The sequence below is a fragment of the Lytechinus variegatus genome, chromosome 2 (genome assembly GCF_018143015.1).
Source record: "Lytechinus variegatus isolate NC3 chromosome 2, Lvar_3.0, whole genome shotgun sequence".
Taxonomy (NCBI): domain Eukaryota; kingdom Metazoa; phylum Echinodermata; class Echinoidea; order Temnopleuroida; family Toxopneustidae; genus Lytechinus; species Lytechinus variegatus.
The window spans coordinates 27,227,641-27,765,543 of NC_054741.1; the positions used below are offsets into that span (position 1 = coordinate 27,227,641).

A 537,903-nucleotide genomic window follows, 5' to 3' on the forward strand; every position below is an offset into this window, starting at 1 on the left:
AAATAATTCCAGAATGTTCATAGAAAAACCAATCAGAATATTATATAGTAGGACCGTATTTAGCTTTCTGGTTCAGTTTTTAGTTTTTTTAGCCTTCATTATTAACGGACATACCTATAATTTTCTAAATAGAATGTAAACATGTTATTCAACACAAAATTGTTTAACTTTATTTTTTTATTTTCCTGCGTTATATACTGACAAATTTGAATTTGTGGGGCTTTCATTCTCTCTGGAATTTTATGACATTTTAATGAATATTTATGAATATAATTCACCTAATATTTTCCTTAAAAATAGTCTAATTTTCAAAAGTTAAAAGTTAATCGAATTCTTCTATTAAAGGATGTAATGATTTGATTCTGAATCATAAACTCGTTATGTCATGTTTTTTAATTATTGATTGTTAGTTATTTTTATTTCGAGTACATATTCAAAACAGTAGCTCTCTGGTCAAAACAGCATGATTCTGATTCCCATGTTCAATGACTAAACTCAGATTTAACTGTATTATTGTCATCATGGTCATGTTATAAAATACATGCCAAACTCACTCCTGGCAAAATGACAAATATTGGTCTATCAAACATTCTAAACTTATTGGTACCGCGGCCGATGGGCATGCATGTGTATAACCGAGGAACTTCGAACACATTAGAAAATACATTTACTTGTGATTTTTCGAACAGAATGGCTGTTTATTCATAAACATAGGGATTACCACAATGCATATCATGAAAAGATGTAAAGTCATAGTAAATTTCAAGTCCAAATGTCATAGTTAGTAAGCTCTGAAATAATCATAAGTATTTTGTTTGAGTATAAACGTAATAGGCCTACTTATACTTGTAATCAGGATTTTACATGATTTAGAAACTAGGATATATTTGACTGCAAATATAAACATGTTGATTTTTTTGTATCCATGGCCCAATTTGTCTTTTTAAAAGTCCACATTTGAATGGGAGCTTTTAAAAAAAATGAAAACATGACTCAGCAGCCACCCCACCACTTGAATTTTAAGTTTTAAGTTCAATTTTGCTCATATAAGATACGTTTTTTTTTAAATCTGAATTTAATAGGGATGGTACCGATTCGTGTTTTTGTAAAGCAATGCACTTGTCATTAACGTATAGACACCCCCCCCCAAAAAAAAAAAACAATGAATGAATGATCTACGGCCTAGGAAGAAAAAAGGCAGAAGGAGAGAAAGAACTAAATGAAAGAAAAAATAATGAGATATGATATTATTTTATGAATGTTATGTCAAAATATATCACAAAATTAGATTTTTAGTGCGAAAAGGTCACTTTTTTCTCCCTCGCGACCTTTTTAAATAGCAATTTTGCGCCTTAGGCCTTATACCATGTTCAATCTCCTAACAATTTTATTCGCTCTTTACGTTACTGGTTGTGGTCGATGGTAATTCAGTACTTGCCATTTCCCTTTATAGCTCAGAATTTATTAGAGTTATTTTTCTTACTGAATAGGGTCATATGGAGTACATTTGTAAATTTTTGTAATACATCACCAGACTCACTCAAACAGCCGAAAATCATTTATCCCTTCATAAAAAGGTATTTAAAAAAATACTACTTAATAAATACTCACTGCGTTAAATTCAAATATTTTCTATGTCTTTGTCAACTGTAACAATTGTAAGCACCAAGTGCTCACCCCCCCTCCATTCTGCACCTGCACGCTTACATTAAGATACTATTACTAAATATAATTTGTGATTGTTCTTCCGGGTTGCCACATAGTCGAGCTCATCAGCTCATTATGGCATCTCTGCAACCTTCTTAAATCGTTATAAAATACAACTTTGTTTATATCTTTATTTTAAATATTCTGCCATGTATTGTGTATTTTTGTATTTGAAAAGATGCAGAAACAACAAATTAAATCATTTTTGTATAATGAAAATGTTGTTGACCTATAGACCTATTATATTTCGACTATGAATATTCGAAACTTCTACGTTGTTACTTACGGATGAAAAGTTGAGTATTTCAGAATTTTACTTTTGCTCAATACAACTGACGATACATTTTTGTTCAATCGCAGTAAGGCTAGAATATTAAAGCATAAAAATCAGCACAGTGATACACTATCTCTGGAAATTGGAATGGCGATGAAATTTTATCAAGTTCATTATCAAATTATGACCGAGACTCACTCAATTACATGTTTAATAAAAACCTGATATTTGATCGGCGAAACTATGCACTTAAGCTATACTTCTCCAATGATATTAACAAATTATGGATGAAATTAAAGAGGGGAAAAATAATAAAGGAATGTTGTATGTAGGTGAGGGACATGGATCACATTGTGATAAACACTGGATGAATGCACCGCAACCTAGCCAGCCAATCAGCCGCTGCTAGCTGCATAACAAATCAAACGTCAGGTTTAACCTAAACACAGTAAATCCTGAAAATAAATAGTGTTAAATTTTCAATAAACTTAAGATCGAAAATGGCACGACTAAAGTTAAACAGTTTACAATAGGAGAAACCTGAAGTTTACATAAACTGTTAGTGTTATATCCATGCTGGTATACAATCAGCTTCCACTATCTCTTCGTTTCTATGCCAGCCTCTGGAGAGGGAAGGTGGGACCGAGGGGACAATCGCAAAAGTATATATTTATAAACGGAACGCTTGTGTTTAAAATTTTGAGAGAGGGTTTTTTGAAGAAGGGAGGGAGTTGGGAGCTTTATTTACGCAAAGATCGGCCAGTGAGATCTTAAAATGAATATAGTCATAACAAACAATTGATAAAAAGGCGAGAGAAGTAGACTTGAGAATTTATTCGCAGCACAGATTATCAGCAGAGTAGGACTAGAAGCTTCGTCAGGGTGCACATCCATCTTTTCGATCTCAAAATTTCGCCGAATATTGTTCAAAGATCCTACTACTCATCGTCCTGCTACTCTGGACTGTGATTCCGACAAAATAAGGACACTTTTCTCTGACATTGTGGAATTTAAAATATTGGAATATATAAACTCTGTCTTGTGTGATGGGGATCCGTAGAACGTCTCGGTATATAGGAACAGACAACCTGGTAAGAAAATATAATCTTCCCCTACTCTTAATTTGTGGAATAGAATAGACAATTCCGATATGAACTTTTCATCGTAGGGGGGGGGGTTATCTTGGGGGATATTTTTCTCGCTCGCTTTACCATACCGTGCTGTTACTGATGACATTGTATTTGCAATGATAATGATGTTAAGAATGATTGTTCTGCGAGTAAGGTCTTCAGAATTAGTCTCACGGTAGGCTGTAATAAACATATCATGTAAAAAAAGTGAAAAATAAAAAAAAATCCGCAGAGACAAATTGATAATTGATTGAAGGACACCGCAATCATATCGTCCATTCTCGAATTAGTTTGGATCGTATGTACTTCTAACAGTCAATACGACAGTCGAGATAGTTTTTACACGTATATGGCCCAGTCGCGGGTAAGGACTTGCATCTTGGTCACACCAGATAACCAAGAGCATACAATAAAAGTAATCATTTGAAATAATATTCATTAAACCCTTAAAACCGATTTCATCTAGCTACGTATTTACGTAACTGCTTGAATTATTGATTTAACGGGAATTTTTGTTCTTTTTTGATATTCCTCCACCTTCCTGCTTGACTCTTAACCCGCGTTGAACTTGAGGAAAGGATCAACAACATAACGATTATGCAAGTGCCAAAGAGCCAGGTCGGATTTCTTGTTTATGCGAACTCAGAGTCGACAATGTCCATTCGTCCGTTTTAGAAATTCCTTTGAAAAATATTTTCACAATATTTTCATGCTTTTGAAAATCGTCGTCGTTGTTGCTATCAAGGTCATGAGCCAAGGTTTTATTGGGTTGAACTCCAGCAAAGACTTTGGTCATAAACAATGCTAACCGGTCCCAGGTCGGCTCTTTTTGGCATGGGAACGCAGTACATGCATTATTGGGCGTGTGCCACTTCAAGCCGGTCGTGTTTTCAAAGTATTATAGTGTGAATTCGAATATTAACTCTCAGATTAATGCAATAGAGCAATGAAGCTCACTCTCGTCATCGCTCTTTGGTCGCTAGTCGCATCGGTCCTTTGAACATACTTTAGAGAACGATTATACCAATGACGTTCTCATCATCACAATTTTGGTCGTTCTGTAGTTGGTCGCGTTGTTTTAAATGCAAAAGGAGTATGGTGCTCTTATCATCGCTCTGCGGTCGTTGTAGGATCGACTGCAGGAAGATCAGTTAGACTTTTGTGACCACTCTATGGTTGTTCCGCGGTACACCTGTTAAAGAAAATGCACAAGAAGTGAAGCTGTCATCACCCTTGATCGTTCTTGGTTTGGTCCCATTCAATACGGTTCGAAGTGAGGCTCTTGTCGTCGCTGTTTGGTCGCTCTGTGATTGCTGCCTGTATTATGTATTCATACGACAAATCTTCTCACATGCAAAGGACTTTTATGCGAGTGTGGATGTGTCTAGACAGGACATTTTACTGACTAAGAATGTGGATAGAGCATAAAGCCTCCCATCATTGCTATTTGATTTCTCTCATCGCTGGTCGGGTTTTGGTGTCTTGTCATCGATGTATGGTCGTTGTGGGATCGGTCTCGTGGAGGTAATAAATGCAGTATGATTCGACCAGCGAGGCTCTCTTCGCTATAGGGTCGGCCTTGTCGTTACGATTTGAATGCACATAGCTCTGGCCTTTCTGTTGAACGTAGTGAGCAATGAGTCAATTTGGTCGCTCTGAGATCGGTGTCTTCTATGCAGTATGATTTGACCATCGAGGGTCGCTGATCCAAACACAGTCTGATCTCTTTATAAGATTGGTATAGGGTGGTACCCGATCGTTATGTTGTGGACGAATTCCATTGCTTTGATAATTCTGTTGGGTGTGGCACGAGTAGCGAGACCATTTTTGTAGCTCTTGGATCGGTCTCGTCACTCTCGTGGAGATTAATAAATGTACTATGCGTCGGCCAGTGAGGGACTGGTCGCTCTTTGGTCGCTACAGGGTCGGCCTTGATCGTTATGACATGAATACATTGGTCATGTTGAATATTGTCCGCACAGGGACAACCTGGGATGTTTAAGAGAGATGGTGATACCATCGACCTACTACTGTAGTACTAGTAGGTCCATAGTGATACCCTGGTGATGCATTCTCGCCATCAGTCGCGTGATTTGTGATGGCATCTCTTGATAACATTCCAGTGAACTGAATACTGGTTCTGTTTCAATGTCTTCATGCTGATAACATGTAGGTCCATGGTGATAATGATGGTAATGGGTAACAGTATACTACCGTTAAAGGGAAGGTTTGTTAACTGTTAAAGGGGGTACTTTTAACATTTATGTGTTGGTTACCAATACCTCTCGATAAAAAATTAACAAATTTTAACTTTTCAGGCATGTGGACAAATTAAAACCATTGCAAATAATTGTAGTAGACTTTAAAATCGATCTATATAGTCCGTGCATTAAAGGGGCCATCGCCCCGACAAAAAGTCTATTGTATAAATAGCAGAAAAAGTAATTATGATATTATTGGCGAAAGTTTGAGGAAAATCGATGAAAGAATAACAAAGTTATTAAAATTGTTTCTACGTCATATTTGAGCGGCTTCCCGATATCGTATGGTAAAAAAATGAAATGAAATGAAATGTCGTTTTCTCAGAAAACTCCAAATGGTTTTTATTGATCTTTCAGAACACCAATAGACAAATCATTTCACACCCTCTCCTGAAACAAAAAAATGAGTCATCACGAGCCATTAAAATTTTTGAAATTTATGCATTTAATATTACATAACATAAGGGGCACCTGCTCGTATGACGTCACAAACAAAAAAAAACTGTAAATTCTAATAACTCTATATGGGCGATGAAGACCTGGAAGGGACAGTATAATGTCTGCTCGGTTATAACTATGGTTTACTTTCCTTTGCATGTAACCTGTAAAGTCTCCCCCTGTTTACCATGATGTAATGGCTAAAGATGCTCCTGCAGAACGCTTCAATTTAGCCCGAAATCCTTTAAAAGTGAGATTCCAATCTCGTTGTTTTTGTTGAAATTTGATTTTTTTTTATTTGATTTTATTCGCCGTTGACATTTTTAATTGAATTGAATCTATAAGAGGCCTATACTGTATACCCTTTCATAATGATGTAGCTTTACCATAACAACAAGATACACTACAATTTAATCGTTCCCTTCATGAGTTGACTACCAATCAACCGTGATAATTATGTGTGACGTCATCGGCTCCCTGATTTGCATACATGCCAAGATGGGCATTTTCGTAATTTGGGATATTTTGCATAATTTCAGGGTGGACCTTGCCTTTAAGTTCATTTTTTTCTTCAAATGTTTGGATGTTTTATTGAACAAATCAAGGTAGTCATATTCATGATATTTACACAACTGTAGAAAAAACAAACAAGGAAAAAAGTAAGAGCAGAGCATTAAAATATGCATAATGTAAAGAAAGTATACTTTCTTTACATTGTATACAATACAAACGTGAAAATATTCTTAACTTATGGATGAGGTAATGGTATATCCACAACCAGAATTGATTTTCCTCTTCATAATGAGATTTATTGCAGAGTCGAAAGTGAAATAACCTTCAGCATCATCCTGATCATGATTATGAATTAAGTATATAAGCATGAAAAGCTAGTCCGGCAATACAACTTTTCATATTTCTGTTTTCATGCACGCAATCTTAGTAACTTCAATCCATTCATCATTGTTCCAGTTAAGTTTTTATTGGCTATCGAATATGATAGCGAAGGGAGTTGTTACTTCATGTTTCTGTGTGGTATTGTATTTTTACGCTTCAATCTGTTTGATTGTAATATAACAATGGCAGGAATCAAAGAAAAGTGTTCGTAAAATAAACTTGCTACTTAGACGATTTAAAAACTAAGAGACCCATTAGCTTCTGGTAATAATTAATTGCTCTATTAGGTCCATGAAAAACATAGGTGCCCGTTTGCCATTTTACTATGAAGAGAGCGTGGATACGCATGGGGGGGCAGGGGAATAGGATTCCCCAATTGCCCTTTACCTAAACGTGTGCATCATTGTTTTTTTTACTTTTTTCAGACCCCCCCCCCCCTCTTACTTTTGAAGTGGAAATCCTTATATGTATTTATATTGCATCTTAATCTACTGGAAGTTGTGATATGTCTTAATTAATTGAGAGACCATCTTTTTTGTCACGAAATTAATTTAAATTCACCCACTTCCCGTGTTTCACCCGCCCCCCTTCATGAAATCCTGGACCTGACCCCCTCCGGCAGATAAACGAAATATATTTTGTCAGACAGCCTATTTCCAGAAAATAAATGTTTGGGCGAAGAATTTGGTTCATGTGTTACCATTTTATACAGTGTCATCATGTCTGTTCAGTTAAAGGAGAATGAAACCATTGGAACAAGATAGCTTGTGTGAAAACAGAAAAATCAAAGAAACAGATCACCAAATTTTTGAGAAAAATCGGACAAATAATGAGAAAGTTATGAGCATTTGAATATTGCGATCACTAATGCTATGGAGATAGCAAATTGGCAATGCGGCAAAGATGTGTGATGTCACTTATGAACAACTCTCCCCATTACTTTAGTATATATTTCACTTGAATTGCCTCTTTTATCACACCTATCCATAGATCATGTGTTCTTTCTACATGAGGGCATGCAATACATATTTTTGAGAATACATCTTGGATAAAGAGTTTGTATCATCATAAGAAAAAGTAAAAAGAGACATTTTGAGGGTATTTTATAGTCCACCAAAGGGAAAGTTGTTCATCAGTGACATCACACATCCTTGTTGCATTGCCAATGGGAGGATCTCCATAGCATTAGTGATTGCAATATTCAAATGCTCATAACTTTCTCATTATTTGTCCGATTTTTCTCAAACTTTCAATCACAACTATGGAAAGACATGCAGCAGTGTCAAAATCTAAAATGTACGTTTGTTCAAATTATCTTCTACTTATGACGTAAATTATTCATACATGCACCGTTTTCTTGGAAAATCCAGTGTGCTTACAAAAGACATTGTGCTAATTCCCTGTAGAAAAAAATATGACGTTGATGGATTTCCATGTTTGAGGTCGATCGAATCAATTGTAACTAATTGTCGGTTATAATTGCAGTCGGTTTCGTTGGTTTGACCAGAGTCTACTCCAAACTCCCCCATTTGACTGTACAAGCCAAGCTGATATAGAGAACGACGTCTAAAACTCCTTTCGCAAAGGTTATCGATGAATAACTGTCAAATGTAATTATGGATGAAATTTGACATTTTTTTTCTCGCAACGTTCAATATCAAACCTCCGGTATTTGTGACCAAACACCCACATTATTGGTGAAAATTGTTTCCTTTGTATATACACTGGATGAAAACTTTGTAGTTGGTGCAAGATGAAGAGCTGCGTGGGCTTGAAACAATGAACTCATTTTATTTTCTTTTAAAATAAAATGAGAAAAATGTCGATGGAACTTATTGTTGACAAATTAGGGAAGCAGTAAAGATGTTGCAAACCTTTTTTTTGTTAAAGAAATTAAGAGAAAATATTTTCTCCTTTTATTTGCCATATTTGCAGTTGATACGAGTTACTATTGAAAGTTTTTGCTGCTCGTGCACTGTAAAAAATACTTGGTGCGTATTTGTTTATTTTCAAAAGACGACACAAGATTATGCTGCTGCCTGCTTTTGTTTGGGTTACTTTGCCGAAATGATGGTCAATGTCGTCCGAAGTCAAAGTAAGGGGGCGCTTTCCGAAAAATTAAATTGTTCCATAAAAAAATTCAAATTTACTTTGTGATAAGGGATGACTTACCGCCGGTACCCGATATTCGGATTTGTAGAAAGACTACACACTCATTATTTTTCTTTGTAAAGATTGAAGAAGAAAATAAAAGGCATTCAAAAGTTTTCGGGTTTTTTTTCGGATGTTGTCTTTCAGGGCAGTCGAGAATTTGGCAGTCGTGACCCCTAATCATTTTATTCAAAGTCATTTTCATCTTTCAAAGGACACCTCCCAGCCATTGGAAGTGTTTGATATCTGATTCCGTTTCCTTCATTGGCCCGGGCTCTCATCCGGAGCTTCTCGAAGAAGGAAGATGACTTCATACCCTTTGGAATATTTCTGGCTTCAGGAACACCAGGAAGAGCTGTTGCGGATGCATGCTTACAGATCCCAATTTGAGTCGTAGGTTAACCCCATGAACCTCCTTTGTAATTTTTTAACACTCGAGCAAAAGAAAAAAAATTCTTTACTATATTCCTCTTTAGGAAGTGTAACCTCGATCAGCCATGCAGGTGATGCCAATGTTAGTTGTGTTTTACCTGTCTTTCCACCAGTGTTGAATCGGAGGGCTGCGTTCATGCAATAATCCCTTTTCAATAATCTAATAAACGCAATGCTACGGATTTAAAAATGTCTTTAAAGGGTTGGCCCAGGCTGAAAGTATTTATAGCTTAATAAATAGAGTAGAATTCACTAAGCAAAATGCTGAAAATTTCATCAAAATCGGACGACAAATAGCAAAGTTATTGAATTGTAAAGTTTAGTAATATTTTGTAAAAACAGTCGTCATGAATATTCATTAGGTAGGCTGATCATGCTGAATGCTGATGATGTCACGTCTCCACTTGTTCTTTTGTATTTTATTATATGAAATTAGGATTATCCAAATTTTTTTCCTCCAAGAACTAGAAAAATTGGATTGACAACTGATTTATTGCATTGGATATTTATTGCTGCAACTTATTTCATTATATGGGAGACATTTTATTCACACAAGTATGAAATAATGAAAAAAATATGATTTTATGTAATAACATAAGAAAACGGAAAGTGGAGATGTGACATCATCAGCTCGCCTAATGAATATTCATGACGACTGTTTTCACAAAATATTGCTAAACTTTAAACTTCAATAACTTTATTATTTGTTATCCGATTTTGATGAAATTTTCAGCGTTTTGCTCAGTGAATTCTGCTCTGTGTATTAAGCTATAAGTATTTTCAGCCTGGACCACCCCTTTAAGTTCCTTTCAAGAATCGCCAATATTTGTGTATGCTTGGACTTGATTTAGTGCTTTAGTGTCGCCTTATTGAATTAATGAAAGTACCCTAATTTTTTAATCATTGCTTTAAACATTTTACTTTTATAGTTTAAAAAGTCACGCTGAAACCTGTTAAACACGAATAGTACATATTTACTGGTTTCCACATACATAGGGTTACAACAGTCAAAACGCCGGGATATGTTTGATTTTAAGGCAGTGGTCCAGTGTGTTCTGATTTTTCTCTGTCTGTTTCTTCCTAATCCCTTGTCTCATTTTTATTTTATTATTATTTCTTGTGCTTCTTTGCAGTGGCGTATCATGGGTCATGGCATGAGGGGGGCATAATTAACAATTACGAGTCACCACTAAACAGTGCGCAAAAGGCGGTCAATGTCCATGCTAAAAAAGAGAAATTTTAAGGACTGTTGGTAGAATTTCATAAAAAGTATATGCATCTTATTTATCCAATAACGCCAGCGCGAAGCGCGAGCGGAAAATGTTTTGATATTCAGACCTGAAAACGGGACATTGTAAGCAAATTTTTGTAATCATGCTATGTACTTATCTCACTAAAAAAAGCAATGCGAGAACCAAGAGCTAGCTGAAATTTTGGTATATATTGGCCTACAAAAAAGGCACTTTAAGGACTGTTTTTAGCAATTTATGAAGATCACGTTATCTTATTATAGTCAACTAATGCGAGCGCGAAGTGCGTGCCGGTTTTTTTTAGGATCAGGCCTAAACACAGAAAATTTTAAACCGCGAGCCGAAATATTTTCACATCCTGCAGGCCGGCAAAAACGGGACATTTTCAGTAATTTTTTTTTGCAGGAATTCATGAAGAGCATACGTATTTCACTAATCAAATAATGCGAGCGCAAAGCTGAATTTTTCATATTCAGATCAGAAAAATTTACATTTTAAGGACTGTTTTATAAAGGAAGTCATTTCACCAATCCACTAATGCGAACGCAAAACGCGCACTGAACGTGTTTTTATATAGACATTCAGACTTTGAAAAGTAGCTATATCACTTAATAATCATGAAAAAGATGCGCCTGTCACTAGATAAAATAATAAATGCTCGAAGCGCGAGGAATAATAGTTGGTGTATACTGACTTGAAAACGCGTAGTGCAATTTAATCCTCTTGAACGGGATTATGCATATATCCCATTAAACGGTCAATCTGCGCTCCGGTATATGATGAACACATGAGCCCCATGCAAATTTTGTTTCATAAAATTATCTTTTTTTTCTAATAATCCCTATTTTCTTTTCCTACCATGTCTCCCTTTCTTTCTCCCTCTTTTTCTTCTTTTTTCTCCTTGTTTTTTGTTGTTTTTTGCGATCCGATTCCCCTTCCTCCCACCGTAGTGACGCCTGTGCTTCTTTGTTTTTATTCCTCTTAATTCTTAATCGCTGTAATTCCCCTTGCTAACAATCCTGCGCGCTGAGGATGTTGTTCTCAAGAAACAGGAAAAGAATTATCGCGAATTTTTGATACGTCAAGGAAGAACATTAGTTACTACCTCACTCGGGGCATCCAACATTGTGACTTCTATCTTCTAATATATATATATATATATATATATATATATATATTTCACTTTTGTCTGGCATTTTCATACCTGTGTTGGATTTTTTTTTTTTTTTCTTTCCTCGTAGTCTGTTCATCCGCTTGGTGTATTATCGGCAGAGAAAATGAGTTGAACCTTTGTAAAGGTTATCAGGTAATGCGTGATGCGCACCGGTATGAGTTACTGTCTTTGTCCAAAGAAATTCGACTGTTCGCCCTGGGAGAACTCGATAAAGATAGGGAAAGGGGACATGGAAATGACTTGCGGTTTCCTCACGTCGTATCAAATGTTGTTCATGTTGTTCATGTTGTTCATCTTGACTGTCTGTCTGTTTCAAGATTTGAGGATAGTAAATGCACATCGGACATTTGCGATTAGCAATCACTTCTAAATTCATGGTAGAAATAGCTCTTATGGTTCAATAGTAGGTCATGTTCTATGTTTCATTTGTTATGCCTCCTCCCCTATTTCCAAGAAAAACTAATAATGAAACTAATAACCGGAATGGTAATAATTAATGGGCTTTGCATAAGACGTTTATTTCATTTATGTTCTTAGAACATGTTGAAATTTAACTTTGACAGGCATACATTGTTTATTAAACTCTTTGTTAAGTTTCGGTAGACCTATAAAGAGTGTGATTGTTTGAAGATGCATTCTCCCCAAAATATGGATAGTTATAAAATAAACCTGTTTAAGTATGCATTTTGCGGTTATGCATGAAAATTAATTGGTCAGAATTCCGACCAAATCAAAATAATTGAGTGTTTTCTTCCTGAAACCACGTTTCAAGCATATGGGCTGAAAATTCCATGGTATAATCTTTCTATGGATAGGTTTCTAATACCATGCTGTCACAATTTCTTTTTTATAAGTGTTAAAAAGTAATACCAATTTTAAAAAGAAAACTAAAGCAGTGAGAAGGGCGTCAGATATTGTAAAAGGTAAAACTTCCATTTTCACACAGAATCAACGGATGAAAGAAAAATAATAAAATGTTGGTAAACTTTAAATATAAAGTAGGTGACAGTAGGGGCTGTGCAAAAGGTGACGTCATATGTTTTGCTTTGCCTTTTTTAAACAAAAATTAAGTTTAATAACGTGCTTGATTAACGCGTTTTACCCACCTCTCGTTTAGATACTAATCCTTTTCCCCCTCTTTCTTTCTTTCTTTCTTTCTCTCTTTCTTAACCCTTTTGTCTATTTTTATTCGTTTTGTTTTTTATCGAAACATCACAGGGGCCTCTCGCCCCCAGATGACACTCCAGTTACATTCACACAACTGAAACTTTACCTAAGCTTTAAACAGGCAAGTGCATGACTTGTAAAAGAATGAGGACTTCGCTTCAAAGTCATGGGTTATTAGATTGAAAGGACACTGCGACCTACATAAGATTAATAAACTTTAATTTTTTTCCAATCTATTGACTATACCTCGAGTTATCATATTTTCCTTCTTGCTTTCGCTTCGCGAACGTGCGTGCTATTTTCAAAGTTTGCTCTTATCAAAGTTAACGTAACAGATATTGTTTCGTGATGTAATTAGCAATATCCGATAGTTTCGATGATTAAAGTACACCCATTCATACTTCCATCAATATTCCTATGATTTTTTGTTGTACTTCGAAAGGATTTTGTGTCCATATCCCTTTCCGATACGAAGGAAGATTGATCACGTGATGATTTTATCACTTGTTCTCTCACTTTTACAATATAGACCAAGACAGGTTGTTTTTCCAACATTACATTTCCGCATTGCAATCATTGTCTCTATTCGCAAAGCATGATGGGACTATTTTCATTTTATCAGTTTATTCTTTTCCTTTTTACGCTTTTATCATACCATGCAATATGCCAAAAAAACGAGAGTGAAAGTATAGACGATTATGAAAAGTAATTGATATAGTGTATATTGAAGATGGTGCTATTTAGGATGGCAGCAATTTCAGAACAAACATAGGTCTGCTATATACACAAAATCGAATTTTACAAATATGTTAAAAAAGCAAATTGGCTCAATTGGACCAGATTTTCAAATAGAACTTGGTGCCTAATAATTATTGTTGATAATTTGTGATATAGTTATATTTGCACGAATATCGAGATATAAGACATGATCATCGGTTGGAATTATGTTTCATAAAACCACATTTCTAACCCAGTGAATCAAAAATGATAAATTAATATTATAGTTATGTGTAAAATATTGTATTGAGGAAATCAATTTAGTTGAAGAGCGATTGAGAACGATATATCTTGGGGCCAGGTATCCATGTTGGAACCTCATTCACGTAGCCCGTTTTTACCAACGCCATCGCCCTTTTATGCTTGAGGGTATTGAAATAACACGAGTCAATTTGTTAATAAAGAAAAAATGCAATATTATAATTGAGTGCTAAGTAAACGTTGCTTTCGTGACATTTGAATGTCTTGCTGCGAAAGACGGAGATCGCCTGGAGTCCTGTTAGAAAAACATCTCAGCTGTACTTGGCTCTCATCGTGACACTCCAATAATACTATCTTACAGAAGGAATGAAGAAAAAAAGGGAAAGCTTCTTGTAAAAGACAGTTATCAACGCACATTGTACGTGCCTTTTTCTCGTCTTTTTTGTTATCAGCGGTAGACTTCTGGCGTTGCGTACCCAGAGTTTCGGGGGCAAGACGGGTTCGAGCTCTAGATGAGCCTGCCCCGCGGCTGTCCAAATTATTTTCTTTCTAAAGCCTCGACTACCGGGTCGTAAGCTGCTGCTTTTTCTTCTCGATGTGGGCCTTGTTTTCGGAGATTTAGATGTTGGAGAGTGGACAAATCTGATCTGCGAGAAAGAGATGTAGATTTTATCGTCAAGTTCGACTTCAACTTCATTAGTGCAATTCAAGATGGCTATCGCGACCTGCCTTGATATGATTTAGCAGGATGCCAATGCACTTATCTTCCTGTACAGGAAGGGTATTTGCGATTTACAAAAACCTATTCAGCTATGGATAATAGCGATCTATAATAAATCAAAATATCTACCATTATTGCGTTTTCTCGTGGTTTTATGATTATTGTATGACGTGAATAGTTTTGCCCTGGGAACGATTTTTTTAGAGGGGGTGCAGGTTTTGAAAAAAAAATTACAAGGAAAGAAAAAAACAAGAAAGTTTTTCACCATAAGATTATTTGATTTGGTTAGATTTATACTTTCTAGCATCCAGGGGGGGGGGGGGCTGCCTGACTATGGTGTGTAACTTACGCGGTTCCCCCAGACAAATTCCATACCCCTCTTCCCAGGCCCCCAATGTCTGCCAAGCAATGCGTGAAATTGCGATCGAGCGAACGAAACAACCAAGCTATTTGGCGGTGCTTTAAAACACCCTAAAGGATGATAGGGGAATTTTTAGTGCCAAAATCCGACAAAATAGGTTCGAAGGCTTGACAATGTGAGTACTTTGATAATAGAAGTTCCACCACCCCTCGCTGCATGTACAGCCATGCATAAATTGTGTATGAAAAAAAATTTGATTCAGATGAATAATGAAAAATAATAAAAATGTTGATTTGAATCAATAGAGAAAAATCAGACAAGCACAATGCTGAAAATTTCATCAAAATCGGATGTAAAATAAGAAAGTTATGACATTTCAAAGTTTCGTTTATTTTTAACAAAATAGTTATATGAACGAGCCAGTTACATCCAAATGAGAGAGTCGATGATATCACTCACTCACTATTTCTTTTGCTTTTTATTGTTTGAATTATACAATGTTTCAATTTTTTACGAATTTGATGATTAGGACCTCCTTGCCTGAAGCACTAAATGTTAAAATAATGGAATTCCGCGTGTTCAGGGAGAAATGAAACTTCATTTCACATGACAATGACGAGAAAATAAAAATATTTCATATAATAAAATACAAAAGAAATAGTGAGTGAGTGATGTCATCAATTCCCTCTTTTGCATACCGACCGAGATGTGCATATAACTGTTTTGTGAAATGAAGCGAAACTTTAAATTGTCATAACTGCCTTATTTTACATCCGATATTGATGAAATTTTCAGTCTTATGCCTGTTGATTTTTTTCTCTTTTTATTTAAATCAAGTTTTTGTTGGGGTGGACTTGTCCTTTAAGAATAGGACCATCTTTCATGGCTTGTGAAACTTAGTACGAAAATCAGAACAAAGAAAAAAAAACTCTCAGGCGGTATGTTGACTGGTGATATCATGTTTATTGATATAAATTATTATGATTGTTAATTTCTATGGATGATATTCATTTGTGCTTTCGATGGTTTAAGGGAAAATTAAAGTCACTCCCTTTTTTTTCGTTGGAGACGCAGCAGTAGAGAGCTCGCAAATGACAATGTTATGATGATGGAGCTAAAAGTCGAAAGCACAATACTGTTGAGGTCAAGATCACCACGTTATCCCTACTATGTCTCCCCCGGGGGATGGGAGGGCGAACACGATAGATGCCCTTGAACTCACAGAGGTGAGCAAATGTGCCTCCTAAATTCCACACGTGTTCGTGCGTATTTTGTTTTTGCAGTTCTTTGAAATAAGTAGAAAGGAAAGAAATTTCACCTACATCACTATTTGACATAGAACCTCGTTCTAGTTCTTTTTTTTTTAATACCAGCTTTATCCATGAATTATCAGATTTTTGTATTTGATGATGAAAATAATTAATTTTGGGTAAGAAAGATCCCGAAGGCTAGTATTTTAATATCTAATTTCAAATTCAAATACATTTATTTCCAATAACGTTCCACGTCTAAAAGATGCGATGAATTTGGTGTCAAATAATTCTGAATATTAAAAAGCAATGTTAAACTTTCACACAATAAAGTAATTGAAGAAAATGTGAAATCGATAATAATTTTTTTTAAAACAATTTCACACCTAGTTACCAATAATGCATATAGCATTTCCATTTTATTTGAAAGCAGGATAAAAGAGCATTGTAGATTAAGTGCCTTGCTCACGGGCATAGGTGCTGCAGCCGGGGATCGAACCCCGGACTCTTTCATGTAAAGCCAGGCGCCTTAGACCACTCGGCCACGGCACCTCCACAAATAATAGAATTGTGTATCGATGATGAAAATTATTTTTTGGTAAGAAACATCGTGAAGGCTTGTATTTTTAATATCTAATGTCAAATTCAAATACATGCACATTGATTTCTAATAACGCTCCACGTCTAACAGATGCGATGCCTTTGGAGTCAAATAATTTCTGAATATTAAAAAAAAAATGGTAGACTTTACACAATAAAGTTATTGAATACAATGTGAAATTGATTTTAGATAATCGAATTCAGATTTATTGAGACTTTGAATAAGATAGGTATAGAATTATTAATGTAAATTTAATGATAATTTCTCTTCATTATCTAGATATAGTAAAAACAAAAAATAGAATGACATTCGAAGGTCATTAATTGCAATCATGAAATACCCCCCCCAAAAAAAAAAAAAAATATATATATATATATATGTACATATATACTTTTACTGGAATCATAAAGGCTGATAAGGCTTTGTAGTCCTCCATTCAGTATACCCCGCCTTTACATGAAATAGTGTCATTCGTTGATTTTTATTGAATAAGTAAGTGGTGGGTCTTGTAGGATATGTTTCACTGTCAGCAACAAATTCATACTTGTGATTGCAGGCTTTTGCAGTAGGCCTATTCATGAAAATGCATCTCACTCCGTTTCGTTTGCAAAAAAAAAGATGACAATGACAGCGTTCAGTCAACCCAGTCCTGACTTTCATTTCATTAGTCTTTTGGTGGTAAAGAATTTATCTCCAATTACTGAAGATCTTAATCCTTACTTTTGAGAGTATCTCTTGGGGGAATGATCAAACCTTGAGATACCTTGGTAGACAGTGGTAGAATCCAGACTAGTCCGTCAGACCCCTTAGACTTGTCGCCTCCGGCTCCCTGGCTTCTCGAGATATTACCAAGAAAAGAGGTGTGACGTTCTTCACGAACATTTGACAAACTTCATCATTTGACATTCGGGGGATTTTTTTTTCTTTTATCGGAGAAATTTTATTATGAGAAATTTTATTATTGGGGGAATTAAATTTTTTTGGGGGGGAATCATGATTTTAATCGATAATGACAATAATAAGTGATTGAATGTTGGGGGCTTCTTTCATTATTTTGATTGTTTCCTGGTGAATTGAAAGCATTGTTTTTCCGTTGTTCCATGCATGCATGCAGGGTCTTCTGGGTGAACAGTTCATTAGAGGTGAAACGGCTGCCCTTGGTAAATAAGAAAAATAATTGTTATTGTGTGTGTGTTGAGTGTTTTTTTTTCAGACGTGTATCAAACAGATATGACTGTTTACGTGTGGAACAGAACTAAAAGACGTGACTAGGGCTCGAACATCTGCATCAGTGTCGACTTCCCACATAGCTTGGATTACAGGCGCACGCCAAAACGCCGGGTTTTTTTTTTATTATAGGACTAGTAGATTGCTAATACCATTTTCTTTTCCTTGTGTTTCATATTGTTCTGAATACCGAAGAGGATTTTTTTTCTGCATTGAAGCACCTTACAGATTGGAGGTCATCCTTTTATGATATGAAATCATATGATTATCTTGTGCAAAATTAGGACCAAGAATGAGATTTTTCTAGTCATGTACCCCACAAGTGTTACCAGTGGTGTAATGAGCCCACAAAAATTAGGGTCACAACATGGCGTTTGTGACAAAATTTTCTTTAAGTCCCCCTCGAGCGAAGCAAACGAGCAAAAATTGACCTTTTCAAAGTGTTGTGATAGACCTTTACCTAACATTCAGAAAATAATAATTCCCTGTTCTTTTCTCCTTTTTTTTCTTTGTCGTGAAACTTTCTCTTTTTTTTTTGGGGGGGGGGCATTGCCCCAAGCCCCCTATCTTTAGGCTAGTGAGTTTTATCATAATAGCTTCACAAGGCTAGACCGACGTTGCATTCATCTTCACGAGTACTTGTCCGTTTTTACATCATTATCTTGGGTGGCAGCACGTCTTAGGAGTGGTAGGCTGTTTTCAGCATAGGGAGTAGAAAATGGACAGTTGCTTCGCTCGTCTCGATCACTGTGTAATATTTAACAGTTTAATAAAGATTTGTATGGAAGATTTGTCATCCTTTATTAGGGGTAATCCCACTCTTGTCCACCCTCTACCCACACTCTAAATTCCAAGATTTAAAATAAATCCAAATCGGCTGTGGATAGTGAACAGCCGAATGTTGGATTAACTTTCAAATCTCAAAAGATTTCAATTCAAATCTTTTAGATTTAAATTTAAATCTACAAGGTTTAAAACTAAATCTAATATTCGACTGGTCACTCTATCCACAGCCGATCTGGATTTATTTTAAATCCTTGGAATTTAGGGTGCACACAGTTGTCTTGAAATAACTGTTTTTAGCATAATGACTTGTCCGAGAATGCCGATTATTCAGAGACTCGAAATTATATTTTTCCTGTGATGTAGGTTTCATTTCGTTTCATTCATTTCCACTTTCGACACAAAATACATATAATTACCAAACTATCATGAATAATAGCGCTATTAAACAAAATATACAAAACTTTCATGTCCAAATCAATCAATTTATTTCCAAAGTAATTTCATGAATACAAGTTGAAAATGGATGGGAATACTGTAAACAGGACATTATTTCGTCTATTGAGCAACACTTGCTCGGCCTGACGGTAAAAAAACACAAGAAGTGTCATTATTCATAATGCCTGTTCCTTCAGACTCCTGATAACTCACACTATTATAGGCCTGTATATTTTTCTATGATGTATTCCCATTGTCCCTGTATAAACGAAACATCCAATGGTAGCATAGACTGAAACATGGGACACAACCCCCGTGCCTTCCATTGGGCTACGCCACTGTCCAGAACAACACATCATATCACACTTGCTAGTCCGAGGCCCTCGAGTCCGATTGATATTATTATTACTAATCAGAAATATCAACTCCTCAGACGGACACAGTCTCGAATCCAGACCTTCTCTTTATTTAAATGTCTTATCTATCCAGCCAATAACAGATCGACTGTAAGTTCGGCATTGTTCTTTTTTTTTTCTTTAAATTTTTTTTTAATTCGATATCTAATTAGTTTCACACTTTGAATTTAGCCGTTTGTCTGTTATATCAACATTCTAAAATTTTGAATGTATTTTCTGATTATAAATCTGTATCTCCTTTTTGTAAAAGAATTTTGAAGTTTTGAATATCAGTACCGCGGGTGGATTATTGTTTTATTCGTCGTGAATTATTATTTATTAAGCCTTTCATGATTACAATGATTTATCAAACATTAATTTTTGTATCAATTACGATGATCGAGCACGATTTCATAATTATTTTGCATTGAGTAATATTATCTAGTGATACACTTCAAAATAGGTTTGTATTGTTATCATTTTGAAAATTTTACAGTGACAGAATGATAAGAACATGTTTGGAATTTTTTATAACTCATTTTTAGTGAATTTTCAGTACAGGTGTATACAATTCCTTGAGAACACGTAATCATGGACTCACGGGACTCACATGAATAAAATGGTTATAAGTTGTATTATTTCAATATTCTTACTTAATTTTAACTAACAAACAATTAAAAAAGAATGAAGAGGTGTCCCATTTCTCAACATTATTACCGTGATACGGAGATTTTTCTAAGAAATCTAAAACGGTTAAATTCAGGCTAAAGCCAGCGATGAACAAAAATGGGATGACGCTGATGATCCTTGAATAGGCAACGCCAACAGACAACCGTTATCCCATGTAAAATAAATAATCTGACTTGATGAGCCCGAAGAATCATCTCTCAATCGATTTTTCTTGTCTCCATGCATCCATTCCAAAGAATGGACCTTGTAGCATCAATGAGGTACCAATTTTTTTTATACAATAAATTCATATCTCATACAGTTATACAAATTATACATCAAACTTCAAAGATACTTGAAATTAATACTGATGCGTTTTACCAATTCCAAAATGAAAAATTAACAAGATGTATTAAAACAAGAGAGAGAAAAAAAATAGTTAGAATTCGTTTGATTTAACTTTTTGTTCATGGTTGGCCATAATTTATAATTGCGATTAATTGTACATTTCCTGTACCCATATTTTGATTTAGCTTATGGATAAAATACATTCGTTGTTCCTTTCTTTTGGGCACAAGGCCTAATGATAAGATTCGTGTTAATATTGTGTGAATGATCTTTTTGGTGTAATTTTTAAATAGTGCCATTTTAAATCAATCTTGGGTGAATTGGACTTGCTCATCGTGGCAACAGAAAAGATGAAGCAATCATGCATTTTTTCCTGCTTAAATAAAAAGATACTCTATTATTAAGTAGGCATAATTATATCTAATGATTTAAAACAAAACACAAATTGAATGGTATGTATCATGAAATGGAAAGTATTATCAATGTAGCTCTCCGATATTTCAGATTTTATATTTATTTTTATCATGGTTTAAGATATCTAATAAAATACATGGATATTGACATTTTGACGAAACTCTCTTCTCCATCAAATTAGAATGAACTCTTTCTGTAAAATAAGAAAAGAAAGCATGATTTATCATGGACACCATTACGATATGATACGCTTTCCTATAATGCCTAATAAAGAACTGAACAGTGACATAGTCTTCAAGGGGATTTACACAATCAATAGCTAGTACAGTGTATCTCATAGGTAGTGATTTTTTTTCTTGCCATCAAGAACTTAAGATGTTCATTTGGAAGACAGAGCAGCTGACTTATATCGAGGAAATTGAATCCGAGATGGGATAATTCATTTCAGTTCAGACCAGCTACTTGGGTGATATCATCTTCCGTTTCCGAAACCACTCTATCATAGGAGAACATCAAGACAGAGAGATGTATGGCCTATTATGAGACCCCCTCAGAATATTACTTCAAATCCCTAACGAAAACGCGCCAAACCCGAGCACCAAATCCACGAACAAACGCACATTAGGGTTGTATTCCACTCAGGGAATAAAAGATGAAATGGGAAGATGGATATAGGATGCATTCTCTGGACGGTACAAGGTGTCGCCATTGCATGTAAAGTGCACCCGCTAATTCCTGACAACAATGTAATTTAGGCGCGAAATCCGTCGTCACTTTCCATCGTCTGCCGGGATGCGATTTGGAGCGCGGAGCGCGCCCCCGTGATCTAGATAGCTGTCGAGCCGGAGCAACACGCAAATGGCGTGTTTTTGTTTGCTGAGATGAAAGGGGAAAAGGAAAAGGTTAGGATGCGATGCACGACAAAAGATGAATCAATAAACTGCTTTGTTAACTCCTGATGAAATCATGAAACTGTACTTGTTAACATTATGTATCCAAGAAGAACAAAGGTCGTGTTGACTGCATATTGCGTAGAATCATATTGTAATATTTTATGATGGAAACTCTTGAGTGTAAATGTTTTTTTATACTTTATATTTATGATTTTTATTAGTTTTACAATCACAAACATAATCACAATATTTAGGTATAATTAATGGGAAATACTGAGTTTAAATGTAGTCAGTGAAATTATGCCATTATTCTCCTTAAAATGTTTCAATCATAGCCTTCTTTTGAAATGTCTTAAAAAGGTTATATAAATAATTTGAGTTAACCGTATTTTAACGTGATTTTTTTTCATTTCAATTGACGTCAGGGAAAAGAAGAGGAAGGGTGTGCCATCATAAGTGAAACGAGCTACAGTTATCTTTAGAAATGTTAAGAACCAAAACTATATGTGGTAATGATCATGCATGTTTGTAGATTGGCCAATGAGGGCTGAATAGTATAGCATAAAGAAAATTATTTCGTAGTCTATCTTAGATGTTTTGCCGGAACTCATGATAACAAACATCGAAGAGTTATTTTGTCATTTCTCCACGATATACATGTATAACAAGCATCCATATTATAGATTATGGTAACTTAATGAAGTTACTTTATTTTACACTCGGGGTTGCATTTCTTGAAATAGTATGAACATTTCAGATAGGAGGTACAACCATTTTAATTTGGGGGGTAGGATATTTTCAGTGGTTTTTTTTAAATACTATTTTACATTTTATAAGGACATTGCATTATTCATAATCGCCCCACCTTCTTCACTCTCTCTCCCTCTGTCTGTCTCTCCTTCTCCCTTTATGTCTCTCTTTCTTTATCTCTCTCTTGCCTTCCTCTCTTCCTTTCATCTCTTTCTCTCCCTGATTCGATTCGATGACGAAAGTTCTTTAATTTCGGAAAAACAAAACCCGCCGTGGTGATGAAATCAACCTCAATCGCCCTGCACGAACAGGTGGAATTATAGCCGAGCCGTGTTATTCGGGGGCTCGAAATAATTGTGGCACGCATGGTCGGATGGGCGAAAAGGTCACCTTACATGATCTGATGAGGAAATTCCAGTGGGGGGGGGGAGGCACACATTACTGGTGAAAGGGGATCCATTGCACAGGTCAGCAATTAGCCAAGTCAAGTAACGCGATTGATAGCGGTGGGAAGGTAAAAATGGAGCTATATATGGCACGCCATTGTTTTCTCAAAACCACTGATTGGAACTTGGAAGAAAAGAAGAGAGAAAACGAGAAAAGGGGGTTCCATTGAGATGGTTCAAATTTAAAGCCACTCTCTTGAAATTGAAATTTCGAAATGGGAAAAGTGAAGAAATGAAGAGCAACACGCTACCAAAGAAGTGTATGTCATAATTGACACTGTCACATTTTACTATTACTATCCAAGAAAGCGACATGCGATATCGTTATTAGCCATATAGACCTATAATTGCGAAGTTTGATATTTAAAACAAGCGAGCACGCATTCCACCCCCCCCCCAAAAAAAAAATCCATTTAACACATAACCCATCCCTCCTAAGTTTCTAGGTCCATGGTCTCGGCCTACAGTCAGCGAAGCTATATTTTATAAAAGAAGAAAAATGTTCTTGAAAGAGCTAATTTTGTTGAAATGGGCTAGGGGTTGAAATTACCATGGACCTGGTAGGTCCATGAAATTACAGAGTGGTTTAGGCTCACGGCGTTGTCAACGAAGGACCACCAAGAACTAAGGTCATTTCTTACAGGGCATGTTACATAACACCTTTCGAGTAGTTGACCAACACTCTGCTGGTTCATATTACTTGCCCAGGGTATGCAGGGGCCTCCAGTGGACTCTTGTTATGCCTGAAAACATTCCTAGGTCACAACCTGAATGTAGCGGACATTCCCTGATTCATCAAACCCGACATGTGTATGGTGTCCGCGAATGGTCGGATGATAATCAGCACTTATCTGTAACGCGATACCGGGGCGTGAGGGGCACCATTCCAGTTGAGAAAACATATTAGATCTAGCATATGTACGTAGGCTAGCTAACAATGTGCCTGTTATAAGCGATTATCGTGATCCTTGTTTCTACCCACCCCACCCCCCCGCCCCCTCCTCACCCATCATTTATTATGCTCAATTATTATACTTTTATTTTTCAAACTCTTGGCCTTCTTTTTTTTGTATGACAGGCCCAGAGAATCGATCAAACTTTAGTTTATTAAGGAGATATAGATAATTCGATGCAAAATGAACTCACCATTTTGGTTTTCAATGTTTTATGTCTATATTTATTTGAAGTTGTGTTCAATGTGTTATTTATGTGTCACTGCACAGTTAGCTGTGGCGGACTTTTTTTCTAAAGGTTCAACGGTCGAAATAATATTGCAAGACAATAACAAAATTACAGTTCACTATTTCAAGTTTCAAAAAGAAATCCAGGGCAAAACTCTTAACAATATAAAAAGAAAGGCTGCGATGACTTCATTCTAAGGAAATCACCGAAAACCTCGAAATGATATTTTTGACGGAAGGCGTAAAACTCACAAACGATATCCAGAATAGCTTCCTCTATCCGGAGATCCGATTCCATGCAGTCTGGACTTTCCTCCCAATCTTTAAGAGAAAATATGGATCAGTCTTCATATCGTATTTTTGTCAGATTTAACAAATGATTATTGTGGAAATAGACTCTGAAGTATAAACGCAATGTCCTACAAAATGCTATTCATATTAAGTTGATTCTGTTCTTAGAGGAGGGGAAGGGGGGTGTTGTACCGTGGTGGTTTCACTCAACAATAAGCCAACATCCAGATTCACATCAACATTAATTCTTTGGGCAGTTTCTCACTTTCTCTCAACTTTTTTTTCTCTCTAAAGTGTCAGTGTCTTGATGACCAAGTATTGTCGTACACATACAGGAAGGGGATAGACCTACTGAGAGTGTTCAAAAATTCATTACAAGTGAGAGAGCGAAGCGATTGATTTGATTTTGAAGACCTGCTACATATTTTCGCGAGACCCCCTGCGTTCAGCAAAGGGACACCCTCTCCCATTCGTCCATAATGACCGTTGAAAACATATGCCTACTTATTACTTCTACTCGCTGTTAAAGGTAAAAGAAAGTAGTTGTCGCAAACAATAATTATTTCATGAGAAAATCTGTAAAATCAAGGTTAATAGCCACCATATTATCAGAGATATATATATCTGGTACATTGAAGAAAGAATTATCTTTGTGAAATCATAAAGTCTTTAGCTGCAATCCGATAATTCTGATGATCACTAACACAGAAAAGTATATGTGGGAAAGTGTATTAAAATTGCTTTGAAAAAATACCCGACATTTAATTATTTTCATTATTTTAGTTGGCTCATTTCTCAGCAATTACACTCTTTTTCCGGGTCCATTTGGCACATATTTTCTATTTAGGCCTATACATACAAATACATGGGTGGTCATTTAATTGGATTCTGTTCTAACTAATTTTGAGATCGCTATCCCATAACTGACATTTATCTTTAGACAACCAAAAACAATATTTTACCTTTAAAGACGGAGCCAGGTATGTGTGCTATTTGAACATCAGTAATTGTGCAGTATAATGAGCTATCGGAGAAGTGATTACATAGGCCATAATGATTATGGATCATGTAGTTATTATTGATATGCCTTGTAATTTACGTTCATCTGTATAGGCTCTGTATGTATGATCAAGGAGAAGCTCCTTGGTATGATATGCATGGCCATAATGTATTTGAGTCATCTTTACCAGAATTTTAAGTAGGTCAACGTGATATTATTTTATGATCATCATCTCTTCGCCCACTCGTAATTGGTACGATGGACCTACAGAAGAATAGAGCCATGCTGTTATAATCCAGATACTTGTTTTATATACTACAGATGAGTTGGGCTAGATTCGGTTACAAAATCAAACATCAGTTTAGTCGATAGCAACTTTATCTGAGTGGACAAGCTCTGTTGTCTTAACTTCACAAAATCTCCATTCCTCTTTCTTCAAACTGTTTTTTTTTCCGAATATTATCCTCCACGTGTAAAACCACAGACACAGTCTTATCTCTGTGTTTTCACCCTCTGACCTGAAGTGAGGTCACAGAGCCCCAGACAAATCAAAATCTAATTTTACCCTCACCTAATTCGACCTAATTGCCGTGTTTATAAATTAGAGGTAAATTGTTTATTGCTTGTAGTTTCGCTATCCCAATCCTCTTGTACGCGCGGCACGCGACCGGCTCTTGGCTCACTACGGTACATGTAGTTTGGGTGTTATGTAACACAGCTATCAACCGAATGTCCATCAACTCACACAAGAATATAGAATTTGTAGATTTTTTTCATGTTTACGTGGCGTTGGTCTTTCCAAAAGTGCTTCTGTTTCACAATTCAGAAGTTCATTGAATGGAAAGTAGCATACTTTTAGGCAAACATGTTCCATTGTGAGCTGGAATTCTTCTTTTAATCATTGCATCAACAAGAAGGACCCTGTATCATCCTTATATCTCTGGTAAAAAGTGCATTCTTTGTTATTATTTTTTATGCTGATTATGTATACCATCTCTTTATCTTTCTATGGGAAGATGGCGATTACATTTTTAAAGCAGACAAAACTGTTGAGGGTCAAACCAATAATTTGTTATAATATACAAACATGCCCCGTTCCTAAACCTTTCGACCAAAACGTCATTTTGGGGGGGCTCGGTTACTTTGCTCGCTCGGTGATGAAGGACTATTGAAATTGTGCGTCATTCTAACAGTTAGATTATTTTTCAAAATGTTATTTTATATCCAATTTCATATTTGATTATTACAGGTGCCACTGTATTAGCCATACATTAGTTACTATCCTCAGAATTCTCCTTGGATTTAATCTTACACCCTATCCACATCCTTCTTTCCCCTCATTATCACTGCCCTCAACATACCCCTATTCATTATATTTGTGAGCCTCCTTTATAAGAAATAACCGTTCGAAATATTTTTTTTTTGCTCGTCAGTAAATTTGGCATAAATTGTCTTCCTTATTGAAATGCTAACCGTTTTATCTTTTTTTCTCTTCATTTACTTTTTGTCCTCTGAAGTCCGTTTCGAATTCGCCCCCCCCCCCCCTTGAGAGTGGGATTCATTTTATTTACATTGTCACTGTATACAGAAAGTCCAAATGGGCCCTACATCATAAGTAGTTGTTTAAAAAATTAAACAAAAGTTGTCAAAGTGACGGGCTTACAAAACGTGCTTTAAATTTTAAACAGCGTTTTTAGAGTACGTTCGCTGTTGACAAATTCATGTTTTTAAGATTTTTTTTACTTATACACCCTCCCCCACCCCAGAATCCCTCCCATTTTTCATTGGCATAGTTTCCCTTCAGACCGTCCTATTATCTCCCATCTTTCATTTTTATTTCTCCGTGGGATGTGATACAGATGCCGACCACACACACGGTCAATGGGCCACAAACTCCGGGCCGTGCCTCGCTCATAAATGATGACAGTATCGCATCCAAAACTAACGTATGATTCCCACAAGGTCGAAGAAAGTTTGTGTGACTGTAAAAAAAATGTGATGAGAAAAACAAAATGTTTTTCACAGTTTTACAAAAAAATAAGGATGTTTTTGCATCATCTGGTTCACACGACGTTGAAGGAAGATTATGTGATTGTAAAGAACAAGTGTGAAAAAAAACCAACGAAATTTTTTTTTTTATAATGTAAAGAAACAAACAAAATTTTTGTGAACATTTTTCATGTGACGATAAAATGAAAAAAAAGGAAAAAAATAAATAAAAGTAAACTATGTTGGGTCTGTCTAAATCATCCCTTAATATGTTGCCGATTTAACCATTGCCGTTAGACGTCTACAGATTATAGTCGCTTTAAACCAAATATTTACCTCTTGTCTAGATTTTACCGTTAGATCTGCGTCAGTTATTATGACAATGTTCGAATTCAATGGAACATCTTAATTAGCAAATAAATCATTCATGGTAATGACAAAGTTTTGACTTTAGAAACTATTTATAATTTTCATTCAGTCTTATTTTTGTGTAGATCCCAAATACTAAATGCAACTCTTGCACTATTCCGTAAGTCCATTGGATGGGCCTATATGGCATCAACTTGTAGTTGCACCCTCTTTATTCAAAACGATTTTAAGCTGACAATTAGGTCTACATACATCAACACAATCCTATTCAATACATAACAAAGCGAGCGAGCAAATTAATAAAGGAATACATACTATTTAAATTGATAATTGATTTTGGTATTGAATCTTCAAGTGTTGAACAGTTATAGAGAATTCGATTATTATTTTTTTTTTTCGGTATTTGACACCAAAATACAACTTTTGTGAAAAATTCGAAGGGCCTTTCTCTTTGTCGAATTTAAATGATGAGTTCGACGGTATACTGTGCATACTATTAGTCCAACATTAATCGTGTTAAATGCGAAAAGTTAGGGGTAAAGTCTGTTTGGATGAAATGAAAAATATGGTTGCAGCGACCACAGGTCATCGTTTTTGCGTGATAAGAATGTGTTTTGGTCCCATTTTGTGGACTTGACACAGATGCCGTTTGATTGAGATGAAAACAGAGAGGCAATGATTTATAGCTTTGATGGGTGCAGTTTTCATTCGAAAGTCAATCTTCCCTTGCCCTGTGTGTTCTCTCCTGTCATTATTTAATACCCCCCCCCTATATCTCCCTTGCCCCTCCCTCGATCTTTCTCTCTCTCTCTGTTGTTTGAGGTATCCCTCTCCCGTTTTCATCTCTAGTCATGCTAGCCATGCATTATCTATTCCAGACTCACCACTCTAGCCCCGGATCCAAGATTGAAGAGGGGGGGGTGGGGAGGGGGGTCAAAATGGGTCCACTTCATCAAAATCCTCGGACAACCAAAAAAGACGACAGGGGCCCAACGAGTAACACACTTTTTCATTGTCTAGTTTCTAAATTTTCTTGAAATTACTCTGTGGGTACTCCGCCTCCCCCTGCACCGTGCATCGTTCACTGCCATCAAATATATAGGCCCTACATTAATTTTGTACTTTCATCATCGGTTCATGTATATCTATCAAAATTTCAGAATGCTATCTTTAACTTTCTCCCAGTCATTGATGCAAAAACATTGTAAAAATTATTAGAGATGTAAAAGAAACATGGGCAATACCATAAAATATATACGTCCGACCCCTAATATGTGGGACCTTCATGAAATTTTCTGTCTCTGATTTCTGGTTCGTATGACAGACTGTAATGCACTCAATTATCACGACTTGGTCATTTTATGAAGTTGAGTACACTCATAAAATGTTGGGCAACCTACTGCCCACACAACAATTGGTTTAAAAAATTAGTAAAGTTTTCACCCAAAGCACACATTATTGGTTTATAACTACCCAGAATTGGATAAAGGTTTAACCAATTGTTGTATGGACAGTATGTTGCCCAATATGTTTAAATAAAAGTGTAATAATTGAGAAAATTGGGGGTCGGATATACAAAGAGGTTGATTCTTTTATGGAATTGCCCTGAATTATTTTGACAAAATAAAACTCTTCGGACGCCCCCAAGCTCTTAATTGAGAAAAAAGGGTTTTGACTCAATGAGGAAAATAGTCAGAATGCGGAAAAGATCGAGCACAATATTTGTTTGATACAACTTATAAGTTAATAAAGAATATGAATTTCAGAACTGAATGATATTAATTTAAATGTTGAATAAGATAGGCCAAATATTTAACCATTGGTAAATATGAATAAAACATACTGCCCTACCCCGCCCCCCTCCAAAATAAGAAATATATATATATATATGTATATATATAATGAGCATTGCATGTCATCGTTATATCCAATATCATTAGTTGAACACATTCATACACAGGAAAGCCATTTGTATAAATAAGATTTTTTTTCGAATCCACATGATCAAGACGTACAATATTATTGTATTGTAACTTTCAAGATTATAGATTTATTGAATTTCCTTGATTATCTTACCTATCATATTTTGTTACATGATTTCAGATCCAGTAAAGAAGATTAGTCCTACATGTCTTTCTTGTCAAATCTAGCTGATTTTTTTTTGGGGGGGTTGCTAAAAAAAATACGATATAGAGTCATCATGTTGAATCGTTGTAATCGATGTAAATAAATCTGCATACCTTTCATTATCTCAGTAAACAAACAAAACTTTGCGCTTTTATGCCACACTGGGTGCATCCTTCTCGTCACTGGGCACCTTTGAGACAAAAAATGTGCACAATTAATTAATTGATCATGATACTGCAGAGTGCTGGAATGTTGCAAATTAATTTGAGTCCTTTCTTGTGTTTTCTAGAACTATTCTTATGAAGAATATCATCATTACCATTGATTTTTGCCCGTTTAAAATTGAACATCGAGAAAGCATATTTGCGCGCCGAAAGTCGGGACTAGAATATGTCTGGGGCTGGATTTGTATTACCCTAATACATGACGGCCTCTAATTATATTCCATTATCATAATCGTTCCTTCTTACATGTCTATGATATAGATTACTATCGGAGAAACTTGCGGATATCGAATCATAAGCAAAATTAGATTTCAGTGTGTGTATTTGAGTTTTGTCAGACGTGTATCAATCAGGTATGATTATTTACGTCTGGGACCGACCTTTAACGTCACCATCCGAAAGACGTGATCAGGGCTCGAACCTCGAACATCTGCACCAATTTGTAACTTCCCCACAGCTTGGATTACAGGCGCACGCCACAACGCCCAGTGTATAGATAGTCAAAATAATAATCTAATAGAAATATAATAGTACGATGGTGAAACGGGAAAATGCATGTGGCAGAGTTGGCTTCTATTCCTGTTTTTATCTCTGTCGTTGAAGAGGATGATGACGATGATGATGATAATGGTAAAGGTGATGATGATGATAATGATGATGACAATGACGACGATGATGATGATGATGATGATAATCATGATGATGATGATGATGAAGATGATGATAATCATGATGATGATGATGATGATGATGAAGATGACGATGATGATGATGGTGATGATGATGATGATGATGATGACAGTGACGACGATGATGACGATGATGATGATGATGATGAGAATGACGATGATAATGATGATGACGATGATGAGGAGGAGGATAATGATGAGGATGCTGATTATCGTGATAATGCTTTGCAGTGGTATTGGTGATAATCATAAAGGAGATATCAAAATTTGTTTTCATTCACATTCTTATTGTTTTTTGTATAAAGTTAGCCTATTGCTGTATTTATTATCCAACGATCTTTTCAAATTTGAACAGATGCATTTGCAGAATTGCTCTTCTGATTTTGAAAGAAAATGGGTCTTATTCGAAAAAAAAATATTACGCCTATATCTTATCACTTTCCAATAGAATGAATATAAGTTTTCATCTATTATATCGTTTTGAGTATATTATAATTTCAGAGTCATTTCAGTTATATATTTCTTATTTTTTTTAGTCATTCCCTCTCTTTGAAATATTGTTTTATATGTTGTTAAAGAAATAGGCTAAATGTGAATTTCCTCCCATAACCATTTCTCCCTTCAAATTGTATTCTCTTGTGAGAACCAGTGTAGTGACCTATTTTGGTTCATAGGCGTAGACATATGCCTCCATTATAGGCGTTTTTGAAAGCATTTTTTTTTACTGAAAAGGATAAAGCAGAACCGAAAGAAAAAAGAAGTTTGCCAAAATGACGGAATCTCTTATTAGCTTATTTAGGATGGTAGAAGTGAAAAAAAAGAATCTCAACAAGAAAGAGAAATAAAGAAAATAATTAGATAAAGGTGAAAGTATAAGAAATATGAATTGCATCATATATTTTTTTCACTCCCAACGCAACCATTTACTTGAAAGTGCTAAAGAAATCATTAGCGCAAGCTAGGGAATCTCATTCTTTTGTATAAAAACAAAGAGTTCACTCTTGATCACAAGCGAATACAGGTTTTATTATTGTGTGAATGTTATAATAAAACAATCTTAAGCAGGACTGCTCCCATATTTATTATTCCAACTCACTTTTGTGTATTTTTGCTTCTCTCCGTTTGTGTATATACAGCATCCCTACAGGGTATGAGAGGAGTGGTGCACGGGGAGATGGGGGACAGCCCGCCGGCAGGTATGGCTTGTTCAGCAGTGGCAGACCGTAAGAACTTCATGCTTTCACAGCAGCAAACACACCAGCAATCGCACGCCATACACCAAGCCTCCTACTAATTTCATACGTGGAAAATGACAGGCGATCATACCGGCCAAGGCGCCAGCCGTTCGCTCGCTGAAAACAGGGGATTTACCGAGAGCGTGCTGGCCAAGATTGCCTGAGCTCCTCCGTTAGGGCAAGTTGGGACTGTCGCTCAAACTCGCAGTTGTTTTTCTTTCCTATTTTTCTTGTTTAAATTTCAAGATATGAGGATGAAGAAATGCCGGACATGTAAAATGGAGTACTGAATATTTAGGCCTATTGTAGACCTTTGCAAACCAGTATCATGGACTGAAATGTTAGATTTCTCCTTCATTAGGCGAATGACCTTGCAAAAGTAAGTACTAACTGACGGAAAGTTTGATATATGATTTTTGGGGGTACTATAAACGTTATCAGTGGTAGAGGGTCCGACTGATGAACGGGATGTCAAGGGTTCAATCCTCGGCTGACATGGCTGAGTCATACCAAAAACTTTATTTAAAAAAATGGAACCTACGGCCTCCTGTTGCCTGACGTTCTGCATTTAGACTGTAAGTAATTATAAAGGAAAATATTTTGTTATTATATCCAAGGTCCATACCATACTGGTATAGAGCAATAACTAAAGCGGCTATGCTATATAGGTAAATTACACACCATGGACCTATCCAGCCCCTTCATACAATTTTGAAAGAAGAGCTACCTCGAATACCCTTTCGATTAATATTTATATTTTACAGTTGAAGTAATATATTTCAAATATTATAATTTGGTAGTGCTATGGTCAAGAAAATATTCGTTTTTCATTCACTCTTTGTCAATAGTCTTAATAGTTCATGCCTATTTTCTAGTCATGCCACTGTTCTAGGCAAACTGTAACACGCGTGATCTGCAGTCCTGCTCTCCAATGAGTGCAGAATGTTAACAAAAATACTCGAAAAATTCCCTTTATTTTCCTTGAAAAATAGTTAAGGGGTGAAAACGAATCTGAAGATTTTATGAGATAGTGATGATACATTGTTTTTCAATTGATATTTTTACTGTAATATCGGTTTGAGTGACCGCTGTAATCGCATAATACTCTTCTATAAAACCAAAGCAGCGATGGCTGTCAGTGAATACTCTAATACTCCGTTTAGATCTGTCTCATATTTGAGTACTTTTTTCCTCTGCAGGTGATGATGAAATGGTGAGATTTTATTCTTTCACCGTATGTGACGGCTGTAATATAATGATTGATGTTTTGTGATACGAAGAAAAATTATTATATCATGGTGCAAAAGACATAGAAATGTATTTAAACTTCTTTAAATTGTACATATTTCTTGACTTCTATCTGTACATTGAAGTGTTTTGTGTTTCCTATGTTTGTGAGTTTGGGTTGAAGCTTTAACGGCGTTCGATTTTGATTTAAGAAGTGATGATGAATATAATTTCTATATCATTCCTTTCAGTTGCTGTAAACTAACAATTATGTTTACGATCAATGTTCTTTTTTGTGTTTATTTATTTTGATGTAATATATACCAAAGTTCAGATCATACTTAAAGTGTACTGTTATTATCCACGGGATTCTTCAAGGACTTAAAATCTGTTTCAGAATCACGTCTGTAGTCTTAAAATGTGTATATGTTTAAAATAAGTTCGCTTGACTAAATTTAAACAAAATAACGATTTTGTCCCGATAATGTGTGTTTACAACGAAGGTAGAGAAAGGAAAACAAAATATTATTTCATTCATCAAAGAAAGACATGAAGAATCTTGAACGATTTGAACTCTGATTATTTTGTATGCAGTATACATGGACTTCAACATTTTTTTTCTTTCTTTCAGTACTTCATAGGATTGCTGTACTTTGTCAGAACTGCAGACGTTATTGCAATAAAGCCACCTTGAAATAATTCACTTATTTTAAATAAAGTACACAAAGTTTCACTGATTTTCCACAGAGTGAATGGTGATTAATAATTAATACATTAATGGTTTAAACATCTGCTTGAAATAGAAAATAAACAACGTGTTGCCAGAATTTGAGACTAGAATTAAAAAAAAAATAGTAATAAAAATAGATTGATAATTATGTCAATCTATTTTATATCAATAGTAGTTTTGTCATTTGTTGCCGTCATGAGAATTCCAGGATGACAACTTAAATCATAACAAAATAATAAGTGATGTTTGATGAACTCTGAAAACAAAAGTTTACCATTTTATGGAGTCGAGGTTCAGTTTATTTTCTGGGTTGATTAACTTGATTTTAAGGTATATCGTGTGAATTTTAGGCCTGCAACTATATACACGTGAAACAATATGGAGTCATAGTGTAATATGAATATTACACAAAATTAATGAGTTATTCCATCATGATTCAAGTGTAATTCATGCACAAGCGGACCCCCCCCCCCCCGCTCCTTTCTTTGTTGTCTGATCTTGCGGCCACAGGATTGTGATAAGTAAATATTATTATCTTTATCCATACAAATTCAGAGAATTCGATTTGTAACAAACATCAAAAAGGCTATAATCGTTTTTACTGGCATCATAAAAATTGCAAATGATAAAGCCTCTGTTGTTTATCCTAGAATCCCATTCTAACATATTTTTTTGTGATAATGATTGCTCTTTTGAATACTGGAGAAAATGTACGAATCAGTAAAATATGTTCGGTTGTTTTGAATAAAGAAAATCTTATCTATTTCAAAACGTTAATTACTGTGTATTGTAGTATGTTCCTTTTTAATATTTGTTGTTGATTTTTTTTATATGCGTGAGTAATTACTGTGTATTGTAGTATGTTCCTTTTTAATATTTGTTGTTGATTTTTTTGATATGCGTGAGTAATTACTGTGTATTGTAGTATGTTCCTTTTTAATATTTGTTGTTGATTTTTTTTATATGCGTGAGTTTGTATTCATTTGGAATGCTAATTGTGGTGATTTATCATATTCGCATGCAACCTTTACTCAGTCTACGCTTTCTGGAACGTTGAAAATCTATTGCCAAAAGCCCTTCATGACAAACAAGCTTTTGTCGAAAATCGGTGAATTCCGTGTCGTCCTGGAATCTGGACAAACGATATATTTGCTAGTTTTTGTCAGCTCCGAATCTGAAGATGATCTGCTGTCCTGGTTCATCAATTTTTTACAAAGACCTCTACGTTGTTAATTGTGATTTGACGAGCATTTTCAATAGGTTTACTATTGTGTTGTAGCATCCGTCCCCGTTTTTCAAATGCGAAAACTCGCTTTTATCAAGACAGGGACTGGTTCAATATTTCAAACACCCAAAATGGGAAAGAAAGTGGGTAGATTCGGTCAGAAAAAAGGTGATCACATTGAAGAATAGAATACAGTATTTAAAAAAATGAAGGGCAGCAGGCACAATGCCATTTGGGGGCAAAAGGGTACATGTCCAGTATACACCCCCTCCTTTTGTTAGGCCATTTCAGTATAAGGATATTGGGTGATTTCAAGTTCGGTGTTGACCTTTTGGTGTTGGTGTTAGGTCAATTTTTTACACGATTATAACACCAAACATAAAATGAAGCTAGTCCCGAAAAGTCACTCACTAGTTGTTGAGATGTTAATAATATGATCTGGATCAGCTTTACAAACTCTAAGTTTTGGAGCAAGGGGAAGCAATCAAAATATCAACATCAAGGCCAACACCGGACTTGCAATCACCCATTGTTGTTGAACTTTTGATCGATTGAGTGATCGCATACATGCTAATAACAAAATTAGTGGAGGTGCCGTGGCCGTGTGGTCTAAGGCGCCTGGCTATACATGGAAAGTCCGGAGTTCGATCCCCGGCCGCGGCACCTATGCCCGTGAGCAGGGCATTTAATCTGCAATGCTCTTTTTATCCTGCTTTCAAATAAAAGGAAATGCAATATGCTTTATTGGTATAGGTGTGCACTTGTTTAAAAAAAATAAAAAAAATATTGTAAAATAAATCTGCCTAGTAAGTATATAGCTCACCTGCAATTAAGAATATCATCAAACAAGATATTTACCCAGCAGTAATTGAAGATTTCACGTGTGTTCCGCATCGTGATAGAATGATATAGACTGACTAACATAGGAGCTGGCCAGAATGGACATAATAAAAATGGTAAGGAAATCTGTGAGAGTTAGAGAAAGAGTGGATGAAAAATGAAGCGAATGGAGGCGATTCTTGTGTAGGAGGGTCTTGATTGAAGGAGAAAAAGTAGAAGAAGAAGATGAAGGAGAAGAAGAAGATGATGAAGAAGGAGAAGGAGACTAAGAAGAAGCGAAAGATCGGGGCATACAAAGTCATGTATGGTAAGGGATGTATTTGTATGAAAATGAAATAATTGTAACGCATGTTTTTATACAACAGTACAAGGGGAGATAACATCACGGCTATCATACACAAACACTCTAAAAATTACATTGAAATTAGTCCATTTTGGGCCTCACTCCGTTCTGGGTAAAAAGAAAATGTGACCAAAACTGGATTTAAATTAATCCGGGTCATTTTTTTTCCAGGCATACCAGGAGTGGTGTGCAGCCAATCTGATTCATTGTCGGGTCAATCTGATCCGGGATTTAAAATGTGCAGATTATAGACACTTATTCTTATGAATTCTTGATGAAGAAAATAGCGTAGTGATGAATGGTCGGTTACGACTGAGATTACAACATTTGTGTGTGATATCAACGTAAGGTACGATTTGTGTGCTTGTTTCATGACTTGGTGAGAGATATTTCATTTTATGCGATATTGTAATATTAAAAAAAAAAAAACACTTGCAGGACGGAACGCCTTATCAGCAAACTAATGTTTTTCGTAAAAGGTCTGTCACTACTAAAAATTTAACGACAATGCTCGTTGGGATACTCGTCTAAAGATAAAAGTAATGAATGAAGAGAACTAAAATACCAATATACCTTAATCTTTGAAAATATGATGAAGGCTACACAGAAAATACAGGTAATATCTTTTTTCTTCTTCAATGGATGCACCATTGTGTGGTTTGCCCGTGCATGCGTACCTAATCACCATTCTAATAATGATATTGCTCTTGTATCAGGAAGAGAGAAATCCTCTTGTCATTTGACAAGAAAATCTCTCATCATAACGGAAAAGTAAATCATAAAAATTGCTCCCCAGCGTTGACTCGGTGATGATAAGCGCTGCAACCCCCTAGGCCTCTCGCGCATGCGCACACTGAAGCAGGAAGAGTTGCCGGTTGTCAGGCTGGCGCCAGATGAGTGGACTATGGGACGCCAAAGACTCTAGAGTCTAAGGAACAAAGAATACTAATCGGTTAAGGAAGAGATAAAACCATTATCTTAACCAACTTTCTAAGGTTAAAACAAGCCCCAATTCAAGTACTTGATATGTATTTGCAAGCTACTCTGACCCTTGCTATCACTAAAATTATCAGACTTCATTTTGCTGGACGTAAGCCGATTATCAGGCCAAGCGACGCACAATCATGTACATGATGTAGATAATGGATAATGGATCTGGTACGGAGAAAGTGACTTATTCAAAATAAAATTCAAGCTCGTATTTATCTATTTCCAACAGAAAAATATTGCAAGTCATTAAATTGAAGGTAATTAAAACATTCGGTTGCACTTTTTTAAAATATAATTATAACCGAGAACGTGTACAAACAAAGATTGCTATTTTTATGCTTCATAAACAAATGATGATACACATTGTAAAGAGAAATACTGTATGCTATTATCGGGATTCACCCAAAAGAATAAAGCCAAAAAAAAAATCTGCTCCCTAAAAAAATATGACTAAAAAGCTGTTGATTGGCTAGACGAAGATCTAGAATACGAAGAACAAAACCCAGCAAGGCCGAAACAAAAAATAACACGTGAAAGATGAGATCTGAATATTGGTAGATGTTGGAATCAAAATATCACAAGAAATACAGCAAAGAATTGCAATATGCAGGGCTATTTCTTTTTTATGGGGAGAGTCATTAATTTGTGATGAAAATTCCTGGAAAATATTCTTCGTTATAATTTTGTATAGCATTTTGATTTATTACAATTGATGAATTTATGATACTGTATAAGAGAGATGTATAATTGTATATTATATCGAAATCGATACAAAGAAAAAAATGTGTTCTTCAGTATTCAGGTTATTTTATCAAAGATTTCATATTATGATAGTCGCGAGTGAGTTATAGATGATAAATATCTTTAGAATAAATGTCTAATTTGCAATGATTTGGGGCAAGAATCCAAACTGAATATTCAGGCAAATGTTTTGACCATTGTGCCTTTCATTGATTTTTCTTCTTCATTTTTGCTTCGGGGGAGGGGGTGCCCCTATCTGTATCCCAGTGCCATGAAATATATCTGAGAACATTGAACTTGCGAACATTCAACTGGAAATGTCATTGCCATTATGATAGACAAATTGTTCCTAATTTTCAGTTAATATTTAAATAGTAAGAAAGATATTCCATTTGTACATAAGTCACGTTTTATTGAACAAGATTTCCCCATTATTATGTTATATTGTGATATTTTCAGAAAATCATTTGATGGCAAGATGATTTTTAAGACATGATATTTAGCGGTGTCTTTAATGCGGATGATTTTTAATGGTACTTTGTTTATGGGTTAATTTGAAGTCAACATTGATGAGGGTTATAATTATGAAAACAGTGAGACAACATTGAAGGGCTTTCATATTATTTGCTTCATTTTTTGTTAAATATTTGTACATCGTGTCTGCGGGCGCTCCTCCCGCTCCCTCTTAAAATTATACAATTGTCTCGTAAAACAATGTATTAGCATACGTATCATTGCAATATACATATACAAGCAGATGGCAAATGAGGGGTTCGATGATGCACAATTACCACTCTAATTTGTTTTTTAATTTTATAATTCATAAAAATTGTGGATTTGAGAAGAAAAAAACACGATCAAGAGGAATAAAAACATGCTTTACATTATGATTATGAAGAAAATATTCAATCTAATAACTGAATAAAATACAAAAAGCTATTAAGTGTGTCACGTCTTAGTTTCCTTCAGATTGTTTCTTTCCCATTTAACTTGGATTAAACGGGCACACGCGCAAGTACCCAGGGGGTGCCGCCCCTGCCGTAGACTCTATTTAATTCAATAAGGATATTCCGGCAATACATTATACTGAAAGCCGAGATAACGATATTCAAATTATTGTTTTCCCCTTATATCGCAAAACATGCGCCCTTCATCTTTTCATGTACACGAAGTATAATTATACATATTCTTGCTTGCATCATTGTTCAGACATGCTATTTTAGAATCATTTCTCCGAATCGAAAAATATTAGTTTTGAATAAACAAGATAGTAATCTTGCTAGATGAAAATGAGGAAACAATAATTTCTTCATCCGGTAGCCAGGTAGACTTTGTTAAGATGAAATTCGACCATATTTACACCTTTCTTTTCTTTTCTTCTCAAACAAATCTGTTTCGCTTGTTTTTGTACGTACGTGTAATTGATTTAGATGCATATTCCAAATCAATATGACTTGTGTACGTGCAGGAAATGTTTCACTTTGGAACGATAGAGTATGGAAGATTGTTTTCCGGCCGCGTCAAAACAAATTACCGTTGTTGACAAGTGACACGTATACCTCGAAGTGGTGTATACATTATAATGGTAAAATTCATGTTGCATAATTTATTATGATTATAAAATAGAAAAAAATAACGATCAAAAACACGAAAGAAAAGTAACCATCTGCTTTTATCAAATCATCCACTCCAGTTTGTTGTGCCTGTTATCTATATAGAAATCTCTAACTAAATTTCCTTTTTTTAAGATTGCATAGGATACATCTCTTTTTGGTCAAATCTGGTCAAGCGATTGGGCAAAACGTGCATATGAAATTATGTTGTTTTTTGTGGGTTTTTTGGTTGATTTTCTGAATTGTTCAAGTATTTCTGGTACTTCGATCAAGTGGGCAAATCATGGCCTACATTATAATGGATTTTATAAGAAAGCAGCAATATGGGCCTTCTTCTTTTTCTGTCTTCCCGTTCTTCTTTCTTTTTTTTCGTTTTCTTCTTCTTATATTTGTTCTTGTTCTTCTTGTTCTCTTTCTTCTTTCTTCTTCTACTTGTTCTTCTTCTTGTTCTTCTTCTCCTCCTCCTCCTTATCCTTCTTCTTCTTCCCCATCTCGTCCTCATTTTCCTTCTTCTTTTTCTCATTTATTCCTTCTTCTTCTACCTCTTCTTCTTCTTCTTACCCTCTATATTTTCATATTCTTCTTCTTGTTATTATTATTCCTCCTGTTCTTCCTCTTCTTTTCATCCTCAACACCCTCCTTCTACTCCTCAACCTCCCTCTTTGTCTGATCCTTCTCCTTTATAATTCTTAAAGTTATTTAGGACGACTGAGATTGCTCTGGTCAATTTCTTACTAGTATGTAAATGTATTTTTATCTTTTTGTCTTCCATCGTGTCATTAAAATCTCCCCAATAGAGCGTTTACCATATATATTTTTAATCTAATGAAACTTAATAAAGTAATTAATTAATGTTGATTCAGCATATCATACATGACATATGCAGAAGGTTAATGAACGGATGAAGATTAAAGGAAACCCGTTTTCCGATTTTAATTTAATTAAGTCTTTTATCCATTTCAAACATGGTTGTTGGTTGGTTGGTTACAACACTCATCTCGTTTACTTACACAGATTTTAAAACATATTTTGCAAAAAAAAAGTGAACACCAAGAAAAATAAACGGTTTTAACTCTGTATGAAGCGACAGCACCCTTCAATCCGGTCATACGTTATAGAATTAACAAAAATGTATTCTTGAAAGATTAATTCAAGGTATGACCTGCCCCAGACAACCCCGTGACCTTGAACTGATGCTTGTGCATTCTGTGTCTAAACTGTGACATACAACATCCAAGACATCTTAAGGGGACCACACGTAGAGGTTGAGAATTTTATCCTGCTAACGACAAGATAACAGCGATATGAAATCTGTGATGCCTAGCTCAATAACCGAATTAAAGGGTATCTTGGTTTTGTAAATTGTCTTCATTTCCATATGGGCTATGCACACCTTAAAAACATATGGAATAGATGAGGATTATTTGACGATGAAAAAATAATAAATTCGTATGTATTTAACTTTTTAGCATACATTCTTGAAATAGTTACTGTCCACACAACTATTGGTTAAAATCTGTCCAAATTGGGTAATAAAAACTAACAATCGGGTAATAAATTTGCTCAATTGGAAAATAATTGTCCAGAATATATATATGTTTTACCAACATACATTACCCAACACAGTGGACAGTATGTTGCCCAACATAAAGTGTGTAACCCGCCCCCTGTTTTTTGCGCTTATTTCCAAATTGAAAAAAACGACCGACCTGTCATTATTTGTTATTCAAACAGCCTTCAGTGAGAAAAAAAAATATTATCGAGAATCAATGATATTGTCCAAAATGATAGATTTTGACAAAGAATCGATGTGTTTATACAGTGTTATAAGACAACAATTTTAATAATTTATAGATGAGAACTATATCCACGATAATTCACATCAGTGGACCTTTAACATAATTATCTTTGACGGGTTTTTAAAGGGAATGATGCTTTAATAGCTGCATTAAGTTTCGGTAAATCTAAAAATTGTTCATGTTCAAATTCTAAATTTATTATCAGTTTAAATTTTCTTCTTTTTTGTATAGATGTCATTTCACATGACATTGGAAAATTATGCAACCACCCAGCTGATATTGATATTTTCAGCGGGTAGTCATTTAAAAAAATGACTACCAATAAAAACTTTTCATGACTTTCGTCATCATCATCATCATCATCACCACCATCATCGTCACCATCATCATCATCACCATCTTCACCATTATTATCATCATCACCATCACCATCATCATCATCACCATCATCATCATATCATCATCACCATCATCATTATCACCATCTTCACCATTATCATCATCATCACCATCATCATCATCATCATCATCATAATCAGTATCACCACCGCCACCACTATCATCTTTATCACTATCACCATGAACAACCATTATAGCGTTATTTTAGAAAAGCTTAAACTTACGAGCTGATATCGACTAAATATTGTTTCAGGACTGCACTGAAACAGGTAGCCGTTTTCTCTTATTGTTTCATATTAGGTTTCATGTTATTTTACTTTTTCGGGCGGGGGGGGGGTGGGATCGACCCACCACCACCCTCCCATAATTCTCATCATCGGTATAACATATTTAGTACATTTTCCGCTCTCTATTCAATCCATATCCGTCTCCAGTTTTCCATCCATCTCAATCTGTCCATCTCTGCATCCCTTTCTCTCGATCCATTCCTCCAATCGTCGTAAGTCAAATCCAAAATGGACCAGATGACAGATTGCTAGTCCGCCCCAACTAATTATTTGACTTTAAGTCCAGCCTCGTCGGATTCAGGCTTATAACGCAAGTGAGAAGGGACGGAGGCTCAGACCTCGGATCCGAACAGACGACCGTGACGGGGGTTTCACCCATCCATCAGGGGCGCTTGTCGAGGATTTGGCCCGATGCGAGTGGCGCGAACAGAAATGTGTCGCCGCGAATTCAGTCTGAAAAAGACATGTAAAGGCATATTCGTGAAGATGAAGATATAGGAATATTTCTTTTGAGATTTGAAGTATATTAAAATAGTACGTGACGCAAAGGGTGGTGCTACAGTGGCCAGGGGCCGCGCATGAATTTTCATGTAGTGAAAAAAAGCAAAGGAAAAAGAGGATGAGGAAAAAAAAAAGGAGAAAGGGAGAAAAAAGGATCACTTAGTGTCGTTCTAAAAAAAAAAAAAACACGTTATTACTCAATATACGAATAAATACGTCTCCTGTATAAAGGTTGTCTTGCTTCCCCCACACCCAAATATAAAAATACACTGGCGCAGCCCCTGGGAAGAAGATTCTTAAAATATTGAACCTAACAGATGCGAAAATATATTTTTCAAGAGATATCAGAGATTTCATACTCAAAAATTTATGGGCAAGAAACAAATTGTCAGGCAAAAATTTGTTTCACTCCAACTAAAAAATTAATTTCCATCTTGATTTCTGAGAGGGAAGATACAAGGAGTGCTACTGCATGTCAAAGGGTATATATCGTGTGAAACTCTGTGCCATGAAGGTAAGTGCCCCTGAGCTCCACCCCCCCCCAACCAACCACCACCCATGGTAGGTGTAATTTATGAGCAAGGGTGATAATGGATTCAGATTAAGATTGACGTTTGTCAAATAACAAAAAAGAAAGAAAGGAACCAAGATATACATGAACGTATGACGACTGAGGGGGGGGTAGGTCTATGCTGAAGCCAAAACGAATTTTCAGAAGCATTTTCATTCTGATCAAAATTATGTATTGAATTACATAAATCATGTAATGAAAAAAATGCATCATGTTCATGGTGATCTTTGTCAATGTGTTTCTTTTGAACAAAATAATCCTTGATATGTAACATGTTCCGTTTGTGTATTCATCAGACTTGGAAAAAATAATATGTTCGCTTCATAAATCATCAAATGTTATCAACATCTTCTACTTGGAAATGGAAGTGAGTGTTCAAGACAAACGTGTCTTTTTTTCACTTCCTTCCACGGTTCTGTTACCATGGTTACAAAACCATGTTATCTGTGATACAGGCCTACTTCGAACATAATCTGAGAATAAATTTGGTTATTCAATACAATTCAAGTTTCTTCGGTGATGTTCTTATTAGAGGGGGGGGGGGGGGGTCGGTGTGGGAACAATATTTTCCTTCTTTGGAACAAACAATTCCAAACTATCAATACCTTTGAATTAATTACTGTAGATTTGTCTTATTCCTAGTGCGGTCCTGTATCGCATAATCTGTTTCCTTTCTTTCTTTCTTTTTTGCCTTTATCTCTTTTAATTTATAAATTTTCATTTAGTTTCCTTTTATTTTACGATGTATTTTTTCAGTGATTTATTAACATATAAGAAAAAAGATGAAAATGTGTTTTGTGTATTCTTTTGAAGGTTCAAGGATCATTTTTTTTAAGTGCACGTTATAAAGAGCAACTTCAGAGTGACTTAATAGCAGATGAAAATCGTCGTTTGATAAATATAATGGGTTATAGTTTCATATTCTCTCTGTGTGAAAACATTGAATTAATACTGTGGTTGGGTGAACACTTTTTATAAGTACTGTTGGCCTTTATGCTTAATTGTGCCTTTCTTCTCGTTTCTTTTTCTTTTAAATTGCTTACAGTTACACTCTTGGTATTTTTTAAACTCGGACCATGGGAACCAACATATAAACCTGAATTTAAAGAGTCATATTTGCTTAAAATACAATTGAATTTAAGTCAAGAGTTAGTTGTGTTAAGAATCATTTGTTCAAAAATTAAATCCCATTGTTTTTATAGAAGGTCAAGTTTTAACATTTGAAAATTTTCCATTTTTTTGTGTCGATTCTTTGTATTTGTAATTATGCATGAATTTCCTTTTGCTTGCCATCGTATCCTTCGTACTACCTGCAGTTATCATGGTAATAGTTAGATTAGATACTTTAGAGGGATAAACATACATTGTAAAAGCAACTAGCATAATCCGAGATTGTTCTTGAGGAATATCATCACAATTAACGTTTGACAGCAGTGAAATAAAACCCATTGAATCCCATTCATTTTAACGCTATACTGTTTGTCCTTGCATTCGAATTATGGTATATGATTTGTACGAGAGTAACGAGGATAATTACTACTTTCATTTAATTAGTTCAAAAAAATTGGCCCGCCCGAAAGGTGGAATCGAACCACTCTGCCGCTAGACAGCTACAGGTTTGAAGCCTGCACACCACACCAGTGAAGCTCATCCGGGCGCCGAGCGAGCATAACTACGGTACTTATAACGTGCCCGTGCGGTGCGCTCAAGCGTACGGACTGTTTTTTGTGAGCGACAATCAATACTGTGTTTATGCATATAGTTAGTGGCATGCATCAGAGCGAGTTATGTCAATAAAGACATACACAGTTTAATAGTAAAAAGGGGCGTATCATATAGGGCGTAAATCTATTGAGGTTGCAGATTAATTTTCAATACATGTATATAGGCCTTCTACTTTGATATTGTTTAAGTTTTCTGTTACACATAAATTTATTTACTTTTCTTACATGGTAGCTTAAATTCAGTTGATATCTATGTAAAGAAGTCGTTTACTTGAATATACTTGAGTATGAATCTTGATCGTTTTTTTTGTTTTTATTAAATCATTATCTGTTATATACTTACTTTGCTGTTTTATTTTTTTGTTAAACCAGCACATAACCGTGACAAATGTCATATACAACAATTCCTTCCAGACTCTCAAAATTCAATAAATTGACCTACAATTTCTGTCTCTAATTTGATAAATGGCTAATTCCTGATTTGACCCAATCTGCATTTTTTGTCTTAATCTGATAACCTTGTTTTTTTTTGTTTCTCTATTCATATTACGATGAAGGTTAATTTATATAGAAGTATTGTAATTACATGTTTGACTTTATTGCTATTTTGTGTTATTCCATGTAGACACCAGCCAATGTGGAGAACCTCTCAACAGAATTGTCAATTCTTTTTCCCCAGGCATTGGCTGGCGCTCAATTTTACATTTCTTTTGTAATGTATCTATTGCTGTCATGTTTTCTTGCCTGGAAATGAAATAGATAAATAAAATAAATTACAAGAATTCGAATCTCAAATTATACACAAGAATTACAAAGATAAATAATAATAATCATTATTAGTGATATTAATAAATATTTAGAATAAACTAGAAAGGAAAGGAATTTCAATTTCGACCATAAACACGTAAATTTCCTAGCGAAATAGATACCCTTTTTTCATTATTTTAGTGTTTTCGACACCCTTATTACGTTATGTACGTAACGTGCCCTATCTTGAAAAAGACATCCTTTTTACGTGTGTTTTGGTCGCGCATGGTATCCACTCGTCAATGTAAGTGCCCCCCCCCGGGGGGTGGGGGGGGGGGTTCATCACACTGAATAAATAAAAATGCCCCAAAAGAAATGCCCAATGTTGGTTGGACAAATAATTACCCTCACCGAGCATATTTACCCAATATTTTTTAGAGTGTATTCTATTCTAATATTTTTTTTCATAAAATTTCAGAGTGTTACTCCTTTTTGAACGATTGTTTTATTTTATTTTTTTATTTCATTTTTACAAATCCGTAATTAACATGAAACTCAGTGTAAAAAGTATTTCGATAGATATGAAGAAAGGTGAGACAGTTATGCTGGAAGAAGAGAAGGGGGTCGCTTGGTATATCTACCAGACGACCCGTTGGCTCGACCTTCACCCATAATTCCTTTGTTATCATACACATATCGGGCCTCCGGGTAGCATTATTATCATTAATATTATGATTGGCTTGCGTGTTCTGACGTAGAGGCCAGCACTCTTAAAGGGGGGCGAAAGAAGAGCGATCAAAATATAGTTCAAACAAAATGTTTAGGCTGAGGGCATCGTTGAACGTGCAACATATGCAATGAAATTGTAACTATCTAGAACATTTTTTTTTATTTTCTGATTTAATTATGCTGTTGTAATATTTATGTTTAAAACGAAAAGATATCACTAATTGTGTATATTAGGTTTAGGTTTTTGTAATGACTCAAGCTTCAAGTTTATTGCAAGACCTTCGCGCGTTCTATTGACGAGAGAACATGTAATATTTTCTTTTATGTAATATAATGTATGACGCATGTGATTGTGAATGATGTGAACACGCATGAAACATAAATGAATAAATAAATGAATAAATGAATAAAAAAATAAAAAATAAATATTTAAAATAAATAAATAAATAAATAATAAAGGTAAGTATGAAATAAGAAATGAATACAATTAACAAACGAAAATGACTTGAGTCTTTTTCCTTGAATTCCGCTATAGTTTTGATCGAAGTCTGCAAAAAAAAATCATGTATGGAAAATTTAATGTCATCAAAATACGTTACGCCTTAAATACGAGATGACATTATTTCTGACTTGTGTTCTTGTTGTTGTACCCGGTGGACCACTGACATTTGTCAATCTATATCCTTCTTTTTCAAATTTAAAATTTAAATGAATATGAAATTGGCACCCCTCCTAATATGAGCATGGCATGAGTTTTTTTTTACGAAGAGGTCTACATTTTTAGAAGTATATAACCGATTAAAAGTGATTTGGGTAAAGCTGAGCAGCAAATAAAATTTTATATTTATACCTGTAGGCCTATACAACAAAATAAGTTTAATAAATATGTACAAAATACAGGAGGGGACCAAAAAAATGTTCAACTATTCTGACGTCAAAATTGTGACTCAAATTAGACTCCCCCTTCAACAAATAGACACACAAAATGTAGTTAAAATAAGACACAAATAAATAGTGAATAAAATAAACTATATTAAGACAATAACTATTATTCTTCTTACAACTTGATTTGTGAAAAATATTGGATAAGTAGAATATGAAATGATTATCAAAGTAATGGTAGCCTTAAAAATAGTTGCTTTGGAAAAATAAAAACAGCATATAAATAACAGAAATAATGAGCATTTTAGTGACTTGAGTGTTTTTCTTTTCCATCATAAAAATAATTTCACAGAAAAAACACTATACGTATTTGTATGGGATGAGATTATAGAGCACCTACTTCGAAACTATATCAGTCGTTAAGAACCCTTAAATTACAAGATATTAATAAACTTGCCTCTTTAATGCAGCGGTATCTTACTGGAACCCTTTCTCCTCAATTAATGAATATGTTTTCCTTCAATTGTAATATACATAATGATTATACAAGGTCTTCACGAAAACTTCACAGATGGAATTACAAGAATGACTTATCAAAATTTTAATTGCGTCACACATGGTCCCACAATATGGAATAATCTGAATCTTGACCAATTTAATATTACCTTTCATAATATTTTTAAAAAGCGATATAAAAATAAACTGATCCAAAGTTACTAACATCCTCATCGTACTATAAATTTCCGTTAGTTTTGCTTTATGTCTTGTTGTTGATGTTTTTTATGTTTCTGTTTTTTTTGTTGTTCTTTTGCTACTTGCCGCATCCATATATTACAATTATTTTAAGAATTTATTTATTTTGGGTGTGTACGTTTTAACAAGCCTTTTCCTGGCTTTTTTAGTACACTACTGTTTCCCATTCATTTATCATTCGTCCTGTTTAACATTGTTTCAATGATTTGGCAATAATACTTTAATTATCACTTTCATCTGTATTTATTTAAGCTTCAATGATATGTTTTAACTTTTTATTGGTTCTTTGTTTGTACATGATCATAATATATATCAACTTGTATTTCTAATGGATTGGAAATACATGCTGAATTGAGTTGAATTGAATCATTGCTCCTATATGAATGTTTAGAGATACATGTATGGCTCCATGTCATTTTCTCCGGCGACAATTGCTCCGATGGAAAATCTGCGCGTTAAGCCAAACATAAAACCGAACCTCCAAGACGAAATAAACTCTATTCCTTATCTTTACCTTATTTTAAAACAAAAGCTCTATTACAATCCTAACTCTAAGGCCCGTGTACTGATAGCAGGTTTGACTTAAACTCAGGTCTAAAGTTGTGGTTTAAGTATGGATAGCCAAATGTTACATAAATCACTAACAGCAGAGATATCATACTTCAGCTCATTTTGCTCTCAAATCACTCATAATAAATAGATGATTGTCTTCACTTTCGCTGAATCAGGAAAGAGCACATGCAGTAAACATGAGAAACATACAAATTGATATTTTTTAAAATACTTTTGGCTTCCCACACTTAAACCACAACTTTAAACCTGAGTTTAAGTTAAACCCTGCTATCAGAATACAGGCCTAACACTGTATACTCTCAGGGAACAGTGCAAAATGTCGCAGGAGCATTGTCGTGTCACCATCCATTATACAGGGACCTTTCCGTACATCTTCATTTTACCCTATAAATTAAACCTGAAAGTTACGTTCTTCTTATCACTCTTTCCATATGTAGCCAAGATAATGCAGAGGACAATAAAGGTGGACACTGGATGATGGGTGGTTGCTATGGAAACGACAGAGCAATAAAGCTTGAAGTCCATAACTTTCTCCATAATTTCGTTTTTCAAAGGGGTGAGGTGCAGCGGAGAATCCATCAAAACATTTTACAACAAACTTTTACGATCACAACGTTGGTCGAGATTTACGCGGGCTGCCAGCCTCTTTTCTTGTCGTACGTGTCAGTCAGTTGGAGCCGGGTCTTTTTTTTTTTTAATAATAGACTTGAATTTATATCTGAGGTTTTCATTATGATAAACTCCAGATATTTTCCTACGAGCCCGTCAACATATAATGCCAGCACATCTTGGAGAGCAGAATCCCCATTCTTTAATTATAAGAGGTTATTTATGACATTGTTTTGGTTTGATGAGTATTATCAATAAACAATGGCGGTATGGTTCTGAAGAATAAAAACTCAATTTTCATGGTATCTTTGGTGAAGGATATATATACCTCAAGAATCAACCAGGTGGCATTCGATTAGGTTCATTATCCCCGTGTTTTCTTTATTATCCTCGAAATTTAGTACCCCCTTCCATTATTTTAGTGTCTTATTTAGTAGCATGATTTGATTACCTTTTTTTATGGAAGAGTAACAAAGTTGAATACAAAATGGTAATACTATACGTTAACCATCGAAATTGGATTCTGAACTTAGAATCATGCTGAAATTACTTTGCTGCTTTTACCGGATAAATTTACAATTATTATTTTTTTACCTTGCTTTGGTAACTTTGTTATTGACTGTTCTCTATCTTTTGTTATAATCATAATTCTATATACTTTCAGACTGAATTGTATCCAATTCTTAATTCACTTATGGAAAAATGGGCAATATTCTATCAACCTTAAGCCCAAGTCCACCCCCCCCCAAAAAAAAAAGAGCTGGATTGAATAAATAGAAAAAACCTATAGCATAACGCTGGATAATTTCAATAAAGTTTATTCATTTATTTATTTATTCATGTTTTATTTAACAAAAAATCGATAAAAACAACAGTGGAGGGTAGTCCGATTCAGTTAAAAACTGTTTTACAACGGAGCCCTCCACGAATAAAAGAAACATAAACATGATAAGAAAAGAAGAACACATACATAGTAAATAAATAAATAAATAAATAACAGAAAATGAGTATAATGAAATAGTTAACATAACACAAATCGCAATCAAAATAAAAGTTTGAAAACATAGACAAAAACAAAAATATATAGAGAGAAAAAAAATCATAATTAGGTGTGGCTGAACGTGGTATATCCAAGTTTGATGTAAGTAAACATTAAAAAAGCATGAAATAAAAAAAAAGTCAGGAGCTATGGTCATGATGGTGTAGGCCAATCATGTGAATTATACTCAAATATCATCTAATATACAAATCTTACAAGGTGAATGGCCACTGTTTTTTTTTCAAACGTCAATTCTTTATAGGCCTATTTCTAGATATCGAGTCCCTCTTTCGGTGATGTTTCTATATCTTTCTTCAAAAGGGCAGTTTGGGCACTTATAATCTTACAAATTTAGTGTTTGAATATCACACAGCTATAGGTCAAAAGAAGAAAAAATGGATTGGGCCACCTGATCAAAATAGATTGACAAGCAAAATCGAGAAAGTTGTCCTACAGCTGTTTTATGGCATATTCGTGATCATATACACAGTAAAAACACTGTTTAAAATTTTGCACAATGCTTTTTACTATATGATAAAAATAAAATAATGATATTATAGGATTTGTATATATAGCGCACGTATCCACCTTTTAGGTACTCAAGGCGCTCCTATTACCCCGCTAAGCTGGTGCGCCCAGCTTTTTGAGGAATTACTTCCGGCCGGTACCCACTTACCTCACCTGGGTCGAGTGCAGCACAGTGTGGATAAATTTCTTGCTAAAGAAAAACACGCCATGGCTATAAGATTCGAACCCACGACCCTCTGTTTGAAAGGCGAGAGTCAGAACCACTAGACCACGACGCGCCCTTATAGTAGTTTAAACAACCATACTTAATTCATTGAAAATTAAATATCAAATATCAAACTTTGCATTGTAAGATTTTAAACACTTTGGCCGTATTCTGAAGTCAGGTTTATCTTAGACCACGGTCTAACTCCGTGCTAAATTTATGGGGAGCCAGCAGTTCAAAAATTATCTTTATATTGTTAAATTTCGTATGTTTACTATTTTGTTTCCTTTGGCTTTCGTAATGAAGAAAAATGCTTCAGTTATCATTCCAAGCAATTATGAACAAATTGGGTGTCACTATCACTTAATGAATTGAATTTGTCCTGTTATATTTGTGCCCCGATTGGCTCTCCATCGTAGTTAAACCACAACTTTAAACCAGGGTTTGATTTAAACTACAGTTCAGAATACGGGCCTATATCTAAACCATTTAAGCAACGACTGTAATTTTCATTCAGTAAACAGCATTGTATAAAAACAAATAGCACTTTTACTGTGTAGGACACGCACTTTGGGGATATCCAAATAGATTTTAGCCTGATAATCACATCCTAGTCAGTATGCAGCGAGGGGGGGGGGGCGAAGACGTCACACACTCATTGATTAATTTATATTTGATAATGAAATATTCTATTCTATCCCCCCTATATTGTAATATGAGACAAGGTTTGATAATTATTAATACCTCCCTAAACACATGCATGGGATTTTGTATTTACCATTGTAACAGAATCCTGATTCACGAGCTTCCTCATTGCCAAATATGTAAAGTATATGACACAATTACCCCTCTCATTTGCATAATATTTTGTTGTTGTTTTGTTTGTAATAATATATGATGAAAACTTTGCAAATGTCATAACTTTCTTATTTCATATCCCAAATTCCAGAGTTATGATTAGTTGATTTTTTTCCCCATTTATTCAATCATCCGTCTTTTTGGGGGAAGGGGGTGGACTTGACCTTATATAGGCCCTATCATTTGACAAAGGTTTTTTTTTTCTTTTTTGTCGGTCATCTCCAATTTTACCGTACATACAATTTTTGAAGGGGATTCACATTTTGTCACTCATTAATATTATCCTCATATCCCCTAGCATACCTATGCATCAAATGCATTTGAATAGGGTCTAGTTTATTGTGGTTAGCCGAAAATTTTTAATGTCGAAACGGATATTGGAAGACTGAAAAAAGAAAGAAATATCCATTAAGAAGATAATGATAATGGGGGTAATTTGAAGTGACAATTGACATGCATTCGATGCCCGTGTTACAGAATCCAGTGCGGTTGCAGAGCGTGGAGCGGCCGAGACTCCCGGGGGCTTGCCAACCGAGTCGAAGGGGCGTGAATTACGGGCTCAAATCGCGGATTTGGTAGTCCACGGAGCATCATAAATCTTGCCGATAATTGTTCCTCCTCGCTCGTTTGACTCAATTTTCATCGAGGGCTGTAGTTTTCCATTTTATTTCGCGAGCGATATCGCACGACCGCGACGCATTTCTCACGTTTTCATGAAAAAATATCGACGAGAACATTGCAAGAGGCGGATGGACATTGGTATAAAAGAACTAACTACAGGGCCCATTCAGTCTTCCTCATCCATTTTTTCACTCTTCTTCTTATGTTCTGCTTCTCCATCTCCTTCCGCTCCAACCCCCCCCCCCCATTCCTCTATATCACATCTTCCCCCTTTCAAAGTCTGCGGAACCGCGAGGCGGGGGCTTAATCATAATTAAGCCCCCCCCCCGTATACGTCTCCCACTTTTTCAGTACTTTATATGGTGCAAATTTGTACCGTCAAGGTTTTTTTGCCTCTTCAAGGGTGCATGCAGTTAGCTATATTTTGCACCATTCCGGAATGTAGATTTGTGCATAAAAAGGTGCATAATTGCACCTCTCAAGGTGCATGGTGCAAACTTAATTTCCAAGTGCAAACAGGAACTATGCACTTGTTCACTGAGGGTGCAAGATTGAACCCATGATGTGCTACCAAGGTAGCATCTAGGTGCACTCAAACTTGAACTTTATTATTCGTGTTGGTCAATCAAGTTAACGTTCAGGGCCGGGTTTGGAAGGGGGTCAACCAGAGGATATCTTAAAAGATATAAAGATGTGGTATTCTTTCATAAGTGTAATACGAAGCACAATGTTCGTGATGTTGTGTCAATTTCATGAAAAATTAAACGCAGAGTGCATGGTCAGTCAATGTGTACCACTTTGTGGCCACTTTCTGGGCTAATAAGGATTAAAGGCAAACGAGGCTCTTCACATGGCGGCATGTTTTACATCAATTTAGCCCTGATCATTCCTCTCGTCTTGAAGAGAGATGAAGCGTTGAAGAAACATCTCATGGGAGAGTCTTAACAACCCGCTCTAATGAAATCTCAATGCATCTCATTTCCACCTTTATCGGGAACATGTTGCTCATTTCCGAATAAGGTGGGTTTTAAATTCGCGATTTTGATACCGTCTTAACGCACCATTAGTCCCCCATAAGAGACCATTAACGGAGGTTTATCACCATTAAGTTTCCCCTTTTTAGTCTTTTTTTGTGAAATTGCTCTTTAATATCTCATCCCATCTTTCTGATATGATACATGTATCGTTACATCATGTCATGTCAAAGTAAGAAAGGAATATATAGAGAGCCCCAACACAAAATGAACTAAATTAGTGTACAAGTTCTGATATTTGGGGACATTTTGTGTGAAGTCAGGTGATTAAATATTACATACAATAAAGTTTGTTTCTCCGGGCTTGCCCGACATTGCAGTATTGCTGTCTTCATTCAACACTCAGCATGAAGGAGTTTATTTTGTTGCCGGGGTTCACTAACTTTCTAGCACCACTGCATGTATATAAGACACAATCTTAAAATTATATCATTATATTCTGTTTTAATTTATTGATTTTGATTTAAAAAAACGCGGCATAAATACTAAATACAACATAATACATAGTTCAGGATTTGTCAAAAAAAGACCTTTATAATATCGATCAATGTTTTCATATAATATCATACATTATCAAGACTTGAATCACTTGCCAATATGATGGGTATACTGGCGAATAGGGGGCAATCGTCTATCGTAACATTAATTTCCTATCCCTCGTCCCTCACTAAAATTGCATTATGTTCATCTCCCTTGTCATATAAAAGTCTCTAAAATGAGAACGAATTAATAAAATTTATGGAGAGAGAACTTGCGAATTTTAGTTTTTATTAGGGTGTAACAGGGGGAAAAGGAAATAAGAAAAATCAACTCACACTTAGCGATCCGGTGCGACGCGATTTATCAAGAAATAGTATTTTGCATTAAATATGCAAGTTCCAAGAAATAAAATTATTCTATTTAAAGTTTTGCATATATAGGAAAACTACAATCAGGGGGCACTTCTTCAGAATGTCCCGTTTTCAGGTTGGAATATATTATTTGATTGATGAGATATGTATCCTATTCATGAGTCACTAAATTCTGTCCTCAACAGGTTACTTTTCTGGTCAGTATATGTAAAAATATTTAATGTCTTATTACATGAAATGTCCAAGGTATAAGCTCGCGTTTCGCGCTTGCAACATCTCGCAAGGATGCCCTTTTAACATTATCAGCGCTATAAATAGGCCAAAAGCGAGATTTACAGATTTGATTTTTTTTCAAAACACTCGCTCGCTTCGCTCGCTCGCGGATGAGCCTTATTACATATCTTTTCCAATCAGAAATCACTTCAAAATGACTTGCTCGACTAATCACTAAAAAACACACATATACTTCACGCAGATGATAATTTCATGGTGAAATAATCCGATTGCACTAAAATGCACATTTTGACATATAAGTGCCCTTTTGGGGTTCCCCCAAACGAAATACGTTCCGCCGCCCCTGAATGGAAAATATTGAAAAGTCTGACAAGAGGAGAAAAATATGCTCCTCAAAATGAGGTGCCTTTACCAACTCCCTCCCCTTGGATCCACGGATTATCTTTGGGTATGTGGGTATACTGACAGCAGGAGATGATGCATTCGGGTAAATAAAGAGAATCAGTCGCTAAATTAAATTATAAGATTAAGAAAACAAGTTCGAAAATTTAAGGATTTCTGCTTCTGAGAAAATTATCAAGCATACCTACATAAAATCGATTGTCATTTCGGGTTTATATTATTGTCCCAATATCGTGCTCACACCCTCACCCGGCCTCCCCCTGTCCAAGCAATAATTATCAATATTCCTCTCATTATTCCCGCTCATTCTCTCGATAATTTTTCCGTAAATTATTTTCTCTTTCCAGCTTCTCCCAAAGTCAAGTCCAGTTTACCTTGACACTAAACGTTGGTTCTGGAAGCGCGCGTGATCATTAAAGTGGCCCGGTTTGAGTTTCGTCGACGACAATGAAGGCGATCGCTGACGTTGAAACTTGAGCAACTGCCAAGTCGTAAACACGTTCGAATCATGCAACCCGATGGCTCGAGTTTCTTTTGCTAATAAAACTGATGAGGACACAAAATGTTCCCCGGGTCTACGATCGAATCGGGATATAGGGTGTTTCAAAAAGTATAACTTTGTTACGTGTGACCATTAGGGTCACGCAATTTGAATTTCCAATAGAAAATGGGAAATTATAGTTTTAAATAACTACAATACGTGGAAAAATTATCATAATTTTTTTTTCAAGTTTTTAATGTTTTTTAATACCTCTTTGAATTTTTAATGTGAAGGCTTTAATAACGACCGTTGATCAAAGCAAACATTAATTAATTTCGAAAGTTTTTATTATCTGCAGTGATCGAGAATTTTATTAGCACCCTATATTCAAATCTTGTCTTAATTTCGCATCAAGAATGCCATTATGTCATTGAGTTTACTGGTGGGTGTTTCATAAAGCTGTTCGTAAGTTAAGAGCGACTTTAAGAACGACCGGTGATCCTTTCTTTCTGTAAATATACACCATTGGCGATGGTTTAGCACGTAAGAAAGGTTCACCAGTCGTTCTTAAAGTCGCTCTTAAATTACGAACAGCTTTATGAAACACCCACCAGAACATTAATTTTAACCCCGTCACATTATTTGTTAATATATTATATTTTAAAAAAAAATAATTTTTTCATTGTTTTGAATGTTTACTTTCAGGTCAATTTTCAATTTGTCAATAGGCCTGAAGTGAGAGGTCTGTGTAAATTTGTGTCAATTTAGAATGAATGAAACAATCTTTCATAGTAGGAAGTCGTAACGATTTCATTAAGTGAATAGGGAGAATGCAATATAGAAATTGAATACATTTTTTTCTATCCACCTTGTAAGTTCTCTAGCATGAGATGATGTTTCTGACGATGACTGTGAATAGGACAGGCAAGACAAGAAGCAGGGGCGCTCGTATGGCACGGCAGAATGAAACTCTTTTTCGAACAAACAAACAGTCGTTCGCTAGCAATAAGCCGCCATGAAAAACCTTCATCCCGAACAAATAAACACCAAGAGGTCGGTCCCCCATCTTCCTCGTCGTTTTTCTTTATTTTATTTCTTCATTTCGAGTTGATAGAGATGTTGGATGGGTGCTTTCTCTCTATCTACCTCCTCTTTACCCGCCAGCTGGAAGACAGAGAGGAGGGATGCGCAGTGCGAAGCATCCACCGTCAATAGTCTCTATCGTAAACTCTATTCAGCACAGTTTGTAACTTTCCCCAAAATATTTTTCAATCGACTCACACACTTCAATTCCATATCAACTGCTTTCCTTTCTCTATAGCAACCGCAGGGTAAACTTCACCCCACTTCTTCAATCGCTAGCCATAAATGCAAGAGATCGGCCTCGTGGGTTCATTGAAGAACTTGGTTTGATGATCATTGGAAGGAAGTGTCTGATTGCCAAGACTATAGATGAAGACGGCGATGATGCTGACGGCGATGGAGCGAGTGATGATGAGAAAGGGAAGACGCCAAGAAATGATGAGGATTGACGAGCGAGTTGAGGAGAGCGAGCTGTGTCTTGGAGGAGGTCGACCATTAGACGAGTGAGATGGAGTAGTCGTCATTCAAGGATTGCAGAAAATCTGATTTTTGACGTGTCTTGAATCTTCTCGAAGATCCTATCAATGACATTATTATATTCAATTCAATTCTTTTATTTCATTCCCATTCAAAACATAATACAAAGTAACATAAAGCAATACAAATCAAGTACAATTTTATCGAAGGGCATTCTTACTTCGTAAAACAGAAAAAAAACAGTATAATATAGAGCATAAATGGAAATGAGTCTTGGGAGAAAGAATCTTCTATCGTACTCTCAATCTCTAGGAAAATAAAACAAGAATGATCTATCAAATATATCGAAAAAGAAAATTTGAAGGGGGGATTCACACTTTCTTTTAAGAGACCGTAAAAAATCGTTATTCGATTACTAAAAGAGTGACCTTAGCGTCACTCCGAATAGAGTGAAAAGAGTTAGAACCCATTAGATTATTCACTTCATTGAGGGAGAAAGGATTATGTAAGGGGTTACCTGTACTGGAAACTCTTTGATATGTATATTAATGTATACAGGCAAGACAAATAGGCCTAGATGATTATTATAGGCCTAATTTTTATTGAAGATTTGAAAACGTATGCTCTAAAATACTGTGGCATCTACCTAAATGAAAATACTAGGCCTATACACTTGCGTATATACTGATGGGAAGGAGGTTTGGGGCCATGCACCACCAAAGTTTTCACGACTATGGGGTAAAAAGAAGAAAAAGAAGGAAAAGGAAGGGAAATTGGTGAAATATGAAACTTTGTCCTAATCTAACACAAAATTAGATTTTTGTACATTTTTGCCGGCATGTTTCGCTCGCTCGTAACATCCCTCATTTTTTTTTTGCTCATTAGGTCACTGAAGCGTATATCCCACGTATTTATATCTATTTTTTCAAATATCAATTTTAGATTGCCAATTTACTTAGTCACCCGTAATTTCAGAAACAGGGAGAATATAATGATATAATAACAAACAAATGACGTCGGCCTATATCGACGAGGGTTTTGAAAACGTGCGTGCTACCTCTTACATTCTGCCCTCATAAGCGGATTTATTTCGTGTTTCGATGGGGTGGCGAGCTTTTCTAAAACGTTCCAAGTATTTTTTCTTCCTTTTTGCAACTGCTTTCTTTCATCTGCAAAATGAAAATCCAAGAGATTTTCTTGCGGGTTCAAAACATGGCAGCCCACACAACAAGACAGTGTGTCTGCATTGTTTCACGGACATGCCCAATATATCACACCACTAATGCCCTTTGGTGCTGCGTTAAAAAAGGAGAAGATTTCACTTATGAATGGCAGAAGAGAAAATTAATGGCCCTATAATGTTTAGGTTGATGACTACAAACATTACCGAATAAGCATGATAGGCAAAAGGATACCTTTTATGTCATACAACCGCTGAAGACAATTAAGAGAAACGTATTGTTGGTGCATTACATTTGATACACATAAAGTATTAAAAATCAGGGAGTTTGGAATATAGCTCCCTGGGAAAATCGCTGTTTAAAAGTTTATACAAACTGTTTACTAAATGAACCTTACAGTAGTTGTTTAACAACCATGCTGTATAAAAAAAAATTAAAAAGCGTTTATATTGTGTAACAAAAAATATATGGGGCGGCGCTACTTGGGGTGGGGTTATCTTTTAAGTAGTGAGAATAAAAGAAAAATAGGATAAATGGGGAAAATATGGATTAATCCATCAATATCATTAATTTTATCAAATTAAGATAAGAAGAAGAAGAAGAAGAAGAGAGAAGAAATAAACTTGCATAAATAGATGCTGGATATGTGAGTAAAAGATAAGGGATGGTTTTTGTCAATGAAAAATCTAAATAGGCGATCGTGCTGGATGAGGTATTAGAGATGGGAGAAAAAGGAATGTGAAAATATGTTCAAAACGGTTTCTTTCCGTGATACAGTTGACTGCTAGAACACGAAGTCCCTTTGATAGTTCGGCGACCATAATAAGTTCGACAGGGGTCTGAAATGTTGGCATAAAATGTCGTTTTAATGTCAACTTTTTTCAAAACAGATACGTCATTCTGCCGGCTTTGATTGAGCCTGGCATCGTGTTTAGAAAATAAAATGGTATGTAATGTCTCAGAGATTTTCTCATATAGACGTCTTGATTAAATGCATGCTCAGTTCCCCCCCCCCCCATTTTTTTTCGGCATCGCCAATTTCTATTCTTCCCGGTTGCCTCACCCCTTCCTTTGCCCCCCTCGCCCAGTTCTCTCCCTTCACTTTCTTTTCATATCTCGTCGTCACCTCGTTTTCAATAGGCCTAACAGATGTTAAATGAGAAGACCAAAGAATTTATTTGAAGTTAAGTGAATTCATCGTTATATTATTTTGAACAAAATAATAATTTGATAAAATCTACGTAATCGTTTTTTTTTATTGATCTAATAGTATTTAATTATTGTTTCCTTTCTATGTCACTCCTCCGCCTCTCCCCCCCCCCCCCCCCCCCCTCTCTCTCTCTCAACCAACAAAACAACAATTTTAACGACTCTGTCGGCATTCACTCATTAAAAAAAAATCCAAATCTAAATTCATGCTTATCCGATCACCACGATTATAAACTTCCTCATGAATAAAGTTTGCTCCCATTAAAAGAAAAAGTTGTACCAAATATTGGGTAAAAAAGTTAGCATGCATGTTGGTTGGATAAAACAGATATTTTGTAAATTTTACGCAATGTTGCGTGGAAATAGCCCAATATGGGGTTAAAAAAACCCAGGAAACATGCATGTTCCCGTTTTACCCATGATTGGGTTATTGGGCAAAATATTATTCAGTGTTTTTAGCGTGAAGCCTTTAACTACTCTCGCTTTCACTTGGACACAACACCGTAAAAGCTTCCATGTTCTAAAGGTTTTTGCTGAAAATGTTCAAAATGAGAGATTTATGAGACTCTGGCGGTCACGGGTAATTAGAACGAACCACCGCAGTACGGAAAAACACCGCCCACTTTCCATTGTGACGTTTAATTGAGTGTCGATGGAAGCCAACAAGGTGGAATCTAACTATGAAGCAAGCATCAATAATAAAACCACACAGATTTGTGACACTTGTTTAGAGATATATAGCTCACTCGAAAATTAAAACTTAGCCCCCAAAATGGATAGAAAACAAAACACAACACATGAGATAATGCCTATAAAAATATAATTTCAGACGGTCCTATACTCACTTAAAAAACACTTATTTTTATATTCCCGTTGTAAAGAACCAAAAGGAAAGTATTAACAATATCAAATCGGCCCAGAGTGGCGGTACATGCATGGGACAGGGCGACTGTCCCTATTAATTTTCAAGTAGTGAAATAAAAAAAAAAGGAGAAAAAAAAGAAGAAAGAAAAGGGCAGAGAGATGGAAGTAAGAACACCCCCCCCCCCTCCCCTATGAAATACCACGGCCATGTCCATGAACAGGTCGAGAGACTGGACTACTTCGCTGGCATCATGTGGAAATAAATGTCTTCACCTTGGCACATTTTCGTTGCGGCCTCGAACCCAAAGTGGTATAGCGCCATCTAGTGACCAGGCCTGGTCATTGTTATAATTATCTGCTATGATCATAGAGATGTCTCTATGGCTATGATCACTTATGTTGTAATTTATAATTTAAAAGCATACGCACATTGCCTCAACCAAGGTAAGTCCTTGCCTCAAGCCCCCAACCTATCACAAGAGCAAGGAATAAAACGATACGTAAACAAATCAGCACATATAGGCTTGATACCTTTTTACACGTCTTCCTGTTTGTTTTGGTCAAATTGACAAAGTAATGTTCTGACCGTTCATGTTCCAGTCAGCCCAGTAGTCAGGACACTCAATCGATTCGATTAAAAGGAAAAATTAACAAGCAGGTGCCGTGGCCGAGTGGTCTAAGGCGCCTGGCTATACATGGAAAGTCCGGGTTCGATCCTCGGCCGCTGCACCATGCCCGTGAGCAAGGCATTTAATCTACAATGCTCTTTTATCCTGCTTTCAAATAAATGGAAATGCTATATGCATTACTGGTAACTAGGTGTGGACTTGTTTAAAAAAAAAAAAAAAAAAAAAAAAAACAAGAAATTAATAAGATTTTATTCTTCTTTTATCCATTAGTAGGCCCTACAAATACATTTTGTGCAGATAAATCCGTATAGTATCTTATAAACTTTTGTTGAGAAAATAAAATGAAAACAGTAAGGGTATATTATTCCATTCGTGAAATTCGTAATAAAAAAAATTATGAATAAAGAATATTGATTGCCCCGAAAAAATTGTTTGTTTTTCCTTTTTGAACTTGAAAAAAAAATAGTTTCTGACAATTGTTTGTCGCTTTCGGGTCAATGGAACTAGAAGGAAGAAATAAAAATCTGAAAAAAAGATGTGTGACTGAATTTACAATACCTAAAGTTCACCCTGTCTATCTCTGACCATGCTAATCATGGTGCAACAGTTTACACGCATGTCACCAATTGATTGGTGACATAACGTCTTCTCCTAACCTGTTTTGTTTTCTATTTGTATTTTTTTTTATCATGAATCATTCATTTTTTTGTTCCATGAAAAATGATTGGCCTCTGATCCAAAGTGTGGGATTATAATTGCTACAACTTGTTTGTTACGAATAAAATTTCGTACAACAGAGTAGAAACAGAAAAAAAAGGCAATGAAGACAAAGTATGCGCAATTTCGTATTTTTTCATCCGATTTTGATAAAACATTGTTGTGTTGCTTTTCATATTTATTAAGTTTATCAAAATCATATCCACCCTTTTATAACCCTCAATATGATAACAAATTCGTGATATTGAAACTTAAAAACATTTTTTTTTTCACTACTTCCAGACCCTATACCTGCCTCCCATATCCAACGATGTTCTATGCCCATGTCCTGCTCAACTTTCTGCTTTAGCGCCATCTGTGTTCAAATTTAGCAACAACTTTTATTGTCGATTCATTTCAACTCACTTGTCAGACCCACACGTGCAAAAATTAGTGTGTGAGAAATTGACGATTCAAACGTTCACTAAAATTGTAGTAAATGATGTCTGCACCGACAAACGAAATAAAGAAAGTGGTTGTCCATCCACTAGTGCTTCTCAGTGTTGTTGATCACTTCAACAGGATACGAAATCAAAGGAGAGTCGTCGGCGTTTTGCTGGGATCGTGGAGACAGGGAGTGCTTGACATTGCAAATTGTTTCGCAGGTAAAAAATGAATCACATTGATTGAAACACAAGATCTCAAGGGCCTAGCTTGTTCTAGGAGAACTAACATTAGACCTTTATAATAGTGTAATGTAAAATTATTTTAGGAAATTACAAAGAATATGTGGAGTGGGTTGATGATGATGGGGTGTCCAAGGCCAAACAAACTACGTGGACCTTTAGTTTTGAAAATGTTTTTTCAGGCTTAAATTTTTTTCAAAATTTATTCAAATTTTATCCAAAACCAATTTAAAAAAACGACCAAATTGAAGGCAAGATCCTAAACTATAAAATCATTGATGATATTGTAAAGTAGGTGAAGGGGTTAAGCCGGTATCGTGATCTAAAAATTTTATTCCGATTGACGATCTGCGCGCTGTGCTGGAAATCCGTTCTGAAAAAGTGTGATCTAACTTCGCGGACCAAAGTTTTTGTGGAGATAAAAGCAAAAGGTGAAATATTTATATCAGATTGATGGCAAAATGGTATAGAATGGGTCAGTACCAAACTGAAGATATAGTGATCGTGATGATGCTTGCTGAGAAATTCAGATTTCTTCGGAATGGGCGCTAGTGGTGTGGTGACAAATTTGCCAATTTTTTTGTATTTTCATAATTACTGAACTCTTTCTAAAGAAACTTACACTAGTTGTAGAGGGTAATTTTAGGTCACTTTTTACGTTGATGATGTCAGATTTTAAAGATATTGAATATTTTTTTTAGATAATGACCGTCCGCAAAGTATGGACACGTTCGAAGATTGGACTCACTGCCATACACCATACATGCAGACCCTATTGCATATCACAAAAGCAAGTTAAAATTTCATGTTTGGTTCAATTGAATTTCACTTTAAGCAGATTCAATTCAATATAGACTGGAAGGTCCCCCAAGTCTGTGCAGTAGCCATTGTCTGCAGCGCATATTTGTATCTGTGCAATTCGAATAAGAAGACACAATGACCACAAATTTCACACCTGCAATGCATAGGTAGATAATCATTAAAATATCTGATTTGAATTTTCAGGCATTTCATGTGAGTGATGCTGTGACAGTCTCAAAATGCAGCCTTTATCCCTCAAAACTCTGAATCATGTGTAAAAAGAATGGGTGCGCAGAGAGACATGGAGCACCACTTCTTTGTTCAATCTAAAAATGAGATTTTGAGCACACTTGTAAGAATATAAGAACTTTATCAACTGATTTTTTGTCTCACCTGCATAGCAGAGTGAGACTATAGGCGCCGCTTTTCCGACGGCGGCGGCGGCGGCGTCAACATCAAATCTTAACCTGAGGTTAAGTTTTTGAAATGACATCATAACTTAGAAAGTATATGGACCTAGTTCATAAAACTTGGCCATAAGGTTAATCAAGTATTACTGAACATCCTTTTAGAGTTTCATGTCACATGACCAAGGTCAAAGGTCATTTAGGGTCAATGAACTTAGACCATGTTGGGGGAATCAACATCAAAATCTTAACCTGAGGTTAAGTTTTTGAAATGTCATCATAACTTAGAAAATATATGGACCTAGTTCATTAAACTTGGACATAAGGTCAATCATGTATCACCAAACATCCTGCGTGAGTTTCATGTCACATGACCAAGGTCAAAGGTCATTTAGGGTCAATGAACTTTGGCCGATTTGGGGGTATCTGTTGAATTACAATCAAAACTTTAAAAGTTTTTGGATCTGATTCATGAAACTTGGACATAATAGTAATCAAGTATCACTGAACATCCTGTGCAAGTTTCAGGTCACATGATCAAGGTCAAAGGCCATGTAGGGTCAATGAACTTAGGCCGAATTGGGGGTATTTGTTGAATTACCATCATAACTTTGAAAGTATGTTGGTCTAGTTCATAAATCTTGGACCTAAGAGTAATCAAGTACATGTATCACTGAACATCCTGTGCGCATTTTAGGTCACATGACCAAGGTCAAAGGTCAATGAACTTTGGCCATAATGGGGGTATCTGTTGAATTACCATCATAACTTTGCAAGTTTATTGATTTGACTTTTGAAACTTGGACATAAGAGTAATCAAGTATCATTGAATATCCTGTGCAAGTTTCAGGTCACATGATCAAGGTCAAAGGTCATGTGAGGTCAATGAATTTTGGCCACATTGGGGGTATTTGTTGAATTACCATCCTATCTCTGTAAGTGTATTGGTCTAGTTCATAAAATGTGTAAATAAGAGTAACCAAGTGTCACTGAACATCTTGTGTGAGTTATAGTAGTTTTCAAAGTCAGCAATGCTGCTATGTTGAATCGCGTGATGCAGGTGAGACGGCCAGAGGCATTCCACTTTTTTTTTAATGAAAATAAATTCATGTTTAATCGTAAGGTGAATTTTTAGGTGCGCAGACATGGGGCCCCTCTTCATACTCTGCTCATCACCTGTAACATACATGATGTACACAAGAATCATGACTGATATCAGATATTGAGGGGTGTGAATGTCATTGGCATTATAAGCAAGGACGTATTGACTAGCCGACACCTTGACATGGACTTGTCTTCCCAGTTATGCCCACAATCATTGAAGTTTAACTTTGTGGTTCAGGACGTGAAAATATTAGATATTTAGAGCGTAATCAAGGAATTTTACAGTAATAAACCATGATATTGAAGTAATGGTCTTGACTTATTCAAAGGGAAACTGTTCAAATTTATTTGAGATATATTCAAGTCATGAAAATAGAAGAGAAATAAAATGTTGGATTGCTAAATGAGGGGTAATTGCAAACCGGATGCATAGTTTATTTTGTGATGATTTACATGCCAATATGTTTTTTCTTTTCTTTTTAGTCTATAGGCTAGCCAACATTGTGCCGATTGAGACATGTACAGGAAACTAAAGAGAATAGATATATGATTTGAAACATCAAGAATAGTCTCTACCCCAACAATCACTATTGATAACAAGTTCTATCACCTTTCTATCTCTCTCTCTCCTCAGTTCCATTTGATGAAGATGACAAAGATGCTTCTGTTTGGTTCTTGGATCACGATTATCTTGAGAACATGTACACAATGTTCAAGAAAGTCAATGGTAAGCTGGTCATTTTATTTCAAGACGAGTCATATAGCAATCTGAATTGAATAAGCCTTTTCATTTCAGTAGGCAGGAATAATATATTTTCAAGTTGAATTGCATCATTTCGATGCGGACTGGCATTTATGTTTATTATATGTAAACACTGATATAATGAAGTATGGAGAGCAGACTATATGCTGATTATTATCATTGGTAATGAAAATACATGTTCCACAGAGCAGCAGTGGAGCCAACAATCATGAAAGAAAAATACCTGTTCTGGTAACTATTTTCAAAATGAGTTTAACTGACAGAATCCAATCAAATGACCACCCTAGTGTCTGTCTGCATAAATAAAAAAATAAAAAATATGCCAAAAGATTCTGGAAGAGATTGTGTAAGAAAACAACAAGCATGAAATCGCCAGGCTTGTTTTCCAAGGAACAACTATACACTGTAAGTGATCTTCATTGTGATCGGTTTCCAGCTAAGATTTCATGATTTCACAAAATTCAGTTCAACTAAAAGATCTAGATCTACAATGATGAACGGTAGTGACATTTAATCTTGGTTTTCATATGAAATCAGTGTTTACTTCATCTACTTTCATTTATTTTTATACATAACATGGCCCCGTTTCACAGAGACTTGTTATAATAACAAATGCATAATTTTTATAACAAATTTATCACCAGCCAATCAGAATGAAGGATTTCAGTAGCTTTTAACTGTTATTGCAAATTTGTTATTGTAACAAGATTTATTAAACGGGGCCCAGATCTACTGTACATCGTTGTTGCTTCATTCAAATCCACTCCTTAAAAAGATAAGTAATTATTATGACAGGATTAAAGGATAAAACCTACTGCATCTCAATAATTCCCAATGATTTCTCATCACACGTAGTTGTATTGATTCACATTACCTGTATGTGTATTTCTAGGTTTGTTTCCTGCTTTCATTTATTACTTTCTATGTTTTCATGTTGTCCAATCTAGCAAGGGAAAAGATAGTGGGATGGTACCATACAGGACCAAAACTTCATCAGAATGACATTGCAATCAATGAACTCATCAGGAAATACTGCCCAAATTCTGTAAGTATCTCTTTATTCTGTAAAATTGGTATGGTTGCATGGTATTGCAAATTGATTATCACCAGTTGTAATGTTAAAAGCTATGATGTATCGGACTCCATGAATAATTCTGGTTCAAACTTACAAAATTTTACATATCTTTCTTCAGCTATAACTAATAGTAAAGCAGGTTCAATCAGAGGGTAAAGTTGGTTAGGGTGGACATTTTTATGACCATTTTGATCCATGTATGTTGGATTAGGGTAGTAGGGATATTATCTTGATTGGTCATTTCTCAAATGATGTACCTCTTTTTGTTAATGCTTTGCAGATCACTATTCATCAACATAGTTTTAAAAAAATTCTCTGGATTAATAACTCTATATAACCAACTGAACTATTGTTCTACTTTATAAATCTGATATCAATTACTGTATTGTGAATTTCAAGTGTTAGGCAATTGTGTGTTCATAAATTTTACTCCCCCGCCCTCGCCTCCTTGTAATTAATTTCATTCCTCTTAAAATCATTGGCCAGTGTAACTTCTGTGAGTTAACTGAACATGTTATTTTGAACTCTTAATATATCTACAGAGTGTGATTATAATTCTTATGTTGATCATTGTTTTCTTCCTCTTCTGATAGGTATTATGTATCATTGATGCAAAACCCAAAGAACTGGGATTGCCAACAGAAGCGTACTATGCAGTAGAAGAAGTACATGATGTAAGTATAAAAAAAGAAAAATAATATGCATTGGTACTTTCTTCCCCTTCCCAAAGAATATGCCCTAAATATCACACCATTTTTTATTGCATCTACCTGAAATTAATGTTCTTTATTAAAATGAACTTGATGGGTTAGGGTTATTCACTGTGACATACAATGTGAAATCTATGCATTTACACTAGAACATGATTTTCCAAATTGCCTCATTGTTCCATGTATACTTCAAGCTTTAAAGTTGGCAGTGGCTCAAACTTAAACATCCTTTTGTGGAAATGATAATTTATGAATTAAAACTGAGTTAAGACACATCCAAATACCACCCCCCCCCCCCCCCGAAAGAAGAAAAAAAAAACAAGATGAAACACCCAATTGGACGGTGAATTGAAATGACAGACAAAAGAAGAAAAAAAAAATCATTTTTATTATTGTGCATCGGTAGAACTAGTGAGCATGCAGTAACCATGGAAACTAGTCTAAACCCAGTTCGTATGCTCACAAAACCTACAAATGCAATTACGTTATTTTGGATCCTCATCCTTTTCTCCCTGAAAAAAATCAAAAATTTATACAAAAATATAAATGAAATTGAATATGTTGTTCAATAGAATTACACAAATTAGATTTTCCGAAGTACATTAGAGTAGATAAACCGACATAAATAGACTTATACTCCTTAAACCTAATTTTCTCCTGATGATTTAGGATGGGACACCAACGAGTAAAACGTTTGAACACATCCCAAGTGAGATGGGTGCGGAGGAAGCAGAAGAAGTAGGAGTAGAACATCTACTTAGGTAAGATTACAGCATTGAACAATTACATATAGCAGTCATTCACTTTTTTTCAATTCATTCCTTTCACTCGATAAAAATAATGTATAAAAGTGAGAACTTACATAATGGCAAGAAAGAACAACAATACAAGGTACAAGTGTAGAGAAAATGGTCATACAGTAAAATAATGTACAAAACAATCTTTGAGTGCAGACTGGCATTAAAGATAAATTCCAGTATTGGTAACGATCTCAAAATGACTTTTTACAGAATCTAATATAATGACCACCCAAGAGTCTGTTTGTATGAATAAAAAATATGTGCCAAAGGATTCTGGAAGAAATTGTGTAATTGCTGAGAAATAAGCAAAATAAGCGCGAATTCGGTCACTTCCGTCGGGTCTTTATTCCAGCAATAATAATACACTGTCCCACATGTGCCTATCTATGTTGGTGATCTTCAGTGTGAACATTTTTCAGCATAGATTTCAAGATTTCACAAAGTTCAGTTAATGTAACTTTATCAGATCTAGATCCTCGATGATATACTGACAATTAAGCCTGGTTTTACAGACTTTCTCATGAAATCAGTGTTTACTGCAAACTACTGGAATTTCTCTTTAAAGATCAGATGGATTTTAGTAGTTCCAGCCCAGTAAAGAACGAACAAGGACGGAATGAAAAATAAAACATACAATGATACAGACATGCTAGGGGGGGAAACAATCATTGATAAAGTGTTAATGAAGTGTTTGCCTTTCTGGAAGAATGATAGAAAACAAGAAAAGGACTACAGAAAATTCAACAGGTGAAGTTAGTGAAGAATTTCTGTAATCATTTTCTTATAAAATATGTCTTCAAAAGTTTTTTCTTAAAATTTTAAGAAATTAGATTTACTCCTATGTTTGTATTTATTTGTTTATACTGTAGTGATATAATTTGAGGTTGTACTCCTGGGTTCCGTTACACAAAGGTTAGCGGTTGATCGTACACTTGATTTTCACAATTAATTGTACATTGTAGTCTATGTAATCAATCTTAGAAGAGAATTTTACGATCAGTCTAAGCATTTTGTTATTGGCTCCTGATAGTTTTGAAGAAAGTGAATCAACAGGGTGATATCTTGTTGAATGATAGATATCATGCCATGTCTATGTAAACTGAATGATTGAGGTCGCTTCCAAACAACGAGTTTACCTAAGAATGACATTCATAATGGCATTTAAAGTCAAAACATGTAAATTGCAGATTTTCAATTATACCTAAGTTATGCTAAATTATAAAAAGAATTATGCTTGAGTAATCAAGCATAGTTCTTGTGGTTGATTGTAAACCAAGCATAATTTTACGTTGTATTTTAGGTTACGCAGTATTACCCACATAAATTAAGAGTTGATATGTGTTCAATTGCAACTCAATTTTCTTACAATGTCACACACTGATAAGAAATCAGATTATTATTGTATGATGTCTTTACATCCGTGACCATACTCTTAATCATTATTGTTCTTTGTTTCGCTGTAGGGATATCAAAGACACAAGCGTAGGAACATTATCTCAGAGGATTACAGCTCAGCTGTTAGGTTTGAAAGGTTTACAATCACAGATTCAACACATCAGTGGTTATTTACAGAAGGTTGCAGCAGGAGAATTACCCATCAACCATACCATCATTTATCAATTACAGGTCAGTGGTGCTTGAGGGATATCAAGAAAATATTGAATAAATGTAGTATTAGCTTGCAAACGTGTTAATCTGAAATGCATGAAGCATGTAGACATTGTATTAAAACAAGTTAGGTTAATCTGGGTATTGCAAGTTTGGTGCCAAAGATACGTGAGACTCACAAAATCACAAAAATCCCCCCCCCCAAAAAAAAAAAGAACTACGGGGCAGAATACCACCCCCCCCCCCATTTTTTTAGGGTTGATATGAAAGCTTCCAAATGATATAAGCCATTTAAGTGAATTTACTGTGCTGGCATGGCTGGCTTCACTCTTCCCATCTCAAGGCGTCCCCTCTTCTGTAAACGCTCATGTATTTGTCATGTCTTGATAAGTCTAAGAACGGTTAATACTAGTGTGTGGTAACTTGTCTCTGTTGGTAAATTAAACTCTGTTCCTCGATGCAAATCAGTTCAGTGATGGCATTCTGTGCTGTTATCACAAACAGCGCAAGTGTTTCCAGCATCCTAGTAATGGTAATAAAGCATATGATTACCTATGATGCGATGCTATAACAGCATAGTGCCATCAACTTCTTTGTGTAGAGTTCTAATTATTTACACCACATTTATGATGTTGGATGTCACCGAGACCAGAATTTTAAATTTACAATTCTCTCTCTATCCACCTCCCTGTTACCCCAAGGATGTATTCAACCTACTACCCGATGTGAACCTGAGCGACTTTGTCAAATCCCTGACCACCAAGACCAACGACCAGATGCTCGTGGTCTACCTCGCCTCCCTCATCCGCTCCATCCTCGCCCTTCACAACCTCATCAACAACAAGATTCAAAACAGAGACCTTGAGAAGCAAGAAGGCAAGAAGAAGGAAGAGAAGAAGGATGAAAAGAAGGATGACAAAGAGAAAAAGGATGATAAGGAGAAGAAGGATGATAAGGACGACAAGAGCAAAGATAAGAAGGATTCCAAGTCGAAGGATAAAAAGTAGACTTTGAGGTGATGGATATCACATGGACTTGAATAGCAGGCTCTTTGATGGAGCATCAGCAAGAAATGTTCAGATGAAGATTTTCTTATCATGGACAGCTTGGATATGTGATCAAGATTTGATGGATGCCTGGAAACATGATACGATTAGAATTTATTTAATTTCCCTTGTAAAGCCAAACTTATTTCATTGAATTTAAAACAAAATTGTAAAATCAAATAATGCTCCTGCATGGAAGATGGAACGCTAGTTTTAATTTTGTTTTTATCAAGGAATATCCCCCTTATCAGTTAGTAAATTTAATGAGTATACAATATAATGGGGGGGGGGGTGTCGAACAAAAAATTAATCTAATTTTTGTATTGTCCAAGTCAAAGATATTTATATGTGCTTATGCATGTTGTTGGATTGAAGCTTGAATTTATACTCAAATAACTAGAAAAAATTACTATTTATTTTCAATTTGTAGGTTGTTGATTTCTACATTCCATTGCATCAAAATAGAAAACATAAACTTACAGGCCCGAATTCACAAAGGTGGTTTTGAAAACCCATGGTTGAATCCATGGTTCATGCAGATTTCCTGTATAAATTACGCTTAATTTAGCGTGTATAAAAAATTCCAATGCTGACGCGCTTTTGTTACAGTGCGCCAAATTGATGCCTGTTACCATGGTTAGATACACTATTTTATTCATGAGTCCAATGTTTTAAGAGTGGACTCATTAATTCAAAACAGTGGACTCGTGAATAAAATAGGATAACCATGGCAACAGACGGCAATTTGGCGCACTGTGACAAAAGCGCGCATCAACTTTGGGCATTTTTTAATGTACGCGCTAAATTAAGCGTAATTTATACAGGAAATCTGCATAAACCATGGACTCAACCGTGGGTTTTCAAAACCACCTTCGTGGATTCGGGCCACAGAATTTATACAGTGAAAGATAGTTGATACCTGTTGATGCAGGTGATTACAAATCTATAGGAATCAACTTGCATTGGCAGTGCATCGGCTCTGTAAGACTACTGACTCTTTGGTAATAATTATGACATTAAAGATAGGATCAGGTATGGTGCTCATATTTTGACAAATTCATGATTAATACTGATAACACATTATTGATTAGGCAGATCTATGTACATCGGCAACAGAATCAGAATACCTTGATGTACTTGTGCATTGTCTCTTCAAAAATACCCTCCAAATGGCAGTTTCAGATATGTTCAGGATTGCATCTCCCCAATTTATGTTTGGAAGATTATTTTATCTTTCTTCTTTCTTTTTTATTTTGTTTGTTTATTTCAAATCGATTTTGTTTTTCTTCAATCATTGTTAAGACGGTCACTTCAAAATTGATATGCATAAATATATGATCACCTCGGGTATGAAAGGGCAGACAGTTAGTATTTGTCTTTTATTTTTATTTTGTTTCCTTTAAGGAAAAGAAATAAGCCACATTGATAAAACTATCAATATACTCTCTTCGATATATCATAGTGCAAAGGAAGGGAAGGGATGTCCGTGTATCTGAATGTCTTGGTCATTCGTTTAGATTAAGTATGAAGAAAGTAAGGGTTGGCGTTATAAGCCTGACCAAGACATGTATTTATAGTACCGTTTGCTATTGTTCAATTTTTATGTCTTATGTCATTTATGTTTATGTTTTGTTACAAAACAATAAAATTTCTCAAATGTATGTGTCCATTCTGGTGTCAAAGTATTGTGTATTGTTTGATATATAGAGGGTGACACGACATTTGCTCTGGAGACAATTGCTCTGGGTTTTATTTTGTCTAAGATACAGAGTTAAGCTGGCAATAGGGTTTTATTTTAGGTTTAGGTTAAGAATAGGGCATAGTGTTAAATCCAGTGTTGAAGTTTGTGATTCCATTAGTGTGTGGAATTCACAGCAGAGCAATTGTCGCCGGAGCAAATGTCATGGAACCAAATAGAATTCTGAATGCAGCGAATCGATGTTTAATGTTGCCTAATGCAGGTGAATTTGCACAAGTCAGATCTCTTGGGATTTTGTTTGACTTCAGGACAATAATCAAAGGTAAAGGCATGCTCGATATTGCCCTTCCTGTAGCCCAAATTCGGATTTAAGGGCAATTTGCCATTTTTTATAAATCAAAGTACTACAAAAACACCAGTGAATTTAGTTAATGTTAAAAAAAGCCTGAAAAACAATATTTTTCAATAATATTGGCTATGTTGCCTTTTACCTGCCAAACAATATTTTAATCAACAAATTTTTCAATTTTTCTGAACATTAAGCTTAGGAAAGAAAAAAAGGGAGATTTGGGTATGGCAATTATATCTAATACAATGAAATTGCATTGAATTACTAAGGTGAGGTACATTGAGTAGAGAAATGAAGGAATAATTTAACAAATAATTTGCTATCAGTGTTGTAGTCAAGGCTCAAACCTCCAAGGCTAAGGCCAAGGCCAAGGCTTTAATACCCAAGGCCAAGGCTTCAATAACCAAGGCTGAGGCCAAGGCATGGAAACCCAAGGCCAAGGCCAAGGCCTGAAAACCTCAAGGCCAAGGCCAAGGCCAAGGCATTTCAATTGTACAATATATGGAAAAAAAAGACAACAATGCTTAGGCGGCATACATGACACACAGGACCAAAAGTATAAAAGGTGTGAGCGAGCAAAAATTTTTACCCTTGTACATTTAAAACGAATATAATTTTATGATAGATCATGTAGATTTAGACATCAAATTAAAATAAACATATCAGCATATAGTTACATTTGTACAATTCATTATTGTTCTAGGCGATTCACATTGCAATAATTATTATTACCAAGGTGATCTGATCATGGCATGCCCATTCTCAACATGTCTTTCTCCTCTACCTGGGACAGGGGAGGCAGAATGTATTTTTTTTTTGGGGGGAGGTCAAAGCCAAAAATGCACTTACAGTATAAGTCAAAATGAGAATTTTGGTGCAGTTCAGCAAAGCTTTTTTAAGTGATTTCTAATTGATAAGACAGATATTTTGATTTAGGCTTTAATTTCCCGCTATAGAAAGCATAGCGAGCAAGTGGTTTTGAAAAAAAAATCAATTTTGAAGTTGTAAAACTCGATTTTGGGTCAATTTAATGGTGCCAATCACTGTTAAAAGGGCATCCTTGCGAGATGTTGTAATAAGAAATGAAATTTAAATATTTTGAGCTGTTTTTGTAATCATGAAAAAGGTGTGCATCTTACTAAACAAATTAACGCGAGCACAAAACACAAGCAGAAATTTTTAGTGACCAGAAAAGGAAGCTGTTCTGGACTGCATTTAGTGACTCATACATGTAAATAGGATACATAACTCACCAATCAAAAAAATGCGAGCGCAAAGCGCGAGCTCAAAAATTTGTAATATTCCGATCTAAAAACTAGACATTCTAAGCATTTTTTTGTGTAAATTGAATGCGAACCTTACTTAACAATAATTTATGCAAGCACAATCCAAATTTTGTTGATTTTGAAACCTAAAATTTTGCTCTGTATGCCATGCTTGGCCCCTCAAAATTTTTGGCTCATCATGCCATTGATGCCATAGCCCATTTGGAAATGACGAAATTGAAGTTTGTGTTCAAGTTTACCGAATCTTTTCAGAATATCATTAAGACTTAAAACATTCTTATTGGTCAAAGAAAATAATAGAAGGAAAACCTAATGGAATAGAAATCAACCTTGTTATCATTCTTTAGAGTAAGCTATTTTTAGAGTATGAAAATTGTTGTCAAAATTGTAGTCAGATCTGTCAGAATTATTCCTGTCATAAAATCACTATAATCAGTGGCGTACCGTGGGTCACGGCATTGGGGGGCACCAGCAAAAGCTTGGAATTGCCTAGTGAGCGCGCAAAGCGCTCCCAGTTGCCAGGTATTCTGAACTAATATAGATATTTTTATAAGGACAGTGCCAATAAACGGACATGTATCTCACTAGTCAAATAATGCGAGCGCGAAGCGCGAGCTTAAAATTTTTGATATTCAAACCTAAAAAGGGACATTACAATCAATCTTTTGTAATCATGATACGTACCTGTCTTGTTAAATAATGCGAGCGCGAAGCGCGAACTGAAATTTTTGTAGATATTGACCCCAAACAGGAAGATTTTAAGGACTATATTTTAGGAATCTTTTATCTATTAAGATTATACACATCTCACCATAGTCATCTAATGGGAGTGCCAATAAGCGCTTGCTGATTTTGTTAGAATTACATCTAAACATGCACATAAAGCACTTGTAATCATGATTAACAATTAACATACCCATCTCACTAATCAAATCTTGCGAGCGTGAAGCGCGAGCTGAAAATTTAGGAAATTCAGACCTGAAGAGGGGCATTTTAAGGCTTGTTTGTAGGAATTCAAGAAGGACTTACATAGTTCACTAACCAAATGATGCGAGTGCGAAGCGCGAGCTGAAAATTTTTGATATTCAGATCAGAAAACAGAAAAAGGAAGATTTTAAGGACTCATTCTAGGAATTGATGGAGAGCAGACATCTTTCACCAATCCACTACTGCGAACGTAAGCACGGACAGGAAATGTTTTATATTAAGACCTTAAAATGGGACAATCACTTACAGTATTCATGAAAAAGAAGCATACTTTCGTACATGTAAAAGAATAACTCGAAGTGCGAGGAAATATATTTGGTAGTTTGGTGTATATTGACTTGAAAACGGGAGGTTTTAGTATAACAGGATTATATATCTCGGTAAACAGACAATGGGAGCACCAGGAACAATGAAGACATATGCCCTGAGCAAATTATGTTTCATTTATATGAAAAAAATGTTTCTTATGTAATGTAACATAACATAATTATAACATTATAATGAACATTGTCTTCTTTCCCACTACGTTTCTCTTCCTTTCTCCCTCTTTTCCTCCTATTTTTAGTCAGCCGATGGGGGGGGGGGGGCACGTGCCCCATGCCCCCCTGTAGTTACGCCATTGACTATAATCCTAATCGTAATTATTATCATTATTATTGATATTGTCATTATCCTTATTAGTCATGATTACGTCATATTACCAATAAAGAATATTAATTTTCATCACTTCTCTTTGTTACATAATTATGTGATGATAATTGCAATTGATGGCACTGCTAGGTACATATACTGCTTCTGCTGCAGCTGACTGGTAGTATTTAGTGTCATTAGATGTACAGAACAATTGAAACATTTATAATTACTTGTATAAAACAAATGAAAAGTACAAAATACAAAATGCCTTGAAAAAGCCTTGAAAATGCCTTGAAATTTCAAGGCTCAAAATCCTCAAGGCCAAGGCCAAGGCCCTCTCAAGGCCAAGGCCTGAATGTTCAAGGCCAAGGCTTTGAAAAAATAGGCCTTAAGGCGCCTTAAGGCCAAGGCCGAGCATCAAGGCACTACAACACTGTTTGCTATGGTTCTTTTTTTTATTTTGTTATCTACTGTCTGTAGCATCTTATTCATATCCCCTCTCTTCAGTTCGAATCTTCGTACCAATCCCTTCCAAATCCCTCTTTTTATCTCTCCCTCTTTCATGCCTCAACAAACTTCTCTTTTTACTCCTCTCTTCTTCTCTACCCCTCTCTTATCTCATTGTCTTATGTATTTTCATCATTCAATTCATCTTTCTTCCTTTCCAATTCCCAAATTTTTCTCTACTTTCAAATTTTCTTCCCACCCCTCTCCCTTGCTCTCTCTCTCTTTGTTGTTCTCCTTCCTTTTCTCCTTTGTTTTTGGTATGACTTTCCTCTGAGTCCACACACATGGTAAAATTATTTTTCAAGCAAATGCCTAACAATATTTTGGCCTTTTCAGGACCAACATATGACCACAAAAGAAGCACATAGTGTACTATCATGAAACAACTACACTCTTCTTCGCTATGGAAACCTTCAAAACTTACATATTTTCCTTACAAATTCTGATAAGAAATAGTTTGGTCACATGGCTCTTGAAAATAATGCATAGTGATTCATGTTTTAACACATCTCCTCTGACCATTAGTAATTGCTCATCTTAAACCATATATCATGCAACTCTTCCTATATTCACTGTTTCCTGCACACTCCAACATGGAAAATAGCAGACTCAATTTTATTAGGCTATTTTATTTTTTTCATATATTTTCTACATAATGCATTACTTACCAAATTAATCTATAATTCAAGCTTTTACTTGTACGTACATTTGTACTGAATTTCAAGATTTAAAATCTGTACATCTGTTTAAAAATATTGCAAATGCATTCAATACATGTACATGAAATCAATTTAAAAGGCAGGTGTATCATAATGATGAAAGGAGAAGAAAAGTATTGATTTACTTATATTTCATAAAATATAGCTCAATATATACAAGTAGTCATTCACAGCTAATAACACAACTGTGCAGTTAGTTTGATGTCAATATATTGCAATATCTAAATCTACATGTATATTCAAATTAAATTCTGAATAAACACTATCACACACCGTAGTCCATACAAGAGACTCGGCCGCTTGGTAAACTTGGTTGCCTAACACGGGCGGAAATCCCACGGGGGATCCCTACCCAAAATGGTAGGGGGACACAATATCAAATGTCCCCCTACTACTTTTGGTCTTTTATGATGGAAAGATATACATTATTCAAAATCGAAATAAAACATGTATTTTGGACGATATGACCTTGCTTTTGGGGTGATGGGTGATAACCTTCTTTTCTTTTTTTTTTGCTTGTCAAGTTTTCCAGCCCCCCATACCTTTGGGGAGAGATTTCCACCTATGTTGCTTACACAGTCTAGTTCAGTGACTGCTAAGACTGTATTATTTCAGTGTTCAGTGTTGGAAGTACAGTCGGATTACCTTCCATAGCAAAGAAATAATCTGAGCTAACCAAAATGATCCAAACCACATCATTGATAGCAAAACATTAAGTGAGACTTGTCCCCAAGACCAGTCTTATCATAATTTTGGTGCCGTGCTGATGTAAACATCCACCCAACATGAACAACAAAGGTCAACATCAACTAGAAATCATCCAATGGATGCTCGATAGTGTCACATGGCAGAATTTACCAAGGAGACCTAGTTAACTTAATAAAGTACTTCATCTCATGTTTCCGTCTTTTTTAACAGATCATCAAATTGATTAAAAAAAAAAAACATTGGCATTGTTTAGAAGTAGCTATATATGGACATAATTCTAGAAATATCTCTACCAAAGTGCAAAATAATTCTTAAATGCCACAGCTGGAAAGTTAATGAATCAATCAAAAAATGCACATAGAATTGTATACCATTCTGGAGAGTCAACATTTCCATTTTCCTCAAGGTGAAGTTGTCATTTGCATTTGCTTTCAAAATCCTTTCAATATTCAAGTCAAGATAAGTCAATGGTGACTTTCCCTCTCAATTGCATGATGAATAATATGATGTCATTCTGAATTAGGTATAAAGCTAAGCTCCAACACAAATGTGTATGTTGTGTATGAATCTACCAGTAACTTAATATCAATGATTTATGACTCAAACATACAGAGTCATTCAATCTTCAAATGACAAGAATATTTAGTGTAAAGGCAAAAGCGGCTGATTCATAAAAGAGCAGGTTCTAATTTTTCTAACTGACAAAATGACAAAATTTAAGTATTTCAATCAGCATTCTGCCAAAGCTGCAAAGCAAAATACTTATCCATCTTTGCTATCAAATTGCCATTTTTGGCTAAAAGTATTTTGCTTACATCTCTGTCAACCACATTACGGGCTTTTGTGCAATTTTAGTGTACATCAGATGATGTACATATGCGCAGTCACACATGCTGCGCACAGATGGATTAATTTTGCATTATTTGTTGTAGACATTGTTATGTCACAAAGGTTTTAAAAAGTATTTTGCTTCCATCTAGCTTGATAAATACAATAATTAGAAGTGATCTGCTAAGTAATGCAAAAAAGAAAATGTAAAGTAAAATAAAAATGCATTAATTGAATACCAGCCCTGTTTCTAAAGCACTCTATATAAACTATGGAATATACAAGTCTAGACTCTAACCCTGTAATAACTTTTGATGAGGCATTAAATGCATCATATGCACTATTTACAGCAAAAAGAATTGTCACGAAAACATCGTTTGTCAATCTATGGTAAAAACCAGTGCAGTGTGAAATGTTGTCTTTCAAAAATTTTAACTATATGCTTAGAAGTACTTAATAAAAGGTTATAATTGCACTGGCGCAAGGCTTGAATTCATTCTAGAAATATGATATCATTTAACCAACTGGCTGCATTTGGTTACATCACATTACATGTATTACTTACTGAATAAAAAAACTTTACTTTTATATAATTGTAAATAATGTTCATTTCATCAATTCACTGGCCGTATGCCACCTCTATATCAATAATGAGGTACATGTACACATGCACATATACACACAGAATTATTCAAAATTTCAGTCATTTCTATTGACTTAAAAAAACAACAAGAATATCAACGGACATAATACATTGCTGAATCGTGATTGTTATCTGGGTATTTGAAAGTAAATGTCATATGCATTGTGTTTCACCTGAATGATTCATTACTATCAAAATACTTAAAAATACCCCCAAAACAAACAGTGGGTAGTGGGAACTTTGAAGTGCATAATCACCATCAAATTGAGGGCTACTGAACAAATATCAAGGCATAAACATATTGTATTAAAAAAAATCATTTCAAAAACCAACATCAGTGTTTTTTTCTTACTTGAAATCCAGTTATCTCTTGGATTTAATTAAAAGCTATGCAAAAGTTCTACAAATACATTTCTTATGCATCTGTGACCTATTTCAGTTCAATGCTCTAAATCTACTTCAACTTATTTTAATCCAATAAAATAACTCTAATGAAAAATAAAGTCAAAATTTCCTTTCATTTTAAATGAATGAGTTAATCTAAATGAATGACAATAGATTTCCACAATGGGGAAGAAATTTGGTCATGGTCATCGGGGGGGGGGGGGGGGGGAGGGGGGTGTTTCACAAAGATTTAAGTATGATTTAGAGTCAATCGCACGTAAATGTCGAGTTGCTTGTGGAATAAAAGGCATGACCGCACTGGTCAGATTATGCAAAGAAGACCCCACTACTGCGTATTGATTAATGAGATTGCACGTTACATATCATGAATGTGTCGGCATTTAAGTGCAGCTCTTATGTCATACTTGTATCTTTGTGAAACCCCCACCCCCCTAGGTGTTTACAATATATGCAAAATTCCATCAGTCACATAGCGTGAGAGGGTTTTGGCAACAAGACTACATAACCTTGAAACTGGCGCAAATATTCATGCCTGAATGATACTTGTCATATAAGCCACAACAACAAAATGTACATGTATACTGATCTTTAAATTCACCACATACTCTCTGCTTATGACAATCAAGACACTGACAAGTTCAGCTGCACATTAAAGCTCCTTAAATTTATCTTCAATATTGACCAGAGGCCCAAAATCACCAAAAATCAGATATTTTGTACATACGAGGGTGGAATTACCTGAAAATACACTAATGACTCCGAATAGGCTTAAAGGGAGTAAATTACATGTACATGTACCTTAAATTATAGGAGACTGTGGGGTCTGAACTCAGATGACAGCCTTAAATTGATGTCTCTGGTTTATTAACAGTCTACCGACTGGGTGAGTTGCTTAAAGATTGGTCAGATATGATAAAGCAGACCCATGGTTTCTCACGATGAATCCTTGCACAACGAGTTGATCAATTCATTGAGCTGGCCACTTTTATCGGCATAAACATGGTGATCTGCTCCTTTAATTATCTGCAAGAAAATCGATAAATAATAATAATATGTCCATTTATATAGCGCAGTTACTATGTGCATATACTCAACTGCGCTTTGATACTTGGTATCATATTATTACCCCGGCTGTAGCTGAGCCGCCATATTAATAGGCGCTAAAGCGTTCAAGGAAAAATCCTACCGGGTTTATATAATAAACCCGGTTTATAAATATCAATTATATCAGGTTTGTAAAATTATAGATAAGGGAATTTCTTGTAGGTATGCCATGGTCAGATTTTTCAAAGCTGCCTCATTCTTTTCATATCAAATAAGAAAATGTTGTGATCAATAGAAATATCCTGATAAGGCCCTTACGTTTATTTGTTCAATTATACCCTAAATGTACGGAAGGGGGGGGGGGTCTCTCATAGTTCAACAATTTCGGTAAATGATAATGGACCACTATACCAATATGTGTTTAGGATAATATTTTACTTTCGAATTCTTCTTACTTTGTTTATTCTTACGTACACTTCATGTTTTTTACCTCTTTCATAATGTTTTTACCTTCTTTTCTTCTGACTTTCTGCTCCACTCCTTTCCTTCACTCTCCCTGTCTCTCTCTCTCTCTATCCCTATCCACCACCTCTCTCTATCTGCCTCTCCTCCTTCCCACCTATCTCTCTTACCTTTCCAAAATTCCACAACAATACCATGCTTTATCCGTATTATTTTTTTGTTATTATCTGTGTTATTGTTAGAATATTTTTTGTGTCTTTATTACCTTGTGAATACATCGCAATTCGGCCTTAGCCACGATGATGTCTTGATTTTTATTAATAAACCATTTATCTATCTATCAATACAAGTCTAGCATTTATGAAACCAAATTTATGACACTTGTGCGGCCAGTCTTTAAAACTCATGCAACATTTTGTACTCACCTGTCCCACCATTAAAATCAATTTTGAGAAGCTCTCCCTTTGGGTCCTGCCTCTGTCACTTCCCTTAAGCCAGTATTGGCGGGATACCTATGCTGTATACAAGGAACTACCGTTACTCCACACTTACCCTGACATCTACCCTGGAGTTAGGTCTTAACTGCTTCACCAGGCTCCCTCCAGTGAAGTCCATCCAGCTCCTTGAACCGTAGATCATACTGATGGGGATGTGGGCTGGCAATTCTCCTATCCTGTCTTCTAAGGGGTTCCTGGCCCAACCAACCTGCATGCTGATATCCTTGAAAGCTTGTTCGCCACTGCAGTTTGAGCAGAGAGAAATTGAAACAAGTTGAAATAGGGAAGGTAACGTAACAATGCCTGGTGAGGCTTTTAGAAGATTCCTTTTCTGTGTATTTTTCTCAATCATAAAGACTAGAGGGGCAGAGAAAATAAAACCATGCCCCTCCACCACCACCCACCGCCCCCCCCCCCCATCAAGAATCAAATAATGATAAATGTTTAAACTCAAAATATCTATGAAGGTGATTAATATCCGTCCTTTATGAGCACTGGAAAAAAACTGGGGAAGTAGTTTGGTCCGCAACAAGTTTTCCTGGGTTTTGGGCCATGTGTGGTACCATGGCAACATGATTTTGAACACACACACAAAATATGACTTGCAAATCTTTACCCCATGACAAATGTTTGTTCCAAATTTTATGAGAATCGGTTTAAAAAAGATTTCCAACGGACCAACTGACTGACCACCCTACCGACAGTAAACTGATTCGTATATACACCTTCAAACTTCGTTTGGCAGGGGGTATAATAAGAAAGATCAGAAAGATGAATACTTATGTAGTGATAGACATAAAATGGGATTAAAAAATAGTAATTTTTATCTAATGGCAGGTGAAATAAGAGGCTGTTCTCATTATGCTTTCAAGAACTAGTTTACTGGAAACCGATTCAGGAAACCAGTTTGGAAAATCGCTTTGCTAGTGTTCCCACTTGATCACAAGAAAGTGGTTTTCAAATCACTTCACGGAAAGTGATCTTGTTGCTATGGAAACACTCTCAGTAGGGTGACACTTTTCGCTCAATATTCAAAACTGCAGTGTGGGCATTCTACACCTGGAGTAGCGTGCTCAAAATGTGCGAAGATCGCTTCCCGAGGAACGGTTGTGTCCTCACTTACGCTAAAACCAGTTTAACGAGGCAAAGCGATCTTGAAAACTGCATCGTGAGGTGGTTTTCTGAACCGATTTGGAAGATCGCTTCCAAGACCACTTCAACCTTTCTCACTACACGTTAAACTAGTTTCCACTAAACTAGTTTTAGGAAGGTAGTGAGAATGGTGTCTAAGCAATTTTTTCAGAGACTTACGCTGGATACTGTGCATTGCAGTGGTAGATGTACTGTGAGATGCGATCATCACTGAAGAGCGATGAAAATTTCCTTCCAACAGTTTCTCCTCTTGCTTTTCTAATCAAATAAGGTCCTGAGAAATCATGAAAAGAAAAAAATATCTCATTTTAATCTCACTTGTGAGGACATAAGCTGGATAATGGAGTTTGAAACACTACTACATGTTTGTGTCCATACCTTAATTCAAAAGGTCTTTTGAACACTTTATCTAAAACTTACTTCTGTAAGATCCAACATATAGACATTAGATACATTATAGGTGACTGGTAAACTACCCTTCCTAAAAGAGGCAAGACAACTTCTTTCATAAAAACTAGTACTGGAGAATGAAATTCAGAAATTGGTACCAGTACAATAATACATGTAGGTTAGAAGGGTTTTTTTTTTTTACATAATGAAGGACAAAGCTATCAATATTTTGTACCCAGCAGTAGCAGATCAACGGGGCTGCCAAGTAAAACTAATAATGACCTAAATTTTGGAGATAAACCCTCTTTTGTGCTTTTCAAATTTCTCGGGATCAAAAATGCCTTCATTTTTCTCTAAAAACCTTTTTTTTGCTTGTCAAATTTCTTCAGATCATAATGACCTTCATTGGTAGTGAAACCTTTTTTTCTTTTTTTGCTTGCCAAATTTACACCAGCACCCCCTGTAAAGGAAATTGTTCCCAGGGCCATGGGAAAATGCTAGATCCGCCCCTGCCAAGGGTTGACTCAAAGCAAAGCAAGAGGTATACCTAGTGGCCCTGCAGCCCTTATCGTTGACAATGGATTGAAGGAAAGTGCAATGGTTCCTACGATGCGAGCCCAGTAAGGCAGCTCCAACTTCTCCTCCTCGTCTCTCTTGACCACACCCCAAGGATCTAGGAGAACTAGGTGCTTCACCCTCTCAGGGTGGGCCAGGCTGTATGCCGATGATAGGAAACCACCCAAGCTATGACCAATCTGGAAACATCAAGATAAAGAATACAATGTTACAGGGCATGGTTTACATCCACATGCTTTATCTAGCTTACTCTTGATTTTACCCTTTCAATACATATCCAAAAAGACCAAATGAACAAGATATATGTGCATGGATAGAAAGGCACCAAACAGGCATTCAGAATACATTGTGCTGTACAGCATGTCTATAACTTTTGAACAACTGAGGCAATATCTTCAAGATAAGCAGCAGAGCCCTTTGAAAACTATAGCACCAGATGAAGAAAGGATTACATTAGATGCTCTTCTAGATCTAAATTTTCAAATTTTTTTGTTCTCTACGTATTTAGGAAGCATTATTTGGTATCCATGTTGCAGAACTTAACATATTTTTTAATGTCGTAGTTGCTCATTTCAAAGACCTTAATCATCATTAAAGGACATCCTTGATATTTCTTGATATTTCAATCTGGGTTCCTCTTTCCATGTTCTTTTTTCTTTTATCTATTTATTTTATATTAAAAATTATTCTGATAATCTAGTTAGAAGGCACAATCTATACTACTACACTGACAACTTTGATTAAAAATAAATCCTCCAAAACAGTGTTGTTGTTGAACTAGTCTACAAGATTATTTGTTGACCATATCACCACCGCAGGAGCAGTCCACATTTCCCTGTCAGATATTTTGAAAGATAAATCTTACCAGGATCATTTTCTCTAAGCCCACAGATTTCCTCCATTCCTCGATGGATCGGACAAACTCTGCTTCAGCAGCCTCTGCTCCGAATGGAAACTTGGGGCGTGAGCTGCGTCCGAACCCCATGACGTCTATGGCATAGACAGGTCTGTTGACTGCCAGCCCTTCCAAGTTCATTACCCAGAGTGCAACGCCACTAGCGAAACCGTGGATGAGGACATAAGGTGTCTTGGTTGAATTGGAAGGGTTCATCTCCAGCGTTCTGATTTGGTTCGCTCCATCGTCGATATCCGCAAAGAAAGATTTGTATGGCACAGTTAGACCTAGGGCAGAAGGGTATTCAGGTAGTTAAAAATGAAAAAGTAGTAGGCACAACAAGTTTAATACTTTTCATTTTACAGGACCATAAATTCAAACAGGGATCTTGGGCCCTTGAGAAATGACTCTTCTAGAAAATTACATCAGCTTATTATTAATATCATGATAGACTTGTGATAATAATAAGACTCTTAGACCTGACGAAATAAAATGTTTTTAAATACAGGAATATGAGTAGATACATGTACATCCTCAGATGAAAGTACATTGGTCTGATGGAGTGGGCTCTATCGTTTCTCTGACATTTAGATCACGATTCATGACCTGCATAAGTCTACTTGTCATTCGTTAATGACTTTGTGATTTAGGATAAAATAATCATAAATCATTCATGCAATCTATATCATCTTTATTTTGTATAGATTGCACAAACTACAATGACCTGAATTTACAAGATGATTGCTTTGAACTTTAAACTACACTTGGGACCTGCTTCTGAGCCCCCAACCCTATATAATTTTTTTCTTTTATCTATTTCTTTTATTTATTTATCTATTTATTTATTTACTTATTCATTTATTTATTTATTTCATGTATTTATTAATTTATTCATTTGTTTGTTTGTTTTAATTTTTTTTTGAGGGGAAAGGATCTGTGTGTACCTAAGCACATATTCCACTGAGACTGAGAATGACAGAATGGACGAAAGCAATTATGATTAAGTCTTCTTTAAAACTTCCAGTTAGTCATGAGATTGAATTTTGGAAGAAAAATAAAGCAACTGAAAATTCAGGAATCAAGAGACTGATAAGATTGTAAATTACCCAAAGTCTAAAGTGAGTTACATGCACTGATACATATATGCAGGGATACAGTTGAATGATCCACTGGAACAATTTTTGATCATAGCTTGAATAATATAATTACATCGCATAAAAAAACCTTAAATATTCATGGTTCTTGCTTTCATTTTTTTAACCAACAGGATTTTAAATGTTCAACTTACAGCCAAGAATTTTCTCCTCTGCTTTTTCTAGAAGCTTCGCTGATGTAGGACTCCACCTCGGCATCCATCGATATAAAAATCCTTCACTGGAAACATTAAAGATATGAAAAATAAAAGCCAAAGTAGAGGTCACTACGGAACTTTATTGGGTATGATTTCTACGGAAGTTAGGGAGTTTAAATTCAATTTTAGATATATAGTTCAGAAAAAATTATTTGATTGGCCCTCTCTGAATGTAATCATGATATGATGGGAGAAAAAATAAACTCTAGATGAGAACCAAGGTGGCTGTCCAAATATTACAATTGCAGTGCATGGTTCAGTGTCTCTCCTCAACATTGCAGTGCAGTGTCACTCCTCAAAAGGAGTTGTCATGCTATTTCATTCTAACTTTATCAAAATTAGAGTAAGATAATCCATTCAAATATTGAATTTCCATAGTTTTTATAGTATGCAAGGGGGAGGGGGCCACTCTGCCCCCCCCCCCCCCCCGACATGCAAAGGACGTATTCCTGCTCCCCCTGACGAGCATGAAACACTTTTTCTGCCCCCCTGACTAGCTTGAAGACCTTCTTTTTTTTTTTTTTGCTTGTCAGTCGCATCATTGCTTGAATATTCGCTATTTGTGTTGAACAATGCCTCGGAAATTAGCAAAAATATGAATAATCTATTAAAAGAAAGAAAATTTTGGCATTTAATATGGTGATATTGGGAACTACCGTTCACTTCATACCACAGCGCTTTATTCAGTCACACGCACAGTTCCCTATTTCCACCTCCATTCACTTTGTACACAATAACACAAGTGCGCATATACAAATCGACGAGTGGTTCCCGAAACCATGATTTTGCCAAAATTTTGAAAGCTTAAGGAAAATCCTTCAATAACACGCATCATAGTAACGACACCTTTTCCTGACCCATGTCACGCCTAACTAACGGTACATTTATGGATGGTACATTTTGGATGGTACGTATATATCGGTATATGTGCATTGCCATTGGTACAAATATACCCACTTGTTGTGTGTGTGGTCAATCGATTTTTTAACATCCATTTGGATTTGGAAAAAGTAAAAAGCTCGCCTCAAGCATGAAGAAAAGTTATTTAAGGCCAAATTCTATTTCTAGATACATTTTTTTTAGTTTTAGACGAAGATTTGACAATAATAATGGAGAAGAAAATTAATGCCAATTACAGTAGATTGCAACTACTGAATTTTTATTTTTTGTGTATATCCAAAGACAAAAAAAACAGGCTTTAAAAATGCCAAAAGGTGTCCGACCCCCCCCCCTCTTAATTACAACACGAACTCGAACTTGCTTCTAACTACTATACAGCGGCGCAGAGCTACCCCGCGACACAGACAGGCCCAGCGCCCGTAACTTACCCGTCATCATTCCGCCTCAAACTGCATGATCTTCGGCAAATCCGCCTTTCGTTTCCGTTTTCTATCGTCATTTCTCTCTTCTTGTCACTGCTTGTGCTCAAGTCTGGTTCTTGTACTGATTCTGTAGTTGTCATCTTTACGAAAAATAGTCTGAATCCACCAAATTTAGTAATTTCAGGATCGATTGCATAAGCAGCCAAAACTGCAAGTCATTCTAAAAAATTACCGGTGTCTATACTGCGGCCATGAATGTAAACAATATATGACGTCATAATGTATTTTTAGCAGTTTGTAATTCCGCAGCGAATGTTTGGAATTGTTCATTAAAGAATACGAAACATAAAGAAGTTAGGAAGGATCCCGAATGCTTGAATAACGTTTTCATTTTCCCAATTGAACATGGGAAAATTTTATGCCTCGACTTATCTGATATTTTTTTCAGATTCAGCAAGAAAACCACATCATTGCGAACAATGGCCCCATATCTTGAAAAATTAGCACATTGAGATCGCTGCCAAATTTTCAGCTTCTAGACCTACTTTGTGTCTATTGAAAGAGGAAACTTAAAGATAAAACATTGTCCACTCCTACAAAAAAGATTCAGTGTCAACAAGAAAAATTAAATTAGCATAATAATGAAAATTCGATCCACATGCATTGTTACACATCATTTATTATCAGGAGAAAATGCAACAAGTTATTTTTTTTCTTTTGAAAAAAATATCAAAAAGTATAGTGGATGACGTCAAAGGTAATTCCCTCATTATTTTGCACCATGACCAGTATGTGCATATAAATGTTTTGTGAAATTATGCAAAAATGTTTATATCATAACTTTCTTATTTTGCATCCGTAAAACTGTCAGCATTAAGCTGCCGGATTTGATTTTTTAATCAAAATTATTCGAATTGACCTTTTGGGTGCAATTCGATTTAGAAAATATTATAAAAGGGGGCCTGTATGCTTTGCTTTTTAAAATCTCTTTCCTCTTAGATTTTATATAGTTATTGCATTGTACAAATCGATGTAAATGGTTATGTTGCATTAAATAAATTGGATTACCCTTGTAAATATGCAAAGATTGACAGAGGAAACGAATTAGATTGAATTGAATTGAATTGAAAAAAAAATCACGGTTTCAGTTTCTTAATGAAAGGGGCATGTGAAAATATATAAAGCTCGACCAGCAAGCGAAGCGAGTAAGTAATATAACCTTCAATTAACTGAAAATATAGTGTTATGAAATATTTTGATATAATATCCAGAAAATTATTTCATTACAGTTTTTTCAATCATTTCCTTATATAATTTTTCGGTCGTGGAACTTTTTTTTTTTTTGGGGGGGGGGTACGCCATGCAGTGATTGGTTTATCATGATACAGCAGTTTTGTAGCTTATCGCGACTTTACAAAACCAAAACTTTTTTTTAATCCATAACTAAACTGCATCAACATGTTTTGTTTTTGTGTTTTTATCAACCTACTTTGGTATAGGCATGCCCTTTCTAAGAATTCGATTAAAAAAAAAAGAATTGACCAAAATCATGATCCTGTCCTATTCAAAAGGACGGTCGTGTGGTCCAGTGGTTAGAGCATTGACTCATAATCGCAAGGTTGTGAGTTCGAATCCCAACTCTTCCATTGTCTCCACTTTGATAAAAAGGCCCAAGAGTGATATCTGTCGTCTATTACGTCAGCCACTATGACTGATTAACCTAGACGTAAAATGTTTCCAAGGTAATTGGTTATATACCAGCTTGGCGTTTACCAGCAAAAAATGCTGTCCTGCCGAGTTCCTACGGGAGTTACCACAAACAGAAATACAAACAGAAAAGAAAGTCTATGCACGCACCATTCAATAAATGAATGGATAAATAAATGAAATATCAAACAGATAAAATGATGTTTATATTCAAATAATTATTAGCTTATCTATACCGGTTGATTTTATGCAAATTTTATTTTCCCAGAGTAGAATGGCATTCATAATCATCAATGTTTGCCTATTATAATCCAATAAACATCAGAGGTGGATCCAGGGGGTGTGAAGACCCCCCCCCCTCCATTCGACGGCGCCAGAACAAAAGGAGGGGAGAAGAAAAAAGAACATGAAAGAAAAAAGGGAACAATAACAGAAAAAATGAAGAAGATAATAGGAGGAACGAAATTTCATATTTCAAGACAAGGGAAAAAATTGGAAAAAAGAGACAATATTTTCGGCCACTTAAAGAAAAATTTCACTCGCGCTTCGCGCTCCCATTCCGTGTAATAAGATACACATCCTGCTCAGGCCCTATCCAGGATTTTCTATAAGGGGGTTCCGAATGATAAAGAGTAAACCTTTGTATAGGCTGCATCAGTTCCGTCCCCCGGGACATGTATTCAGACCTGAAAAATGAACACTCAGAACAATTTGTGTAATGGTGATCAGCTGCGTATCTAGGCCCTATAGTAAACAATATACGAGCGCGAAGCGACAGATGAATACTGACCTGAAAAGAAGAAAAGGGTCCTGTTCAGGATGGTTTGCAGTGACTCGTGAGAAGGAAACATGTCTCGCCTACCAACATGGGCGGAAAGCCCATGGGGACGCGCCCCCCCCCCGACTGTAAATAGTAAGGGGACACAATATCAAATGTTCCCCCTACTATTTCCGTCTGTTATGATGGAAAGAAATACATCATTCAAAATCGGAATAAAACATGTATTTTGGCCGAAATGACCTTACATTTTGGGTGATTACCGTTTTTTTTTTTTTTTTTTTTGCTTGTCAAATTTTCCAGCCTCTGGTCCCCCTACCTTTGGGGAACATTTATTGTGTTTATTAAGTTCCGCATTCCGTCCCTTGAAAAAAAATTTGTCTATAGACCACTGTGGTGATGAACCACACATTTTTCCCCCTACATGGAGTCTGTCACTCAACATTTTGCATGGGAATATTTTTATGCTCAGTGATAACTCAACGAATACTATCACTAACACACACTCATTATGGTCATGGAACCTATCAGGTCCTAATCTTTAAAAAGGGGAAATTTGAATAAACATTTCAAATTTGGGCAGGGCCGAGGTCCTTAGAGGGAAGGCGGGGGCGTATTGGGGGCAACGGGGACACGATAGGGATATACGGCGTTACGTTGACAAAATTTCGCGTATTCATTTATTGTTACGTCATTAAATCTCACGCACCTAGTTGCTGGGCTACTATTAACTGGCAATCAAAATATTGGGATTTGATCACATTATCATTGACTATATAGAATATCACTTGCGTGAGATTTCTCTGTCGATTATTTTGGCTAATTTGTTGACGATTTCGTTTACAATATGGGTTGTCTACAAGTTAAACCTTGTAAAAATACCCGGGAGAGTAGCAATACACCTCCAAGAGGATTTGGTGTTAGGAAGAAGGGCGGCAAGGGACAATACCGTAAAAAGGTATATATTAAAAATCATAATCAATGTGATTGATGCATGTCAAAAACTTTCGTAAAGGCCGAACAAAATAATGAAGCCCCACCCCCCATTAGCTTTCATGAACAATAATCTACATCTAAATGGAATTATTTATTCTGAAAGAAATATTAATAGAGATGTGGAATGTCCCTAAAATACTGAAAATTTATTAAGGCCATGCTTCTTTAGTAAGGTTTTATCAGGTTCATGATGAAAATGGTGCTAATTGAAACGAAAAGTAGACTAAAAGCAAAAAATTGGAAATGGATTTTCCCTCCCTCCTTCTATCCCCACCCCCCCCCCCCCCTCTCTCTCTCTCTCTTTATCTCCTCTTCACTATCTTATTCTTACTTATAATAGGCCAACATCTTTACCATGTCTACTTTTTTTCTCCTACTTTTGTCTATGTTTATTTTCGATGACACAGTGGCACAGTTTTCTGCCTTTCTTTCAGTCATTGCCCCCTCCCTCATTCATTTGACTTTCTTTATCTTTATTTACCACCTTCATCCTTCTAACTCATGATAACTATATTTCCGTTGCACCCAGCTGACTATTTTAATCGTCAATTTAACTAGTTTGTTTGAGAGCGTATAGATCAACCATTAAAAATTGGCTCATTACATCAATGTTGATTGAAGAGGATGTATTTTTGTTTACCAAGATTCCTCCATAAGCAATTTGACATACCAAATGTATTTTTATTTTTTCTATATATACCAGTGGACGGGGGTAGCAGGGCCACACCCTCCCCGTTATGATCATTGTCCAGGGAAAACAAACGATTCGTATTATATGAGGAAGGTAAATATTTTGTGTCTATTTCTATCCATCCCATGCAAATTAAAATGCACTTTCTTCTTGTCTTGTTTTTGTTAATTTGATTATAATATTTTATTTTCTTAATTTAACATCGTTTTCATTCCTAAGTATGAGGGCTATGATTGAATTATTATTGTAAAATGCTAAAAGAGAAAGGAAAACACAGAAATCTATGCAAATAAGTTTGAAAGGATAGTTGTTTGATTTCAATTTAAACGATAACCGTACTGTATACAAAATGATGATTTGGAAGGATAGGTGTATGGCTTAGCTGATGGAAACTGTAAATGTAAAAAAAAAACAGCAACAACATGGTGTATTAGGTCTATAATGTCTTCAGAAGAATGTACATTAAGGCAATTCAATTTTTCATGATTTTTACGTTTTCAATGATATTTCAAATGTTTTGATCCTCTTGAGACTTTTCACCAATACTTTGATGAAATCTGTTCCAATATGCATAGTGGGCCAAAGCAGACGGCACCAGGTTGACCCGACCACGACCACCTGGAGCACCGATGACTTGGGGTATGGATAGAACGCCACTGCAGACACCTACCAGCACCCCTGAAGGATCAAGCACCTCGGAGAAAGCACCCATTGGTCCGGGACGGTCACCGACGCCTTTGAGTGTTTGCACCAGTATTACCAGTGAAGAGGGAGACACTGCTAAGGGTTTCGATGGAGGAGGGAAGGGGGTCTGCTGCCCAGATACGTCTTTGACGACAAGTGCACAGAGGGTAAATGTCAATGAACATAAATTAAGATCTTATCGTCATGGAATTTAGAGAAACAGGAGAAAAAATTCTAACTTAAGTTTCTGATTCGGCTGATATAATTTGTTGTTTCCTTCTGGTATATCCTGCTGGAGTAAACACTGTGTGATCACATAGTGGACTATGTGAAAATATTATTCACACTGTTGAAATGCTCAGATTCAAAAGTGTGAAGATACTTTAAAACTGTGGACATCTCGATAGTGTGACTTTTCATAGCGTGTTCACGTGGTTGACTGTTAACAGTGTGAAAGTGATTTCACATTGTGTTCCACACTATGTCCTTTCCAGTTAGAATATTTTAGTTATTTCATATTATCGACAAAAACAGAAATTCAAAAGAAATACAGAAATACATAGAGTTTGTTTCGGAATAATATATTTGGAGTAAATTCTCTGGGGTGGTGTGCCAATGCTGTTGATTATTTTATGTCAACTTGATTAGCTTCTGATATTTTTTTCCCTTCATATTGCTCAGTAAGGTTAAAATTACTCAGGAATTTGATTTCTTTCCTTTTGTTTTATTATTTCCCTCAGCTATTAATCCACTATGAGGACATCATTCCCTTCTAAAAAAATCCCAATGTTTACAACTTTTCAATTATATATATGTGTGTTTGCAATCTGGCTTCTCCTGTGAATAGAATGCTGCACGAGTAGTTTTGCGACGTCTTTACGATTTGAACACGGCTTTCATCATGGCGATCGATCAACACCTGATGAATCAACAGCAACCAGGAGAGAACGATGAGTTGGAGAATGATGAGGAGAAGGAGGAAGACGTGGATGTCTCGCAAAAGGTATGAGAAAATTTTCTTTCTAATATCATCATTGACTGATTATCGACAATTTGTTTTTTGTGTTTTTTGTTTTTTTTTAGCCCTCCAAGGCTTTTTATTGAAGTAAAAATAATCACAATCAATAAATAAACTCAACAACAACGATGCTTCACAATATCCCTCAAAGATAAAGAATGAAGACTAGTGACCTTGTTAAACAAACCCGAAATAGAAGAAAATGTTTAATTTTTATCAAAAAAAACCTAAGCTTGTAAATGTTCTTTTTGCCTTAGACATAGTATTACTACCAGAAACGTCAAGATGTTATCTCGACTTCGGGAGAGCGATTCATCTCTCATTTTGTCTCATAATTTGCCAAATTTTATAACTTTCCTTATAATCTTGGATAAAACATATTTTGCCCGATAAAACATCCGACAACTCCTGCTATGAACATGATGAAACGCTCACTTAATTACACATATTCATCCGAAGATGAATATTTTATTTTGTTCTCTTTTTATGAGTTTTGGAGGGGGCCTGAGGGCGATTATGATTGAGTTCACGTTACACAAATTCTGACGATTTCAGTGGCGGATCCAGAGGGGGGCGCCCCGGGCGCGCGCCCCCCCTATTTTCGCCGGATTTTTTTTTTTTTTGATGGTTATATTTACTGGATTGGTACAATGTAGTCAATTTCAAGGGCTAGATCTAGTCAAAGCTAAATTTTAACTTACACTCATGGCCATTGTGTTCGCACAAATGCACCTCTGTCATACTGTATTGCAATATGTAAATTCCGGAATTCCAGGGCGCGCAAGTCGATTGGTTGGAAAGTTGCACCACTTGTAATCGGGAGTTGCAGTGCAGTGAGTCACTGACCAGTGTGAAGATGTTGGATTGGATATCATTTTTTCCCGAAATTTTGTGTTTTTTGTAACATGCGTTTGTCCGTCTTTATGGCAAATACATGTAAATTGTAAGTACAGATCGCGAGAGAAAGTGTCAACGATGCGAATGATAATGTCTATCCCGAGATTATTCTTCACTCAAAGATGAAGCCCTATATCGGGCGCCACGTGCGCAGCATTATCATTCTGCCTTGGTCATGTACGTTTTCACTGAAATGTATAGGTCAGACATATTTGTATTTAATGTAAACTAACTTTTACACTTTCTGGTAGATTCAGAGGCATATTATCCAGGGCGCCCCAACTAAGTTTCGCCGAAGCAATCATTCCAACGAAATATCAAGGAGCAAAATTGTATATTCTCAATCACCAGTCGACCCCACTCCGCGTTTGCTGTGTATAGGCAGCTATATGTCAGCGTAAGGAGCGAAGATTTTATGTGACGGGGGGGGGGGGGGGTTGGGGGGGAGAATAAAAATACTTTCGTGCTGGGGAAAAACGTCCCGAGGACACATTGTGTATTGTTAAAAAGTAGAAATTGTGACATTAACCCCCCCCCCTTACCCCATTTTTAATGTTTGATAATCTATAGGTTTGCTGATTACAATATATCTTTAAAAAAAATTGCCAGGAAAATCAAAAAAAAGTTTTAAAAATCTAGGGGGGACGACCTCCCCGAAATATTTGAGGGAGAACACGTCCCCCGTCCCCCCCCCCCCCGATCGCATTTCCCCCTCCCGGCCTGATGTGTTCCTCCGCGCACACAATGTAAATACACAAATGACAATAAACAGAATGGATTATTCGGAAATTATCGATTACAAGTCTCAGTTTCTTATCATTTAAATTTGACGTTTCAATCACACGATGCAAGCAAGTGAAGAGCCTTTGCCAAATGTATGTTTTGAATGACCGCTTATACGGTGTGTGACTTTTTTTTTTTTTTTTGCTTGTCAATTTATTTTCCTACCTCCCCCCTAAAATTTTTGGGTTGAGAACCTTTTTTTTTTTTTGGCTTGTCAAAATTTTTTGGGTTGTCCCCTCCTAAAATTTTTTGCTTCCGCCGCTAATGGTCAGTATGTGTCTTTTATTCATGAAGTTACAGTGATTTAAGTGTGCATTTTTCTTCTAAAGGTGCTCTCAAAATACGACTTTTGGACATGATTTTTTGAAAAAGTCCTTGCCGTGGGAGGGGGGTATCCCCCCTCCCACAACCCTCCCCCCGCTCGGTCGCTTCGCTCCCTCGCCGCTGGCGCCCCCCCCTATTTCAAAATCCTGGATCCGCCCCTGGATTTTATGGTAAATAAAACCCGCAATTCTGAGGAAATCTAACTCTGAATGATTGCATTAATAGTCGAATGGAAGGAGGATGCGAGGAAGGAGGAATAGAAAGAGAAGGGGAAAGAAGGGATTCCGACAACCGAATGGATCTTCTTTCATCACGATGACGTACGATGACCAGATCGAATCCTGGCTCAACGACATCATGACGGAGGTCGTCGAGGAAATCGAAGCCGATCTCTTGGTCGCCTACATGCTGGCTGATCTCGATGCCTGTCGAAAATGCGCAGATGAAAGAGGTTAGTTGAAGGTGAAACCTCGTTCACTAGAGGGCTTTGCTACTGGAAATGATTATATAATTATTTAAAGTATAATACCTCGAATTCTCTTGTACACTAAGAAGCCTGCAGTTTAATTGTAGCTCTACCATTTCCCTTGTTTCTACCGGGGTATAATGCGTATTTTTGGTGAGAACTTGGGTTAGAATAAAATTTCAGTCTGGTAATTTTCTTTGATGCTATCTTGAATATTTTCTTTTTTCTACTACTAGTATTCAGTTTTAGATACCTGTGGACCTCACCGAGTTATTCAAATATGATTTGAAGGGTGTACAAACATTCATATTTAAAACCACAATTGATATTACATCAACAAAATTATGCAGATGAAGGTGTGCAATAAAACATTCCTGTACAATAAAAGTCATTTCCGTCAAAAATATAGTTGAATGGTACTTCATTTGCAATCTGTCATGTCGTTGTCAGAAGCCGGGATGCCGCCAACCCAAAGCCTCCAAGAATGAGGGTATGGAGGAAGGGAATCTGCATCTTGGCCGGAATTGTACATCTATTGGCAAGAATGGCTGTCCACTATCATCACCTGGTCATGGAGCCTTCGTTCGATTCAAGCTATCAAACCGATCAAGCAAGAAATGATTGGATAGACATAGTGACTCCTACCAGGTCATTTAGGACGAAGAGAACATAATAAAGGTGAATAAGGCCTAACATAATCACACAATTGGTATTACGCGAGGGTTATACTTAAAAAATACGACACATAATAATATAATGCATGGTGCTGAATATGACGACGATGAAATTAATGATAATGATGATAAGGAAAGAATAACAAATATGAAAATAATAATGATAGTAATAATAACAGCAACAAAAGTGGCGTATAGATCGGGGGCGGGGCTTAAGTCACTGCCCCTGAAATTTCCACGATCATGGAAAGATGAAGGAAAAATAAGTATAGGTAATGATAGAAAGGGGAAAGGAAAAGTAATAATATTGCGTATTTATTTTCAATAATATGTAAAAGTTTATTAAAAAAATTGACTTTTATCATGAGAAAGCTAAAATTTTAATTAGCTTGCACGCATTACTGGTTCGAATTTTCATCATTTCATTTGAAAGAAAGTTTGCCCCCATACAACATGTTTTGCCCACTTAAAATGTTTGGCGCATTGCGCCAATAACAACAACAACTAATAGAAATAATATATTTTCTTCCCAACAGAAGATGACTAAAACGGACACAAAGATCAGAGAGCTTGTCCTACTAAAGATGACAGTCCAACAAAGGTGTACCCTATGTTCTAAATGAAGAAACACCAGACAAACTGTCTACTGAAGATGACAATCCAAATAGAGGTGTACCCTGACTGGTGTTCTGAATGAATAAACACCAGACATCAACATCAGACATTCTGTCTACTGAAGATGACAGTCCACACAGAGGTGTACAATGATTTGTTCTGAATGAATATACACCAGACCTCAACACCAGGCATGCTGTCTACTGAAGGTGACAGCCCAAACAAAGGTGTTCCATGACTGATGTTCTTAATGAATCAACACCAGACACACTGTCTATATAAGTTGACAGCTCAAACATAGGTGTACCATGGTTGCTGTTCTGAACAAATAAACACCAACACCAGACAAGCTGTCTACTAAATATGACAGCAAATAGTGGTAGGCTACACTATGACTGATGTTCTGAATGAATAAACACCAGACAAGCTGTCTAATGAAGATGACAGTCCATACAGAGGTGTACCCTGACTGATGTTCTGAATGAATAAACACCAGACAAGCTGTCTACTGAAGATGACAGTCCATACAGAGGTGTACACTGACTGATGTTCTGAATGAATAAACACCAGACCTCAACACCAGACAAGCTGTCTACTGAAGATGACAGTCCAAACAGAGGTGTACCCTGACTGATGTTCTGAATGAATAAACACCAGACATCAACACCAGACAAGCTGTCTACTGAAGATGACAGTCCAAACAGAGGTGTACCCTGACTGATGTTCTGAATGAATAAACACCAGACATCAACACCAGACAAGCTGTCTACTGAAGATGACAGTCCAAACAGAGGTGTACCCTGACTGATGTTCTGAATGAATAAACACCAGACAAGCTGTCTAATGAAGATGACAGTCCAAACAGAGGTGTACCCTGACTGATGTTCTGAATTAATAAACACCAGACAAGCTGTCTACTGAAGATGACAGTCCAAACAGAGGTGTACCCTGACTGATGTTCTGAATGAATAAACACCAGACAAGCTGTCTACTGAAGATGACAGTCCAAACAGAGGTGTACCCTGACTGATGTTCTGAATGAATAAACACCAGACCTCAACACCAGACAAGCTGTCTACTGAAGATGACAATCCAAAGAGAGGTGTATCATGACTGATGTTCTGAATAAATAACCACCAGACACCAACACCAACCTACAGGTGTACCATGACTGATGTTCTGAATGAGTAAACACCAGACATCAACACCAGACAAGCTGCCTACTGAAGATGACAGTCCAAACAGAGGTGTACCATAACCATTATAAAAAATTAAGTACTTTAAATTGCTAAAAGAAAATGAGTTTTGATCGAGAATGGGAAGGAAGCTAAATATAGAAAATGTATGCAAATAATTATTTCAACAGAATTAAAGATTGTCTTTTTCTATTCTTAATTATTATTTGGATGTCTCTTACCTTTATTAGTATTCTAATTGTTCGTTCAAAACAGTATCATAATTACCCCTGCCCTGCACTATCTACGCTTACCATTTAAGCTAATTTCAAATGCAGTGGCGTATCTATCAAAAACGGCAATCCGGGGCAAGTGGTAAAATCGCACCCCCTTATAATATAGTAAGTACACTAAACACACTACCAGTAATTTTCATCCATTATTAAGCAAAGAAGGTCGGGGAACCGAATATTTTATTACTTCGGTATTTATGTATATATTTTTTTCAGTGTAAAAATGCATACTTATCTATTTCATACCAAATACACATATATCAGTCACCTGACTTAATATGAGCACGCTTTATATGTCATCATTATTTATGATAATAAATTATGAAAAGGCCCTAAATCATGTGATCATTTTTTATCAATCATAAATATAATAGTTATCTAACTAAACAATAATATTGACATGATTGATGCAAGCGCGAGCTGAAATAAAAAATCGGCAAACTTTGGATCCGCCCCTGCATGTGCATTGAAATGATGATGATGATGATGCATGATGATAACAACAACAATAATAATGATAATAATGATGAGGATGATAATGATAAAATAATAATAATAAAAATAATGATAATAGTATATAGTAGTAAATAATAATAATAAAATAATGGTGATGATTGTGATGGTGATGATGATGATGATAAATAATGATAATAAATATAATACTACTAATAACATTATAACATAATAAATGAAATAATCATCGCCATTATTATCACTAATAATTATGAAGATATAAATGATAACAACAATAAACATAATTGAAATTGAAAAGTAATAACAACAACCATGATAAAGAATCGAACTTCAAATTTGCTAAATGAAAAAAAAAGGGAAGCTGGAATTCACTTTCATAAACCAGGGATGTGTTAGAAAGGATAGAATGAACCAGCCTGCTTTAAACCCATTTAACGAGCCGACAACAAGATAATGTATTTAAAACAGATGTTTCAACATGTTCAACAACAACATTCAGATGTGCAATAATATAGGAACATTTTTTTTTCAGGCGACAGTTTCTCGGAGCAACAAGATAAAATCGGAATCCAATTGGCTTGTCCAGTAAATGATAATGCATGTAGTACATTTTGTGGGCATTATGGGTATCAGAGAACAAAAAGAGCCATAATTCGACTAATATTAAAAGTTAGTTACCTCAGATTCACGCAAGAACACGCATAAAAAAAATACTGTACAAATTATGTTCATCATTATACATCTTTCATAATGAGTAAGCACTAAAATGGCGCAAATTGTCAGAAGATGATGAAATTAGTCAGTTTTAGTCAGTTTTAAAAATTTTATATGTCTTTTTTTCACGAATCTTTTGTATTACTTTGGCATAAAATATCACAAGGACTTTTATTTTTGTTGTCCAAAACTTATTTAAATTTGCTAAAGAAATTGATTCAAACCAATGCTTCTAGAGACAAAAGTATACTTATATTTTGCTTCTGCACAAACCCACATGGAGTGCTTTGCCAGTGATTGGAATGCCTTTGTATTCCGATATATTTTCAAATGCATTGTCTCTGAATTTCCTATCCTTTAAAACACGCCCCTGCATAAACTCAGAAACCAAAATACAAGGAGATAATTGATCTAATCAGAATGCAATGAGAGGAGCAATATGATACTCGTTTCATCAAAATCGGTTTATAGAATAAGGAAGTTATGCAAGTTTTAAAAGTCTCGTTGTGCTTTCTACATGGGTACCCTCGAATTGGTAAACATGCTTTAAAATGGGTTGATTTTGTGGACAACTCTCAATTTTTGTTTTGTGCACAAATATTCAGATTGTCCCCTTTATTTCACATAATCCAAATTATTTCCTCCTGGCCTTTACATTATGTGTAAATATATATTCCCATGACCATGACATACTCAGAAGGAGGCATGATGCAATTTGAAAGATGATGGGCAAAATCTGAAAATTTGTGTACAAAACAAATGGAAAGTTGTCCACAAAATATATATGCCATTCTGAAGCATGTTGGCTAATTTGAGCAAAGAGTTATTACCTGTGATATCTCCTTGATTTGAGGATCCCCATAGATAGTACAACAAGACTTTTTAAACGTCAATAACTTGCTTATTCATCGATTTTGATGAAACTTGTTTCTAATTGTTCCTCTCATTTTACTCTTTCAAACGGGATTTCCTCTATTCTTAAGTTGTAGTTTCCTTTAACACCTAACCACATTTTATAGACCCATATTTTCGAGGAAGGAAAAATACATCAAGACAACCCGGATCCTTTCACACCGGGGGAGCTTTTCATGGGGTGTCTGGTCTGTGGTGCTCAATTACGAATTTACTCCCAGCCAATCAGAAGCGAGCATTCTAGTAACTTGTGAAAGTTGTCGATTAACAGGCACTGACAAGGAATGCTCCTTGTCCTTCTACACGCAGGATGTATTTTACAGACGTGGGAATTTTATACCATTGAGCATACACTTTGTATGGATGGTGCATGTGTGCATGAACGAGTGTAAAGTTACTTTTTATAATCATTGGATCAGGAAAATAAATATGGTCAAGGGTGAATATATCAATAAGGTAAGACTGCTTATCTTGTAATTATCCATTTGTTGTTTGGTATATCATTTTAGCTTAAACTGATAACAGTCATGAATCTTGCCATGTGAAAATAACATCACGCGGCATCAACGCGGCCGAGGCTCTACGGTATTGTTTTGAACTGTATAATAATAATTTTAGATAAATACGTATTCCTTTTCATTATCTGGTCGCATAGGTATCTTAAAATCCTCTGCTAATCTAACGACTGCATAATGGTGCATGTATATTATATTCCTTCGTAGTTAATTGTATAGGGCCAAGCATCGACATCCTTAACCTCAGAGTTTTTATCAATATTACCACATGGATTGATCTGGAATCTAATTTACTTTTAGGCCTATACAATCTATACATAGGCTTAATATCATGTATATGATTAAGTATAATATTCACTGTATATTTCCCGCTTCAGAAAACAACATGCTTCCAATATTACAGTAAACATGATTATCCATTTCCCAAATCCATGGTAATTATTTCCCTCGTCATTTTTTTTGGAACTCGTGGACCCCCCCCCCCCCCAACACACACACACACACGAAAGAAAAAAAGAAATTATAATGAAAAAGTAATGAACATTATCGCATTAATATACAAATGCGATTTTTTATAAATAGGAAAGGATGGAAGTGCAAACCATGGAGAACAAAATAAGATTGACCGTTCTCCATTTTGCTGGTATTGTGTATTCGAGAAATAAAACTATGACGTTGTTGTTGAGCTTGACCCCTGACCCGCACACGGTCTACAGAAATCAGCCATTTATTGTTAATCGGAACTTCATTCTTATTTTGACCACACATGCACTCTCACTAATTCGACTCGATTCTCATTTTGTTTTTCCTTCTGTAATACATTTCCATTTACTTATTGATATTGTTTGCTCTGTATACTGTTGACAGGAGTGTAATTTGCTGCCTATTTGCACTGTTTTTCGTGAGGTTTTTTTTTAAATCATATTGAGGTTTGAACGCGTAAGCCTAAACTTGGCTTTGCGCCAGTTCATTCAGCGATCGCACAAATGTCATCCAATCAGGTGAGAGTATTTCATACACACCCCCAGGCGAGCCCACATACAACACACACATTCCGGGAGTGCAGTGGTTTTAAAGGACATTTTCACGTTATAATAATACGCAATATAATAAACGTAATGATAATAACTTAGCTTCAGTGCACTTTGATAGAATGGAACCTTTGATACTCATTATCCCATAAATGCAGTTGATGGCATAAATTCATTTTGATTAAAGATATACTTTGGAGTGTTTGTGACAGCGCTTACAATGAACTTTGAATAGTAATTGTCATAATGATATAAAAATAATCATTTTATTAATGATTGATTTCACCAGTTAACTGCAAGGCAGACTGTATACCTTGTAGAGTGAATTTACCACTTGACTGATAATGGGGTAGCCGGGGTTTAACTTAGGGAAGTTGCCCCCTGAAACCCTTTAAAATAATTTCTTCATTAAAAGTGATCAATACGCCTATAACAAATTGGAAATAAGCCATCTCGGCTTTCATGGGCAATCCTGTCAAGGTATACACTTCTGTTCATACTTTCTTGTACTTGTTCATAGTTACCAGACAAATAAAATCAATCAATCAATCCATCAATACTCCCAAGTCAAAAGGGGTAGAAGGAAGTTAAAACGTTCTCAACCAACTACTTTTAAACATTATCGTCAATATCCGCATTCCATTCTTTTAAAACAAATTTATTGTCAATTGTTTGTCAAGTATTATACTCAAATACTAATATACCAAATATATCACCCCCCCCCCCCCTTTCAATAGTTTTGCTCATACCACAAGGATTTTTCAAGAGCGTTTGGTTAGCGTCGCTCTCACTGCACAGAGTCCATAAAAATTTTGTTTCGGTGAGCCAAATAATGCGGCGCCCTTTTTCTTTTCGATCAATAAAATACTAATTGTTCCTCGCATCGCAAGGATGAATGCATTGAACAAACTCGCGACATCGGTCTTCTATTGTTAAAACCCTCTCCCGGTTTTTTCATAAACCCTATGCTGTATATATTGCACCGGGCCACCGAGATATGTGCGAGTTGGAATAATGTTTTCAGCATCAACTTCTGAATTTTTAAACAGTCTGACAGGATTTTATAGTTTACTTGTGTGACAGCGGACCCGACAATAAGTGGTATTATTAGGAAGATTTTTAAGCATGGTCGATCTGTTCATGCAGTAGGAACATGAGCTGACGAATTGAGAACCTAAATTTGTGTGTTTTAGATAAGCGAAAGTTTTGTGCAATGGCAACTGCAGAAACGAGTTCCTTTACAGCGGTAAGATACGCCTGACTGCAAAAGCAAGATTATTTTTTAAAAGGCCCTTGTATGAGCTATATACACTTTTATATGCTTATTTATGTTTGTTATGTTTGCAGGTATATTCAATGTTTTCTGTAATTATGAAGTATATATGTTTTCTTAATATTAAATAGTGTATGTATCTCGATCTGTTCATCCCAATTGTTGTTTTTTCATACCGATAATTATCCTATTACTGTGACCTGCGGATCGAAGCCTTTTCCGATTTCATTTTTAACTGTGATTCTATTCCATGCCATAAACTCATATGAACCTCGTATCCTCTCTACCCCGCCCCCTGAGCCTCGCACCTTATGATCTTGTGATTATGCCTACTACAATTAAGAACCATGAATCTACAAAGGCCTCACCCCCACACAAAATAGATCTATACAAAATACAATAAGTATGCTTCGGTGCCCTAAACCCCTATAAAAAATTCGTATTGGTACTACAATATAACGAATATAAAATATATCTGAGAAATGTCCAGGCGTATCAAAAATCGAATTATCGGTGAACAATTCTACCGCCCTTTCACACGGTAAATAAAATAGTAATTTGAATGATGATTCCAGTGAAAAATAAGGCTAATTACGAATATTTAGCATGTGTCAAACCAAACTCGAACATGATTGGAATCACGAACGCTAATCACAGTCACGATTACAATCGCAGTCATTATTACGATGATTCAAGATTCACGTGTGAATAGGCCCTTAGACATAATTGGATCCCTTTTGCCACCGTCTATAGGAATCGTTAATTAATGAAATTATATAAATATTTGTCATTTTATTCTGACCCCTTACAGTCTGGTCCAAACAACAATAACGTTGATGATATCACTCAGTTTTCAATGAAGGAGGTGGCTCTTCATTCAGATCGTGGTTCGTGTTGGCTTGTCATTAAAGATTTTGTCTATGATGTGACGTCATTTATTTCAGAGGTGGGTTTCACATTACAATAGCCCATTTAACACTTGTGATATAAGTTCACTGCCTTTCAATTTTTTTTAATAACTGTTTTTTTCAGGCAATATTCCCCCGCACCTTTGTATGCAAAACTTAAGAATTCATTAACTTTGTCATTTGTTATCAGATTCTGATGAAATTTTCAGCATTTCGCGTGGTAATTGTATCTATTTAACGATAGATATAACTATTTTCAGCCCGGAGTACCCCTCATGTTAAAAATTAATATTTTGTACAGCAGATTAATTTCATTGCAATTTACAAACGTAGCTGATCTTTCTTGTCTATTTTGTTTTATTTTTTCAGCATCCTGGCGGATGGGAAATTATCATGGAAAGGGCAGGTAGGCTATATACTTTTTATTTTTTATATCACCCACCCCCCTCTGTTAGGTTTCGTGGGTGTCTCTGCCCCCCCCCCACCCTCACTCCCTCCATCTTACTCTCCCCACTTCACTTTCCATCAATATTGGTAAAATTCCCTTTTCTACAAAGAATTCTTCCATTGCTACCTATTATCGTATTTACCATAAATTTTGATGCAAATGTTATATCAGTCACGACTATAATATGGTTTATAAAATAGTTTGTCCATGGGATCAAAATGCCCATAAATCTATTACCTGCAAGTTTGTTATGAAGTTATTCGGCTATATCAAGAATCGATCTGATTATCATAGATGTGAATGCAACTCTCTTTATCAAAAGGTACTGACGCAACTTATGCCTTCGAGGGGAAGGGTCATTCAGATGACGCAAAGAAGCTGCTAGCTGGCTTTATGATCGGTCAATTGAATACGGTAAGATTTTTTTGTTTACCTATTGATTCACAGAAATTATTTTGAAGAGAGAGGCAAACAAAACGGTCCGCATCCAAAGACACGTTGATTCACTACAAGGTACAGTACACCTTCCCTGTGTAACAAAAAAAAGAGAAACTAATTTGAAAGGACAAAAAATCATTGTGAAATATCGGTGGTGGATCCAGGGGGGGGGGCATGAAAATGGAAAAAAGACCTTTGGAAAATTGTTTACAAGAATAAATGTCCCAACCCCCACACCTCCTCTGCTGGCGTCATGGGACGTGAGTGGTTGAAATTAATGATGACTTTATTTAAATTATATAATTTTTGCTTGTCCCTTGTAAAAATAAATAACGGGGAAGATGCAAATATCTTTGAGCTCTATCCTCTCTCCTTTGCTTTTCAGAAAATGTTTGAAGAAAATGTGACCCTTTTGGGGGACACATCCATGATATTTTATTCGTCCACTTCGTTCGCTTGTAATAATAGTTTCTGCCTCTTCCCCTTAAAATGGTAGGCTCATTACTCCAGGCTGAACATGGAAAAATCAATTTAAATATGAAATACCATTGTAGGTCAAGCATGAACAACTCCATAATGTTAAAAAACAAATGTGACAAGATTATATCGAGGTGATTTATGCGTCTCCATCTCGGTGTTGGTGCGCCCCCCCCCCCCTTACAATCATTTCAATTGATTCAAACAATATGGTTAAGAGGCTGTAAATATACGCATGGTTTTGGTAATATTTTTATTTTTAGTAGACTTTTTAATGTTTACCTATTTTCTGCACCCCCTCTTTTCTCCTGCTCTTCCTCCTTCTTCTTTTCTTCTTCTTCTCATTCCTCCTCTTCTTCCTCTTTTCTTCTTTTTCATCTTCCTCTTCTTCTTCTCCCCCTCCTTCTTCATCTCCTCCTCCTCCTTCTTCTCCTCCTTCTTTTTCTTCTTCACCTCCTCCTCCTCCTTTTTGCTTCTTCCTCTTCTTCTTCTCCTCCGCCTCCTCCTCCTTCTTTTTTCTTTTTCTCCTCCTTCTTCTCCTTCCACATCCCTCCCTCCTCTCATTGCCTACCGTTTCTCTGTATATTCCTTCCAATTGTTTTATCTGTATACAGAACGAGCGTCTGGAGAAAGGTTGACGACTTCTATATAGTCCTTGCTTTTATTATAAGTTAAATGGTAAATCTAACATAAATATGCAATATCACGATGTCTTCTTGTCTTATGAGAAATATGGAGTCTATTTTTTAAATAAAGTGTATAGTATATACATGTATGTGTAATTCGTGCTTTTGGAGGCAGCTTTGCTATTATATGAGTCACTTTTATTCAATTAAAATTTGTAGCAGTTGAATTTTAATCGCAATGTTTTTTTTTTCTGATATATATTCTAATGTGCAGATATGAATCAAGAATATGAATCCTTGATTTTATTTTGCACCTGGCTATGTGTGGTTTCGATTGCTTATAGAAGAATTAAGAAGGTATTTATTATAGCTTTTGTGAATAATACTGGTATATTCTTCTATACTGTCTTTCACTTTTATATATCTTGCGATGAAAATGCTGCAACAAGTAAATATGCACCATATGGAAAAATTATATCCATTTCAGATTTTAATGAATTGTTTATTGTAGCCTGCGCCAGCTGTATGCAAACTACAAGATAGTCCTAGGGGCTTCCTGGGCCTTTATGAGAATACTAGGAAACTGGTACATAATGAAAACATATGATTTATGTTATCAGGCATAGATCATAAGTATTATAGTGATAACAACATATCACAAGGGTAATTCTTGATTGATTTTTATCATATTTATTACATAAACTTAGTATGTATTCATTTGCTTGTATACTATGTATTTTTTTACCTTTATATGATAGATTATGCTAAAGTACTGGAGTGGATCATAGATTTCATTAAAGTGGGGACATGTTATGGCACATTTAGGTAAATTGTACATTTTGGTAAATTACCAAACGGCACATTTAGGTACATTGCACATTTTGGTAAATTACCAAACGGCACATATTGGTAAATTTGCACACTTGGGTAATTTACCCAAAACGTGCAATTTACCAAAATGTGCCGTAACAGGGTGCACTATTCTTTATAAAAAAATGTTCTGAGATTCAAATATTACTATGAATCCTCCAACAAGCAAACATCACCCCCCCAAAAAAAAGAAATGTGTATTTTAGCAGTATTTTCTATAAATTAATACGAGCGTTATCACTTTAGATAAGTCCCCCACCCCCCCCCAAAAAAAATCGATAGCGCTGCAGCCAGTTAGCTCCTACCGATCCTAGAGGTCACTCTCTACATCTTCTGCTGCTAAGCACAGGCGTCCAGAAAAGAAAAGAAACAAACATTAAACAGGGTCTCATGGCGGTATGGTTGCCTTTCCAGCACCATTCGTAGGTACATGCATCTAATTACGGATTTCCATAACTTTTCACTTGTTCTGCCATTTAGGGCTGCAAATTTACTATTGCGCCAGTTAGGATGCACTTTTGAGGTTTGTTGGACATGGGTGGCGATAGCAGGCCATAAGGAGAGTGACCCATGGGTTACAGATTTATTATATACCTCTTTATATACCTCAGTACTTCTGAATGGGCCCCGTCTAACAAAGAGTTACGATTGATCCGATCAATCACAGCTATGGACAGCCAGCAACGTCAACATCTATTATGCATGTTTGTTCAAAATATCTTCTAGCTGTGATGTATATTCATGCATCCATTGTTTTCTTGAAAATTCACTGCGCTTCTCTTTGCATACCAAGGACACTGCAAATTTTTCGTAGAAAAAAAATATGACACTGATGGATTTCCATAGAGTTACAATTGATCGGATCAATCATAACTCTTTGTTAGACGGGGCCCTGTACTTTGATAATGCTGAAATTAATTAAAACTATGGTGATATGAGAGCAAAGTCTGTCTCCCTGTTGTGTTTTTCTTGGCCGTTCAAGTTGAGGAAGACAGAGTCGATGCCTTGGTATATTCTGATACATCTTTAGGCCCTGGTCTCCATTTATCTTATTTTCTATAAATGTCCAGGGTCCCGTGACACAAAGGTTAGCAATTAACTGTACACTAAATTTTCACGATTGATTGCACATTGTAGTCGATGGAATCAGTCGTAGACAAATGTTCTACAATCATTGCTAAGCTTTGTGTTACAGGCTTCAGGTACTACATCAGAGATTGCAAAAAAAATGTTCTATGATGAATAATAAGGGGTGGATCTGGAGACTTAAAAATAAAGAATATAAAGGCAACTTTGTGAGGATTGTTAATCACTATTTGAGATAAATCACTAGTGTTAAAAAATCAATCAACTGAAAAATAAATACATAAACACATCCTCTATATGCAAATCATATATATATATATTTGTTTGAAAGACATTCAAGAAATTACCTTAGAAAATTACTAAAGCAATGCAAATTAATATTCCAGGCCTGCATATTCACATAGTATACATTCATAGAAGTAAAATAAAACTAAAATACCCTTCTCTTATTTCCAGACATTCTTAGCAGGGTACACGGAAATTCACAGTATACAACCAAATTTCAGTAAAGAGACCCATGTTAAACCGGTGTGTTGGCTCAGTCCATCTCACAACCGAGAGGTCAGGATGAGTTCAAAGCCCCGGCCACGTGTGACCAAAAGATATTAAAGATGGTAACTCCTGCTACCCTGTTTGGTGTTCAACAGTTAAAGGGGAAGTTCACCCTGACAAAAAGTTTATTGTAAAAATAGCAGAAAAAATAATAAAAAATATTGCCGAAGGTTTGAGAAAAATTCATCAAATAATTAAAAAGTTATTAGAATTTCAATTATTTGATTTGTGACGTCATATGCGAGCAGCATTCCTACAGAGCGAATGGTAAAAAATCAATGAAATGTCATTTTCTCAGAAAATTGAAAATGGTTTTCACTGTAACTTTTGTATATCAATAGACAAATCATTTCACACCCGATCATGAAAAGAAAAAATTAAGTCATCAGGAACCATACAAAATTTGAAATTCATACATTTTATATTATATAACACATGGGGCAGCTGCTCGTTTATGACGTCACAAATCCAAAATTTTGAACTCTAATAACTTTCTTACTCTTTAACGGATTTTCCTCAAACCTTCACCAATATTTTTCACTATTTTTTCTGCTATTTTTACAACAAAATTTTCTTCAGGGTGAACTTCCCCTTTAAAGGGATGGAGCTATGTCGATCTGGCACTGCGCGGTGGCTGCCAGGCCCAAGATCAATTGGGCAAACAAAAATTGAGTATTTCTATTTTCATATTGCATTTCAAACAAAAATGAATAAAATATTAATTTTCATTTTCATTTTTTTTTCATGTTGACATACAATGGAATTACAATATCATTATATTGTATACATTATGAAAAGAATTGAGGTAGCTAGAGGCTGTCAAATGTGAACAAGAAATAAAACTTGACTAGGAACAAATAATCTTTCAATGAAATGATTAAGAAAGCTCCTTAACATATAAGCTTATGCAAATATAATGAAGTTAGAAAAAAAAGGAATGTACTATGTTATCAAGAATGTAACAAATCCTCTTTTCCTGTATATTTTTCTTCAAATTCATTATTTTTAGACTCAAATAATCATGATTAACTTCACACCAATAAAAGCAATCTTGTGAAATTGACAAACTATATTCAAATTTCTTATATTTTCACTATCATTTAGGCAAACACAACATTTCATCAAGTGGGTTCAATATGGACTGTACAACACACACCCAAAATAATGCCTTGAAGTATTGAAAAAGGCTTAGCCAGTGTGCCAAGCATTGTATTTCTATTGTGATGTGACTAAAATCTTTTCACATGTGATAATATAAAATAGCTCACTTATATAAAACCAAATAAAAATAATCAGTTATTTATCATTACTACCTACTGAAATGGACTTTTACGAGGAAGTCTGGCTATATCTGATATGACCCCTTTCACATCCATCTCAACATTTTGGCTGGCTAAAAGATCATAATTAGCCACTCCAAATCTACTCGACACAAGCCGTTCACACTACTGATGAGTTTAGAGTACAGGTACTAACATGACAAGTCCCACCTGTGATATAGTACACAAATAATGAATGTTTCTGAGTGCAATGGACATAATACTTCATGAGTTGAAAGATGAAATGATCCATTCAATGAGGCGTAGCCGAGTTAAATGGATCATTCATTTTATCTTTCACAGAATTAAGCATTCTGTCCACTGCACGAATGATAACATTCCTTATTTGGTTTATATGAGTATGACACCGACGAATAGATTCTTTTTCAATATGAAATTTATGAATTTTGATGCAGAATATGCTCGGTCTGTAATTGTTGCGTACCTACAACATGCGCGCATGCAAAAATTACACGGTTGATGACGTCATTGTAAAATGGGCTGAATGATCAATATCAAACAACCAATCAAATGACAAGGATCTATCAAGGTGTCATATAACAGTAAATGTTTGCACAGTGCATAATGAACATAAGATGGGGATTTAGAGGACAGGGGGAGCAATGGTGAGAGTGATGTGAAGTTGATGGATAGGAAGAAGGCTTAGGAGTGGATGCAGATGTTGGGTTTGGAAGAAGAAGCAGTGGACCAATTGATGAAGGCAAATGGGGTAATAGGCTTCATTGGGTGGGTCGAGCAGGAGAGGACAGTCAAAGAAGACATGGAAGAGGGAGGAGGAGGGTAGGAGGGTTGGGTAGAGGATGGAGGATGCACTGAATTGGGCAAAGTGGAGAGAGCAGGTAAGGGGGTGATACTGCAAGTGTGAGGTCAATCTGGCCAGTCACCCCCGTTCATGGGGACAAACTGGATTTAAAACTTTGGATTGATGATAACGACAATAAGCCAATAGGATTGAAGCCCATCGCAGATAGAGTTGCAATCGAATAGAATTTGATTAGCGACTACCGGTAATGGAATGCCCATGTTAGGGATCTGCACTCCATTTGTTCTGCAATGGGCCTTGATCAGATATTTAAAATCCTCTTGGTACAGATTAATGACTAACTGTTATGGAGATAGCATCAATAAAGGTCTGCAGGTTTCACAGTCCACAACTAACACTGAATCTTAATTCTCCTATTCATAATGACCTCTACTGTATATGTGTTTGGCAAGGCCCGGGTTTGTAAAGTAAACTAGGCTTTAGGCACAAAGCAATGATGATTGATAAAATTCCAAATATACATGTGCTGCATATGAAATAAATTCACAAAATAAATAAATTCAATTTGTTTTTAATGAATGGCTTTCTGTCAAATGATATTGTATTTATGACCACAATATTTAAAAATCAACTCTTCCATTGAATGTCCTTTTATATTCTCTTCTCTCTATATTCTAGTCAATCAATAATTCTTGAAATCAAAATTGTTTTACAATCCCAGAAGATAAGACTTGCAAAAAGTTGAATTTATTTTCAGTGACAGGATAGTGTCCTTGTAAAAACCATGTCAATTATCAACTCAACAAATTCTACAATTTCAACAAAGTTATATGATGGTGGGCCCCAAGTCTGCGCACCTAACGATTTGAGTTAAGATTTAAAGTGAATTTCTTTTTATTTCACAAAATCTTTCAGTTGATAATGTTCCTTACATCATAATGAGTTAGTGTGCCAAATATCTCATAAAAATTTGAAAGAAATATATGATTTTCCTGGAAAAAACCTCGGGCTGTCATTTTCAGATTGAAAAAAAAATGGTACCCCATGTCTGCGCACTCATTCACTTTGCACACGTTTCGGGGATTTTGATGACAAAGGCTACATTTTGAGGCTTTCGCATGAAATGCCCTGAATTCATTATTTTTCCACCATTTTGAGTCGGATTTTTTTATGAATACCTGTCTATGTATTGCATGTGTAAAGTTTGTGCTCATTGCGTATCTTTTTTTACTAGAATCGCGCAGATACGCGGGTGCGCAGACTTGGGAGACCGCGCAGACATGGGGGAACTGACCATAACAGTAAAACTGAAATATATTCATATTGCACCATCAAATTTAAGACATTTTTATGGACGTGGCATGGATTAATAATTGTGACATAGCATCACAGTACTTTAACATGTCTCCTCCATCGATGCTTGACTAGGTTACAGACCAAAAAGTAAAGAAAGTATGTTACCATGACAACACCAGATACAGCGTAAAGGGTGATGATGAGAGATTCTTCTGGGAGGAAGCACTTGTTGATTGCGATGGAAGTAGGAGATATTGAAGCCTGGTAAATAAAAAGATGGAGGATGTAAGAAATACAATGGTATTCTATTCCCATAAAATGTGTTGGAATGTATTCATCCTGGTGCAATTTTGCTCTGAGTCTTTATACAAAAACATAGTCCATGCGCTGGACTGAGAATTCTTTGCACGACCCACTGGGGTGGGGAAGGGGGGATAGCATACTGACAGCAGTAACCTGGGAGTGTTTCACAAAGATTTAAGTATGACTTAGAGTCACACTTACATGCCTTGTTGCATGCAATATAAAAGGCATGATCAGCATTGGTCAGATCATGCCAAGTGGACGCGCCCTACTGCGTATTGATCAATAAGATTGCACGTAGCATATCTTGTACACGTCGGTATTTAAGTGCAACCTAAGTCATACTTAAATCTTTGTGAAACACCCCCTGGATAGGGTTGTGATGTCACCTCCAAAAGGCAATATGGAGGGCACACAGACAATAACAGAAAATGTGTTTTTTTTAACAATGAAACTCAGAATTAGTTTTACCTTTAGAAATACAATGGGAAGTTGCTGCACATTTGGGTGTGATGGAGCGTACACACTTGTGGACCTGTCACCTCTATATACGTGAATTAACATGAGCTGAGAATGGACCTGCTCTGATGTACTGGACAATTAACAGAGTATTTGTGAAGCTAGCAACCAAGGGGAGCTCACAGAACAAAAGAAGCCCTGCCCCAGCCACCCCCCCCCCCAAAAAAAAAGGCGAATCAGAATAGAAGACTTGAAAATACCCTAGGGGAGCATTTCAAAAAAGTCCCATTTTATCTGACAGTTACCGTAGTTACAGTGCTTCGCTGCCAATCAGAATCAAGGAAAGATGTTAGATCTAACAACTTGTCGGACAAATATGTTGATGAAGCATCCCCTATTCTTACAAAGACATCTGACACCTTTCTTTGAAGATCCCACCCAGTTTATACAATTCCTTTCACATGGGTAAGACATCATACCAAGTGACAGACCACCACCCCCTCCCCTCCCCATCTCTAATTCAATGACCCCTCCCTTGTCTCTGAATCAACACTCCTATTAATCTCCCATTGTGTGGGTGCCCAATGGTCTAGTGGTTCTGACTCTCGCCTTTGAAACAGAGGGTCGCAGGTTCGTATCTTGGCCACGGCATGTTTACCTTCAGCAAGAAATTCATACACACTGTGCTGCACTTGACCCAGGTGAGGCTTATGGGTACCCGGCAGGGGTAATTCCTTGCAGTGAGTGCTGGTGATGGTAGCTCGAGCTAAAGCCGGGGTAATAATAGCAGCGCTTTGTATCCTCTGGCAAAAAGCACTTCATAAATAAATCCAGCTATTATTATTATCATTATTAATCTCATACTCACGAGAGTAAGGCTTGGGTTCTTTCTGTTTCTCCAGCTGAAAGAAGGCACTGAGATTTCTGGAGTAATATTCTGATGAACGATGTAGCAGCCATGATGGGTGTGAGCACTAAGCACAAGACGAGGACGGATCCATGATAATAACTGGTTTAAAAAAAGAAAATTGACAGATTACTTGAAGTTTGGGCTTATGCACCCAAAAGAGCGTTTTTATAGAAATGTAGAATTCAAAAATAATTGAAACTAAAATCAGCAAACAGAGGAATCACAGGGATGATCCGGGCTGAAAGTATTTATATCTTAATAATAAAGTAGAATTCACTGAGCAAAATGCCGAAAAATCTCATCAAAATTGGATAACAAATAACGAAGTTATTGAATTTTAAAGTTTAGCAATATTTTGTGAAAACAGTCGTCATGAATATTCATTAGGTGGGCTGATGATGTCACACCTCCACTTTCCGTTTTCTTATGTTATTACATTAAATCAGAATTTTTTCATTATTTCATACTACTTGTATGAATAATATGTCTCCATTATAATGACATAAGTTGCAGCAATATATATCTGATGCACTAAATCAGTTGTCAATCCAATTTTTCTATTTCTTGAAGGAAAAGAATTGAATAAACATAGTTTCATATAATAAGAAACAAAAGAACAAGTGGGGATGTGACATTATCAGCCCACCTAATGAATATTCATGACGACTGTTTTCACAAAATATCGCTAAACTTCAACAACTTTATTATTTGGTATCCGATTTTGATGATATTTTCGGCATTTTGCTCAGTGAATTCTACTCTATGTATTAAGATAAAAATATTTTCAGTCTGGACCATCACTTTAAGATGACATTCCTTGATCCAAGTTCATCTCCTGCTTTTGTTCTCCATATTTGCAGATAGGAAAGATGATTATCTAAACCAATAATTCAGACACCCTTATTCTTCGTTTTATTTTTTCATTTGAAACTTGTTCCAAAAGTCAAATTCAGATTAATAAAGGTAAAATTACACAAGAGTTATTGAAGAATGTTTTTTAATAGATTTTTACAAAAGCTATTTATACAAAGGCTATGTATTCAATTTTACGAATACTGGATTATGGAACAGGTTTAGTTACCTTATAAGAAGCTTCCTGAGAGAGAACTTCTCTTCTCTGTCCATGAGGAATATATTTCTCATCGAGCGGTGTTCCGTCGACACCAGAACACATCTCGTCATTTGGACGGTACAAGGGAAAATGCTGGGAAGAAACAAAAAAGGGGTTCCGTTGGTATGATCCGGATGCATACTTGTCAGTTAATGATACACTAAGGGGTGTTGCAAGAAAATATGTGCAATCAATCGCAAATATTCTGCTGCAATTTTACAATTAATAGATCAATTTTAGCTGTAGCAAGTCATATTGTAGTCCTTGTTTCAAGGAGCAGATTAGCAATCAATCACAAATTTACTATCAATTACAAGAGATATGATTGATTCAGGCACCAAAAATAGACTTGCAATTGATCGCAAGTTTCTTGCAATTCCCCAATAGACTTTATCTAACTCGACCTTCCCCCAAGTAAAAAAAAATTCAAACCAGAATATGCAAAACACATATTATTTACATGTTCTAATGTCAAACGGATTCATGCAGTCCCAAGAGTTTTAACTTTGGCAGATTAACCTGTAATGAACTGCATCAAAAGCCTTTTTTGGAAAACCCAATGCAAACACCTCCAGAACTGTTTTTCCTTTTACAGTTTAGACTCCATGGAAACTTGCACCTGTGATAATTACTAGTAGTATGAATAGCCTGTATATCATGTTAACATAACATAGACCCCAACCTTAAACCTAATCTTAATTCAAACCTTAATTACAGTAGTATCTGTGATAAATCCCAAAACTAAGAAACCCTAATCCAGAGATATTAAAACAGGATGGTATTTTGGGTCACCAAGTTGAAATATTACATATATGGCCAAAGTTATCGATGAGAATGTGCCTTGAAGACATTCCCTTAATCATAATTACCTGTAGGAGAATGGGAGGTGTTGTAGGTAACGGTCTGTAATGACTGCACCTTGACTTGACCTTCCCTCGCTGCTTGACTCCACCCTGGTGTCCAAACCTGGAGCAGTTAAGCCTCTCAGAAACACCTCGAAGCTTCGTCTGAGCGGGCAAACAGAGGTTACAACCATCGCCATGGAAGGCCATACTGTTCACCAACACAAAACTAGGGGTTAAAGAAGAAGAAAAAAGAACAAGAATTTTCCAACAGTTTGAGGTCACTATATAGAAGAGTGAAGTTATAATGTTCACACATCATATGTTCTTGCAACATTTGCTCCTGTCTTTGCTACCTTGCCTTTTATGTGTGCCTCACAAGCCTTTCATTATTTTTAGAATACATCCTTTTATTTCTCCTTTTCAGTGTAATGATTAGTTAACATACAGTGTATTTTACCTCAATGCATTATGGAATATCTAAATATTCTGTGATGAGCTGCTATACATTGTTATCTTTGAACCCTTCATACTGTATTTATGTTCCTTTTAAAAGAGCCTTTTTAATTTGCTTGTGAAATAAAGATGAATTGATTATTTAAGAGGGCAATATAGAATTGGGTTCCAAATAATGTAAAGATTAGGAATAAGGGTTCATTTATTTTGGAGGTTAGGTTTTATGTTTGGCTTAACATACAGATTTTCTACATGAGCAATGATCAACAGAGCAAATGTCATGGAACCGTTATAGACGAAAGAGGTCTGTTCAATGCATGCTAATTCTTTGATCATCTTATTATATCTTATAACAAATTGGGCCCATCAAAAACTTGCAAATGTAAAGCATTATAGTTTTTTCATAGATTGTATGATCCATGGTTTGACCAGATTCAATAATTGTGTGCCATAGACTATAAACTGAATAACTACGATCCATAATAAGCCAATCACCGTTCAAAATGATCAGTAATCAAAATGGATTGAAGCTAAATGGACATACTTTATGTTGTCTTAGTTTTGTCTGAGGTTTTCACAAAAAGTTTAATACCTATCCATATCCTGGAAAATTATGAAACCTATCAATTCCACATGAAGTGGAAAAATACATCAAGTGCAGATATCATCAGTAGCCAATTATCTCACAACACAAAGTCTATGAACCAAAAAAAAAAAAAAAAAACAGGGTAAAAATCAGGTTGAAACTTGAATACCTATTATTTTTTAGAGTGATCACTTCAACACCAGACGAGTTGAAGGCATCAGAAAATCTCTCCAACTTGCTCTTACTCATGCTGTGGATAAAAATAAGTGAAATAAATGGTCCTTTTAATCATGAAAAAAATGAAATAAACTCAAGTAAAGTTTTGTGGCCTCTCCATAGCTTGAGTCACAATTATTTGAATTCATTATTTAAAAAACTTATGTATTTCTTTCATTTCATTTTATTCATTTGCTTTTCAAAGCATTACTAAATAATATTTTTTTCATTTATTCATTCATTATTTTATTATTGCAGTTGCTTGTATTTATCATAATTTTCTTCTATTCTTATGTGGGGGGAAGTCATATCATTATTATGCACGGATAGGTGCTGCTACCTTGCCTAAAGCTATGGCTAAAAAAAAATCCTTTCAATAGCAAATCGACAAGTTATAATGTGAAATGGCGCCAAGGAGAAAGCACAACATTCTGATAATATACATATCATAAATTTGATACTCATAATGAGATTTTCAAATTGAACATCATGCCTTTTCTTTCCTATACATCATAAATTCCATGAGAAGAATACTAACGAGCCATGAAATCCGACATCATGATTTCCAACTACAACCTTGAAATAAACGTCTCGTGAATGGTGAAACATCTTCCTGAAACGTTTGACCGTAGCTTCAAACTCCTGATAAAATAATAGGAAAAATGGGAATTTAGTTTTGAGATGGTTTAAAAAAAGGACATACATCGCTCCATAGCCATTTGAGATTTTGTTACAAAAATAATCAGTATGACTGACAAACTCTTAAATCATTTTTTTTTTACAATTCGTAAATCTCTACGGAGCACACTTTTTACTTGCTCTAAGACTTAGTAAAGAATAGACACTAGAAAATGATTAAACACACTTTTGTTTGTGAACCATAAACATGCATGTTTAATAATAATCTCCTGAAACATAGCTACACTGAAATTGCCATATTCTAAAATTGAATTTTGTACATCTAATGATTTTACATTAAATTTATGCTCATGGAGGAAAATTCCTACCCATAACATACTTACCTTTGATTTTTATATTTGCAAATTTTGTCTAATGAGAATATCTCTCATGATAATGTCCTCACCTTATTGTCAGCCCATTTTCCCTCATCAGTCAGATCACCAAGAACAAAAACTGCTTCAGGAGCAAACAAACTCAGTGCTGTCTGAAAAGCTCTCTCCATTTGCCATTCCCTTGTTTAAAAACAAAAGTGAAAATAAAATATTAGGGAGGAGAAATTAAGGTCAAAGTATAAAAACTTTGCAAAATTCTTCTGAAAGAAAAATTTCAAATCAGATTTATGAAACAGAATCATGAACAATATTTGGACACATGGCAAGGAATTGATTTGTTTTTCATTAGTTTTCACATCAGTATTAAAAGGAATTTGACATTGGTAGAAAGGTCATGTTTAACACCACCAGGAAGCATGAAAGGAAACTATTTGCTTAAGAATTTCTCCAGAAAGTATTACTTGTTCTTCTCACTAAACTTCTGATACAAACACATTCCTCCAGAATCCTCTTTCTCACTAAAAGGTCCACTCGGACTGCCCCAATGCAGAGTAAAAGTATGATGTACAGTTGTACACTTGTTATGGTCAAAATACCCAAGGCTAAACCACAGCTGTTTGGCTGTAGAAAGTCTTGACCAGAACATTATAAAGGGGATTCATTTCTGATCTTCAGTCAGTTTTGGAATACAGAGAGATAAGAGATCATCAGTTTAAGAGCTACAGAAGATTTACATTTTATAGTACATAAGTATGCAGTGTTTAAGTACAGTCACCATCAGACTTACTCATATTCCTGTATTATTTATCAATCATCAACTTATTTATGATCATCTTCAATAAATGTATGAACTGTACATCCTGCATTGGTTGAAAATAAAAGTGCAATAGATCCAACAGCTACATAACAATGGGAATCCGACAAATACGTGTAATACTGAACAGTGATGACTATTAAGTATTATCAATTCAATCCATAAAGTAGATCTATATGATAGTCAGATTTGTAAGTTTTGTACTATTTAGAGAACAGACAAAATAACTAGGCCTAGACTTGAACTTTAGGCCTACCCTAGAGCTATATTGCACAAAAGAGTCTTTGCAAGGAAAATGTGTCACCGAAATATGATGATGCGCCATATGAAACGCCTTTTTAAGGTACCTGCAAAAGTATTTTATTCATCCATTAATAAACGAACGAATGTCATTGCTTAAAAATGTAATATTTTAAGTATTTGTTTATGTAAAAATCAATTTTAAAGTGGGGTAAATATTTGTAGAATAGTTTATAATCAATTTGTAAAGGGAGCTGCAAACAACGCATCAAAACAAATGGGCGACACAAAGACCCTTCCGTGCAATTGCCAATGTCCTGTGATCCAGGCTTCACCTATTTTTAATTTTACTGAAATTGTCAGTTACTTGAACTTGAGCATCCTCAGATCCTGACAATAGCGTCATTGAATCATTTCCAATATGACATTTACCTTCTTAACTTGTCAAACCAATGACCGAGTCGACTTCCTAACAAATGGGTATCTGCTATGAAAATAACCCGCAAAGTCAAATCTTCATCATTTCGCCTCTGCTCAGCTAACGACGATCGAGTCTCAATGTTTATCAACCCCGGAGCTCTGGCATGGGAACCGAGTGGCTTCCCGTTGAAAACCCATGCAGAGTCGGCGATTTGACCATTATGATTATGGACGTTCTCAAAGCTTGTAGAAGGCCATGAACATTGGAACATAACAATGTAGTAAACCAGGTATTCACAAATAAATATGATCACGCCACTGTAAATGAAAAACCGCAGAATAGGCTTGAAGAATGTCAGGATTCTTGCCATTGCATTGCAGCTACGTAGCTGTAGCATTCAAAACGTCTGCTATCTGACTGCGCGAACTCTGAACAAGAGAGGTCGGGATCTGGATCTTGGTCCCAAAGACAGATACCGGGGAGGGACGGATGCAGCTCACTTGCTTCACAATTTTTTTTTGTCTGCGATTTTTTTTAAATCTTATTTATTTCATTTCGTTGCAAATATTACTAATTTATCCCTTGAAATACATTTGCTATAAGCAGGTTTTTTAGAGCGAATGTATTTGGTTTCCCTGAGATAAGGTAAAAAGTAGCCTATGGGCTATTATCAAGCCTCCGCCTACAATAAGCTGAGGTAAAGTAAAATGCCAATGTTTCGGAAAAGTTAAAGGTCAAGTCCACCCCAGAAAAATGTTGATATAGAAAAATCAAACTATCATAACGCTGAAAATTTCATCAAAATCGGATGTAAAATAAGAAAGTTGTGACACTTTTAGGTTTCGCTTATTTTTTACAAAACAGTCATAATATTATGCTCAACCCAGTATTATGCAAATGAAAGAGTTGATGTCCATCACTCATTATTTCTTTTGTTTTTCATTATTTTGAATTGTTATTCATTTTTTAGATATTTGACAATACGGACCAACATATTAACAGGAAAGTATTAAAGTGATTGGTTAACTTTAAAAAATCTGAGCTAGAAGGTCTCACTTGTCACCTGTGTCTGTGATATGGATATGTTACAAAAATGAAGCCCAGAAAAAATTGCGTTCGAAAATAATTATTTAGTGCTTCAAAAATTGAAATATAATTTCATACCATACACTTATGTGTACAATTTAGGCGTCTATAAGACACCTATTTACAAAATCGGGGTTTGCCTTGTAGTTTTAGCTTTTCATTAGTCAATAATGGTTGTTTTCAGGGTTTATTAGTTCTAATACATGCACTTGTACACATGTTTCATCTTGGTTTGATATCGGCTGCTCACAAAGTTATTAAGCTATCGCCCAGTAGGGGGTACAGGCCGCTATCTACGGTGAGCCACCGACAGTCACGTTAAATTGACAACACGTACAGGGAGGTATTAATCATTAATTGTTCACTTGACAATGGGGAGAAAATTTGAATATTTCATAATAGAATACAAAAGAAATAGTGACTTGATGACGTCATCAGTCTCCTCATTTGCATACCGACCAAGATGTGCATAAAAACTGTTATATGAAATTAAGCAAAACTTTAAAATTTACATCCAATTTTGCATGAAATGGAGTCAGTGTTATGCTTGTTGGATGTTTCTCTTTTTATTCAAATCAGTTTTTTGTTGGGATGGACTTGTCCTTTAGAATGTACAATCAAGTTATTTTTATTTTCCTGCCACTATGCTCCATTATAAATCATTTATTATGCCGGTCTAATGTGTTTATCATAAATTTAGAACTAAATATAAGGGCGAGTTCAGTCCGCCCTAAAACAAAACTTTGAATTAAAAGAGAGCAAGCATTGAAATTTCATCAAAAATCAAAACCTAATGATTTTGAAGTTTCACTCATTGATTTTAAAAAATTCCTGGTCATGAACCAATGACGTCTCCAAATTACTATTTACAAAATATATTGTTTTTTCCTCAAGAGCATATGACTAAAACAAGGTCTCAGGTCTCCTCAGTTGCATTGTCATAGCTTTATGACCCCCGTCTTATTTGCATTTGCATGTAATCTTTTCAGTGTAATAATTGTTGTGTGAAAATAATCGAAATTTTGATTTTTCTCTTTTCGCAGTGTTTAGGCCTATGTCAGGGTGTTTAAATGATGCTAAAGAAAAAAAATAGATAGATGAGATTCATGTGGAGAGCTAAATTATTATTGCAGATCACGCAAGAGTTTGATATGCTCACTTCTATATCCTTCATAATTATATAGTGCTTTGATATTGGAAATTAATGTTAACCATGCAGCCGTTGTATTTATAGGCCTACAGTTACTGAAAACATGACGTACACTTAAGCCATCCCTCTGATTTCCCGGCAGATTTTGCTTTAAAAAAACGCGCAAAAACCCGTTGGTTTCGCATTTCAAAACGTTGTCGTTTTTTAATATTGGGTCAGTATCAAAAAGTGAAGCAGATCTAGAAAATTTAGATTTTCAGCCATATCAAATATTATGTAAAATTTAAAATACCGTCATTTTAGACTTTGGCATTTTTCAAGTTTTGATAAAGAGATGGGCAAGAACACCTAAAGTTATTTTCTACTATTGAGCTCTGACCATTCACTTCTATACTCATCCTTCTTTAAATTCCTCCATTATTTTCTTTTCCCCCTCTTTTCCGGTCTTTCCTCTTTGTAAAATCAAAGGGCCCTGCCCTGATGAAATACGTGCCCCTCTGTAAAGGCCACCGCACACCCCATCCGACCCGACTAGCTCACGACTGAAAAGTACAGGTAAACTGCAAATTGAAGCAGAGTGGCGTTATGAGCCCAAGATATTGAGGGGTCAGATATGGCGTATCGGACAAAATCAATAGAAATTTGCGAGTGAACGAAGCGAACAGGCAATAACTTTTTACAAAAATCTAATTTTGTGACAAGATTTTGACATAACATTTAGAAAATATTATCATAAACAAACTTTCTTTCCAAAACGTTTTCTTTTCTCTTTTGTGTTCTTGGTCGTGATTTTTTTATTCATTTACTTTTTTTTTGGGGGGGCAAGCGCCCCAACCCCCCCCCCACCTCCCATCTGTACGCCAAGCCGACGCTAAGGATGCCACTGAACAGAACTGACAAACCGATATTCCATTTCATCGATTTTGATGTATATATAGGCCTAGATGAAATCAATTTCTGCATGTACGTTATACGTAGACCTGCGGTAGCGGTAAGTTTAGAGTGTGGTTTAGCGCCATCTCTTGTTTAAAACATTATAATCACAACCAAAATGATACTAGTACTAGCAGCTCGTAAAGATTTTTAGTCTGGGACTCGACTGGGAGCTGGACGACGTCGCAGAAAACACTTGTTTGACGATAACAAAGTTGAGATAGCAAGCATGGACGAAACTTCAAGAGGGTCTGAAGGCACATTTTTGTATTATGGATATGGCAGTAATCTACTGAAAGAGAGAATTCACTTGAAAAATCCGTCTGCTGTTTTTGTTGACGTCGCAGAATTAAAGGTAAAACAATTTGATTTCGTCGGAACTCAACAGACAGTCCTCCCCGAGCGTTGGGCGTCAATTTAACGTGACTGTCGGTGGCTCACCGTAGATAGCGGCCTGTACCGGGCGATAGCCTAATTACCTGTTAATATAAATAAAGCATTTTACTGATGAGAATTAATTTCCAATCTTGTCTTGGACTTGATTTCATTGTTTTGATTCATCATGCCAAAGACAAGAAAGACTCATCTTACATTGATAATAAGGAACGTTAAAAGTGCTTCATAGCTGTTATTAGTGCATTTCTGTTCAAATGGTGTGATCTTTCTTGTGGCTTGTCTTATTTTTTTACTTTTATTTCAGGATCACAAGCTATGTTTTGGAGGACAAAGCAAATGGATGAGTAATAGATGGCATGGTGGTGTCGCTACTGTTGAAGAAAGGAATGGGAGCTCTGTGTGGGGCATAGTGTGGAGATTGGAGGAAAGGGATCTCGCAAGTCTGGATTTGTAAGTTGATTCTATTGTTGTTGTGTAGGTCTGGTTCCTCAAATTTATTTGTAGAAGTTAGGTAATATTCCGAAAACCTAATAGAGATTTTGTAATTGACAATCCTGCAACTTAATAATAGAGATGTAGCAATGTACAATGATTTATTATACATAAAGTAATGTGGTATATAATTGTTTTTTTAACCTAAGAGTAGTTTATCCAGTTCATAAAATAAATATTACTTGTTGCTATGTGTGGCAAGCTGTTAGGTTGTCATCAACCTTTTTTTAAAGTATGGATAAACTGCAAGATGTCATTTAACTGACCTTATTTGAGACCTGAATTTAACATGCATAAAAAAGCTTAGAAAACCCAAGATTTCTAACAACTTGGATGATATTTCAACTCAAATTTAATTTCTTGGGAAAATAAGAGTAGGCGGTTGTTTTCAAGATTTCAAAATTTCTGTTGGCTTTCTTTAAATTCTGTGTTTGTGTAGTTTGTGACTGTACAGTATGTGTCATTCATTTGTGTAATATTTATACTTTTGCAAATATTTGAATGAATAATAAAACTCAATCAGAATATCAATGTGTGTCATTTCTTAAAAATGCTACATAGCTCCCTCTTACCTCTCCATTGTATTCTGTCTAACTCACTACAGACAAGAGGGTGAAGGCATTGTTTACAGACGAAAGGAAGTCATTGTGACATCACAAGATGGTACCCGTCATACATGTTGGACATATAGCATGATAGACTTTCAGGAGGGCACCCCGTCACCTCAGTACATGGATGTGATCAGGAAAGGGGCCGATCAAAACTCTCTCCCTCAGCATTACCTGGAATGGCTGAGATCGATTGAGGATAACGGTTACAGCGGACAGGTGGAAATCATGAATTTAATCGATTCCGAGTAAGAAATATACAGATTAATTTACATTTAAATTACACTGATATAGATATTTATTACACATACTAGTAAATTGCATTCATAATTGATATTTAATTTTAAAGGGATGGTCCGGGCTGAAAGTATTTATAGCTATATAAATAGAGTAGAATTCACTGAGCAAAATGTCGAAAAAATTTCATCAAAATCGGATAACAAATATCAGAATTATTGAATTTTAAAGTTTAGTAATATTTGTGAAAACAGTCGTCATGAATATTCATGAGTTGGGCTGATGATGTCACATCTCCACTTGTTCTTTTGTTATTTATTATAAGAAATCAGGTTTATTCAAATTTTTCCTCCAAGAACTAGAAAAATTGGATTGACAACTGATTTAGTTCATTAGATATTTTTCACTGCAACTTATTTCATTATAAGGGAGACATATTATTCACACAAGTATGAAATAATGAAAAAAAAAAGATTTTATGTAATAACATAAGAAAACGGAGAATGAGGGTGTGACATCATCAGCCCCCCTAATGAATATTCATGATGACTGTTTTCACAAGATATTGCTAAACTTTAAACTTCAACAACTTTCTTATTTGTTATCCAATTTTGATGAAATTTTTGCTCAGTGAATTCTACTCTATCTATTAAGATGTAAATATTTTAAGCCCGGACCATCCCTTAAATCACCAATAGATTAAAACTTAGATTCTTAAATGGTGATTAATTCACTCTGAACAATTTATTGGCTCTTGAATTTGTACCTTAATCTGTTCCTTTGTGATCCTTTGTCACATGCGTATTAAAAGTACAAAATGGTTCTTCTTGTAAACTTAGGTCATGAAACACAATTTTGATTGTTAGTTTATCCATTTATTGTTTGGCACGATACCATGGGTGTCCTGTATGATGCCGTAGCCCATTGCGACAGTCAGCCTGTATTGGATGAGTAATTACCGGTATTCTGGGCTGAGTTTGAACACAAAATTGAGTTCCATGGTATCCCAGGGACCTGTGCAGAGGATTAGTTGTTTGTAATACTGGACTGGGGATGCTGAGCATTGTCACAGCGCCCCTCGTAACAATTGATAATCCTCCGTGGCCAGGTCCATATGGTATCCCAGATACATTTGGTACATAATATTAGTCTGAAATGCATATATCCCCATTACTACAGATTCTCTAATTTTGTGATACCGTACCTAGCCCCACTCATGATTCGTACCAAGATTGAAACCATGGTCTAAATCGTGGAATAATTGTAGTGATTATATCAGATCTTAAGGTCAGTCGTGGCAATCATTTTGATTGTAGACAAAATTTGGATGGCTCAAAAACATTTGCGATCAGCTACAAAAGGCCGATCGTAACGGATTACACGACAGTGGGAACGAAGTATGATTCCTATCAGCGTCTTGAGAACTCTGTGCAGAGTAGATGAGATGCATTATTATTTCTATTATTTTTTTTTTTCATTTATTATCAGGAGCAGTGATGATACCTTCCTCTACTTTGGGTATGGTAGCAACATGTTGAAAGCCAGGATTCATGTACACAATCCAACCGCACAGCTAGTTGGTCCAGCTAAACTTGAGGTACATTCTCACATTCATTTTTGAGCCTGTAATTCCAGGGGACTTTCATAAAAGTGGACAATTTCAGTGAAATCATTGATTTTGATTTGCAGTACTGGGGCCCGTCGCAGAAAGAGTTGCGATCAAAAGCAACTCAAAAAATCTTGCGCAACTTGATTTTCGGGACTTGCGCTTAATATTTTGGCTTGAGTTTTAATGCGACTCTTTCTGCAACAGGCCCCTGGTCTATGATGAACTATGGTAACTGAGAATGATAATCTGTGACCAGCCACCCCAAAACCAAAAAGGAAGTCACTTAAAGTGAATTTTTAGATTTTTATTGTTTGAAAAAGCATATCCTGAGCTTTAACATGATATATCACTTGATTCAGCATAACCCACAAAAGTACTTATTTGAATGCAGAAAGTATTAAGTCAGAGCTTCAATAATACATGGAGAAATAATGTTTGAAGTTCAGGTTCACTCAAGTATGAGTTGTGCATACTGTGCACTCTCAGTAAAACTTCCAAGCAGTCTGCAAACAGTTGTGTCAAAGAAACTGCTTGTGTCTTTTTTTTTTGTAATTCAACTTTACAACTTCAAATATTTGACAGTATAAAGAAGAATTTCTGTAGTACGGAAGATGTTGATCATCGTGGTAGTATGGAATCGGTAAAGGAAATAATCTGTCTCATGATGCATCACCGTTAGACAACAGATTATTTCCTTTACCGAAGAATTTCTCTTTCAGATGAGTATTTTTGGGGTAGAATTTTTGCCTGTTTAGTATTATTTTGGCTGTTTTCAGGAAACCTTCCCTCGCGACTTATTGTTTGTTTTGGCTGGTCACCTTTGTCATTGCTGACAGGGGTTTATGAAATGATGCCCTAGGGGACTGTTTCATGATCTAAAGTGGTTTTCACTGACTATGTTCTGCCTATTTTAGTCAAATCTCTTGGGACCATAGGAAACAGTTATGAATTGTAGAACAAGAGTTAAATAATCTTTCATAATCTAGTGTGAAATATAGTATTGACTGAGGTGGTTATTAAACATTCATTTTGGGCTTAGGAACTTTTTTGTAATATCATTAGAAATTGAATTTTCCCAAGTGAATATTAATAATAAGAACAATGATATAGATGCAGGTATTTATATTAAACACATCCACCTTTTTAAGTGCTCAAGGCGCTCCTGTATTTCCAGGGCTGAGCTAGGCTACCAATTTTAGCTTTTTGAGAATTTCCTGTTTGCCTCACCTCATCTCGGTCGAGTGCAGCACAGTGCGGATGAATTTCTTGCTGAAAGAAAAATATCGTACCTGGGATTCAAACCCACGACCACCTGATTGAAAGTCAAGAGCAAGAACCACTAGATCACCATGCTCACACGTATGGAGATGTATTTAATTCCCCACCCCCATCTCATTGCCCCACTAATTGTCTTTTATGTAGGGTTATAAGCTGTGTTTTCATGCCTATCCTGATTGGATAAGTTACTGGAAAGGTGCACCTGCTACTATCAAGAAAGCTCCCGGTGATCATCTATGGGGTGTAGTATGGAGACTACATATATCAGACCGAGATCACCTAGATAGGTGGGTTATCTATCTATTAAGCATTTTGGCCCATATTCTGAAGTCGGGTTTAACTTAAACTCAGGTTTAAAGTTGTGGTTTAAGTATGGACAGCCAATTGTTACATTAATCACTAACAGTAGAGATATCATAATTCAGCTGAATTGGCTCCCAAATCATTCATAATTGTCTAGGAAGTATAAATAGAGTGATCGTCTTCACCATCGATGAATCAGGAAAGAGCACAGTAAACATAAGAAACATACAACTTAATAAAAATTTTGAGACTTTTGGCTTCCCATAATTTTAGCACAGAGTTAGACCATGGTCTAAGTTAAACCTGACTTCAGAATACGGGCCTTTGTGTTTACTTTTATTATTTCATAGAGCTCTCTATTTAAATATAAAAAAATAATCCATAGTCGAGAGTCTGTGAGTGGCTCTGCTTGCCTGTATTTTCACCAGCATGACCATCATTCACAACACCATCATTAGACCTGTACATTATTTGTTTTATCAAACTAGACAATTTGTTAAAACACCTGAAAAATTCCACAGATAATGCAAATAGGCCCTATTCTGTTTTCTAATTTGACATCAAAAGTTAAGTCACAATGATACATGCCTGAGTTAGGGCATCATCAAAGGCCAAAATCCTAGCCATGGCTTTCTTCTTTAAAGGACAAGTCCACCACAGAAAAAAAGTTGAATTGAATAAAAAGAGAAAAATTCAACAAGCATAACACTGAAAATTTCATCAAAATCGGATGTAAAATAAGAAAGTTATGACATTTTAAAGTTTCGCTTATTTTTAACAAAACAGTTATATGAACGAGCCAGTTACATCCAAATGAGAGAGTTGATGATGTCACTCACTCACTATTTCTTTTGTTTTTTATTGTTTGAATATGAAATATTTTGATTTTCTCGTCATTGTCATGTGAAATGAAGTTTCATTCCTCCCTGAACACATGGAATTTCATTATTTTAACATTTTGTGCGTCAGGCAAGGAGGTCCTAATCATCAAATTCGTAAAAATTGAAATATTGTATAATTCAAACAATAAAAAACAAAAGAAATAGTGAGTGAGTGACATCATCGACTCTCTCATTTGGATGTAACTGGCTTGTTCATATAACTATTTTGTTAAAAATAAGCAAAACTTTGAAATGTCATAACTTTCTTATATTACATCCGATTTTGATGAAATCTTCAGCATTGTACTTGTCTGATTTTTCTCTGTTGATTCAAATCAACATTTTTCTGAGGTGGACTTGACCTTTAATGAATTTGTGTGTCACGTAGTTTTACTAATTGGGAGGTTTACCAATTCATCCAAATGCAGTGCTGTACAAAAAAATGCACAGCTGGAGAGTTGTGTAGATATGACACAGGAACTCATTACTTGCATTACTTGGCTACATCCTATAACCCGGTTTTATAAAAATTAATATATAGTTTTGATAAAAATTTGAATAGTACAATTTTACTTCCAAATCATTTTAATTGCACTAGCTTAAATTGAAATACAAAGACTTTTATTGACATTTTTAGCGTCATCTGCTTTATCCTTTTTCCTTGAGTATATTTTATTATCAGGGGCTTCACTAATAGAAAAAAAATTGTCTTTGTTGAAGACCATTCTTCTTGTCACCCTTGAGTTTCAGTATTATGTTATTTTATCTAAATTTGACAGTTGAAGCAATGATGTCTGAATTATTGCATTTTGATTAAGCCATTATCAGATCACTTCATAAAGACATATTATTAGGTGAAGGATAAGTTAACTGGTCATTTCTTTTACCTTGATTTTAACTTGATAATATCAATATCTTTGATTATTCACTCATAATTTCAGTCAAGAAAGTGGATACAGCGTCCTGGATGTCACCGTCACAACACCAGAGGGCGGCAGTCATGTCTGTCGCACTTATCAACTTGATAACGACGTAGAGGAGATGGCTCCCTCACCGCATTACATGAAAGTTTTGATTGAGGGCGCCAAACAATCGCGAGTTCCTTCCTCTTATATTCAACGTCTTGAAGCGATACCTCACAACGGAGATAAGGATCCCCCTCCTATTATGGCCACTCTCTTCAAATCTACCACATCTCAGTCGTGACCTGGGCCAGAATAATGATATTACATAACTTTTTCTTTTATGATGCCTTACATTTCCATCTGCCCTATCAGTGTCCTTCAAAACATTGTAAGCAATTTCACCAATTTTAACCTGTTTATACACGATACACCATAGACCTACAATAGATATCAATATAAATTATAGGAATTATTTATTTAATTTCTAGGAAATTGGATTCTATTATAGAGAGTACTTTTCAAGAATGTAGCAGAATTTCATGGGTAAATCATATATGGTACTTTTTTATTTGTATTGTGAACTAATCAGTGATGTTATTTTTTGTTTGCTTAATATTTGAGTTAAAGAAAATGTACTTAGATGCCTTAGATGGACATTAGGGAATCTAGGTTAGTCTTTGCTATTCTTGTTTTCAATTTTTATTGGCATTCATGCCATATTTTTTAGAAGCATTCCAGTATTATGTAGGTACGGTTAGTCAATTTCATTTGCTGGTACATGAAGAAACAAAAACGTTTTGTAAAGATATGAACGAATTAGTTTTTAATGATCTATCATAATAAGCAATGCAGGTATCTGGCAGAGATATACTAGCATTCAGTAGTGATGTTCAGTTCATTGTAATAATTGATATGTTCCCACTCGCACAAAGATAAGCTTCTCCAAAATCCTTGCTGGATGGGAGTGTGCAGATTAAAATAAATTAAAAATGGAAGTAGGACTTAGTTAATTGGCAATCCATTCTTTTTATGAAATCATTGCCTGAAAGAAAAATGAAATACCTGAAAAAAGGGATGATTAAAGTACAAAATTATGGACAAGTTACATGAAAATTGAGGACTTCTGAAAAATAAGCTCACTAAATCTGCAATTCTATACTTGGCTGTTGGGTAGGTCAACAAATGATAGGTGGATGTCTTCCATTTGTCATGTTTATTCATTGTACTTACATATAAGGATGACCTACAGATCTTACATATGGCTTATTCTGGGGCCCGTCTTACAAAGAGTTGCGATTGATCTGATCAATCACAACTATGGACGGCCAGCAATGTCAACATCTAAAATGCATGAATGTTCAAAATGTTTTTTTAGATATGACGTAAATTGCATTAATTCATTGTTTTCTTGACAATTTGGTGTGTTCCCCTTTGTTTAAAAAGGACATTTTGAAAATTGTTTGTAAAAAAAATTATGACACTGATAAATTTCAACAGAGTTACGATTGATTGGATCAATCGTAACTCTCTGAATGAATATTGTTTTTCTGTCACTTTTGACACTGAACTTACAAGTTTTAAAAACTTATTTATACATTGATCATTTTACAATCATGTCTCATTCTCTATTTGATACTTTAAATTGAGATATGCAACTATAATACAATTTCTTTACATGTGTGTGAGCTTATCTTCATTTGGCTTAAGGGCTATTGAACTCTATGAAGGATTCCCACTCACTACTGAATCACCAAATACAAACTTTTGTATTTTGAATTTTGTACCCCCAAATAGATTAAATCGTATTAATTAGAGTTCCCCGTGAAAACCTTCAGGTTTTGAAATAGGAGTAGGCTAATAAAAGTGATTTGGCAGCCAGTCACTGAGAAAAGCAAGCTCAAAAAGACACATTAATACAAACACAAGAACATTAGCCAAATCATGAGGATTGTTACTCTTGTTCTTGGATGCCAGCTTGATGCACAAGATACACTCTTTGTCCACTCCCTGAGGAGCAAAGCGCACAAATTTGATTTGATGAAACCATCAGAATTAATTGTAAATCTTGTTTTTGAAAGATATTGATTGTATGATATTATATGTACAGTATACAAATGAAATTATATTGTATATAATGCATATATACTGTATGTGTATAATTTGTAATGATTTTGAATTAATTCTGCAACTAATACTGCATGGAATAATTGATATGATAAAGTGGATAAACATGTGATGTTTGGTTTATGTAATGTGATAATGAATGATTTATTAAAATTCATGTACTCTGTGTGACAAATGTTTAGCAAACATCCGTCCACAGCAGATGTTGATCATATGATTAATGTGTGGTGGTAAATTTACCGTATTATTCTGTGTGTTTTATCCAATTATATATACTATTTTTATATGTATTTGATGTTGATGGGTATTGCGGTATCTTTTTTTAATGAGCAGATTGATAAGCAGATGGTAAAAGGCAATTATTATTCAAGTTATAGTAATGAAAATAATGAATATTAATTGTACATTTATATTGCGCAATTTCTGTGCATTACAATAATACTACTATTATTACCCCATTAATAGTCATGCTGCCTACAGGCACTCTGGAATTTGAGAAATTTCTTCCTACTGGGTACCCATTCACCTCACCTGGGTTGAGTGCAGCACATTGAGCACAATGTGGGTAAATATCTTGCTGAAGGAAAACACGCCATGGCTGGGAATCGAACCCACGTTGCTCGGATTGAATGACAAGAGTCGTAACCACTAGACCACGATCCCCCCCCCCCCCACAAAGTTCCATATTTAACTATAGGATTTCCTGCACTCTTGATGGGTGAAAATGAGAATGCTTTTGCATAATTTACTCCTGAAAAGTCTCGTTTAAAATAAAAAAAATTTATTCATTTCCTGACTGAATGATATACAAGTATGACAAGTGAATCCAAAGAGTTTAAGTTCAATGAAAGGAAAGGATTATATGAAGGGACTATTTATTTATCAATGATGATATCTGATTCAATACTAATAACGTTATTAATTCATCATATTGATTGAATACATTTTTTGTAGAAATTATAGTAATAACTCTCCGTTGTTTTGGGGGTCCTTTTTTAAACATAGTTTTTAGAATGAATATCAAACAAGAAGTTCTGAAATTAAATAAATGATGCCCTTCATTCATTTTATTTGTAGTTTCTGTATTACTCTGCTTGGAGAGAAGTATTTTTGTAATACATATAGATGGGGACACCGGCACATAGGTTCTGTTTATTACATCAGTTTGGATGTGTTAAATACTTGGAACAATTAACTAATTATGTTTTGTATTCTGTAAACCTAGAAATGTTGCTCTCATTGAGTGTCAAATCATCCTCAATATATCATTATAATTGCATATTTTGTAATGTATGAATATCATGACAAAGAAGGCTTGTTACCTTGCCCTATATTAGGAAGTTCTTATCTGCATTTCTCCTAATTGTGTAGGAAATGCATGTTGAAATTGAATAATTTTAACGATGGATATTATATATTCAGGAAATTTACTGTTTTATGACTTTGCAATAATAAGAAAATGCATGTGTAATATTTTCAAGGATGTACTTATTGAGATGTCTCCTTGCTGTGAAAATTACCGTCTGGGACGTAGATTGTGATTTCACTGAAATACTTTAAAAAGAAATTCCTGTTGCCATACACATGTTGAAAAGTGGTTGTGATTGTATATTACTAGTAATTTCTACACGTGCTGTGCATATATAGCTCAAATACCATTATTTATTTTGTGGTGTCAAGGTTATAATGAAATACAGTATGAGTTGAGCTTACTGAATATGGACATTGAAACATGGCCTAGCTTACATGTTAGTGTTGAAAGTTGAAACTGTAAAAATATTGATTTGGTTTCATGTCAAACGTGTGTGTACCTCTCTGTAACTTTGGATACTGGGAAATATAAATTTATATTACTGCATTGGTCAAACATGATTGTGTTGTCATTATCATTGATGATCGTTATCTCTCGTTTCAATGGGAGCTGAACGTGTGTCGGATGGTGGCAAAATGATGAGAGAGGGGGAGATAAAGGGAGAGAGGAAAGAGTGAGTGAATAAGTGAGTGAGTAGATGAGTGAGTGAGTGGGTGGGTGGGTGAGTGAGGGAGTGGGTGGGTGGGTGAGTGAGGGAGAGAGTAAGTGAGTGAGTGAGGGAGGGAGGGAGGGAGGTATGTGTGTCAGAGAGAGGGGGTGGGTACATGATGAGAGAGGCCTAATGTAGAGATGGAGAAATAAAGAAAAAGGCAGCCAGGGATTGAATTAACAAAATACTATCAAGAAACTCAGATATTGATCTTTGAATTTGGCAATAAGAAATCCCAATTTCGGTCATATTATGATAGAGGTTGAATAGATTAAATAAAATGACAGATTTACATATTCATTTTGATAAATCCACAGAGGAGGCACGGGGACCCTCAGATCGAAGAGGGAGAGTGGTAGGGGGTGGAAGTATTCAATATTGGAGAAAGTATTTATAGTAGACCGGCCAAACGTCAGAAAGGGCTCTAGAAAAGGATTCGACGGCAAAATTTGTTAATGCTTGGCATCCCAGCTAAAAGTCTTGCTAAAGTACCCGGGAATTACGGGAAATGGTGTACGGCCGGATGCCAAGCGCGCTTTTGCGTGAAAGTGTCATTTTAGCGTGAAATGTGAAAGGATATAAAAAATCACGCATTTTTATATTTTGACGGAATAGGTTAAAATTTTTGCTTATCTTTGATATGCGATCCTTTTTATTTGAATTTTCAAATTATAAGTCCGATAAATATACATTTCAAATTTGAAAATTACACACACATAGGCCCTACATGGCGCAGTGAAACATAAAATCGCGATTTCCTCAAAATAAAGTTTGTGAAAACTATTGAAGTTTGTTTACACAACTTAAATTCTTCGAGTTAAATGCGTTTACTCATTGAATGTTTAGTAAATGTCCTGTTACAAATATTACAAGAATTTTCAATTAAGATGGAAGATATCTCATTTTTTATTATCCGAAAGGGGTTGATGTATATTTTACCAGGTGTGCATCTTGATTTAAAAATTGAACATACCGTACATTATGTACATAATTACATGTATAAAGGACATACTAAGGTTTTTTTTTTATGTTTTGGAAGTTTGGATAGCAAAATTTGTCATTTCTTGCCATATCCTAGCTTAAAGTCTTACGGAAATACTGAGGAATAACGTACGGGCGGATGCTAAGTGCACTTTTGTGTGAAAGTATCATTTTTCAATTTTTCTTTTAAATTTAAGTTTCGGCCCGTAGGTTGTGGGCCGAAAGAAAATCTGAAAAAAAGGAAATAGACAATTAGAGATTGAAGACGTACTTTATTAAACGCAGTAACGAACTTGGATTGAGAGGTTTTCTCATGAAATCTGAAAGAAGGCTCATCTCTCTTTGTTTAATGAATGATATCGCATGAAATTCAAGCCAGTTGTATGAAAAATGCTAATCTATGATTACATAAATGATATACAATAGGATTTAGTAATTTTACATTATACTCAGTTAAGGTGCCATTAACATGATTAACATGTTTGTGGGACCATGGGACACGCTGTACAATGCTTGGTATGATCATGGAGCTACTCCATGTTATGATAATCCACTTTAAAAACCGGTGGTGTAGTTTTAACATTAATGTTTTCGAAAACAGCACGCAAACAAATAATTCTTGTTGTTGCCGAATGCTCATATGATTGACAACACTCAAAATCTGAAGAACAGAAAGTGGTTGTAAACAAAGTCCTAGATAATTGTGAAAACCAATTCAATTAAATCCACGTTTTATAAATATCAACAGTACAATGCACCCAAAATTCAAAAGTTCATAGCGAAACATTATATCATCATTGGTGTCTGAGCTTACAATCAGAGCAAAGAGTGTTCAGTTTTCCCTAGATTGAGAATTGCAATTAAGTAATTGCAGTATACACGGTAGAGCAAGCAGGCGCGCCGGAACACTTTCAGTTTTGGGGGGCAAAATCCCGAAGGGGGCACAATATTTTTGACAGTGTGAGATACCGAAGCGATCGAGTGGGAGAGGCTGTGGGACTCCCCCCCCCCCCATGGTAAGGTCTTTGTGTAAAAATGGAGTATAAAAGTTGCGTTTCTAATAGCATTCAAAAATAAATTTCTTGAGAATTAAACAGTCTTGGAGTTCTTTTTGCTCCTTCTGTTTCCTCCCTTCTGACCCAGACTGGTGTTTCTTCATGATCAGGGTCGCAGTTCCAGCAAATTACGAGCCTTATTGCAAACGAAATTGTTTAAAACCAATGTAATATATGGCCTTTTAAAGACTTTAAGATGGCAAACATGACCGTACGCAGCCGGGGCCGCCGATCGAGAGGGCAAAATTCACCAAAAGTGTGCACGAAATCCTTCAATTTTATTCTAGAAAATTTTTAAGCTCCCCCATCACAAACCCCCTCGCTCTTAAGTTTCTTCGAAAATTTAGGTCTTGCAGCCCCACCCACTCCCGGATTATTTTTAGATTTTTGCAAACGTCCATGAATAACAAAAGCTGGGATGAACCAGAGAACATAGCTGCCATCTCGATCTGATTAGTAACAGGTAATGGGAAGAAGTTTTGGAATCTAAAATACATAAGTGCTATATCATATGAGCTGAAATAGTATCAGACAAAACGCCTTCCAGTCATGCCAATGAAAAGGAATAGAGGAAAATACGGGGCTGTGAAAATATCTTAAGATTTTTTTTTATAGTAGAGCAGTACTGTAACGCTTATTTTTTTCTTTTATATTCTTTATTTACATTTTTATTCATATCTCGGATAATATGAGTCCGATCAAGAAGACACTTTCACAGATTTGATTTTTTTCATGTCTAAACATTATCTCAAGTTGCTTTCGAGTGGGAAGTGATATCGGGTCCGGTCTGAGCGTTTCTGGCCGACCGCGCGTTTGTTAGACGACACAGCCAGCATCAAGGAGTTATAAACCTAATAATTGGTGGACCACTATCAATTTGCCATTCGCTATTAGTCTGAACTGTATTCATTAAAAGGTTAAACGTTGTCACACTGTAATAAGATGGAAAAGGGGCTTATCAAAGGTATGTTTCACAGAGGAACTGTTCGTCGAAAGACGCGAGGCTTACTATGATAATGTATTTGCCCCGTCAGGGGCAAAATTTTTTCATTTTTGACAATGGAAATGACAATTTTCAGGCAGAAAAGTGCCTTCGTTTGCTTTTGTCCTTAAATAATTTATCCTTTTTTTACTTTCAGGGGGGCACATTGGGGGGCAAAATCTCGTTTTGCCCCCCCCAAATTTTATTTGGGGGGGCAAGTGCCCCCCTGCCCCCTCCGCTTCCGGCGCCCTTGAGAGCAAGGCTTTTTTCAGTTCAGCCCGGCGTATGATCGGTGTCAAGTGTTTACAGCATTTGTAATAGTTAAACAGCATTTTAAAAGATATATATATATATATATATATACTGTAACATCTGCTTGTCATATTTACATCAGCACCCCCAGTCAAGAAATCGATCCCAGGGCCCGGGGAGGGGCGGGGGCAGGGGCAGTTGCGGCCAGAAATTTTGTTACTCGTTTTAAATATGTACTTATACATGTAATTGTGTTTATAATGTACGGTATATTCAATTTTACCTTCAAATGCCCACCCAATAAATTATGCATGTCCCCTTCCGGATAACATACCATGATATATCTTCCATCTTACTTGAAAATTCTTCAAGATTTGTGACATTAGGACGATTGACATATATTCGATAGATAAACGCATTTAAATCGAAGAACTTAAGTTGTAAAATAAATTCGAATTATTGATAGTTTTCACAAGCTTTTATTTTGAGTATCAAAATGACGATTTTATCTTTCATGGTGCCATTTTGAGTGTGTAATATTCCAATTTCAAATGTATATTTATTAGTCTTATAATTTGAAACTCCAAATAAGAATGATCGCATATCAAAGGGTAGTCAAACTTTAACATATTCCGTCAAAATATCCAAATGCATGATTTACGACATTCTTTCAGATTTTACGCTAAAAAAATACATTTTCACGCAAAAGTGCGTTTGGCATCCGACCGTACGCTACTTTTTGGGTAATTTTGCAAGACTTTTAAAGTTTTAGCTGGGATGCCAAGCATTGGCAAGCATTAACAATTTTTTTCCGTCAAAAGTAAAAAAGAAATCGTTTGGCCGGTCTACTATTACTCCCAAGGTTCAATGAATATCAACTTTGGACCTTCATCCTGTCAATGAGGTAATACAGAGCAGTTATTGGGAGTGGTTGACGTAAGACCTAGAAACATCATTGTCTAAATAAATAATTCTAATATAAGGTTTAAATCTATTTCAATAATATTAATGCAAAATGCAGCTAACATCCAACGAACAAAGGCGGATCTTGTAGTTCTACGACCCAGTCTTCTCTTTCAAATGCTCATATTCTTCTCTTTCTTTGATTTCACCTGTACCCCATCTATTTTATTTTCATTTTATTATTTTTTATCACACCAAAAAATCAAATGGGACGGTCGCCCCCTGCCCCATCCCTATATACCCGTCAGTGACGCCGCATTGTAAAAAGACCGAAAAAACATTGTGGGGGAAAATAAAAATATTGATAACTGAAACTGTTTTGAGACCGTATAGATCCTCGGTGTGTGGCACGCTGGTGTAATGACCCAAACAGTCTGAGGGGGCTCAAAACGTCGCATTGAGACAAGATTAAAGTCGCGAGAAAGCAAGGGAAAAAATAAGACCTTTTTAGAAGAAAATCTATCTTGTGATAGATTTTAACATTTATTCAAACAATAATGACATATTTCCTCTCCTTATCCGTTTATCTTCATTTATTGTTTGTTTATTTGGTCATGGAACTTTTTAGGAGGCATGTGCCCCAAGTCTGCCTATATGTAATATATCAAAGGGGGTTGATAATGCCTAAAACTGTCCAAATTCGACTAGCGATCGGCTCTTGAATAAATTAAAGTTAGGATTGGGGTAAATGACACTGACCAAAAATCAAACAAAGTTGACGGATAAGACGCCCAAAACACCCATGATCATGCCCCCACGATCCTCGAGTGTGATCTGAAATAATAACAGTCACCCCCTTTTTTGGCAGTACTAAATTCACTTATCTTTATTTTTCATCAGCTCAACATGGGCGGAAATTTCATCAAAATCGAATAACAAATAACAAAGTTATTGAATTTTAAAGCTTATATATTTTGTGAAAACGGTCGTCATGAATATTCGTTAGGTGGGCTGATGATGTCACATCTCCACTTGTTCTTTTGTATTTTTTTATAAGAAATTAGGTTTATTCCAATTTTTTCTTCCAAGAACTAGAAAAATTGGATTGACAACTGATTTAGTGCATTAGATACTTATTGCTGCAACTTATTTAATTATAAGGGAGACATATTCACACAAGTATGAAATAATGAAAAAATTATGATTTTTATGTAATAACACAAGAAAACGGAACGTGGAGATGTGACATCATCAGCCCACCTAATGAATATTCATGACACCTGTTTTTAAAAAATATTGCTGAATTTAAACTTCAATAACTTTGTTATTTGTTATCCGATTTTGATGAAGTTGTCGGCATTTTGCTCAGTGAATTCTATTCTATGTATTAAGATATAAATATTTTCAGTCCGGATCATCCCTTTAATGTAGATGGATCCCCTTATTACTCATCATTTTCATGATTTACAAAACATGAATGTCTAAATCTGGAATTTTTTGCTCGCACTTTGCGCTCGCATCAATTGTTTAGTTGTCACGATTACAAACATTGATTGAAATTTTCCATTTTTTATGTACTAGAAATGTCAAAAATTTTCAGCTCGCGCTTTTCGCTCGCATTATTTGATTGTTGAAATATTTAACGTCTAAGTCTAATGGCTAAGTGCAAGAATAATCCTTAATAGGTGGGGCCTACCTTTTCAATAAGTTCAAAACGCATGTAAAAATTTTCTGCTCACGCTTTGCGCTCGCATTATTAATTTAAGGAAGATCCCCATACTCATCCTTTTCATTATTTACAAAACATGAATAGAGTGTCTCTTTTTTAGGTCTAAATCTTGAAATTTTCGGCACGCGCTTCGCGCTCGCATCAATTGTTAAGTTATATACCTATTATGTTTAAGTCACAAAAAGTGCATAGAATTTCCAATCTTAATAGGTAAAAGTGTAAAAATGTTCAGCTCGCGCATGACGCTCGCATTATTTGATTGTTGAAATATGTAACGTCTTCATGGCTAACTGCAAGCAGTAGGTAGGCCTACCTTTTCGATCAGATCAAAACGTGTATCAAATATTTCCGCTCGCGCTTCGCGTTCATAGTAAAGTTGCATAGACATCTTTTTCAGGATAACATCTATCTTTTTCAGGACAGAATGTCTCAATTTTAGGGAAACTGTACATAACATTTCCAAAAAAAGTTTGATCGCGATTCGCGCTCGCAATATATAAATTATGATATTATATGTTTATGTTGATTTATAAGAGTAAAGCTAAGAAATAATTTAAGAACTACCACTTCAAAGAAACAAAACAAAAATCATGTTCGAGCAGCCGATCGGGGAAAATATGGCTGAAAAAATTCCACCCCCTCCCCCCATTGGCGAAGGCTGGATCCATTCCTGTATAAAACATGTATTTTAGAACGAGATGGCTTTACTTTTGGGATGATAACCCTTTTTTTTGCTTGTCAAATTCATTTTCGTCGAAATGACCTTAAATTTGGGATGATAACATTGTACAACTCAAATTTTCCAGCCCCATGTCCCCCTACCTTTTGGGAGAGATTTCCGCCCCTGCAGCTCAAGACCAAAGGTTGGTTCCGTCATGCTACCACTCGCAATATATTAAGACGTTTGTTATTTATCCAAGAAATTGATTTCCCTTTCTGATGATATACTTTAGAGGAGCATATTGTTTAGAATAACATGGACAGTGGTGCACTGAGGTAAGTTTAAATTTAACTGATTCCTTGGTGATTATAAGTTTGATTACAAATAACATGTAGAATCATGTAACATCGCCAGTATACACCTTTCATTTCTGTCATTTTGGCCTGACCATTGATATTAATGTTTATGCTCATTATAATACCTCGGATTAAATACACAAAATAATGTGTCTTTCAATCCTTTTGATTGTGTTCTTTTTCTATTTTTATCTGATTAGTAATGATGGGGATTCATTTCTGTATTTTGGGTTTGCCAGCAACCTGCTGAGAGCCCGTATACACATTGGTACCCCAACCGCGAAGCTTGTTGGGCCAGCTAAACTGGAGGTAATAACATTATACATAATACCATTCATAAGTTTACAAAAGGGTTGTTATTTACTAGGACCGCTATTCATTTTTTTTTAAACAAGTGCACACCTAGTTACCAATAATGCATATAGCATTTGCATTCATTTGAAAGCAATATAAAAGACAATTGTAGATTAAATGCTTTGCTCACGGGCATAGGTGCCGCAGCCGGGGATCGAACCCCGGACTTTCCATGTATAGCCAGGCGCCTTAGACCACTCGGCCACGGCACCTCACCTATATATTCATGATTATAAAACTGTCACAATAATTTGCTATCGATTGTGCTATCGACTTGATACACTAATGCCAGTCTGGTTTGGATCGACGCCGTTTTACAGGGTGTAACAAGGATTATGTTTGAATAACAATTTGAATTTTAGCTGCTTGTCAAACATAATTACCTGATTTTGGCATTACCTTAAAGAATATTTTTTATCAATATGTATATTTTCAACGATATTTTAGGGTTACAGACTTTGTTTTCAAGTGTACCCCGGATGGAGTGTAGAAGAAAGTCTATGGAACGGAGCCCCTGCCTCTATTATGGAGAGTCCTCAAGGTCACGTCTGGGGAGCAGTATGGCGTCTCCAAAAATCAGATCTGGCTAATCTAGATCCGTAAGCATACTTCAATTTGGCTTATGTCAGGACACGGAAAAAATACACAGGAAACGGGCCATGCTATACTGATGTGATAATTCTTTATGTTACAAGACATTTTCAGTTCCCGACTTACTGTGATATAATGGATTTGAAAATAGTGGAGAGAAAGATTAGAGAAAGAACAATTTTCACAACTATTCAGCAACGTTCGGGAGACGTCTATGGTTCATCGGGAATTGCATTACCAAATATTAATAGGCCCTAAAGATAATAATAGTGTAAACTTGCAGAGCATATACACTGTCCATGGAGTCTCCTGGCGCCAACACTGCAACAGATCTCTAATTTATACAATAATTGAAGAAAATAAGTATTTGATTTACATTGCTTTGTGTGATTATTTTCAAAGGCCAGAATCTAGTTACAAGGCATTTGACGTCACGGTGACGTCACCAGATGGTATGGAATACGTTTGTCGCACCTACCAGATGATGAATGGCCAAGAGGAAGAACTTCCATCGCCATACTACATGAAGGTCATCACAGAGGGCGCCGTAGAGTCTGGCCTTCCAGAAACCTATGTCGAGCTCTTAAGGTCAATCAAGCACAATGGACAGACTAACCCACCAGATATCATGAATAAAATATTCAAATGATCGATTTCCTTGATTTTATCTATTCTCGAGCATAGTGAACATGGTGAACTCAAAGTCCCGAATTTGCGACCTGGCCCGCGTTGCAGAAAGAGTTGCAATCAATCGCAACTCCAAAAATCATGCGCAACTTGATTTTCAACCAATTAACAGCGCGCATGTTTGACTTGCGATTGATTTTTTGACTTGCGTTTAAACGCAACTCTTTCTGCAACGGGCCCCCGGGTCTGCAACATCAGTTTCTCCATATTGTATATACTGTAAAACTATATGTACTTCAGAAAACAATGTTTGATGCATGAAGGTCATCTGTATCAACGAATGCAAAAACTTAGTTCTGAAATTTTACTCCGATCCATTTGACCAGTTGTTTCAGATCAAGTTGAAAGTACACTATATAGAAATGACAAAAAAATCCACATACAAAAATGTGTGCTTCGAAAAAGCTATAGATTTATGTATATTCATGCCGGTCCATTAATCCATTTCAATATCTTCTAATCAGTACAGATATTATCAAGCAGATTATAACAATAAATTTGGCCATCTGGATCCATATGATTCTCAAGCAAGACATAAAGTGTTTACCCTCCAATGATCTTGGATGCTTCTTCAAAGTGTCCTCTATAATGTTCTTGGAGGAACAAATATAAATCGTACGTGAAAAGTTCCTTTGTGTGTTTCAAAATCGTCCAGATGACCAGACATAATTTCAGAGTATAATTAAGTATTTTCGTGGATGAATTATAATGTATAATATTTCACAGAAAACTAGATGATCATGTTGAATCCATTCAAATTGTGTCCTTTTCAAACAAGAAGTAAAATAAATATGTGATAAAGGCTATCATGTAATACTCATTCTGACTAATTGAGATAAACAATATATCACTAACTATATTCTTTATAGGTATGCAATACGGATTAAATCTATTTTGCGAAAGGTTATTTTATGTAAGCCGATTTTTATAAAAGAAATTTAGTAGTGGCTTCATTGCTTTTCTTTATCACATTTCCCAATAAATTCTCTGTATATGAATTAAATATTTTATTTGAGACATAAAAAACATTTTTCTATTTTGGTATTACTGTGTTTTCTGTAGTTGATACTAGACTGACCTTAACAACATTGTCGCTTCTATTACATGAAACGATTTTTCTTGAACAGATGAGATATAGCAAGGGAGTATAGGCAGGGGTCATAGAGGTACGTATTTAACTCTATGGCTGGGGGTGCACTGGGTGCACGTGCACCCTCCCGCTGAGGTAGAGGAGTTCCGACACATGGCAAGCAAAACGAAATTCATGTACCCCTTCTTCTGCTTTCAATAGCTGATTTTCCCAAATTTAGTTCCATCTCCCCCAAGATGTGCACCTCCATACCACTTTAGTTCCACCTCCCCAGATTTGCACCTCACCATAATGCCCAAGCCAGCCTCCCCAGCCTACACCCTTGTATATGGGTACTATCTGACATATTTGTTTAATAGTCCTATCACGGATACGAAGGATAGGTTGATATATCGTACTTTGAACTTGGATGTGTCCCGCAAAGAAGAGGTACCTGTTCACGCCGACCTATAGCTTGATATCCGCATTTCAACTGCAGACAGCTAGCTGTGTCTGTCTCGGGTAGGAACAGGGTGGCTGATGGGGAGGTTGAAGCTAAAGGGGCATTGTCTAGCGCCTCATACTGTTGAAATAACACAATGATAATATCAGAATAACTTCCATTTTGTACTTGATGACCTGATAAATTATAACCACACAGCACTAATGATAATACTGCAGGTTAATGTACTGACCACGAACCACGCCCACTTGTGCCACGCCCCCTTTGTATTGTCTTCGCGGGGTTTCGTCCTGGGAGTTTTCCCTTGGTGACAATATTTTTTTTTGGTATTATCCGTGATTATGTAAACTGGTTATAACATAAATTTCGATGAGACTTGATTCGCCATAATGTTTGTGCTTATATACACCCCACCCGTTATAGTCACGGGATATACGACAAACTTGGGAAATATAGACGTTGTTGGTTCCAACTTAAGTCAAGGCTATAAGTACTGCCCTCCAATAAATCCCTTTTACATCCACGGGACAAACCAGCCTTTCAAATGTATACAAACATAGGCCGGTCTAGCAATCATAAAGTAATATTGGAGACTCATGTGTTTAGCTACAAAGATATGGTTGAGTCAACAACTTGAACAGAACTCGCAAGCAAAGTGGGCACCACAGGAGTGCAGGTGAGTACATGTGGATAGCCTTTATCAGTCGGTGTGCTAATAGAAGTTGAAGCAATGTAAGTATCATAATCATAATAGCCTGTCTGGTAGCTCCATGATAATAGTCTATGAATAGTATGGTATTAGATACGCATATATCCCATTACTTCGCTAATTGTCATAAAGCCGCGGCCACATCGAAATTCAATTTGAATATAAAGTCATAGCAATAGCCCCCGCAATAGCTCTTCTTCACTGCGTGAGGACCTTGTAATATGATTCAGGTCAATCACGGATATATCCATGACTCAAGTTGAAACAAAAAGAATGTATTGGAGTCGGGAAAGAAAACCGGTAGAGGGGATTTAAAGGGAGAGAAAATCGACAAGGGAAAACGGAGGAATGATAGAATTGACAAGGGGGTGGTGAAAAGGAGACTCCTATTTGACTGTTTTGAGGTGGAAGTATGGCGGGAGGATGAGTGAGTGGGGGGGGGGATAGCGAAGATTTAAAAAAAAGGGAGGGGGCTGAGCCCCGAGTTGGAATAAGTTTGGAAATATGCTTTTACCTTTCAGCTTTTACAGTTTTTAGCAAAATAAAAATCACGATTTCAGCAACTATAGGCCTATTTGTAATTTTGTGATTTCTATCTACCACAGATCTCAAACATTGATGTTAATCAAACAGAAGTTTCTGAGTACAGGAAGTGGGTCACCAACACGGGCAACCAACACCAGACGAGTGAAAATAGTTTCAACCATGAGTGTGCAAAAGTAAGCTCTAATGATGTACTAGCGTTTTACCTAACATTAACTCGTAAGAATGGCGAAGACAGGTTTTCAGAGATATATTTTCAAAATCAAATTCAATTCCAATTTAACCCCCTTCCCAGTATGATATATCATAATCAACAAGATTGTGTGTATGACGGGATAGCACTGAAGAAATTAGTAGGTTAAACGCATTGAGGATTCCTCAAAAACAAAAAAAACGCTTATTGGTTTTCCTGTTTTCTTTTTTTTTTTTTGGTGTGGGTGTGGGGAGGGGGGTGATATGTGTATGAGACTGTTCTGACTGTACAACCTGTTATTATTGATCAAACAATATACTATATGCTACTTCGAAATTATCTCATAAACACTTTGTTTCTTTAATTCAATGACTTTCTTCAATTACAGGGCTCCAAATGATAAATTCTTCTACTTCTGCTACGCTAGCAATCTATTGAAGTCGAGGTTTCATCTTTATGTGCCATCAGCCGAGTTTGTAAGCCCAGCCAAACTTGAGGTATGGCTGTTATATTTTGTCTGACTTTGGTTCAAGGGTTTTTCTTTCTTTCTTTCTTTCATTTTAGCGATGACCAAACTTAGTAGTATAACATTTTGCCGTTATTTTATTCCATTGTATTTTCTCATATTATTAAACAAAGAGAAAGTTTTCAACCAATCACAAACAATATACCCTGAACACCAATATGCCTAATGGGAAAGAGAAAGATAAAAGGATTAAAAAGAGAGAGGGGATAGTTGTAAGAGAGACAGGGGAAGAAACAGACAGAAAGTGAGACGGAGGGGGGGGGGGTATAGAAACGCCAACAGAATTCAATATGTGCGAAAATAGATCCCCGTTGCACACAAATATCATGTGGTTTTTTTTTCTCCAACCCAACACCCTTCGCTTGATAGGGTTATAGATTGAATTTCCGCAGCTACCCTGGATGGACCCTCGAAACAAGTCAATGGAGAGGGTCATTATGTTCCATTGAAGAGGATCAACAGGCTCATGTATGGGGAGCAATATGGAGTCTGGATAAATCAGATGTCCAAGGACTGTATCCGTAAGGATAAAGATATATACTGGGATGCTACCCTATCTCTCACTTTCATAACCACCCCCACCTTCTACTTCTCTCGATCTGTTCTTTGCCTTTCTATTTATCTTTCTTTACATGCATGATCTTCTTCTGTTCTCCTTTACACTTCTCCACCAGACTGCACTTTCTTTCTACAACTCTGGGAACCAGATTTCTTTCTTTCTCTCTCTCTCTTTCAAAAAATCTATTATCTCTATTTTTCTCTTATTTTACTCCCTTTCTTTTATTTCACATGTTACTTGCAAACAGTTTATTATCCAGTGGTGCTCCAAGTAATGTGCATACTTTGATGAAATCATTGTGTAAAATCAAAGAAAAAGTTTTGATGGAAATTGGAGAAAGATATGGGGTACAACTACCAACATTCTTTAATTTCAGACTCACTAAATTCCCCTTTTCATCCTAGGACCCTCTACCGATACTCTTCACCGGAAATCACAGTAACAACCCCAGAGGGCCACGCCTACTTATGCCACACCTACCACATGGCACCGGACTTGGAGCAGGCCAATGAGGAGCCCCCGTCACCCCACTACATGAAGGTCATGATTGAGGGCGCTATAGAATCAAACCTGCCTTCATCTTACGTTGACTACCTAAAAACGATAAAGGACAATGGGGATACCAATCCTCCACCTGTCATGGCACAAATATATAATAAATAGGGTGTGGTCATGAAAGTTACGTGAGACTTGCATAAACATAGAGCTATTATGGCCTAAATACTGAAATTAAGATTATCAAGAACACTCCAAAATATTAAAATCAAATTTTTCATTTGTATGGCATCTTCTTTGAAGGGGCGGTAAAAAAGAAGTTGACTTCTATTTCAGATTCTTTTCTTTAAATCAAATGCTATACTGTAAGAATGCACATGGAAAGAAAACATTCAAATTCATACATTAAAACAATTTTATTAAATAGAATGTGAAATATATTTGTACATTATATACATAAAATAACAATATACTGGATAATACATGCTGAATTACAAACATTAGGACGGTTTCATATACAGATACAGGTTTTTCAGGAAAGCCCAGAGGTCTTTTTGGACGGAATTCTGGAATAGTTTGTTACAATAAAAGTAGAGTAAAGGGGAAACTCCTTAGGTTGTAGCGTGACAATTCTTGGTACTTATTGACCTACAATAACTTTGTTTTTAATCTCTAAATTGTAAACCATAGGCATTTCAATCTTTGCTCTTAAAACAATTCCCTCAACACGAAACATCAGCATTAAAGACAGAATTTGATCTGATTTGTTTGAAATTTATCTTTCATTCTTCCATAGTTATTTGTTATTTCGCTGCTTGCACCTAATGACATGTTTTTGTTTGATCTGTTAAGGAATGCAAATTTCTATTGAAATATGATTTATCCACATGTAAAATCATTCAACTTTTCACTATCTGTAAGACTACTCAAGATGTATACAGTATACGAGATAGTGATTTATATTCAGAACCTGAAAAATATAAGTGTCAAAATGAATATTTGGCATGTGACCCTGGTCAGTAAAATATGGTTAAAGGTTAAAAATACACCTCAATTTAGCTACTGGGCAATTCAATAAAATCATCAACCTTTTTGTACATATGGCCCCCATTTTCTCCCATTCTTTCTCTATTTCATGAAAGGCTGAAGCCTGCATGTGAGAGTAGTACAAAGTTTTCATACGAACTAGAAAATAGAGAAAAATGAATTTAAAATAAAGCACCAGATATAGGGGTCAGGCATACATATGTTATTGAATTGCCCGTCAATGATTATAAAGAGCTTACAATGCTAAAAGAGTTCCATTTGGGGGATATTAAAGTAAGGACGAATTCGTTAAAGGGCCTAAAAACAAACATTTATCAATTTCTTCCCATCTATAGAATGAAACTGCACATACACAGTATATATGATACATATTCTATTGGTATATTCTTTAAGTATTGATTATGAACATTTACAAGAAAATGATGATCAAAAGTCCTATCGAAACTTGTTGGCAATGTCCAATAAAACACTTCAAGAAATGACTCAATTAACAGTGCTCATACTTAACTTTTCCTTCCTTTGTTACTACATCTCTTTATGTATCAATTCAGGAATAAAATCATATTTTAAAGCCAAGATATGTTACATGTTGCCTCTGTAGCCTTTGTTTGATTGGTGGATATCATTCATGTGCCATGTGAATACCATCCTGTATAGTTGAAGTCAAGGTAATTGATATGTACTTTAAACATCACTCAATGAATCCCCTTTGATGATTGAGAATTCTATGTAAGCTCAGAACTGTTCAGTTTCCCGATTCTCCTGGCCGTACTCTTCTGCAGTCTCCTCACGATGACGTCAAGCGTCGTCGGTTGCGCCGTGGTGATCTGATCCTGGGGGACGTCAAACGCACGGCATACGTACTGCACCATGTGAGGGCGGTCTATCTCTGCATCTACCACGTTGATGGCCATTTGAAGTTCTCTCCATGGAATCTCCCTGGTGAATCAAGCAAAATAAAATCCAGTTTGTCAAAAATAGTTCATGTTATCAATATTTTGTTTTGCCCAGTATGCTTGCTTTTTAGTCAAATATCATGCTGAGACAGTGCTCTATCAACCTGTGGTTTGCAGCCCATCAAAAAAATGATAAAATAAAAAAAAATGTACAGTATGTAAATATGTTATGTGTCACATCTTGACTTAAGCTTGACTTATAAATCATTTTTCATCAAATTGGCATAAATTCCTTTTTTAGATTATTACCACTGTAATGTTATAATGAGAAATAATATATTTGTTAGAAAATGGGAAGCTCCACAGTATTCTATTTTCTTAGTTCAAATAACACAATATAATTGATTCTATTTCATTTTTTTTACATTTTGATATGACTGTCTTGTTTCTTGTTAATGTTGTGTGAAAGTGGCACCCCCACCCCCATTAATCATTTACTTTTGAAAGATTGATATTGGCCAAAGTAGGCCAACAAGGTAAAAACAAAGTTAAGAAACACTGTGCTAAGAGACAAGTATGGCAAGACATCACAGTATTATGTTGATGGTAGTTTAATAAATTTATTTCAGTGACAGATGAAAGGGATATTTTGATCTCTCACAGGAAACATCATTTCCGTCAGTTGTTTCCTATTAGGAAATAAAGGGCATTGCTAACCATTGTACTGGATTTGTAATAAAAATTCTGGTGATAGTATGAAGTGCTTGATCTATTCTTTCACATGTGCTATCAATGCTTAACATTTCAGAATAGTAATAACGTGTGAGCTTAGTCACATGTCTTGCAATTGAAACAAAGTCACATTTGTTCACTTTTTGTAGAGCAAGTCCTGGATGAAATTAAATTTACATCAGTTTGTAAACAGGAGGTACTAATAGGTATTCAATGCACTGTGCACAGCAATAACTTTGCAAACATGCTCTATAGCCATAACTTGTTATCCAAAAAGTGAAACATGGCTAACAATGTGCATGAGCAATAATTCTGCAGAGTTTTATTCAATAGTGAATCAACAAAATATATTTGAAAAATGAAAATAAATTATAAGCAGACTGTAACAAATGGTAAATCTGATGTGCAAATGTGTCATCCAATTCCATAAGATAGAGTTCCACATGAAATGACTCCTCCAAAAATTCATCGGAATTTCCCTCAATATAGAATTGAATGAAGGTGATATACAACGATTGCAGCCCAAATCAAAAGCAAATGCAAGTTTTGCCATAAAGCCAAAATCAAACACCCCCAAAAAAGAGAGGGCAAAGCTCTCATCTCATCCACAAATCATTGCACTTCCGTAAATGTCATTTAAATGACAATAGAAAGAAAGAAAGAATGCAAGAAGAATATCACATAGAAAGCCAATGTACAGTACCAGAGAAGCTAACAAGGTGGCCATGGCTAAATCACATCAGTGCCCAAGACCGATGAAAGCTAGCAAGTAATTTTTAATGACATTTGGAGTTGGTCAGTGCGACTACCACATAACACTGTAAAATGCATCTTGTGCTTATAAAGCAATACTTTTACACAGAAAGCCTACCGGGCCAATAATACACACCAACATCAAGATATTCTTACCTCAAATTACATATATCATAGATGGACTTAGCTGTTAGGTATTAATTACAGATAATTGATGATAAATGATAGAAAGATTGGGGAACAAATTATGGTTAGATCGTGAAATAAATTGCAGAGTGTGCTGGAAATATATTTGAACACAGAATAGTTAGTTACTTGTGTTAATAAGTAGAGTAGTTGTTCAAGACCGATCTAATGTCGGTAGTTCAAATCATAAAAACATGTTGGCAGATCTTATGAAACCGAACAATAATGTTTTATACTTGATATGAACTGAGAAGTGATAGTTACTCAATGTTAATCAGTGGTGTAGTTGTTCAATACTGATCTAATGTCAGTAGTTCATATCATAAAATCATGTTGGCAGATCTGATGAATCAGAACATATACGTTTTTATATTCGATATGAATTCAGAAAAGTTAGTTACCAAATGTCAATTAGTCCAGTAGTTGTTCAATGTTAATCTATTGTCAGTAAAAAAAACATGCTTACAGATCTTATGAAATGGAGCATCAAATATTTCATACTCGATATGAATTCAGCAGTTATATTAAAACTTACTCTTTCCCTTCCAATTCTTTCCTGATGTCATCCACATACAGTAGCTTTTCTTCTCGTTCTTGAGATCTGAGAAGAGAGATAAATGGCCCAACAGTACCGTCCTCCTCCTGAAAAAAGAGATAAAAACAAGACAGTTTGAGCATTTTGGCATGCACCCGTAATCCACCTGTAAAAGGAAATCATGGATTTGGAGATCTGTGGTTCAAGCCCCGGGTAATGTTTTTTGGATGGTGACATCAGAGATAAGTCCCCAATGTTTAAAAAATCTAATCACACACATACCCACACAAAATACATAACAATTACATCTGTTGCTGGAAGTAATCTTTTTACAGGAGGAATTCAAGATGGAGGATTCTAGGTCCAAAAGGTACAAAGATTTTAATTGAAAGAACTTTTCTGATTGGTTGATAACAGGAATGTTGAATGATTGTGATTAGTTATTGCCGCATTGCAAGTGATGGCAAATCTTTATATTAAGGGCCCTTAACAATGTTATTACATTGAATATGTAAATATTGAATTCAAGTTTTTATACAGTGACCTTCAATGAAGCATGAATATATTGACAAACACACAATGACCGATTTAACATGGAAGATTTTTGCTACAAAATAAAAGTAAAAAGTTTCTTGGAGGCAAGTGTTCTGATATGACAGTAAAAATGAATATTAACACACCTCTGTGAAGAGATCTTCATAGAGAAGTTTAGTCTCATCTTCAGGCTGAAGTTCTTGAACAGCAGCATCGACCAGGGCTTGAATGCTATCATCATCTTTGATGGTGAAGAACTCTCGCAAGGCTAGCTCTAGGATATCCTTGTTGAAACTCCCCTAAAAATAGATGAAAGATTTTCCATATACATGAAAAGCAATTTCGAACAGAGAAATTTAATCATCCACCTCCACTATAACATCATCACCACAACCACTCCTACCACCATCACCATCATCACTATCATCATCATCACCACAATAATCATTGTCATCATCATCATCATCCTCAACATCATCATCACCATCCCCACAACCACCACCAACATACCACCACCATCATCAACATCATCATAATCATTATCATCATCATCATCATCTTCATCATCTTGTTCATGGTTACTTACATGTCCCCCTTCCTCTTCATCAGCCTTCTTGAATGCAGCCATGAGCTCTGATAAGACCTCTAACTGATTATGATAAACATCTTCATCCATCTGAAAGAAATAAAAAATCAAAATCAATCATTAATATTTGGTAGGAGTACTAAATAATATAATAGAAAAAAATACATACCAAAACATAAAAAAGATAAGCCACAAAATGACAGTATTGCACTACCAAATTACAAAATAGTAGACTTGAATAAAATAAGTTGTCAAATGGCTGTTTCCAACTGTTTGTTGACTACTAATTATGAAGTTTATTACCCCCCCCCTCAAAAGTGAGTGTAATGAATGATCAATACTACATACAGAACAGATTTTAGAATTTCTAATCCTAACATCTTATCAATCTTAAAGGACAAGTCCACCCCAACAAAAACTTGATTTGAATAAAAAGAGAAAAATTGAACAAGCATAACACTGAAAATTTCATCAAAATCGGATGTAAAATAAGAAAGTTATGACATTTCAAAATTTCGCTTCATTTCACAAAAACAGTTATATGAACGAGCCAGCAACATCCAAATGAGAGAGTCGATGATGTCATTCACTCACTATTTCTTTTGTTTTTTATTGTTTGAAATATGAAATATTTTGATTTTCTCGTCATTGTCATGTGAAATGAAGTTTCATTCCTCCCTGAACACGTGGAATTCCATTATTTTAACATTTTGTGCTTCAGGCAAGGAGGTCCTAATCGTAAAATTCGTAAAACTTGAAATATTGTATAATTCAAACAATAAAAAACAAAAGAAATAGTGAGTGAGTGACATCATCAACTCTCTCATTTGGATGTAACTGGCTCGTTCATATAACTATTTTGTTAAAAATAAGCAAAACTTTGAAATGTCGTAACTTTCTTATTTTACATCCGATTTTGATGAAATCTTCAGCATTGTGCTTATCTGATTTTTCTCTATTGATTCAAATCAACATTTTTCTGGGGTGGACTTGACCTTTAACAGTATTTCAAACTGCCTAAAGACCAATACATCTATTTAACCCATCACCACACCAAGATGCATGAGTAAAACAAAATGAAGCGTCATATCAACTCTCACCTCTCCGATGAGTGTCTTGTAAAAGAGCATAAGATGGTTCTCCTTCTCATTCTCTTCTAGTATACTAAGCAGCATGTACGTCCACTCAAAGGCAAGTTTCTCCTCCGGATACTTCTGTCTCATGAACGAGGCAAGGAAGATATCCATAGGCTCTGGACCTGCTTCTCCTCTCTAGAAGATATAAAAGAATATTTTATATCAATTTTGATTCAATCAAACATAACACAATAAAAATATACCATAACATGATATAATACCTCAGTCACTTTTGCTTTACGGCGGCCGTACAGCAAGTCATAAACATCAGTTTTTAATATTTTTGTAATATCTACATATAGGTGGTTTGAATAAAACTGCTATTTTTGACTCACAATATGGCTGCTGTAGGGGAAATGTAACTGCAGCATTAGGAACCACTACAGTGTGGAAGCCTTGCAACTTTTAAGATTAAACCAGGACAAACGATTTGAATTAAGCATTGTATTTTAAAGCTAAAATGAGATTTATGAGTTACAAAATACTAGGATATATAATTGATTTGTGGTTTGTTATAAGCAAGCATCCTACTGATGAAAATTATACTTCTTTTTCAATCTACCCCCCCCCCCCCTTTTCCATTTTTGTTTTTGATGTTGAGGTCACAATTCGATCCAAAAACTCTGGTCCATATTGACAACTCTTTGAGAGCCAAGTGTGACATATCTCTATAGAGTTATCTTCTTCAAGTTTTACTGACATCCTTGTCTCATTCTCAGTTTTCACACAAAAAATGACTGTTCTTACCATTCCCAGACAATTTGAAAAGGTTCAAGGACAAAACTGCTGACAAAATAAACATAAAAAAACATCTCTGTAAAATTTGGCTATCCTAGAAACTTCTGAATACTATTTGGGATTGAAGGATACAGATGACTGGCTGACGAAGGCAAATCGATAAATTGGTATGGGAACATCAGGAGGAGGGATGATATTGATTGCCAGTTTCTTGCAAAGCTTCCTCAGACTTCTGTTAATGTGAGTTGACATAACTTACCTCTTGATTTTGTTTTGTTTTCTCCCTCCATATTTCTTTGATGAGGACACCAGCATCATTTTCATCCATCTTTCTCTTCCTCAGCTTGCCTTCATATCGCATGTACACAGGTACATCATCACCAAGACCCTGCGTGGTGGGTTAGAAAGAATTGGAAATGAGTAAACACCTTAGATATCTTGGCAGTAATTTGATTCAAGAAAAATTTATTAAATTTTATCTCTTGTATCCTATGTCATAGTGATTTCTTCCTGCAAGGGGGGGGGTGTTTCACAAACATTTAACTGTGAAGTAAAATCATGCTTAGTGCTGACGCTTACATGAAACTCACATCAGAACAATTACAACTTGACACGTACATCTCTTTTCACAAAACATGGGCCCCTGTCCTCAAAAGAACTGCAAATGATAAAATCGATCTCAACCCTTAAAATCAATCTCAAAGTTACAGTCAAGTTACGCCACTTGTAATTCTTTATATGAGTCACAGGTATTGTTTGCATATACTATCACCATAACAATACCAAGTATAACCTCAATAGTTGTTCATCTAAAACCAAGGTTCATGGCTAACTAATGGTCAAAAACAAAAACTATTTACTCCACCATTACATAAATATAGCTTATAACCATGGCATCCCAAAATTTTCACTGTGACCACTGCACTGTTGACTTCCATTGCCATGGCAACCACATCACTCACCTTTGGTTCAAAGTACTCGTAGCCTTCCCCGTCTCCCATGATCTCTTTAAGGAGTAATGTGACAAGTTGATCACTCTTCTTGCCTTGTGAGATTTGAACCCATCTCTCTTCACCTCCTTCCAGCACCTCAGCGCAGCGGTCCCAGTCAGGTCTGTGAAGAATACCAAAGAACATTTTTAACAGTATTTATATATGAAAAAAATGTCCATGAGGCACTACTTTCAATTAGATATTAATTGATTTCATCCAGTCACAAATACTAATCATGAAGATGTGAAGTGATTGGAACACTTCTGTGTGTGTGTACGTATGTGGACAAAAAAAATAAACAAACTGGGAAATCAATAAACTATTGAACATCAAACTCTATTTTTTGTCACATTTTCATTCTCCGTTTGAATCCCAAAATATATTCCAAATACACTATCAAATATAATTTAACATGTAATATGCACTCTACAAAGACACATCACCAGAATCAATATCAATTTCACAGCTGATGGCCATAACTTGGCCTTGTCAATCAGTGAGGGAATTTAAATGTTATTCCAACTTACAAATGCAGGGATTACAATGGAATGGTGTTGTGGGGGGGGGGGGGGGGGGAGGGCAAAAGAGTGTTGGAGAGTCACAATAAATGAGACAGGATACAGTCAGAGAAGTGGGACCGGGTGTTAATTGAGACAAATTGCCCATCATACATACCTAGGTGTTGCTGTTCTCTTGAGGTTTTCAAGCTCTTGGTAGAAGTCATCTCTCTGTGCTATGATCTGCTTATTCACATCCAACAGAGCCCTGTACCATACACGAAGGAAAGGAAAAATAGTTTTTACAAGCTGTAAATAACATTTAATGAAGCTGTCATGTACATGTGCGATTCTTGTCCGCGCATGAGGGCGTTTTTGCGTAATAAAAGAAGTCTCAGAGACTCAAGTTAATTTTATGAATTATTGTCTCTATTTCAATTTTTTCTGTTTTATATTGTTGGTGGAGTTGTTGTGATAGTCATATCAGGAAGGGTATTTTCCTAAGCTCCCCCCCCCCCTGATGTGACATATGGGGGCTTGTCCAGGAGTCAAATCCAAGATTTATATGACAAAGTAAATTGAAAATAGTTGACTCAAATAAAAGAGAATCAACCAATTTATGCATCGTATTCTGCTAATATAGACCAATCCCACTTCAGAGCAATGTAACTTATGGCAGCCATAGCTGGGGAGCTACCAGTGGGCTATCAGCAATGAGCTAGGTACGCGTACATATGCGTGTATGTACAGGTCTTTTGTTATGCATTCTGAAAGCCCCCCCAGTCATGGCCGCCATGAGACAAAACAACGCTCAATCCGAATTTGTCTATATCTACAAAGTTTAAATCAATCCCTCCTCTCTTCTACTATAACGACCCCGGATAACGACACCTACAATTTATTCTATATTTTCTCAATGTAAACATTCTATGCATTGCATACCGTGGATTCGTAAAAGAATTTCAATCAGTGTTGATTAATCTTTTCCATCCTTTTTATGAATAATGCTTATAAAAATAAAAATGTCAATGATTAAATTGACTAGAAAATAAGAATAAGAAGCTAGGCTGGATGATAAAAAGAAATAATACTCACTCATGCTCTGCTCTCAGCTGATTGTAGTCACCATTCAAAGTCTCATGTTCTTCTAGCAATTTCTGTAAATAAAACCATGTCAATATAATGATGATTAAAAAATGGTTGAGTACATTTAATTTTGGATCCTATCATAAATGTTATCATTGACAGCCTGAATTAAATCAAAGATAAATACATTAAAAAAATTAATTACTTTGAAACAAGCCCACATTTAACCTCAAAAAAATGAAAAATACGCATTCAAAATATATCTTTTCCTACTTATCTAATTACCAAGTAGAACTCTGTGATTAGAATAGAATGGAAGCAGCTCTGTCTTTTAAGAGTATTTCATCCCTGCGATTGATACTTTGAGCTCATAACTGAAATCAATCTCAAAATTTTGTTATTGTTGGTCTGAATCAAGTACTCCTTCACAGGATGGGGACCTGGGTTTATTTTCATTTGGTCCAATGCCAATTCGTCTACTTTCATTTGGTCTACCATCAGTTCGTCCAATATCCACATGGTCTAATTGCAATTAAGTCCACTCCCCATTTTGTAAAATAACAAGTTTGTTCAATAGCTATATACTCCATTTACTATTTGGTCTAATTAGACCAAGTGTTAAACAAGGAAAATTAATGAAAATAAAACGAATATTAGACTGGTAATGAGACGAAATGGTCAGAGACAAACTGGTGATTAGACGAAGTGATGATTGGGCCAAAAGGTTATTGGACCAAATGGTAGTTAGACGAAATGTTGATCGACAGAATGGCATAGGACTAAATAAACGGTATACCATGTGGTGAGTGGACCTAGGACCTGGGGGTGTACCAGTCTAGCTGTTTCCTGTATTAGGTACCTTGTCAAAAGAGTGGCGTCTTTTGCACAAGAAGTCCGCACGCAGCTTTTTTATTACCAATCCTCACATACCATCACAGACAAAAGTACTGGGGAATGTTGGAAGACTACAATGAAAAGACACACAGTGAAACAGGGATTCCTCTACAACACACAGCGCAGACTTTTGAAAAGTTGCGCTACACGTTATTCGATTGTTTCAATCAAAACCGACATACCTTATGTTCCGCGGTCAGTAATTCAAAATCCCTTCTAGGAACCACATCACCATAGTTGGCTATCATTTCGTTCAATCTCTGAGTTGCATCTGTTAGATCCTCCCGCGCTTTCCTAAAAGAGCAATCAAATTGACTTATTTCATGATTTCATTGGAAACAATATTGTTTAGACCATGATTATGGAAAAAAAATTATCTAGTATCGATATCATTAAAACATCATTTACACCCTTATCCTATCATAAAGAAACAAACAAAAAGTGTGTGTTGTCAATTATAATACAAATATTAGTATACATGTTTGACTTACATGCAGGATTTAAACTAGAAAAACTCAGTTGGAATAAATGAATGCATTAACAAACGCAAACAAACTTTTACCACACATTCTGCTCAATAGCAAGTCCATAGTTAAAGTTTACTGCAGAATCGAATAACATTTAAATCTAAATTTTGTGTTACGTCCATCAAGGGGGGGCATTGTGAAAATGTGACAGCACACATATATATCACAGGGCTAATTGGAAGATCTCCAAATCAGCGTGAGCATTCTCCACATTTAAATGCTCACCTCTTTCTTATTGTATACTGGTACCTAATATGTTCTCAAACTTTCATTGCTCTTTTTCTTTAATTTTTGTATGTCTTCATGTATGTGGAGAGTTGTGGCCCAGTGAATTAGTCTACGGACTTTGAAACAAAGGGTCGTGGGTTCGCACCCCAGCCATGGCGTAATTTCCTCCAGCAAGAAACTGATCCACAATGTGCTGCACTCAACCCAGGTGAGGTAAATGGGTACCAGTAGGAAGTGATTCCTTAAGAAGCTGTGTGCGCTATGAACACCTAGCTTAGCTGGGTAATATAGGAGCCCTTGAGTACCTAACAAGGTGGATATGTGCGCAATATAAATACCCTATATTATTATTATTTCACACAAGCTAACTTGTTCCAGGGTTTCATTCCCTGTAAACCTTACCTAAGAGCAATCTTCATCTTGACGGGTCTTCTTTAGCTTCAGCTGGGACCTCTTGGTTGCCTTGGGCCTTCTGATAATCCTCCTGCTGGTAACGAAGGTCATTGATATCTGAGACGAGTAACTTACGAGCGTCACACTCATCACGATACATCTGATACTGTTCAGCTATCTTCTCTTGGAGCTGTGATGGGGTTCAAAGGAGAAAGAGAATCACATGAATTATCATGACACTGAGGATTAATAATGGAAGACGTGCAGCACAGTCGGCTTTCATGTGGGTTAAACACTCTACGGTCCATATTCTAAACAAGGGTTTAATTTAGATGGTTTAAAGTTGTGGTTTAAATATGGATGGTCAACTAAGACACCAATCTCTAACAGTACAAGTTAAATTTACCAGTTTTATATATATGACAAACAATTCATTCATTATTATCAGGAAATAATAGTTTGAAATGTTTTCTTCACCATAAAAGCATGAGGGAAGAGCAAGGTAAACATAAGAAACAATGTAAAACAAATTTCTGACATTTCCGACTTCTCATAATTTTAGTTCGACCATGGTGTCTAGGTGTAAACCAGGGCATAGCTGTCTTGTGACTCAATATGAACAAGGCAATTTTTTGAGTGCACAAATCTATTCTGCAGAGTTATTGAGGCACATATTGTCATATTACCTGTCTTTAGCCTGTACCCTTCCAGGTGTACAAGTATTTCAAAGAATGAAATTCCTAGAAACTGCCCATTTACTACTCCCAAGTCAAGTGATGAATGATATGGATGAATTTCATGCAAAAGAAAATATACATAATGGGTCGGACTTGAAAAATGATCCTCTGGTTGGAAGGCGAAGGTCAGAACCATTGAACCATGATGATTCCACAATAGTGACACATCAAGAATGACTAGAAGTTCTTTATTTCCAAAAGTCTATTTCTTTGTCATGATCACCTTTGCGTAAGACCAACCCTAAACTATTGTTTTCATTGTATTTTTACCTTCCATATTCACAAGATCTCAATTTCAAATCACTTTCAAACACTGTTCACAGGAAAATTTGTATAATTTCTTTAGAATTGCTCATGGCAATACATACTAGCTGCTTTCACACAAATTTTCAAATAATATATCCAAGAGATTCCATATTGAAAAACAAATGAAAATCAAATATACTTTGTTAACCTCGATAACTTGTTCAGATTTCCATAGATACTAAGAGTCCGCTAGGTCATGTCCTGGATAGTTGTCAAGTGGAATTTCCTTTTGTTTTGATATAAACTTTTCTTTGTTGTCCTGTATGTCCACTAACCAATGGTCAAGGAGGATATTTCAATTACAGTCATCTATTACTACCTTTTCAATCTGCATCTGTAATGAAAACTGTTCCTCCTTCATCCCACCGATGCGGTCCAGGAGAGCTTGTTTCTCATTCTTCAGGTCTTTCATCTCCTGTCTCTCGTCTTCTCGTAGAGCCATGATCTTCTGATCACACTGCTCGGATACCGTTACCAGCATGGACTGCGTCAGATAGAGGGTGAAATATATATATGATTGATTTAATATCTGGATTTGATTTCAGTGTGATCATTAGTCAATCATGCCATGTAAAATGAGCTTTGATCAACTGCTCTGAAACTGTGACCAGCACGGACGAATTGGGATAAATGGGGATTACATGTTTGATGTCAAATATTTTATTTGAGTGTAATCCTGCACAAGGCAAGGACTATGATAATCTTAATATCCAATCTAAATGTGTTTCAATTGCAGGTAGTTGCCTATTGCAAAAAGTAAATTTCACAAGGCTTAAGACTTACTTATTTCTTTTGTAATCCTGAAATATTGGAAAGCTGTCTGTAAAGAACTTAAAGTAAATTTTAATTTGTTTGTATTTGGTATTTCTTTTGCTTTATAATTATTAATTTATTATCATTATTATCATCAGCCCAAATCATTTTCACAAGCTTATACAATTCTTTACATCATTATTAAAATAATATAGATTCTGTTTGGAATCAACCAGAAAGCCTCACACACCCGGGACATTATTCATTTAGAATAATTATGCATTTTGTGAAACTTCTAGATTATACTGCATGTAATGTTTGTTACCTTAAGAGGTTCAAGTTCTCTAATCTTTTCCCTTTGATGTGATAACATGACTTCATATTCATTCTTGATGGCAGAGAAGATTGGTTTATAGGCCTTGAAATCTTCAATCAGGTACTCAAACACTTCCCGATATGCCTGATAAAAAAGGTAATAAAACGAAAGCAATAATATTTATTTCAAAACAAATTCATTCAAATTAGACAATTAAAACATTAGTGTAATGAATTCAACAGGAGGGAGATTCAACCAGCTTATTCTTTCAAGGTATTGTGAAAGTAACATTTCAATATTCCAAATATTGATTTCAGACACTGACAATGATGTTATGCTACTTTTCCTGTCTATTGAACCCATTCTAGTTTCACATCCCAAATTTATATCCATTTCTTCAAGCTTTTCCTCTCCCCTTTCCTTTCCAATCTCAAATTCTACTTTTCCTGTATTAGCATTTGATTTGTATTGTGCCTATTAATACAACCAGGATAAAACACACTCACTCTCACAGGTGCAATTTGATATAAGGGCTACCTTCTCAAAATCTGTATTTTCTCGGATAACCCAAAAAGTGTGTGTTGAAAATTTTATTTTTTGTGAAATGACCCACAAAATAAGATTAATGATGGTTTTGTGAAACACTCCCCTGAATGACTATCAGTTGGGACAATCAATGACAATTTTTTTTTAATGACGCTCACCTGTAATCTTGTGTCACTTGGACCTGCCCTTCCTCCGTCCACATTTCTGAGTTCTTTTTTGAGAAAGACTTCCAACTGCTCCAGGAACTTTGGTTTTGGTACCATCGACTGATGCGGACCTCCGCCTTCCCCAGTGCTTTGTCCTCTGCCATATCCATCAGCACTGGAACCCCTTGGCCTCTGGGAGGATGGCAGGGAGGGGCGGGCTGCAGCCTGAGCTGTGGCATGGGCTGGCCATGTATCCAAGTTTCCTGCCTTTGTATCTACAAACGGCTGTTAGTTGAAATGAAGGAAGGCAATATCATTGACAAAGAAGTTAATGCTGCTAAGATGTTATTGGATCAATGGGGATGACATTGGCCAAAGTTCACCCCCAAAAAAATTAAATCATTGCCGCCCAGGTTTTCAGCACACTTAAAGCAATGTAAATAAGAGCATATTGTCCATGCACCCACTTTAATAGGAACCTTATTACTAAAGGTAAGAGGCACGTCTTTCATGCAGGAATCCTACATTCATTCATCAACATTTATCAGAAATATAACAAAGGGGAATCAGTAAAATCTGCTGTGAAAGACACATAGCATCTTTATACTACAAAATTCTTGCTAGATTGAAAGCTTCAGTCTCTGTTCATCACTTTTTTCCATTGAACTATGGAGAAGTAAAAAAAACCCTCTTTTTTATACTCCTCTAAACATACAGATTTCAGCTGCCTTAATTCTTGATAGATCATTCAAAACTGGATCAGATTCTGTGTATACATGTGCAAAATATAGGCCTACATTTAAATATTTGTAACAAGCAGAAGTGGGTGTCAACAACCTCTTTAGGCTGAAAATATTATGACATGAACAAAGAAAATCAAACTAACATTGAAAATTTCATCAAAATCAATTTAAAGATTTGCATTATTTCAGTGAAACAGTTAGATATATGAATTCATGAATATTCAATGAGCAAACTGATAATATAAAATCCCAACTTGTTCTTTTCTATTTTATTTAATGAAACTATGTTTATTAAAACTTTGTCCTCCAAGAACGAGAAAAAAAAGAGGAATGAAACTGATTTTAGATATTCATCACTGCATATTTTATTACAAGGGAGACATATCATACTCATATGAATGAATATATGAAATAATTATAATTTCATGTAATAACATGAGGGAAAATGGGGATGTGACATAATTAACCTTCCTAATGAATACCGGTACTCATGATGCGCATATCATTGTTTTTTTTACTGATTATTGCAAAACTGTTAAATTCAATAACTTTATTTGTGATCAGATTTTGATGAGATTTTCAGCATTTTGCTCTATGAATTGTATTCAATTTATTTTGATAAAATAAATTTGATAAAATAAATAAAAAATTGGAGTACCCCTTTACTTATTATCATAGAATTTTACAAATAAATGAAATGAAATGATTGATGTCTACCTTTAATGCTTGAGGTTCAGGCAGTTTGTGTTTGCCACCTTCCCCTATCTGGTAGCTTGGTCCTTGGAGTCCACTGAAAGCTTTACCTGCCCGAGGTGATATCACAGCATTGATATTTGCTGGTGGAGGTGGACTGCAAAAGATTTAAGAATAGATTAATTACTAATATTGGCAAAACGGTGGCTAATTTTGTTACCTTTTGCGACGGTTCCAAGAAAATCTGAGATTCTGGACAAAGTAAAAAAAAATCACCATTTTGCAAAATGTGATACCAATTTAATGGTATTTTAACCTTCATCTGATACAATTATCTTTGCTTTGTCTGCTTGACTTTTTTTCCAGTAAAACTTTGCAAAACTACATCTAGATCTATATTTATTAAGGTCACTTTTTTTTATTTTATGCAACTTCTCATAAATACCAAATAGAAGGCAAGATCCTATAGTCAAAATCACTCAATGGAATTTATAAAGTAGATCTAAGTCGACGGTTTAGCTGGTATCAGATCAGGATCTCAAAATTGTATAGCTAAGTTCCAATGTGCACTCGGCTGAAAAAGTGCCCTGGGCTGGGCCCTGGCATCACAATCATTAGACCAAAAGCTTAGGTCTCTGTTATGTTGATTGTTCCGCTGAGCTCCACTCATCAATTACAGAGACCGAAGTTCCAACTCGATCTGTACAGGGATCATTGGCCATATCAATGGCCACAAATAATAAAATATATTACGTAATTATAAATAATTGATATATTACTAAATATTTATAATCACTTAATATATTTTATCATTTGTAAAATAATAATTTTTATCTATAAATTAATTTTTAGAACGGCATCGCTAACCGAAAGTACATAATACATAAGCGGTTCAAGGGTCGACGTCATTGTATTTGCATTGTTTACATCGGTATTACATGTGGATTGAAGGGTCTACGTGACATCGGTCTGGTAAGAATCCTTTATTTTTTCCCCTTTTTTTCCAATGTTTTTTTAAACCTTCCTACGCATTAGGTCTAGGAAGGTGTAAAGTTAAATAAAATCACGAGCAATTTTTAATAAAAAAGATGGATTTCCAAGGGGAATCCATCTTTACTATGGTGCTTCGCTTAGGACACTATTACAAAAGTGTCAAGACGTCAATGATGAAGAAGTATGTCAGTTTGTCAAAAATAATCATTGCGTCCTCAAGACTATATTAAACCCCCTAATGGCGGCTGCACGATCACGAGCTGTCTGTGTACCAGAATTTTTTTTAAATCAATAAACTCCTTGAAACAGATGGCTGCAAGCTGTCTAATGTTACAATTATATGCACATAATTTACACATTCATTGGAAATTTGGATTAATGATTGACATGCACTTCTGTATTGTCTATTCAGTATATTTCATTAGGTCCATGTAAACAAAGTCAACGTTTAGTGCCAGATTGAAGGGATCAGGTAGCCAGGTGGCTTCTAGAGAGTAAAAATCATTTACTAACGTAAGCTTACTCTCATACGAAGCCAGGGGACCGTTTCATAAAGCTGTTCGTAAGTTAAGAGCGACTTTAAGAACGACTGGTGATCCTTTCTTACGCGCTAAACCATCGCCAATTCAATATACCACTTACCGCAAGAAGGGATTACCAGTCGTTCTTAAAGTCGCTCTTAACTTACGAACAGCTTTATGAAACACCCACCAGGTCTTCCTGGTCATTGACCCACACGACGGAAGCCAAAACCTGAAACTTTCACCCCCAAGATTTCTACTTTCCTTCTCAAAGATCTAGGCCTAGCCCTAAATCATGGGATAAAACTTCATGTCCGACATTTCTACACCGCATGCGTCGGGTAACGTTGGCGAAGAACAATAGGAAGCAAGATGGCGGCGTAAATATCGGGCAAGTCTCTTCTGTCTTTTCACAATATTTTTCTCATTTTATGAATTCTTGTTCAAAAAATAACAACGAGAGTGTAGAAATGTCGGACATGAAGTTTTATCCCATGTAGGGCCTACATACATGATTTCATTTATCAGTAGAGGCGCACGGCCAATATTGGAGACTGTCTCCAATGTGGGAGATTATCTCCTATATCAGAGACTTTTGTGAAGAATTTGGGTATCCAATTTCAGAGACAGTCTCCAGTTTTGGAGACCAATTTCCTTTGTTTACATTTGCGGCAAAAGGATTACCTTGGCGGCAAATAAAAATGTGATAAGCAGATTCCTCATGAAAAATTACCCCTTTTCACCGTCTACTTTTGTTTTGATAAGGATTTTTGTTGTCAATCACACACAGAACAAATGGGCTTCTGACCTGAGTGAGACAAAATTTGGGGTGGAAAAAATCATGCTTTTGTTGGTGTTGTTTCTTTTGTCCTTTTGCAAAGCAAGTCTCCAATGTGGGAGATTGTCTCCCCTATTGGAGAGTCTCCCATATTGGCCGTGCGCCTCTACTCACTGTTTATTTAGGGCTGATCTAGTTCTAGAAGGAAAGTAGAAATCTTGGGGGTGAAAGTTTCAGGTGGGTCAATGACCAGGAAGACCTGGCTTCGTATGAGAGTAAGCTTACGTTAGTAAATGATTTTTACTCTCTAGAAGCCGCCTGGCTAGGGATCAGGGAACGGGTAGGCCTACGACGAGTGACGACGCTTTTTTTACCAGCCTGTCGAGCTGGCCGCTGAACGAGCGGATTGTCCATGACAGTTTAGCCGGCTCTACCGGCCTAGAAAAGTGGCACTCCGGTGAGACCGTGCGAATTTTGTCGCACAGAACGTTTGATAAATAAGTCGAAAATTTTATATTTACCTCGATCTCTGAATTGGTGGTAACTTTGCCAGTGCCTTTGCTGACATTTCTACTATATGAATGTATTTAGCAGTTACAAAACCTCCCTCGATAAGTGTAACGTGAAGTTAGGTTGATCACACAAAAGATCAATTCACGGCCGACCTACTCGCTTGACCCGTTGTTATGGTAGCATGCAAGTACACAGGGCGCCCGCAGCATCCCTTATGCCAAATGCACACATGCATTATCAGCGCAGTATTTGAGACATGGTTCTTGTGCAATATTCAGGAGCAAGAAGAGTGAAGAAAAAAATTACTGTTGTAACCTTGCAAAAAAACATTTCTTAATGTTTCATTTGCATTTAATAGAGTGAAAGGGGGGGGGGGTAATATGTGGGGTATTGGAGTAACTACTCCATGTAAATTGATTGGTTCATCATCGAAAAACATTTTTGACCAATGAATGAGAGACTTTCGTTGGATATAAACTTTATACTTGGAAATCTTATCATAAGACTAGTAGATCGCTGGATTATTATATTAGAGTTGATAAAGCCATTATTTATGAGTTCAAACTTAACATGGGCCTCGTATTTATATCGCTAAAATCGTAAGCCTATCTCTTCTCTTTGTTCATCATCTTCATATTATTTCCTGATCCGATATATGGGGTGATGCAAATCTGGCCATTCAGAAAAACAGAAGTTTCAGATGTTAGACTTTAGAAACAGGTCGCTGATATTGAATAATGCATTTGGTGGAAGTAAAAAGACACATTGATTCACCTCCTATTCCACAAAGGTGGGAAAGGTAGAGTGTATGAGATGATGGGGGATATAACCCCCCCCCCCCCCCCCCGATAAATTTCAGGTGGGTGGTGGCCTATGCCTATCTACCATATAACCAAAACCATATACAAAAAAACCTTTTTTTTGTTTTGTTTTTTGTTTTTTATCTCCCAGCTTACAACTTGCCTGCCGACCTGTTTCCGCACCTGCCATGCTCCTCTTTGCACCTCCAATTGTACCTGCACACCCTTTCTCTCTCCCTACATTTGTCTCTCTGTTCCTCCCTCATAATCACAATTATTGTAACCATGTTGTTATTTTTAAATTATTTTTATTGTTATTACTAGTATCATTTATTCTAATTTGGTTCACTCTTTCGTTGTTACCTTCGATATTTTGTATAGCCTCCTTTTAAACTGTCTTCCGTCTCTCCTTTATACTATAGTTTTGTAATATACGTATAGAAACTAAGTTACGGGGGCTTGCCTCCCATACAAGCTTCGCTTTTCTTGGCAAGCCCCTCCGTTCTGTTTTATATAGTTATTATAGTCAAAGTTACTTTAATTTGCATTAGTTCTCATTGTTTATACCTTATTTCGATTGATGTTGTACTTTAAATTTGACTATGTATTGTTTAATTTTGTTGTGCTTGCTTTGTGAACGGAAAATGAATAAATCTAAATCTATGTTATTACCCCCATCATTATGATAAGTATATCATGATCATGATGATGGTAGTTTTTATTGTTATTACTATCATTTATTCTAATTTGGTTCACTCTTTCGTTGTTACCTTCGATATTTTGTATAGCCTCCTTTTAAACTTTCTTCCGTCTCTCCTTTATACTATAGTTTTGTAATATACGTATAGAAACTAAGTTACGGGGGCTTGCCTCCCATACAAGCTTCGCTTCAAGTTCTTGGCAAGCCCCTCCGTTCTGTTTTATATAGTTATTATAGTCAAAGTTACTTTAATTTGCATTAGTTCTCATTATTTATACCTTATTTCGATTGATGTTGTACTTTAAATTTGACTATGTATTGTTTAATTTTGTTGTGCTTGCTTTGTGAACGGAAAATGAATAAATCTAAATCTATGTTATTACCCCCATCATTATGATAAGTATATCATGATCATGATGATGGTAGTATATTGATTGCCGTATAAATGCAAAGTTGACAATCGATTTTTTTTCTCGGAATTGTCTCATGTTTATTGTTCATGAATGAAACCATTCCTTTCAGAAATTAGAAAGATATGGATGGACTCGATGGTGGAAAGAAGAAAATTCCAGGATGAAATAGAATGACATGTTCATGTTTGTGATTTTGTAAATGTCATTATCTTTTAAACATTTACCCCCTCCCCGCAACCAAGCCGCATGAGGTGTGCCCCGTTTATAATGCCACATTCTTATTTTAGGATTCATTTTTTTTTCTGGTTTATGATGTAAAATAAGTGGAGAACATAAAAAAAGAGAACAGAATAAAATGGAAATAACCAAGAGAATCGATAAGAGTCCTCAGTGGCCCATTTTCAATTTTTCAACAAAAAAATAAGTTCGCGTTTCGCGCTCGCATTATTGATCTAGTCCTTATAGTACCTCGTCTTATTGTAAAAATACGAGTAGACACCCCCACTTTTAAAGGACAAGTCCACCCCAACAAAAAGTTTATTTGAAGAAAAAGAGGAAAATCCATAGAAAATTTCATAAATAAAATGTAAAATAAGAAAGTTAAGACATTTTTAAGTTTCTTCTGATTAAAAAAAAATAGTTATATGCAGATCTTGCACGGTATATTATGATATCACTCACTCACTATTTCTGAAATATTCTATTTTTTATCACTGTCCTGTGAAACAAAGTTTTATTTCTCCCTGAACATGTGATATTACCATGATTGTTTACATTTTATGGTTCAGTCAAGTTGGTTCTAATATTGCATGATTCAAAGCAATATAAACAAAAGAAATACTGAGTGAGTGACATCATCCATTCTCTCATTTGCATATATGATTAAATTGTGAATATAACTATTTGCATAACTTTCTTATTTTACATCCGATTATGTTGAAAATTTATTTTTCCACTATTCAAATCAACATTTTTCTGAGGTGGACTAGGCCCTTAAGTACTACCCCCCCCCCCCCTCGCTGGCATACAAATTTAGAGCTTGGGGGCATTGACCTCAAACAATTTCACGACCAAAATAGAAGGGAACAAGCAACAATAGGAAAAGAAAGCTAACCGTAGACACTCCACTTTTAAAAGATTATGTCAAAGTCTATCACAAAACTAGATTTTAGTATGAAAAAGATTTGTTTAATTGCTCACTCGCTTCGCTCTCTTGCAGCTTATTATTTGTATATATATATTTTTTATAGCATGCCTTATACCCTTTATACCCCTTTTACTAAAAGCAAAAGAAAACTAAGCATTCTGTCTGTCATTTTCAGTCCACTGACGGCATAAATCCCATGGGGTGAGGATAACACTTTTCGGAGAGGGGGAATGGCCTGTATAATCACCCCCACACTTTTCAACGAACTTTTAAAGACAGAAAGACAGAATAAAAATCTCCGGTGATAATGATACAAACTTCGCACTCTAAGACGAAAAAGTTCTTGTTCGGAATCGGAATATGTAATTTGGCCATGAAAAATTTCTAAGTTTTGCTGTGAAGGTTATATTCGCTGCACACGTCATTTTGGCATTTTGGCTATAGACTGTATACTACTACTAGTATTAAATATGGTTATCAATGCATGGCACACAAAATGGGGCTGGATGCTTGGGGTAGGAAAAAAATCAACGACCAAGAAAAAAAAGAGAAGGAGAAGAAAGTGAAAATTACAAGAAGATACTGATGACATAACTCATTGATCAAATGAACATTATGTTTAACGTATATTTTTACCATATCCATAGGAGACTTGTAATAACATTTATTAGCATGACTGCATGATGGTCTAATAAATACTTCAAAATGTGATTTTGATAGTTGAATCATCATACATTATGAAAGATCATTCCTAATCTTTCCTTTCCAGGTTGCCACAATATTCTCATTTGCATTTGCATCGATGTGCTATTTCCACTTTTCAGAAGTATAAGGCACCCAATTATGATTAATTATTCTATTCTTATCTTACCTCTGACCTTTAATGAGTTTTCATTGTACAAAGCTCAACCGTGTTAATCTATATTCGTTTTTGGACAACATCTAGTCATCCTACTACTGAAAATGTACTCGCTCGCTTCTCTCCATCGTATATTAGTATGCATAGTATAAACCCAACTGCAGTTCACAAGTTAATGTCACAATTAAAACTATTAAACATCGTTAGAAGCATCAACTATCATCACCAAATTAGGTGATGATATTTGGACCCCACACCCAGACCCCTTGATATGGGGTGCATGTCCCTCAAATTTGGAATTTTCAGCTTAATTATTGTTTTCAACCATCCAAACCCCTTACATTGACTGGATTTACGACACTTTTTCGGTCAATCAGAATGATGATTGAAAACGCTGCCGTATATATCTAGTCGAAAACTTTAATACTGACCCCCTCCCCAAAGGAAACAAAACTTTATTTTTTTATTGATAACAAAATTATAGTTCGTTTATATGTTTGTTTTTACCATGCTGAATTCATCTTCACATTGGCAATTGGAACATCATGTTACAATGAGAATTAATCACATACAGCCGGGCGTGGTAGAGACACCGAATGAAAATAAATGGAATCGCATAATCCCTTGATTGAACAACATAATTATATGTCTATGAAAAAAAACAAGCTTTTCTAAAAAAAAAAAGAAGAAGAAGAGGCATACAAAAATTATGAAGATCGTGTCCCTATAGCCACTAGCATATATAGGATGGACGTTCTGCCCCCCCCAAAAAAAAACCCCAACAAAACAATGCCGGCAAAAAAAAGAATAAAAGAAAAAGACCCCTTGATATGGGGGAGCCCCGAAATTTTGAATTTTCAGCTCAGGCTATATGGTCCCCGGCTTGGACCGAAGTAAACTATACTATTTGATCAATATCAATATGTCCAAATTTATGGAATTATTTTTCTACTGATCCTACTTTTATCCTCCGTTCAAGCATGGGGGGGGCGGCATCGACGAAATGCTTGGATGCAGTTCTACAGGATGGAAACAGTGACACCAGGGCCACGTCTTACAAAGAGTTGCGATTGATCCGATCCAGTGGCGGACCGTGACCTGGAGGAGACAAATCATTGGGGGGGGGGGGGGGCACAGCATTGTTCACAAACAATGCAGTGCCCCCCCCCAATGCTTTGTCTCCGCCGGGTCACGGTCCGCTACTGATCTGATCAATCGCAACAATGAAAAGCCAGCAAAGTCAACATATATAAAATGCATGTTTGCTCAAGTTTTTTTAGATGTGAATGTACATGTATATCCATAAACTCATCGATTTCTTGACAGTTCGGGGTGTTCTCCTTTTTTTACAAAGGATATTTTGCACATTTCCTGTAGAAAAAAATATGACACTAATGGATTTCCATAGAGCTATATATACGATTGATTGGATCAATTGTAACTCTTTGTAAGACGGGGCCCTGAACCCTAAAAAAGATATTGATGATCAGAGGCGGCGATCATAATGATGATTTTGTTCAGGTAGTGACATGAATCAAAATAGAAGGGGAAAAATGAAGAAAGTAGAAAAAAAAAGAGAGGACATGATACTGATGTAAAAAAAAAATAAGGAAGGCAACAACTTGCATCAACTTTTGGTCATCGACTTTGAGCCCCTTACGTCATTTTCCCCCAAAAAATGTTAACATGAAAAATACTATCGTGATCTAGGAGGATCTAAAGAAAAATATAAATGGTTTAGATATTACCTGAATCATGGATATCATAATGATAAATATTATGTTTTCACCCTATGATATATAAGAGAGAAATAAATAGTTTTGAACGCATTTAGCACGAACACATGCTGGCAAACTCTTCTATAATCATTAATCATGTTTTCCTGTCACTTAGGCCTCACTTTTTTGTTTAGATTCGGCCCAATAATTAAAAGATGAATATAAATGAAAAGGGGGCAGTAACAAGCCATTAAGGCACCACTCTCGTTTAGATTCGGCCCAATAATTAAAAGATGAATATAAATGAAAAGGGGGCAGTAACAAAAAAGAAAATGAAAAAGGGGTAAAAGATTACATCATAAGGGTACATGTACTTAGGTTATTTATTTATTCATTTATTTATTTCTACTTATTTATTCATTTAACTAATTATTTGTTATTTATTTTAGGGAGAGGGGTGGCCGGTACACACAAATTTGTTTCTCTCTCGCTCCTTCTTATTTTGTTTTTTCATACTATTCTCCATTTGACTTTCTGCGATGATAAAGAATTAGAAATCTTTTCCCCCAAGAAACAAAGGCCTTAATAAGAAATCGTTTATTTTCATGGAGGGTGGAAGCTCTGGTATACAGTAGTTGGTTTGATTTTTATTGAATTAAATCATTTGTGAAGCTATTCTGACTTTGTACTAGTGAAATATTAAATAATGTAAGCTTCATTCTTAATTGAGCAGTGTACATTCAAACGACTGTCTTCAATAGACTAAGAAACAGAAATGGGGCACGTGCATTACTTATGACGTTCATGCTGTGCTGAGTGGCTCATTGGGTTGTGTGTACAGATATCAGTGTGTAAGTGCGAAAATGGCGACGAATGGTGAGGGAACGAGTTCGGCGATCAACCAAAATACAGAAAATATAGATCCATCTGACAGATTGAAACGGTTATACCCGGCGGTAAATGAAGATGAAACACCTCTACCTCGAACATGGAATCCTAGAACGAAATCAACCTTCATTGGGCTGTCACAAAACAATCTACGTTTGCATTACAAAGGTATGTTAATCAATCAGCGAGTCTATGACGAACGCAGTCAAAACATTGGCTGATGATTCACCGGTGTTCTGTACAGTGCTGACTACTGTAGTGTAGCCTAGGCCCGCTGCGGCAGCTTTCGCACAGGCGGCACAGGCATAGAAAAATGTAGTGACTAGTGTACATGGTGTATCATATACTAAATTACTGTTAACACTTTTCATGAATTCAGTCAGTCATATCAAACACAATATTGTACCAAATATTAATATGCAAAAATGTTGCTGATATTGTTTTCCTATGACTTAATGTATGACACAAGGCTCAACGTACGGTTAACTAATAACTTTTTTGGTGTTGGCCCTAGACAGCTGGCAGCCGTCTGTTTCGAGGAGTTTTTTAACATTTTTTTTCTAATTTCTCCTCGTACACAGACGGCTCGCTATCATGCAGCTACCATTAGGGGACTTGCAATGCAAAATCCCCCCGTCGGGGCTCTTCAATTTTTGTCTTTAATGAATAAAAATTTTGAAAATTAACGCGACCAAAATGCAAATTAATATTCCCTCTTGGCATTAATTGCCAAAAATCGGAGAAAAATCAAGTTAAAAGGAACAAGAACAGTGACTTACCTCGGCTGTCGCGCAAATTCACTTCCCCGTTTTATCCGATCTTAAGTACATAAACATATGGCAAAGAGTCCCCTGTACAGATCGCGCTAGAACTTAGGTCTCTGTATTTGGTGAGTGAAGCCAATGGAGTTCAGCTGAACAACCAACATGACAGAGACCGAAGCTTTTGGTCTATGGTGGCCCTAGCCTGGAGGCGTCTGGGGACTGATGTTTAATACTATACGTATATCACTCCCCTAATGCCTGGATTTGCTTCACATGCCTTTCCGTAGCAGCCAGGATTACCCGTGTTGAACCTCGACCTAAATCACCAATTTTATTTTTAGTTTTTCGCCCAAAGTTATGTACATGGGCAAGTTTTATGTTTACTCCCATTTTTTAAATTCTTTCGTACTTTTCATTCACTGAAAAGTATTCAAATTGATAAGAGCAAGAGCGTTCACTTACCCCATCTGTTTACTCCGCCATCTTTATTTCTTTTGTTATTGATACCTAGATACACACGCGGTAACACGCGTGCAGAGCTGCAACTTAGATTTTAAAAATACTTGCATTTGCCAATTAAAATCAAGATTCGTAAAATATTTGTTTTGGTTGATAAATATAAAGTAATTTATATGATATTTATTGATAAAAACAAATATTTTGCGATTCCTGATATCTATCGGCAGATGCAAGTATTTTTTTAAATCCAAGTTGGCAGTCTACTACCTTTATCTGAGATAAAAACAAATATAATTTTCTTCTCCTTTATCTTTTCCTTCCACCGCTTTTGTCCGAGATCAAAACAAATCACCAGCGCATTTTGACGTCAAACATGCCGCCATGTGTTTTTTTTTGTCTTGTTATGTTTTGGTTTTTCCGATCTGATTTTTTCCCCACTTGTCAAAAATCAGAGTTCGGAAAAATGTAGAAAAAAGCGGAAAATCGGATCGGGAATTGGAATAAAAATTGGTTACAACATTACTGACGTGTATGATGTGCACGTTTGGTAATACAAGGCCAGTCAATAATACAATCACTCACTATAGCTATAGTATATACTTAACTGGGTTCCAAAAAGAAACTGATCAAATTTTCCAAGGGCACTTCTTAAATTCCACTCATTCAAAATGAACAATATTTTGACACAGGCTAGCTTCAATAATCTTTACTAAGCACATGTCCATAATTAAGAGGTTGGTTCAATCACAGAGAGGCTTAAAGCTTGTGTATAGTTTTGGTAAATCCACCAAAATGCACCTATCACTATTCCAATTCATTGCTAGCTAATATGAATGGATATGCCCTATAACAGTTATGATGTGGAGGATATGAAATGAAAATGTGTTTTACAGGATAAATTTTGCGATTTTACATGGAAATTTAACTTGATCGCCCGCAGGGTTGGCGGATTTAAATCACGTTGATTTAAATCGTGATTTAAATCGCGATTTAAATCACCATGATTTTTTTAAAAAAATCGTTGATTTAAATCACTTCCATTGAAACATGTACAAATCATGGACAAAGTATTTGTTCAATGCAGTTTTAATTCTTCAAGTCAACTGAAAAACTTTGAATTAACTTTATATCAATAAAAGATCAACAAAGTCTTCACATCTACTTAAAACAAATTAAAATCAAATTAATAAAATCAGTTAATTCCTTAAAAACTACAGATGTATGTTGTCAATAAGTACTCATTTTTTGTAAATTATGTCGAGTTTTTCTTCTGAAATTTTACATTCTTTGTCAGTTATTATTAGTCAATTTCTTTCTTAACATAAAGTTTTCACATAATCCAACTTTTCAGAGAGCAGTTTGTAAAAAAAAAAAAAAATAATATATAAAAGTCAATGAGAAAAGGTTTGTTGGCAGTTTTCCAGTTTTGATCCTTCGCCTACACATAACTACTTCTGTCATGTAAAATAAAAAAATGATACCTGAATGTAATCAACATATTTAACATGCCTCTTATTTCGTATTGTTACATTTATCATACATTTGATGTTTTAAATAACATAATTATAAAAATCACATTAACATAATGTAGTACAGTCATAAGCTTTCTCTTATAAACCTTTTAGTCACTGCAGCCCATTTTATGTTCAGTGCTACAAATAATGGAAGTTTTGTATCTGCATGTAATAATGGAAAGAGCTCTATAACAACAATTTGCAAAACTCAGAATAAACATTTAACACTGCATTTTAATGTTAAGATGCAGGTACTTCAGTTACAATCATTGGCAGTTGTAAGCTGTGTCTCATTTAAAATAAAATACTTCTTTTTGTAATACATATGTTGTAATTTAAGCAGTTTTGCAGTTTTTATCCTTTAAGTTAAAAGTAAGTAGATTCTTTTTCATACTTCATGGATCAAACAGATTTTTTTTGTAGAGAATATGGGAATGAAAATTGTAGATTAATGTAAAAAAAATCACAGTAACAAAATGTAGTATAGTCACCCTTTGACTAAGCTATCTCCTATATTGTTCTCCAAAACTGAGAGTTTTGCAAGATATCTGTAGCAAGAGAAGAGCTTTTTATCAAAAAGATCCTAAACATATACAGTTGTAGTCTCTCTTTGACTATTGTAAAGCTGTGACTAATTGAAAAAAAAAATTGATTTGAATTATTTCTCTTACAATATACATGAATACTAGTAATTGACAAAGGGTTTGTTGGCAGTTTTGATAAGGGATTTTTTCTCTTGGATTTTTTAAATATTTGAATGAAAAATCCCAGAGGGGAATTTTCTCTACTCACTGGGAATTCCCTATGGAATATTCCTTCATAGGCCTATGTATGATAGAATTAAGTTCAGATACATGATTCCTCAAATTTATTTTTAATTGTCCATTTTTACTGGATTTTAATTACAAAATATGTGGTTAAGAACAATATTAGGGGTGAAATGTATAACATCAATATTGATGTCATTGTAAGAGTAAGGGGGGGGGGATAATTACCCTTTTTTTCGAAGGAACTTTTAAAAAAATCAAAAAAATAAAAAAAATCTGATTTAAATCAAATAAATCCGATTTTTTTGATTTTTTTAAAAAAATCAAAAAAATCGCCAACCTGGTCACCCGATCAAATTAAAATATCTGTGTGTTTTTGTCTTTCAATTAAATCCTATTCCAAATCATGGAATGGGCTGAAACTTTCAAGATGTGTTCTTTGTAACTTTTGGATATCTAATCACTGAATTTATAAGATAAGTGCTTGAATGCCCATTTTTTTAAATTTAAAACAAGCATCGCCGAGAGAGGGCGCTATATATCCAAGATTTGAATATTTGAAATTTTCTCAGAGAAGTGTAGTTGGAAAAATATCTAACGGTCTCTACGCTTCAGTAAGACTGTCACATTAGATGATATTCGATTATCAATCACATTATTGACCCTTTACCAAAGCTATACACAGGCTTTAAGACCCTCACGTCAATCGGTTTCAGAATCCGAAGTCAGAAAATGGCAAATGAAAGACCAGTGAAAACTGAAAATAAGATGGGATTGATTAAACTTCCCAGTCTTATTACACATCTCCTTCACATGAATGTTTTAGTGATTGGCTCAATCACACAGAAGTTGCAGGAAATTAACATCAAAATTTCAAATGACTGGAATAATCACACAGCCACACACACATCCCCTGAGGATCTCTTGGCAAATGGGGGGATAATCTGAACATGGTATGTGTGTCTGTGCATCTCACTCAGTAACACACATATAAATGCTATGTTCAGATTATCCCTTGCTTACCAGGATATCTGCTGGGTGGAAGTGAGATTGTTCCAGTCATTTTACATTTGTATTTTAACTTCCTATAGCTTCTTTGTGATTAAACCAATCACTTGAACATACCTCTGAAGGACATGTCTGATAAACTGTTTACTATGTTTAATCCCATCCCATGTTTATTGGTCTTTATTTTTTTTCATTTTGTGACCTTGGATTCTGAAACCGCACTCCTAAAAAAATAAGGAGAACGAATAATCGTGCTAAATAAAATTTTAAAAAAGATGATAAAATTCCACATTTTACATCTTTAAAGGACAAGTCCACCCCAACAAAAACTTGATTAGAATAAAAAGAGAAAAATTCAACAAGCATAACACTGAAAATTTCATCAAAATCGGATGTAAAATAAGAAAGTTATTGTATTTTAAAGTTAAGCTTAATTTCACAAAACAGTTATATGCACATCTTGGTCAGTATGCAAATGAGGGAACTGATGACATAACTCGATCACTATTTCTTTTGTATTTCATTATATGAAATATTTTTATTTTCTCGTCATTGTCATGTGAAATGAAGTTTCAGTCCTCCCTGGACATGTGGAATTCCATTATTTTAACATTATGTGCTTCATGCAAGGAGGTCCTAATCATCAAATTCGTAAAAATTGAAGTATTGTATAATTCAAACAATAAAAAGAAAAGAAAAAGTGAGTGAGTGACATCATCGACTCTCTCATTTGGATGTAACTGGCTCGTTCATATAATTTGTTAAAAATAAGCGAAACTTTGAAATGTCATAACTTTCTTATTTTACATCCAATTTTGATGAAACTTTCAGCATTGTGCTTGTCTGATTTTTCTCTATTGAGTCAAATCAACATTTTTCTGAGGTGAACTTGACCTTTAAATCCATGAAATGGCCATCCATTTTCCATAATTCCTTGAAATTATTTTGATTTAGTTGAAAACTATCAGAAAAATGAAGAATATTCACCTCTTTTTCGACTCTGATTTGAATTTAAACTCAGTAAATATTGTAGTCCCTTATAGATTTTCATGGCAACACCATGGAAGTCTACATGTGGGACTACAATATTTACCGCGTGTAAGTTCAAATCAGAGTCAGGGAAAGAAGTGAATATTCCTCATTTTTGTATTAGTTTTTAAACTAATTCAAAATATATTTCAAAGAATTATGGAAAATAGATGGCCATTTCATGGATTTAAAGATGTGAAATTATTTTTAGCAATTTTTTTTTAATATATATTTTTTGAGTGCGATATTTTGTAAATGAATTGACCCAGGCCTAGTTTCACTACGGATTAATTAATAGCTACCCAGCTATTGCATGTACGATGTTAAGAAAAATCTACAATTTATCATACATATATTGAATTGATTTGAACTCCTCAAGGAGAGCGATTCTGAGGATCTCAATTGAGCTCCTCAAAAAAATAAGGAGAGCGATTTATTGAGCTCCACAAAATTATAAACGTGAAGGACTGCTTACATGTATATGCAGATGTGAGCGTAAACTAATTTTGATACGATCAAGTGATAGAGGGGCTCGAATGCAGTTACGATGTGTTGATTGTCAAAACTGTTGTAGCGAAGTGAGATCGTGTTTTTTTTTCCTGTTGATATTCGTATTTTGTTGCGGATTTGGGAGTAAATTTCTGTTGCTATTCTGTGCATATTGAGAAAAAGTATATTTTCTGTGATTTTCCGTTTGAAAAGCCACTTTCCGTTTCAAAAGGCAGATTCTGTGAATTCCGTCCTTTTTCCGTGATCGCGCAAAATCTCTCCCTTTACTTGATTTTCTCTTTGAGAATGCCCTGATGAAAAAACAAAATCTTTCCGATGGTAGAAAAAAATCATCTGTGACTGTCTGAGTGATTTTAGCACTCATTTACCAAGTGATGGCAAATAATTATACAGGTAGCCCACATAGAATTTTCCATGGGCTCTGCTAGTTCTTTAACCCTATCCAGGCCAGGACTCAGAGGCCCCCCTCAATGATTTGCACAATACTTTTGACCGCGCCGCTCACTGACTTTTTACTTTCAAGTCTTGCGCAACTTTTGAGACCAGTTTTGCCTCACCCAGGTGCGGGGTTCGGAAATTACGCAACATTGTGTAAGGGTATGTCAGACCAAAAATTGCTCAAAAACGTTATTTCATGTACAAAGTCAATGCAAACTGTGTTTTCAACTAAATATCATAAATGCATGATTATTTTTAGGTTTGCTGGTCTAAATGTATTTATTTTATGCTGTTTATGATCTCAGAAGAGTCCCAAACAAATTTCATTGAAAAATAACAAAAAACAAAAGGTAATGAGAATACATAAGAAATTGCTAATTGCATGATCGTGCATGCACCTACCGAGATCTCAAAGCCCCCCCCGGCCATATGAACTCCCAAAATACCCCGGCCTAGATAGGGTTAATATTCTAATGACTCATTTTGTGACGTCTGAATATACATGTACATGTATGCAGTGTACAGTATGTACATGTATAATCAATTTCAAAGTGAACAGTCTTTGGATCTCTTTTTAAGCCCAGAGCTCGAGCATTTACTACTCTGCTCTTGTATACATATTTTTATAATGAAAAGGTTCATATTGAATACATGTGGTTTTGAAGGTAAATTGACTCCACATCTTATCTTATGCAAGTGGCGCTTCCTTGATTACCTGGCTTTTCCTGCATCACCACTTGAGCTACATTTGAAGTTGTATTCTAATGAACTTGTAATCTACATGCATGCAATATCTCTGTTTCCTGGCCCCTTTGTGATGCAAGGAAGATGAATTGTCATAACAATATCCTGTCCATGTCAGTGTGAGTTACCCCCCTCTGGGATACAGAACTTTGCAAGTTCATTCTTACACCGCAGATGGAAAGAGGAAATCAGACACGAGCGAGCGAACCATGCAAAAACCCTGAGGGACAGGCATGTGAAATGCCAAACATGTTTTAATTCACTCAAGGTGTGCATTTACTGCTTCATGGCAGATTATATCACAATTTGTCACACCTTGCTCTTATATGGTGTACTGTAACACTCTGTCATCAATGTTTTTTGTTTACTTTTCTTTTTTACATAGGTCTGCAGAAAATACAGCCTTTGACTAGAATTAAAAATGGTGTAATGCATACTTTCCAATCAATCTGCTTACAAGTTTATTAGTATACATACGCATGATTACCTTACAATCATCCAGTAATCAAATACTGATTAATTAATAGTACAGCTCTTTGCATCTTTTATACACTGTATACTTGTAATCCAGGCTGTATACACTTCTATTTAATAATATGGTACTTTTTCATGCAAGTACAACTGTATGTGTTGTGTGCATTGTAATGTTTCTATGTCATCTACATGGGCGTGTTAGGGACAGTGATTTTCCGCGATCGCGGAAAATGGACGGAATTCACGGGAAGGGCTTTTTGAAACGGAAAGTGGCATTTCAAACGGAAAATCACGGAAAACATGTTTTCCCTCAAAATACACAGAATAGCAACAGAAATTACTTCAAAATCACAACAGAATGAGAATATTAAATGGCAACAAACACCAGAAAACACGATCTGACTTCGCTACAATCATGACAATTCACACATCATGACTGCAATTGACATAAATAAATCAGCACACTCGATGGTGCGCCACGCCCGTACCCGGCCGTCCGGGCTTTGCTTCACATGCACTCATATCGTTCCAACAACACGGTCGTGTGTTGCTGCCCTCTACGTTCGAAGATGTAACAGCACAATATCATGCTCTTAAAGGGGAATCCAACCCAAATAAAGACTTGTTTTTATAAGAAAAAGAAAAATCAGACAAGTTAATAGGTGAAAGTTTGAACAATATTGGACAAACAATAGGAAAGTTATGAATTTTTAAAAGTTGTAAATATTGGTAATCACTATACCCATGGAGACTTCAAATTGGCCGCATATGGGATGTCATAGTGATGTAAGGCAAGGACTACTCTTCCATTTACTCCAATACATATTATGGCTAAAATGTCATTTTTCCCTAAACTTTTATTTCAAATTATATTTTTCTTTCATGAGGACATAAAACAATATACTACCAGGATTATATTTAGATTACTGCCACAGGGGAATAGGTACTTAGGAGAAAACCACAAATCCCTGATAATAAAGCACATGGCCTATGGGAAAGTTGTCCTTGCCCCTTGTCATAATTTACTTACACAGTTGCCAATTTGAAATCTACATACTATTAGGCTGCGTTTATGCGACCTCAACCCAGAATCATGATTGGAATCACGATTTGAATCATGATTCAAAACAGCAACATGAATCACGATCCGACAGAATCAGCGTTTATACGACCATCTTTCTAACGCTGTTTCTCCCTGAATTCGGGCCGATCCAGTGCGCATCACAGTGCGCAGTTTGACCCAGGAAGTATAGGTCAACATTTTCGCGCGTGTTTCTAACTTCACGTCGGCTGCTAGATTTTTGCTGCCACCGGAGCTAACGCGCGATCGTTTGTGCAAGTGCAACTCGGCTTCCGAAAAATAAATCTTTTACTTCCAGAATTCCGTGTATTGTACCTCGTATTGTTTTTGTTTACTTGTATTCAATCTTGTCGGTTCATCAAAAATGGTGTTCGGTAGCCGTAGTACTGGGCACGAATTCTGTTAATTTTGTCTCGACAGGCGGTGCCACATCTCCGTTGAAATCCCTCTTGCAAGCGCCGCTGAAAGGGACTCGTAGATCGTCTTATATTTCTGTGAATCCCGGTAAGGGATGCTTGTGCTTCAGGCTGAGCCCAAAGCACAAGCAGAGCCCTGAGTTCGTCGTCAGTCCAATTTGTGCCTTTGGAACTTGAAGACATGATTGATGAAAACAGTGAAATCAGGGTGACCAGACGTCCCGTATTTCCCGGGATTGTCCCGTATTTCAGAATATTGAACAAAATGTAGTTAATACATTTGAAAGTGACGAATTTTCATTAAATAACCAACAGCTGACGAAGCAGGGACAACAATTAAATCGATAACTGTAAACTTTTGCAAGTTCTGCGATGATTTCTTGCTAATACATTGCAAACGAACTGGCCTCCTGCCTGTGTGTGGCAGGCTACTAGCTAGGCATGGAGGATCGAAGCAAATTCTCAATGGTGCAAACACCTCACATGATAAACAGTTTTTCTACCAAAATAATCACAAAATCGGCGGGAAATTCTTATAATTATGCTATGGATTCTCAGTTTAATGATTTGGAGATGTAATCGGAGGAAAATGTTATTGACTTTTCATAGATCTAGTTTCAGCTTTCGTTTTGAGTCTTGGTGTGCACGATGCCGCGATGTTTCATCTAATTTTTAAGTTTGACAATATGTTTCACTTTGAAATTTTATTCATTTCTAAAACATTTTATGTTTAAAATTTTAAAAATACATTTAATAAAGTTATGATTTTTATTAGATGATTGGATTTTTTTGTTTACTTGAAGTTTGAACTTTTCCTTTTCTTTATTTTATATATACCCTATCCTTTCTGCTTGCCCTTTTTTGTTCCATCTATCTTTCTTTCCTCGACATTTTCTTTTCTCTCTCTCTCTCTGTTCATTTTTCTTTCTTTCCTTCTTTATCCAATATACTTTTTTATTTCCTTCATTCTTTCTTTCCTTATAATTACCTTGGCTTCCTTCTCTCTTCGTCTCCTGTTTCTTTTCGTTCTTTCTCTCCTTCCATTATTTTCTATTTTTTCGTTCTCTTCCCCTTCATTCTTCCCTTCCATTCTTTATTCCTTTCTTCATTTTTCCCTTCTCATTCTTTTCCCTTATTTTTATTTTCTTTCTATTGTTTCTTTCTTTCAAAGAATGAAGGAAACATGTTTATTTCCTTCATTCTTTCTTTCCTCCTACTTTTTCTCACCTTTCCCCCTTTAATTGTCTCCTTTATTTTGCGAGACATTTATTAATCTTCCCTTCATTTCTAAGAATGACGGAAACCTTTTTTTATCTCTTTTATTATTTCTTTCATCCTTTTATTCTAACTTTCTGTTATTTTTTCTGTTTTCTTTCCTTCCCAATCATCTCTTTTCTTTCTCTCCTTCATTCTTTCGTTCACCTTCCCTTCTAATTCTTTATATTTTTTTCAAAAGTCTTATTATTATACTATGGATTCTCAGAAGCCCACACTTTGTGTGGGCTTCTTTGTTGATCTTCGTTTGTCAATTGTCCCGTATTTCATTTTGTGAAATCTGGTCACCCTGAGTGAAATATACAAATGACGCTACAGTACAACCCCGGGGTACAATACACAGAATGATAATTCCTAAATGCACATGACAATTGGCATATACCGGTACTAGTACACTGGCAATCTGCTACACGAAAATTAACCTGCACGAAACACAGCGCGCGCCTTTGAGTCGAACCCGGAAGAAGCACGACACAATGACGTCATAGAATCATGATTCAAATCACGATATCGTTTATACGACCCTTTTCGTTCGTGATTCTACAGAAACGTCTTTCCAAACGCCCCTTTTTCCGTGTTTCATGTTTGTGATTTGAAAGACGTTTATTTCCAATTTCGACTAAACGCAATCGTGATTCTGCAGAATCGTGATTTGAATCATGATTCTAATCATGATTCTAGGGTAAAAAAGTGTCGAATAAACGCACCCTTAGTGATCTCAATTTTAAAGCAGCTATAACTTTCTTATCGCTTGTCCGATTTCTTTCAAACTTTCGCCATTCTGTTTCATTCATTTTTCTTCTTCCCAACACAACATTTTATGGCCAAGGCTGTATTCCCCTTTAAAATCCAAGATGGCGGATTGGCTTAAGTGGTTGACTGATGATAACGATGTCCAAAATACCCTAAAATTATCAATGAAATATTATTTTTCCTTAAAAAATGCTAATAATGTGAAAGGTGAGGATGTACATTAGGCCCGGTTTGAAAGTCAATTTTTGATGCACGTGTACACGGCGTGTTTTTCGGTCGTGTACACGTTGTAAACACTGAGTGAGAGTGAGTTACAGTATCATACAGTATGTTTTCAGTGTTTCCTACATGTAGCCTAAGTCATGGTTTTAAAGCTTACCTGAGAAGTTAGAAGTATCAATCCACAAAAATTGGTGCAATTAAAAAGTTTACTCAGCTTAGCAGCGCATTAAATTAATAAAGAATGCAAAAGTAAATCAGTGCAGGGCCCTAGTTAGCGCCGACGTTCCTTGGATGCGCATTTTGCATACTGTACCGTACATGCATGCACATTTTGCATACTGTACCGTACATGCATGCACAGATCGCTGCAGAATTGAGTGTAACTGAAGTTATCGATTGATTTTCATTATTTTATTGCCAATTTGAGGAGCGTGTGTTTGTAGGCTTGTAGCATATGTTTATGAGCGTATATAACACGTAACTGGAGCAATGATCGCTGTCGCAATTGGTGATTCTCAAATTGGCTCTAAAAGTGATTGAAGAACGCTTTCGAGAGTCTCGTTACGTGTTATACGCTCATACACATGTGCTACAAGCCTACAAACACACGCTCCTCAAATTGGCAATAAAATAATGAAAATCAATCGATAACTTCAGTTACACTCAATTCTGCAGCGATCTGTGCATGTATGTACGGTACAGTATGCAAATTGCGCATCCAACGAACGTCGGCTCTATAACTAGGGCCCTGCACTGACCGGAGCATACCCATTTCGTGTGGTACAAAAACTTGAGTCTCCAGAATAAATGTGGTTTAAATCTGCGATTTTGGAAGTAAACTCGCTCTAGGTTAATTGAAATATATTGACATATTAGTGATTAAAACATGTGCAGTGTCTTAGATTAATGTGAGGCTGTGAGCTTGTTCACTGACTTTACAGTCCCACGCAAGCTTTATGCAGATGCTACCGTGTACACGGTGATGGAATTTAGTACACGTGCACTGACTTGACCGTGCGTGTACACGTGTACCCGAAACGGGCCTAATGTACATGTATGCATGCTAAATTTGCTTGTAAAAAATTTGCTTGTAAGCACCCGCAAAGATCCGATTAGAACGGATTCTGTTGTGTTGTTGGTACAGTGGCAGATGCAAATTTCAACCAGTGTGAGTGTACGTGTTGTGATTATGTGTAAACAGAATTGTCACTTTTCCGTGTGTTCAAAGTCTATGGGGAAACAGAATTTCCATTTTCGGACATGCTGAAACAGAATTTAAGATTTTACGTAATGGAAAAGGAAATTTTTTTCAAATGGAAAATCACTTTCCCTATTATGTACATGTACATGTCGGTTGAAGTGAGTTGCCCAACTGTATTTCTCTTTGTTAGAGAGCAAATTTTTCTTCCATCACTATGCTTTATTAAGGCATTTAAAGGAAACCAAAATTCAAGAGAAGCAATCTTATTGGAAAGAGTAAAATAAGTGGAACAATTTAAAAAAAAAGTTTCATCAAAATCGGTTATGAAATACATGTAAGCACGTTATGGACGTTTAAAGAGTCTTGTTGTACTTTCTATGGGGATTCTCAAATTGGCAAACGTGCTTCAAAATGGCTGATTTTGTGGACAACTGTCCATTTGTTTTGTACACAAATTTTCAGATTATCCTCAATATCTTTCAAATTGCATCTTGCCTTCTTCTGAGCACAACATATGTAATGGGAAAATATAATTCACACCACATATGTCAAGATCAGGAGATAATGTGAAATATGTATTATATAAAGGGGAAAATCTGAAAATTTGTGTACAAAACAAATGGAAAGTTGTCCACAAAATCAGCCATTTTGCCATAGAAAGTACAAGACTCTTTCAACGTCCATAACTTGCTTACATGTATTTCATTACCGATTTTGATGAAACTTTTTTTTCAATTGTTCCTCTCATTTTACTCTTTCCAATAAAGATAGCTTCTCTTCTTGGGTTTTGGTTTCCTTTAAATAGGTGAACATGGATCATATATTTACGTAAATGGAAAAGATACTGTTAATTCCAAAATCTGTTCATGCAAATCTTTATGCCCACTGTCTAGTACTAACTACATGTACATGTACATGTGCATTCCTTTAAATCAGATACGAACCAATAGCGCCATCTCGAGTCCTCAACTAATGATACCTGGCCAGTTTCCTGACCCATAATGCTATTTTAGTCTAGTAATATAGACCCACTTGAATGATCACATGTTGATTAACTACTCAATACATTTATACCGCAATAATTATGTTACCAAGTACCAAAACAATTACTTTTCCTCTCAAAACATTCTCTATACAAATACAAATATAGGGCAAGTTATTCTCTGTACGTATTTAGATATCTGAAAATGTATATTTTAAGACTATGTATTATAACAAAGAGTCAATGAGAGACCACACACAGTTCACTCCCCCTTTAAATTCAGGAGTTCTAAAGTTGTTTTTGGATTGAAATTGTAAACATGTACACTGTACAGGTATATTTATAATTGTTAAATGAGTATTGCTGATGTCACTAGATCCTTATCAACAAAACAAACATCAGCTGCTGACCTGATCTTCTCTGCCCTGGTGATTGCGAAACATACATGTACAACGGTTTTATTTTTAATCATACTGCACCCTTGATATGTATGCTGTGTAATACATGCTTAGTGTCATGTAAATGTGCATTGTGGTGTACACTGTGTTTACAGAATGTCTTTACTGAGGCATACATATGCACAGTTGGCCTACATGTACATACATGTACAATGGCCTACATTACATAAAATCTATTTTAGTATACTATACAGTGCATTTAAAAAAAATGGGACAGTTTTAAAAAGTCTATCAAAATTTTGTTTCAAATTATGATGTCTACATTTTTATGTTAATAGATGCTCTGATGTCTACACTTTCAAATGCCATTAAAAAAAGAGTTTTGTTCATGCTTGAGCAAACAAGAAACGTTTTTGTCAGGAGTTGAAATAAGGCTTATGCCCTTTTTACACAGGATTTTCTTAACCCCGGACTATCGCTAACCCCGTACTATTTTTTTTCCTTTTCACACATGCCAAATTGTTATTGCTAACCCCGGATAAGGAATGCTTGCTTTTTACACACGAAACTCGCTAACCCCGGACTAGTGGTTTTTGTTGATCATTCGTAGTACAAGTGCTTCACTCGTACACTTTTTTACACACGCTACAATTCCCCGTACTATAGGTAGGGACAAATTGCCATTTAGCCCCACCTATAGTACGGGGTTAAGCTTAGCCCACTTTCGTTTTACACATGCGATCTTAACCCCGTACTATTGCTCTTAGCACCGCAATTGGTGGGATAACCCTGCTTTTTTGCAGGGCCAAATAATCCCGTACTATAGGTGGGGTTAGCCCACTTTGCAAAAACGCTGTGTAAAAAGAAAGTGGGCTAAGCTTAACCCTGTACTATAGGTGGGGCTAAATTGCCATTTAGCCCCACCAATAGTACGGGGTTAAGGAAATTTTAGCCTGTCTGAAAAGGGTATATGAATACCCAAGGTTCTGTCTGAGGGATGCCTTTGATAAAGAGCACCAAGTGATTATTAATCCAGGGTCACCTGACTACAAGTCCACCGCTGTATTGCTGTATCGACTGAGCTATCACACATAAATACATGGCCTGTGGCTTTAAGTTTATTTACATTTTCTGACCTGTATTTACATGTATTGGGTTTAAATTATCGATCATACATGGAGAGTATGGGCCTACAATGTGTACCGGTATATATGTACTGTATAGAGATTTCAATACAATCATCTATGTTTAGGCATGGACAAGTAGGCCTACATGTACTTGTAGTGTAGGTCTACAGTGCATAATTACATTGAGCATAATGTAGCAGCCGGCACACAGCCAGATTGCCAGCTGTGTTCTATGTCAAGTGCATGGAGTGTACTATGAAATATGGCAAGCCGTTGACATGTATTTATACATAATGACTTGACTTTATAAGTGTGTATACCAGCATAAAAGTTATTTTCAAAATACTGAATTATGATCCTTGACATTCTTTGTTAACACGTAGGCCTACATACTTCTGACAGTTATTTAGCTGCAATAAACAAAACATTGATTCTTATCTAAAATTCAGATATTGATGTTTGATAGTGTGTGGGTATGTGCATACTGTACATTACTTACATGTACAGTGTAGTCATGTAGCCTAAATGTACATGTGTAAACTATTATAGGCCTACACTGTTACACAGTTACATCATTCTTCCATAAGATGCATCAATGTTTACCATCATTTGGGTTCTGACATGAATAGATTTGTGTGATGTGGATTTGTTTGTAACTTTGTACATGTACCCATGAATGATGTATCTTACAGCGATCCATTCTCTATCCCTCTCACATTCTTTCTGTCCCTTTAATTGATTTGGCGTGCATAATATATGTAAACAAAAGCTATTCAAATGAAAATTCTAATAGGCTATGATCATATAGTGATTTTCTTTTGTGTAGGCCTGCATACTAGCCACCTAGGAACTGGGTGTAGTGGTTTCTACTACAGCTGTATACCAGTGCTGTTTACAATCACTGGACTGTTCACTCCACCACAATAACAAAAGCCAGTGCTAGGTCAACTGTTGAAGGATTCATTTACATATAATGCAATAACATAAAGTGGTGAGATTGACATGTGATGTCTATTCAATGAAACTGTTTGTTTTGCTAAGAGCTACATGTTAGCTTCATTTCAAGGAGTTACCTATCACCTACATATCTATATTTAGGGACAGTGATTTTCCGTTTCAAAATATTGCCTTTTCCGTTTCAGAAAATCTTTAATTCCATTTCAGCATGTCAGAAAACGGAAATTCTGTTTCCCCATAGATTTTGTGTACAAAAACGTAGCAATTGCAATATTACAACACTCGCGCTGGTTAAGATTTGTATCTGCCACTGTACCAACAATGCAGTAGAATCTGTTCTAATCGGATCTATGGGGGTACACAAAATATTTTGACAAACACATATAACATGAATATATCCTCACCTTTCACTTTATAAGCATTATTTTACAGTAAAATGAAATTCTATCGATAATTTGGGGGGTTGGACATCGTTTTCAGCTGTTAACGATTTTCGCCTATCCGTCATTTTGGATTTCAAGATCTTGATATCGTGCTGTTACATTTTCAAACATAGAGGGCAGCAACACACAACCGTGTTGTTGAAATCAGACGATGTGTGCGTGAATGTTTTCGATAAGCTCAACTCTGCCTGGCCTGCGCCCGGCCAAGACGGTACGATACAGGGTTAGGGGGGTACGATAGAGTGTGAAGAAGTTGAGTGCAGTGACTGCAGTCACGATGTGTAAATTGTCAGGATTGCAGCGAAGTAAGATCATGTTTTCTGGGGTTTTGTAGCCATTTGATATTTGTATTTTGTTGAGATTTTTTAGTAAATTCTGTTGCTGTTCTGTGTATTTTGACTAAATATGTGTTTTCCATGATTTTCCATTTGAAATGCCACTTTCTGTTTCAAAAGACCCTTCCCATGAATTCCGTCCATTTTCCGCGATCGCGGAAAATCACTGTCTCTATATATTCTTGTGTGTTATGTTATTCTGCTAATAATATTTGTAAGGCCAAGTAAAAAAAAGTAGTTGATCATCCTCGCGTGCATCTATGTTGGCCGCTGCATGAAATTTTTTACTATTATTATTTTCAAAAATATAAAAAGTGATGTTTCTTGTCCAAGCCTGCAGCCCTTTTTGATTGCTGCACCAATTTTCTTGATATTTACTATCTATATGGCCGCTGAATTTAAGCAAAAAAATATACACGATCGATGCTCTGCTCTGGAATCGCTCTCGCAGCTGAGTTAAACAATTGCCAATTCCTATATCGCATTAACTGCGGTAAAGGAAATAATTTTTTTTTTATTGGTAATTTTGAAGATACAATGTACCTACCTAAATCAGGGAGAAAATAAAGTTTGCGAAAAAATCACAGATTTCTTCACTTTTAGTTCATTTTCGGTGACCTACTTCCAGAATCTGGACTAATCCATTGCATACTTTAGAAATATGGCGCAGATATATCGCAATTTGTATTTTAGCGGGGATTTCTGGTAAATGATAGCGTCTGTTGATGTGATTGGTGTGTGCTGCGGAGATTGACTGTGCACGTGTTGGGTGTGTTGCCGGGATGTCATTTACTTTGCTGGCACGAATGTGAAGTGAATAATTTTCTAGTGAGTTATAACGTGAGCTATCCAGCAGCAATGCTTTGAATATTAAAAAAAATATATTTTCAAGTGAGTTATTTGTTATCAAGAAATTGAAAATTATGATGAGGATTCCTGTAGTACCAGTTCTGTTCAAATTTGATGAACTTCATCCTTCCTCAAGCTATTCAATTTGATGGACAGTTGTAAGTTAGTAAATAGATCTACAAATATTGAAATAATAAGTTAACTGTACTCATTTAACAAGCAATAACAACAAAGAAAAATAAATATCAATTGAACAAACAATGTTAAACATTATATAAACAAATACAAGCAGGACAAACTGTGATGCGAAAGTGATTTAAATATTTGAAATCAATGTAATGAATTTTCATTTTGACACCAAGCACTTATAACTTTGCCTGCCTGTGAGGCAGAAGATTATAATATTACAGGCATTCAGCTACAACTACATGTACATTTACTGTACATGAATGGGCCTATGTAGAGTCATTATAATCCCTTTCTGTCAATAATGATAATGGCAATAGACACTGTCTCGTCCTCAGAAGTGTATCTGGCCCACATTTCTCTATGTACTATTCCAGTTCAAGGTAAATGTGGAATGATGATTTTTAAAATGGCAAACCTTATGATTAGAAAGCGAGATGAGAGGAGATAAGCCTTGAGCTAATCCATGAAATATCCCATATTTCCTGTCTGAATGTAGATTAATACACATTTACGACCTTTAAGCCATATTTGCCATGTAAAATGCTAGTTAACTTTCAGTAAATGATCATGTTCGATACCTGTAGAAATAAAGAAGTATTGTCCTGTCTGTGAATGCTATGTGTGTGTGATTTGCATGTGTACTTCATTATGTTTTTGTATTTTAATTGTTATTCCAAGATATAGGCTAGATACATGTACATTGTAAATAGAAATTATATTTTGGTTTCAATTTTGTGCATTTTACCCTTGTAGGATGTGAAAAATTATCTATTTTTTTAAAGCAAAGATTCATACTTTGCATGAATTAAAACCAGTAGAATATCATTATGTATTTATAGTCGTCCCTTTTTTTGACCGGTGTCGACCCGGACCGCCAGGGATTTTTCGGCGGAGACCACTGGAACGCCAAAATAGAAAAAAATGCTTAAGAATTGCTGTGTCGCCAAAGACTGAATATCAACCACTTTTCAGGTCTTTGTTTCCTTTTTGTCTCACCTGCGAAGCAGAGTGAGACTACATGTATACATGTAGGCGCCGCTTTTCCGACGGCGGCGTCAACATCAAATCTTAACCTGAGGTTAAGTTTTTGAAATGACGTCATAACTTAGAAAGTATATGGACCTAGTTAATAAAACTTGGCCATAAGGTTAATCAAGTATTACTGAACATCCTATTAGAGTTTCATGTCACATGACCAAGGTCAAAGGTCATTTAGGGTCAATGAACTTAGACCATGTTGGTGGAATCAACATCGAAATCTTAACCTGAGGTTAAGTTTTTGAAATGTCATCATAACTTAGAAAATATATGGACCTAGTTCATGAAACTTGGACATAAGGTTAATCAAGTATTAGTAATCAAGCATCACTGAACATTTTGTGCAAGTTTCAGGTCTCATGATTAAGGTCAAAGGTCATTTAGGGTCAATGAACTTTGGCCGAATCGGGGGTATCTGTTGAATTACCATCATAACTTTGAAAGTTTATTGGTCTAGTTCATTAAACTTGGACATATGAGTAATCAAATATCACTGAACATCCTGTGCGCGTTTCAGGTCACATGACCAAGGTCAAAGGTCAATGAACTTTGGCCGAATTGGGTGTATCTGTTGAATTACCATCATAAGTTTGAAAGTTTATGGATCTGATTCATGAAACTTGTACATAAGAGTAATCAAGTATCACTGAACATCCTGTGCGAGTTTCAGGTCACATGATCAAGGTCAAAGGTCATGTAAGGTCAATGAACTTTGGCCATGTTGGGGTTTTTTGTTGAATAACTATCATATCTCTGTAAGTTTATTGGTCTAGTTCATAAAAAGTGGACATAAGAGTAACCATGTATCACTGAACATCTTGACACCATGATATCTATCGATTGCAATTTCTACATGTATTTGATACTGATTGATCGATATCGCGACTCAGGCCTGGTACATAATGTCCTATACATGTATATGGTCAGGACTGTAGCCCTATCAGTAAATTCAGAAATATGATTTTCCCCTGATTGTATGTTACGTTCTTTGTTATTTGAACATGAAGTCGATAACTTCAAGGTCAAGTGATGTTGAAGTGGTTTTCCTGTGTATGACTTAGGGCCTTTTCACACATGAATCTTGAATCATCATTGTATTTATGAATGCAATTCGTCTTTAGAATCATCGGACCTTTCACATGCTCACTCGAAAACTGTGACTTGAACTCGAATTTCTTTGTTGGCGTGTCAATCAAAGCACTGCATCGATGCGATGAGTGCATGACAGTTGTATTATCTACGAAAGTGTTTAAAAGGACACATTAAGCTCTGCCCCAAAAAGATGTTTTGGAGGACAAGCCTTTCACACGTAAAATTAGTACCATGATTTGAGTGAAACTTAACTGGAATTCGTTATTGTGATCAGCGTTCATGATTCTAGTTTGGTTTCACACGTCACGTGCTAAAAATTCGTAGCCCTATTTTTCACTGGAATCATTCAAATCATGATATTTTTTACTGTGTGAAAGGGCGGTTAATGTTCCCAATGAAAGCAAACTTGGCAAAGAATAAAAAATAGGCCTGTCACCTGTGTGTTGTATGATTCATTTGGGTTCCTAGTTCCTACACATTACTTGAACTTGCTCCATTATGCACCTGCATGCATGCATCTACATGTAGAGTTGAGGATAATAAAGGATAGGCTTTTTACTTTAGTGGAAAACAAACATCGTCTTTCTAAAAGACAGATAACCCCCTTTGAATTTGTATCTTTGAAGAAGTGATCAAGACCCATGATTATCCCCTGTTAATCTGATAATAGAGTATTCAATCAATACAGATACTCATGTGAGAACACTGCCAGCTGCACAGAAAGTTTCAGGGATTGAATCTGTATTTTCAGTAGGTTGATGTTATTTCTCTTTTTACTTCTCATTATTTGCTCAAACATTTTTAGATCGGTTTTGTTATTTTTGAAAAAATTATTAGGTGGTCTGTCTCTGACAGAAATCGCACTTCAAATGAAAGTAATTGGCCCAAAATATTCAGCAATTTCCCCAATGTGAAAGATTCCCATTTAACATTAAAACTACTTCCCACCATAACAGATGATATGTTGCTTTCGGTTTGGTGTGATTTGCAGGTGATTTTGTTTTTTAACCTACATTGCCAAAAAGTTATTAATGGTCATTAGAAAAGAAGTGGAGGTATTTGAAGTTTTCAACTGTAATTTCAACATCTATCAGCCAGGCAGTGACCTGGTGTTATGCTTGTGTCAACAGCTTCTGAACTGTATTCACAGGACCTCTATGCTGCTTGCACATGCACGCACATTGTATGTCTGCATTCTGCACAGTCATTCTATTGAAAGCAATCTAGGTAGTCTTGTCTGAATTTAGCTTGGTAATGGTAATGGCCCTGACAAACTACCTCCTTGTACATGGCCATATTGAAGTGTTTACTGCTATGCAGGTCTGTACACCAAGCTTTCCAGCTTCCATTGACAATAACAGTATTATGTGCTTCTCTGGGCTCAGGTATGAAGCACATGATTCAGGAACAGATTGAAATGCCCCCAAGGGTTAACCTGTAATTGAACTCTCAGAAGTCTCTTGAAAGTTTATCAAGGTCACCCTGACACATTTTGAATAGCTATTCCAGTCAGTTCCTGGTCCCATATCAACATGGAGGACTGAATTTAGTTCCCCCCTGTCCAATATTGAGCTGCAAAGTCCTAGAAACTTTTCTGTGACTATTTGTTGCAACATGATACTTGGTAAATAATGCAAGACTGGTCATATGAATGCAAATTCACAAGAAAAATGAAAGTCTTATACAATATCAATATGGCCTTAAATTGAGCTTGGAATTATCTTGTACCCTTTCATACTGCCCTCTTCATTCTTCAACGGCGAACTTCTCCTCGCATTCCTCACTTTCCCGGCGAAGAAAAAAAGTGTATCCTTTCGCATTGACATTTCTTCCCCTGCGAAAGTCAACGAAAGAAAATTGTAAAACATTTCTTCTTACCTTTTGCAAAAAGGTTTAAAAAAAATTAATTACAACATATTTTGGAAGTATTACGAGAAAAACAAACAATATCACCTCTTTTAATATTTTAGCGCATTTTATACATGTAAAAAAGTGCTTTTAAATAAATATTGTTAGTAACAAAAAAAAAATTTGTTCAAGGGATCTACTTTGCCATAGCATTCAGCTGAGCTTGCAACTTATCGCGCGCAGAATCCTGGTACAGTGGACTTCGGGAGAGAAAAAATTGACCTCTGACGTCTTTAAAGAGGAGAAGTTCTCCAGTTTGCTTTCATACTGGCCTTTTCACCGGTGAAGTTCGCTGGTGAAACAGTTTCGCCGGCGAAGTTCTCCACCTCTAGAGGTGGAGAAATTCGCTGGTGAACTTCACTGGTGAAGGTCTCCTGTGTACCTTTCATACTGGACACTTTCCCCTTCGCTGGTGAACTTCGCCGGTGAAAAGCGCAATATGAAAGGGGTATTAACCATATGTGAAAATCAAGAATATAATGGTGAATGCTAGACCCAGTTTTCATTACCGTCCTAAAAGAAAGTTTAGTGGAAATTGAAACTACGCATAATGAGAACGATCAAAGCGTCTTGGAAGCGATCTTCCAAACCAGTTCAGAAAACCACTTCGCGAGGTAGTTTTCAAGAACGCTTTGCCTTGTTTAACAAGTTGTACATGTAGCTTAAATGAGGACACAACCGCTCCTTATGAAGTGATTGAGCGCACTACTAACACACTGTGTGTAGAATGTCTATGCTGCAGTTTCAAATTTTGCGCGAAACATGTCACCCCACTGAGAGCATTCCCGTAGCAACAAGACTGCTTTGCGCGAGATGGGAATGCTACCAAAGCAATCTTCCAAACTGGTTTCCTGAACCGGTTTCCAGTATTTTCTAATATTAGAAAGTGTAGTGAGAACAGGTTTCTAGTGATACATGAAGTTTCTTATGCAGAAAAAATGGTGTTGTTCACATTGATGTGCAGAACACACAGGCCATTTCTATACGCTGGCTACAGATTGCGATTTCGAATGATGATCCTAATTTGAATGATAAAAATTGCATGCAAGCAATGATTGGCCATTCATTTTGCAAACTTGTATGCGTGTTACATAAGGTAAATGACACAACACATTACACGACACTGTTACCGCAACAGTCAGCCTTTACCATTTAACGGATGTATGTTTACAAAAGAAAACATTCTCATCATGGTATTATTCCAAGGAAAATTGTTACCATGCCACTCCATTACCTTATTTGGCCTGATTGTGACAGTCATGTGACTACTGCCCTACTTCTCCCTGAACTGAATGTTTGGTTTTTCATACAAGATCTATATGTATATGTAAGCCTGTCACATAAAAAAGAATAACAGCTGCATCCTTTTTTATTGGATTATAAACAGACTGCTGCTGATTAATTGAATTTTGGTATGCTTTTGTCTACTTGTGTATGTATTTTTTGTGTGAGAGAGAGAGAGAGAGGGGAGGTGGTAGGGTTGACACCCGGGGTGGCCACTTACATTGACGAGTGCATACCATGCGCGACCACAAAAACATGCTAAAAGGATGTCTTTTTCAACATGATAAGGGTGTCAAAAACACTAATATAATGAAAAAGGGTATCTACATGTATTTTCCTTAAGAAAGCTACATGTTTGGGGTCAAATTTGCGAGGGTATAAAATCAAGACTAAAATGTTTTATAAAGGATGTACTTTTTGCCCCAACAGTCAACACTACGTGTTTGGAGTACGATTTGCGTGAGTGGGGTTGTACTAAACACAATGATGTAGGTAAAGGTAAAACCGACGTCCATGACAGAACATTTGAAATATCGCTGTACTTGTTTAGGGGTTCAATTCAGGGAATACTTTCCAATAGTATCGTTTTGTTTCCAATACTTGTTAAGGGTAGGTTTTCACATGCCAATACTACATGTAGTTAAGGGGTGCATTTTCAGTATATAAAAAATACTCATTTAGGGTGCTTTTTGAAACCTCATGAGGTGGTTTCAGACCGCCTCGAAGTTCGCCAGTTCCAGGTATTCTCTGATCGGGAAATTTACCCCGATCAGAAAATACCAGGTATTTTGGTAATGTGAAAGCAAACTACGCGTAATTTCCCCGAAAGAAAATACCCGCTAAATAGTAGGTACTTGGCGAAATTACGAGAACTTTCGTGGGGATTTTTCTAAGGTCGCAGGTATTTGGCAATGTGAAAGCAAATTACGGGAACTTTTAGCCCAGCGTGTCGTTGGGCGCGGCGGCGTGGGTGGCTGCTGGGCTAGTGATTTTGAATCTCGCGCCTTGCCTGCTTATCAGACCATACTGCGCATGCTCGTAACTTCGGGAACTTATCCCGAAGGATGTGTTTCAGGGCGGTGTGAATGCAGGAATAATTAACGGGTATTTTTTAGCCTTAAAAAGTTCTCGTAATTTAACGGGGATTCTTGTGATCGAGGCGGTTTGAAACCGCTTATGGTCACGAATGGTATCCACTCGTCAATGGAAGTGGCCCCCGTGGGTTGACAAAAAAACAAAATAGTGAGTATGATGGCAATAGGTGAAGGCATTTTTTAACTTCTTACATCATATCATTTCATTGAAAATAGCTGTTTATTAAAGCAAGAATGATTTATCTAATTAGAATATGAAAATTGTTTAAGTAGGCTAACCACTTTCAATAAATTGCTAATCTGCACATGGTCTGCACTACACTCTAATACCCCTTTCATAAATCTAATTATGCGGATAATAGCAGTATAATTTGGTCGTAAAATCGGAGGAGGACCAGAGTTATCTGCAGTATGTTGATGCTGCTATTATCCGCATAATAGCAGCATCGGGACCAGATTTTGACTTTATGAATGCATTTCGAAAGTAGTGCGGATAATTGCCATGGAGCAGTCACAAGGTCACCCTATTCCAACGCAACTGCATTGGAGGGGGTGTGTGCGGTTGCCATGACGATTATCCTCCTTTTTCAGGACGGGCCCTCGTAAAAATAGTGCGGATTATTATTTTCAGAGTTTATGAACGCAATTTTATTGAATTATCCACATTACTCTAATAGGCGGCTAATTGGAGAATAGGTTTATGAATACCGCCGTGGAAAGGAGTATGAATATCAAGGATTTAAAATGAATCCAGATCGGCTGTGAATAGTGACCAGCTGATTATTAGATTTAGATTTAAACCTTGTTGATTTAAATATAAATCTAAAAGATTTGAATTGAAATCTTTTGAAATTTAAAAGTTAATCCTTAGGATTAAGAATAACTTAAAAATTCAGCTGGTCTTTATTCACAGCCATTCTGGAATTATTTTAAATCCTTGGAATTGAGAGTGTGTATCATCTTACAGTCAAAGGTCCCTTGATGAGTGTGTGCAAAAATTTGCTTCGCTCTGTAGTACATATATATTTATAAATTGCTTCGCTAAAAAGTATGAGCTACATTGGAAGGTGACATCATGCATGGATCCTACTAGGATCCATGCATGAAGTATACTTGGCTTATTTTGAAAATTATTTTACCCGTCTACATGAACAAATGCCCTGCATTTACAAAGTAATAAATGAATCGTGTCCAGATCCTTTTATTTATATGATATTCTCAAATTTTCAACTTTCTTTTATTCTTTCAGGTATGGGAAAGACTCATAAGGATGCAGCCTCAGTGACCACCGCTCACTCCATCCCACCATCATGTGGTATCTATTACTTTGAAGTCACAGTGGTCAGCAAAGGAAGAGAAGGGTCAGTCTATTTACCCAGTAGTTTTCCCATTATATTTTCAGAGACAACATGGCACACCATACCGTCGAAGAGCGATAATTTTATGGGGGACGGAGCACCGAAGTTCACCATCCCCAATCTGTTTTAAGAGGTCAAAGTGTAATAAGTGAGCAAAGAGAGCGAGCTAAAAAAAAAAAATAAAATAAAAAAGTTTTGCTATTAAAATTGACTCTTGGTCTATGAAGAACTTCAGTGATTTGTTTGCTTTTTGGTATTAGAATATAAATGTACAAACTTTTCAAATTCTGGTGGGGGGGGGGGGGAGTGCATGCTGCCCCCATCTGTAACCTGCAAATTGTATTAAAGCTGTGTTATGTAGCTGAACCAGAGCTGTATGTCAATTTAAAAATCAAATGATGCTTTTGAAAGCTACTGAAATCTTGGCATTTTGCTTTTAGGGAGCCTTACATGTATGAAACAAGCACGTGGAAGCATCATGGGTAGTTCTGACTCTCGCATTAAAATCAGAGGGTCATGTTTTCGAATCCCACCATGACCTAGCATCGTTTGGCAAGGCATCAGTCCAACTCTGCCTCTCTCCACCCAGGTGTTAAATGTGTACCCGATAGGCTGCGAAAGCCCGTGTAGTATGACTAGCAATTGAGTCTTTGAACTCTTGTTGGAATGCTCCTCAGGGAGTGGAGAAAGTGCATACATAGTATGTTGGCATGCCAGGATCTGATGACCAGGGTAATAAAAAGCGCTTAAAGATGTTGTTCTGATTATCTAAACACTATATAAAAGCGGATTATAATGATTACTAAGACCCATTACAGATGTCCAGTGAAAGAGCTAGGCTCTCTCTATGACTTTACAAATTAATTATTTGAAAATCACATTAAAAACGATGCAATATACTCAATTTATATTGCAAGCTTGAAATTGTCTAAACTTATAGATTGTTGCCATTCATTTTTTGTTGAAATACCAGGCCTCGAAATAATCGACGGCCATCGACGGCCATGGCCGTCGATGCCCCCATTACTGGCCGTCATGCCCTTCTTCTTTTTGCTAAAAGTTACAGCCACTAAAAATGTGCCCTTTTTTATATGGCCGTGGTGCCCTTTTTTCTCATAAATGTGCCCTTTTTCTGATATATAATGTACCCCTTTTGAAAGTCTGCACCTTTTTTTCTGAGCGAGGAAAACTTTTCTCCGATCTCAAAAAGTATTCAATACCTTAGCTTTACCAGCGACGTCCAGTGCATGTATGCAGTCTAGTCCGAAGCCGCGCCGAACGATGAGCTAGCTATACACAGCTGGCCGGCCAGCTGGCTGGCCGCTAGCGCGCTTTACATATGCTATGTAAGCTGCAGCATAAGAATGGACGAGCGCGAGCTCCGTATGTGTACTACACAAATGTCGCGCGCGCTGTACTGTCCTGGCGAGCGCGCGCGATGCGTAAGTACAGTACTTTGAATGGGAGTGTTTCATAAAGCTGTTCGTCAGTTACGAACGACCGGTGATACTTTCTTGGGTGCTAATCAGATTCACATTTAATTACATGTAGCTCAAGAAGGTATCACCAGTCGTGCGTAAAGTTCATTTTTTCTTAAGTAAATAATGTGGTTTGGTAATGAATCTGATGTATAACATCGACTATGGAAAGCCCCCCCCCCACGCCGCGAAACTGTAACACCTACAAATAATTTATTACATGCCCCTTAAAAAGTGGCCTTGGTGCCCCTCTGTATGGCCTTGGTGCCCTCTGCTGCCTGGCCTCAGTGAAAAAGTGCCCCTCAAAAAAGTGGCCTTGCCCCCCAAAAATCCTATTTCGAGGCCTGAATTACTATTTTTTTTAATGTGTTTTTGTCAAAGTGCAGAATATAATTTTTATAGATCTATGATAGTTCTTTGCATGATATTGACACCTAAATTCTAATTGAGCTTGCTGCTTAGGCTGAAATTTGAAACAAATCAGGCAAAACATATCTGATTCAATTACAGAAGTGGTTATATCAATTTCTGTGATGTCACTTTTCTGAATAAGTGCCTATGGAAATTATGGATTATCAACTGCTGTACTTATATGTCACATGGTTATAATCAAATGCATATTCTCACCCTTGGTTTGAAGGGCTCTTTTATGGAATTAGAAGTGTGGGTTCATGTTTTTTGCAAATTGACTTAAATATGCTCCATAATTTTCACTTATATTAAATTTCAGCTAATATTTTTGCACCACTTTCTTACATGTATTCACCATATAACATGGGGGGGGGGTTATCAGGCAGCATTTGTTTTCATTCCTGTATTATGTATCTCATTGCAAAATGCAAATGGGCCCGTAACACAAAACTTAGCAATGATCATAGAACACTTTTCTACGATTGATTGCATTGACTACAATGTACAATCAATCGTGAAAATCAGGCGTACGATTATAATTGCTAAACCTTTGTGTTACGGGACCCTGGACTCTGTAACACAATCGCTAAATGAACTGACCAGTCAAGATCAATGTTACAGGCGCATTTGGTTTAAAATACTGAACAGGGACCAATCAGTGCAGCTTTTTCCTATTTGCAATCCATCGCAAACCTTTGTGTTACGGAGCACAGGTCTTGAAAGTCATGTAGAGAATTGTGGATGATAACCCAATGCAATAAATGCCAGCATGTCAACCAGTTGTCAGTTGAAAAGTCTGTTATTCCCACAATCCCTTACCATGAATCTCATTTGTACTATTAAAGGAGTGTCTATCTCAAAAATATTTTCATATCAATGTAGTGGCTTTTTGGTGTACATATGTACCTTGAAGCGTGTACATTGAATCATTCTTTGCCATGGAAACCTGCACAAGTTAAATGCATGTAACAATGTTATTGTACCAGCTGGTTTGATGATGCATTGTTGTCTAGTCTGTTGATACAACTCCTTGTGCATTCAGATAAATCAATTGTCTGATATTTTCTTTAATTTGCCAACTAAATGTGTTTTCATAATCTTGATCAAGCTCTGATCAGAGCCCTGTCTCACAAAGAGTTGCGATTGATCTGATCATTGCAACTCTGAATGGCTAGCAATGTCAACATGTATTATTCATGTTTGTTCAAATATTCATGCATTAATTCACTGTGCTTCTCTTTGTTAACAAAGGGCATTGTGCGAATTTCCTGTAGAAAAATTCATAGATGGATTTTCATAGAGTTACGATTGATTTGATCGATCATAACTCTTTGTAAGACGGGGCCCAGGATGCGTCAAATTTTTTTTATTTTAAAAGTGGGATAATGTGAAATCCTGGGCTGATGGGTATGGACCTATGCAGTCAACACTTATCCTGTGTCTTCTGTTACTCTCCATCAATCTCTCTCATCTTTTCCTACATCTCTTCCATCTCTGGAGGCTTAGGAGATGCTCTGACATTTATGTCACCTGATAGTTGTCACCGGGGTGTTGGTTGCTATCTGAGTTCTGCCATTCGTATTTGTTTTCAAAGCAGATGCTCCCTTTGTCAACTTTCTGTTATTTCGCACCCAGGAATCATAAACAAAAAACAGGATTAGCTGGGAAATATTTGGAGGATATTATGATGACAAGACAAAAACACTTCAGTTGACATTTAGCACCATTAATACTTTACATGTACGTATGATCATCTATTCCATCTACCTTCATGTATGTTACTATCATTTTACTTTACAAGTAGGATATTCCATGTTGATGTTGGCTCATCTGATTGGGGGAAAAACATAACGGGTATTAACTGTACAGTCCTACGTGTAATCACATGTAAATATCAGAGTTCCCAGCCCATCAGGGAAATTTATTTTACTTTTTTCCAGGCTGGAAAATTCAGGGAATTCGATTTTAGAAAATACTTCAAATCAGAGAAAAAATAACTAAAGTGAGGGAAAAATCAGGGAATTTTCATCGGCCCAATAGCAGGGCTCGACACTAGCGGCGGTCCGACGGTCCCAGACCGGTAAAAATCGCTGTCGGGCCAGTAGATTTTCAGAAATTGGAAGATTTACTGGTCCGACATGACCAGTAAAAAATATCATTGTCGGGCCAGTAATTTTTCCAAAAATAGCAAGATTTAAGGGTCCGACATGACCAGTAATAAAAACCATTGTTGGGCCAATAACTTTTCCAGAAATGGTCAAATTCACAGCAAACCATTTCCCCCGTGAAATTCTGCCATTCACACACAGAATACACACAGAATGAATCACACGTAAGTGTTACTAGAGTACTATACATACAGCATGCATACAGTGTACATGTAGTCTGCCACACAAACCACATGGTAAATTCTCCACTGGCCGCACGAACGAAGCCTGGCTAAACTCTGGCAGAAATCTCTCACATAACTGTCAAAATCCAAGGTTCATACTCATGAAAGGCTCTTATAATGTCCATATTTCCTAAAAATTGGAGCAACTCTGTCATTTGTAAGCAGTAAAAGGAGAAATTTTCACTTCTGTTTTGGTTCAAACAGATCGGGTTTCGGGTGATATCGTCTGAATACATAATAGCCCCACATATGCATTTATGTGTGTGTTGATACACTAATGGTATCTGACTTTCTTTCGTAGCTATTTTAAATGAGAAAAGAAACTGATAAATTATTTATAATAGTTTTAGCTTTCTTCCTATCTTTCTTTCCTTCTTATAAATCTTTCTTTGTTTCTTCCCTCGATTTTTTTTGTTACTGTCTTTCTTTTTTAATTTCCCTTGTTTTCTTTAATTCATTTTTTCTTTCTATCCTTTTATATAATATTTTCTCTATATTTCCTTTTTCTCTCTCTTTCTTTAGTTTTTGAGTCCATCCATCCTATATTCATCTCTTCCCTTCTTCCTTTCTTTCCTTCCTTCTTTTTACCCCTTTCTTCATTCTTTGTTACTTTCTTTCTTTGTTTCTTCCATCCATCATTTATTTACCCTTTCTTTTTTTTATTTCTTTTCTCAGCCCTTTCTTTCTTACATTCGTTCCTTTCTTCTATCTGTCTTGTTCTTTCCTTTTCCCCTTTATTAATTATATCATTTTACCTTTCCTTACTTTTTTTTGACTGCTTGCTTCCTTTCTCTCCTTTATTTTTTCATTCCTTCCTTTCTTTGTCTCTCGGTCTTTCTTTTTTTTCTTCCTTTCATCTATTCTTTTACCTTTTCTTTTTTTTATAATTGCTTGCTTCTTCCCTTCCTTCCTTTATTTCATTCCTTCTATCTATCATTTTACCTTTCCTTCATTTCTTCCTTAATTCCTTCCTTCTTTCAATCCTTCCTTCCTTTCTTTTGTCCGTCTTTCCATCTCTCCTTTTACCCTTTCTTTTTTATTGCTTCTTCTTTCTTTCCTTTACTACTTTCTGGATTTGTTCTTTCTTTCTTTCTGTATTGCTTGCTTCATTTCCTTCCTTAATTTCTTTTTTTCTTTTCTTTCTTTCTTTCTTTCTTTCTTTCTTATATTTGTTCCTTCTTTATTCCTTCCTTTCCTTCTTTAGTTCTTATTTTTTTCTTCCTTCACATCTATCCTTTCTTTACCTTTTTTCTTCCTTTCTTTTATTCTTTCTTTTCCTTCCTTCCTTTCTTTCTTTCTTTCTTTCTTTCTTTCTTCGTTTCTGTCTTTCTTCGTTTCTGTCTTGCTTTCTTTTTGTCCTTCATTTTCCTTCATTTTTTTTTTGGGGGGGGGGTAACGAAAGGCTAGAAAAATAAACTTGCGCCTTTTCTTAATGTTTTCTTTATTTTTTGGGACCAGTAGATTTTAGGTTCGGACCAGTAAAAATTTGAAAAACTGGGTATCTACTGGTCCGACATGAATAGGTTGGACCAGTAGAAAAAATGGGTTAGTGTGGAGCCCTGCCAATAGTCAAAAGCACGGTAGTCAGTCAGACTCTGTTCTATTTTGTTGCATATCAAAACAACATAAATTGAATGACTGGTTATGCTGGTACTTATTAGTTTTACATTATTGTTTATATACTGAATATACACGCAATTCACTGCAACAACTTAAAAAAACATGCAAAACTGGGAATGGGTTTATATAATTATCAGGGAATTTTTAAACTTCATCAGGGAAAGATCAGGGAATTTTGTTTTCTTTAAAAGCTGGGAACCCCGTTTTTATGATGGGATCCAAAGCAGGTCACAAAGCTGAACGATCTATAAACAGTATGTTGTATTATAGCAGTTCAGGGCCTCTTGACACAAAACTTACACTGTAGCACTAATTGGAAGATTAATATAATTTATGATTTTATATATTCTGTGCAATTAATCATATAAATCAAATGATTGATTAGTTGCTAAGCTTTGTGTTACTAGCCCCAGAGGATTCTTCCTGGATAACTTTTTGCATTCACAATCATGCTGGTTTGGTCCAGCGTAGGGGGGGGGGGTGGCATTGCTTCACGTTATTTTATTTACAGTTATGATGTATTTTGCATGATTGGTGACCCTTTCTTGTGCTAAGGGAGTAGCTATTGGCACCTGAGAACATGTTTATTGGTGCATTATTAAAGTCACACTTAAAGGTATTGTTTAACTTTGTGAGCAGCCGATTTAAAAAATTCTCAAACCAAGATGAAACATGTGTACAAGTGCATGTGGGTCAATCCACATCAAATCAACCAATGCTTGTCACCCGACCCTCTTCGATTTTCTTTAAACTCGCACCAAATGTTGCCCCAAGTGTCTGACGGAAAAATCTGAAATATTTTGCCCCAAGGTCAAATGGTTGCTAAGATACGGCCTCCCATAGCAACCAATGCGAACTCAAAGAAATTATTTTAAATAAAATTGCCTATTTTTGATTGACTACTGCAGCAAAGTTTGATTGATTACAGTCTTCATTTTAAGTAAATTGGAAGAACTTTTTGGTCTAAACATGCAGGGTATACTGTAGCGCGGACCTGTCAACCGGATTTCGCACACGAGGTCACCGAAAATGGTGTTAAGCATCCGTGTCAATGATTTCAGAAGCATGTTTGGAGGCTCATAAATCCAAAACTAAATTAGCTTAGAACCAAATATTATGCACATTTATGGACTTTCATATACTCAACAGAATTACAAAAAATTGACCCAAGAGTGTGTGTCGTTTTCCTGTAGGGCGCCCTCAAAGTTGGATTTTTTTCAAAAGATGCCAAGTTCAAGGTCACGGATCACCTCCCGTCCCATCGAGGAGGGGGACCAATTTCTGTGTTTTGATAGACATTTACCCATATTTTCAAGTGTTACTTGAGAAATTTTGCTACCGGAATGTTTAGGGGCTGATTCGCGCATTCCAAAATGGTCGTAAACACCCTAAATTTGACGTTAATGACACATACATGCTTTTCAACACTTTTCAAATTGTGATAACTCAAAGATGAAATGCCAAAATACATTGATATCTTCTGTGATGATAGTCTGTAATTGGTATTAAAAGGATATATCTTCAGAAATAGTTTTTATTGTTGGTAATGACCTTGAAAACACACCTAAAATTCAATAAAAACAGTAAATTGGCTAATTTTCCAGAATCATATGGCATTCAAATGGTGTTTACATTGACTTTCAAATGGGTGTCATTTCAATACAAAGGGTGAGCTTAAGCCAAAACTTGAAAGACATGTTCAACTTTTGTTCTACTTTAAGCAACATAAAATATTTGAACTCAAAACTATATCATTTGACCTTGAAATTATTCCAAATATAGCTGATTATTGCTTCGTAAGTAGCATATTCAAATTGCGTGAGTATACATTGCACTTTGCAACACATTTCAAAATGGATTTTCTCATAGAGAGAATACCTGATCAGGCTGATATTTGCAGTATTGGTAGTCTGTAATGAGTTCTTGGAGGATCTACAGATTAAGTACCTATTCTCTCATGACAATGACCTTGAAAATACAGCTGAAAATCATGAAAATCAATAAATCATACAATTTTCATTAGTAATCAAGTGTTTTTACCCACTTTTCATTGTGTGTTATTCCATCTTAGATTGTGAGCTCATGCTGATAATTGCAAATCATGTTCCACTTTTGGTCTACTTTAAGCTACATAAAATATTTGAACTCAAAACCTTATCATTCGACCTTGAAATTGTTCCAAATTTAGCTATTTGTGCTTCATAAGTAGCATACTCAAATCACACGTGTACTTTGCAACACTTTTCAAATTAGATTTTCTCAAAGAGAGAATACCTGATCAGGTTGATATTTGCAGTATTAGTAGTCTGTAATGAGTTCTTAGAGTATCTACAGATCAAGGAACTATTCTTTCATGACAATGACCTTGAAAATACAGCTGAAAATCATGAAAAATCAATGAATCAGACTAACTCAAAACCATATCATTTGACCTTGAAATTATTTCCAAGTATTGAAATGTGTTGCTAAGTACAATGTACATGCACGATTTGAATATATGCTACTTATGAAGCAACAAATAGCTATATTTGGAATGATTTCAAGGTCAAAAGATATGGTTTTGAGTTCAGTCTGATTTATTGATTTTTCATGATTTTCAGCTGTATTTTCAAGGTCATTGTCATGAAAGAATAGTTCCTTGATCTGTAGATCCTGCAAGAACTCATTACAGACTACTAATACTGCAAATATCAGCCTGATCAGGTATTCTCTCTTTGAGAAAATCCATTTTAAAATGTGTTGCAAAGTACACGTGTGATTTGAATATGCTACTTATGAAGCACAAATAGCTATATTTGGAACAATTTCAAGGTCAAATGATAAGGTTTTGAGTTCAAATATTTTATGTAGCTTAAAGTAGACCAAAAGTGGAACATGATTTGCAATTATTAGCATGATCTCACAATCTAAGATGGAATAACACACAGTGAAAAGTGGGTAAAAACAGATTACTAATGAAAATTGTATGATTTATTGATTTTCATGATTTTCAGCTGTATTTTCAAGGTCATTGTCATGAGAGAATAGGTACTTAATCTGTAGATCCTCCAAGAACTCATTACAGACTACCAATACTGCAAATATCAGCCTGATCAGGTATTCTCTCTATGAGAAAATCTATTTTGAAATGTGTTGCAAAGTGCAATGTACTCGCGCAATTTGAATATGCTACTTACAAAGCAATAATCAGCTATATTTGGAATAATTTCAAGGTCAAATGATATAGTTTTGAGTTCAAATGTTTTATGTTACTTAAAGTAGAACAAAAGTTGAACATGTCTATCAAGTTTTGGCTTAAGCTCACCCTTTGTATTGAAATGACATCCATTTGAAAGTCAATGTAAACACCATTTGAATGCCATATGATTCTGGAAAATTAGCCAATTTACTGTTTTTATTGAATTTTAGGTGTGTTTTCAAGGTCATTACCAACAATAAGAACTATTTCTGAAGATATATCCTTTTAATACCAATTACAGACTATCATCACAGAAGATATCAATGTATTTTGGCATTTCATCTTTGAGTTATCACAATTTGAAAAGTGTTGAAAAGCATGTATGTGTCATTAACGTCAAATTTAGGGTGTTTACGACCATTTTGGAATGCGCAAATCAGCCCCTAAACATTCCGGTAGCAAAATTTCTCAAGTAACACTTGAAAATATGGGTAAATGTCTATCAAAACACAGAAATTGGTCCCCCTCCTCGATGGGACGGGAGGTGATCCGTGACCTTGAACTTGGCATCTTTTGAAAAAAATCCAACTTTGAGGGCGCCCTACAGGAAAACGACACACACTCTTGGGTCAATTTTTTGTAATTCTGTTGAGTATATGAAAGTCCATAAATGTGCATAATATTTGGTTCTAAGCTAATTTAGTTTTGGATTTATGAGCCTCCAAACATGCTTCTGAAATCATTGACACGGATGCTTAACACCATTTTCGGTGACCTCGTGTGCGAAATCCGGTTGACAGGTCCGCGCTACAGTATACCCTGCATGTTTAGACCAAAAAGTTCTTCCAATTTACTTAAAATGAAGACTGTAATCAATCAAACTTTGCTGCAGTAGTCAATCAAAAATAGGCAATTTTATTTAAAATAATTTCTTTGAGTTCGCATTGGTTGCTATGGGAGGCCGTATCTTAGCAACCATTTGACCTTGGGGCAAAATATTTCAGATTTTTCCGTCAGACACTTGGGGCAACATTTGGTGCGAGTTTAAAGAAAATCGAAGAGGGTCGGGTGACAAATTGTCTGAAAATTGGTTGATTTGATATGGATTGACCCATGTATTAGAACTACATGTAATAAACCCTGAAAACAACCATTATTGAGAATGAAAAGCGAAAACTACAAGGCAATCCCCGATTTTGTAAATAGGCGTCTTATAGACACCTAAATAGTACACATAAGTGTATGGGATGAAATTAAGATGGTGTTTCCGGTCACTTTATATTTCAATTTTTGAAGCACTAAATAATTATTTTTGAACGCAATTTTTTCTGGGCTTCATTTTTGTAACATATCACAGACACAGGTGACGAGTGTGACCTTCTAGCTCAGATTTTTAAAAAGTCAAACCAATGTTAACCAATCACTTTAACTTAACAAACAGATTTATGAACCACTACATGAACCACCACCCAGGAAAGTTGCTGTGAATCAAGTCTTATGATACAGGCCTAATAGTCTGTTCATGTACATGTAGGTCACCCATTGCCACAAAAACATAGCCTTGCAATGAGTCATAACAAAGGATATAGTTCCAAAACAACTCTGTGTGTCCTTTGTCCTAACATTGGTTCCAGCCATCTTCCTGTATCATGGTCCTCATACCCAAAGTACATTTACTTGAATGGATTTGATATTGAAACTGAATTTTTAGGAATTACTGAGTTCATTGAAACTTGATGTATTAAGCCAAGTAAAAAAAGAAAGTAGTTGATCGTCCTCGCGTGCATCTATTTTGGCCGCCGCATGGAAATTTTTTATATTTAGGCCTACTATTTTCAAAAATTGGCTAAAAAAAAAATTGTGATGTTCCATTTTGATGTTCCCTTTTTCATTGCAGCATCAATTTTCTTGATATTTACTATTTTTATGGCTGCTGAATAGCGAAAAAATCACAAAATTGGCGAGCGATTTGCTCTCATGTGCTTTGGGAACTCTCTCGCAACTTCAAAAACAATTGCAAAGTCTGATATCGCCGTAACTGCAAGAAAGAAAAAAATTCTGATTTGGTTTTCTATTGGAATTTTGAAGATACAATCATAAATTAGCGAGAAAATAAAGTTTGCAAACTCGGGGAAGATCACGTATTTCTTCATTTTTAGTGCATTTTCGGGGACCCCGCTTCCTGAATCTGAACTACATGTACATGTAATCCGTCGCATGCTTTGGAAATATGGCGCAGAAAAATCAATTTTAATGATGTTAATTTGTATTTCGGCGGGGTTTTTCGTGAGTGATAGCACCTGTACTTCGATGTGTGTTACGGTGATTGACTGCTTGTTAAGTTGTTGTGACTCTGTTGGGTAATGCATGACTTGTGTGCTGGGATGATGTTATTGACTGTGCTGGCGCAACATGTGAATTAGTGAAATGAATTGAATTTTCTGTCGAGTTTTCTAACGTCAGCAGGCAGTGCATTGAATATTTTAAAAAATAATTTCAAGTGGGTTATTCTTTATGAAGATTGAAAATAATTAACGGGATTCTTAAAAGTGCCAATTCTGTTCAAATTTGATAAACTTTATTCTTCCTTGAGCTATTCAATTTGATGGAAAATTGTAAAAATTAGTATCTAACACTTATAGTTACAAACATGAAATAATAAACATAATGTGAATAATTAACGATTAATTCAATCATCATTTAACATTTGATATCAATTAAAAATGAATAAAAATTGAATAGTATTAAACAATATGTAAATGAATATACAAGCAGCTGGAAAACTGCGATGCGAAACCATGTGCAGAGCTAAAAAAAAAAGAGATTGGCACTGGACTAAATTAAACATGGCTCCATGGTAATAAAAATGACCCCACCCCCATGCATTTTTTACCTTTACAAGAATAATGTTTAAATCATTCACTTGACATGAACGTTTTGTTTTACAATACAGTACCGGTATAAATCAGTATAAATACATCAATAGATTTTTATCGCATAATACATGTTCCATAGATTTCCAATCAATTGTATATATATGTATAATATATATATATATATATATACATTTCTACTCATTTATTATTAATATTGAGCATGCATCGATCACATATTTCGAGGTTGACATGGCCTGACAACCATATTAATGAAAAATAGCAAAAAAAATAGTAAATAGTAAGGACCTCCCTCATCACTGATGTCAAAAAAGGGCCGAGAAAATGCTTCCTTGTTTTAAAAAAAAATAGTAAGATAGCAAATAGTAAGGACCTCCCTCATCACCGCTCTCAAAAAACCCGGACGATCAACTATTTTTTTTTTACTTGGCCTTATAGAAAGTGATACAAATGACTAGTACATGTATTTGCATGAACAGTCAAGTGCTTATATCCTACATGTACCAGATCTACATGTACCAGATCTACATGTAAGTCATTATACCAAGTATTGCTGTAAACAATCAAGACCTAGGATTTATTTATTTTTGTATTTTTCTGAACATGCCTGAATTTAATGAGGTAGGAAGACCCCCATGCTCTGATAAAACGGGGAAAAGGAGTTCTAAAGTGAAATATTAAAAAAAAATTAACAGAGACAGTTTTTCTCCTATATCATGTGAAACAAAGGAAAACTGAAAATGTATTAATTGGAATCTTTTATTCACAAAAAATGTGAATGTGTGATGCCAGGCTTGTATACTGGTATTATATTCATATAATTATTATCTTAAAGATTACATTGGTGGATTTGATAATGGACTTACTTGAACCAAATTTCCTTAACCAGTGTTACATGTAGATTTACTTGATAATGTATTTCTGTACTTTAATCAAATCAACTACTTTTTGGGGTGAACTTGACCTTGAAGATTGAATCAGCTATAAATCAGAAACAATAATCTGGAATAATTTTCAAGATCCGTAATGCGAGGAACAAAAATCTTCCAATCTGCACATAGCATCCCGATGTCTAGTATCTTAATACCGGCTATGCAGAGAGATCGACACGCAAGGAATTCAGACATGTTAACATATCATGGACCTCCATGTATTTAATATCCATTGTACAAACTTGTGGAATGAGATGTATCAGAATCATCAACATCGTCCCTATCCTTTGATGATACAATACAAGTCAATCATTAATCGACTTTGATGGATTATCACCAAAAATATGACTGATATCTATCAGTGGTGATGTAAAATTACATTAGGAGGTTACGGTAGGCCTTCTTGTATCCTCTTTACTTCTGCAGTGTAGCCTACTGTTTTTTTTTTGCCTCTGTGTTTTACCATGTACTATGTCCATGGATGTGATTATACTCTCACATAAAGAATTCTTGTGCTACTACGGGATAGCTCAACAATGGTAAATTATTCATTTGTAGGCCTATTGTTCCAGAAATTATGAAATATATTATTTTATTCATGTCTCTAGGGCCATCTGCACGAGCCCGAGTTTTCAAATTAGAGCGCTATTTCTGATCCGGCAAATTATCCCGATCTGAACAATCTCAAGATTATTTGTAATAGAGATGCAATCATCGGGATAGTTCGCTGGATTAATCTCGAGATGGCTATCCCAAGTCAACTTCGGATTATATATTATAGCGTGCTATTCACGATTTTTTCCTGCTAATACACAGGTACAGACGCACTCGGATTATTCATTCACGGGGTCACACCATACATGCATTGACGCCTTACTCGAGCAGGAATCGCTCTTCTTCCGCTAGAAGAGATGGGGGTTTCTTGAATCTTGAGATTAGTCACAAAGAGGGCCAATCGGGCTAAATTCTCAAGATTGACCAAACTCGGGGCTGGTGCAGCACAACCTTCTGGCACATTCTTTGGATTTCTAAGTTAATTTATATATTTGATTTTTTGTTATTTATTCAGGTTATCTCTTATCACCAGAAATGGTGGTCTTCAATATTTCTTGAAAACTTATTGAAAGGCTATAGGTCTGCATAACATTTATTCATTTGTACTACTAATGGCCTATTAATACTATCAAAGTACATATTGTACAGAAGTTATTGCGCATAAAAAATACAGTGTGATATGATACGCCTTAACTATAAATCATAGAAATGTATTGTACAATGGAGATGATGGCCCATTTCTTAGCTATAGACAGGTAAATTGGAATTTCACCAAGACTGCAGGGCAGAGTGTCTTTGCCGCAGGCTGAATGTATCAGAGCATCCTGTGCCTATCCGCTTGCGACGTACATGGATAGCCTATAGGCCTTTGTTCAATACGTACTTGCACGCACACTGCCGAGAGATACCCTGGGAAGTTAATTGGCTTTGGAGTATGAGGAGGGCTATGAACTGAACGCTGATAGGTAATGCTAATCAGATAGGAATTGCTCCTGGTGCTATAAATAGATGGACTGTCACACTTGGCAGTGGACAGGGGAATCGCTTCAATGGTTTGTTATTAAATTTTCATTCATGATGGATTGGAAGGATTTGCCCAGGTCAGGTGTGAAGTATCTGGGACCAAACATACCTTTATACCAACTATTTTATAGGTATGGTACATTATAGGTAGTGGATTACTTCAAAAATAAATTTTAGGCAGTTATTATATGATCTAGTTATTTTCAAAATTCAGGATTGAAAAATAGAAAGGGATCCATTTTTGTCTCACCTGCAATAGCAGAGCGAGACTATACATGTAGGTGCCGCTTTTCCTACGGCAGCAGTGGTGTCAACATCAAATCTTAATCTAAGGGTAAGTTTTTAAAGTGACATCGTAACTTAGAAAATTATATGGACCTAGTTCATGTTCATGAAACTTGGACATAAGGGTTATCAAGTTTTACTGAATATCCTGCCTTGGTTTAAGATCACATGACCAAGGTCAAAGGTCATTTAGGGTCAATGAACTTTAGCCATGTTGGGGTATTTATGGAATTGTCATAACTTTGAAATTTGTTGGATCTATTTCAGGAAACTTGGACATAAGAGCAATCTGGTTTTCCTGAAAATCCTATGCAAGTTTCCGGTCACGTGACCAAAGTTGAAGAATGGTCATTTAGGGTCAACAAACTTTGGTAATGTTGGGGGTATTGTCTTAGGTCACATGATCATGGTCAAAGGCCATTTCGGGTTAATGGACCTAGTATTTCATTATCATATGAATGTTATCTTTTGTGAATAATTATTCAATAGCAGTTTTCAAAGTTAGCACTGCTGCTATATCAAATTGCAAAATGCAGGCAAGACTGCCACAGGCATTCCACTTGTTGTTTGTATGATTCCCATTGTTGCATGACAGGCAATAATTTTAGTCCTACATTTTGCCCTTTATATATATTCAAGATAAATTTAAAAAAATTTCCATTATAGTTTTGCGTAGAACTCCTTTTGCCAATCTCTAATTATTACAGATGTGCAGGAATGTACATTCATGCAAAACTTCCAACATAGAAATTAGAATATCTTAAAACTCAATTTCCACAAACTTTTCAACCTCAATAGATATCAGATGAATTAAAGTATACTATTAGGCATTCAGTGCATGTACATGTATGATCATCGACCTCCTTCATGAATCATTAAAACATCGATTTGAAATCATACATAACTTCAATGTGTGAACCCTCCCCCATATGCAGTGTGCATGCTGGTTTCTCCTTGACCCCACTCAGATGTGACCTAGTTTATTCTTGTCCATCCATTTTTAATACTGCCTCCTCAAAGATTTTCTGAATTACTCATCATTTTGTTTGTTATACAATCTTTTCCCTTGTATTCAAGTTGTAAAGCTGTAAGGAATCCATAAATTCATGGTTTGCAGCATGTTTGGATTGATACTTGGAATGTTTTATTTGTGATAAAAAAACATATGCTTGGTAGTAGGGCCTGATAGGATGTGGAAGTATTTGGTCTGTTTGTTTTGATATGATTTTTATGTCATATTTTAATGTCTAATACTGTCAATCAAGTTCTGGGTACAAGGATTCTTCTCTTCCCTTCCTCCTTTGCATTTGCAGTAATTTTTTATCTTGTTTGTTCCCCAAAATGAATCATATTTTCCCACTGATTCTCCGGCTATGCATAAGATGAAATATCAGTGGAGTATCTTAGCAAAGGTAGAATTGATATCCAACCATGGCCTTTGCATCTAGTTTCATGCACAACACTTTCTTTCCCAGTGGAATATCACATACTCTATGGTTTCCCAGTCATTGAGAAATTCTGTGCCTCACGATAACATGGATAGGATTGTGTATTGCCAAAAGTCTTAGGAGAAATAAATTCATCACCATCAAGAAATATTTAAAGGAACTTATCTTACTCCTTTCCAAAACACACTGTAGAATGTTCAAAGGAAAATATCTTACCCCTAACCCCACAACCAGCTACCCTCGATCCAGCTGGCATTATTTTTAGCGAAACTACTTTCTAAGGGACATACCATCATCACTGTCGTACACAGAAGCAAAGTGTATATGTACAATGTAGGCTTCACTCTCCTTACGGCAGTGTGCAATTATGACTGTGTTCTATCGTCAAGAATGCTGCAATGCCCGTTGCTGCAACTGCGCTGTAGCAGTGTACAAACAAGTCCCATACAGCTAGCACAGCATATGAGAAAGTACACACTTTGCACCATAACAGTGATGATCACCATTGCGTAGGATCCCATATGCTTTACAGTGGTCTGCTGCATCTCCACCTCAATATTTTCCTTGGGAAAATCAAATGAAGACAGTTGCAGTAAGTGAATATTTTATACTATCTTTACGGGTGCAGTGTCCTTTATTATCACATGTTTGGTCGACTTCATTGATTGAAAGTGTGGATGAGCCTCCTGTATACTTGGAGCTGTAGTGAAGCAGTAGAAGGCTTCTCCTGACCCTAATTATGTCAACATGCCATTTGCTTTGTAATACATCAGGGGAATAGACGGAGAGCCTTATGTTTATATGATGTCATAATGCAAAGCGCATTGAAACTGAAGGATGGGATGTGAATATGAATTACATTTGACTTTTATTTATTTCATTGCATTGTTTTTTTATGTATGCAGAAGCTGAAAATATATATTTGATTTGGTCTCGTTGAATATATTCATGCATCCAATTTTAGTTTGCAATACCTGCAATATCATAGCTCAAAAGCTCGTATTGAAAAATGGCTGTAATAGAGGAATGTTGGTCTACGCAATTCATATGACTATTTTGAGTGCATGACCTCATTAGATACATGTACTACTGAACAATGACCTTACGGATTTTACTGGTATCATGCAAGTTGGTCTAAGGATTGCGCAATATTTTGTTTAGTAAGCTTCATTGGCTCAAGTGCATGGTTTCCTGTCAATGTGATATTGAAAGGATGGCCACACCCCTACTTCATGTATTACTCATCTGAAGTGTGCTTTGTTAGATTAATACTCTTGGACACACACCAATAGCCACACCTTTTGACTGCTACATTCAGTTTCAGAGTAGTTTCGAGTTCCTTTAATTTCCCGTTACTGCGGCCATAATGGTTAAAAAGTACATGTACATGTACATGTAGGCCTATGGAGGATGTTATTTTTGCTTTTTTGGAGTGACTTTAATCCAGCAACAGGTGCACAGGACACCAAAGCTTGTCAGAGCACCATTAACAATAACAACAATAACAAACAAAACAACTGGCAACAAGTTGGATCTCTATGGTTTATGGTTCCTTCACATGGGTTGTGGTTGTTTCAGATTTTTTTAATAGAAAAATATTTTCAAATAATTGACGGAGAAGTTATGATTTTTTTTTAATCAACTCCCTATTGCATCAAGTTCCTTCCCGAAACATTGTAATTTGGCCATCAGAGTTGCAAGGTTGAAAGAGGTCAGATATCGAGTGTAAAGGTGTATATATACAACACTTGCTGCATGTATTTTGCAATGTACGTATTGTTCCTCCAGCCATGTGTTATTTTTATTGATCTACATTGCTGTATTGATTTAAGGTATTGTGGAGATAGTTCAACATATGCATTACCTACAATAGCTCAGCGGTCAATTGCCTGTACATGTAGATATCAAAGTCCAGACCTAGTGATATAGGCCTGCCAACTAACCCAAAATCAGGATACAAATCTAAATCTAAAATACAGGTGGAATTGAATGTCGGTCTTTAATCTTTGAATATGATGGACGAAAGCAGACAAAGAGAATAGAATTTGTACATGTTCATCCGTTCAATCACTTTGTTTGATGAATAGGCAATAAAAACAAATATCGGAAATCAGCAGAAAACAAGTTAGGTAATGGAACATCAACTTGTTATGAAAAGGCCATGTACATGATGTATAGCTATTTGAAAAACCTTGTAACTTATTATTTAATTAAATTCCCAACCGTTATACACTCAGCAATCAGCATAGTGACACCTCAAAGTACATAACACACTTTAACAGCCAGTTTTACTTAAGTTTAGACCAAACTTAGTGTTTTGGCAGTGATGAATTGAAGGTCGTCTTAAAATCAAGTGTTAATATAGGGGAGGGGCAATGCACTTTCAGGTTTGGCTTTACTGTTTGGACCTGCCTGCATATATTTTACTGAATTGGTCAAAGGTCAAATTAGATAGATTATTCATTATAAAGTAGAAACACTGCACCTATAATAATAGGCCTAATAAGTCAAGGTGTTATTGTAAGGAGTATCAACAGTCAGGTGATATTTGTACATGATAATTTTCAAAACTCTTGCAAATCTAATTATTCATCTCATTATCCTTTCAGGGAAGAAGGCCCTATTTTTACAAAGGATTGAGAAAATATTCTAAGGTACCGGGGTACCATTACCAAACTTCTGGATGGATGGGACCCTACAGGCATACATGCCAAGAAAGTTTGCTCCTTTAAAGATAAATTCCAGTATTGGTAACGATCTCAAAATGACATTTTACAGAATCCAATGTAATGACCACCCAAGTGTCTGTTTTTATGAATAAAAAATATGTGCCAAAGGATTCTGGAAGAAATTGTGTAATTGCTGAGAAATAAGCAAAATAAGCGCGGATTCGGTCACTTCCGTCGGGTCTTTATTCCAGCAATAATAATACACTGTCCCACGTGTGCCTATCTGTGTTTGTGATCTTCAGTGTGAACATTTTTCAGCGTAGATTTTAAGATTTCACAAAGTTCAGTTTATGTAACTGTACCAGATCTAGATCCTCGATGATATACTGACAATTAAGCCTGGTTTTACAGACTTTCTCATGAAATCAGTGTTTACTGCAACTACTGGAATTTCTCTTTAATTTGTAGAAAGGACCCACAACCCCATGAAGTCATATAGACAAAGACTTGTCCTTGATATGATCAAACGTGGTGTTTTGTCTAGACAGGTTTCTTTGGGTCAGAGGGTTAACTATTGTTGAACTGCACAGAGGATTTTCAGCTGAGAACAAATTGCGATTTAGAATTATCTTTGTAGTTATTTTGTTAACAAAAAAATAGTTCATGATAATTAGTGTCAGAGTGATATGGGAGAAATTGAAAGCTGCCAACATATATGCCGCTTCAAAACAAGATGACTAATTTAGAAATTGCAGATGATTTACAATGACACCTTTCTTCATTCAACTGAGTTCTTCACAGGAGAACATATTTAGTTATTTGACCTATTTGTGGTGATTAGAATCTAATCACCACAAAGAGGTCAAATAAATCATTAGAAGTAGAACTCTGGCGTTTATCTTTTAATTTTAGATAAATTGTCTCAAGTTTACTTTAAAGTTGTGATGTTGAGGAAGAGCTTGGTGATCCTTTAATCATTTAGACAGATCATTTTGTTTCGTTGGCTTGTCTGGCTTTGTAAGCTCAATCTGAAATCCAACATCTTGGTTACAATGGACCTTGGGTATACAGTACACTCTAAATTCCAAGGATTCAAAATAAATAAATCCAGATCGACTGTGAAATGAACAGTAAACAGCCAAATATTAGATTTTAGCCTAGTAGATTTAAATATAAAGCTAAACTATTTTAATTAACTGGTTTATCTTTTGAGGATGAGCTTTTGAAAGCTAATCCTTAAGATTGAAATTAAATGTATTTTGACTGAACACCATTCACAACCAATCTGGATTCGTTTTTAAATCCTTGAAATTTGAGAGTGTACACTTTTATCATTTTATCCCCTTTCTCTCTCCACTTCGTGTACTTGCTAGGCCTACTCTTTAAAGCTGCAGGAGCTACATGTATAATGGATGCCTGTCCATACAAGACGAGAAATTCACTTTATGTCAGATTTCTCTCCTGTATAAAAACACCCTGATAGATTGAGTTCTTTCACTCCCAGGTTGGTGTTTAGTCCAACAAAATAACCAGTTGAGTGAGTTGACCCTATATGACCGTACCATGCTGTAATGATTTGTAGTGATACTCAAAGACATTATTACACCTTGTGGAAATCATCATTGTGGTTGACTTCAACAGGAAGTTCACTCTGATGAAAACTTAATTTTGAATATAGCAGAAGAAACAATTGAAAATAATGGCCAAAGGTTTGAGGAAAATCCATTAAAAATTATGCATCTGTAAAGAAAACTAGAATTTTGGGAAAAGTCATGTTGGAAATGATTGTATGACTGCAAAAAAATCATGATGGTTGAGGTACAGGTATGTTTGTGTTATTGAGAATTTTTTTTGCATGAACATAGCCTCAATAGGTGGTTTCAGACCGCCTCGAAGTTCGCCAGTTCCAGGTATTCTCTGATCAGGAAATTTACCCCGATCAGAAAATACCAGGTATTTTGGTAATGTGAAAGCAAACTACGCATAATTTCCCCGAAAGAAAATACCCGCTAAATAGTAGGTACTTGGCGAAATTACGAGAACTTTCGTGGGGATTTTTCCAAGGTCGCAGGTATTTTGGCGATGTGAAAGCAAATTACGGGAACTTTTAGCCCAGCGTGTCGTTGGGCGCGGCGGCGTGGGTGGCTGCTGGGCTAGTGATTTTGAATTTCGCGCCTTGCCTGCTTATCAGACCATAATGCGCATGCTCGTAACTTCGGGAACTTATCCCGAAGGATGTGTTTCGGGGCGGTGTGAATGCAGGAATAATTAACGGGTATTTTTTAGCCGAAAACAGTTCTCGTAATTTAACGGGGATTCTTGTGATCGAGGCGGTTTGAAACCGCCTAATGTTGAGCTCTCATCATCTGTAATCCTACATGTAGGTGCTCATTGTTATGGTCATGTTATGACTGACCTAGTCAAGCCCCCACCATTGTTTCCCAATCAGCTGTTTAAGGTCAAGGAAGCACCTCACTCCCCAGGGGAGTGTAGTGTGATTGTCCATACAGTTGATTGTATCATGCACAGGATCATCTTTTTGTGCTCATGGCGCTCATGGCATTACCTTGATATTGACTAAAATACACTGAACAACAAACCTTGTCATTTATAAAAAAAAGCAGATTTTCACCCTCAACACATCTGTAAAAATCAATATTCTGAAAATGATATGCTTGTTACATGTACATACATTGTACATGTAACACTTGTAATTCAGCTGAAATGTTGTTTGGGTTTTTTTTACCAGAACATTTGCACACATGTAAAGTGGCATCACCAAACTCCTCATATTAAGAAGACTTAGGCTTACTGTGGGTCTGTACAAGGGCATTTCCAAATACCATTGATGACTTGTGAAAATGTCTTTAAAAGGTTTGTACATGTACATGTATTTTAAAAAAATACTTTAAAAAAGGCTTGTTTTTTCTTAATGATTTCAGTTATGATTTGTCTAGCTCTTCTCATACCCTGATCTTATTCCTTATAAGTTGATCAACCAATGAGCTTCTGGTACATACTTGCCTCTATGATCTAGTCTAGTCAGCTGTGTAAGGTCAAGGACATACCCCTAGGAAGGAGAGACTGTTTAAGGCTTTAGAGATCTACATGAGATTGCATGGGGTATGAGGAAAGAAAGCTCATCATGCATACCGTATACAGTAAATTGCACACTAGCATTGCTGTTGAGAAATGTTCAGTTGGTATTTGTTTTGCTTTTGTCATAGTCAGGTTTGCAGTAAATTAGCTTGTAGGAGATAAAGCAGAAAAGATATAAAAGAGAAATAACATGTGCAATGGTGTGAAAATGATGCATCAATTAAACAAATACCAGGCTTGTAATTGTCAGTTTAGCTCAGAGTTGTATAAACAGCAACAATTTCTCATAAAATCCAGCTAAATCAAATAGGCCTACCAATCATAACCCTTTTTTTATTTATGTACTGGGCTCTATCGCTTTTGTTTGTTTACAATGAAAAACAATAAGAATACATATTCTGCTAAAATTTACATGTAGGCACAAGTACAGAAACATCCTTTAATAGTGAAATAACAAGATGCGCAAAGCGGTGGGAAAATAAATATTTTTATGAAACGTTTAAATTCATATTTTCATTGATACAAAGCATGAAAAAAGTAAAGTTTAAATTCAAGAAGAATGTAAAATAATAAAGGAGATAGATCGAGAAAAATTCCTCATGTCAACATCTGTTTTCTATTTAGGTACTTGCAGGCCAATTGCATGTACATGTAGACCTGTGTATTATCCTGGAAACAATGTAAAATGTGTAGGTTGCCTCAAGCAGTCTTAATATGCAGTTGCTCTGACGTCATGTATGTAAATTCATATACAAGGTATACATACATTATGTACAGTCATCATCTATTTATTCCCCCCCCTCGTATTAGCTGCAGTTTTACCTGGAATGTGTGTATTAGTATTGATTTTGCCCTTTGTGTGCTGCAGTGGAAAGCTTGATGATGCATATATCATTCATTCATCGTAGGAGTCTGCTGGATGGTATCATCATGTAGTGCAATTTGTCGGTGATTTTCCTGTGTCAATTGTTATGCGAGTTTCTGGGGAGAGATGAGTGAGTGGAATCATCAAAATGATGCGCTTCATGAACACCCACTCCCCTGACATTTTGAAGATCGTCTATTGAAAACAAAGAAGAGCTTCATGTAGGAGTGAAAGTGAGTTGGGGAAATCAGGTTTTTTTTCTGTCTCATTATCTCTGAATTAAATGCATGTTTTAGTATGCCTAATATCAGATGGAGGATGTTTTGACTGAAGCGATTGTTGTGAGAAAAACGTCACCAACTAATGTGTTCAGTGTTGTACCTGGTTTTGTCTTTGCTTGTTTGTGTTTTATTTCTATTTTTTATATTGTAATTTTTCACCTATACATATAGGTGTATGCAACTGCATTGTGGGCCATTGAATAGAAATCTGAATGTGCTTTTTGACAGCGATATATCCCATGCACGTACATATATATATATATATATATATATATATGTATGTAGTACTTCTTAAGCATTCACTAATCATATTTGATTAATTAAATGTGAAGGCTAACCTTCATTATCACTCAAGATCTAAAAGGTTTGATTCATCTTAAATCAATGTCAGTTTCTACATGCAATAGTTTTTAACGAGGTTCCTATTTACTCATAGCCTATTCGATGGCACACTAGATGTATGCAGCTGGTAAAGATATATAGGTGAACTGGAAGCCTTTTAAACCTCAGTCTATATAGACATTACCTGTTACCACTCCAACAATTCATCTCTTTGTTTTTTTTATATCAATTTCCTCTTGAGTGACCTGTAAAGATAAATCACTTTGAACACTCTCCAATTCATTTTTCATCTCTTGGTTTCAGGAGGTTAGATATTGAGAAGTGAAGAGGCTATATGACTGTCTGCACTAGCCTGAGTTTTCAATTTAGTGCACTTAATCTGATCCGGCAAATTATCCCGATCTGAACAATCTCGAGATTATTTGTAATGGAGACGCAATTATCGTGCTAGTTTGCTGGATTAATCTCAAGATTGCAATCCCAAGTCAACTTGTGATTATGTGCAAAGTAGCGCTCTCTTTTACAAATCATTATGCTAATTTGCAGGTGCAGACGCACTCAAGATTATTTCACGGCGTCAGACCATAATGCAATGATGCCTCGCTGGAGCAGGAAGGGCTCTTCTTGCGATGGTGGATATGGGGTTTCTTGAATCTTGAGATTAATCGCGAAGAGGGCCGATTGGGCTAAAATATCAAGATTGAGCAAACTCTGGCTGGTGCGGCACCGGCTAATAAGTGTCATCTGTAGAATGGAGACGGAATGTAGGATGGTCTGTGACCTTGATACAGATATTGACACCCTGTGTCTGTGATCCTAGCAAGAGATCAAATATTTTTAAAGGATATTTTCTTAAAGGTGAAGATCACCCTGACAAAAAAAAATAATTTGAATATAGCAGAAAATATAAAGGTTTTAGGAAAATCCATCAAAGATTAAAAAAAGTTTTTAGAATTTTAATATTTGATTTGTCATATGTGAGCAGCTTCCTATGTATCGTGAATTTGTTTCAAAAATCCATGAAATGTCATTTCCTAAAATGAAAATGGTTTTTATTGTAGCTTCAGTATATCAACAGACAAATCATTTCACACCAGCTCCTGATGTATTTTTTTAGACATCATAAACCATTAAAAAACTGGAATTCATGCATTTTATATTGGGTGGCTGCTCGTTTATGACGCACAAATCAATAATTTCAAATTCTAATAACTTTCTTAATATTATATGAATTTTCCTCAAACTTTCACCAATATTTTTTAATTATTTTATCTGGCATTTTTACAACAAACTTTTCATCAGGGTGCACTTCCCCTTTAAGTTCTTTCAGTATTCAGCAATCGGCAACGATTCTGTTTTTGTCCAGTTTATTTGTATCCAATGGTGTCAAGAGGTTTGAACCTGAGGGATGAATTGAAGAGACCATTGCAATTTATGATCAGCTGTGTGGCAGAATGTAGGTCACGTCTGTGACCTTTGTCTTTGTTGATGCCCTGTGTTTCTGATACTGGCTACAGATTAGATATGTTTCTAAAGGATATTTTTTCACAAGTTCAGTTTATTTTTGTCCATCAATTTCAACTTTCAAGAGGTTAGAAGCAGGGGAGCAAAGAGACAATCCTCATTAAGTATCATTTTAGAGAATGGTGGTGGAATGTAGGGCAGGTTTTTCTTTGACTCTTTGTCGATATAAATCTGTGTTTGTGGATACCAGCTAGAGAGCTAGATGTAGGAAAAATTTTAGGATCTTTTCCCACTATTTAGTATATTTTATTATCATTTAGTTTCAATTGGTGAGATGCTGATAATGGTCATCTGTAGAATGGTGGTGGAATGCAGGATGAGTCTCTGACCTTTGTCTATGTTGACACCTATGTTTTCCTTCACCAACTGAAGACCTACATGTAGGCCCGGTCAGGATACCAGATTTGTTTACTCCTATTCTTTCTTCACCCTTTGGCTGTGTATGGCTGAGAAAGAAATTGAATATTATTTTGTCATACCTATATTTATAGAAATACTGAAAGCTTAAAAATTATTTGAGGGTTTAGATGGAACTTGTGTAAAAGTGTGTCAGACATACATAAGTTCACAAAATTGCTCATGGCATGGATCCTTTACATGTTTTTGGTTCTTGTACTTGTTGCCAATTTTGTCAATGTCAATTCTCTTTTCTTCAATTACCTTGTCTCTAATATTGGTATCCTTTCTTTATCTTGATTTTAGACTAGAGCTCTGTTTCTGAGATGTATGAAAATAAGTGAATAGAGATTTTGATAGAGATATATTTAAGTTCATGTCATGGCCTGCAGAATCGTGATTATTCATTTCAAATTACACATTGGAAGCAAAATGACATGTTGAATAAATATTTCTGGCACTTCATTTTCTTTCTTTGCTCTCCAGTCTCCACCCACCCTTTTTCATTGAGACGAGTACAGTGTCACATTTTTTTTGTTGGAATGCTTTTACTCTAATGCTGTTTTTTTTTCCAATTTGCAAGAATGTTTCAAATTGCAATATGAAGTACTGTTGCTTCCATCTGTAACATTTTCCTCTTCAAAAGTATTGCATTTTTGTGCAGTAAATTTCTTGGTTGTTTTTATAAAATGTATGACTCTTCAATAACTTGTGAAATGTGCATAAGTGTGGGTTGGTCAAAATTTAAATATAAAAATCTGTCCAAAAAAGATGCTTTGTCATGTCTTTGATGTGAATTGTTGCTGAATCAGGATGTTTGTAGGCTATGTGTTAAAATCGTGCATGTTATTACAGATAGAGGGCAGAAGTTCAAAATCATTTGTTTGACTGTCATTTCTTTGTTCAGAAGGCTTGTATTACAAATAATGGAAGATCTTGTGGTTCCACGTGGACGACGAAACAATCTGCCCTTCGACCTTACATTGTAAATTTCCTGTTTGCTATTGGCAAGAGGTATAGGGTTTATTGTAGCTTAAGCCTTAAGCCTTAGTCATTAGATCTCATGTGTAAATGTATCTCCATGACTCTATTTGCTTGATTAAAAGGCAAAAATATCTACTGCTTCCATTTAATCTTGTTGTACTGATTATTAACCAATGTAATTATTTCCATTCTTATTGAAGAAGGTTGTCCTTGTGTTCAAAGATCTCCCTCTACAGTGTTAATGAAAATTGTAGGTTTAACATGGAACTAAAATTATGTGAAATAAATGATTTTTCCCATAAATAGGTATGAATGCAAACATGATTTGTATCATGGACCTTTGTAATAGGTCCATGGTATCCTGTTGTGATTGAAGTTGTGAAGTAGGACCCCTTCACCCCGGTCCCCAGCCCCCTTCCCCAACCATTGGAAAAGAGTCCTAATTAAATTTGTTATTGCATTCATAAGAAGTTAAATTAGTTTTTTACAGCAAAATTTAACTTCAGTTGAAATATTTTTTCATATGTCTTTGAAAGAGTGGATTGCTAGAGATATGTCTTACCCATAAAGGAATATTGTCAACATCCATGTACATTAGAAGAATGATTATTTACTGTACTTGTGCCAGTCAGAAGTCATGAATGTAGTCAGACGATCACAATCAATCATTGCATCCTCAAAGAACAACCTGCATTATTTTATTGAGTACCTCCTAAACACAGAAATCCTCTAACAACCAAATTACATGTTTCGGCAGATGCTCTGTTCTTATTGACGTGTTTAATGGATTATGCGTCACTCAAGTGCATTTATGCGTTTGCTTGCACGTGAGATATACTTAATGTGCAGTCACAGTCAGGTTGGTCCAGGGAAAGTCTGTAAAGGAATTATGATCGTGGAGAATTTCAGTCAGACATATAAACTCCAGGGGGGCATTTCACAAAGATTTAAGTGTGACTTGATATGTGAAATGCAATCTTATTGATCAATATGCAGTAGTGCGCATCCTCTTCGCATGATCTGTCTAATGTGGTTATGCCTTTTTTTACCACATGCAAATTTAAGTGCGACTCAAGTCATACTTAAATTTTTGTGAATCACCCCCTTGATATATGTATATCCATATAAGGTGTATGAAAAGGGACTACAATAAAATTAACATTTGAAAAAAAAGGAAAAAATTGGTGGAAAAAGGATTAGGATATTCCATTCAATTCATATATGTATATGATATTCTAAAAAGAACAAAGGATATAGAGGTCTATGAAAAAAATCATTGGTCATAAATAAATAAAAGGATGTACCTGTAAATGTGTGGAATGGGAATTTTTTTCTGTAAACAATTTTTCCCTTTAATGTAACTCCTTACCTCCTCGCAATCTCATAATCTTATTACTTTTTTTCTTCAAATTCAAAATAACTTTTTTTAAGAAGAATATGATTACAAATGTTTGGTTGAAAATTTGCCTATATCATTCTTTAATTTAACGTTTCAAATGATAATCATTGTTAACTGACAAGAATTGATTTTAAAATAGAAATTGTTTATATTTAGCCCGTCCTTACTCTATGCCAATTTATTTCATTTCCGCAGCGCATGAAATTGGAATGAAAGGCTTTAATCAGGCAGAAACATGAATATCAAATGTCTGACTACATCATGAAAATTTGAGAAATTTATTGCAGTTATCAGTGTCATAAATGAAAACTATGGGGACATTATTAGACATGTCACCCATGTCTCATATGATTAAAAATGAATATTGTTCCATGACTGTATTTCTTTCCTCATTTTATTTATTTGTGTTACTCTTTAACATCTATAATCTGTATCAAATGCACATGTACAGGCAAGTATGTTATTTTGTTTATATAAATACCAAAAACTTTAAATCTTTTTCATTTGTTTGTTTGTTTTGTTTATTGCAGATATATGGGCATAGGATTGTCCACAGAGGAGTTTGGAAATAATATGAGCAAACTGCCAGGTATGAAATTTCTGACCAGCAAGACATTGTGTTTTTGTTTTGTTCTTTATGTTCATACTAGTATTCTACATGTATTCTTGATTCGTGTACAGTTGCAGTTTGATCAAAACAATAGGTTAATGTCAAAACCTATATAGATTGATGCTCCTCTTCGAAAGTAATTTCACATGTCGTAATATCTCTGGTTGAGGGTTTAGACTGATTTGATTGATTTTTGTGATCTTCAAGATGGACCAAAATGACTCGGCAAAATTATGTACATTGGAAGGAAGAATGATAGTCTGATTGTAATTGTCCTTCTGTTTCCATGGAGATGAATCTTATGTTTGTTTGATGGTATTATAATCTGTATCTATTTTGGTTGGGAACTTGGGATAGATTTATATGAGGGTAAGCATATAGGAAGAACACAGATAGAGAAAAGAGTTGGAAAAAAAATGTTCATGTCATTGGAAATGTTATTACACTGTCAAATCTTAATTTTTATTCAGTAGTTTTAGTAATTATTATTGATGAATAATTAATATTTTTGTGTATGATTCAAAGAGTTTAGTCTGATATTTTGTGCAATGATAGAGAATGTAAAAATAACATGCATCTTAGAATTCTTTTCCCTGTCTTTTCATCTCGATTTTCTTCCAGGCTGGGACAAGCACTCTTATGGTTACCACGGCGACAACGGACATACATTCAACTCTGCAGGGAACGGACAACCTTACGGTCCAACGTTTACAACGGGTGACGTTGTAGGATGCGGAGTGAATCTTGTTGACAACACTTGTTTTTACACAAAAAACGGAGTGCACCTAGGTGAGAAAAATGATTAATGTAGTGTGAAAAATAATGTAGTGCAGAGAATAAAATGCTTCTTTGAATTGAAGTTTATGGTTGGATAAAAGGAGGAGAATGAAAACGATTTGAGAGAAAATATTGTGGAAAGATGATTGATTAATCCAGCTGGGTTGATTCTAAGTATGTCCAGAACAAATATGGAATTTCAATCTCAGATACTCGATCTCAATTTTCAGAATGATGACAGAAAATGGGAAGCCTGAAATTTTAGCTTAAGTCTACCTGTTCTTTGAAGCAATCAGTAGCTATTGCAATGCAATAAAATATAGGCCTAGCCATTTTACATCAATACAAGCGATATGAAGAGACAAGTGCCATTTAATAAGGCTTTATTTCCTTTACAAAGAAAGTAGTTAATTGCAATCTAAACCAACCAAACAGGATAAGCGAATTTGATTTGTTCACGTACATGTATCTGAACGTGCTGATGTATTCCGGTTTGTAAACATATCCATACTCGATTCCTTCACACAAGACCCTAGTGTAATGACCTCAAGATATTTAGATGTGCAGTGTCATGACTGCAAGACTGTAGATTCCTCTAGTTGGCAGGCGGTGTAAAGGACCCCTTGATACAAAAAAAACATATCTTGGCTTGAAACTACTCTCAACGGGTGTGTTTCATAGCCTTGTCCGCTTGCATTTGAGTATACATGTCTTGATGCGAATCAGTTAAATGTGATGGACTAAAACGAATATTGGACTTCTTGAAAGCATAAGCATGTCATCATGAGGGAGCATTTCGTGTACTGCCTATTCTCATACGCTTCTGGAAATCCTTGCATCTCATTGGCTAAAAGCAAATTAGTCAATGAAAATCACTGAAAAAACTCTTCAGGAAACACTCCCCAGGGCCCCTGTGTTACAAATTGACGATTGATCCAATCAATCGTAACTCTATGGAAATCCATCAGGGACATAATTTATTCTGCAGGAAATTTGAACAATGTCCTTTGTAAACAAAGAGAAATAGTAAATTTTCAAGAAGCGATGAATGCATGAATATACATCATAGCTAGAAAATATTTTGAACAAACATGCATAATAGATGTTGACATTGCTGGCCATCCATAGTTGTGATTGATTGGATAAATTGCAACTCTTTGTAAGACGAGGCCCAGGTTGGTATTAAAGACCCGAGGGTAATGACCCCTGAGATGCTTAGGTGTGAAGTGTCATGGGTTAGATCAAGATTGTAGGGTCCCATGATGATAGAGTGTAGAAGGGCCCCGTTCAGACATGATAATTAATCAAGGGTGATTCTGAAAAAATATTATTGATCATAATCGGTTCTTAGTTCAGTGGAATGTCAGCGACATGTTTGGCATGTACTGCTATTGTTCATCACTCCCTTGGCATGGCATTGATGGGTTCGGAATGCACATTGTGAGGAAAGCATCAAGTTGAGTTGTGTGGAGTTGTAATCTCCATGTACGCCATGAAAATAAATAGAAGTCGATTTGTGCAACGTTTGAACAGGGAAATTTTTTGGGACAATTGGGGATTCCCCATATTCGCCATGTAACTTTTATGACCTTCATTCAAACATGATGGATGACCCATGTACATTCGATTCTACACACTTGTGACATAATAGCATTTGTTTATTACATTTTCTATCATAGAACATAACTATGTTTGGGTAAATGCCAATTTGGAAGCTGCTTCTTCTCAATATGAAAACAGATTTGTTTTGGTTTTAGTTTGCATGTATGCTAATGGAGTTGATTTCAGCTGTTACCACAACGTGCTTTCATTTCATGATACAAGATTGATGAAAACATGTTGTTTTCATGTATTTCGTTTGGCATTAGATATATACATGAATTTCCAGATGTTGTCAAACAGAAGTCAATGGAATACATAGCATACTTGTAGTAAAAGCTCACATATGCATTTAAAGGTCAAGTCCACCTCAGAAAAATGTTGATTTGAATCAATAGAAAAAAAAATGACAAGCACAATGCTGAAAATTTCATCAAAATCGGATGTAAAATAAGAAAGTTATGACATTTCAAAGTTTCGCTTATTTTCAACAAAATAGTATATGAACGAGCCAGTTACATCCAAATGAGAGAGTCGATGATGTCACTCACTCACTATTTCTTTTGTTTTTTATTGTTTGAATTATACAATATTTCAATTTTTACGAATTTGACAATTAGGACCTCCTTGCCTGAAGCACAAAATGTTAAAATAATGGAATTCCACGTGTTTAGGGAGGAATGAAACTTAATTTTACATGACAATGACGAGAAAATCAAAATATTTCATATTTCATATAATAAAATACAAAAGAAATAGTGAGTGAGTGATGTCATCAACTCTCTCATTTGGATGTAACTGGCTCGTTCATATAACTATTTTGTTGAAAATAAGCGAAACTTTAAAATGCCATAACTTTCTTATTTTACATCCGATTTTGATGAAATTTTCAGTGTTGTGCTTGTTGAATTTTTCTCTTTGTATTCAAATCAAGTTTCTGTTAGGATGGACTTGTCCTTTAAGTTGCATTGAAGAACATGTTCATGTATTAGTATTTTTTATGCATAAATTCTCTTTTGTTTATTACCAATGTAACATATTAGTCCAATATGTATGGCTTAAAACTTAAATACTCTACACAATATTTAGTGCATATTAAGTATGATTAATATATCAGTAGAGTGTTTGCAGTTTTGGATAATATATTAAGGGTCAATTCTCTGATTTTTTTTTAATTATGTAACCATGTTCTGACTATATAATGTGTTATCTCTTTATCTTGATGCAGGTATTGCATTCACAGATCTACCTGTAAGTATGATCATTTCTTATTTATGTGATAGGGGATTTTATAGGATACAAGGTCACATTTGAATACTTTTATTTCTGCACATTTGTTCAGGAGATGGGGAGGGGGTAAAAAGTAAAATGAGTCTTTTTTTTCTAATTTCATAGAGGGTAAGAATATCCTTATTGATATACACGCTTTATATTTCAAGGTTTGAATTACTAATTATAAAAAAAGGAATTAAAATAGACATTACCGAAAGTGTAATGGAAACCTTATGTAGATTTTATAGTGAGGGAATAGTATGATGGATCAGTCATTCAGTATTGTAATTGAACAAAATGATGAGAGCAGCTGTTGATATCACTGGGAAGCATTTCATGAACCATCTTGATAGTGATTTTCACTGACGAATCTGCCTCCAGCCAATCAGATGCAAAGATTCGCAATAGCTGAGACAATTTTCAGTGAAAATGACATTGATTCTTGAAACAGCTCCCCAGTTCATGATTTGAATGACCCTGTACCCTGGCCCAGTCTCCTGCACTTCAAACATTGAGTAACCTTGCTCTGAAAGTGAGGAAGAGTCTGTGGTGTGAGTCACTGATGAGGGTATCCAGCTCTTCCCTACCCAATTGAATTTCCCTTGAGGAAGCCCGTGTCAGTAAAACCCTCATGATGTTGATTGTGTTCGGAGGGGACTTCTGAAAGGGAAGGCTGTTTAAGAGAGGGCTGTTTGGGGCAAGAAGTGCCGTTGCACCCTTCTTCCTGCATGCCATGTAGGCCTAAACGAAGCTCTTATGTTGTTGATTGTGTTCAGAGAGGACTTAATGGAGGAGGAGGGGGCTGTTCAGAAATTGTTGCACCCTGATTTCCCCCGCATGTGTTTATAACTTCAGAGGTCAAACCAAACTAGAACTGACAGTTCTCCCCCATTCGATTGAGTATGCTTGAATTGAACAGGATGATAGCGGTTCATTGACCTTCAGAAAGATAGGATACAAACATTGAGCTGAGCAGGTGAACATTCATCTTGTTTTCATTTGATATAATCATGGCCATGATGAGACTTTTCCATGTTGCCGCTCACATTGAAGTGATAGGAGTTTACTTTTATGATGCATGACCTTCATAATTTTTTACATGCATTTGATGCAAGATAAGGAATCTACTCCTCTAAGAGCAAGCAAGGGAGAGGCCTAAGTTAGAACATAGTGCATGGCTTCCTAAAATCGTGGGCAGTAAAAGTAATCAATATTGAAACGTCTGGAACGCAAGCAAGGACATGTTGCTACATGAAGAACAGAGAGCGAGACATTTTTAAAAGTGCTTTCAAGTGCCCCTCAGATTTCAGAAAGTTCATTTACCCCCTCCCACCAATCTAGTGAAAATAATGCAACTGCTTTTGGAAATTGAATAACATTCCAGTGGTCCACAAAAATGCTTTCACAATTTGTTAAAGGGAAATTATAGATATATATATTTATATACATATATAGGCCTATATATTTAAGAGTGCCATGATTGATGGTGAAGGAATCATATAGCCCTTGATTGAAATGATTCTAGTGATGGACCACTAGTGCAATATTATTATTGAGCTTTTGCAATTGAGCAAGGACAGAATCTACGACATGGTAAATCTATTGAAAATGCCCATCAAACCATAATGGACGGCTTAGAGGTCTTTGTCAAAACTAGTTGACCGGGACAGCTGATGGTCGTAAAATTCTGAGCTTACAAAAAGTTTGCAAGTATGTTGTTTGTCCAGAGGCACAGACGACACTGCTTTTTTGATAAACCGATTTTGGACAAAGACTGCTTTGTCATTGTCATTAAGGGTTTTTGAAATAAATGTTCCAGAAAGCATCTGTGTAGTGGTTGTGAAAACTGTCTTTTCTAAATGTAACAAGACATCCTGTACTCACAACAGCAAGCATGATGTATACACAGTTTCTCACGGTGTAGACCGAGGCTTATAATACAGTCATAACCATTCCCCCATGATCAGACATGATGTATTAGAATGTATTACCTGCTGAGCCCTACATCACTCCCTCACTTGAACATAGCTCAAAAATATTGTCAACAAGCCTCGTATTAGTCTGCATTCCAGCTGTTATTCCACATATGTTTTTTTAAGTAAGGTATGTGTTATACCTGAATTTTTGCAGTATATGAAACTGTTTAATTGGAGGAATTTTTTTTCTTTTACTCAATTACATCCTCTGCCACTTAAAACGATAAAATATAACGAATATTCTAAAGAAAAAAAATGGGAACAAAAATTACAAAATAAGTCTAAATTTCATGATAAAAATATTATGCTTCTGTTGTCATATGTTGGAAAATGCTTTAAAATAAACAGTTCAGATATCCCTCCTCATACATGTCACATATTTCTCCTCAATATACATATTTTGTCAATCCTAAATATAAGTTAATTTAACGAAAATCACTCCATTTGATGCAATTCGTAGGAAAAACAATTTGATTAAGGCTAGAGTATGAGTGTCTGCCTACCACGGCTAGACAAGCAGTGAGTTATGTGATACCCCATCATTCTAGCAAGGCTTAATCCAATACAATATATCATATCCCTCAGTATCTTCGTCATAGTTGGTAAAATAGAATACATTGATTTTCCTTAGCACTAGTCTATTGCAATATATATCTAGCCAGGATAAGCTCCCATGCGGCAATGAGTCTATAAATTAAATGAGGGTTAATTTTTCAGAAATGGCCATGCCCATAAAGACAAGCCTTGGTATAGAGTGGTATTTACCGTGTACAAACTACCATCATTCTTCAGCAAAATGAAAAATGCTCGTTATGACATCAGGTACTCTAGTTAAATGGATTTTATGTGCTGTACATGTACAAATAGGTTTATATTGAATTGAATGACGTTATTTCCATAAAGGAAATTTGTTTGTCACCGGTTTACACACAAGTAAATGCACTGTAGATGCAATGTGCAAGTATGTACAGAACAACAAAATGGTGATAACATGTCAACATGAAGAATTTGTTTTGACTCAGGTACGGTATACAAGATTCATGTAAAATTGACAATACACAAGTATTTGAAATATAGTAGCAGAACCTTGACAATTATTTTGTTTTGCAGTGTAATGCTCCCCCTATTGTATGATATGGAACTAGGGGGATGAATTATACCATGGTCACATTTGCCCTACGGCGGCCGTACGGCGAGTCGAAAACAGCCGTTTTAATATTTGTTGTACCAACTACATATAGGTGGTTTGAATTGAAATTAGTAAAACGGCTGTTGTCGACTCGCCGTACGGCCGCCGTAGATCAAATGTGACCAAGGTATTATGCTAATAAAGGACCTTCACTCAGATAGTTGCAAAATATGTTATAGCACAATATGATTCTGCTTATCACTTTATATCTTACATTTCTTTATATAACTCCTTCTACCAGACTTATTATTGATGGAATACGTTTCTGATTTGCTTTTCCGTCCTGTCTGTCTCCTCTCATGAAAACTGAGGCCATCGCACACCTGACGACTGGTCTGCGACCCGATTTCGAAATAAAACGAGGTAGAATTTGATGCTGATATTGAGAATGGAATATCTTACTGTGTAATGTTCTAAATCATTGTACAAAAACTTATGTTCAAATTTGTGACTATGCTGTCGTCCTTATTAGAATGAAAGCAAATTGAATATCTAGTCGTAACAATGTCATACAATCGTATGATTAGTTACAATTTGAAACTAATTTGACCTTTACTCCAAATTAAAGGATTGCATTCATCCAAAAATGGTTATATTAATATTCTTACAGTAAATTTGAACGTCAATTAAAAAGAGACTTTTCATTTACATTTTCAGAAAATTAGCAAAATGCGATTTGTTCCAAAATCGAGTCGCAGAACAGTTGTAAGGTGTGCGATGGCCTTTAAACATAGATGTAGAATCGTGAATAGCAAGGTCTCCTTATCGAGTGATTGTAATTGATGACACAAACATGACTTAAAATAAAAACATGAATATTAGAACATTTTTAAACCAGTTTTTTTCATCATAGCTACATTTTCTATTATTTATTCTTTAAGGTGTGTGGTTATCCCTACAAAGAGCAGAGTGTGATCATGAATATAATCCAACATGCCAGAGGTGTATCCTACATTTATGATTCACAAAACATTCAGTACCAGTAGCAAAAGCACATGCTCATTATAAGGTATTATCTCTGTATAGACATGGTATGACAAAGCTTAGATTTTTTTTTAAAGTTTAATAGGTTATTAGGTTACACCCCCCCTCCTGAATTAAGTAGGGTCACAGGGACAAGAAAAAAAAATATTTTCAAATTCCACATGTCATAAATTTGTCTGTTTAACTTTGAAAAAAAAATAAGTTCAAAAAATTATTAAGGTTATGAGTTTGTATTGTACTTTAACTTTGTAAGGACATTTGTTAGGTCTTTTTAGGTTTTTTTCATCATAGCTACATTTTCTATTATGTTCTTTCGTACAAATACTGCCATTCTCTTCTCTTTTCTTCTTTTTTTGAAAGGTAACAGTGCTTTAAGTACATATCTTGCAATATCCTAAAGGCTTCTATAATTCATCCTTCATGAACAATTTAAAAGTTTGTGCAATTTATTTCATTTAAAATAATATGGATTATTGGGAGAAACTTGTAAGGAACAAAAGAAATAGATACATGTATATTTAATTTTTCTGCTTTTGTAAATAACTTGATGTCAAAGTTGATTTTCATATCAGAGCTTCCCTTGAAATAATTATTGTTATGAAAATGCTTCATGACCAGATGTAGAAAATAACTATGCAAAGTGAAAGTTATTTTTTTGTGGTAGTTGTTTCCCCCAAACATCAATTCACATTTTTCTCACTTTCTGTTATGAACGATATTTCATTTTTCATTATGTTAAATGTTTAAATTGCAAAGCAGGATTCAAAGAGCACTCATAAGTGTTTATGATGCTTTTTTCATGGCCACTTTAATCAAATGACTATCTCAATTAGCCAATTTACAACGACTTCTTTTTAAATTCTGTTGTGGTTTGTACTATGACATGTGAGTTAATTTTTGTATTGGACAAATACATAAAAAGGAACAGTAGAGAACAATATTTACTTGAATAAATAACTTTGTGAAATTGTAATGTGTATTCTTCATTAGATAATTTATCTGATTACTTTAGAGAAGAAATAATCTTGAATTATCATAGTTAATGTTAAAGATAAGTATTTTTATCCAATCAGATTTGAATTTTACACTTTTGAAGATAGTATTTTAACATAACATGCAGTTAAAAAGAAAATCAAACAATTAAATTATTTAATGGAAAATGATTTATTATTTGAACATTTATTCTACATATAGCATATTTGCAAAAAAAGTGAAGAAAATTAACAAATTATTGACTATTAAGTATTCCTGTAGCGAACTCTGCCTTCATTGCCAAATACTAATTTCCTTAATGTTCTTAATGTCCTTGATGTCCTTAATGAATTCTCAGTCTGAAAATTACTTCATTGCCAGGCTAACAATTATATTCAATTATTTTCTGATTCTTATATAACAAGTCAGTAAAATGGCAATGTACATGTAAAATGCAAAGAGTTGATAGAGAAGCACAATAGGGAAGGGGGAGGGGGAAAATGTGGATCCTGTTACCCAGGGCTCAGAGACACAGACAGGTTGCCCCAATGGATTGATATTGGCTCCTATAGGCCTACATGTATAAGCAGTAATGTTCCTGGTAATGTTACAGAAATCGAAATTTAATCGAATTTAAAAATCCTCACGATTAAAAAAAATATCCATTTTCCCTTTGGGGGGTAAGCTTTTGTTTGGAGTTTCAGGCACTTAATGATATCCCCTATCATTTCTGTAAATGGTAGGTGATAACAATTTTCATGAATAGAACAAACAGCATATGTGTTTAAAAGTTGACACATAGTTAAGCTCAGGGAGGCTGTAATTTATTATTGAAGTGCGTGGCATTGTGTGTTCCCTTCTTGTGACTCATGCATACAGCTGGCTGTGTGAGTTAGTCCACCAGGCACAATAGACATTCTGTGGCAACAGCTATTAAGCAAAGAAGGGGATAGAACAGCATTTTATGTTTTGTTCTGTATGTGTATCCTTGCGAAGTTGCGATACTTTTGGTCTTTTTCAACAGTTTGATCATTGCCAAGCCTATTTGTCTATGAATGTTGAATAGGAATTCTTGTCGGATGGAAATCAGCTGGCAGTTCCATCATGGAATACGAGTGACGATACACTGAGTACAAACGCAATATTGTGAATCAGGAATTGTAACATATCTGTGGCTGTTTCTATCCATGTATGGATTGCTTTGCTGATTCATTTTTCATGTTGATTTTAGTTTCATTTTTAATTGGCTTACCTTTCTGCAGCACGGGGTCATGCAAACCAACAGCCACATTTTTTTCTTGAGAGGAAAAAATAGATCATTTAGAGGCATCCTGTTCCACCCTTTCATTCTTTTGAGTGGAAACATCCTACTTACTGTACTCAATGTATACTTATTTCTTGTTTATTTTATTCTATATTTGAATTCCAGTAATATTTTTTAATATTCTGTGTATTTTTCCCCTTACTCTCTTTTTTCTCCATTTTGTTGTTATTGTTGTTTAGTTTAATTGTTCATCAAGTCTTTCTAATGCCTTCATTGTTTATATATTCATTATAGTTCACTTTGTCTTTCCTTCTTTTTTTATACAGAGCAACTTGTATCCAACCGTAGGCCTTCAGACGCCTGGTGAAATCGTTGATACAAACTTTGGTCAGAGCCCATTTGTGTTCAATATAGAAGACCTCATGCAGGTATATCACTATTATTATGACCAACAATATACGCTGCCTTGAATGTATCCATGAAATTTAGCGACCTCATGGGATAGTTTCTGGATATATTGAATTATGTGAATCTTAGAAATAAATTTATTATTTATCAAAATATGTATCTTGCTGATCCTATCATGGGAAATTAGATTTCCATCAAACTTCATGAATTATATATGACCAGTCCTTGAGTAACAAAGAACAAATCTAAATTTAAATGCCCAATCTATGATGTTGAATAGATAAATTATCAGAAATTAGATGCTTCATTAAGCTTTGTTAATAAAATCAGTAGAAATGTAGAGTTAACTTTTTATTTTTTATACTTGAAAATCATTTGCTTTTAAAAGTAGTAATTACCAGAGGAATTACGCTTAATTTGAGGTCTCATATTAATATAAGATTCACTCGTTTTATATGCTCAATTTATCATATTCTTTTGGTAACCCCAAATTAAACATTTAGGTGAATCCACTGTCCTTTAAAAGGAAAAGCCAGCTCAGGTCACAATCTAAAAACTAGTTTGAATAGAATCCAGTAAAATGATCACCAAAGTGTTTGTATGTATTAATGTGCTGAATGGCTCTGGAAGAAAATGTGTTATTGCTGAGAAATGAGCAAAATAACCATGGATTCCCATCAAATGTTGGTGTTTTTCTAAGCAGTAGTAATACACTGTGTTAGTGATACTGATAATAAGTGTTGTCAGTTTTCAGTTATTAGATTTCATGATTTCACAAAGATAAGTTCATGTTAACATACAAGGTCTAGATCTGTGATGAATTAAACCTTGATTTTAAAGTCTTTCTCATGAGATAGCAGTTTGCTTCAACTATATTCTTATACCTTTAATTTTGTCAGGTGAACAAGATTATCAAGTTATTTTTAATGATGATGCTATTTCTTCTAAGCAGGAAATGAGGATGAAGACGAAGACAACAATAGAGAATTATCCAGTACCAGATGACCAAGGGGAATGGCAATCAGTGCTACACAGGTTCGCACAACGTCTTTTATGGAGAAAAAAATATTGGAAAATAGCATTAAAACGGACATGCTGACATATTGTTTTGTTCAAGTGTTCTGTTCATTCATGGGATTTCAGTTAAATAGTGCACATTGAAAAGCTTCACTATGTCAATGTTTAATGCTGTTTTTCCGATTTGAAGTACCAAACACTTAATAATGATAATATATAGCATTTAGAGTGTACCTTCTCTCTAGTTTCTTATTTAGAGGCGCGAAGGGAATTATTACACAGAAGGGGGGGGGTGTTAAGTTGGAGCACTATGAGCAAAAGCTTTTCACCAAATGAGTATTTGACTCTACAAATTGTCAACCATATTCGGAGATAAGATCGTTAAAATAATGAGGAGCACAACCATTAACAATTTTCCATGTAAGCCAAAAAATCTTGAATTTTATCCGCTCCACCACGAGCAACCAGTGAAGTTCTTTTAGAACTGGCGCTATGTGCGTATATTTATTAAAAATGAATATATTTGTTCGTCCATGTGCATATCAATCAAGATTTTACACCCTGGGGGAAAGCTGGTAAATTGTTTCTTGATAATTATGAATGAAGTTTATTAATTGATGGATGCTCCAAGTATTATTTATCGGATTATGCAAAAAAAAAAAATTTGTCCAGGGTGTAAAAGCTGGCCAGCGCCAAATGAAAGAAATGGACACAGTGAAAGTAGTCTCAATGATGCTTGTTATTTGTGTACTGTATCTAATGAATAATCTGTCCCACTTGTCTTTCTCATATCAGAGAGCCCTGCATAGTAAAGTTGATATTGATAGGACTTTTTTTTGTGAAGATATGATAATAAATTACATCTTATATAGTACTTTCAATGATATTCATATTAAAGTGCTCGACTATGTAGATACTTCAAATGTATATTTGCTTGATAAATATGTTACAATCTGTTGAGCATTTTTTTTTTTTCTATTTCTTTCTCATTTAAAGAATTGTGTCAACGTATTTAGTTCACCATGGTTACAGTCAAACAGCCGAGAGCTTTGCTCGGAGTACAAGACAAACAATAGCTGAAGAAGTCATGTCAATTAAAAACAGGCAAAGTGAGTTTGGTTTCCTTATTCGCCACCTGCTAATCTTGCTGTTGATGTTGTCTTGTAAAACTGCATGTTCAGTGTTGATATATAGTGAACAGTTAAAGGTCAAATCCATCCCAACAACAAATTGATATGATGATACAAAAAAGTCAATAATCGTAATACTAAACATTCCAATAACATAATTTAAAAAAAAAGGAAGTTACGATAATCCAGACTTTAGCTTAAACAAAAACGAATTTGCAACACAAAAGTGAGCTGGAAATGTCAAACACCTATTTTTTGGGTGTAGATTTGAATATTGATTTGCTGAGATGCAATAGTGGCAATTCCAGAATCCAGATTATAACGATAGAGTCAACCATATTTTACATTTACAAGGAAAAACAAGGGGGGGGGGTTAAAAACATGTGAGTGTGACCTCAGTTCACTCATTTGCATACAACCTATGTTGAACTGTTTTATGAAAATAAGCAATATTTAAAAATCATATTACTTTGTTATTGTACATTCAATTTGATTTTTATTAGATTTAGCATTATTCTAATTGACTTGTTTAAGTGGAATTGGCCTTAAGAACACTTCCATGTCTGTAATTCTTTGTTCTTACTACTCCTTAGTTCTCCCTCGTATCTTGCACCCATCTCTGCATCACATGCCCCTATGCCTGTTCTTCCTCTTCTCTCCAGCCTCTAATTTATTTTTTCCCTCTGTTTAACTGTACTTTTTTAAAAATCCTTTGTGTGTCTAAATATTGTTGTTGTATTGTCCTCTTAAACACTATACAGTCATCATTTCAGTCCTGTGTGGATATCTACATGCATGTCTAAGATGAGTCATTCGTTATTTTGATTGACATGTATGATGTTATATTAGCATGACATTGAAGGACAAACCAAATTTGTGCACATAGACATTTAATGGTTTACGTATGGAGAGGAAATGATATTGGACCTTTGCATGTACAGTATAAGCATGAATAATAATGATAAGATAGATAGATAGATCGATAGACAGCCAGATAGATAGATAGATAGATAGATAGATAGAGAGATAGTCAGACAGACAGACGGACAGACAGACAGACAGACAGACAGACAGACAGACAGACAGACAGACAGACAGACAGACAGACAGATAGATAGATAGATAGATAGATAGATAGATAAATAGATAAATCAGACAGACAAATAGATGGATGTAGTTTGATGTAAATAGATAATGGATGGATAATTTGATAGGAAAACTGATTTATAGGTAGAAAATAAGTTCGAAATAAATGATAATACTTAGATACATGCAGATAGTTTGATAGAAAGGCAGACAGGCAGAAAAAACGGACGGATGGATGAATAAACAGATAAGATGGATGTATTAGTTCCCATGCACAAGTTTTTTTAGTACTTGACATTTTAAATATGGTTTATGTGAATAAGTTCCCAGTGAATCCATATGCTGGTGGTTGTGTCCTTTTCTGACAAGATGTCTAATGAAAACACACAGTATTTTCCTTTGCTAGTAGTTTTCCTCAGGGGTATAAATAACCATTCTCAGTTTTTATCCCTCATTCCAACTGATTACCTCCGTTTCATTTATTATTGTATGCTGTGAGGTTTCATTATCAGGTTACCATGGTGATCGATTGTTTGTGTTTTCCCACAAAAGAAATACCCTGGTGCATTTTTGATGATGCATAGTTTTGTTGGATGAACATTGAAGTTTGTGAAAATAAATGGGTAGTCAATGACTGAAAAGAAATTATCAAATTAATTTTATAAAAACAAGAAAATATAATCTTATATATCTTATGCCCTTTGAAAATGTAATTAGTATGGTACTTTATTCAATCGTCGCACAAGGCCAAGATAAACAAGATGCTGTAACTCGTAAACACTTAAGATCATCTGCAATATATATTTGATAGCACTTATGTGCAGTACTGCACATATATCAGTGATATGTAATTTCTTCTCACTTGGCAATTTATTATTTTGAATTTTCCATATGCAATGTGATGTAGACATATTCATGGGAATATGTATATTATAAATAAAAACTGTTCATTCGTCACTTCATCACTTCATAACTTCTTTACCGCAATTACACATTATAGAATGTAGGCCTACTGAAATTGAAATTATGATAACTGGATATACATATTATACATATATTATATATTGAGTAACACTATGATCTTTTTTTACCTTTCAGAACTTCAAAGATTAGTATTAGCAGGTTGCATGGGTGAAGCAATAGCTACAACCCAGAGACTCTATCCAAATTTACTACAACAAAACCCCAATCTGGAATTCATGCTCAAATGCCGCCAGTTTGTGGAGATTGTGAGTGGGACAGAGAGCGAGATACGGCCTCCCCGCAGCGAGCCACGTAGCTCGCGGTCGTCACGGTCGAGTAGTAGACACGCAAGTCCGGCCATGAGCCCTCATCGTGATAGCGCCGCTCCTTCCTCATCCTCCCCTCATCTCAGTATATCATCACCGTTGGCTACGGACCCTCTACAGATGCATCATTCAGGAATACCAGGAGGTAGCACAAGTAGTAGTAGTAGTAGTAGCAGCGGCGGCAGGCATGGGAGTAGTCTCCTCAACACTTCCAAACCTATATCACCAAAGAGTCCTAAGAACTTACAACAGCAACAGCAGCAACAACAGCAGCAGCAACAGCAAGACGGACTGACCACAAACACTGCAATGACCTCAACCATGAACGCCCTCAACCTCACCACGAACGGTAGTGTCATGAACGGTTCCTCGAGGATAATAAACCCGGATTCAGATATAGACATGGATGTAGACTGTCATGAAACCAATGGTGTTCACACTAACGGAAATAGTAGTAATGGACATGCTGTGACAAACGGCAAGGCATTATCATCATCATCATCAGTCAATGGTGTGTGCCCACCCACAGAAGATATGGAAACAGATGAACTAGGTTAGTATTGTCTGAAGGGTACAGTCGGGAAGCATAAGACAGTGTGCATAGAATGGTGGGCAATAGGCATAGGACAATTGGCATAGGAATGTGTACAGGGAAATATACAAGACAATATGCATAGGGCAATGTGCATTTGACATATGGTAAGCATAGGACAATATGCATGTGGTAGGGGAATCTCCTTGTATTAAAGTGATTTATGTGGCTTTCAAAATGGAGAAAACAAAATATTGAAAGCTTGAAACAAAAGGACAAGGAATAAGAAAGTTAGGGCATTTTTTCTACAAACTGTTGTCTGTTTGCATCTTTGATTTCTTGTTTCATTCAAAATTTGAAATATTTCTTCTGGGTTGGATTCTTCTTGAAAATACTATGCATAGGACATTATTATGCTTTTCACACTGCACTTCCTTAACCCCATACTATCCTTGACCCCAGACTATCTTTAACCCCATACTATTTGCTTAACCAGGGTTAACACCTCAACCCTGGACTATTGCACAGCTCATGAATATTGAATCACACAGAGCATGATTAACATGCAATTTCAATTTCTGTGGTTGGCTAATGCTTAGCCCCACTTTTCCATAGCCCGATTTCGTTTCACACTGCATCTTGTAGCACCACGATTGTGGTGCTTGCACTGCAATGAACCGGCTAACCCTGATTTTTTTGGAGGGCCAGATAGTACCATACTATTGAACGTGCTAGCCCACATTGCTAGAACGTAGTGTGAAACCGAAGTGGGCTAAGCTTAACCACAGGAAATTGGTGGAGTTCAGACCCCCCTCAGCCCCACCAATTTCCTGGGGTTAAGGAAAATATGTGCAGTGTGAAAAGCATATAAGCTTTCATATGTCTCAGTTGTTCTGAAGTAGTAGTTGAGCAGTCATGATTTCTCACAAAAATCTGATGCCAACAGCAAATATAAAAAAAATCCCAAAGAAGCGGCATTATGTATGTCTAGAATGTATAGTGTAATAAGAGCGCACATATATTAAATATGGTCTATGCAGTTGAATGGGCATTATTTTGTCGTTACTATGGAGTTTAGACAGAAGTTAGCCAGTCCTTGTAAGAGCAAGCAACTGTAGAGAAATGGTGGATGTCAATTTTCAAGGGATAACATTAAGTGTAAAATTCTACTGATAGTACCTGAAATGCTTTTGTAATGGAAATTTGAAGGCTTGAAGTCAATTTCCAGGGGATAACAATAAATGTAACATTCCACCGATACCTGAAATGTATTGTAAATTATTTCTATCATCATCTTGTGCAGAAGGTACATCGTTACCACCCGTCCGTCAGCTCTGTGGAGGGAGCCATTCAGCAATTGAACATATGCTCAAATTTGGTCGGGAACTTCAGTGCTTCTACGACAAAATCACCAGGGAGAACGGCAAGAACGAAACCAATGCCAACGCTTTACGGGTAAGAACAGATTATCCATGTGAAAGGTGGATAACTTTTTTATTATCAACCTTTCCATGTTCTTCATGATTCTATCAAGGATGATATGATGTGAGGACTTCTTGGTGCTCAAATCTATGATACTAAGTTCTCAGAACTGATTGGTTACAAAATAGGCAAACACCTCTCATTCATATTGTAATGTTTTCTTCAAATGCATCCATTCCTTATCCAAGTTACATGTTTGATTTCTCTAAAATATGACACTTATTTCTTTTTTTTTTGTTTCAGGAGGCATTTAGTTTGTTAGCCTATGCAGACCCATGGAATAGTGAAAAAGGGTATCAGCTAGATCCATTATTACGAGAACCAGTCTGTGCCGCATTAAATAGTGCCATATTAGGTAAGTCATTTTATCATTGCAGTAAAGGAAAAAAGTTTTCATAAAGAGCTGAAGTAAATTTTAAGGACCTAAAATCACTTTTATGTGATGATTTCATTTAATTACATTCTTAATTTGACTTAATGGGTTTGTTGAATTTTTGCCATTACTTTTGTACACAAAAAAGATTATGTTGATGTGTCTAAGGATTTCACTATACTCTATTTCTGCTCTGCTGTACCAAAATAAATTCTTCTCAAATCATTCATGACTCCTATTTAAGTAAAAACATGTTGAGATAAAAAGGGAAAGATCACAATTTCCCAAGAAAGTAGACTGCAATATGGATGTATACCAATTAATAATTATAATAGACATCCATATTAGAAGTTAACATTGTACGTCTTCTGCTGCAGACTGCATCGTAAATGGAACAGAACTTGTATTGATGTTCCTTGTAGATAATGAACCCTTTTAGAATTTTCATTGTAAAAGGATGATTATGTTGTGGAAACAAGAATACTCTCATAACATCCTGTTTATTAAGAACTGGTCGTTATTGATATGGAATTTCAGGATTTGACTGAGTGAGTTGAAATGAATTAATACTTGAGATGAAGTACTATAATAAGAATATTTCCACACAATCAAAATCAGATGCATTTACTACATCTTTGCACTCAAGAATAATGTAAATTATCTGAAAGGGATGGGTAAGTTTCAGGAGATACAGTTTAAAGTTGAGGTGCTTCCTTAATGAGTTTTAACCCTAAGAAGACCGGACATTTTTCGCGATGAATCCGCCCCTCGAAATTTTTTGAAAGCGTCGGGTATGCAGTTCCGAAATTACGCAACATTTCGTAAGTGTATGCATACCTAAAATTACTCAAAAACATGAATTTGTGTACGAATCCAATGCAAATAGTGTTTTTAGCCCAAATTCATAAAATGTTTTATTTCATTTCAAAAATCATTATTTTCCTTTTACTGCTTAAAATCAAGTTAGTTTATCTTGTTTTTTTCTCACCTGCATAGCAGAGTGAGACTATAGGCGCCGCTTTTCCGACGGCGGCGGCAGCGTCAACATCAAATCTTAACCTGAGGTTGAGTTTTTGAAATGACATCATAACTTAGAAAGTATATGGACCTAGTTCATGAAACTTGGCCATAAGGTTAATCAAGTATTACTGAACATCCTATCAGAGTTTCATGTCACATGACCAAGGTCAAAGGTCATTTAGGGTCAATGAACTTAGACCATGTTGGAGGAATCAACATCAAAATCTTAACCTGAGGTTAAGTTTTTGAAATGACGTCATAACTTAGAAAGTATATAGACCATGTTCATGAAACTTGGACATAAGGTTAATCAAGTATCACTGAACATCCTGCATGAGTTTTATGTCACATGACCAAGGTCAAAGGTCATTTAGGGTCAATGAACTTAGACCATGTTGGAGGAATCAACATCAAAATCTTAACCTGAGGTTAAGTTTTTGAAATGACGTCATAACTTAGAAAGTATATAGACCTAGTTCATGAAACTTGGACATAAGGTTAATCAAGTATCACTGAACATCCTGCATGAGTTTTATGTCACATGACCAAGGTCAAAGGTCATTTAGGGTCAATGAACTTTGGCCGAATTGGGGGTATCTGTTGAATTCCCATCATAACTTTGAAAGTTTATGGATCTGATTCATGAAACTTGGACATGATAGTAATCAAGCATCACTGAACATTTTGTGCAAGTTTCAGGTCTCATGATTAAGGTCAAAGGTCATTTAGGGTCAATGAACTTTGGCCGAATTGGGGGGTATCTGTTGAATTACCATCATAACTTTAAAAGTATATTGGTCTAGTTCATGAAACTTGGACATAAGAGTAATCAAGCATCACTGAACATCCTGTGCGCATTTCAGGTCACATGACCAAGGTCAAAGATCAATGAACATTGGCCGAATTGGGTGTATCTGTTGAATTACCATCATAACTTTGAAAGTTTATGGATCTGATTCATGAAACTTGGACATAAGAGTAATCAAGTATCACTGAACATCCTGTGCGAGTTTCAGGTCACATGATCAAGGTCAAAGGTCATGTAAGGTCAATGAACTTTGGCCATGTTGGGTTTTTTTGTTGAATAACCATCATATCTCTGTAAGTTTATTGGTCTAGTTCATAAAAAGTGGACATAATAGTAACCATGTATCATTGAACATCTTGTGCGAGTTAGAGTAGTTTTCAAAGTCAGCACTGCTGCTGTAATGAACTGCGTGATGCAGGTGAGACGGCCATTGAAAAAACAATTTAAAAAAAAATTCGAAAAGCAAGAAATACATAAGAAATTTAGAAAAAAATAGAATACATAGGAAAGTAATTGTGATGTTGACATTTTTGAAAAATGAATTTGATCAGATGCCTATCTAGAGTGTGTGAAACAAAAATTAGCATTTTAGGGGCATTATTTTATTAATTAGAGCAAACTTATGATTTTACGCATAAATAAGCATAGTTAATGAGCAATGAGATTTTTCGCAGAATTTGATATTATAGTTTTGTAGATAATGCCATGGGAAACGCGCGTGCCAATTTTCTTAGGCGTCGAAATAGCCCAGTCTGTTTAGGGTTAAAGTGGCTCTTATTTTAAGTTTACATGCCCGTGATATTGTACATGGGTCTTTCTCATTTTAATGTTAGTTGCTTCTTCTCTGAAATTTAATACTTAGGCCTTCTCTGTTCACTAAGTTAATATGTCTTGTTTGTAATTGTTCTTTTTTTTTTTTTAACAGAATCACAGAACATGCCCAAGCACCCGCCTCTGGAGCTTGCCCTATGTCATGTGACCGAGACCATGAAACTCATGTCCAAGTACGGAGCAGGGTCATGTGCTTTCTCAGGAGTAGACCACTATCTAAACTAACGCTGGCCTTCCATCCCCCTCCCCTACCCCTCCCTCCCCCCCTTCCTCCATCCCCCTCCCGTGTACCCATGCCCTTCTATATATTGGAAGCATGCTGCTCTTTCCTATGTGTATGATCATCAGAGTCTCCACACCTACATGTGGAGACCGAGGTCTTGCACCCCCCCTTTCCCTCTTTCTCAGAAAATGTTCCTCTCTGGTATGCAATAGTCCCAGTTTAATGATTATTTATCAATAAATTCTGATCATATGTGCATTGATATCTCAAGAGCTGGACTCTGCAATTTGTTTGGAATCATGATTGTAAAATGTCTGAGACTTTCTTCCATATATATGCAAGCTATCTGATTAATTTAGAGTGAAAGTTTTGGGAAGAAACCCCACGGCAGCTTAATCAAATTTGGCGTTTTTATTCAATCCCTTTAAGTATATCTACCTTCCATTGTATGAACGTTGTATTTAAGTAATTTCTTTCATTGTTCATACCAGTTTTTTTTCTTCATTATATTATGTCTTGGCCCAAGCAACTAATTGTTATTTAACATTCATTCCAGTTGATGTAATCCTGTTTCACGCCCTGTATTGTATGTTTAAACTGAACCTCTTTTGTCCCTCTACAACCCTCCTTTCCTATGTCCAACCCCCGTCCCTTGTGATTCCACCAACAGTCCTGCCTCTTTCCATCGCGACTGCTGCCTCATTCAAAAACTCTGTGCAGATTGACTTAATATGTAAAGATCATTCAATGACACGATTATGCTGCCTCTGTTCATGAAGTACTCTGACAAAGACGATTCTCTTGGAGCCGAGATGAACACATCTAAACGTGTAGCTCTCTGTATAACTGAACGTGACATTACCCGCTGATGTAGTCATTGTGCACTTTCATCCGGACCTTGAGATCAATGCATGGCTATTTCTTAAGAAAAGAGGATCATCTTCAATGGATAGGATGCGCCCTGTTCTTGAGCCACCATCTTGTCTCTTGCTTGAGATATTATCCCTTCATCTCATGGAAAGAAAGAGATACCATGCTGTAAGGGACATCCACCTGACCAATCCTTGGCCCTGTTGTACAAAGAGTTACGATTGATCCGATCAATCATAACTCTATGGAAATCCATCAGTGTCATAATTTTTTCTACGAAAAATTTGCACAATGTCCTTTTTATGCAAAAAAAAAACAATGAATGCATGAATATACATCACAGCTAGAAAATATTTTGAACAAACATGCATAATAGATGTTGGCATTGCTGGCCGTCCATAGTTGCGATTGATCAGATCATTTGTAACTCTTTGTACAACAGGGCCCAGGTGCTGCTTAATCAACTACTCATCTCGTCAGTCAAGAGGAACATGGTTGAACCTACCAAGATGTGACCAGACAAGTGTCTTGTTTCATAAGACCTGACGTCAATGACAAATACCAAATTATGTGACAAATTTGCTCTTTGCCAGGAAGACCAATGGATAACTGAATCTTTTATACCTGATATTAATAACAAGTTTCATGAATCAGGTCCCTAAGGAGCAGTTGTTGAAAATTACTGAAACCTTTCCATTGAATTGGCCGAGAGCAAATTGATGAAAATCACTCGCAAAGCACTTCATGAAACCATCCGTGGTCCACTTTTGGATTGATGCTGACCTTGAGAGTTCAGGGTGCTTATCTCAACTGTATCTTGTCTGGAAAGCGTATTTGGTAGGGATTTACTGTGTCCGGCTATTGTGCATTGCATGTGCTCTCTCATGACTGATGGAGAGCACGGTTCTGTACATTTGCCTTGCGGATACGTGTAGGCCCTCTACCTTGCATTTGTTTCTGGATTTACAAGAATATGTCCAAACAAAGCACAAACCAAGACAGATTTTTCAACCTCACATATTACCAAATTTGACAGTCAACAAATTTCCAAAGAAATAAAGTGGAAATCGTCTGTGATCAGTCATTGCATATATTCTATCATGAGAGACAAAAACAATTGAAGAGAAACCGGTGAGTCTGGTCAAAAGACTAGGGTGACAGACTTTGTGAAAGAGAATACTGGGGAAGGTTGCTGTGTAAAGTGGTATAATGTACATGTATCTTCATGTGAAAACTATTACTCAAATACTGTGCTTTTTTTTTACTCTCCTGTCCATCATGACATTTGTATTGCTATTATTCTCTGTGTTTGATTGTGTTGTCTCAGTAATCTTTTCATAAGCCCCGTTTTAGGACATTTTCCCTAGATTAAAGGACTCTTTATTGTATTAGCCATGCCATAAAATCAATTAATGACTGGAACCAAATTAGCCATCATACCAAGTTCAATTGATTGAAAGCCTGTGTACAATTTACCTGTAAAATGATCATGACTAAAATCACGAAATTTGACTTAATACTTATCCTCTAGACATGTGATGTTCAGTTTTACTAAAACTCCTTATTTTTTTGTATCATTTATTTTTTTAGTCGTATTTTAGTCAGGGGTTCATTTTCTTTTTCATTTTCTCTCTTTTATATTATATCTTTATTGGATATTCCATTGCAATCAGGGAATTTATTTTATTTATATCAGGAAAATTGAAATTATGCTGTACAGGAACCATATTTATTTCTTGTTTCTTAAATTCAATGTCTCAACAATATTGCATCATGATTGATTTTCTGAAACACCCATCTGTAAGTACGAATCAAATAGAATAATCAAAAGTACCGGTATCTGGAGAGAAATGATGTTCATAGTGCAAAATAACCAACACCCATGCTATTGTCACATCCTTATGTTAGTTTGTGTGTTGCTTGGTATTTCTAGAACACAGACTTCAGAGGCCCTACATCCCCAAAATGTGATTAAACATGTTCACCGTGGCCTGGGCCCTGTCTTCAAAAGAGTTGTGATTGATGCGATCAATTGCAACTATGGAAAGCCTGCAATGTCAACACCTAAAATACTTGTTTGTTCAAAATATTTTCTAGAAATGATGTATATTCATACATTCACTGTTTTTCTGGACAATTCAGTATGCTTCTGTTTTCAAAGGACATTGAGTGAATTTCCCTGAAGAAAAGATTATGACATTGGTGGATTTCCATTTACTTGAGGTTGATCGGATCAATCGTGACTCTTTGTAAGATGGGGCCCTCATTTAAAAAGGTGGTTTCAATTATACCATCGAACAAAAGTCATTGGCAATGCAGACTTCTTGAATTATCACACTTTCAAGTACCGGTATGAATTATAATGTGCCTTTTACGGAAGGCGTGCATTTATTCTGTACCACGATGCAACTGGAACCTCCTTTGTGAATTTGGGCTTATGTGTGCATGGGCCTGTACTGGTTGCTTGTTTTGATTTTTAAACAACCCACAAGTTAGCACAATTTTCCATGCTTGAGTTCATTGATATTGCAATTTTTCTTGCATACTTGGAAGCAGCTAGAAACGTTGGATTGCTGCTATCTAGACTCGCTACATTGTGAGCCCGGCTTGCACCGTACGTCATTTGCTTGTAAAGGTGGTGGCATTTGCTAATGCCAGAGTTCAGGACGTAATCCGCTACACCATGACATCTCTTCACACGAAATCCAACTATTACGCAAAACGGAGATAAACCTTTTACTAGGACTTAACGTGCTCTCTTCTCACATTGCCTTCTTTCATCTGTCCCGTCGTTTAGAATGCACAGAATACTCAGCATATTGTTGAATTCAGGAGCGTAATGTTTTTGCAAGGTTCTGTACATTGAAGAAGTGTGTGTATGTGGGGATGGCCACATTATCATGTGTTATAGAGCAGTATTTTTCTCAAATTCTTGTATAGATTCATGTTTGAAAGTGATGAAATGATGAAAAAAAATTCATGCAACCACTTGTGATGCTACATTGAAGTGAAAACTATTATAAAAAAAATATGTATTGTTATATTATTATAATTATTACTATTCACTATCACTTGAAATCTGATTTCTTAGTTTCTCTAAGTCAGGGTTTTATAGCAAACCAAATGAGTTTTCTTATTTTTCTGTATGCACCCATGATGAAAATATAGTGAAATGAAAATAGTTGTATTTATTATATGACTTGATTTTTGTGTGTAGATAAAGCAGAGAGTATGAGTCGACAAATTATAGAATCATTTGATTCATTTGGAGAGAGATATATTTTATGTAACACTAAGCTCATAACTTTTCCTTAGAAATTTATTTTTTTCCCTGACCACTTACCCTTCAAATATTGTATTGCATGATATTATTATGTTTCATTTTATTTCATTACGTACTATCTACATGATTCTTGCAAATAATATAATTGTTGGCGGGATGTTCAATTCAATTTTACTTGAATAAAATGACAATTTTTCATCTTCGTGTTTGTGATTATTCCCTAATTGATGGATTTATTATTTTTTGGGTTGACACTTAACTTTTACAGATAGTTGCAAATAACTTTGGTGGTCAGATGCAAACTTATTTTGGAAATGTAATATTCCTTTCCTCAGGGATATACTACATAGGGGCTTGAGACAATTTATTGCCCCTGAAATGCTATAAAGAGCCCTGGAAAATTCTTTTTCATTGCAATGTTAAAGCTTTTCCAATGTTGCAGATTGAGGCAGTAACACCACCTATGTTTGAGACTAAATGCTCTAAACATGGACCATCATACTACCACCGGGGGGGGGGGGGGGGGGCACTCACATATATTGGTGGTACGGGGACATGCCGCTTTGAAGACCCCTTTTTCAGACCTAAATTTCAGTTCTCTAGCATCTACATTTTACAAAATTTCCGTTCATAAGCCACCCCAACCAGCTCCCAAGACCTGTTACAAAACACCTTCGTTCCCAAGCCCTGCCAAAATTGTCCACCACGAGCCGTGAAAATCTACCGTACCCGGATCGGAGAGCAAGCTACACGCACGGCTCCATCAAGCCAAAAGTCCTCAGCTACAATACAGAGCCAGCTATAGAGCGTGCGCGATCGCAGTCGTTACGATACAATGTGCCGTTCCCTGACCTCATTTTCCCCCGCCCTGTTTGATTTGATTTAGTTCTGTAGACCTGTTCTTCACACGGCCAGGTACATTTTTAGTTCCCAAGACCTGTATTTCACCCTTGTAGTCAGTTCCTTAGACCCCAATTTCAGTGTTTCGTGAGGCACACCCCCATAAAAAAAAATTTGAGTGCCCCCCTCCCCCCCGGGACTACCACAGTGGACTACAGAACCTGAATGAGTCCTATCCAAACTAGTAATGGATATGTGTCTGTAGTTTGACGCGCCATCACTTGACGGACATTACATCAACAGAAAACAAAACAAACCTCATTGAGACTGAATCATACCAATTACCAAGATTGATTTGTACATGGCTAGAATTATTTTTCCTCCATTAATTTGCAGATTTTCTATAATTTGATATATATATATATTGCTGTTTATGAGCTTAGTGTTACATGAATTTGGTTCGTCAGTACCTCGTTCTCATGAAATTTGACATTGAAATGTGTGGTTATCTTATTTTATTACTTTTTAATTTACGTGCATGTTCATGTACAGGAGTTGTTCAAGGGGAGAAAAAAAACTTACGAAAAATTGAAATTGGAGTAAAGATGAAAAAAAAATAATAAAAGTGACAAATGTTTATGACTTGAATATTATGTGTCATGCGTCATACTTTCCTTGAGCTTGTGTAATATAATAATAATAATAGTATGCAATTTCTTATATAGCGCTTAATACAAATGTTTCTAAGCGCTGCATACTATTACCCCGGCTTTAGCACGGCTACCCTGATCGGGCACATCAAGCATTCAAGGAATTCCTACCGGGTACCCATTTACTACACCTGGGTCGAGAGTGGCAAATGTAGATAAACGCCTTGCCAAAGGACGCTACTGCTGTGATAGGATTTGAACCCCGGACCTTGTGGTTTACAGTCCGGAGACTTATCCACTGAGCCACAACACCTCTACAACACTTCTATGTAATATGCCAATTTGCATAATGTGATTCAATTATCATTACATTATGATTCATCAGGGTCCAGTTTCATGAAAGCTTACAGATATTGTAAAAAAGGGCACTTATTCTTTCACAAGGTTTAAGTTGTTTGTTTTTGCTCTTTCCAAATTATAGGACAGTGAAGTATATTGAATGCTAAATTATGCTGCCTTTTGGGTATTGATGGAGAGATGGTTAAAAGAAATAGAAGAGAAATGGAAGATAAGAAGTGGGCAAGCAGAAAGGCAAGAAAAGTAGAAGAGGAATAGTGGGGACATGAATAAAGAGAGACAATGAAGAAGGAAAGATAGAAAGAGTATAGGATAGTGATTAAAGGGGAAGTTCACCCTGACAAAAACTTAGATTGTAAAAATAGTAGAAAAAAATACAAAATGTTGCCGGTTTGAGACCAAAGAATGAAAAAGTTCTTAATTTTAATCATTTGATTTGTAATTTTATATGCAAGCAGCTTTCCTACATATGACCATATTTAAGCATTTTATATTACACAACGTATGGGGTAGAGCTCTGCTGGTTTGTGATCCAAAACAAAAACGTTCTAATACTTAATCTGTAATGGATTTTCCTCAAACCTTGAATATTTTTGATTATTTTTTCTGCCATTTTTCAACAAAATTTTCTTCAGGGTGGACGTCCCCTTTAAAGGAAAGTGTCAAGATGGAGAGAAACAGTGATACATGTAGAGATACACATATGTTGGTATTCTTATAGCAATGATTTAAAAGTTAACATTCATTAACAAACTGCCACACTTCCATTGATGAGTGGATACCATGCGCGACCATGGGGTCTCGAAAAGCACCCTAAACACATATTTTCTGTATTCTGAAAATGCACCCCTTAACAAGTATTGGAAACAAAACGATACTCTTGGCAAGTATTCCCTGAATTGAACCCCTAAACAAGTACAGCGATATTTTAATTATGTAACAGATGTCGGTCGTCGATTTTACCCTTTACCTACATCATTGGGTTTAGTACGGCCACACCTCGCTCAAACCGTACTCTAAACACGTAGTGTTTGACCGTTGGGGCAAAAAATACATCCTTTATAAAACATTTTAGTCTTAATTTTTTATACCCTTGCAAATTTGACCCTAAACACATAGCTTTCTTAGTGAAAATACCCTTTTTCATTATTTTAGTGTTTTTGACACCTTTATTACAAGAAAGTTGAAAAAGACATCCATTTTACATGTTTTTTTGGTCGCGCATGGTATCCACTCGTCAATGTAAGTGCCCCCCCCCCCCGGATTTCAGGTCAAAATAATTGTCATTAGTTGACTTGGTACACAAAATGTTGCTAATCCTTGCCACACCATCTGAACGAGATTACAAGAATTTAAATAGAAGTACACACTATAACTTTGTACAGTTAAAATTTTTCATAAACTTGATCATCTGGAACTATTCATTGGATAAGTCTTCATATATACGTCGGCCCTCTCGAAATCAAATAATCGCTCAAGTCAAAGTTATTTTGATGTGGTCCATTTCATAAAGCTGTTCGGAAGTTAAAAACGACTTTACGAGCGACTGGTGATCCTTTCTCGTGGTAAATGATCAGTGATTATTTAGCACGAAAGGACCACCAGTCATACAAACAGCTTTAATATAAAACACACACCTGGGAGCCCCATTTCATAACAAATTCGCAATAAGTTTAATAAGCTACTGAAATCATTCAGTTTGACTGGCTGATGGTATTTAAACTTGTTTTAGGAACTGTGTATTTGTAATTATAACAAGCATTTAAGAAACAGGATCCAGATTATAGAAGAATGCGTTATTTGCCTCTTCTTAGTCAAAATTCACCCAATTCAAACAAGATTTCTGAGCCCCAAAGAGATTCGACTTCTGCAGATTCACCTGCATAAAAATGAAAATGATTTTTTTTTATTATTGTGCAATACTGAGTACAATGGATGAATTTGCATAATTATCTGAACTGAATGCAGCTGGAGTGTTTCACGAAGCAATTTTATCAGTGCTTTTAACAAGCAGATTTGCAGTTGGCCAATCAGATACAAGGATTTGGTAGAAAACACCAATCACAACATGAGATGCTACAACCAAGGAGCTTCTCCTTCCTACTACAATCTACAAGAAACATGCAGAAGGAAATAAACAAGATTCTAAATTTCAATTTTAACATATTTATTTTACTCATACATAGAAAAACATTATAAAATGACACTCACACACATATTCAGTTGTTTACCATAGACATGTGAAATATAATTTCCCATGGCATACAACCAACTTTAAGATGAATGATCAAATTATCGGCAGCATTGCAAGAGTGTAATAAATCAAGTGTTGTACATGAGTGAGAAAAGAGTTCAACACCATATAATGTATAACTGTGTGGAAATTGTACGTGACTGTAAGATTCACATAAAATAGAAATTGAAACAAGATTACACCATAGTTGGTTAAAAAATATGATTTAAAAAAATATCCAAATTTTTTCAAATACAGTGCTCTCATTAAATTGGGGTAAAACATATTTTTGTATACGTGAAAATGATCTCTTCCATGTTTTAAACTTAGCCTCCGAGTCTAAGATTGAAAATGATTTAGCATTTTGTTAGGATCTCGAGAAAATATCACAAATAAATTGAAGCCATGTGAAACTAAATTACAACACATGTGTATCAATCATACATCGGGACCAGTTTCATAAAAGTTGTGACAATCAACTGCAATGAAAAGGTGAACACAGTGCTAAATGTTTTTATGTTCTTGCAGAAAGAGTTGCATTACAAGACAACTTACAAGTCATAAATGTGTGTTTATGATTAATTTCTCATCAAATTGCGTTTGATTACTGGAGTATCATTTGATACCATGGACCATTGTCAACACATAATCGTCCATTCCTCCAGTATACTTCTGATCAGGGGGTGTAACATTTGTCCATAGACAACTGTCGGCGATGACTAAATTAGATGTTGTTGATTGGCTGATAATCACTGGCCTCTGATTGTTTCTATGGCAACAGTCAGAGAATTTTTTTAATGCTGACAACTTTTATGAAATGGTCCTCAAATTTTTCAAGCCCAACTGGAATGGACACTGGATACAAAAAAATAATGCAGGCACATATAGACCTCTGGCATGGCATTAAAGCTGAAACACAAATCTCACAACTTATATGTGATTCAACTATACGTTCATGTCATTAAAAAAATATGAATGATATCCTAAATCAACTACCTTCACCCCCCCCCCCCCCCCATTCCCGAAAAAGAAACCAGGCATTACAAGCATTTTTCATTGAATTATTGGTTAAAGCAAAATAAAATCACTTCATTCTTAAATGCATGATTTCACTTTTCAAGTCTTCATGATTATTCAACATTGAAAAGAAAATACATTCTGTGTTGAGTTGAATGCATTCCACTGACAATGATAATGAAAAAAACTACAAAATACATATGATCTTAGAGGCAAAGGTTAACATTGATTTGACTTGTAAGAAATCAGAGCTGCAAGGTCCCAGTTTTCAAGTTAAAGTGATATGTTATAAAAATGAATCCCAGAAGAATAAGAAATCATAGAAATGTTAGATTTAGTAAATGATGATTTCTCAGTCAGGTATCTTGAAAGTGGCAGCAGCTCCCTGAGTGATTTCCTAATTCGCGAAGTGAATTAGGCCTGGCGAGCGCAGCCAGGGCCTCTTGACATCTATTGGTAAAAACAATAAAAAACAAAAGTCTGTGAAATTCGACTCAGATGTCAAGAGGCCCTGGCTCGCTGCGCTCTGCTTTGCTATATCCTTTGCTTCACTTGGGAAGCAGCCGCCAGGGCCTCGACAAGAGGCTAGAAAGTGTATACACATATTTGATTTTTTTTTTCATCCTAGGTGTTTTTTTTATAATCCATATGAACAATATTAACTTTAAAAAAGACCTTTGTAAAGTTATCCTATATGCCTTTAAGTGAGATGATGGCACAAAAGGTATAATTGCATTTTGAGCACTTTGACATGGTTGAAAATTAACTTGAAATAGAAACAATGGCAAAATCAAGTTTAGTCATGTGTAAAGAAGTTAGATCAATGCCTTGCTTCTTTCAAATTTGTACATTTTGATGAAAACAGAAAAGTACTGTCATGGAGTAGTTTATTGAAGCCTAGAAGTAGAACAAATTCATAAAAATATATGTATTCTATATGACATTCTAGGGCAGAAAACTTCCAGTCCTCCATGACACACTGAAATGATATAAAGAGTTCCAATGTTTATTTGCTAGCCATGAGGCAAGAGAATACTTGGATCAATGATGTTTCATGACTTTCCAGAAAATTGATCAGTATGAACCCTGTTAAGTATTCCACCTATTTGGGAAAATGATTCCAAGTTCCAAGCCTGTTCTTTGACACTATTCACAAATCCAGAACAGTCAAGATTCCTTGTCATTAACATGAAAAATATTACTGTTTAGAATGTTGATTTTCAGATATACATATCTCAGTGAAATGGTAAGTTCCTTAAAAATATGTCTATTTCAGTGTTTTCCGAATCAATAATTGATACACAAAGCCACATGAAATATGTACACATTCTATTTCTGAAGCTTTTGAAAATAGGCCTACACTAGTTATAAACAAAGGTTCAAAATTCTCACAGAAATTGCAGCAATCAGTCATGACAAATGCAATAAAATATCCATCTCTCACTTCTAAGTAAAAGAGGATATTTTCTCTCATTTGTTAATTGTTACTCATGTTTTTGTACACCATTGGCCTGTTTTTTTTTTTAACAAATTCAGTGGAAGATGATTTCTTTCATTTTATTTACATTATGTACATTTCTACAGTTGGCCATTACCGGTTATAGTCTGTAATAAATATAATCTGTCACATAAAGAAATCACAATGTCCCACACATTCATTTTGATGTCGCTTTATGATATTTCTCTAGTACTGTCTTCTTGTATGCAGCTTGGTTAGACCACAATTCCGCAGCTTGAACATTGAGAGGGCTGTCATTATTTGGTTCTACAAGGGGAGGAACAAAAGGAAAAAAATTGATAAATACTTAGAATAGTTATAAACTTTACTTGTCTGAGATAATAATAATAATAATGAAACATTTTTGTATAGCACAAAATACATAAGCAAAGTTGCATGTCTCTAAGTGCTCTCCACTCCTTTTCACAAAAGGAGTGGAGATGGAGGGAGAGCAGTGGGTTCTTACATTGTTTACAAAAGGGTGAATAAATGTGTTTTCAAGCTATTTCTAAACTTTTTGTATGGTTGTATTATATTTCTAAGATATTCTGGCAGATTATTCCATAAAATAGCAGCTGCATGTAAAAAAGATCTTTCCCCATATGACTTTGTCACAGTATGTAGGACCTGTACTAATGACTTTACTTGAACGTAGCATTCTGTCAGGTTTATATGGTGTTTACAATTCAATGAGATACAATGGAGTATATTGATGGAAACATTGGTAGGCAAATAGAAGTACTTTGTAGTGTATGCGGGATTGGATAGGTATACAAAAGCAGTACACGTTAAGAAAAATTGCAATATTATCTGTTCAAATTGAACAAGTGATGTTAGAAATAGGGCGTGGGTAATGTGAATTTACATAAGAAAATTTTGTGTGTTTCATTAAAAAAATATGTCTCAATTTTATTTCTACATTAAAAAAAATACAATTTCTGTCAAAGATTTTATCTTGAAATAATCATTGAAAAATACTAACTACTAGTGTTTTGGTATACATGTATGTAGTAACATATTACAATTATAATAATAATAATCATAACACACAAACACAATAACAACCTATTTGTTTTTCAATTACTAGAATTGAAAAGAAATAAGGTAGTAGACTCTTGAATATGTTTGTGATTCCAGTACTCACCTGCTAATAAGACTTGCAATGACATTAGAAGTGTTCTGACTTCATACAATGCTGACCACTTTTCTTTTAGGATGTCTAAACATATATTGCCATCTTGGTCGACATTTGGATGAAATATTGGGGTAACAAACTTGACTGTTGGAGCAACATACGGGTAACGTGAAGGGAACTCTAGAGAAAGCTTGAACTTTAGAGATTCGTAAACCTGGTCATAGAAAAAAACAAAGAGAGGAGGTTTATGTAATAGGTGAAAAATCAAACTGATTATTTGTATTCGTCTTTCTGTGTAAACTGAATTGTACACATAAGAGCAAAGTCAACCAAACTATGAATAAATCAATTCAGTAGGGTATACTTTTAAAAGATATATGTTTTTGTATTGTATCTATGAATCATGACAAAGTATGGATACAACACAATTTCACCCTTGTACCTTATATAAATGCCTACAAGGAAAGTTGTTGATACTGAATAGGAGGGTGCGGTAATAAACTTCCAAAATGAAAAGCTCCCAAAGAACCACTGGAAATGATGGTTGTGCACAGCAGAGTCTAGAAAGAATATCCAACCCCCCCCCTCCTGAATAAATGTTTTACAATGAACAAAGAGGAAGTATGTGAAAGAGGCTTACACCCATAACTTCCTGCCTTTTCATCTCATGGTTGAACCAATCAAATAGGCTCTTACAAATCATTAAGTCAGCAAATAGCCAAGGATAAGTTCAGTTCCTTCAAATTTGACTGAGGGGTCAGACTTCTGCATATATGTATATATACAATGAAGTTGCTCTTACAAGTGATTTTACATACAAACTGCAATGACAAGATGGTTTCTTGATCCACTAAGGATTACATGCACCTAGATCTTATTCTGTTCAAATTATTTTTTGCTTTAATTCAAACAAGATTAGAAATACTGTGCTGCATCATGGACCACAGATTCCTTATACTCATATATTGTTTTTTTTTTGTTCATATACACCCCTATAGGTTGTTAATAAAGTCAACACCACTTAACTTAAATAAATTCAAAGTATGCCAAAAACACTAAAGTTAAGTCTATCACATGCTTATCCTTCATCAAACTCTTTCCCGTTTTGTAACGACATTCTTACCAAAGGTCATTGTTCTCAGTACCATTCCTATGCAGTATGCAGGCAAATTTATGTATGAACAATCTTTCTAACAATGCATTTTTTTAATTTCACATTTTACATTTCCTAAAGAAAGCTGATGAAGTAAAGGTTGTGATGGGTTTGTCCATGCTTCCTCTTTGATTGACCTTACCGATCCAACAGGTCCATCTAGAGTTCCAATCCATCTGAATATGTTATCACCATCTGGAAACGCTGTAATTCCTTTCCCCATACATGACTTTTGACCAAAAAAAAAAAGAGAACACAAAATGATGAATCATCTTCACATAAGAGACTTAATCTACAAAATGCCTTCACTAGTTATCAGTATACACAAGAATGAATTTCAAAATAACTTACGGCAACTTTACCACATGAAAAGGAAAATTATCCTAGGAATACACTGTAAGTTACATGTAGTAAGCAATAAAACTGAATAAAAATAAAATAAGTTGAGTCATGAGAGCTTAGGAAACTAATTTATTGCCAAAATGTAGCAAAATTTGGAAGAAGTTGACAGTCTTCTGTAAGGTCTTGAAGATGATACAGGCATCAGCTGAAATTAATTTCTTTGGTGTATTTTTTTTTAATGTTTGGGTTTCTCCTTCTACACCTATGGAGGAGGTGAGGGAAGCAAGACATAAAGTACCAGTGAGTGGAACAATCAAAACAAGAGACCAAAGCTATCAATCTTGTTGATGATATTCTGATAGTGTCTTGGTGATATCCCCATCAGGTAGAGAAAAAGAAATACATGCAAGTAGAGTGTACACCAGCCAAAGAAATATTTTCTGGGGACTGGTGCTACTTTTCACAATTTATTGCCTACATGTAAATCTGCAAAATTGGACAAGCTTTAGAGGTAAAAGATGGTAGTTGCAGCAAACAACTATTTTTAAGAAAGTTTGTTTTTTTTAAATCAAGCATAATTGTCAAAATATTATATGATACAGATCTGTGGCCTGTTGCATAAAACATTTTACCTGAGAAAACTCTGGTAAAAACTGAAAACTAAGGTTAGTCTGATTTCTGCCATTGACTTTAACACAGGGTAAAAACTCCGGTAAAAACAACCTGAGTTTTCTCAGGTGAAAGGTTTTTATGCAACGGGCCCCTGGTAGATGTAAACTTAATCTTTGTAAAATCTTGGCTCAAAATCGATAATTCTGATGATCATTTACACAGAAAAGCATCATGTGGGACAGTGACATAGTGTATTAATATTGCTTCGAAAAATACCAGAGACGGAATTCCGTGCTTATTTTGCTCATTTCTCAGCAATTACTTTTTTCCTTCCATAGCTATTTGGCACATATTTTTTATTCATACAAACAAACACTTTGGTGGTAATTGCTCTTTTTAGCATTTCGGGGGCAAAATTAGCCCAAGCCCAGTGTATTTTTTTTCTATTTCCCAGGTGTACACTGACAATTTTAATAACAGTTTGGAGAGGGAGGACATAATTTATAAATAGATTCATAATTTGTTGGGGTTTAAGAAGAGAGCTCTAATTACAAACCAAATTATTTACTACCTCAAGGACAAGTCCACCCCAACAAACAGTTGATTTGAATAAAAATAGAAAAACCAACAATACTGAAAATTTCATCAAAACTTTAAGTTTCGCTTAATTTCACAAAATAGTTCTATGCACATCCCGGTTGGTATGCAAACGAGGGAACTGATGACATCACTCACTCTCTATTTCTTTTGTACCTTATTGTAGGAAATATGAAATATTCTAATTTTCTTTCCACTGTCCTGTGAAACAATGTTTTATTTCTGCCTGAATATGTGGAATTACCAGTGTTTAACATTTTATGGTTCAGTCAAGTTTGTCCTTATTGTCAAATCTGTAAAAATTGAAATAATTTATAATTCAAACAATAAAAAACAAAAGAAATAGTGAGTGAGGGACATCATCTATTCTCTCATTTGCATATAACCAAATTGTGCATATTATTTTGTGAAAAATAAGTGAAACTTTAAAAGGTCATAACTTTTTTATTTCACAAACGATTTTGATGAAATTTTCAGTATCATGCTTGTTGGATTTTTCTCTTTTTATTCAAATCAACTTTTTGTTGGGGTGGACTTGTCCTTTAAGAAGTACATAAAATATCATAAACATGAAAAACATCTCATGAAATGGGGATAATCTTCTAGCTGTAACCAAAATATTTTAGAGCACTACTCACCAACATCAGGGTCTTCAATTCTTTTTGCAATCTATAATGAAATGATAAAAATAAATAACACTAAAAAGAGATTCATGAATAAAAATATTAATTACAAAGTCAACTTGACCTCTGCAAATATATGATTTGAATCTGTGTGGACAATTTGCACAAGCAAAGTAGATTGAACGTTATCTATTGAAAATTAAGACAAATATAATTCTCTAGAACAAGTCTACCGGTAAGTCAAAATGTCCAGGGGTGATTATTTGGTATTCTGAAAATTGTCTTAAATATTCTTGTATTGTAACTTTTGATCTTGTAACTCAGCAAGATAACAAATTGTCTCAAATCGTATTCTGAAAATTGTCTTATCTCTGTATGACTGTAACATTCCCTATTTTATCTCTGATCGACATGCCCAATATTTTATCATCAACCAATCCAATCAATAAGCTTTTTTAAAGCTGGCAGCTTGCTGCCTAAACCATGAAAGACTAGTTTCACTCATGGTTTCAAATCGTCTCGTGTGTGAAGGATTCATATGCACCTGGCGCACGCGAATCTTTCACACCCTTTTTACTAAAATAACTATGACTTTACAACATAGCTAATAATTCTACTTTTTCTATAACACTTACCGAACCATATGGATCGTTTGTTGAATTCTCTTTGCTGTTTTTTTAAATAAAATAAGAGCATTTTTCGTGATCTTCACGTAGATAACTTCTGCTCAGCGTGGATATCAATTTTTGCCTAAAGAGGGCGCGCGATATTATTCACAAAAGCCGGTAGGCACTTAAGAACCAAGTTTGAAAGGATACTCATAAAATTATGTCACTCTCGCCGATGAATATTCATTAGATCGTGGTCGTGCGTGTTCAATACACACTGAGTGCATGCATGCAGAGAGCTAGTTTGTATTGTACACGCACGACCATGATCTAATGAATATTCATCGCGACCGTGACGTAATTTTACGAGTGTCCTTTCAAACTTGGTTCTTAAGTGCCTACCGTACCTTTGTTTACGGTCTTGCAAGCTAGCTGCATGCTAGGCGATCAGCATTATTTTCTTGCTCGTTCAATCCACTTTCATCATCATCTTGTCAAAAGATGGCGTACTTTACCAATAAGTATATACCATAAGGGCACTAGTATTCAACCCGGCATAATTCAAAGATTTTGACATATTTCCAAAAATATTTAGAAATATGGAAACTATCTTAATTTCATACCTTTGTTATTTCCAGGGTAATCTGTTGTCGGTATTTTCTTTATCAATCTGTCGACTGTATGCGCGCAGGATCGAATTATGCGCCGATGGCCTTTTGCACTGAATTGCACTAGTATTCAACCTAGTGAGGATAGATAGCAAATCTCAAAAGGGTTTATATTGCTAAATTAGATTTAGATCTATGTAAGTATCTGGCTTTGATTAATTCCCTGTTTGGTCTCATCTCAAATGGTCTAGTCCATAGTCGGATGGGACAAGGGCAGATTGAGAGACAGGACCATCTTTCATCGCTAGGTTGAATACTAGTGCAGACGGGTTGAATACTAGTGCAAAAAACCGTCGCCGTATAATTCGATCGCCCGCACACACAGTCGACTGGTTGAAGAAAAAAATACAGAAAAATAACCAGCATTTGCTCTTAGAAATAAGACGGGTCTGAAATTCAGGTAAATTCTATGTTTCTATATATTTGAGGAAACTCTCCAAACGGGTTGAATACTAGTACTAGTGCCCTTACGGTACCGGTACATGAGATGCAACCTGTTGATTTTTGGTACAATTTCCTATTATGCGCTGACGACTTGAATTGAGAATGTTCGATACGAAAAATTGCTTTTTGCTTGTTGTTTGCGTACTTTCCACCGCAGTATTAAGGACGGATCGAACGGAGTATCCAGGTTGAGACTTGGAGGTAAGCAATAAAAACACTTTTATAAAAAATTTCCAATTCATTTTTAAAACAAATTAGGACCTAGATCATTAAAATAATACGATAGTGGAGAAATACTGAAACGTTTGGCGTTTTTCATTCCCTCACATTCGTGTGATGAATGAAAACGTCCACTATGAAACCACATGCGTTGTGCGAGGTTAGTATTACTAACCTCGCATGTTGTGTGAGTGGACTAGTTTATGCCAACTGACCAATGCCATAAAACATCTCTTTTGAAAAATGGAACAATTTGAATTTGATCCTAGATTTTGTAGAAATAATTTATTTCGTGCAATCGCATGGTCATAGGACTGTTTTATGTGGACTCCAGGGGCCCGTTTCTCAACACAGTCATAAGTATAACTTCTTGACTAAATCGGAGATAGTGAGCTACTTGTCCGCTAACCGTTTCACGAAGCCCTCTTTACCAAGATCGGGTACAACAACCTCACTAAATATTTATGACACCTCCGAACCTGTCACAACTTCTTTCTTAATGACGTAGTGGCATCACGTGGGTAGACTATGACATGCAAAAGTGCCTAGAAATTTTGCAATTATAATCTTACGTAATCAATCATAGACATGATAGAGGTTGAAATTACATCACAAAAACAAGTTGGTTAATGCATGCAATGATAATTGTCATACAATGAAACTATGAAAACTGTTGGTAATACTCCACAAAACCATTCACTTTGAAATAGTAAAATAATTTATTTGATAAAGATTCTACCACGTCAGGCCATCCATAAATGGTCTCGTATTTGTCGTTTTCAGACCCCTACTAACATTTTGATAAATTCTATCTCTAATCTATGCATAGAATTTGTCAAATAGTAAGTTTCAGTATCTAAGATTTAAAAGAAAATTGTTAAACTATATTCTGATGATCTTTGGAATCGTAAAATACCGTATAATTATCATCATTTTACAACGAAAACCATTATGGTTTTACTTTCGTAAACTATTAAAATTTGATATCCCGGGGGTACCCATCTCAACGTCCACATGTGATTTTTTAGTCACGAGATCAATTATTCATAATTCCATTTTCTCAGCAATTGAATGCTCAAGTCTTCATGGTCTAAGTATGTACGGTGCATAATATACCTGTGCTTTTATTCTTAAAAGATGACATTCCCAATTCATCACAATATTTGCAATTTTGTTATAATTTTTCTTTTTGAAAATTATGCTATTTTGTGACTAATACCTTGGTCACATATGCTCTACGGCGGCCGTACGGCGGCCGTAGATACATGAATTCGAGAGATTTCTGCGGCGGCCGCAGAAAATCTGCGGTGGCCGCAGGGTCGACGTACGGCGGATTCCTACTTTTTACAGGCCGTAGGGGTGGCCGTAGAATTTTAACTCGGAGTTATAACATTTTTTCTTTTCTACGCTCGCCGTAGAAATTAGACTAGCCGTAGGCATGGCGTAGAACGGTCTACGGCGGCCGTACGTTGAGCGTACGGTGGCCGTGCGGCTGCCCTCGTGTTTTTCTTCCCTCCTTTCCCCTTCTCCTATTGTGTTATCTTCTCGGAAGCTACCAGGCGCGTATTCAGAATTTTGCACCTCGGGGGCCCGCCCTATAATTTTGGCCCATATGCATGTGTACTTTTCGGAAAAAAATGGTGACCCCTCCTCGTCAGGCAAACAGGTGCCTTAAATGCATGTTGAATTATCTTATTTCATAATCACATGAAAAGGACAACTGCAGACAACTTTTTTATTATGACTTAATAAAAAGCAAACTATCCATGAATATGATATACTGTAATACCACTTAAAAAAAACAAATGTGACCAGGTAGCACAGATATTGCCATTTCACTAGCGGCTAACTTGGGTAAAATATGATGTTATTATCATTATCATTATTATTATTACTATCATGGGGAGTTAAATGCTGATTTTTGTTGTTGTTTCCTAGGGTGTAGTTCTTACTTAAGACTAACGTGTTTATTAACATCTTAACTTTATTCATACAAACAAGTTAACATGGTTATAGGGAGATTTATTTCATAAGTCCAAATAAATAATGCGAACGCGATTTTTGATAGCTTGTGTATAGACCTGAAAATAGAATATTCTGAGAAGTTTTGTAAGCATGAGCAGGATGGGTATCTATCTGTCATGGCGAGTTGATGATTGTCTATATTCCAAAATGACCCAAAGTTTGGAAATTCTAAGCATTATTGGTAATCGAGATCAGGATGGGCACTTAAAAATTATTCGATTATATTCCGTTCCAAAACTAGACATTCTACGCAATTGAGGTAATCATTAGGTAATCATTAACAGGATCGAGCGCGAAGCGCGAATCACCACAAAGGTCGAATTGCCCCCCCCCCTTCCTAGGTCGAACATTACTGATCGTATAATATTCAGATCAGTATCAAACATTAATTTGGCGACCCCCCTTCCTAAGTCGAACATCAATTTGGCGCCCCAGCACTTTTATTACTCCTCCCCCTTTCCCCTTTTCTCTTCTCTCCTTTTCCCTTCTTGTTTCCTTCTCTCTTTCTTTTCTCCCTTTTCTCTTTCTCTTATTTCCCCCTCCTTTTTTATCTCCCTTTTCTTTCCCTTTCTTTCCTCCCTCTTTATGGCGCCCCCTTTTCGCCTACCCGAGGCCCGGGCCCCGAACCCCACCTCCCTCCCGCCCAGAATACGCGCATGGGCATGGTGCGACACTTTGAAAACTTTCTGAAATGAAATGTCTAATGTAAAATATCATGATGGTATTTCTCACTGTATAGTCCCCCTGCGGCCGCCGTGAGGGCGCCTTGCGGCCACCTTGCGCCTGCCGTAGTATTTGTGAAAAACCTACGGCCAGCGCAGGGTCGCCCTAGGGCGACCGTACGTCATGATTTCAAGGACATACGTCAGCCGCAGATTTCTTTTCTCCATAAATTAAAAAATACGCCGTGCGGCGACCGTAACATATGTGACCGCTAGAGTAAGTGGCCGTGGAAATTCTGAGGCGACCGTAGAATTGCTACTCGCCGTAGAAATTTTAGAATCTACGGCGGCCGTAGCAAATGTGACCATGGTATTAGGCTACGTCCTTGTCTGCTCCTTTTACCGATAATATTCGATATCAAGGTATTTTAGTTAGGAAGCCTTTCGAGAAACGGGTTTAGTAAGATTGGAAGTGGAACTAACTTCGTGGTTGGTGGATAAAGATATGACTAACTTGTCCAGGTGTTGAGAAACGGGCCCCTGGATAGAATGAGGAATCTCCAAAGAAGAGGAAGAATCAGCTCATAGACTAGAGAGAGTTACATGCGTCGTGCCTTGATTTTCCCGTGCACGGCGGCGGGTACGCGTACGGTAATGAACCCTTGGCTTGAGTGCACCAGTCCAAACCCCACCGCCATGCCAGCCCCAGTCCAGCGCCAAGGCTTCTTCACTTACCGTAGACTGACGGAATGCCCATCTTTTTTGCTAGGTGAATTACAAGATTTGTCTTTTCTCCTTTGTGCAGCAATAGCTAAAGCAGGGTCTAAATTCTGGGACGCCATTTGAGATGATTTTATTTCACTGTTCCGTGTCTGGAAATGTCTGACTGAACCAGGCTGGAGTTGACTGCTGATACTTGTCGTGGCTTTGTGTGTGCGATCGCGATAATGCGGAAGTTGATTATGCACAATTGTTATTTAAAAATGGCTGCAATCGTGTTTTGTCCAATAACAAGTTAGCTTTACGAGGAGTCAGGTACAATTGGCCAATCATACTTCTTCTTTTGAAACACAAAGGTCACGTGCGAAAAGAAAAAATCCTTGCAATGGCTTATGGGATATTCAAAATGGCAGCTCCCATGTCTAAATTGTCAATGGTAAAAAAATTATTTGACAAGAGTCTGAAAGTCACAGACAGAAGGTTCATATCGAAGTATATCTCTGAAACATCTGGAAGTCGAATTCCTATCTTAACTTTGTCTGGTGAGTCGACTTGGTCAAAAGTACGACCGTTTACAACGTCCAAGAAAATACCGTAAAAATCTACTTCAGTCCCTTGTGTTAATTTTTCTGTATGTTCGTGTTTGTGCTCGTGAAGCTGATCTGATGCCTTATTAGTGGGCCGGGGGGGGGGGGGTAGCCAGGGAGGAGGCCTAGAATTAGAAAGTGAAAATCGTTCAACGTGTGTTAAATTTCTAGGAAGCCAGGGATTGTGTCTTACTCTTATTCATGTGCGTGTAGACTGTAGTTTACTGTACATTTTCAAATTCTAATTACATCTACATGAATTAGGCCTAGGCCTATTCCACTCACACAACATGCGAGGTTAGTAATACTAACCTCGCACAACGCATGTGGTTTCATAGTGGACTTTGACGTTTTCATTCATCACACGAATGTGAGGGAATTAGAAACGCCAAACGTTTCAGTATTTCTCCACTAATGATTTCTTTTTAATAAATTTAGTTTAAAAAAAAAAATGAAGTGGAAATTATTTATAAAACTGTTTTTATCGCTTACCTCCAAGTCTCAACCAGGATACTCCGTTCGATCCGTCCTTAATACTGCGGTGGAAAGTACGCAAACAACAATCGAAAAGCAATTTTTCGTATCGAACATTCTCAATTCAAGTCGTCAGCGCGTAATAGGAAATTGTACCAAAAATCAACAGGTTGCATCTCATGTATATACTTATTGGTAAAGTACGCCATCTTTTGACAAGATGATGATGAAAGTGGATTGAACGAGCAAGAAAATAATGCTGATCGCCTAGAATGCAGCTAGCTTGCAACACCGTAAACAAAGGTACGGTAGGCACTTAAGAACCAAGTTTGAAAGGACACTCGTAAAATTATGTCACTCTCGCGATGAATATTCATTAGATCCGGTTGTGCGTGTTCAATACAAACTCTCTGCATGCATGCACTCGGTGTGTATTGAACACGCACGACCACGATCTAATGAATATTCATCGGCCAGAGTGACATAATTTTACGAGTATCCTTTCAAACTTGGTTCTTAAGTGCCTACCGGCTTGGTGAATAATATCGCGCGCCCTCTTTAGGCAAAAGTTGATATCAACGCTGACCAGGAGGCATCTACGTGAAGATCACGAAAAATGCTCTTATTTTATTAAAACAAACAACAAAAAGAATTCAACAAACGGTCTATATGGTTCGGTAAGTATTATAGAAAAATCATATTTCATAGCTATGATGTAAAGTCATAGTTATTTTAGTAAAGATGGTGTGAAAGATTCGCGTGCACCAGGTGCATATGAATCCTTCACACACGAGACGATTTGAAACCATGAGTGGGCCTATTCAAAAAAACAAAAAAATATTTTTTTTTGAGACGACGCTAACGACGGGGGAAAAACTTGCTGAAGTCAAAGTTTACGTGGCCAGCCCCAGGCTAATCTGGATTTCCCTTCACTGATATTTTTTCGGCCTTATCGTCATCCAAGTCACTGGGGACAAACTTGAGACACACCTCAAATATCTGCAATCTTTCAATAGAATCCACGGTTGGAAGATTTTCAAAAGAAATCTATTGTTCGCGATGCGAAACGGTGCGAAGCTTCTCACTGAGCGGGGACTTCCTTCCACCACATGTTTTTCCATTGACACAATAACAACTGACTCGGACACTTTTTCAAACGACAAAAATAGTCTCTTTCTTTTCACTCCTGTGGCGGTATATTCTTCCAAGTTGATGAAACAATGATCAAAACACTAAATAAGACAAATTTAATAACACTAAAAACACTATTTAACTGTCTACTCCTCGTGATCCGAGTCCCCTTCCCGTGTTGAGTTCGTCTAATTTCCCATAGGAGGGGACTTGGATAACGAGGAGTACTATTAGTCGTTATCCAAGTCCCCTCCTATGGGAAATAGGACGAACTCAACACGGGAAGGGGACTCCGATCACGAGGAGTATTTAGACACTTAAATAGTGTTTTTAATGTGATTTTCATTGATTTTAATGATTCTTATTATTGAAAATATTCGTTTATCATGTCTATTAAACTGTCTAAAAGTGGCAGAGTGGTTTTGAAGAGGAGGGAAATGAGGGGTAGATGAATATCAATGGGTTAATTGCCGTTTTGTATTTTTAGGAGAGGGGACTTGGATCACGAGTAATAGTACTCCTCGTTATCCAAGTCCCCTCCTATGGGAAATTGGACGATCTTAACACGGGAAGGGGACTTGGATCACGAGGAGTATTTAGACAGTTAAATAGTGTTTTTAATGTGATTTTCATTGATTTTAATGATTCTTACTATCGAAAATATTCGTTAATCATGTCTATTAAACTGTCTAAAAGTGGCAGAGTGGTTTTGAAGAGGAGGGAAATGAGGGGTAGATGAATATCAACGGGTTAATTGCCGTTTTGTATTTTTAGGAGAGGGGACTTGGATCACGAGGAGTAGTATATACTGTTTTAATTCAATTCTTTAGACAGTTAAATAGTGTCTTTAATGTGATTTTCATTGATTTTAATGATTCTTATTATCGAAAATATTTATTAATCATCTCTAGGAAACTGTCTAAAAGTGGCAGAGTGGTTTTAAAGAGGAGGGAAATGAGGGGTAGATGAATATCAACGGGTTAATTGCCGTTTTGTATTTTTAGGAGAGGGGACTTGGATCACGAGGAGTAGTATATACTGTTTTAATTCAATTCTTTAGACAGTTAAATAGTGTCTTTAATGTGATTTTCATTGATTTTAATGATTCTTATTATTGAAAATATTTATTAATCATCTCTAGGAAACTGTCTAAAAGTGGCAGAGTGGTTTTGAAGAGGAGGGAAATGAGGGGTAGATGAATATCAACGGGTTAATTGCCGTTTTGTATTTTTAGGAGAGGGGACTTGGATCACGAGGAGTAGTATATACTGTTTTAATTCAATTCTTTAGACAGTTAAATAGTGTCTTTATGTGATTTTCATTGATTTTAATGATTCTTATTATCGAAAACATTTATTAATCATCTCTAGGAAACTGTCTAAAAGTGGCAGAGTGGTTTTGAAGAGGAGGGAAATGAGGGGTAGATGAATATCAACGGGTTAATTGCCGTTTTGTATTTTTTAGGAGAGGGGACTTGGATCACGAGGAGTAGTATATACTGTTTTAATTCAATTCTTTAGACAGTTAAATAGTGTCTTTAATGTGATTTTCATTGATTTTAATGATTCTTATTATCGAAAATATTTATTAATCATCTCTAGGACACTGTCTAAAAGTGGCAGAGTGGTTTTGAAGAGGAGGGAAATGAGGGGTAGATGAATATCAACGGGTTAATTGCCGTTTTGTATTTTTAGGAGAGGGGACTTGGATCACGAGGAGTAGTATATACTGTTTTAATTCAATTCTTTAGACAGTTAAATAGTGTCTTTAATGTGATTTTCATTGATTTTAATGATTCTTATTATCGAAAATATTTATTAATCATCTCTAGGAAACTGTCTAAAAGTGGCAGAGTGGTTTTGAAGAGGAGGGAAATGAGGGGTAGATGAATATCAACGGGTTAATTGCCGTTTTGTATTTTTAGGAGAGGGGACTTGGATCACGAGGAGTAGTATATACTGTTTTAATTCAATTCTATTGATCTTAATAATTCATCATCGAAAATAGGAAACAAGTGACACAGTGGTTTAATTCGGATGAAGGGGGACTTGAATCACGAGGAGTAATTATAGACCGACATTCTAATTACGTACCTTACGAAATAAAGCAATGGAGACAGTTAAGAGAGAGATATGCATTTTGATTTATTTAGTAAAAATGTGATAGACGAAATAAAGCATAATCATGACAAACATAATGAGATTTATTCATAGTATAATTAAAAAGTACGACGAAATAAAGCCTATATATATACTGAAAAGAAGTAGATGCAATTTTGATTTATTTAGTAAATTAGGGATAAACGAAATAAAGCAATGTCTGCAGAAGAGGGATACTCGGGGCCGATTTATTTAGTAAAAATGTAAACGAAATAAAGCAAATTTCATAGTGTGGGAAACATAAGATGAATATACTCTTGATTTATGTATATGAAAAGTACTAATTTACGAAATAAAGCAATGGAGATTGAAAAGATGATTCAATCCTGATTTATTTAGTAAATTAGGAATCAACGAAATAAAGCAATTGAGACTGTTCGAGGGATATACTCGGGGCCGATTTATTTAGTAAAAATGTAAACGAAATAAAGCAAATTTCATAGTGTGGGAAACATAAGATGAATATAATCTTGATTTATGTATATGAAAAGTACTAATTTACGAAATAAAGCAATGGAGATTGAAAAGATGATTCAATCCTGATTTATTTAGTAAATTAGGAATCAACGAAATAAAGCAATTGAGACTGTTCGAGGGATATACTTGGGGCCGATTTATTTAGTAAAAATGAAAACGAAATAAAGCAAATTTCATAGTGTGGGAAACATAAAAAGATGAATATAATCATGATTTATTTATATGAAAAGTATAATTTACCAACTAAAGCAATAGAGATTGAAAAGAAGTATATAGATGCAATTCGATCTGATTTATAACACCAATAAAGTGAAGATAGACCAAAGATTGTAGAGCGCGCGTACGCGGCGCTCTACAATCTTTGGTGGAGACTGAAAAGAGACAAGTCACACACAACTACGATGGAGGTTGGTAGAAACAGGTAGGACATGTTTTACGTTGTGAAAAATTGTCCGTGGATCCGAGTCACCGGGGACTTGGATCACGATAATGCCATTTTTTCTGCTATTTTAATAATAAACTGTCGTCAGGGTGAGCTTCCTTGGCCTCGTTATAAGTGTGCCAAAAATCTCATTTAAAAAAAGTATGGTCAGTTCCCCCATGTCTGCGCAGACGCGGTCTCCCAACTTAAGTCTGCGCACCCGCGTATCTGCGCGATTCTAGTAAAAAAAGATACGCAACAAGTACGAACTTTACACATGCAATACATAGACAAGTGTTCATAAAAAATCAGACTCAATGGTGGGAAAATAATGAATTCAGGGCATTTCAATTTTTCATGTGACTGCCTCAAAATACAGCCTTTCTCATCAAAATCCCTGAATCGTGTGCAAAGTGAAAGAGTGCGCAGACATGGGGTACCATTTTTTTTCCAATCTGAAAATGACTGCCCGAGGTTTTTCAAGAAAATCATATATTTTCTTTCATTTTTAAAGGGGAATCCAACCCAAATAAAAACTTGTTTTTATAAGGAAAAGAAAAATCAGACAAGTTGATAGGTGAAGGTTTGAACAATATTGGACAAACAACAAGAAAGTTATGAATTTTTGAAAGTTGTAAATATTGGTGATCACTTTTCCCATGGAGACTTCAAATTGGCCGCATATGTGATGTCATAGTGATGTAAGGCAAGGACTACTCTCCCATGGACTCCAATACATATTATGGCTAAAATGTCCTTTTTCCCAAAAGTTTTATTTCAAATTATATTTTTCTTTCATGAGGACATAAAACAATATACTACCTGGGTAATATTTAGATTACTGCCCCGGGGGAATGGGTGGGGGGGGCACTCAGTATATAATGCATAGTGGGTATGTGCCGCGGAGGGGACCCCCATTTTCACACTCAAATTTCCGTTCCAAGGCATAGCATTTTTGCCTTGTTGAGAAAAAGAACAAAGAAAGCCGCTCCAAGGCATAGCATTTTCTTTTTATCGAGAAAAAAGAAGAGGGAAATCCGCTCCAAAGGTTCGCATATTTTTCGTTACGCCGCTCCAATCGCATTGAATGAGTCGAATTTGGTGAAAAGCGACCGCAGAGCTCCCCGGCGGAGGCCGCGCTAGCTGCATCATGCACATATGACCGTTCCATAGGGATGCATATACGCACTCACACGCTGGCGATCCGTTCCAAGGACCCCCGTTTTCACAAACATTTGTCGTTCCGAAGCCCGTTCCGAGGACCCTCCTTTTTACAATAAGCCCGCTCCAAGGCCCCCGTTTTTTGTCTCGCCCGCGGCACACCCCCACCACATTTTTGGTCGAGTGCCCCCCCCCCCCGGGACTTAGGAGAAAACCACAAATCCCTGATAATAAAGTACATGGCCTATGGGAAAGTTGTCCTTGCCCCTTGTCATAATTTACTTACCCAGTTGCAAATTTGTAATCTACATAGTATTAGTGATTTCAGTTTTAAAGAAGTTATAACTTTATTACTGCTTGGCCGATTTGTTTCAAACTTTCACCATTCTGTTTAATTTATTTTTCTCCTTCCCAACACAACTGTTTAAGGCCAAAGCTGGATTCCCCTTGAATGAGAAATTTGGTACACTTACTCTTAATAATATAAGGAACATTGTTAACCAAAAGATTTTGTGAAATAAGAAGAAATTCATGTCAAATCTTAACTCAAATTGTTAGATGTGCAGACTTGGGGCCCACCATCATACTAATATGAAGGGGGGGGCCCTAGTCTGGAGGACTCCATGCATGATGATAAGGGGCACTGTGCAGACTTGGGTCACCTTGCCGTACTTTTGATAGGTACATTTCTTGGTGATGTGTGACATGACTTGAGATAAACCTTGGCCAGTCATTTTCACTTTTCAGATTGAATGGTACCCTATGTCTATACACGCTCAGCTATCTACTTTACGCACAATTCTGGAAAAGTTGAGATTGTTTTGAATTTTTTTTTTCGTTTACATGTATTATTTTTATGTTCATTTTTTGGGGGGCTAATTTTTCTTTATCTATTGAATAAATGCTTATTTGGCATGTCAACTCAGTTTATGGTAATTCAGCATATCCATTGGCCAAAATTGAATTCTTTCAATTATATTTTACATGAACATTAAGCAACAATTTTTAGCCAGTTGGTTGACTTGGGAAGGGGTTTTAATTGCTCTTTCAAAAAGAAAACAAAAATATGCAGATAGAGTCTATATCAACATGTATTTTATTTTGATCAGGCATTAGGATATTGCAAAATCTATCCAATATAATACATTTTTATTTTGTATCATCTAAAATATAATAGTGATTATATGGAAAAATAGTGACATACACTTCTTCTTGGTAATTTAATAAATCTTCGAAAAGCCTTTTAAGTGTCATGTGCTACCTTATATATTTCATATATAACAATGGTAGAAGCATTTATTTTATTTTTACCCTTCAAAATAATAGTTGCTCATGAATCTGATTGTGTTTAACTCACACCCATGGAATGTTGACCTGTATATTAATCTGATGTTTTTAACATTGTGCATTAGAGAGTATCTACCTCCTATAAAAATTATCTGGTTTACATCTGACTCCACCTTACAGGGTCTCTTTTACACAAAAGGCTCATGTGTCAAAATGTAACAACAACAGACAGAATCTTCATTGATACACACAGTGCAGTCAAAGCTTTGGAGAAGAGTGGTAAGTATTGCTTTTGATTTCTAGATGATGATGGGCAGTAAATATATATTTTTTATCACTTTGATTGCATCAAGAAAATAAGCCAATTCAATTTCTCAATTTTATTCTTACAATACAATATATCATTACTTAATCAAATGAGTGAATCATAGTATTTTAGGGTTGAGAAACTTAAAAGGGAATGTTGAAGAAAGGCAAACATCTAGTTGAATGGTCTTTAAGTGAATGAAAGTTATCATAGTTGAATACAAGAGCCTACTTAACACACATATGTAAAAAAAAATAGATTGTTTGTAATCATAAGGAGAATTCATGATTTATTTTTAGTTGCACCAGCACCCGTGTAATACATGAATTTGAACCAATCTTTATTATTTACACGTAGAAATATCAAAAGGTGGATTCATTCTTACAGCATTGAATGGTGATTTTGAGGGATATTTTTTAATTCCAGTCAAATTGTAATATATATTACTGAGCAGCTTTCTTTTAGGGGCAGTGGGTTCAAAGCTTCTTTACTTCTTTTACTACACATTTGATACCCATCATAATTCCCTTTGTTGATTTGGAATTTGTTAAAAGTAAAAAAAAATAAGCATCATTAAATGATAACACACACAAAAAAAACATTGGAATATCATTTCATACTCATTCCTCTTGCACTTATATTACCATGGACCTATATTATATAGCATACTATGTTCTTTACAATACAGGTTTAACAGTAGAACAGGCTGAATGTTTGACAGGAATCTTGATGAATATCATGGAAAAAAGCACTGAGCTAAATCATAAAGAACTTGTAAATAAACAACAACAGGTAAATTGTTGAAAACAGATCTTATTTTGAAACCAATTTTCTATGTGAATAAGTCTGTAAGAACTTTTTTTTTTCCAAATTCTTCAAGGACAAAAACTACTAACATGATTTATTTATTCAGAATGGATATTATACCAGGTGAAAAGAAAACATATGTATTAAGAATTTAGTGAACTGAGGGCTTTTTTTCTTCTTTATCTTAAATCATGGAGAGTAAATATCTGTTTGAGTTTTCGAAATAATATTATAACCACTTAATAAAGAGCAAAGTACCAGCCCACTTTGAAATGAAAGTATGTTGTTTTGTACTCAATAGATGAATTTGCAGCTGTATATACATCAATGCTTTCTTTAAAAAAATAATAATTTAGATCACATCTAAACAATATTATTCCATATCAAAACTTATTTTTTTCATTGATAGTTGTAATTCTCAGTAATATTTGAAACAATTTAGTATCCATTTGTAACATCCATTCAAAGAATACAGTTCATTTTCTGCATTATACCGAATCACGTCTGTTACATGTGTCTTCACTATCTAGTAATCCAATCTTGCAATAGTGTAGAGACCGTTAAAATTTTCCATCCACTGATTTTTTTTTTGTGGGGGGGGTACAAATTTGAAATTTTACCCGTATGAAGAACATTTTGATCAATAATGTAATCTTTGACAAGTCTATTAGTTATATTATTGATGTAATTGTTATTATTATTGTTGTCATTGCTATTTTATTGTTTGGAAATGTTATTGTTAATTTATAATTTGTGTATGGTCTTTGTGCACATGTACCACTCTCTGTCCTTGTTCTGTAAATAAGGATTGATTTTATATTCCTTTATTTGTTTACATAGTATACTGATTTTATAAATATTTTCTGATAAATTCAATCTTGATGAAATGAAATATAATTCAATTGAATTGAACTTGCAGGAAATGGTGATACAGCAAGTGATGTCCCACATAGCCTCTGTTAAGAAGGACATGGTGATCCTAGAAAAAAGTGAATTCTCTGCTCTTAGAAGTGAGAATGAGGTAGGTAGAAGCATAGAACCTTGCTCAGTCAGACACGACAAGGCAATGATTTCAAACACTGTTCAGATTCTCAGAAAAGTTGAGACATATTTCCCCACTTTTGTAAATAAATCAATTTCAATTTCAATAGGCTGCATTACATGCACTAGGATAAATCCTTGTGTCACACCTATTGTTTTTGGGGGGGTTGAACAGTAGATAACCCCCCCCCCTGGACAATTGGTGTGATGCAAAGATTTATGCTTGTGATTAGATGATAATTTTGAAATAAATGTGAATCCACTGAAGTGGAATCTCTAAGGATTACAGAAATCTTTATGGAAGTTTGACCTTAAAAGATAAATTGAACACATGATTTTCATATTCGGGCCTGAAAATTGCTTGGACTTTATAGGCGATGCAGCAACTATTTGATTTTTGAAAGATTGTCTTATTCAGACTCTAGTCTACTGTAATTGTGACTTTTAAGTCTTCAATTTATAAATGATATTCTAAAATAAATGATATTGGTTCAGTAATTATGGTATTGTGGGGAAAATGGGGCTTGGTGGTTTATTGTAGACAACTGAATTGCCAAAAATGAATCAGTAAAAGAAGCTATAAATCCAGACAAAATTAAGGTCGATATGATAAATTGACCCTAATTTTGGTCATAAATCACTTTGGAAAAAGAAATGAATAACAAAGTAGATCAGTTCATTTCAAAAGTGAAAAAAGCTCAATGGTTTATAAAACCGCAAAACTTTATTTTGAAGAGGTAAAACTTTTTTTCAATGATTTTTTGGGGGCAAGTAAAATAGATTTTTGGGCAAGTATATTCCAACTATTTAATAATTTACTTGCCTGACTGTGTAAGTGCTTCTAAACAGTTAGGTAGCACCCTGGTTGTCAGTGATATGATATTTGATGCTATTGATTAAAATTGATGCTATGTGATAAACCCCTGATAATTTCTTGCAAGTTATATGTATTCCTCATTTACATATTGATTTTTACAAATGTTTTCATGTCAATTTCTAGAGACTATTACTCTCTTGGAGCTTTCTTTTGTAAATCATGCCAATTTTGTGTTTCCTCTAATACAGAAATTGGCAATAGAAGTCAACCAACTTAGGCAACAATTAGCTGTGAGTATATTTGAATATTTTCAATTTTTCTTCTTCGGATGTTGTTTGAAGGTTTGCATGGTGGCATGTACACTTGCTGATGTGGTTTACGGTACACCATGTGGAGTGTTATAGAAACAGTGGATAGAAGAAGAGAAGAAGTGGATAGGCGAGAAAGTGGAGATTTGAGAGTAGAGTATTCTTTCTTGAAAATAGTCCTGAAAAGGACTGTAAACCAGAAGGAATGTTGAGTGAGAACAGCTTGAGTACTAGAGCTGATGAGGAGATGCTGGCTTGAGTCGGCGAGTAGAGATGAGTAGTAGAGAGTCTCTCTACTACTCATCATCTCTACTCGCTGACTCAAGCCAGCATCTCCTCATCAGCTCTACTACTCAAGCTGTTCTCATTTTTCTTCTTGATTCAATCCTAATATTTAAAGGTCAAGTCCACCTCAGAAAAATGTTGATTTGAATCAATAGAGAAAAATCAGACAAGCACAATGCTGAAGATTTCATCAAAATCGGATGTAAAATAAGAAAGTTATGACATTTCAAAGTTTTGCTTATTTCTAACAAAATAGTTATATGAACGAGCCAGTTACATCCAAATGAGAGAGTTGATGATGTCACTCACTCACTATTTCTTTTGTTTTTTATTGTTTGAATTATACAATATTTCAATTTTTACGTATTTGACGATTAGGACCTCGTTGCCTGAAGCACAAAATGTTAAAATAATGGAATTCCACGTGTTCAGGGAGGAATGAAACTTCATTTCACATGACAATGACGAGAAAATCAAAATATTTCATATTTCAAACAATAAAAAACAAAAGAAATAGTGAGTGAATGACATCATCGACTCTCTCATTTGGATGTAGCTGGCTCGTTCATATAACTGTTTTTGTGAAATGAAGCGAAATTTTGAAATGTCATAACTTTCTTATTTTACATCCGATTTTGATGAAATTTTCAGTGTTATGCTTGTTGAATTTTTCTCTTTTTATTCAAATCAAGTTTTTGTTGGGGTGGACTTGTCCTTTAATGTTTATTAATGTGTGATAAGCCATCGGAGAGATGACTTTTCCTAGTCTCTTCCTTTTCTCCTTTTAATTGGAGTTATGCAGTTGAGACATAAGATAACCACTGCACTTTTCATATGGAAATGGAGGGTAAAAATCTGGTATACCTTGAGTCCTTTTATAAAGCTAGTGGTTGATGAAAACACAGTTGAGGATCTCAATGTCTCATTTTCTTCATTGCTCCAAGTACATGTGATGCCAAATCAGTGATCATACATATAACTTAGAGAGCGAAGTTGGCTCAGTCGGTAACATGTCTGCCGATCGAACCAAATATCGTGGGTTCAAGTCCACACGGGCGGATGACTGAAGCCAGTGCGTTGTGTGTAAACATCTCTCCCCTGTTTCATAGATGCAGGCTATGCTACAGTGGAAAACACTCCATCCCCGGATAGGATGTTAAATGGAGGCCCCGTTTAGAGGAGAGTCACCAGCTTTGCACGTTAAGAATCCACTGCACTATTCGAATAAGAGTGGGGGGGAAACCCAGTGTAGTGGTCCACCTGCATTCCCCCAACCAGTTATATCGGGACGAGAGACCTGCGGGTCACAGTTCTGTGTGCATGCCCTTATAGGCGACCCAGATTGGCTGGCTCCTCCAAAAAAATGCGCCTTTGAATGTTTTTGACAGGTATATGGTGCTGTACAAATGCTGTGCATCATCATCATCATCATGAAGTTCGATAGAAAACAGTAAAAGTTCAAAATGTGTTTAACTTTAATAGCTACCATGGTGTTTCATAAAGCTGTTTCTAAGTTGCAGATCCCTTTATGAATGACTGGAACATGTTCTGTGTGTTAAATTAGATTATCAAATATTTTGTATTCCCTTTAACTAAAGTTTTAATATTTTTAGATCAAAATTGTTGTAAACAAGAAATACCATGCTTGTTTATTATTTGCGAAATGTTACTAGATTTGTTTATTGACAATTCAGTCCCAAATGCTAGATCCTCCGGAGTTTCTGATTTGACAATGAAGAACATTTTCCAGCATAACTTAATTTATGAACAGATTTTTAATAGGTCCCATGAAGTACACAAGTGATACCATTTTTATTCCACTGAATTATCATTCTACTCTCATTGGTGATGGTGATGATGATAATGATGATGTTGGTGGTGATGATGATGATGATGATGGTGATGATGATGATGATGATGATGATGATGTTGATGGTGATGATGATGATGGTGATGATGATGGTGATGATGATGGTGATGATGATGATGATAATGATGATAATGATGATGATGACGATGACAATGATGATGATGATGACAATGATGATGCTGATGATGATGATGATGACCATGATATTATAATCAGTTATGACCATGACCATTTTATCTTATTGTTATTTGTGATATTACAGGATGAAATCCAAAAGCTTGCCAACACAGTGAAATTAGACATCAATCTCGAGAGGAGTCGATCAATAGAGATGGTATGTATTATTTTAATTCATTAAATTGGTCGTGTAAATCTTAAAATGGTAAATTATACTTCCTTTTCCTTTTTCATTTTTTCTAGGGTTTATTCAATGTCTTTAAGTTCATCATTCAAATAAATTCAATTGAGTCTTGATGTCCTGAATGTAGGCCTATATAAAAGTAATAAAATTATGTGTACAACAGAAAGTAACACCCTTGGGAAAATTCATAATCAATGTAAAAAATGACACTCATACTTATCATTGCTATTATTAATCTGAAGGTATGTTTTGAAAATGATTTTATAAGTAATGAAACACTGGCCCTTTCTCTTGACAAAGTGATTTGTGTTTATCAACCTACAAACATTCAGCACAATAGTAACCATAGAAACTTTGACAATCTGTAATTAGTTTGTCACTCAGTGGATTAGCTGTCTTTCTTGCTTGCCAATTCCTTTACCGTCTTCTTAGTCTGCAGGGCAGGAACAAGAACTAGAGAAGGTTACCCAAAGGATACGAACAGAGGTGGCCAACATGACAGCAAAATTAGAAGCTACCAAAACAGATATGATCAAATACTTTGCCGGTAAGTAGTGATTGAGATTGTGTATTATGTCTCTAGGAATGAAATATGAGTTAAGTACATCTTCCTCTCCAGTTAACTTTTACTTCATCACTGATGGTTAAGGTATGGATTTTTTTTTCACCCTGTATTTCATTGTGTAATTTGTAGAATTCATTTATCATAAGCAAATCAAAACAGTATCACTTGAGAATCATCCAAATTATGTGTCTGTGTATTTCAGCAATATAATGATGATGATGATGATAACAATGAATATGATAGAGTACACTGTGACTTATAAAGTGCTCCAAGTGCCTGAAGAATTAAGAAATAAATAAAAAGGTTTTGAAAAAGAAAAGTTTTGAAATACTCAACAGAGATGCAATTTAGTATAATACAATTTAATTCAATTTTATATATTAAATGCATGATAACTGCACATTTTGGAACTGACTGAATGTTGAACTACATTATGTTTACAATTTGTGGGCAAAGAAACAGATTCAGACTGTCTAACTCTCAGTTCTATCTCCATTCTAAATGATTGTTCAAACAGCTCCCTTGATTAACATAACATTTGATTTTAAAACATTTGCTCCTAAATCTCTCTTTTGGTTTTGTTGCTTCTCAGGAACCCTCCTTGGGTGTTTAACGTTAGGTCTTGGTTTTTATCGCATCCTTCTCATGTGACATCTAGCACCTTGTCTTCCTCCTTGTAATTATCCTCACCAAGTAATTTAAAATATCACTGTGCAGCAATGAGACAGATGTCAGCATGTAGTGCCAGTTTGTTAGATCTTGGCCAAGTAACCCAATTCCCAGCTTTTGATGACAGTGGTAAATTTTATACTTGATTACATTAACAATCATGTGTAATCAAGCGTTCATGCCAACTGTACAATCAATCATTAATGTTTGTTTCATTGCACCTTGGATACATAATATTGCATTTTAAGGTTCTTGATGTCATAGCATTTAATAAATTAAAATGTATGTGCTTTTGTGATAGACTTCTACTTAGATGTTGATATGATAACTGACATTTAATTTCCTTTTATTTTTGTACTTGTTTAAGATTAATATGTCTGCCATTAATTAACTGTAGTAAAACTTCGAAAGCATTCAATGTTTCGCAACACTTGGACATGCCCACAGCTTTCTGCTGGCAGTACAGTGATGTTAACAGATGGAATACCTAATTGTATTTGGTACATTCGCTCTTTCAAGAAAAACTAGCACTCATAGAACCATTTTATTACGTCTTTTTTCTTATAAACATAGTTAATGTGATATTTTTTGCCAAAGCCATGTCAAAGATAATATGATGACTTGCCATACATATCAAAGGAGAGAATATAATAATCTGCCCAAGAACTAGGTTATTTAGAGGGTACCTTGGATAGACTACTTTGCAGGGTTTGAGAATCCTAACCTGCAGTGATGATCAAAATCATGTAATTGAAAAAAATGTCGAATCAATCACCAAGATTATTTCTAATTGTTTTGAGCACGTGTATCACATATGAAGTATTTAAAAAATATTTCTGCCTTCCATAATTATGTTGAATTGAAAGAGAGTAAGATTATTGCGTAGATTCATGTATAAAGAAATACTGTTATGCTCAGTGGCAGATAGAGCCACATTAGATACATAGGCCCGTGTTCTGAAGTCAGGTTTAACTTCGACCATGGTCTAACTCTGTGCTAAATTATAGGAAGCCAAACATTTCAAAATTTTGTTTGCATTGAATGCTTCTCATGTTAATAGTGCTCTTCACTAAATGGTGAAGACAATTGTCATACAGTTAATAATGCTTTGGGAGTCAAATGAGCTGATACATTGAACCTTGGCCTTCCATAGTTAAACCACAACTTAAAACCAGAGTTTAAATTAAACCCAACTTCAGAATACGGGCCATCGTGTTTGTGTACAATAGTGGGCCCCTCCAAAATATTGTGTCTAATCTGGAGAAAGATCTGTCACTGGTTATGCTTGCCATTTGTTGATGCAGTTTAAATATATTTGTTCACATCTGGAAATATTACAAGTTTACAACAGTAATATATTTAAAGATATTGTGTATTTTCAAAATGGTGAATTTTGGTCAAAGGAAACCATCTACAGGTTTACTGTTTCCCTGTGTTGTGTAGTTGCCATCATCTCAGTTATCTAAAGTAATGATCCAAAAGTGAGATTCCTTCCTGATATCATGCTGGTGTTAAGAAAATCAGAAATATGAGAAGAAGAATTAGTAAATGAGATTTTGATGAAAATCCATTAAAAAACAAGAATTGTTATTTTAGGTCTTGTATTTCTGGATGACAAATGCAAGGTGGTTTTCTAGTTTTTCTTGTCCTGTGAATTACATAAAACTGCTATTTTTCACTAAATTTGAATGATTTCAAAGTATATTTCCTACTCTTCTATGGATAAAAAATCGTTTATTTATCATGAACTGGAAATATACTATTTGTGATATACTGCTTTAAATGGGGAGCAGTTCCCAACTGACATCACAAAATTTTGCCATTTGATGAATTTTCACAATGATATTTATCTCCAATTAATTTTTTCTTTGAAAAGAACCAGAGGTCAGATGAACTTTCCTGAATAAGTATGTTTATATTATTTGCGAATTGACTGATTATATTAAATTAATCTGGATGCTGTCTGGAGGATTTCTAGAAGAGAGCAAGGAATTCATTCAAAATGAGATATACATATAGATATATTAGTTAACCATTGGTGTATGGGTATTATTTATTTGAAGTAAAAATGAAATTTTTTGAAGAAATTGTATTACAGACTAGAGTAATGTTATAATGATGATTGTGTAAATGTCTTGTGAGCTGTTAAAAATTTATGTTATGTTAATGATAATCCCAGTCTAAAACATGTTATTGAATCCAATGATACAACTATAGATGAAGCTGGATATGAACACTGTCATTTGATTTTACTGTTCATTAGCACAAGTGAGTAACAACATGGTACTTTGTCATATAGCATAGTGTTCACTTCATTCCTTGCCTCCCCTTTATTTAATGTATGATGGCTTGCTTGGTGCTTATTTATATCTGTATAGATCTGTATCTGCATAGAGGAAACACTTAATTTGCTAGAATTTATATTTTTATACAGTACCGGGTATATAAAATAATGAGCTTATACACAATTAATTTTTCGACATTGTACAGGGAATAATATTTCTTACAAAGTTTGATTAGCAATAAGTAGTCAAGAGAAAATCTCTCAAATAAGCTCTGCACAGTCCAATGTAAAAATTTGCTACACAAAAGACTTTGTTTTATGTGTAGTTACTTGCAATACAAAACCAGTAAATTATTCCCTGTTGTATGTCAATTTCTTTGTCTTAGGCTGCAACTGATATAATTTGATTGTCTCCATGAAGTAAAGCCCTAATGATTTCACTCAGATGACAATGGATCTAAAATCATATTTCTACATTTTTGGGAGTATAAGATTTGAATAAATGTAACCTAATGTAATAATTCTAAATGAAATGAGAAATTACACCATCGACTCTCTTATTGCATTTAGGATGACATAATTTTTTCAACAAAATAACATAAAAGAGTAAAATAACATCACTTTGCTATTCTGTATATCCAAATTTGTTTGATTTTTTTCTCGGTATTCGATCATATTGTTTGGAGCCTGGAGAAACCTTTAAGTAAATCAAAGAATAAGTGAAGTTGGCATCATATGCAACTATCTACAAATAAGGATGAAATAACTTTTTCATTTCATATCCCAACAGTTGAAATTTGTCTTGTTCTTATGACCTAGCATCACAACTGTTTATTGTTTTTCCATGGGAAACATAACTTTTACTTGAAATCATGAGATGTGATATGATCATTAAATTATACTTTCTTATAAACATCTGTCTGATATTTGGTCTTTAGATTATATAATGTGGGATCATGAACAAAGACTAGGTTGCAGAGAGAATGGGGAAGCAAAATAGAGAGAGGGGGGATATGAGGGTCGTGGGGTCAGTGGGAGAAGGTGACTGGGAGAGAGAAACAAAATAGAATTAGAATGTGAGTGAATGAATGAAGAAGTGGAGCTGGAAAAGCATTGATCAAAATAATGTACAAGTACCTGTATGGACCCTTCCTGCATTAAGCTTTACGTTGAAACAGAGGGGGGGGGGGGGGTGCGTGGCTTGGCCAGCGAAGGGGGAAGGTAAAAATATGATTAATGTAAAAATCCATCATATAATTAGAACTTCAGTTCAAAAGGCCAATTTTTTTTCTGGCTCGCGTCGCTAGCTGGCAACTTTATACAAAGTTTCCCACATTTGCTATGTTGTACCCCTTCAATATTTGGTTTATTATGCAATTGAAGTAACGTGTTGTGTAAAGCTATATAATACCTGTGATTTGATTTAAAACGGTGGCCATCTGTAAAGTTCAAAATGGCTTGACTCCGGGGGCTCCGTCACGGCCGTACCTCATGACTCTGGGACAGGCGCGTAGCCAGGGGGGGCGGTCGCCCCCCAAAAAAAAACGTCCCCAAAAAGAAAAAAAAAGAAGGGAAAAAGAGAGGAGAAAAGGAAAAGGGAAGGGAGGAAAGGGAAGAAAGGTAGCTTTGTGTTTTTTTTGGTCCTTTTTATTCTTTTTTTTTCTCAAAAGAGAAACTCCTTCATTCTTTCTCTATATTTTTATATGAATTTTGCTTCCGCGCTGCGCGCGGTTAAATGACAATTTTGAAGTTCTCCATTGTTTCCCCCACCCTTTGTCTTACCCTATTTTTCCACCTCAGCCATATGTGTTTCTTGCCAATTAAAGTTCAAATGTATATAGGGCATGGATTTAGAGTAAGGTAATTAGGCCGACGTATATGAAGTTATCCTTTTTTTATCGCGCAACTTCTGGTCGGCTCCGGGTGGGTAAAAATCTTTATATCAGTTTCTGACGTCACCTCCATAAAGTCAAGTTCTCCCGCAGCTTTTCAGCTCATTAATAAACAACCGTAATTTTTTGGGAAAAAGGTTCCTAATTTAAAAAGTGGAAGGTATAAAATTCGTGTCGTATTGAATAAAAAAGTACAATATTTTTAAAAAATCAAATTCTATTAAATTTCATGTCATTTCCCTGCACATTCATCTCCTGTCCTGTTTTGCGCCCTCAGTTTGTAATTTTTAATGACACTTACGTGTCTTTGATTCAAAATGAAGCGCTTCAGGATAAGTCAAAGAAATGAGGTATCCTTGTTATAATTTAAATAAATCAGAGAAGTTTCAACTTTTTGCGCACTAGTTTACTTGTAATGAAGTTAAATAATCTTAGAAAATCAATTGAATTAGAGCCGATGTGGTACAAGATACCTGCATTTTATGAAACGTCCGCCCTTTGAAATTTCAGAGTTTCATTGCTCTGCGCGGGAAGGAATATCTTCCTCCCGACAAATATATTTCTTTTCCTCTGTTTTACGAGTTAAAGATATGTACTGTCGCTAAAATCTTTGTAATCAATTCTGATCTTTCCAAGAGAAGTATTCAATATATCTTTGAGAATACCCTTTTCTCGGGACCCTTTCCATGAAAAAAAATGATAAAAAGCTTTAGCTTTCGCGCTTCGCGCGGGGTTATTAGTATTTTAATTTCCTCCATTGTATTCCTTTTTGTGCGTTCACAATCACTTTTGAAAACAAGGTTCATGAAAACAAGGCTCAAAATCGCCAACTGAATTGGAGCTGATATAGGTACTAGAGACAAGAGAGATGGCTCCTTTTCATTTTAATTAATGAAACACCAAAAGCTTTGCGCTTCGCGCGGGAGGGGGAAACTCCCCCTCCCTGCACCCACCCCCTAGGGAGCGCGCTTCGCGCGCTCTGTAAGTGTTGGCACGCTTTGCGTGCATTTACCGCCCCCTCCAAAATGAAATCCTGGCTACGCGGTTGCTTTGGGAAACGCCGGGGGGAGGGGTGCTGCGTATTTTCCGTGGGCAGCACCAGCACCCCTGGAATTTTAGTTAGTGTTGCAAATAAATGCAACCTTGAAAGTGAACTTGAAGTTCTTTTCGTAGAGTGTTTTTTTTCTTGTCAAATTTCACGGGACAAAATGGCCTTCATTTTGTAGTGAAACTTTTTTTGCTTGTCAAATTTACATCAGTAAACCCTCTGTAAAAAAAGAAAAAGAAAAGAAAAAGGTTCCCAGGGCCCTTCCACACCCCACCCGCATATAGCAATGACATACAGATGGAAGGGTTTGGGCAATATATGGTCCTTAAAAGCTATACAACCGAGAACAAAAGAAACGGAGGAAAGAACGAAATGAAAATAATGTTATTTTCTGAGTCAAAATCTATCTCAAAATTTATGTAAAGCAACTTTTCGCCACACGTGTTATGCTGTGCCCCCCCCCTTTTGTTTTATTTACTCATCAGACGCTATTGCCGCATATAGAGCTTCGCCCTTACTATGCTCGCGCACAATCATTAAAAAAATATTCTCATATACGGCCATGATTTTAGCCTACCGGGAATTTTTTTGCTCTTGTCCAGCACCCCCCCCCCCAAAAAAAAATATATATATATAATACATATACAATTTATGTATGTATATATATATTTTTTTGCGGGGTTGAACGATTTTGGGGGTGGACAAGAGCCAAAAAATGAATAAATAAAACATTTACCACAAATTTAAAAAAAAAAACAGTAGATTCATGTAGGCCCTCGTATTTACGAATGATGTGCACAGTGTTCCATTCATGTCTTCAAGTGCTCTAATTTAAGCTTTTAGCATTAAAATTTGAACATTTTCCCACCTGGTCGCGCGGTCCTTCACAACATAACATCTGATTGCAAAATACATTCATGCTCTCTTCAATTGCGTGCGGGTAGGCTAATAGCAAGTCAATTATCCCCTGCAATACAATAGCATGCATAGCAACATTTTCCCCTCAAATTCACCTTTTTCATCCATCACAAATATCAATTCCGGAAAATTCAAGTTTTACCTTTAGATTTGTCTGTTCTTGTCAAAAGCGCTCTCAGTTTTTTTTTTTTTTTTGATGATATATATTTTTACGAAAGTGATTCGGTCACTTTATTCTCCATGAAATGCTAAAGTTATTAAAAATTTTGATCCATATTTCGGATTGGAGGAGGGCATGCAATATTTCAACACAGAAACTTGGAAATTTTGTATGTTTAAGAGCATATTTAAATGTCAGGTATAAAGGTTTTATATATATATTGCTTTCCAATGTTTTTTCAAACATATTTTTGCTTTGAATACTATACATTTTTCAATTGTCGAAATCATATAAGGGGGAGCAATTCAATATTTTCACAGGGGCGATCTTCCATCCCCAAGATCGACACCTTTGTTATGATTTTACTACATCCTCTGAAGTAATACTCTTTTGTGTAGATTAATGTGTTATACAGGGCATCGGTCCGGGGTCATGCTATTTGCATATCCCATTCAGGCTGTAGATTTACATTATAATTTAAAAAATGCTCCAAGGTTTCACTTTGATAATTTTCTCCCAGGTCACCAAATTCCCTCGTGAAATTGTAAAGAGTGTCGTATCACTGAGATTAAAACCCATATTCCCTGCCTTATTCTCTTATACCTTTAATCAATGGCGTAACTACGGGGGGCATGGGGGGCACGTGTCCCCCCCCCCCATCGTCTAACAAAAAAAAATGGGGGAAGGAGAAAAAGAGGGAGAAAGGAAGAGAAACGTAGTGGGAAAGAAGAAATTAATAATTTTATATCATATTATAATTATGTATATTACATCAATATTTTTTTTCGTAACTTTATGAAACATAATTTGCTCAGGGCCTATGTCTTCATTGTTCCTGGTGCTAGCATTGTCTGTTTCACTGGATATAATAGATCAAATATTTTTTTCGGAATACTATAATTTTCAAGTAAATTTGAGAGACGTGACGTTGTCAAATCAAGTCATATAACATCAAATGTGTTTCCTCGCATTTCGAGCTATTATTGTTTTATGTAGTGACATATGCTTCTTTTTCATGACTACTTAAAGTGATCGCCCCATTTTAAGGTCTTAATATAAAAAAAATCCTGTCCGTGCTTACGTTTGCATTGAAGGATTGGTGAGATATGTCTGCTCTTTAGGAATTCGTAAAATCAGTCCTTTAATGTCCCTTTTCTGATCTGAATATAAAAAAATTCAGCTCGCGCTTCGCGCTCACATCATTTGGTTTGTGAAATACGTATGGTCTTAGTGAATTCCTACAAACAAGCCTTAGAACGCTCCACTTCAGGTCTGAATTTCCTTTATTTCCAGTTCGCGCTTCGCGCTCGCAATATTTCATTAGTGCGTATGATAATCATTACCACGACTACATGTGCTTCCTGTGTTTAGATATAATTCTAACAAAATCAGCAAGCGCTTGGCACTCGCATTAGATGAATATGGTGAGATATGTGTACTCTTAATTGATTCCTTAAAAAATAGTCCTCAGAATATCCCCGGTGATCTGAATTAAAAAAAATAAATCAGCTCACGCTTCGCGCTCGTATCATTTGATGAGTGAAATACGTATGGTCTTAGTGAATTCCTACAAACAAGCCTTAATTAGAATGCCCCTCTTCAGGTCTGAATTTCCTAAATTTCAACTCGCGCTTCGCGCTCGCAATATTTGATTAGTGAGATGCGTATGTTAATCATGATTACAATGACAAGTGCTTCCTGTCTTTAGATATAATTCTAACAAAATCATCAAGCGCTTGGCACTCGCATTAGATGAATATGGTGAGATGCATACTCTAATTGATTCCTAAAATATAGTCCTTAAAATGTCCCTGTTCGGGGGTCAATATATACTGAAATTTCAGCTCGTACTTCGCGCTCGTATTGTTTGTTAAGCGAGACAGGTATGTAACATGATAACAAAAATTTGCTTATAATGTCCCTTTCTAGATCTGAATATCAAACATTTTCAGCTCGCGCTTCGCATTATTGAGATCCATATCCGTAGGTCAGTACACATGTACCTGCCAACTGAGCGCGCTTCTCTCGCTCACTAGATGACTCAAAAATTGTGATGGTGCCTCCCCCCCCATGCCGTGACTCACGGTACGCCACTGCCTTTAATATTACTTTCAAAGACCACTAAAAATCAAACATATCGCTCTTGAAAATTTGATTTTTTTTGTCGCTCGTTCACTTGGCTTACTCCTGAATGAATGAGAAAGAGTAACAAAGAGTATCATACACAATGTGTATAATAAATTAACTGCCGTTTTTGTAACAAAAGAATCGCAGCAATGCATGGTTATTTGACAAATCAATTATCGATCTTTTTTGAGGATATAGTTTAGATAAATATAGTTTCATATAATAATCATTTACAAAGAATAAGCGAGGATGTGATATCGTCAGTTTGCTATTAAATAAATTTTCTGCATAAATTTAACCGGATGACCAATATCATGCAAAATTTTAAAATGTAATTATAACCTTGTTATTCTTTGTCCTATTTTGATTTTTAAAAGGTATTTAATTCTTGTTTGTCTGGTTATACTTTATCTGTTCAAAATATGATTTTCCGCCTGGAGTACCCATGCACGCCCGTTATTGAAAATATGGCTCGATTTGCCACCCATACCACCCACGCAAATACATCTGCATGAAAAAATAATGCAGTGCACATACGTACCATCTATAAGAATATCAATAATCTAATAAAAGTGACCCCCCAAAATCGGCAAGAAATATCGTCTCTTATTGAAATTTATAGTGCCCCTCATAAAGTCAGCCATTCAGATTTCAATAGTGAGGGCTGCGAGGTGATCGAGTCCTCTAAATCGTTGAAATTTTAATGGGACATCGCGTGGTTGAGAGCTATAGTTGAGGGTATATTTGATTCTCTGAATTAGATTTTATTTGATACCAGCTAGGGTTGAAATATCCACGAGGAATAATTGTGCGATGAAAGGATTTCTTTTGCACCTCCATATGGCAACCGCGTAGCCAGGATTTCATTTTGGAGGGGGCGGTAAATCCAACACTTACAGAACGCGCGAAGCACGCTCCCTAGGGGTGGGTGCAGGGAGGGGGAGCTCCCGCGCGAAGCGCGAAGCTTTTGTTTTTTTATAAATTGAAATGAAAAGGAGTCGTCTCTCTTGTCTCTTGTACCTATTTCAGCTCCAATTCAGTTGACTATATTGTGATTTTGAACCTTGTTTTCATGATCTTTTCAAAATTGACTGTGAACCCACAAAAAAGGAATACAATAGAGGAAATAAAAATGACAATAACCCCGCGCGAAGCGCGGAAGCTAAAGCGTTTTATCAATTTTTGTTTTGCCATGAAAAGGGTCCCAAGAACTATTCTGAAAGATATTTTGAATACTTTCCTTGGAAAGATCAGATTTGATTACAAACAATTTAGCGACAGTGCATATCTTTAACTCGCAAAACAGAGGAAAAAAAGTGTAGATGCCCGGAGGAAGATATTCCTCTCCGGAGGATGAAACTCATTTCAAAGGGCAGGCGTTTCATTAAATGCAGATATCTCTAATACCCCATCGGCTGTCATTCAATTGATTTTCTAAGATTATTGAACTTCATTACAAGGAAAAAAGTTGAAACTTCTGTGATTTATTGAAAAAAGGATGCCTAATTTTTTTTTACTTATCCTGAAGTGCTTCATTTTGAATTATAAGGAACTTAAAGTGTCATTCAAAATTTCAAACTGAGGGCGCAAAACAGGACAGAAGATGAATGTGCAGGGAAATAACATGAAGTTTAATATAATTTGATTAAAAAATATTGTACATTTTTTTATTTAATACGATACGAATTTTATACCTTCCTCTTTTTAAATTAGTATTCTGTTTGTATCAAATTATGGTGGTTTAGTAATGAACCGAAAAGCGGGAGAAGTTGACTTTATGGAGGTTATGGCAAAAATTGATCCGCCCGCAGCCGACCAGACCAGAAGTTGCGCGATCAATTAAAAAAAATTCTTATACTAATGTATACATTTGTGACTTTAACTGGCAAGAAACACACATATCTGAGTGGAAAACAGGGTTAGAGAAAGGGTGGGGAAACAATGGAGAACTTTAGTATTGTCATTTAACCGCGCGCAGCGCGGAAGCAAAATTTATATATAAATTTAGAGCAAGAGTGAAGGAGTTTCTCTTTGAGAAAATAGAAATAAAGAAAAAAAAAAAAACCACAAAGCTACCTTTCTTCCCTTTCCTCCCTTCCCTTTTCCTTTTCTCCTCTCTTTTTTCCCTTTTTTTTTTCTTTTTGGGGACTTTTTTTTTTGGGGGGGACGACCGCCCCCACCACCCCCCATGGCTACGCGCCTGCCATATGGCCCATTTCTTTAGTAGAACCAAATTCTTTGCGATTGAATTTGTTTTCTTATTGATTTTGGGTGAGTTGTAAAAACCACCATCTGTTTTGTTTTTCGATGTTGTTCAGCAACCATAGATTTATTTTTTTAGAAAAGATTTAAGGTTAAAGCTTTCCCCCTCCCTCGGCTCTTACGTGGGTACATAATATTTCCCCCAGCCCCCCCTTCTGGCACCCCCCATAAAAAAGACCGTACACTATAGGCCTACGAGTATATAGTGTCCTACACTGCATGACCGGTACCAGCGGGTACCGGTGTATTTTTCATAGATATTAATTATCAAGCCTAAATCTAAACTTCAAGAAAATTCTTTTAAACCACGCATGAATATGCAGAAACCGGTAGATGATGTCTTCGACTCGGACTTCGACTTTTCGTCGCCGGGCTCCGTCGTCGACGCCCGTTTCGTTTCGACCCCGTTTTGACTTATAAGCTGAAGAGCTAAGTCTTTGTACTTTCCGCGCAATCGACGTCCGCGCGTATCCACGCGCCGTGCACGCAGTACAACACGTGTGAGTGGATTCGTTATTCCTGTAACTTTTTCTGTTTCCAGTATCCAAATATTCCACCAAATTAACACAAATCAACAAATATGAGTGGTAAGAATCATTTCTTGTATTCTTAAGATTTCAAAAATCTATCTTGTATTACAATATTTCTTGGGATTATATTGAACTTAGACCTTTAATGTGAGGTGATGTGCTTTTGCATGCCGTAATGAGTTTAGCTCGGTCCCATTCGCAGAGAACCACGTTTGTGAACTTGCTTTTTTTTAATTTAAAGAGAGATCTTTCTTGACGAAATTCCACCAATCTTATGATTACAAGCCAGTGTAGAATATCATCACAGCACATGTCGATACACATAGGCATGATCATAACAGGAGCCTTGGCTCAGGCTAATTTGAATGTAAATTTATAAAATATATGGAAAATGGAAAGCCCAAAATTTGTAAGTTGAAATTTGATATGTTCACGATGTTGTCACTCAGTCTCAGTGGGTGGCAAATTGTCCATATACTGCACAATGGATAGACCATCACTGCTGAGCGAATCGGAAACTGCTGATTGGTCTGGTCATCGCGCAGATCACGTCATGAGACTAGACATGACTACATCATGATTAGCCAGGGGCGTTGTGGGGAGTGAAAGTTATATACTGTACGTAGCTCACTCCCCACTAACGCCAGGAATCACCGTACATGCCTTTGCGTGTCGGACAGGATTACCCATGGTGAACCTAGACCTAAATCACCAATTTTAGTTATAGTTTTTCGCCCAAAGTTATGTACATGGGCAAGTTTTATGTTTACCCCCATTTGATTAGATTTCTTTTATTTTTCATTAAATAAATAGTCGTAAAATTGAAAGAAATTAAGAGCAATAGCGTTCACTTACCCCTGTCTGTTTACGAAGCCATTTTGATTTCTTTTGTTATGATACCTAGATACACACGCGTGCAGAGCTGCAACTTAGATTTTAAAAATACTTGCATTTGTCAATAAAAATCACGATTTGTAAAATATTTGTTTCGGTTGAAAAATATCATGAAATAATTTATATGATATTTATCGATAAAGAAAAATATTTTGCGATTCCTGATATCTATCGGCAGATGCAAATATTTTTTTAATCCAGGTTGGCGGTTTGACTGCCAACTTGAACTGCCAAAATAGTTCCTTCGGACTGCATGCGAAAGTATCGATAACGATATCTGGTCATATTGTCTACGTGGGAAATGGTTTTGGTTCGTAATCCGATCGCTCCAATATTGATCGAAAAATGATTGAGATTCGGAAATTTCATGCATATTCATGCGACGCTCCGAAACCCGGAAATCAATTGGCTTTGTGCATGTTGCGATAAACTCTACAATCTCCAATGAACACGATGCCATATCAACGCTAATTTGTAAGATTTTGATGGAAAAGCAATAATAAGTCAATAATTCGCTTACGGTACCTGTGCGTTACCAATGAGAAAATAGATCCTCCGAGATCACCTTTCATAATTCATATAAAATATAGGAAACTGAAATTCTAGGTCAATTTTGGTACAAGGCGATAGAGAATTGTACACACTTGTTTTGGTGGAATACTTGGGCAATGGAAGTTGCACTGCATATGCTTACTATATTTTCGTTCATAAATTGGCTCTCAGCAGTGGCTGGATGATGTCATGTATTAAGCAAAATGTACATGCCCACTAGCGTTGAACGTTCCGCTATCTGTTCTATACAATTTGCCACTGTGGTTGTTGTTGCCTGTTAGTGTTGGACTTAAAAAAATAATCGCCATAGGCCATAATTCATGATTTTATATGTTTTTATTAAAAAACAAAGAGACAAGCACGCAGATGCTTAGAATACAAAGTCTGGTCTAAGCCTGTGTCATGTCAGTGTCAGAATTATTTTGTTGAGAATCCTGTGCTGTTGGTGATGCACGTCACGCTGGTTGGAATCCAGTCGTATTCCGATCATAGATCTACATGTAGAGTAAAGTGCCCCAAAATCGGACACTTAGCACAATTTGACCAACATAAAAATATGGTACAATCATTGAATCAAATGAAAATCATGTGTAGATGTTGAATAGTAATGTCATACAAAAATAAAATTGAAATGAATATGGCAAACAGAAATTCTTTACTTATACTAGCAGAATCTTGTTTTTTGACAAAAATCGGACACAGTTTCCAAACATTGAATGCCTAGAGTTGTGCGCCGTGATCGATTTCAGCGATTTGAATCGTGCTCTAAACCATGCGTGTGAGAGCTGCTGAATAGCAATTACTCTGCAACGCACGTAATAATCAACCTGGAAGTTGCAAGTTGCAGCTGTCATCATCCCGCATTGCGCTCAGACTCCCTGTTGAATGAAGGCAACCTGCTAGCATGCTGTTGATTTTACTTCAGTGCAAATGCAGACAATCATTACATGTATATTGATTATTACATGTATGGCAGTTGAATTTCAAGATTGACTTGACCTGAAGATTTTTGCATGGACCGGCATGTGCAATACGCTGGTTTAACACCGTACTCTTTTATTCAATAGTGTATTGGTTTTTGAGTTGTCATTTGGTAGATATAGCCCTAAATTTGCAAGAAGATTTGCAACCTCTGAACAAAACTACCGTACTGATGTCTCTGTGTCTACCCATTTTTTGGTGACTCCACTTTTTAAATCTGAGGTACAAGCTTCTGCGTGCTCTAGAAATGTGTTACATATTCTGCATGTTAAGGGCAATATTTGCTTTTCAAAGGGGAATTGTTAGTTGAAGTCAGGAAGCTCCTGTGGTGAGTGATAGTGTCATATTCCTTGAAAGTTTGACCCAGACAGTTGTAAGAGTAAAATAATCATATTCATACATGTACCGTAAGTAACGGACTATAAACCGCACCCGTGGATTATCCGCACCACCAACTTTGGACTAAAAAAAAAATCCTCTCATGTACCATTTGAGGTACAAAGTAACAAAAACTATGTGAAATATTTCAAAGCATCCAAAGAGTTTAACGGTGTGTGGAAGTCTGCTGTTTTTGATCAATTCATCTACAAATGTTAGAAAGAAAGGTCCCGACAATATTGGCCACTTACACACTCACTCGCCTCACAGCCACAGTGTACACACACACAGCACTGCCGTTCTTGTACATTGCAAACTACGATACAGTACCAGTACATCTTATCAAATTACAAATTATGATCTGTGTCTTTCCCAGCGTAGGAGGAAGAAACATTCACATTTCTTGCATCACAACCTCACAATCACTTTCAGAAATTTGATGTCTTAGCATGAATTTCGGATGCGGGATTACAGTAAGGTTCAAGAAACAAAGAAATTGGCATTTTTTCCAGTTGTTTTTTACGGCTTCGTGCCCTCTCTCTCGTGCGTGGTTTACATGGTATCTTATGAAAAGCAAACAGGAAAAAAACAAGCTGGCCCGAAACGGGACATTGAATAGCGCCAGCTTAAGTCGCACTTTAACCACATTACAACGCTATCTCTAAGCTCACACTCAACTCTCGCTCATTACCGAGTATGCTTTGCGTCTCTTTTAACTTAGCCAGGGAACTTCACTACTTTGAATCGAGAATAAAGTCAAAATTAGTGTCATAAAGGTGGGTGCGTTTGTTATAGACAATATTTAAGATTGTAATAATCGCTTCCCGCGGCTCATACCCCTCTAAACGACATTGCCTGGGCTGCTACTCCCGGCCACTCGATGTGTTGTGAACTGGCAGACATCGTACATGTATGGGAGGGGTTACGGCGGGCTGGCTCAGACCCATCACCGTGTATAAACCGCACCCCCAACTTTTGCTTGTATCCGGCTGAGAAAAAAGGTGCGGTTAATACACCGTTACGGTATTTTATGTTGCAACATGTATCAACTTTTTCTTTCTAGAATATTTGAGTTTCACTTGTGGCTCCTGTTCTCTCACATGAAAAGAAGAAATAGTAGTGTAATTATTGATCATTTGTAAATATATTCAATGACAGTTTTAAATTAATAAGTTGAACAAATATTTGGATTGATGATTTATATTGCACAATTATTAATTTCATCTTTCAATTGAATTTGAGTTCTGCCTCTTAGAGCAGAAGAAATTATAGTTCGATTATTGAGAATTTGGATGCCTCTATAACTTTGAATTGGAAAGTTGTGAGCTTAATCGTATTGGTATAATTTAACTAAGTTGCAACATCTTTAACTTTATCTTGTGACAGTATTTGAGTTTCGCTGGCTGTTATAGCATTCTTTCACATGAACAAGAAGAAATAATCAATATGATTATCGATCAGTCATATTGTAATCCTATAAAGGTTTGAATTGGGAAGTTGTCAAAATCTTTGTATTGGTATGAAATTACGTATCAAACTATTAATTTTATCATCTAAAATAAATAAGTCTCGCTTGTTCTTCAAACGACTGGGGATGTAACGCATAGAAAAGGATAGAATGATGATTTGTTTCCTACATGAATTTATAACAGTTTTGAAGTAAAAGCAGAGTCATATTGATATGATTATATTTTTAACCCGATAATCAACTTTCCTTAAAAGTGTTCAAGAAAGATGCAACTAGTCACTTGGTCAATACCGACAACCGGCTGTTGCGCTTTCAATTTTCTCTCAGGAAAAGTATGGTGCAGTGTGCTCCCTAGTGGGAACCTGTTTTGCATCATGATCATTATCTGGTATTGCCCCCGCTCTATCAGGGATGAACATGTACATGTATGTGGGCATCACTCGTTCTTAAAGGGACATATTTACGTCTTTAATCACATCACATTTTGAGCTTGAAAATAGCATGATTTAACAAACGTCTATCAAGAAGATATAGGTCACAAGAAAGTGTTATCTTGACCTGATTAAATCACAACTTCTTTTCAAACCTATATTATTTTAAGGCATAATTCTTAAGGTTTATCATGATGGGGGAAAAATCATTTGGACTCCAACAAAAAAAAGTGTAAAAACAACAACTTTTATCAGGTGAAAATATTCCTTTTGTAGTTTGTAGATCAAGAGTTGAGACTACACTCTATAGAATATTTGAATTCAAATTCATTGCATGAAAGAATTGATCCTTCCTCTTTGCAAAGAAAGGGGAAAAAAAGATAGATATGTAGAGCAGCAGCGATGCAATTAAAAGAGATATTATGATCTGCACCTAACTTATTTAAATATGTACATGTAGAACTTTTCTCAATGCATATTACTTTAATGAAAGAAGCTCCTTTTTAAGGGCCCTGCCTACTGACAGAATCTTCATTTAAACAAATATACCCCAGTTTTTTTTTATCATCCACATACAAAGCAATATCGATTTAAACTCTGAAACCTTAACTGATTGGATTATTGTTGTGGCTTTTGTACAAAGTGTATAATGCGTTGCTGTTAAGTTCTATAACCTTATTTTGTTATGGTCTGCCAGCAGACAGTACAGCAGAGGTAGCAGTAGAGCAGGCTCCTGAGGAGACCCCTGAAGCAGTGACAGATGGAGGTGATGCTACACAAGCAGAAGAGAAGATGGAGGAATCAACATCAGCTCCATCAGAAGAGACAACAGAAGGTACAACAGAAGCTGCAACAGAAGGTTCAACAGAAGCTAAGAAAGAAACGGTGAGTATTTCAGCAAGCAGTGCAATCCTGACTGACAGGATATTTTCTCCAGAGAATAGTTTTGCTTGCCAAGATTGATTTTCATTTTTCATTTATGGTCATTTGAGAAAAGCTCTCAACTACGTTCTATACAGTCCTATGTAAGAGAGAGAAAAAAAATTGCTACACGAAAGACCATTGTGTAGCAGTCTTTAAACAATAGCGATGTGATACCAGGAAAATTATTCTCTTATCTCAAAGCTCATCTATTCTTTTTTGTCATTTTGATGTGCTATTAGTTGATTACTAATGAAGTTCAAATAAATATTTAATTTCCGTACTTCACAATGGTTACAGAAGTCATTATCGATAGATTGTAAAGTGAAGGACATACCTGTTTGCCATTGTTTACTTATATCCGCTGTATCTATATTTTTAAATCACACTCTTGATTGGATCAAGAGAAATTGTTCATGTATGAATGGATGACATGTTTACTCGAAATGGTTTTACATGTAATCTAAATCTCTATCTTTGTTTTCTTTTTTTATTCATGTTTTTGCAGGGTATGTCAGGGACCGTAGCAAAGCACTACAATGATCTAAGAGAAGGAACATTGTTTGACAGAGCCAGGAGCAGAATTTACTACCAACGAAATTTCAATAACTGGATAAAGGTGAGACAGAAGTTATTCTCAACTGAACAGTAAATTTCATTTGCTGCTTTTCCTCTTGTATTTTATTTCAATAAGTGCTTGCCTTACAGTATGTTAACTGTATAAGTCTATTGCAAATTTTTAAAGTTTTCTTCAAAATATTGAAGGGATGGAAGTGAACAGACCTCTATTTCTAAGCTGGCAGCTGCAAGAATTGCATTAAAAAGAAGATTATTTGACAGTTTGCAGATTTTCACATACTGTTGAACATATTGTGAATTTGAAAGCTGTAAGCATTACACAGGCTTTTTTGCTAAGTCCTAAAAGCTCAGCACATCTACTGTTCCCAGTCATTTGACCTGTTCATATGACATCTGGGGGTGTTTCACAAAGATTAAAGCATGACTTATAGTCCCACTTAAAAGCCTATTTGCATGCGGTATAATAGGCATTACCACATTGGTCAGATCATGCCGAGAGGACGCGCACTACTGCGTATTGATCAATAAGATTGTGTGTTGCATATTATGTATGCGTTAACATTAAACCCATCGGTTTCTGGAACCTGGTGATCCATGTACAAAGAGTATGGGACTTACATATTTCAGTAGTCAACGGATTAAGTGCGATTTAAGTCATACTTAAATGCACATGCTATCTGTGATTACAATGTGTAATGTAGACATGTATTTTGTTGAATCAGTGGGTTGGTTATAGCTTCAAATATTTTGTTTCTTTTAGCGTGTGAAAAAAATAACCCCTTGAGTGAAAGCCATAACATTGCTGAACAAATTAGGTAATGGCAATTCAGAAGGCCTATTACATGTTAACGCTTGTCCAACATTCAATTGACAGAGTATGATCATCGCAAACTCACTGAAGGCTGTTAACAGAAAGAAAGGTTGTACAGTACTTGATCTTTGCTGCGGGAAAGGAGGAGATCTTCTCAAATGGACCAAAGGAAACCTCAAGAAATTAGTCTGTGCAGGTAACATATTCTTGTCTTTGTCATTTATATTTGGATTTATTGATAATATTCTTGATTCAGAATTATTTACACCATCATGCATTTGGAGATTTCTGCCATTCTACATTCTGTTTTAGTGTTTTATTTTTAAGCCATCAATTCTTTTTGTGTCTGTCTTATTTGATTATTGTAGAATTAGTTATGTATTTGCTATTCAGTCTTAGTTTTAAAGAAATATTTATTTGTTAATCTTTTTTGGGGGGCAGGGAGCAGAGGTTGGTTATTATATATTTTTTTTATTATGATTCTTACAGAATCAAAGTTTTTTCTTGGGTATTAAAGAATTGCAGTAAAGACCAAGTCAGGGACAGGGTCTTTTGCACTAGCAAGGGAGGGGCACATTAAAATCAAATGTAGGATTCAGTCATCCCCCCAGGATGGAATCAAACCCACGATCTTTGGTTCATCATGCAGATGCTTTACCGACAAAGCCAACTCGCTCCCCAGTAGTGATAATTAAATAACTAAAATAATTTTAGAATATGTCAGGCCTGATATTCTCCCGATATTTATCGGGTTCCCAATATTTTTTCACCAACATAGGTGGTCTCTGAGATCGATGTAAATCCGGTATAAAATTAAGGGGGGTTAGTGTGTCTATTTTCGATGCCTTATTCGCAAAATTGCTAGAAAATGAAGGGCACATTGTTCCCAAATTCACACAGAGTTAAAAGTTCTGGCAACTTGCTGTCGTTACTTTTTATGAAAATTGCCATCATGCATTCGAAAACTTGATTCTTCGACGGCTATTTGAAGTTTATCGCACACAGTCGGTATGGATCATGGGTGCTGCCATTTTGTATTACCCACCAGACCGTTTGCATGTTGCAGTGGAGGAAACAGTGTGCACTCGGTGCGCGCGCGATGGCAGCAATCGATTCATGCATGCAGGCGCTATGATAACCCAGGGAAGCTCCCTGGGTTAGCGCAAGGCGTGATTACGGTGATTTGTCAATACGGGAGTTCTTTCGTGCGAGTGAAAAAACAAGAAAAGTTTGTGAAAAATTGTGGCTTTTCAAAGAAATTTCTTTATCGAGGTGAAGAGGCGAGGGTGAAAGGGATCGACGCTTCAGTTCGTAAGAAATGGACTTGGAAGTGGGTTAAAAAATCAGTGGATGGAAAGGTGGCAAGTAAGTGCATACGGAAAATTGAGGAACCCGGTAAAGCTTACTGTACGGGAGGTATTGTTGCATGCACTACCAATGAAAGTATATTTCCTGGTGAATTTAAGCTTTTGTGCCTCAGAAACACAATTCTTTCCCTTTTATTCAGCAAATTCCAGGTACTTCATGGTGTCGAGGAGATGCCTTCTAGATCCTCTGAAAACCTCCAAATCCATGAGCTTTGGGGGGCTTCGCCCCCTCGACCGCCTCCGGGGCGTTGTCCCTGGACCCTCGGCCGTTAGGTGCGAGACTCTGGTCACCTCGCTCCCTACATTCACAAAAAACAGATATTTTTGAAAATTGCCACTCTCAGGCCTGATATCTGGAATTGCAACATTTTTTAAATATGGAGGGCAGGAAAGAAAAGTAAGGTATGATGTTATTACTTCAATTGTAATGATGTGGTGGATATCTTATAGAGTACCAAAGTGTGACGTCATCAATTTTCCAATTTTGGTTCTGAAAGCTAGGAACCAGGCCGATAATACATTGACTTCAACAGGCTAATTATGTATTCATGAGGTCATATCTCAGGCCCCTATGGACCAATAGCACCAAATTTTGGTAGTGGAGGTATTTCATCATGCTCTACCAAAACATGGTATCAAAAGTGCTTAAATGCAAAACAAGTTTTTTTGTGACATAATCACTTCGGTACTCTATAAATGACAATTTTTGTCTCCTTGTTGCAGATATCGCAGCTGTGTCAGTACAACAGTGTCAGAAGAGATACAGAGACATGGCAGACAGGAATAGACGTACTGGTAATGCAAAGACCTTTGCAGCAGAATTCATTGCAGCAGATTGTGCTGAGGTAAAGTTCTTGTAATGTAAGACACTGAAAATTCATAAGATAATAACATATTTGTCCACATTTGTTATGTGTTTGTGTTGGGATCACAGAGAGAACAATTATTAATCTCTTGCTCTGAATATGAAGGGCAGTTTTTAAATTATCAGATTCTATGTATCCTTGATAAGTGATGGGTTGTTTCATGACAATTTTCTTTTCATAGAGATTTATGACATATTTTCAGTGAACTCTTTCCTCAATGCAATATCCATTACAACTTTCTCAAAGACATGTAAAATTTACCACGAATTAAGTATAATTATCAAAGTTTGGAACAGTTACTAATGTCTCTAATGAATAAGTTACTTTGTAAGGCTTCTCTGAACTGATCCATTACCATATATTTTGATGACAAAATGGATGTTTTCAATTAGTTTGAGATACAAGACGGGGTCATGTCATTTACTAATAGTTTAAACGGTACCTTTGGATTTACAACTCATGTTACCTTTGTCTCTGCAGGTGATTTTATCAGAACGCTACCAAGACAAAGACATCGTCTTTGACCTTTGCAGCTGTCAGTTTTCCTTCCATTACTCATTTGAGACTGCTGCCAGGGCAAGGACTATGCTCAGGAACGCCTGTGAGAGACTGCGACCCGGTGGATACTTTGTCGGAACCATTCCTAATGGATACGAGCTTGTGTAAGGAGCCATTCAATTATTCACTTCAAATTTTTAATGGACTTTGGAATAGAATACCTGGCAAATGATCATATATATTATGGGGGGAAAGGATAAAAAAGTTGCTGTTTGCCCTGATCTTCCCTCCTTTTTTTTACTGTGTTTGGATGGGAAGGTTGGGAAAAGACATGAAATATAGTTATGCATTCTTTTTCTCTTGTTTCAGTTCCTCTGTCATTTTAGAGATCGACGGGAACTGGTTGATGTAATGTACAGGGGGGTTGAAGAGATAAAAAGTTACAAGTACCGGGTAGTAGATTTAAGGGTCTGGATGTGGAATTTATTGGTTGATGTTAGGGGAGACAATTATTTGTGAACAGCAATACGTGGTCATCTATTTTGCTGTTACTCATTTTCTTTCAATTTATTCTATTCATCACTTTCTCTTTTTTTGGTACAGATCAAGGTTAAAAGCGAGTGAAGATCTGTCATTCGGCAATGATGTGTACAAGGTCACCTTTGAGAACAAAGATTCTTTCCCACTCTTTGGATGCAAGTATGATTTCCATCTTGAGGGTGTAGTAGATTGTCCTGAGTTCTTGATCTACTTCCCTCTCCTTGAAGAGTAAGTAGTACATTTTCAGTGGTAGTAGTCAAATGCGTTTTAGAATCATGTTGTATTTAGTGATGTTCAGTGTTAAACATGTCAAATTTCACTCATGTTTTTATGCATTATCTATCCTATAAATATGTATTACTTCCATATGGTACAGAATAATTTGATTTTTAATCATGAAACTTTTCCAATTCATATGTTTCTTCTGTAATTTATGGACATAGAACAATCATGAATATAACAAAAAATGAAATAAAACTTAAATAATGCATGTTAGAAAGCACAGACATAGTAAGACAAGATCAAATGTGTGCTTTGAAGCTCAAATAAAGTATAAGGGGAAAATTATAAGAGTGAGAAGTAAAGAGTATAAAATGATAACGTTTTATTTACCCAGGGTAGCCACTTCAGTTCGAAAACTGCTCTACCAACAGGCCCTTCATTACTTAATACATTTGTTATTATTCATCTCTATTCTAAATGCTGAGCATCTGTCCAGAAAGCAGAAGACCCCATTTTAAAATTCTTTGGTATGACTAGGCCGGGGATCGAATCCACGACCTCCCGTTGATGAGGCTTTATAACTGTCTAAGCCAACATGCAGGTCCTGGTACCTCCCAAACTACTATATCTTTCTCTATTTTTTTTAATTAATTTTCGTTTTATGTTTATTTCCTTTCATACAGGATGGCTAAAGAGTTCGATATGGAATTAGTGTACTTCAAGAAGTTCCAGGAAGTGTATGAAGACAATTGTGGTGAAACAGACAACCAAGCTCTCATGTCAAAGATGCAAGCTCTTGAGGTACATATAAAAATGATAATAATAATAATGATAATGTAGGATATTCGTATATTGCTTATCTCCAACTTGCTAGATGCTCAAGGTGCTCCTATCTTACCCTGGCTAAACTTAACAAGTTAAAGATAAACACCAGTTGTGGTAACGATTTCAAAATGAATTCAAACAGAATCCGATAAAATGGCCACCCAAGTGTTTGTATGTATGAATAAAAACTATGTGCCAACTGACTCTTGGCAGAAATGCTAAATTGCTGAGAAATGAGCAAATTAAGCACAGAATTCCAATTTTTGTGTCAGTGATCATCAGAATTATCTGTTTTCAGCTAAAATTACATGATTTCACAAAGATAAGTTTATTTCAATGTACCAGATCTAGATATATTATAACATTGTGGCAGTTAACCTTGATTTTAAAGACTTTCTCATGAAATAATTGTTTGCTACAACTACTGTATTTTACCTGTAAGTATTAAGTGTGTCAAATGTTCACGTATTTACATGTGTACATGTCATGAAATTGTATGTATGCGATAATGCGAATACCAGTGCTATTTCTATCCTGCACACAACTCCATTTGAATAGAAACATATATTGGTCAATATGGATTACGCTTTAATTGCTAATGTTTTATCACATTACTTAAGTCATGAATGAAATCTGTATGGAAAGGGAAGTAAATAACGGAATTTCTTTGTTCTTCATTTCGTACCTGAATTCCACCTTTTTGAAAATGCGCAGATTATTCAAATAGAAGAAAGTTTAGGATGTATATCAAAATATGAGCATTTAATTTCAGAGCATGTTTCTTGTTTCTGGCTTTTTTTATATCAGGGTTTTACATATCAGCCAATGTTTGTTTTATTCTTTCAGCAATACCCTCCTGAGAAGGGCACCCCACCTGCCAGTAAGAAAGATGATGACTACAGCCATGCTGTTACCAGGCATACAGAGGTCATGGGTATGGAGAATGAAGAGAAGAAACCAACATCCATCGTAAGTTACGGCCACCGCACACCTTACGACTGTTTGCTATCCAAGTTTGGAACAAATCGCATTTTGCTCATTTTCTGAAAATGTGAAAATATTATTTCATTTGAGGTCAAAATTAATTGAAAGAATACTAATATAACCATTTGGAAAGATTGCAAGCTTTTATTTTGGATTAAAGGCCTAATTGGCTTCAAATCGTAGCCAATGGTACGACTGTTATGATGTCATTACGACTAGATATAAAATTCGCTTTTATTCTAAGAAGGATGATAGCATAGTCACAGTTTTGAACATACATGTAGGTATTTGTGCGATTTAGAACATTACACAGTAAGAAATTCCAAGTCTCAATATAAGCATCAAATTCTGCTACATTTTATTCTGAAATCGGATCACAGACCAGTCTTAAGGTGTGCGGTCATCTTTACTCAATCAGTAGATTATGTGATCATTTTCCAATGAGTTTATGTACGTTTAACCCTATCTAGGCCGGGGTATTTTGGGAGTTCATATGGCGGGGGGGGGGCCTCCCAGGCCCCCCCTTAAGATCTCGGCCGTCGACCACGCGATCGCGCCGAAAATCGGCACGCGGGTTGGCTTGGACATAATCTACAAGATTGTATAGTAATTTTTTTCATGCGAATCGCTATTAAGTGATTATTCTAATTTATGCGTAATTAGTATGCGAAATCATTCTTTTTCCTCTAACTCCCTAAATAAAGCTCCATATGTACTAATTTTTGGTATAGAAACTCTTTGTGGTGTTCTTAGCAAGTGTACATGAAAAAAATTGCGATATCAAATCATTTTCTTATGTATTATATTGTTTTTTGCAATTTCCTATGTATTTCTTTGTTTTTTGACCTTTTGTTTTTCATTGTTTTTTTCAATGAAATTTGTTGGGGACTCTTCTGTGATCATAAAAAGCATTAAAAAAATACATTTAGACCAGCAAAACTAAAAATAATCATGCATTTATGAATTTTGGTTGAAAACACAATTTGCATTGACTTTGTACACGAAATCACGTTTTTGAGCAATTTTTGGTCTGACATGCACTTACATAATGTTGCGTAATTTCGGAACCACGTACCCGGGTGATGCAAAATTGGTCTCAAAAGGTGCGCAAGACTTGAAAGTAAAAAGTCAGCGAGCAGCGTGGTCAAAAAAATTTTGCGCGGCGAAAATATCGCGTGATTCGTTGAGGGGGGGCCTCCGAGGCCCCCCCCCCCCGGCCTAGATAGGGTTAAGTAAGTTTTCATGCCTCCATCCTCAACAATGAACATTTTATAATTTCTCTACTTTTTCTCTTGAGGGGCAGTAGGTGGTCTCAATTGCTTGAGATACATAATGAGAAAATGTGTTCTGCAGATATTTCCAGAGACAAGGAGCATCTTAAGGGGAGGGGGGGTATGAAAACCTATTGACTAATCTTATAGAAGGGAAATTATCTACACAAGATTTACAATTATAAAATATAATTGTCAGTTTGAGGATCTCTTTTTTTTGAAACTGTCATTTTGATGTATCTATTCTCATTCTGTTCTCTTTTTTTGGTGGGGGGCATCTGATCCTTCATGAAATTCATTCTCCTGTAAGATGAATAATGTCTGGCATTTTGAAATTGCAGGAAATCTAAACTAGGCTGTGTTGTTCTCTTATACAGGGCACCCTTTCCAAGTCCGAATGGGAGGCATCTAGCCTCTACTGTGCCTTCGCCTTCAAGAAAGCTGGTGACTTCGAGGAAGAGGAAGAGGAGGAGGCGGCACCTGCTGAAGAGGAGAAGAAGGAGGAGGAAGAGAAGACGGAAGAGGTTGCCAATGGCAACGGCGACGAAGCTGCCGAAGCGGAAGGCGAAGGTGGGGAGGAGGGCGGAGCCGAGGCAGAGGCAGAAGCAGAGGCTGAAGAAGGAGGTGGAGAAGAAGAAGCTCAATGAGTGGGGAAAGGAATCCATACTACCTGATTGATTATGAATACAGGTGAGAACACTTACATCTAGGAGTAGAAGAATGTCAAGTATGCAGACACCTTGGCCCGTATTCTGAAGTCGGGTTTTCCTTAGACCACGGTCTGTGCTAAAATTATGGGGAGCCAAAACTTCAACATTTCTGTCTATATTATATATTTCAAATGTTCACTTTTGCTACCTTTTGCTTTCAAAACGAAGAATAATACTTCAAAATACTTCAGTTATCATTCCCACATGATTATGAACAGTTTGAGTATTATATCATTTAACAATTGTATGTGCATTTTTAGTGATTTGTGCCCCATTTGGCTTTCCATAGTTTAACCATAACTTTAAATCAGGGTTTAATTTAAACCCAAGTTCAGAATATGGGCCTCTGGGTGAAATCATTTGCAGAGGTACACAATGTAGATAAGGTAGTGCTGAAAAAGACTGCTTGTTCTCTTTTGGTGCAAGTTCCGAAAAGTTAACTGTTTAACGAACAAGAAGAAACAAGTCCTTTTCAGGACTACCTTGTCTTCATAGTGTGTACGCAAAGCTCTTCACCCAGTCTTACCATGATTCAAACCTTCAAAGCTCATATTCACTCCCCATTTTATAAGTTGACCTCATGTGAGTAAAAACTTTGGTTTAGTCAGTGAGATTCATGAGACCCTTCGGTTTGATCATCAGAAGTTAGTCATAGACACCGTTCTCACTTCCTTCCTAAAACTAGTTTAGTGGAAACTAGATTAACGTGTAGTGAGAATGGTCTTGAAAGCGATCTTCCAAACTGGTTCAGAAAACCACCTCACGATGTACTTTTCAAGATCGCCTTGCCTCATTAAATTGGTTTTAGCGTAAGTGAGAACACAACTGTTCTTCGGGATGCGATCTTCGCACATTTTGAGCATGCTACTTTACGTGATAGGTGTAGAATCCTACACTGCGGTTTCAAATTTCGCGCGAAACGTGTCACCCCACTGAGAGCGTTTCCATAGCAACAAGATTGCTTTCTGTGAAGTGATATTGAAAACCACTTTCGTGTGATCAGGTGGGAACGCTAGCAAAGCGATCTTCCAAACCGGTTTCCTGAATCAGTTTCCAGTAAACTAGTTATAGAAAGTCTGAGAACTCAAATAAATTCATTTTGTTTTGGTTAAAGCGTTTTCTCGGTCCCAGCAGAGTAGTTAAGATTAGCATAACTGGAAATAAAATGGAGGATGGGCTAAAGGGCAAACAGACCAAATGGTTAGTAGATGCACTGGTTGAATATGAACTAGAATTAGATCATGTTTGATGAGGCCAAATGGAAAATATACAAATTTGTAAGACCAAATTGCAATTCACCATTTACCTTACTACAAGTCATTGTACCTTTACAGAATTCAAAATGACTGCATTAATGGGAGCTCAAATTATGTTCAAGAAGCTCCCAAATCCTATGCTCTATCTCTACTGATTTTAACAAACCTTGAAGCATCAGTTTGTTTGAGAGACAGAAAGTTAATAGCGCCATCTTGTGGTGACTTTATTACATTTGCTTCTTCAGATATTTGACTGTTGAATTATGTTATACAAAACCATTTCCTGTTTTGAGCTATTGATGTATGCCTTGAGCATGGGTTGAATTATAGAGCTATCATTTACATTTTGTCACCATTTTTTGTTTGTCATGAATTAGCATGTTAGTCTGGCTATTGTCATCTGCATGGCAATGTAGTGATTATAATTTTTATTTTTTTATTTTAGTATCTAGCAGTCAATCATGATTTTAGGATTCAATTTTTTTATTTATGTATGATTATAATTCATGAACATGAATATTAACCTACACATACTAAAAGATAATGCATTGCATTATGTTTATTTTTTATGCTATATGTTTAATCATAAAATACATTAGACAATTGTATTCTGTGGAAAATTGAATACTGTTTTATGACACTTATTACTAACATGCTTTCAAATTGTGTCTCTGTTTTATAATGAGAGAATGTGTTCATTTTTTTATACTGTAAATCAGCTATTCATCAATTATCTTCTTTTAATCATTCATCAATTATTTCTTTACTTCTGTCATGTTTTACATATACAGGATGAGCATCTGAAGGAATACCACATAAGAAAAGTAAAGTCATCCGCAGGATTTAAACCAATGAAGACATTCAGGGGAAAGGAAATTAAAGGCATGGTTAAATATGTACCTTTAAATCAATACTTAATGGGCACACAGTCCTCTTTTGAGAGACAGAAGAATTTAAATCATACATTTATAAAGGAGTTATTGGCCTTCTGTTTCTCAACAGAGTGTGTGTTGGTTCACCTATTCATGTTGTATATTTCTTGTGTGTTTTTTTTTTATCAAGGACACCATTGAATTTTCAATTTTCATTTGTCTTGCTTTGTAGATTTCAGTTTGTAACATGTGAATACTCAATAAGATTATGCTCCGTTTGAGTTCATTTTTTTTTAAAGAAAATAAATGCAAATTGACAAGGTGCAGTTTGCTGATATATGCCATCCAAGCACTTGTCTCAATTTCACTTTCATTTATCATAGAAAGATTTATGGTGTGATATGAGGGCCCGTTTAGCATGAATGGATGTCAAATGATGGATATAAAGTAGGATACATGTGATGTTTGTCACAGAAACTTCGTATGTTTTGAAATTGATCTCATCCTTTTCAAGACCACCCCCCTTGATGGTGTAGAAATCTTCTCAGCTTGCATAGAAACTATTATTTTGCATATATATTTGAATCTTACAATTTGTCCTAAAATATATTTTCATTGGAGGTTATTATTTTCTCTTTTAAAAATACACTACTGTTTTTGTATTGAGGAGTTTTTTTGGAATTAAAACGAAAATTAGGATTGTTGCATCTTGTATAAAAGCTATCATATAAATCCATTTTTGTTTGTGTGTAATGCAGAAGTCTATAGTGTACGTATGGTATACTCTATCAATCAAGGAGGGTTTACCATCATTGAATACAAGTGTGTACATAGAATGTATATGTTAAGTTGAGAATGATATGCACAATGAATTGTTATTGATCCCTGTGAAGAGCTCTGATTTCCTAATGTTACGTACCAGCTCAGGATTGTTGTTTTTATTTTCCCCAAAGTTGACAGGTCCTTGCATTACAAGATCTATTTATGTAAGGTGTGTCATTCTCCCAGCCTCATTAACACCATTTGAGCCTCAGTTTATTACCATCCCATAGAAATTTGCGTTTAACGATTATTCGTGTTTCTGTCAGTTTCCGAGAATTAAGGCTCTTCATGATTTTGTGAAATAGGTCCCGAGCGGGATGTTTCACATATTAACTTAAGTGTAACATAAGCATGTGTCTCCTCAGATGCATTGGCTAGTGCGGATGTGGTATTATAACCTGCATAACAAGAAGTCAAGAGCGACTTTACCTCACACTTAAATCTTTGTGAAATATTCCACGGTTTCCAGTTTAGATACAATTCTGCAATACTATGCATCTTAGATGGCATTCACCTTCAAATAGGCAAAGCATGGGAGATTTCAGACACGCCAAACATACCTACTTAAAATGTGTAAAGGAAATGGATAGATTGCAGTTGTGTTTATATAGTCCCACCTATTCTTTATCTTGTTATCAGTGAACCAGATTGGTTTGTATTATGTTTTCATCTGTCCATGTAATTCAGAAGTAGAACTGGGGACCATTCCATGAAAGTTGTCAGCACTGACAAGTTGTCGATGGTTACCATGTATTTACAGTCTAAAACCTACACTTCTTGGCCATTCAAAACCAAGAGAAGATGTCATGGTCCCGTCTTACAAAGAGTTAAAATTGATCCAATCAACCTCAATTCCATGGAAATCCATCGTCATAATATTTTCTCCAAGAAATTTGAACAATGTCCTTTGTAAACAAATTGAAGCACACTGAATTGTCAAGAAAACCATGAATGTATGAATATGCATTATAGTTAGAAACTATTTTTAACAAACATGCATAATAGGTATTGATGTTGCTGGCTTTCCATAGTTTTGGTTGATTGGATCAATTGCAACTATTTGTAAGACGGGGCCCAGATCTGATAATGTTGATGAAACAGAACGTTCCCCATATGCAAGCCCATTCTATTGGTGTTCAGACCTAATCGGATAATCCATCATCATAATTTTGTAAATTTGAGGCTCTGCTTTGATGAATGTATCATCTACAGACATCCTTCAGGTGATCAATGCCGTTACATCACAACAATAACTTCTTTGAATAAATAAATTTCACACAGATAATATTCACAATCGAGTAAGAAATCATGAAATGTTGTGATCTTACCTTGAAATTCTACATTATGTTTTGCTTTTTATCAGTTTTATACTGGGGGTCCATTGCAGAAAAAGTTGCATTTAAACACAAGTCAAAAAATCAATTGCAAGTCCCAAATGCACGCTGTTGATTGGTTGAAAATCAAGTTGCGAATGATGTTTAGAGTTGTGATTGATTGCAACTCTTCCTGCAACAGGCCCCTGGTCAGTTAAAACAATTTTAGCCACCATAGTGTGTTAAGACATAAAATGTGATATGTATTTCTTTTACTAGCATATTCTCTGTAAGGATGTTGGCAGGCACTCCTTGCCTGTCTTGGCTTTGCAATAGGCTAAATATGCAAACCAAACCATGCCAATCTATGTACATGTATATTATTACACTGTTTAATTGGAAACACATAGTACTTCATGCAATACAAGTTACAATATCAAGGATTAGCTCCTGTGTGATATTACATGCTACATATTGGATTATTGTACGTTGTTTCATTGTTGTGTTTATGGTTCATTTTAGATCAGTGTTAACAACGGCATGATTGAAACTTTTAAAGACTTATTTTTCAAAAACTTATTTTCAGTGCCTTTCCTTGAAAGAGTGACATACTTATTAGTTCAAAACATATTCTCTTACTCTCTTACTCCTAAATACCATTTTAGGAGCCAAGAGAAAAAACTTTAAAAAATATCATTGACTTGGAGCAAGTACCACAATTGTTGGTGACTGATCTTGTGATTGATCTTGGGGATTTATAGTAGATTGTGGTCAATGTAATCAATCATTGTTCTGAAACTAATTGCAAAGCTTAGTGTGAACTGACCCTTGACTGAGTCTGTATGCTCTGCATCCTCAAAGCACTGTACGTATTGCAATCCAATCGTACGGGGAATTTTCTCGCGCTTTTTACTTCTACAGACGATGTCTGCCACACAAACTGGCCAAATTTTGTTATTTATTGCTGTTTGTGTTTTAGCAAGAAGTGATCGAGTTATGTACATAATTAAGATTTAAAAAAGTGACAGTTGGTTGGTGACTATATCATTTTCTCTGATATCTGTTTAATGTTATGCAATCTTCTAATATGCTCTATTTAGGGGAAGGGGTGAATTCATTGACTGTCTGTATTATATCTAAATTATGATACTTTTGATTGAAAGGGCTTGTAGAATTTTATTTTTACTGAAGGAAATTCCTCTTTCTGCTTCCCTTACATATATGAAGTATGATTCGGAAGCATTTATTAATATTTCTGTAGCGTGTGATTTGCCCTACTGCTGAAGGGAGTTCATGGATCGATATCTTACACTTAAGACTACACAAGGTAGAATAGAAACGTGTGTGAAACATACAGGAATTTCTTTTGTTACTATAAAATGCATTCCTTTACATGATCTAATGATGTTAATAATAAAGATTCAGGGAGCTGACATAGAATTGATTTAAGAGCAAGCATTTGCATATAGAAGTTGAATGGAAGTGTCAATAACTGTTGCATGGCGTAGGGATGGGAAAGTTCGTATGAACAAATTGTTATAATAAGATTGTGATGTTGTTGTATAGGGGTTTAACAACCCACTTTTGATGTGATATTATTTTGAATTCCCAACTTTGTGTGGGCGTTTATTTTTGCTTCTCTTTGGTAATGTATAGTTTTGATCAGTGGTGTATGAAAATAAGGACACTGCGGAAGTTTCCTCCCATGAAATATTTCCCTCCCATTTTTCGTTGATGTACATTGCTCTGTTTTTTTTGGTAATTACTTGAGGAAAAAAATGCGTAACAATTTTTGTAGTATGGCTCAGAATTCTGTAAAGAATTTTAAATGTTGTAGAAGTGTAACAATAGCTCAATTAAAAAGACTGGAATGTATTCTAAATTCGACTTCTTGACTTTTACTTTCTTTAGTTTAATATTTTGTGTGTAAGCTTGGCAGTACTCCACCTACATGATCACTGTATCAAGCAACATTAATGGAATGATGAATACAGCGTGTACCCATCTCGTGCTAACAAAAATCGGGAGGGGCTATGCATGTTTCTACCAAATATGATTAGTGGTAAGTTTGGATCAAGTTCATATTTGCAGGGTGAACTGCAAATCGCCTGTTTCACTTTTCAAAGAAAAGAGTAAGAGCAACGAGTAGATTTAAGATTAATATACTTACATACAATGTCACACACTCCTACCACCTGTACGGTGAAAGTACAAGCAAAAGTAGGTGAAGGAGGTCTGATGAATAAAGGAGGAAGGAATAAAAGAGGATAAGGAGGAAGAACAAAAAAAGGAGAGAAGGAGTGAGAGAGTTGTGTCTAAGGGGGGGGGGGTGGTAAAGATGTAATACACAAATCACGTTTTGACGTGCGAGTATTCATCCATTACCATGGCAATATCACGAGTAGCGTGATGATGGGTGTTGCGTCTGCTAAGACAAATACCACTTACATTGGCCATATAAAATGCCGCCCAGGGGATGTGTATATTACGAATCCATGTTGTATTGTTATTTCTTTTCCATTGCCACCGGTGATTCCACAGATTCTTTTTAAATGTTTTGATGAGATTTATCGCTATCTTCCCATCCTCCTGATCATCCAATACCATCTCACCTCTAAGTGATTGGATTTAGAAGCATGATATAACCTCGATACAACAATCGAAGGAATGTCATACAATTATTGATTTCCCAATCGTCGGGTTAAAAGGACAAGAAGGAAACATAGACTGCTGACGGCCACAAGGACATAAATGACCTGAGTGTTTAAACCTTTACATATTATAGTTGCAAAAGTGGAAAGGGTCAAGATGTGGCTGTTTTGAAGAAGAATAATAAAGACAATATTTTTCTCCAGTTGAAAATTAAAGTCCAGGGGTACATCATGGGTTAATCAACTGCTGTTTGATGGATTCTCACTAATCCATAAAAATGTATATTGCCAGAAAATGAGGAACAAAATATATTACATCCTTTATGCTTATGTCTCGTGATTGCTCATTCCTCTCTATCCTCCTTCTTCCCTCTCTCTCCGTCTGTCTCTGTCCAGGGAGTTGGGAGTCTGGCTATGTCCCAACTGTCTTTCTATCTCTTTACCGGGCTCTTCACCCTCTTTCCCCCTCTTTCTCTGTCTCTCTCCCTCTCTGACTTTCTCTCCTCTCCAAATTTTCCACTTTCTTGCTGTCCCTCTCTGAATGCATCTCTTTCACTTTACCAATAAAGGCTACACCGTTGGATGAACATGCAATTACAAATTCGTAACCTTCAGTGTTGGTTCTGATGTTTTGGGGATAGCTCCATTACTGATACTTCAGGCCTAAAGCCAATATTCCTATTCGGGATGCGGTTCGAGATCTTTCTCCTCATCCATGGAATGATGATGTGATACGAGTCCATTCTGGTAATGGGAATAGGGATTTCAAAGTTTCTCTATTATGACCAACGATTTCAGCAGAAAGGGAAAACCGTTATTCTAACATCCATTTGATAAAAATCATTAACAGGTGGAAAGGTCACCAGTTGATTTGTATGCTGATGAAGTAAAATCTCAATTTCTAATCATACGTACAGCAGGTCCCGATGATTAGCTCATTGTTGATGTTTCAATTGAAACCTGGTCGAATTTTGATAGAGATCGCATGGCGGTGATGAATTGCTCTAGCAAAGTGGGTTTCTTTTAATTCTTTATAATTTGTTTACTACATTATATAGCAAGAGAAGAGGCGAGGAAGGCTGAAAGAAAGAATACGACAAGCGTATTTTGCCGGCGGGAAGGAAAGGTTATTTACATCACTGTTCGGTTTTTCTTCTGCAAAATTAATGCCCCATAGGGGAAAGGAGGAAAGAAAAGAGGGGATATGAAAGGAAAAAGAAAAAGGAGAGAAAATGGGATGGCAAAGTCTGGTACCGGTAAACACTGTAAAGCTAGGCCGTCGGCATGCCGGGCGAATGCCAAGCTTTTTAGAATTTTGCTCATGGCATTTCGGTTTTTATGCGTTCCTTCCCTGCTCACCAGCGCTGCTTTATAATACGGGTAGTCAAGGCGAATTGCTTTTGTGTAGCATGGAGACTTCAGCACAACATGTCCGGCAGTCAACCCTGGGGGCGCTTTATACCCAAGTCGGCCCCTCAACATCTGCCGTCAGTTTTTGTTTGCAATTTCTCTTCTCTCTGTCGCATTAAAAGCTTCTGACTTGGCATTAGGCATGCTGTGCTGTGACATTGGCAAGGGCTCGCTTCATCCAATTTAATTCCCTAACGTCTTAAGGTGCTCATGGTAGATGTAACTCTAATGATGATTGTATACAGTATTTGGTATATACGAGAATATGGTGATCTCAAGAACTGTTATTGAAGGGATATTGGTGGGAGGGCTGCAAGGGGTTAAGAACGGGCAGACGTTGAATTGTTCCTACATGTTAACTCCATTATTTAAAACTATTGGAAGAACATTTTGTAGGATATGATTTTTATAGATACAAACAAAAATTCCACCCGTGTTATAATTGAGGACGCCAATGTATAACCCTTCATTATCATGATTATTATAGGCCTTTGTGGGCCTCGGGGTGGGCCTCCTATAACAAACTGTTTTGCCGGAGAATGAATACCATTTTCGACTTAAAAGAAAAGAATAATGATATCGTTTTTTTTTTTGGGGGGGGGGATTCCAAGCCATCCTGTTACTATGTCATTTACAATTGGATATATAGAAAAAGGGTAAAAAACTATCTTGACCGAGTTGGTAGAGCGCTGTTTATGCAATCCATATCCAGTGTGCAACACATCCTTTAGATTTAATCTAAAGTGCAAACGTTGTTCTCGGAATAAGCTCGGTCACTTCGCTCCGTTGCATATCACGTTATTGAACTTTTTTTATATATAGGCCTATGGGGCTAAAAAAAATGTTGCAGTGTATACGGTCATGGAAAATCAACCAACAAGAATTTTCACGAATGTTCCCTGACCCCCTCATTGATAAAGAGAGGCAACAATCATGAGTTAATCCCTCCTCGAATCGTAAATGTTCTAAAAACTATATTCTTGTCCGTTTCGTCGAAAATATAGACACGTAAAATAACTACCACTTTCTTTGTTTTAGTTGCATAATGTATTTAGATGGGGACGCGATTAACTTTTGTTATCAGATTATTGTTTGCTATCATTGAGGTGTTATGATTTTATTTCACATTTTGTAGCAAAATTAGTTCATGATAAAAAGTTCGGGAGTCAAGGAGTGAAAATTAAAACAGGAGGAATTGGGAGATTTTGGAGTAAAAATGGATGAGAACTCATTTTTTTTCCTTAATATAACCCCTTACGCAGTGAACGTTTCCCTCATATCTTAAAAGAGTAACGTAAGCTGGGATTGGCAGTGTCAAAGTTCCTACATCCTCTGAAACGAAAATCCAAGCTTCAAGGTACAATGTGCCTCATTATTCTTCCGCGCCCACGAACATTGACGAACATGATGAATGAATGGAAGTTACAATCCCTGTATCTGATTTCGAATTTCGTTGATTTAGTGAAATATTCCAATGTGAAGAGCCTTTTTAGCCTAAAGAGTATCAATAAGTTAAAATGAATAAAGTGGTAATCTATATTGATTTTCATATTTCAGTGAATGGGAATTGATTTGGAATTATCATGTTAATTCTTGTTACTTGTACATATCCTTTAAATTTTTTTTCAGTATTTTGATAATTAAAAGGTGCACTGCAATTTGTCTACTTTGGTGTAACTTTTCACCTTTCTAACTTGTTTGCAAAGGGTACATCAGTAGCAAATATACAGAGGCGGATCCATGATCCGCCTATAAAGAGAAGGATTTGAACCCCAGCCCAAGAACCCTAATGGTCATGTTATGCTCGTCAGATTTGTTTACAACATCGAATTTTTCTCTGTTGATTAACCTTTCCTTTTTGTGGAGGGGGGGGGGGTGTTGTCATTTTTTTAGGTGTCGTAATTTCTTGGCGACGAGGACCCCCCTCCCAATTTATTTTTTTAATAAAAATGCACAAAATTCAACCTCTTTCGTAGTGTGAACGCCACTGAACTACGAAAAATCCGAAGTAATGATAGAATGAAAACAAAAATCTTCACCACACAAACTAAGCCTACATCCCCCTCTCCCAACCCATAGCACTTCACCATCCCCTGGTGGTGCCCCTCCCCCTCTAGCGGAGATCACCGGACAAACCTACTGAGAATCCAGTCATAAGTGTCCCGCTTCGGGTTCTCCACCTGATCCTCTACCCCTAACCAGGCTTTTATCTATCTCATATCCTCCAGTTTATGATCTGCTTGATTATGTTTGAAGATGACAATGAATCACTGTCAGCGCGCTGTTAAATCTAGTTTGTAATTTACCAAGATCATTAAATTGAGAATATTCAGTCACAAAATGGCAACGAAGTGACGATGATGTGTATAGTCACATAAATGAATTCGAGGAGAGACAGGAGGCTATCAAAGAAATAGTTGGGTTTTGTCATTATCCACGACCATTCCTCACATACCTGAAAGGAAATTGTGCAATGCCTTTTTGTTGGAAATATATTTATTTGATTATAAGTAACGTATCCATCCAATCTAAACAATTGAGTACTTGGTAATGCGCCTTTCCCTTGCGGTTAGAAGACAGTACAAATCCCTTTCCGAAAAGATGATAAATTTGGTGTATGATTAATTTCGTCATTATGTGGCGATGTCCACGAAGAAAAACAATGATTATGAAAAAAAAAACAGAAACATTAAATAAAGATAAGTGCAGGTGAATAAATAAAAATGATAATAAGCATATGCCACGTTCGGTCGACTTCTTGGGTTAAGGTCACTACATGTCCATGTAAAATGGTGTATATATAAACAATAATATTTACAAATTCAATTTAAAAAAACTACTGACGAAATGTAATTACGAAAAACATGAACCAGCACAAGGGAGAAAACATCAGACATTCTATACTTAACATAAAACACATCAAAAACGTATTAACTCTTTCCTTTGTCATGTAACAATTGTCTTGTTACTTCCTCCACGAAATGACGCTATTCAATGATTTTCAACGGAGCTATCATGTCGTTCCTGCCTCGTGGCTGATAGAGACAATCCGGGTCACTTTAGTATCAGACAACGGATGACCACAACTCGAACGCACAAGGGTGTGGTTTTTAATAGCTCTCTTAGTTGACGCCACTAACAACCCTCGGGAAAAATGGCGCCTCTGATCAGCTGAAATGCACAGATTGTAGCAAATATCATGTGCGAAGTTATCTAATCCGACGTCTTATACTATTCCTAGCTATGTAATACTACAGTTAATCTACGGTCAATTAAAACATACTATTTCGATGAATGTTACATTTACGATAAGAATGGGAAGAGAAACAATTTTATTGTGAAATGGAGTATGTTGAACCATTTGCTTGTAATATTCGTATACTTATTTTACTTTCGCAAACGTGCAAATTTTCTTTAAATGTAATTAAAATTGCCAATTGGGGCAAAAATATGAAAATAAAATGATGTAGGCCTAATATGCATAACTGAACAATGACTTATTATTGCTATTTTTATTTATCCAAAAACATGCGTCTATTGACCATGTTGACGTCCTAGCATCGGCGCGGGGAGATGTTACCGTCTTCTGTCGACTATATGTAACTATTTATGTAATGGGAGTATATCTGTATTTTGTGCATACATGACCGTGTATATGTATAAATACTTTACATGTATACAACATGTACAGTATACGATTATCATTACATATATATTCCTTTGACCCCTGTAAACGTTTTTTTTTTATTCTTCCCCCTTTCATTTCTTGTATTTGAATACAAACCAAACTTGAATTTTATGGTCATAAATATAGATCCGTCTCACCTTACAACTCATTAATAAGAACCTACAGTTTTACCAACTTGCTTTTATGTAGGTTCCATCACATTTCTCTCTGACTTTTTAACGCAAAAAAATACTTCACTGATTATATAACTATGTTTTGTATTCTTATGAGGTGTGTTTACCATAGTTCATCCCATTTATTGTTTTACTCCTGTAATACTTTGTAAACTACTCTATCTGTATTATGTAATTTGATGCTTTCTGTTTGTCAATAAAATCTTGTCAATGATTGTAAATAAAGTTACATGAAATTAATCGTAATATTAGAGTAATGTTACCTTTGTTACTGATGATCTGAATTATTGGTCGAAAATTTCTAAAATAACGTGAGTCTACTCAGTTTCCTTTCTGTCACATATACTCTTCATTTGTTTTTTTTAATTTCATTACATTGTAACAGTCGAATTTGCGGTATCTAAATGATAGTTGCCTTTAAATATATATATTTCCCCTCATACTTTACTGTTTCATTTAACTTGTTTATTTACATTCCAAGTCATCCTTCATTCTATTGTTTTTTGTTTGTTAGTAAAACAAAATAATGTCGTACGGGAAATATGAAATAAATAAAATGAAATAAAAACGAAATGGAATATTACATAGTAGTGAATTGTTAAAGTGGCATGAACTTTAATCGGATGTACGTGTACTTTAATCAGGTTGACTGTCCGTCTTCACTCCTGAAGACGGACAGTCAACCTGTCCGAAACGTCGAGTCTCTCTACTACTCATCATCTCTACTCGCCGACTCAAGCCAGCATCTCCTCATCAGCTCTACTACTCAAGCTGTTCTCACTCAACATTCCTTCTGGTTTACAGTCCTTTTCAGGACTATTTTCAAGAAAGAATACTCTACTCTCAAATCTCCACTTTCTCGCCTATCCACTTCTTCTCTTCTTCTATCCACTGTTTCTATAACACTCCACATGGTGTACCGTAAACCACATCAGCAATTGTACATGCCACCATGCAAAACTTCAAACAACATATGCTTTATACTGTAGATGTCTTGATAAAGCGCATTTACAACATTCGGTTAATCACTGATGGATATATCGTTTTTATGAGTCACTGTGTTGTAGAGCGCTCAACTTCGAGCGGTAGTCGAAAGAATAGCTAAGCCCTCTCTCGACGAACTCCTTAAACTACACCCCCCCTTGCCATGTCGTGTCTGCAGTACAATGATCTCGTGAATTCTGAAAATGTACATCAAATATTGAAAGAATTGGCATAATGATTGTTAAAGTTTCGATCCCATTTCTGTTGTTTGTTGTTTCATTTGGTGTGTATAGCTTATAGATATCACAACTTTGACAGCGTCATGCTGTATTTAAAACAGAGCTAGGGATAGGGAAGCGCATTGGTGACACGACAAAAGTTAATATAAACTAAATAAAGATGATTTCAGTAGATAGTCAAAAAGCCAGATAATTGAACCTCAGATAGCAAAAGTTTGTCAGAGAGGTAGAGAAGGGGGAGAGAGAGAAAGGAAGGGAGAGATAGAGAGGGGTGGAGGGGGTGAGTTGCGCCTGGAGGATCCTTCTGGAAAAGTTAAACATCTAAATATGTAGTGTTTCGAAAATCCCTTTCCTCAAAATGACGATAATGAATGTGTTTAAGTAAAAGCATATTTCGTCCCCATGACACTGTATGAATAATGACCGATAACTTTCATTTACTGAAGTCATCACGCGACTACTTTTCAGCATCATTGTTACTGGCGTAATTAGATCATATCTATATTTTGTGTTATTCTGGGAATATCTAAAAGTTTTTATTGCAACCTATACAGCTATACTGCGTGACTACTGTTGGATGCAAGTAATTATAATAGATTTTTAGAATAGTAATTATCATGATTACAAACACTTCGCTGAAAATGTGACGTCATTTATTCCTAATGTACGAAGCCGATGTGATATCAGGCTTCATGGGTTAAACGTTTTTTTTTCTTGGTGCCAGACGACTCGGGCGGTTTTTCATTACTATTCATACAATACATATATGCATATTGGACAGAGTACCTTCAACAGGTGTGTGTTAATATACCCATATCGGAAGTTCATTTAAGAACGCTCCCTGTGGCAGAGCCTTCCTTTCGTTACGTCTTCTTTACGACATGAGAAGTTACCCTTTAGGTGGGTGACGAGACAATCTGAATCATAGAGGAAAGCCTCTCTGCTTTTAAAGAGTAATAATACTCGTTTGTCTGCTTTATGAATTCTCCCACGCAGTCAAGGGGGTGGCATTTAAATAGTAATCAATATTAGATCCTAAATCTAGAATATAGTACAGGGCTATATAAAATTAGGCGTTCGCGTGGTTGACGTCACCCCATTTTCATCCTCTATGCCTAACATGAGGAATTAATATACCCCAAATACTGTCGACCTTCACTCTTAAAACAAATCAGTCAAATTCACTAGACCAATAGTCAGCTGGGAGCAACTGATATGGCAATCACTGATATTCACATTTCTGACATATATTCTAGTCAGAAATAACGCTGTTCTAGTAAAATATTACTAGAAAATAGTCAAATATGACTAGAATAACAGTTGCAACCAGCTGACCCTATTAACTAGTCATTTTTGACTGATTTGTTTTTAGAGTGTTTTTCTAATTTGATAATTTTTTGTTTTGCTAGTCATGTTTTCGAAGACATAGATTTCGATCCATTCTATCTCATTGTTTGACCAGCTTTGTCAACGAGAACCTATTTGTTTTTTTAAGTCTACCCCCCAAAAAAAACCCTTTACCGGCTTCATACAAGCCTACAAGAATATGGACCTAAACGAGGTTTCTCCGACCTCTATAGTTTCACGCTTCGACTGTTTACTGTATTTATTCTACTAGCCGTTTGTCATAAAACTGATGTTTTTGTGTACCAAATATTGCATAGAAATTTATATTTCATACGAGCTGAATGATCACACGTGTATCAAAACACACTCTCTAACCCACACTCTCACATCGCACACAGTCAACTTGTAACTGTGACAAACTTCTCTAATTTGCGAATTGTGCCCACACATCGCTTACAATTATTTTCATATTTTACACATCAAAGCGACAGCTGCTACTGTTTATGGCGAGATGCAAGGAAACTAAATCCCCAACTTGGATAATTCTTAGTTGCATTATTTGAGGTTTTTGTTTTCCATTAACAGTATCCTGTAATAACACTTGACGCTGCTGGCAATCTGAGCTGACGCTTGACGATATATAGACACATACAATCCAGGCAATGCTTTCTTCAAAAACGACCTCCAGCACTTTCTATTATGCATTATCTTTCTTGTTTCTGTTCAATTTTTGTTTCATACTTCTTTCTCTCTGGATCTCCCGCGTTTTCCTTCTCTACTCCCGTTCTCGCAGGCAGTTCTAATTTGACCGAAAATGGAGGAGGCTCAAGGCTGTGTACGGACCTTAGCTACGCCTCCTAGAACCCACGGGGATTACGGCATCAAGGGAGAGATAGAGGGGAGAGCGAAAGGGGAAGAATTGGAGACGCTTCCGCGGAGGCGGTTGCAAGCAGACGACATTTTCACAAAGCGATGCAAAGATTTCAGCAGCGCCTCGAAAACCGCTCGTGTTTCGTCCACCTAGGGCGCCCTCAAGGCGATAATCCCGTCATTGCCATTCTGGGCTGTTCCATGTTCGAGGCGAGCAGGGGGTACCCCTTTGCTCAGGTCTATGAGTCGAAATGAGTATTATAAAGATTAGACTTTCCACCCATTATTTCTGCCCCTCACACTTGGGAAGATGTTTTGTTGATGATGTCAAGCAATATGAGGGATTATTACTGAGTAATCCACAAGGGAAGTTAGAAATAGCATTTTAGCTTGGAGGTAATTAGTACTCGTCCAACATGGCATCTGCGAGCAATTATGCTCGAGCGGGAAAGGAATAGATTTTCGACGATTAATTTGAAAGCAGTATTTCACCATATCTCTCCCTCAGTAAGGTATAAAACAACGGTAATCAATTAAAGCTGGGTAAAGTGATACTACCGGCTTCATCCCACTCACTAGTCATTATTGCCGATTTGAGGATCGATGTCATATAACTTCAAACAAAGACAAAATGTTATAACTTCTGCCTTGGATTCATAGATCTTTCTCAGTCTTTTACAATATCAAAGATTTTGTAAGGATAAATATCAATTTACTATATCTTTTGGTTAATAGGCCTAATTAATTTTTATGGGAATTAGTATAATGAAGGAAAGGACTAGAGGACTATTATATGAAATAAAAAAAATCAAAAGGCAGATTTGTCACGATTTATACCTTATTCAGTTTTGTTCTCCTCTCTTTCTTTATTTATAGAAAGAGCTCAAGGAAGAGAGTGTTGAATGGGGGGGGGGGGGTATTAGTAGAAATTTTGAAAATTTTGAATTTCTGTACCAAGTCTTAGATTGGGTGCTTGATTTAAGTCTTAATGTTAGTGTCATATGAGAATAGCCAAATTCTATCAACATAAGTTCAAATAAAGCTTGAATTTATAAGTTGAATAAAAAAAGGGATACCCGCTTTGCTCACATAATGGCCCATGCAACACATGTTTAGATTAACCCAGTTATGCAAAAAATATTACTAATGCGTGTATAATAAGGAAAAATTATTAAATAGGACTAACATTGTTCAAAGAATTAATGTTTCCAAACATAATAATAATAATAAAAAGAATAATTTCATTTTAGTGTAATTTCTGCAAATTATTATTTCTGGGGGAAATATGTGACTTTCAATTTGGAGATTCCCTAAGAACTCTCATCCCTACCTCTTAATGGTAAATGGAGTTCTCTACTGAGGGCTGGTGTGAAAAAGAGCTACTGCCCTAACACCATCTCAATTGTGAGGCTCTACGATTTCTGGTTTCATTTCATTCAAGTTTATTTGCTCGTAGACTATATGTTGCGCATAGGCATTACGGTATTTCAAAGTGAGCGTCAATACCGGTTCATTTTCAGTGCCGTTGTTGCGAGTTCTCAATAAGGTTTTTTCGCAACAGCTACGCAGATGCTTTCTAAAACGTAGAGAATATATTGTAAAATGTCCTTCGTGACAATGGAGTCTTTGTCTAGGGGTCGGCGAATCGAAACAGCAGCGTCGTCGGTGAGTCTGGACAAACGACATCAGGTGTCCGTTGCAGAAAGAGTTGCGTTTAAACGCAAGTAAAAAAAAACAATCGCAAGTCCCAAATGCGGGCTGTTGAATGGTTGAAAATCAAGTTACGCATGATTTTCAGTGTTGCAATTGATTGCAACTCTTTCCACAACGGGCCCCAGCTCTGAAATGTGGGACGAAACTGCTGTTTCGATTCACCGACCCTCGACAAAGGCCTCATTGTGATTTGACTTGCATTTTCAATGCATTTGCTGCGTTGTAGGATTCATTCCCCGTTGCTGTTAGTCAGATCGTAAATAAGAATATTTACCAAATTCATGTGCTGTCCGTCTCGTCAAGATAAAAGGCCCGACAAAATCGGTGCTCGTCAACATTTGCGATCCAATCGCAAATTTTCGAATGAGCAATTCTGATTGGTTACTTGTCGGTCTTTTCCAGGGAATGGTCACGAAGCAACAGTGTTCTTGAATGATTGATGCCATTTTGCAATTGGAGGCCGAAGTGATGGGTTTTATATATATATATATATATATATATATATATATATATATATATATATATATATATATATATATATATATATGCTGATAGCTTCAATACGTTTACGTTTTATTAATGATTTATTTTTTGTATTTGGAAAATCTCTCTTTTATGTTTTTATTTGACACTGACAAAATTCAATATGTTGAATTTACTGTAGAAGTTCCTAATTGATGCATATAATTATCATCAATGTTATTTATAATTATGTATTGGAAGATGTCTGACATTGTGTTTTATTGTAACATTCATGAAAAAAAATGATGTGAAATTTATGAGTTGTCACTGAGGTATTTGTGTAAAGACATCAAAGTTATTTTTGTTATATATATTTTATTTTGTATATGAATTTAAGTTGTCAAGAAAAAATACTCAATACAAAAAAATGATTGCAAGCATTTTCGTCACAGAGCTCGTCATTGTCTGTCAGGTGCCGACCACTGAGCGGGGTGGGGGATAGCAAACATCCCATCCTACCTTGGCTCCATTGCCCCGAATTCAGCATAAAATTTTTCATAAAATTCACCAAGAATCTTGACAATTACCGATAACTTTCATGTCGACCTTGAAGTCATTGGCTTTTGAGTAGTACAGCTAGTCTGATCTTGTAGAACTTGTCATCATCATCATATTTAGCTCTTTGCTTGAAACGCAGCTTGTGTTTCTGTTTTATTTTCTATAAATACTAACTTATAGGCCTATATACACTGTTAGAAAATTTATCCTTAAAATAAAAGAAGTTCCTGCAGCAGAGTCTCGAGAACATCTGTAATCTTACCAGATTGCGTAATCTTACAGGAAATTGGTATTTGGTGTATGGAATCTTACAAATTTCCTTAAATAAAACATCCCTTTCTCCCTTTTTAAACAGACCTGGGGCCCGTTGCAGAAAGAGTTGCAATCAAACGCAACTCTAAAAATCATGCGCAACTTGATTTTCAACCAATCAACAGTGCGCATTTGGGACTTGCGATTGATTTTTTTGACTTGCGTTTAAACGCAACTCTTTCTACAACGGGCCCCTGTCCTGTTAAATTGCAAAAAAAATCATGTTTTATGAATTTACAGAACGATTCTGTTATTGCTTTCTGCAAAATCTTCTTTTTTCTGTAAAATCCGTTTTTTTTTACAGTGAACATTATCATATAGGCCGACATGTAATTCCAAAACAGATTCTCGGCATACTTTACGTAAAGAATCGATTTAAGAATAATTGGGCGTGGTTCGGTGGGCAGAGTATATCAATATCCATCATCTCCCGCGTTGACCAAAACTTGACCCATATTCTTTCGACAACTTACGTTGGCGCTCGGAGCCTTCAAACTGCGCGATATTACCACGTTAATATCGATCGGTTGCTTTTCAGCTGTTCAGGTGCATCATGGGAACTATTGTTTCTACAATTATTCACAATAACTATAACTGTATCGGACAGCTAATTAGCATTGATGAGGGAGAAATAAAGCGATATTATGGCTACTATCTCATCTGAATCATCGTTTAAATATAATTATTTTCAATGTTGTCACATTCTGAACCAGGTATGGCCGGCGAGAGAGAAGATAAGAATGAGAAGGTGGAACTCCACTGTTTACCAGGTGCGTACTGGTTACAGGATAATGCATCCATTCGAAAGTCATATCACCAACCTTAAAACGTTACATTATCTTGTTTTGAAGACATTTCTGTAATGTCATTATCGTGTCTATATTGACACAAACACATTTACATTTAGATCATGAACTGCAAAAACATCGGTGTTGATTTAACACCATCCCGGTATCTATCTCGGAAAACACCAGGTAAGTGTTGAAACAACACCAATGAATCAAAACCGATATTTGTTTCACACTAATTGGTACTGTTTAGTTGCCTATCTAGTGTTACCCTATAACGGTGCAGTTTCAACACCTCTCTGGTGTATTCCTATATCGATAACGAGCTGGTGTTAACTTAACACGTGCCTCTTTACTGTGTGTAACTCTCAAAAATCATCACACATCACAAATGGACATACTAGAAAGGGATGTTTAGGTATTGTTAGGTAGTTGTTCAAGTGACTCCACGGGTAAAAATTATGATTTCAAAGTTTTAGTAAAAAAAGAAGCATTTGCAGTCGTGGTATAATGGGAATGAATCGACAGAAGCACTGAATGAGAAAGATGATGAGAAAGCCATGGAACCAGCATTTCTGGAAGATTTGCTTCTTATTCTCCCAAGACATTAAACCATAAGAACAAAAAATCAATCCCGCACCTTATAAAGTTGCAGCTCTTTGAATATTCGATTATTTAATTCCTTGCATTCGAGAGAGGGCGTTATAGTAGGATGATAATAGTCTCACGAAAACATTTTCGTGCTAATGTCTTGAAGAAATTGTAGTTGTATTGTTTTGAGATAATTTTGATATGAATGTTATATGCTCATATTTGTTTTGTTTTCTATATGCGATACTTTGTTTGTGAATATCTTGTTTTGTAATTTTTGAAATTGTAAAATCGTATTAAGAGGAAGAAATAAAATATCATTTAAAACCCCAAAAAAACATATAAAAAGACCCCGCGAGTTTTCGTGACGTCCGCTCTAAACACAAACGACAAAATATTAACCAAGATAGTGAACGATTATTGATACCACTGTGGTGAGAAATTCACATCAACAGACACCAGCAAGACAAAATTAAATATAAAGTCTCAATTGTACACTATTAAAACAAATCAGTCTAATTGACTGGACCAGAAGTGAGCTGGGTGCGACTGATGTGACAATCACTGATAGTCACATTTCTGACATTATATTCTTGTCAGAAAAAATCTGATCTAGTAAAATACGTCTCGAAAATAGTCAAAAATGACTAGAATAACAATTGCACCCAGCAGACCCTATTAACTAGTCATTTTTGACTGATTTGATTTTAGAGTGTATGCTTTCAGTTTGTTCACTATTATTGCATACCAGTCATTATGATGTTGCTCCCAAGTCACTATACATTTTTTTTACATGCTATAACATACATGCTATAACAACAACGATTCTAGATGAAAGCGCTTTTGATTTGACATCCATCATGAGATCATTTAGCACATGCTAATTAATTCAGTCTCGAATCACCCTATCATCACGATCGGGGGATCGCTTTCACGAATCAATCAGAGGTGCCATGGCCGAGTGGTCTAAGGCGCCTGGCTATACATGGAAAGTCCGGGGTTCGATCCCCGGTCGCGGCACCTATATGCCCGTGAGCAAAGCATTTAATCTACAAAGCTCTTTATCTTCTTTCAAATAAATGTAAATGATATATGCATTATTGGTAACTAGATGCGCACTTGTTAAAAAAAATTAATCATTTGTATTCTACTAACAATTGTAACAAGCTACTGAATCGATACATGATTGACTGAGAGCGAGTGTGACGGTGTGAATTACTTACAAAACGCTTCATGAACAAACGCTACTATGCAGTGATACTAAAACTCACATCACGCCTATTACCAAATTAATTTTATGATTTGTGTATGAAATATTTGAGACAACCCACTGTGGCCGTGGGCCATGGTAACAGTTTTTCAGTAAAATAAAACTAGATGTCACTGATTTTGTGATAGGAGTTATACGTTTGTGGCGACATTAACCATCTCGTTACGTATATTATTCGTGGTGTGCATCGGAATGTTGCAAGAAAACTGCTAAAACTCCATGTGAATTAATTTGACTGTGGTGCATTAATATTATGGTTTCTATTGTGCATATTCATTTTTCTAATTTCCAAACGATATCATTTTTATTTTGTTTAAGTGTTTGCTTATACAATGGTTTAGTGTTTGGGTTTAATGTATATAGACGGCGATGACACCGAGACGGATTTCGGCGCAATGGGCGTATTCATGGCACCGCGCGCACACTCCAAAATGTAAGCCTTGGATTGTTTTGTTTGAAGTGTGGAGGACGCGAAGCCATATCGCTCTTCAGACTGGCCCATCATCCTCCACCTCCTTCCCCTCTTCATCATCGTCATCATCATCTTGGTAGATATCATCACATAAGTAGGAGGAGAGGAGGAAGTGGGATGATGCAGCGATGGTGTGAAGCCGGGAGTTTGATACACCCCGACATAGCGCACAGCGCGTACCATGTACAGACACCCTAACCGTCGCACATCAGGCCAATCAACTAGATCCGCTAAAAGCTCACTTTCAAGGCTCTTACCTTCTTCGAAAACCCTCCCAAATAACCCCTCAAGTGATGTCAGTTGATCTTCTTGCCCGTAAACCACCTACCTTTTCTCTCCCTTTTCCCCAAACTCCTTAATTTCATTTCGGCGCTGCGTTTGCCGCTGTGCCTTGTTATCGCAGCTGAAACGGGACACCCTTTAGCCCCAGAAAATATCGGCGTTCCGCACGGTGACGAAACCTGCGGGGCGATCCGGGTAAAGTTTGGTGTAGCATCTCGGTGGCAACAGATGGCGCGCAAATTTTCATATCATTAGCTAATAAACTATACAGGAGCCCTAAAAGGCTCTCATCTCTGCATCATCGCCCATCATGTTGTGTAACATTATATGAAGAGAAAATGTAGGCATTATGTGACCCAGTGATGAGTAAGAAGGGTATATGATGTACCCCTAAGCATGATTCCATCCACTCAGAAAACCTCTTTGATTAACCATTCCTATACCTCTTTACAAGAACACTCAATGAGACTCAATACAACAGAACGGAAAGCTCGAATCATTTCACAAAAGTTCCCCTTTTTCTGTCGGAAGTGAAACGGCGAATAGGGGCCCTGAAAACAACTTAACGAAAATAAATGTGTTGAGTGAATGCATTTGGCGATAACAGTGGCTGCAAATTTTTTTAGTTTTTCGAGTATGAGAGTTGAACAGAGTTTTGAAACTTTTGATTTTAAAAGTAACTCCAGTAAACTTATGTACGTCATGGCTTATGACGTGCGCATGATTGTATTATCATCACATTAGTTGTTGCGAATCTCAAACATACAGCAATCTGTACATTGTCGAAACGATATACATTGTTTACGTGATCGAGCCCAGCAAATCAACATGTGTGCCAATCCAAAAAGTAAAATAGATTTAAACATGACAGATGATTATTGATAACAATAATTCGTAAACATAATCATACAGTTTTAAATTCAATTGTGCGTTCGTCCGCGAGGTATAGGGTAAGAGCATGGTTTAACATGTTAGACTCGAGGGAGGGAAGCAGCAGAGTGAATAGAGTAGGAAATCATTTGGAGAAAGCAAAGATAGAGAAAATGTTGGGAAATTATAATGAGACCGCGATGAATATACAATAGATGGCCGCCACCCATTAACTTTATCAGTTATTATTAAACAATCAAAATATTTGTTTCAATATCTGAAACAAAGTAACTTTTGAATGGTCGATTAACGCGTATACATTACCACCAAATGTAAAAGAGCAGGGATGTACTTGAAAAAAAAACTCATAATACCTGTACGATGCAAATACCTGTTATAGTTATTTAACAAGTACACATGAAAATTAAGAAATCTAGTTAAATTTGCCTTAATTAGCCATGGTGATCTTAATATTCCATGGCAGGTAAACTTGTATAAGATGCACTGCTCAACCCAATATTAAACTCCTTGTTTAATCTGGGGTGTGTTTTTTAAGATCGAAATTGAACAAGAAAATAAACTGAGGGATGGTTAAATTTCTCACTCCTTCGTCTTACTTACATGGCGAATGGGGATGGCTGGAAAACACATTATTGTATGAAATAATAAAGAATCATAATGAAAAAAAAAACTACATGTATTTGGATTTAAAGTTTAAAACCTTGAGACACACAATACCAAGGCAGTGTAGCTTTTCATTTGAAAATGTGAAAAGTGGTTAGCTTGGTATACATTTCTCGTGCCTGTACATTATAGTATAAACACAACCCCTTTCGGATTTTATAAAACTACATACACATTGATGACAACTCGTATTAAACATGTCGTTTTTTTAGTTTGAAAGTACAAGTTTTGCGTGTAATGTGTGCTTATTCATTCATTACTTTACTGATATATATTTTTACAAGGAGGTTTTGTCAGTAATTGTCATTCTAACCCACTAGGATTATTCAAAACATATTAGTTTACAGAGAGATATATAATGTCACTTTGATTTTTTTGATACCTACTTTTGTGTCATGTTTATTGGAAACATTTACTTGAAAAAAATAGGCCTAAATATGGGCTTGAATGTAAACTTGTTTCCGATTGTTGCGATGTTTTTCGTATTCAAATTCATGACTATGTGCATTTTTACTTTGTTAAATGTCCATGAAGATATTTTTTAAAACTTCAGAACATTATGATATATCTTCGTTGTTAATATATGAAAAGTTACATGGTCACGTGGGCACGCACAACCAACCAGCTAGTTCCAGCTCGCCATTTCACCTCATACAACAACAAGAACTTAAACGTCAAGTCCACCCCAGAAAAATGTTGACTTGAATAAATAAAGACAAATCAAACGAGCGTAACTTTGAAAATTTCATCAAAATCGGATGTAAAACAAGAAAGTTATGACATTTCAAAGTTTCGCTTATTTTTCACATAACAGTGATATGCATAACTCAATGACATGCAAAATAATGAGACAGTCGATGATGTCCCTCACTCACTATTTCTTTTGTTTTTTATTGTTTGAATTGTACACTATTTTATTTTTACAGATTTGACAATAAGGACCAACCTGATTGAATGCTAATTGCACATGTTCAGGGAGGAATTAATTGTTGTTTCACACGGCAACAGGGATAAAATTGGAATATTCCATATTTCACATAATAAATACAAAAGAAATAGTGAGTGAGTGATGTCATCAGTCTCCTCATTTGCATACCGTCGACAAGGATGTGAAGATAACTGTTTTGTGAAATTAAGCGAAACTTCAAAATGTCATAATTTTTTTTATTATACATCCAATTTGATGAATTTTTCAGCATTATGCTTGTTGAATTTTTCTCTTTTTGTTGGAGAGGACTTGTCCTTCAACAATGGGACATTCATTATTGAACATCTTTAAATATCAAAACTCTTATCATTGACTTGAATGACTGACTTCAATGTAATTAAATGAAGAATTAAATTCAAGTGAGGGGGCAGACATGTGGAATGTCAACGAATAACTGAAAAAAAAACATCAGTAGTATTACAACTGTCATAGATGCTTAATGATATTTTACTCGATCGTTTTTAAAGGACAAGTCAACCCCAACAAAAATTTTATTTGAATAAAAAGAGAAAAATTCAACAAGCATAACACTTAAAATTTCATCAAAATCGGATGTAAAATAAGAAAGTTATGACATTTTAAATTTTCGCTTCATTTCACAAAACAGTTTGTTTGTTTGTTTTATTTCCGTAATCAGATAAAAAAATATATACAATATACAGGAGAGATACATACAATAATAACGGAGGATCACCCAATTCAGCTGTATTTGCAAAATACTGCTGTTCTTCCTTTGGGTCCTACATTTACCATACAAAGTAAAAAAAAATACTAAAAAAGGAAACATTTCACAAAACAGTGATATGCACATCTCGGTCGGTATATGCAAATGAGGGAACTTATTACATCACTCGTTCACTATTTCTTTTGTATTTTATAATATGAAATATTTTGATTTTCTCGTCATTGTCATGTGAAATGAAGTTTCATTCCTCCCTGAACTTGTAGAATTCCATTATTTTAATTTTAACATTTTGTACTTCAGGCAAGGAGGTCCTAATCATCAAATTCGTAAAAATTGAAATATTGTATAATTCAAACAATAAAAAACAAAAGAAATAGTGAGTGAGTGACGTCATCAACTCGCATTTGGATGTAACAGGCTCGTTCATATAACTATTTTGTTAAAAATAAGCGAAACTTTGAAATGTCATAACTTTCTTATTTTACATCCGATTTTGATGAAATTTTCAGCATTGTGCTTGTCTGATTTTTCTCTATTGATTCAAATCAACCTTTTTCTGAGGTGGACTTGACCTTTAATATATATATATATATATATATATATATATATATATATACATACATAATAATAAGAATGCTCTATTTTCTAATTCGTTCGCGATATTCATACAAACCGAAAATATACACTTAAATTGATTGTTGACGGTTTACAGAATAATGTGTGTTGTTGTTGTTGTTGATGTTTTTTTTTTTTTTGGGGGGGGTCTTCGCCTATACAATACCTTTCATTTTTTATTTTCTTCTAATGATTTTAAGCAGATCGCAGAGCTCATCTCAAATAGCCTTAATGCATGATATCATGAACAACTCCCTCTATGAAGCATATAGGGTATGGGTGACAATGACGGAAGGGGTGGGGCGGCGAAATTGTAGTGTCCCCCATTATGTACTGATATAAGTTAATACAAAAGTTTTGAAGTTGGAAGTGTAAGGAAGTGGTTTAATGGTCGTTTCATATCTGAATTCAGCAACTGCAGTTTATCAACTTTTTAAAGTGTGGGTATAATCAATACTAGATTATAAAAAAAATACTTTTGAAAGTTACAGGGCCTACAGATCCCAGATAGAGGCTGACATAGGCCTACATTTCGAATTTTTATACTTCCTTTATAAGCTCTTGATCTTTTCCTCTCTTCCTGGTCTTCGTGACAACACGAACACAATTTTAAGCTGACGGGAGTAAGGAAATATTCACACTTTTCATAACCCCCTCACTTGTCAAAAGCGCCCATGCACGTATGTACATCTCATCAAAGAGCGGGACCTCGCCTCCCGCTATGCCGGCGGGTCCCGCGCGGTAGGAGACGAGTTTGGCTCCCCAGCTTCCGTCTCTCGGGCCCCGCTTGGGGGCGTATTTCTTATCAAGCTCTTTGCAGTTTTCTTGGACGTAATTGCGTCAGGAAAATTAGCGATAGACCCGATGGTGAAACCCTAAACCTTAAAAGTATATTTTCCTTCATCCACTGGCATGGCCTGTGAATTCGCTGTAGGGTGGCTGTAAGAAAGCACTTAAGCTATACACATACATATACCGAGATGGCATTCACAGTAATGATTCCATCCCACTGACAAACCGTTGAAATCAATATGTATCGTTTTTCAAAGAAATTGCTTTTCCGACCTTTATTGACATTATCGTCTGCAACTTGCCATGTCGTCCATATTGCAACAATGAACTCAGAAACCTTATCAATGTTCATAGACATAGTCTGATTACACAGAGAGGACTGCGTTCGATTTGAGAATCCGCAAAAAAGATTTTTAATTAACACGATTTTAACGACGATTTGATTATTCAGGATGCATTTCTCAAATCATACCTTTGTCTCTACTGCAATGTCCTCCATGCTGGTTCATGTAATTTGATTGATTTTTTTATTTAACCCATTGACAACTGAATTGTGTGATTCACATATAGACTTTGTACAGACATCACCCGTTTCCAGTTGGCAATGGGTTAACATAATTATCTATGGTAAAGAAATAAATAAATTAATATGTATAATAATTATAAAAAGGCTACACAGCAAAAACTGTGGTGTTAACCGGTGTACATAGAGGACCACACCAGTTATTTTACACCGGTGTTAAATTGGTGGTGTTAGTTTTACACCTATAGGTGTTATTACAACACCTTTTGTTATTACATTTACACTCTTTGGTGTTTAATCTCTAGGTGTAATTTTAACACCTCAGGGTGTGGTCCTCTATTAACACCAATTGGTGTCAGTTTTAACACCGCTGTTTTTACAGTGTACTGTAGTGGTAAATGTGGAGCCCCCATAACTTCCCTCTCTCTCTCTCTTTTAATAAAAGTCAAACATTTCTGTTAAACACGTCTCAAGATACTGAAATAATAAGACCCTGAAAATGGGATTTATATTCATGCTACTCGTGCTCTATTCAGCTCACGAGTATTGTGATTATCATTACTGTGATTAAAGGGACACCAAGACGTCATGTTGAATCTGTACAAATGGTAAAATGGTAAAAATCAGGAAAGAATTTCTTTTCCGATCTATCGAACCTTCTGAATAACGAAGCTTTGGATATATGAATCCAGTTTTGTCCATTTTTTTACACTGGAAGCATTTTTTTTAAGCGCACAGTCTGAATAGTACTTAAAACTTTTTGTTAAATCGTAGTTTAAAATTTTCATGCAAGGTATGTTACCCATCGAGACGATGAATACCTCAGAGGATATGAGATTAATCATGGGTAGCCTTTTTGATGTCTTCAGACATTAGCCCTTTGGGTTCTGACCTATTTCGTTGCAGATAATCCCTTCAAGTTAACTGGTTTCAGGCGACAGGATCACAATCTTCTGTTAATTCGTTACATTTTAACTTTCTTACTAATCACTCTGTGAATGCAAAGTAACCGACTAAAATTAAAGGTGTTTATGATTTTAGTCTAAATGAAATCGATTAACTTGAAAGAACCATCAGGGGCACGTCTCACAAAGAGTTGCGATTAATCCGATTAATCGCAGCTATGGAAAGCCAACAACGTCAACATCTGATAAACATGTTTGTTCCAGATATTTTTTAGAAATGACGAATATTCATAAATGCATTATTTTCTTGAAAATTCATTATGCTTCTTTTTTGTTTTCAAAGGACATTGAACAAATTTCCTGAAGAAAAAAATGACGCTGATGGATTTCCATATACTTGAGATTGATCCGATCAATCAACGGTAACTCCTAACACGGGGCCCATGCACGTAGATATGAAATCAATTGATTTTGAAAACTTCTGCTGCTAGTTCTAACCGTAAGATTTTACTGAAAGTTACAATTTCAAAGAAGAACTTGCAGTGTTCACATCTTTTTTATATTCAAAGTCATGTGCACACGTTGGTATCAATAATGCATAAAGCATATTCATCTAGATATAGTGCCTTGGTCAAGGGCAGTGCAGGGAATCGAAACCCGGACTTTCTTGGTGTAGTCGTGCGCACTCGGCCACGGCACCTCGCCCATAGCATTTTAACATTTTGGCTCACAGTGTAGGTTTCCAAATCTACAGAAACACACTGCTGGGTTAGAAAGGGCGTGGATGTCCTCTACATTTCAATGATAAAGACGTATACGGTTCCAGCATCCACAAAAGGTGACATGAAAATCATGAAAGTTAGTCACGACCCTCTTGTAGTTCCCTCTTCATTTCATTATCGTCAAAGATCTTTTCCCACAGAATTATTTTCATTTAACCTTAAAGAATAGCGCCATCACATAGGACCTTTAAAAGACCCCAAACAGTCACAACTGAATACCATGTTTGATGTGATAAGAATTTCCCTCTCAATATTGTATCCATATGATATTACGAATGACGTAATCCCGTCATAATCAGACTAGAACATGAAACCTAAACCAAACTCTAACACGTATAGATGGCAGGAAATTATTGTTGAAGGGGGTGTACCCCGTGACCTTCCCGTCTTTGAACCTGTGTCCCCTCCCCCTTTTATCTTTGTGTGATGTAGGTCATGTTAAACCTTAAGGCATCTTCGTTTTTCCTCACAATAGCGCCCGGGTGATAGACGGATGTGTATGGTGATGAGACGCTAATTGGTCCCTTCAAGGAATAATCTATTCAACACTCGGAATTAGATACAGACATTGGGAAGTTATTCACCAACTGCATGTGAGCTGTTCAATCTCGATATTAACATTGAAACATTATTTTAAATAGTTTTGAAGTGTTTCACTGACTACAAATTTTTGCTACTGAAGCCTATATCTTCTGACAAAAATTTATGGGGGTCCACCTGAAATTTTGAGATGGAGCCAGGTAAGAAATTTGACTAGCAAAAAAAGGATATCAAGCGACATTTTAGGGGGGAACACAACAAATTCAGAGGGGGCCACCTGAATTTTTTAGGGGGACGCAGGAAAAAAAATGACAAGCCCCCCCCAAAAAAAGGTTCTCAACAATTTTTTTTGGCCGGGGGGGACCTGTCCCCCCGTGTGTAGCCGTGATATGTGCAAACGCCGGGATATGTGCAAACAACGGTACATGTGCAAAATTTCGCCGGGATTTGTGCAAACAGCGGAATTTGTGCAAACGCCACGCCGGGAAATGTGCAAATCTGTCAAAATTTATCAACGGCATCTGTGCAAACGTGACGACGGGATTTGTGCAAATGAACAATTTTCACGGGAAAAGTGCAAACCTCCGGGATATGTGCAAATCACTGCATTTATCCATATAAAAGCTATTTCTAATGAAATGTTTCATAAAATTACTGTTAAAATATGACAAACATGCCTGCATAAGGGAGAAGCTATACAGTGATATCGGCAATGAAAAGCTATTCAGAGAGGCAGGGGGGGGGGGACTGTTGCACCCACAAATGTAATAACGCCCACAAATGTAATAATGACTTTACCCACAAATGTTATAAATTTGAAGGGCTTTTTGGCAAATCCGTTCTTAACTAAAATCCTATAGTAATGCGTTCATATAGCACACAAGTGCAAAGTCTCTTTTCCTGACCCGGTTATTTAACAAATTATAATATAAATCCAAAGTCTTTATTCCAGACCCGGTTGTTTCAAAAATAATAATATAAGTCCAAAGTCTTTTTTCCAGACCCGGTTGTTTCAAAAATTCTAATATAAGTCCAAAGTCTTTTTTCCAGACCCGATTGTTTAAAAAAGAATAATATAAGCCCAAAGTCTTTATTTGAGACCCGATTGTTTAAAAAATAATAATATAAGTCCAAAGTCTTTTCTCCAGACCCGGTTGTTTAGAAGATTATAATATAAATCCAAAGTCTTTATTCCAGACTCGGTTGTTTCAAATATTATAATATAGTCCAAAGTCTTTCCTCCAGACCCGGTTGTTTAAAAAATTATAAGGTAAATCCAAAGTCTTTATTCCTAACCCGGTTGTTTAAAAAAATTATAATATAAGTCCAGTCTTTTTTTCCAGACCCCGTTATTTCAAATATTATGATATAAGTCCAAACTAAGATACGATAATGATGTTCCAGTGGAATAAACATAAGAATCAAGCTTAGTCTTCTCTCCAGACCCAGTTAATTAAAACTGGTGGAATCAATGTCTTTGTTGTTGTTTTGAATTATACGGAATGTATTGTGAATATATTCGCCATGAGTAAATTGAGAATCAAGCATAGTCTTTTCTCCAGACCTGGTTATTTAAAACTAGAAACTGAAACCCTCTAGTAATGCCTTCATATAGCACAAAAGTCCAAAGTCTCGTTTCCAGACCCGGTAGTTTCAAGAAATTATAATATAAGTCCAAAGTTTTTTTTTCCAGACCCGGTTATTTCAAAAATTATAATATAAGTCCAAACTTAGATACCATAATGATATTCCAGTGGGGGAAAAAACAAAATCGAGCTTAGCCTTTTCTCCAAACCCTGTTATTCAAAAATTGTAAATAACAAAACAACAACAACAACAACAAAAACTGTATAAAGACTCCATAATCTTATTAATGCTGGATAACATGGACATATAGCGTAGTCTTTCAGCCAGACTCAGTCATTTGTTTTTCAAAATAACGCTAATAGTAAAATTAGAAATAACTCCAAATCTAAGACCAAGCAATCCTTGAACCTAAGAACCTGTTTTTAAAAAGAAGTTTAGAACGTTGTCTTTATTCCAGACCTAATCATTACAAAAATTACGAAAAAGAATCTTCTAACATAAGACCCTATCACATTCTTTTGGAATAACACAAGTTTTAAAACGTTCTCTTTCCTCCAGACCAGGTTATATAAAAAATGAATTAAAAAAGAAAATCAAATCTAAAACCAATTTTCAAAAGTTACACCCACTAAAAAAATATGTCTTTACCCCACACCCAGTTTTTTATATAATAATACTAAGACCCCTACAAAACATTGTAATTATGCATGGATATAGCAAACGTCCTTTCTCCAGACTTTGTTATTACTATTTTTTAATAGTTTTTACCCATATTCTAAAACGAATACCCAATAATCTAACTACTGTGGAATAACATGGAGATCGATTGCAGACTTTTCTCCAGACACAATTATTTCATGAATAAAAAACCAATAAAACCCAACCCCCAACAGCGAATCTAAGAACAAACAATCTTCCAAATTAAAACCAAGTAGAAAAGCACACGTTTAGAGCGTTGTCTCTTTTACAGACCCAGTCATTAAGAAATTAATTTAAACATTCTTAAAAACATTAGACTTTGTCATATTCTTATTCCTGTTGAATAACATGGATATTATGCTTAGACCTTCGTCTAGACCAAGTTATTTATAAGATAAAAAAATATTGAAAAAAAACAAAGCTAAGACCAATTTTTTAAACTAAACCCAGTTAAAATGCTTGGGTTTAGAGAGTTGTCTTTACCCCGCATCCAGTTCTCTTAAGAATACAAATTAAGCAAAAGATTAATCAGGAAAATTTAGACACCAGCCTCTCTCAAACTATAAAAAACCTGTGATAACGCATACCACAAAAACGACAAATTAATAAAAGGCGTAAATATTCAGATCTGAATGGTACGCGCCTTAAAAACCCAAAATAACAACAACGTTATTCTACATTAATGAGATTGTGGCGTCTTTGTTAATATTGTTTGTCTGTTTTTATCCTTTCTAATAATTTCCTATTTTGAAATATCATGGTCTAGAGCAAAGACTACACCATATTTAAAGACGTTTGTCCCCTGGAAAGATCAAACCTCAAGATGTTGATGGACCTGAATCCATCGACGGGACAGCCTAACCCCGTAACTCTGGTACGGGTGTGGGAGGGGGCTCCTCTTTCTTTGCCTGTCTCTCTTTCAGTCATTTAAAATCATTTTTTCCTATCTTATCACTTCTTGATCACATAAATCCTTTCTCTCTGTCTCTCTCTTTACTTTACGGCCAATATAACCCCAGAAAATATAACTTAGGCCTCTGAGATTATTGGAATTGTAACTAATAAAAAAAAATGCTGAATATATTACAAATGGTGCTTGGTACACTGAAAATTTAAAGTACCGAAGAACTTGTTAAAACGTTATCCCCTATTGTTAGAATCATTTTCTTTTATATAATATCTCATAGATCGTCGATCAACAAGCTTATCGTTTTGGGGAAGTAATCTTCATATTGTGTGCTGATATCTTATTCCTCAGCTTTTTGTTTTATATTTAAAGGTTTTGTTTTATTTTTTTCATAGAATAAAAAGGAATGAATATATAAGAAATAATAATGATAAAAAAGAAGTAATAAAAATAACACTAATTAAAATTGTTACCCTACTTCTCATACAGTGGGTGGCAAAAATAGTCAATCATGACTTATTGCCAAATGAAAACATGGAATGGAATGGTTATCCCCTCTTGATCGAATGTTTTTCTTTTATATACTTATATCATAGATCGTTGATCAACAACCTTATCGTTTTCGGGAAGTAATCCCCCTATTGGTTACTGATATCTTATTTCTCAGTTTTTTTCATATGTATTAAAAGTTCTGTTATTTTTGTGTTTTTTTCATAGAAAAAAGGAAGGAATATACAAGAAATTATTTTTTATGGTTTGCAGGGTCGTTCTTTTGTTGTTGTTATTGTTGTGTTTTTAATGATTTTTATAACTGGGTCTGACAAAAAGACTACGCTATATTTTCATATCTGAATGACATTCATATCTGAATGACACGCGCCTCAAAACCCAAGCTAACAACAACAACGTTATTTAGCATAAATAGCATCATGGGTCTTTGTTTTTTTAGAATTATTATAATTTTTGAAATAACCGTCTCTGGAAAAAAGACTTTGGACTTATATTATAATATTTGAATTAAGCGGGTATGGAAAAAAGATTTCGCATTTTTGTGCAATATAAATGCATTACTATAGGGTTTCAGCTTTTAGTTACCGGGTCTGGAGCAAAGACTATGCTTGATTCTCAATTTACTATTAGCGTCTGGAGAAAAGACTAAGCTCGATTCTCATTTTTATTCCACTGGAATATCATTATTGTATCTTAGTTTGGACTTAAGTTATAATTTTTGAAATAACCGGGTCTGGAAAAAAGACTTTGGAATTATATCATAATTCTTTAAACAACAAGGTATGGAAAAAAGACTTTGGATTTATATCATTATTTTTTAAACAACCGGGTCTGGAAAAAGAGACTTTGGGTTTATATTATTATTTTTGAAACAACCGGGTCTGGAAAAAAGACTTTGGACTTATATTATTATTTTTGAAACAACCGGGTCTGGAATAAAGACTTTGGATTTATATTATAATTTGTTAAATAACCGGGTCAGGAAAAGAGACTTTGCACTTGTGTGCTATATGAACGCATTACTATAGGATTTTAGTTAAGAACGGATTTGCCAATTAAAAAGCCCTTCAAATTTATAACATTTGTGGGTAAAGTCATTATTACATTTGTGGGCGATCAAAAATTATTACATTTGTGGGTAAAGTGTTATTACATTTGTGGGCGTTATTACATTTGTGGGTGCAACAGTCCCCCCCCCCCTGCCTCTCTGAATAGCTTTTCATTGCCGATGTCACTGTATAGCTTCTCCCTAAAGGCTTATGCAGGCATGTTTCTCATTTTAACAGTAATTTTATGAAACATTTCATTAGAAATAGCCTTTATATGGATAAATGCAGTGATTTGCACATATCCCGGAGGTTTGCACTTTTCCCGTGAAAATTGTTCATTTGCACAAATCCCGTCGTCACGTTTGCACAGATGCCGTTGATAAATTTTGACAGATTTGCACATTTCCCGGCGTGGCGTTTGCACAAATTCCGTTGTTTGCACAAATCCCGGCGAAATTTTGCACATACTGTATACCGTTGTTTGCACATATCCCGGCGTTTGCACATATCACGGCTCCACACCCCGTCCCCCCCCCCCGCTTCAAGTGTAGCATTAGTGTAGCATTAGATTTATTGTCGACTGAGTAAAAAATGATCAATCAATAAACTGATCATAAGTTCGAATTCCAGTAATAGCCGAATGAACGTTAAAATAAACACTGCGAAAACTGAAACATAGGCAATGCCAAGAACATACTGAAAGCAATTTCCCCATTATATACCTCAAATAATACTATTAACAGAACAAAAGAGACGGATAGATAGAGAATGAGAGAGGGGGAGAGAGGGGGGAGGGGGTAGAAATTGGAAGAGCAACTCGAAAAGATTTTTTTTCCAATTTTATTTCATGACATTTGTGTTGGCATTAAAGGAGAGCTCCAATGAGAAACCATGCACTAATGGGACGCGTTGCAAGAAAACTAAGTTGCCATTGATTGCAAATCAATTGCAGATTTGCGTTTATATGTGCGATTTACTATCAAACGCAAGTCTATTGCAACGCCCCATAAATTATGTTAATAAAATATTTAGGCGGCCACACGTTATTGGTCAGAAATGCGATGTCACGTGACAGAACGCAATTGGCGCAAGCGCATTGTGTTCATTTACTGCTGATTCCTCGATTCGAGCACTATTCTTCCTTATTTCCTTTTTTCCTCAGTTCTTGTCTTTTTAATTTACAATCCTTCCTGTCTTTCTCGATCATCCACTACAACAACACATTTAATTGGTTATATACCAGTTTGGCGTTTACTAGCAAAAATGCTGTCCTGCATGCCGAGTTCCTACGGGAGTTACCACAAACAACACATTTATTATTCATGAGTATTCCATTTATTAATCGTATAAAGTTTTGCAATGATTTGATCTTTTTTTAATCTGTTCTGTGTGAGTTATTTTTTTAAAAAGATATGTATGGTTGATATTACTGGGCGTTGTGGCGTGCGCCTGTAATCCAAGCTATGTGGGGAAGTTACAAAATTGATGCAGAGGTTCGAGGTTCGAGCCATGGTGACGTTAAAGGTCGGTCCCAGACGTAGATAATCATATCTGGTTGATACACATCTGACAAAACTCAAATACACACACATAATTCGTACACAAATGTAATTTCGAGTATAGAAAAACGATGACTACATTTATCACATCATTGTATAATAAAACTCAGATCATTCCCAATTTGATTAAACGTCTCTCTTTTACCATGAACAAATAATGCCCTTTTCGATTGAATGGGATTATACTCAGATCTATACACAGTTCGTTTAATCATATTTCATATTTATGTAAAACGAGATTGCTGTCATCAAATGACCTTTTTAGGTTTTAGCTCTTGCTTTGAAAAAGCCCCAGCTCCGGCCAGAGGCAATGCCCTGGGCAATTCGAATACAAACTCCACATGATAATATGCATTCCTGCATACTCCGTTGCTTTATTGTGCGCTCTCTTAACTATAGCCCCCGGACACATAGCTGACATTATAAAAAAAATTATGGTGTAAAACAAGTCAACTATTTTCATGAAAAGAAGGGGCGCGCATTTGCAAATCGTGTTATTTCATTTGTATTAATTTGCAAATTACAATTCGGATTTGATGTTGATATTTGGCATTAATACTTGGTTATCTTTAGATCAAAGGACTTTTTGAGATTCAAGGCTTCTTCACTGAAAGCATGTATCAAGTCTTGGTAAATCTAGAATAATTCTTTTTAAATTGAATTCGATGTCACATGAAATGAAAGAGGGTATTAAAGATGCACATGCGATCTAATATATTCATGCGTAATATCTCCAATTAAGAAATAAAACAAAAAATACCTAAAAGGTCACCCCTTCTCACCCCTGAATAAATAAAATTTGTGGAATTAATAGGTAAGGTATTAGTGACGCAAACCCATTTTCGCAAGAAATTTTTAATGTGAATTTGATTTGATTTATTTTTTCTTCTGCATTCATAATATTCGTATACCATACAATTTTCATTACGTAACAAACATAATATATCGGTAATTGCTTTTGGTATGAATCATAAATAAAAAATAGAAAATAAAAAGTAATTATAAACAAATATGATCTATTACCAACAAAGAAAATTGAACATTTACAGTTGGCAGGAGAAGGATTGTCATTATAAGCAGATTGCTTGAAAAAAAAGGGCAACCCCGGAATAAAACTCATTAATTTAATATATACATTTATAAATTAATACATACATTTATTATGGCATGTCCTATAAACTTGCCTAGCAGTGAAAGTAATGTGGTGAAAGTGATTGGAAAAAAAATCCCACCATTTCCGAGGCGATTTGGACGGAGCTATATCTTCCAAAAGAGAGGCTAGGGAAACAAATTAAAAAACATTTTAGCTGAGAAAGTGATAGTTTGTCTTATCCACTAGGCATGTTAAGTGACTATTTGTTTTGTTTTCCACATGTGAATATATTTATGGTAGAAAACACATTTTCCTAGAAAAATATGACACCTAAATATACTTATCACTGAATTCACTTCACATATGAGATGGCAACCTTTAAATGACGCGGAATATAAATGATGATTATATTTGATTTTATACATATATACGATCTACAACTTTTAGGCCCCTTACTGTATAGAAAGAAGAACGATTACCATTGGTTTTAATTGAGGTTGAAATTTTTAAGATATCCATACAATCCATACAATGTTGTAATCAATAAAGTAAAAGTATCTTATATCTTAAATGACCCTCGGTGAATTTACATAAGTATCACGGGACATTTGTTTTCACATGAATGAACATAATAACGGATATTTTATAATCACAAATATTGTGTACTTCAAAATGTAACATAATTTTACTCAACAGCATTTAGAAGAAATTAGTTGCCGTTTTGAATTTAGATCAACACGATCATAAAGTCGCTATAAATCTAAGTCAGTTAGCTAGTTAAACATCCTTCCCAAACACATGATTATATTATGCGAACGTTATATAAGACGCAATTATTACAGGAACAAAATAATATTTGCCACTGGCATATTGTCGAATAGTTCCGTGCCTTCGGTTCTTACAAATCTCGTAATCGTGTAAAATCTCAAAATTTGATTTGATTGTCATAAGAATATGACGTCACCACATGAGACAATTTTGCAATGCTCATCCTCTTCTTATAAACAAACATTGTTTTTATTTGATATCTGCTAAGTGATATTCCTCGGGGCTATATAGGTAATAACACTTTATGACAGAAATGGATAATAATATTCTACTTGCAATATATACGTTTTGTTATGTAATAACATAGTCATTGTTTGACTCGCCTTTTCTTGACAAAAGTGGCCTTACAAAGCTGTCAAATCCGTAACGATATAGGTAATATATGAGAGGTTGAAAGTTTTCGAGAAGCCCTCAAAAGTTGTATTTTCAAATGACTTTCGCACTACAGATTTAATGTCTAACCCGACAAATACATATTTAACGAAATAATTATGAGAAATAACCGTGCATATGATTCAAAACAAAATGTAAGTATTGTTATTTTTTTCGTGTGGGGGGGGGGGGAGGGGGCACCAACTACAGCCCCTCCCCCTGTAAATGATGCAAACTTGGACCCTTCTTGTCTCTTCTCTAAATTTACATTTTGCATTTAATTATCACCATGATCGGCAAACGTTTTATTTGCAACATCGCTCGACTCAGAGTATATTATGAGGTTTGATCTCCCTTTAAATGCACACGCGATTAACTTCTTTTAAAGCATATTTCCCCAAGCCCAATGCCAGCCTACTATCCATCATTGCCACCATGAAATTAACCCGTCAGATATCGGAGGAGCACGTCTTTTTTATCCGTCCACTTGTAAACGGTTTGGCCAGCGACCGTTTCCGTATTGATGGGGCTTCGCAATGTTTACCATGTAACATTATGCTCGGCGCCAAACAACCTCGGATAAGCAACGCCACGGGCGACGCCCCGGGCTACACGCGGTCTGATTAGCTTGCAAGGTTTGCATCAAAATGTTTTCTCTCGTTACCTATTGGTTCTATATTGAAAGTGAACACACGATTTTGTAGGATAGCTTTCAATTGAAGATACGGGCTCGTTGTCCTCGTATTTTTGGCCGCCATTTTTGCAAGGCTATCTCGTTCCTAGGCTTGCAGGTGCTGTATAGTCGCTTTTCAGAATGTTCTGGGAGCTTTTATGACATACCCTGAAATGAAAACCTCAGTTTTTGTGTTTTTATTTTTCCTGTTTTAAAAGTATGATTGCTTGCATATTGATTTACTTTGATTCAACACAACCATTTAAGACTCACTTCATCATAATTCATCAGCAAAGCGGAGGTCTAAGTGTCTGTCTTATGCAAAGTATCATTTATGGGAGTGAGCAGACTGTCCTCGGTTCTCCCGACAACTACTATCCACTTCTGAGTTGAAGATTGTAAAGGAAATACGGACCGGACGTGTGTTACACCACTCTGTCATAAAACACCCTCTCCATACGATCATGATGACGTATTGACAAAACGACAGTTACTCCTACTCCGAGACAGAAACTCAATATTCCATCTAAATGCGATTCTTAAGAGGTTTTAGATGATGTAGCCGAGGGAAGGATAGGGCAAGGAAAGACATGAGAAATCGAGGGAGGGAGGTGGGAGGCAATATTTATACACCATGATGGTTTTAATATGATAAACAGAAAAAGAGATAGATAGAGAGAGGGGGGGGGCGTGAGGGAGAGTAAGAAAGAGAGAGAGAGAGGGGGTGCGATAAAACAAAGGCGAGAGAAAAAGAAGTGACATTCAGATGAGAATAGTATATTGATTGGGGAACACCTTGAAATTTATGTTTAGTTACTTCAATTAAGAAAGTGCACGAAACCCGCTGTCAACATGAAATCGCGAATTTGAACACTGGAAGGAACAAACAGAATAATGATGGAAAATGTTTGGTCAGATTAAGTAATACACACTTAACTGATCATGTATAACCAGACACAAACTGATTGAGTGAAGGTAAAAAAAATGTACTAAAATTGAAGAATCATGAAAAAAGACATAAGAAAAATTCATACAATAATTAGCAGAAATATTGAAAATTGCAGAGAGAGAGGGAGAGAGAGAGACGGAGTAAGAAAAGAGGAGTGTAAGTGAATGCTGATAATGTAATGTCTTTGAAAAGGTACTTAAAAAGTGTGAATAAAAATATAAATGATAAAACAAATAAAAACAAAAACAAAGAAGTGTAAGTTAATGCTGGCAATGTAATGTCTTTGAAAATGTATACTAAAAGGTACTGGAAAGGGTGTGAACAAAGAAAACATAAACCAAATTGAAAATAACAAATTATATAAAATGAAGTAGGTATCTATCTAAGAAAAAATCGAAGTATAGAGGAAGAAATATATAGATGAGGAAAGGGGTAAATCTTAATCGAAACCGATTGAAATAATAAGAATATAATGGGGAATCATTTGCAATGAGAGACAGAAGAATATCATGATGAATAAACCATAGGGAATAAAACAAAAGGACACCTAAAAGAGGAATCCTAAAAAAAGGGAATGCGGAAGGTCACGAGAGTTAAGATGAGAAAGGGAACGAAAGGAAGAGAAAGGGAGAGATGGGAGTCATCGCTCTAGCTTCGCCACGTGTCCATCTCACTAAATAACGATCACCATGTTAAATTGGCACCGTGATAAGTAAATGAATAAATCTACATGAATTGCGCACGATTCCACCGCGCCTATTTGGGCCATCCTCCGACTCGGCGCAAAATAGAAGGATTTATGTTTCAATTTTCACGCATATTTTTCCCTCCCTTTTTACTGCAAGATAGAGTATCGTTTTGGAATACATTTATGGCAACGCGAGCCTGCCAGTGTAAGATGAGAAAACGTGGAAGAATATTGATATCTCTTTGGTGTGTGATTCAATAGAAGAGCTTTCTGTCGTCTCACCTTACTGAAAACGCCAATCTCTCTCTCGTTGAGAACTATAAATTGACAGACAATTCAAATGACGGTGGTTCAAACTGTCGAAACGAAGTTATTGTAAATTATTGGTGCAAAACGATACAGAATGATTATAATAAAACAAAAATCAATTTCACTACAGCGCGCTGCGAAAGATTATGGTCATTGCCGTTGCTTTCTATTGGCGACAAGAACTATGGAAAGTTCATGATAGAACAAATTTATTTTAAAGCGTTCAAAAAACCTTACATTTATTCTAGGTATTAAAACAAAAATGTTTAACAATGCTTTTCACCGACCTATTATTCATCTCAACCATGAGATAAATAATCTAAATGATAATAAAAGTTTGTCTGTCGGATACATGGATTTTGGGGGTTAAATGTTATTAAAAAACCTACTAAAATTAACTGTTGCTATGAATCTGACCTTCAAAAAGAGGCAGCAAGTTGTAACAATATTTTCGTCATCTGCTTTCCAAATGTAGCTTTGACTTGTGTTCCATATAGTGAACAAGAACAGTTTTTAGCCATTATGAATACCTTATGTTCAACATGGAGAACATATAGAATCAGAGCTCCGTAACACAGAGATTAGCGACCAATTGCTTAATGAACTGACCAATCAATATCAATGTTACACGCGCATTAGGTCTAAAATACTGACCAGGGACCAGTCAATGCTATTCTTTCATATTTGCAATTCATCGCAAACCTTCGTGTTGTCTGTGAACACGTTTAGCTAGGAACATCCATTTTAGTCATGTAAACATTTTTCATCATCTGCTTTCCAAAGGTAGTTTTAATGTCATTTTTTAAGATTAAATATTAAATCTGAATTGCATTGGTGTTATGGTATGACAATCTTTGAAGGGTCCGATTTTGATCCAATTGCAACGATTTAAGCGAGGTGTTCACTTCTTCAGAAGATAACCAGTGACGGTATAGGGCATCTGGACTTAAACACGAAGAGACTTTTGACATAACTACAGTGTCTAATATTTATTGGATTGTGTATGAAGGACCACGAGTGTTCAAAGTCAATGTAAATCAGGATCCTGCGGGTTAAAGGGTTTGGATCTTATTCGGTCTTTTGTCGGGAAAAGACAAAATGTTTAGGGCGCCACTTGTAAACAATCTTGAAATCATCCAAGTCGAATGGGTGGGGGGCATTTCCTCACTTTCAAATAGCCGAGCGGTGGCGTCCTTTTCTCTTTGCTTTTCATCAGGAGACATTTCCACCTTATTATTTTTCCCATTTGCTGGAGCCCTCCTTCGGGTTCATTATCGAACATTCTTACTGGGTATGAAAGTCACAGGCCAACCCGCACAGCGCTGATACACGATACAAACCCCCGGAGCTTCCCGCGAGGCTCCGTTAGCAAGACTATCAATAACAACATCGTAATGGCAAACTTAGGGGGAAAAACTTACATTAATGGCAAAATCAAAAGGAAAGTAAAGAGAGAGGGGTAGTATCGACATAAGAATCAGGCAGAAAGCGAAACAAGGTGGTAAGAAGGGGGTGGAGTAGAGAGCTTATGAGAGGGTTAGAGAAACGGGGAGAGAAGTGAGAAAAAATGAGGAAGAAAAGGAAAATGCGAGGAGTGTAGGGAGACAGCTGTGATGTGGCTACCCTAAGGCGTGCAGGGCTGCAGCAGAAGTCTTTTCTAAAGTTTAGGTATCTCGGGTTTGTTCGGCATGCTTTTTCATTCTTGTTTTGCCTCAAGGATTAATCCGTTCTGAAAAATTCAACCCTTACTTCTTTTTCCTGTCGCGGGTATTTTTCCTTCGTCGACTGACCCGTATTTGGCCGGGGGCGGGCAGCAATCAGGATGGCCTGACGAATACACAGTAAAAACTCGGCGTATATACACCACGGGAGTTCAGGATAGGACAATCCGTACACGGCCCCATCATTCTGTTAAAAAACCCTAAGACAATTATGAGATATCATTGATTTCGATACTTTCAAAACGAAAGACGGCTATGGAGACTTAAGCCACGAGTTTGAATTCCAAGTTGCCACTGTTGACATCACGGTAGTCAAAAGATATGTACCATTTGTTGACTTACGGCATAAAGTTAACAAACTGCAACTGTTTGGAGCGGTGCTATTGTTGCTTAAAACCAACTCACTTGCCTTATACCTGTTACAAACACGGATCGCCCACTTAGCTGAATCGACTCGGAAAAAGTTTTTTTTTCCACTCTGGGTTTTTTTTGTACAAGAGGGGAAGATAAAAAGGGGAGAAGAAAGAACCTGGGGACACATATCCCCTGTAACCCCGACTCTGTAAGCCTATACACTTTTAATATAAGCATGGACGGTAGGCCTGTGTATTGTTGTTTGCCGTAAGAAAGAGAACAGTGGATGCCACGGCGTGGCCGGAGGCAAGATTTGTAATTATGCCGGTTCTCGCGAGACCCGCGCAGTGCGTGATGCCCGCCAGCGCTTTCTGATCGCCAACGGCCCTGAATTCTCCACTCTTCGCCATCATTCGACTGGGTTCATGAGCCCCACACGTATTTTGCACCAAAATCGCTGCGATTTACTTGCGAGAGAGACGTGCGACGTTGTGATTCTCCGAGAAATACGACCAAAAAACCCGGTAAGTTTTTGGAGTTGTTTGTGTCTTTTACTTGTGACTTTACGAAAGAGTATGTACGAATAATAGGGGGAGATGTGATGTGTGTCGGGACGGTGCGTCCATTTGTTGTAAAGGGAGGGAAGAGAGGAGCTATACTTGTGGAAAGGAGATTTCGTTTGACGCTTGCTCCTACACACGAGCAGCCGATAAGCTTGCATTACCTTCTCTGGAAAGGGTTCGCTCAAGCAAAGGACTCTCGTTACTAAGCCGTGTCTTGACATTTCAATTTCCACTCCCTCTCTTCTCCTAAAGATTCAATTTCCCTTATGAATCTAGTTTATCAGTAAAAGAGTAGTCCTATGAAACGAAAATCATGTCAAACCTCGTCTATCTTAATGAGATGACGAATTGTTATCAATCTTCATTAGATTTCGTAAGTTTTCGGCAACACTTACCGTTCAATACCTCGTGGTTTACAAAATGTGTCTCACGCTAAATATTCATGCAATTTGTTTTCGTTCCCATATCAAAAAGGCCTTCCATATAATAAGGCATTTATATTTTCATGATCTGAGATGCGGATTGATTTGACACTTTGCGAATATCTGAAACTTTAGACCATATTTTCTGTTGCTCACTGGTCAAACATATACGTTCTGCTTCGACATCACAAGGTAAATTATTGCGTAATATACATGATTATAATCTATATTAGTACACTCCATCTTATGAAACTTCAAAAATAACTAACATATAATTGTTTGATAAATCATCCATTAGAATACATTTCAGAATATGACTTGATCGAAGTCTGAAAATTCAAGAAATTATATTTCTGAACGAAATGGGATGATAACGCCGAAAATGTGACGCCAGATTTCGCAACAAATTGCATATATTTATAGGCCTATATATAACATGAATCGGTCTTTCTAAAATAGATAGCATGCAGTGTAATGTTTCGTCCACATCCAAAATTTGAATAATTGAGGTTGAAATATGATATGACGATGTTGACGAGAATCGTCTACATTATAATGTAAACTCAACGAAATAAATTTCAAAAACACTTTTCAAAAAAATATTTAATGACTTTCAACACAATATCGCATGGTTCCAAACTCGTTAAAATGACTAAAATATTAACGACCAACAAGAAATAAGGAACGTTATACCAGTGGACGCAGAAGTAATTCTAATAAAAAAAAGTTCCATTCAAACTGTATCAATGGAGTTTGCGGTGATGATATCGCGAGCAGGGTCAGACGTCGTGATCAGAACAATACACAGAGGTCGATACTGAACAATCATCGAGCTATGATTGAATATTGACTCGTATAATTATACTATTGTCATGATTGTACAGTACTTTACCGTTTCCCTCAGACTAAATTGGTCGGGGAAATCTGTGTAAATGGAGCAATTATATAATTGAGTTGCTCATATATACGGTACATCGTTTTAGGAAATGGTAAACATTACTCGTTAGTTTTATCGACATGAATTGTTTTATTATCGTGAAGTAACTATTTATTTGCATTTTTCTGTTCTCCCTTCTCATTTTATTCGATGACGAACTGTAGATAGTTTACCAGTGCATATTAACGCATGCGCGGGATAAATGCCTAACTATTTTTTGTAACTTAAATACTCGTCAACTTTAATCGATCATAATCATGGTATTTTTATTCTCTCTTATCATGTCATATATTTTGTTAATATTCATTTTGTAATTGCTGAAACGCATTAGTATTAATTTCTAGTATTTTTGAAGTTTGATGTATAATTTGTATAATTATATTTGTAATGGATTTATTGTATAATTTATAATTATGTTTCAAATAGTTTGTACAAATTGCTTATAGAATGTGATTGTGTATTTTGATTTGAGAGAATATAATAAAACATCCTTAAAAAAGTATTGATGGGGTTTATTTAGTCCATGACTTTATAAAATATATTCACAGATTACTTCAAGTTTCATTAATTTCTACGTGTAGCAAAATGTTCACAGAAACACTTCTTATTCAGACTATATGAAAAAATTAAATGTAAAACTTGATGATTTTTTTATTTGAACAAAAGCTCCAACTTTTATTTATTTCTATTACAAAGGATAAGGATAAGAGTCGAAGGGATAAAAACACTTATAATTTCTATTCACAGTTAACGCTGAAAGACTAAATATTACTGATCATATTACTAACTTAAAAGAATATATTTTAAGATTTTTTTTATTGTTTTCGATTCAAATACATTTGTTTTCTCTCAATATATTTGTTTTTATTTCTATTCATATAATCGTATATAGAATCAATTATGTCAGACAAAATTGGGTAAATGTAAATTAAACAAACGGAGACTAATGTGACATAAAATTTAGGTAATTTTCAAAAATTGTATTGTAGCACCATAATAGTCTCAATTCACTTAGATAACCAGTAATAGCCCTTAAGTTGTATTTTGTCGAGAAGGGGTTCAAACTATATAAGGCATAGAAAAATAAATAAATCTGAAGGTAAGAAATAGAGTATTTAAACCCACCGAACGTAATTACCCAAAGCCTTTTTAAATATAAGATTGATTTTGCAACCGAAACCACCTAAAAACAAAAACTACTTTGGTGTCTGAGATGAGTGGAAAAAATTGGGTTGGAATCATGACATAAGTACGTGTACAATATTGTAAATCTATTCCTCTGTCTTCAATTCAAATAAAATGTTATTTTCTTCCATTTCACGAATTTCGACATTTTTCGTAAACATAAATTCATACAAAAATCAGTTTGTTATGAAGAACATGAATATGTACATGTTAGGTTTATAAAAGAAGACGGATACCCTAAAAGCTTGGCGGGATACGCCTATAGACATAACTACAATACAGTAAACAATACAAAGTTTGGTTGTAATAATTTCGTCTATGTTTGTTACTTGCTTCTTTCATCATCATCATCATACCAGCGAATTTCCTTTCTTTTCTTCTTCTTTTACCCCTTTGGTAGTAGTAGTAGTAGTAGTAGTAGTAGTAGTAGTAGTGGTAGTGGTGGTAAATTGCCAATTCGTATACTTCCAACTCTTCCACTCACCACATGGTCTACTTTCATTTAGTCCAATTCCATTCCGTCCATCAACATTTCGTCTAACAACCTTTTGGTCCAATGACCATTTGGTCCAATCATCACTTCGTCTAATCACCATTTCGTCTCATAAGCAGTTGGTCTAATATCCATTTCATTTTCATTCATTTTGCACAGTTAACACTTAGTTCAATAAGACCAAATGGTATATGGACTAAATGGCAATTGGACCAACTGGTTATTAGACGAAACAGTGAGTGGACTAATTGGCAATTAGACCATGTGAATAGTGGACGAACTGATGGTAGACCAAAATGTTAGTAGACGAGTTGGCAATTGGACGAATTGGAAATAAACCGTAGTAGTATTAGTAGCAGCAGCAGCAGCAGCAGCAGCAGTAGTATAGTATACTATAGTAGTAGTAGTAGAAGTAGTAGTAGAAGTAGTAGTAGTAGTAGTAGTAGTAGTAGCTAGCAGTAGTAGTAGTAGTAGTAGTAGTAGAAGTAGTAGTAGTAGTAGTAGTAGTAGTAGAAGTGGTGGTAGTAGTAGTAGTAGTAGAAGTAGTAGTAGTAGTAGTAGTAGAAGTAGTAGTAGTAGTAGTAGTAGTAGTAGTAGTAGTAGTAGTAGTAGTAGTAGTAGTAGTAGTAGTAGTAGTAGTAGTAGTAGAAGTAGCAGTAGACAGTGTCCTAGTAGTGGTAGACAGTAGAAGTTCTTTATTATATTTATTATGATTATCATCATCATCATAATCACTATAATTTATGATTTCTATCATTTTTCATCAACAGTAATGTTTTTGTAATACTTGTTGTAATTCTATTGTTATTACGGAATGATTTTTTCCCCGAAAATAATAGATTAGTAAAACTAGATTTGATTTTTCCACGTTGTTATCATCATTATCACTGTAAAAAAATTATCTTTCTTAAAATATAACAAGTAATCGATGCTTAATCTCATCTGACTAGGGGCTCTCTGAATCATTTTTGTAAAGTATAATTTAAGATGAAATACATTTCCAACTGTTGCTTGTGGTAAGGCTTTCCAATCTTAATTGTAATGCTTCCGCCAATCGGCAACTTCAGTGCTTTACTCTTTAAAAGAAAAAGTTGATTTTACTCTTATTTTAAAATCAACGCATGGAGTCATATTTACCTTGTAGCACGTTGGAGGCCTGCGGAATTACCATCCGTACTTTAGTAAGCATCCGCAAATCGGCAACACATGTAGGCGTCTATATGCATCATGAAAAAATGAGTTTATGCAATCTATCATATAGCCCGGAGGCTAGATTTAGAGGAAATTGTATAGGAAGCATTTATGCGAACTCATTCCTAAGAAGGACTGGATATAGCCAGAGTAGAATAAACTTCAAACTAAATCTCCCCTTCCCTCCCTGTTTCTCCCCTTCCCTCTCTCCCTCTCTCTACCCTTCTCCATCCCTCCACTCCCTCTACTGTCGGGTTTTCCGATAGATTAGTATCTTCAAAGAAAACAGGGGCGGCAACGATGCCATTATGTGCGCATAATGAGAGTTACACGGCTATATGCTTTTCAATATGGCCGACTACTGATATATTTACATTTGCCATACAAGAAGGCCTGCTCATTATTATATGGGTAATAATTTTCGAAAAAATGCGGCACCTTTATAGACTGTTATAATCCACACCGTCTTATTGTTCCATCTCCAATGAAAATATCACAATTACGTCACATACTTTTTATCTAGCAATTTACATATGCAACCAAATATGTCAGGGTTTTGACCGTTTTCCATGAAGTGTGTGACAGGAGGCTATTCTCTGTTTTTCGAGTATTCGGGACTGCTGATGACATGTTATTGGCAAAAATATAATGACTATAACCCCGGGCAATATTATTTTTACCGACACTGCCAGTAGCAATGAGGTTGTTATTTCCTCTCATAAAGCCGTTTTGAATTAATGTAAAGATCGCTGCTTCGAGGTTTAATTCGCATTTTATTCGTTTTGTTTTGCAATAATATATTATATTTTTAGTTTATTATCTTCAAATCGAAATTCTGTGTATATTTCTGACTTTTTTTATGATCAAGGAGAAGAATTAGGAAAAGGGGGAAAACACACAAAAAATATGAAGACTTATTGCTGTCGCGAAATAAAGATAATGTTTTCATTTGTTGATTTATTTATTCATTTAAGTTTTGTTTTACAATTGTAGCCCCTGATGCCCTGATGCGATGAACATTTTATTATCAGTTATTCATCTCACATTTTAAAAGTATAATTGAATTGTTCGTGATAGATTTTGAGAAATAAAATTGTTAAAGTCTCAAAACAACCATTTATGCAACAAACAATCCAATAAATTTCCATTTCGAAACTGATTTTATACTGATTTCTTATTCTTTACACTACAAAAGTGATGGTTACAGTATCATTCCAAGCTATCATTTTTATGACTTTTTCATTCTCCATTGCTTTAAACGATTAAAACGTTCAATCCAAATGTAATTGATGATGTAAAAATCCATTCGAATACTTTAATGTTAAAAAGCAGCATCATCAAGTTCATATTTTAGTAATCGTTATGTATTTAAAAATTAATGAACAGAAGGAGAACTGCTTGCATGCCCTATATTTCGCACAGCAAATGAAATGTGCGCTTGATACTTTGACCAATCATCATCTGTGTTGAACAAGTACTCATGCATATTCATGATTATTGTTACAGATCCACCAATGACCTCCGTGTGTGACTCCCGGGGACACAGCCCACTCGCACTTCGACCTTCTCCTGAATTTCCAGATTCCAAAGTGATCCAGGTATGGTATTTATACGAGGCTCCATAGATTTGATTCGTTTATGAAACAAAATCTGATTTTGTTTTAAAAATTTAGTGCCCCATGCTATAAGCCTGTTAGAATCAATGTGTTTGATTTTTTTGTCTGCTGCATTTATAAAAAATTGATTATTTTGTTTTAATGACGTTCAAGGATTCCCCTTAGAATAGACTTTTATTTTGATTTTCTAAAACATTTCAAAATAAAATTCATTGATTATATCATTGTTTACTTCTCTTTTTATTTATTTTTTTATTTATTTGTTTATTTTTCATTTATTCATTATTAATATTCTTAGGTGAGGGTGCTTCACCGGATCTGCCTGTTAGTTCTAAGACTTGATACCTGTTCACATGTGACATCATTACTCACGCAACATAATCATTATTAATTGAAGTTGAAGTAGATAATTTCATAATTATTTTGAAAATGATAGTAGTAAACAATTTGAATCCCAGACGATTTCAACATTTTAAACACATGAACAATTAACATGCATTACTACAAGTCCAAGACAGTGTTATTTGTATAAGATAAAATGTTTCTGAGAAATACCTTCCAAAATGATCCAGATTTTTTCTCAGTCTTTGACCTTCAACAATTGACCAATAAAACACGAACATGCTTGTCACGTGCACGCTTGCTCGTTAACGAGGCCTTAGCAACCACGCTTCTCCCATTACGCTTTCAAATTGATTTCTTGATTATTACACATCAGTTCACTGGAAATTGGTTTCTTTATCTCAAACTGAAACGCAATTCACAAACAGTGGAAGTGTATGTTAGCATATACAGTAGGCCTATATAATTTCCCCATCGCGGAATGAATTAAGCCTGCGATTGTATATCCCACCTCAGTATTGGCCATTTCGTTATTAGGATGTTATTAAACAATATGGCAAATGTGTTTTTAGTAAATCATAATCAATACTTGTAATTATTTAATTTCATTAGATTATTTTGAACATTACACTTATAAAGTATTCACGCAAAGTTAGATTGAATATAAGAGGTAAATAATGTTAGGTAACCATGGTAACGGACATACTGACAGTTGGTAGATATGAGCCAGAGATACAATAATTGATTTTCCAATCAGTTAACGACCCTAAGAACAAAATATGCCATTATATTTCAATCACAAAAAATGTACTACTGATTGTATATATCTCCATTGTACTAACAGAGCTGAATTTGAATAACCAAGATTCGTTCAAACACAATAAATACTCGTCTTCCAAATTCTCTTGAATTTTGTCCCAGTTCCTTTATTAAATAGTGATTAAGTTATGACAAAGTCTTATACATCAATTAATCTCATTGGTGTGCCAGAAATACATTCATATTTTTTATTTTATTTATTGATACACGATTTAACTGACGTCCATCTTCATGATATTCACGAATGACATTGAGGCTTAAATCAGATTTACAAAATAACCTATTTTTATAAATATTGATATCTGATAAAGGGAACTGATCGAGCCATTGTAAATCAAATCGAACCATTTTGTGGATGAAATATGAATATTATATACTTTCAAAAAAGTGAGTTATTGAATTAACATTTTTTTTTACTCTCTGCAGTTGTAACTGACTTTATTTTCTACTAAAACATCAATTTTAAATTCGACAAAGGGAAGTCTGAAAAAAAAAACAGTCTCGTATCTCTTTCTTTAAAGTGTTAGTTTAATTACCTTCAGATTGTAAGAATAGATTAATTAAAGCCATTTTGCTGCAGAGCGATATCTCGAATGCATTATGCTTAACATGTAAACTGACGGGTTTTTTCATTCCTCTCAATTCTCAGAAATCATTGAAATATATTTTAGTCAAGTTCACCAATGATTATAATTGTAAGTTACGTGAATATATTTCTTCAAGATCAATCACCCCACATGACAACATATTCGCCGGAAAAAAAATCTGAAATGAACGTTAATGAATACCCACATAAAAATGATGTTGTCGGCTAATGTAGTTGAAAATTTAGTATATTTTTTGTCTTTTAAAATATTATATCAGGAGATACTACTGTCCTTTGCCGGCGTCGATAATCTTTTCAAGACAGCCGCGGGCTCACCAGCTGAAGGTCTTAAACTTTTGTTCAAAAAGTACTGTAAATAAGACAACAAAATATTTTTTTTTGGACGAAAGGCTGCACGGTAAAATTAATGATAAGAATACATATGCGCAAAGTTTGGTCATCAATCTTCTTGATGATAATATTTACCACCAATTTTTTTCATTTGTGTGAAGACGAACACATGCACCACTTCTCTGTTATGCACACTCTGAAAATAGTAGACCCCACCTGAATAGGCTGCGGAAGCGGGGAGATGGGGGGGGACAGATCCCCCCAAAATTTGAGGTGGAGGACGATCCCCCCTAACCTTTTTTTTTTTTGCTTGTCAATTTTATTTCCTGCGTCCCCCCCCTAAATTCTGGTGAACTCCCCTTGAAATGTCTCTTGTTCCCCCTCAAATTTTGCTTGATGACCTTTTTTTTTGTGGCTTGTCAAGTTTTTTTACATGTTCCCATCACAAAATTTCAGGTTAACCCCCCCTAATTTTTTTGGGTTCCGCCGCCAATGCCCACCTCTCACCCCACATACGCACCCAAACCTCCTCACCCACGCTCGCAAATACTAATCATGATATTGTCTATTGATAAATCGTTGCATTGTATGTTTGCCAAAATTTCCCGGGATATCTGGGCGATTGTAGATATTTTTGGCTCTCTTGCTTCGACCGCTCTCAATAATTCAGAATGATGAAATGCATCTATACCCATCTCCTGCATTATCCTGTCTTACTGTTACGCCACCGAATTTACATGAAAATATTCACAAAATTTATCGCATTTTATGAGAAACCTGTTTAACATTCGTTAAGGGGGGGGGGTAAGTAACATTTTACTTTCTTGTCAAATCTATAGGTGTACATACAATGACTCGAATAGATTATGTTTCTTCCACACCGCAACACCAAAGCAGATTTGTGCATAAGATCAACAATGCAAAGATGATATATGATACTGGATTATTATGCATTAATGCTTCCTTCCCCCATTCTTCTGATCATTAATACTCCCTGAATTCTGAAAGTTAATGCACCGCTCTGGTTCAAAGCGCCTCTCCGTACAGCACACACCGTATTACATTTCTTACCAATATATTTCATCATCGTTAAAGCATGTCAGTGGAAACTTTGTAACTTTCTAATTTTCAGACGCCTGAATAAATAAATCCAAATGAATCGCGTGTTATCTGGCCGTGGGCAAAGAAAACATAAAATTTTCAAAAACATCGGAATAGGCTGGGGGACATGGGCTTCTCAGCGTCTATGTTTTTTATGGAGGGGGTTTGGCGCTATTTAGACCCGTTGGTATTATTCGAGGGGATTATGAAGTAGCGAAGAATGACAGACCAAGTTTTAAACCACCCCCTTTATTTTTTTCCAGCACCCTTACCATCATTGTAAGCGGAAGCTGTTACACCTCGAAAAAAATAATACATTCGAAAAAATGTAAGGTTTAAATAGGTCTTGGTTGTCTGCTTTTGTAAGGCTTGTGTAAGATTCGGACCTCTGCTATTCAGAATACGAAAGATTAAATATCCTTGAGACTCTTACAGTCTAAATGCGCACGGTGATTTATAAATTGTCTTGGTTTTTTTTTGAAACCCGATAGTCTCTTTGTAAACAATCCATGATAAACGTTTCCTCTATACTATGCTTCGCAAAGTGCACTGCTGATGTTTTTACATGAGATCTTAAAGTTTGGGACGTCTTTTTGTTTCATTTTTATGCGACAGCCTTTCAGTTCCACTCAAATAAACGTTATGTTGTTTTGAAATTTAAGTTGAGTCCCGTCACCATTTACCGGAATTGCTTCAATCCATAGTTTGCTTAGCTTGCTCGGAAATAAAATCATTTTCTCTTGAACCGACAGACCTCGTAATGTTTGTTTATTATATAGATTTCACATTAGTTTTTCAAAATATTCACGCACGTGTTCCTAGCAAATTTTTCTTCAATGTAAGCGATATTTTAAAACGAGTCGTTTATGATTTTACACATTTTTAGTCGGGTTTGACTGAATTTATGAGTGGAGGCCTGTAATGCTCGCCATTAGAAGAAAAGGCCTACTAGTTGAATCCACAGATCAGGTTGCGTTGGTGTATATACTTTGAATCTTTTGTTCAAAAGATTTTTTTCAAAGAAAGCAATTGGCATGACTTTTTACCCCCCCCCCGAAAAAATGAATAAAATAAAAAAGGAAAGTTTAAAAATTAGGAAAGAAGGTAGGCAATAGCGAAATGGACGAGTTCTACCCATTGGGTTCTAGCTATATTGGTAAAACAGCAATGGTATATATTGGGTCTTCATAGTGCCTCTATTTCAAGTCAATGTATTCGCGATATAAAACTATACGATTCCACTGTTTATCGCGTGGAACTATACAGAGTTGGCAGTATATGCTTTCTATCCCACCGTACTTCATCAGATTTTGCTGTATACAAGTGGTCACTACAAAAGCACCATAGTTGACGTAAATCAGAGAATATAATCTTTCGTCACCCTGACGCCCCCAACGAGCGTCGATCAAACCCACCTATTTATCTATCTTTCAGCTCTCTCTCCCCCTCTCTCTCTAGCTCTCTCTCCCTCTCTTTCTCACTCTATCTCTTACTCGTGCATGTTCCCTATAGGCCACGCCCTTGGGCTAAAGGATTCAGCTGTCATCCTAGGAGCACTCATGTGAAAGACATTTTGCAAGATGAAAACAAAAATCGAAATGATTATTATGCTGTTTTCGCCTCGTATTTCCTCTGTATGTCATGATCATTATCAATTTGTTAATGCCTTCATGGGATCTGTATATGAAAGCAAATACTCTGTATATTAAAGAATTCACGTGTGACCCACTAGGCGATTTCAGATTCGGTGTTGCTTTTTTAATGTCGGCAGGGTCGGTGCTGAACACCGGATATGGTTTGGTGCTGAGAGTACGAGCATAGTGCTGTTCAAAGGGTTATTTCCAATTCGTCTAATGCCAATTCGTCCAATTTCCAACTCGCCTACTATCATTTGGTCTACCATCAGTTCGTCTACTCACCATATGGTCTACTTTCAGTTACTCTAATGCCATTCCGTCTAATAACCAGTTGGTCCACTAGCCATTATTAGTCCATATACCATTTGGTCTGATTAAACTAAAGTGTTGATTGTGCAAAATGAAGGAAAAGAAAATAGAGATAAGACCAACTGGTTGTTAGACGAAATGTTGATGGACGGAATGGCATTAGACTAAATGAAGGTAGACCATCTGTCGAGTGGACTAATTGGCAATTTACCGTGCTGAATACCTGATATAAATTGGTGCTGAGATTGAGAGCGTCATACAGGATCTTGAACATGGGTTAATGAAAATGATACTAATCACATCATTGAAAGTTCAACACCACTAGACGTCAGCCCCATCACCAGTTCAATTCATTTTAGGTGCTGTGACTGGTGTTAAAGTTAATTTAGAGCTAGTCACCCATTTTCTATTTGATAATAATAGGCCAGAATAGACCTTATTTTATTTTTAATTTTTGTATCAACAGATACAACTTATAAAACATTATCAATTAAAATCATACCACACTCTCGAAGAAAGCTCGCGATATCAAAAGGAAAAAGTACAGACAACCCAACAAAGATTCAGCGTTAGTCCATCCCGTTTTAGATTGTAACGTAGCTGTTTATCATTATTATTTTTTTTACTTTTAATTAACATTATTGTTTTCATGGCGTATACCCTTCGAACAAAATTTCAATTTATCTCATCTAGCATTTATGTTTTCTTTTGCTTATTTTGTTAGATGTCGAATGGAAGAAGTTCAACTGACTTTTCATCACCGTATGCGATGGAAATTGTTGATCAAAAGGTGAGTTTAGAAGCATATGGAAATAGAAGGACGAATACCCTTTACACTTTGAGTATTCTTTGAATCGCAGAAATATAGAAAAATCCGAAATAAAGGGTTTTGTTTTTTATATATTTTCTGCACCTAAACGCTTATTGAAGTCCAATAAAACATTTAAAATCAGCGCCATGATTAAATTGATTTATAATATTTATTTGGCTTAATAACAATGAAGTACAAATCTTAAACTAGGAATTTTACCAAGACGATAAGTTTGTTTGATAACAAGTGGAATGCCTCGATCTGGCCGTCTCACCTGCATCACGCGATTCACAGCAGTGCTGACTTTGAAAACTACTTTAACTCGCACAAGATGTTCAGTGATACTTGGTTACCCTTATGTACACTTTATACACTTACAGAGATATGATGGTAATTCAACAACAACAACAAAAATCGGCCATAGTTCATTGACCTTTGACCTTAGTCATGTGACCTGAAATGAGCACAGGAGGTTCAGTGATACTTGATTACTCTTATGTCCAAGTTTAATGAACTAGACCAATATACTTTCAAAGTTATGATGGTAATACAACAAATACCCCCAATTTGGCCAAAGTTCATTGATCCTAAATGACCTTTGACCTTAATCATGTGACCTAAAACTTGCACTGGATGGTCAGTGATACTTGATAACTATCATGTCCAAGTTTGAAGAATCATATCCATAAACTTTGAAAGTTATGATGGTAATTCAACAGATACCCCAAACTCGGCCAAAGTTCATTGACCCTAAATTACCTTTGACCTTGGTCATGTGACATGAAACTCAGACAGGATGTGTGGCAATACTTGATTAAACTTATGGCCACGTTTCATGAACTAGGTCTATATACTTTCTAAGTTATGCTGTCATTTCAAAAACTTAACCTTCGGTTAAGATTTTGTGTTGACGCCGCCGCTGTCGGAAAAGCGGCGCCTATAGTCTCACACTGCTATGCAGGTGAGACAAAAACCGAAAATGATAATAATTAATCAATGAATTATGACTCTGACGAATGTCGATCAAAGAATAACAAAATGTAATATTTCAAAAAATAATTTTGTGACGTTACGTCACGAGTATGGCTTTGATTTATCATATGAAAAAAAATAGAATCACGTTTTCTCATGTTTGCATTTAATACATCATCAGACAAAATTTCAGGCTTTAACTGAATGGGAATGAGCCTTAAAAATGAGAATTTATGAAAACCACTTATGGCATGAAATGTGGGCTGCTAGTGGCATGTGACGTTAAAAAGACAGTAAAATTCTGAACTATGTTTTTTATGGATTGTTATCTAATCCTTACAGATTTGCGTCACAACTGGCTATCCATATTCAGATCGCAACTTCAAACCAGCGTTTAAATTAAACCCGACTTCAGAATTCGGGCCATTGTTATCAGAACTTTCACTGAAAAATTATAAATACTTTTTCAAGGCTTTCCATGGCGTTTTCATAAAACCTTATCTTCAGCCAGTTTCGCCACCATGCAAAGGAGCTCATATCATAAATCGAGTTCGCATGTAAAAATGCATTGATATCATTTATCATTGAGAGTGGTGCCTTTATAACCACTTTTGTTAGTTGATAGAACTATATTTAGTATCACACTTTGTCTCGGAAATCGGTGCAAGTGCGTTGTGCATCAGCTTACAAGCTCGAAAAAACCCTGATTTTTATTCACGGCGAGCGCACGCGCTGAACATGCGGAACGGAAGCGGACATCTCTTTGATTGAAAACCTTGTGCATACGTACACCTAGCTTATGATTGTCGAAATTGTCAATAAATAAACCGAGGATAACATTTTTATCAGTTATATCAACTGAATGCATCATGAGCACAATTTCGAAGAATCATCTCCCTTTCCCCCTTTCCATGTTTAATGAATGTTGAAGAGAGTGGGTGGAAATGAGATTGGATAGTCAAAGAGAAAAAGTTCATACCAAAAATGTTCAGACATCTTTGCACTTTCAAGTATCAATTTATCGGCTACATCCCACTGAAATGATCAAGATAAAAAAACATACATATCATTTTGCGTGACTATGGATCATTGCAGGTCTGTATATAGGTCTTTATCAACATTTGCTTTGTCCTGTCTCTCACATCCGAAATATCCCAATCCCAATTTTTTCTTTAGGTCGTTTTGAAAATAGATTTTTTAATTGATGATTTTTAATGGATAATATAACATGGGTTAAGCGATTGTGACTTCTTCGTCTGTGCGATGCTTTAATATTTGCGGCCATGCATTTGAAAGAACTTTCCACTACGAATTCACATTGCCGACCCGTTCTATAAAACAAATAATGTACACTTCGTAATGTTAGTGACAATGCTAGCATCTCGTGCTTGTCGCCTCGCCACAAGACACGCGTTAATGTGTATCATTTGTATTTTTCACACGTTAATTGTTACGGTAAATAATGGCGTCGTTGTTGATGTTGTTGATGTAATTATGAATATGGCTTCATAACAATATCATGGTTGCTTTAGTAATGACAGTTCTCATTTATTCGGTTGTATTTCATTTCGTGTTCACAGAATCCTAATCCGAAACGCATTTACGAAAGGATTGAAAACGTCTTAGTCAAAACACTCAAGAATTACATAACAGGTACTAAATCTCTAAATGGATCGTGCCATTATCAAATATATCTGCAATTATCTTTTTTTAGTTCTTTTTTTTTCTTGTCTGCGCCTCCTCCTTCTCTCTCTCTCTCTTTCTTTATCTCACTATAATAATTCTCCTTTTCTCCACCCCTCATCTGGCGTATTTGTGTACCATAATGGCATCTACCTTTATCCGCAAAGAGGTATGATGCATATAGGTATAAATTGGGATTAGGTTATCAGGCACACACATGTCTTTTTCCATTACAACCTCGGGACAAATTCGGCAACATCATTTTTTTCCCATTTCTTCTCCATCTTCTTAAGAAAGAGAGAATAGTCTCCTAAATACCATGCAGCCGGAAAGTTGAAATTCTGGCTTGTCTCCGCTCCTTCCATATCTAGCCCCAAGCAGTGCAGTGGCAATGAGATGGATGAAACGAAGAGAAAAAAAGAAATCATAGGTAAAATTTGCAAAATGATAAGATAAAAGCGTTTTAGTACGCAGTGGATTTATTTAGTTTCACGATGGGTTTGAAAGGATTATTTCCAAGTTATTCACTTTTCCTCATTCGTAACCGCGTAAAAAAATCAATCATCTTAAGAACAAGATATTCCATTAACTCAACACATTGAAAAGCATGGATGATAAATGTTGAATAATATCTTTATCTTACTGTATGTTTCATTGAAATGTTAAACATCGGCAATTAACAACAGATAAAAGCTTACAAACCCGTATGAAAATAGATATAACCAATCGAACTTCAAATTCAACAAATCATATACACACATTCCCGACTTCCAATTCATATTCTTAGATGCGTTCAAAGGCCACTTTTGCAATAAGCCATATTTACACAACATGCCGTCTAACAATACCGTAGGCCTATCCTTTTCCTGAACAAATTTTAGAAAAGCATCTTCTGTCAACGTCTAGGTACTAAGCTAAACCAGTTGAAGAACGAATATAAACTGGGTACCTATAAACTGTCGATCCATTGTTGCACAGACGATCTGGTGATATGGTGCCATATGTGACAGGACTTTAAGGATAATGCAGAGAATAAACTGACTCTCTCTCTCTCTCAACTCTGTACCAATTTAGATTTCGCAGCACCAAAAATAATTTTCAGCTATTTTGAAGGTTTGAATAAAGGGTTTAGTGCTGTTCATTCCATATGATGTTGAAACAAGACTGTTGGGGGAACAGACCTCAATAAGGTGGTTCAGTGGTAGAGCGCCCACCTCATGATCGGGAAGTCAAGGGTTCGATCCCCGGCCGAGTCATACCAAAGCCTTAAATTAGTGGGACATCCTGCCTTCTTGCTCGGCGCTCAGCATTTAGATTGGAAAATAATAATAATAACATGAGTATGCTAAGATTTGCGACCAAAGCTTGTCCGTTGTATGTCATAGCAAATCATCAGTCGGTTTCAGGTTTGGACTTGGAGTCAGTGTTGTTGGTGTGACTGTCGTGACTGTAGCGTCACTGACTCCTTCTATCTCTTAGCAAAGATTGCACCCCTTCTTTATCAATACCTGGGCCCCGTCTTTCTTACAAAGAGTTGCGATTGATCCAATCAATCGCAACTATGGAAAGCCAGCAAAATCAACATCTAAAATGCATGCATGTTTGTTTAAAAAAATAGATATGAATGTATATCCATAAATTCATTGCTTTTTGACAATTTGGTGTGTTCCCCTTTGTTTACAAAGGACATTTGCAAATTTCCTGTAGAAAAAATTATGACGCTGATGGATTTCCATAGAGTTACGATTGATTGGATCAATCGTTACTCTTTGTAAGACGGGGCCCTGGATACACCTCTTGATAATTCCCTTCTCAGTTTGTATGACACCAGGGCCCTGTCTTACAAAGAGTTACGATTGATCCAATCAATCGTAACTCTATGGAAATCCAACAGGGTCATAAATTTTTGTATAGGAAATTTGCACAATGTCCTATGTAAACAAAAAGAAGCACTGTGAATTTTCAAGAAAACAATTAATGCATTAATATACATCATAGAAAATATTTGGAACAAACGTGAATAATAGATGTTGACAATGCTGGCCGTTCATAGTTGCGATTGATCAGATCAATCGTAACTCTTTGTAAGATGGGGCCCATGAGTTCCCTTTTCAAATAGCATAATAAAAAGCAAGAAGAAGAGGAGGGTTCGACTGGGGAAAGCGAATCCTATTGGGGAGAGCTGTTGCCAATCGGTGCCAAGATTGTCCTAGCTGCAATGACCTTAGAACTGAGTGATAAACACTGGGCGATGCCACGGGCAAGTTGCGGGCGAGATGACGGTATAGGAGCCTTGTCATCCGGTATGTGGCTTACCAACTAGGCTTAGCTCAAGTCGGTTAATGGATTACGTGCCAAGATGCGCCTGTGGCTATCTTTTCATGAATATGTATTCTTTACACAATTTTGAAAAGTCATCCTATTTTAGAGGGGACACTGTCATTTAAGAGAACTTTGTTCGTAATCTTTTGACAAGTAGTACTGGTTTATGAGCTGAGTTCCTTTGGAAATATGTATTTAAGTTTTCTTTCATGGCCTGTAGTTTAACTTTAGTTTTCATTCAAATATCGATATAATCCATATATATAATCGAAATTACTCTAGAAATACATGTATTTTAAATTGTTTGAAGTGTAATGACGTTTTAACTACCAAGTTCGGTACTTATTAACATTTGTGGTTTCAGTTATCTTTGAGTCATCGCGAGCCCAAGATTGTAAGCGTCAAATAGCCTAAATTTACTTCCTCGTAGCCTCAGATGGGAGATTAGTAAAAGAAAACGTTTATCTTTGCCTCGAGGGTAAATTATTTGCAGATGTTGTATATTTCACTCCCAGAATCCTGTCCTTGAGTGTAAACTTTTGAAAAACTTCAACTTTAACTGCCATCCAAGACACTTTTGGGGGCAAACATACACACAATAGCCTGACTTTCATTTCATGAAACCCAGAAGATCTAAATGATATAGGCCTACATTACTTCTCTTCAGTAAATTTTGTCAATAAAGTCAAAGTAGGTCCTAAGCTTGTTTACTCCATTAATTTATTCTTTATGCCTTTCATGGAATTTCAACCACGGTGTTGAAAGCTGCTTTAAAGGACAAGTCCACCCAAACAAAAACTTGATTTGAATAAAAAGAGAAAAATCAGACAAGCACAATGCTAAAAATTTCATCAAAATCGGATGTAAAATAAGAAAGTTATGACATTTCAAATTTCCGCTTATTTTTAACAAAATAGTTATATGAACGAGCCAGTTACATCCAAATGAGAGAGTCGATGACATCACTCACTCACTATTTCTTTTGTATTTTATTATATGAAATATTTTTATTTTCTCGTCATTGTCATGTGAAATGAAGTTTCATTCCTCCTTGGACACTTGGAATTCCATTATTTTAACATTTTGTGCTTCAGGCAAGGAGGTCCTAATCGTCAAATTCGTAAAAATTGAAATATTGTATAATTCAAACAACAAAAAACAAAAGAAGTTGTGAGTGAGTGAGTGACATCATCGACTCTCTCATTTTGATGTAATTGGCTCGTTCACATAACTATTTTGTTAAAAATAAGTGGAACTTTGAAATGTCATAACTTTCTAATTTTACATCCGATTTTGATGAAATTTTCAGCATTGTGCTTGTCTGATTTTCTCTATTGATTCAAATCAACATTTTTCTGAGGTGGACTTGACCTTTAATTAATGTTGGAGCGAAATAAATAAGAACCACATCAACTGTAAGCGAGGCCTGTGTTCGGATTTACGTCTATTTCAGCTTTGGGCTGTCAATAAAACAAAAAAGCTTTGACTTTTCTGTACCCAAGGTTGGTTTGGAGCTCTCTTTACTGAGAGCACCCTGACATGAGAATTTAACACTATTAATACGACCAACAATGTACTTGCAATCATAGAGCGATGTGGTGGCAGCGCTAAGTTATTAACTCGTTGCATTGACTGGTTTCTCGGCCAAACTGCAGTCTGTCCATTTGAATGTAACGGTGTCAGCAGTGGGATATAAACCCATGTCATAAAAATGGCTGGTGTCTGTCCATTTGAATGTAATTGTGTCAGCAGTGGGGTATAAACTCATGCAATCAAGACGACTGATGTCTCAGCCATTCTGGTGTCTTTCCATGAATGTAATGGTGTCAGCAGTGGGATATAAACCCATGCAATCAAGACGACTGGTGTCTCAGCCAAACTGGTGAATGTCCATTTGCAGTGGGATATAAATCCATGCAATCAACACGACTGGTGTCTCGGCCAATCTGCAGTCTGTCCATTTGAATGTAATGGTGTCAGCAGTGGTATATAAACCCATGCAATCAAGACGACTGGTGTCTCGGCCAATCTGCAGTCTGTCCATTTGAATGTTTTAATGGTGTCAGCAGTGGGATATAAACCCTTGCAATCAAGACGACTGGTGTCTCGGCCAATCTGCAGTGTCCATTTGAATGTAATGGTGTCAGCAGTGAGGTTTAAACCCATGTCATCAACACGACTGGTGATGTCTGTCCATTTCAGACTCGGTGATACCAGTGTGATATAAACCCATGGCATCAACATGATCAAAATGACTGGTGTCTCAGCCAAACTGGTGAATGACCATTTAAATGTAATGTTAGCAGCAGTGGGATATAAACCCATGCAATTAAGACGACTGGTGTCTCGGCCAAACTGCAGTCCGTCCATTTGAATGTAATGGTGTCAGCAGTGGTATATAAACCCATGTCATCAACACGACTGGCGATGTCTGTCCATTTCAGACTCGGTGATACCAGTGTGATATAAACCCATGGCATAAAAATGACTGGTGTCTCAGCCAAACTGGTGAATAACCATTTAAATGTAATGGTAGCAGCAGTGGGATATAAACCCTTGCAATTAAGACGACTGGTGTCTCGGCCAATCTGCAGTCTGTCCATTTGAATGTAAAGGTGTCAGCAGTGGGATATAAACCCTTGCAATCAAGACTACTTTTGTCATTTGAATGTAATGGTTTCAGCAGTGGGATATAAACCCATGCACTCAAGACGACTGGTGTCTCAGCCAAACTGGTGAATGTCCATTTAAATGTATTGGTGGCAGCAGTGGGATATAAACCCATGCAATCAAGGCGACTGATGGTGTCTTTCAATATGAATGTAATGGGTCAGCAGTGGGATATAAACTCATGCAATCAAGGCGACTGGTGTCTCAGCCATACTGATGTCTGACCATCTAATAAGCTTTGATTGAAAATACTTTTGTTAATTATTTAAAACTCAAATGCAAGCTTTTTGCAAAGCATAATTTATTGAAATATTCAAAATTTTGTTTTACGTGGGGTCCCCCAAAACATTATTTCGTCATTACAGATTTCAACATGCCATAAATTTCTAGTTTTAGTTGTATACTGCTTAAATTCATGAAAACTTTTACGAAATCGTTGAAATAGTGCGACTTGAATAAATAAGATGCTCTATTTATCTTTTATTTTTATGTGGTACATTAAAACAACTGCATGACCCAACATATATCCATTCCACTCGAATGACACACATGCCTGCCGCGCAAACAATTGTAAAAACACATCCATACACACGCACACAGTTACATGATCCACTAACACAATATATAAGTAATGTTAAGTTAACATTGTTATGTTAAGGTCTATACACAACTTTTACACTGCTTTTCTGTGTTACAATGGTTTTAAGACTTGTCGCGGGAATTTCATACACGTCTCATATTGCGCACGCTGAGTGCGGCCTAGACAAAAATAGGGATGTGCCTCGGGCAGTGCTAGAAAGAAAAACTAGGCCAGGATCGAACTCCGAAGGCCCGAAGTTATTCCAACAATGGTAATAGAGCCGCCTTGCATGCACTGAGGTCATTACACCGATAATGACCCATTACAAAGAAATGTTATCAGTTACTCACTTAATACAAGGGGCTGATTGATGGCGTACTGGTCATAAAGTAGGGAACAATCGGCTGGGGGATGAGCCTAAGTCATGATGCATGTTGTGAGGGATGATGGGAATCCAGTCTTTCTATGGTGACCCTAAAGAGCCCAAACCGCCCGGAGGGGTTTGGGAAAGGATTAGCTATTCATATGATGAAGAACAAATCCCATAAAGCTCTGAATGCAAGTGTAGAAAATAGCCGCATGAATTATTGCCGCCTGCGATATGGAGTCAGTGACTTTTCCAGATATGGGGTTTATCCCTTTCATATCAAATAGGAGGGAATTAATATTACTTTTTAAAAATACGAGATACACTGCTAGCACTCTTCATAATAGAAAAGAAGGAGAAGTGGGGGATTGGCGAGAGATAATACCCCGCAGCGCTATCTACTTGAGGACACGATTGTACAAATATGCTTCTTCCATGAAAAGATTCAACAAAATAGAGAAGTTGGATTTTCATCTGATATGCCTATCTTCCATTATCATAACCTAATAGAAGTAATGATGAAGGGAATATCATTACCAGAAAAAGGCGGGAAAAGAAATGACTCAACGCGAACGATGTTTTGATAAATTATCGTAGGCTGAGTCAGAGATGGAACGGCTGACTAAAACGATTTACTGAACAAGAACGTTACGTTGTTTTAGTTCTAAGTAACAAAATAGACCTACATGATGAAGAAAGTATATGCGATGAAATGATAAGAGAAGCACCTGATACAATTTTTTTTTCCTAATTATATTAATAAAATCATGCTCATATTGTATTTACGACTGTCATGACTTTCACTGTTCGCTTGTAAATTTTTACCAAACTCTACAACGATCGTGAAGTCATTGGTAAAGTGCTGACCTCTTTTATGTATTGATTTTTTTCAAGATCATTTTGAATTCACATCGTGTATTCAAGTCTCAGATGTAGGTCTTGATATTGAGCCATAGCTGTAACGATCGAAAACGAAAGCTGAGACCCAGCAATCTAATTTTCCAATGTTCATATACAAAGATAGTTCCAATATACATACACTTGTAGACGACCATTTCTTCCAAAAGCAGGATTATTATCCAACAGGCCTGTTAAAAAATTTCCAGTATTATCTTATACTTTACGGTGCATTGTTTTCAGGGCTGAGAACACTGGACCCCCCAAAAAAATAATAATAATAAATAAAATAAATAAATACATAAATAGAATAATAATGATAGAGTGACATGAATAAATAATGAATATAATAGACAACAAAGTAAATTTAACAAATATTTTTCTTGTAAAAGAAACAAGACAAAAAGACAGGTAAATGGCTGTGACGCAATGTAATATGTATTTGAAGGAACTGCTCCCCAAAAGGCCGTAAGGCCTTTCTTTAAGTTCTTTTATGTCATTTCATATTTTTATGTATTTGTATGAAATGAAATGAACGGATTCACTGAATCAATCAATCAAAAAAGGTGAAACATTTTATTTGTGAATTTCATTTTGATTATGTGTCAAAATTTATCACAAAATTTTAGTAATACTTTGGTAAACCTTTTCACTCGCTTGCAAATTTGTGAGTGCATGCGATTTGTCTTTTGTTTTTGTACTTTGTACCAATGCTCATTCTTATTTGATATACTTGTTCCGTTTACTTGATATACTAAGATATCACTAATTTGTTAATTAATCTTAATAAAGTACATGGTTTTACAATTAATGGAAAATGTATGAATTAAATAACTGCATTTTGGGAAAATCAAGAAATCAAGAAAAATGAGCTGGCTTCCGGTTCATAATTTAGAGTAAAAGCGGAGAGTATCAAGTGCCCAAATGAGAACAAGCAAATAAAAAACAATGTAATAAGTCATAGTGTCAAATTTTGACACATCCTCTTGTTGAGCTCACCATATTTTAACTCAAGGAACTTCTTCACTCTTTTGTATAATTTCATTTCCGTTTGATAAGATGCACACAAGCTCATGAATTTGCATTTGTCATAAATCCTTGATCAGGAGCCAGCGCCAATCGCATACCCTGAAGCCATTCACTGCTTCTCCAAGCCAAGAATATTTTAAATCATGATGGAGCTATTGCTGATTCAAGGCTCGTTAAACCATTGCTCTGTGTACGTTAGGAACACCGCCAGCTGCTTATCATTTTCCTTAAGCTTCATTTGTTGCATATTCTGAAAGTAGATAGTGAGATGAGTCAATAGTAAATCGCTGATTGATTCCAGTAGATATGCAGAATGTCTTGTGCTGGTGCTATTCTTCTCATCACTTCTTAAATTAGAATTATCCTCGCTTTCTTTAATACTTTTGCAGATATCTACGTCATTCATGTCCGGGATCAAGCGAAAGATGTCATCATCGCTCTCTCCATCACCAGTGACCACGCCCACCGCAAACTCTGTGACACCACCACCAGCACCATCGTCCACAGGTATCACCACCCCTTCTACCACCCAACATCAATCCTCGTCAACAACTCAACACAACGGTGTACCTCGAGTGGCGCCCAATACCCGTTACACCGCTCCTGTCCACATCGATGTTGGAGGGCAGATTTACACCAGTACACTGGAGACGTTGACCAAGTTTCCAGAGTCACGGCTGAGCAAGCTCTTCACTGGTCACATACCGATCATCTTGGACTCTCTGAAGCAACACTATTTTATCGACAGAGATGGCCATCTCTTTCGGTACATCCTAAATTTCATGCGGACGTCGAGGCTGCTTCTCCCTGGTGACTTCACCGAAGTGGAGGCTCTGTACGAAGAAGCACGATACTACAATCTCACCCCGATGATGGAAGCTCTTGAGCAGATGAAGTCTTCTGAAGAATCTTCAAAGACCACTCAAGAGAAGCGAGAGAAGGCACCGGTCATCAAGGTAGAAAGTGGTTGCACCGGTAACGAATGCGTCATCGTCCATACGTCACCAGACTGTGTCGAGCGTATCTCCCTCAGTGGCAACAAGAATATCATCTATGAGTTGTTTCCAGAGGTAGGGAGCGTCATCTGTAACTCCAGCCCACCGGCTGCAGCTGGTTGGGCACAAGATTCGAACTGCGTCATAAGGTTTCCATTGAATGCTTTCTGTAAGTTGTACACGATACAGGTCTTGCAGCGCCTGCTTCAGAACAATTTCGTCGTGATTGCGTCCAGCGGAGGGGGTATCGAAGGGTCGCAGTTCAGTGAGTACGTCCTCACTAGGAAATATGGACAGCTTACGTAACTCTACCTCACCAAGCCTGTAACCCTAAATGCTCCATATCTCTCGAATGTGAGAAATGGATGGCGAACAGAAAACACTTTGAAACTTTGAATATATCGCTTTATATAACCAGATAGTTGTGGATATAGCTAATATTCCATAGCAACATTGTATATGTCACCAGATCAACAAGGCATGCTGATGTTTGTCCGGCAGAACAGGGTCATGAAGCGCCCTCTATTGAACCTTTTGAAATCTCTGATCTTGGAATCAAGAGGAAATTTGATCTTAACCAAGACATCTTTTCATAAATCGTATCGACAGTGGGTCAGAATGGAAGTAAGCTGTCAACTGTTATGACTGTCACAATAGAAAAAAATATCTGAACATATGAACGTGGCGATTTCACCAAATCGCGACTGTTTTTGCCAGTTTGTCTTAATAAGAAGATCATTATTTCTTTCTTACTTGAAGTCAACGGTATTTAGGTAACGATAGATCATCAGAAAACACCAATATTCAACAGTCTTCGGAAATTAGATTCCCATTAGAATCTGTCAGGCCAATTACCGAAATGTTACATATATATTGTGTTGTCGGTTCACCGAAAAAGGTCTGCTATTAATTTTCTACACTAAGAAAACAAAATTTGCCAAATTATGAACATTATCATGTGCACAGTTTAGCGCGCCTTTTCAACACCGCGTGAGCGCGACCTTACAACCTACATATTCTGAGCCATTAAAGGTGCATCGTTACATTATTAGGGTAAAGATTAAAATTCCAAGGTACCCCAAAATTAAAATGGGTGCATCTTTACACCTTCCAATATAAGGTACACGACAGAGCCCTTTAACTTGTTTTGCTCTCATTGTTTTAAGATGGAAAAATCACATCTTGTATTTTATTATTGATATTTGATTGATGTCATATATTACTATATGCTTACCATTTTTTTCATAGAAAATACTACAAACTAGGTTGTGACAACGTTTATGTGACATGTTTATTTTGAGTGTATCATGTAAAAATCTTTCAAACATTTATTTGTAAATTATTTATCAGAAATATTTTGTTAATGTAAATGTTGAAGTATATGTTCCAATGATGTTCAGTCAGTGTCATCTCATATTTTAATAGATTTACATCGATATATCGTGATGGTACCTGATTTTGTCGTAAATCTATTCCTTTTTTTTATATAAGCGAGCGAGACCGATCAAAGTATATTATAAGATTTAACGACACTAAGATTACTCTGCATGTGGAAATTTATTCTAATTGAAAAATAAACAAGTGTAATTAATGTTCTTTATCAGAAATTGGTGAACCGGGACCGCTGATCGTCGTAATATTTTTAGCCGACGAAAATTTCGATGTCGTGTGTCCAGAGTCCAGGATTCCCCGAATTTCGACAAAGACTGCTCTATCATGATGAACACTTGACAATAGATTTCCTATGTTGGAGAATCCATCCCCGTCGCGATTGCAAAAACTCGCTATTTAAGCCAACACTGAAACTTACACATGTACCTGTTTCGCGCTTCACGAACTCAAAACTTTTTTTTTGCAGTAATGAAGCCTTTGACGAAAATATAAGCTGAGGGTATCCCGTGGGGAAAGTGGCTTTGTTATTAAGGGCTTGGTAACCCTTAGGGTTCAGACATCCCCTTTAGCTAAACTACCCACTAGTCTCCCTGTTGTTCTTATATGATCACAATCTTACTAATAGTCCGTATCCTGTCACGGCTCAAACTAAAGAAACTTTGTCTTCGTTTTATCTCAAAGACAGTCAAAAGTATCGAAGTCGGAGGAGTGAAAGGAAATATATTACAAATGTTTGTTTAAAATTGTCATTGCGTGAGCGATTCCGATCTTTGCAGTGTCCTGGTTTTCACTGGCATATTCGAGTAACATCTTTTAATAACAACAACTATGAAAACTTTCTTGGAGCTCTAGAATCCTTCCTTTTAAAACATAAATGGTTTTATTGTATTTTTAAGGAAAAAAGGGGAAGGTCCCGTACCTTTTGGGTGATTACAGTATTTTTAAAGAGCTGTTGCAATTTTTTATTGTCTACCTTTGTATCTTTTTAAGAAAATGCACTAGAGAAATGTTATTATTCTTATTATCATTATTAAAAATCATAGAGAAGAAATAACAGGACATAATGGTAAAAAACAGAAGTAGAAGTGCGTAGACAAGGAGCATTAAAATGTGTATAAGCCTATTATGAGTATTACTAGTATTCACAGGTGTGTAGATGGATGAATGGGAGTTTCATGACCAAGAAAAAAAAGAAGGAAAAAAGGAGAAAAAATAAGAAAATGAATACAGTAGAGTAGAAATATTACATACATGTATGTATTTTTTTAATTTTATTATGTCACAATCTATCATAAATTAGTTTTTCATTTCAAAACGGTTATAATTTTCGCTCGCTCGTGACTTAAAAAAAAGAATCCCCCTTCGGCATAATGCGCTCCCTCAATTTTGTTGGCCTCATTACGTTACTCTTTGTAGAAGTAGCAGCAGTAGCAGCAGTAGTAGTTGTAGTAGTACTAGTTGTAGTAGTAGTAGTAGTAGTAGTAGTAGTAGTAGTAGTAGTAGTAGTAGTAGTAGTAGTAGTAGTAGTAATAGTATTAGTAGTAGTAGTAGTAGTAGCAGTAGTAGTAGTAGTAGTAGTAGTAGTAGTAGTATAGTAGTAGTAGGAACAGTAGTAGTGATACTCTGTAGTGAAATTCACAATAGCATATTATGTTTAGAAAGAGGTATTTCATTTTGTCCAAATGCAGCAGAGATTTGCGTCCATTTAAGTACAAAGGCCAATAGTAGTTCGAGCAGTATAGCAGAACATTTTTAGTTATGATTATCAATTTTTTACTAGTTATTTTAGTACATATTGTTTTATTATAATTAGATTGATAATATTGAACAATGTTTCATGAGCCTTTCGTTAATCTGCGTTACTTGGTAAATTTACGACTTCAAGATTCCTGACAGTAGCGGACCGTGACCCGGAGGAGACAAAGCATTGGGGGGGGCACTGCATTGTTTGTGAACAATGCCGTGCGCCCCCCCCCCCCCAATGCTTTGTCTCCTCGGGGTCACGGTCTGCCACTGAGATTTCCTGATCTGCTATAAAACTATATTTATCAATAAAAAACAAACAATGGTACCTTTTCGAATGATGTTTATTTGACAAGTAAAAACATTTTTTTTTCTATTTGTAGATTTCAGTGCACCGTTCTTTTCAAAATAATCCTACTAATTAATGTACTGTTGATTACACACTAGCATTAAGTAAATCTTGTAGTTTTTTCAAAGATAGGTTCAAAGAGCTACTGAACTGGATATTACAACCGTTTCTTTTTATTTTGTATTAATTAGTTTCTAAGTGTTGATACTAGATATAACGATAATTTCACTGTTTTAATGAGCTTATTAAGGGACGTTGAAAGTTACTGAATGTAACATCTATGTATTTTGAATTGGTTTCATTGAGTTTCTAAAGTAACGGAATGTTGAAACTGAATATAACGTCCATTTACTTGTTATTAGTTTTGTTGAGTTTTCAAGTGTTATAGACAGTATTAATACCTAATTTGTATGGATATAAATGTATGTAAGCTAACAGTTTCAGATAAAAAGTATATATATCGTGGTATAACTTCGGTTTCATAATATTTTTGTGTATCTACTTTAAAAACACATGTATGTTTAATTTACCTTTGTGTAAAGATTTTCTTATGTCATCTTATCGGTTATTCTGTTCTCATTTCCGTTTGTAAATAGAATCAAAGCTTTAAACAGAAAGTTGTAAAATATGTAAGTCTTTATTATCACTCGCTATGAAAATAAATGCTCTTGTGATTTATTATATAATACTAAAATTATGTCATTTTGTGTTCACTTGAAATATCTTGGTTTTATTCATATTTATTTTTAAGTCGTATCCCCAATCATGCCAATGTTATAACAGTAATAGTAGCATCTGCAATAGCACTAGTAGAAGTATAATAATAATCCACAATCATACTTGCTTATAAAACGCAGAACATTTACTTTTTATCAGAATTCTCTAAGCGCTCTGCAATAATGCAGCATAATTATCTTTGCTTTAGCACAGCAGCTGTTACACAGGCTGCTTTTCAAGGAATTTATTCCTGGGTTAAGTGCAGCACAATGTTGATCATTGTCTTGCTGAAGGAAATTACACCATGGCTGGGACCTGCGACCCTTTATAAATCTGGAGACTACTCCACAGCACCACTCCTTATCGAAGTACGCCAGTAGTAATAGTGGTGGCGGTGGTGAAAAAAACAACAACAACAAACAAACAACAAATTGAATAGTAGCAGCAGCAGCAGTAGTGGTAGTAGTAGTAGTAGAATTAGTAGTAGTAGTAGTAGTAGTAGTAGAAGTAGTAGTAGTAGTAGTAGTAGTAGTAGTAGTAGTAGTAGTAGAAGTAGTAGTAGTAGTAGTAGTAGTAGTAGTAGTAGTAGTAGTAGTAGTAGTAGTAATAGTAGTAGTAGTAGAAGTAGTAGTAGTAGTAGTAGTAGTAGTAGTAGAAGTAGTAGTAGTAGTAGTAGTAGTAGTAGTAGTAGTAGTAGTAGTAGTAGTAGTAGTAGTAGTAGTAGTAGTAGAAGAGGTAGTCGTGGTGTAGTATTTTATTTCATTTTTTTCTCTGCGTTCATCTTAACACCACATACATTAAACGAGTATAGTGTAGAAAATATAAATACACTTGAAACTTTAGATATAACTTATCCGTAAGGTTGGATACTTAACACACATAACTAATAATTGCTTGATATCGGCTCCTATTTTATTATCTAATTTCACCACCTTCATGATAACCATCTTTTTGTTTATGATACTATTTTTTGTCATCTGAACTATCATAGTTCAAATAACTAAAAATTGAATAACAACTTGGAAAATATTGAAAATTCAGCAAAATCTCAAAGCAACGAATTTAGTTAGCTTGCTGTACGTTTAACCATAAGGGTTATCGTCTGTAACTAAATTATTCTTGTTCTCACTTATCCAACGCCTCTTTGTCTTTTTCTCCCATTCTTTCTTTTATTCCTCTCACAAAGGTGAATATAAGTTAGGGGAAAAAATGTATCCGTGTCAAATTTTGAGGTTGTTGTTCTAGCTCTGTGGTGGGTTAATTTAAATTAAGAGCTCCGACTCGCCCGAATACTTCCATCCAAGTTTCTTTCTCCTCCATCATGTTCACCCCCTGAAGGTTCCCCGGGCGGGTTGGGGGCCCTCCTGCGCAACATCAGCCTGCTATGAAGGATTCCTTATTTTGAAAATAATGTAACATAGGCCTTATTTTTGCCTCTTCCGCCTCGGGAGGAGAATTTATCACTGTTAGAAACTGTCACAGAATATCTGAAAGCCACGGGCAGTGCGTGTTGCCTATTATGCATTATGGCCCTTCCAGGCTTCTCTCTGTATGGCAGATCTTCTTGGGTTTTGAGCAACATCCCTAGGAAATGATTAGGGAAAATGTGTGTATAGATCTCTTTATACATTATGTAAAAGAGCAAAGAAAATAGGACAAAGGCTGACAGAGAGAAAGAGAGAGAGAGCCAGGGTCTACTACTACGACAAAGGAATTACAGATGATGGAGAATATGACTTTAAAGAGAAAGACAGACAGAACGTGAGAGATAGAGAAAGAAAGAGAGAGGGAGGGAGAAAGAGATGGGGAAGAGATGTGATGGGGGTATACAGAGGAGTGAGTGAGATAAGAGGACGATATTTTGAAACTTCGGAACAGACTTCAAGCATTTCCTCTGATGACTACTAAATCTTTATGTATAAAGCCTTGGAGAAATTCAAACGATTTTCATTGAGGCGAGCTGTCAAATGTCGCTCACCCCTATCCCCACCCTCAATTATATACCTCCCCCTTTTTGCCGTCTCGGAATAAAAAAAAAAATGAAATATACCCTCACTACCCCCCCCCCCACACTCTATCCCCCTTATACGAGCACACACCCTTTCCCATGTTACTCTCATTCTCTCTTACGCACCCACCCACACTCACACTCCACATACACTCCCTCACCCTTACATACCCTACCATACACTCACGTATCTTTACACATCTCACCCTCACTCTCACTAACGAATGTCCATACACACACACACACACACACACACACACACCCTCACTCCCCACACACACACCCACACATCCATCCAACCCACACCCCTACACCCCCTCACACAAACACACACTTTCAGACAAATATTCACTCTTGTTGCCTCCCCGTAGCCTCCCCTTCAAATTCGGTAATTCCGTCCGATTGCCCCCTTCGACATTTTATCTTCCACAATGAAATGAGTAACGGGGGCAATGAGGATGATAATATATTCTTTACCCTGAAAAGAAGGAGCACATTAACCATTTGGCATGTTAAGGCTGGAGGATGTCGGGTTAATATGGTGACATACAATCCCTCGTTAGACAATGATCACCCCCATGCCTTAACTAATTTTATTTCTGTGTCACGTATGGGACGCCCCCTTCGTCAGAAGACAGCTGTGTCGTTTGACAGAACTGTCATGGTTTCAACCGCTATGATGAAATACAAATATTTGAGTTATATACATAGACGGTTCGATGCCATATACATTATTGAAATGAGTGAAAAGAGAAAAAGTACAAACAACAACACATAACAGTGAACTTTTTTATCGCCATTTTCTTCCTGGAACCTTTTTTTTTATATATCAATAACAATCCCTTGGAGATTAAGAAAAGCCTTGCATGCATCACCAGTCGTGCCATATGTAATGTCAGTTTACTTATTTTCTTGGCACCTAATATGTGATAATAATGTGAATAATAATAATGATAATGAAATAATAAAATAATAATAATGATAATAATAATTATTATTATTATTAATATTATAATGATAATAATAAATCATAATTTGATGTCTATGGGGTACACTATAAACCATAACAATATAGTACGAAAGCTAAATTTGAATATACTGGTATTTTTAATAAAAGCACTGGAGATGATTATGCTAACAAATAAATAAAATAATACTTAGTCTTAGACTGACAAATAATCACACAAGAATATATTTTTTCTTTAATATAAAGTATGTAATTTAATCATACCAGTGATAATATTGCATCGAAAATGGGATTTGTTTATTATATAGGTGAATACAAGATGAACGATAAATCAATTATCAAAACACCATCAACATGTTACATATCAATAACATGGAATTGTCACAATAACACATTTAACCTTGAAAATACAAATTTTGTACCGTATCTTCACGAATGTATGACATTTATTTCGTATTTTCCTGGAACATTAAGAAAGCAACATACGCAATAGATTCCGACATATTGGAGTACATATTTTGGCTTAAGTGTTAGTCATGACGGACAGGAACGGTTGAGAGACCGCAGTAATGTGAATACAATCTTGGTGAACCGTATTACAGCCGTTGTAACCGTAGTATACCAAATAGAACGATTTCATATTAAGGCGACCGCACACCTTACGATTGGTCAGCGACTCAATTTCGGAATAAAACGTAGTAGAATCTAATTCTAATATTGAGACATGGAATATCTTACTGTGTAATGTTCTAAATCATCGTACGAATACAAATCTGTGACTATGCTATCATCCTTCTTAGACTAAAAGCAAATTTATTATCTAGTCGTAATGACGTCATAGCAGTAGTACGATTGGCTACGATTTGAAACTAATTTGGCCTTTACTCCAAAATAAAGGCTTACAATCTTACAAAATGGTAATATTAGTATTCTTTCAATTAATTCTAACCTCAAATAAAATGATATGTTCCATTCACATTTTCAGAAAATGAGCAAAATGCGATTTGTTACAAAATCGGATCGCGAACAGTCGTACGGTGTGCGATGGCCGTTATGCCAAGTGCGATCGAGTCCAACTCTCACGCACGATCCAACCGCAACTGATGAATGTCGTCTTGGCAATTGAGTACTGTAATACTGCCGCGAGGTAGCCGTGATTTTACTGTGGAAGATATACAGTGTACTAGTTCTAAGAACCGTTGAGTTGACGGTTGGAGGAATTTCTTAAACATCTTCATTTGTTTTTCTTGCTGTCCAAAATAAATAGCCTATAGACGAACCTACACAACCGTAACGGACAGGGTCATTCAGTGACGGTTGAATCACCGTTTCGACCGCTCTTCACACAAAACTGAAATCATGTTTGGTCTACCACCGTTTACAACCACACTATTAAGGCCGACGTACCTGCGGCAGTACTACGGACAACCGTATTAGTGGATTTGATGGTAGTGTCCATCTTATATAAATTTGTGTTAAAAAAAACACTGCCCGTTCGGGGAGAAGGGAAATCCCCAAGTGTGCGATGCACCTGTATTGTTCTTATTATGCTAAACCACAGGGTTACAAATATTAAGTTTGAATATTGTCTCGAAAAGGTGATTTCAAATAATAATACATTGATGATGACGAAGAATGATGATGACGACGACGATGATGATAATGATGATGATATTGATTATGATGATAATGATGACGATGATGATGATGGTGGTGATGGTGGTGCTGCTGCTGCTGATGATGGTGGTGGTGATGGTGATGATGACGATGATGATGATGATGATCGTGTTGGTGTTGGTGGTGGTGGCTATGGTGGTAAAATGAGAATGATGACGATGATGATAATGACGCTTGTGGCGATGACGACGACAATTAATGGTAACGATGATGCTAACAATGGCTGGAGTGGTATATGATAAAGGAGATTGATGATGGTGGTGGCGTGGTGACGGTGGTGAAGGGGAAGTGTTTATATGCATGCTACAAGCCGCATTTTTATTCTTTGAAGAATTGTAAGAAATCAAATCTAAATGAATAGCAAGAAGATCTAAATTATTTGTCTCAAATACAATAATTTACTCAGATATATCTTTATTCGTATCAATTCTACATGAATGTTTCATGCATTCAAACAACTGAATGGCATGATTTTTTGTTCCTCTACGCGAAAACAAGGTCTAAATGAGAGAATGCATAAAAAAACATTTTAAATGGCCTTTTAGAGTTTGTTCGTTCGTATGCAAGAAAAATAACGTTATCATACTAATACTTTAAAGCAAAGTTGAAAATATACTAACATTACAACACAAGAGGGCTCACTACCAAGCGACATTATAACACACTTGAATGCTTCTTTCCGAACGAAAAATTCTTTGTGTTAGTATACCTCGATGTTTTACGTAAGCTATCAGTAAGCTGATTTTAGCCAACAGGAATTTCGTGACGGGTCTATGATGTGACACCGAACAATGTATTGCACTGCACGAGAAGAGAAAGACGAGCACTTCAATAACAGAGAGACAGGGGGAGACGGAAAACGATGAATGGGGAGAGGAAAGGAGAGAAAGAGAGAGCGTGATGAATCGAGAGGGAGAGAAGGGGAAAGGGAAGATTATGGATGGAAAGAAAGTATGTAATTAGTAATATACATATTTAAAAGTAAAGCATCGATTAACATACGTAACGGCTCACGTAATCACATAACACTGATGTTGGTAACATATTTCGCAATTATACGTCCATCATATTCAACATCATACTTATGAAAATCAGCATTATTTTTGTTTGGTTCAAAACATTAATATGACCGTAGTCAATCAGAAATAGTAAAATATCTTAAATTTATTTTTTTTTCAACGGAGGAAGCACAATGATAAACAAAGTACACGATGATGAATATTATGAATATATTATGAATATTATACTTTAAGAATATAGAAGCGAATACATTTATGATGGAGTGTTTGCCTTATTGTCCCATCTACTTGAGAGAGTCTTGTAGAGATGAATCTGAGGATAGGGAGGGGGTGCGGTGTCTTTGTCAATTATGAAACATAAGCGTAATTCGCGCTGTAGCTTTCATGACACAAATAATATTAGAAAAAAAGGCTAACAACAGAAAACTACGAATTAAACTCGTTAATTTGCACCAAAACAAACAATAATATAGGTCCATTTCGAAGTGTAATTTTGTACCTGCTGGGTTTATATAAACCGTCAATGGCGCATCGTTTTCTGCTAAATGAAGAAAGCAAATAGGTGTTTTCTTAATGCAATATATAGCTCAATACATTCTTAACAATACATAAAGTTTCATCTGTTCATTGAGAGCAGTTGCACCCCTGCAGGTGCACATGATTTGCAAAACAAATCTTGTCATATTCCGTATTCATTCAATATCTGCAACAGGACTTTAGAGGGAGGTAGATAGGTTGATGTTTATTACAGATTTAGTGTTTTATCATGTCTTGTCATGTGTCTTAGAATTATGTCTTTCATTAAGAGATTGAATTAGGTAAACCATTAGCCTGATATTCCAACAATAAATGAACTTTAATACTTGGAGTTAAGTATTCATAAACTCTTTTCTATAAAATTCCTGAACCATAAAAAGACTGATCTTTTTTAGATGCATTGAATACTGGGAACAAGATGCCCCATTCTGATCTCGGCCGCCGTTCGCGCGATCGCGCCCAATTTCGGCACACATATTCATTACAACACAAACCACAAGCAAGTATTATAAAAATTCCTCAAATAATTATTTTTTTACATATTATGAATGAAGTATGCTAATTTATTCTTGAAAAAATAATATTTGCATATCAAACACCAAACATCACTTCAAGAATAAACCATTTTCGGCATAACTTTGTCTCGTATATAAAAACGTCACGTGGCGTCGCGATGCTATACCCATACGTCAAAAATTTGGTCTCAAAGAGTTAAGCGAGAATTTAAAGCAGAGCCATAAAATTTTGCAGCGCTAGGTTTGTGCGTTCTTGGCCCAGTTGCATAAAAGTTACTATTATGGTATTTTTGCCATCCAATGTTAACTTCCATGAAATCCTTGACTTTGATTGGCTCTTAAACATTGTTACTATGGTAGTTACCATTGGATCGCAAAAATACCATAATAGTAACCCTTATGCAACGGGCCCTGGAAAAATCGCGTAAAGCATTTTTTTTTTTTGGGGGGGACATCATGTCGTCAAGTTCAATTAAGGTTAAAACTACATGTATAAAACATAAACCAGTGTATCTTTTGCCTTAAAAAAAATTGTTGTGTTAAACAAGTGATTATTCATACCTCCGCATGACGTAGGCAAACTATTTGAGAAGAAATTGATAAAGGATTGGATGATTTGATAGTATGAATACTAGATGTCGGTTCAGAAAACAAAATAATTATTAATTGTATGTTAGCAAGATCTTCGGAGAGTTTTCTCCTTGCAACATCTTAAGTATAGTCAGAATACAGCATCGTAAAGCGTAAGAAACGGACAAAAAGTCATAAATGAAAAGAATATAGATCTATTACTGTCAATTTGAAATCTTCTTCTAACTGTTCTGTAATGGGGCTCTGAGGAACCTGAGGAACCTTCCATGTAGCAGTGTGCTGATGGTTTCCAATGACAATTGTTAAAAGCTAATGAAACCATCGCATATGGTTGGCTAATAACAAATTTGTCATCCAAAATTTGTCGATGGGGTATTTCGTAATACACTCCAAAATATGATGTCGGGAATATGAGTGTAGTTCAATGGTGAAAAGTAGAAATGCAGCTCAAATCATGAAGAGGTAAAACAGGACGACGTTGTTCGTGGAAGTCTGTTATCAAAACATTTTGTTGCAGTGCCAACACGTCCTATTGGCCCCGTTGCATAAAAGTTACTATTATGGTATCTTTACCATCAAATGTTAACCAACATGGTAACAACGCTTTAAGAGCCAATCAAAATCACAGATTTCATGGAAGTTACCATTGGATGGCAAAGTTACCGTAATAGTAACTTTTATGCAACAGGGCCCTCTGGTGTACCTGCAAAGAAATGGCTTCACAGCCTAACCTTCGTTTCTTATGTAAATGGTCCACAGATAAAGGTTTCTAACTTTCAGGTGAACTCGAGGTAATAGCCCACACATCGAAATGATTGCACCTTTATCACATATTATCTCTAGCAAGTTCTCATCTGGTTTCCACAGATAAGAAACATATGAATATTTGGAAACACAGGCTGATGAGGACAAGCCTCTTGTATTTTTTTTTATCAAACGAAGCGTTTAGTGTGTGCCATCAACGTAGTAATCAGATTATCCTTGATATTTGCTAAGTGACAACAATTTATGTAAAGATTTTGAAAATCTGTCAATATTCGCAAATCAATTTCCATGAATCCTGCGAGTCTTATATCGAGCATCCACACAACAGCAGTTTTTTTTCTATTATCGACGAAAACTCCATATGGTCTTGAATAATTGTTCAAGCTCAGAGACAATATTATCCTTGATATATCAACATGTCCATTTTATGCTTCAAATGTTTGGCATTAGGATATATCACCGTTGACATCACGAACAACTTACGATCTGGAAGATAGGATATGATCTTTACACGACAACACGAAGTAGTGATAAATAGAAGGAATATTTGGTAAGAGATGATTACTGTGGAAGTTCGCTGCATTTTATCAAAATTGCAATTATAACCAAGATTCTTTCTCTGTCTTTGTCTTTGTTTGATTTGGCAATCTTGGTTTATACACACATGAAGCTTACACTATCACAGGTGATTGAGACATTCTTAAACATGTACTTGTATATCCTTCGTAGGATATTTGTGAACCGTCCTGGGGTGATCGCTAAATGATTGTCTTGTCCAAACATTATTGGTATTGGCTCGGGTGAGTTTTCCTTCGCTGCTCCCTCCACTACTTTGTCCATGCACACTCCCAATCCTATCCATCATATGTTCCACGTAATCGCTCACTTGTGAGGTCAGCGAAGCTCTCCCCGCCCCAAGATGGCGACTGGTCGAAGACGATGTATTATTACACGAAACATAATTTTCGTCTGTGAAACTATTTTTGTTCCATACTGTGTAGTTTGTAGTTTCGCGCTCCCCCATCGGGCTTAGTTCTTGTGCGTCCGCGTTAGCCTCGTTGTCCATCATATATTGTACGGCTTGTTTTTCAGCTTTCCGTCGCGTCGACATTGCCTTGGCTCGTTCACGAGTTCGTAACCATGAATGACGGCACGTTAGGCATATGGTTATAAAGGTGACGAGAAAAATGATGGCCATCATGCATCCCAGCACGGCGTCGATTTTACCATTTAGCAGCGAAGTAGGGTGCTCCGGTTCTAATATGAGAAAAGGGTATAAATATGTTACTTACAATGTGGTGATATATAATAAACCTTTTGTGATTAAATCATGCAATCTTTCGACAGAATTGATCCAGTAGGGGTTCCATATATGAGAAAGTCGACGATTTGGTATACTATACAATTGTCCTCATGATGTACAAGTGTGGTCTCCGATATATCGAGAAGAGTTGGACTGTGATCAATCCATCCTTTCGAAAGATTATAGTGTATATTCCAAAGAAACACATTATGTTCAAGGAACATAAATTATGTTTCTGAAACAAAGGGGTGACGAGATAAATTATTATGAGACATATACAACTATGATTGACAAGAAATTGAAATATCGAGATAAAAATAATATTGATAATAATAAAAAGCTCTTGTATAGCGCATATCACATTATGATTACAATGTCTCGATGTGCTTCCATACGGCTTTGATGTTATTACCCCTGCTTTAGATTGGCAGCCGTTATTACTTACAGCGCACACGCATTTAATTAAATTAATTCCTACCAGTTACCCATTTACCTTACCTGGATCGGGTGCAGAACAATTTGGATAAATTGGGTAAACGTGGTAGAGGGATGACGAAGTGTTGATAAAAATAGAGATGACGAAATGATGCAGGTATGAAATATAGGATAGCCGAAATCTTAGTATGGTAAAATGAAGAAGTGACAAAGACTTGCTGATAAAAAAGACACAGTTGTGGAAAAATGGTACAATGATCATGGAACAAAGGGGGTGGCGAGATAGAATGCTCCCGGAGCATAAGGGTGGTGATGTAGAGTCTTCATGAAATATAAGGGTGTCGAGATAGAGTGCTCATAAAATATAATGGTGACGAGATTGAGTGCTAATAGAAAATAAGGATGACGAGATAGAATTGCTTACGAAATATATGGGTTACAAGACAGTGTGCTCATCAGATATAAGAGTGACGAGATAGAGTGCTCATGGAAAATAAGGGTGACGAGATAGAGTGCTCATAGAAAATAAGGTTGGCGAGGTAGATTGCTCATAGAACAAAATGGTGACGAGATAGAGTGCTCATAGAACATAAGGGTGACGAGATAGAGTGCTCATAGAACATGAGGGTGACGAGATAGAGTGCTCATAGAACATGAGGGTGACGAGATAGAATGCTCATAGAACATAAGGGTGACGAGATAGAATGATCATAGAACATAAGGGTGACGAGATAGAAAGCTCAATGAAAATAGGGGTAACGAGTTACACAACTAAAAGAACATAAGGATAATGTTATACGACATAAGGATAAATGAACATAAGGATAATGAGATTGAATGCTCATAGAACATGCGGGTAACGAGATAGAGTGCTCATAGAACTTAAGAGTGACGGGATAGAGTGCTCGCAGAGCATAAGGTGACGAGATAGAATGCTCATAGAACATAAGGGTGACGAGGCAGATTGCTCATAGAACATAAGGGTGATGAGATAGAATGATCATAGAACATAAGGGTGACGAGACAGAGTACTTATGAAATATAAGGGGGACAAGGAAGAATGCTCATAGAACATAAGGGTGATGAGGCAGATTGCTCATAGAACATAAGGGTGACGAGGTAGAATGATCATAGAACATAAGGGTGACGAGGTAGAGTGCTCACAGAACATAAGGGTGACGAGATTGAGTGCTAATAGAAAATAAGGATGACGAGATAGAATTGCTTACGAAATATATGGGTTACAAGACAGTGTGCTCATCAGATATAAGAGTGACGAGATAGAGTGCTCATGGAAAAAAAGGTGACGAGATAAAGTGCTCATAGAAAATAAGGTTGGCGAGGTAGAATGCTCAAAGAACAAAATGGTGATGAGATAGAGTGCTCATAGAACATAAGGGTGACGAGATAGAGTGCTCATAGAACATGAGGGTGACGAGATAGAGTGCTCATAGAACATGAGGGTGACGAGATAGAATGCTCATAGAACATAAGGGTGACGAGATAGAATGATCTTAGAACATAAGGGTGACGAGACAGAAAGCTCAATGAAAATAGGGGTAACGAGTTACACAACTAAAAGAACATAAGGATAATGTTATACGACATAAGGATAAATGAACATAAGGATAATGAGATTGAATGCTCATAGAACATGCGGGTAACGAGATAGAGTGCTCATAGAACTTAAGAGTGACGGGATAGAGTGCTCGCAGAGCATAAGGGTGACAAGATGGAATGCTCATAGAACATAAGGGTGACGAGGCAGATTGCTCATAGAACATAAGGGTGATGAGATAGAATGATCATAGAACATAAGGGTGACGAGACAGAGTACTTATGAAATATAAGGGGGACAAGGAAGAATGCTCATAGAACATAAGGGTGACGAGGTAGAATGCTCATAGAACATAAGGGTGACGAGGTAGAATGATCATAGAACATAAGGGTGACGAGGTAGAGTGCTCATAGAACATAAGGGTGACGAGGTAGAGTGCTCATAGAACATAAGGGTGACGAGGTAGAATGATCATAGAACATAAGGGTGACGAGGTAGAGTGCTCATAGAACATAAGGGTGACGAGGTAGAATGATCATAGAACATAAGGGTGACGAGGTAGAGTGCTCATAGAACATAAGGGTGACGAGATAGAATGATCATAGAACATAAGGGTGACGAGACAGAGTACTTATGAAATATAAGGGGGACAAGGAAGAATGCTCATAGAACATAAGGGTGACGAGGCAGATTGCTCATAGAACATAAGGGTGATGAGATAGAATGATCATAGAACATAAGGGTGACGAGACAGAGTACTTATGAAATATAAGGGGGACAAGGAAGAATGCTCATAGAACATAAGGGTGACGAGGCAGATTGCTCATAGAACATAAGGGTGACGAGATAGAGTGCTCATAGAACATAAGGGTGACGAGGTAGAATGATCATAGAACATAAGGGTGACGAGGTAGAATGCTCATAGAACATAAGGGTGACGAGGTAGAATGATCATAGAACATAAGGGTGACGAGGTAGAGTGCTCATAGAACATAAGGGTGACGAGGTAGAATGATCATAGAACATAAGGGTGACGAGACAGAGTACTTATGAAATATAAGGGGGACAAGGAAGAATGCTCATAGAACATAAGGGTGACGAGGTAGAATGCTCATAGAACATAAGGGTGACGAGGTAGAATGATCATAGAACATAAGGGTGACGAGGTAGAGTGCTCATAGAACATAAGGGTGACGAGATAGAGTGCTCATAGAACATAAGGGTGACGAGGTAGAATGATCATAGAACATAAGGGTGACGAGGTAGAGTGCTCATAGAACATAAGGGTGACGAGGTAGAATGATCATAGAACATAAGGGTGACGAGGTAGAGTGCTCATAGAACATAAGGGTGACGAGGTAGAATGATCATAGAACATAAGGGTGACGAGGTAGAATGATCATAGAACATAAGGGTGACGAGATAGAATGATCATAGAACATGAGGGTGACGAGATAGAGTGCTCATAGAACATAAGGGTGACGAGATAGAGTGCTCATAGAACATACGGGTGACGAGATAGAATGATCATAGAACATAAGGGTGACGAGGTAGAGTGCTCATAGAACATAAGGGTGACGAGATAGAGTGCTCATAGAACATAAGGGTGACGAGATAGAGTGATCATAGGACATAAGGGTGACGAAATAGAATGCTCATAGAACATACGGGTGACGAGATAGAGTGCTATACAGCATAAGGGTGACGAGACAGAGTTCTCACAGAACAAATACACGGAGGTAACAAGCCATTGTGCTACGAGACACTACGCTCATGGAAATAAGGGCAAAGAGAAATTTTCGTAGTGAATGAGCGGGGAATAAAACAAAAAATGTATCGGGGCTTGATACAATACATACAATCGATGAACATGCTTAAAACATAGGGGTAATGGGGTAAATGGTGATAAAAGTTCTGGAGATGAAAGATAGAATAATGAGACAAACTGAGACATAGTGGGTGAAATATAGGGGTAGAGTAGTGTGAAGAGATAGAATGATAAAATGAATTGTCAGCGACAATAAAATAGGAACGCAAGATAGGGCAGACAGATCGATGATACTAGCGAAACATGAAGGAAAGGGAATTGTAGGAATCTTCAATTTCTTTGGACTTTGTATCTTACCACAATCGGCTTCATCGTATGCCATGTTATAGCAGTTCTGTCTTCCATTACAAACAAGCTCTCGATTGATGCACATATATTCACCACATGTGAACGATGCTGTCTCATTACACTCGTCTGTAAAACAGAGAATTTAACATATTATAAATGGTTCAGAGGAAATAATCTAAATTTCTCTTTAGGCGGAGACAGAGATCGCCATGAAGTATTCCTAATAATATAATCACTGTCTCATCAAGAACACTCAAAATGATTTGTATCATTGACCAAGCTTTATTCTCCTCTGTAATCTCCCAAATGATTACATACTTGTTTTTTATAACGGTATAGTTGAAAAACTGAAATAACATATCTTTCAGCTCGGATTTGAATCAATCCTAATACCTTCTGCATATTGAAAAAATCAGTCTGTCATATTTTATATTCAAAATCGTTACAATTATGAAAATGATTTTATGGTGATATCAAATGATTTTTTAAAAGAAGAAAACTTTGATTTTATTCGTATCTAATCACAAAGAATCATAGGAATCTGCATTGCTTACAATCTCGGTAAGCTGTATAGATGACCTTCCAGAAGTTCTTTACGCTGCCAGTATTGGCCTGGAAACGGATATAAGCCCTGTTACTGGTTGTCATGATAGATGGAGCCGAGGTACTGCAAAACGTTTTCATTCGCTTTAAATCCCAAGCATACTTATCATAGATCATGATTTGATTCATGTAGCATTCGTTGACGTAGTGAAGCGAGAACTCCGCAAACTCTATCATTATCTAGAGACGAGAAATGTGGTAAAATATGTTAATTTTCCAAGAAAGAAATACAAGTCTCTAGTAGTAGTACCTGATCAAATGATTTTGCCTTCAGGAGTTCTCACTCATTTATAAAGTTAGGCAAAGTATAATTCATAAATGACATTGATGAATATTTCCTTCAAACTTGAAATTATATTCAATTTAATTTTTTACACATATAGATATATAGATAGATAGAAAGATAGATATATAGATAGGTAGATATATAGATAAATAGATAGATAGATAGATAGAGAGGGGGAGAGAGATATGAATTACTGCGCCTTAAGATGGTAAATATATGTGTCGTTAGAATAGTAACATATTGTGCGTAGTCTGTTTACTTTTACAATATGGTTTGTGGTCCCACTTCTATTTCGTATAATGTGTGCGATCCATTTCAAACCCTTGCCACTTGTCAACTTCCCTGCTCCAAGTGCTGTTCTTAATCGTCATGACTGATCTGGGTCTCGTAACACAAAGCTTAGCACTCATCGTAGAACTTTTTTTAACGATTGATTGCATTGACTACAATGTACAATCAATCGTAAAAAGTGAGCATACGATTAATCGCGAACCTCTTTTACGGAATCCTGGAACCCTGGTGGATTCTTCGTTCTTGGGACGGTCAGTAACTTCCCACAATATTCTCAGTTTTCTTTCCTTTTTTTCGATTTATATCAAGCTTCCGCCATTGTGGAAGCGTCGTGGTGTAGCGGTTCTGACTCTCGCCTTGTAATCAGAGGGTCGTGTGTTCGAATCCCACCATGGCCTAGCGTCCTTTGGCAAGGCGTTAGTCCACACTTTGCCACTCTCCACCCAGGTGTTAAATGGGTACCCGGTAGGATGTGAAAGCCTATATGTAGTATGCCTAGCAATTGAGTCTTGGAACTCTTGTTGGAATGCTCCCCAGGGAGTGGAGAAGGTGCATACATTGTATGCGGGCATGCAAGGATCCGATGACCGGGGTAATAATATGTCTGTAAAGCGCTTAGAGACGTCGTTCCGATGTATTAAGCGCTATATAAATGCGGAATATTATTATTATTGTTCACAACTCTGCTTATATGTTTAGTCGTTATATTCCTGAATCAAGTACATACCTTGTTGTTTGGAGGGACAGTAACCTCCCACGTACAGTCTATTTTGGTTGGCCATCTCTTATCTTCATCTAGTATCCTGAACACGTCCTGTGCTGAGATCTCACCATCGTAACCGTCCATCGAAAAGAAACATTCTACCAGAAAAGAAAAATGTCAAAGTTCATTAATTTCAAACTAACAATAATGGCAAAGTTACCATATTGCTACCATCTTCATAAAACGGGCCCCAGGCTTTTGCAAACGTGTATCAGCCAGGTGTAATTATTTATGTCCGCGAACCGATCGTTTAACGTCACTATCCGAAAGGCCTCACTCGGTCTTGGAATAGATCCACGGCTGAATAAATTTATAAGTTCCTTGGCTAGCTTGATTATGGGAAGAAAAAATCCCCCACTTGATGATGGAATCTCTCTCCTAATCTCATCTACATCGCTCCTTTTAAATCCAGAATAAGAACCATTTCCAATCGTCCAAGAAGCGCTAGTTCCACTGTCCCACAATGCAAACATCAATACTTCAAGTAAAATCTAGATCGTTAAAACCCTTTCATCCTCTCAACTTCTTCATTTTTCTGACCGTGACTTTAACTCTACAGAATGCATATCATTCTTGTGATACGATTCGAACCCTATCGTTTGGTTGGATACGACATAACAGCACATGGCCTCCCAACTTCAATCTCTTGGTTCTACTACAGAAAGTTATATTTTCCGCCAGTAAATTAGTAAATAAGTTTAATCATTCCAGATCAAGCTTACCTTCAGGTCCGTATGTCCTTTTTGTCGAAACACTTGTTGCTTGGGGTTTGGTTGGAGCTGAAAAAAATGTCACAAAGATCTCGTTGTTTTAGTAATTCAAGAATAAACCAAGTATAAGATATAATCAACACAATATCATTCAAACCATAGCGAACCATAGACCATAGCTTATCAAGTTCTCCATTTTGGGATAAAGGCGCTTTGTCGATTAAAAGCCATGCTCACGGTCAGGCAGAGGTGCCATGTCTGGGGATCAAACCCCGGACTTTCAAGTATCTAGTCAGTTCAGGCGCCTTACACCACTCGGCAACGGCACCATCCTTTCATCCTCATTCAAAGAAATGGAAATGCTACATGAAATTTTGTAAACTATGTGTGCACTTGTCTTTAAAAAAGTTCTCCGTATAAATTATTAGACCCGATAACGGTGTTGTTAAACATTTATCTTAAAAGGGATGAATTGTTAACTTTATCCAACGTATGGCGTAGAACGTGAGCAACATGCAAAGAGTTTCGCTGATCATATATACAGTTTCAATCTATTCACTTCCATATTCCTTTCGAGGTTTATTAGTAATCTATATGTCTTTAAAGTAAATGAATTAAGCAGAGCATCTTAATCCTAAATGTTCGCAGATTCCAGTGGCTTTAAGAACTTAACCATACTAAGCTTACCTGGTAGGTACCTGAATATCCCAGCGAATCCCTGCTCTACCAGTAAACTATCGGTGATGAAGAACATAAGAAGATGATTTCCGGAGGACACTATCCGAGGAGGAGCAACATTACCACAATCACGAGTGATGAGTGGGGAGTAACCATAGCGACCATCGTGGATCTCGATGTAGTCGTACTCGCACCCGGCTGAGCCCTCTACGTTGAAAGTTGACGAGAAGACCAGCTCAATCACCTCGTTTTCGGCAGCTAGTCAAAGAGGATCGTAATGGGTTTGAACAATGTCAAGATATTATCATCAAGATTTAGAGTGCTATACATACTTTTAAGTTACTTGGTTGGATTTTATAAAATGAATTTGATCGTCAAAAATAAAATCGCCACTCAACTACTTACCTACTTTGCTCATATGCTCATCTTATGTTATTCATGTGACTTTAAGTGTGAACAGCGTAAATGAGATTATAACTGTATTATATATTCATGATCGGGGTTGAGATATACCTTTATCAAATGTCAGCCACAACGTTTTGATAACATACATGCCGATGGGTGGAGTTGGAGTCACGTGATAGATTTGATAGGTTTGGGTAAAATCAATGATTTTATTATAATTTACTATTATTTTGACGTTTATCTTACATTATTGAAAAACGAAACATAACCAGTTGAGATGAAAGTCTTCTTCTTATTCTACCAATAAAAACGTGTCTCATGGATAAAAAAAATGGTTGATTGTCTACCGTACCCATGCTAGTTGTATAATATAGACTCCCTATAGTTACATGACATGAAGATTTTGAAGTCATTCATTCTCGAGGTTCTTGCTTCATAGGTTTATTCATTTTAAATATACTGTCGTCTATTAATGTCGTTTATTCCGCATTTTTATCATTGTTACAATCCTTATATAATCCTTAATCATATGTTATGCATTGACTTTTAATAAATACATAAAAGAATAAAATAAAGTTACATGACATTGATTTTTTTCTAACTAGTTACCACGAGTTACTAACTCGTTCCCTCGAACTCACTCTTTATTCAATGTAACGGCTTAATTTTTCATTTTCATGTAAATATTTATTTTTATTCCACAGAGCGCCTCAGGCGACATGACATGTTTTTTTCTTCCTAACTCACTGCCTCGACTTATGACTTCAATAATATATTTATCGTGGAAAAAAAACATGTCACCTGAGGTACTCCGTCGTATAAAAAATACTATGAAAATGAAAAAAAAAACGAGCTCACACTGAATAAAGAGTGAGTTACAACTTTTAAAGGTGAAATGAATACCTTCAAATCTGTAGACGCATTCTTCATCGCTGTTATAGTCTAGTGGATAGTTTGGGCTTGCAAACATCCCGTCCTTTTCGTATGGAAAGTACTTCTCTTCACACCATGTAGCAAGGTCGTAACGATGCGGTGATGGGAATCGAAATCTAGGTCCATCATCAGCTGAAAATACGTGAAAAAGGAAAGTGAAAATTAATTAACTTCAAATCCGTATTAATTTATGTAGAGGTGTTGTGGCTAAGAAGGTAAGTCCCTACACTTTGAATCACAATGTCCTGGGTTTAAATCCGACCGCAACACTCGAGTCCTTTGGTTAGGTGTTAGCGTTTATCTATGTCCCACTCTCCACCCAGGTAAAGTAAATTCCTTGAACGCTCGAAAGCCGGATCAGGGCAGCCGTGCTAATACCAGGGCAATAGTATGAAGCGCCTAGAAACATCTCTCATTGACTGTGTGTTATAAGTGGCTACGCTTAAGATATACCCTTCCAGATAACTACTAGTAATGATAGATGATAAATGTTATTTGTGTAGAAGAAACTGAAATGTTTCTGATAAGATAGGTATCTATTCTGCTATTTTTAAAACAATTATTGCAATATAAAGGTATTAAATTGAGAATTCAAGTGCCAAACTACACTTCAAGAAAACAGTGAGTGTATGAATATATATTATATCTATGCATAAATATCTAGAAAATATTTTTCATATTTGTGCATTTTAGATGATGAAAATGCTGGCTTTCCATAGTTTTGGTTGATCTGAGCTATTGAACAACTCTTTGTAAGACGGGCCCAGGTTATATATCAACCAGATTTCACTTATGCGACATACTTTTTAATGATAAAATATGGGAAATAATTATTCAATAAATATAAACAACAATACACTCAATCTTGCTTTTATTTGCTAAAGCTGTGGAATGGCACTACTCTACCAGCAATACTTTTTGCTAACGAATACTGATTACATTAGATATCAATCATATCTTAACATGCTTAAAGCGTAAATTGATAGAGCCTAGCTGAATAGCCATAAATATGTATCTGAAAGCAAAGAAAGACATATTTATGGTGACTGAAACGTGAAACGTTATTTGTCTTTATTGAATAATATTTGTGAAATTTGTATCAATATGAATACTGAATAAGACAATGATTTTTTCATATCAAATGCGATATTTTTAATTTTGTAAATGAAGCTGTGTTTTCACGGTCTTGGTATTCATTTCATGCCACTCTAGAGATAAATGGTGAGCAGAGTTTTTTTTCGTTATGTGTTTTCAAACAAAACTATATTAATTTTTTTTATTTCACTAAGCCCGTCTTTACACAAGGGGAGCGTTTCATCAACATTCATCTTTTGAAACTAAAATTGTTACATCTGACAATTCTTCGTTTCAGTTGACTGTGTTTCATAATGCTGTTCGTGTGTTACAAATAACCTTAAGAACGACTGGTGATCCTTTATTATGGTACAAAACATATCCCTTTGTTACTGGCCTAGCACGTAAGAGCAGGTTCCAGTCGTTCGTAATGTAGTACGTAACTCTACGAACGGGTTTATGAAACACCCGCTTGAGCACCTTCGTAAAATGGTCTACAGACCGACATATCTAATGAAAATGATGATTCAGCTTTTAATGACAATTTTACATTTTATAATATTCATCCTATCATGGACAGAAAAAACTCCTTTCCGGCCCTGCAGAAATCCATGCTGAGGGCATTAATAATAACAATTTTTCTCATAACTTTTCTTTTAAATGACGGAGTTTGCTCCTTTCTTCAGTATACATTATTTGTAGGCTTCCTTGAGCGATGTATCCCTTCCTTTTCATCCTTGTAATAATTATAATTTTCCAATGATCCAAGTTTATTCATTTCATGTTATGTAATATTTGTGGTACACTTTCACTTTGTTTATCACTTGCGACTTGCAAAGGGAAGAATATAGGGGTTTTTGAGATTGTTTTTTTTTACGAGCTACAAAATTTGTAGGGCAATTATGAGGGTGGGTATATGTATGTTGTGTGTGTTTGTTTGTGTGTGTGTGGTGATATTGTGTTAAAGTGATCGATTCATGCGTGTGTGCCTCAGTGGGCATGAGTGAAGGTGTGTTTGAGTGTGTCCCTGTGTGTGGGGTGTGCGTGTGAGGACGACTACATAAGAGAATGATGGTGTATGGTTGCGTGTGTGAGGGAGTGTGTGTTTCTGTGTGTAAGATAAAAAGGGGAGACGACAAAGATATGGGCGGCAGAGGGAAAGATTAGAAGAAAGTGGAAATGGATTATCGGATTCTATTCGTATTTATAACATACCTGCTCCTTCCTGTCCGTAGCTTGTAACAGTCACGAATACCAGAAGAACTGTAAAGGGAGGAGGATAAGGGTAAGAAGAGAAAAGATGAAACAATATTAGTCAATTAACTTCAACATTCTCATAATTTCGTTATCACCATCATTCTTTAAGTCTTACTTTGAGTCGACAAAGAAGCTTTAGGGGGGAGCGGGAGCTTGGGGGAGCGGAAACAAGGGAATTTTCCTTTTGTCTTGTGATGTTTTATATTTCTTATTTCGGTTACTTCACAGGAGATCTTGATGATCTGATGGTTCTCGATATGAATGAAGAAGTATTTTATTGAAAATATCATACAATGTGGGCAAATATTTTCTGGTCATAAATGACCGACTGTATATATTGGCTGTGGCACCCGTTATTAGCGTATGGTTGTTTGGTTTGCATTATTTTCCACTATATAACAACTATTTTAAGTGAATATTTCCGTTCAATGGTATTACTATCGGCGGTCTCAAAACATCGAAACCTAATAGGCCATTCGCCCATTCCCTTAAGCCCAAGAACACATTACCAGACATTCTAATACCTTCACGGTCATAAGACAAAAACTATTCCGCCATTTGCTCGACCTGACGGAGCTTTATATGGTATATGCAAAGTGCCCCCCATTTTCTCCCCGGCTGCGTGCTCACGGCAATGCAGGGGGCACGTTATAAAGTAGATGTATGCATCAGTTTTCCCCTTCAGATAAACACAGCCGCAACCTGGGGGAAATCTTAATACAATTTAAACAGAATTTAGTCAAGCAAATGACGAGCGTATAGATCGTGTAAAGTGCGTTGGGAAACGTTATACATCCAATCTGTCGAACCGCTCTTATATTGATTTCACACCACGCCGTAAAAAAAACAAACTCCGTCTAAAATAAGTTAAACATTGAAAGGAGCTTTTAGGAAGATCATCCCTATCTCGCATTGATATTTTTTTACAAAATAATGATGACAATTATCGACAGAATATATACGACAAACATGAGAATAATATCAATTCTATTAATCTCAGAAGCGCAATATCGTTTTAACAAGTGACATATTATGTCAATAACATTAACAACATGAAGAATACATACGCTCAGAGGAGTGTTTCGTAATTTAATGGACAGTATTAATCATTCTGTCGATGACAAATTCCCCAAACCAGATTTCGCAACATTTTTCCTCAATTTATAATTATGTAATATATGAATTCGAATTCACCATTGTTTAATTTCAGTACCGAATTTCTTGAAATCATCAATTTGATAGAACAACTGCTTTCTATAGTATTAAGAAGATAATTATATCTGTGAAGAAATTGCATTGAATGTGTTTTTGAAAATAAAAAGATTTTAGAATATTTAGTAAAATTGCCATATGGGGCAGTTGTACTTAAAACAACTCCAAATAAGACTGAATTGAAATGGTTGTTCTCAAATTTTAATAAAATGAATTAAATTCTCATTGTAAGACGAGATTTTTCCTTTAAAGGTCACGAGGTTTCCATCTAGGAAGTTTGTGGTGGTTGCCATACTATTTACACAGATGTATGGCTGAAATTCGTTAGCGGGCTTTTCGTTTCCCGCGTTCTGTCAATACACATACATTATCGTTCCTCCCTAAAACTGACCGGCCGAACAGAGCAATGGCCGACCTAAATCCATAGTTACCTATACACATCTTATCAAATCATTACAGTGAAATATCCATGTCGAAAATTTGCATGTTGGTTCGCTCTTTCAACGTAGGTGCGTTCAAATTCTATTAACGATTTCAATCAATAAAATATTTCAATGTCAATTAAAAGCTGCTCAATGGTACACAGCAAGAACTGTGGTGTTAACCGGTGTACATAGAGGACCACACCAGTTGTTTTACAATGGTGTTAAATTGGTGGTGTTAGTTTTACACCTATAGGTGTTATTACAACACCTTTGGTTGTTACATTTACACTCTTTGGTGTTATGTTCAATCTTTAGGGTGTAATTTTAACACCTCAGGGTGTGGTCCTCTATTAACACCAATTGGTGTCAGTTTTAACACCACTTTTTACAGTGTAGTAGTTCAATAAGAATATAAAAGAAATATCTACATAAAAACAATTCTAATTATGATACGGTTTTAAGGTAACTTTATCGTTATTTTACTTTGATGAATATTCTAGCACTTTCAACACGAAATCGTAAATTTTGGATGAAGGTGATATCAATATTGCCATTTAATCTCCTTTCTTTCTTAGCTCCTGGCATGTCCGAGTTATTATTTAATGCTTTCTATCAACAGAATGCAAAGATATTTCCTTCCGACAAACAAGTAGTCTTTCAATTATAATTCGTCAACCCTCGATTCAGTAAAATCACTTTTCCGATTCTTGATGACTTTTAACCTGCGTGTTTTTTCATCCAAAAAAAGTAATAAATATGTAGTCAGTCAGCTTCAAAGCAATAAAGCGACAAAACTCTTTACAAAATATCAAGTTTGCTCACGTTTTGGAAAGGAGTGATAATAAACAGATGATAATAGTGAGTAAAATTGATATCTATAATTCTAGGTAAGGGCCTGCACAAGAATCGTTAAAAAAACTTCTTGACTACACTTCGTGAACTGACCATATTATTAGATTAATACAAAGGTAAAACTTGAAAAAGTTCCTCAGTTATACCATAATGAAGAATACATGTCACTTGTCTTATGTACTGTGCGTGTATATATATTTAACCATATTTTATTATAATCCAATGATTAGCCTTAGGAACACACAAGACATGCTATTGAGGAGCGAAACCCAATTATCGGTATACTTATGTTAATTAAAACCACCATGTTAATTTATTACAAATAAACAAAAGTAACATCTAACTACTTTAAGACGTATATCTAAGCTCATCAAGAACTAATCGTCCTAGTTATCATCATTAATGATATTATATTATACAGTGCGTATAAAAAAAAGCTTACACTTAGAAAAAAAATCCTGTAAAATTATAAATTTGTAATATCCTAAAGATTTTTTCTCATTTTAACATTGTAACAGATCCATTTAATCAAATGACGATATAACTGTCGAAAATTATTTCCGCTTGAGTGAGCACCACTTACTTTTGAAAAGTTAGTGAAAATGATTTGCGCGGAACTTTGAAATGGTTATGCGAATAAAAGTAGACCTTAATCATGAAGAACACATGGAAATTAGCTAGTAAAATTGATTTGATTACATCTTATACCTTTTTTAAGTTGTTTCCTTGCCTAAAACACTTCGAAGAGTGCATTGCACCCCACCCCCACTTCCCCGCACACCGAGGCCATCGTGACGATATTTGTTCTACACTGAGCTGTGATTTAGATGAAATGGCTAAGGCATTTTTATTTTGTTAATCATTGTCAAGCTTGGTAAAAGTGTGGAGAAACAAGTATTAAATGAAATGAAATTTAAACCAACTTTGAATGATACAAAAATGCTGGAGATGTCTTATATAAACTTTTGTTCAGATTCAGTTATGTCCTCAGATCCAGCTGGCACAAAAAAGGTAAAGGTTGTGCTTACTAAGTGTTGAAATTTAAATCTGAATGGCAAAATTGTTACAAAATGCTTGAATGTATCCGTTTAATTTCAATTGACTAAAAATACAAGGGAAATGGATGAGAATTTTTTCGCAGGGTAAGTTTGATTTCGCCCTTCCCCTTTACACAGCGTGGAAAGGAGCATTTCTGCGCAAACAGATTTATGCGAGCTTTAAAAAAATGGACAGTGCTCAATGCTCAAATGTAACATTTTATCAAAACTTTTAATTTCATTAGATAGATGAGACCCAAACCCAAGATTATATGTGAAAAAATAACCCACGTATTGTACATATCTTAATTTCCAGGGCTTTTTCAAAGTGTAAACTTTTTATTGATACGCACCGTACAGACATCATGTGAAAAGTGACATTAAACGAACCATATTCCATTTCCAAACATCAGTAACCAGCCAAATCTACATTGTTTTAATGGTCGAATAAATTACAGTCTAATCTAATTAGGTGCTCGATTCTACTCTATCTACATGATCTAGTTGGGATGGTATCGTCAACCCCAAAACAAATGGCCACAACATGTATAAAGATATTTGCACTCATTCTTCTAGTTTTCTACCAGATGATTAATGTAAATAGGTAAGTAAAATCAAGTACAGTAGTTATGCCTAACAAAATATAAGTGGTACAAAGAGAGCAAGAAGTAAAGCGATTGACCTCGGAGGAGAGGTACCTTGAAAACTCACCAAACAGTTCTAGGAAAGATCTTCGTATTGAAAAAATAGGAAGAGAGAGAGAAAGAGAGAGAGGGGGAGGGGGGGGGGCAGAAATCTCCACACTCAATTCTTACCTTTAATTATTGACAAAGCCATCGTTTCTCTATTTGATCACATGCAATAGTTGAGAAGACAAGCAAAATTATTGGTAATTTACACTCGTACATATTTGTAAAATCAAAATCTAGTGTAGAATAATAATTCATCATGTCGATCAAAGTTATGATATGATATTGGAATGTATGTATGGCATACAATTACGCTGAAGTTATGACATTCAGATCTACACTGGCGGATCTAGGGGGAGGGGGATAGGCAGAGTCGCCCCCCCCCCCACACTTTGAGAGACGCAATAAAAATATATATATAAAATGCCGTTTAACATAATCGTGCTCCCCTTTTTAAAATGTGGACTTTTTTTTTGCTTGTCAATATTTTTGTGTGGACGAAATTACCTAAATTTTGGGTGAAAACCCCTTTTTGTCATTTTTTTAAAGACGGAATGACCTAAAATGTTGGGCGCAAGCCCTTTTTTTGGGGGGCTTGTCAAATTTTCTTCTGGGAAATGTGCCCCTTTTAGAAAATCCCGAATCCACCCCTGGTTTCAGTTCATTATTTCAACACGCTCAAATAAAAATTACAGTGACATCAAACTAGGGCGATGCTCTGGCTTAAACTCTGTACACTATTAATACGATTTAAAGAGTAATTCAAGAGGGATAATGAAATGGAGATTCATGGTGATATTTTCTTTCAACGGATTTTGCTCACTATATGCACTTTGGTATTTTCAAGTGTCCTCTTCTCTTGCTCTTTGTTATTTTCACAGATTTAGTCTGTTTCGACGACAATGTTTATCTCCTGTCTGTCCCAGTTTGTCTGTCTGTTTGATGATCTCTGTCTCTCTCTTCTTCTTTATCCACTTTCCCTCACATTTACCCCTCTCTTCCTCTCTAAATCCCAATCTATATTTCCCTATCTTTCCCTATACTCTCTCCATCCTCCCTTGATTTTTTTTTTTAATAATCGTTGTATCCTTTAGTCCCTTTCTCACCGGGCTGAATCAATTTTGTTGTTACGCTTAATCGGAATTATCCCTCTCAGCCCCCCCCCCCCCTGTGTCCTCTCTTTCCTGCCATTTATCTCTCTCACGCTTTCCTCCCCCTCTCCACTCCCCCCCCCCCCTCTCTCTCTCTCTCTCCCTCTCTTTGTACCCCACCTTACACTAGTTTTCTGTAATTAATATTCGCAAATCTGTGCTTTCCTTTCTCTCTCTAGACTCTATACTACTCCCCCTGAGAATACTATACACATCTTCGCAGTTCTGTCTTCTCTTCTTCTCCCTCTTTGTGTTTCCGGCTTGAAATTATTGTTACTACATTCTCATGACAACACTATTGTGACCCCAATGGCCCATAACGCATTCTCTTTCTCCTGGCAGTCCATCACGCATGTAATACGATTCGCTCGCCGCCAAAGAACCGCATTTTACTCCAAGGTCGCCTGTAAATCTAGACCACATGGTCGTCAGGGAAAAAAAGAACGCAAAAGAAACAAGCTTATAACATCCATTCCACTCTGCTATTCTTTCTATTCCTTCCTTGGATATGCCGTAATAAATGCAAGATCCACAACAGAAATGGATGTACAATATTATGACATGACGGTGATCAAAATTGACATATCGAAATGATCAGTATACATCGGTAACTCGAACTCATGAGATGTTTGTTTGTGGTGATTTTTCTGAAAAAAATACAAATATATCTTCATCATGTGAAATTGATATACCGTCCAATGCATACCTTATACCTTTGTATACAGTCAGCAGTGACGTGTCTTACCAAAATTGGATAGCAACAAATTTTGAAGCGTCCCCTTTACATCGCAGTTAACGTCCCATCACGACCAAATCCAGGGTTACTAATCTATTTATTTCTGTCCCAGATGATTCTTAGACTTGTATATTTTAATCACTTCAGCAATAACATAAAATTACTTTTACCTTTAAATAATGATTTCCCTTATTTTATCATTATGAAGAAATTTTCAACAAATCTGGAGAATTCAATTTTTTCCCCAGGACGATACAGCCCAGAATGATATCAAAGTGCAAACGTTATTTGTCGGACACTTCAACCCTGACAGCTACAAGTAAATAAGATTACCAAGGTGTACAGCGTTTCATGAAGTAAACTCATCAGTTTCTTCAACAACAATCGTTATAAGCTTCGGAAATCCTTATATCCTTATTGGCCGAGAGCAAATTTGTTCGTGAAAATCACTCGCAAGGCGCCCCGTGGAACATGCTCCTGAAATCTACGTTAGATGTTAAAGTAGCGCGGAGTGCCTCTCATAATCATGGGAGGCTCTGAGTGACGTCACAATGGTTATTCCCTTGGAAAGGGTTGTTGAGCCCGTTAATTGGATCGATGTAAGCGCACCTCATTATAATCTTGGAACGATAATTGATGGTTTTTCAACCCCCTTCAACAACCTCGCATGCGATAATCCATTGATGGGGTTTATTACATCGAACATCGGCCTACTATCATCCTATAAGCGCCAAGGCGTAATAATGAACTTAATCTTTTTAGAAACAAACTTCACTTGCATGGATGCGTGAATTGACGAATGTAATTTGGAAGATTAATTCAATTAATTGAATATAAATGCAAAGCACAACGGTTCCAATTTTCCAGTCATCACGGTCATGGACAGAAATCATTTAGTTGTTACGATACTGCAACAAATAACAATAAAAAAAATTTATTTAAATTTCCTTTTTTTTATTACAGGAAATAATTATACATAAATAAAACAAATAATGATCTTACATAAATTTCTTGAAGTGTCCGATGTAAAATCCCGAAGTGATGATGCTATATCCAAGTAATAATCCAAATGATAAAAATCCCAGTTGACTGGCGAAAATTCACAATGATGGCGATGATGAAACTGAGGTTGAAGTCCGATGAATAATAAGAGTCACTGCAACGAGTTGAAATGTCCGTGAAGACGATGTTGATGATGATTAACAGTCAATTTCAGCAATCCATGGGTTGAAGCGTGTTCATTGAACAGGTTGATGATGTTGATGATCTCGATGAGAACTGATAATTTCTCAAAATAACTGCAAACAGTTCATTGATGCATAAACTGCTCTGATCTGATCTGGTGAAGTGATCTCATATGATGTGATGTGATCTCCTGCTCTCATATGATGTGATGGTGTGATGATCATCTTGAAAAATCTGCAGCTTTTATACTAATTACAAGTGTTCTAGATCATTCTCAAATTTCGACTAATCTACAAGCTTCTAGAATTGTCTTCCAAAAGAACTTTCTCCTTTCAGGAGCAGTCAAAATCCAGAACACTCTTGAATGACCTCATTGAAATCAACAGTGTAAACAAATACCTAAGCCTATTCATTTCCACTACCAATACAATTCTATTGTTTGGCTTTTCCTTATTCAACAATAAAACTCCTTGGCCTTTAAATAGGCAAGGCCTGCATAATAAAAAGACATCCTGGAATGTTCTTTACAATTCTTGGCTATCCTTGAAGGGAAATAACTAATAGATAAATGTAATTGCCTTTTAAAATTCTTTTACAATTATTCATATATGTAACACCTCCCCCACCGGGGAAAAGAAAGCTTTACCGTAGTAAAGGTTTCTTTATGATTACTTTTTCTTTTAACTGTTCAAAGTCATCTTGATAAATCATTTACAGTTATCGTGTACAAAGATATAGTACTTAACGAACATGTTAAAATAAATGAACATCAAAGATGTTTTCTTCAAATGACACACTTGGTCAAAATCATGAATAATTTCACTTTTTATACTCTTGATAGAGCATCAGCAATTACATTATTCTTTCCCTTTATGTGTACAATTTTCAAAGGGAATGGTTGGAGCATTAGGCTCCATCTGTACAGTCTTTGATTCTTTGTTTTGAATTTCTCCAAAAACACAAGAGGATTGTGGTCTGTATAGACTGTAATCTCTCCATTGGTTAGATACACCTCAAACTGCTGAAGGGCTAGTACGAGACTCAGGGCCTCTTTTTCAATAGTTGAATACTTCTTTTGAAACTGATTGAGTTTCTTGGAGAAGTAGCACACTGGTTTTTCGATGCCTTTTTCATCTTCTTGGAGCAATACTGCTCCTACTCCAACATCACATGCATCAATTGCTACTTTGAATGGCTTTGTGAAGTTTGGAGCTGCCAAAATAGGCTCATTCACCAAAATGGCCTTTAATTTCTCAAATGATCTTTGACATTCGTCAGACCAAACATACTTCACTTTTGCCTTCAGCAGGTTTGTCAGAGGACTAACCACAGTACTGAAATTTGGAACAAATTTCCTGTAGAAGCCACTCATACCTAAGAATCTGAGCAATTCTTTCTTAGTTGTGGGAATTGGGAAGTCTAAGATAGCTTGTATCTTGGCTTCTCTTGGTAGCACTTGCCCTTGACCAACCACATGACCAAGATATGTGACCTTTGCCTTGGCAAATTCACTTTTCATCAGATTCACTACTAGATTGGCTTTGTCCAGCCTGTCAAACAGTGCTCGCAAATGATTCAGATGATCATTCCAAGTATCACTGTATACTAGGATGTCGTCAATGTATACGACACAATTGTCAAGTCCGGCAATCACTTGATTTGTCAACCTTTGGAAGGTTGCTGGTGCATTTTTCATTCCAAAAGGCATGACTTTGCATTGAAATAAGCCCTTCAGGTGTGACAAAGGCTGATATCTCTTTGGCTCGGTCAGTCAGTGGCACTTGCCAATATCCTTTAAGCAAGTCTATTTTTGTGATATAGGCAGAATTTCCAACCCTATCAATACAATCTTCTAACCTAGGAATTGGATACGAGTCAGTCTTAGTTACTGCATTTACCTTTCGGTAATCAATGCAAAATCTCTGAGAGCCGTCTGGCTTTGGAACCATTACAATGGGGGAACTCCAACTACTCTGACTCGGTTCAATTATGTCATTATCTAACATAAACTGTATTTCCTTATTCACCATTTCCAACTTGCTTGGATTGAGCCTATAAGGATTCTGTTTGATAGGTCTTACATCACCTACGTCTACATCATGTACAGTTAAAGGTGTACGACCTGGTTTGTCTTTACATACATTCTCATATTCTCTTAACAGGCCAGATATATCATTTCTTTGATCTTCAGGCAGGTGTTTTAATGCCTCATCCATGTTTCCTAACATCTCTGAGTTAGACAACTTTACACCACATGGTTCATTCTTAGATACATCTGTATAAGACAATTCATTATCTGTCTTTCCATAACATTCTTCTTCATGTACATCTACATGTTTTTTCTTCTTCTTTAACCTGTGTTGTACCTATTGGCTGACTAGCCTCTCGCTCAAAGTATTCTTTTAACATGTTTACATGACAAACTCTTTGAGACTTTCTTCGATCAGGGGTACTGATCACATAGTTGACATCATTCAATTTCTTTTTGACTATGTAGGGACCACTAAACCTAGCTTTCAAGGGCTCACCTTGCAAAGGCAACAACACTAACACTTTGTCTCCAGGCTTGAAACTTCGCTCTTTTGCATTTTTGTCAGCATGAGCTTTCATTTTCCCTGCGACTCTTTCAAGTGTTCCTTAGCCACATCACAAGCTTTTGAGAGCCTTTCTCTAAACTTTGACACATAGTCTAGAAGGTTTACATCATCATCCTGAACCATAAACCTCTCTTTGATAAGCTTTAGAGGACCCCTAACCTCATGACCATAGACCAATTCAAATGGACTGAAACCTGTGGACTCATTCGGGGAATCCCTGGTTGCAAACAGTAGGAATGAGATCCCTTTATCCCAGTCATCGGGATAGTCTTCACAATAAGCCCTAATCATGGTCTTCAAAGTCTGATGATAGCGTTCTAACGCTCCTTGGGACTGTGGGTGATAAGCAGAAGACTTAATCTGCTTTATTCCCAACTCCTTCATAACTTGCTGAAATATTCCTGACATGAAATTTGACCCTTGATCAGATTGAATTTCCTTCGGCAGACCGTACCTAGTGAAAAACTGCACTAACGCCTGCACCACTGTCTTCGCAGTGATACTCCTCAAAGGTATCGCCTCTGGAAACCGTGTAGACAAGTCCATAATCGTCAGGAGAAATCTGTGACCCGACCTCGTTCTGGGTAAGGGTCCGACACAATCAACAAGAACCCTAGTAAACGGTTCATCAAATGCAGGAATGGGTATCAATGGAGCAGGCTTGATAGAAGGCTGTGCCTTACCAATAATCTGACATGTGTGACATGTCTTACAGAAATGCACAACATCTTTGTGCATCTTAGGCCAATAGAAATGCCTCATAATTCTATCTTCTGTCTTCCGAATACCGACATGACCTGCCATAGGTAACTCATGAGCCATTTTCAGAATATCTGTGCGGTAACAAGGAGGAACTACAACCTGGTGAATTATACACCAATCTTCATCAGCTGGTCTCCGGGGAGGTCTCCATTTCCTCATCAAAATGTCATCTTTGACATAAAAACACTCAGGAACCTTATCAGCCTCAGCCTCAGAACATGCTTTTTGTGACAAGCTTTTTAATTCTGGGTCTGCCTGTTGTGCCTGTACAAGGGAGGATTTACTAAACAAACTATCATTGTTAGCAACAGAGCCTTCAACACTATCCCCATTCAAATCCTTGAAAAAGGTTTCAGCTAACCAGACATCAGTACTCTCCTCTACATCAGCAGATTCCGCATCATCCTTTTCAGCTCTACGAGTCTGAGACCTAGTAACAACACAATCCGGGAAATCCCTGGAAAATCTTCCTGCAACAATTCAGTTTCAGCTACCTCAACAGGCTTTTCCGAAACCACTGGAGATGCAACAACTTTATCTCCAGCCAAGTCGTTACCTAACAAGAAATCAACACCTTTCATGGGTAATTCTGGAACGACACCAACAGTCACAGGACCACTAACTAGGTCACACTTTAAGTCGACCTTATGCAAAGGAACCGACATGAAATTTGGGCCAATACCTTGAACTAAGATGTTGGCATTCTCTGAACTCTCCAGAGGAAGAGCCGAATCCCCTGGCACCATCAGGGACTGTGCAGCCCCTGTATCCCTAAGGATCACCACTGACCTACCAGCAGCACCAGTCGAACAAGGGGATACTTCACCATCATGCAAAAAACTTCTAAAAGTTTCATCAACCTGCTTGACTTTATCAGCAAATACCAGAGAAACACTCTCAACATCTTGATTGGGCTCTGATGGAACAAACTCCATCGAGGGAACACTTGTTTGCTTGACAAAACCCATGTCTTTCTTAGTTTTGGTTGGCATTCCAACCAATTTCCAACATGATTCTTTCAAATGTCCCGATTTATGACAATGAGTACAAATTTTGGAACTACGACTCTCAGACCGTTTGGTTGATTCTGTGCCCCCACTAGCCTGATTCTTATTAGCGTCTTTGTCCTTGCTTGCATATTTTCCCTCACTAGGTTTATTGTGGGATTCAAATGACCCTTTACCTTTCTTTTTCCAATAATTCTTGAAAGGAGGCCTATCTCCACTACCTTTATGTGTGACCTCAAATTCATCAGCTACTATGGCTGCTTTACTGACTTCAGTAACTCTGTGGTCATCTAAGTGAGATTTAATGCCAAAAGGAAGACTCTTTTTGAATTCTTCTAGGAGGACAACTTCCCTAAGGTGAACAAAATCTTTGTCAACTTTCAGTGATCTATACCACTTATCGAACATCATCTCTTGTTCCCTAGCAAATTCAACATACGTCTGGCCTGTTTGTCTTTGCATGTTCCTAAATTTATGTCTGTACGCTTCTGGTACCAACTCATATGCATTGAGAATTGTTTCTTTTACTGTAGCATAGTCACATGATTGCGTTTCAGAGAGTGAAGAATAGACTTTTGCAGCCTTTCCAACGAAAACACTTTGGAGGAGAAGAGTCCAGTATTCCTCGGGCCAATTCAGTCTCTTGGCCACTTTTTCAAATGACACAAAATATGTATCAACTCCCTCTTCATCAAATTTTGGCACAAGGCGAATGTTTTTCGCCACATCAAAGACTTGGGGAGATTTATCTTTCGCAGAGTTAGTATTTGCATGAGCTAACTCCATTTCTTTCAACTTTAACTGGTACTCCAATCTCATTCTCTCCTTTTCAATGTTTATTTTCTCCATTTCAAGGTTTTCTTTGATTCTTTCCTTTTCCAATTCAATGTTTGCCAGTTGGATCTGAGCATCCTCTGACATATTGATAGAAGTTTCAGGCTCCTCTGTAAGCTTCATGTGACTAGCTAACAAGTCAATTATCTCTGCCTTCTTTAAACCTGGGGCTAGAGATACACCCAAATGATCACAAACTGTTATCAAATCATCTTTCTTCAGTGACTTCAAATGATCATATGACAATTCTGTCATTGCAAGAAATTCTTCAACATCAAATGTAGCCATAGTGAATATACACAAATACAAGCACGTAATAACACAGTACAGTATATTCTAGAACTTTCCAAAATGTTTCCAATTCAAATTGGCTTTTGTTTCCTGAAAAACTGGTTTTAATTTCAAATTGGCTTTAAATTTGGTTTTCGTTTCAAATTGCCTTGGCTTGTACAAATTTGGTTTCCTTTCCCGGACAAGCCCCCAAAATTATTTGTTACGATACTGCAACAAATAACAATAAAAAAATTTTATTTAAATTTCCTTTTTTTTTATTACAGGAAATAATTATACATAAATAAAACAAATAATGATCTTACATAAATTTCTTGAAGTGTCCGATGTAAAATCCCGAAGTGATGATGCTATATCCAAGTAATAATCCAAATGATAAAAATCCCAGTTGACTGGCGAAAATTCACAATGATGGCGATGATGAAACTGAGGTTGAAGTCCGATGAATAATAAGAGTCACTGCAACGAGTTGAAATGTCCGTGAAGACGATGTTGATGATGATTAACAGTCAATTTCAGCAATCCATGGGTTGAAGCGTGTTCATTGAACAGGTTGATGATGTTGATGATCTCGATGAGAACTGATAATTTCTCAAAATAACTGCAAACAGTTCATTGATGCATAAACTGCTCTGATCTGATCTGGTGAAGTGATCTCATATGATGTGATGTGATCTCCTGCTCTCATATGATGTGATGGTGTGATGATCATCTTGAAAAATCTGCAGCTTTTATACTAATTACAAGTGTTCTAGATCATTCTCAAATTTCGACTAATCTACAAGCTTCTAGAATTGTCTTCCAAAAGAACTTTCTCCTTTCAGGAGCAGTCAAAATCCAGAACACTCTTGAATGACCTCATTGAAATCAACAGTGTAAACAAAATACCTAAGCCTATTCATTTCCACTACCAATACAATTCTATTGTTTGGCTTTTCCTTATTCAACAATAAAACTCCTTGGCCTTTAAATAGGCAAGGCCTGCATAATAAAAAGACATCCTGGAATGTTCTTTACAATTCTTGGCTATCCTTAAAGGGAAATAACTAATAGATAAATGTAATTGCCTTTTAAAATTCTTTTACAATTATTCATATGTGTAACATAGTTAATTATTTTATTTGTCGATTTCTACCGTGGTGTAAATGGGTGAGAGGTAGGCCTACATACTCGATGTTCTTATGCATCCGAATGAAGAAAAATATTCAATTTTGAATTCGATCGATTTTAATACGGTTTTATAAGGAAATATAGCATTGAAACCAATTCATAAATATGGGGCAATTGACAAATTAGAATGAACAATTGAATTTAGTAAACAACTGTTTACTGAATTACACGGATAATATACAATACATACAGTGAACGAATACAGAGTGAGCTAATAACCTGATAACCTGAATATCAATTACACGAAATTTTATATGTATACTCGAGCTTGAGACAAGTCAAGGAAAGAGGCTGTCAACAAAAACACCCCCTGTGCCGCCTTTCATGCACCTACATGTAAACGCTCATCTGTTATTTCTTCTCTGACCACCTTACGGACTGTTGTTTGTCCCCCATCATTATGCATCGCGTCCAGAATGAGTGTCTTTAATGACAGCCACAAGTGTGGCTACATGTCTCGGGTGACCGGGTATTACGCTGATATTCTATCCCGTTCGTAAATCACGCGACTCTCACTTCTCGTGTCCTGTCGTTGGTTTGTTTGCGCTCTCGCCGGTGTTTTCACGATTAGACCGACGTCAGCTCACTAATGCTACCACAGTCACACTGAAGAGACCGACTTCAGACCGATCAAATTCATTACGTTATTTCAAATTGCATGACATCGGTCAATTTAAAGTCGGTTGCGTCGGTGTAAGGGCAGCATTATTTTGTTCATTCTTGGACGCGCTTGTGATTTTCCAGTGTTTGATAAGTAAATCTATAAAGAGGATTTGATTAATCGTTTTCATGATTATACATCCAGTAATTATTGTCTGCGGTTGAGAACGAGAATGACTTTACATCAATCAGTCTCAACGACATAACGTCATAAGCTCTCAGATATCCATGTCTTCAAATGTTCTTTAAGTATATAGGCCTGTATGCTTTTTTAAATCAAAGTGGCCACTGGCACTGACTCCTTATGTGTTTTCATGGAGTTATACTGACACAGCTCTCCGTAGTATTTCTGGACTCTGTGGAGTGTGAAATTCCTATACCCTTTTATCTGAAATGCACCTTAATTCACTAGGAATCGAATTTCACCACAAAACCAGACATTGACCACTGATGTGACTCCCTGTTAAGTGTCTATCAAATTACCATTTGGTGAGGGAATGCATATTCGGGAACATTTTAGGAGCATTTTGCGCGCGGTAACGTAACCCTTTTAGTGTTAACCATGAGCCGATACCATCTGTACTATATAGATAACATCATGTCATTCCTTAACGTATATTACGTCTTAGGTAATAGGTTTTTTTTCGCTCCGCGACACACGACGAATTCAAGCACACAGTAAATGTACTGAAAATGCCCGTCAAACAACAATGAACAGATGGCAGATCTTTACAAGTAAATGATCAACCGGAACAGCAGGATCCTCCTAAGATTAGAGCTGACGATAAATTGAAAATATTCCGTCGGTCCAGCGTCCAGGCTGGACGAAACTTCTGTTTTGATTCACCAATTGTCGACAAAGACATCTTGGGTGTGCTTTGCCATGAAGTGTATTTGCCAATGTATTTTCTATGTCCTTGAATCCGTCGTGCATCCGTCGTGGAGCGAATACTCATGTCGAGAACACAAAGAAACTCAGTGAGTACCACGTTCCATCTCCGTAACAAGATTATCCTTCGACGCCCCTACGCCATTGACTTCAATGGTCGTGACAAATTATTAAGAAATGTAAGGACGAAAGCAAAAATAATGTCTTGCCATCCTCGCAATAAGCAAGAAACCATTGACGTGATTTGTGAGCTGAAAATCACACTTGCCATATAAGGTTTACGCAATATTATGTAAAATGGGAACATGAATGCTTGTTGGGTAACAGGATACTAAACATTTTGTAAATTTTATGCAATGTTGCGTTGAAGTTTATCCATTAAACATGCATATTCCCTTTGTATGCAATATTAGGTAAATTTTAACTCTCTTTGTTAGAGTGCATTGGGAAGCAAATGATGTGTAATGTTTCCTACATTGTTCTGTGTATAATTATATCTTTTTCCTAAATTACAATTATGTTAGACCTTCAAATTCTCACATCCCTCCCTCAACTTATTTCTTTCCCCACTTTCTCGTCACTATCTTCTATCCTACCCCCTAACCATGTAATATACAAAGTATAGCCCTTCTTACATTACACTAATCCTTATCGAACATGTCACAAGTCTAAGACAGCACGCGACGACATAAGCGGATTGCTCCTGACATTCAACTATATCCCCTCAAAATGATATACCGGTTAAGAAAACAGATCCTATAGTGAATGAAAATAGCCAGCAGTATTATCAGTAAATGACACTCTTTCAGTTCATTAATTCCTCTGTAATATGTCTGATCAGATATTATGTTTTATTTCTGTCTCGTTGGTGTCCTATATTGACGTTTAGTCTGCAGCGGATACAGCAACGTGGTATAGCATATCGTATTGTGATTATTGCAAATCTCTCCATTCTTTTTTTTTTGGTCAAGGTGTGTCTTGATCATCTCTGTCATTTTTTTTTACCCAAAACTCACAAATCACGTGTTGATATTGCATTTTTATTTAATTTGTGAATGAAGGAAAAACAAATATCGATCAAGATAAAACTCCTTTAAAAATGTCGTGTCATATGTGAGTCAATTTTAACGTTTTTTTTTTCTTCTTCTTCATTTGCACTCAACTTTTAGTATTTTTCATGATAAAATCATTTGAAAACAAAATGCTGCGTAAAATTCAGTAATGTTTTCAACAATAGCTATATTTATATTCACTGGCAGCACCAAGTGAATGGGCATGGGGGCAAAATAATGTCCCATCTAGGAAGAACCCTTTGCCCCTTTCCATTGCTGTATGCCCGCATTGTTTTTTTTATCTCCACTTTTTAAACATTCTGATAAACTGATACAAAATATTTTTAAAGAAAAATAAACGTGGTTTTAAATTGATTGAAACGTCTAAGTTTTAGCAACAAATATTACTACGTAAATGAGGAACGATTTTATAAATAATTCAAATTAAAATACCAACATAGGCCTATGCTTTCACACATGAAAACCCCTCCCTTAAGAGGAAAAGAAAGGGGGAAAACATGAAGAATACCTTGATTATTACAAGTACACTGTTCAAAAAAAACTTATTTTTTTATTACAGAAAAAAGAAAGAAAATTTTGCAAAAAGCAATTACAGAATCATTCTTTATATTCATAAAACAGGAATACAAAACAGGTCTGTTTAAAAGGGGAAAAGGGTGTTTTATTAAAGGAAATTTGCAATGTTCCATACACACAATACCAATTCCCTGTATAAGATTGCGCAATCTGGTAAGATTACAGGTGTTCTCGAGACTCTGCTGTAGGAACTTCTTTTATTTTAAGGATTAATTTTCTAACAGTGTATAGTTTCTGTAAGAGGATTTAATAATTCATGTTCGTATATGTAGTTCAAGAGTGTTAGATTTATTTAGGGTACTCACTTCACCAGCACATTTCGAACCTCGTCTGAACTCCTACCACTGCCATTGATACTCTTTGAATGTCACTTAAAATGACTGTTTTCTTAGCGTTATCAAAATGTCGGTTGGAATAGAAAAGTGTGTTATTTGAAGAGCACTTAAAACATTAGACTTTGATCGATCAAACACCCAGCATGCCTTGGGAGGTGCTGCGATTTTCAAGGTTTTAATGTTTTTATTGAATTCACGTCCATCGCAAGGATGGTAAATGAGATTTGTAAGAATGAAAGGTAATTTAGGAAATATGAATGGGAAGTTAGATGACGGGGTATAGCAACGGAGAAAAAAGGAAGAGAGAGAGGGAGGGCTCGACAGTGATCTTGGAATTAACTTAGAGTGGAATGGAACGATTATTTTTCTCTCATTTTGGAGCGACCTAAAGGATCAATGGCTTTACAAACATTTCACTGCATTTCCGTCTAAGAATCATGATTGATTTTTAAACGTTCGTGTCATTATTCCTTAAATAATATACCCTTTTTAGAAAGTTCCGCTACAATATTACTTCTTATAAATGAATATTTTCGCTCTAGTCTCCTCTTTAAAGAAAAAAAGAAGAAAATAAAGAAAAGTGAGAAGAACTAGGAACATCGTTATAAAGCAAGACCATTCGATAATAAAAAGATAATCATGAACAGGCATTTCATCTTTTAGCTCTATCTTCGAGGTATCATTATTTTCATGTACATTATAGCACGGTCTGACACTATCATGTCTATTAGGAAGCTTTCCTATAAGGCTGAACTTCTTTTTTTTATGCAAGCATGCCCACTTCCCTGGGGAGTATGTGTATCTATGCAAATTAGATGTCACGCCATATATCACAGCAGGCCTATGGTGTCCTTCAGTGTATTGTTTTTAAAAGTCGTTGGATGTTTACTCAGCTATAGTAAGTCATGCAGCGCTAACACGGAAAGCTGAACATATCAACTGAAACTTCGCCTTATAAAACCAATACACAACCACGTGGATTGCTGTCGAGAAAAAGAAAATGTCTTTGATGTTTGAAAAACAAATTATTATCACGAATACAGATGGTTGCAGCTGATTTTGGCATTGCCTGTGTTAAGTGAATAAAGGATACATCTTATCGCTTACTGAGTGTGAGAAGGGCCTAACCTATATTAATTCGTCTATGAATTTCTGCCAATCTGGCACTCAGCATGTAAGCATAGCTAATATATAAATTAACCTAAAAACGGTCAAGAAATCATCAGTCTCGTTATTCATTATTATCACATTTGATTAATTCTGTGACAAGTAGTTAGTTTTTATTTGGAGACAGCGGAAATAGATTGATATAAATCCGCATATGAATACAATTTCTGCTAAATTTTGTATTAGCAGTGTATTCTTTTCCTTCTGCGTCTATATTGCTACACTCTAAAAACAATGAGTGGATTTTTACCCAATATTGGGTAGAAAGGGAACATGTATGTTTGCTGGGTAATTTTTACCCATTTTTGGGCTATTTTTACCCAGCCATCATACATGTTCCCATTTTACCCAATATTGGGTAATCCTTTTTTTTCAGAGAGTACAGTGAACTTATTATGTAGATAGTGGGTATAGCTGATCAATGTTGATGAATTATTACATTTGGATGATTAAGTTAGATGCATCTGTATCTGTAAAGCGCTTAGACACGTCGTTCCAATGTATTAAGCGCTGTATAAAAGCGGATTATTATTGTTATCATACTTTTGTTTCTCGGATAGATGATACAGACCTCGATAAGCGTTAATCATCACAGATCTTTATTAATCATTCTGCATTATCAGTGATCATAAATTAGATGCTATAATTCAATTTTCAGCATAAAACAGAAACGCAGAAAATGGAAAACAAAGCTTCGCATTGCAACATCATTTTCAATTTAGAAGCAAAGATCAGCAGAGAGCCTTGTAGTATGCGTAACCTCAGCTAATTAGGCGAATGTAAATGAGTAATTGTTACACTGATCGTAATTAGCTGTGATGGCTGAGGTATTAATCAGACCTCCGAAGATCTGATCCACTCGTAGATTGGTAGATTAAAGATTCTACAAACTCCAATCTTGAGTTAATGAGAAGGAATAATGTTTAGTCTGATCATCTCCTCCGAATTAATTGGCACTACTTGAACAGACGGAATGGTGTGTATAACAAGTACATATATAGAGAACATGGTTCCCATATATGGGAACTCAATTGAAGACTTGTTTTAAACTATTTTATTTTGTTCAATGGGGAAAGCACCTGGTTTCAATTATCATTTCACACTTGAAATGAAAACAGTCATCAGAATATTAATCGAAAGTATTATGTATTCTACATCCTTAATGATATAACAATCTTATTCGAAAACATATATGTTTCCCCATAGAACAAAATAAAATAGTTTAAAACAAGTCTTCAATTGGGTTTAAAATATCAAATGATATTTGAACTGTAAGATATCTTTATAATCTGGAAAATCTTCTTTAACGTAGCATCGTATTTTTTTCTTCAACATGCATGAGGTAATCATACCCGATACCAACACCCTTAAACTTATCATAGAAGGTAATTCAGATACACGTGTTTACTTATCAAAGTTTTTTTTCCGTTGTTCTCTTTAATTTGTTTGCTACAAAGTGTCCAAGATTTGAACAGAACTGCATTTCATCTATTTGTACTCTGTTATTGGTTTTGTTATCTATTTTTGAGGGCCCACATTGTACAAGCATTGCTTTTTAGTGGGTTCCTCCATTTCCATCTTAATTTGATTTCTATTGAAAAATAGTATACTTATTTAAAACCTCCAATGTGTTGCCCAAATCGTGTAAGTTTTTTTTTCCACAACATATGTATTATTATTTTTGTTTCTTTGCAATGGATACAAATACTTATGTTTATATATATGGTATACAATTTGTTTTTGTTAGATGGAAGTGAAATAAATAAAATTGAATTGAATTGAATGTATAGTTTTAATGATATAGCAAGCATAAAGTACTCTTACTGAGGAAGGTGTAATATTTTAAGGAAGTATTTGAAGGTAAATTGGTTGAAATAATGTTTCCAATAATTTGATAGCCATCTTACCGATAGTGTGTGTGCCAATCAGGCTAATTGCGTGTTTTAAACATCGATGCTCTCGAGATGAGCTCAGATTCGAGATATCTCAACATTGCATCTCTGTAATTGCCTATTTTGACTGTGTAATTACATGGCGGTATGCAATGCACTTTTACTTTCTATTTCAACATCCTGTATGATTCACATCCTAAGGGTGACATACTCATAACGTTGCATCTTATTACTAGGACTAATACTTACTAAGAAATAGAACAAATGATAAAGTAATTGTAATATCAGTATCATTGATGAAAAACCTTCATTATGCTCTTTCGAAATATGTTATCAAAAATGCTAAAATCCAAAAAAAAATTGTGACGTCATCACTTCTGTACTCTATACAAAAGTATGAATGTAGATTATAATGTTCACCTGCGAAATCCTCCCGGAGTAGAACCTTAACAGTGCTATACATGAATACATTATATTCAACTCAACAAAGGCATATCTGATGGTTATAACGGTAGAACGTAGAAAGGAATCGATAGTATTATCCTAGATGAGTGATCGCATCCTAACGTCTTAACTTAGATTTATATCATATAAACAGTAGTTCATCCTCTCAATGAATCACTCATGTTTTTTTTTTCATTTTTCTGAATCGAATTAATGATTCAGTGAAAGTATATTTTACTATGCATTCATACTATGCGAATCAGAACTATGAAAGTATAACGCATGAAGGACATCGACTTTATCTGATCCTTAGAACATTCAGACATACACTACTTCAATAATTTTAAAGATACATTCCCCTTTTCTATTTCAATAGGTCACGATTCTTCATGGAAAATCCTATAATTCAGAAAACTTTTATTCATTGGCCTTTGCGCTACATGACGAGAAAGAAAAAAGACAGAATAGTTTTTTTTTCTTTAATTATTGCTGGATTTCATCGGGATCTGTTTGAAATAGATCTTACTCTTTCGTGTAGGGTTTGATAAAGATACTTATCTTTAGACTAAGAAAATAATATGCATGCTACATGGGATAATTTGTGATTTCCTTTAACTCTCGTTATTAGCATAATGGAATGCAATATTAAAGGTCAACTCCTCCCTAAGACGTTGGTTTGAATCTAGAAAAAATCAAACAAGAAAAATTCTGAAAAATTAATCAAAATCGGATGTAAAATAAGGAAGTTATGAAATTTTAAAGTTCTCCTTATTTTTTGACAATGTACTGTATAGCTACATGCAAAACTCAGTGACATGTAAATGAGAGAGTCAATGATATTCTTACTATTTTTTATTGTTTGAATTATACAATATTTCAATACTTACGGATTTGACAATAAGGACCAACTTGACTCAACCATATAATCTTCAATGGTCATTCCACATGTGTATGGAGGAAGTTGAATTTGTTTCACATAAAAATAATGGGAAACTTTGAGTATTTCATATTTAGTAATAAAATACAAAATAAATAGTGAGTGAATGAGTGAGTGACGTCACCATTCTCCTCATTTGCATACCGACCAGAATGTGCAAAATAATTGTTTTGTGAAAATAAGCGAAACTTGAATTTGCCATAACTTTCTTTATTTTACATTCGATTTAAAGAAAAATCATTGAATTTTTGTTTCTTCATTTTTTATTGTCGTTGAGAATCTGGAGGGGTTTTTTTTAATGATAAAACGAATACTGCTAACAGATAATTTGATGAGTTTGTTATCTGGATTTTGATATTTGAATCCAGCGTTGCAGTATCAAAATCATGATAAGACTAAAACTGTGCATTTTTATTTTTTTTACAGGAGGACATGGGTAGATTTCCCCTGTAACCAGTTAATTCATCAAGTCTCAGAAAATTTGATTACCAAGCAATCCCCGGGCGAGTATTTTCGAGTTATACTGCGAAAACTCGTTTAAAAATACAAACTGAAATTCCTTTTCACCCCATAATGAAATGATTCCTCTTCTTGCAAAATTCGGTTGTAATGCGTCACAGTAAAGCTAGTGTTCATTGTCTTATGGATTTTTTTATCTCTCATCGGTGGAGTCAGTTTTATCAATTTTGTTCCTTTTGGGCTTTTTTAGTAAACACACCCACACGTTCATATCATACATTTTCTAGAAGCACGCAATGAACGGTAAGTTCTTATGTGCATTGTGATATTAAATGAAAATCCGTATTTACCTATGACATATACATGGGACTTGTTGCTATTTAAACCTTGTTTTACCAATGTTCCCATGAATAGTGCATCACACTTGCCACATTATTTATACCTTTATAACAAAAATGCACGTCGTAATTATAGCAATTCCTGATTCGTATCATGATCATACACGATTTCACCTCTCCACAAACACAAGGAGCTATATACCCTATGCTAACAGATACACCCAACCACCTTTCTACATCTTTCAATATGCCAAATATCATCCAAGAAATAAATATCCCATCAGTGCATCCTTGGACTCACATCTCCAAGTTTTCTTAACATCAATTATTCATTAAAGGATGACGGTGATAGCGCGATCGTGGTGGGATTTGCGAGAAAGGGAGAAAAAAAAATACAACGCATATCAAATTCATCCTCACTGAAAGGACATCTGCTTTCTTAAAGGGCTAGAAAATGACTGGGCTCTTGGGGGATATGTAAAGGTAGTCTTATCCATGTAAATAGGTAGTTTGTGAAATAAGATACCCTGACCATGCTGACGGAGTACATGACGTTACCCATGTCCTTATCTTCACACCGAGGAACAATGGTTTATATACATATTTTTTCTTCTTCCGATTTAAATTATAATGCTTATAGTCATTTACATTTTTTAACAGTTTTATTACTTTTTACAAATATTCTAATTCGATTCTTATTTCCATCATCTTTCATTTTTATTTATTAATTTACTTTCTTCCGTGGGGTAGGGGCATCATTATCAATTGAATCTAATTGGGTTGCCAGAAACTGCGATAAAGGTTCACTATGTTTCAAATACGTAGATTTTTGGCCAAATATATATAGAAAAGGAGAAATGAAGCATGGTTGGACGAAGAGATCTTTCCCCCGATAGGAAAATACAGAAAAGGTTCAAGAACATATTCAAGCGAAGGAAACCGCTTAGGCCTTTTTCGGGGCCATTGGGTATTCGCAGAAACTGAGTGATCTTAACGTTTTGGGTGTATTATTTTCAATATTCGCAATAAAAATAAGAAAAATACTTTTCGAACATTAATTGGGCAAGAGCCCCATTTGCTTCGTAAAAACCACGGTAAGGGGGGCGGGGGTGTAGAAGTCAGCGAAGATCTATCTGATCTCGTAACATAATTTGTGGAGATAATGTTAATTGATTTTGTATATCATAATTGCTTTTATGTGCATTATTAAGTACACACCCTGCACTTCCTTGCAAGTAGGCCCAAAGGTGACAATACGGGGGGGGGTTGTGTCCTGTCTCTATAAAGAAATGGGTAAAATGAAAACAGAGAAAAGAAGAAAAGGGGAAGGAACTATTGAAAAAAAGAGTATTAAAAGGAGAGGTGTTATTCATGTTACTAACTGTGAACCCTGTTTTCAATTGAGAAAGAAAATTACGACACCTTCTCATTCCGACCGTCTTGCCCCACCCCAACATCATCAAAATATTCTTGCACGTCCCTCTGCAGTAGGCCTTTACCATCGAGTTGCTGGGTGACAAAGCCACATGATATCGATATAAAAAAAAATAAGTTAATTGGAAATAAAAGTAAAAAAAAAACACAAATAATCATTAATATCGCCTCTTGGCCTACATGATATTAAAAAGTGTTTATCTTTGGAACACTTATTTAACACTGATTATTTACACATGCATGTTTATATGTTAATCCTTAACATGTTTAATCGGTTAATCATGCTTTCTGAAACACTTTATATACACCTAACAGATAAGAATTACCATATTCAACAAGGAAAGAGACACATCAGGAAAAACGATCGCCCCCGGCATTGTCACAACCCTCTTTTTCTGTTGCAATTTTTTAAGCGCTGTTTTGCATCGCTGAATAGAAAGCAATAAAGGAACAGTATATACATGTAGAATAACGATACATATACATTATCCTTCTAAACGAAAGGGAAATGCCAAAATGCATGTTTGTGTGCACAGGCAATGCAGATATGTTTCAAAACACGTTTAATATATTCCAATAAAAGGTGTTACTTCGTAGGGTTGGTAAAAAAAACATTTTCATAGTGATAAAAATAGCAAAATTGTATGAAAAAACATATATATTCCTAACATTCTACACGTTCCGATATTCCAACGACAACCAATACTCTGGTAATCACTTCTTCGTATATTCAAAATATGTCAATAATTGACTTTGATATTAGGCCGCAAGATAATTGACAGACGTTAGCTCTCTACTGACCAGCCTCGATTTATCCTTCCTTGCACTCGCAAAACAAAACATGGAAAAGAAAAATCGAAATGTGATTTGATTTTTGTTTTCGGTGACAGGCTGTTGACAGCTATCACATGTGTCACCCCAGGCACTGAACATGCTAAATATGTTAGAACAGACGTAGCGACAGAGACGCGTTACCCCCAATCATTGTTGGCCGGAAAGGGCCTGGTGCAATATACATCAATTTAATGTGACACCCTCGATGTGACACCCTGGATGGCAGAGAAAGTTCATCAAATGAGATCTTGGCGTTGACCAATATAGGTAGGGGCTTGGGGGCAGAAGGGAACATGGGGAAGGGGCACTTTTTCTAATTTTCCCATTCTGAAATTATGGTTTGAGCACTCTCTTATTGTCATAAAATATAATATAACTTTCGCAGATAAAAATTCATAGCTATACAGATAAGTCTTCAAAGGGGGGGGGGGCTGGTATGAATTCTGATCCCATTCAAGTATCACTCAAATGTAAACTACATTATTTGTATTCTATACTTAGCATGTACATAATTATGTCTAGTACATTGCATTGATCTCGATATGAACAACGTCTGGGAGACTTGAGTAATAATGATAATAATTATGTTCAGCTACTCTGCTGCGCTTGATACTTGGTATCATAATTACCCCGGCTGTGGCTGAGCCGCCGTATAAAGGCGCTAAAGCAAAGAGTAGTCACAAACCAATTGTGTTTGTAAACTTGAAAACCATGAACCACATATTTTAAGTAATGAATTTTAAGTAATAGCTGGGTATAGCTGGGTCGAGAGAGCGAGGTATCGTGACCCAGCCATTCATCCTCATTTCGAGGTCCATCGGAAAGGACCTATGGTTGCTTACAAGTGGGCATTCATGCTTTCTTATTTCAGTCAGTTAGAAAAAATAAGACCCCACATATCAGAAGAAACTGGGTTAGATCTCTAATTTAAAAGGAAATCAATTATGGTATATATTTGTTCACATGCTGTTCATGTGTTGACAAAATTACTAGGGGGCAATTTTTAGGTCATCTAATGAAGATAGGAAACGATTATTCACATGTCGACAATCATGTATGTTCGTAAAAATTATCGAAAAAATTCTAGAAAAATATCTGAATTTTCGAGAACATAAAAAACACACTTTCATAATCAATAGATTATGTAATTATGTAATAAAGTATTTATTACATTATTCAAGTAAAAGCATATACCGGTACTTAACTGCGCATTACATTAAAAAATACAATATACCAAAACCGATTACCAAAAAATTTGTAAATCATAAGTACAGATAGAAAGAAACAATTATCGATAATTTTACCATTTAGTAAAAAAAATCCTAAACAACCCCCTCTCTGTTTCTTTCCTGTCTTGCGCAACATATCCTTTACAACGAAGACCTCTTTGTGTGAAAAGCTTTGCATTTGTTCAGTAATTATGTTTCCGTCAATATGATTTCTTTTTCTCTTTTTCTTTCCTGTAATACATGCATGTACGCATATAGTTATTCGACTATAATTTCTTTTCCAAGGGGATCCACAATTTTACAAGCTTTGCTTTTTAGTGGATCCCCCTCATTTCCATTTCCATTTATGCTCTACATTATACTGTTGTTGTTTTTTTACGAAGTAAGAATGCCCTCCTGTAAAATTGTATTTGACTTGTATTGTTCTATATTACTTTGTATTATGTTTTGAATGGAAATGAAATAAAAAAATTGAATTGAATTGAATAGATCAGAACGTAGAACTTGGCACTTCATTTGAATTTTTTTTAAATTATACTTATATTTCTACTATGATTATCCTTCACAATGATACCATGCCAGGGAATGAAAAGTTCTGCATTTTGATCCTCAAATTGGCATTAGCCTTTTTCAAAACGCATTTGGTGTAACATCCTTGATCCCCTTCTCACTTAGCTTGTAGTAATGTATACACGCGTACCAGGAGAGCCGATTTTTCATTCTCTTTCTCACTGTCACGTCTGTATACACAGTACAATTTCAACAAACTCGAATACAAGTTGTATATACATTAAAGCTAAATCATTTTGATGTAGAATTCCTCGTCGTTGTTGGGGCATGTGGAAGTATTTCATAATGAAATGCAAAAGGGAAGAGAATACCGAAGTCCGGTTGATCTATCTCGTCTTTGAGCCCCGAGGTTAAAGCAACCCATCAAAGGAAAGGCATTCTGTCAAGCTGTATCCCAACCTCGTCTCAAATACATACACCCAATTCACATCGGAATCGGAATCGTAATCTTGATTTCATGAAGCAAAATTGATGCTACTTTATGTAATTGATAATAACAATAAAAATAACGACATATTTACCCAGGGTAGCCACTTCAGTTCCGAAAACTGTTCTCCCAGCGGGCCCTGCTATTATTATGAGCGTCCAATTTAGACTTACTTGATGGAGAGTTTGATAGCAGTTCAGTGGTGAGGTTCTTCGTTCGCGATAGACAAATGTTGTAAACTGAATTATATTCATATCTGATAAAGGCACCCCTTACGCGAATATTTATACCAAGAAAGGTAGGCCAGTGTATTTTCCCCTTCATATATTCACACTAATCAAATGCTACTTTAATTTTAATGAAGTCTATGATCTCATCTTTATGCAGAGAATCATTTTCAAAAGGTCCATTAGTGATATATGATATTGACAACAAACGTTGAGTGTCAGAGTAGTATTTTCTACTTTGTTATATAAGTAACGGCAATCTGTCATATAACCTGTTGATAATATATACAGAATGATGAGTATTTTCTTAATAAATCAATTGCAATGAAAGTTATACAACACGTGTGTAAAACTTGTTCTTTAACAATATTTTAGTCGTTATATCGGTTAACTGGTTATCCCCGTCATGTGATCACATTCTTAATATAACGGTGTTTTTTAGACCACGGGTAAAAACCTAGTAATTACCTAAAAGACATCAACATGCTATTTAAATCGTGAGGATAATTTCTTACCCATGGGCATGCATGCATACAGACCAACCGATAATCATAATTTCTGCAGTAAAGCCAAACGATATTATACTTTTAGATTAGGTATATACAAATTTCTAACCGTTATGCTTTTCAGTGAGAAAGGCATCGATTTAGTATAAAAAAGGGAAATGGTAGAAAGATTGATCTGTCAATGTACACTGTTAGAAAATTTATCCTCAAAACAACAGAAGTTCCTGCAGCAGAGTCTCGAGAACACCTGTAATCTTACCAGATTGCGTAATCTTAAATTGTATCATTTAAAATTTAGTCGATTTGACAGTCTCATAGGCTCAATACACCAACCTAGAAATGTTCTTTCCGATGAAGTTTTTTTCTTGATTCGTGTTCCTAAGGGGTCCTAGAACAAATTGAGCTTGGTTGCCAAAAGTTGCCGTTTGGGCAATTTTGCTAATTTGCATAAATCCAAAATGGCCGCCAGATGCCATCTTGAAAACCTAACTTTTGAACCCCTGTCCACAAAATGATGAGTAATGACTCGTTTTAGGGGTTTAGAGATGTGTAGAACTGATTTCTGTAATCATTTTTGCAATATAAGGTCATCTTCAGATCAAATCCAAGATGGCCGCCATATGCAATCTTGAAAAATTGACTTTTGTTCCCCTTGCCCAAGAATGACGAGTAATACCTCTACTTAGGGGTTTTGGGGTGTGCAGAATCCATTTCTGCTTTCTATTTTGCAATATAATGTCATCTTCAGGTCAAATCCAAGATGGCCGCCATATGACACCATCTTGAAATATCAATTTTTGAACCCTTTGCCCCAGAATCATGCATAATAACTCTATTCATGAGTCATTAGGTATGTTGATTCAATTCATGTAGTTATTTTGCACAAATGATAATCTTCAGATAAGATCCAAGATGGCCGCCAACCGCCATCTTGAAAAATTACTGTCTGAGGCTTATACGTGTTAGAACTAATGTAAAGGGATTTCAGTAAGATACTCATTTCTTTTATTAATTCTCAAGTTTTTGTCCCAGAATCATGAATAATATCCCTCTTTTCGCGAGTTATTTGGTATGTTCATTCAATTTCTGTTCATAATTTTGCAATGTAGGATCATCTCCAGGTCAAAATAATCCAACATGACCAATAAACGCCATATTAAGAAATAAAAAAAAACTACTTCCGAGACTATTGAACCTTGAAGAAGTGCTGTCGCTAATAAGGTTATTGTTATGTATTGGAGCTCATGTAAGGGGATTTCAGTGAGAATGATTCATTTCTTTTAATCACTCCATTTTTAGTTCGAGGTCAAGTCATGTCTAAGATGGTCAGATGGTTGATAGATTTCGTCATTAACCGCTTACTTTAGAATTAAACCATTCAAGGGTTGGGCTATGATTTCGGGAGTTTTGATCCATTTTTTATTTCTGTGCAACCATACTTTTCCAGTGAAATTACTTTAAAGTATTATTTGAATTAAAAACTGATTTCTCCGTATTTTTTTCAAAAAAATTGATTTAATTATTAACTTCCTTTATAATTATTATTGGACTTTTCCTCCTGACAAGAGCCATTGACTTGGTCAGCAGGAGTGCACTCTTTAGCCTCCTGCAGAAGATAGGCTCCCCAAGACTGTTCCACGGTCAGGATTGTTCTCATTCGTGAAATGTTTTACGGAAACGATGTCGCCCCTGCCTCTCAAGAAGTGGGAGTACAAGACCTAGTCATACATAACAGCTGCCTGTCTTGTGCATGTAAGGGGTTTGGACCATCCATCAGACTTTGAGACAGTCAGAAATCCTGATAGACTCAAGACACCGACTGTCCTCCAGATATGTATATCAACAGCACACACTCGTCTGGTTATGGTGGACTCCTCACCTACCTTGGACCGACTATATGTCTCTTGTCCCCTTTCACAGGACAAGCATATAAGCATCAGGATTGTAAAATTTGTCTCAGTCATGGCCAAGCTCCTGCACGGAAGTAAGTCCTGGAAAACGTACGCCGACCAAGAAAAGTGGCTGAACACCTTCCATGTCAGCTGCCTCGGACGTATCATGCACGTTAAATGGCAGGACAAAGTGAAAAATACAGAGGCCCTTCAGCGTACGTGCTAGCATCAAAAGCTTATTCTCACTCCTTAGTCAAAGGCACCTCAGGTGGTTGGGGCATGTTTGCCCCATGAAACCTTGGCGAATCCCTTCTTGGATTCGCCAAGGTAAGCTGTGTGATTGGTCTCACCCCATCGATAGATCACACCTCCGTTTTAAAGACACATGCAAATATGACATAAAACTTGCCGGCATAGACACTAACACTTATGAAGGTGTAGATGATAGTCGCCATCCATTCTACGGAGAGCTACTAAGTACAGGGGTCAAGACGTCAGAAAATAATCGGAATGCTAAATTGGCAGACCAAAGGCCTAGGAGGAAGGCTATACAATTGATATTTCAAGATGGCGTCATATGGCGGCCATCTTGGATTTGACCTGAAGATGACATTATATTGCAAAATAGAAAGCAGAAATGGATTCTGCACACCCCAAAACCCCTAAATAGAGGTATTACTCGTCATTCTGGGGCAAGGGGAACACAAGTCAATTTTTCAAGATTGCATATGGCGGCCATCTTGGATTTGATCTGAAGATGACCTTATATTGCAAAAATGATTACAGAAATCAGTTCTACACATCTCTAAACCCCTAAAACGAGTCATTACTCATCATTTTGTGGACAGGGGTTCAAAAGTTAGGTTTTCCAAATGGCATCTGGCGGCCATTTTGGATTTATGCAAATTAGCAAAATTGCCCAAACGGCAACTTTTGGCAACCAAGCTGAATTTGTTCTAGGACCCCATAGGAACACGAATCAAGAAAAAAACTTCATCGGAAAGAACATTTCTAGGTTCGGAAAATGTCAAATCGACTAATTACAGAAAATTGGTATTAGGTGTATGGAACCTTACAAATTTCCTTAAATAAAACGCCCTTTCCCCCTTTTGAACATACCTTTTCTGTTAAATTTCAGAAAAACTCCTGTTTTATGAATGTACAGAATGATTCTGTTATCGCTTTCTCCAAAAATCTTTCTTTTTTCTGCAAAATCAGGGTTTTTTTTACAGTGTAGAACAAATATTTGTCTAATTTCTTTCGGAATAAGAGTTTGTTCAGTCTGCGTTTCAGAATATGTAATGAACCTAGACTTTTAGAACATACGAATACAGCATGATAAGTATGTTTTGTTCATAGGCCTGCAACATTGATATTAATGTATTTTTGTATTCCAAAATGTTCTGAAAATGTACTGCTGGGGCAGAAAAAGAGAAACTGTATTTAAAGGAGAATCCAACTCAAAGGAAAAGTTGTTTCAAAAGGAAAATGAAAACGAAATATCAGAATAGCATGCAGGTAGACAAAAGAAAGTTACGTGTTATCTATTATGTTGCACTTTGATAATTACCCAGACGGTAAATTTGTTCGGTGATGACAGCAATATTTCTGATAATTAAGCACAAGAAAAAAGGGAACGTTGTCCCTATGCCCCATGTCACAATCTACTCACCAGATTGCCAATTTAAGATTAACATAGTCTTAGTGATTTCATTTTTTTTTCAAACAGCCATTATCATGATTAGTCTTTATACTTACAATACATGACTCATCCGATTTCATTCAAACCGTCACCATTCATTTTCTACTGTCACACAAATCATTATATCGCCAAGGTTGGATTTCCCTTTAAACATTTTCGAATTCGTGCATCACTCTTGATTCAATTTATCAATTTGCAACGAAGGCTTTTTACTTTTAACGCTAAAAGGTAGAAAATAAAGAAAATGCATTCGTGGATTTTCGGCATTATACCTTCAGTCCTTTTTCGTAGACTGAAAATTTCCGAAGGTATTTTATTCCGTACGTAATATCAAACATATTGAACTCCGCATCTGTCCTTGGGCTGATGATATACAGCAAGTATATAAGAGACAAATGTCCGCTATAAAAAATGGACGTTGTTTGTTATCAGATGGAGAAAAGGAGAAAGTTACACATGTTTATGGAAAATTTGAAAATATTCAATAGTTTACATTATGCTAATCATTGTTGATGTACAACTTTTGCTCTTATATCAATGATATTACGAACATTACGAATATCAAAGAATTTTTGTTTTAATTCATGGCGTTTCGTCAACGAAACTTATAACTGACTAATACCAAGGAGTCAGTGATTATAATATAGTAATAAAATTGACAAAAAGATGAGAAAGGAGGAGTTCAAATTGTTTGGGGAAGAGTGGTCCGAATACAGCCATGTCCTTTTTTTTATTTAGTATGTGTAGTAAAAAATAGATTCAGGGAATACCCCCCTAAACAAGCAACCTGGCGTCATCCCTGATCCTAATTTTTATATCTTTAAAAGTTGAAAACGATTTCTTAGCCTTATCCCTTACATGGAACAACACCATGAGCTCTTGAGTAAAAAAATTGAATCGAAAACCACTGCTATAATTGCATTATTGGAACAAGATAGCTGAGGGCTACGTCCAAGCAGTTGTTGATACAAATTGCATTCATTACGCGAAATGAGGATGATTCGCAAACGATTCCGAACTCAATGAGTAATATCACAGCTTAAAACGAGCTTAGAAATGAACATTATTACCATTCATTGATCATTTCTGAGCTGAGATGCAACATTAAATTACAAGTATAACGGGGGATGTAACTTATATTAGTTTTGTTATTCTTACTTCCTTTTTGCTACGAGTCTTGGAAATTGAGACGTGGAAGTCATTGCATACCTGAACTTTGCATTTATTATAAATATTATAGTGTTGTCAAATGTAATTTATTTGAATCACGAAATAACGTCAAGTATAGCGAAAGAATATTAAACGAGTTAACTGAACGTCGTTTGAAAGTACAATTTAATATCTATACAAAGGATCAGAGCACTTTTAATGTTATTTTTTTTTTCATTTTTCAATTATCTGACGTTGATAACAAGCATTGTTTCCTCTGTCATCATACAGAAAGATGCAGATAAATAGAAAGTGACATGTTTTCCATCTCGTGATTATGGTCTCCTCGTTTCTCGTATGACTGACCGTCTTTGACCGAAAATAACATGGGGAGAAAAACAATCGGCGAGCACGTGCACGACTTGATCATGTACCATGTCGTGATAACGAGTAGGTGTTCGATATGTTCCATGCATTTTCCCCTCAAAATCGATTCATAGGAACAAAGAAAGAGAACTAATTGATTGATTGATTGTTGTGTATGAGGTGGGTACAGGAAACAAACAAGGGGTGTGAAATTGCATAGAAATCGGGGATGCCCTACTGAAAAAAGTCTTACGTAGCGTGTTCACACTGTGTTCATTTATCATGTAAACTGGAGTATAACATGCAAATATATATATATATACAATGTGAAGGTCATTTTACACTGTTGACACCTCGACAGTGGGAGTGTTCGCAGTGTGTTCACATGGTAAACTATGTATATTCCCATGCACCGTAAATATGGTCAGTTATCAGGGTAAAGGTGATTTCACAGGGTGGACAACACTGTGAACTCACTGTTGGACATCGCATGTGGAGGGATCAAGAATAGAGTGAGTTAGGAAAAGAGGAACAAAAGAAAGAACGGAATAGAGAGACAAAGACAGAGAGAGAGGGGAGAGGGGTTAAAATTGATAAAATGTTATACATTCCAAAATATATCTTATATTGTTTGCAGATACACATGTCCATTGCCACCAGTATTAGTATACTCCTGGTATACTTTACCCTTTAAGTATGATCAACATTGGAGTAACGTTGGATAAGTCGGGATACCCATCATGACCGTGTGGGCAAATAATACATGTGAGTGATCAAAAACCCATTACTCCAAATGGATGGGCATTTAGCCACCTCTCATCGACTGCATGTCATCCTTTTCACATTTCATTATCAAAATGAACCAAACTATGCATGGGTAAATGGTGATTAATCGCCTGCATTACAGAACGTGTTTGATTATATTCATATTTTCACGTCGACCTGGGTTCTAGCCAAATATCATGTTTCATCTCCAAATTCGCCATTTTGTTGAGAGCAGGTATTTGACTATCATGTTGTGTTCAACAGTTAGTGTGTCACCCATACCAGCATAAAATGTAAAAGAGACGTATAAGGTGATTTATGGAAAACAAAGGGCGTGTGGTATGGGAATACAATTAATCAATCATTTCAATTACTAGTATATCATTATATATTATGTAAAGAATAGTAATGTAGGTTTTTTGCTACATTGATCAACTAATTTTCATGGATTAGTCTTCGGCAAATTGGAAGAAAATACCTAATTCTTTGAGTTGTTTTTACGGACAAAATTATATTTGGAAACTGCATATGAATGATAAGGTGAAAGCTTGGGGCCTTTACGAACTACTTCGTTAGCAAAGAGAGAAAATTGTTATTATGTTTTAATCTCTCTCCACGTTTGAGAGTATTAAGAAGATTTATATAGACGTCACACTACTTTTTTACATCTTTATATCACCCACACACAGACCATAGTAATCCTACACATCCGCCACAAAAAGAATTTACAATACGATCGTTAGTTAGTATTTAACTCTAATCTATATTCAATTGATATGCATGTTTACTTTATTTCGTTTTACTATTAATTTTTACTGAAGAGAATATAAAGAGGGTCAATCAATTTAGATCTCTGATATAAATTTAAGTTCGTATTTATTATTCTAAGCATGAAATACCAAATCACCTTTTGTTTGTACATACAAATTCATTTGCAGTTGTGTCTATCCCTATCTTTCTTTTATTTTTCTGTTTTATGTGGTTGATTTCTTTGTCTTTCCTATATTACTCATCCACTATTCTGTCTTGTGTTCCGACATTCCGTCTTCCATTCTCATTTTCTTTGTGTGTTTTTTTTAATTTACATACATCAATTTCGTTATATTGGCATGAACATCGGTAAGCTATAAAGACATTGAAGTTACTGCTCATTGATTATATCCCTACCCTAAATCAATCTCTCCTCACATTGGTTAATGGTGGTCTGTAGCATTGGTATTCACCATCTATAATAGTTGTATGTCTAAACTGTGGATATTAAATGCATAGTTTCCTGCATGAGAACATGAATTATTAACATACCAAACTGTAATGGAATTCATTGAAAGCAACATTTTGAATTAAAGACCTCGACATGCTGTAAATAGATTTCGTTATACACATATCATAAATGTCATAAAGAGCATGTGCTTTGATGACATTGTATGGCACCTTTCATTACCACTTTGTTTATGAAATTATTTGTTATCGAGTGATAATTTTACATTAATTACAAGTGGACCATTGCGATTGCATATAAAGAAAAAAGGAAATTGTTAATTTGGATAAAATTGATCTTACCTCGCATTGTATGTTCGATGGTCAAGCCATCCATGTTAATTCCTTTAAAAAATTCGAATTGGGTGATGTGATGGACACGTGACTTGTAACGAGATAAATAATTATATTATTTTTCCGTCTTCATCCGATAGCACCACATTGACCAGACGGAAAATGTTCCCGTATATATATACGGCTATGTCGTACAGCGCACTGTCAAAACAAATACCCCCTTCCTCAGTACAAACTCCAACCAAGGTCGGTCTGGCATCTTCAATCTGTCCTATAGCAACGAATGTCGAACTGATGACAGGTAGGATGTAGACTAGAGGCGGGTAGGTGGGTGGGAGGGGGTTGGCACACGAGAAAGGCAATCGAACTCTAAATGTAGAGGATTTTAGCGACAATCGTCCGTCGTCTGCGAGAAAGCGTTCTACAGGTTGAGACGAACGCACAGAGATTTTGGTGAAGTTTGAATCGCCGCGCATGATCTACATGTACCTGTATGCGATCGGGTCCTCTGATATATGTCTCGATAATAGCTTCGTGCGTTGTTCCTGCATAATATTTGTAGTGTATGACCGCAGATGCCTCAATACTTACTCTACCTTGAAGGAATTGCTGAAAAACTATAATTACGTGCAGTACTTTAAAACTAATGAAGTAGCAATGATGTAACTCTGTTATGCACAAAGATGCAACTGCATCATCAACAGTCAGTTTCGACTTATTGAGTTAACATAGCCCTAATATAATGTTGGTATAACAAAGAATCAAGGAATAGGGTGTTCAGAGTTCAACATTCAACACAACTGTTGTGACATTACATTTGTTGTCATAGTGATAGGAACATAATTTTATGAATTATAATTCTCGGGTGAAAAGCTAAAGTGTTTATGGGGTGACGAAAGCCGACAATCGGCCTTTTTATAAAGTCATTCCAGGCCCTTTCTTTTTGCTCCCATAGCTATGGTGACGTTTGAAGACGTATCATTCATATACCCATCACCTCTTCAACACCCTGAGTTTCATCAACCTTCAAATGGAATGCTAATCACCAACACACAGATTCACCGTGACCGAGTGCACCCGAGCTCCACGTGATCTGTTAGCCCATCCAGGGACAACCTCGCTGCAATCACTGAAGTCATACAACCTGCCTGAAGTTTACTCTGAAATGCAATCTTTTAGAATCAACATCGTTATTAACATAACACTGAGCGGCGAGGATTCCGCACCGCGGCGCAAAGTTGTCGGGTTCACACACGACGTCCATCCATCTGTCTCCCCTGCGGAGGGTCTCAATGAATTTGAACTTAAACACACTCATTCCTCACCGAAGAGCCATGAAATATGTATTACCCATATTCCATGTCAGGCAGGGATATATATACTCCATTTTTTGTGGACCTGCGCTTGTCGAGTGAAATCAACTCTTTCTGGAAGCGAGGCATGACTGCTGACTGAGCCTGCCGAGTGTGCCTTACACTTGGCTTACATAAAACACTAATATTGCACATGATCCCAATGATATCACCTATTCCCCGCGGTCATGAAGTAAAATGGCCTGACATTATGAACACTTGAATATCTTCAACATGTTCAAGTAAGGAATCCCATATTCTGCAGGTAGACCCAATTGGTATAACAAAATGTCATATCTACATGTGTGGGTCCTTACGACAGGCTTCCCCGACCTTTTAGGGGGACAAAAAAGAAGGGTTAAAGGTATTCTAAAGAGGAGCAACACATTCTTCCCTTCGCATCATGACTTTAATCACTTTACCTCAGTCTAACAGTAAAAGTTAGTAATTCGAGAGACGAAATCTGTCAATTAATATATCTCATTAAATGTAACTCACACAATCGAGGTTAAAGTGACCACGAAAACGGAGAAAAGGAGATACAACTCAACATTTAAAGCTTGGACTTAATTAATCTTTAATACTCCTAATTTGTGATCTTGTTTTAAATCACGAGCCATCACGTGGATGGTTGATACATTTTTTTTTTCAGAAGTGATTTGAGCATATAAAATTTATGAAAATTAATACAAATATTTGCTTTCTTATTTGTTTTCATCCATTAATGTGCACTTTATTGCTCTGGAATAAACACGGGTAATCATATTGTCAAATGCATCGCTTGATTGCTTTACTGTCTTTACAAAAATATTACGTCATCATGTATCCTTAGTCGAATTAAATGGCAAAGGAGATACAGCGTAAGCTCCCTGAATGCATGGTATATCAACCATGGCTGATGTCATCTCAATCCAAATGACATGGTTTTATTATGAAATGTGTCAAACATGATCTCTTAACGAGAGTCATAAATTATTATTCTGTTTATTAACACCCCCACTTGGTTGGTATAAGCAAAGTTCAAAACACAAACGAATTAAGCGAATGTCAATCAATATCAGTATCCGTTTAAATATCACTTATTATTTAAGCCTATTGCGTCTCCTCCCAAAAGTGCATAATTATTTTAGTCACAGTAGAATATATCCCCGGAATAAAAGGCATCTTATCTACCAGTTCTGCGTTCCCTGAGCAGCCGAATGCATACAAAATATTTTTAAATGGTATTCGGTTCGGAAATTTCAGTCCCATCCAGCGTTCTCTTAAAATAACGTAGGCCTACTTGTATTTTGTATGATTGGGAACTTATCGTCTGGATATGGTTTCGATGATAATTGTATAGTACCTCTAGGGGTAATCTAGTCTAAGAACAGTCGTACAAAATGGAGATGACTTAAATGATAAATGCGAACACTTTAAATGTTGATGCTGTAAGCTGCTAAACAGATCTACTGCATCCATCCATTGCAAAAAGTATCATTATATGGGATCGGATTATTAAATAACTGGTTTATAACCCACAATCAAAATAAACCGACATCACTTATCATGACATCTTGGTCGATTGACACATTAAAACGAAGGGGTTAATCTAAATTGATCCTCCTGCCCGCAACCACGGCAACATCTTAAGATAGAAGAGGAATAATTGACAAAGGGCAATGAGGTGCATGAAGAGGGAGACACGGGGTGCAGAGAAACGTGCCAATGAACCCAATAACTTATTTACCTCGATAAATTTGGCCAAATTTGCACATGTGAAAATAAATATTCATTTTAATTTGCATTGTTATATATAAAGATTTGGCCTTGAAGACATTTAAAACTATAATATATTTACCAGGAATGAGCTAATCTAAAATGTCTAAAAATATCTTCTAAAATAAGAAGTATAAGATTTATGTTTATTAGTCAGTTATCTTTCTAACATTGGCGTGAATCCAAACGGTGACCTATATTGTTCAGGTAGGGGGGTTGGGTTATTTATTGCTTACCCCCCCCCCCACTCCCCCCCCTCATTGAATGGTGTGACGTCACGGATTTACACCAGTGCTTTCTACATCAGGCCTGTTGCTACTGGATTCATCAGAACAATGTCCTATATGATTACATCGCTTAAACATCAAAATCAAGCCTTACTTTGTGGACTGCCGAATGAAACACGACCAAGACTCGTATATCAATGCATAGTGTGTATATTGATAGTTGCTTCATATCTAATAAAGATGTTCTGCAGTGAGTATTACGAATTCTAAGAATAAAACGATTTTTACCGAAAATATAAAATGTCAGCACATTTTGGGATGCGATCACGACCTTGGGGGGACTTATTGCCGTAATCATACAGCATCACATAAACAGGTTTCCATTCTGCTCCCGCTGGGGAAAGACATAAAGTAATATTGTCTGGAGACTGGTGGAAAATAAGAGGGAATCAACAGAACGGAGAGACGTGTCGAATTATCATGCATAGGTTTGAGTGCGGCTTGTAATGCAGTTATTATGCTTGCTGACCTTTCCACCAATTCTTGTTTTGCCCATAAAGGACATTCGCCTTAATACGGGCCCCCATCCCCCTCATGCCCGAATCATTATATCTCAGATTATGGTATTCCTGATGCTGACTTTGTCCTAGATAAGCCGCCATCCTCAAGCCAATCTTACTTCCTGTCTTCTCTACCAAGCGTGATGTTGCATGCATCCTGGAGAGGGCATCTCCATCTGGTCAATAGTACATAGTATTGCACCCCAATCAGGTCAATAGTACATTCTAATAGTTTATGATTATTTATATTCACAGAGTGAAACTTGTCGGTGTGCCTAACAAGGATCAAAGATCTAAAAGTTTAAGCAAACAAAACCCCTTGAATTATTGTTTCTCGATGACCTAACCAGACAACCAACCCGAACGGGGTGGATGGGGTGAATAAAACGTCTTATTCCCATAGGGACTTTTTTCAACCCACGATGTAGCCCATGTCATTAGGTCTTATAATCTTTTGATAAGTAGTAAATATGCTGGTTTTACAGTTATGATTCCCCCACCCAAAAAAAAAACACACTTGGGTGTGTTTATCAAACTTTATCAACATTTTGTTGTTGGTATGTACTGAATCAGATGAAATAACAATGAGGGAAGACGCGTGTATTCTGAAATATTTCTTTTCATGGTCAAATATTTCTGTCTTAAATAAGTGATTCATTGTACTTCAATATAAAGCGAATACATTCACTTTAATCGGTTTTGATGATGGACATTAAAGAATCAGAAGTGTGCATGAGGATGAAACCAGGTTCAATCCATGATGTAAACTTGACGTAAGTGGCGCTATAATCCATGAAGAGAAATCAGCATAAAGCCAATCATGGCTATGCCCGCTTGACAACAGGCACTCTATCTAGTCTTGAGCAAAATTGAGAGCGTATAAATTTCTATATACACTCTTCCTAAATCATGTATTGAAATGATATCGGGGGTTAACGACAACATGTTTCATGTTTCATGCAATCTAAAAGGGTTGATCGAAAGATTTTCAGTAATTAATGTTAATCAGAGATTTGCCTAGATAGGCCTGTTGGCTTTCTCCTATTCCCTCATGTCCCATTCATTGCCCTTTTTGTTATTTTCTCAAAATTTCGCAATTTTCATTGTTCTCTTACTCTACACTGTTAAAAAATTTATACTTAAAATAAAAGAAGTTCCTGCAGCAGAGTCTCGAGAACTTCTCTTATCTTACCAGATTGCGTAATTTTGCAGGAAATCGGTATTTTGTGTATGGAATCTTACAAATTCCCTTCAATAAAACACCATTTCCTCTTTTAAACAGACCTGTTCTGTTAAATTGCAAAAAAATCTCTTTTATGAATTTACAGAATGATTCTGTTTGTGCTTTCTGCAAAATCTTCTATTCCCCCCCCCCCCTGTGAAATCAGGGTATTTTTAACAGTGTACTATTATGGAATTTTTTATTATTATTATTTTTATCTCAATGTACTTTATCTTGTCTGATGTGAAAATGAATGAATTTTAAATAAATTTGAATGTTTGACTTATAATGTGCAGTATGTGTTTAATAATAATTGATATAGACAATGACAGGAGTAAGATAGTAATTCTTTTTATTCTTAAAAAATTCTCTCTAGTTCACTTGTTAATTTCGATATCTAAACATTCTCAGTGAGTTCGCTTTCTTTTATCGTAGAAGGTTCATTACTTTTATCATATTTTTGACGAGAGAGGATCAGGGGGCTGGGAACATGAAAAAAAATTTACGGGGGGGGGGGGGCTGATGGAAATTTGACAAGCCCAAAAAAAAGAGAGTTCCACTACAAAATAAACGTCATTTGGGTCACGAGAAATTTGACAATAAAAAAGGGGGTTCACGACACCCCACTCACTAGGGCCATGGAGAGGATAAAGCCTAATGTGGGATGTTCTATTTTAGACCGTCTAACGACCACACTTCCAAGATCTCACTATATCCAAGATGCCATTAAATGAAACATTGATGGTTGATGTTACCTACATTGGGGGATCTAAGTAACATTTGCATCAATTCAATCCACATTCTTGAAAGCCTGATGGCATTCTTTCTCTGATTATCCCTCGATCAGATGTCATGAATGTGCCGACTTCAATCTCGATTGGTACGTCAGCCGAACGGGACTGGAATAACATCAGCTGTAATATGTGGGACTGATGTGATGATTGAATCATGCATTACCTCACTGTTAGCAGGGTAGAGCCTAACGGTAAAAATTGCACCGTATATACGACTGCTAAAAGGGTAATATCATACGAGTATATTTAACGCTTGCTAAATGTATTTTATAATTGTGGAAACTAGCACAATAACCGTTCGTTTAAATATTGAACTATTAATGAAATATACATTTTCTCTGGAAATTAAGAGATGTAGACTTAAGTTTTGATTTTCATTGGGTTTCTATCCCTCAATTTTCTCATTCTGGTCCTAACATTATTTAAAGGGAAAGAAAAATCAGAAACACCCCCCCCCCCTTCACCTTCAAAATCTGATTGGTATAATTTTAAGGTTGTGACTTCAAATTAAAATTTTGTCTCATTAAACACAATTATAAAAGAGAGTGTTTTTAACATAATCGTCTGTGCATGATTCGAAACATTTTCTTAAATTGATACAAAAGATATGGTAAACAAATGCAGAGGCGCTTTTATCGATTCAAATAAAAAAAATTATACTTTATTCTATCTTCTGAAGATATGAAAACAGTTAATAAAAAAAAATGGCGCGCACTGGTGGATCTAGGGGCACGGGAAACATTTTCTTAAATTGATACAAAAGATATGGTAAACAAATGCAGAGGCGCATTTATCGATTCAAATAAAAAAAGAATATACTTTATTCTATCTTCTGAAGATATGAAAACAGTTAATAAAAAAAGTTTGGCGCACATTGGTGGATCTAGGGGCACGGGAAACAGTGCTTGTTCTTTTTTCATTCTTTTTATTTTCTTATTTTGTTTGTTTGTCCCTTTCTTGACGACAATTGCGTCATCTGTCGCGAACAAGAACCTATTTTACTTCCATGAAGGAAATGGAAATGGGAAAACATAATATGAAGGATCCGATATTAAGGGCCAATCCATTGGAAATTGAATGGGGAAAACGGAGGAGAGGGAGGGGGCTCCTCTGATATTATAGAGACATGAATATCCACATATACAATCGATGAAGCTAAATGGCGGTCGTGAAAATACGAGCAGCTGCTGGAGTCCTTCACAGCGTAATGGAAAAGCTCTCTTAAGAAGCCATGAGTGCACCGTTTAAAGGTTGATGACTAAAAGCTATATAGCCGGCAAGAGAGGGCCAGCCACCTAGACTGTTAAGTGATTTCATTTCCAAGGTTACCAACGCTTGCGAAATGTTTAAATCCGTTAAGTTAAGAGCTTTAAAGGGACTCTCAACCTTCCTTCGTTGGATGCAGCTTTTCAATGTCGCTCGTTGTCATGGTTTCAAGAACATTAGGCCTTGAGAATATAGGGAAAACTATGTGATTTTAAGACACATTATACACATATGTCATGTATTCCCTTAATCATGTTAATGGTCTTTAAACTTTGCATATACTTTGTAGACTGATTTGTACACTGCCGCTGTACACCAAAGAACTAGTGCTATGGAGTACCTAGAAAATATCACAAAGAGGAACAACTTTTATTCCAAACATACTAAAATGAAATAAAATAAAATAAAATAAAATTAAATTAAATTAAATTAAATTAAATTAAATTAAATTAAATTAAATTAAATTAAATTAAATTAAATTAAATTAAATTAAATTAAATTAAATTAAATTAAATTAAATTAAATTAAATTAAATTAAATTAAATTAAATTAAATTAAATTAAATTAAAATAAAATAAAACAAAATACAGTAAAATAAAATGAAATAAAATAAAATAAAATAGAGGTTTATCACAGGCTGTCGACATTTCCCGGTGGCACTTTACAACGATTTTTCCGAGAACTAAAAACAGAAAAAGGCCAGTTTTTAGGACGTAATTTTGATCTCGTTTCTGCTAATTTTTCTCAACTGAACTTATGTGGCAAAAGAAAATGAAGTATTGGAAGTTTTGTAACACCAAAGACACTGCAAGAATGGTCATTTTTATATAAGGATAAAGACATTGAGTTAAGAGTGAAAGTTCAACTAGTTTAATCGAAATCTTGAGTTCAATACCAAAATGCTGAGTCATATCTTTTGGAAAAGTTAGATGGTGGTGTTGAATGTTTATCTATCACATTAATAACATAGTGCATTCCTAGAAAATGAAATAAAATCTATCCAACAAAATAAATATGATGTCATCTTTGGAGGGCAAATATTTTTTTGGACTGTATGGGGAAAATCCCTTTGGTTCGAACACGTCTTCCAGTTCATGCACCAGCTGTGGGAGTATTTCCTCTTCTTATCCATGTACTTTTACAACAAGCATGCTTCCCTGGATTGCAAATACATTAGCAAAGACGTGCAGATTTACAAAGATATTTTTCGAGGAAGCGTCTTGTGAATCTCTACGTAAAATCACCCTGGATAGTTGACCAAGGTAACTATCACAAGAAAAACATCAGAGAATGGACAAGAAGGGTCTGAATTTTGTTTTATTTTACATGTTTTATGTAAAATTGATATCATGGATCACATAATGCGATCAATAGACGCATGATGATATATATCATTTTGACGTGAAAGAAACAGACCTTCGCACGCGGAACGACAAGTTCAGACAAAATAGTTTTTAGTTATTTTATTGATTTAGAATTCATAATTTGATTATACGATAGAAAGTTTTATCCAAGGGTGTTGTGTAGCATCCAAAATGAAGCAGGTTAAAGAAAATTGTTGGGAATTTGTACATAATTTACGACTGACAAAAAGTTATTTTCCATATGTCCCAAACTACAAGGACAGTCGTAAAAAACTATGTGCAATCAATGTTCATTATGGTCATGAAATCTCAAAATCAAGAAGCGGAAAATGGAGAAGATTGATGCCTGAAGCCACTGTGGAGCTGATGAGCTAGGTTGACTTCTAATCCCTCTAACTGTTTGTATTTAATTATGGTGTTAGTATTCGGCATTGAATCCAGTCACTCCTCTACATGTCGTTCACGAATCCTATCCCCTCTGCTTTTTATTCCACCAGAGTACAGACTGGATTATCTTACCCGTTTTAGAAGCTCTGGTCCCAACGGTACCTAGAGCAGACGACATCCTCGGCAAGATTTTCGAGGCCCCCGTCGATGACTTTTCCCGCGCTTCTTTTCGCGCCATTGTGTTCCCCCTCCTATCGTATGTCGGTCCCCCGGGTGACCGGTGGAGAGGGAGCGCACACATAATGTCACCCCAATCCTGCACAATTCTATGCATTTGTAAATATGTGTATAGCCGTATGTACTGGATTCTCCGTGTCAGAATCGAGAATTCAGTAAATGCATGTGAAACTAATTCAAGATGGCGACTTCCTATAAGTTACATCCAGTTTCAATTTCATGATTTATTACATACTTTTTGTCAATTAACCCACAAGTTCTCATCTTCATGATTTAGATATTATTAAGTTTTGTGCATTGGGAGGCATTCCGTGAATGAATTCGTTTTCGTCGGTTCATAAAGTGAGCCTGATGAACTAATTTATGGTTTCCCTTTATTGTACCTTCAGTAAATCTATAATTTGTTGGGAGTAACCCTCGCTTATTCCGTTTTGCGAGATTGTGACGAAGTGTGACGATTATTGAAACAGTGAGATAGAAAACAAACAATGCCGATGGACCGTTTATGAATTTGGAACTATAGATTTTTATGGTAGTCAGGCAGCGGCGAGAAGATAAAACAATATAGGCCACCAGAATGGTTTCTAATTTTCCTTGCAATGATTAGAATTTTTGTTTTATAGACACACGAAAAAAAAAACGTATTAAAATAAAAGAAAATTATGGCTCAATGATAATTAATAATAATAGTAATTGGCATTTATATAGCCCTTTATCAATCTACGACTGTTCAATTCATAACCTAATTGAGTGTCTTCAACTGTTCGTGGGATTTAACAAACGCTGTCAGTCGGTAAATAATAAAATAGGATATTTTATGCATGATTCATGACAGAAGAATGGTTAGTCCCCTGTGTTTTATCGAAGAAACAAAAAAACTCCTGCATATTATATGAAAAAATATAGGTAAGTGTGCTAGTGAATGATATCCAACGATATACACAGCAAAAACTGTGGTGTTAACTGGTGTACATAAAGGACCACACCAGTTATTTTACACCGGTGTTAAATTGGTGGTGTTAGTTTTACACCTACAGGTGTTATTACAACACCTTTTGTTGTTACATTTACACTCTTTGGTGTTATGTTTAATTTCTAGGGTGTTATTTTAACACCTCAGGGTGTGGTCCTCTATTAACACCAGTTGGTGTCAGTTTTTACCGCAGTTTTTACAAATTAATGTTTGCATTTACATTGTTACATAAAAGAGAGAATATTTCTTCAAGTATTTTTTTAGTGAATGTTTCAGTTTCGTTGTTACAGGCATGCGAGCTTAAAGACTGAATATGATTTTCAGCTCAAACTTGAATTATCATTCAAGGATATTGTTTTCTTCATTGCATAAAATCACAAAGCCAAATAAGCCGCCATTATACAAACACATCGCTTCTCACCGCAGACTGTATGCATGTTACAGTCTTATATATCAGCACTGGTTACCCACTAAAATCCTCCGCTAGATGGGACGTCCGATTTAATCCAATAACTTGATATTTGTTGGTTTGGTGGAGCGATCCAGATTAACCTTTGAAAATCCCTTGGTTTTATGAGGTATACCCGAGCTTATCGAAGGCTTACACGCATCCTACCAATACATGATATAAAGTGGATACCATTTCTTTTCATCACCGGCTAACCAATCAATACAATTTTGCCGATTTAGGGATTCTGTCCCCAACATGGTAGTCTAATAAAACCAAACACGCTTTGATGATAGAGTCTTCGGCTTTCAATGAAGACAAAATTGCTGCAAGGCCATGCCTTCTTATCGAATTTGACTGAACTTCGTCACACATTAGAATTTAAGATCAATTCTACAGTAGGTCAATACAGAAGAATATGGGATTCGGCATTTTTTTTCAAACGGAATGTTTTTCTTTACCAAACAGAATCTGAAAAACCATTATTCAAAAGAACAAGATTTGCTGAGACAAGAACAAAGTGAGCATTTGAAATCGAGGAGGAACGACATGGCAACCTTAATAATCTTCCCCAGCAAGTATCGGGTAAACATTGTCAATATACATGCGCTACGTAATACATCCACATCTACGAAAGATATCATGCGCTGTTATATAAATTCTAAATATTAACATTAGGGTATGCTCCTTGAAAACCCGTGCTACTTCTAAGCATGAAAAGCACATACATGTAATCAAAAATTGACTTCAGCCTTTTTGCATGCTTATCAAATCAATGTGAATGGAATAATGTTTTTTTATTTTATTATTCCATGGTGATATATAATCACTATACGTTTTTAATATAATTTACATGAATAAGTTCATTTTAATGATTCAAATCAAATAGAAAGCCAAAATTTGCAAAGTATCATCACAATCACAATGTGCTGAAGTGAATAATGCAACGATGGAGATCTTTAAGCTTTTTAGTATATTACGGTGTGTTTTTGTAACCGTTTAATTCATAACTTTGATATTACAGACGGAGCCTCCTAAATATCCTGTTTGGTACAGAGAAGATGATGTGTTTTACTCTGTGCTTCAACTTCCAGTCACCACACACTCATGTTAATCCGTGTAAGTGAAAGGTATATCGAGTAAAAGAAAGTACTTGGTGCTTCTAGATTATGATAATTTGACTTGGTTTGGCTTGGTTTTATTTACCGTATAAAAATCACAACAAAATATATTGCACAAGATATTAGATTTAATATAAATATATAATCATGCAAATAAAATATACGGATGGATCACTCTATTCAGACCCATTGATATAATGGCTCTGTTCTTCCTAGAGGTCCATAGTTTCTTCATCTTGATCATTGTTAAAAATTCTTTGTAAAATAAACACAATGTTGACGATATCCAGATTTACTTATCATGAAAAGGTCATTGAACTTGTGCTTTCTAAATGATTCATATATTTTTCTATTTAGAACTCATGATGAGTTCGTTATCCGGTACAAAGGGCCTCACTCTATCACCCTATAAATGTCAAGTCGATCGTCGAGTCTAGCCGATAGTTAATGTCTTCTGCCATTTTGAACATGTCAGTCAGATTTGTTCATAAAACTGACCGTGTTTTCATTCTGCCTGGATATTTTTTTGAAAGTTATAGGGAGATTTAAAGACTGGAACATGTTCTTGTGATCTAACTCACATCGTAAATGATTTTGATTCCCATCAACTAATAATATCATGGAAGTGAATTCCAATCATATTTTAAATTACTGTTCTAAATAAACATCTGAAAACAGATTTTTTTCCAAAAAATTTCGGAATAGTCAAAGACTTAGAAATTTGGTTCACCCTTTTAAACACAAATGAAAATTTCAGTTCCTCAGTTCACATAAGAATAGGTCACAAATTAAACGTAAATCCAATAACGTGACTTGCGAACACCTTAATTATTAAACACCCCTGAACATGCTGAATACGACAATTATCGTTGTAATACTTTTGATCTATATTTTTGTTTCCTACGATTTAAATGTAATAGGTTCCACCGAGACAAAATAATTTTCAAACTGTGGAATTATAACATAGATCTGCACCGACCCTTACTAATGTCATCAATAGTATATGGCAGTGTACAAGTGAATTGCATCTCGGTCTCAAAGGTATACCTTGAAGAGTTAAATATGATGAATGTTGCAGACGACGGGATGTAATATCATATATTTCCAAGCAGGAGGAACTTCGGGAAAATAGATCACCCGATGTCCGGTCGTGCTTGCGGTTATTGCGATATTACATTTCAAGATGGCGACCATTGGAAAACCTGATCAAGGCTTCATCTTTACTTTTTTGTTCTCTTGCATTCAGTGACTGGACAATTTGGTGAATGCAACTCAGGATGTCTGGCTGACATTGCCCAAGGGCGCCGGAAGCGGGGGGCAGGGGGGCACTTGCCCCCCCCCCCCCCAAATAAAATTTTTGGGGGGCAAAACGAGATTTTGCCCCCCCAATGTTCCCCCCTGAAAGTAGAAAAATGATAAAATATTTAAGGACAAAAGTAAACGAAGGCAATTTTCTGCCTGATAATTGTCATTTCCATTGTCAAAAATGAAAAAATTTTGCCCCTGACGGGGCAAATACATTATCATAGTAAGCCTCGCGTCTTTTGACGAACAGTGTTCCTCTGTGAAACATACCTTTGATAAGCCCCTTTTCCATCTTATTACAGTGTGATAACGTTCAACCTTTTAATGAATACATTTCAGACTAAAAGCGAATGGCAAATTGATAGTGGTCCACCAATGATTAGGTTTATAACTCTATGATGCTGGCTGTGTCGTCTAACAAACGCGCGGTCGCCCAGAAACGCTCAGACCGGACCCGATATCACTAACGCGCGTGAACACTCGTTACTCGAGCAACATAATGGAATCTAGGCCGGGGGGGGGGGGGGCACTTACATTGACGAGTGGATACCATGCGCGACCCAAAAAAAAAACACGTAAAAAGGATGTCTTTTTCACGATATGGCACGTTACGTACGTAACGTGATAAGGGTGTCAAAAACACAAAAATGATAAAAAAAGGGTATCTATTTCGTTAGAAAAATTACGTGTTTTGGGTCGAATTTGTGGGGATGATAAAACAAAATTAAAATGTTTTATAAAGGATGTCCTTTTTGCCCCAACACTTCGTGTTTAGAGTCCGATTTGCGCAAGGTTTAGAAGTTGGGGGTCGTACTAAACCAAATAAGGTAAAGCAGACGACCGAAGGACCCGTAACAATAAACATTCCTGTACTTGTTTAGGGGTTCATTTCAGAGAATATTTACTAAGAGTATCGTTTTGTTTCCAATAATTCTTAAGGGTAGGGTTTCACACGCCAATACTTGTTAAGGGGTGCATTTTCAGAATATGGAAATTACGTGTTTAGGGTGCTTTTCGAGACCCCATGGTCGCGCAAGGTATCCACTCGTGAATGGAAGTGCCCCCCCCCCCCCGAGATCTATGTCATAGCTGTCAAGCCCAGAAACCATAACATCTCGAGAAACTTCATTTTCAACTAAATATAAATTGAGTTGATAGTGATAACAAGACAGTGCCCTAAAGAAAATACCAAGGTCATTTCAACTCAATATAGACATGTTATCAGAAAATTATACACAGAATAATCATGTGTAGAGGATTATAATTCATATTGTGAAAATGGTGAATCCCACTCGAAAGCAACTAAGAGATAATGTTTAGACATGAAAAAAATAAAATCATCTGTGAAAGTGTCTTCTTAACCGGACTCATATATTATCCGAGATATGAATAAAAATGTAAATAAAGAATATAAAAGAAAAAATAAGCGTTACAGTACTGCTCAACTATAAAACAAAATCTTAAGATATTTTCACAGCCCCGTATTTTCCTCTATTCCTTTTCATTGGCATGATTGGAAAGCGTTTTGTCTGATACTATTTCAGCTCATATGATATAGCACTTATGTATTTTAGATTCCAAAACTTATTCCCATTACCTGTTACTAATCAGATCGAGATGGCAGCTAGCTCTGGTTCATCCCAGCTTTTGTTATTCATGGACGTTTAAAAAAAAAAAAATCCGGGAGTGGGTGGGGCTGCAAAACCTAAATTTTCGAAGAAACTTAAGAGCGAGGGGGCTTGTGATGGGGGAGCTTTTGCATTTTCTAGAATAAAATTGAAGGATTTCGTGCACAATTTTGGTGAATTTTGCCCTCTCGATCGGCGGCCCTCGGCTGCGTACGGTCAAAGGCCTATATTACATTGGTTTGAAACAATTTCGTTTGCAATAAGGCTCGTAATTTGCTGGAACTGCGACCCTGATCATGAAGAAACACCAGTCTGGGTCAGAAGAGGGGGAAACAGAAGGAGCAAAAGGAACTCCAATACTGTTTAATTCTCAAGAAATTTATTTTTGAATGCTCTTAGAAACGCAACTTTTATACTCCATTTTTTACACAAAGTCCTTACCGGGGGGGGGGGGGGGTCCCACAGCCTCTCCCGCTCGATCGCTTCGGTATCTCACGCTGTCAAAAATATTGTGCCCCCTTCGGGATTTTGCCCCCCCAAATCTGAAAGTGTTCCGGCGCGCCTGACATTGCCTCGTCACTTTGTTAGTCTAAAACTGTCAGAATAAGATGAAAGAGATATGAAAGATTTCAAGGCTGCAATCGGTCCAAGTAGAAATCGCATCCGATTCCCTCAAAGACAACTCACCGTGTATGTTATTTAAAATATATTAAGAGGTTATTATCATTTTTTTATTCTCGCAGAGAACTTTACTACCGGAGATCTCGTCTGAAATCAAACTGAAATAAGCTGACTATTTTAATACCGTAATTTTATGAATGTTTATTTTTAAGCGTATATTGTCATGTTTGCTTTGGTGAATGAACATCGTCACAAGACGAATTATTTGCTATGCCCGTTCAGACAAAAACCAAGAAACATTTAGATCATTGGAACAGAAAGAAATGTGTAAACTTTGTTCTTTGATAAAAAAATCTCGAGGAGGGGGGTGACAACTTCTACACCCCTACCCCGTAGCTACGTGGAGCCATGATAGTACTTCAAGAGAAATGTTTTCCAATTGCATCCAAAGTGTGCACACTTGACTCAAGCATTTTTAGGAGACTACAAAATTATACATTCACTATATAGGCTAGTGTATGATGTCATCCATTCCAGCTCGTAACGTCAAAAAAGTATCTTAGAAGTCATTTCCAACAAATTCGATTTAAAGTATCTTCATTGTTGGACTGTTTTCTCCTTGACTGAAAGTGAATTGAAGTGAATGTCACTTTACCTCCATGGCGTCACCCGACATGAAGGAGCGTTCCCATGAGATGGTTTGATAGTCCATCAGCTACTCACAGGGGTGCGTCGGCGGGGGACCCCGGGACAGGGTAGTGTAAGAAGAGGCACCTTCCGATTGAAATCCCGTTCTCGCATTATTACAATATGAAGAGTGATAAATCTGTTGTATCGCTCAACGGAAGGATTTGCCAGGGGATCCAACTCTTTCCCCCTTTTCTTTTCTTCTCTCTCTTCTCTCTTTCTATGTAAGTTCCTTTTCTTTCTTATTCCACCCATCATTATTTTACGTTTTGTAGCCCCCCCCCTCACTCGTTCTCTTTTTTCTATTCCCGCGCTCTTCTTCTCTCTTGCTTTATAATATCCCCATCTTTATCTATCCTCCGCCAGTTTTCTAATCTGCACCTAGCTTTCCCCCTTTGCCCCACCCCTCTTTTATCTTTTTCATCATCTTTCTCTTTTCATCACTCTCCATTTCGTTTTCCTTTACCCCCCTCCCGTTGAACGTTTTCTTCTCTTCCTGAAGACTATATATATTGCCACTTGTTACCCCATCCCTGCTATCTCTTACCCAATTCCTTTCCTATCCCATTGTGTAACCTTCCCCTCCTCTTGCCTCCCCCCCCCCTTTCTCCCCTCTCCACAGCTTCTCTCATCAATATCTCATTTATTCCTACCAATTCTTTCTCTAAATATCGCTCTATCACCCTTCTCTCCACCTCTCTGATATTTGTCCTTTTTTATCTTAAGAAGGGCATTTAATCTACCAAACATCACCTCCCCCTCTCTCTCTTTCTCTTTTTTTCATTCATCACCTAGCGTCCAAGTCAGCCTCCCCTTCCGAGGTTTAATTAGACTGAAATGCTAACAGATATTGAAATAAACATTCTACGATTGTTTTGAGGCGAAATATTCCTCTCCTCCAAAATTACCAATCCTCGCTGTCTTAACATGGCCCCTAACTAAGAATTAAACACTAAACTTCTTCAAAAATATAGGGAAGTGCGTCATTTTCATGCAAAATAATACACTGACGTCCATTTTCTCAATAAGATTTTGAACTGGTCGTTTTGCGGCAACAAGCTGACCAAAATACTTACAGACATTGGGGGAATTTCCATGAAAATGAACCAAATATGGAAACATTGCAGTGTCTTGTAACGTCAACGATTCTCTCATAGAATAAAACGTTACACTATCGCAGGTGTACTCTTCGAGAAAATATCCCTCTGGTGGAGATTTCAGCTGTGCTCTGTATCATTAGAGTTTCAAATGTCAAACAGCAAGCAAGAAGTACGACTAGTGTCAATCGACAATTTGAGAGATTGGTAAGGAAAAATAATGCTTTGATGGCATACGTGGGATGCAAAGATGGCGTTTTGCCGGATTTTTTTTCGGACACATATTTTGATGAATTGAATGAAAGAATAAAAGATATATCAATATTTGTAAATATGACAAATTAATCTTATTCGTCTGACGTGTCAGATAAGATTTTAGACTGTTCAAGACTTGGTCCTCATTGGGGTAGATTTTCGTTATGATTATGTCCTTTATTCAGTTTTCTTGATGGAGTGACTGAATGTTAAAGATGAGGCTTATATCGAAAATGTATGATTCTTCATAATAAGCCCTTCCATGAATTGAATCCTGATATCATAATCATTCAAAGAGATATGGAATTCATCTAATTCTTAATGTACTACGTAATGAATTGCAATGGATTAAAAAAATGAGAATTTTAGAAAGCAATTTCAGAATTAGGATTGTTCTGAAAAAGACTTCTCTATTTTGCATTTAGCGATCTCATTTCCGATAAGGAGATGTCGTAATTATCTTCGTGATTGAACTAATATACGGCCACACCAACGAAACCGGTTGCATCCCTGGGTCAAAGAACAGAGGAGGGTCGGTCACATGAACCACAATTTTTTCGGATCATCAACCAGAGTTTTGGCGGGCGAACCGGACGAACCGTAAAAAGTCCGGTTGAATGTTAAAACCATTTTTTTTTAATTCCGGTTTGGAGCTTCCAACCGGATTTTCACGATTTCAACGGGAAAAAACTCCGGTTGGGGTTTTATGCAACGGGCCCACACTGATCAAAGCTACTCCATTTTTCGGAGGGCATGCATATCCTTCATTTTGGTTGGTATGTTAGTTTGGTTGGCGCGACTGTATAATAGCATTATACAAAGTGAAAACGCCATTTATACAATGCTGTTTAACCTTACTGTAGTTGTTTAACAGTTTAAACAACCATGCTCTATTCATTGAGAATTAAATATAAAAATAAACTTTGTTGTTTATGGTTTTTAACACTCGTTTAAACAGTTTTACAACTATTGAAATGTACATGTAGTAAAAAGCGTTGTATAACAATTCTAAAAAGCGTTTTTACTGACTGTGTATACATGCAGTGCTGCAAATCGAGTATCCATGCAAAGCGGCTTAACCAATACGATTAGGAGTGCGTATCCCTACAGCAAAGTCGAATAAATATTGAAATATAGACGGCCATGCCTACTTAAATCCATTCTCATTCTCATCTTGGTTGCCTAGCAACCCATCTCTTCGGGATGTCGAATATAATGGGAATCCGATTTCTTCATACTCCCGACTTCCCATCCCGTTAGTACAGGTATATGGTTTTCACAGCATATCTGAATAGTAACGATCAGAGTGCTCGAACAGATTCATATTTTATATGATATATACGCAAGAACAAATTTGTTTCATAATGGTATATTCTTAAAATGTTGGGCAACATACTGTCCACACATCAATACTCTGGGTAGTTTTCAACAAATCCTGTGTATTTTTCACCAAAAGCACATAATTATTGATTTAAAACTACCCAAAATTTGATAAAGTTTAAACCAATTGTTATGTGGATTGCATGTTGCCCAACATTTTTATGAGTGCAGTGTTAAATGAAGGGACCATAGGATTCCTTTTTTTTTCTTTCTTTTTATTCAAGAGGAAATACCCACTTTTAAAAGAAAGAATGTTTTCATGCAATCAATATATTGACCACAGTTTACACTATTTTTAAAAATATTTCTTTTTAATTTTATGTTTCGTAATAATACCCCTCTAATATCCTATAATACGAAGCTTTCGCAAAACAAAGTTATTTCCAAATGTCTCATTTTTCTAAATCTGCGAATGAATCATCATAGTTTGTTTGTTTTTCATATATACATTTTTTGGCAATTTATCAGTTACTGTATTGCTAAAAACACAAAATTGTGTATCATTTTGAATTATTTCTTAATCATGTTAATGGAAAAAAGGAAAGGGGCTCACATATCGTGAGGGCGAATGGAGAATTGTAAGAGAGTAAGAAGGCAAATACACCATCTGAGCATGCTTGGAAAAAAGTTTGAAAAGAGAACGACTCACGAGAAAGTGGCATTTCTTTGTCTGCTGTCGAGAACGGTTAGAGAGTGACCGGGCAAAAGCTCTCATTGAAATCATCATTTTGTCCCCTGCTCTTCCCGTCCCATTAGTTTAATGACAACGTACCATGGCCACGCATCTATTCATAATTATTCTAGAAATCAGTTGACCCATATACGATACAGAGGAACGTGGGAGGTAACAAGTGCTCCTCCTAAAATTGTGCCAACTTTCATTGTCCAAAAGAGATTGATTCGGTCTCATGACGACAAGCCTCAATATCCTTCGTATATCCGGGTTCGTGAAAGAGGGATATTTGTTGTTGTTGCAGTGCTAGCCATGCTTTCTATTTTTTTCAAGTTATCTGCATTATTTTGTTAAAGATATATTAATCTAAAATCTTGTCGAGGATGAGATGATTAATTCAAATCGAATGCTGGTTTATAAGCCATAAATATGTCGAGGAATTTATTTTCACTTTTCCAACTAAAATGGTGATTACAAAATACATCAAATAACAAAACTACATGCTCATTAGCGATACGATAACTATATACACCAATATACACCAATGTTTAATACAGTACTTTTGCTTTATTTAGTTATCATTATTCTCGTGTTTACAATATTCGCAGTAGCTTTAATCACTTTTTGCTATCAAAATGGATCACGAAATGCTATGAGGAAATATTGCCTTGTTGTTTCAAAATGTTGTCTCTACAAGAACATGTTCTAAATCGGGTTTTTTTTAATCGTATTTACGTCTCAAAAAATGATCCCGAGTATCCCCTCTCAGCTATATACTGGCTGTCTGCTTGAGAGAAAGATAATAGATTTTCTATCATTAGGGAATACGGCGCCAGCGTCTTATTTTGGCGGGAAAATAAACGTCGTTTGTTCAATTTCACGAACTAGTTCATAGGGTGATAATGAGGCTAATGGAATAATTCTAGTTAGAGGCTGGAATTGATGGTGGTGGAGAGAAGAAAATAGGCAATGGAAAATAAATCAATCCCACTGTCACTACTATTTATGTATCAATAATGATCACAATTGATCCCCTATCATGCCTATAGCCTCTTCTTCCCCCCCCCCCATCTCTCTCCCTCTCTCTCTCTCTTTCTCTTCCCCTCCACTCTTTCTCACTGTTTTGTCTTGGTATCCGTGATTATAAACAAAATTGATATATTTTCCATATATATTTGTCACTGAAACAATTTCGAAAATAGCGTGATATAATAAAAAAATTTGAAGATTTTACAGTTTGTTTATCTATGAATTGTCTACTAGTAAATTCAAAGTTATAGAAAATGAAAGTTATAGACAATGAAATGTGTTCTTTTTGTAGACAAGAACGGGAAACAATTGAACATCTGTTAATAGAATGCTCGCATACACAAGATTTCTGGAACGATTTTTCTAAAATGGAGGCATACTAAATTTAAAGAAAGAATTTATTCAAGTAGAGGATGAAGAGATTTTACTTGAATTTAAAATAAATAACGTGTTATTGAATCATTGCATTAGTGTAGCAAAGAAAACTTTTTATCTATGTAGCCATCTTTTGGCTCGTTTATTGCAGGAAAAAATATATTTCTTATAGGGACAACAGGCATAGGTTTGTTTGAAAATTGAATTGATTAGATTTAGGGTTATTTAAACACAAATCTTGTTTGTAGTAGTGCTCTGTTATGTTTCTTCCCGTTGTTTCTTTTGTTGCTGTTAATGTAATTTTTATCAAAAAGATAACTTATCCATATACTGTACACCGTTATTCTACATCGCTGCTAGACTTAATTATAAAAGAATGTGTTACTCCGTATATGAATTTGAGATGGTTATACCAAATAAAAATGATTTTTGAAAATAAATAAATATTTTTCAAATTTTACCATAATATCCAACAATATTTCAAATGTAATATCTGGTTTGTATTCGTTATATCTAAATATAATGGACACTGTAATTGTTTGTTTGAAATGACATTATTCGATAATTTTCGAGGAAAATTGTCGCACTTGATCTATTTTCTCAAAACTGTTGATTTTCACTAGTATAGTATAAAGAGGGAGTAAAATTCATAGAATGTGTTTTAAAATGTCAAAAGAATAAAAAATACTATATTTTACAGAAGTACAACATGAGTACATGACAAGCATTAAATGATCGTCTGTACATGGTCAACATCATATAATGAGCGTGGCCGAGTTCAAAACAGAAAGGTTATTAAAATAAAACATTTTTTTATCATATCGAGAAATTTATTACACAATAAATACAACGAAATCGTCCTTTTAAATTACATGACGAAAACTATTTACCAGTTTAGCTTCCGAAGTTATTAGTAACGAGTGACACGAAATATTTCATTACTGTGTCCTTGCAATAATTGACATCATAATTATTATCATGTACATTATGCCATTATTGCTTAAAAAAGAAAATATTTATACATAAACCCAAGATAGCAAAATTTGGTGAGAGAGAATTTTCCCGCGCTTCCTGTAAGAGGAATTCTGCAACGTTCGAATGAACTCAAGTCAACCTCTTCGGTAGATATACATCTCATGCATCTCCGGTGTCCCCCTCAGCGCGTGATTAATGGTGAGGAGAGGTTTGAATTTTTAAAAGGAAATCAGCAAAGAGCTAGGTGATTTCCCAGCAGATACCGCTCATTGACCTGTGAACGAATACAACGTCATCAAGACTCCTTTATTGATCAATGGAGAGCATGTTAACATTCGGCGACTGAAAGGCCATCGAGATGGATACAATGGTAGAATTGCCTCAAATAAGAAATAGAGGAATAATCTTCCGTTTTCATAATAAAGATTTTGTCTGACTCTCAACCAGGTTTATAATCATGAGTGCTCAAAGGATCAACTTTGGATCTTGCATGCAGATGCCACACTGCAATGTTGCTATGTATAATGGTGATTCTTTTGAAACTTCACTATGCCTTTTAAGGCACAATGTAGCTGCACCTATAAGGTACCCGAAGCCATTTTGAGTACATTTTGCAACTTTAATATATACGCAAACTGCACTTCAACTATTTGACAAATGTCAAAATTGTAATGTTAATATTTTCAAGGGGGCGAGACGAGGGGATATCATTATTCGGCCTATTGAATAAATAACATGGACATCATTCAATGGATGCAAAAATACATTGTAATATACTAATAATGGTTTCAACTGTGTAACTTATATTACAAATTACCAGACAGTATATACGTAATACTAAACGTCACAAGTTGGAAATAAATACAAATATCTAAAAATACCACATAAATTCTCGGCAATGTAAACACACGAGAGACTCTAAATAGAGAAATGAGGGGAACGCGAGGAGAAGTTTGTTTTTGCTCTCATCCAATATTTGGACCAACGACAACAGCATTGGCGTGAAATTGTGGGTGAAGATCGGAAGTGGTTGCCATTAAGAGGTCAACACTTGGATCCATTATCCGTCCACAACCAGACGAATCCTGGACGTTTGACCAGCCATCTCCAGGCTGGATGATGAAAGCATTTTCGCTTTAAATTACATGACAGATCGATCAGGGAGTATTAGTGCGATAATGTTCGTTCTAGCAAGGGGCTACGATGAACTTCTCTCTGTAGCCAATGTCCTATAGCGTTCATCAAATCTTTGATTATTTAATTGTTATTTCATTATTTAAGTGTTCAGGGACCGGTAACCTATTACACTGTTACAAAATTTATCCTTAAAATAAAAGAAGTTCCTGCAGAGTCTCGAGAACACCTGTAATCTTACCAGATTGCGTAATCTTACAGGATATTGGTATTTGGTGTATGGAATCTTCAAATTTCCCTCAATAAAACACCCTTTTCCCTTTTTAAACAGACCTGTTAAATTGCAGAAAAATTCCTGTTTTATGAATTTACAGAATGATTCTGTTTTTTCTTTCTGCAAAATCTTCCTTTTTTTCTGTAAAATCACGTTTTTAACAGTGTATAGCTTGGTAGTAGGATTGATTTCTCCGATTGATTGCTTTGTGTATAATATGTGTATGATCAATGGTAAATATCAGCTCAAAGACCAATCGCTAAGCTTTATGTTTCCGCGCCCTGAACATTTGTTTTGGGGTAAATAATTAAAGATTTGATGAACGCGATAGGACATTCGCTAAAGCGGAGTCCATCGAAGCGCCTTGCTTGAATCAGAACGAACATTATCACAATCATACTCACTGGTCGGTCTGTCGTGTAATTTAAAGCCAAAATGCTTTCATCATCCAGCCTGGTGGCTGGTCATCGTCCAGCTTTCGTCTGCACGTCCATTTTGACTGAGCTTGCTAAAAACGAGACCTATGGGATTTTAACAATTATGCCCCCAAAAAAGACGGTGAAATGATGCAAAATAATGGTGAATAATAATATCATTACTTATGCTCCTTTTTTCCAATCGCATGGGTATAAGAAATATTTGAGAGAATGCATATTCTAATTGTTAGTAATTTCGTTGATATTGCTTCATTTCATGAAATGCATAGTTATGTATAAACTAATAAAAATATGCCCCAATAAAATCTTGAAATCGAACATGCATGTGGTTTTTTTTGGCGGATAGAATAATGCTCTGTAAATTTTACTCAATGCTTTGTGAAAATTATATGAAACGTGCATTTATTGACCCAATAAACATGGATAATGCATTACAACCCAATATTGGTAACCTTTTACTCAACATTTTGTAGAGTGTGGTATAAATTGCTTTCACCCTCCTATCCTTCTCATGCCTAATTCTCATTAACTTTAATTAACATTATCTTTACCTCTTCCCGTATCTTTTTCATTTTACGACTATAATTACTCTTGATCTTCTACTCCACTGGGTTTGCACCTGTGATCATTGAGTGTCATTTTGTCAACAGGTCACGTGACACTCTCATCCACATTATACTGTACATCATAGTGGGACATTGAAATATCAAAGCTCCACCTATTTCCCAGGCTAGAGAGAAAGAAAAAAAATCCACATTAGGTGGTGAATTACAGGGTAATCTGAATCATTTGAACGCATCTTTTTCTAAATACTTAGATTTGAAACAAGAAAACGTGATGACGGATTTTCAAATGTCTTAAATAATCTAGTCAAATTTGAGCCACACATTTTTACTGATCTGACAAAACTTTTCTGATGATGGATGACATCATATGAGCTCATATGAGGGAACTCAACATGCCGTCAGTAAATAAAACATGTTTTAAACCACAAAACAATTTATCCGTCAAACCTCTGCCAAGTAGCAATTGACGGTTTAAAATTCGAAACAAACTCCAGCATACAGGACTTGTGAAGAAGTTTAATTTCTGTTCCTTCGAGCAATAAAACCTGTTAACTCCATTGTATCAGACAAGTTGCTACTCTATCTTTACGCTAACCACCACTTCATCCATTTATCTAACACATCTAACTCTCCAATGAAGCAGACATTTTGACATGTTTAGTGGCGTCTGCGGTGACATCGTTATAAGTCCATTTTGGCAATTTTCCGAGTTTAACAGGAGAAAGTCACCATTTTTAAATGTCGACGCCCTTTCTTTCCTTTTCTCGCTTTCTTTGCGTCAACATTTCTTTTAGCCCCACCCCTCTCACTATAATTTATCTTCTCCTTTAACTCACTCTCCCGTGTCCTTTCCCTCCGCACTGCAAAAACTCGGGTGTTGAATTAACACCAGCCCGGAATCTACATGTCCACACCAGAGAAGTATTAAAATTACACCACACTGAAAACCTAAACTAGTCCAGCGGAGGCTCGACTAGGCTTTAACTAGTCTGGCATGTTAGTCGAGGCTGCTGGACTAGGAAAAACCTGCATTTTAAACTAGTCCAGCCTCTAAGACAAGCTTTCGGCCTGCTGGACTAGCTTGAAATTAGTCGAAATTGCTCGACTAATGTCCTTTTCTGTGCTGGACTAGTTTAGGGACGGACTAGCTTCTGGTTTGTCAAGCAGGACGGACTAGTTTATCGCTTGTCAATCGAGACAGACTAGCATTAAGCTTGTCAGACAGGACGAACTAGCGTGTAACTTGTCAAGCCAGATTGACTAGCTTCTGACTTGTCAAGCAGGACTGACTAGTTCAAGGCTTGTCATTCGAGACAGACTAGCATTTAGCTTGTCAAACAGGACGGACTAGCTTGTAGCTTGTCAAGCCAGACTGACTAGCTTCGGGCTTGTCAAGCAGGGATGACTAGTTTATGACTTGTCAATCTAGACAGACTAGCTTTTAGCTTGTCAAGCAGTACAGTCTAGTTTGAGTTATGTAAATCGAGATAGGTTGTCAGGCAAGGTTTCCTGCTTGTCTTAATAGTGAATCCAGCCTGGGTTGTCGAATTTGAGGCAAGGCAAGTCAGATGCTGAAAATAAAATAGCTTTTACTTTTTTTTTAAACTAAAGTATGTTTGGCTCCACCACAAAAAAAGAAGAAAGCTCTTGGATATACCATTGTCCTCTATTGTAATTTATGTATTATGATTAGTACGCCTAAAAAAATATTTATTAGAAAAGATTAGGTATTTTAGCACTTTCACAGAATCATGATTATAGTGAATAACCTGCGGCTCAAAGTACGACACGGATCTTGATTCAAGACATCTGTTGAATAATGAAGAAAGTTCTAACAAAAATCAATGATTATCATGAAGTGCATGAAAGCAAAAAAAAAAGATCGGATGAAAGATGAGCAACATGCAATTAATGTTCTGATTCTTTCAAGATGTTGCCTATAGGCACATTTAACCCATGTCCCACAATCAGTGTTTACAGGTAGGCCTAACTGGAATCTGAGCCTGTGCATTGAATAACCCGAAAAGCAAACACATGCATTACTGTCAACATGCAGTAGCACTGAGCACTACAAAGAAGTTGCTTATTTGGATACAAAGACCAATCCTAAGCCAGCTTTTGTTTCAGTTGGAAATTGCCCGCTCAAATTAACGCTTTCACAAACAATGCATCATTTGGGTCATCATTTCGCTGTGTGATACGATCAGGGAAGCAAGTCTGAAGTTCTTCTACTGAAAGCCTGTATCTTTTGCCTGTTTTCTAGAATCAGTCGAACCATATCGAAAATTCAAAGTAAGTACAATTTTCCTCCTTTTTAAAGATTAAAATCGATATAATGCATGCATGATCCTAAAGAGACAAATCTGGGAGAGGACGAAGAGCATATTTCACACAGCAACGGCACAAATATGTCACTGCATGCCCGTTAAGTGTTTCCAATAATTATAAGTGAAGTGTGTGAGAGGAGTGTGAGAATTTTCGTATTCTTATATAGGAGAGTATAGTGCCGATAACTTCGGCTGGGGGTTTTCGGTTATATTTTTTGACTCTTCACTAGCAAATACGCATTAAATTGATTTGTGGAACTTTTGAAATTAACTAAAGTATCAGAAATGCATCTTTTTTGAAGGAAATTCAAAAATATGTCATACATACTCGTAGCCCAAGTTATTTGAGATTGTTGTCTTTTCTACATGCATGTAGGAAAGGAAATTCTTTGTGTTTCTTTCTGAATTTTGTAAGATTAGATATGGTATTGTGAAAATAATTATAATTGTTCAGTAGCTATCATTAGTTTTATATTTTATTTGTGATATCTGGAATATTAGGTAGGCTTATATAATTTTTTATTAAGTTTCCATTAGCTGGATCTTTGTATTTGGAAAGCAGTCTTTGAATGGAATGTTTTACGCGTTCCCCCATTGTCAGTTGGATTGTGTTGGGTTTGATACTTTTATACTTGTACCACTTATGGAAAGGAAAGAAAAATTCTTTATTCAGAATCTCACCAAAAAAAATTGAAATTGGAGCCTACTGTAGGCAGTTTTTAGAATAATCTATGTCCATTATTAGGCAAATGTTCACGAAGAAGTGGCTTATATAAATGAACTGATGCAAGTAGATGAAAATCGATAGGTTTATCCCTTTTTACATAACCCACGAGTGATTTAAAAGACCCATAAGCATAAAATCAATGTTTATATGTTACAAATGACGATGGCGAACTGCAGGAGCTAGTTAATTATTTTGTTTATCACATAAGAAACAACAACCCAATGAGACGCACTGATTCTGTAGTAAAACGATGATGATGATTTTTTTTCTTTTACACAGTTATCTACAGAGATGGGTCGTCTACAGAATAAAGAAATATCGTATATGCCGATCATTGAAAATGGGTTCGCAAAAACGTCTAACTCATCGATTAAATTTGGGAATGGCAAGAAGAAGCATACCAATCATCTATAGACGATAGAGGTCTGGGAGGAAGAGAAGGTGAGGAAGCACTTCTATGCTTATCTGCTGCTTACAAACGATTTACATTTTAAAAGAATAGGCAGAATAAAAAAACATTATAAATGATTAATTACTGACAAGTTGACCATCATCATATACCACTGAAGATACTGTACAAAACAATGTTTCACTGTTGTTCTTAATGGTGTAAAGGAGTTGTCATGAAATGTTTTTATTGTTTATTGTACCTGACATATTCTGCGTCGATTGATAAAAAGAAATAAAATGAATATAATAATTGAACATCTGTTCTTCTTTTTCAGTTAAGCATTCTAGAAGCAATGACATAAGCAGTGGACCCATCCTTGGCAACAACATGACTTCTTCAGCATGTTCATGGAAATTTAATGATCTCTTTGTGTCACCAGAACTGAGGTTAGTTAAATTTCTATGTGTAATGTTTTGCTTTCCTTCACATTTCCTTAATATTGATATGATTTAACAAAAATGAAACATTGTGAAATTTCTGATGAAGTTCCTTCCACATTTAACATCTAACTCCCATGTTCTCTTCAATTTTAATAAACACATTCTTATGGAAACATTAGTTACATTAGTCTTTAGGATTCGGTATGTTTATAATGTGATAGCTAGCTATGAGGCAATTTTTTTTAAGGGGATTTCTGCACAAGTATCAGACTGTATGAAAACTATTCATAGTCCATGTAATTATGACGTAAGATACAGGGGTCATCTCTTTCTATATGACAATTACGATTTTTTTATGACAAAAAAGATACATGTATATACTATTACTATGATTTTCGTAGTGGTGCCTTCCTCGCCAGCACATGCTGCTAACTCTGAATAATATCGATTTCATCTTTCTGATTTTCCAATTGTTTCTATCACTCTAATTGTCATTTCCATCGTCTGTTATATCATTTATCTGAACAGTCACAGAATCCCTTACACCTCCAGACGGACACGGAACACAATCCTCACAATCACCAAATCGCTCGACCTTCTGTCAGAGGCCACGATGTCGATCTGTTCGTTTTATATCGTCTATTTTCAATATCCCACTTGCCTAAGTAAGACTCTCATATTTATGCAAAGATCTTATTAGATATTCAGGATGGAGACAACAGTCCACGGCCCATATTTACATTAACTATAAATCAAACATGCAGTGAGTTAAGATAATTAACCTTCTATATCTATTTGTGTTAATTCTTTATTGCTGAAATCTAGTATAATCAAACACTCTAGTGTCCTAATAATTTTGGTTAAGGTTTATTCCATACAATAATAATAATTTAAGATAAATCTGATATTCCAAACAATATCAGATTTATTTTAAATCTGTATTATAAAATGTTGGTTTTCACAAATTCAAATCTAAATAGTGTTTTCTTAATCAGACACCAAGTTTATTGTGGGATGCTCTGGGTATATGACTAAGTTTGAAAAGGTTTCCTTTTGCGTAATAAACAAATGCAAATGTTTGTGTTATGACATTACAGAGCAAAACATTAGTTCTTTTTTATTTATTTGGACAGCAACAGTTTGTACATACCAAATTCTGTAATTTGTATTATCTACATTTTATCACCCTTTTCACAAAGGAATTCATCTGACTATTAATTTGTATTATGTATTTTTTCATAATTCTGTCACTCGAGTACAAAACCAAAATTGTCCTTCTATACCTTGAATTTGTATCAAAATTATTTTGTTGATATTTTCATGAGGAGCATGATAACATACTGCAATGTACAAAACTCATGTTTACAGAAACACATCGAACAAAAGTAAGCAAGTAAACTTCCAGAAATGATAAAGTTGTCATATGTATATTTTCATATTTGAAGTCCTTCAATTGAATATCAACCTTTGAGTCATTTTCCTACTGCCATATTTTTCAACAAAATATACATATTCCCTGTATCGAGACTGAAATCTAATTAATGATTATAATTACAACTTTACAAATTTTATTTGATTTTTTATTCGAATTCATTTTGATTTACTTTTTTTTTGCAATGATTGTATTTAATGTATATAAATATGCAATATTTTTAACGCTTTTCTAATGTTTTCAAGTTTACGCCTGTCTAGAGTGGGGATTCCACTAATGTACATGCAAACTATGCTCGGTGTATTGATTTTGAATATTTAGTATTTAATACTTTATTTATTTCTTTCCTCTGTTACGTTTTTACCGTGTTTTTTTTAATCTACGATTAATTCTACAATATGTACATTTTATTTTACTTTCTTTTGCTATATATTTTGTAAAGATTTTTTCAATCTCATTATTTAAATTGAAAGAAAGAATTTGAATATGATGGTTTACATAACCTTGTTAAAAGAAAAACAAATCGTCAAATAATCGTAGTATGTAGTGCGCATTAAACTGCACGTCCTAATAATATATGTTTAAATCTAGAAGGAACATCTTCATTTGGAAAAGTAAATAGGTTAGATTTTGCATATATGTTTGGAAGTTTAATTTCATTGGCAGTCAGATGATATGGGGTTGATATTATTTTCTTGTGAACAAATAACAAATTCAAAAGAATTTATTGTAAAGAATGCATTGATTAATTAATACTGTCAAGGAGGTATTTTTTCTACTTTAATAGTGAGAAATAATTTGTCTAAAATAATGCTCTAGCCCATCTGGATGCCATTATTTTGATGATGTGATATTACTTTAATGTCTTGGAAATATATGATATTTGGATAATAAAACTGTATTGTTACTGTAAATAAATTTACAAATTTTCTTGATTTCTTATTTTGTTCCTCGAAAATATTTTCATTCTTATTTTAGCGATGTCTAGCAACGTGGTGGGAACGTCTGAAGGCGCGGCTAGGTTTTCTGGATCATTCATGGCTAGTCCGTCAAGTTAGTCCGTCATGCTAGTAATGCAACCTAGTCCAGCTTGACGCACCGAAACATGCTAGTTCAGCAACCTAGTCCAGCTTGGTGGACTAACATCATTTAGTCCAGCAGCAAGACTAACTTGAAGTTAGTCCAAGTGGGCACCATTTGGACCAACTTAAAACTAGTCAATAACTAGTCGAGCGACTAGCTGTATGTTAGTCCAGCTCGCTGGACTAACCAATAACTAGTCGCTGGACTAGCATCAAACTAGTCAGGCTTGCATGACTAACGTTAAACTGGTCGCTTGACTAGGAACATGCTAGTCAACCGACTAATGAAAGGCTAGTCTAGCAAGATGGACTAAGCAAAACTAGTCCATCATGCTAGTCCAGCAAAGCAGACTAACTTATAGCTAGTCCAGGTGGGCACCATCTGGACTAACTTTAAACTAGTCTGGCGACCAATTTTGGTTTTCAGTGCAGTTTGGAATCAAACCTATGCTGTTTTAATACCAATTGGTGTTGAATGCGCACGTATCTGGTGTTGGACCAAAACCAAACTGGTGTTGTTTAACACTACCTGGTGTGGACATACATAGATTCCGGGCTGGTGTTAAATCAACACCGGAGATTTTTCAGTGCATTATACCGAGCTCTATATACAGCTTTCATATACTGCCTCACTGCCGTTGGAAGCATACGTGCAAGATGTTATTTTTGGAGCTTATTGACAGTGAAACTGGTTGACAATAATATTTGACATGCCTGTATTGAATTCGAAAGGCAATAAGTACAATTAAGAAACCTATACAACTTGACATTTGAAAATCATTGGCAATTACCATCAGATTATAGTCATGGTATTTATAAAGAAAGTAGATGCAAATTTTTCTAGGAACGCAAATGAAGTTCAATTGTATCCCGGGAATTTAATGTATGCGAAATACGGTTATTATTTGGTGTAAACTTAGTTATGCATTTAACATACACTCTAAAAATGGAATGTTAAATCAATATTTGAAAGGTTGGAGGAGTGACAACCTTTTCCAAATGTTACATCCAACTTTGTATAAAGCTAAATCCAACATTTTAAGTGTTGGGTAGAACCATTTAAAGTGGTAAATGCAACATTTAGAAAATGTTGTCACTCCTCCAACCTTTCAAATGTTGATTTAACATTCCATTTTTTAGAGTGTATCGTGTTAATCATTCATAAAGAAAAATAATATTCTTAATATGATAATCATAACAATAATAAAAATAATACAAAACAATATGAATAAGCAAAGTTTCGGTTTCCCCTCTATACTGTCTATCTCGATCTCTCCACCCGTCTCTTACTCCACATTTCTCTCAACCCCCTTTTTCTCTCTCTCCCGTTTATGTCTCTCTGATTTTCTCTCTCGTATCTCTCACCTCCATTTCTCCACTATCCATTTCATTCCATCTCTTTCTCTCACCCCTCATTACCGCATCCTGACCAAGCAATCCCTCATCCTGGTGTTGTGGGTGTCTAGCTGTTTTCAACAAGAACGATTACCATAACCACAACCAAGAGTGAATAAAAGACCCAACGGAATCAGGGGACAGAATGATTCATTAATTGAAGGAAAATATCTCTCGGATAAGCAACAAATGTCCTGAATATAACTCAAAGGAAATCTTATAGGCTGACTTGTGTATTTCAAGATACGTTAATCATTATTAACCACAAATTGAATATTATCAGCTTCTTGTCCAATGACGTCAGTCATCATTACGTTTGAATAAAAAGTATTACAGTTATATATAGCAGAAATTTAAATAATTCAAGACACACTGACTATTCATTAATCATTATTTAATCAAATGAAAAAAATATTGGTCAGGCAGCTTAGTTTCTCGGCTGATATTCCTATGAATAAGTGAACACAGACTTATTCATATTTTCAGAAGCGTTAATCACCATTATAAAGTCAACTATTTTGCGGATGTTTGACAATAATGCAGCTATGATTTCAAGACCATTATTTATGGCAAGATGTCGTCTTTCTTCAAATAAATACATTCTTCGATTTTCATTCTAACATCCAAGATACTATAATCTGAATGCAGATAGCACCTTGTGTTAGAGAGAATCGCTATCAGCTAGCATGGTAGAATCTAAACAGACATGGTGAAAGTAAAAAGAGAGAATATAAGTATACTCCGATAAGCTGGAAAATTATGTACAATTCAAATAATTTGGTTTGCCCGACTTTTCACCTTTTTCCATTCTTTACCTCGTTCACCATGGTGCGATCCGTTGCGTACGCCACTATAGGCCTTACGTAAATTATTGATCGCGATCATTTTTGGACCATTCACAAATTGTATACGAACAATAAGATTGGCACGACCGATCTGATTACGATCTAATACGATCTGATACGTTCACTACGATTACTCTACGATTAAGACCAGTGGCGGATCCCCCCGTTTGAGAGTCATAGTCAATATTTTTAATGAAAATATGTCGTCCATACACAAGTAAGGACCTGCCCCCCCCCCTTTTGGAAAATCCTGGATCCGCCCCTGATTAAGACCACCGTTTTAATAGTGGCGCGAATCGAGACTTTGAAATCTAGGTATCACTTCACAATAGATCATTACAGCGATTCATATGAACTAGAAAGGGATACAAATCATTTCATGAAGGTTCAATTTCTAGGGGGGGTCGGTGGTATATATTCTGTGGTATTGCCCAGCTGAACGTTTCCTGTACAGCACCCTCTTTCATTTCCACCGATGTGAGAAGGAAAGTTCAGATTTGCACCCTCAGATAGTGCAGCTATATACTCTGACACCATGGATACTTTGAATTTAAATCGCGTGTAGAACATTGCACATTGGATGTGTTGGATATGAAATGCCTTGAACCCCAAAACGATGCAACCTTAGCCTCCAGACGGGGGATATGAAAGGGTTTGTGTTTATGACTTTTATGGAAGAGTTGAAAAGTTTGACACATTTTGAGTACTTATACACTGTAAAAACTCCGGTGTTGGTTTAACACCAAAGAAGTATTGAAACAACACAATTTTGGAATCACATCGATGCTGTTTTAAAACGAATTGGTGTTTTATAAACACCTTTCTGGTGTTAGACTAATACCAAAACCTGTGTTTTTAACACTTCTCTGGTGTGGACACTCCGGGCTGGAGTCAAATCAACACCGGAGTTTTTGCAGTGTACTACAATGCATGGTTTGAATCATTATTTGACTACTTTATTTTCTCAAAGACAAAATTATGGTGCACACAGTTTCGAAAAAGTTGTCACTTTTTTGTTAATGATGAACCGTGTTTTCTCTCTCGAATAGTGACATGTAGCTGCATTTCATGGTAAAAATAAATCACGATTAGAAATAGAGAAAAAATGAGAAAATAATTGAAAAATGAACCGACGAATCTTCAAAAGAAATGCAAAACTACTGGAAAAAAATGATTAAAAAAACGATGCTGGACTGAAAGACACCTCTATATATTTAATATTCAGCTGTAATTATATCAACGATATAAAAGCAATGTCGCTTGTCTGCTATTAGAAATCGAAATTCTCACACAATAATCACGGACTAACGCAATAGGATAAGTCCTAAAATGATCTCTTCGAAGATAATGTAATTCAGTATAGCAAACCCTATACCCTCAGGAGCAGTTTGAAATTTGATGTCACTCTAATACGAATTCCTAGACGTGTACAAAGTCACTGGTCACAAATAAAGTCTACGTGCAATCATACGTTATGAGAGAAAAAAAGCGGGTGAAATGGAGGGTATATACGAAGTGGATGGGGGATCGAATGTCAGATTGGATTGAGACGAGTGTCCAGTCATGCAGGAACCAACACACAAACTTGAAAGACGACATCGAGAAAAATAAAACGAGGAGGACTTCGGAAGGTATCGATGGCGAGATAAGTCGAGGTTAGGCCGCTTAAAGGAAGCGATGAAAGACCCGTGCATGTGACTGGGAGTTTCTCTATGATTTGAGATGAAAAGTATTTGATTTTGTTGTAAATGCGAAAACTTAGGGAAACGCAGATCAATACAACGTCCATTATAGGACATATGAGTTCTATTGTTTATAAAAACATGAAACAGGAACAAAACGAAAAGACTTGGAACGCTACAGGGGAAGGAAAATTGAAAAATTATTTCGAAGCAAAACTTAATAAAAAAAACGCCCTCAATGGCATTATATGTATGTGAATATTGACTTAATTGGAAGTAACTACGGAACTAGAACTGTGTATTGTTTGATTACTGATCACAAATTCCATATTTTATGCCATGTACATTTTCAAGTCACTATTTTTTTACCATTTTGATTTATGCATTTTGTATATTCATGCAAATGTTAATGATTATATGGATTTTGCCATCTGATGTAAATGCTATCGACGGTAGATATGAACCTAGTATAGTATACTACGGGATAGACAAAGAGGGTTAAAATTAATCCATCCAAGATAGAACTCTTATGCCATGATTCCACGTCATCTCGAAGTAAGAGGGCGTTAAACGAGACCTTAATTGAACGCGAAAGGGTAATGTGTTTTTTTAATCCGAACAAGTCCCCTTTAAAACTCTCGACGCTCCCCGAACCTGTCGCCTACACTTTTTAATCGTGCGTGTATTAATTCGCTGCTACCCGTACAGGCGTGACTTCACCTCGGGATTAAGTGATAAGAATGAAAGGTCAACGGGGGCTGGCGACAAGGCACCGGGCGGGTCCCCGGATGCAAATTAAAACATTAATGACACGTTGAGGTTAAATTGAAAAGACATTAAAGAAGAAGACAGTGAATTAAAGAATGTTTGACTCAGGAAGAGGGGCTTAATCAGAAGGCACGTCTGGCCCTGAAGGTCACATATTTCAGTTTGTGCAATGAGAAAAAAATCAAGACACAACAACACTCTGGAGAACGTGCACTGTAAAAAAAATGCGGTGTTAAAACTGACACCAATTGGTGTTAATAGAGGACCACACCCTGAGGTGTTAAAACTACACCCTAGAGATTAAACATAACACCAAAGAGTGTAAATGTAACAACAAAATGTGTTGTAATAACACCTATAGGTGTAAAACTAACACCACCAATTTAACACCGGTGTAAAATAACTGGTGTGGTCCTCTATGTACACCGGTTAACACCGCAGTTTTTGCTGTGTGGCTTGAATTGCAAGGGGATTGGGGACGCAATTTAAGGGTATAGTAAACGACATTAACCACCCTAGTAGGGTGCAGAAAAGAATATGTAACAAATACACATTTTGAACCCTTTTTAATGTCAACCAATCTTAAACAGTGAAAATGTTCACCTTTTAAGAATCAAACGAGCAATACTTGGTGCAAATATTAATGATAAAAGGTGCATTTTTGCACATTGTTCTACTTAGGGTGCAAGATTACACCCCAAAATAGGTGATAACAGAGTTTTATTTATAGGTGCAAAAATATCTTAGCGTGTACAACTCAGTACAACAAAGCTTATCCATATTATCGTGATGATGTAATTACCTCCTTAAAGTACAATTTCATCTACTGCAAATACCCTAATAAGTTTATGCTTGAAAATATTGAACATGGTGTCATAATAAAATGGTGCACAAAGTTTTCACCTGGGTTTTATTCTAGCTGCTATCATACGTCTAACTCAGTCATTAAAATTAAGCTATTTTACCTGCAGTCGTGGCCCCTGTTTGTGACTGATAAAAGTTTATATCTTTCCAAATTGCAATCCTCCAATATTGTTGATCTAAAGTTATTGAAATAAAAAGTCCAGTGGCAGGCTTGTCAGCAACATAATTTTTTCATATTTTAATAACCTATATTACATGAAATAAAGTTTCGCTTTTGGAAAATACATTCTTCCCGTCAAGACTTTAATAAACGCACTCTTGGTTTGATACGTTGTTGCCATGACAATGGTGAAAAGCTATAGGATCTTTTCAAGTAGAGGGCTTGACACGAAAATTGCATTTGGTTCTTTCCGGGATTATCTTGGCGATTGCCGCCAGGAGATTACATCAGAAATCATTACCGACGAGAATCTTGCAGGCAGAACCGAAAATGAATTTTTACATTGTCTCTCGGGGTTATGATTTCTTTTTCATTTTGTTTTCATTTGAAGAAAAATGTAATAGGTCCGTATCTGCCTGTCAGACATGATTGTGAAGTATAATAAAAGCATGAACTTGAGAGATATTATGTGTTCCCGTGTTCAAAGTGCATTCGGATCGTTCAATATCATGAATATTGGGATGTTGGCAGCACGAGGATTCTTTATCAATGTTATTATCATTGGGGATGGGACTTTAAAGGACAAGTCCACCCCAACAAAAACTTGATTTGAATAAAAAGAGAAAAATTCAACAAGCATAACACTGAAAATTTCATCAAAATCGGATGTAAAATATTAAAGAAAGTTATGACATTTCAAAATTTCGCTTCATTTCACAAAAACAGTTATATGAACGAGCCAGCTACCTCCAAATGAGAGAGTCGATGATGTCATTCACTCACTATTTCTTTTGTTTTTTAATGTTTGAAATATGAAATAATTTTATTTTCTCGTCATTGTCTGTGAAATGAAGTTTCATTCCTCCCTAAACACGTGGCATTCCATTCTTTTAACATTTTGTGCTTCAGGCAAGGAGGTCCTAATCGTCAAATTCGTAAAAATTGAAATATTGTATAATTCAAACAATAAAAAACAAAAGAAATAGTGAGTGAGTGACATCATCAACTCTCTCATTTGGATGTAACTGGCTCGTTCATATAACTATTTTGTTAAAAATAAGAGAAACTTTGAAATGTCATAACTTTCTTCTTTAACATCAGATTTTGATGAAATCTTCAGCATTGTGCTTGTCTGATTTTTCTCTATTGATTCAAATTAACATTTTTCTGAGGTGGTCTTGACCTTTAAAGATAGAGGAGATAATGGGCGAAAGAGAAAGAGTGATGGATAGAGGTAGAGAAACCGAAAAGAGAAAATGAAGGGCAATGATAGGAGAATAAAGAGAGAGGGAAAGGAGTCTTGACATAAAGTGAGAGATGAGAGCGGGAAAAAAAGGGGAAACAGAGAATGGAAAAACGTAAAGAGCAGGGGCCGCGGAACCGGGGGCGGGGGGGGGGCTTCAGCCCCCACTTTTTTCCAAAACCGTGTACAAAAACGTAAAAATGACCATATAACTGTGATTTTTAGCATGGTCAGCCCCCACTTTGATAGGAAGAGATCTAGGCAGAGAGAGAGAGAGAGAGAGAAAGAAGAAGTGTGAATAGGCCAACACATTCTGTATCTATAAATTGCAGCCGTCAAACACCGACTCTATGTCTGTAATTTAAATCAGGTAGGAAGTGAGAGTAGATAAGTTGATGTGCAAGAATGCTTTAATCAGAACAGATGCGCTCCTATGCTACGAGCAGTGAGTGATTGAGGTCCTAATCCGGTAATATCATGATTACATAGGAATGGGGCGCTTACTCCACTGCAGGAAAACTGGTGATGTTCCAAACAGCATTAATGGGAAAACAAAGTACATTAAAAAAAATATTTATCCTATTCGCCGCAGATACACTCATAACTGTGAAAGTGGGTCAATTCAAAAAATGGAGTTGCTCTTTCTCTTGAGAATTGACATAAGAAACAGGAAATGTTGAAAGTTTGGAAGAACCTGGACAAGAAATAAGCAAGCTGTGGCTCACTAAGCACTTGCTTGTGCAAATCTTGGGTTGGTACCTATGTAAGCATAGATCGTGACAAGTGGTATTGGGGCTATGTGAGCGTCATTTTCTCTAAAGGGAAATAATAAAAATATATGATTATTATCATTATTACCATTATTTGTTTGGCGTCACATGTGCATGCCTGGGAGGCGAAAAGCGAACTGAATCACTATGACTTGTATAGGTCTCTCCTCCCGGTATATATTAGAAACACCCCCAGTCGTAGGACATTTAGCAAATCGTTAAAATTAATGCTACTGGAAGATTATAATTAATTTGATATGGTAAAATACTGCCTGAAAACAAATAATTCTATGTAAAGATTTTGTGAATAATTAAGATTTTTCTTCTTGTAAATAGTGTAAATATGTTCACTGAAAATAATCGAAACTTTCTGCAACAGTAATAAGTAGAATTAGTATTGAATTTGTTGTACAATATTGAGATTTAGTTATATTGATTGTTTAAACTATGATAATGACATTATTTGGGGCTAACCTCGATTAGCATCTTGCTATTATGTTAGCTCCAATTACCAAATGTTTTGTTTATATGTGATGTACTATTCCTTGTAATTGTACCTGACAGTAATATTTGGTAATAAATTCAATTCAATTCAATTCAATAAATGATTAGGGATTTCAAGTGGACCACTACACCGGGGATTCCCCCTACACTTATGTGCAGCGGGTTCTTAAAGGTCAAGTCCACCCCAGAAAAATGTTGATTTGAATAAATAGAGACAAATTAAACTACCTAGCATAGCGCTGAAAATTTCATCAAAATCGGATGTGAAATAAAAAAGTTATGGCATTTTAAAGTTTCACTTATTTTCACAAAACAGTGATATGCACAACCCAGTGACATGCAAATGAGCCAGTCGATGATGTCCATCACTCACTATCTCTTTTGTTTTTTATTGTTTGAATAATACAATATTTCATTTTTTACAAATTTGAAAATGAGTACCAACTTGACTGAACCATATAGTACTAGACAATGTAGTTCCACATGTTCATGGAGGAATTAATCTTTGTTTCACTTGACAATGGGGAGAAAATTAGAATATTTCACATTTCATATAATAAAATACAAAAGAAATAGTGAGTGGATGACGTCATCAGTCTCCTCATTTGCATACCGACCAAGATGTGCATATAACTGTTTTGTGAAATTAAGCGAAACTTAAAAAAATAACTTTCTTATTTTACATCCGATTTTGATGAAATTTTCAGTGTTATGCTTGTTGGAGTTTTCTCTTTTTATTCAAACAAACCTTTTGGGGGTGGACTTGTCCTTTCACTTGCATAGGTACGTGGTGACTATCATCTACGCGGGACCTCCGAGTGTTAAGAGCGTGTGGCCCAGTGGATCAGCCTTCTGACTTTGAAACAGAAGGTCGTGGGATGCCACGGCGCTGTAAAAGGCTGCGGGGCTAATAAAGCCAGGGTAATAATATCCCAGTCCTTTGGAAGCGCACAGGGACGTTATGACATAATGTGATATGCGCTATACAAGAACAGCGTCATTATCATTATGTCCTATGCATAGAGATGTATACTAATTAGGCTATATCTCTATGGTCCTATGCGAGTGACGGAGTGTTTTCCACTGTAACATAGCCTGCATCTATGGAATAGGGGAGAGACGTTTACACACAACGCAGGCTTCAGTCAACCTCTCGCGGTGGACTCGAACCCACAACCTTGATTCGACAGGCAGATGCTCTACCGACTGGGCTAACCTCTCTCTCGAAATAACAAGGGGTTGTGACGTCGAAAGTGGACTGCAGCCGTTATCGGAGGCGGCTCGGCTTATATGCACCACTTTTTTTTTTAAGTTGGACTGATGTTGGCTAAGAATTGAATGTGGTTTGAATTAAATGTGACACGTCGGCTTCAATTCTGCAATTTGTATGTGTTTCACTCCCAGGTGATGGACTGTGGACGCAGGCCGGCTTGACCACTGAACTAGAAATGGCGAACAACAACGAATTGAGAACAATGGTTGACGTGAAGCCGGCTTATTTGTTGACACAAAATTGCAGGCCTCAGACCATTCCCATCAGGGGGATAATGTTCTCGAGGCGGCTTCAGTCCACTTTAGGTGCATTTGTATCACCACCCGAATTGTAGGAGTGAATGAGGCATCAAACCCGACGCATGATCGGTATCAAAGGTCACTGATAGTATGTTGATTTTTATGCTACTAAAATGAAAATATACTTTTCAGTATAAAAAAGAAAGTTTTTTTAAAGTTGTGTTGTATATTAAGGAGTAACCTTTGACCCCTCCAGTTATGCAAGATGATGTACAACGTCTATTGTTTATCAGATTTTGCTCATATTTTTGATTAGCTATTTCTTTGATCGTTTTATTTACAAAATGAAGATATCTATAGTTTTCATTATATATAGATTTGATTTTCCCCTTGCTATTTTATCTCACTTCTCCCAACTAGAAAAACCCATAAAAGATATAGGTGCAATATAGCCTACACTTGTTGAAGATCGATAGCACTTAAAAGCGAAAGGAAAATGCCATTAGTCATAACCCCCCCCCCACCTTCTTTTCTTGTGCGACGTGGATTCTTCATGATCCTATTACGTTTGGTGTTTTAGCCAGAATTTTTCGAAAGTGAGATGTTTTTGTTATCTTCGAAGTCATCCTCGAGGATTTTCTTTTCTTTCGTCATCCATTATTCAACTTTTGGTATAGCTCAAACAGATATCCAATAGCTCTTGCATCGTTATCGTGCGTTGTGGATTATTCGGTCTCTGATATAGACATCCGGGAGGCGTATTATAGTGATGTTTTTAGTGGACATCTGCTATTGATTTAGACAATTTAGACTTCTGTCAACAGCTCAGAGCCCTATCTTACAAAGACTGGGAATTGGTACAATCTATCTTTACTATACACTGTTAAAAAAACCTGATTTTTACAGAAAAGAAGAAGATTTTGCAGAAAGCAATAACAGAATCATTCTGTAAATTCATAAAAACGGGAATTTTTCTGCAGTTTGATACCACAGGTCTGTTTAAAAGGGGGGAAATAGTGTTTTATTTAAGGAAATTTGTAAGGTTCCATACACCAAATACCAATTTCCTGTAATTTTATATGATATAATGTAAGATTACGCAATCTGGTAACATTACAGATGTTCTCGAGACTCTGCTGCAGGAACTTTTTTTTTTATTTTAGGGATAAATTTTCTAACAGTGTATGGCAAGCCATTGATGCCAGAGCTCATAATTCCTCATTTATGATAATGAACGCATTGTTCCTTAAAACAAATACACAGACATATAACGTGTTTGTCATAACACTTGAACATGACTCATGCACTTTTGTAAGACAGATCCACGTTTTCTCCAATGCCATAATCATGGTCTTATAATATTAGTATTCATGTCTTGCACGGCATTGACATTAAGGCAAGATGACAAGGTATTCATGTCGTGTAAAGATGTAGAACAGTATGATTTACCTCTCCAACATGTCATCAATATTATCTTATATTGGGAGGCTCCCCGAGCCTCTTTGGAAACATAAATCTCGAACAACGTGGGCTTCATCCCCCAAAACCCACTTTATAATCCCCTTCTTTGTTATACACGAACTACCGACAAACTTATCCATTAAATAATCGGGACAATTACAGTTTTAGTTGCTCGCGTATCGATGATAAGAGTTAGTGTACATGCAGATTAGATATTTAGAGATGAAATAGGTGGTATATAGGAGCATGGGTACAATCTTCAAAATTTTTTTTAGGCTCAAGATAAAAACATATGAGCCAAGGATTTCGAGGGATGAAAAAGGGGGAAGATAGAGCAATTAGTGAACGAAAGAGTTAACGAAGTGAGAGAATTTATAAAGGAAAAAATGGTGAGAGGGAGAGGGAGGGAGAGAGAGAGGGGGAGAGAGATGGGAGAGGGATGGGGCATGTAGGGGGAGAGGGGAGGGGAGGGGAGAGTTTGAATGAGATTCATAAACCATGCAGACTATAAACACTTTGCTGAAGTGGGTAAAATGTAGAAGAAAAGAAGGTTTTCTTCTGCAAACACAAGGCCTCTTTCTGGCGGATCATACTTGACACGAAAACACATGGCCAAAAACATATACACATCGTCTCCTTATGAAAGGGGTTGGAGGTAACATCAAGATGGTCCGGAGAAATCTCTCTATCTCCCCCCTATCACCTTCCGTGCCCATGAAAATTCATGAATCCTGATTTAGGCTACAAGTTTAACATTTCGATCGGATGGGTAATTCTCCGTGGGCATGCCCATTATTTGAAGAGGAACATTTTAAATGTTTAGACTGCTCTCCTTGGCAAATAAGCCAGGGGGTCTCTCAACGCTTCTTCTTCAAGACTTTTGTTCTCTTTTATTTCCCTTTTTCTTTTTGACAATGTCTACAAGATCTTCTTCAGAGAATATAATAGCCAGCTTTGCACGTAATGATTGCAATAGCCAAAGGGGTTTGTTCCAAGGACTGTATGATTTCTTGAACGCATCAGGCATATATATGTGCTTCAGTTTGTTGGTATGGAGAAATATATAGCAGACAACATTCGCTGCATACTAAGATGACATGATAATTAATAAGATATCAATGACTGATCAATTGGCTTGAGAAAGTCCACAGGGTGGACGAAAGCTTGCCCCCAAATAATCATTGAGGCTGGTTGAAGCTTAAAGATTATTCAAAATATCAATGGGTTTGAATGAACAATATTAGTTGTTTTTTTTTCCTTCGTTAAGTCTCAGCGAGAGGAGGGGGGCATACACTTGCGATTCCCATAATAATTACAGATGTTTAATGACATGATGCCCGACATGCTCGAGACCCAATGATAAGACGACAGTTCATCAACATTGTTATCAAACCAATCATCTCCATTCTGTCTTACTCTGGTTTTAGGGCCTGGTGGGTGTTTCATAAAGCTAATCGTAAGTTACGAGCGACGTTAAGAACGACTGGTGATCCTTTCTTGCGTTAAATGGTGTACATCAAAATATTCATTGGCGATGGTTTAGCGTGTAAGAAAGTATCACCAGTCGCTCTTAACTTAAGGACAGCTTTATGAAACGGCCCCCTGGTTGGCAATCTCAAGAACTGATGAAATGAATTCTTATTATCGGTTTATCTCTCCAAACGTTCTCATTCCCCTGCCAGTGTACGTCCTCGTTTGAATTTTAAAGGGATATCTTCAGAAGCAAAACCAGCCGAAGAGGAATATGAAGAATTTTCATTTTAACCAAAATGTATGAATAATGCTCGAATACTTAAAATCATACATTCGAACCGAAACCATCTCCTTAAAAGTGTTTTAATTTAAATGAGAGTGCACTGTAAAAAAAATGTGGTGTTAAAACTGACACCAGTTGGTGTTAATAGAGAACCACACCCTGAGTTGTTAGAATAACACCCTAGAGATTGAAAATAACACCAAAGAATTAAATGTAACAACCATAGGTGTTGTAATAACACCTATAGGTGTAAAACTAACACCACCAATTTAACACCGGTGTAAAATAACTGGTGTGGTCCTCTATGTACACCGGTTAACACCACAGTTTTTGCTGTGTACCTTTAAAGTATTTCGCTACTTCGTCAGGGTAGTTTGATCAGGACCCCAGACAGTGACGTCATATTTTTCTTGAATCACGCGACCCAGGCCTCTCCCGCTTATACTCTTCTCCCCCTTTCTACCCTTTTCTCCCGCTTTTACCCCTTCCACATTTTTCTTATAACTGAACAATCACAGGGGGTCGCTGCCCCCGTCGCCACCCATGGCACCGTCCATACAGTCCTGACAGTGATCTGCTTTTAACAATTATTGTTTATTATTTTGCACTTCTTCTCGTTTGTATTAATTATGTACTCTCCTTGTTTCATCTAATTAAGACAGACGCTTGCTCAAATTCAAACACACTCGCATTCATTACCATCATACCGTCCTCCCCTCGATACTGTCCAACTGCATTAGTCGTTATCTAAACAAAATGCATTTCCAATATCCATGTTATCCCAATACAAGTAATTTTTCCTAAATAATATTTCCGGGGTTGCCAATTTGCGTGATAATTGCGTTATCTGTTTGTGAGGGGTTTCATTATATTTTTTCAAGAAAGGTTCGATTATGCACGTTAAGATGATAGTACATCGTCTGCGAGAGATGTGGTCTGACTCAAAATATTCGGGGGAATGACGAGAGACAAATGTTGAAGTCGAAGTAAACGTATATCATGTTTGTATTATCATAAATATTGTTTTATTAATGACGTAATACGCATTCGATCGATTTACTCTCAAAGTAAAATAATTGTAAAAGAAAAAAAATATAATACCACTTTTATAGCTTCTTAATTTAGACATATAGGAGCGCCTTGAGCACCTAACAGGGTGGATATGTGCGCAATATAAATACCCTATATTATTATTATTATACGACCTAATGGTATACAACTATTATTAAGATATTATATGATAAAGATAAACGAATACAAGTACTTTATCATTTCATGTTATGTGTTATCATATTTTTTTACCATTTTCTGAAATTTCGAGACTTCTTTTTCTATTTCAGTTTTTCCCAACATTATTTTGAAAATTGTGGTTTAGGAAGAATCAAATTATTTGATACCCATATCATCATTGATCCAAACTTATTAAAACAAATTGATTGAAAACCCAGTAAGTGATGAAGAGCTGTAGAATCAAGATTCTATGGTTCAGGCGCAGTATGTAGTCCTGTTTCTATATAAGCATGAGAATGAGGTGTGAGACGAAGTACGGCCTGTTTAGCAAAATCGATACGACCCAGCTTAAACCTCATCCCTAACTTTATACTCGTCAATTGTTGGACAATAGAGAGTTGATCCGGAAAGGCAAAAAGGAACAATTCTTTATCGATACGTGTATTCTTTTTATTGTGTAGAGTACTTGAATAGAACCTTGTTCACGCGTATATACAGATGCAACTTACCTTGTCAAAAATCATTCGACAAAACCTTACGTTCTCATATTGTCATGTCTATAACCGGCAAAGTCAAGATTTGGTCTGAACTAAGAGCAAATGATTACAAAAGAAGAAAACAGTGGGTGAAGAGATGTTTACTGAAACTGGAAGCCCCTACAGAAAAGGTCCTAGACCCATATAAAACATCGATCGGACTAGTCAGATGCAGAGGCGTAAATGTTGCGCATCAATACCATTTCATTTCGCCACTTTATAGGCCATCAGTCACGGTGAAACTTAGTTCCGCTTAAGTTTATTCAGCCCAAACGTTTTTTTTTTTTCCTCTGAACAAGGGGAACTAATCTTATTAGAATCGTCATCATTAGATTGCAAGGAAATTGCGTTTCCAAAGGCCAATATCGATTCCAGAAAAAAATCCAAGTAAATATATTAATTTTAACAATCTATAACAGACGTAATTATAGTCGTTATCTCATGCATGAATCATCCGAATTATGTTCGACCTGTACTGATATCACATCCTAGTATACTTACTAACCATTTATATTATATTTATGTATGTTTAATTTGTATTTGCTTATAATGTTTAATAATAGAAATGGAAATAAACTTGAACTTGAAACTTGAATCATTTCTCATTCATTTATTTTGTTCAAACCTATTTTCCTAATTTGGTTCTTCATACAAGGAGCATTGACTTTCAAAAACTATGATACGCTTACTCCATCAAGTTATTAATTTTCTGTCATATCATTTTCACTTTTTGTTCACTTTTTTTTGTTAAAAAATGCCTATTGTTAGAAAAACAATATTTATCCAACTCTGGCCATGGTGACGCCTATGTACGCGAAGATTCTGGTTGATGTTAGCATTGAGCTATCACCATGCTATAAGCACTGGATATCATGCTGAATGCGTTATATAAAATGGTGTATACCGGGAGGTCACCTTTCGCCTTGAAAAACAGTGAGGAGAACGATCGTTCTTGAATATTTTATCATCCTCTTACTCCATTTCAAATGCAGCCTCTCCTTCTAAATCCCCTGTGAATTAGAGAGAACTCACCGATGAATATTGCACAACTTTTATAGACAATTGAGAGTGGAATATCTAACGAGAAGTTGCAAATCGATATCAGCTAAAAGGGGTCAGTATTGCGTAATCATGGGAGGTGTAAATTCGTTAGATGGTGTAATTCACGAACAACTGCTTTGAAAAGGAGTGGTTCTTTAATCAATTAAATAAACTGTGAATATTGTGAGAGGTGTTTTGCAAGATAATACGTGTAGGAAGGGGGTGATCGTCATAAATTTGACAATGGCTAGCATTTTCACTGTCATAGATGGACACTTTGATTGGTGACAAGTAGATTGATTGGTGACAAGTTTTACACGAATTGATGACCGTCTTGATCAATATCACCTACCATATTTGCAATCTGCTATTTTCAGAATTTTCATTTCATTAAAGTATACACTACAATAAATGTCCATTATCAATATTTTCAAATTTGTTGGGGGAATGTAAAGAAACTTTTGAAGGATGATCAAATTTGTCCCCATTGTCAAAACATGTACAAGAAAAAAGGCAAGAAGAAGAAGAAAGAAGAAGAAAAAACAGGTGAAGAAGATGATGATGTTGTTGTTGATGGTGGTGATAATGATGATGATGACGATTATGACGATGACGATGATGATGATGATGATGATAATGGTGATGATGATGATGAGAGAGGATGAGACGAATGAGAAGAAAAAAAGAAGAATAAGAAGAAGGACAAGGAGAATGATGAATATAAGGAGGTGGAAGAAAAGAAATAAAGAAGAAGAAGGAGGCGATTAAGGATGAGAAGTAAAGGGAGGATGAGGCATGGATCAGACCTTGTCATCACCCTCATCCTTAAAAAAAAACATCTTGAAATACACAACGAGGACTCGATTCCTTATACAAAGTGCTGTAATCCTTTTAATGATATTCCTGCTAGATTTTCTCCTCAAATCAATATTTCTCTTCACCGTTTCCCCTTGATGGGTTTATCAGAACCCGTTTACATTGACGAGGATTTCAAACCTATCACAGTTCTTTGCTTTTGCTATTACTATACAAATTTAGTAGTAACGAGTACTACAGTGCGTCCCACAAAAAAAGGAAACCCGTTTCAGAGATAGGTTTCACAATAAATTATCAAACATGTTTTTACTATAAATTTGATACTTATGGTAAAGGTGGAATCTCATCTTTAATTTGAGACCAACAGCTAAGCAAATCAATCACGCATGACACATTACAAACGATGAATATTAAGAAACGATTTGCGCAGAAACTCACGTGTTAATATGAATTCACTCTCATATCAGTGATCAGTGAGAGAAACTTATAAAGAATACAAAATAAATCAATGCTAATGAGCCAATCGTCGAATAAGCACGCTTGTCGTATCACAAACAAATCTTGTCCAGATTTTTCTGCGCAACCTGATTTTGACATAAAAAATTTAAAACTCGTCTTGCTCATTAACGCGTGAAGTGTTCGTCACATAATTAGGTATCAACATCTATATAGAGGAATAATTGAATTGTATGATGACGTAAATGTCCCGGTTTCCTTTTTTCTGGGATGCTCTGTATAATGCCATCAATCGGTATTATCGATGTATTTGCTATTCACAAAGAATGAACGACAGAATTTTAATTATGTTCTAAAAGTATTTTTTTACTTTATTATTTCAGTCGTGAGTAAAATAAGGATGATTCTGAGTTGATGATATAATTCTTGTTGTGTGCATTGTTAACTTTGCTACGTATGTTCTTTAATATTGAGCAATTTCAAGTAGACTGGATCAATGATAAACATGCGCTTAAGAATTATAATTGTTCACACCTCACAACTGATAATTTAGAGAAACATGACTGTCGCCCGAAGATCATAAACGATAGGATGTACAAAAAAGTACAACTACACCAATTGAAACAACCTCCTCAAAGAGTGTTATCAGTTATCATTAAAGTCATAAGTTTACATTCTATTATATTATTCTTCAATAATTACACTTTAAATAGGGATAGGTGATATGAAGGAAAATCATGACGGCGAGTACGTAATCATGACCATCAAGTTCGGATGCAATGCGAACGCATCCCGATCCTGATTGCATCCGTAATCTTTGTTTGCGTTTCACCAATGCACTCGACATTGTTTCAACGCCATAGATGGATGGATGGTAACCCTCTTGCCGCACTAGCTGGCGATGGACGGTGATTCAGGCAAGCATCATGCATGTTTAATGGTTGGCGTAGTATCTAATGGAGCAGAGGGGGGTTTTCATACCAAATACACAAGAGTATATCAAGGAGAGCCAATGGGGTATGTGGTGACATTGGGCTCCGTTCATCTGTGGTAATGATTGCATGATCCAATTCCCGAAGGGGTTCAAGAAAACTTAAGTGTTTACGAGATAAGAAGGGGTAGGGGCAGGGGTACATCCCATCACTTTGAAGAGTTTCTGTTTATATGAAGCAAAAAGAAAAATCTACAACGGAGTCCACTGGCAAATCCAGGATTTTCCAGGGGCATTTTTCTACAAGAAAACTTTGAACCTCCGGCCCCCCCAAAAAGGTCTTCACTACCATATCGATGGCATTTTGTTCCTATGCATGACATATCACACTGAATAATTGTGCCTCTTAAAGGGGGGGGCGCGGGCCAGATGTGCCCCCCCCCCCTCTTGCTGGACCCGACACTGATGGAGCCCTGTTTTATTTCCGTATTCCCTTTCGGATCTTAATCTGGGTACGCTGAGTTTCATAAGAATTATGAGGATGGTTGGGCTGAATTAGTTACCACGAGGCTCTTATGTAAACTACACAGTCATCACGAGTACACATAATCAATTACAACACTATCATTTGTCATTTTCAACCCCCACCTTCGTGTCAAGGTGTCTGTGCCCACTTATTATAGGAGCACCTGCTATAAGGTGAATATCTGCGCTATACAAACCTACTATACTCGGCATCATATTTATATATACCAACATTTTAAGTTGTAAGATCCAATATCACGACTCATTGACGTCGACAGGGTATAGAAAGTCGTATAAGCTTTGAAGTATATAAGGTCGTTGACTTTAGCATGATGAGAAAGCTTCATGAAATCCAGATGAATTGCAGAATATTTCATAAATTTAAAAACTAATTTCATAATCAAACACGTTAGAGTTATGTCTTTATCTTCGGTGTATTTTCAATTCTGTCGTGTTTCAAACTTGGGTGAAAGATATAAGGAATCTTGAAAGAGAAAATGTTCATGAAATACATCAAAGCACTTTCACAAAGTGTTAACGTTCAGCAGAAAATGAGCAATAGTGGGTTTGTTTTGCTACTAATCATGACTTTTTTTTCTAAAAAAAGATATCATTAACATGATGAAGTATATAGCTTTATTCGATACCGCTATAGCTGATGCAAAAAAAATCTAAGTGCGATCAAGTTGTCACGGATGATGACATTTTTGTGAATAGATGAGATCACACCACATACGCCACATATTGCACATATGACATACGTTATCAACATTGTCTAAAATGCGGAACAGGATTTTAACCCATCTGCGAAATTCTTCTCATGTTCGAATTACATTTTAGTCCTGTGAGGGGAAATGGGTAATTCGATTGAGAGCTCAATGAACGCATTAAGAAAGCTCATCAAAACATGAAATTATGAATTTGATAAAAAAGCGAGCAAATCTGTGTTTAAGATTGAGATAGGGCACATGCACTCACATCGCTTAAAGTTCGCATGTTTTTATTTTTTTCACTCCTGGATTTTAAAGGATAAAGAAGACATGCAGTTAAAGGAAGATATTCTTCTTGGGCGTATCTTAGCATACTCCTGTTCAAAGTAGTTGAAATTTTAGCGCTAATAAACGATTAACATGACATTAAGAATTGTTTCTTTAACCATGTTAACTGTCTATCGAGAAAAATAGGGGGCTATCTACACTCTCACCCTCTTTGAAAAAGGATTGAAATACTGAAATGCAACGCATAAAAAATCCACCGATCGTTCACGCCTGATAAATTATTAATTGCACCGATCTTAAAATAATATAGTACTCCGCGAACCCTTATCTTTGATTCCTACGTAAATCAAAGTGCCCCTTGAACACAATTTTATCACGCTACACCCTGGCATTTCCATGATAAATATTTCATGAGAGTATATCGTTGTCTCCTTATATTTGAAGGCAAGAGGGAGATAATTCTGACTGATACGCCATAATACTCATCATTAAAACATGAATGCATCAATGAATAGCGCGGGAATAGAAATAAATCTGTTTGATACATGATTGTCTGCCCTGGAGCTCAGGGCAACGTTCTATCTTTTCAGAAATCAATTACTCTCAGAAAATGAAATCGCAAAGTAGACTATCAAAGCATTGTTAAATCGATTGGATGATGTGCTTTTTTATTAGAAATGGGGGTGATTTTTTGACAGAATTTGATCAGAAATCGTCCCAATCGTATACTCCTGAGTCTGTTCTGTAAAGAATAAGTGCTATCTATATTCTTCAAAATCATGGATAGCGTCGATTTTCCCCCTTTTTCTTCTGAAACGATTTTAGCTGTCTTTATTTCTCAATGCAATATAATGATAACAAATTATGGAGAACGCGAAGAAGTTCATTATATTCTAGTTTAAGTAAAATTTTGATCATGTTTTGATTAATTTCATCTTCAACAGTCCATAAGTTGACATTTCTTCATCGATTAGTATAATACTATAGCATTATACTCATGCTACATTTCACATTTTAATTATGGTTATGGAAGGGGTTATACCAGAAATAACAAAATTTATGTAATGATTATGCGTACATTAATTTATTGAAAGAAGGCATCATTAAGATAGATCAAAATAATGTACACATTCCGGATAAGATACGATTTTTACCATGCATATCATGGCGTTAATACCGCGGAATCGAAACTGTGAGAGTGAGAAAACATATATATGTTGATGCCATCCTATATATATTCTTAAAATGACAAGAACATACCGTGAGATTAACATATGGGACTGAGACCTGACACATATGGATTAGGTGGATAAATTAGTACTCAAAATAAGTACTTCATCGATCATGCACACGGAATATTCTCCATCTTAAATCAAATATTGGATCGGAGAAAAACTGGGAGAGTGAAACAAAGAGGTATGCTATCAGGCAGATTGAGAAGGTGAAATGAGAGAGAAGGTGAGAGAGGAGATCGAGAGAGAGAGAGAGAGACAAAGAATGTAAAATGAAAGAGAGAAGAGAGAGGGAGGGTAGAAGAAAGATTAAGAGAAGGAAGGAATGAGACATAAAGATTGAAAATGCAGATATGAACTAGACAAACGTATGAAGCCTCAAGTTTGCACCCGAAATGAACCAATGAACGCTTTATAGAAATCGTTTACACCGCAAATGCTCGAATACATCACAAAAGCTGCAATTTTGCACCCATTAGGGTACATGATATGTTACAAAACAATTATTGTTTTAAAATGCATCTTTGACCTTAAATGGCTCATTAATGCACCCTTTAGGCTCAAAAATAGCTTACTGCATCGTTGGAGGTGAATAAATACTCATAGCTTTGGGGTGCTGATATTGTACCAACTCTTCGGAATCGATCCCCGATGGTGTAAAATGATTTAGAGAGTTAGACTAACTTCTAGTGTTAATTCAGCATTTTAAGGGCTGAGGAAAGGGGAACGAAGTTTTGATAAATTGAATTGAATATAATTTCTTGAATTTTTTGTCTTAATAACCATTATTGTTATATAAGTGTCACAAACAGTCCTGATACAATATTACACTTTTACCATTTCATATCAGCTATATATAGGCCTGGACGTTTATTCCGTAAAAAAAACAAAACAAACACGATTTTTATTCTTTGGGATTGAGCCCTGAACCTTTGAAAAATATATAGTTTTCATAACGTATTCATTTTAGGTGCATGAATCATAATAATTAAAAAACAATGATATACAAAACGGTGCCTGTGAATATTACACAAATTTATTTCAATATTGAATGATAATTTGCTTCCCACATAGGAAGCATCAACCGGTCGCATGTTGACCCTAAGGCATGCGTGGGCATGTAGTATGCTGCATTCAATCACCAAACAGAGAATTTTTTATTTCTGACATTTTGAGTGTGGTTATACGATATATATCCTGCTGAAAATGGCCGTGATTTTCAGGCGAATATAGAAAATACTGTCAGGAAATATCAGGCGCCACTGCTTGCGGTATTTGGGACTTAAGTCTCTCTTTACCAAATAATTGTCATAGAAGGTGATCATATGATTTCAATGGCGTTAATTATAAGCATGCGAGTGAACATCTTTCTTGCACCAAGCAGACTAAAATGTCACCATACAATCTCAATGACAATCAATAATCTGTACGGTAATACCTTGTCGACCAAAGTGAACCTTTTTTGGTTGAATCTCCATGGTGATGTCTAATTTCATCACGAAAAAACATGGAGAATATACGGTATACACTGTTGGTATGGATATTAATATTCACTGACAGACATTCTCAAGTGGAATTGGTGAGATTTAAAAGCATACTCATAAAATGTCACTTATGATTGTGTTTTATTTAATAACTACTCTGAAACAAATATAATTTTGACAAGCAGATTATACTGGCCATGTTCAACGCAGAAAAGGTTTTATACTCGCCAATATTGATATAACACTGTATACCACAGTGCAGATAAGCGACACCCCTCCCAATTTATTAAAAGTACAAATACAGATTAACATTATCAACTTGCCAACTGCGATTTTCGGAGAATTCTACTATTTTTTAAGAAATATTCGTTTTGTTAAATGAATTAGAATGTTCATTTAAATATGACAAACATGTCAGATGTCAAGTCTTTATCACTCAGTTTCCATAATGAACAACAATTATATTTAAAGTAAAATAACGGAAATCTGTTATAGCATGATTAATGCAATTATTGTAATTCAATAGTTTTGCCTGAGCGTAACATATCACAATAACAATATTGAATTTTGTGACTTACATGTAATGGTTACAGTGTAGATCCTATGTAGAATTCGGCAGCGACCTTCCAAACTGCCCATGATAATATTCATTCCACGCCGTAAGGGAAGATGGTAGCTTGATGAGACTTAATTAGACTGAGCTGACGTTAATTATCCCTCGAGCGGCGCTTCCATACACGACAAATCCCTCATACCTGGACAAAGGAAGGGGGGAAATGACTTCACCGGGAATCTTCCTCCAGAGTCGCTTTCTTGGTGTCTGAAGCGAGTATAAGAACTTGGATGGTTAAACTGTCCTGTTGTCAAGCTCACAGTTTTCTATAAGTAGCTTGTTATGTTCAGCAGGATGGATCCAATAAAGGTTTTGGGGATGTGTTTCTCTGATCTCTTTATCTTGGCGTGTGCGTCCTAAAAACAAGTCTGCTATTAAGGTAACTGCAGTTCCCCCGGAGTCTGGAGGATGTAAATAGAATGTGCGTGTTCCCTCGCCTGGCTGCGTGCGGAGTCTGTTTCGTCGATCAGCACAAACTCATCGAGGAGAGAGAGAGATGAAGAGAGGGAGAGAGCGATCACGGCGATGGGGGAGAAAACACGGCTGTAGCATGCTTCTTCTTTTTTTTCTTCCTAATCGTGCATATTCATAGACACACTCCAGCATTTATCCCCCCTGCAACCTTTGCCCATTTTGCTTAAAGAGTGCACGTAATAAGTCGTCAACGGTGGCGTTCCGTTTGAGACGCCAGCGATCAGATCTTGGTATAAAGACTACAGGGGCTTCGACCTAGATCCTTTGGTCCTGTAAGGTCAATGAGCGGGGAATACGGGCGTGACAGAGCAACCCAAATAACGATGTCCTATTATTGTACACTACAGCTAATCAATTCGGAACAAAACCAGTAATTGGATGTACACGCCGTACTATATACACCAATCGCGTTGAGGAATAGGAGGATGTACTATGTTGCATGGGGCACTCGAGCGAGATCATGACGCCTGGAAGTCGAGAAAGCAATCTCACACGACTTTAATCATTCCCCCTGTCGATGACGGCCATGCTCGCAGTGATTGACACAGCCAACAACCACCTCGTGAATGTGATGAGCCAATTAAGCGCGGTGCTGACTTGGGAGTTCACAATCATCACGGTGTGTGATTTAAGCGGGAGAAGGAATGTGAACTGACATGGGATGATAGACATTTCATACGAAATTTAACATTTTTATTGACTTTCATTGTAAAAATATCGAAATTGGTGAAGCATAATTGAAGAATCGGAGATGATTAATGCTAAAAATAAGAAATTTCTATTTTGATACTTTGTATTATACAACCTACACAAAATTTCTTTATATACGTCCATCTCGGAAGCTTTAAAATGCCATCTACTTGACGAGAAGGCGATACATTTCCTATATTTCATATCTTGCATGTCGAATTTACAATTATTAAAATGTCGAAGTTCGTCATATGGACATTCAATTCAATTCAATTCAAATAAACATTTATTTTCCTCCATTTTACAAAGTTACATTCATTATTGTTCACAAGAATACACTTCAAATCAATTTCTATAAAGAATATAACTATAAACAATAATAAAGAGGAAGGCGTATGTCCCTAGCAGCATATGCTTGTGGCGGGATACGCCTGTGGACAAATACACAAAATACAATACAAAGATAAGAAGGGCTAGGAAAGGAGAAGAGAAGTAGAAAAGAAAACGGAAAGAAAACATAGAATACATAGGCCTAATATATAAGTTGCATGTCGATGTGGCGATATGTTTTCTTGCCAAGTTGATTTATAAAAGTTTGTATATCGACACATTAAGAGACATTATCTTGTTAACGTATCTAGCCATGCACGTCGACAAAATATGGCGATTACATCGACTTGGTAGTAAGACGAAATATCTCTTCAATTTCATTATGATTTAGTAGACATCACTTTAAAGCTTCCGTTTCTATCGATCTCACTGTCAAATATTCATTTTCCCCCTCAAACTCTATCCCCTCTCTCTCTCTCTCTCTGTTGATCTTTAGAAAGTGTCTCCACCATTCTGTCATCTTTGAACCAGGTGACGAAGTCATATCCCATCCCCCCTCCTGTCCTCTCCTCTCCTCTCTTCTCCTCCCCTCTCCTCTCCACTCCACTCCTCTCCCTCTCTCTCCCCTCTCTCTTTCTATCTTCCTCCTTTTCTCTCCGTCTTCCCCTCACGGTAATTTCCGATTGGTCGAGAACCACATTGTCTTCTACACCCAGTTTGGTCTCATCCCGGATTATCTAATCCCAGTCATGTTGCCTGTAAGTAATTCGTCTAATGATTTGCCTAATTGCCACTTTAATTATATCACTAGACTATTTCAATGTCTCCTGATTCCCGTAGGCTATACCAGTTTTGCTTACATGGCTTATGTCCACTTGGTCTAACACCGCTAAGGTCGTATAGACCAGTTCGTAGTTACTTCATTGGCAATTTTGGTCAAATGACCTTTTATTTCTTTCATCATGATAGGCAGATTTCAAAGCAAGATATTACGTAAGCTTGCCTTACATAGCAGGATGAAGAAATTGAATAGACCAGGTGACTAGAATAGCACACCAATGAACACTTAATGAAGGTATTTGTTGCATTCCTACTTTGAATGCATATCTTAGCATGTTGCACAATGTACTTGACAAACTGTGAAATACCAGTCGTTCGTGGAAGCATTGTTGTTTTTTGTGGATGTAAATGAAAACGACAATTCAAAAGAATATATGAATAATCATGACATCAAAGTTGGTGCTTATCTCATTAGATTTTAAAGCACCATGTCACTTTAGTACAAATGACCTTCTTCTGATCATGCGTAGAATCTTTTGATCATGCGCAGAAAGGAACTACGAACTGGCTTATTCTGAAGTCGGTTTTAATTTAAACTCAGGTTTTAAGTTGTGGTTTAACTATGGATAGCCAATGGTGACGTAAATCTCTAACAGGTTCAGTATATCAACTCATTTGACTCTCAAATCATTCTTAACTGCATGGGGACGATAAATAAGATAGTTGTCTTTATCGTTAAAGAATTGGATAAGAGTATATTAACATAAGAAAGATACCATGTAAAAAAAATTGATGTTGCTGGCTTTCCGTAATGTTAGCACATAGTTAGACCATGGTCTAAGTTAAACCAAACTTCAGAAAGTATAATGAGATGAACTTTTAATGATCCAAAAGTTTTTAGTTTGATAGTTTTGGATAGTGACATTTATTTTCACATATGTCTGTATATTCCAATTTCTCGTACACTATGTGGAGATATACCCGATTGGGACCAAGAGGGCGTATTCTACATGAAAAATTGCAGAAAAGTAGAGTCGTTCTCGACCATTTTCAATCATCAAATTGAATCGCGTTTATGTCGATGACCAAATGCTTAGCTATCTTATCTACCTATTTATCTATCTATCCATCCATCCATCCATCCATTGATGTCTGTTTTCTTTTCATCCCCCTCTCTCCCGACCCTTATTCTTCTTGAAATACCTGTCCGTTTGTGTCCTGTATGCCTCGATGGCCATGTACATGGACCAATGTCGCTAATTATACAGTGCGTATCAAAAAAAAGTTTACATTTTGAAAAAGACCTGGGAATAAAAAAATATACAAAATGTGGGTATTTTTTTCACATATAATCTTAGGTTTGGGTCTCATCTATCCAATGAAAGTAAAAGTTTTGACAGAATGTTACACTTGAGTGAGCACTGTCCATTTTTGTAAAGCTCGCAGAAATCTGTTTGCGCAGAAATGCTTGTTTTCACGCTGTGTCAAGTGGAAAGGGCGAAATCAAACTTACCCTGCGAAACATTTCTCATACATTTCCCTTGCACTTTTAGTCAACTGAAATAAAACGGATACATTCAAGCATCTTGTAACAATTTTGCCGCCCAAATTGACATTTCAACACTTAGTAAGCATAACCTTTAACCTTTTTGTGCCAGCTGGATCTTAGGACTGTAGGACATAACTAAATCTGAACAAAAGTTTATTTCAGACATCTCTAGCATTTTTCACTAAGTTTTTATCATTTAAAGTGGGTTTACATTTCATTTTTCATTTAATACTTGTTTCTCCACACTTTTCCCAAGCTTGACAATGATTATCAAAACGAAAATCAAGCCTTAGCCATTTCATATAAATTACAGCTTGGTGTAAAGCAAATATCGTCACGATGGCCTCGGTGTGTGGGGAAGTGTGGTGGGGCGCAATGCACTCTTCAAAGTGTTTTTGGCAAGGAAACAAGTTTAAAAAGGTAAAAGATATCTTCAAATCAATTTTCCTAGCTAAATTCCACATGTTCTTCATGATTAAGGTCTACTTTTATCCGCATAACTATTTCAAAGTTCTGCGCAAATCATTTTTCACTAACTTTTCAAAAGTGAGTGGTGCTCACTCAAGCGGAAATATTTTTCGACAGTTATATCGTCATTTGCTTAAATGGATCTGTACCAATGTTAAAGTGTGGAAAAATCTTCAGGAAATTACAAATGTATAATTTTACAGGATTTTTTCAAAGTGTAAACTTTTTTTTGATACGCATTGTATAATTAAGAGGGGAAAAACAACTTAGGGGAGTGAAATGCGTGTTGCCCCTCTTTAACTGTGGCTAGTCTTAAAATATAACTAATAGTAATAAAGTGGATATATAATTTAATCTTGATAATTATATTATGGATGTATTAATGATTAATGTGTTTCCATTCAAGTGGGCCTATATCACAAGTCTACACTGTTCAGAATGTTGCATTATGGGTAATGAACATGACCAGATATGGGTAGGTGTGGACTTGAGGTGGGGCTATTTATAAGGCTGCTGGTTCGTTTGCCCTTTAAACCATGCGTAACTCACTCTATTAGAGTCGACGATCTTTAATATATGGAAGCTTAAAGATGCCACCCAGATGTTCAGATAATAATCTTAATATTCTACATCCCTTAGAAAAAAATGACCAGATGACAAGATCTCGAATCTTATCATGTCTACATCCTGTGGGAGAGATGATGAGATGACAATAGCTTGGATCTCATCATATCTAAATCATGTGGTAGAGGTGCATCAGATGACAAGATCTTGGATCTCGTCATGTCTACATCCTGTGGGAGAGATGGCCAGATGACATGATCATGGATCCAAGATCTTGTCATCTGATCATCTCTTCCACAATGATGTACCGTAGACATGACGATATCCAAGATCTTGTCATCTGATCATCTCTTCTAAAAGATGTAGACATAATGAGTTACGAGATCATGACATCTGATCATCTCTTCCACTGGATGTAGACATGACGAGACCCAAGATCTTGTCATCTGAACATCTCTTACACGGGATGTAGACACGACGAGATCCAAGATCTTGTCATCTCATCATCTTTTTCAAGGATTGTAGACATGACGAGATGATTATCTGAACATCTGGGTGGCACTTTTAAGCTTCCATAAGGATAAGGAGATACATCCCGAGGTCTTGTTATTTCAAGAACGCTATTATCGAATGAGGCCAAGATAAGTGAAACATGTTGCCCATCATTGTATTTAATGGAAGATCATTAAAATCCTATAGGTGATGCATGCCAGCGCCAACGTATATTAATGAGCCACTATCACCACACTCGAGTGAGACCTTCCCATGATGAGCTGTACTGTATGTGTTTTTTATTCAGAGTTTGTTATTAATCTTTTACCAATGATAAATATTTGGATTGTAGGCCTGTATATAGGTTTACAGTTTAAGAAAACGGAGCTAAATGTGTGACCGTTTTTATCTCACATTGATGGATATCCTGAAACATAAATAGAGATATAGTTAACACGTCTATCAGTCTAGGTTGATTCCATATGATGAAGGTGGTGGTACAGTGGGCACGGTGGCTTAGTGGTAGAGCGCCCGGGAGGTCTTGGGTTCGATCTCCGGCCCAGTCATAATTATCAAAGACTTTTAAAATGGGTACGTCTTACTTATCAGGCGCCAGACGTAAGAAAATATAAAAGGGTAATAATAACATGTTGAGTTATGCAGGACCCGCTGGAAGAACAGATTATAGCTGAAGTGGCTACCCTGAGAAAATAAGAGTTACTATTATTTATCATTATGTATTATTATTATTATTATTATTATTATCATTATTATTATCATTATTATCATTATTATTATATTATTGTTATTATTATTATTATTATAATTATTATTATTATGATCATTATTATTATTATCATTATTGTTATTATTATTATTATTATTATTATTATATTATCATTATTATCATTATTATTAGTAGTAGTATTATATTATTATTATTATTATTATTAATATTATAAGGTTGGTCACAGAATTGCCAGGTCACTGGTCACATCAATCTCACAGCTAAGCATCCGTAGTATTATGATTGCAAACTCGAGGACCGATGACTATCTCAGAGTTAGTAAAGTTGATAATGATCACAGGAAAGAATTGTTGTACCGAAGAGAAAGAAATACTCATTTCTTTCTAACATATTCATGATAACTATTTCAATCCAGTAAAGAAAATAGCTCTAAAAGTTGGAAGACGTACCTTCGTCAAAATTCTCGTCCCGTCGGGTAGTATAATGAATCGATGACAGTAAGCCCGAGGCGACTTTAACTCATTGCCTCTAAAGGGGATATGACAAGATCACTCATAAATGAGTAAATTTAGAAATATTATGTTTATAGTAAGTGCCGAGTGGAAAGGTGCATCTGTTTTCATATCAAAGTAGTTTTCATAATCACTCTAAGATCTTCAAGCGATCATTGGCGTCATTTCGATCACTCTTTTTTAAAATTAGCTCTCCATAAAGAGAATTGTGAGTTTTCTCCTTTTATAGATAAATAAAATATGACAAAGCAAATAATTACACGCTTATATCATGTATATAGGCCAACTTTAGGGCCTATGACAAAATGCACCATATCCCGCCCATGCACGAATCGATACCCCATTTCTGAACGATGTCATAGATAATGAATACCCGAGGCATCATGTGTTTTTTCTCCTGAATGTTAATTGACTGGGCACCGTTAGGAGTCATGAAAACATGATAGAAGTAATTACACCTGCTTCGATGCTATCAGCCAAAGATAAGAGCCTTTCCTTTGATGAAACCGGAAGAGAATCATCTCAAGTCAAATCGGAAATTCAATGCATTCTGTAGTTCATCTGATTGACGCTTCTTGTAACATTCGAGGGTAATATGCTATAAGTTTTTGACCGCGGTCCTTTATAATACAATTGTCCCCTTAATGAAAATAATAATAGAAAATATATTCCATATATTTTTTCTCAGTCACCGTTACTTGGTATGTAATCCATACATGGGCGAAGTTACGAATTGATGCAGGTTGTAGGTTAGAGCTCAGCCCTGGTAACGTCTTTTCCACGCGCGGTTTAAGGGGGGCTCTGGGGACTGAAGCCCCCCCCCCAAAAAAAAAAAATTCTACCTCATTCTCGCTCGGTCGCTGAACGCTCCCTCGTAAACAAAATATCATCTAAATGAGAATACATTAACGCTCTCTTAAAGTGCGAGTATAGGAGGTCATTGATCTCCTGCAATACAGTAGACTGCCTTGCAACTTATGTGATTCCAATGAATATTAAAATATGATTTTAAATTTGATAATAAACGAATCAAATCATTCCCTAGAAACACTTTCGTGAATAGGGGGGGGGGGGTATCTTTGTAGAAAAGGGGGATAATTTTTACAAAATATATAGGCCTACAGTATGTGTATGTGTAAGTGTATGGTGAGTTACTGATGACATTTTCTGTTAATGAAACACACATTATTACAATTTTTTCCAATTATAGGGGATTGTAAATCACATTGATAAAAATATGAATTTTGCTCAAAATTCGGAATGTTGTATTATCTCCCAATATCATTGGCCTATTTCCACGTTTTTGGAAGTCTATATTGTGGCCTGTGATTGCCTAATATGTCATCCTAATCTAAGCTTATTCCTGATCATGATTTTTTTGTTCATTCTCTTCTCACCTTTAACCAATGATCAAATGGGTTTTAATTTACTTTAATTTTCCTTTTCTTCTAATGAAAGTTTAAGTTATTGATAATTTACCCTTGTCATCCTTTGTAATGTGCATATCATTTTAAACGACTGAAGCAACTTTTTTTAAGGCTCGCTCACTACTCTCACTCGCCGCAATTTCGACAATCTGGTTGTCATTCCGTTTTCCATCTATTGAGAATTTGCTCACTCGCTTCGCACGCTCGCATTATTTTGGTTATTCACTGTAATTCAGTAGTTTACGTCACAAAAAATCAATTACAATCATTGGCGGCGGAAGCCAACAAAATTAGGAGGGGTCCACCTGATATTTTGTGATGGACACAGGTAAAAAATTTGACAAGCCCCCCCCAAAAAAAAGGTCATCAACCGAAATTTTAGGGGGGCAAAACACATTTTAGGGCGGGTCCATATGAATTTAGGGGGGGGAACGCAGGAAACGAAATTGACAAGCCAAAAAAAAAAGAAAAAAAGGGTTATCAACTAAAATTTTAGAGGGGGACAATCCCCCCACCACAAATTTAGGGGGGATCTGTCCCCCCATCCCCCCGCTTCCGCCGCCTATGATTACAATATAACCATTAAAAAAAGCATCGTGATGTTTCTTCAAATGAAAGGTGGTGGTACTATTTGCTCGCGCGCTCGCTCGCTACGCTCAATCGCCGCATTTATCCAATAATTACACCCCATGAAAAACGATTTTGGTCACCATGTCTTTCAGCTACTGAAAATTTACTCGCTCGCATGGGATATTAACTGTATTTAACTAGTATTATCACAACAAATGCATTACAATATAGCCATCGAAAAATTATGTACACGGTTATAATTATACCCCCGTATGCATGGCACTGGACCCCAGAAGGAAGGAGAAAACGAGGTCGGCCCAAGAACACCTGGCGACGGACCGTGGACATGGTGAACGGTAAAATGTCTAGCTTCCGACAGACACTTCAGAGACTTGCCCAAGACAGACGGGGGTGGAGAGATTTTGTTGCGGCCATACATCCCAGGAGGCATAACGGGCAGTAAGTAAGTTAGGGCAAAATCGGCAAGAAATTACTAATGATACCACTTCTCATGTCCCTGGTAAGCGGGGGTGTTGGGCTGAGCTGAAGCATCCCAAAAATTTCCTAGGGGGTGCAGCGTGTATTATTCTCCATATAGGGAGCACCCCAGGTATTGTGGAAGATGTGTAAAACGGAAATAATGTAACCAAAATGACGTTCATTTTGTATTGAAACCCATTTTTTCTTCTTTCAAATTTACATAATTCAGCACCCCAAGTAAAAAAAACATCGTTCCCGTGCCCTGCCACTTCTGTGATTTTTACAACAACTTTATACCTCGTCAAGAGCTTGTGAATATCGTCTCCTCTCGAGGCCTTCAATATTGATCACGATGTTGAGAAAAGTATATCATATGACAGTCTCCAGCGTTCTGAATATACTGCTAATATTCATTGCTTTATGTAAACGTGGTTCGTCTTTTGCTATTTGGATGACAAAATTATTTATTAAAAATACAATTATAAAAAAAACATGTAGATGTCCATGTGCAATGTGATACATGACACAGTCAGTATTGAAATAGAAATCGAATTCTAAATATTAAGGTCAAAGATTGTGACAGATGTCCATAGTAATACATTGATTGATATTGGGTTTAGGTTTCAGGACAACACCTCCTTGAGAGCCCAGCAACCACATTTTGTGAGCCATGTTTGCCTAAAGGAGAGTTAACATTTTCTTATCGTCAAAGTGTCCTTACTTAGTCTCCCATTAAAAAAAAATAACCACTGTCATTGTGCTATACTTGGTCTCCCAGTAATGGTTAGTTCATCGAAATTCTACATCATTATCACCCCCACCTTATTCGATACTGTTTGGGCCTATATTCAATATCAATCTTTGCAAAAAATCTCTATATTTATTATCCAAAATTGTTTGCATCTTTGAAATTGGCATTGCACATGAACAATTAAATCACTTATAAAATATCTATAACCATTAGAATATGAGCTGTGTGTATTAAAATGAAATCAAATCGGAGACATATGGAAAAAACCTTTTAAACAAACTGTGAAAATAAAAAAAAACTTTTAGACAAACGGGGTATATCTTCATTGACTTGAGATGAGGAGTATATTCATCGAGAAAATATATACTCATCTAAAACAGACTCGCTAGCCACAAGTCTTGTGGGGTTACACAAATTCATTGACCTGAATAAAGTGGGATTTCTTCATTTTGTTAACGAGAAACGTAACCTGGAAATGTCTGAGGACGACTAGAGTCGAACGAAATCCGACTCGAATGCATGACATAGCAATCATTTTCAGCTGGGCCGCCATGTTCATCCGATATCACGAAGGGACGATTGCTTCTTTCAGAGCAGACATCAGTGACGTCGGTGAGAGGGGAAAAGAAGAGAGTGGGAGAAGGCAGAGAGAGAAGAGAGAGAGAGGGAAAGAGGGAGAGAGAAGGAGTGAGAAATAGAGGGAAGAGGGAGGGAGAGAGTGGTTAAGAGAAACAAGGGGGATCGAGGAAGAGATTGGAGAAAAGAAGATAAGGGGGTGAAGACAAAACGAAAGAGAGAAGAGAGAATAAGAGCGACAACAAAAAATAGTTGGTTCTTAATGAATTCACGCTGTGCAATATCAACGGAACACTGTGTAAAAGAAGGGTTTGCTAATATATGTGGTGTTCCGCAAGGTTCCATCATAGGGACTATACTGTTTCACACCGGGTTTCGCAACGGATTCAAGAACATAGAAAATGTATCATCAAATGCCCATCATGACAGAGCCAACCAAGCAGCCTTTGTCTAAAATTGGTGAACAGAGCAGAAGTTCGTCCTGAACTCTGGACACACAACATATTTATTTGCATTTTTTCGTCAGCTACGAAACTTAGGCTAAAACTGCTGTTCCTGTTCACCAATTTTTTGACAAAAACCTCCCAGCTGTTCATTGTCATTTGACTGGCATTTTTAATACAATTCCTTTGTTCTCGAATCCGTCCTGCGTCGCGATGCGAAACTCTCCGTGCTCTACATCCCCATGGCGTAGCTATACGGTAGGGGGGGGGGCAAGTGCCATCATCCCAATCGGATGGCAAAAAAGGGGGAAAGGAGAACAAGATGGAGAAAGAGAACCGCAGTAGGGGAAGAAGAAGAAATTATTTTTATTACATAAGTTATTACATAACTTTATGAAACATAATTTACTTAGCATGCCTATGTGTTCATTACTCATGGTGCTCGCATTGTCTGTTCAATGGGATAAATAAATAATGTTCAAGGGGATGAAATGGTACTTAAACATTCCGTTTTCAACTCGATGTACACCAAATATACTTCCTCGCATTTCAAGCTTTTGTTATTTTATGTACTGACATACGCTTCTATTTCATGACTACTTAAATTGCTTGCCCCATTTTGAGTTCTGAATAAAAAAACATTTCCAGGCTGTGCTTAATCCGCGCATTTAGTGGATTTGGGAGATATTTATGTCTGCTGTTCGTGAATTCCTAAAAATAGTCCTTAACATGTCTTTTTTTTTAGTCTGAAAAGAAAAAAAAATCAGCTCGAGCTTCATTTGGTCAGTGAAATAGGCATGGTCTTAATGCATTCCTACAAACAATCCTTAGAATGCCCCTCTTCAGGACTGAATATCAAAAACTTTCTGCTCACGCTTCGCGCTCGTGATATTTGATTGGTGAGATAGTACAATGTTTATGATTACAATGACTACAAAAAGTGCTTCATGTGTTAAGGTGTAGGCCTAATAAAAAAGAAATCATCACGCGCTTGGCGTATTAGAAATAAATCAGCACGTTCTTGACGCTCGCATTAGATGACTATGGTGAAATGATCATGAATTCCTAGAAAAATAGTCCTTAAAATGTCCCTGTTTGGGGTCTTATACTAACAAACTCGCATTGTGTGTTTAGTGAGACAGGAACGTATCATAAACTTGCTTATTACGTCCCTTTTATAGGTCTGAATATCAAAAGATTCTAGCTTGCTCTTCGCGCTTGCGTTATTTGATCAGTGAGATACATCATTTTGATGGCACCGTCCCTAAAATGTCTCTATTAGGTCAGTATACCTGGCTATGAAACGCGCTTCGCGCTCCCATTAAGTGAAGGTCAGACTTTCTGTTGGTGCCCCCATGCCGTGACCCACGGTATATACGCCACTGCACTGTTTCTCCCTCTTTGGGGCGAAGCCAGTCAGCATGTTATGTGCAAATTGTTCGCTGCTATGCCAGCCTTGTACCTCTTGGATGGCAGTCCTCTCTGCAGCTACCATCATTTTATCCTATTTGTGACTTATTTTCTATCAATGGAAAATTAACATGCAACACCCATCTGTATTTACGCATCTTGATTTGAAATATATTACAACTGAATTTTATATTCATAAAATTTTCTACCATTCATTATTTTTAACTTATTTATCCGGGGTCCGTAGCTTGCTTTTATTTAGGTCCCATCTTGACTTTAATTAAGCTATAACTTTATTGTATGATGTGGGCAAATATCACGAGCTTACAAATTTTGACTTATACGAAATAAACAATTCTAATTGTCTGTATATAGATTTTGCTAAGGATCACAGGCCATTTAACCCATTTTTTGTAAATCTCAGAAAATGGCATCAAACCATCGCTTAGAAGCACCATCATCTCATCGTCTTTAATTTTCCTTTTCCCATATATTGTTCGTGTAAGAAATCCAAATCCTTTACTTTTGTTTTGAATAATATTTTTTTCTTCTTCCTCTATCAAATCAATAAGTTGAATCACAATTCATATGAATCAAGATTTTGTACATATATATATATATATATATATATATACGAAACAAAGAAATATATCAATATAAAGTAGATTACAAATTTATCAAAATTATTACAAATGAAGTTAACTTCCCAATTTCTCTTACATAACAATGTGAAAGCAGAGAAAAATAACTCTTTTCCTGAACAGAATACAAATAATCTCTTTAATTTGCACATAATACAAGGAAAATTGATAAAAGTTTATTTTAAAGGTTAATTAGAGGAAGATTTATTTTGTCTAAAAAGTCCCTATATACACACTTACCATACCCCCCCCCTCCATCTCTCTCCTCAGACACTCACACAAGCTCACCACCACCCACAACACCCTCTTCCCACGTCACAAAACCCACACATCCGTCTATACACACGTACACCCATGCACTATACATCATGCTCTGGTACAACTATCTGTATTTAATAGACAAAACAAAACAGAAACAAAAATGAAGCAACAAAAACATCCATAGTATTAAGACAGGTATGCGTTGATTTGTTCCCATTTTTCTTAAGTGCACCCCCAGCTTCCCATTTTTAAACGCTATTTGATATTCCGTGTCTCTTTAATCACAATGTCACTTTCTGTACTGTTGGCAATATTCCCTGCTTTCTTGAACTAAAAATGATATACTTTATTAAGAATATAATACAATTTATTAATGAAACTCTTGTAGAAATCCCAATGAAAATTATTGTCCAACTCACTGCCAAGTTCATTCAGTTGCAATATTTTAATAATCTCTTCTCTTCCCATAATCGCTTAACTTCAGGACAATAAAAAAAATAAATGTTGGTAAGACTCAACTTCTTTTTTTACAAAAAGAACAAAAATGATCTACCTCAAAACCAAATTTAGAAAGTTCCCTTTTCGTCAGTGTATATAATCCCTTGTAATTGTTTGTATTGAAATTATCTGTGTTTATTGCATAGCATTGTACCATAAAAATTTGTTTTATTCATATTAATCTTCAATCCACTTAAATTTTTCAATATCTTTGAATACTTTTTACTCTGTGGATCGAATCGAATAAGAGTATAGGGGGAAACCCCGGTGTAGTGGTCCACCTGCATTCCCCAACCAGTACGGAGGAGAGACCTGCGGATAACAGTTCTGTGTGCGCGCCCTTGTAGGCGACCCAGATTGGCTGGCTCCTCCAATGCGCCTTTGAATGTCTTTGACAGATAATGGCATCATCATCGAATCTATATCTTTTAAAAACAAAGTAATGTCATTTGAATACAGAACTTTATTTCTCGTATCCCATATCCTACCCCTTTAATGTTATCATCTCTCCTAATATTGAGCTAAGAATTCAATCGCTATGATCAATAATTAGTGAGAGAGTGGATACCCGGCTGCCCCTTAAACCTCTATTAACTTCAAAATATCCCGTAGAATGCCCCCCCCCCTTCAACACGGAACTACTATCTTAAACATTGTTAAGAATTTTGACCCAAGTTTTCCCAAACCCGACATGTCTAAAGTTTTAATAAAAGTTTATGAGAGATTCAATCGAATGCCTTTTCAAAATCCACTGCAATTAAAAAAAATGACGATTGATACAAAAAATGAAGAAAAAAAACGTATAACAGAAATGCTCGATCCACATTATTACGATCTTTGACATATCACTGGATCGCAATAAATATTATCTACCTCTTTCACCCTTGTCGCTAACACTTTTGATATAATTATATAATCTACATTCATAAGAGTTATCGGCCTGTAGTTTTTCATGTGCAAATGATTTTTCCTTCTTTTTCAATATCATCACTAGTTTCAAGATTTTTACATGCATATATATTTTTATAGTAAATAGTGGTAGTAAAATACGAGCTGTGATTGGCTGGATTGGTACCACGTGACCTCCCTTCAAAAAGTTATATTGTACATATGTACAATATAACTTTCAATTTTTGGATGGCAAAACCCGTGTTAAATGAATGGGGAGAATGTCGATTAATTTGTTTTCAATCGATATATTTGTATATCGATTTCCCAAAGTAGCATTTTTATAATTTCCGATAGCAGATAGAAATACAAATTTACGTGGTTTAACCCCTTGCAGCAGACGACAAATTGAACATCGTGTTCAATTGGAATTTCACAAATATAAGGTAAGAAGAACGTATGCCATCTAGATCTAGACTGTGGTAAAATCCATGGTTGGGGGCCTAGATTGAGGGATCTATTTACTATAATAAATAGTGAACGTTCTATCATACAATATTACTGGACTATATGAACTCCAAATATAAAATTATCCCTCGTGCAAGCCTATTTCACCTCGGCCTTCGGCCTCGGTGAAATAAACCTGCACTCGGGATAATTTTATATTTGTCGTACATATAATCCAGTATATTGTACAATAGATTGTACACTATTTATATAATAAATACCTTTGGCTTTGCAATCTCGCACCATTTCCTGATTTTCATTATAAATCTTTACTGCTAAAATTTCGCGCAGGCCAGCGTCACTGATCAGTGGCCAGCGTCAGCGCCATCTATTGTCGATGCAGGAAAATGTCAAAGGTTATTTCGCGTCAGATCTGTGATCCTCAACACCATCGAAGAGCTTCGAAGTTTATCTAAAATCCGGAGGCATCCTTCCTCCTTATTAGTTTATAATAATTTAGAAAGATGAGTGGAGGAGTGTCATATTATGGGAGTAAAATAAGCCTAGTATCGAATGCTGGAATTCGGTATGAAGGCCATTTATTCTCGGTTGATACTGCCGATTCGACGGTGACTCTTTCGAAAGGTGAGTAGGCAATTCAGCTCAGCGAAGACCGAATGAAATTACGTAGGGCCTACCGTATGTACGCATACATTGTCATTGTTTACCTTGTCCTTGCCGCGAAAAAAGGTTGAAGTCCATAAACCTGTCACCTCTCTTCTATGTAGATGTGTTTAGTTGTGCATAACATAGATAAGATTTTAGTTTTACTACCACTTTTAGCTTTAGATAGGCCTAGAGCCGAGGTCTAGAGCCAGGTACGGTATCTACAGTACAATAGTCAATACAAATTATTGTCACTGATTGTTATCATGTGATGTGACATTGTCTGTCAATAATTTGTAATGTATTGCCGCCACATAACTTGTCAACTGCAGTGGCAAAACACTGGTTTACACTGGCAGCTATCAATCAATTAGACCGATACATAGAATATTCTAGGTCTATTTTTGTCAAAGATACGCTCTGCCGTGACTGGCTCTGTGGCATCCCCTCCGTTCAATAGACAGATGACGGCCATTTTTGCCACGGCAATTGGCCTTGGGCTCGTAATTTAGTAGAGGTGCCATTGCCCATTCAGAAAATTGGGATGGTCCCAGTTTACAGTGACTCTAACTGTCAAGTTTTCAAAGTCAAATTTTGTCCACACAAAGTCACAAGAAATCTAGGTAAGTTCATTCATGTCAAGTGCCGGTTGACATAAATCGAGTGCGTTTGTCAAGCAATGAAAATGTAAACATATTAGGTTATCATGAAGATTATCGGAAGGTGGTAAGTCATGAAAAATAGACAGTGAACTGGGGGAATTGATTGAGGTTAGTCAGGTCACTGAATCTATTTTTAGCACTCAATCCCTGTAATTGCTGTCCATGTCCACAGACACAGTGGCACAGGGGTAAGTGACGTGAAGAAAAGCTGTCCCCAGAACAAGGACAATCTCAATTCATCATATCAAGACTAGATTTGTCTTGGAATATGTGGATAGACCTTGTTTTCTGGGACAATCCCAATTTTGGACCAGTGGCTCCTGGTCCCCTTTATTTTGGGGATGAACAGGCGCCACATTGTGGAACCGGGAGCAAATTTAGATATCTAGATAATACATGCTCTTAGACATTTTTAATATCTTGGATGAACAGTGATTTTATTCAATGAACAAGGTATTGAAGGTGAAGAGTACTTAGCAACTGATAAAACAAAAGTACCTGCTAGGTCATTTGCGGCCCCCTTCCCTTTTACAAATCTTACTTTTTGTTTGGATAGAATATTCAAAATTAGGTACTGAAAACCTCAAACTGAAAACACTGTCCTTTATCACAATGCGTATAAACATATAAAAAACATAACTAGGGGAGGGGACATCTCATTTTCACAGCATCCAAATAAAAGTTGACCGCTCTCTATCAACATCAAACATGGATCACCGTAATCTCTAAGAACATCAAACATCCTTGATTTTATTATCAATAATGACAATTTCTGGCCAAAATTCAGTCATTTCAGTCGCTTTTGTATTGAGATGGAGAAGGAGAATGTTTTATATCTTTTTCTAATTCAAAGATAATGATTGTATTTTAATTTTGTCTATGACCAGAATAAAGAAAATAAAGATAGAAAATGAAAGAAAGAAAAAGAGAAAAAAGTGATAATGAAAGAAACAAAAGGAAAAACGGTAGAGAGAATGGAAGTATAAGAAAAAAGAAAGAAAGAATGGATGGATGGAAGAAGGGATGAAAGGGGAAATAATGAGAATGAATGAAATAAAAAGGGAGATGAATGAAAGTGAATGGGAAAAAGAGTCTCAAGCAAAAAAATAAAGAAAGAAATAAATGAAGAACAGGCAAAGACAGAAACAAAAAAAGGAAAGGATGGAAGGAAGGAAGTCCAAGTAAAGCAAGAAAATAAAATAAATGGAAGGGAAAGAAATAAAGGAAGGAGGAAAGCAGGAAAAGAGATTCTCAGATGGAAAGAAGAATTAGGGAATGGGAAAGAATAGATGAAAGGAAGGAGAAACAGACAAGGAAGAAAATTTAATGAATGGGAAAGAAGATATGAAGAAGGAAAGTGAGAGGAAGAAACTAGGAAAGAATAGATGGATCCAACTGAGGAAAGAAAAATGAAAGGATGAAGAAGGGAAGTTAGAGAGAATAGAAAGATAAAAAAGGATTGATGGAAGAATTGATTGAAAGAAAGGAAGATGGAAGGGAAGAAAAAGGAAAAAAAAAATCATGTTTCATTTTGGCTCAAACTGATACCTAGATCTAGTTTCGTATGAAACCAACTTTATCAGCACACAGCCCCACTCCCAAATGCATATATGGTACTGTAATGTACTCCCCAATGTGTTTTAGTGTGTTGTTGCAAATGATGCAGGGTGCTACATAAGCACTTGCCCGATTGCCCGGGGCAAGTCAAAGTTAGAGTCAGGCAAGTGTTATGAAGTAAAGACCAAAACTACTTGCCTGAATTGGGCAAGCAAATTCACACAGTAGAAGCGAAATTCACACAATAGAATGACCAAAATTAGGGTCGATGTGATATGATATTGACCCTAATTTTGGTCATGGCAGGCAAGATAAAATCACTTTGGAAAAAGAAATGCAATAACAAGGTAGATAAGATCAGTTCATGTCAAAAGAGAGAAAAAGGTCAATTGTTTATAAAACCGCAAAATTTTCTTTTGAAGCGGTAAAACTTTTTTTCAAGGATTTTTTCAGGCAAGTGAAATAGCTTTTTGGGCAAGTATATTCCAACTATTTAAAATTTTACTTGCCCGACTTGGTAAGCACTTCTGAAAAGTTATGTAGCACCCTGTGATGTCATTCGAAACCCGATCGTTTGGGGCCAAGAAAGGAGTGGTAATTTCTATTTTGATTACTCACAAATTACAGTTATACCATTATTTAAGGAAATATGGATTATGGACATAATAATAAGAGCATTTCATTGGTGTAAAATGTGAAACTACAGTTCTTTGGGAGAAGTTACAGAACCAAACTTTGTAGCTGGGGTGCTACGTAGTGCACAGTCGCGATATACCAGTATGTGGCAGGCTGTGTGTTGATTTTTGTGTGTGTCTGTGTCAGGGTAGAAATTAATTTTTTTTTAGGGGCTACTTTTTTTAACATTGGGGCTACAACTGAATATCTTGGGGCTATTTTCTATTTCATGGGGCTACTTTTTTTTATCGCATATCAGCAATTACCTTTTGACATTACGAGAATCACTGTGACGCCTAACAGCTCAGAACTTTTTTTAGCTCCCGGTGGTGGGGGAATGCCCTACATATCTTACAATAATCAACAGTGATCCCACCAGAGTCGCCTTCAGCCTTACACACTTCAGATTTGAGCCAATCGAGGCCCCAAGACTTTATTGGCTTATTCAAACATTTAAGAAATCAGATTTAAATGTTTAAGTGTGTTTTGACACCCTCACTCCACATCCCCTTTACAACCAAACACACATGGGCTTATTTATTTTTCATCTTTAATGAACCATGAACCCCCCCCAAAAAAAAAATATCTAAATAAAATTAATGAATAAAACAAACATATAAAGGAGAGATGGAGAAAGAGAGAATTCAGATCAAATAATAAATTTAGAAAAAAATGAAGTTTTTTTTTATGGTTAGAATCACGGGTTTGGGTGAGTGTTTGTGTGTGATTGTGACTATGAGGTGCACTTGGATTGCATATAAATTATGTTAAAGAAATGAAATCAATATCTTACTCAGTCTATTCAAATTCCAACACATAGCCACAGGCTATGTACATGTATTGTAGGTTCATGTACCTTAAGTTTTTCACAAGTTATTTTGAAAACACAGATCTCCACAGAAAATGCCTTTTATTCTGGGTCTAAATTTGGTGAAAATGTATTCATTGAGAACTTAAATATTAATCACAATGAAGAAATAAAGTTTTTTGATAGTTTTCAAAAATTAACATGAAATCTAAACTCTATCTGAAACAGAAAATCGCCATCACTTACCGGTAGGCCACAGGGCGCGACAAACCCGCTTGCCCGCTTGCCCAGGGCAAGTGAAAATGACGTGCGGGCAAGCACCTCTCAAAGTCAATTGCCCGATCGGGCAAGTGGTTGTTGCGTCTTTTTTTTCTGTACCGTACCTCGTTTTTCCATAAATCATCCAAAATCCACACTCAAAATCATGAATCAGCCTTAAAAAATAGCGAGGAGCGCAGTTTCAAATTCCGAAATTGCGTTATTTTTTCTGTACCACGTATTTCCATACATGGTACCAGGTATGAAAAAAATCAATGCAATGGCCGGGAAACAGTTGAATGTAGTATAGGGGTCCATTATGACTACCACCATGTGCAATTTCTAATGCACATTTTCCCCCTTCCGATATCACAATTCTGTGATAAAATAATTAGAATTACACAGGAAATAAATCACAGAGTCTAGTAACCTCGCATTGGTGAGTTGTCATGTCATTCGGCTTTGCTTTTCAAAACGGCCTATTAACATCCAAAATAACTTGCCGTATTTGTTAATTATAACTTAAAATTCATTTGTTTCCCTTTTTGAGGGGATGAGGTAAATATCAGACAATAAATCATCAAACAAAGCTCCATCTATTTTACAAGGCCGGCGGGAGGCTCACACACGTGCGCATACTAGCTAGCCAGTCTGAGCTCTGTCTCTCTGCCAGAGCTCTGGGGGACAATTAGCTCAGTAAAGGCCTCAATGATGGTGATTTTCTGTTTCAGACAGAGTTTACATTTCGGGTATATTATTCAAAACTTCCAATAAAGTTTGATGATTTCTTCATTGTCATGTATATTTAAGTTATTAATGAATACATTCTCACCAAATTTAGACTCCCCCATAGAGAAATGCAATTTTCGTAGAAGTCTGCGTTTTCAAAGAACTTCAGGAAAAGTTAGGGTATGTGGGCCTTTATTACATGGCCGAGTACAGGTTATTGTACTGGAATAGGCGAAGTAGAAATTAGATATTGAATTCATTTATATCAAAGTTCAACTCACAGTCACACCCACACAAACACATGCACACACACACACCCAAGATTCTAAGCATAGTGAAAAAAAATACTTAAAAATCATACAATATTAAACAATGTTACTAATAATTCATTAATAAGTGAACAGGTATTCCTCAAAATAGAAAAAAAGTAGCATGTGAAAACATGTAGATAAAATTATTGACCGAGTGGAACATCATAAAATGATGAAGAAAAGACTTGATGGTTTCCAAATAATTTTTTTTTTTTTAATCAAGGAAATATGGAAAATAAATGACCATTTCATGGATTTAAAGATGCAAAATGTGAAATTTTAGCCACTCCACTTTTGATGATAAAATAATTTTTTCTGAGTCAATAAAGAGCTGAACATTTTTCACTGGCTTTCTTTATAGTTTCCAACTACGGTAAATGAAAGCAATTCTAAGGAAATATGTTACGCAGGTAGCCATTTCATGGATTTAAAGATGCAAAATATGAAATTTTAGCAACTTTTGTTGAAGGGTTTTTTAAAACCTTAAATAGCCATAAAATATTGATTTTTTTTCTCCAAAATAAACATTAAGACTCAGGCCTACGTTGCTGAAAATATCCTTTTCAATGTGTGTTCTTTTATACTGGACATGATTCTCAATTGTTATTTAGTATACCTTAATAAAAATAAGAGTAGTGCCATCATAATGAAAAAATTATTTAAAAAATTGGGCAAGCAGTTTTTTCTATCGGGCAAGCAAATTTTTTCATCACTTGCCCAACAGGGCAAGTGACGAAAAAAATTTTTGTAGAGGCCTGGGCCATTACTGATAGAATTCTTACCCAGAGCTCTGGCAGAAAACATGAGCTCAAACTGGCTAGCTAACAGCATGCAAGTACCACACTCAAGTGCACGGCGTTTTCTTTTTTTTTTTATATTGAGCCTTGTTTGATGATTGTCTGATATTTACCCTCTTCGAGACAGAAATTAAAGTTATAATTCACAACTATAAGCGAAGTGATTTTGGATTATTAAGGCTCCGTTTTGACAAGCAAAGACAGCGACTGTGAGGATGAAAGACTCGCACATCGTATGTGCTGTGAACAGGGATTTATTTCCTGAGCAATTCGAATTACTATATCACAGAATTGTGATATCCCAAATAGGAAATGTGTGCATTAGATATTGCACATGGTGAAGTATGGAAAAACCAGGGTTGGCGATTTTTTTGATTTTTTAAAAAAAATTAAAAAATCGGATTTATTTGATTTAAATCAGATTTTTTTGATTTAAATCAGATTTTTTTTGATTTTTTTAAAAGTTCCTTCGAAAAAAAGGGTAATTATCCCCCCCCCCCTTACTCTTACAATGACATCAATATTGATGTTATACATTTCACCCCTAATATTGTTCTTAACCACATATTTTGTAATTAAAATCCAGTAAAAATGGACAATTAAAAATAAATTTGAGGAATCATGTATCTGAACTTACTTCTATCATACATAGGCCTATGAAGGAATATTCCATAGGGAATTCCCAGTGAGTAGAGAAAATTCCCCTCTGGGATTTTTCATTCAAATATTTAAAAAATCCAAGAGAAAAAATCCCTTATCAAAACTGCCAACAAACCCTTTGCCAATCACTAGTATTCATGTATATTGTAAGAGAAATAATTCAAATCAATGATTTTTTTCAATTAGTCACAGCTTTACAATAGTCAAAGAGAGACTACAACTGTATATGTTTAGGAACTTTTTGATAAAAAGCTCTTCTCTTGCTACAGATATAGATGCAAAACTCTCAGTTTTGGAGAACAATATAGGAGATAGCTTAGTCAAAGGGTGACTATACTACATTCTGTTACTGTGATTTTTTTACATTAATCTACAATTTTTATTCCCATATTCTCTACAAAAAAATCTGTTTGATCCATTAAGTATGAAAAAAAATCTACTTACTTTTACCTTAAAGGATAAAAACTGCAAAACTGCTTAAATTACAACATATGTATTACAAAAAGAAGTATTTTATTTTAAATGAGACACAGCTTACAACTGCCAATGATTGTAACTGAAGTACCTGCATCTTAACATTAAAATGCAGTGTTAAATGTTTATTCTGAGTTTTGCAAATTGTTGTTATAGAGCTCTTTCCATTATTACATGCAGATACAAAAATTCCATTATTTGTAGCACTGAACATAAAATGGGCTGCAGTGACTTAAAAGGTTTATAAGAGAAAGCTTTTCTCAACAGTCAAATTATGACTGTACTACATTATGTTAATGTGATTTTTATAATTATGTTATTTAAAACATCAAACGTATGATAAATGTAACAATACGAAATAAGAGGCATGTTAAATATGTTGATTATTTTTATTTTACATGACAGAAGTAGTTATGTGTAGGTGAAGGATCAAAACTGGAAAACTGCCAACAAACCTTTCTCATTGACTTTTACATATCATACATGTATATATTTTTTACAAACTGCTCTCTGAAAAGTCTTTGGATTATGTGAAAACTTTATGTTAAGAAAGAAATTGACTAATAATAACTGACAAAGAATGTAAAATTTCAGAAGAAAAACTCGACATAATTTACAAAAAATGAGTACCTATTGACAACATACATCTGTAGTTTTTAAGGAATAACCTGATTTTATTAATTTGTTTTAAGTAGATATGAAGACTTTGTTGATCTTTTATTGATATAAAGTTAATTCAAAGTTTTTCAGTTGACTTGAAGAATTAAAACTGCATTGAACAAATAATTTGTCCATGATTTGTACATTTTTCAATGGAAGTGATTTAAATCAATGATTTTTTTTTAAAAATCATGGTGATTTAAATCGCGATTTAAATCACGATTTAAATCAACGTGATTTAAATCCGCCAACCCTGGGAAAAACCATGGTATTGAAAAAAAGACGCACTTGGCAATTTGAAACTGCTTATCGTAAATTGAAAGTTACTTGATTTTAGCTTTCCAGATATTTAAATTTATACATGTACGATATGACTTCGCTGCTTATCCATCTCGCACTCCGACTCGACGATGTCGATAAGCAGAGCTGTCACAATCACCAGCTGATCGCTTACAATTCTGTGCATGCCTAGTACACATACCGTAAGATGCATGTGGTCTCGTTACCAGCTGTGCAATCTAATCGTGCACTCGTACATATACATAAGCCATGCGGCAAGTGCGTTAACAATTCTAAAAAGCCTTTGCTAAAGACTATGCGTACTCCGCATCCCATATTGCATTGCGCGTTTTTTTACAGTCGCGAAGCTTCCGGTGTTGTGGAAGGCTTGGATATTGCATCGACCGTTCAACTTAAAGCTGGCAAAGGCGATATAAAAGATGCGCTTGCTCCGCCGCCGGAGAACGTAATTGTGTGAAGTATTTTTTACATTGTCGATGGTATTTTATTGGGGCGATTCTAAAATAAATAGTCGCCCCAAAGCATTGGGTTTTGAAAATTTTTAGGGGCGATTTGGGCTGTCATGGGGGCGAAATCGCCCGTCGCCCCCGTGTAATTCCGACGCTGGTCTGTGTGTATATACATGTATGTAGGAAAATAGCGCAAACGATATGCAATGTCTATCGTCCTATATTGTGGGGTCAACTGGGCAATTTTTTCATAGTGTACCAGGATTTTGTGATTTTTTTTCTGGCACCCGGGCATACCATACCAGTTGGAGGAACCAGGCGCAAAACCCTTCGAACCAGGAGAAAAAATGCGGTGCCCAGTTAATTAAGGCTTGGCGCCTCTACTGGTAGTGGTAATGGTGGAGCAAACAACCGCTGCTTATTATGGAGAAAGGGTGCGCTTTTGCACCCTCCTTGATTACTCCTAAATTTTGCATTTGACTGGGTAACGGAAGAAAGGATAAAGATAAATTCATATTAAATACATTTAGTTTACTACCACCTTTTCAGCTTACGATCACTCGAAAACCCCATCAGGTATTTATCAGTGCTTCTTGCTAGCATAGCGGGAAGAATCTTGACTGCAGTTACGACGCGAGTTTGAGTCCCAGCTAAGGTACATGTAAGAAACACTAAAAAAAAAAACGATAGAGGACAGGAAGTTAATGAATGAAGTTTCGACAATCTTTTATTATTTTGGGTGGCTGTTGCAAGAAGAACTCTTCACCTTAATTTTGTTTGACTACTTACATGTACCTTAACACATCAAAATGTTGCCCATTGACTGTGTAGCACAAACAGCCAAGTTCCGCATAGCTCATGCCAGCGATTAAGGTTTTTTGCACATGCAATGGTCTTGGCTCGTGATCGGATTGCTCAAGTATTGTTGGAAAATTATCGAAATTTGGCGAAAAACCTGAATCGCTGCCGTGAGCTGTGCGGAACCCGCCTTCCCCTATAATTGTTTATTCTTGTTTCATTGTTCCTCCAATTGTGCAGTACGTTCCTTTGGAACAGAGGACAGGCCATGTGATCATCCCGTCGCCCAGAGAGATGAGATGTATGACTACATTGTGTTTAGGGCTTCTGACATTAAAGACCTGATGGTGTGTGAAGCTCCTAAACCTCCACAGACAACCTCCATTGCCCAAGATCCAGCCATTCTGCAGGTGAGTTGAATGAATTATCAAAAATCAATACATGCAATATTTATGAATTTCTGTTTCAGGCTTCAGCAAATGAAATAGGGGTTAGGCCATTATCTCACCAATAGATGTATTAATGGTTGCCAGACTACTTGTACATGTCAATATTCTCGGGAATAATTTTCCTATCACATTGCAATTTGCTCCACACTTTTTCAAATCTACCCAAAAAGTATTTTTATGTAGCATATTTTTTTTACATAGGACTGTACAGAACATAGTTGGGGATTTTTTTTTTCTTATCAAAAATGCCAATCAATTTTTGTGAGAGAAATTATTCCCTGTTCCCTTGGAATACAACCCATATTAACTGAAGGAGTTGGTTTATAGCTTTCACAGATAGAAAAAAAAGGCAGTTAAGAAGTATTGCCTCGAGAAATTTATCCCCTGGCCCATAGGTGGATATTGATATTTCCAACCATATCAAAGTACCAAAACTCAAAATCTGAAAATATTTAAATGCCTGTTTCTTTGTCTTATATTTCTCACAGCACTCTGGCGCAGTGAGCTCTACCACCACCCCCAGCTTTCGGCCACCCAACACCTTTGCGTCGGCTCCAGCTCCCTTTGCTCCATTTAATCAGCTCCCCTACCAATATGGTGCTATCGGAGGTATGATGCCAAATCAGTTTGCAGCAGGCCAGGTTCAGCGCCCTCAAATAGGAGGTGAATCAAAGCCCAGTGAACCTAACCATCTAATCTTGTGTAAACCTGGTCAAGAGCAGAGAATCTTTTTAAACTATTAACATTTTAGATTGATTCAGTTGGAAACAGAGTGAGAGAGAGAAAGGAACTATGCATGTTGTAAAGTGTGGAGTGTAGTGTTGAACATTCTGCTGTTATTTCTATGCCCAGGAACACTTCTCTTTACATTGCAACTTTTGGCATGATTTATTTTGACCAACTCGCTTTTCCATCAAGGTGAATTCAGTCATAGGTTATCTTCATTTTTGAAAAGTTTCCTTTTTTAACACATGAAGCATACCCACCATCCAGTAAGATTTTATCAGATTTGGTAAGATTTGTTTTTGTTCAAAATAGCAAGGTAAAAACAAAAATCAGAGTTTTAAAATTATGAGCAGTATACTTTTAGTGTACTTTTAATTGCTTTGTTTCAGTAAGATTCATCATTTTATACGGCTGGCATATATGATGAAGTTCAATTTGCACTAGGTGAAACTGTTCAAGGATTCACATAAAAGTGATGTTATTTCTAATCAGTATTCTGTTTTAATTTTCTTATGGAACACACTTTTTTTTTAATACAAAGTTGGCAGGCAGACTCCTCCACCCAACCGCAAGTCGCCCACTATGGAGCAGGCAGTCCAAGCTTCCGGTCCGCAGTCACCCGACAAGGACAAGAACGAGAGCAGCAGTAAGGGGAGGAAAGACCACGACAAGAACGACCATCGTGATCAGGAGCCCCAGCCGCAGAGGAGACGAGGATCCCGTGAGGAACAGCGCAGGGGTGGCAACAACAGGGATTTCAGGGATGTGAGAGAGGAGGGGCGTAATAGGGATAACCAGGATCGCTACCGAGACAATCAGAACAGGGATCATGATCGAGATGGAAACAGGAGAAGGAATGATAGAGGACCTCGGGATCAAGGCCGCAGACCAGATAGTAAGAATCATGTTCTTTATCAATTGTCTATCGGATAAGGACACTGTTGTTTCAGTACTATTTTCTCTTTTATTTTTCCTTCCGCCAAGTGAAGTTCAAAGGGGGGTCTATGTGAATCGGCGCACGTTTGGTTGGTCGGTCAGTCCGTTGTAAATCTTGTGCTTTGAACTGCTTCCTCAATTGTTAACAAATTTTCATGAAATTTGGAGCACACATTTGTCTTGGGGTAATGAAATGCAAGATATATTTTTTGCATGTGTTGGAAAGTGTGTTGCCATGGTAACAGTGTATTGTGACAAAAATTTGGTAAAAATCTTCTGTTACAATCTACTTTCTCAGTTTTAAAGAGAAATTCCAGTAGTTGCAGTAAACAATGATTTCATGAGAAAGTCTGTAAAAGTCAGTATATCATCGAGGATCTAGATCTGGTACAGTTACATTAACTGAACTTAGTGAAATCTTGAAATCTACGCTGAAAAATGTTCACACCGAAGATCCCCAACACAGATAAGCGCACGTGGGACAATGTATAATTATTTCTTTGAGCGTCGAGGCCCGACGCTCTACCCGAATCCTGTGTTTATTTCCGATTTCTCAGCAATTACACAATTTCTTCCAGAATCCTTTGGCACATGCGTTTTATTTATACAAACAGACACTTTGGTGGTCATTTCATTGGATTCTGTACGAACTCATTTTGATATCGTTACCAAAACTAGCATTTACCTAACCAATTCTCATGAAATTTGGCAAACTCATAGGTCTGGACTTGGGGAGAGGGCAAGACACTTTTTTCACTCTTAGAAATTGTTTTGTCATGGTAACCACATGTTATGGCTAAAAACCAGGGAACACTCATTGTGGATCAAAATACTTCCCAAGTTTGTGGCCAGTGCTCATGAATGAAAGTTGGCACCAACTTTGGGTTTGGGTAGAAAACAAAGCTGATATTTAATCTCTTTCATGATCAACTGTTATGATTTATTGAGCTTTATGCTTACAAAAGCATCTTTATTATTTCAGACCAACAACAGCAGCAACAGCAGCCTTACAGGAGGGGTCGAGGAGGACGTGGCCGTGGTCATCGTCCATTGATGGCTAAAGATCCCATCAAGGTTGGAACAGACTTTGACTTTGACACAGCTAATGCCCAGTTTGATAAGGAGGCTATTGAGGATGAATTTGAGAGCAAACTGAAGATTGGTAAGGGTTTACAACAAATCTTGAGCTCAGTATTGATAGATATACCGGGTAATTGCTATGTGATATTATGCAAATTATTGTCAACTTTTTCTTTTTTCACACCTGATTTGGATGGAATTTTCAGCATTTTACTGAGATTTTTGTCTCGCCTGCATAGCAGAGCAAGAAAGTAGGCGCCACTTTTCTTATTGATCAATACGCAGTAGTGCGCATCCTCTTGGCATGATCTGACCAATGCGGTCACGCCTTTTATACTGCATGCGACCGGGCATTTAAGTGCGACTTTAAGTCGTGCTTAAATCTTTGTGAAACACCCCCCTTGTTCCTGAAACCTGGACATGAGAGTAATCAAGCATCAGTGAAAATCCTGCTTGAGTTTCAGGTCACATGACCAAGGTCAATGACCAAGGTCAATGAACCTTGGCTGTGTTGGGGATATTTGTTGAATTGCATATCTTCGAAAGTTTATGGATCTAGCTCTTGAAATGTGGACATATGGGTAATCAAGTATCACTGATACGCTCTACTTGTTCATAGTTCTGACAATAGTGGATGTATAAATGTTGCTTATGCAATGTCTTCATTTGAAAGTGTTAGTGCTCATTGTAATGAAAAATGGAAAAGGGCATTTGAGGAAAGTTGATCATGAGCTGTGGATTGGCTTATTGTAAAACTGCTTGATGAATAAATATTTATAAAAAAAATACAATTTTCTTCTCTACAGTTAATGGGGATGAGAAGTCAAGTGAGCATGAACAGGAAGGGTCAGGGAGTGAGACACCCACCAGTGAGAATCAAGATGACAAGGCATTCTATGAACCAGAGAAATCCTTTTTTGACAGCATCTCATGTGAATCAAATAACCCAGAGTAAGACTTCTTTTCTTTGATTTGTGATGGAAAGTACTTGTCATAGCAATACAATTCAAAAGAGCAATCATTTGATCAGAGTTTATGATACTTTACTGAATAGGAAGCATGAAATTTGGAGAAAAAAAATTGAATCAGCAAAATGGATTTATTCAGATTGCCAAATAATAATCATGGTATAGATATACAGTACTTTGCCTCACCAAACAATAAAAAAGCACAGCTATATATTTACTGTGATCAGGATCAAGTAAGTTATAGGTCAACTGGGTCCAGTATGATTTATCCAAGTGTATCATCAAACATTGTGTTAAAAAGTTTCCACACCAATAGTAATTGAGATCTGTATATTTTGTTTATTTGAAAAGAAATTCCTAAACCTACCCCCCCGCTATTATTTTATGAGAATTTTAGAACACTGTATTCTGCATAAGGACTGAATACAGTTTTCAAACAAATAAATTGGAACCTGTCTGTCAATACCACAATAAAGAAATAAGTATTCTTTTAGACAGGTGATCTGTATGGGCAGCTGGTTGTAATGAAAGCAAGTTTGACTTAATAGGGGATGTTAAAAAGAACATATTAGCTAAAAGTATAATAAATAGCTTCAAGGAATTGAATAGTAAGGGCTTTGTAAACTCGTAAATTTTTATCATAATTATTTTGGCAGTGGAAATCGAACTCGTCCTAGCCGCCGTGAAGAATACAAGATGAACACGGAAACTTTTGGAGTGCCGTTCTCCAGGGGACGCGGTCGTGGTAGAGGCGGATTCTACCGGGGTGGTTACAATAGAGGTGGATACAATAGCTACCAGGGTGGATACAACAGGAGCGGTGGCGGATACAGAGGCCGTAACAACTACCAAAGAGGTGGAGGAGGCGGTACAGCCTGGAATAATAGGAGGAATCGCAACCAGGACTGGGGGCGAGGGGATGCACCTCAGCGTAGGGACCGTGGAGACGATAATCGTAGGAGAGAGGATGGGATCGGAAAAGGCACTACGGTAAGTGCTTGCAGATGAACCACAGAATTCTTTGAAAATATTATTATACTGTTTGCCTAATAGAGTGGTGGTAAACTTTTATTCCATTGACTTCAAAGAATTATTTTGCATTTTAATATTCGGAAGCATAAGCATTCATTCCCGAATGGATATACTACTTAGATGCATATTTCAGATTACGGGATATGCACTAATTATGTTTGGGATAACAAAATTTGAATTATTATATTCTCCATTAAGGTCAGTTTTGTTTTGGTTTGCTACCCCCAGTCTTTTAACCTGAAAATGCTAATTATAGAAATTACTCTTATAATGATTTTGAAACAAAAGTGGGTTAATTAATTGAAGTGCGGGGAAAGGGGGGAACAAGTGGTTGATAAAAATCAGTAAGTGCTAGCAGTTAATATCCTGTCCGTCATATTCATCTTTTGATAGTCTTGTAATTATTAATTTCATCAGTATGGTAGGTTTTATCCATGTGTTTTTTTCCTCAGACTTAGTCTCATATTTATTGTTATCATAAAGTTGAGACTACATTCAAATTCCAGGAGCTGTCTGTAATGCAGCAGTTGAAAGGGTTCAATCGAAATTAAGTTCATTATGACTTCCGTTTTGTTATATTTGGTGTATGAGAGATCTTTTTATGTTGCACCAAACTAAAAGCCCCCTTTTCTCTAGACTTGTTCACATTTATTTCTGTTATTTTTTGCAGGAAAACAGCCAGAAAGAAGATATTAAAGTTGCAGAAGGATCATAGAAGAAAGGCAGACCAAATGCCAAATGAGCATTTTTTTTGTACAAAGGACAATTTTGTTCACATTTGTGGCCAAAAGGATAAGCAGAGCTTCACCGAAAGAGCTTGATATAGAAGCTAGCTATGCATGGCAGGAGCAACAGTGCTAATCAATTCATGGGAACTATATAGTGCCTGGCTCAAAGGGAAAAAAAAACAGATGATAAATATATTTCTTAATATTGTAGTAGAATTATTTTATTGATCAGTTCAATAAAGGAGGTTTATCCATAAATTGCCTACTACATGTACATGATTATTACAAGAGGAATTTCTGAATAGTCTCTCAGAGAAAGTTTTGTTGTATTCAAGCTGTTGATTTGTGCTTTGATTGGAAAGGAAGAATTCCTTTTTTATCATTATGCTTTAACTTTCACTTGTGGAACAATCAAGTCAAGTAAAGATTTAGGCTGGAAAGATGTCAAAAACTTATTAGTTTTTGTTCATTGTGAAGTATAATTTACAGAGATCAAGTGTTATTCTTGAATGCAGCGACAATATTGTATCCCACAAAAAAAAGTAACCCATTTTCAGAGATTATTAAAAATGTTTTTTACTATGAATTTGATACTCCTGGCAAGAGTGGCATCTCATCTACAATTTGAAACCAACAGCTAAGCAAATCGTCACGTGTGGCAAGTCATAAACAATAAACATTGAGGTATATCAGAAAAGATTTGCACAGAAACTCCCATGTGAATCTGAATCCACTCTCATTCTAGGGATCAGTAAGGGTATCTTAGCAAAGAATACAAAAGAAATGCTAATTGAGCCAATCGTCGAATAAGCATGGTCGTTGTTTCTCGAACCAATCTATTCCCATTTTTCTGCGCAACCTGGTTTTGACCTTAAAATTTCAAACTCGTCTTGCCCATTAATGATTGAAGTGTTTATCTCATGTTAAGTATCAAAATAAAGTGGGAAAATTGAATCATATGAGTACGTAAATGAAATATAATTTATTTTCCTTTGAAGAAAAAGACATGGGAATCCAGGTTTCCTTTTTTCTGGGACACACTGTATGTTAACATTTGTTCAATGTACAATTCACCCCCTCGCCCTTCCAGTATTCAATGCATGTTTGGAATAAAAGCACAATTCAATTATTTTTATTTATTTCCTTGTTGGCTTTTTTGTTCAAATATCAAATCGATGGATTGCAATTAAGTTAAAAGTTTCAAGACAATTATGCTATTGGTCACATTTTCATGTAAAAATATTGGCTATGTGGACAAAGCATACATGGACTATTTATTTCTTGTCACTTAATTTTAGCAAAGAAAGAATTTAACATCCAGCGAAGGCTCTGTTGTATATATGAAGGAAATAATTTCTGAAGGATCTTCTCAGAAGAACCTCAGAGACATAAACTCCATACCAACAATTGCATGAAAAGCACTGCACGGTAAATGTCATAACGGCCTATCTATACCATGTAGCACCATGTGTAACTACGTATTCTATCATTCAGCCTTCGTAATACATTGTAATGCAGCTATTAGCTTCGTTGCTCCTTTTTTTAAACCCATTTGACTTTGTTCTTGTGGTTTAGTGATGTAGTTGCGAAGGTGTATGTCGCTTGCATCCTTAATGTGGGTCCTGGGTCACATAACACAAAGGTTAGCGATTAATAATATGCTTGGTTTTCACAATTAATTGAATATTCTAGTCATTGCAATCAATCATAAAAAATGTTTTATGATTGCTGCTAAGCTTTGTGTCACAGGCCCCTGGTCAACCCGATATTGTGTTTTTAACACTTTTGAAGTAGGCAAATGATAAGATACTTATCCTGAATGATGATAGATTGTCCAAATTACTGATTTCACAGGATTTGATTAGAGTAGAGACATGACACGTGGTAGTTGGGGACAGAGAGGAAGAAGGCGATGTATGTTGGAAGTTTTGTTTTTAATTGAAGGAAAAGTTGAGTTTCTGAATTCTGAGAAAAGTTGAATTTATGAGCTTTCTCATAATTTTTTTTTACATCGTTTAAAAGGAATTTCATAGCAATATTGTTCATTTGTCAGGACTGCTCTTTGAATTGTAATTAAAATTCACACAAGACAAGAAGTAAATAGTTGTGGTTCTACTTACATGTACATGTCATTTTATATGTGTGAAATTTCATTTACCTTTTGGGGAAAGTCAGATGCTGATTATTACATAAGAATTTAGCATTCAAATTGCTTTCATCCAAATTAGCATCCAAATTGCTTGGAAATCAATTTACCAGAACTTAACTTAACCCTTTGAGAATCTTGACAAATACCTTACATCTCTTGATTCCCTTGATCAAAGGAAGAATAAATCCTTTTGGCGTTTCCTACCATGCTGAGGCCAGATTAGCCCTTACAGCTAGTATTTTGCTTTTCCTTTCAATTATCCCTGTTCTTGCACCAGTTCTTTATGGCACTTTCTACCCTATTAGATGTAATATGCACTTTGCATCAATGTATTTCCGTTGTCAAAGCATTGTTTAGAATATGGAACTAGAATAGACGCTAAAGGCTATATATTCCATTCACCCTCAACTATTTATATTACCTCACTATACTGGGATGTTGAAAAAGTGGTTTTCCATAGGAACAGATGAAATGAGGTTAATGTTTAATTGTTCATATAACTTTAGAAAAGTGAATTTCGAAAAGTTTGAAAAACTTTGCTGGTGATTTTTTTTTAGTGTGTGTTAGTGTTGTCAATTTCAATATCAAACTGGTTATATGATATGGCTTTCTTTTGAAAGAACTTAAAATATACTACAGAACTACGTGTTCTACATTGTATCTCAACTGATATAAACTGAACTCCTCCAATTTTGAGTTTGAAATGATGCCATGGGTAAGAAATAAAGAGACTAATATTTGAGGCCCGGTTGCATTGTATAAAAAAGTAACATCACAAAAATGGCAGTATACTGTTTGCTTGGTTTTCTCTGCCAGCTGTCTAGAGTATTTTATTGTCAGAATTCAACAATAAAATTTAGCACTGTCAATTTGGTTTCTATGCTATTGTGTGCAGGAATGTGAAAAATAATTATCGCGCTTCAAATTAATCTTTTCAATAGATTTGAACATGTGTCAATTTCTCATCATTTTCGTGGAAATACCAGGCAGATGATTAATAGGGAAGACTGCATTCTCAGGCTAATGAGGTGACAATATCATTGATTATTATGTGTGTCTACATGTATGTCATGCAAAACTAGAAATGTGTTTGTAATATCAATAAAACATAACATATATTTATTGCCATTGTCCACAGCGATGAAATGCTTCTAACGCTTCATGGGGTGATATAAGAAGTAATAAATTATGGAGAAACTTGAGAAAGTATGTCATTTAAATGCACATGGCATATCTAGAAAGATGTTTTATTATCTTGCTTGTGTAGTCAATGCATACATAATCCCTCTTTACACAAGGCATGAACTTCTCTGATAGACATCTGTTGGCAAAGGCTGCAGCTTTATCATTACTGTTAGTGTTGTAAACACTAACAGTAAGCAGTTCATCTGATAGTCTGATGCACTGAGACTTCAAATAGTAGGTGCGGAGCAACCACTGCCCTAGACAGGAATAACCGTCGTTTCTGGGGATTTATTTAACAATTTCTGACATTTTGCAATCATCCCCATTCAGTGAGCCAATGCACTTCAGCGGAACAACCCAAATACAGAGACTGAAGCTTTTGGTCTACTTTCTCATTTTGCTTTAGTTTTCTGTTTATCAACTATGATTTATACAGATTTTGTACAAAAAAAACTGCTTCCAGACATTTGTTGATAAGAAGACGATGATTAGAGGGGGGTATTTGTTGTCTTGTGTATCAGATGAGTCACTATTAAGTGTAACAGCAAAAATATTTAGTTGTAGCCTCTGCCTAGATTATAGGCTACAGATACCATCCCTGTACACAAAGGTTAATACACTACGTTATTATTCTTGTTTCAGAGTTTGAGATTTTAGCGGACTGGCCATTTATTCTCACCGACTGATTTTTCCCCCACTTTGAGTGACTAATGAATCGATATCACATTGTGTCGTCTGCAGAAGTTTGCTGCATCTCTTTGTATTAATACTGTAGTGATTGTACTGGTTATTAGTCTATGTCTTCCTAGTGTTGATGTAAGCAGATTTTACTGCAGGATTGGTCTTCTTAAAAAAATCTGGCATCTGGTGTGTTTTAAGGTTATTTTGGTTACTTTAATGGCATCAACTTGTGGTTGATGTATAGTTTACCATGATGATAGTGAATGTGAACGTTTCCTTGATTTTTACGTCTGATGTTATTGGTAAATATTCAAGGTGAAATCGTAAAATTGAAGATCTGACCAAAGTGAGAAAATCTCACCTGGCAGAATCATCAGTGATGTTCTCGGATTTAAATTTTTACGAATTGTAAATTATCATTTGATGATTCTTTTACTGCAGTATGTGTAAGGCTCAACACATGGCTTGGTATTTATTAATTTTTACAATAACAAAGATGCCAAGGCAAGCTAAAAATAAAGAGTGTACTAAGAACGTACAGAGAGGATATGTTTTAAAGAGAATTTTTATTTCGATGGAAATGTTTTGTGTTTGAAATATGACAAGAAAGTTATATGAATTAACTTTAATTGAATTTGCATCACAAAAATGAATGATATTCAGAAGTCAAGTGAACATATTATACCCACAGTGAAAAGGGTTATGTGATTGTGGTATAGGAATCATTGTATGCTATGGTTTCAAACAAAACTAAATATTTTTCCTGTTTCACTTGCTTCATTTTGACATTTTTTTCAAAGATAAGTATTTTGGAATGTGTACATTGAAAGTTATTTCAATATCGGTGTAACAGCTGCATTCAATTGGGTTCAAAGTTGAAACTTGAAAATTGCACTGAATTCAACTCTTTACTTTTTGTGCGATGATGGATCTTTAAATGAAGAAGCTGTTTGAAAAAAAGAAAGAAAAACTGTTCTGATTAATCCAATTACTTTCAAATCTTGTGAGATAAATATTCAGCATGTATGTGCATTTCAGAAGTTGTAAGCAGCAGAATTGTGGACTTGATAGAAAAGTGGAAACTGTTCTTGTAACCTATGGGAGACCTCAGCATGCTGATGACTGAATGCAAATGAAATGAAGATTGCAAAGAAATTTATTTTCAAGGAAGATTCTAAATGAAATGATGAAGAGATACTCAAATGTAGGTGATGGCCTTTTTTAAGGAGAAACTAGGTGGAAATGGCATGAATTTGGGATGGCCACAACGAAAGCCCGTTGAGCAATGTACAGTGACAGATAACTGTATAATGTTATGTTGTATTTGTGAAATAAAAGAAAATAGAAATCACACCTTGTTGAACATGTTTCTGTGCTTGTATTATTATGAACAAGACTTGTTTCAATCTTGAGGATAAATTTTGTTTTGAAAAAAAAATCATTGAAGACAACCTAATGAAATGCTCTCCAGATAACACCTTGAAGTCCAAATGTTGACAAATACTGATGAATTCTCTCCATCTGTGTGATGAATTTTAGGTACTCCAGGATGAAAATGATTATATCTGCAGAAAAATTCCCTGAGCAAAATTCAATTCCATTATTTTCATATCAGATTTTGATCAAATTTTTAATGATTTATTTGTCTGATTTTTCTTTATCTGTACAAATCATATTATTTTCAGCCTTGAGTACCTCCCTAATTTGTATAAATTAGGCGAAATGTCCTCTTGATGTCTTTCTCCCATTCTTTAAAGGTCAATTCCACCCCAGGAAAATGTTGATTTGAATAAATAAAAATCAAACTAGCATATTGCTGAAAATTTCATCAAAATCGGATGTAAAATAAGAAAGTTATGACATTTTAAAGTTTTGCTTATTTTTCACAAAACAGTGATATGGACAACTCAGTGACATGCAAATGAGTCAATGTCCATCACTCACTATTTCTTTTGTTTATTGTTTGAATTAAACATTATTTCATTTTTTATAGATATACCAACTTGACTGAACCATATAGTTTTAAACAATGCTAATTCCACATGTTCAGGGAGGAATCATAGTTGTTTCACTTGACAATGAGGAGAAAATTAGAATATTTCCTATTATATATGATAAAATACAAAGGAAATAGTGAGTGTATGACATCAGTCTCCTCATTTGCATACCAGCCAGTGTGTGCATATAACTGTTCTGTGAAATTAAGCGAAACTTTATTATTATTATTTGTTTGGCGTCACCTGTGCCTGGGAGGCGAAAAGCGAACTGAATCACTATGACCCGCAGGTCTCTCCTCCCAATATAACTGATTGGGTGGAATGCAGGTGGACCACTACACCGGGGTTTCCCCCTACTCTTATACGAATAGTGCAGTGGGTTCTTAACGTGCAAAGGTGGTGACTCTCCTCTACACGGGGCCTCCATTTAACGTCCTATCCAAGGGATAGTAATAAATAATAATAACAATAATAACAATATTGTCAGAACTAATTTCACATCCGATTTTGATGAAATTGTCAGTGTTATGCTTGTTGGATTTTTCTCTTTTCATCAAGTTAACTTTTTGTTGGGGTGGACTTGTCCTTTAAAGGGGAATCCAACCCAAATAAAAACTTGTTTTTATAAGGAAAGGAAAAATCAGACAAGTTGATAGGTGAAAGTTTGAACAATTTAGGACAAACAACAAGAAAGTTATGAATTTTTAAAAGTTGTAAATATTGGTAATCACTATATTCATGGAGACTTTAAATTGGCCGCATATGGGATGTCATAGTGATGTATGGCAAGGACTATTCCTCCATGTACTCCAATACATATTTTGGCTAAAATTTCATTTTTCCAAAAGTTTTATTTCAAATTATATTTTTCTTTCATGAGGACATAAAACAATATACTACCAGGGTTACATTTAGATTACTGCCCCAGGGGAATAGGTACTTTGGAGAAAACCACAAATCCCTGATAATAAAGTACATGGCCTATGAGAAAGTTGTCCTTGCCCCTTGTCATAATTTACTTACTGAGTTGCCAATTTGAAATCTACATAGTAATAGTGATCTCGATTTTAAAGCAGCTATAATTTTCTTATTTCTTGTCCAATTTCTGTCAAACTTTCACCATTCTGTTTAATTTATTTTTCTCCTTCCCGACACAACATTTTATGGCCAAGGCTGGATTCCCCTTTAAATGTGCTCTCCACTCCACACACACCACTATCTCGCATCCATGATCGGTTACACAACATAAGCTCTTGTGGCATTTGCTCAAGTCTGAATCTATATGAGGGTGTAGGGTTAGAATTAGGATTGCAATGAGTTTTTGGTTCAGAATAATGTCAAGAAAAGGATTAGAGTTTATTTAATTTTGGAGGTTAGACTTTTAGGTTTGTCTTAACTTTTATGTTAGGCTTAACATGCAGCTTTTCCATCGGAGCAATTGTCACCTGAGTGAATGTCATGGAACCCCAAGATCTTCACTCTGTTACACAATAATGTACATAACACATTAGAACTCCTAATGCACAGTATCTGTAATTCTCATATTGTATACAACCACTACGGCTAAACGGGTTTGGTCTTCTACCAGTTCAGTCTAATTGGTGTTTTCTTCAAACATAACTCAGTTTTTGTCTGCTGATCATATTAATTTCATTTTCTTAACCACAACCCCCCCCTCTATAAATTTTTATATTGCAATGGGCAAAAAATAACTGAAAATTGGACATACAAGCAATGGTAAACTGGCCAAAAGGCAAAATGGTTGTGAAAAAAAGTTAATGATAAAACCATATATTAGACCATGTGGGAGACCCAATATACAAATGGCAAATAGGCACAAGTGTCATGGTTGTAGATGTCTTATAAAGTGAAAGAAATAAGCTCTTTCAATGAGGTGAAGCTGATTTGAATAGAGTGTCTTTCACTGAATGTGAAATCTTGTATCATTTAAAGACAGGCATATTTGCTATTTCTGTTGCACAACAGGCATTAGACAAGTCACAAGGTAGAAGTCGACCAAGTGACCATTCTCCCATTGTATGATGTTCCTCACTCAGCTTATGTTTCTCTTTTCTTTCAGACTTTGTTTCAATTCTAAGCAGGTTCATTTACTCTCTCCTGTAGAAACTTACACTATTAGTTGATTACACTATTAAAATAGTAATTAAAAAAAACACTTGATGTACATGTTTTCCATGTTTACAATCCATTTTATTCCATTCTCACATTTTCAAGACTGAAAATGAGGTTTTTATGCCTCAGCAGACCATAGATGGTTTCAGGTTGTCCGTCTGTTTGATCACCCTCTTAACCTTTCCTCAATAACTAAAGAACCGTTTCATTGATTAACTTCAAACTTAATTCAGGAGGTAGGTATGCATAGGTAGGAATGAAAAGTATCTTGAGTATTGTTTTGAGAGGGGTCAGGGTCAAATGTCACTGAGGCCATTATACATCTACATCATTCTCATGATAACTATTGAATGGTTAAAATGGTTTATCTTCAAACTTGGGATATTGGAGTAATGATATGGGGGCCATTTCATAAGGTGTTTGTAAGTTAAAAGTGACTGTGAGAGCGACTTGTGATCCTTTCTTGTGGGTAATGATATCCACCGTTAAATGTTCATTGGTGATTATTTAGCAAGTAAAAGAAGTTCACAAGAAGGTCCCAGACATTATATACATTAATTGAAATATCTTGTGATGAATAAATAACCATTTTAGTGTTAAAATTTCAAACTGGGCTTGATGCACATGGGAGTGAAAATGATTGGACCAGAATTTGGGTTCATGCGATCAAAGGTCACATACATCATTATAAAGAAACATTGAAATATCTTGTTCTTGCAAAACTAAAGAGCTGTTTTAATGATGTAGAGAGACAATGATCTGGGGGTGTTTCACAAGGAATTAAGTATGACTAAGAGTAACACATTAATGTCTAGTTGCAAGGCATGACCGCATCGGTCAGATCATGTGAAGAGGATGCGCATTACTGCGTAATGATCAATAAGACATATATCATGTACGTTTCAGCATTTAAGTGCAACTCTAAGTCATTCTTAAATCTTTGTGAAACACCCCCTTGATAAGATATGAGTTTCCAAAGGTTTTAAGCCCAGGAGTCAATATTGATAAATTTCAAAAGCTGTGTGTAATGTATATTTGGAATCCATCTTGCTCTATTTTGTTAGTCTTAAAAAAAAGAAAACATTCAAAAAGAAAGTTTATGCCAGCTACTGTGGATTTTATACATCATGATGACCTAATATCACAAGATTTCCATCCTGGAATGCTAAATTTTTGAGAACAGTAAAAAATATTTTAAAAATCTTTGTCTCTTCTTCAAGTCCCCTGATTGACTTCCAAAGTACATTTTATGCTGTAAGTACAACATAATGAGGGGTACAGCATGGAAGACTATGGATTTTTCAGTAATCATTTTGTTCTTAAAATTGATGGAGATCATTCAACTTATATCATGACAACTCAGGCTGGACTGAGTCCTGATATTGGCCACAATGAGCAAGTTTTGAAAATTGTCTTTGGTACAAGCTCACCAATAAATTGATAAGTACTGGTAATACATTCAACAGGCCATTCAATTGGATTCGGCAAAGTTCTACTCATGCTGGTTTTTTATATTGAGATGGGCATTGACAACCTCCTCTTTTACAAGTACAGGTTTACCGCCAAGACTCTAGAGAAAGCTGAAGGGCATCTCAAAGAGGATTTATTTTCTATTAGTTCAGAAGGCAAAGAAATGTTCTCCATCTTGATAGCTTAAAAAGTCTGGCTGTAGTTCCTCATCAGCTACATTCCATACTCTTTGCCATCCGACTGACATGTTCCTTCACTGCTGCGTCCATGACTGCATACATGTCCTTACAACCCTTACTGGCTACCTCCAACACCTGCTCTAGGTGATCCACATGGAGACGATTGTCCATCTTAAAGAGAGCGATCTGATCGGACTTGGGCAGCAACGCTACAGTCACTACAGGTCCTCCCTGAGATTCTTCAAGGTAACTCACATCAGACAGAGGTGTATTATTTACAAAACCAGAGGAGCAAGCACATACATAGTCCTTCATGGGGATACCTGCGTTGATGATTGCAAGAGTAGCGGCATTGACACAAGCGCAGTAATTCCCTCCATCTGCTTGCAGAATCTGTCATTGGAAACAAAATCAATAAGGTCACAATCCTGACAACTCTCTTTCAAATTTTTCTTAGAAAGTAATAGCAGAGAAACAATATCCATAAGAATCATGAAGGGTAAGTTCCCATTTTCAAATGAAGTTGAAACTGGTAATGGTATATTTTCTTGAACTGTGGTATTAACTATTCAAAATAATGGGGGAGGGGGGTAATACAAACCAATTTTCACAACTATATGCAAAGAGAAGACAATTACTGAAAACTGGTAACAATGAAAACAATTTTAGGATCCTGAACTGTTTAGAAATAATGTTTGTTTCTTACAAACCAATTGTAAGACTTCAATTGTAAATTATGATAATGTCACTAGACACTCGAATTGTCCTAGCTGATAGTAGCAATGACTGTAAAAACCCCATTGGTCGATAGCATGAATAATTGCAGCAAAAAAAGTTTGTATTGAATGCTATTAACCACACACTCACTGACCTGCACAAAGATATCAATCTGCGATCTTGGATAGAGCTGTGTTTGTATGGTGGCTTCAAACGTTCTCTGCAGGTGCAGTGACATTTCGGTTGATTTCCTGTCCCCTTGAGGCCGATTCTTTCTCTCATTTGTGCTGAATGTGGCCATGCTGTATTGGCAGTTGATGGTCACTTTGTCATGCTGGGGCTTACCCTTTCCTCCAACAACCTTATCGGGAAAAGAAAGAGCACAAGAAAAGTGTCAGTCTACTGAAAGCCTGCCTCATCACAATATTTATTAATTGTAGTTAAAGGGGGAGTGAACTTAGTGTGGTCTTTCATTGATTGTGCATCATAAATACATAGTCTTAAAATATACATTTTCAGATATCTACTAATACTACAGAGATTAAATTGACCTATAATTGTATTTGTATAGAGAAACTAAAATGATTTGAGAGGTAGAGTAATTGCTACTTGGTAACATAATTATTGTGTTATAAATGTATTAAAGGTCAAGTCCACCTCAGAAAAATGTTGATTTGAATCAAAAGAGAAAAATCAGACAAGCACAATGCTAAAGATTTCATCAAAATCGGATGTAAAATAAGAAAGTTATGACATTTCAAAGTTTCGCTTATTTTTAACAAAATAGTTATATGAACGAGCCAGTTACATCCAAATGAGAGAGTTGATGATGTCACTCATTCACTATTTCTTTTGTATTTTATTGTTTGAATTATACAATATTTCAATTTTTACGAATTTGACGATTAGGACCTCCTTGCCTGAAGCACAAAATGTTAAAATAATGGAATTCCATGTGTTCAGGGAGGAATGAAACTTCATTTCACATGACAATGACGAGAAAATCAAAATATTTCATAATTCAAACAATAAAAAACAAAAGAAATAGTGACTGAATGACATCATCGACTCTCTCATTTGGATGTAGCTGGCTCGTTCATATAACTGTTTTTGTGAAATTAGAGTGAAAAAAGATAAAATGAATGCATAATTCTGATACATAAACACTGAATAGTCATGTATTATAATTTCTAGGAATATTATCTTTGTTCTTGTTTTTTTTTCAATTATCATTCAAATATCATATTTCTGACTTTGTCTTTTTCCCCTTTGCCTTGTGTCTTTTATGATGTTCATGATGTTTGGTCTGTGGAAGAAGTACGTACAGAACCTTTGTTGAGTCCACTTGGCATGGTTTAAAAGAAAAACATACCTGACTTCCCAAAAAAGTTAATACAAACATGTTAAATTGAAAATAAGAACAAAAGCCAAAAGTTTTTGTCAAACTCAAAACAAAATCCACTTGTTCACTGCTACCACCCTGCCTGTGGGGAATCTACAGGTAGGACTATGGTATGCCAATGTTGTACAGAGCACACACTTTGAAAAATCATTAAAATATCACTTTTGTGACCAAAATTACTGATTTCCATACAGTTGCAATTTATTTTTCATTAGTAACTTGGGAATAATTTTTGTATTCACCAGAGCGCTCAAAAACTTGAATTTTGGGCATATTTTTGTGTACGCCCTCTATTGGTGGAAAGTAATATGGCAAGAAAATTTTCATTTTTCAATCTCTATATTTAATTAAGAAAAAAATAATTTCAAGAATTAAATTTACATAAGAGCCAAGTTATATGATGAATGCCTGTAATGAAAACTGACAGTGTAAGAAAATCAAGCATTTGTCCCATATAAAAAGAGAAATTAAGCCAAACATTGCCACCATTATTTTGCCACACATGGAGACATAACTGAGAACAAGGTTATATCATAACCTTGTTCATTGAATGAGTGACAAAATCTGAATACTGCAGTCTGCAGTGTCAGTGATCTTGTCATGACTGAAAAAAGCAGATGTTTAATACTTTTGTAGGTAGTCTGTTCCAATCAGAGTAAGCATACGTTAGTGAATCATTTCTAGGAGCCTACTGGCTATACAGGCAGGGTGGCTGCAGTGAACAAGGGAGTAAGGTAAAGGATATATCTCACACAAATATGATTAGATGGGACAACATTCATGAGCTTGACACAAATATGAACATATGGGACTACATGATCATAAAACAAAGTAGATCTACCTCGTGTGGACCGTAAACAGTTGCCAAAGCCTTGGTATTTCCTTGCTCAATGTATGCTGATCCATCTGCCTGATCAAAAACTCCAAGACGACATTGAATCTTTCTCAGTTCAGACGGTCGTCGACCATCTAATCTAAATCCCTCATCGGATAAAAGCTCCAGTCCTGCCATTACGATCGAAACGTGCACGATCTTTGCTCGGATATTTTCGGACAAAATCGTATCCGGCGCGGCGTATCTACGGATACGGTTAAAAAGGGGCGGGGGGCAGCTAGTAATCCACGGAAATTCCGTGGGGGAATGGGAGCAGATAGAGCGCGAAGTCGGAAATGATCGAGGAGCTATATTTTTAGTTAACGTTAGATCTTAGATATATAGGTCCTACAGCTCGTCTGCACGCATTTGAAATTGAAAATAACTCAATTTGGAGGGAAAAGGCTTGAGCGCGGAGCACTGCCCACCTAATGACCGGGGGGAACTTGGGGAGTTGTTCATTTTTTTTCTACATAAACGATCAATTGTCCCGCCGTTTCTATTAAGGCCAAGTGAAAATGAATTTCAAATAGCATTTCAACTTAATATTGTGGATCTCAGCAGTGCGTTCATGATGTGAGTCGCGAAAAGTGGGAGAGACAGAGATGTGCAACTTCGGGTGAATTGTATGGGATCCTGCATAAGGATCTGCTCCCTTCATTTAGGTTGGCACCGGGGTTGGCAGTGCTCACACAATCATGAATAGTTTTCCTAACATTATACTCCAAAAATGACTTATTGTATAAAAAGACACCGGATGTAATGGATGTAATAAAATTTAACCTCCGTTTGCATTGTAGCCTATAGGAAATAGGCGTATCCGCATTTCCATCAAGTGATCGAGGCCTTAAATTTGCTATATATTTTTCTATAAATCCAGAAGGTTGCCTAATTGGCCTCATTGTTTATGGATTAAGGTACATGTTGCTGGATCTGGATGTACCCAGTGATTGTACCGGGATTATAAAACTATAGGGGGCATGCACATTGGCGGCGGAAGCCAAAAATTTTAGGAGGGGACAGCCAAAAAATTTTGACAAGCAAAAAAAAAAGGTTCTCAACCCAAAATTTTTAGGGGGGGGGGGGACGTAGCAAAATAAATTGACAAGCGAAAAAAACAACAAAAAAAACGTCCCCCTCGCTTCCGCCGCCTGTGGGCAATTTCAGGGCAATTTTTGTTTTGCCTGGTTCGCAAAAAGAAAACGGCCCTGGCGATCATATGATGTTGAGGACTGTGTGCGTGAGCCTACTATGATATTTCACCAAATAAATAATGCGAGTGCGAAGCGCGAGATGAACATTTTTAATATATTGAGATTATAAGTGGACGTTCTAAGCATTTTGGACCACGAACACTGAGCTGGGTATTTAATTAAATAATTAATGCAATCTCGTATCGTGAGCTGAATTTTTTGATGTTCAACGTACACTGGCACATGCAAGATGAGCGTAACTTGCTAAAACAAAATGATGAAAACTCGAAATCAATGAGAAAATCAATTTGTGCATATTAGTTGCCTTAAACACTAGACTGGTCAATCGACAGTCGCTGTGAGCGCGAAGCGCGAGCGAAATTTTGAATTCCATAGGTCTATACAATGACCTCAAAATATAATATTTTAGCTAGGGAGCCAAGTTCAGCTAACCATGACTCAATGAGAAATTTTTCAAAAATTTGAAAAGCGAAAAATGCTGTTGGGGGCAATTTTATTCAACATCTTTGGGGCGGGGGCTTGTAATTTGATATGCTGACCGATTTAGGAGTGACAGATTTTTTTTCTTGTATAAAAAAACAAAACAAAATGTGCGCCAGCGGCTCCTATAACCTGATTCCTCATAATATAACAGCTCATTATGAGCTCTCTTGAAAAAATAAAAATGAAACGATCGAGGAAAGAGATTATGAAGAAAGCATGCAACTTACCAAAGGTGCAGAGCTAGACGACCGGTGCCTTTAGTAATTAAATCATTAAATGATTGGAGGATCTGTATGAATAAATCACAAATTTTTTTATCAAGAAATGGGACGTTTCTTCACTTTTTATTACCTATCTGTCATCGAGAGCGTTATCTCCCATTTCCACAGATACATTTTTAAGTTATATATTATAATTTGTCTACAAAATGCACCATATTTTGGATATATCTTTATAAATTATGTTAATTATCATTGATGTTTTTGAAAATAATTATATTGACAATGATCGCAAATATTTGTTGTAATGTATGAAAATGATTTGTATCAATTCTGTTGGAAATAAAATCTGAATCTGAATATGAATATTATTTAGTTGTGCTTTTTGGTACGGGGGTTGTCAAAAAAGGATCTTACGGGAATCACCAAACAAGCAGGAAAGATCACCGGTCAATCCCAAACTTTAGAATGCCCGCCTGCAAAACAAAAATGTAGGCCCACTATCTAAATACAATTAACAATTACTGAAAAATGATCTAATCACCCACGCTCGATTCAAGTAAAGGACTTCGGCAGTGGGTGATATAGGATTGGGGGTGCCAGCAAACATTTTGAGTCACTTAGTGGGCGCGCGAAGCGCGCTCAATTGCCAGATATTTAAACGGATATGCATGCGAGCGAGAAACGCGAGCTGAAAATGTTTGATATATTGGCAGACCTGAAAAAGGACATTAAGCAAATTTTTGAAATCATATACCTCTCTCACAAAACAAACAATGCGCGCATGAAGCGCGAGCTGATTTTTTTTTTATATATTTACCCCAACAGGATTTTACGAAATCGTTGTTTATGAATTCATGAATAGCATTCATATCTCACCATAGTCATCTAATGCGAGAGCCATGCAAGCGATTGTTGAATTTGTTAGAATAACACCTACCACACGAAACACTTTTTGTAATGTAATCATGAATATATTACATATCTCACTAATCAAATATTGCGAGCGCGAAGCGTAAGCTTTAAAATTTTCGAAATTCAGTCCTGAAGAGGTGCATTCTAAGGCTTGTTTGAAGGAACTCATTAAGACCATACTCACTAACCAATTTTTTAAATATTCTGACCAGAAAAAGGGACATCTTAAGGACTGATTTTAGGAATTCAGACCTTAAAAGGGTGCAATCACTTATTGAATTTAATTATTATAAAAAAAACATCTGTCACTACTACACAAAACAAAATAACTCGAAGTGCGAGGAAATATATTTGGTGTATATTGACTTGCCAGTGAAAACGGGATGTTTTAGTGCAACATGCAGGATTATTTATATATCTCATTAATCAGGCAATGCGAGCATCAGGAATGATGATCACGCCCTTTAAAAATATACGCCCTATAAGCAAATTATGTTTCATAAAGACAGTGATGCAAAAAAAGAAACATTTTTCTTATGTAATGATAATATACAATTCTGCCCCACTGCATGTACGTTTCTCTTTCAGGGGGAAAAAGAGGTGGAGGAGTGAAAAGAGAGGGGGAAAAAAGAAGAGGAGGAAGACGAGTGAATAAAATAAGATGAGGGGAAGACTTGAAAAATAAATTTCATGTCGCTTTTCAAAATTTTCGTTCGCGCTTCGCGCTCGCATTGCCTGTTAGGTAATTTTCATATCTTGTTCAATATGGAGCTTAAATATCAAGTTTGGAAGTCAATAAACAAAACATATTTCATCTCGGAAATCAAACTTTAATTATTTTGTGTGATTTACAAATTGATTGTAGATAGCGCTCTGTAAAAATCCCAGTTTTATGGTCTGAATATTAACATTTTTTCTGCTCGCGCTGCGCTCTCGCAAATTTTGATTTATCAGGTACCTATTATTTTCGTGTATTCCATAAAGTTTTCAAAATATCCCTTTCAGGTCTGATTATATTTCATGACAGTGTATAAAGAAATAGGCTCGCGATTTGCACTCGCATTAAAGGTTAAAGATATATTAACTGATGCATATAATTACAAAGGTGCTTGAAATGTCCAGTTTTCAGGCCATAATATCATCAGATTTCGCGCCTTAGGCATTAATGAATAATTTAATGATAAGATTGTCCCCTTTGTTTTATATATCATGTCCTTATATGTCAAAACTCAAAGTAATTATAATATAAGATATCAGCTCTTTATTAAGTGCGATCCATATCCACCCACAATTTTCCTACAAAGTGCTTGAAATATATAGATATATCTTTTTACAGATCTGAATATCAAATAGTTTAAGCTCGCGCTTCGCTCTCGCTTTGATTTTCATGATATTAGATGTATTTAGAATGCCTAGATTCTAGGTCTAAGCAATATGAAACACGCGCGCACATGTTCATTCAGATACTCAATTTTTTCTCTTACATGTAATTTAAATCACCATACAGTTTCAGATCACAATATCAAACATTTTCCGCTCGCTCTTTGTGCTCGCAATATTTGATTTTTAAAATACATGCCCAGGACCAAATGATCCAATTGAAACCAGTTGGATTTCCAACTGGTTTCAATTGGTTTCAACTGGTTTCAATTGGTTTTAACTGGAATTTAACAATTTCCAGTTGAAACCAGTTGGGCAACTGGAAATCCTTACTGGAACCAGTTGGGTAACTGGAAATCCTAACTGGAACCAGTTGGGCAACTGGAAATCCTAACTGGAACCAGTTGGGTAACTGGAAATCCTAACTGGAACCAGTTGGGCAACTGGAAATCCTAACTGGAACCAGTTGGGTAACTGGAAATCCTAACTGGAACCAGTTGGGCAACTGGAAATCCTAACTGGAACCAGTTGGGCAACTGGAAATCCTAACTGGAACCAGTTGGGCAACTGGAAATCCTAACTGGAACCAGTTGGGCAACTGGAAATCCTAACTGGAACCAGTTGGGTAACTGGAAATCCTAACTGGAACCAGTTGGGCAACTGGAAATCCTAACTGGAACCAGTTGGGCAACTGGAATTTCTAACTGGAACCAGTTGGGTAACTGGAAATCCTAACTGGAACCAGTTGGGCAACTGGAACTTCTCCTAACTGGAACCAGTTGGGTAACTGGAAATGACTTCCAACTGGAAATGATTTCTAACTGGAACCAGTTGGGTAACTGGAAACCCTAAATGGAACCAATCGGGTAACTGGAGATGACTTCTAACTGGAAAGATGGGTAACTGGAAATGAATTCTAATTGGAACCAGTTGGGTAACTGTAAATAAAACTGGAACCAGTTTGGTAACTGGAAATCCTAACTGGATCCAGTTGGGTAACTGGAAATGATTTCCAATTGGTTTCCAATTGGAAATTTTCCAGTTACCCAACTGGATCCAATTGAAACCAGTTAATTTGCATATTTTCTGCCAGTGTGCACAAATTAATGTTTTTATGAGATTCATCATAATTTACAATATATCTATTGATTTTTGTTAATTTGAAGTACCACACTTTTTTAAGATAAGTGTTTGGAATACTTAGCAGTGAAAACCATGTTCATAAATGTTATAGATTATAATTAGAATAGATTAAAAGATAATTAGTACACCACTAACTGTTACCAAATTGCATCAAATAAAAATACATATATTTGAAGATCTTCTATATAAATATGTACATATGAAAGTCTGCATTTTATCAATGCCCTTTACATTGGTATATACAGGCGTAACACTGCTTCTGTGTTGACATGAGCAATAGTTAGTGCAAGTGTTAATTAATTTGTAACTAATTAAGTTCATTCCAACTGGAAGTTCCAATTGGATCCAGTTGGAAATCAATTGGTTTCAACTGGTTCCAGTTGAAACCAGTTGCCTCCAATTGGTTTCAACTGGAACCAATTGAAACCAGTTACCTCCAATTGGATTCAACTGGTTTCAATAGGGAAATTGGAACAACTGGAACCAATTGGAAACCAATTGCCAACTGGTTCCAGTTGCCCAATTGGTTTTAACTGGAACCAATTGGCAACTGGTTTTCAATTGGAACCAGTTGTTCCAATTTCCCTATTGAAACCAGTTGGCCAACTGGTTTCAATTGGTTTTGCTCTAATTGGTTTTAACTGGATTTTGGTCCTGGGAGAGGATAACTGGAAATTATTTCTAACTGGAACCAGTTGGGTAACTGGAAATCCTAACTGGATCCAGTTGGGTAACTGGAAATGATTTCCAATTGGTTTCCAATTGGAAATTTTCCAGTTACCCAACTGGATCCAATTGAAACCAGTTAATTTGCATATTTTCTGCCAGTGTGCACGGATTAATGTTTTATGAGATTCATCATAATTTACAATGTATCTATTTATTTTTTTTCAATTTGAAGTACCACACTTTTTTCAGATAAGTGTTTAGAATACTTAGCAGTGAAGGCCATGTTCATAAATTTTATAGATTATAATTAAAACAGATTCAAAGATAATTAGTACACCATTAACTGTTACCAAATTACATCAAATAAAAATACATATATTTGAAGATCTCCCATATAAATATATACATATGAAAGTCTCTATGTTATCAATGCCCTTTACATTGGTATTAATGGACAAATAACACTGCTTCTGTGTTGGCATGAGCAATAGTTAGTGCAAATGCTAATTAATTTGTAACTAATTAAGTTCATTCCAACTGGAAGTTCCAATTGGATCCAGTTGGAAACCAATTGGTTTCAACTGGTTCCAGTTGAAACCAGTTGCCTCCAATTGGTTTCAACTGGAACCAATTGAAACCAGTTGCCTCCAACTGGTTTCAATAGGGAAATTGGAACAACTGGAACCAATTGAAAACCAATTGAAACCAATTGCCAACTGGTTCCAGTTGCCCAATTGGTTTTAACTGGAACCAATTGGCAACTGGTTTTCAATTGGAACCAGTTGTTCCAATTTCCCTATTGAAACCAGTTGGCCAACTGGTTTCAATTGGTTTTGCTCTAATTGCATGGTTTTAACTGGATTTTGGTCCTGGGCTGCTTCCAGTTAGGATTTCCAGTTGCCCAACTGGTTCCAGTTAGGATATCCATTTACCCAACTGGATCCAGTTAGAAATCATTTCCAGTTGGAAGTCATTTCCAGTTACCCAACTGGTTCCAGTTGCCCAACTGGTTCCAGTTAGGATTTCCAGTTACCCAACTGGATCCACTCAGTTAGAAATCATTTCCAGTTGGAAGTCATATCCAGTTACCCAACTGGTTCCAGTTAGGATTTCCAGTTGCCCAACTGGTTTCAATTGGTTTT

General features: G+C 36.0%; 16 protein-coding genes, 1 long non-coding RNA gene and 1 other non-coding gene across 25 annotated transcripts; 11 read left to right on the forward strand and 7 right to left on the reverse strand.

Moving 5' to 3' along the window:
• Positions 1 to 45,093: 45,093 nt before the first annotated feature.
• TRNASTOP-UCA lies at positions 45,094 to 45,180 on the reverse strand. Its single transcript has one exon. It is a non-coding gene; the product is annotated as a tRNA-Sec (tRNA).
• Positions 45,181 to 62,318: 17,138 nt separating this feature from the next.
• On the forward strand, positions 62,319 to 71,452 carry LOC121407723 (26S proteasome non-ATPase regulatory subunit 7-like). The gene is made up of 7 exons (XM_041598913.1): positions 62,319 to 62,597; positions 65,565 to 65,657; positions 66,641 to 66,738; positions 67,362 to 67,442; positions 68,148 to 68,239; positions 69,742 to 69,904; positions 70,588 to 71,452. The coding sequence occupies exons 1-7, from the start codon at positions 62,432 to 62,434 to the stop codon at positions 70,891 to 70,893; spliced, it is 999 nt and encodes a 332-aa protein (XP_041454847.1). The 5' UTR covers positions 62,319 to 62,431; the 3' UTR covers positions 70,894 to 71,452.
• Positions 71,453 to 80,543: 9,091 nt separating this feature from the next.
• On the reverse strand, positions 80,544 to 87,608 carry LOC121409420 (1-acylglycerol-3-phosphate O-acyltransferase ABHD5-like). Its single transcript, XM_041601357.1, has 7 exons — positions 87,392 to 87,608; positions 86,001 to 86,086; positions 84,683 to 84,999; positions 83,789 to 83,996; positions 83,011 to 83,125; positions 81,755 to 81,941; positions 80,544 to 80,719 (listed from the first exon to the last, which is right to left on the reverse strand). Exons 1-7 carry the CDS (start codon positions 87,523 to 87,525, stop codon positions 80,630 to 80,632), a joined length of 1,137 nt encoding a protein of 378 aa, XP_041457291.1. The 5' UTR covers positions 87,526 to 87,608; the 3' UTR covers positions 80,544 to 80,629.
• A 13,294-nt stretch (positions 87,609 to 100,902) lies between these two features.
• On the forward strand, positions 100,903 to 107,708 carry LOC121407724 (cytochrome b5-like). Of its 2 annotated transcripts, none has more exons than XM_041598914.1 (5): positions 100,903 to 101,042; positions 104,217 to 104,351; positions 104,683 to 104,719; positions 105,084 to 105,175; positions 106,291 to 107,708. In XM_041598914.1, exons 1-5 carry the CDS (start codon positions 100,950 to 100,952, stop codon positions 106,312 to 106,314), a joined length of 381 nt encoding a protein of 126 aa, XP_041454848.1. In that variant the 5' UTR covers positions 100,903 to 100,949; the 3' UTR covers positions 106,315 to 107,708. The 2 variants fall into 2 exon arrangements, with proteins under 2 accessions (XP_041454848.1, XP_041454849.1); XM_041598915.1 differs by lacking the exon at positions 100,903 to 101,042 and adding an exon at positions 103,090 to 103,378.
• A 1,796-nt stretch (positions 107,709 to 109,504) lies between these two features.
• Positions 109,505 to 119,965, reverse strand: LOC121407725 (metallophosphoesterase 1-like). Of its 2 annotated transcripts, XM_041598917.1 has the most exons (9): positions 119,592 to 119,965; positions 118,177 to 118,285; positions 117,631 to 117,734; positions 117,046 to 117,126; positions 115,862 to 116,063; positions 114,963 to 115,085; positions 113,840 to 113,980; positions 112,375 to 112,470; positions 109,505 to 110,962 (listed from the first exon to the last, which is right to left on the reverse strand). In XM_041598917.1, exons 1-9 carry the CDS (start codon positions 119,948 to 119,950, stop codon positions 110,900 to 110,902), a joined length of 1,278 nt encoding a protein of 425 aa, XP_041454851.1. In that variant the 5' UTR covers positions 119,951 to 119,965; the 3' UTR covers positions 109,505 to 110,899. The 2 variants fall into 2 exon arrangements, with proteins under 2 accessions (XP_041454851.1, XP_041454850.1); XM_041598916.1 differs by lacking the exon at positions 109,505 to 110,962 and having other exon boundaries at positions 112,186 to 112,470.
• A 2,953-nt stretch (positions 119,966 to 122,918) lies between these two features.
• LOC121407727 lies at positions 122,919 to 129,785 on the forward strand. The gene is made up of 6 exons (XM_041598918.1): positions 122,919 to 123,104; positions 123,450 to 123,595; positions 124,242 to 124,493; positions 125,971 to 126,079; positions 127,514 to 127,656; positions 129,495 to 129,785. Exons 1-6 carry the CDS (start codon positions 122,979 to 122,981, stop codon positions 129,757 to 129,759), a joined length of 1,041 nt encoding a protein of 346 aa, XP_041454852.1. The 5' UTR covers positions 122,919 to 122,978; the 3' UTR covers positions 129,760 to 129,785.
• A 10,657-nt stretch (positions 129,786 to 140,442) lies between these two features.
• Positions 140,443 to 142,136, forward strand: LOC121409421 (gamma-glutamylcyclotransferase-like). The gene is made up of 4 exons (XM_041601358.1): positions 140,443 to 140,501; positions 140,723 to 140,831; positions 141,324 to 141,475; positions 141,870 to 142,136. The coding sequence occupies exons 1-4, from the start codon at positions 140,482 to 140,484 to the stop codon at positions 142,114 to 142,116; spliced, it is 528 nt and encodes a 175-aa protein (XP_041457292.1). The 5' UTR covers positions 140,443 to 140,481; the 3' UTR covers positions 142,117 to 142,136.
• Positions 142,137 to 144,164: 2,028 nt separating this feature from the next.
• Positions 144,165 to 148,338, forward strand: LOC121407729 (gamma-glutamylcyclotransferase-like). Of its 3 annotated transcripts, none has more exons than XR_005968945.1 (3): positions 144,165 to 144,418; positions 145,520 to 145,628; positions 146,027 to 146,361. XR_005968945.1 is itself a non-coding variant. In XM_041598923.1 (3 exons), the coding sequence occupies exons 1-3, from the start codon at positions 145,101 to 145,103 to the stop codon at positions 146,726 to 146,728; spliced, it is 231 nt and encodes a 76-aa protein (XP_041454857.1). In that variant the 5' UTR covers positions 145,097 to 145,100; the 3' UTR covers positions 146,729 to 148,338. The 3 variants fall into 3 exon arrangements, 2 of the variants coding, with proteins under 2 accessions (XP_041454857.1, XP_041454856.1); XM_041598923.1 differs by lacking the exons at positions 144,165 to 144,418; positions 146,027 to 146,361 and adding exons at positions 145,097 to 145,114; positions 146,621 to 148,338; XM_041598922.1 differs by lacking the exon at positions 144,165 to 144,418 and adding an exon at positions 145,097 to 145,114.
• Positions 146,666 to 165,701, reverse strand: LOC121407728 (translin-associated factor X-interacting protein 1-like). The gene is given in 17 exon segments (XM_041598919.1): positions 146,666 to 148,697; positions 150,861 to 150,967; positions 151,541 to 151,693; positions 151,981 to 152,070; positions 153,081 to 153,251; positions 154,114 to 154,242; positions 154,817 to 154,967; positions 155,522 to 155,611; positions 156,439 to 156,500; positions 157,506 to 157,617; positions 158,481 to 158,502; positions 158,505 to 158,661; positions 159,834 to 159,998; positions 160,593 to 160,727; positions 161,288 to 161,560; positions 162,736 to 162,868; positions 165,525 to 165,701. Coding segments are annotated over 17 exon segments (2,211 nt in total). The 5' UTR covers positions 165,572 to 165,701; the 3' UTR covers positions 146,666 to 148,483.
• A 6,304-nt stretch (positions 165,702 to 172,005) lies between these two features.
• Positions 172,006 to 247,509, forward strand: LOC121407730 (ran-binding protein 9-like). 2 transcript variants are annotated; one of them, XM_041598924.1, is made up of 12 exons: positions 172,006 to 172,209; positions 197,642 to 197,753; positions 226,056 to 226,114; positions 226,757 to 226,924; positions 229,740 to 229,762; positions 236,495 to 236,596; positions 237,526 to 237,611; positions 238,590 to 238,702; positions 240,908 to 241,651; positions 242,934 to 243,085; positions 243,356 to 243,467; positions 246,239 to 247,509. In XM_041598924.1, exons 1-12 carry the CDS (start codon positions 172,017 to 172,019, stop codon positions 246,367 to 246,369), a joined length of 1,995 nt encoding a protein of 664 aa, XP_041454858.1. In that variant the 5' UTR covers positions 172,006 to 172,016; the 3' UTR covers positions 246,370 to 247,509. The 2 variants fall into 2 exon arrangements, with proteins under 2 accessions (XP_041454858.1, XP_041454859.1); XM_041598925.1 differs by having other exon boundaries at positions 237,529 to 237,611.
• Positions 247,510 to 254,517: 7,008 nt separating this feature from the next.
• On the reverse strand, positions 254,518 to 267,142 carry LOC121407732 (ubiquitin-conjugating enzyme E2 C-like). The gene is made up of 5 exons (XM_041598927.1): positions 266,939 to 267,142; positions 261,593 to 261,623; positions 259,546 to 259,632; positions 258,260 to 258,464; positions 254,518 to 257,382 (listed from the first exon to the last, which is right to left on the reverse strand). The coding sequence occupies exons 1-5, from the start codon at positions 267,043 to 267,045 to the stop codon at positions 257,273 to 257,275; spliced, it is 540 nt and encodes a 179-aa protein (XP_041454861.1). The 5' UTR covers positions 267,046 to 267,142; the 3' UTR covers positions 254,518 to 257,272.
• A 154-nt stretch (positions 267,143 to 267,296) lies between these two features.
• On the forward strand, positions 267,297 to 282,942 carry LOC121407731 (mitochondrial calcium uniporter regulator 1-like). The gene is made up of 8 exons (XM_041598926.1): positions 267,297 to 267,465; positions 274,801 to 274,899; positions 275,616 to 275,719; positions 276,654 to 276,755; positions 277,841 to 277,882; positions 280,318 to 280,389; positions 280,849 to 280,963; positions 281,574 to 282,942. Exons 1-8 carry the CDS (start codon positions 267,309 to 267,311, stop codon positions 281,630 to 281,632), a joined length of 750 nt encoding a protein of 249 aa, XP_041454860.1. The 5' UTR covers positions 267,297 to 267,308; the 3' UTR covers positions 281,633 to 282,942.
• A 9,862-nt stretch (positions 282,943 to 292,804) lies between these two features.
• On the forward strand, positions 292,805 to 313,319 carry LOC121407733 (mRNA cap guanine-N7 methyltransferase-like). Of its 2 annotated transcripts, none has more exons than XM_041598928.1 (11): positions 292,805 to 292,928; positions 298,273 to 298,460; positions 299,005 to 299,115; positions 299,950 to 300,082; positions 301,977 to 302,098; positions 302,600 to 302,781; positions 303,221 to 303,385; positions 304,063 to 304,180; positions 305,051 to 305,173; positions 306,837 to 307,149; positions 309,217 to 313,319. In XM_041598928.1, the coding sequence occupies exons 1-10, from the start codon at positions 292,922 to 292,924 to the stop codon at positions 307,104 to 307,106; spliced, it is 1,419 nt and encodes a 472-aa protein (XP_041454862.1). In that variant the 5' UTR covers positions 292,805 to 292,921; the 3' UTR covers positions 307,107 to 307,149; positions 309,217 to 313,319. The 2 variants fall into 2 exon arrangements, with proteins under 2 accessions (XP_041454862.1, XP_041454863.1); XM_041598929.1 differs by having other exon boundaries at positions 298,276 to 298,460.
• A 36,310-nt stretch (positions 313,320 to 349,629) lies between these two features.
• Positions 349,630 to 376,082, forward strand: LOC121407735 (BTB/POZ domain-containing protein kctd15-like). Its single transcript, XM_041598930.1, has 4 exons — positions 349,630 to 350,448; positions 356,222 to 356,313; positions 362,201 to 362,266; positions 373,197 to 376,082. Exons 2-4 carry the CDS (start codon positions 356,230 to 356,232, stop codon positions 374,106 to 374,108), a joined length of 1,062 nt encoding a protein of 353 aa, XP_041454864.1. The 5' UTR covers positions 349,630 to 350,448; positions 356,222 to 356,229; the 3' UTR covers positions 374,109 to 376,082.
• A 10,530-nt stretch (positions 376,083 to 386,612) lies between these two features.
• Positions 386,613 to 398,527, reverse strand: LOC121409422 (neuropilin and tolloid-like protein 1). Its single transcript, XM_041601359.1, has 8 exons — positions 398,453 to 398,527; positions 396,134 to 396,295; positions 394,835 to 395,083; positions 394,160 to 394,216; positions 393,402 to 393,535; positions 392,049 to 392,277; positions 391,504 to 391,620; positions 386,613 to 387,339 (listed from the first exon to the last, which is right to left on the reverse strand). Exons 2-8 carry the CDS (start codon positions 396,198 to 396,200, stop codon positions 386,783 to 386,785), a joined length of 1,410 nt encoding a protein of 469 aa, XP_041457293.1. The 5' UTR covers positions 396,201 to 396,295; positions 398,453 to 398,527; the 3' UTR covers positions 386,613 to 386,782.
• Positions 398,528 to 459,703: 61,176 nt separating this feature from the next.
• On the forward strand, positions 459,704 to 463,141 carry LOC121407736. The gene is made up of 4 exons (XR_005968946.1): positions 459,704 to 460,301; positions 461,343 to 461,504; positions 461,789 to 461,900; positions 462,423 to 463,141. It is a non-coding gene; the product is annotated as an uncharacterized LOC121407736 (long non-coding RNA).
• A 39,498-nt stretch (positions 463,142 to 502,639) lies between these two features.
• Positions 502,640 to 523,318, forward strand: LOC121407737 (protein LSM14 homolog A-like). 2 transcript variants are annotated; one of them, XM_041598931.1, is made up of 8 exons: positions 502,640 to 502,874; positions 512,274 to 512,443; positions 512,971 to 513,145; positions 513,750 to 514,103; positions 515,127 to 515,306; positions 516,031 to 516,175; positions 516,849 to 517,182; positions 517,895 to 523,318. In XM_041598931.1, exons 1-8 carry the CDS (start codon positions 502,754 to 502,756, stop codon positions 517,937 to 517,939), a joined length of 1,524 nt encoding a protein of 507 aa, XP_041454865.1. In that variant the 5' UTR covers positions 502,640 to 502,753; the 3' UTR covers positions 517,940 to 523,318. The 2 variants fall into 2 exon arrangements, with proteins under 2 accessions (XP_041454865.1, XP_041454866.1); XM_041598932.1 differs by having other exon boundaries at positions 512,971 to 513,091.
• A 2,543-nt stretch (positions 523,319 to 525,861) lies between these two features.
• LOC121407738 (exosome complex component RRP41-like) lies at positions 525,862 to 530,917 on the reverse strand. The gene is made up of 3 exons (XM_041598933.1): positions 530,707 to 530,917; positions 528,618 to 528,824; positions 525,862 to 528,139 (listed from the first exon to the last, which is right to left on the reverse strand). The coding sequence occupies exons 1-3, from the start codon at positions 530,875 to 530,877 to the stop codon at positions 527,777 to 527,779; spliced, it is 741 nt and encodes a 246-aa protein (XP_041454867.1). The 5' UTR covers positions 530,878 to 530,917; the 3' UTR covers positions 525,862 to 527,776.
• Positions 530,918 to 537,903: the final 6,986 nt, after the last annotated feature.

Bases quoted from the DNA above. Each gene is read 5' to 3' on its own strand.
- LOC121407730 (XM_041598924.1), top strand. From the start codon at position 172,017: ATGGCGACGAATGGTGAGGGAACGAGTTCGGCGATCAACCAAAATACA. The intron at 237,612-238,589 runs GTTCGCACAACG...TCTCATTTAAAG, and splicing joins TGGCAATCAGTGCTACACAG to AATTGTGTCAACGTATTTAG. The intron at 243,468-246,238 runs GTAAGTCATTTT...TTTTTTTAACAG, and splicing joins ATTAAATAGTGCCATATTAG to AATCACAGAACATGCCCAAG.
- LOC121409420 (XM_041601357.1), bottom strand. From the start codon at position 87,525: ATGACAACTACAGAATCAGTACAAGAACCAGACTTGAGCACAAGCAGT. The intron at 85,000-86,000 runs GTAAGTTGAACA...CTTCTGCCCTAG, and splicing joins AGAGGAGAAAATTCTTGGCT to GTCTAACTGTGCCATACAAA. The intron at 83,997-84,682 runs GTAAGATTTATC...TGATGTTTCCAG, and splicing joins GCTTAGAGAAAATGATCCTG to ATTGGTCATAGCTTGGGTGG.
- LOC121407727 (XM_041598918.1), top strand. From the start codon at position 122,979: ATGGACGAAACTTCAAGAGGGTCTGAAGGCACATTTTTGTATTATGGA. The intron at 126,080-127,513 runs GTACATTCTCAC...TCTTTTATGTAG, and splicing joins TTGGTCCAGCTAAACTTGAG to GGTTATAAGCTGTGTTTTCA. The intron at 127,657-129,494 runs GTGGGTTATCTA...TCATAATTTCAG, and splicing joins GACCGAGATCACCTAGATAG to TCAAGAAAGTGGATACAGCG.
- LOC121407731 (XM_041598926.1), top strand. From the start codon at position 267,309: ATGGCTTATGGGATATTCAAAATGGCAGCTCCCATGTCTAAATTGTCA. The intron at 274,900-275,615 runs GTAAGTATTGCT...TTTACAATACAG, and splicing joins CAAAGCTTTGGAGAAGAGTG to GTTTAACAGTAGAACAGGCT. The intron at 277,883-280,317 runs GTGAGTATATTT...GTGATATTACAG, and splicing joins AACTTAGGCAACAATTAGCT to GATGAAATCCAAAAGCTTGC.
- LOC121407724 (XM_041598914.1), top strand. From the start codon at position 100,950: ATGGTGCATGTGTGCATGAACGAGTGTAAAGTTACTTTTTATAATCAT. The intron at 101,043-104,216 runs GTAAGACTGCTT...GACCCCTTACAG, and splicing joins AGGGTGAATATATCAATAAG to TCTGGTCCAAACAACAATAA. The intron at 104,720-105,083 runs GTAGGCTATATA...CTTTATCAAAAG, and splicing joins AATTATCATGGAAAGGGCAG to GTACTGACGCAACTTATGCC.
- LOC121407733 (XM_041598928.1), top strand. The intron at 302,099-302,599 runs GTAAAGTTCTTG...TTGTCTCTGCAG, and splicing joins TTGCAGCAGATTGTGCTGAG to GTGATTTTATCAGAACGCTA. The intron at 302,782-303,220 runs GTAAGGAGCCAT...TTTTTGGTACAG, and splicing joins CCTAATGGATACGAGCTTGT to ATCAAGGTTAAAAGCGAGTG.
- LOC121409422 (XM_041601359.1), bottom strand. From the start codon at position 396,200: ATGTTTGCAAGCCCAAACTATCCACTAGACTATAACAGCGATGAAGAA. The intron at 393,536-394,159 runs GTAAGCTTGATC...CTTTTCTGGTAG, and splicing joins AAGGACATACGGACCTGAAG to AATGTTTCTTTTCGATGGAC. The intron at 392,278-393,401 runs GTATGTACTTGA...TCTCGTCTCTAG, and splicing joins CTGTCCCTCCAAACAACAAG to ATAATGATAGAGTTTGCGGA.
- LOC121407737 (XM_041598931.1), top strand. From the start codon at position 502,754: ATGAGTGGAGGAGTGTCATATTATGGGAGTAAAATAAGCCTAGTATCG. The intron at 512,444-512,970 runs GTGAGTTGAATG...TATTTCTCACAG, and splicing joins AAGATCCAGCCATTCTGCAG to CACTCTGGCGCAGTGAGCTC. The intron at 514,104-515,126 runs GTAAGAATCATG...TTATTATTTCAG, and splicing joins TCAAGGCCGCAGACCAGATA to ACCAACAACAGCAGCAACAG.
- LOC121407723 (XM_041598913.1), top strand. From the start codon at position 62,432: ATGATGTCTGCACCGACAAACGAAATAAAGAAAGTGGTTGTCCATCCA. The intron at 62,598-65,564 runs GTAAAAAATGAA...CTCTCTCCTCAG, and splicing joins CATTGCAAATTGTTTCGCAG to TTCCATTTGATGAAGATGAC. The intron at 67,443-68,147 runs GTAAGTATAAAA...CTGATGATTTAG, and splicing joins CAGTAGAAGAAGTACATGAT to GATGGGACACCAACGAGTAA.
- LOC121409421 (XM_041601358.1), top strand. From the start codon at position 140,482: ATGGACAGTGGTGCACTGAG. The intron at 140,502-140,722 runs GTAAGTTTAAAT...TTATCTGATTAG, and splicing joins ATGGACAGTGGTGCACTGAG to TAATGATGGGGATTCATTTC. The intron at 141,476-141,869 runs GTAAGCATACTT...TTATTTTCAAAG, and splicing joins GATCTGGCTAATCTAGATCC to GCCAGAATCTAGTTACAAGG.
- LOC121407729 (XM_041598922.1), top strand. The intron at 145,629-146,026 runs GTATGGCTGTTA...TTCGCTTGATAG, and splicing joins TAAGCCCAGCCAAACTTGAG to GGTTATAGATTGAATTTCCG.
- LOC121407725 (XM_041598916.1), bottom strand. From the start codon at position 119,950: ATGGCAAGAATCCTGACATTCTTCAAGCCTATTCTGCGGTTTTTCATT. The intron at 117,735-118,176 runs GTGAGGACATTA...TTATTTTATCAG, and splicing joins GAAAATGGGCTGACAATAAG to GAGTTTGAAGCTACGGTCAA. The intron at 116,064-117,045 runs GTATTCAAGTTT...TTTAACCCCTAG, and splicing joins ATCACTCTAAAAAATAATAG to TTTTGTGTTGGTGAACAGTA.
- LOC121407732 (XM_041598927.1), bottom strand. From the start codon at position 267,045: ATGGCGTCCCAGAATTTAGACCCTGCTTTAGCTATTGCTGCACAAAGG. The intron at 261,624-266,938 runs GTAAGTGAAGAA...ATTTCATTATAG, and splicing joins GGGCATTCCGTCAGTCTACG to ATTGCAAAAAGAATTGAAGA. The intron at 258,465-259,545 runs GTAAGGTCAATC...TTCTATGACCAG, and splicing joins TAGATGGACCTGTTGGATCG to GTTTACGAATCTCTAAAGTT.
- LOC121407735 (XM_041598930.1), top strand. From the start codon at position 356,230: ATGACCTCCGTGTGTGACTCCCGGGGACACAGCCCACTCGCACTTCGA. The intron at 356,314-362,200 runs GTATGGTATTTA...TTATTTTGTTAG, and splicing joins CAGATTCCAAAGTGATCCAG to ATGTCGAATGGAAGAAGTTC. The intron at 362,267-373,196 runs GTGAGTTTAGAA...ATACTTTTGCAG, and splicing joins TGGAAATTGTTGATCAAAAG to ATATCTACGTCATTCATGTC.
- LOC121407738 (XM_041598933.1), bottom strand. From the start codon at position 530,877: ATGGCAGGACTGGAGCTTTTATCCGATGAGGGATTTAGATTAGATGGT. The intron at 528,825-530,706 runs GTAGATCTACTT...TTTCCCGATAAG, and splicing joins CTGTTTACGGTCCACACGAG to GTTGTTGGAGGAAAGGGTAA. The intron at 528,140-528,617 runs GTCAGTGAGTGT...TTCCAATGACAG, and splicing joins AGATTGATATCTTTGTGCAG to ATTCTGCAAGCAGATGGAGG.